The 576716-nt window shown below is 37.7% G+C and overlaps 3 protein-coding genes and 3 long non-coding RNA genes across 14 annotated transcripts; 5 read left to right on the forward strand and 1 right to left on the reverse strand.

Annotated features, from left to right (window-relative positions):
- The first annotated feature begins 3649 nt into the window (after window positions 1-3649).
- HIF1A (hypoxia inducible factor 1 subunit alpha) lies at window positions 3650-46289 on the forward strand. Its single transcript, NM_001287163.1, is given in 15 exon segments — window positions 3650-3974; window positions 23541-23731; window positions 24100-24245; window positions 24330-24414; window positions 28526-28638; window positions 29199-29401; window positions 34479-34585; window positions 36102-36249; window positions 37982-38202; window positions 38875-39161; window positions 40427-40549; window positions 40677-41101; window positions 43642-43750; window positions 44353-44479; window positions 44965-46289. Coding segments are annotated over 15 exon segments (2472 nt in total). The 5' UTR covers window positions 3650-3939; the 3' UTR covers window positions 45117-46289.
- LOC102154067 lies at window positions 22140-49175 on the reverse strand. The gene is made up of 2 exons (XR_005363366.1): window positions 48912-49175; window positions 22140-23757 (listed from the first exon to the last, which is right to left on the reverse strand). It is a non-coding gene; the product is annotated as an uncharacterized LOC102154067 (long non-coding RNA).
- A 7507-nt stretch (window positions 49176-56682) lies between these two features.
- On the forward strand, window positions 56683-82664 carry SNAPC1 (small nuclear RNA activating complex polypeptide 1). 2 transcript variants are annotated; one of them, XM_038544886.1, is made up of 10 exons: window positions 56685-56903; window positions 59654-59813; window positions 59964-60104; window positions 60855-60959; window positions 65822-65980; window positions 68546-68614; window positions 69347-69409; window positions 72521-72671; window positions 78710-78808; window positions 81322-82664. In XM_038544886.1, the coding sequence occupies exons 1-10, from the start codon at window positions 56776-56778 to the stop codon at window positions 81372-81374; spliced, it is 1128 nt and encodes a 375-aa protein (XP_038400814.1). In that variant the 5' UTR covers window positions 56685-56775; the 3' UTR covers window positions 81375-82664. The 2 variants fall into 2 exon arrangements, with proteins under 2 accessions (XP_038400815.1, XP_038400814.1); XM_038544887.1 differs by lacking the exon at window positions 65822-65980 and having other exon boundaries at window positions 56683-56903.
- A 14647-nt stretch (window positions 82665-97311) lies between these two features.
- Window positions 97312-332524, forward strand: SYT16 (synaptotagmin 16). 8 transcript variants are annotated; one of them, XM_038544889.1, is made up of 9 exons: window positions 97312-97398; window positions 98146-98233; window positions 100099-100202; window positions 209714-209890; window positions 287723-287935; window positions 293740-293996; window positions 299193-299633; window positions 304366-304555; window positions 320739-332524. In XM_038544889.1, exons 2-9 carry the CDS (start codon window positions 98226-98228, stop codon window positions 321050-321052), a joined length of 1704 nt encoding a protein of 567 aa, XP_038400817.1. In that variant the 5' UTR covers window positions 97312-97398; window positions 98146-98225; the 3' UTR covers window positions 321053-332524. The 8 variants fall into 8 exon arrangements, with proteins under 8 accessions (XP_038400817.1, XP_038400823.1, XP_038400821.1 ...); XM_038544895.1 differs by lacking the exon at window positions 287723-287935; XM_038544892.1 differs by lacking the exons at window positions 97312-97398; window positions 98146-98233; window positions 100099-100202 and adding exons at window positions 111324-111468; window positions 113863-114093.
- An 89170-nt stretch (window positions 332525-421694) lies between these two features.
- Window positions 421695-461024, forward strand: LOC111097222. The gene is made up of 4 exons (XR_005362884.1): window positions 421695-421872; window positions 430100-430169; window positions 455006-455123; window positions 460800-461024. It is a non-coding gene; the product is annotated as an uncharacterized LOC111097222 (long non-coding RNA).
- Window positions 461025-487602: 26578 nt separating this feature from the next.
- On the forward strand, window positions 487603-489314 carry LOC119872997. Its single transcript, XR_005362885.1, has 3 exons — window positions 487603-487908; window positions 488015-488111; window positions 489214-489314. It is a non-coding gene; the product is annotated as an uncharacterized LOC119872997 (long non-coding RNA).
- Window positions 489315-576716: the final 87402 nt, after the last annotated feature.

Genomic DNA, 576716 nt, shown 5'->3' on the forward strand with positions numbered 1-576716 from the left:
TTTACATGTTGGACCAGAAACTGAAAATCCTTCAGCATTTCTCTGTGAAATTATGCTTAAAATCTAGATCACAATTAAAAAGTGCTAGTGGCAAATTTTCAGGCTCTTCTTATTCTCCATAAACTCAGACAAATATGTATTTCTTTTGTTTTGATCCTTAAAAGAAAAAACAAAAGATTTTTAATGTCTGTTGTCTTCTAAGCACTTTCCTTCCAAATGCTCTGCTCTTTTTGGTCTGTTACTGTTCTTATAATACAATAGGTCAAAGGTAGGGGAGAAATTAAGGGTAATAATAAGACAAGAATACTTATTGACCACAAGTTCTTTCCGTATAGCTTGATACATTCTAAACTATCTGAATCTGATGTATCTTTGTTTTTTTTTCTGATGTATCTTTAAAAGTCTCAGTGCTCAAAAAAAAAAAAAAAAAAAAGACTCAGTGCTCTATATTATTTTTTTTTAAAAAGATTTATTTGACAGAGAGAGAGCACAAAGGGGGGGGACCAGAGGGAGAAGCAGGCTCTCTGCTGAACAGGGAGGGAGGTGGGACCCTGGGATCATGATTTGAGCTGACAGCAGACACTTAACCAACTGAGCCACCCAGGGGCCTCAATGCTCCATATTATTTACAGCATATTATTTAGTAGTAATCCAAATTTCATGTTTCACTTTGTCTCCTCCTCAATCACTGCCCAACTTCCTGCTTCCTGTTACTATGAGCTAAGAGTTAATCAAGTCATTTGCAAGTCATCTGACAGTCTACTGAGAAAGTTTTGCAATGTTTTGGATTCAAATTGGGGCACTTACAAATATTAGAAAGTGAATAAATAAAACTGTTCATTAAGGATTAAATTGTAATAATCTAAATACATTTATTAATAGGTGGTTGTGAAGAGGAAGATTTAAAACTTTATTCCACTGAAAATTTTGCTTTTTCAAATTCTGTTACTTATAGGATTGATTGGATTATGGAATACTATCTGGCTTATTTGTGAAAACAAATTGGTTGAATATTTACTGCTTTCCATGCTTATATTTGTATGTGTGTATAAACATATATACTTATATATTTCTTCACACATACATAAAATAGCACATTCTACACATTTGGGGGGAAATTTAATGAATGTTCAAAAATGTCTTTTGCTGATTGAATTATCCTTCTGCTTTATACTTTTGAAATGCTCAATTTTTTTTAATGACTTAGATTTGCTATTACAAAATGTTTTTTTTTTTTAACGTAAAAAACATCATACACTTTGACTATATTCACTGGCTAGAGAGAATTTCTTACAAGTATAATGAGAAAGGACTGATTGAAGATCTCTGCCATCATGCTGGGATGGGATGGGAACCCCGTAGGCAGTTCCAAAGTTGAAAATAGAGAATATATATGGATTCATATTAAAATAATAGGCATTCTTGGATAGTTAAAACTAGCTGAACTGTGACAGAAGCCCAAGTAATTATTTCTAGCAGAGACACAAATTTGGGGGTAATAATAATAAGAATAATGGAAAGAAAACCCCACTAATAATAGTAATGCTAACGTTTACTGACTGCTTACTATATGCCAGGAATTGTTCTAAGAGCTTTTACATGTATTATGTTGCTGAATTTTGCCTTAATTCTGTGATATAGCCATAAATGAGTAAACGGAGGCACTCAGAGATTAAATAACTTGTTGCTAAATGTTAGAGTCTGAGGGCACCTGGGTGACTTAGTGGCTGAGCATCTGCCTTTGGGTCAGGTCATCATTCCAGGGTCCTGAGATTGAGTCCCACATCAGGCAACCTGTTGTGGCGAGCCTGCTTCTCCCTCTGCCTCTCTCTGTGTGCCTCTCACGAATAAATAAAATCTTAAAAAAAAAAAAAAAAAAGTCAGAGTCTGTATTCAAACTCACTCCTGACTGGCACCACTATGTTTGAGTTTTCAGAATGTTAACTTAAAGGCTTTGTATTTTACCGAGATATCCTTTCCATAATTAAAAAAGAAAACATGAATAAATATTTTTGATCCTTTCCTCTTTTCAGGCATTTCCAATGATACTTATAAAGAAAACATATCATTCAGCAACGTAAATCTAAAAAAAAAGTAACATTAAGATCAGCCTTTAACTATATATCTTTATGGGTCTACTGACCAGTTAAAACGAAGTGCTTTGTCCATCAGTTGTTAACAGAGTTTAGTGCTATGTCATATAGACCATTGTTTTTACACATCAATATAAGTGAACCCACTACAGATATCCACAATAATGTATCCATAATGTACAACTCAAAGCTAGATTGTAACAATGTAATAAGGCAAACGTGAGAAGTAAAATAATCTCTTGTCAAGTGGAGATAGTAGTGCAATGATGCTTTGAACTCAAAATACATTCTCTCCCGGTTAAAAGGCTGACATGACAGCTTTGAAATACATACTTTCAAATCCAAAGAGTGATTACGTTTTTTATTCAGTGGATTGCAAGGTCAGGGTAGCAGACAGACAATACAGGCCGCCACCATACCCAGTTCAGCCTCCCTGCCCCAGACTGGGTGGTGGTGGGTTTGGAGAATATTTCCTCTTTTCAATCAACACAGTGAGTTACAGGCAGTGAGTCTCAAACTAAGGGTTGTCTTCCCTCTCCCCCCCCCCCCCCCCCCCCCCCCCCGTCTAAAGATTATTCTTGACCCTTTTCCAAACAATGAGGAGGTAAAATGGAAGTCCACCTAAAGCCATTTCCTCCTCTTCCCCTGAAATTCTGGTTTATGCGCTTTTATTAAATAAAGCCACTTTCACCTATTTGTAAATGCTAAAATCATTTCGGATTTTAAGATTTCCCTGCTGCCTTAACTACTTCCCTTGAGAAGTTTACAGCATGAGGAGTTTGTTTGCTTTCCATGTTTTAATTTGCATTTACTCAGTAACCAAACTTCATCACCGAGAAACTTGGTGGACAAGGCGAGTACCCTTGTGTTCCACGGCAAAGAGGCCGGTCGGTGACACGGCCCGGGGTCGCAGAACCGGGCAAGAAAACCCCCACTGCGAACACATCTAAGCAAAGGGTCGACAGCGTTTGCTGCCACGACGCAAAAAGTCTGCTTTGTTGGACTGGACGTGTGTGTGCAGAGCTGGCGGCAACCCTGCACGACGCCGCCACGGGGAAGAGAGAGCGCGAGCGAGCGGGAGACTCGCTGCCCCGGGAAAAGGAAATGTGATGCAGTCTTGAGACCCAAAACCCGAAATCCCTTCTCAGCAGCGCCTCCCAAAGCCAGCCGCCGCTTTCCCTGGAAGTAGGCAGAGCGTCCCCAACCCAGGTTGGCCGCACCCCAGCTCCTTTCTCTTTCCACCGCAGCTGCACACAGACGAGCACGTGAGCGCGGCGGCGCGTCCCAGCTGTGCCTCAGCTGACCAGCTCCCGATTGGCTGAGACGGGCGTGGGCTGGGGTGGGACTGGCCGCCTGCGCCGCTCGCCATTGGCTGTCGGGGAACCCGCCTCCCCCTCAGGTGAGGCGGGCTTGCGTGAGCGCGAGCCGGGCTCCGCGGGCGGGCGCGCCCCCGACACACTCTCCTCCCCCTGCCCCCCCGCGCGCGCGCCCCCGCGCGCGCCTCCGCCCTTGCCCGCCCCCTGCCGCTGCCTCAGCTCCTCAGTGCACAGAGCCGCCTCGTCTGAGGGGACGCGAGGATCGGCCTGGTCGCCGCCGCTTGGGCCAGCGCGTCGGCTCGGGCCTTGACAAGCCGCCCGAGGGGAGGCTCTCCGGAGCCTAGAGCTGGACCCTAGCGATCGCCGCCCGCCCTTCCTGCCCGCGTTCTGCGAGGGGTTTCCCGCCTTGCACCTCCCACCTCGGGACGTGCCTCCGCTCCCCTCGTCGCGTGCGGAGGGAGCCAGCGCTTAGGCCGGAGCGAGCCTGGGGGGGCTACCGGCCGGGAAGGCTTCGCGGGGACCGATTCGCCATGGAGGGCGCCGGCGGCGCGAACGACAAGAAAAAGTAAGCCCATTTCCTCCGCCCGCCGCGTTCTCCGCAGGCGCCCGCGTCCGCCCGCCCGCCCGCCGCCGGGGGCTCGCGGGCCGGCTCGGCGTTCCGGGTGTGTGTGTGGGGGGGGGGGGGGGCGCCTTTTTGTTTCTGCCTCTTCTCCCCTCCCCTCTCTCCCCCAGCCTCGCCGGCCGGGCTCCCCCGCTGCCCACGTCGCCATCTTGTCGTGGGGGGTGGGAGACGCATCGAAAGTGCTTTCAGGGTCCGGGGGCTGAGCCCCGCTAGCCGTGGCCTCCCGGCGCCTGGGCCTCACGCCGCCGTCCTGCCGGCCCGCCTCGAACCCCCATCCGGGCGGACTTCCCCTAGCCCGGGAGCCCCGGGAGGAGAGACGAGCCGCGGCTCCGTCGCCGCCGCCGCTTGCACCCGAGCTTCCGCTCCTTCCCGCCCCCATTCTCTCCGGTTCCATTGAGAGCTCGGCCCCGGGGCGGCCCGCGCACGCCGGCCCCCGGCTTCCCAGGGGGGCCCGCGGCCCTGGGGCTCCGACCGAGGGGCTCGCCTGCTCGGACGCGGGCTCGCGTGAGGTGGACCAGCCGCGGCGGGGGGCTTGGCCTTTGTCGCCGCGGCCCGAAGATGCTAACTTTTACTTCGCACGTGCGGGTTTTGTTTTGTTTTGTTTTGTTTTGTTTTAATCGCCTTGAAAAACTCGTCCGGGCCGAGAGAGTTAACGGGAATTTGGAGAAAGGGTTTAAACATACTAAAGGAGAACCTCGGAATTGGGTACTTGGCGTTTATATCAGCTGTCAAGAGAGTTCAGACGTTATAAATTAATATGTGCCTCATTCATTCCCGAAAGCGTCTTAGTGGAAAATGTAGCGGCTGGCTGAATTTAGGCAAACAATATTAATGAGATTGGGGGGCGGTGGGGGTGGGGAAGAAATGTGTGTGACCGCAGCAAATGAAACGTAGCATCCAAATTTTTAGAACCGTCTCCCTTTCATGAAGCTGAAGTATGTTAAAGGCAGACCTAGTTATACCTGACGTAAATGATCATCCTGTTAGAACTTAATGCAAGTTTTTAATGCACCTTAAAGTTTGAGTCTGAGTGGTACATTGTAGGATAAAGGATTGTAAATGGAACCAGTGGGATCAAGAGTGATCCACCACCACCCCCTCCCCCGCCGGCACAATTTGGTACACTTTTGGTATTTTAACCTTTGTGGAAAACATTTTAAGGAATTGGAGGTTTGTAATAAAGAGTTGTGGTTAGTACCCTGGTTTGACTCCTTAAAAGTCGTTTTGCTCTTCTAGGGGAGATTAAACTTCCCCAATCAGTGTCAGCGCAAGATAGGCTTGTTTGTGTTGTTGCTATTTCGTGGGTACATTTTGGTCCTCCTTTGGTGGAATGATAAAGTCTCAGTTTGTGTACACCAGAGAAAGTTCTTATAAAATTCAAAAAGTGAGTGAACAGGACTAGACTTAATTCCAAGAGTTGACAGGAATTAATTGCAATCAATTTTGCAGAAGTGGTTACAGTGCTTTTGATGAAATGATGAGGCTGCTAGATTATAAACGTAAAGCAGATTATCTCCGTGTAGTGTCAATTTTCAGTCCTTATTATATGCTGAATCATACTTAATATTGTGCATCAAGTTATGCGCCAATCGCTTCCTTTTTTCATGTGCAATATTCTGTTCATTTCTCCTTTGCACTTCATCAGCTGGGATATCACAAGCAGCATTAATAAAAGTGAATTAATTAGTTACTGTGCATCACCCCCAATTCTAAACTCATTCTTAGATTTTGTTCAGTCCTATCTGTTACTTTCAAAATACTCTCATTTGAAAATTTAGCAAATTTGGATCAGTTTGAGTCATATTTCTTAATATAGAGGTTCTTATAAGTTAAAATTAAGTTAAACACTTAGTAAACAGCCACTCAGCTTTTAGATGGTATTTGTTAAAGGTGTCTGGTTTTTATCATTTTCTAACTAATACTTTTAAACTTTTTGAAAGAATAGCTGAGACATTAAGGAGCAAGGTATTTTCTCCTTACAGTTTTTCCATTTTAAATGTGCTCTAGAGCCCAGGTTGGGGAGACATATTTGTCTTCCTTAAAGAAGGTCTAGGAAACTCAAAAACTGAAGCATTGTAAGATATCAGAACAGAGGATGGATATGGTTATAATGAGTTTAACAGGGAATTTCACGTTGATTCCTTAGCAGTAGGTAGGGGCTGGACTTAATAGCACATTAATACCGATTTTTAGATTTCAAAGGACTGTCAAGACGTTCATTGTTCTCTTACAGGTTTCAGGCCAGACTCCTTCAGTATCCAAAACCGGTTATTGGATCATTAAAGTAAAATTTCTAAGCAAGGACATCTCTTAACATCTTTAACTTTTGGTTATTAAAAGTCAAGAAACTTTAATTTGTTAGTAAGCCTTTTTTTTTTTCTTGTTACAATTATACTTTGACTTTTCCCCCCTTTTTTTGAAGAAGAACAAGCCTGGTAGCTGAGGCATAGGATCTGGACCCAGACATCCCTTAGTAAAGAGCCCATTTCTTTCACTTGTTATCTTTGTAAGCTTGGGCAACTTACTGAATGCTTCTGAGCCTATTTCTTCCTTTTGAAATGATGATAATCATAGCAACTATCTCAGTGGTTATTGTGAAGATTAAATGAGGTAATGTTCACTGTCTGGGTTAGGGATCTTGAGAACAGCATCCTTGAAAATAGCCATTACCTGTTCAAGTTCTAGTTTTAACTTTCACAGCACTTACAAACTTTTTTTTTTGCAAGTGTTTCCAAATATTTCTTGTATTAGTTCTTCTTTCCCACCTTCATGCATCTTTTCTAAATCTCCTAAAAATAAAATACTAACATGGGATTCAGATTTAAAGGGGATTCTTTTCCAGTTAAAACAGTACATCCCTGGGTTATCCCTGAGTTATCCTGCCATCTAGCATCAAGTATTCTTCTGGAGCATATGTTCTTCTGTCTACTCTAGGTCCCCCGTCTTCACAATTTCTTCCCCACCCCAATTCCTGTTTCCTCCCCTAATAGACCACTTGAATTTACTCTGGATTTCAGAGACTAGAGTCATAAGCACATACACCACGCTTAAAGTTCATATCAGAAAGGTATGTGCAACACACTGCAGACTTAGGAGTGGCAGTAACTTAAAACGTTTTTTGTCTTGACATAACAGTTTAGACAATTTTATAGATATTTATCTTTGCTAAACATGGTGGGTTAATAAAATACTCCCAGTAAAGTATGTGAACCTACACGATAGAAAAAGTGTCCTTTGCTTTTGAATTTCTCCAGTTAAGACTGTTGGTTTCTCTCTCAAGGTTTCTCTCTCAGAGGCTTCACACTATGTTAGTCCAATTTTTGAGTCTTGATTTATATGAAATCTATGTGCATGCACTCTTTTACCTGTACTGTGATAATTCATTCCTGTGGGCCACTACAAAGCATTTTGTGCAGTGTGGGGATTGTCCAGTCTTTCCACCTGATGATTTCCATTGTCTGTGTGGGCTCAAAGTTAAGATTTTGTGGTTATATTCTATTGTTGTATGTTAAGAATGGTGTGTAGGAGGCTGAGGGAGATTAGTCTTTCTAGTCGTGTTTTCTGAACAACTCCTAACAGTTGATTATGTTTGGTGGTGAAAAAAAACCGTTACCATATGTGGATGTTAAAGATTTGGTTAGATTACTATTTGCTCTTAGATGTATCCTCTTAAAATATAATTTTTAAAATTTAGATACTTCCTAAAATACTATATTCTTACCTAAGATTAACAGAAATGTTTCTAAAGTAGGAGAAAATAATCTAAATTAAATGTGTTGTTGGATTCATTTCCTATTAAGAAATTGATTTTAATTCATAAGAACATTCTTTTTTTATCTTGTTTCTTTGTTTCTTTTCTTTAATGATGGAACTAATTATTCAGTTTGTGGATTTTAGCCAGCCTTCTGCTACTTGTGGTGTATGTGTTATGTATGGTTTTCTGCTTAACTACAGAGCTAGAAAATAATTGAAGCTAAGATAAATCAGTCATGTTGCTCGGTATTTTTGATAAAAGTTTGGCAAGTATTTTTGAAACAACTGGATCTTGGAATTTTAAGAATAATTTTATCTCTATTTCTTGGAGTATCAAGAATAAACTTTGTTGGGGCGCCTGGGTGGCTCAGTCATTTGAGCATCAGGCTATTGATTTCAGTTTAGGTCATGATATCAGGGCCCTCCCTGAGATTGAGCCCATCAGCTCTCCACTGGAGGCAAGTCCACTTGAGATTCTCTGTCCCTCCCCCTGCGCATGCACGTACTCTCTCACAGATAAATGAAATCTTTTAAAAAATTAAATATTCTGTATATGTATTGAGTTTTATATTAAAATTCATGTTTTTGCAATAAAAACTATCAAACCCATATCATTTGACAGAAATTACCCTTTCAGAAAAATGGAAAACATAAAATCTAAATTTATTAAAAGTAAATTTAATTTTCTTCTTGACTTGTTTTTCCATAGCTTTTGAAGTGATTGGTTTTTTTTTAATTGTGGTTTTAAAAAAACCCCATATAATGTAAAAATTCCCATCTTAAGCATTTATAGGTGTATAGTTCAAGAAAGTTAAGTGTATTCACATTGCTGTGTAACTAGAATTTTTTTACATTGTAAAACTGAAATCATAACCATTAAGTCTCCCTGTTTCCCCTTCCTTGTTCCTGTCAACCATCATTCTGTTTCTGTGAATTTGACTATTAAATACCTTATAAACTTGGAATCATACAGTTTTGTCTTTTGTGACTGATTTATTTCACTTAGCATAATGTCCTTAAGATTTATCCACGTTGTAGGCATGTGTGAAAATTTCTTTTTTTAATGCTGACTAATGTATACCATATTTTGCTCGTCCATTCATCTTTCAGTGGACACTTTGGTTGCTTCCACCTGTTGGCTATTGTGAATACTGCTGCTATGGATATGAGTGTACAAATATCCCTTTAAGATCTTATTTTCAATTCTTTTGGATATATCCCCAGAAGTATGTTGCTGGATCATATGGTAACTCTATTTTTGATTTTTTTTGAGGGACTGCCATACTGTTTTCCATAGCATCTATACCATTTTACATTTCCACCAATAGTGCACAGAGGTTCATATTACTCCATATCCTCCCCAACATTTGTTATTTTCTGTTTTTTTTTCTTTATGATAATAGCCATTTTCAAGGACATGTGGAAGAGGTTGTGCTTTTAAGAGTTTGCTTGTGTATAATAACCAACTTAAAGCTAACAACCAAGAACAGTTGCCAGGGAAGCTTTATCAGAAGTGAAGTTAAGCTGCTCTAAAATGAGAATTAAGTTGTTCTAGGGACTTAGAAAGATTTGATCTGCCAGTACATTTTCAGAAAAATACTTGATTAAAATGGTATATAACTGTTTTGTTGTTGATAAAGTCCTACTTAATTGGTAACTTATTTTAAAAGATTTTTAAAAATAATTGAAATGACTTATTTGCATAAGAAAACTGTCTCTAAGATGTTACCTTTTACTTCTGGTGACCTCAGCTGTCATTTATGAGTGTTCCTTCATTTTAAAATTTCATTTGGTTATAGTATTAAAGATGATTTCAAAGTATGATTTTCAAAATTTCTTGCTTTGCAAATGGGACAAAAATCTAGTAATGGAACATAACTTACAGTGGTTCTTCACCTACTCGTGTTGAAAGTCACAATATATTTAGGCAAATTAAGTGTCTGCTACTTAATATTGCAATTTTCACTCATTAATGACCATTGCCTGTGCTGCTTCTCTTTTCCTAATAGTTTGTGAGAATATGTTTTCCACTTGAAAAATACTATGGTAAAAATAAACATAAGGTTGAAAGGCAGAAAGTTTTAAGTCTTTAAGAGTTGGGATGTATTGCTGTTATTATAGATCTTACAAATTAAGATGCTAACCACATTTCTCTAAAGTGGTCCGTTCCCCTTTGTCAGTTATAAAATAGAAATGTATTTCAGGGCAGCCCGGGTGGCTCAGCGGTTTAGCGCCGCCTTCAGCCCAGAGTGCGATCTTGGAGACCCGGGATCGAGTCCCACATCAGGCTCCCTGCCTGGAGCCTGCTTCTCCGTCTGCCTGTCTCTCTCTCTCTCTATGAATAAATAAATAAAATCTTTAAAAAAAAGAAAAAGAAGGAAACATATTTCAATGGGCAAGATCACAAATAGGCCAAATTTGAAACTTGTGATGTAAAAGAGAATGCTTACACACATTGAGTTCTTAGTAAGTATCTAAATGAGCAAATGAAACAAAGAATGATCGAAAGAACAAAGAGAAAGAAGCGGGGAAAGATTTTAAGATTTTTAGGTATTTTTTAGGTATTGTCCTATCTTCTATGCCCTGTTTTTATTTATTTTTTATTTTTTTGAGATTTTATTCATCAGAGACACACAGAGAGGCAGAGACATAAGCAGAGAGAGAAACAGGCTCTCTGCAGGGAGCCAGATGTGGGACTCAATCCCTGGACCCAGGATCAGGACCTGAGCCTAAGGCAGGTGCCCAACCACTGAGCCACCCAGGCATCCCTATATCCTGTTATTAATAGGAATTTTTCTTATGCTTGGAAGTGTCTTATGCTACTTTAGAACTTTCTTGAATCTTGAATTTTATTTTTTTTTGTCATTTCAAAAATATAGTATCTATTAGAACCAGGCTAGAAAAATATTTTGTTAATAATAAATACAGCTATGTCACATGTACTTGGCCTTGTAAGTAACTAGTACCTTATTTTAAGGTATATTAAAAGTTAGTGCCCAACAATTCTATATATTTAGAGCACTGAGAAAAAAAAGTTCTAAAAGAGGAATATGTGTATGGCTGCCGAAAATTAGCTAGGTGAGAGTATGGGAAGTATCTTTACCTGGTTTCATCTTTAGCAAACATTTAAGTCTGTTGTAAACTTCCAGAAAGTTTGGACCAGTTTCCAGAAAGTTTGGACCAGTTTATACTCTCCAGCAGTGTTGGAGAGTGCCACTTTATTGTACTTCATCATCCTTAAAGTTTGTTTTTAATACGAAATATTTGGAGTTTGTAGGTGTATTGGGATTCTTTTTATTGCAGCGATGAAACACAACTCAAGTTAGTTAAGGGGGAAAGGCAGTTACTGGCTTCCACAATATAGTTTTGGTTGAAAGAACAGTTAAATCCAGAGTCTCAAGTGGTGTCCTCATGGTGTAATTCCTGACTTTCTCTTGAATATTACTTGGTTTATATGCCTTTGTTCTCTTTCATGTTAGCCTCATTCCGCCACTGACAGGCTATCTGTATGAAATGAAAGATGGCACCTAGCATTCCCATGCCTGCGTTCATACAGTTTGTATTAAAAAATGAAAAGAAACCCCCTCTCCTTTCTAGTATCCATATAACAGTCTCCTGGATGAATGCCAATTTGCCCTGCTTGGACTATTCATTTTTAACTGTGTCAGTGGGGTTCCCTGATTACATGAGTAAATGTCTTACTGTAAAGTATTTGTATTGACGTAGATTATTAATTATCTCCTTATCTAAGGTTCTTGATCATTGCTCATATTGTAATGAATGAGTTATAGGTTTTTGTTGAAAATTCTCTAAATTCATATTCTACAGTGGGCTTTTTAAATTTTTTTTATACCAATCATAACTGTTATGCAGCTATCCAAACTTTGCCTTTTGGAAAGCTTAGAGTCTCTTCTACTGTGGTTTAGGGTTTTCATTGCATTTTCTTAAGAAAGGAAGAGATAATAATGACTAATGGCTGAGAATTTAGGCTCTAGAGGTTGGCTGCTTGCTTTGCCACTTACTAGCTATGTGATCTCGTACAAGTCGCTTTATCTCTCTTGGTCTCACTTGCTCTGTAAGTTAGGATGATAGGAATATTTACCTTATTCTTAATTTTTTTTTTTTAAATTTATTCATGAGAGACACAGAGAGGGGGAGGGGGAGCACAGACACAGGCAGAGGAGCCTGACGTGGGTCCCGATCCCGGGTCTCCAGGACCACACCCTCGGCTGAAGATGGCGCTAAACCGCTGAGCCACCTGGGCTGCCCAATTTACTTTATTCTTAATACTGTTGTTAGGATAAAGAGAGATTAATCCTTGTGAAGCCCTCAGAAGAGGTCTTGGCACAAAATAAGGACTTAATAAACTAGAAACTATCATTAGATTCATGTTATAATAATTATTAAGTTTTTTTTAAAGATTTTATTTATTTATTCATGAGAATATACAGAGAGAAGAGAGAGAGGCAGAGACACAAGCAGAGGGAGAAGCAGGCTCCACTCAGGGAACCTGACGTGGGACTTGATCCTGGGTCTCCCGGATCATGTTCTGGGCTGAAGGCAGCACTAAACCACTGAGCCACCCAGGCTGCCCAATTATTAAGTTTTTTAAAGAGTTCTCTTGCAGTCTCATTATTGAGAACCACTGTAGCCTTCTTTGGGACAGTCTTAACAAAGGATGATGTTAACTTGGGCCACACCATCAGTGAACCTATATAATAGTGGTAAAATATTAGAGCTGCTTTTCCTCTACATTGTTTTTTTCCCATGAATGTCTGGCTTTTGCAGATTAAATGAAGATACTTAGTTTAGGGTTTTGTTTTTTTTTTTTTTTTAATAGACATGGTGTTTTAAAATATCATTTTCCATAGTGATAATGATAAAGGAGAAAAATTCTGAAGTCTGTTTATTTGGCTGTTAGAGGATGGCAAATTAAGAAAGCCTACTTATTCATGCTCTTTTGGTGTTAGGAATTCATTAAATGTCTTGTAACCTGTTTGTAGAGGAGAGTTAGAATTTGCTTGCCTTTGCTATAACATAGCTAAAATATTTAAATGGGTTGTATGTGAAACCAGTAATCAAAGCTTTTGCTGTGAATGGTGTAAGGAGTGTTTTTCTTTGGTTACATGAACATGATTTATTTCAGTGATTCAAAAACTTGTTTCAACCCAAGACCATTCCTATAGCACCTAACCACTATGGCCTATAACAGATTATTGTCTATCCATTTATTCAGCAGATGTTTGTGCATCTAATTGGTGAAGCATATCACTGAATTGTGATGGCTCAGGCCACATTTGAGTATTTCATTTTTGGTTTTAATTGATACATTAATTATGTATTCCATCTTCTATTTTTCAGTATAATTTCAAGTTTGAGATTCTTGAAAAATACAGACTTTAAGATTTAAGTTTTGTTATTAATATCTGTCATCACAGTAGCATCCTCTGTATTGTGTTTGCTAATTTAGCCAGTCTGCTTTGAGAATTTTCTTAGACACACAAAAGTACTCTCACAAAATAGTCTATTCATTTTTGGCAACTTTAAATGTTAGAAAGTTCTTTGTTCCTGTATTTCTTAACACTCACTAATGTTTAGATATCTTTTAGAGCACAGTTATCCCTGTGAACCTCTGAGATATGCCCACTAACATTCTGACTGTGCACATTAAAAAATGTAACTTCCTTTATTGATCATTTGGTACCAATTTGATCATAAATAAATGCAACCTCAAACACAGAAGGCTTGTAGCAAGACCTATATAGAGATCATTTAGATGATCCGGAATATGCTTTTTTTTCTTTTTCTTATATTGCCACAAGAATGAGGTTTAAAAATTAATTTTTAAAGTTCACCTTCAACACTGCTTTAACTCTACTGAGCAAAACCTTTGCCATCTTTTAACTCCCATGTATTACTCTCTGCAGTTGAATAAATCATCTAATTTGCCTTCCATATGACATCCTTTTCAAATATGTGAAGGTAGTTATTTCAACATCCACAAATTTCTGTAATCTTTTGATTTAAAAATTATTGAGCACCTGATTTGTGAAAAGGCATGGGCTATATTAAATATGGGGGCTTCAGTCTCAGATGGAATCTGAGACCTATCAATCCTGTTACTTCCTTTTTATAGATAGGGAAACAGGATCAGAGGGTTAGTTGGGAAAATTTATTGGATTAACATTGAATAGGCTGGATTAGTGTAGGTGAAGGATCAAGACATTTGCTTAGGAGAGCTTCTCCTTTGTCATTGTTTCCAGAATCTTCATTATGGTCAGAGTTTAGATTTAGAGCTAAATGGGAAAACTCAGCATGTGATTTCTGTGTATATACCTTTATTCTCATACATGTCAATTTTTTTCTATTCTATAAATACTTATATATCTTCTGTTATATATATAAGCGAATAATTAAGGACACGTTCTTCGGAATACACACATCCACACGTGTAGTGTCGCTGACCTTCTTTAAGTTCCTGTTTCAGTTCTACTATCAAAAAGCATATAAGGAAAAGCATTTACAGGCTGAGAGGGCAAAGGGAGAAGACTAAGACAGGTGATATGGGGAAAGCCATTAACACAGCTGTTATTTGTAGACAGTGATTCTCAACCCCTTTTATGTTTGTGGCATTCATAAAGAGATTTAAGGTTGATTTTTTTAAAATCGTTGCAAAGATTTGAAAAAAAATACAGTTACTACATTATTCATTTGGTCATCTTTGAAGCCCAATTATCCTCTTCTATTTTACTAAGCACAAACTTTATTACTTGCTAATCATTGAGTTGTACCTCTTCTTATTCCCAGCATTCGTTCTATATAGTATCACCCATCCCATTCAGTGAAGTATTCTGACAAACATACTTGTCATAGTATGTGTATGTAGTTGCTAAAATAAATTTTTCTTTTTCAGAATTTGCTGGCTAACATGTTAAATCTCTGCTGTAAGATCTGCTAATGGTTCTCAAACTTCTGTGGCTTAAGAATCACCTGGGTATTTAGTTAATATAACGATTTCCATGTATCCACCCTCAAGAGATTCTGACTTGGTAATTTTGGAATGAGACTCAGGAATTTGTAAACTTTACTAGTAATCATAGGTGAAACACAAACCTTGAATTGCTACGAATGCTAATCAGAATCATCTGGGAAATTGTTTTTTAAAGAGACATGTCAAATCTACAGTTTGAATTTCCAGGGTTGGGATTTAGGCACAAATATCTGGGAAAAAAGTTTCATTGGTGATTGTGATGTATACCGTAGGTCAACCAGTGACTAATCCAGTCAAACTACTTAGTGTATTTTGTAGTTTTTGAGTTCCTAAGTATGTGGCAATGTTAATGTCTAAGAGGTTGGATAAGTTTCCCATATATATAAGGCACTTGGGCAGATTTTTTAAAAGAAAGTTTTTTAACTCTTTTTGGGTGTTGAACAATCCTTTACTTTTCTGGGTTTTCTTTTTCTTTTTTTTTTTTTTTTTTCTGGGTTTTTTTGAAAGACACATGAAGTATTTTTTTACAGTAGAGGGGCTCAGAGTGTTCTCCAGCCCAGGATCATTGGTACTTACCTAACTTGGTAGACATAGAGATTCTCAGGCCCCATCCAGTCCTTCTGAGTCAGAAACTCTGGGTAAGACCCAGTAATCTGTTTTTGCAGAGAACCTCCCTCCACCTTAGGCTAATAGCCTCACATACGCATTTTTGGTTTTATTTATCTAGTACTTTATATGCATTAGAGGATCAAAGATTTTTTTGAGAGGATCAATACCAATTCTGAACCAGGAGAGAGTTGATTTAAATCACTAGGAGTAATCTAAAAACAAAAGCATATTCTTTTTACAGATAAAACTTTAATACACAATATTGTCAACAAATGTAAATCTGTTAGCTAATAAGTTTACTTAGAGTATAAATAGAACATTTTCACATTAATACTACCTCAGATGTGATACAGATTTTATTTTCAGAATGTACCCTGAATTTAAAACAGTGATTCTTTTCTTCCCTGTTTATTTTACCGCAGCCTTAGAAAATTGAGTATTGAAGCATTTCAGGAGGTTATTGGGAGGAGAATAATACATCTTTTCTCCGATTGTGGATATTTACAGGATATTGCCAAGCTAGTAAGACAGTAAACACCTAAACCAAGAAATTGAAGTTGCTTTCAAAAATAAAAAAGTGTATAATAGTGTCAGTTCACTGAATTTTTCTTACAGTATAAAATATTCTGTGGTCCTGCTATCTTGAAACTGCTGTTAATATTTGTAAACTTTGCTAACTGTATACTTTTGTATATTTCTGATTTTATATATGCGTTTATAAGTTATATGTCCATATGTATGTATATGTGTACATACACACATTTATTTACATATGTACACGTGTATTACAGAAATCAATTCATACTGAAATTTAGTTGTATAACCTCTTTTCACATAATACTATATTGTAACATCTTCTGTAAGCATAGATTAATTTTCTTAGACTTTGCCTTGTCTCTTAGGTTTGTTATTTGATTTTATGGAAAGATTATTCCTAGGGCATATGTTGTCAGGGATTGATTCTAGTAATTACTATTGAATAAAGACAAGAAACATAAAGATATATTTGTCCTAGAATGTAAGCTCCATGGGAATAATAACATGGTCTGTTTTGTTTATTACCCTATGCTAAGAACAGTGTCTGGCTCATTGGAGATCACTAAGAAATGCTTGTTGAATAAATAAATGACATCCTCTAATATGAATATCCTAAAGGTTCACTTTTTTATTGATTAGAACTCAGAAGACATTTTCCTGAATAAAATAATTATAAAGAATAACTAGCTATCCTCTCCTCAAAATGTAATTTACATTTAATTTGAAATGTCAAATTTTTGCTGTTTTTTCCATCAAGTTGGGATATAATTTTTATTAAACATTATCTGTTTGATCTATTCTGGTTTTGCAGCAATTACCAGGTAGAAAATAAATCCTATTAATCATAAGAATACTCTAAATAATAAATATACTTGTGTAAGGGTAACCTCCCCTTGAAATAAGTCAATAGGATTAGATCAACCTAATAAAAGCTTTCATGTCTTAGGATGAAAATTACAACACTTTTTTGAAAAAGACTGTAGAAAACAGAGTCAAGTCTTCTCTTTCCAGCTGGGCTAGGAAGACATAATTGTAAAGGTGTTGACTTAATTGGTTAACAGCATTACCTACAACTCATGCATTTTCCTGACCACATTAGCTTAGGACAAAATAGTAGAAGACATTAGAGTATAGATCAGTGTGATAAGGGAAAATAATTTTAAACCTTTCACTTCTTTTCAATACATTGGTGTTCTAGTTTCTTTGCTTTTTTCCCTATGCCTCCAGATCTCTCTTCTGGCAAAATGACCTGCTCTCCATGGTTATTGTATTGATGCTATTCACTGTTGTACTACTTGGTGGTTTTTTTTTTTGTTTTTGTTTTTGTTTTTTAATCAATAGCTTTTTTCTAACTTAGGTCTAGTATGCTTACTAGATGCTTATGAAATACTTACTTGCATTTGAAAATGCATATCCGAAAAAAACAAAAACAAAAACAAAAAAAATGCATATCCGGATAATCACAGTAAATCCAAATAGTATGCCTTGTTCATAGTACATATTATTATGCTGTTCAGTTATGATCGCAATATGTAGTATCACAGGAGCATTGAAGCACAAATTCAGGGATCCTAAAAATATCGAAGGGGGCAGTCAACCTTCAATGGGCTTAAGTCAAAGTCAAATAGAAGATTAGGGCCAAATACTAAAGCCAAGTAGAACTTACGCACATTTCTATTAAGAATACAAAGATGAGGGACACCTGGGTGGCTCAACGGTTGAGCATCTGCCTTCAGCTCAGGTCGTGATCCCGTGGTCCTGGGATTGAGTCCCACATTGGGCTCCCTGCATGTAGCCTGCTTGTCCCTCGGTCTCTGCCTTTCTCTGTGTCATGAATGAATGAATGAATGAAATCTTTAAAAAACAAAAAGAATATAAAGATGAAGGGTGCCTGGATCGCTCAGTTGATTAAGCGTCTGCCTTGGGCTCAGGTCGTAATCTCCCTCTGCCTTTCTCCTCCACTCGTGGTGGCTTGCTCTCTTTCTCTCAAATGAATAAATAAAATCTTTTTTTTTAATTAAAAAAAATATGAAGATGAATGAGGAGGTTTCCTGCCTCCAAGAAGCTGTAAGGATTATAGAGAAAGAGAAATATGGTCGACCCTTGAACAATGCAGGTAGTTAGGGATGCTGACTCCCTGCACAGCTGAAAATCCACATATAACTTTTGACTCCCACAAAATGTAACTATAAAGTGTCCTCCTCAAAAAACTTGATAGCCTGCTGTTGACTGGAAGCCTTACCAATTACTATTAACACATATATTATGTATGTTTTACTGTATTCTTAAAACTTAGAGAAAAGAAAATTTAAGAAAATCTAAATAACATTTACAGTACTGTATTGTATTTATTAAAAAATTCTATGTAAAAGTGGACCTACACATTTCAAATCTGTTGTTCCAAGGTCGTCTGTATGTAGCAGAATAATAAGAATGGTGAAATCTAGGGGAGAGTAGCAGTTGTGGAAGACAGAAGAGAAACAAAGTAATGCTGGAGTTGAATCTTGAAAGTTTTTTTTTTTTTAATTTTTTATTTATTTATGATAGGCACACAGTGAGAGAGAGAGAGAGAGGCAGAGACACAGGCAGAGGGAGAAGCAGGCTCCATGCACCGGAAGCCCGACGTGGGATTCGATTCCGGGTCTCCAGGATCGCGCCCTGGGCCAAAGGCAGGCGCCAAACCGCTGTGCCACCCAGGGATCCCTTGAAAGTTTTTTATGTACATTTAGCAAGCCACTTTTTGAGAAGAATACCTGGGGCAGAGAGAGACTGAGCCAGAAAGAATGAAATATTATGCTTGTGAGTAACCGCAACGTGGCCAAAGAATGTAGAAAATAATGAAGATGAAGAGATGGAGAGGGAACTAGCTCTAAGAGAGGGTTTCCTTAGAAAATAGATTTAGTCCTGTGTACATTTGATGGGATTTTAAGCAGGGCATAATATCCAATTTCTTATTTTGGAATAATGATTGTGGTAGTAATTTGAGGGCAAAATTAAAGCAGAGTAATAGTGAAGTAGTTGAATCAGTGGTTCCCAAATCTCACTGTATATATCGTGTGCATCTTGGGAGTTTTTAAAAACCCAGAATTTTGGGCTGGGCTGAATCTACTGAATCAGAATTTACAAAGACAGCCCAGAAGTTTGAAATGTTGAATGTCCTTAAGTAATTATGATGCGCTTAGAACAGCATTTCAAAACAGGGCATTAGGAAACTATTTCTACAATAGACTAGGTGGGAGGCTGTCTAAGTTCCATGAGGACTGTTCTGTGTATCACTATGTTCTTGTAACTGGCAGTTTTTAAAATTAAATATTTATTTAATGGATATTTCTTGAATTAAGGAAGTTGGTTATTCTGAGGTTTAGGAAGGCGACTTCCCATCTTATGTTTTCGTTCTCTATATAGAGTTATAATTAAGTGAGCTAATATGTGAAAGTATTTAACACAGAGCCTGACACATACTAAGTGCTCAATAAATGTTAGAAGGGGAAAGTTCTCTTCATCTTTTCTCTTATGCTTTGTGTGATTGGGTATCTTGGCAATTGGCTTATGCCTAGCCAGGTCTGAAGTGAGTATGCAGATTGGTTTTACTTTGGGGATTCAGATGTTGAGCAAATAAAACACCAACAATAGTGAGCTAGGGGATGTTTGAATAGCTCCTCTGTAGAAATTAAAGACTGGTGGGAATATATGAGGTAGATTGAATTACTATCCAATGATTCTCTTTCCTTAATGGTTGGCAGTATCCATTAAAAGTTGTATTGCTTTGTAAAGCTGTTGGACAGTGGAGTCCAGAGCATCACCGCTGTAGGTGCTTTTGAATTAGACTCCAGGAGAGAGCCTGGCCATGAATTCCTCTGAATGGCTTAGAGTCAAGTCTGTAGCCAAAGTCTGTACCCCTCCTTTATGTCTTTAGAGATATGAAATAGACAAATTATGAACTTTATAATGCCTGGATATATGTATACTTAGTAATTACAATGAGTTTCTGAGAGGCAGCAGAGTCTACTGTTAACAGCATGGTTTCTAGAGTTAAATTGCTTGAGTTTGAATACAGGCTCTACCATTTATTTAACTCTGTAAACTTGGGTAAGTTATTTAACCAGATTCCTTATCTGTAACACAGTGATGATAATAAAAAGTAAGTTAATTAATGAGAAATGTTTAAAATACCACTGTGTGTATAGCAAGCACCTTGGAGTTTGGATTTAAAGCTGCAGGCCAAAATGCCAACTGAAGAACATGGAAATTTCCTTTGGCCTGAAATTTTAAGGAGTGCAGGGCAGTTAAAAGTGTGAGATGTACAATTTTCATCTATCAGCTTGTCAAAAATTGAAAAGATAAAGAAGATCTGTGATATATACTACTGCAGAGTGCATGGGCAAATAGACACATTCATCAATTAGCAGAGATAAAAATGGGTACAGACCTTTTTGGAAAGGTAAATTTAAATGCCACATCCTTTAGATCATGGAATTTAACTTCAGAATGCCTGTCCTGTAGAAATACCGGCATAAGAAATGGAAAACAGCTTGTAACTTTAAGGCCAGAAAGAGTTTTTAAAGCAGTAAATAATAGAGTTGAGAAATTTCTTTAAAATGTATACATTAACTTTATTAGAAATAGGATGGATCAATTGTTAATACTTTGAATGATTGACTCTAACTTCAGTTCTTTGGGGGGGGTAAGTATTTATTTTATTTATTTATTTATTTATTTATTTATTTATTTATTTATTTATTTATTTGAGAGAGTGTGTGTGTGTGCTAGCAGGGGAGTTGCAGAGGGAGAGGGACAAGTGGACTCTGCACTGAGCACGGTACTCAATCCCACGACCCCAAGATCATGACCTGAGCTGAAATCAAGTGTTAGACATCTAACTGACTGAGCCACCCAGATGCTCCTAACTTCAGTTCTTAAAGTCACATGTATTTACAATCAGGAATGCTAACAGGCTTTTCTTGTGTAATTAGAAAACGCAGATGAATTAAAATATCTGCAATTTTGTGTTCTTGTTAATCGGAAGAATACTAAACATTCTCTGTAAAATGGCTACTGCTATTCAACTTTGTATACAAGGAAGCTTTGTGACAGTGGCTATAAATTTTTTTCCTAAATATATTTCCTATACAAAATGATTTCAAGATATAATTGTTAGCTTCTTGTCTAGTACTGTATGTTAAATAATAATAAAATAAGTGTGACACTAGAGTATCACAAAGCTATTTTGCTACTTATTAGTCCTAGAACATAGAAATGGGTAAGCAAACTGTTCAAAAGACAGAATTTTTACTGTACTCTTACCTGATTTCTACTATGATTAGCAGATGTGAAATAACACTTTCTGCGTATATGTCAGTGCAGAACTTTACTTGATCTGTACTTAATAAAAACAAAGATGGAATTGATACTTTAGAGAAATACAATGACCTTATTTACATGTGTAAAATCTGCCTGCTTTCTTCTGGTCTACAAAACTTTTGTGCAATCTAAGTAGTAAGTAAATAGTACAGGCTTCATCTCTGTGGGACTTAGATGCCGTGGTCTACCAGAAATTTCTTGTTCAATACTGTAATTCTGTGGGGAATGACCTATTAAAAAGAGCTTTCCTCTGAGTAGACAAGAAGCTGGGCAGTTCAGATGCTGAAATTCATTTGCACTTTGGAAGTTATAGCTTTAAGCTAAGCAATTTTTTTTGTATTTTTTTTTTTATTGGAGTTCAGTTTGCCAACATATAGCATAACACTCAGTGCTAAGCAATGTTTTAAAAGCTCCCATAGTAAAAAAAAAAAAAAAAAAAGCTCCCATAGTTACATGCAAAGAACATCAGATACATTTCTATATTAAATCTTTATTATAGGTCTCATGATTGCTTTATGTCTAGATAGATTATGTATTAGAGGATATTCTGATTTTCATCATCTTTTTCATCTAACTCAGGTTTGTCAACTCTTGAAATATCATATTCAGTGTGTATAATACAGTTGTTATTCACTTGTTATAAGCATAGTAGGAGCATGTGCTGTGAACCCTGCCTGTTTTTTTGTTTATTTGTTTGAGACTATTGCTTCTATGATTAAACTTTGCAGTTTTGCAGATAATTTGGAGGGAGGAGAGATTTGAGGTAGATACGCTTATTCTTAGGATACAAGGATTAAGTGAAATAATTCTGGCAAAGTCCTTGCAATACTGCTTGCTAAGTGCTCAATAAATGGTAGTGACTATTTTCAACATTTAATAAATAATTGACTTAACAGAATTAGGTTGAGGGTCATAGGAAAGCAGCTGAGTATTTGAGCTAGAAATAACATTCTTCCTTAAGATAAAACACTGGAAGAGCAAACAAAGACATGGGAGTAAAAAAACAACTGTGTTCAAATTCCATCTGCTATATAATGGCTGTTTTTAACCTACTGTATAACCTCATGTGTAAAAAGGAATAATATTTAACCTATTTACAGTTTAGGAGAGAACTAGGCATCTGGTATTTGGTAGCTTGACACATAGTAGGTTTTAATAAGCAATAGCTATTAAAGAAGAAACTAAGGACAGAACCAGGTTTAAGCCTTGCTTACCTCCAGCTGGGTCAGGAGGCATAGATGTTGCCACACAATTAAGCAGAGGAATATGTCTCTGCTTGCTGTGACTTAGGAAAATCTTTCTGACTTTATTCTTGGAAGAGTTCCCTAAAGATATGTCATTGTTTTGACACCTTTATTAATCTTTGTTAACCTATTTCTTTGAATTCTTACGTTGTGCCACATCTTTTTTTTTTTCCCCCTATACTCCTGCCTTTATTTGGTACCTGTTGTGCCAGTAATAGAATAGGGGCTGATAAGGGAAGAAGCAACCTGAAAATGGTAACTTATTATAGCAGTCAATATTGCTCATGTAGTAGGGTAGAGGATGGGAAAATACTGGAGTCAAAAGAAACAAGTCAAAAATCAGTCTGTACCTGCAGTCTGTAGTCGGCTTAACTCTTGTTTTCAAGTTAATATGTACAACTTTAGTTTCACTAGACTTTGTGGTGATTTCTCTACGTTGAGACTACTTCTGAATGGCTGTGAGAGTGCAGCCTTACATACATAGGCTACTTTTTAGATTTTGGCTAAAACAAAAACATCCTAATTGCATATTCCAGGGAGGAAATACCCTGTTCTAGACAGATCTAAAACTTCATCTTGGGGCAGCCCAGGTGGCTCAGTGGTTTAGCGCCACCTTCAGCCCAGGGCGTGATCCTGGAGACCTGGGATCGAGTCCCACCTCGGGCTCCCTGCATGGAGCCTGCTTCTCCCTTTGCCTGTGTCTCCGCCTCTGTCTCTGTGTCTCTCATGAGTAAATAAATAAAATCTTTTTAAAAAGTAAAGCATCATCTTGGACCTCTTGTGAGAATTCCTTATGTCTTCAGTAATCCAGAAATTTGTATACCTGTATTTTACATTCTTACTTGTACATTCATGTACTAAACAAATCTCTATATAAAATAATCCACATGGCATCTTTTAATTGTTCCGTGGAAAGCAGGAAAGTGTAAAATTAATTATATCCAAGCAACAGCAAACTAACTTATATAAGTGTTCTGTTTTTCTCTCCTCTCCTCTTCCTCTTTTGTTAAATAGAATAAGTTCTGAACGTCGAAAAGAAAAGTCTAGAGATGCAGCCAGATCTCGGAGAAGTAAAGAGTCTGAAGTTTTTTACGAGCTTGCTCATCAGTTGCCACTTCCTCATAATGTGAGCTCGCATCTTGATAAGGCTTCTGTTATGAGGCTTACCATCAGCTATTTGCGTGTAAGGAAGCTTCTGGATGCTGGTGAGTTTTACAAAGATGCAATAGGCCTGAAAATTAGAAATTAGAAGTAATTAGAAGGTGGTCATACTCTCACTCCTTTTTTAATGTGATTTTAATTGCCTGCTTTTAAAGCTTCAGTAAGGAATTTTTAAGATATTGGCCTTTCCCCCACCTTCCTATACCTATCTTCCTTTTAATAACGTGACCCTTCTTTCTCTTTTCAGTGGTTTGCTTGCTATGTTAACCTTAAATAATCATTAAAAACAGCTGGCAAATCTAATTGTAGTTTTTAAATAAAGTGTTGGGAAAACTTTATAAAAATATCTAAATATTATCATTTAAGTATAACTTTTACGTTAATTATTTTTCTTTTCATGTGCCCTTTTTAGGTGATTTAGATATTGAAGATGAAATGAAGGCACAGATGAATTGCTTTTATTTGAAAGCCCTGGATGGTTTTGTTATGGTTCTCACAGATGATGGTGACATGATTTACATTTCTGATAATGTGAACAAATACATGGGATTGACTCAGGTAAAATACCTACATATTAAGAACCCTTTCTGTATGTTTTTATGATTTTATGATATAAATCTAATTTTTTAAATGTGTTTACAGTTTGAACTAACTGGACACAGTGTGTTTGATTTTACTCATCCATGTGACCATGAGGAAATGAGAGAAATGCTTACACACAGAAATGGTAAGAAGAAAAGTCTATTGTTTGATTTAATGTAACAAGTGGTTTTATAGAATAAGACACTTACTAATTTTAAAATTTGCTGTTGTATTAACCTGAGGCTCAAAACATCGTTTCATGTTTAATGTTCTGTTCTTTGTGAAATCTGCATTATTCTATTTTTTTAGAGATTTCATAAAAAGACTTAAAAAAATTTTAAAGCCCACCTAATTCCACGAATAATTATATAGATATAAACCACATTAAATGGAAAAGTAAATAAAATCGGGACCTTCAAAGAAGTCAATTTATAGCGTACAACTGTAAGGCCAAGAGAAATCATACTCAAATAAGAATTTAGATAGTTACTACACTTGAGGTACCAGTTTGCATTCAAGCTTTCTAAAGGACCAAGAAAAAGAAAAGAGAAAGTTCACCAGATTTTTAAGAGCTTAATAACTGCTTATTTGACCTCAGGATATTCACGGTTATTTGAGACTATGTAGTAAAATTACAAAGTATTATATTATGGATTCTCCCACATTAGCAACAACAAAAAAGACCACTAAGACCTCTTAACTCTTAGGAATGAATTATTAAAAATAAGTTTCTAAGATTTTTGGAAAGTACCTTTTGAATTACGAAAACTTAATAACTAACGAAGTCTCTTTACACCTATGCCTTCTTAAACAAAATATAAAGATAATTTGTAAAGTTATCACAATGAAAACCTGTCATTCTGCTCTGTAGTTCTTTGCTGCTCTCCAATGTATGTTTGTTTGCTTCTGTATTAAACAACCTCAAGTTCATAACATTTTTTGGATATTTTTATGGTTTTCTTTTTCATCTCATTTACAATAATAGTTAACCTCTATTTAGATAGTATTCTGTGCCAGAACATTGTTCCCTGCTGCTATGTGCTTTAACTTCTTTTTCCTCATAACACCCTGTGAGGTTACTATTTCTATTTTACTGAGGAAACTGAGGCACTGAGTTATTAAGTAACTTACCAAGATTATGTAAGTTATTAAGTAACTTACCAAGATAAATGGCAGAGTGTAGGTTAAACTCAGGTAAATGGAGATGAGTCCACACTCATTAGTACTTTGGAGATATTTCATGTTCACCAACTCTCATTACATTCTGTGGTCACTTTTGACCTTTCCAATAGGAGCCCTCTTCTGTTTTTTAATCTCATACTTTGTGTTTACTGTACACTTGGAAAGCAAATATATAATTTTTAGAATTTTATATAAAGGAAGAGTAAATATACTTCACACAGGGACCTAAGTGGGCTGTCAGTTAGTTTAAAATAGGGCTTCTAGTGTTTAGACTTTGAAGTTTGTACTGGCTGCTTAGCGCTTCCCTTGGGCTAGACTATGAATAGATGGATATTAGGAAGTTTTGTTTTGATTTGGTAATGATGTTAATGCATTATTCTAAATCAAATATATTCTACATAATACAGTTCATTTATTTATTTTTAAAAAAGATTTTATTTATTTATTCACGAGAGACACAGAAAGAGAGAGGCAAAGACCCAGGCAGAGGGAGAAGCAGGCTTCATGCAGGGAGCCCAACGTGGGACTCGATCTTGGGTCTCCAGGATCAGGCCCTGGGCCAAAGGCAGGCACCAAACCGCTGAGCCACCCAGGGATCCCCCATAATATAGTTTAGAAGTTTGTTTGTTTGTTTGTTTGTTTATTTATTTATTTATTTATTTATTCATGAGAGTCACACAGAGAGAGAGAGGCAGAGACACAGGCAGAGGGAGAAGTAGGCTCCCTGCGGGGAGCCTGACATGGGACTCGATCCTGGGTCTCCAGGATCACACCTGGTCTGCAGGCGGCACTAAACCGCTGCGCCACCATGGCTGCCCTAGATGTATATTTTTAAACAAACTTTTTCTATTTTTATTTTTGTAAACAGATGGGTTTTTATGGTACATGAACTTTTTGGAAATCATTCCTGAAGTAATGAATGTTTGATGTTGCGTTGAGAAGGAAAAACTACACTTTTCATTTTTAGAAAAGAGGGACTGCTGCAATATATCACATTCCAATGATATGCTAAGAACCTGTGATGTGTTTATATGACATAGTCCTATTACTTTTTCGTTTAAATTCTAAAATGATGACTTAGAGTCCATTAAATTATTATAAGATATGATTTATTTTTAAAGGTCTGAAAATTTAGTTCTTTTGAAATTTTTTTTCCATTAGGAAAATGCTAGTACCTTGGTTTTTTTAAATCTTTTTCTTTTTTTTTTAATTTATTTATTTATGATAGTCACAGAGAGAGAGAGAGGCAGAGACACAGGCAGAGGGAGAAGTAGGCTCCATGCACCGGGAGCCCGACGGATTCGATCCCAGGTCTCCAGGATCGCGCCCTGGGCCAAAGGCAGGCGCCAAACCGCTGCGCCACCCAGGGATCCTGTACCTTGGTTTTTAAATTAATCTTCATGTCTCAATTCAGAAGCTTTGGGTTTCCAGAAGTCAGTACAATTCAAGCTTAGATTATTAAGGACTGAAAATCCACAGAGAATTTACAAGTAAATCTCTGCCAGCACCACAACTACAACTCACCTCTGTCTGTACCACCACTGAGACCAGTATGGTTCTCATGGCATCTTCTTAAAATTGATTCTCAAATGCTTCTAGGGAGGGCAAAGTTAATTTTTGAGTAAACCCAAATAATTTGTATCAGCATCAAGACCACCCCCTTGCCTAGTTCCATTGGTATGGAACTAGCACTCTTCTTCCAGAATTCTTCTTCCTCAAGAGTCCAGCATTTCCAGCTAATAAGCCTAAATTTAAACTTAATATCTTGTTTCCTTTCTACTTGACACTTTTCTTTCAGTATATTAGCCTTAAAATCTTCAGATCTTTTTTCTTTTTAAATTTCTCTCCTCCCCAACTACTTCCATCAGTTTTCAAGTTTTTATAGATTATAGTTCTTCATATGTCTTTTGTCACCCTTTTCACTTCTGCTACTGCTCAGCCCCTGATTACCATCATTATCCTGTGATTCTAATGCATTATATATATTACTTCTGGATTAATATACCTTAAATTCCTGATTGTGCTTCCCATCTCAGAATTTTTTAGAAGTTTCATGTTGCATATTTAAGACAACTCCTTAGGCCATCAGAAGTCCTCCATTATTAACAACCCTAATCTTCCCTTTCTGTCTCATTACTCTTCTGCATGTACTTCATATTATAGCATCCTGAACTATCTACTGTTTCCTTTTTTTCTTTTTTCTTTTTTTTTTTTTTTTTTTTTTTATGATAGTCACACAGAGAGAGAGAGAGAGAGAGGCAGAGACATAGGCAGAAGGAGAAGCAGGCTCCATGCACCGGGAGCCTGATGTGGGATTCGATTCCGGGTCTCCAGGATCGCGCCCTGGGCCAAAGGCAGGCGCCAAACCGCTGCGCCACCCAGGGATCCCTATCTACTGTTTCCTAAACATGTGTTCTCTTTTCCTCACCTCTATGCTTTTCATTTTTTTTCCTTCTCACCATTTCTTAGTTCTGTAAGGTTTGGAATGGGAGTAAATAGATCTGATTTTATTTCACTCTAGTTTTGCTTGGAAAAGTCATTCAGTATGTTCATTTTATTTGCTTTGTTTTTTTCCTCTAGTAACAAAGTAGAAATAATGTCATGCCTGCTTTACAGGAAGATTTAAAGAAAAATCAGATAAATAAAAATGGTATTTGCTTTGAAAAGAAAGTTGCTGATTTAAAAGTTCTATAAATATAGGGAATGCTTATTATAAATTGAGCTAACACATTTAGCAAAGGTTTAGAGGAGTTTGCTGCAGTCTTTTTTGGGATGTGCTTGTAAACTGGTAGCACAATTACAAGGCAAATTTATACCACATTTATGTTTCTTTGTAATTTTGCCAACTTCACAAGCTTGAATGTGAAATGATTAACTGCTGTCTGAAACCAGGGAATCATTGGGAGTTGTGAACCCCAGTTAGTGATTGAATCATGTTAGATCTCTTGAATGTGTTGGAGTGTGAATCATTATTCATGCTGAGACTTATTAATTGAATATAGCACCTTTGTGCTACTCTGTGACAAACTTAAAAATTTAGTTTTTAAATTTTATTTCATGCTTTCATTCATTAGGCCTTGTGAAAAAGGGTAAAGAGCAGAATACACAGCGAAGTTTTTTTCTCAGAATGAAGTGTACCCTAACTAGCCGGGGGAGAACTATGAACATCAAGTCAGCAACATGGAAAGTAAGTAAAAATGACTTGTGAGTAGTGATGTATATCCCAACACTACTAATACATAAAATAGCATTAGAATTGTGAGGGAAAACTTACAGTTATTTATTAGCATTTGCTGAGTTACCATCCCAAACTAGAAATCTCTCTTTGAGGCATGAACTTAAATTGTACTGAACTAACTTAATCAGTTGGCTTTGCCACCCACTCAGTGTTTGAGTCTTGATATAACTTAATTTTCTGTTTATTATTTCATTTCTTTGCTCAGTGTTGCAACATTCATTGAAGTAAGAAGTAACAAAATAATAAACAGCCACTATGATGAAATGAATGAAAAATCAGCCCAGATTTGTCTGAAAGAAAATTTTTAAAGAGTATTTTATGGTGCCTGAGTTACATGAGTGGTGTTACCCAGGAAACATTTATTGATTTCAAAGATATGGTTAATCCACTAATGACAATAAATTTTATCAAAGCTTATCTGCTGTGTCACACTTCAGATGTTTATCTCTGCATTTTTTAACTAGCATATTATGCTTTTTAAAAAACTGCTTTGTTTTCTTTGTACATAGGTACTTCACTGCACAGGCCACATTCATGTCTACGATACTAATAGTAACCAATCTCAGTGTGGGTATAAGAAACCACCCATGACGTGCTTGGTGCTGATTTGTGAACCCATTCCTCATCCATCAAATATTGAAATTCCTTTAGATAGCAAGACTTTTCTCAGTCGTCACAGTCTGGATATGAAATTTTCTTATTGTGATGAAAGGTAAATAATATATGTAAAATATAACTTGAAAATTTTAATTAGTCCCTAGCGTATTTTTTTTTTACCATTCACTATAATAAAGACTGCGAATGCTTCCTTCCACAAAGTTGAATAGTGATACATTGTAAAAGTCAGTAATACTAGATTAACTTTGTAGATTAATTCAGCTGCATTTATCAAACACTTACTGTGCACTATGAATACTCTATCAAGGTGCTATCAAAAATCATAATGATGGGGTCATTTTCCTTTAGGGCTTCTAACTTATTTAAAAAGAAACATATTTCAAAGATACAATGCATTATTTGGGAAAGAATAAAATACTTTTGGTTATGGACTAGAGAGGAAAATGTTTGATCATCTCCTTACCCTACATATTACCCATGATTTATTTCTATTGCCTTTTCCCAAATTTATGTCCATATTTATTTTTAACTGCAAAGTTGACATTTTATCTGGATAATCTTCTATATTAATAAACTGAGTATTTCTATAATTGAACTATACCACTATTGCCCCAAAACAACAACTTTAAAAATTGCGCTGTTTTAATAATGCTGACATGGGTAGTATACCACTGTAGATACATAACTCCTGCAAAAATTTGGAATTTATCCTTAACTTTTGAAGATTTTATCTATTTATTAATAAGAGACAGATCGAGAGAGACAGATGGAGAAGCAGGCTCCCTGTGGGGAGCCCAATGTGGGACTCCATCCTAGGGCCTGGGATCATGCCCTGAGCTGAAGGCAGACGCTCAACCACTGAGCCACCCAGGGATCCCTCTTTTACTTTCATCATCTGTACTCAATTGGTCTCTAAATCCTATAGATTTACTATCTACATATATCTCTTGGTCCATTCCCTCCTTTCTACCCTTGCCTTCCTGCCGCTGAATTCTTCAGCTCATTATTACAACCTTTGGCTCAAATTTTTGCCATAATCTCCTAGGCTGCCTCTCTGCCAAAAGATTTATGCCCTTTTAATCTCTCATTTACATCACCCAAAAGTGGACTTCATTATGTGAAAATCAGATAATATCATATTACTGTTGAAAATGTGTCAATTGTTTCCCTTTATCTTTACACAGAAAAAACTTGGGTTTATAAAAATATTAGAGGAGGGCAAGGGATTTTCTTTATCAAAAGATGTACCTTTTGAAAAGCTGAAAGAAAAATGGACCTCTACAATAAAACCCAAACTTCTTAGCATGGCCAACAAAAATATTTATGATCTGGCCCCTGACCACTTCTCTAAATTAATCAGGAAGAGGGGATTACTCTGATGTCCCCAACATCCTACAGCTGGAGAACACCACATGCTAACTTGCTGTCTTAGTTCCTTTACACACATTTTCCCATTCAGCGATGAAGTTTTCTTCAATTCCTAACACACATTTATCTTTCAAGAGCCATCTACTTCTTTATGGAACTTCCCTTTATCCTTCAAGAAACTATACTATTCATTGTGCGTACATCTGTCAACATTTTTTCTACTATTGTAATTATTTGCTTGTCCCATTTTTTTTTTTTAATGTATGCCTGTGTAATATAGTAACTGAAGGCATAGATTCCACAGCCAGACTACTAAATCCTGACTTTGATGCCTATATCCAAATGATCTTGGCACATCAGTTTCTTCATCTTTTGTTTTCTTTTTATTTATTTATTTATTTTTTATTCATGAGAGGCAGAGACATAGGCAGAGGGAGCAGCAGGCTCCCTATGGGGAGCTTGATGTGGGACTCGATTCCAGGACCCCGGGATCATGACCTGAGCTGAAGGCAGTTGCTCAACTACTGAGCCACCCAGGTCTCCCAGTTTCATCTTTGGTAACACTTTATGTAGGGTCAACTTAAAGATTGTATGAGAAAACCAATTTTAAGCACTTAGTCATGATACAAAGTAGATAGGAATCCCCCACCCCACTGGACAAGGAAATGTGACAGAACTCTGGCTTTAAAATCCCATAGTCCTGGATTCAGTCCTGGCTTGCAGTTTTTTTTTTTTTTTAATTTTAATTTTTATTTATTTATGATAGTCACACATTGAGAGAGAGAGAGAGGCGGAGACACAGGCAGAGGGAGAAGCAGGCTCCATGCACCGGGAGCCCGATGGTGGGATTCGATCCCGGGTCTCCAGGATCGTGCCCTGGGCCAAAGGCAGGCGTTAAACCGCTGCACCACCCAGGGATCCCTGGCTTGCAGTTCTGATACTTACCGTGTGGCCTTGGTATTTGACCTTAACTATTTCAAATTTTATGATCCTTACCTATTAAGGAAGGGTAATATTTCAAAAGGCTGTTGCCAGGATTAAAGGAATTTGTTGAGTGCCTCATACACATAGTAAATGCTTTACCACTGGTGTCAGCTATCAGAAAAATGAAGATAGAAAAACTAACAAGTGCTTTATGGTGTTTATTTCCATTATTCATGTGAATATATGAAAGAACAGAAATTCTTTTTTTTGAGGATTTTTTTTTTTTAGTTTTTGAACTCTAGCAAAGTATAGAGGTAAGCTGGGGAGAAAATTCTAGCAGAGCTAGAATGAGAATTGAGAGAGGGAGTGACATTTCTCTCTGGTTATATCAAAAAACTGGCAGAATGATCATGACAGAGGAGTAAAGACTGCCAGCTTAGAGAGCAACCAAGTAAGGTTTTGAGTTTGTCCAGGAGATTGCTGTTTTCTGGTTGGAGCTCTTTCTAAAAACTTATCACATCTAAAACCCCTAAGAACTGAGATCTAGAAAAATTTTTGCCCAATTTTGAGAAAAGCTAACCTATCAAGCTTCTGGCATTCAAACTGTCTCACAAACAATATTTACTGTACCAATTTCCATGTATGGTCATTTAACACATTTATTTGAGCATCTACAAGATCATGGCAAAGTAGAAATGAAGAGCAACAGTTCTTGCACTTGGGACACTTAAAATGAATGAATTATATGCTGTGTAGTTGCTTTAGATCCTAGTCCTAGTCCCTTAAAAACACTTTTTGATAAGATTTTCTGGATCACTTCCCTTTTTGGTACAGAATATAAGTTATGTAATTCTCTAAAGTTAAATTGATTTTCTAGGAAAATATGCCGTTTATATTTTAACATCTTGTCTCCCTTAGTGATAGGCATACCTCAACTCAGAAGTACTGATTGACATCTAATTAAACTAGAGCTTCTTAACATGATAATACAAGGCCCTCATTAATCTGGTTACTTCTCTAAACTCATCTCTCCTCATCTGCCTCCACTAACCACATGAATCCTTCTTATTTATACAGTGTTAAGCTCATCTCTGCTTTGCTTCTGGTATACCTTCTTGAAATGGTTTTGCTTTCTCTGTTTCTCATGTCTGTTCAACTCCCTAAGTCTCCTTTCACTCTCCTAAACTCCTAAAACGTTGTCCCTCAGCCAACCATTTCTTCTCCTGGATAAGGGTGGTTCCTCTGATTCCTGCAACAGATTCTTGTCACTACACTTACCACATTATTTCATGAGTAGTATGGTAACTGTTCCAGAAGATTAGCTACATGTTGAGTTTTGACCTGGCATTTTCATACCTAGAACAGTACCAGACACACTCAGGCATATAACGATTTAAACAATGGAAGTTTTTATTAATTCCATGGGAATTTCATTTAAGTAACCAATATAAGACCAATTAAAATTATTTTTAAAGTATAATTTAAAGAAACAGGACTATTTTTAAAAACCGTAGTTTCCTTTTGTAATGCTGCCACCTAGTGCAGATGTGTTTAGGGATATCCCTTTGTAAAGAAGCTTGGATTTTAGCTTGGTTTCGTTTGATTTTTTACAAACCACTTTCTATTTACCTGTTTTTATTTTGGAATAAACTGTATGGCAGATCTTGCCTTAAAGTGTGACAACACAAACAGTATTCCTTTTATACATTTTTTAGAAAGGTATCTTCCCTCTGTGTTTTTTGTAGTTGTGTTTTTGGACACAGTACGTGAAGTAACTTTTGCTTACACCTCAGGAAGTCTTTTGAAGTCTAAAAATGAGAAATTGAAAAGTTGAACTCATGTTTTGCTCTTAGAAGAGAATATTTCTGTTTAGTGTGTTACTAAGAAGATAGCATTCTCTTTCACATGAAATGGGTCCCATTTCAGAGTGTGATTATAGAAAGTAGTAAGATCTAATAATATCTGTCCTAAAAGAGTTGCCTGGAAATCAGAAGGGGTAACTGAATTATTTTCTAGTCCATTTTCAGTTTGATATCATTTTTTCATCTGAAATGAATTCCTATATTTTTATGTAATTAAAAAAACTTAAATACAAGAGCATCTTCTAAAACCTACATAATATGTATTTCTTAAGTTCCCATTTAATGTAGATAGTCTTTGGTTGGTGATATTAAAATTCTGTAATAGATATTGATTCCCCTAAAGTGAAGCCTTGCCTAGGGCACTGTTAAATAAAGAATCTGGTTTTATGGTAAATTAATACTATGGATATAATCTTATATTTCAAATTAAATGTCAGTGACTACCTTTATAACTTTTATCATTTAATTTAGCAGTACTTCCTATCTAGTTATGAATCCCTTGTCTTGTTACTGAAAGTAAGTACAATAAATGTGATTAAAAATAGGGAGCACCTGGGTGACACAGTCACTTTGAGTATCTAACTCTTGGCTTTAGCTCAGGTCATGACCTCGGAGTTGTGGGATCCAGCCCCACGTTGGGCTCTGCGCTTAGCATGGAGTCTGCTTGAGACTGTCTCTCCCTCTCCCTCTCCCTCTCCCTTTGCCCCTCCCTCCTGGCACCCTCTCTCTCAAGTAAATAAATAAATCTTTTTAAAAAGTAGGTAACAAGTTTGGGTGAAGGGGATAAAAGGGTCAAGTAGCAGGATGACTCCAGAAGACTTACAGAAATGCATGGTGCTGTATTTAGTTAACTGTAGAGTTACCAAAGGTGAGATTTAACTTATTCTAAGCAAAGAAGGATGCTCTTTATTTTTGAAAATCCACTTGTCTGTAGGATTAATCCATATCAGTTACTTTGGAGAAGCAAAGTCTTTATCATTTAGTTTATTTTTTTCTCTTCTATTTTTTACTTAACAGAATTACTGAATTGATGGGATATGAGCCAGAAGAACTTTTGGGCCGCTCAATATATGAATATTATCATGCTTTGGACTCTGACCATCTGACCAAAACTCATCATGATAGTAAGTACAGTGGAAGAACTACAGATATTCTAATTATTTAACTCTTACAATCTCTTTACTGTTTAGACAGATATCTAACTTTTTGGTTAAAATTAACCAATCTTCCTAGACTAAATTTTTTTTTTTTTTTTTTTTTTTTAAAGTTTGGGGCTTGAACTCACAAACCTGAGATCAAGACCTGAGCTGAGATCAGGAGTCAAATGCTTAACCAACTGAGCCACCCAGGCGCCTATCCTAGGCTAAATGTCTTAATAGTATTCTTCATTAGGAATCTTGACCATTAAATCTTGTTTTGTGTTTGTTGTAACCAAAACTAATTAAAGTAGAATCATTTAATAATATGTAAAACTAACTTGGTAGTTGGTCTTTGTATTTAAAAAAGACTAATAAAAGGTCATAGAATATTATAGCATCATTTTTAGGATTTGTAATAAAGTATTCAAACCAGTTGTTGGCACATGGAAGGCACTCAAAGTAACTGTTCAGTGACTCGGTGAATGTGAAGGTGATCAATGCAAGTGGTAACAGGTACCTGTGACATAAGATAAAATTCTCCATTTTACTTGTTAATGTTATTTAAAGATCCATATAGTAAGACTTTGAAATCTCACTTGCCCATTTAATCTGTACCTAACATGACTTCCCAATGTGATTGGGTATATTTGAGTGTCAACTGAGTTATAGTACGATTAGCCTTGAATGTAGAATGAGCCCAAATCAGCAGTCAGGGCCCCTAGTACTCATGGTAATGTCCTCATTACTATTTATCTAGTATTTTCTTCCAAATCAGTAATAGATTAAAATTGCCTAAATTGCCAAAAGATTTTTAGTATGAAAAAAAAAGATTTTTAGTATGATACCAGTTGAGATTCAAATATGCTTGCACCACTATTTGAAACATTGTTAATTCTCTGGAAACCTCGGTAGAAATTTAAGAAAATATAGCAGTGCCACTTGCTCAGATGTTCTCTATAGAATCAAGATTACTCATTCTCGGGATCCCTGGGTGGCGCAGCGGTTTGGCGCCTGCCTTTGGCCCAGGGCACGATCCTGGAGACCCGGGATCGAATCCGACATCAGGCTCCCGGTGCATGGAGCCTGCTTCTCCCTCTGCCTATGTCTCTGCCTCTCTCTCTTTCTCTCTCTGTGACTATTATAAATAAATAAAAATTAAAAAAAAAAAAGATTATTCATTCTTTAGTCTTTCTGATACTTTCAACATACAAGTTGTTAAAGGAATTTTAGTCAGTGCTGTCCCTCATTTCTAGCTTTCATTTTATTTAAAATGAAGATTGGCAGGAAAGGAGTTTATTTTGGAGGTTAGAAGAATGAAATGCATATATTTTTGGCTATACTGGGGCTTTTTCTCTATCACTTTAAACAGTTACAACTGGTTCCCTTAAAATAAACATATCTCTTCTTTTCTAAAATAATGGCCAGCATTCAGCATGCATTCATTTGATTGAAAATTCAAAGTTATTTTCTCTGCGTGACTCTTTCTCCTTTCCACTCCTAGTGTTTACTAAAGGACAAGTCACCACAGGACAGTACAGGATGCTTGCCAAAAGAGGTGGTTATGTCTGGGTTGAAACTCAAGCAACTGTCATATATAACACTAAGAACTCTCAACCACAGTGCATTGTATGTGTAAATTATGTTGTGAGGTAAGCTTGGAATGTAAATATTTTGGGGGAGCAAGTAGTAACTTTTTTGGATAATCATTTTATATAGGAGAAGAAGATTATAAATGTTAACTGTATTTTGTTTTCATATTTCTGCCTAATTATGGTTTTTAGTACTCTGACTTGAGTGTCTGGGCCAGCTATTCTACAGTAGCCATCTATTCGCATCCTTTTCACTCCCATTTTTAAAAAGACCTTGAAAAAACTCCAGATCTCCTATTGGATTAGTTTTAATCGTGTATCTATCAGCATATACTATCTCAGGTAGCTATGTTATTTTTGTAGGAAGAATACTGGCCTTGGAATAGTTAGGTTTATGTCATAGCTCTTTCACTCATTAGCTCCAGGACCTTGGGAAATTCTCATTTCTTTGCATTTCACCCATATAGAAGAGATGATAATAGTTAGCTCAGAAGGTTGTAATGAGCATTAGATGAAATCCTATATGAAATGACTGTAAAATGCTGTATAATGTCCATGGCTCTTGTATATTCATGAACTTTTCTTTTAGTTTACTGGCTTGTGAATATTATGGATCTCATAAACTAATCTTTCATTTGATCTACTTTAGCAGGTGACTACGCCCTTCTAGTCCATCTTCTAAATTACCACCATGCTGAGTTTTCTTGCATGGATATCTGATCATCTCATTTTCCTTAGAATTATTTTAAATATCTTTTCATCACTCCCAAGATAAACCATGGCTTACTTGCATAGCATCATTTCTTGTCATTTTCTATACTCACATGCTTTCACAGATTCCATCCTCTTTCTAAAATCTGTGGCCACCTCTCTTTGGAAGACTTTGGTAATTTGTTTTTATTTTTTGCCACTTCTGACACTGTCCTTAAATGTTGCTGTTGTAGTTTTGCCATACTTTAATGTTTTAATATTAGTGCCAAAGAGTTCTTTCATGACTTTCCTATTATATAAGAATCATCCACTTGGAATGTCCTGCTTTTCCCCATTACCCATATGCCAAAAACTAGTTGAGCCAGAGTTTCAGCTTTTGGCTTCTCTGTGAAGCAGATTTTCTGTATTTCAGCAGTTCCCGTTTTGTTTTTTAATTGTTTGCACATCTACTTTCACACTGGGTTATAAACTTCTGAGGGCAAAGGTTATGTGTTTTAAGCTTTGTATCCTTGGTTCATTTCACTTAGTAAACACTTAAATATTTATTGATTAAAGGGACAATAAAACTTATATTTAAGCCAAACACAAAGATGGGTCTGTTTTTCATCATTCCTCTTCAACGCTATCCTGCAGGTATCATTTTCTTGGCACCAAGGAAAATATGGCACCCTTCTTAGAAAGACCTTGGTCGTTTATCTATCTTTTTATTTTAGGACCATCTTTAGGTCATACCTCGTGCATCAGTCTCAAAGAATTCTTCTGTGTTGGTTTTATTACATGTGAATCAGCATAAAAATTGTGAGGATCTGTTTGTATCCTTCATGTACTTGACTATTACATTTCTTTGTCACCATCACTCTTCCCAAAGGGATATCTGAAGTTCTTGAATTTTTAGAGGTCTTTATTTCATATTGCTATTTTATACCCTGAATGTAACCAGGTATGCATGAGAGATTAGTATAAAGCATCTTAAAATGTTCCTTTTCATAAAGCAGAATTTTAAGAGACAGGTTATTTCAGTCACCCCCACCCTATTGTGTCAATGCTCATTTAAGAACTACTAATCTCTCTTTTTTGACAGTGGTATTATTCAGCACGACTTGATTTTCTCCCTTCAACAAACAGAATGTGTCCTCAAACCAGTTGAATCTTCAGATATGAAAATGACTCAGCTATTCACCAAAGTTGAATCAGAAGATACAAGTAGTCTCTTTGATAAGCTTAAAAAGGAACCTGATGCTTTAACTTTGCTGGCCCCAGCTGCTGGAGACACAATCATATCTTTAGATTTCGGCAGCAATGGTGGGTCTTTAGTTATTGTTTCGATTGCCTAAAAACTCTATCTGTTGCTGCAAGCCCATTTTAACTAAACTTGGACATGTTATTGTTGGTAATCATGTGAATATTGCAGTCTTACATATTTTGTTTTTCAATGTCTTTTTCAAAGTATTTGCTTAAATATGTTTGCCCCTGCAATTTTTAAGCATTCCTGCTTCTGTGTCATTGTTGTAAGTTGTGCTTCAAAGGGTTCTTAGGTCTTTCTTTTTCCTACTTGAATGTTTCTCAGCTACTCTTATTTCTATATCCTGTTGCCATATTTTCTCCACAGTGTAAAAATTATATTGCAGTAGGTGTAGTTCATTAAAGGATAATCAGTCATAACATAATATCAGACACTGAAAATGAAAATTGTAATTTCAAAGTTGGTTAAATTTTAATGAGTAGAAGGTATGAAAAGGTTGGAATTGCAGGGGATTTTTATGCCATAAATATAATAGGACCTGTCAACAGTAGATTGGAAAGACAATTCAGACTTAATGATTATACCATAATATCTGAAAACTTTCTGATTAAGGAAAATTTGGTAACACTCTTGTTTGAGTGAATTAGACCTTTTGTAAAAGGGGGCATATAATTCCCTATATGTTAAAATCTAGCCATTCTTTAAATTGATTAATAATTTTTCCCCTATAGACACAGAAACTGATGACCAACAACTTGAGGAAGTTCCGTTGTATAATGATGTAATGCTCCCCTCATCCAACGAAAAATTACAGAATATAAATTTGGCAATGTCTCCATTACCTGCTTCTGAAACTCCAAAGCCACTTCGAAGTAGTGCTGACCCGGCACTCAATCAAGAAGTTGCGTTAAAATTAGAGCCAAATCCAGAGTCACTGGAACTTTCTTTTACTATGCCCCAGATTCAAGATCAGCCAGCTAGTCCTTCTGATGGAAGCACTAGACAAAGTTCACCTGAGGTAGGTGTCATGATCTAAGAAGAGGATAACTTTCATATTTTAATTTTAGGAATGTATTTATAAAATGAATACAAAAAAAGTCTTGAATTTAGACATCCACAGAGAACAATGTGTGTGCCTGTAATTGCTACCCTCAAAGGTATATTACCCTATGAGTTGGAGAACTGTCAAGTAGCAAAAGGCTTATTTTAACTAAGCTTTTTAAAAGCGAAGGGACCCTAAGCTATTTGCCTAATTTAGCCCAATTTTCATCACTGTTTTGAAATCCTAGATAAGTATAATATGAAAATACCAAGTCTTAAACAGAGTAAATACCTAATAACTATTTTTTACTCAAGTTCTGTCTTGATAATAGTTTTTCTATAAACACAATGAAAATAGTTTTTAAGGGTTAGGCTGAGGCCAAGACTAAAGATGTCACATAGGGCTTTATTTCTAAATCTAGAACGATTCCATTTCAGAGCTTACTATGTCAAAAAATATGCTCAGGAGTAGTAAGGCAACTCAGACTTGAATATTATGACCATGAGGCACAAGTAAGTCTTAATAAGTGGTGAATAATTTTACATGTAATATTTATCAGTTCAAACTGGTGAGCTAAGAGTAGGAGATTTGACATCTATCTCACAGCCTTCCGGAAAATACAGTCTGTGCTGTAGTTGCTCAGCTTACCCAGCATAAAAATCTATTGATTTATTTTGTTTTTTTATCTAACAAAAGTAAATCTAACAAATGTTAAAATGAAGAAAGCAAAAGCTTATTCTTAGACTATGTAGTTACAAGTGACTGGTTAGAATCCTTGCTTGGAACCCCTAAAATAGTACTATATTCATTAAGGTGAATGTAAGTAAAAGAACTTACGTCCTCACCCCTACCCCACCCCCGAAACATGTGAGATTTTTAGGTACATCATCATGGAAGTTTGGCCTCTCAGGATAAAGGTAGATTCCAGTGAGTATATCATATCTAGTTATTGGCCAATTAGGTACCATGTGGGAGTTGAATTAGTAGATGAGTTTTATTCTTCAGAAGAAGCAGATGAATGTATCTTTTAGTCCTAATTTCATAAATGATGTTGTTACATAGAAATGTATAGTTATAAATGCAAGCTCTGAAGTTTAACTTGTCACTAGTTAGATAAAATGTGATAGAAGAAATGGACTTTGTTGTGTATTCTCTGAGGTCTGGCTTGAGAATTCTAACAACTAACAAAATATATGTAGGTTTCCTCAGGGAAAAGTAAACACATTGAATTCCTTTTACAGCCCAACAGTCCCAGTGAATATTGTTTTGATGTGGATAGTGATATGGTCAATGAATTTAAGCTTGAATTGGTAGAGAAACTTTTTGCTGAAGACACAGAAGCAAAGAATCCATTTTCCACCCAGGTATATGAACTTGTTTATTATATTTTCTATTAAACTTTATTAATTTTTAGCTTGAAGTGATTTTGGGGTTAACTTTTCTTTTATACGATGTGGCCATTGTAAAACTCATGTACTTGTTGCTTTAAAGGACACTGATTTAGACTTGGAGATGTTAGCTCCTTATATCCCAATGGATGATGACTTCCAGTTACGTTCCTTCGATCAGTTGTCACCACTGGAAAGCAATTCTACAAGTCCTCAAAGTGCGAGCACAATTACAGTATTCCAGCCGACTCCAATGCAAGAACCTCCTCTTACTACTACCAGTACCACTGCTACCACTGATGAATTAAAAACAGTGACAAAAGATGGCATAGAAGACATTAAAATATTGATTGCAGCTCCATCTCCTACCCATGTACCTAAAGTAACTACTAGTGCCACAACATCACCATACAGTGATACTGGAAGTCGGACAGCCTCACCAAACAGAGCAGGAAAAGGAGTAATAGAACAGACGGAAAAATCTCATCCAAGAAGCCCTAACGTGTTATCTGTCACTTTGAGTCAAAGGTATTTATATATAACACTAACGTTACAGCTCTTTTATTAAAATGTATGTAGGGTTAATTATGTCTAAACATAACTAACTTTCTGGTAAATATGCTTTAAGAATATTAAATTGACATACAAATTCTGATAAAACAAGCACTCAAAAAAATGTTTCTAAATTAACTTGTGTATTTATTTTCTTGAAAATAACCACATCACCTATCTAAATGTAGGAGGTAGGAGGGTCTTCCAGTACCTTTAAAAAAATAATGCGGCCAATAAGTTCTTAAATGTACAAAAATTGGCCCAATTACTTGTAGCTAAGTAAATCAGACTAGTTAACCATCTTCACTGTTTCTGTCTCTTTGAGTTATTTTAAAGCTTACTTGAATAAAAGACCTTCCAACTTAAGGGTATTTCCAATTCCCCATTTCAAATTGAGCCTGATAGTCTTCAATCCTCAGTATTTAATACAGGTATTTATTTACAAGCCTTCTTTTAAAATTTATGTATAATTGCTTTTATTTTTCATTACATATTTATAGAACATTAGCTATATTATAGGTTAAATAAATGTTTAAAAGCTACAACAAGAATCTAAGCATGATTTATGATGTTGCTTTTATGGAGTTAGTTTGAGCAAATACCTTTATACCACCCAAATTTTAAGTTACAATTTCTATATATAATTTTTTAAGTTGTATTTTTTTATAAGTTTATTTTTTATTGATGTTCAATTTGCCAACATATAGAATAACACCCAGTGCTCATCCCATCAAGTGCCCCCCTCAGTGCCCTTCACTCAATCACCCCCACCCCCTGCCCACCTCCCCTTCAACCACCCCCAGTTCGTTTCCCAGAGTTAGGAGTCTCTCATGTTCTGTCTCCCTCCCTGATATTTCCCACTCATTTTTTTCTCCTTTCCCCTTTATTCCCTTTCACTATTTTTTATATTCCCCAAATGAATGAGACCATATAATGTTTGTCCTTCTCCAATTAACTTATTTCACTCAGCTCTATATGTAATTTTTATAGTGAGATTTGACATTTTAAATTTGAGGCTGTAATCAGAGGAAACAAGTTTTAGCTAGTTGGTGGGGCAGTTTAAGGAGGAAAGCACTGCCATAACAAGAATTTATGGCCTTTTTCTTCTGCCCTTCATCACTATTTTGACCTAGAATGCTAGGAGGAACCGTTTTCCAGAACTAAGAAAAGATCTTGGGGCTTTAGATTAACAAAGAAGTGTTTGCATTTACTTTACAAATTAGTATGTCACCAACTGACTGTAGACTCAGCTCTTTTAAGGCAGTGACAATGTCTTAGATGGTACTAATATTTAGTACAGTATGTAATTTGTATTACTTGCTCAGTAAATGGTTATTAGATGGATAGATGAATGACTATAGTTATAGAATTGGTAATGACTTTGAATTTACAGTTTACTGTTAGTACAGAGGACTATGAGATGTTCAGTTCTCTGAACAGCTAACTACCTGTCAAAGCCAGTCTACCATATAGTTCACTTTAGCAGTTTTTTTCCACATTAGTTCCAAAATAGTATATGCTACCAATTTTAAGAGATGAACTTACCTTGAAGAGCTCTATGAAGGCCTTTTTTTTTTTTTTTTTTTTTTTTTTTTTTTACTAATACTAAAGTGATATTTACATGACAGTTACGTTTCATAAAGATAATATATTTATATAGGAATTTTTAAACTTGCCTATCTATATAGTGAAGGTTTTATAGAATTTTTTAAAATACAAAACAAAACTGCATGTAGGAGAGCAATTTGAATAATGTATCATATGGGTAAGTGATATCCATATGGCATTCCAACTGCATGGAACAGAGCAAAGAGACATTGTGATTGTGTATGAGCTGGGGGGAGGAATTCTTGAAGAGACAAAATAGATGATAATTCATTTGCCTGATGCATAAAACAGTTCTTCACTATTTAATATTAATTTAAATGCAGATAGTTCAGATTTGATAACCAGATCAATACTGAGGACAAAGTGGTTTAGTGGGAAAGATTACTGGGAAAGGAGTGGGTATTAGGAGATTTAGAATGTACTTCCATATCTGCAGCTAAGTAATTTGCTTAAAGCCCCATTGAAAACAAGCTTCAGGTTTCTCATTTATAAAATGAGTGTTATATACCTCCTTATCTTGGAGACTGGTGTGAGGCTAAAGTGAACTAATGAACATGCAGTGTTTTATAAATGAAAAAACACTATACAAATGTGAAATTACCTTGTATTACTATAGTCCCAAGAATATCTGTATATTATACTGAGTGGAATGAAGAGCCAATATTTCACTTTAACCTATAAAAATGTCAATTTAGTTGTGTTCAGATCTGTTTTATGAACAGGTAAATGCATATTTTAAGAAATTTTGTTTTAAAAATTGAGCTTTGACTTTTAAGATGACAAACAAGTAATCAGGAAAGTTCTTTTACATATAACATATTCCTTAATGTTGGCAAACAAGCATTATATATTTTCAAAAAAAGTTAGATATTTTAAAAATAGTAATAAAGCAATCATATTTTTTTCAGAACTACCATTCCTGAGGAAGAATTAAATCCAAAGATACTAGCTTTGCAGAATGCGCAGAGAAAGCGAAAAATAGAACATGACGGTTCACTTTTTCAAGCAGTAGGAATTGTAAGTGTGAGAGTACATATTTGTTTTTCTGTTCTAGCTAATGTACTATATATAATGTAAATTAATATATAGCTAATTCTTCATTTTTCTCAGATTAAAAAAATTATATTTTCAGAAGTTAAACATTATTTCTTTCACTTTGTATGTACTATTTCATAAAAATACATATAATGAGGGGCTCAGTCAGTTACGTGTCTGCCTTCAGCTCAGGTCATAATCCCAGAGTCCTGGGATTGAGCCCCTCCCTCTCCTGTTGCTCCCCTTGCTTGTGCTCTCTGTCATATAAATAAATGAAATATTTTTTAAAATACATTTAATGAATACATTCTTGTTGTAGACAGTAGTTAATGTTAAATCAGGGATGGTGTGATTCATACTGATATTTTCAGGTAATACTAACTGGAAGACATTCACAGAAACAATTGCCATAATGAGTGGCAAATGACTTTATCATAGTATATTAAGAGAAAGAAAGAAAAATAATTTAGGGCCGTATTTAAGAAATCTGCCTTTGTACTGTTATTAAATTTAACCTGACTTCAAAGTTGTTGATTTAAAAGAAATTCAACACAGTAAAACTGAAATAACTTTACTGTTTTTAGGGAACATTATTACAGCAGCCAGATGATCGTGCAACTACTACATCACTTTCTTGGAAACGCGTAAAAGGATGCAAGTCTAGTGAACAGAATGGAATGGAGCAAAAGACAATTATTTTAATACCTTCTGGTTAGTTTATTCTTTCTACCCTTCAACATTCCACAGAGAATTAAAATATATGAAACTTTATTTAGAAGCTTTACTCTCAGAGTCATTTTCATTCTTTAGCATCATTAAAAGTAAGGTAGCGTTTTATCTGCTGGTCGTAACGCAGGAATAGCTATTTCAAGATGGAACTTTTAATTTTTAGAAATTGCCTTTTACATATATCTGTCTCTGTGCTATCAATACTGAATAGAAGCTGAAAATTGTACATTTTTATGCCCTTTTCAAAATTGATTTATCACTCAGTTTGCCATCATTGTGTCCTTTAAATGCTGTGACAGCACCAGTAACACTTTATTGCACTTACCTATGTACATAGCTGTGGTTTTGCTCTATAGACTGAAAACCTAGAGCTTATTTGATTTTCCTGCAATACCTATAGCATAGTGAGTGTTCAAAATATTTGTTGATGAGGTGAACAAATATTTAGGCATGTCTTTGTTTTTCAGATTTAGCGTGTAGACTGCTGGGGCAATCAATGGATGAGAGTGGATTACCACAACTGACCAGTTATGATTGTGAAGTTAATGCTCCTATACAAGGCAGCAGAAACCTACTGCAGGGTGAAGAATTACTCAGAGCTTTGGATCAAGTTAACTGAGCTTTTTCATAATCTCATTCCTTTTTTTGGACACTGGTGGCTCATTACCTAAAGCAGTCTATTTATATTTTCTATATCTAATTTTAGAAGCCTGGCTACAATACTGCACAAACTTGGTTAAGTTCAGTCTTGATCCCCTTTCTACTTCATTTACATTAATGCTCTTTTTTAGTACATTCTTTAACGCCAGATCACAGACAGCACATTTTCACAGTTCCTTGCTATTTAAACCATTACATTGCAGTAGCGTCATTTTTAAAATGCACCTTTTTATTTATTTATTTTGGGCTAGGGAGTTTGTCCCTTATCGAATTATTTTTAATAAGATGCCAATATAATTTTTTTTAAGAAGGCAGTAACCTTTCATCATGATCAGTTTGAAAAATTTTTACTCAGTTTTTTCACATTTTACATAAACAATAATGATTTGCCAGCAGTACATGGTAGCCACAATTGCACAATATATTTTCTTAAGAAAATACCAGCAGTTACTCATGCAATATATTCTGCATTTATAAAACTAGTTTTTAAGAAGAAATTTTTTTTGGCCTATGAAATTGTTAAACCTGGAACATGACATTGTTGATCATATAATAATGATTCTTAAATGCTTGTATGGTTTATTATTTAAATGGGTAAAGCCATTTACATGATATAGAAAGATATGCATATATCTGGAAGGTATGTGACATTTATTTGGATAAAATTCTCAATTCAGAGAAATGATCTGATGTTTCTGTAGTCACTTTGCCAGCTCAAAAGAAAACAATACCCTATCTGTAGTTGTGGAAGTTTATGCTAATATTGTGTAATTGATATTAAACCTAAATGTTCTGCCCACCCTGTTGGTATAAAGATATTTTGAGCAGATTGTGAACAAGAAAAAAAAAATCATGCTTTGTTAGCAAAATTGCCTAGTATGTTAATTTGCTCAAAATTTGATGTTTGGTTTTTATGCACTTTGTCGCTATTAACATCCTTCTGTTTTCATGTAGATTTCAATAATTGAGTAATTTTAGAAGCATTATTTTAGAAATATATAGTTGTCACAGTAAACATCTTGTTTTTCTATGTGCATTGTACAAATTTTTCATTCCTTTTGCTTTTTGTGGTTGGATCTAACACTAACTGTATTGTTTTGTTACATCAAATAAACATCTTCTGTGGACCAGGCCCCCTTTGATCAGCTTTTATATTAAAATATTTGCTTCAATGCCTCCAACTCATGAAACTGATTACCAATAATTTAATTATTTTATGAAAGTTTTACATCAGTGATTATTTCTACATTTTATTGCCATCACTTTAATGTATACTGTTCCTAAATGTCATGTTAAGTAAAGTATAATGTTCCACTGTAAAAAATACGCCTTTAGAAAAGAAACTTATCATTTATAAATTTGTGAACCTACTAAGGTAAAGCAGATTTTAATGCTTTAATCCCAGGTGAATGAGATGAGTGAAGCAAATCCTGAACATTATAGTTACATAATGTTGTAAGGGCCACAAGATTTCCAATTTATTCCCATTTCATAGATAAAAATATGTAGACTTCAAATGATAATCGACTTGTCCAAGTCTTCAAGGTAGTAAATGGTACCCCAAAGATTTAAACTTAGAGGTCTTCTGACTCTAATATGAAATTAGAACAAAACTTGCATTTTTTTAAATGATACTGTATATATTTTTAAAATCGCTTTATTCAATTTTTTTCTGTATTTTGTTTATGGAATAGTTCTATTTCTTTTATGATTATAAAAGTAATACATTCTCACTTAAAAAAAATTTTAGCACAAAAAGATTAAAAACCCCCGTGAACCTCTGCATCTAGAAGTAACAGCAAATGATTTTTATGGACAAATTACATAGGCAGTGCCAGAGCCTTAGGTCCTGTAACCTGATGTTATAAGAACAAAATATCCTGGACAAAATGATCTAAGCCCCAGATCTTAGGTGGCTGTTTTTCTCTAAGACTGAAGAAAATGTTATTACAATTACATGAAAATTTGGGAACAAAAATTATAATACGAAGACTTACTCCAAGATTTGGGGGGCACATGTATAGTTCACTGTAAATACTATAATCCAAAGTATGTCTGTATTTCGTTACAGATAGTATAGAGATGGCATTTCAGAATAACATAGTTGCATAATATTTTCAGCTCAAAATACCAAAAATTCTGCTTATTTTGGTAGCAAATTAGCTTTAGTTGAAAATTAGTATATGTTTAGTTTTCAAATATTAATAAGTGATCAGATTATATAATGATCAGGAGTCAGAAAATGGCTTGTAAGAGCAGTGATTTAAAAGAGGAAGTCACTTTAAAGAACAGAACTGGAAGAAAACAAGTACCCACGTCTTGGTCATTCAGAAAACAACCCTCCCTGGAGTCCTTGAACCTGTTGGAAATAGCACAACCAGCCCTTCATTCCCAGCATTGTGACCTCTGAGACTGTCACTTATTTCTTTATAATGCGTTTCTCTGAAGTATACTCTAGCAGCTAGAATTCTATAATAGCTCTTCTTCCTATGTGTGCCTATACTTCACCGGTTCTCTGGTGCTGTTGTGAGCGAATGACCACAGTATTATTTTCACAGCTGAAGAAAGTATAGCAGAGCAGTTAGTATAGTTTGTTCTTTTGTTCTAGGCCTCACTTTTAACTTTGGGACTAAAAAGTGTCACAGAGAGCTTACCACAACTTAGTACAATGGCATTTAGATTAGGAGTTAAAATGAGTCTGGTATCTCTTCGGTATTATATACTAGACTTTGTGCTAAGCATTTTACATGTTATCTCACAATCCTCAAAAAACCCTAGGAGTTAATATTTATATCACGTTTCTACATAAGAAAACAGTCTTGGAGAGGTAGCTCAAGGTTCAAAGCGTTTGAGCTGGCCATAAGTGACTCCATAGCCCATGGTGCTGAACGCCGCAGCCTGCTAGCCAGTTAAGCAACACGTAGTACTTTTTTCCCTTTTAACTGCTTAAATAGCAAACAAGAGAAAGCAATAGGGTGAAGGTAATGAAGTCATAGAGAACACTGAGGGGGTGTCCTAAGTGAGAAATGGCAAGACACAAATGAAAATGAGTAAAAATGGTGTCCTAAAGTGCTATCAAATTTTGCATTTGAACGAGAGATTTGGGTGTCTGGTGATGGAAGCATTAACAGATAAGTGAGGTGATATATGGAAAGCTCTTTACTGAACTAGAAAAAGTATACCATTGATACAGTTCTCCCTGAGCTGTTTGGCTTAATGGCAGAATAGACACGTTTATTTTTTATTTTTTTTAAGTTTGTATAACTTTGCAATTAGCGCTCCAAATAGCTCTTATTGCCTACAACCTCTAAAATACAGAAAATATGAGCTTAAAGTTACTGGCTTTGCATAAATGTAAACATTTAGATTCTACAAGTTCTTATTTCCAATGTAGCAACGTCAAAAACAAGGTGCAAAGAATGTGAAATCTTTTTTTTTTTTCTTTTTGGTTAAGTAAGACCTTCGCCAACATGTTGCCAACTGGAACCAACAAAAGTGTAAAGAAAAATCTTTTACTCAGGTGTTTGTTTTGTTTTTAGGTCTGCCACTAACCACTTCACTCCTATTTCATCCCTTAAAATAGCGCAGAACCTGTTGTCCCAGATCGTTTTACAGATCGTGGTTTGATCTGTAGAATTTGATACGAAATAGTCTCCCTGTAATATAAAAGCTATACCTTATCACAAACCTCCTATCAAACGCCTTCTGGAGCTTTGTGGTGTTCATACCTTTCATTTGGACATAATTTTCTTACCTGTAGTGGACGGTTTTATCCAAGACGCTGCCCAGACACCCGATCTCCTTGTACTATTTAATTTCTTTTATTCCCATGTTTCGGCTCCATTGCGGGACGGAGAGGAAAGACAGGTGCCTGAGAGCAGCACTGACCAGATAGATCCTCGGCGGGGAAAAGAACAGGGATGCGGAGAGGACCGGCCACCCCTTGGATCCCCGGTGCCGCTGGTTATACATGATGAGGATGCGAAACACCAGCCTCTGGGAGAAACTTCCCCAAACCCCGCCCGCCGCGCTGCAGGCCACGCCCCGGTACGTGCTCGGGCGCAGCACCGCAGCCCCGGCCCGGCTCCGGGCTCCCAGGCCGGGTCCGCTCCGCCTACGTGTTAGAGCTCATGCGGGAGGCGCGGCCCCTCCCGGCCTCTAGCGGGGCCGGGCGGGTGCGCTCGTGGTCAGCAGTGCCCTTTGTCTTCCGTGATTTGTCTAATTCTGACGCCTGGCCCTTGCCCAAACTTTTTTGGGGGATGAAACGGTTGGGAGGTTCAGGAACTGACACTCGTGTTGCTGCGAACCTGTCTGCAGAATTCCCAAATACTTTGGGATGTGAAGCTGTGCTTTGTGGAACAGAAAAATATCTGAGGTCTCCTACCAGATGGGACCTTGGTGAACTATATAACAGATTTTAAAAATTAGTCGTCTACTAATCTGGTCAAAAATTAGAAGACTGTTTCGGTTATTTAAATATATTTCCCATAAGGCACTCAAAGATTTAGTTTATTTTAAATAAAGCACTTTGAGATATCCCTGATTAAGTAAATTGGAACATTAGCTGCCCCAGGTGTTTTTTTGCTTTGTTTTGTTTTGTTTGTCGTGTTTTCTGAATGTTGTGTGCCAGCATCCTATTGAGGCCAGCTATTGAGAATCCTTTGGGAGAAGATAATCTTGTTGGACAGAAGGGAGGTGAGTTTATGGAATACGGAAAAGCTTGGGGCATTTAAGTTTAATCTCCTGTAATTGGTATCTTACGATTTTGCAGTTTGTAGTAAAAGTACAAAGAAAGGTATTGTTTAAAATAAATAACTTCATCTGTGCATATCTACAGTTGTCAACATTTTACATTTTATTTTAAATTGTTTGCTTCAGGAAAATTCACTGTTTATGGTTTTTCAAACAGACTGTGAAAGTAAGAGTCCATTTTTAAAAAGTGGAGTGTTTTAAATATTTTTTACTAATAAAAACTGATCTGTAGCCTCAATCATCTTGGGTGTTTGTATTTATTTAAGGAGATGCCATTTAAGGAGAGTGCTACAACTCTTTTGGTCTTATGGATGCTTAATAATCATAAACTGGAAAAAAATAATCATAAACTGTGATTCTCCATAGAGCAGAACAGGCTAGGGGTTGTAGTGGGTGGCTGTAATGTTTATCACCAAGGGCAATGCATTTTAAAAAGTTGAGAAATGGGGCACCTGGGTGGCTCAGTGGTTGAGCGTCTGCCTTGGGCTCAGGGTGTGATCCTGCGGTCTCCGGATCGAGTCTCACGTCGGGCTCCCTGCAGGGAGCCTGCTTCTCCCTCTGCCTGTGTCTCTGCCTCTCTCTCTGTCTCTCATGAATAAATAAATAAAACCTTAAACAAACAAATATTTCTAGATAATATTCTTCCAAACATTTTTTTCTTAATGGTTCTACACACAACTGCTATGACAAACATAGGAGCTCTGAACAGCTGAGGGGTAAACCATCATAGACTGTTTCCTGATTTCCCAGTCTGCTGGCAGAATATTGAAAGCAAAAACATAAACAAAAGTGAGTTATTAACACTACAAATTAGAAAGGAGCCAGCATAGCCTGGGTAGGTGCTATGGCTATTCCCAGGAAATTTGATGGCAAATATTTGCCATCCTGTGAACTGCCATGTCAGTACACCTTTAGCTTCCTTACTTTACTTTTTTTTTTTTAATCTTCCTTGGTCATTTATGCATGTCTCCTCTCCTCTACTAAAGTTCTTAGTTCCTGCAAGCATGACTCTATATGATTCATCTTTGATTGTTCCTTAAAACCTTCAACTCTGTTTGCACAAGGACAACTCACACATAATTAAAGGTAGTAGAAGATCTTAAGTGACAAAGGGACTAGAGAAGAATTATGATCAGAGAAAAAGAATGGGGGAAAGAGGACTATCTTCTAGTTCTTTCAGTGCAATCCATTCATTCTAGTGAACAATTACTGAGAGTTGAGTGAGTCTAAGATGTTTGTTATATTCAGAATGTTTGTTTCCTCTCAACATTAGTATGTTGAAACCTAACCTCCCAGATGACAGTATTAGGAAGTGGGGCAGCTCTTCTAGCAACTCTAGTTGCTACAGTAGCATTATATGTTATAATGCCTTTCTCTGAAGTAGAACCCTAATACTATGAGAGTCAGCCATTTGCAACTGTAACAGGGTTCTCACTGGCCTCCAGAACTGTGAGGAATAAATGTTTGTTGTTTATAAGCTCCCCAGCTTATGGTATTTTTCTTCTAGCAGCTTGAACAAATGAGGACAATGTTATTCTAAGACCTGTGGGTGATAAATATTCCAGAATGTGGTGCCTACCATTAGCATTGTGGTTAATTCCCATTCTAAGAGCTACTCACACATTCAACTGTTAGTGGGCAAAACATGATTAAAGACTAAAGAGAATGTTTATTGGCCATTTAAGATGTTCTGAGTCACCATTACTTTTATTTTGATGAATTGTTTCTAGCTTGATAATTGTACCCAGACTATACTGCTTCCCACAGGAACCTCAAATTTGGCTTCTGTAAAACTGAGTGTGCTCCAAACGGTTCATCATATGCTCTCCAAATGTCTCCTCCTCCTGCATTCCCTGTTCAGTGAATGGCACCACACAGTCTCCCAAACCAGTCCTTAGAGATGGCTTGTCACTTATAACCTTATCCACTACATCCAGTCTGACTCAGTTCTTTTCTTCCCTTAAATTTTCACTATGGAAACTTTGAACATGTACAAAAATAAAGAGAATGGTGTAATGATGCCCAAGACTCTGCTATTGGGTTCCCTGGGAAGTAGACTCTGAGACAGAGACAGCAAGTCATGTATTAGGGAGTGGTTTAAGGGACAGCATGAGAAAGCAAACAGCAAAAAACAGAAGTAGGCAGAGGGAGAAACTGAGCTGAGATGCAGTCCCAGCAAAGATCTTCAGCAGCCTTATGTGGAGCTCTAGACCTGGGATAGTCCTTGAGAGTTGTTCCAAGTTAGAGAGAGGGCTGGGGCCTTTACTCCCCTACTCTGCTCAGTCATTGGATGGGAGCGTTATGCCTTTAAATTCATCTTGAGGAAAATGACAGTATGAGGAGCTTCATGGACTTGCCCCCAAGTGAAACAACTACAACTGGCAAGAATTTATTTTTTATTTTTTAAAGATTTCATGCATTCATTCATGAGAGAGAGAGAGAGAGAGAGAGAGAGAGAAAGGCAGAGGGAGAAGCAGGCCCCATACAAGGGCCTTGATGTGGGACTGGATCCTGGGACTCCAGGATCACACCCTGGGCCGAAGGCAGGCGCCAAACCGCTGAGCTACCCAGGGATCCCAAAGAATTTTTTTTAAAATACCATTTAAAGTTTCTTGAAATTGTCTGAAGAGAATACAGCAGATGAAGAAAATTTTAGTAAGAAAATATACAAAATCTTGGTAAGAACATCAAGAGTCAGTGACACTTGAACCATGACCAGCTGCCTCCCCTTTGCTGCTCAGTATGACAAAAGCTCAACTCCAAGTGGGTGTGGCTACAAAGGGCCCCATATTCTAGATCCCAGTGAAGAGCTATGGTATCTCTGTGGAAGGACCAGGTTGCCAGGATTTCTCATTTTCTTTAAGTTCATGTTGCAAAGGCTAAATTCCAGGCAAATGGACAAGCACAGTCAGGAGATTGGAGAGATTGGGAACTCATTTCTTCCTTTCAGACACTATTCATAGGACAGGCCATGAGTACTGGGACCCCAATTACTTTCACCCCAGCTCACACGTAAGCTGGGAGTTCCATGCCAGCAGAGACATCCTGAAAAGAACAGACCATTACTTCCTCCCAGAACTCTGCTCCCAGAGCAGAGGTAACATTCTGAGAGAAGTGGGCCACTGTCCCTATCGCCAGCTCCATAGCAGTGGCTCAGAGATTTTATGCAGGAGGAGAGAAAGTCCATTAGAACAGAGAACTCAGAAGCTCTACCAGTGGAATGGACTTTATTTGGAAGAGTCTGAGAAGATTAAAACCCAAAGGTGCTCTTGGAAACCATGGATATTATGGTAGTAAATAATTAAGAGGAAGCTGGTAGCTCCATGCAGCAACAAGTTAAACTGCAGACCAACTAATTTACTAGGGAAAGCCTGGGGAAGAGACACTTAAGAGAAGCCCTCTTGAGATCAGAACAAATCTTGAAGACTACCTTTGCAAAGGAGACTAAATGTAATTGGATTAGACTGTGGAGCAATTTATGCCCCCAGGACACTGTCAAAAGCAATGGAGCAATCAATTACTGGAGCCTAATGGCTGGATGTGATACCAAAAGAGCCAGGCTCTTAGAGATCTGGAAAGGAGAGCCAAGGAAAGCCTTGCTAAAACAACTATCGTCCCAGGCAACTGTGTGCATAGCTGGAGCTGTACCCTCTGAGTACCTACTTAAGAGGCTGCACTTCCTGGGAGAAATTGACTCCTATATCATATACACTAACAGTAATGTAAATATCTTAACAACAGGTACAGAGCCATACAATTGTGTTCTGGCTTCAATTAGTCTTGCACATTTGATGTACGACAGAAGTAACTTTATTTTTATTTATTTTTTTAGAAGTAACTTTAGATCATTAGGGAAAGGATGGACTATTCAATCAGAGGTGCTAGGAAATTACACATATGGAAAATACACATACATAAATATATACAGTTAGATGTAAGCAAAAAAGTGAAACTGGATCCTTAACTCATACCATATACAGAAGTCATTTTTATTTTTTAGTTTTTTAAAAGATTTTATTCATTTATTCATGAGAGGCACACAGAGAGGCAGATATATAGGCAGAGGGAAAAGCAGCTCCAATCGGGAGCCCGATGCGGTACTTGATCCCAGGACCCCAGGATCACAACCTGAGCCTAAGGCAGACACTCAACCAGTGAGCCACCCAGGCGCCCCTAGAAATCATTTTTAGATGGATTTTTAGATGGATTTACATAAAATATTACATATCCATCCATTAGATGGATATAGCGAATTAAAGGTGAAAGGCAATACTTTAAGACTTTTGGAATAAAATTGTAGTAGCAATGTTGGCAGTTCAACAAAGATTATACACCTCTTCCATAGACTAGATTTTTTGTGGGGAAGAGGTTGCCCAGTTAGGGACAATGTTTCCCAGGTCTCTTGGCCTTGGGGTAGGATTATGTGAGTGACTTTTGGCCAACAGTATGTGGACTGAAATGATGTACACCAGTGCTTCTCAAACTGTCTGTGGTAATGGACAATTTCTCTCCAATTTACTATAGACCAATACTTTTGTAAATGAAAATAGAAATAAATTACCAGAAAACTGATATTTAAAAAGTTAGACCAAATGCAGGCCAGTTTTTTTATTAGATATGATACACATAAAATTACTTTGTCAGATTGCTATTAAAAATTATAAATACTTATTCTTAATTTCTGTACTACTGAGTGATAGAGAGGTAATAGTTTGTGGACCAGCAGAAGTTAGCATCACTTGAGTTCACATCACTTCTAGGCATGGCTCATAAAAATCTCTCATGCAATCTTTCACATTCTTTCTTGCCCTGTCTACAGACTAGATGTCTGTAGTCAGGGTAGCTTTGAAAACCAATGGTTGAAGACAGTAGAGGCTTCATCAGTCTGGGTCCCTGGATGACTTCTTGGAGCAGAACCCTTCCCACCTCATCCGGCCATGAATTGAACTTAATGTGAATAAAAATAATTTTCATTTGTGTTAAGCTACTAAGCATTTAAGTTGATTAAGTCACATTACCAGTATTACTTAACTAATAATGAAATATAGGGGACATTTTTATAGACAAAAGTCCTTATTGGAAAAGATTTAAAAATTGATTACACTAAAAAGAATCTTTGCACATCAAAAATCACCATAAAGTTAGTAAACAAAAACAAGTTGGAGTGGGGAATGATATTTATAACACATATACACCAGTTTTGTTTCAGAATATATAAGGTGATCCTATTAATCAATATGAAAAAGGCAAACAACCCAATTGAAACATGGACAAAATATATGAACAGCATTTCACAGTAGAGGGAGTAGGAAAAAATTAGAATTTAAGAAGATGCACAACCACATTAATAATTAGAGAACTTCCTGTTAGGACCACAATTTTATACCAAGTTTCTGAGATCATATGGCTGAATTTGGAACTGTCACACACTGATAGTGAAGTGAAAATCAGTTCAACCAAGCCTGAAAAACAATTTCAAGTTATCTTTTAAAGTTTGTGTTTAAGATAAACAATGAGTAATTTTTAAATTTTATCTAAAATTCAATTTTAATTTGGCTTCATCTACTTTCTCTGGCTATCCTACAAATCAGAGGAGCCATGTACAAAAGTGTTTGTAGTAGCACTGTTCATAATAAAATCTAGGGCTCACCTAAATCTGCACGGAGGAAATAATCGATAAACTACGTATTCACACAACAGAACATTAGGCAGCAGTGAAAATGAATGAACTACAGCTATGAGTAGTAATGTGAATAAATCTTAGAAACATTATTTAATGTAAAAAATAATTTAAAAAAAGAGTAATTCAGAGACCATATATTAGAAATTGAAAAAAAAAAAAAAAGTAAAGTTAAAAAAGGGAGTGGTGGTGCCTGGCTGGCTCGGTTGGAAAGCATGCTAGTCTAGATCTCTGGGCCATGGGTTCAAACCCTAAGTTGGGCATAGAACTTAAAAAAAATTGCAATACTATTTTCATAAGACTCCAACCACAACTAAACAATCTATTGTTTAGAGATCCATGCACATGTCATAAAAATACATACAAGAGAATGAGAAACAAAACAAGGTAGTTGTTACTAAGGTAGCGGTAGAGGCAGGAGACTAGTTTAGAGGAGTTCACAGATTAGTGTGAGAGTTGGTAATGCTCCTGTCCCACACAGGTAGAAGGGACACAAATATTCACTTCATGGCTATGCTTCTTATCTCAGATAGGTTACATAAAGTTTTCTGTTTACATAAAAATATTACATAAAATTTTAAAAATAGATCAACAATCAGGAAAGTTGAGTTGAGCAGATCTGCAGCCAGATCATCTAATGCTTTCTGTTATATTGGGATACCACTCCTACAGAATAAAAATAGCACACCCTGCAATCTGAAAATGGTGCAAAGTACAAACTACCACTCCCTATCTAGCTCCAGGGAGAAGCTAAGAGGTAAAAGCTGACTTCTGTCATAGTGGGGTCACCTTAAAGGAAAGGGATAGTGAGAGTAAAGCCAATTTGCACAAGCTAGCCTAATGCAGACCTAAAATCCTTCTTGGGCTCACAAGACACTTGAGATCAAAACCTCTTCAATGAAGTTTAAAGGAGTGACCTTAGGTCTCTCTGTTAAGGAGAGCAGAGTAAGCAAAAAAAAAAAAAAAAAAGGGGGGGGGGGGCGGGGGGGGCGGAAACAGGCCCCCACGCATGCGCAGTAAGCAAAACCACGTTTCGCACGCGACCGGGTGGAGGCGGAGCTAACGAGGCCGGATAATACGTCACGGAGCGTAAGTGCGTCCTGTTGTAGGGGGCGGGAGGTCCGGTTGCGGTTTCCTCGGCGACATCCGCGGGTTAGTTCGCTTCGGGCCTGCGGGCTTCGCAGGCATGGGGGCGTCTCCCGGCCTGCAAACGGACTGCGAGGCGCTGCTCAGCCGCTTCCAGGAGACGGATAGCGTGCGATTCGAGGACTTCACGGAGCTCTGGAGGAGTATGAAGTTCGGGACCATCTTCTGGTGCGTGTTTCTAGTCCGCCGCCCGCCTCTCTCCCAGGTGGGAGGCGGCGTAGGACGCCACTTTGTTCTCCGAGGCATCGCTGGATCCGGGAAGGGCTGAGAAAGGCGGCAGTGTCCGAATGCTGCCGCCAGCCCCGCCGGGCCTCATTCCTGGGCACTTGGATTGGTTTCGACTGCATCGTTTTGCGGCTTCTTGACGCGTTTGTACTTCTGCGTGGCCGCCTTTCGAAACCCTTCCCTCCATCTCCTGCCTCACCGTGGCCTAAGCCCCTCCTCATTTGCCCTCTTCCACTGTTGTTCCCTAGAACCCCATGTTTAAAAACAAACACCTAAGTAAGAACAAATCCCAGCACGACTGAATTCATGTCTCACAGAATAACGAAAGTTGTCTTTCTAAAGTGCAAATGGGATCCAGTCACTCCCCCCGCGTACCACTCCAGTGATTTCCAGTGCCCTTAGGGTAAAGAAAGCTCAGATTCCCTAATACGCCTGACGGGCCTCGGTTCGTCTCTGCAGCTTTATCTGCCATTCGCCTCCATGCACTCACTTGCTCCATTCTGCCTGTGGCCCTTTTTGGCGTTTCCAAAGCCTGGAACTTTCCCCCAGCTCCTGCCTGTCCACCTTTTTCTTCACTCAGATTTAAGCTCAAGTGACAGTTCTTTAGGGAAGCCTTCCTTTGCCCTTCTAGGGTAAGGTAAGTAAGGCGTTCATACTCTGTTTTTCCTAGGGCGCTCTGTTTATCTCTTGACTTACTACAGGTTATTGTGTGTTAAGTTCAGATTACTGAGCCCCACTGAATTTTTTTTATTTTTATTTTTTAGATTGTATTTATTCATGAGAGACACAGAGAGGCGGGCTCCATGCAGGGAGCCTGACATGGGACTCCCATCTCGGGTCTCCAGGGTCACACCCTGGGCTGAAGGCGGCGCTAAACCGCTGAGCCACCCGGGCTGCCCCTGATTGTCAGTCACAGTCCACAGAGTAACTTCTTTGGTCAAGTTACTTGCCTGAGCTTCTATATCTGTAGAATGGAGATAGTGATAATACTTCATATCATAGTTCTGAGGATTAAATGAGATAAAATATGTTGAGGGCACTCTAAATGCTCCATAAATACTCATCATTATTATTACTGCTTTAAAATTTTCCCTTCACTAGATAGAGCTCTGTGAGGACAGTGACTGGATGAATTTAGTATCCTTTAGCATAATATATATGATATTGGAAAAGCTAAATAATTGGCTGAATGAGTCCTTGTGATTAAAACTCTGTTTTCCTGGATAAAAAATGAAAGTTTTCTTTTTTTTTCCTCAATGTAATAATTACTTATGTAGTTTGTCCATTGCATGATTTGGAGGATAGAGAGCTATTTGTTGTATAGTCAATGAAAGGAAAGGAAGTACTTTTTTTTAAGAGTTTATTTTTTTATGAGAGAAGGAGAGCATGAGCTGGGGACAGGGAGAACTGCTGATGAACGGGGAGCCCGATGTGGGGCCCTGTCTCAGGACCCCAGGATCATGACCTGAGCGGAAGGCAGACCCTTCACCGACTGACTGAGCCACCCAAGTGCCCTGGAAAGGAACTAACTTTTTAATGGCTACTAAATGTAATGTGTTTATAGCTTAATGTATTTAATTCATAGAACAACTCTGAAAAGCAAGTATATAATTATCCTTGTTTTATAGATGGGGAAATTGAGGCTTAAGGAGGTTAAGTCCATGATCATAAACCTAGTAGGTGGTAGAGCAGATAATGAAACCTGTTATGTCTGCTGGTACCCAAAACCCATGGTCTTTAAGTGCATCTCCCTTGAAAAGTGGCAGTTAAGGAAAATTTTGCTGGAGTTACCTCAATATTTAGCTAATGGGAAAAACTAGAAATGAGAAAAAGGTAGGGACTACTTGGGAATAGTGATGTTATTTAGAAATTGCTTTGGTTGCTAAAACTACAGTAAGTATTGTGTATTTTTTTTTTAGTATATTTATTATTTGAATAGCCCAGGCTTTGGGAGTATAGGGGTGTCTGCTTTCCTACCCTGTTTTTTCTTTACTTTGGTGAGCTTTACCCTGCAGAATTGGGAGGAGGGCATGGGTTACGTTGTATTGTGGTTTTCTGAATTTTTCATCTAGGTGTCTCAAGGACAAATGAGGTGTAGTGTGAATCCCTGAGAGCATTGGGGAAAATCTCCGTTATATATTAAAATGCATGTAATTTTTGTATTTTATTCTGTATTATAACCATGATTATTTTAATATTTTAAATGCTTAAAATTCTTAACCAGGAATAATTTGTGACCCCTCCCCTTTTGCTCCCCAATTCAGCAAGTAAAATTGATGCTTTAGGAATATGCATCTTGGGATCCCTGGGTGGTGCAGCGGTTTAGCGCCTGCCTTTGGCCCAGGGCGCGGTCCTGGAGACCCGGGATCGAATCCCACGTCGGGCTCCCGGTGCATGGAGCCTGCTTCTCCCTCTGCCTGTGTCTCTGCCTCTCTCTCTCTCTGTGACTATCATAAATAAATAAAAATTAAAAAAAAAAAAAAGGAATATGCATCTTGTTTACCTAGTGTATGCCTGTGCCTCAGGATAATAAGCACAGCAGAAAATTAGGTCTTTGTGCTTGATCATGAAAGGATCAGATGTAGGATACCCACCCCTTCAGTTTCTAGCAGCTGCTAGAATATACCTCTTTTAAATTTTGTTCATTACGTATTTACTTAAGAGTCATAATATATTTTCTCTTTGTTTTCTAGTGGTAGAATGAGAAATTTAGAAAAGAACATGTTTACAAAAGAAGCATTAGCTTTGGCTTGGCAATATTTTTTACCTCCATACACCTTCCAGATCAGAGTTGGTGCTTTGTATCTGCTATATGGATTATATAACACCCAACTGTGTCAACCAAAACAAAAGGTAATACTTGTTTTCCCTCAGCAAAATAGGAAATTGGTAAAGTGTTTTTATAACAAACTGATATTAATAGGAATGCCAGTGTTTCAAAATTATAATATATTTGTGAAAAAAGATTTACCTTTAATAACAACGTTTTTACTCTTGTTGCAGATTAGAGTTGCCCTAAAGGATTGGGATGAAGTTTTAAAATTTCAGCAAGATTTGATAAATGCACAACATTTTGATGCAGCTTATATTTTTAGGAAACTACGACTAGACAAAGCATTTCATTTTACGGCAATGCCCAAATTGGTATGTTATCTAAAATAGATTGTTTTTCAAAATGAGAGATTATGCTTCATTGTTCATAAAGTACCTCAGTCTCCATATATTGGAAAAGATATTATGTAATTTCCAATACTTGTAGAAAGTTTCTTAAAAATAGGAGAAAATGATTTCTGATTACTTTTTTTTTTTTTTGAAAACAAAAATTCAGTCTCCTTTTCAATGCAGTGTTTTTTTAAATGCTGTCTATTAAATTGTTAGAAAAGGAAATTAGTTTTGGCATCTGCCATTTGCTTATTTCTTTATTCAGAGAACAGGTTACTGAAAGAGGACCAAGGAATTTTAATATTAGTTGGTGAAAAGTTGAAACTTCCACTAATAAAATATATTTCTTCAATCATGACAGTTGAGACACTAGATTGAAAGAGCACTAGGTCCTAAGTCTGGTTCTGACATCAGCTGGCAAATCATGTAACTTGTCTGAAGATCATATGAATTTATAAGTACATGGCATGGCATCTTAAAAGTTGTTTTATTTATTTATTTTTTTAAGATTTTATTTATTTACTCATGAGAGACAGAGACATAGGCAAAGGAAGAAGCAGGCTCCATGCAGGAAGCCTAATGTGGGACTTGATCCCGGGACCCCAGGATCATGCCCTGGGCTGAGAGCAGGCACCAAACCACTGAGCCATCCAGGGATCCCCTTAAAAGTTGTTTTAAAAGTCTAATAGTTTTTGGAAAATAGTTATCTGAGAAATATTCATTATCATATAGCTATCATATAGGATGAAGAAGAAAATTCAACGAGCTGAAGTTACAGAAGAATTTAAGGACCCAAATGATCGTGTAATGAAACTTATCACTTCTGATGTATTAGAGGTAAATTTGGTTTTTTTTGCCCATCAAATATTAGAAAAAAAATGTTTTATTTTTAACTATATATTGAAGTTGTACCTTCATCTGTGGGATACTGGAATTTTTTCCAATGAATTTAACCAATCAGAGAATGCTTATTGTTATTCCAAAGTATCAGAAATAATACACCCTAAATATATGAAAATTTATGGAATAAATCTTGAACCTCAGAAGCAAAAAGATGTAGAAGACTGTAATTGGACTCAGGATATTTAGATTCAAATACTGAAACCACCATTTTTATTTGACTTTAGATAGGCCATAAAACAAGAATTAAAGGGACTTTATTTTTATTTTTATTTTTTAACATTATGTATTCATTTCCTATTCCTTTTTATAATGTCTATTTAAAAACCCATTGAGAGCAATAAGTCTATTCCTTTTTTTTTTTTTTTTTTTTTAGATTTTATTTATTTATTCATGAGAGACACAGAGAGAGAGAGAGAGAAAGGCAGAGACATAGGCAGAGGGAGAAGCAGGCTCCATGCAGGCAGCCTGACGTGGGACTCCATCCTGAGGCTCCAGGATCAGGCCCTGGGCTAAAGGCAGCACTAAACCACCCGGGCTGCCCCAATGTTGCTATTCCTTTTTTTTTTTTTTTTTTAAGATTTTTAAAAATTTATTTATTCATGATAGAGAGAGAGGCAGAGACACAGGCAGAGGGAAAAGCAGGCTCCATGCCAGGAGCCCAACATGGGACTCGATTCCGGGACCCCAGAATCGCGCCCTGGGCCAAAGGCAGGCGCTAAACCGCTGAGCCACCCAGGGATCCTCTAATGATGCTATTCTAATAAAAATTTAAAGTCAAGAATTATGGATAAGAGGCACAGTCATAAAGTAGCTTTACCAACTAATGTATTTTGGTATTTTATTTCAGTTGTTTAGTATTGAGAAAAAAATCTTTCACATGGATCAGTAGTAAGACTCACAGAATTTTACATGCATAGAAAAGCACTGCCCTGAAAAACAAAACCCACTACAGGACTACAGCCTTAGTAATCCATGATATATTAACATTTCAAAAGAATGGATTCATTCATATATATTAAGAGTGGAAAAAAAAAAAAAAAAGTGAGAGTTCTCATGAGAGAGTGAGTCTAACCAGATGGGAGCCTTCGTCAGATTTTTTAATCTCTTTGAGCCTTAGTTTCCCTGTCTTTAATATTAGGATTACCATCCTCATTTCATCCAATTATGAAAATTGAAACTGAATTATGCCTGAGTAATGCTGAGGATGGCATGTGGCACATAGTAGACTCCTGATAAGTGTTACTCCTTTTTTTTCCTCAACTATTCAATCTTCCTATATCAGGAGTAAAAGAGGGATCAGATCTTTGATTTGCTCAAATGTTTCTCTGTGTTGTAGATGCTACCATATTCTGATAGCTTCAGCCTGTCAGATAACACATCTGATTTGTAATTAAGGTAGTAAATCAATTTTTTAAAAAAACTTATTTGAGAGAGAGAGGGAATGAGTGTATGTGTGAGAGCTGGGGAAGAGGCAGAGGGAGAAAGAATCTCAAGCAGACTCCCTGCTGAATGTGGAGCAGGATAAGGGGCTCAGTCTCAGGACCCATGAGATCATGACTTGAACTGAAATCAATAGACGTTTAACCAACTGAGCCACTGAGGTGCCCCAGCAAATTGATTTTTGAAAGTACTCTGGGTGTGTTTTGTAAAATAACTATTTTAAAGCAAGAATTGTTAATTTAAAATCCATGGATGACCTTCAGATGGTCCATGTATCCTTTTTTCCCCTACGTTGTATAATAAACTGTCATACATATGGACACTTGGTTAGGTTGAGATATCATAACTGTCTTCAGATTCTCAAAGGTGTTCATGCCCCCTGCCACAAAATATAGGAATTACTGCATTAGAAGGAAGCTATTTTGCAGGAGCTTAATAAGATGTTTTGTGTAGATTATTTTATTCCTTATAATATCCCTGCCAAATAGGTGTTTTAAACAATTTTTAATTATTTGTTAAACTTCAAATTTTTATTTAGGTTTAGGGTAAGGAGTCAGTTAGGAGAGGTTGTTTGGAAGGAGGAGGAGGAGAAGGGTTCTTGCTGTAGAGGAGGTGGGCAGGTCTGGGATGGAAGCCCAGGGGAAAGACTAGCATTGAGCAGGAGAAGCCTGATTCCTTTCAAACTTGAGGAAAGAAGGTGAAAATGGATTCATATGATTAGTTGTGAAGAAGAGAAGTAGAAGGCAAACAGATCTAATAGTCTGAAATTTAAGAGAGGGCCATTGGGAGTTCAAGGAATTGAGAATAGAGAGTTTGGAATAGTTATTGGGAAGAACAGAAGGTTTGGGGATACCAGAAAGAATTTGCCAGGAAGTACTGAGGTTAACCATAAAAAGAGAGAGGCAGAGGGTGTTTTAGAACAGCAAGATGTTGCATTATTCTTATTCCTATTCTTCTAATGAAAAGGAGGATTTGAATCCAATTGGTTGTAATTTTTGGTCATGGACTAATAGGGTGGTAGAATGTTAACTTTTTCCAACACACCTTCTTTTTTTTTTTTTTTTTTTTTTTATAAAGATTTTATTTATTTATTCATGATAGTCACAGAGAGAGAGAGAGAGAGAGAGAGAGAGGCAGAGACACAGGCAGAGGGAGAAGCAGGCTCCATGCACCGGGAGCCCGACGTGGGATCCGATCCCGGGTCTCCAGGATCGCGCCCTGGGCCAAAGGCAGGCGCCAAACCGCTGCGCCACCCAGGGATCCCCCAACACACCTTCTTAAACGTGCTTTTTAAGTTCTTTTACTCTTAAGAATTAAAGGTTCTGAAGGTGTTGAATTAAAGGTTCCTCTGTTTAAAAAAAAAAAAATTGTTTATGTCAGCAAATAGGTATGGAAGATTTTAGAGAACAGAGCTGAGGTGATGCACAATGGCATATCCTATAGGGTGATTGAGGAAGAGGGTCAGAAGGGCCAAGCTAGGAGCTTCTGTATAAAGTCATCTTGACTTTATCTAGGGTTTTTGGCTTGCCACTGATCTGCTTTGAGAGCCTTATCCCTCAATACCTCAGTTGACTGTCCTGTCCTAGCATAGTCTTTGACCCATTCTTACTATTAATCCTTACATTTAATACTTCTCTACTTTCCTTCTATTGCCTGCAAATGCTATTAAGTTTGCCTGTCAGTGACCTGTATTTTTGTCCTCATTCTGCCACTTCTAGTTTTGTGGTTAAAAGGAATAATAAAATGAAAAGAATAGGACCAGAACTTGATTTTTGTTGAATCACTATATTGTACAGCTGAAACTAATATGTTAACTATAATGGAATTTTTTTAAATGAAATTAATATAACTGTATGTTAATTATAATGGAATTCTTAAAAAAGTATATGGGGAAAAAGAAACTTTTGACTATTAATTTTAACTCTGCTACTTAAATATGACCTTGAACTAGTCATTTCATTTCTGAGTCTTTCTTTATACAATTATAATGATGGCTGTTATATGTTGAGTTTTCAGCATGTTCAGGAACTATGTTAGATGCTTTATGTTGTTATCTTAACTAATAGTAACCCTGTAAAGGAGGTAGTATTTTCCTAATTTTAAAAACAAGGAAACTGAGGTTCAGAGAAGTTAAGTAATTTGCACGCTGCAAGGTGTAGACTAGATTTGACTGTCTAAGGCTGTAAAGCTCTGAAGTTCATTGTTTTATTTCTTAATCCTTTACCTTTGTATAGTGCTTTACATTTTATAGAACACTCCCACTTGTAAAAGCTCACTTGATACTTTTATACTGGATTAGATGGCATCGCTTAATTTTGTACAGATGTGGAATATGATTCTCAGATTGAGGTATTTGCTCAAAGCTACAGTCTGGCAAGTGACAGAACTCAGGCTCAAAACCAGGTCCAGCGTAGTGATCTTTTCCCTATATTCTTCTGCATGTACTATATGGGATATAGTACACTATAAGCTGTAGAAAGTTAGAGGCTCCCCATGTCTAGACACTGTTCTCCTTTGAATATCATGCATATGTGAGTATTCACCACTATCCAGCAGTTTCTGATTGCTTGAACAGATAGATATCTGTCAATTCCATCAAAACCTACTGGAAATGAATGGAGTAGCCTAACTAGGGATGATTCAGATGTTGGAGAGATCATCTATGATGGAAGTGTCAGTAGTTCTCTGCTGGTCTTTGCGCTAAGGCTCAATACTGGTTTTATCTGTTTTCCAAAGTCTGCCTATAATGTGTTATCTTTCTCCTTACCTCATAGACCTACCCATTTGGCTGGAGGTTTCTGGGGAATAAATGTCTAAGTGATAAGTGATTCCTCAAATATTGTTACACATTGCCTTCTATTTCTTTTAATCCCGGATCTTACTAGTGAAAAAATGATGAAGCTTATAAGCACATAGGCTTTGAGATTTGTGAAAGTCAGCACATCTCGGTGGAAGATTGGGTGAGAGTCATTACATAGGAATTTATGGCTGAAAATAAAGAATTGTTAAATATCCTTGAAATGATAATATAAAATTTAAAAAAATACAGTCTTGGTTGTCATTAGTGATATTTAATGATGTTATACTGTAAGTAAGTTTTGTTATGTCCTATCTTTTCCCCATCTCTCTCCATACAGTGTATATTAATGTTTGTTGAGTTAAATTCAGTGACTCATTATCTCTGGAAAGCAGCTTCTTCATTAATAAAGTTGTACTATTTTGGCTGCGTGATTATATTATTTTCAATATATTGTAGCATGTTATTCCTATCAACTTAGTCATTTTATTTTGAGTTGGTTTCGCCTTTAAGTTTCTCCTCAAAAATTGAAATAAAAGACTCATCTTTTTACTTTTAGGAAATGCTGAATGTTCATGATCATTATCAGAACATGAAACATATAATTTCAGGTGATAAATCCAATCCTGACAAAGCCCTCAGCTTGATAAAGGATGATTTTTTTGACAATATTAAGAACATAGTTTTGGAGCATCAGCAGTGGCACAAAGATAGAAAGGTATGTGACCGCTTGTTTGATGCCTCACCATGTATTCACCTGGTACATTCATGGCTGGACATAAGTGAAGAAGTTGAGATGCAGCTTAGTTCAGTGCCTACTTTCTTCTGGAGTTAAGATTTCAAGGGCTTTATTTTCCTAGCTATGGTGTTGCCAGATGTTATTTAACCATACAAACAGATTTCGTATGTAATTATATAGTGAAACAATTATTAATAACAATTCTATAATACATGTTAAATAATACACTGTATATACAAATACACTGTATATATGTGTATATATATACACACACATACACTATATATTTATATATAATATTGGTGTAACTATAGACGAATAAGTAATTGTGGTTTTCCAGAGCTTGCACACTGGCAGTCTTTGGGCCAGATCCTACACACAGGTGTGGTTTATTTGACACAATGTTGATCCTAACATTGTTTTATTTTTTAATTTTTAATTTTTTAAGATTTTATTTATTTGAGAGAGAGAGCATCCGCACACAAAAGTGGGGGGAGTGGCAGAGGGAGAGGGAGAAGCAGGCTGCCCGCTGACCTGGGAGCCCGAAGAGATTGATCCCAGGACCGTGAGATCATGTCCTGAGCTGAAGACAGACACTTAACTGACTGAACCACCACCTAGGGCACCCCTAACATTGTTTTAAAAAGTTGAATTAATCACTAGCATTTAAATTTTTATGGACTTCACTTAAAATTTCAGACATCCAACTTCTCTTCTCTAAAACTTCTCTTCAGTGGTTTGGGGGCACCTGGGTAGCTCAGTCAGTTAAATGTCCAACTCTTGATTTTGGCTCAGGTCATGCATGATCTCAGGGTTGTGAGATTGAGCCTTCTGTTGGGCTCTAGGCTCAGCACAGAGTTTGCTTGAGATTCTTTCCCTCTCCTTCTGCCACTGTCCCCATTTCCCCAGTTCACATGCTCTTTCTCTTTCTAAAATAAATACATAAATCTAAAAAAAATTTTTTTAGGGATCCCTGGGTGGCGCAGCGGTTTGGCGCCTGCCTTTGGCCCAGGGCGCGATCCTGGAGACCCGGGATCGAATCCCACGTCGGGCTCCCGGTGCATGGAGCCTGCTTCTCCCTCTGCCTGTGTCTCTGCCTCTCTCTCTCTCTCTCTCTGTGTGACTATCATAAATAAATAAAAATTAAAAAAATAAAATAAAAAAAAAAAAATAAAAAAAATTTTTTTAAAGTCAGTGGTTTGGTAACACAGGTCCCATTTTTCTGCATGGCAGCATATGCTAGCCCTGAGTGGTGGCTTCTTCCATTGTGGTAGGACATGCTCTACCTGCCTCAGTTTATCCATTTATAAACCTCATCAACATAAATCTTCAATTTAGTTTTCTGATCCAAAAACTGATGCTGGAGCTGCCCATATTCCACAGTAACCTTTTCATGTAGGGAAACTTTCTTACTCTGGAAACCTTAGGGCCAGCCTTGCTAACTTTAACTTTGAAACCACTACTCCATCTTATTTTAGGAAATCCTTTTAGGAAAAAATTAATGTAGTATATAAGCAAGTTCTGATGACTTACTGTGTGTCTGGTATTGTGTTAGTATTTTCACAAATGTTAGATCCATATTATTATTTTATATATTGTCTTTCAGAAAGATTGGCTGCCAGCTTTTGGCTTTTCATTGTATAAAGGGAGCTGGCTTAAAAAAATAAAGGGAGCTGGCTCAAAACTTAATTTTACAAAAGATGAAGAAAGTGATGAGATTACAGTCTTGGGAAGAAGAAAATAATTTGCTTGCTCTACCCATATTTATTTTAATGAGAGAGCACATTTTAGAATGTCTGAATATTTTGTTATAAATGGGTTACACAAATGACCTAGGCTATTCATGTAAAACTCTATTATATTATCTTTTAGTACTTTTATAGTACTTCTTTTTATATTACTCTCTTTTAATAAACTCTAGTTAGCATTACTAAGACTTCTGAAAACCTGAAGGAAAGGAGAATAAAAGTTTTTTTTTTTTTTTTTTTTTAAAGATTTTATTTATTGCGGCAGCCCCTGTGGCTCAGCGGTTTAGCACTGCCTTAACCCCGGGGCATGATCCTGGAAACCCCAGGATCGAGTCCTGCATCAGGCTTCCTACAGGGAGCTTGCTTCTTCCTCTGCCTGTGTCTCTGCCTCTCTCTCTCTCTGTGTCTCTCATGAATAAATAAATAAAATCCTTTAAAGGAGCCTGATGTGGAACTCGATCCCAGGACCCCAGGATCACAACCTGAACCAAAGGCAGATACTCAATCACTGAGCCACCCAGGTACCTCTTAAACCAGTTTTCTTACTGCTATATGAAATGCATGTTTTCCTTCATTAGGAGGATTTAGGCATTTTATTGATAAATTTTAGAACTATTTTGAAACCTAACCGTGATATTAATGTCAGGTGGTGAACCATGCTGTAATAATGTGAAATGATCTTTTAGTTTTGCAATAATTGAAAGTAAATGATTCTCATTGCTATGAAATGATTTGCAATTGATTTTTAGTTAATTCGAATTATAAATGTGCATATATAACTTTTTTGTTCTTTTAGAATCCACCCTTAAAATCAAAAGTTAAAGATGGAGAAGAAAAGAGAGAAGGAAATTCGCAAGAATCAGAGGTCAGAAAAATTCACTATATGATTGTTTACAGGGGAGTATTTGGGTTAGCTTCTTTCATTTTACATGTGGCTGTGATTCTATATACAAGTATCATGACCCTTGGTCACTTTTGTAACAATTATCTGAGACAGTTCTGAAACATCAGTTCTCTGAAGAATTAGTCTGGTTTTTTTTTTTTTTTTTTTTTTTTTTTTTACTAGAAACCCTGTGAAAGACACATCAAGTGTAGATTGGGAGTGAGGATGCTAAGTGTTTCTACAGGGAAAGGGAAGCATAATGGTGGAAGGTGCTCTCAGTCCATACACAGACAGAGCAGGGTGTTTGCTAAATGTCTTTCCTTCCTGTCTGACTTTGAACCAGTATGGAGCTCTAGCTACAGTTAGTGCTTCCTGCCTCCAGAGTTTTCATCCATCTTGGTGGATGAGACAAGGAGCCATCTTAGGACATAGGCAGATGAGGGGGGAATGGCCTGATCACCAAGGGTTTCATTCATAGTCTCCTTAAATCCTGAATAACAGCAGTCAGTAGCCACGGGGATGGTATTGTGAACCCGCTATGAGAATGTAGTGTGCATGTATGTCTTTGGCCAATGTGTCCAATAAATGCTAATTTCTTTGACCCTACCTTTTGTCTCAGATCTCATTTCTGGTAACAAATACTGGGGAATCTGTAATTTCTTTTAAGGTTTATGTGTGTTGACTTTTTCCCCTTCCCGTTTCTTTTTTATCCAGAGATGTGAAAGGGCAGAATCCTTAGCAAGAATAAAATCAAAGGCCTTTTCAGTTGTGGTTCAGGTAAGTTATTTTGTTAGTAAGGTCATTTAGGAATTGACTTGATGCTTTTTTGACATTATTTTTAATCACAGTAATACATGTACATGGTTTAAAAAGTCTAATACTATTATAGAGCTTATATTACCCGGCAGTCTCCTGTTCCACCACTTCCACCCCTGTATTCCTAATCCATCTTCAACTTTTTCTCTTTTAGTTGTCTTTTCTGGTCTTTACCTGGAATTTTGATACTGTTGCTTTTTATTGTCTTCCAGCTTTTAGTATTATTTATTTATTTATTTAAGATTTTATTTTATTTATTTATTCATGAGAGAGAGAGAGAGAGAGAGAGAGAGAGGCAAAGGCACAGGCAGAGGGAGAAGCAGGCTCCACGCAGGGAGCCCGATGCGGGACTCCATCCCGGGCCTCCAGGATCACGCCCTGGGTGGAAGGTGGTGCTAAACTGCTGAGCCACCCAGGGATCCCCACTTTTAGTATTCTTGATTGTGAAAGGTTTTAGGATTTTCTCTCTATCCCTTGAGTTTTGAAATTTCATGATAATGTAATTTGGTATGGGTCTTTTTCTCCATCATTCTTGGCTCTCATGGCAGGCATCCATTTGATCTGATAGCCTTCAGTTCTGAGGAGTTTTTTTTTTTAATAAATAATTGCTTTGATAGTATTTGCTGCATTTTTTTGCTCCTTCTCTTGAATTTTTATTTTCTTATTTTTCTTTTCTGTTTTCAATCTCTGTTCTTAGGGAGATTGCTTAAACTTTATCTTCTGAATCATATTGGATTTTTAATTTTTTTTATTGCTAAGGGTTTTTTTTTTTTTTTTTTCTTTCCTTCTCTGAATCTTTTCTTTAAAAAAATGTATTTTGGTGGGCACTTGGGTGGTTCAGTGGTTGAGTGTCTGTCTTCGGCTCTCATCATGATCTCAGCATCCTGAGATTGAGTCCCACATCGGGCTCCCTGCATGGAGCCTGCTTCTCCCTCTGCCTGTGTCTCTGCCTCTCATGAATAAATAAATAAAAGCTTTTAAAAAAATGTATTTTTTGATGTAATATCTTTATCTTTTATCTCCTTGAGGATGTTCATTACAGTGTTTTGTAGATTACCCCTTTTCCTCCAGAGTTCCTGTTTTTATTTTTGATCTCTTTCATTTTGGTGGCATTTTTAAAATGTTTGAAGAGCCTCAGATCATATTTAAGAGTGGTCATGTGGAGATAAGACTTTTTAACATCAGTATTTCTTTTTGTTGGATCTTGTCATTTTTACCAGACAGCAACCTTCCATTCCCTTGTCGGGAGGAGGGAAGGGTAAGTAAGCCCAGCTACCAATATTTTGGGAGCCTACAGAGAAAATCAAGAGGTATACCATTCCTTATGCAGGTTTCACTTAACTTCCCTATTATCAGGAAAGGCTGGCTGGCACCTTCTCTGGGTTAGCCTCTCCAGAGAGCAAGCCCCCCAGTTTTTTTTTTTTTTTAATTTATTTATTCATAGAGACACAGAGAGAGGCAGAGACATAGGCAAAGGGAGAAGCAGGCCCCATGCAGAGAGCCTGACATGGGACTCGATCCCAGGTTTCCAGGATCACGCCCTGGGCTGCAGGTGGCGCTAAACCGCTGCGCCACCAGGGCTACCCCAAGCCTCCAGTTTTCTATAGGAGGTCAGTTGACTTTGGGAAATGGGACACTATTGATTTTGTAGATTTTCAGCATATCTCTGATTTTTAGACCCATTTCTGATGACTCTCATTTCTGATCCACTTGGATTAACTTGCTTTATAGTAACTTTCTTGGTACAGGCAATTAGATTTTAGAGTTCTTGATTCTGTTAGGTCAGCTATCGTTCACTGTTCCTACTACTAAATTTTTTTTAGCAGCTGTGTTGTTTTCTATTATCTTGTTTTGTGAGTTTATTCATTTTTATTTTCTTACACTCATTTTAGTGGGATTTCAGGAGGAAGCACTGATAAATTTATGTATTTAATCCCATATTTTTTCTTGGATTATTTTCATGAGTATAAGAGTGTCTTTATCCTGTGGAAATTACTATCATTTTCTAGTTGTAGAAATGAGAAGGAATAAATAAAAAAATTAAAAATGATTATAGGTTAGTTAAGTACTACATATTTGCTATCCCACAGTAAATTGAGTACAAAATATTGAATGAAAGCCCTAAGGATAATAAATTAATTAATCCAAATTGTTTTAAACCAGAACTGTTCCATGGTATATAGTACTAATTAATGTTTAATGTGTATCTTAAGATATAAAATACTTTTTAAAAGTTATTAAAGAATTAAATTGTAATTCCCACAAAGTATTATAAGAGTGTGTCATAGCATAGCTGCAGGTTTTTTCTTTATTGAGGTACAATTAACATAATGAGTAATAATTTTAAATATCTGTTAATACCTGGACTGTGTATGTCACATTAGCTGAAAACTCCTATAAGGACTCTGCTTAGGCAAATAATGGAATTCATTGATAAAACTGAAATGTCCTTGCGCTGTCCCTCAATTTCTAACTCTTATGTTGCTTTCACTCTCTTCATGTGTTGTGTCTGACAGCCAGCTTTGCACATTCCCAGCTCTAGGTTTTTAGAAAGGAAGAATTTTCCTTCCTAATAGCTAGACAGAATTTTAAAATTGAGCTGTGATAGAGCTCACATGCCCACTCCTGAACAAATCAGTGGCTGTGGTGATGTGAAACTTCTGACTAGATCAGTGGCATATACCTGGAGCCAGGCATAAAGTAGTTCCACTCACAACACATGGTGGTAACTAGGAACATAAATGTTATTAGAATAAAGGGAGGATAGGATATTAGGCAGTAAGAAACCATACTCATCCTTTACACCTGTTTCCCAACCATGCAACTACAACTACGTTTTAACCCAACAACCATATTTTTTACCCAATTTGAGTAGATGATGACAGCTGCAGGGAGCCTTTCCTGTTGTAACAATAAAAGAGTATATTTATGCACCAAGTATTAAGCCAGTATAATGGTGAAATACTTTATGACTTATTTTTCCTCCTCTTTGTATATTTTGCCTTTTCCTAAATTGGTCAGTTGGATTCATTTTGTGATTCATTGTGGTTAATTGGATTTCTAACTCTTAAGGCATCCAAGTCAAGAAGGCATCGTCAAGTCAAACTTGACTCTTCTGACTCTGATTCTGCATCTGGTCAAGGACAAATCAAAGCAACTAGGAAAAAAAGAAACAAAGAAACATTGAAATCAGAAGGAAGGAAGATGCCTTCCAGAAACAGAGGTAACTTTTTAGTCTTTTGAGACTGCATGAGGGATAATGGATCTTGTTTACAACCTCTTCTCACCGAGTTTTCTTTATTAAAAGGGGTTAGGTACTTGTTTGAGAACTTTGTGAAATTTAACATAAAAAATAAATTTTCTTAGATTCTTAGAAACTGACTGCTTTAAGGGACCCCAGGAGTTGACATATTCATCATTTCAAAGATGATGAAATTTAGGTCCACACAAATTAACTAACTTGTCCAAAAATGAAATAGCTAGTTGTAGAATCATTCTAGAATTATCCAGGGCATACTTTATTAGTACTTTTTATGTGTGAATTAAACTTATGTGTAGAATTAGGTATAAGTAATACATTCTATTAACTATATACTCTATATAAACTATATTACCCTTTAGCTGTACTAATTTTCCTTTAAAATAGTGTGTTTATAAAATTAACCTTGGTATTTGATTCTTAAAGAAATGACTATATATTTCAATAGTTTAATTTTTAACAAATTACACAAGTAATATATATTCACCAGACATAAAGTTGGAATCTAATTAGCAGGCTCAGGAGTAAAAAACATTGGAAACATTAGGAAAAATTTAATGCTTGATACAAAACACACTCCCAGCTACTACAGTAGTATATAAAGATATATTATGGCTTTTCAACAATGTTTTCTTTCCTATATTGAGGCAGTGGAAGGAGAATTGAAGTTAAATACCTTTAACATAGTCCAGATATGATGAAGTTCGGTAAGAGTTGCTTGAAGTATACTGAAAATTCAAAGGAGATACCATATTTGTTAAGGACAATCAGGAAATACTTCAAAAGCAGAATTTCTTAGTTCTTTTTTTTTTTAAAGATTTTATTTATTTATTCATGATAGATACACAGAGAGAGGCAGAGACACAGGCAGAGGGAGAGGGAGAGAAGCAGGCTCCATGCAGGGAGTCGGATGCGGGACTCAATCCCAGGTCTCCAGGATCACACCCTGGCCAAAGGTGGCAGCAAACCGCTGGGCCACTGGGGCTGCCCTCTTAGTTCTTTTTACAAGATTAGCAGATATTGGGAAGAAAACTGTTAGACCAATCTCACATAAGTATTACTGAAAAAAACTTGTGTTATATATTTTGAAAGAATCCCAGATATAAAACAATTTGATGAATGCATTTTGTTCCAGGATGCAGGGATGGTACAATTAGGAATTTATCAATATAATTTGTCATACAAATAAGCTAAAGGGGAAAATGTGAATTCATTTTAATAGTTACCCAAGAAGACATTTGATAAAATCTAGCATCCGTTCTTAATTAAAAAAAGAATCCTTTAGATTAGGGGGTCAGCAGACCTATTGTAGATAGCCAGAGAGTAAATATTTTAGGCTTCATGGGCCATATGATTTCTGTCAAAATTACTCAACTCTGCTATTGTAAAGCAGAGGTACTTTATGCTCTAAAACAGTGCAAAATAGCTTCAAAACTGTTTGCAGCACATATAATAATGTTAACATTTCTAATTTTAGGGAAGCTCTTATAAATTAGTAAGAAAAAAAGGCCACCACCCAGTGTAAAAACTCCTTGGCAGGCAATTCACAAAGTGCAGTCAACATGCATATGAAGAGATTTTTAATCTCAAAAGTTAAAGGAATGTAAATTAAAACATGATTTTTATATAATTTATTAGCTTGGCAAAGAATTAGGATAAGTGAATACCCACTGATAGAGTGTAAAGAGGTAAAATCTGAATTTAAGTGGGAGTATAAATTGGCACATCCTTTTTAGACAGCAATTTGGAATCATCTGTCAAAATTTTAAAGGTATGTGCCTTTTAATATAGCAATTCAATTTTGAGGAATTTATTCTTTACAAGTAACAAAAACACACGATATTGCAGGATTGTTTGAAATGGCAAAGACTAAACAAGTCAAATATATAACATCGAAAAATTGGGTACATAAAATTGTCAGCCCATACAAATGGGTATTTTGCAGTTATTAAAAAGCTAGAGAAAGTTTTATATATAGTGACATGAAAATAGATCCAAAATATACCAATGTATTACTTAGTGTATTACTTAGATTGCATTTCTGTTTATAAAAATATCTTAAGGGGTGTCTGGGTGGCTCAGTTGGTTGAGTGTCCAGCTCTTGGTTTTGTCTTGGGTCATGATTTCAGGGTCATGGGGTCCAGTCCCCTGTTGGGCTCTCTGAGCTCAACAAGGAGTCTACTTGTCCCGCTCCCTCCCACTCTGTCCTGTCCCTCCCCCCTGCTTGCACACACATACTCTCAAATACATACATACATAAAATCTTTTAAGAAATACATATGTAGACATAAACATAATGTTTATCATTAAATCTAGAAGCATATTAATAGTGGTTAATTCTGAGGATGGGATCATGAGAAATTTCCAAGCCCATGAATTTCTATAATGTTGTGAATTTTTTGTGATAACTGTATGTTACTTTAGAAATGAGGAAAAAAATCCAAAGTTTTTTTATTTTAATATAATTAAAAATACTTTCACAGACTTTAGACAAATAGAGGGATTGGCGTGAAAAAAGCAGGGTAGTTGGAAGTATAGTGACTCCCTTCTGCTTGAGAGTATAAAGGATGTGTTGAGGAGCTACTGTTAATGTAGAAAAATATGTCGAGGATTGTATTTCGACCAGCCCTGAGATGTGGAACCATTAAATTTTGGTAGGCAGAGGGGAGTCATTGAGAATTCTGAGCAAGAAAGTGGTATGATCAGTTTTCTTAGAAAAAAATCAGTCGGGAGTAGTGTGGTTAGGTAGGTGGGGATAAACTGAAAACAGGAACACTAAGTAAAAGGCTGTTTAGGAGTAATGAGTATCTGGCTAGGTGGTTGTAGGAATTGACAAAGAAGAGTGACAGATATGAGAGCCAATGTATATTACCAAATGTAGATGCCAACGTAGCTATATGTAACCAAATATAGAGGCTGGTGGAGAGGGACAGGATAAGGATGCTTAATGCCTAAGCAACTGAGGGAATGTTGGTGCCTTTGACAGAAATAAGGATCACAGGATGAAGACTTCATTTGGGGTAGAATTTGCCCAAGTTTGCCTTTCCAGGTCCAATTCCTGTAATAGTTGTCTGGCACATAAATAAGTGCTTAGTGTAGTGATTGGATTTACTTAAGTTTGTTTTGTTTTTAACCTAGGTCTGTATTATTTAAGCTTCAGCTGTATGTGTTCCTCATTCCTAGACTATACACATTTCTGGAAGTACATCAGTAATAGTAATGTTGATATGATGGTGAAGAGAGTAGCAGCTGTTATTTCTGTCACACTTAATATCTGCCATGCTTTTTTTTTTTTTACATGTTCAAGGTTACCTAGCTAATAAATGGAGCTGAGACTCCAATAGCAGTGTGTCTGAATCCAAGCCTGAATCTTTAACTGCTATACTTGCTGTCCCTCAGGTAACTGGAAATGTGAGTCTGGAGCTCAAATTAGACATGCAATTAGTATATTGTATTCCGGCTGCATGTCTAGTAATCATTTGTTACTAGAGATTGAGCAATAGTCTATTAGTTATAATTGTATCCTACTCTGTTAGCTTTGAGCATAGTAAAACTAAGTGCCTGATACCCTCTAGGGAGTTAGTTTTGTAATGATTTAGGTTAATGATTTAAATGTCAAAATTTACTTTTTAGAAGTTTAATTATTCTGGTTAATATCTCTCTAAAACATTCTTCTCTATATATTACTTATTTTCTACCATGTGCGTTTATCATTTTTATTTTTATTTTTTAATTTTTTTTTTCGTTTATCATTTTTATAATTAGAAAAATGTTTAAATGTATTTTATTTTCTCCTATTTTCTAGAACAGTATATCCTAAACATAATTTAATTTTCTCTTTATGAATCAGGGTTATCATCATAAGCATATTATGTTACTAGGTTTTATAATGCAGTGATCGTATCAAGAAATATCTTGTGTGGAGAAGTGTATACTTATGGCTTCATGCTGCAGTACTTTGTCAGTTTTTAGGTTTTACTTTTTAAAAAGTTTTTTCTGTTACATTTATCATGGTAGGTGTCTTCTTTCGGTTCTCGTTGTAGCTTATAGCAATTTTTTTTGTCCTTTTGCACCTTAACTGTAATGGTTTCAGAAACTGGTTGGCCCTTCATTTCACTTTTATGTAAAATGAATGTAATCAGGTTCTAGATAAAGGCTTGAACATACTGGTAACTAAAGTTCATGAACCTTATTTAATATGTGGACTTTGAGATAAACATCTGAAGTTTTGTGTGTTTGCTTGGGTTTCTGGCTGCAAAATAGATGGGTGAAGCACTATATTTGTTTTTAAGAGCTCTTAGAAAACACTGATTTTTATTTTATTTTTATTTATTTATTATTTTTAAAGATTTTATTTATTCATGAGAGACAGAGAGAGAGAGAGAGGCGGAGACACAGGCAGAGGGAGAAGCAGGTTCCGTGCAGGGAGCCCGATGTGGGACTCGATCCTGCGTCCCCAGGATCAGGCCCTGGGCTGAAGGCGGCGCTAAACCACTGAGCCACCCAGGCTGCCCTGATTTTTATTTTTTTAAACAATATAGAAATCCATCTCTTAAAACGTGATTATTCATCATGTGACTAAATAAGGCTTGTTTCTCAACTCTCCCTGTTAACTCAAAAATCCTTACCTTGATGTGGTTGGATAGATTCTATGAGGTTGTAAATGTGGAGTTAGGGAAAAATCATTAATAATGGGTATGGATGGACATGGCTAAAAGTTAACTTGGGTAGATTGTACTAATTTTGTGAACTGAAAAACTTTACAGGTTCAAGTATTAAAAAATAGGTTCAAGTATTAAAAAAATGTAATTAGATGTAGAAAGAGATTTCCTAAAACATTATCGATCATCTTAAAAATCGTGTAAGTTATTGTAGTTAGTATTTATGATTTGCAAGTAAAGGTAAAATTCTACTTTAATGATTTAATGGGAAACTAGTATTATTTTAAGTTTGAATTATGTTTACGTGGAAGCTTATTGCTACAATTTATTCAACTCCACCTTAGAGCAATCTGTATTTATTCCATAAACTCCATATTCCGTTAAGAATCTCATTGTGTATGTGTTCAGAGCAGAAAATTTTAAACTTATTTTCATTTAATTTCTTGCCTACTGTGCTGACAGGAATGTATTAATGTGTGCTAAATGAAATACTGTGGTATAAAATCGTTGAACCCATATTTAATCATTTAATAAACATTTATTCAGGCCCTACTGTATGCCAGGCACTTTTCTAAGTGTTAGGGATACATTGACTGAAACCAAAGTCTGTCTTTGTGAAATTTATATTCTAGTGGGAAGAGGGAGACCATAGAGAAAAAAAATTAACATGTAATAATAGATCAGGTGGTAAAAATATTGTGGAGAAGCATAAGGCAGCATGAGGAATGAAAATATATGTGGGCGTTACTGTTGAGACCTGAAAGTTATGTGCTAAATGAGACCTGATAAGACAATTGTATTTGATCAATTTGGTTAGGATATTTCATCGGGCACTAGAAGGTTGATGTAGAAAAATACTTTGGAAAATGGTAAGTCAGTGGCAAATTATGACTAGAGAAATCTATCTTGTGGAGCACATGTAGTGAGAAGAGAAAGTATACATTCAAAAACAAGGCTATTACCTTTAAAATTACATTTGTGATTAGTTAATTAAGGTGAATTAAGACACATGATTATTCTCTGTTGTCTGCAGATAAAACCCGTGATGTGTGTGATAAAGCTTGAGTAAAATATTCATGTTTGGATAATTTCATTTTTTCTCTTTTCCTCCATTTTCTTTTCTTTAATGGAAGAATTAGATTTTTTTTCAAAGCATAGGTACAAATATAATAATACTTAAAAATAGATATTTATTTTAAAATGCATATTTCTCTTTACCATTATAATTTTAGCTTTTAGTTTAATTTTTATGTTCTTGCAATAATGCCATTATTTGTGTAAAAATTTTTCAAGATTAATCTTTTTGTTTTTATATGAACTCATTTTCCCAACTATTTCCAGATGACATGCAGAATGTACATAAAGAAGATAAATCATTGAGGCTGAGTATGCCTGTAATTACAGAAGAGGAAGAGGACAATGAAAGTTTTAGTGAACCAGGTACAGATGAAATTTTGTCAAACTACTAATGGAAAGTTATGCTTGTAGAGTGAGGTTTAGAACTTTTGAAGAGCATGATGGTTGGCTGTGTGTTCTCGTGATGCTTTTTTCTTTGACACATTGGAGAATTTTAGTATTCAACATGACACTTAAAAGTAAATGTTAATACAATAAGTAAATGGAAAGGAGAAGTAATGGTCAGTTGAGGTGAGAAGGGAAGGCTAGATAAAATACCATTATTAGTATGTGAACACACCTCATCCTGAGGATGTCTGGAATGTGTTCGTAACAAAGGGTTCACAAAATACAAATTTCTGGATATAACTTTAAGAAGATTTTATTGTTAAAAAAACAGTTATTTAAAAAATAGTTATTTCAAATTTGGATATAAAATTTTCACCTATAGAATGATGATCGTAACTAAATAGTTGTAAATTGCATGATGTAAATTAAAATGACTTTATCTGTTAGTGTTATAGTTTTCATAATTTGTAGTGTTTATTAAACAAGCTTAATTAATATTGTCTCTAGTAATAATTAGAGTATTACAGAGAATAAGTTATATTTAGCAGGCTAGGCTTGATAATTGGTAATCCATCAATGATAATGAATATGTGTTAAGAATAATGCCTAATGACTTTTTTTCATTTTGGCTTTATATTTATTTAGGCATTTACTGAGTGCCTATTGTGTTTCAAACACTTAGCTATGTACAGGGCTGTAAAGATACATACTACTGGAAAAAAAAAGATACATACTACTGGAATTTTAGAACCATTTTATTTTGATCACAGTTATGGATCTGAGCACAGTGACTGGCCCACAGGGACTTATATACATATTTGTTGAATGAATCAGATCAGTCTGTCCCTTCAAGGACCTTAGAGTTTAGTTAGGGAGAAAAACCAACCCAGTTCATTATGGTAGGGAGAAGCAGGGTGTTACAGAACTATATAGACAAAGAATAGAAGTATATAAAAAAAGAATAGACACTTACAAGGGAATATTTGTTCCTTTAGAAATGTGAGTGCCTCTGTGATTTGTTTATTAGTATAAGATACTCCTTAGTCTTATGATGAGTTTCAGATTGTAGTTTCTTTCCAGTCTTGATTGGTGGATTTTCTTGTGAGCAGTTAAACTATATATACATACCTTTAAGGCTCTTTGCAAGTCCCATTTAGTCTGTCAGTTTGTGATTTTTAAAAATTTGGTTAAATTATAATTTAATTAATGTACATAATTGAATTCAAATAATTTAATAATATTATAGGAAATCACAGTCTTCCGACTCTGGCTTCCATTTCTTTCTTAATCACTTTGACTCTTTATTATTTTGGTATTTACCTCTGTGTCTCAAAAAAACCATGTATTTTGTCACTTATTTATGTTTTAGTTCTGTGGATTATCTCTTGACTTTACAGTGAGGAAGGCAAGGGTGTAGTTCTCTTTAATACATTCTTCATCTCCCACTTGAGACACATGTATACTTCTCAGGCCCCGGCCTTCCAGTATAATTATTTTAGTTATATTAGTATTCTGCATTTACAAAACATTATTGACAACAGAGCCCTGTAATCTACTATTATTCTTCCTTAATGTGTACATTTGTTTTCCCTAGAGACTGATAACTTTTTGCCTTACTAATTTATTTTTTCTGTAGACTTAACACTAATTTATCCTCAAACTCTTCCTCGATTGAGTAAATCTCCTATTGGGATATTCAAATACAAGGTGAATTTTGTCATTTTCATCTTTTAAAAGAGTCTCTGGCTGACCTCCGACCTGCTTTACTGGATGGTTTGCTCTCTTGGCCTGCTCCACTCCATCCTGGTCACTGCTGTCTTCTAGGAATCTAGAAGATTCCTGGAATCTCTTTTTCTTCTTACTTGTTTTTCCTTTTTCTTCTTTGTCTTTTCTTGTTCCTTTTCCTATCACTCCTCTTTTGTTTTTCTTTGATGGGGAATATTTTATTTCTTTACATCTTTCATAATTTTCATGTTGTATTATCTTACTATTTTTTTTTGTTTTGAATGATTTGTAATTTTTAAGTTCACAACTGTTTTTAGATAAACACGTATTTGGATGTTGGTTGTTGGTTATGACATCCATTGTCATAGCCAAAAAGATGTATGGTACTAGTGGTTTGGGTTACGTTTTCAGGTTTAACTGAAATGAAATTCAAATCTTAATTACTCTCATTGCATTAGTCTGTATACCTTCCGATCTGGCACACTGGGTCTATGCTAGCTGTAGGAAGAGAATATCCATATGAAACCACTTCAGAGTAGCTTATTATTAAATAGGATTTAGGAAGAAAGAATAGGATCTACAGTAGTAAGTAGTAAGTTTTCAACTGCAGTTATCATTTTGAAGAAAAGAATGTATATGTTAGGTTTAGGATTTCTTGTTGGAATTTTGTTGTGAGAACATTCCAATTAAACAGCTCTGTAGTTTAAATGTATGTTACCAGTTATTTTTTAGAACTGACAGACTTCTTAATTTTATGTCTTTAGAGTTCACTGCACCCAAGAGGAAAAGAAAATACAGAACAAAGAACCTGGTATAGAATTCTTAATGTTGACCTTTCTGACAGAAGAAGAGATTTATATTTTGTATATTGAACAGGAAGACTGCTGGTATTAAAAATAATTCTTCTTGGAAACTGTAGGTTATTTCTTTGAAATGGCAATACTGTAACATAGGTCTAGATTTATAAAGAAACAAAAAATCAGAAACAAGTATTTACTTCAGGATTTAGTTTTAACATTTCCTTTTATGATGCATAAATGGAAATAAAATTTGGATTTAGAATGTAATAGAAATAATCCTGTTATTTGCAGGTTATTGCCATTTCCTGTAACTTTTTGTGATGTTATACTTAGAACAGTTTTGATAATACTATTTAAAGTATATATTCTTAAGGTAGTAATGTTTATGACATGCAAGTGTCTAATTACGTTTACAGTCTGATCATGGACTTGTTTGTTGTATATTAACCATTTTATATATTGTATGGTTAAGTGCAATATAATTTTTGCTTTATTTGCTCTATTTTTGAACATATGGTTAATAACATGATTAATATTTAGGAAGCCCAGTTTCTACTTCTGCAATCAATAAGTATTCTTTGGTGCTTGTTTTAAAGCTCCCTTTGGCCTACATTTACGTATGTATATATAGATATATGTATGCATGTGTCCATATGTATACATATATGATTAGTTCAGTACATTTTTAAAGTACAACATTTAAATACTAATTATTTCTTTAAGATAAAGTACATTTAAATATTATTTCTTTAAAAAAATTTTTAAAGATCTATTTATTTTTAGAGAGAGCACATGTGTACATGTGCACGCATGTGCAGTGGCTGAGGGAGGAAGAATCCTAAAGCAGACTCGCTGCCAATCAGGAAAGCCCCATGCAGGGCTCAGTCCCATGACCCTGAGATCATGACCTGAGCTGAAATCAAGAGTTGGCTAGGTAACCAACCGAGCTAGCCAGGTACCCCTAAATACTAATAATTTCTAATAAAACCTTAAAGATTAGTAGTGTAAATTCCAGAATGTGTCTATGGTACAGAATAGATGGTACAGAAAAAAATTTCTGTAGCTTTGTGGATGTGCCTCTGTTAATTTCTCATTTAAGACATATGGAAATCACTTAAGTGATGTTTGAATTGTTCCTAATAGCAGCCAACCTCCATACCATGTGGTTGGCTCAGCCTGTCCTACAGTTGATTATACTCCATGTTGTTTTCCAGCATTGTATATTCAGGAATTTGGCAAATGTCCTGTGAGTGAAAATGTGTGTTATCTATAATCCTTTAAAATAAAAATACTAATGCTACCCCAAATGAACTTTCATTTATTAGAATCTGTGCTATCACATTAACTACCAAACAGAATTATTTCCCCTGATTTCAGATGTCTCTGGTAGTGGATGGTGTAGTTTTTATAACGTGGACATTGAACAGAGCTTCAGGGTTGTAAACATTCTAGTGTTGGGGCACTTGGAGGTATGATTGGCCTCTTGTGTACGAGTTTATTGGCTAGAACTTGTCTGATCATTAACATTTACAAACATTTTACAGCTAACACAGTGAGTTGCCGTCTGTTTTTTCATAATAGTACTTAAACAAAAGACAAAGTACCATTTCACTTGTACGATGAAGAAATTCTATCTTAAGATGGTAAGTGCCTTGCCCACATTCACAGAGTTAGTAAGTGATGCATCTGGGATACAAATATAGGGCTCTTGCCTATAATTTCAGTGTCATTTTATATAAGCCAACAGAAATGGAAATCCAAAGGAATACTTCTGACTGCAAGCAGTAAAACCCTATTTTGAAGTGGCCTAAGCAATAAGAAAAGGTGAAAACCAGTGGAGTCTCAACGCAGAGTGGTTCTCTGGGTTGTAAAGTACGTCAGTTCCATGATGGCTTCATATACAGGTTTGGGTCTTCAGGGAGAGCTTTATTTCAGTGTAGGCAGCCGTTTACCAGCCAAATTCACAAATGTCAGCCAATGGCCAACCTTGCAGGAAGGCCCTTCTAAGGACTACAATCTCAGGCCTACTTTGGTGCCTCTTCTCTGCACAGGTTCATTTCATTTTTCACTATTTCGAACACTGCTGTGTTGATCATTGGGTGTATATTTTGGTTCACTTAGGTTGATATTTCTGTTGGGAAAATCTATACATGAATTTGCATGTCGGACTATGTGTGTGTATGTATATATACATATAAATGTATATAGAATTTTGTTAATTATTGCCAAAGCAAGCTCCAAAAAGACTGCCAATTTACATTCCCACTAACAGTATTTACGAGGTCTCTCCACATCTCCATTACACTTGTTATCAATCTTTGTAATTTTTGCCAGTTGAACATAGCCTGAATCTTAACAGCAGAAAATGTAGACAGTTAAGAGTAACAAAATTGTACTAAGCAGTTGTGAATTATTACATGGCTACTTCTGACACAGTATATGCTTTAGCTGATAGCAAGTTTTTCATGAATATATTATGAAGATAGGGTGTGAATCACTTGATAGATTTGCTTTAAATATGAAATCAAATTTTAAAATAGAATTTTTTAAAAAGATTTTATTTATTCATGAGAGATACAGAGAGAAAGGCAGAGAGAGGCACAGGCAGAGGGAGAAGCAGGCTCCATGCAGGGAGCCCCCCCATGTGGGACTTGATTCTGGGACCATGACCTGAGCCAAAGGCAGATGCTCAACCGCTGAGCTGTCCAGGCGTCCCTTAAAATAGAATTTAAATAGAAAATATTCATGTTTAACAGTATACTTTCAGAATTAAAATATGGTGTCATAATACTAGCTACCTATTAAATTATTTGTATTGTCATCCTGATTATAATAAAACAATTGCTGTGAATTATAAATACATGATTTTAATGTTTATTACTAAATTAATGTTTTCTGAGGAAGACAAGTTGTGTGGTAGTATTTATAGCCACAAGCTGTATTTTAAAACCATTCCACTTTCAGAAATCTTAATATAGTACTGTTCAAAGTAGAAATTTGGAATCTAGTAGTTTTACTGTTATGTACCAGGTTTACTTGGAGTATCTAAAACCATGAATGAAAGCAGCAGAACCATAAAGGAAATGGAGGCTGTACAGATACTGATTAGGGAAATATTTTTCACTTTGGAAATGAAGTATTGTAATTTATGTCTTCAGAAGAAAACTACCCTGGAAATGTGCAGTTTGCTATGAAAAACTACAGTGTGTTTGTTTTCTCTTCTGGTACTCTTTTGAGTTTATGTTGTAAGTACACCTACAATCCCATTTGGGTTTATAACCTCTTCGTAATGCCTCAAAGGTCTCCTGTGAGTGGATATATTTATTGTGGGGAAACATCCCCAATCTCTTTAATACCCAATTAAAGTGCTTGTTCCCTGAAACAGACACAGTTATACCATCTGCAGGCTATTTTCTACTGCCAAAGGAGAGATAATGAACCAACTTTCAGGCAAAGACTTCTTACAGAGATTTCCAGAACAGTGGTATAATAGGGAAATGCATTAAAAATACATTTATGTAAATGATCTGAATACCTGTAATTTTCCTGACCTAGAAGACTAGAAAGTCAAATATTTGTATCCTAGTTCTGCCACTGATTCATTGTGTATCCTTTAAAAATTCCTTTTTGTCTAAATCCTTTTCTCAGCTGTAAATTCAAGATAATACACAACTGTCTCACAGACTTGTCACAAATACTTAGAATTGCATAGTGCTTTGAAAATGCAAAGATAATGAAATTCTAAGCTTCAGAATAATAACCTCTGGAAAGTGTAAGCTTTTAAAAAATACTTGGATGCCAAGGAAACCAGAGTGATTATTAGTGCTTAGTGTGCTTTTTTTTAAAAAAAGATTTTTATTTATTTGAGAGACAGCATGAGCCAGGGGGAGAGGGAGAAGCCGATTCCTGATGAGCAGAGAGCCTGCCCTGCTGCTGGGCTCCATCCCAGGTCCCCAGGATCATGACTGAGCCAAAGGCAGAGGCTTAACCAACTGAGCCACCTAGGTGCTTTAGCTTAGTGTGACTTTTGATGTGATTTTCTTAAGACAATAATCAGAGGCTTATGTGTTTACACAGATTTTCAGATTGACATGAGACAGCTCTCCTACCTCAATTGACAGCTTAAGGAGCTCCTGGTTTCCTTTTTTCAAGTTGAATTAGGCACAATATATATCCTCCTCTTAATAACCTATTTTGGTTATGGCAAAAAGATTCACAAATATATAGAGAGATAAAATAACCCTTAATTGAGATATCTTTATGAACTGAAATTTACTTTTGCTTTCATGTAAAGAGCCTGGAAAAATAAGCAGAAGTTGCTAATGCCTTCCTAACTTCCTCTTGATTCTTGAGTTCAATTACCGTTCAAAGAATGCTTGCTTTTTAAATGGCATTGAGAAGACTCTGTGGTGCTTAACTATTCACATTTTCATTTATCTTCTGAACAACTATGTAAGAATTTCCATTGCACATTAAAAAAATTCCCTATAGTAAAAAGTAGATGCCAAAACCTCAGACGGTGTACCCCTTCTCATGTAGTAATGTAGTATGCCTGAATTATTTGATTTAATGTGTTGTATATTGCAGGTCTGGTTTTTTTTTTTTTTTTTTTTTAGGATAAATTTGGACAGGCTCCTTGTGGTTGCAAGGAACAAAGGCACATTCATGTTATCTTAGAACCTGGAGGCTTATTTTCAGAATACGGAGGACAGTAAGGCAGCCATCTCCTCAGAGGCACAGCTTCCCGGAGAGCTGAAAAAATGGCTCTTTGTCACTAAGTGAACACAGCCTCTCAGATGGCTAGGTTGTGTCCTCATCTTTGAAATGGATGTCCATTGCTATGTAGTCACAAAATGCATACTCTTATTCATGTGTTTTCCAGCTTCTCTCTGTGCATTTCTCTGTCTGCTACTTTTATTGCTCCTGAAAGAGGATCTTTTGTTTTTTTCAAGATTTATTTATTTATTTATTCATGAGAGACACGGAGAGAGAGGCAGAGACGGAGGGAGAAGCAGGCTCCCTGAGGGGAGCCCAGTGTGGGACTCAGTCCCTTGACTCTGGGATCACGCCCTGAGCCAAAGGCAGACATTCAACTGCTGAGCCACGCAGGCATCCTCTGAAAGAGGATCTGAATAAACCAAAAGAGATCTTCCTGATTGGACAGATTATTCCAGTGGATTATTTTGGCCTCCCTTACATCTACCCAAAGGATGGCTGCCCTTAACTACGGCATAGGTCCCTGGTAACCATCCGCTGTGGCCAGTGTAGCAGGGTCACAAGCCACAGGGCACAGTAAAGCCTGGAGTGTTAGCCACATCATTCTCCTGGCAGGGCTTGACCTTGGAGCTCTTGAGCAGTTCGCTTGTTTTGGAATCACTGGAGTTCTTGCCTGCTTGCAGCCTAAGATGTGAGGGCGTTTTACACTCACATTTGGGGGTTGCCCATCTCGATGTCTAACCACTCTGACAACCCAGGCTTCCTTCTCTGACTCCTTAGGTCAGTAGGACTCAGGCTTTCCGCCTGAGTTCTACCTGCCTTTTTCAGGCAGGAGTGAAGCTGTATCAACCTGGATCTCTCAAGGGTTGCACCTGCCTCTGCTTTTTTTTTTTTTTTTTTTAAGATTTTATTTATTTATTCATGAGAGACAGAGAGAGAGAGAGAGAGGCAGAGACACAGGCAGAGGGAGAAGCAGGCTCCATGCAGGGAGCCTGATGTGGGACTTGATCCCGGGACTTTAGGATCACGCCCTTGGCCGAAGGCAGGCGCCAAACCACTGAGCCACCCAGGGATCCCCCTGCCTCTGCTTTTATCACAGAAACGAATGAGGTAATAGCTTCCTATTCACCCAGAAGTTACTGAATTTGTGCCCTGAGTGTCTCCCAAGTTACCAAGGTTCCACTTAGTATTTTTGGAGACTTTAGTAGCTCATTTAGGTCACCCAAATATATTTAATATAATTCAGTGTGATACTAACCTAATGGCTTGAAAGAAATTGGTGCACTTCTGAAAATGTTAAAAATCCCTGATTTTTCAGGGAAGTTAATCTTTCTAAAATGCTAAGCACTACAGAATTATCAAATTATGTTATTAATTTGCTTTTGGTTGTAAGCTGCAAAGACCAATCATCAGGCTAATTACAGATTATGTTATGAGGGAAACCTTTTTATATACACTGGCCTTCTTTTCTTACCAGTGCTTTAATATAAGGCTTTTAAAAAAATCTTATTTAAGATAACAAAAAAGAGAAAGCCTTCATATAGTTACATTACCTACAGGATGATTTCCAATACCTTGTCAGCATAGTACCTAATTAATTGGGCTGTGTTAGCTTAACTGTTTTTAGAGAAGTCAACACCCAAGATTTGTTGAGCTTTTTACAGTGTATGTGATTTAAATAAAATGAGTTTTGCTAAAGTCTCACAAATTGTTAACTCTTGTGCCTTTGTTAAATGTTTTAAATGGTTGATTTATCTCTTAGTTTCTTGCAGCATAACTGGTATACTGACTTTCCTGCTAACTTTACACACTATTTTATTACACGTGGTTAACTGAAAGTATTCTTTTTTGTAAACTTAGTTGCCTGTAAGATTTTCACACCAGGCAATTTCCCCAATTTTAGCATTGCATTTGAAAACAAAATACCCTGGGGTGCCTGGGTGGCTCAGTAGGTTGAGCAACTGACTCTTGATTTTTGGCTTGAGTCATGGTCTCAGGATTGAGGGATCCACCAGACCTTGGGCTCCACGCTGTGCTGAGCAGGAGACTACTTGAGATTCCCTCTCCCTTCCCCTTTGTCCCTCCCACTCTGTGCATGCACTCTAATAAATACATCTTTAAAACAAAAACAATGAAATATCCTGTCCTCTATTTAGAGATCATATGTCTGGAAAATCATTCTATTTTTAATTTAAGATGAATCAACCAATCAAAAAATATAGCTTATCTTCCTTAGTATTCCCACTGACACCTAACAAATACCAAATTATTAACAAAATTACCCACATACTGTGTATGTTTTACTGGTAAATAACTCTATTAGCCTTCTTTCTGAAAATCCTTTATGTTTACAACTATAATTCACAAAACTACAGAATCCAGAGCCTATCTCTTTATAATGTTTCTGTATCTCCGTAACTGGGATTTATTGCTTCAGAGAAGAAAATGAAAAATGTAGAATGTCTCCTTAGGGCTGTATCATCAGAAATTTCTTTGTCCTCTGGTGGATTTACACACTTCTCCTGATAACCAATTTTTTGATGGAATGAGGGAAGGATCTCTAGTAATGTATAAAGCCTGGGTGACTAGCCTGGGTGAAATCAAACCAGGCAGGCATGGGCTTCCAGTAAGCCTCTTTAGGCTGGAATTTGTGGTACCAGGGGCAGTCAAGTCCAAGTCAGGCCATGACTGATTCCAGTGAGTTTTTAATTTCCATTTTGTTTTTTCACTTCTGAGATTTCTATATGTGCCTAGATATTTTTGATATTCTCTTGTTCCTTGTTTTTTTAAGTTCAACTTTTATTTCATTAACTATTTCAAACAATTGTTTTATATTCTGTATCTGATAATTTCAATATCTGAAATTCTACAAGTCTATAATTTGTAGTTTCTGCTCTCATTCATGATGAATTTTATCCTAGTTGTATTTGGAGTTTGTATTTTCTCAAACCTAACAAGTGGGAATTCTGTGTACCTAATCTGAGATGCTTTCCTTTAGAGAAGACTTATATTAATGCCTGCTGTGAGCCAGGAATACTACTATTCTGGTACGTCTAGGGTCCTTGGAATCTCAGGTTAAGCTCCAAGTTTGGTCTCTTGATTGCAGGAGTTATCAGGTCAACTCCACTTTGCTGGTCTCTATTCTACTTGCTTACAACATATTGGCTACTTCTCTGGTTTCAGCTCATTGTTTTCTTTTTCCCCTTGGAGATTTTCCTTACTTTCTAGTGAGTGCAGGAATGCATTAAAATTTATTTTTATAGTAATTTATCCAGGAAGAGTGGGTATGCCCTTTGTAAGTATCTGATTTGTCATACTGCCAGAAGTAGAAGTCCTAGGAGGTATTCTGTATCATCATTTTACTGAAGAAACAAAGACACGATGATAATAAGTAACTTGCCCAATATCACAAGGCTGGTGAGTGATGAAGACATTATTGGACCTGTGTGTTCTGGCTCCAGAGCCTATACTTTCACCCCACACAGGTGAGTGTGAATCTCAAGGGAGACTGCACAACATATTGCAAAGAATTGGTTAGTGAAACCAGGAGAGATTATAGGATACTAAGGGATGGGACACCTAGGTGGCTCAGCGGTTGAGCGTCTGCCTTCAGCTCAGGGCGTGATCCTGGAGTCCCAGGATCGAGTCCCACATCGGGCTCCCTGTATGGAGCTTGCTTCTCTCTCTTTGTCTCTGCCTCTCTATGTCTCTCATGAATAAATAAATAAATAAAATCTTTCTTTTTTTTAAAGTATAGTAAGGGAGTGTGTAGGATGGAGCAGTGACCCGAGAATGGAACACCAAATATAAGGACACTCTGGAGGGGTGAGGAACCTTGGAGAACCATTGATAATAACATGACAGGAGGAAATTGAGGAAAACGAAGTGTTACAGAAGCCAAGGGAGTAGAATCCTAAGGATGGAGTAGTAAGTACTATCCTCATATACAGCACTATGATACAATATTGAAAATTATCCTTTGCATTTGGCAATTAGGTCACTGCTTTTACTGAGGGTGCTAAAGACTGAATGTTGTGTCCCCCCCATTCTTATGTTGAAGCATGATCCCCAGTGCTGTGGTTTTTGGAAGGTGGGGCCTTGGAAGGCAATTAGGTCATGATGGTGGAGCCCACATGAATGGGATTAGTGCACTTACAAGAGAGACCCCAGAGAGCTCCCTTAGCCCTTCCACCATGTGAGGATACAGAAGATGGCCCTTTATGAACCAGGAAGAGGCCTGTCTCTAGATACCAATCTGCTGTGACTTATCTTCAACTACCCAGCCTCCAGAACCATGAGAAATAAATGCTGTTTAAACAACCTAGTTTATGGTATGTTATAGTAGCCCAAAGAGATCAAGGCAAAGGGCTAATTTTAGTGCTGAGTTGATGATTAAATTGGAAGTGATGCACTGTGGATGGGAAGTATGGATTGTTCTTTTCAGAAGTTTGCATGAGAACAAAGACAAACTGGTTCAGCCAGAGGGAAGCCCAGGATCAAAAGGTCAAGATGTTTATAGGTTTAGAAGATAGAGCTAAGGAGAATGATACAGAGAATGATTTACTAAAACTAGAAGTTGTATTCTAGCTTGCAATACATTAATATTGCAAATCACTGTTTTAAACCTTATTTACATTGCCCATTATAGTTATCTAGCTCTATTCCCTTGTGTCCAATTGAAAAAATATTAGCTACTCACAGGTAGAGTGAAGTGGGTGTTTTATTTCCTGACAACCATAAAGCTCTTGTCTAAGAGTTACTCAAATAAAACACAGTTTTGAAAAAATCATATCCTATTCTTCTAGCTAAAACAAGTAAGTACTTCGCCAAAGAATGAAAGTTACTTAAGCTTGGAAAGAGAAAAGCAACAATGTGGCCCTATGACTCTTGGAACTTTTTCTTACTATATGAAGAATTACTGAGAATTATATAACCAGTTCTCTATCTTTATGAAGCATTAAAAGAATGGACTTTAATTTTTAAACGAATGGTCTTTAATTAGGTTGGAGTAAAAACCACATATTGAAAAGGTTTGTCAAAACTGAATTTGTTTCCTAGTGGCTGAATTCTCAGCATTTAGAACTTATCAGTACTTCCATTCTCTGTTGTTAGATGAAGAGACCAGAGCGAGCGGAAACTCCCAGGTCTGACATTCCAGGTGTTTCGGTAGTTTTATTGTCCTGTCACCAGCTGTTACTTGGGTCAGAGGTTTGCTAATTTTAGGCTGTACTGGAAACACCTGGGGAGCTAATTTAATATGCACATCCTAGGGTCCCACTGCTACAGCTTCTGCTCCTGGGAGTGCTGGTTGGGGTCTGAGAATTAGCATTTGTAACAAGTTCTCCAGGTGATTGTGTACCAGGTGGTCTGAGGCCCAGAGCTGGTGAAAGCTGACCTACTTGACTTTGGCAAAAACAGTGAACAGCTTATTAGGATGCATTTCTAGGCCTTTGGCTTCACCCTGCTCCAAGCACTTGATATCAGGATGAGTATGTATTGCTTGAGATTTTTAATATTCTATAACTGTGTATTGCTTTCTGAAATGAGGTGATAAAACATTCTTGAACTTTTTTTTAATGACTGCTAAAATGTACTTAAAAAAAAAAAGAGAGAGGATCCCTGGGTGGCTCAGCGGTTTAGCACCTGCCTTTGGCCCAGGGCGTGATCCTGGAGCCCCGAGATTGAGTCCCACGTTGGGCTCCCTGCATGGAGCCTGCCTCGCCCTCTGCCTGTGTCTCTGCCTCTCTCTCTCTATGTCTATCATAAATAAATAAAATCTTTTAAAAAATAAAAAATAAATTAATGCTGAACAGCAAAGCCTTCCTTTTGACCTATTTGCTTTCCTGGTCTCCGAACTGTCTCCTTTTCCAGACTGGTTATTTTCCCTTGCCTCTTCTGAATTCCTACCTTACGCATATTAACCTGGCACCATGTATGGACTAGCAAGGAGACAACTTGCCATGAGACAGGGGCAAGCCTAACACTGTGATTTTCCAGTTGTAAGCCGGTGAGTCTGTCTAGTGTCTGCTGGAAGTTCAGTCACTGCACTGCAGGCTGGCACCCAGGCCTTGCCTTCCACTTCTCAGGCCAGACTTCTGCCTGACAAGTCCCGTCATACTTCCGCCCATTCCCTGTGTGACTTGCAAGGGTTCAACCAGAATATGATGCCATTTATTACCTAATGGCTACTTTTTAAAAGCTTTATTTGCGTATTAGCATAATCCACATCAAATCGAATGTTCTGAAGTATTTGAGTTCAGAGGCTTAGGACAGACATAGAGACTGAATGAAAATCAAAGGCAAGTTTTACACAAAACAATAAAAATTTCCTCTCCTGTCAGATAAAATGCTCATTAGCTCGCAGCCTACATGCACAAATTATAGTCAAAATAATTTTTCTGTTTTCACCTACTCTAACACAGAAACAAAGCAATAGCTATCTCAACCAAAAATAGTCTCCGCGGTGACGCAGACCCACTCAGCGTGGCGGTGGCAGCCCCAGCCCCTCATCCCACCCTGTTCTCCTTTCTTGTTTATAGCCAGAGTTAATAAAGTCAACAGGATGTGGTCATAGGCCAGGGGTCAGAGAGCCTATATGGTAATTTCCATGCAATGTGTGTAAGAGGTATTTGTCCTTTCTTATTTTGGAAATGAACTCAAGCCATGTGGGTGGTCATTTGCCTCACAGTTATGGCAAATAAGTCAGAAGAGCCAGGCAATAATCACAAATGACCTTAGCTAAAATACTCTGAAAGCAATTGCTAGGTCCTGTCCTTTCTCTGTCCCGACCCCCTCTATGGACGTGCAGTCCAAAGCACTGATACTCTCACAGACCACAGGGCCTCCTACCAGCCCTCCTCCTGGTCTTCAGGCCCTGAGCCTGTCCACACTCTCCCAGTCCCACCTGACTCCCTCTGTGGCTCCTCTTATCCCTCCACCCCTGTGGCTATTTCAGGGACACAGTGACCTAGAATTCCTCCCTCTTTGTGGCCCCCCAAGTCCTATCCTCTTCCATGGCCTCTCCCCAGCCATGTTGGAGGAAGATGGCATGTGGCCACCTTCCCTCTCATGCTCGAGAGGTCCAATTCCAGGTGAGCCCTCCCTGTAGCCTCTTCTGTTCGTGGCCTGGATTCCCTCTCAGCTCTCCCCCACCTCTCCTCTCTGCTTCCTTCCTTGTTGGTAACTAAGCTCATGTCCTTCTTACATGATTGAGAACTTGGGGACCGGGCAGCACGCCTGAACTCCCTCAACCTCTCTCTCCCAACCCCAGAATCCCTTTGCATTGTCTCTCTTATTCCTCAACCTGCATTTCTGAGACTGAAAATGCATCTTTCTAGGATGGAACTCTCTGCTATGCTGGTGATGCCAGCCACTCTTTCAACTAACACCCAGTCTTGCCTCAATATTTTATATCCTTTCTCTCTCCACACACTCCTCCCCCCCTTGAAATTGTACTAATATTATAGCTTGATACTGACTTGTGTGTTTTTTTTTCAGTCCTGTCATGTAATTTCACTTACCATGTGGGTCTCCCTGTCTCTAACTAGACTTTGCCATCTATAGCCTCAGGTTATATAGGAAACAACAACAACAACAAAACCCCCCAGAATCTTGGCTTTGGAATCTCAGAAGCAAAAGTTCATGAAAAAGATGCATAGATTTGCAAGAACATAGGATGTTGGGACCCCTGGGTGGCTCAGCGGATCACCGCTTCCTTTGTCTTTCTTTGTTTGGCCCAGGGCATGATCCTAGAGTCCTGGGATCGAGTCCCACATCGGGCTCCCTGCATGGAGCCTGCTTCACCCTGTGCTTGTGTCTCTGCCTCTCTCTGTGTGTCTCTAATTAATAAATAAATAAAATCTTAAAAAAAAAGAATATAGGGTGTTTTAAGAGTCAGTTTTCCAGCCCCTTAGGCAATGGGTCTCTTCAGCCTTGGAGAGAGCAAGGGTTATAAAGGAGCTGAGATCCTCCTGAGGTGTGAGAAGACAATGGCAGATACTGATGGGGTGCCCAACCACCTTTCCCTACCCTACCCATTCTCCTTTGCCGACAGAACCTACCTTGCGTCACGGAAGCTGAAGTTAATGGACATTTGCAATCCCTGGGTGGCTCAGTGGTTTAGCGCCTGCCTTCAGCCCAGGGTGTGATCCTGGAGACCCAGGATCGAGTCCCACGTCGGGCTCCCTGCATGGAGCCCGCTTCTCCCTCTGCCTGTGTCTCTGCCTCTCTCTCTCTGGGTCGCTCATGAATAAATAAATAAATAAATAAAATAAAATAAAAATTCTTAAAAAAAAAGTGAACACTTGCTTTCCCAGCCTCCCATTGCAGCTGGAATAGAAGGAGAAGGCTTTTGAGGTTTTTTTTTTTTTTTCTTTTGAGGGTTTTTGTTTTTGTTTTTTTAACAGAGATTATCTCCCCTGATTAAAAAGAGAGAGATGAGAAGGAATCCTGCAACTTCTGGAATACCATGTAAGGATATGAGCTGTTGGTGCTGTGGCAGTCTTCTTATCCACAAAGTGAGGATGGCAGAGTAGGAAGATGGAAAGAGTCTGAATTTTCATGACTTTGTTGAGATGCTAAACACACCACAGAACCCCTCAACCTTGGGTTCATTCTTATGTGAGAGAAGATATTTCTACTGCTTAAGCTACGACTGTAGTTAGATGTAGTTGCAAATATCCTGCACCCATTCCCCCTACTCCCCTTCTTAGAGAAAAGTCCCATTGCCAGGGAATTTCCAGAGAGGTTGGAGAAGCTGAGACCTCTGGGGATATTCATCTCATTAAATGTCTTATTTGTTGGCAAACCATGCTGATGCTGTCCAGCTCTTTCCTCCAGCCTGGATGCATCCCCCAGAAAAGCGGGGGGGGGGGGGGGAGGGCAAGAAAATGGAATTACCCAAGAAAAACCTGAATCAATGGAGTTTACCCTGAGCTAATTAAAAATCAAGCTCCCTAGCCTCAGGTGGAATGGGGCCCCCGGCCAGAAGGTCAACTTAGTTATAGAAAAGCAAACATTTTTTCTCTTTTACATACTAGAACATGTGGACAGAAATAATTCTTCCTGTTGAAAAGTCCTCTACCTTAAAAAAGAAAAACAAAAACCAGTCTTACCTCAACCCTCCCCTCCCCTAAAGCTCTCCATCCCCTTTCATTCCCTGCACTGCTAACGTTTGGGAGAGAATTGTCTATACCTGGGGCCTCCACTTCTTTGGCATCCATGTACTTCTCAACCCCTTCTCATCCCTCATCTGGCTCCAGGCTAATATACTTGCTATCAAACAGATCAGTTATTCAGAAAGCATTTACTGAATTTATACTTGGAGTTATCACTTTTCAAATGCTTTCTGACTTAGAAAAGTAAGTACAATTAATGAATAAAGAGCCTCATGAATGTTCTACTGACCCTTCAAATGAGTTCAAACCCAACTCATTATCTTCCCATCACAGCAGCTTAACCTACTGGTTTGTGGGTTTCGAACAGGTTCCAAACTCCGGGGGCAATCTTTACATTTTTTCCTTTTTTCTTTGTAAATTTTTAAATTTATTTATGATAGTCACACACACACACACACACACAGAGGCAGAGACATAGGCAGAGGGAGAAGCAGGCTCCATGCACCGGGAGCCCAACTTGGGATTTGATCCCTGGTCTCCAGGATCGCGCCCTGGGCCAAAGGCAGGCGCCAAACCGCTGTGCCACCCAGGGATCCCTTTTTTCTTTTTTCTTTTTCCGCATCTGATCCATTTCAAGTCTTTTTGCTTTGGGGACCCACCACAGAGGGTTGCTCTGAAGACCAATGAGCCAGATCTTGGTGCTTGTTAAATACAAGTATGCCTCAGAATCACCTGTGTTAAACACACAGGGATTAAAAGCAAACAAAAAAACTGATGCCCGTGGGTCCCACTCAGGTTGTCCTGGCTTTGGATGTAGAACCTGATCAGATTATCAACCTGTGTTATTCCCTGCTCTTCCCAGTCAGATGGGAGCTACCTCTTAACCCCGCTGTCTTCTTGGTGTCTAGCCTGGGGCTGGGAAGATCCCTGTCGGGATCCCTATGAGGTGGGTTGAATGTGGATCCTCAAATGCATCAAATAGATAATATTTGGAAGGAGTAACTAGGCTGCCTTGTGCTTTAGAACGTATGTTTGAGCTATTTGGTTCTTTATGTAAAGGATCTGGGGTTCTCACGTACCACCGCCGATATACCAAGTCCATCAGAAATCAGTCTGTGGGGCAGCCCCGGTGGCTCAGCGGTTTAGCGCCGCCTTCGGCCCAGGGTGTGATCCGGGACACCTGGGATCCAGTCCCACGCTGGGCTCCCCGCATGGAGCCTGCTTCTCCCTGTGTCTCTGTCTCTCTGTCTCTGTATCTCTCATTAATAAATAAATAAAATCTTAAAAAAAAAAAAAAGAAATCAGTGTGTGAACTTCGAGCTAGACACGTGTCAGACACGTGTCGCAGAAGGCTGTGACTCCGAGCCCTCCGGCCATGGTCTATGAAGCCACAAAGCCGCCTGCCTCACTCATTCGGGCTGATGCAGTTCCCCGGGCGTCCGGCGTCCATCCTTCGCTGGCGGGGCTGTGGTTTGGGCCGTGGTCACCTGTCAGTCGGTCGCTCGTCCAGTCGGCCCGCAGTCAGCTGGCCGTGTAGTCGGTCCCTCATGTGCTCACGCCCATGCAGGCCTCGGGTCATACAGCCGTCCGTCCGCCCAGGCGACGGGTAGCTGTCGAGAGCCCGCCATGTGCCGGGTGGGGACACAGGCCCCTGGGACCTGCGGGCCGGCGGGCGCTGAGCGGGTGTCCCGGCAGGTCGCTGCCTCCCGCTCTCAGCCCCCTTTCCACGCTCGGCTCTTTCCAGCCGGGGCTGAGCGTGGGTCCCAGGCCGCAGGGTTGGGCAGGAAGCCTGGGCACAGAGGAGGTGGAACCGGTGAAGGTGACGCGACGCCGAGAACGGGAACGTCCCGGGGGAACGCGGCGGGAGCGGAAGGCAGCGCGGCGGGCAGACCCCGGCGCGGCCGGGGCGCCCGCATCGTCCGGGGGGCGGGAGCGAGGCCGGGGCCGCGAGGGGCCGCGGGGGGCTGCGGCCGGGCGGGGGGCGGCCGCGGGGCGGGCTCTCGGGGCCGGGCTCTCGGGGCAGGGCCGACCCGGCGGCGGGGCGGGGGCGCGGGGCGGCGCGGCGGGAGCGCGCGGCGGGAGGGGCGGTGCGCGGCGCGGCTCCGGAGCGCGCGGGGCCTGGCGAGGAGCGCGCCCGGCCGGCTCGGTGCCGCCACCCCAGCCGCGGGCGGCCGCCCGGCAGCCCCTCGCCGGACCATGGCGACTGGCAGTAAGTGCGCTCGGGCCGCCGAGGCCCCGGGGGGAGGCCGCGGGGCCCAAGGGGGGTCTCCTCCTGCTGACGCCTGCCTTTGTGCCAGGCTCGCGGGAGCAGCGGTGGGATCCCCGTCGCCCCCGGGGGAGCGCCCGCGCCCCGGTGCCCGTCGCACCCCGTGCCGCCCGGCGGGACCGAGGGGCGCAGGTGCCCCTGGCGGCTGGCCCGGGAGGGCTGTGGCCGGGGGCGGGCGCCGCCGCGGAGGGGACACAGCGATGCCGCGGGGCCTGCCAGCGAGCCCCGGGGGCAGTGCCCCAGGCGCCAGACCCAGGCTTTGGGGAGCCCTGGCACCGAGGCGCCGGCGGCTCAAGGCTCGCCTCGAGTTCGGGTGACCCGCCGCGTGCCTCCTGAGGATGCGGGGGCCTGCCCGGTCGGCCGCCCGGTGGCCCCCGCTGGGCCGTGTCCCCAGCGGGCAGCCGAGGGCCGGCCAGAGCCGGCGTCTGGTCACCGCGCACGGGGCGAGGGGGCGAGGCTGGCGCGCGCACATAGGTCACAACTACTGAATGGAAGTGGGGAAGGCGCTGAGCTGGCCTCCCTTGAGCATCCTGGCACCACCGCTCTCTTGGCTCGGTGCTTTGGAAATGCAAGCACGTCTATGAAAGCTGGTTAAGTAAGAAGTACTGGAAGCTGGATACTTATTAATAGGGTCTCAGAGGGAGCTCAGAGCAGAGCCACAGCCACTCCTGCCCTATCCTTACCTTGCAGAGGTGCCGCGTCCAGAGCCCTCGCCACACACACACCTGGCGCATGTGAAGGAATCCGGGAATGAATGAACAAACGAATGCATGTCTTGGTGAGAGAGGAGCTTTGGTTGGCATTTTTGAGGGGTGAGATGGGACAAATATGGGAAGATGGGGGTTCACATGTCTGCCATAATGATTATTTTTCTTTTAAACAAGCTATTATCCCAGCCAAGAACACACAGTTTGGTATAGTGTGGAGAGCATGGGTTTGGGTAGCCAAACAGATCTGTATTTTAAACTTCTGAAGTTCACTAGTAGCGGGGCCACCTCCGATGTCCTTGGTTTATCTTTAAAGTCAGGACAAAGCTGACGTATCTTTTGCACAGTGATGGGCACAGAGCTGGCCCTCAGTAAAGGGTGGTTGCTCACCCTCTTTACCATCATTTTATATGTGTGGAGACACCAACGTGCTCTCCCCTTTTTTAAATGGAAAAAATGTAGATCATGTTTTGATAATCAGCTAATCTGGCCAAGCCTCCTTTTTTCTTTCCTCATTTATAAAAGGGTGATCTGGCTAACTTTTCTTAAGGGGGGGAGGCTAGGAAAAGAAATTATGGATTTAGGCTTTTGTTACCAAAGTAAGACCCAACAAAGAGGAGGATCGTTACATATGGCCTTATTCTTGTGTTTCTTAAAGAAAACAAAACCGGAGGAGCGTGAAGTATCTATAGGCATTTGCATCACACAAATGCAGTAGGACAGTGTTATTCATTTTCTATATTTTGGGCAAAGATGATACATTTGGTATTCTAGAAAAAAATTGGTCATATTCTGTCCCAATGTATTTAGATAAATGTTTCTTCTACTTCCTTACATGGTATACTTAACTCTACTGAAGAACCAAACTTTATTCCATTTATTTTGTTTGTGGAAAAAATTATAAGATTCAATCAGATTATCTCATGAGCTGGTTTTTTGGCATGGTCTAAAATCTGTTTGTTCTCAGCTGGGATGAAGCTGGAAATCTGAAAAGTTTCCAGAGTGTAGAGGATAATTAGTTTGTCTTTGTTCTTCTTCAGAAGTAATGTGAGAGACTTCCTACGTGTTTCTACTATGGAAATGAAGAGAAGGGTGGTATTTTCAGCCACTGTCTTGAAAAATGCTCCCTAAATCTTGACCATGTTTACAGCTTCAAGTCCCAGAGTCCTCTTATAGTTATCATAAAGTTGGTTCTGAAACTAGAGCCCAGGGCTTTTCCCGGACACAGAGTTCTCAGCTTAGCTGCATATTATAATTACCTCAAGAGCTTTTTTTTTTTTTTTAAAAAAAATACTCTGGTATCTCTCTAATAGTTTTTTAAAGATTTTATTTATTTATTTGACAGAGAGAGAGTGACAGCACACAAGCAGGGGGAGTGGCAGGCAGAAGGAGAAGGAGAAGCAGGCTCCCAATTGAGCAAGAAGCCTGGCTCTATCCTAGGACCCAGGGATTGTGACCTGAGCAGAAAGCAGATGCTTAACTAACTGAGCCACCCAGGCATCCATCTATCTGTCTATCTATCTATCTATCTATCTATCTATCTATCTATCTATCTATCTATCTATCTATCTATCTATCTATCATCATCTATCTTTTAATGTAGTAAGTTTCAGACTTAAATGTGTATCTAATGACCTGAGAGCTTGTTAAAAGATTGCTGGGCCCCACCCCAGAGTTTCTGATACAGGAACTTTGGCTGCTGCCTGAGAATTTACATTTTTAACAAGTTCCAGATGGTGTTGAAGCTACTGTGCTTCCCATCCTTCTCACCACCTCTGCAGGTGAGAGGCAGGTGGGCGCACAGAATGACAGTCACTTCTTCAGTAATCCTGTCCTTTTGCTGTGCGCTTAGTACATGGCCTCATGAAGATATCACACCTGGGCACAGTGCTGCCGTGGGGCTCTAGCTGACTGCTCTCCCCGTTTTCTCCCCCAGGAAATTTCCGCTTGAGAGAAATATTGGTTCTAAAGCCAGGCAAAATCTGAATGCTCTACTCCAGTCATTTCTGGAAGGAATCCAGAAGTACCTTTATGAATGTGGTATGTAAATGGATATAAAATACAGAGATACTTTAAAAATATTTGCCTGGCAGCTTACAACCTTGACAAAAAATAATGTAACAAATAGAAGAAAAATATCTTATGCCTAAGAGCCCATTCCCAAGGAGGAATGGAGAAGCTGAGGACCTCAGCTTGTTTTTCAGTGAGTTATCATGACATGATAAGGAACTTTCGATCCTCCAACTAAATTCCTCTTGGGCTATTCATATTTTTATTTGGATAATTGAGGTTATAAGACCTCTAAAAGATTGAAAAATTTGGAAGAATTGTAATAGGAAAAAAAGACTAGTAGGGAAAAACTGCTGTTAGCCCAGTATATTATATAAAGTGGTGGTACTCAGGTATTTGAACTATGTGTCGTGATTGCCCCAGTAACAAGTGTTCCAGATAATCTTGGGTTTCCAAATCACAGTGAAGTATTTTTTCTTTTTCTTCCATTTATGTCATTTGTTTTATTACTAATATTTCTCCTTATGAAGTCCTTATTATTGAAGTCACTGTAGTCTGTTTATGAGAATAGTTTCTCAGAAGGGAGACAGAACATGAAAGACTCCTAACTCTGGGAAACAAACTAGGGGTGGTGGAAGGGGAGGTGGGTGGGGGGTGGGGGGTGACTGGGTGGCGGGCACTGAGGTGGGCACTTGACGGGATGAGCACTGGGTGTTATTCTGTATGTTGACAAATTGAACACCAATAAAAAATAAATTTATTAAAAAAAAAAAAGAATAGTTTCCCAGGAATAGGTAGGCCTGTTTGGGCAATGTTGGAAATATGTAATTGTATTATACCCCAGAAATCTCAGGCAAGTCTCAAGTGGATGGGTCTTTGTGGCTGTGTTGACAAACATTTGGCTTCATAAGGGGAACATCTGGTCCCCATCTGGTTGCTCCTGGTTTACTGGTTGATCTTGTGTCATTTTGGCTTGGTCCATTCACAAGCTACCCCACAGGCCACCTCTGCTAGTGGCCATTCCCTCCTTTCTGCTTTTGGTCAGTAACCTGGAATTTCTTTTCCTCATCCTATCTGCCCCCATCAGCAATTTCTACCCTGTGCTTAGTGCTCAGGATAGAAGGAAGAGAGAGCAGCGAAAGGAAAAATCAAATGCAGGTCCTTAGCAGGTGAAGATGGGAACTTCTGCCAGAAAGGTGCTGTTCAGGATTTAAAAGAAAATTGCTTGACTTTGAGTGAAAATGGACCCGTTCTTGAGTAAATTTCTTTCCAATTCTAATAATTATTAAAAAGCTTACAAATAGTGCCAATTAAAAAATATAGACCAACTAAGACTTGGAAAATTGCTACTTTGTAACTATCATAGTAACAATTGATTCATGCAAAAATCATCCGTGGATGCTAAACTATTGTGTGAAAACTTGAAGACCAGAATATTTACATTCCTGGAGAATTTTCCCACAGATGACTTATAGTAATTGCAAAGGGGAATATGTTAATTTTACAGTAGAGAAACATGGGTGTATACTCCATTGTACAAATAATCAAAGTTAATATCACCTGTAATGGGGCAAATGGATATCCTGTGCTTCCTGGTATGAGACAGTGGAAGGACACAATGCCAGTTGTGCCAAAAATGTATAATCTGTTTCTAATCAAGAGGAAATCTCAGACAAATGCAAATCAAGAGACATTCCACAGAAGTCTATGGCATGAGAAAGGGCTGAGGCACTATTCGAGATTGAGGGAGACCAGAGACAAGGAAACACAGTGGATGATTTTGGGTCAGACCCTAAATTGGGGAAAAAAATGCTCTAAAGGACAATGGTGTTTGGTGGTAATTGGTGAAATTTGAATATAGATTATATGTTGGATAATAACCTTGTGTCAAAGTTAAATTCTTTAAATATAATATTTTTATTGTAGTTTGGGAGAGAATATATTCTTAAGGGAAGCAAGTATTTACAGCTAAGGGGACATGATGTCTGGAACCAAATATCATGGTTTAGGAGGAAATAAGTACATAAGTGTGCATTTATATGTATATGTGTGTTATACAAGGAAGAAAGAAAGAAAATGTGGCGACATTTTAACATTTGGGGAATCTAGGAATTATTTGAACTATTCTTGCAACTCTTCTGTTAAGAAAGAAAGAAAGAAAGAAAGAAAGAAACAAACAAACAAACAAACCCAACAATTTAGAAATGACAATGGTGGGATGACAGTCTGTAGTTCTAAGTAATGTGGTCTAATATATTAAGTTTATGTTCTGAGAAAAAATCTTGTTGAAAGACCCTTAATTCTGGACTCCTAATTTTGGTCTGAGATCATAACACTAATAAAGCTGTTAATCACAGAAAACCTCATACATAAAAAGGAAGAGAGAAGAGTACAATAAACCTCCACGTACTCAGTATTTTGCCAACCTTATTGCATCTATCTCTCCACTATGTTTTTGAGAGAAGGTATTCTGCAAGCAAATTCCAGATATCATGTCGCTTTAACCACTGATGCCTCAGTGGGCCTCTGTGCACACTTTTTCCCTCCCAGAACGCCCATGCTGCTAGTGTACTTAGGAAAAGGAACACTTCCAAAATAAGAGATGATAGCATTTAGATATTGTTAGATTGGTTAGAATAGTAACCCTAGTGCTGAGGACATATCGATTTGACATACAAGGGTTGTACGCTTGTTTTAAGTTTGAAAAGCTGACTAAGCCTAGTAATTATAAATAGTTTAGAAAAAAGAATCTGAGAAGCTGCTTGTTCTTGTTCTGTTTTCCAAACTCCTCCTCCTGTTTTCAACCAAGAATTAAATACTTGAAGAAAACATAAAGATGTGTATGGAGACAGTATTCTGGATTGATTTACCTATTTGCTGTTACCCTATTGAAAGATTCTGAAAGTCAGAATGACTAACTTCATGCTGAATGAGTAGAATTCCATTGCTTTAATTTCAGCATGGCATCTTTGATTTGGTAAGCCCAGAGAAGCCTTTTCTTGCTGAGCTGACTTTCCAGTGTTTTGTATAGAAATGGGCCAGATCTCTTGGGAAGAATAAGCCTTTTCCTGCATATGGTAAATTTGGATGACATTTGTTCTTTTAGGTCACTAGAATATCATTTAGTTATTAGCTATTATTTAACATAATAGATTGATAAAAAGATGCCCACTATGCCTTTTAACAATGATTATGTATGTAAAATGATGGTAAAATCTTTGACAGCTCTTTTTACTAAATTAAGGAGGTATCTGAAGCACAAATAAAATTCTTATACACAACTATTATACTTCCCTTAACAGATTATACACATATGATTTTAGGTTGTTTAAATGTATGCATAGATACCATCCCTTTATGATAGATTTTCTTATTGAAAATAAGAGTATGAGATCCTTGAGAGTTCTAATTTTAGGAATGCAGTGTCACATTTTATAGTTTGATTTGCAATGAAACAAAGATTAAGAAACATAAAATGATTTTATCCACCCTCTGTGAAAATTCCCCTGGCTTACATACTTGCATATTTATAGACTCCTTTAATCTATTACCAATGAAACTTAGATTTTCCACTGACTTAGCTCAATAGACAATTGAAAAGGCTGATGAACTCTGTGATAGTGGAAGAAAGTATAAGCTTAGCTTCAGAAGTGCCTGAGCTCTGAACATTGGACCTAACACTCACTGCCTGGGTAACCACGGGTAAATTGTTTAACTTCCCAGAGCTATCTTATTCCACTCTGAGAAGTTGTAAAAATTAAATAAGATGGTGCACATAGTAGGCATTAAAAATGTCTCCTCACCCTCTACAAGATCCAGCCTGTAGTGTATGTATAGTTCATGTTGCAGAGATAATCTGTCCTTTAGAAATGGAGTCCTAGTCATTGATTCCACTTTTCTTTGTGAAGAATATAAAATGAATACCAAATTATCTGTTTAGAAATATAGGACTCTACAGAAGTGAATCTAGGAGAAATCACCCTAAGGTAGACAACTCAGATTTAAAATAGATGTATTAAATCATGACGTTTTCCTTCCCAACTCTTATCAGTTTTGCACAAGTATACTTGCAGCATGTACCATGAACATGTGGGTTTGCGGTGCATGTGAACACATGTAATTTTTAATAATCTAGGACAATTTTAGTGATGGGCTCTTAGAGGCACTGCAACAGCTATTTATGTCTTTTACGGAAGATCCAAAAGGGCTATGGGATCCTCTATGCTAACTTGCTCCTAGTGATATCTTTGGACTTTGTAGTTTTGCCCCTCACTTGGGCATGACTGATGGGTGGTTGTAGTACTGGATGGATGTTATTTTAGGGGGTCTCCCTGGAGTTTGATACCCTCCTGGTTCTGAAGTCTTATAAAAGCCTGACCAGTGATGTTGATAAACCTGAAGAAATTTCTGGTCGGCCCATTATCAAGCTTTACAAAGGCGTTGTCTTCTAATAATGTCCATGATGACCTCATCTGCCTGATGTCCCTGCTGATCCTGTTCTTGGCAATCCAGGTTCTGACTGAGAGTAACCTTTCTCCATCTCATACTCCCACTGCCCATCTTGATATTTCCTGTTTCTCTTGCATTTCAGCCCATGCTCTAACTCTCCTTATCTGCCAATCTGTTTTTTCTTCACTTTCATTATTCCTTTGAACTGTGGTTGAACCACACTGATTCTGTCAACTTCAGGTTTGTAGAGTCCCCAGCAGCTAGGCTGCTTTCAACCAGCCCTCCCCTGCTTCTCCATAATTAGAAAGTAGACGATAGATAGCTCTTCATCCCTCAGACTCTTACCATCCTGTCCTTAGGCTTTTTAGAGGCACATTATAATGTTCCTCTTGACTGGTCCATCAGCATAAAATCAATTGTTAGATGTTAGTGGTGGTAATTATAATTTTTCTTTGTGCTCCCCCTGTATTTGTCCCCCCCACCCCGTATTTGTTATCTTTTGCTGTGCAACAAATTACCACAAACTTAGTGCCTTAAAACAACACATCTGTCTCCTAGCTCTGTTAAGTCATGAGTCTGGATGGAACTTCTGGGTATTGGGAGTTTGCAAAGCTGCAATTAAGGTGTCAGTCAGGTCTGGGTTCTCATCTGAAGGCCTGAGACTTGACTGGGGAAGGATCTACTTCCAGGCTTATGCTGGCATATTATCAGCGTATCACTTGTTGGCTGGGTTCAGACCCTGGCAGTCTCGTGGACTGAAGATCTCCATTTCTTGTTGGCTGGAGTTCCCTCTCAGGTCCTTAATACATGAATCTCTTCAGTATATCCACTTACTTCATCACAGCTAGCAAGAAACGAAGTCTCCTAGCAAGATAGGTATTAAAATCCTAAGTGATAGAATCACAGAAGTGACATCTCATCACCGTTGATGTATTTTATTGTTTAGAAGCAAATTAGAGATTCTGCTGAACTCAAAGAGAAGAGATTACACAAGGGTGTGAGTATCAGAAGATGAGGGCAGTTGGAGACCATCTTTGAGTCTGTCAGCCATACTCCCTGTAAAACTTTTAGCATCTACTTCAACTAGCTTTTTGTTTGGAGTATCACATTCCTCTTTAAAACTCTAGATAACACTGAGGCGGTAAAGCCTGAAATGATAACTGCCTTGCTCAGAAAAGAAATCATTCTCTTTCCTCCTACCAGAGAGCTGTTGTGCTGTAGGAATGATGGTGGGGCAGGGAAGGAGAGGTTTTGGTCTTGGAGCTGTTATTGGGAAAGACATGTCTGAATGAGGTGCTGCTGAGGGGGATTTCAAGTAAACAAGCCTATATGCTTTGTGAATTACTTTTATGAAAACCATTAAAATTTTTTGAAAATTTAAAAATTTTTAATTTTTTAAGAATTTAAATTAAAAATTTAAAACTTTTTAAAAATTAAAAACCAGTAGGTGGCCCAGTGGTTGAGTGTCTGGTTTTAGCTCAGGTTGTGATCCTGGGGTCCTGGGATTGAGTCCTGCATCAGGCTCCCTGCCCGAGCCTACTTCTCCTTCTGCCTGTGTCTCTGCCTCTCTCTCTCTCTGTCTCTCATGGATAAATAAATAAAATCTTAAAAAAAAAAGAATTTTTAAAAATTGAAACACTCAAAGTTCTCATTTTTGGAAAAGTTAAAAGATGGACTCAGGACAAAGCTATGAAATTAGGGCTAAAAGTCAGTGAAGGTCCCAGAATAAGAAAAATAAGGGGAATGAGAACTCCATCAAAGAGAAGCTGTTTTCTTATGGGGGCAAATGGATTTTATTAAGGTGCCTTGTCAGTGTGTGAAGCATTGTAAGGGGGTAAGAGACTACTTAAGCTTTTAAGTTTCTATTTGTGATTTTATTCATCTCAAACTATTGTTTTTGACTTATTGAGAGGATGACGGATGCCTGGAAACTGGAGAATTCTTGACTACTGATAATATTTTTCTGTGTAACAAATTGCATGCTGAATTCTTGCTTTAAAATTGACTCAGAGTTTAGAATATGAAACTACTCAAAGAGGTTTTCTTCAATGGTAAATGTTGATTTTTACTGCATGTCCTTTTCTTGAGATTTTGAACATCTTGATTTTTTTTTGGTTGCTACTTAACACCCAAAAGCTATTCTACAGTAAAAGAGATGTAATCACAGCCGTTAGCTACTCATAATTAAGGTAAGACTATCTTAGTTTTAATAAATTGATTTGGATCCTAGAGACAAACATGTACATTTTTATCTGACATAAATCAGCCCATATAAAATTATTAGAAGGTAGGAACCTGAAATTATTTTTGTAAAAGGGATTCTCTCTCCCATTGTGGCCAAATCACATGCTGTTTTCTCTTTGAAGTCTTTCTAAACTCTCCAATAGGTACAAATGTCCAACAGATTCTCAACAGAATCCATTGCTCATTTTATCTATACTTCCTAAGTTTTTTTCTTTCTTTTTTCGTTTTTTCCCTTTCTCTAGTCTGTATGTTCTTTAAGGAAAGATCTACTTTTAGGTTTATTTCCTCAATTTTTGTCAATCTATTGAATAAGCTTGGTGCTTTGCAAGGAGTAACCACACACATGGTTGCCACATTTGGTCTGTTTCTCCACTATGAGACTCTTCTTTGGATGCCCCTCTTTATTCCAACGTTCTCAAAGTGTGGACCTAGCAACCCTGCATGGTGGAGGTCTCTAAGACTTTAGAGGGCCAGTAAGGTCAAAACTGCTTTCATAATATTTCCAATATTGTCTTTGTCTATTCATTTTCCTTTATCTTGACTGTTATCATAATTGGCAGATGGGGGTGGGGGGGGCACCTGGATGGCTCGGTTGGTTATGCGTCTGCCTTCGGCTCAGGTCATGATCCTGGGGACCTGGGATGGAGCCCCGCAACAGTCTCCTTGCTTAGCAGGGAGCCTGCTTCTCCCTCTCCCTCTGCCCCTTCCTCTGCTTGTGTTCTCTTTCTTTCTCAAATAAATAAATTAAAAAAAAAAAAGATTCGGTAGATGGTACATAAGGAACGATGACATCCTCACCCCTACTAGAATGTTGTGCCTGTGTATTCTTTCAATGTAGTTCAGTTTTCAAAACTTTCCTGTGTTAAGATTGATTTTATGCATGGACCATTTTATAAGTTTATCCAGTTCCCTCTTCTCTGTAGTCTTTACCACCACCCCCTACCTCCAGCTAAGATGAGGCAGCTGCTCTGTTGTCCTCCACGTGGTCCAGTGTGGTGGTTGATAGTACTTTCCTTCATAGTCTGTAGCCTTGGTGGTCACTGTGGCAGTGCAGAGAGGAATGAGCACTGTCTCTTTCCTGATTTCATCTTAGTGCAGGGCAGGGATGGTCAACGAGACTCCACCTTGCCCCATGGGTGGCACACCCTGGGCAGAGGAGGCTTGCTTCCTCTGCTTTGTTAGTGTAGGGCGGGGATGGTCAGCAGGGCTCCTTCCCTCAGGCACAGTGCCTGGTGGAGAGGCACAGGGATGTGGCTTTTTCATGGTGTTTGCTTAGAGTGGGCTAGGTATATTAAAAGATATTCTATCCTTTAGAGCTGTCCTCTTCCAAGACCTTTGGCTAGAGAGGAGAGACCTCAGTTGGGGATGAATTGCCCTTTGGGTGACATTTGACAGTGTCTGAAGACATTTTTTGCTATTAGAAGTGGGAAGTTGTTACTGGCATCTAGTGGGTAGGGATTAGAGATGTTGCTAAATATGCTACAGTACACAAAATAGTCCTGCCCCTACCCTGAACAACAACAATAAAATTATCTCGTCTGAAATATCAATAATGTCAAGGTTGAGAACCCCTGAGCTACAGAGAGTGGACTCTTCTTGGAGCTATTTATTTTTTAACATTTATTTCATCTTGTCCAAAAGTGGAGATCCCCTCAACATTTTTTAAAAAGATTTTATTTATTTATTCATGAGAAACACAGAGAGAGGCAGAGACACAGGCAGAGGGAGAAGCAGGCTCCCTGTGGGGACCCTGATGCGGGACTCAATCCCAGGGCCCTGGGATCACGACCTGAGCCAAAAGCAGATGCTCAACCACTGAGCCACCCACATGCCCAACTCCACTCAACATTTTAATATATTATTTTTCAGTCCTTTGGCATCTATCATTGATGAGAAATGTGATTTATAATTTAGTTTTAGATACATTATCTTTCCCTTTTGGTTGATTTTAATTTTTTTCTTTTATTTTCAATTTCAATTTCAGTCCATGAATGGGAGTATATTTTTTTCAAAGAATTTTTTTAGGTTCACAACAAAATTGAGAGGTAGAGGACTTCCCATATACTTCCTGTCCCAACTTATACATAATCTCCCCTAGTATCAACATTACTTAATAGAATGGTGCTTTCTTTTTCTTTTCTTCCTCTCTCTCTCTCTCTCTTTTCTTTCTTTCTAAGGATGAACCTTCATAGATACATCATAATCACTCAAAGTCCATAGTTTACATTAGAGTTCACTATTGGTGTTGTGTGTTCTGTGTGTTTGGACCAATGTAGAATGACAGGCACCCAGAGCATTTTTACTCCCCAGATTCACTGTGCTCTCCCTGGATATCCTCACCATCCCCACCACATCAACCACTGATTTTTTTATAGTTTGGTCTCTTCCAGAATGTCATATAGTTGGAATTGTACAGTTGGTAGCCTTTTCAAATTGGCTTCTTTCACTTAGAAATACATATTTAAGTTTCCTGCATGTCTTTTCATGGCCTGATGCTCATTTCTTGTTAGTGCTGAACATTATCCCATTGTCTGGATGCAACACATTTGATTTACCCATTCACATACTGGACAATTTGGTTGCTTCCAAGTTCTGGCGGTTATGATTAAAGCTGCTATAAACATTTTTGTGTGGACATAAGTTTTCAACTTATCTGAATAAATATCAAGAAGTGCGATTGCTGGATTGTGTTGTAAGAGTGTATTTAGTTTTGGGCGCCTGCGTGGCTCAGTTGGTTAAGCATCTGCCATTTGGCTCAGGTCATGATCCCAGGATCCTGGGATCAAGCCACTTAGTGGGGAGTCTGGTTGTCTCCCTCTCTCCCTGCCCCTGCTCAGGCTCTCTCTCTCTCCCCTCTGTCTCAAATAAATAAAATCTTGAAAAAAAAAATAAAGCCCAGTAGAATTGCTGAGGCTCTGGATTTGATTCTTTTTCTTTCTTTCTTTCTTTCTTTCTTTCTTTCTTTCTTTCTTTCTTTCTTTCTTTCTTTCTTTCTTTCTTTCTTTCTCTCTTTCAGGTATTTTTTTAAATTTTTATTTACTTATGATAGTCACACACAGAGAGAGAGAGAGAGAGAGAGGCAGAGACATAGGCAGAGGGAGAAGCAGGCTCCATGCACCGGGAGCCCGATGTGGGATTCGATCCCGGGTCTCCAGGATCGCGCCCTGGGCCAAAGGCAGGCGCCAAAAACGCTAGGACACACAAGAGATCCCTATTACTGGGCAGGGATTTCGTGCGTTAGGGGGGGAGGGAGGAGTGTGATGGAGGGAGGGCGGGTAGGGAGGGAGGGAGGGAGTGGAGGGAGGGAGGGCGGGAGGGAGGGAGGCGGGGGGGGAGGGAGGGAGGAGGGAGGGCGGGAGGAGGAGGGAGGGAGGGAGGGAGTTTCGGTATTATTAAGCGTTCTAGGTGTATATTGATTCTTTCCTTCCTTCCTCCTTAATTCATTCCTTCCTTCCTTCCTTCCTTCCTTCCCTTCCTTCCTTTCCTTTCCTTCCTTTCCTTCCTTTCCTTTTGCTTTTCTTTTTTTTTTTGAATCTGAGGGATATTTGTCTTTTGGAGCTCACCTATGTAATTACATTGATTTTTCTGGTTATGTGTTTTCTGGAATTTTACGCACCTGTCATGGGAAGGGTACAGCCAAATCAACTCTGCATCCTATGGCCAGAGTCCTGAATTCACATTTGAGGTAGATCCCTCATCCATCTAGTTGTATTGGCATATAAATACTCCTTGGTGCTCTGCTTTTTTCTTTTGAAATTATTTATTAAACACATTGCTATATTGTAATTAACTATTACTTGAAAAGGTATTATGGTATTTGCTGTATTAATATGATGGCACATATCCTAGCATCTTCATAAAACTGAACAGGTGTTTGATGATGTCTTTCTGTTTTCAAAGCACTTGTTTTAATTTCTTTAAGGCCTTAAAGAAACCTACCTTTCATAAATCCTGATTTTTATCTCCATTTAGCATATGAAGACATTGAGATTAAGAGAAGTTGTTACATTATTTGCTATCACAAAAGATTTTCAATGAAGGAGGCAGTGCAATTAATATCTTCACTGAAGTTAAAAAATCAGTTAATAGACTGGCATTTTGATTAGGACTGAGTAGTACAATAATATATACTACATGGACTCACTTTTTCACTTAATAGTACATTGTGAATATTGTCTCATGGAAGATGATTATTCTATGATTTAACAATTATCTTTTTAAAAATTTTATTTATTTACTTATTTATTTTAACAATTGTCTTTTATTTTTTTATTTTATTTTTTTTTTAACAATTGTCTTTTAATGAACATTTATTTATTATTTACTTCTAGGTATGGAGCTGCTAAATCAAAGGATGTGCTCATTTGATAATCTGATGTTGCCAAGTTTTCCTTCAGAAAGATTGCAGCAAAAAAAAAAAAAAAAAGTGCAGCAACTTATAATTTCACCAGCAGTGTACTGATTAAGAAAAAAAAAAAAAAAAAAAAAACTAGCCAAACTTTTTCTACAAAAATAAATTTCAAGCTGTAGATAATATAACAAAAGGTTTTTCAGCCTGGCTCACAGACTTGCATGCTATCTCTCCCAACGTATCCATGCCCAGGTTAGTGAGACCTCCTTTTTTGGGTCTAGAACAGTGGTTTGCAAAGGTGGTAATGGGACAAGAGCATTAGCATCCTCCAGGACTTGTTTGGAATGTTTGGTCAGGTCTCCCTCCAGCCCTCCTGATGGGGAGTGTGTGGGGCTCAGCAATCTGCCTTAATCACTTCCAGGGTTCTGAGGCAAGCCAACTTGGAGAACCACTGGGCTAGAAGCCAATTCTTGTGTAACTCTGAGGTCAGCTCCAGTTCTCGACTCTCACATCCTTTTTCATTCAGGTCAAAGAAATCTAATTCCTGGCACTTGATTTATCACAGTCTCTTCCAGCTTTTTGTTCCTGCTTCTCAGAGTCTCTTGGTAGCTCAGTGTGCTGATAGCAGCTCTTGTGTCGACATGGCACTCACCCAGATGAGGAGCTGAATTCGTTTTTCTCAATGCAGATACGTACCATCTATTCTCTTTCTTTTTTGGAGGCTCTGCCAGAGCCTTGGGATTGAGGGGGTTTCATATGAGACCCCTGTTCAAGGGGTAACTTTTTGCTAGCAATCAGGGCCAGATGTCATTACAGGCGTGATCCTCCACTGAACATGGCAGGCTGATCCTTGAGCCAGGGGCTCAGCATCCATAAGGTTCGTGGAAGGCCTGCTTCTAAAACGGGAATATTTTTAAAAAAGATTTGCAAGAGAAAGAGCACGAGTGGGGTGAGGGGCAAAGGGTGAAAAGACTGTTTTCGCTGAGCAGGGAACTGGATGCGGGGGCTGGATCCCTGGACTCTGGGATTGTGACCTGAGCCAAAGGCAGATGTTTAACTGACTGAGCTGCCCAGGCATTCAAACCTGGAGTATTAATAATATGAGTATAAATCCCTCAGCAGGAGAGTCCTCTAGGAGCATGCTTATCATATTCACCTTTATTAAAGGTCGCTTGGATTCTTCAACATCCTAGGTTCCAAACTTACCCGTTGACAGTATGCTTCTGGTGACAGGGTCACTCTGCCACCTTGTGGCCATGCTTGAGAATTGTACTTCCCCAGATGGCCGCGTTTTCTCTACATCCTTGTACCTTGCAAAGCTGAAATTGGTCACCCTGGGTTGTTTCTGCCTTTGCCTTTGAGAGCGAGTATGATTTGAAGAGTCACAGCACACACAAAAAGAAGACTTTCTAACAGTTTCATTTTTTTTAAAGATTTTATTTATTCATTCATGAAAGACACACACACAGAGACGGGGGGGGGGGGGGGGCGGGTGGCAGAGACACAGGCAGAGGGAGAAACAGGCTCCACACAGGGAGCCCAATGTGGGACTCGATCCCAGGTCTCCAGGATCAGGCCCTGGGTTGAAGGCGGCACTAAACTGCTGAGCCACCCGGGCTGCCCTTTCTAACAGTTTCAAACAGATGTATATGTGCAAGAAACTTTTATTTCTTATGTAAGAGCATCGTGGTGTATTAGGTAATATGTATTCAAAGCCAGAATGGGCCAATGTTCTGTCCCAAAGCTGTCTGAAGGATGTTCTGGGAGATCTTGTAATTTTCCTAGGGATTTGAGTGAACATTGTATAGTAGGTATTAATTTTAGATTACAATATTTTCATTGTTTTAGGTCACATTCCTTTATTTCTCTAAATTACATGGAATTAGTTGTCCGGTTGGAGGGGAAATTCAATCTCAGTCATTACTAAGGTAACTTTGCCCACTCCCTGAGCTCATATAAGAATCCCAGGCTGATGCAGTGCACAGATTTGGCATAGGGCCCAGTCTACTGTCCACCATCGGCTCCATCATGACGCTTGCACAGTCTTATATGCTGCAGTTGAAGATTGGAATAACATCAAAGCCAAGCCAGTTGACTCTCGGCTGCTCACATCAGTGGCCCCTCTGATACATAGTACATTCACTGTAGGTTTCCTGGAGTGGTCCCTCCTATCACCTGTGCAGGCACAGTGGGAATGGGGTCTGGGTTTCTGACAGAGTACAGTCTGTTAAACTCAATCCTTTCTTGGTCTTCAAGGATATCCATTTCTATTCCCCTTTGATATTACCTTTCCTCCACAAACTACTGTCTGAACAGAAATTTGCTTGGATACCTTGCAGTTTCCACTCATGACCCTACGATACAAAAAACCATTACACATTTCATGTGACTCTGGCCAAGGAGTCCAGAACTCCACACATACAGTTTTTTATCTTCTTGGGAGGGAGAAGGAAAAATGCTGATAGCAATAGAAGCAGGAAGAAAGCACAGACTGACATCTCAATAAATTATGCAACTCCTCCATCATGTTTGGTGTAGACAGTAGGAGAAGTAGACAGTAGGAGGCCTCTGCAGGGCAAAAACATCTCTTTACTTGGGTCAGCCCTAACCACTGAAAGGTGTTTGTTTATTGGATTTTGACTACAGGCTGAGTACTGTACTGGGTTCTTGCAATATGAAGACCCTGCAGTCCCAAGTACCTGATGCAAATGGACACTATGTGCCAGGAGAGCGTGCAGCCAGAGTTGTGAAGAAATGCTGAAGGAAGTGACAATTCCACTGATGCAACAGGAAAAGTTACCTGCAGGAGAGGACATTTGAATGGGGCCTGGAGATAGCAGAGAAAGCTTCACAGTGGGAAAGAAATGAGGCATGCAGGTACATGGAAGCAGTGGGGTCCACCCAAGCACAGGTCTGAGTACTGGAAGTACACAGCTGATCATGGGAAATGGACATGTAGGAACAATCTGGGGAGGGGCATGGGGGCGAGTACAGGTGAGCTGGGTTGGAGCCTCGTCCCAGAGGACTTCATTTGTGGCATTAAGAAAATCTTCATTTATCTTTTAGGCCAGCAAGTCACAGTCCATTTGCTATTGCATTTGATTCCTATGGGTTTACTTAGGGAAATGTGTCAGTCCCTCAGGGCTAGCTATGCTTTTGTCTTTTTCTCTCCCGTTCAAGAAACTGTAATTAAGCTGGGAGGGAGCCTTGTGGAACACAGTGGAGAGGGAGAGACGATGAAGAAACCTGGGTGGGGGACACAGGAGGTGCAGGATGGGGCAGGGGCAGAAGTGAGCTAGCAGTTATTGGAGCAAGCCATACAAGAGGTGCTCAGGGACTGAGCTCAGGTAATGTGTGGGGAAAATAGGGATGAAAGAGACAAGGTGGAGGTAGAATCCAGGGTTTATATGTTTGAGATTAGATACACAGAGTGAAGGAGAAATGAAAGATTATAGAGCTTTTAAGATTAGACAACTGGTTGGATGAAAATCTCATTGTTTGATACAGAAGGTAAGAGAAGAAGCAGATTTGGAGATCAAGATAATGAACAAAGGTCTTCAAAGTGGCGGTGACGAGAGGTGGCTGAAGACTGGTGGGTTATTCCCTTTAGTTGCTTAAGGGAATTGAAGCAGCCAGATTAGAGAAATGAAGGATAAAGGGAGCCAAACAGGTAGAGCCAGTGACTATAGGCTGTTTTGTCAAGAAATCCGTACAAGGTAAGGAGATGAGAGGGTGGCTTAGCATCCCCTTAACCAAGGAAAGATTTGAGTATATTTATAGGCTTGATGGGCAAAAGCCAATGGAGGGGGAGAGCCTGAAGATTTGACAAACAGAATAATTAATGGTACAGTCACCCAAATGAGAGGAAGTCATTGGATTAGGTTAGCCCTGTGGTTCCCTGTCATTTGGAACTAGTTTTGGGGATGAGGGACCAATCTGGCTCCAGAATCTACTGAAATGGGGTAGAAATCCCTTGGGATCTCCCCAGGGCTGAATGCTTACATGTGTAGGAAGTAACAGAAGGTTTCCTAGGCTCATCTACAGACAGCAGTTTGGTCTCCCAGACTATCAGGATCCTTTTGGAGGGAACAATGTGTGATTAAAATTAAAGAAACAACAACAAAAAACAATAGCAAGGCACCACTCAGTAGTCCCTGTGTGGGTACACATTTACAGCTGGATCCCTGGCTTTTTTCAGTTACAGAGAATGCTGGGGAGTACCCTAGCTCACTCAGTTTGGTTTTAGAAAAAGGAATGGCTCAATCCTGTGTCACTGCTTTTGTATTCAAAAAATACACATGATTAGAAGCCACAGAGAATTTCTAGATTAACAATTTTTATGAAGTCTTTTGGAAATCTGAGTCTCTTTAATTTGAAATTCTTTAATTTTAACTGGTTATCTTTAAACTGAAAAACATTTTGGTCTGCTTTTGTTAAATCTACCCAGTAGCTAGATTGTGAACACTTTGAAGAAAGTGAAGAAATAGAAAGGGATTCTCTTATGTCTATCCCTTTGATGTCCTCTGTATCAGATGCATTTGACAAAATCTGTTGTTTTGGAGAAATGTGTCTATTGCTTCTGTTTGCTCTTGTACATGTCAGTGATCATTAGTGAACTTGAACATTCTTCTGACTACTCTTGAGGCTAACATCACATCTTTTTGACTGTGACAGAGCGAAGGGATTGAACTGGAAGTTATGAAAATGACAGTTGCTCTAAAGGATCATTTAAAAATTCAAGACCTTTTTTTATTTGAAAGAAAGTTAATTGGGAGTAGGTGTGAGGGAGGGAGGGGGGGGAGGGAGGGAGGGAGGGAGGGAGGGAGGGAGGGGAGAATGAAGGAAGGAAGGAAGGAAGGAAGGAAGGAAGGAAGGAAGGAAGGAAGGGAAGGAAGGAGAGGACGGAAGGAAGGAGTAAGGAAGGCCTTCCGGCCGGACTGTCCGGCCTCCCCGTACAGGACTCGCCCCCCCTCCTCTTTCTTTTGTTCTTTCTCTTTTCTTTTCTTTTCTTTTCTTTCTTTTCTTTTCTTTTCTTTCTTTTCTTTTCTTTCCTTCTCTTCTTCTTCTCTCCTTCTCTTCGCTTCTCTCTCGTCTGCTCGTCTTCTCTCTCTTCTCTTCTCTTTTCTTTTCCTTTCTTTTCTTTCGATTCAAGTTGTTACTATAAACAGAGTTTCCTTGCCTGTTGAATTACTGTTGTTTTTTTTAAAGCACAGAGTTTAACTTTTTATTGTTCTTTACGTGTCCCGAACAAACACAGCTTTAAAGCCAGAAGAACTGAAATCATTTCCGACCTTTGGGCTACTGGGCCCTTTACAGGCTGGATATCTTTGTCCCCATTGCTATGTTCATTCAAGTTTTAATTGGCAGGAGGAAGCCTGCATTTTGCAATTGGGCAACTCAAACTTAGAGAGCAAATGTACCCCATAAGGGTTTACCTAAATTTTACAAATACTTTTGCTTACTTTTTCCTACTTGCATAGCTGTGACATATGCAGCAAATACCTCCCCACTCTCACTTCACTTGTCTGTAGAAAGAACTTTGGGATCTTAATTTCTAGTACTTTGGTTCTTAAGACGTTTTCTTGGATTTTTCTCTCATGACACTTGTTTTGATAGGAAACAGGAGGCAAGATGATATGAACTATGTGTACTTTACTGAATAAGTATTATTCTTTTTCTGAAAGGACCCAGATAAATTTATTGATATTAGCTTCGTGTTTCCACAAAGCTTTTTTCTTTTTAAAATTCATTAACTATAAATCACAAAGTCCTTCAAGTTAATAGGAGACCAAGGTAGAGGGCATGTTTGCACTGCCATACTCTTTTCAATGCTATCTGAATCCAAGTTAATTTGCTAAGGAGAGTTAAAGGAACAAGCTTATCTTATGCCTCTTGGTGGATTAATTAAACCTTAATTTTGCATGGAACTACAGATGTACATGTATATATAATAGGATGATTGTTAAGCTATTCAAAACTATTATGCCAAATAATTTACCATAAGAATAGATTGGTAATTATGTTATTCATTTACTTATCAATCCTTATATCCAGGCAAAGTTTTTCTTTTTTTTTTTTTAATAAATTTTTATTTATTATGATAGTCTCACAGAGAGAGAGAGAGAGAGAGAGAGAGGCAGAGACACAGGCAGAGGGAGAAGCAGGCTCCATGCACCGGGAGCCCGACGTGGGACTCGATCCGGGGTCTCCAGGATCGCGCCCTGGGCCAAAGGCAGGCGCCAAACCGCTGCGCCACCCAGGGATCCCCAGGCAAAGTTTTTCTACATGAAAGGGGATCTAGATTTTTTATAATAAACTTGAGTGGTTTGTATAAATTTAAAACTGACATTGATGAAAAAAAGACTGAGAGAGTCTTTTTTTCATCAATGTCAAATTAACACATGAACTTCGTATCTTTCTACTCAAATGTTATCCCTATAGCCCTCAAAGGAATCTGAAAAGGAAGTGCCAGGAATGTGCCTGGTGTGGTTGAAGAACAGTGAAGCGGCCAGCCTAGCTAGACTCAAGAGAGAGTGGAGGAGGGGAGTTTATATGGTTGAGGGCCAGTTGGGGTAGACTTGAGACCTAGTAAGTAGGAAGACATTGAGTTTTATTTTGAGAACCAAAGCTAAAAAGGAGTTTGATAACAGAAGTAACATGATCTAATATACATCCTAACAGTACTGCTCTGGCTGCTTTTTTGAGAATTGACTAAAAGTAAATAAAGGGTGACACCAGGTATATAAAATGTAGCTTGATTCAGTGGGTAGCAGTGTTAAGGGGTGAGACCTAGTCAGATTTTGGAGATAGACACACATGTACACATTTGCGCCTTGCTGTCTCCCACCAATCTCTAATCTGATATATCCTATTTTGAGGATAGAACAGATAGCATTGGCTAATAGGCTGAATTTGGGGTAGGAGAGAAAGAGAGATACAAAAGATCACTCTAAGGATTTTGACTGGAGCAAGTGAAAGGGGCTGCCATGAACTTGGAGGAAAGATTGGAAAAGTAGGCTTAGGCAGATGAGGGTTGTAGGAAAGGATCAGGAGTCTAGCTTTGGAAATATTGAAACTGAGATGTCTATGAAACATCCTAGTAGAGACACTGATTTGGCATTTGGATGTCTGAGTTTGGAGTTCAGGGGAAAGAGCTGGTCTCAGTATAGAAATTTGAGAGTCATCCGCATTTGGGTGATATTTAAAGCTATGATCTCCAAAGGAGTAAGCATAAGCATGGAAAAGAAGTGGCCAAGGATTCAGGGGTCAGGGAGGAGGACTAGTAGAGGTTGTGAAGGAACAATCAGGGAGTTAGGAGGAAAAACAGGAGAGTTAACTATTGTAGCAGCCAAGTAAAAATTTGTTTCGAGGAAGAGAGAATGATCAACCATGCCAGATATGATCAGTTAGGTAAGGATTACCTTTGTGTGGGTTCTTTTAAAAGCAGGCCTTGCAGACAGGTTCCTGGGTACAGATATTAATGTGGGAGGTGAGGGACACCTGGGTGGCTCAACAGTTGAGCATCTGCCTTTGACTCAGGTTGTGATCCTTGGGTCCAGGGCTCCCCATTAGGCTCCCTCCGGGGAGCCTGCTTCTCACTCTGCCTATGTCTCTGCCTCTCTCTCTGTATCTCTCATGAATAAATAAATAAAATCTTAAAAAAATTTTTTGGGAGGTGATCCTAGGAGTAGGAGTGAGAAACTGGGGGAGGTGAGGTCTTGAGGAGGAATGCCAGCAAAGGGTGTGTTATCAAGGTGACTGCTTTTGATTATGGGGATTAACTTCCCTGACACTTCTGAGAAGGATACAGAGTGCCACCAGAATGTCTATTCAAATAGTGGGGAGCTGGGATTTTTATTGGTTAAGGGTTTTCTCTCCTCTACTGTACTTAGCAAGTTCCCATGGGAGAAAGACTGAGGCAGAAAAGCAGAGAGAAGTGATGTGGGTGCTTGATAAGCAATGTTGTCAGTGGGCATAGAATCACAGCTATAGCTGAGACCAGAGGTGGGCCCAGGGGATGTGAAGCAGACCATCACAAGTGTCTGCTTCAAAGACTGCCCGCTGACTGTCACATTTTACAAAGTAGATGACTTTGGCCTTGAGAAACCCTTTGATGGAGGGGCCAGGCAAACCTGTTTGGAGTAGGTTAAGGAAAGGAGAAGAATGACTGGAGAAAGTGCAATAGGATAAAAGGAGAGTGCTTTAAGAGGGTGCATGGGACTTGAGATCAGAGAGATTTATTTAAGATGGGAGAAACAATAGCATTTAGTCTGATGGGAGTGATGTGGTAGAGACGAAACTGTATGTGAGGAGAGAAAGAGGACTGGATGGAATCCAGCCTTTGAATCAGTGTGACTAGTGTCTAAATGGAACCTTAGCCTTAGATGGGAATGTGGACACTTCATCGGTAGTACAGGGAGAGGAAGAGTGCCTTGAGATAGATAGGTCCTTCGTTCCTTGTCTGTGAAAGAGGAAACAAGGTCAGCCAAGAGCAGTAGGATGTGCTGGCAGTTTGGGGAGAAAGGAGAGGGAGTGCGGGTCCTCTGAGACTGCAGTGTAAGGGGTGGCGGGGGTTAGTGGGGAGGAACCCTTGGTGAGCTCTTGATTATTGCCCTTCCAGGAGGTAAGTACAGAAAGTGAGACTAAGCATTTAGAAACTTTTGTAGCAGTTGGCATTGCTGAGATAGTTTAATAGTCTTTTACAAAAGTATTGGTCTGTAATGGATTGGAAATAAGAACATCAGCCCCTCCCAATAGATAGTGAGGCACAGGACTAGGAGAGTGGGGTTGGGTGGAGGGTGGACTGGGACATAGGGAAAGATTGCCACAAGCATTGAGAATCCCTCTGAGGTTTGTGGCCAGGAATATGACACAAGGCTACTCAGCTCACCCAGCGTTTTCTCCAGCCTTGCTCAGCTGTCTTGAGACGGAAAGTCAGCAGGGTGGGCAGAGAGTTGGCTTTTAGCAGGGTGTGGTTTTGCTAAATGGGTCCCAGGCAGTGGAAAGATGCAAGTGAGTAGAGGGAGTGTGCAGTGAACTGCAAAGCTGTACGCTAGGAGAGGGAGGAAGAAAATCTTGAGGAGGGTGAGGGGCATTGGAAAGGAAGTGGGGTCCAAGGAATGTAGGTCCTGGAAGAATGGGGAGGGGTAGTTTAGAGTGGGAACTCTAAGAAGAGTGAACTAGAAATATAGGAAGTGGTGATCAGAGAGCTGGATTCTCAGTAATGAGATTCATCACCACATTGCTCACAGAGCAAACCCTGGGAATGAACCTGAACATGTTATTTTGCATGTGCACAGTGGACAATTTTGAAGCACTAGAAGTCATGTTGTACTATTTCTTTATGGACACAGAAATGCTCATGTTAAGTGAAGAAAAAGTAGATTACAAAATAATTCACAAAATTAAGTTTGAAAATTTACAAAGATCATTTTTTCTTTTTATTAATTTAAATTTTGTCAGTTAACATACAGTACAGTATTGGTTTCCAGAGCAGAATTCAGTGATTCACCACTTACGTACAACACCCAGTGCTCATCACAAGTGTCCTCTTCAATACCCATCACTCATCTAGCCCCTCCCCCACCTCCTCCCTCCATCAATCCTCAGTTACAAAGATCATTTTTAATGGTAAGAATATAAACATTTTAATGCACAGAAGTCTTGACCATGGTAGAGTCTGGATGGTTGAATTACAGGTGCTTTTTACTTTCTTTAGTAACATTTTCATACTTTATTGCTATATGCTTATATTCTTATAGCTTTATCGAAGTATTTACATGCAACAAAATTCGCCAATCTTAAGTGCACTATTCTGTAAGTTTTGAAAAATGTACGGTTTTGTAACTGCATTTATAATTAGAACATTTTGCTCATGCCCCTGTGCAGACAGTCCCCTACCCCCTGTTCCCACCCCCTGGCAGCTAGTCACGTTTTCTATCATTACAGTTTTGCCTTTTCTAAAATTTCATATAGCTAGTGTTAAAAAGCAAAATTCAAATGAGAAAATCCGAAGATCTAATTGACTTTATTAGATAATACATGAATCGGGCAGCATCCCATTTAGCAAGTAGAGGGGAGCTCTACTAAACTAAACAAAAATAAAAAAGCCTTTTCAAGATGGTGGGCATGAAAAAATAAAGGAATTTGTTACCAAGAAATGCATATTGGTTAGGCAAGTTTGGCCTTTTAAGACGAGCAGAAAAGACAGATCAGTCAGTTTCCTAGTATTGACCATTCGATGTTGACTGACTGAAGGTTACATTACGGGGGGTTGAAACTGTGGGTTAGGTATTATGTTTTGATTTACTGATTTGGGGACTTAATCTAGGTGATGCCATTTCAGGCCTGGAGTTTTCATTTTAAAGATGGAATCATATACTATGTTGTCTTATGACCAGCTTCTTTCTAACATAGTACTTTAGAGATTCATCATTGTTTTTTTTTTTTTTTTTTTAATGTGGGACTCGATCCTGGGTCCCCAGGATCTCACCCTGAGCCGAAGGCAGTGCTAAACGGCTGAGCCACCCGGGCTGCCCAGATTCGTCATTGTTCTTGTATATATCAGTTGTTTGTTCTTTTTTACATGGAGGAGTATTCTATCTTATGGATGTACATTCAGCAGTTGGTGGACTTGGTGTTTTAGGTTTTTGACTGTTATGAATGAAGCTGTTATGAATGCTCACAGGCAAATGTTTGTTTGATGTGTGTTTTCATCTCTCTTCAGTAAACATCTAGGAGGTGAGTTGCTTGATCATATGGTAGGCATGTGTACATTTAACTATTAAAAATTGCCAAAATGTTTTCCAAAGTGGCTGTACCATTTTATATTCTCACCAGCAATGTATGAGATTTCCAGTTACTTTACTTCCATAGTAACAATTACTATTGTCAGTTTATTTTTATTTTAGCCATTCTAGTAGGTATGAGGAGATATCTCATGGTAGCTTTTACATTTTCCCAATGACTGATGATGTCAAACATTTTCTCATGTGTTTATTTGCCATCTATATATCTCCTTTAGAGAAGTGTGTGTTCTAGTTTTTTGTCTAATTAAAAAGTGTTTTGTCTTTTTATTATGTTACTAAAGTTCCTTATGTATTCTGTATACAAGTCCCTTGTCAGATGTACGTTTTGCACATATTTTCTTGTAGTTTGTCACTTGCCTTTTCATTTTTCTATGTGTTTTGAAGAGCAGAAGTTTTTAATTTGGATAAAACCTAATTTTTCATTTTTTAACTTATATTTTCTGCTTACTGTTCTACTTTAAGACATAGTTGCCTAACTGAAAGTTACAAGTATTTCTTCCCATGGTTTTTTTCTAGAAGTTTTAAAATGTTAGATATTACATTTATTATCCATTTAATATTTATGTTGTGAGCTAAAGGTCAAGGTTCGTTGTTTTTGCATATGGACTTCTAATTGTTTTAACACCACTTGTTGAAAAAGATTATCCTTTCTCCATCAAATTGCCTTGGCACTTTTATTGGAAATTGATTGACCATATATGTATGGGATTATTTCTGGAATCTATTCTTTTTCAGTGATCTTTTTGTCTGTCTTTACATAGATACCATGCTGCCTTGATTATGTATGTATATATGTATGTATGTATGTATGTAGGTGTGTATTGCAGTCAGGTAGTATAAGTTCTTTTCAACACTGTTTTAGGTAATTGACGTTATTTGTATTTGCATATAAATTTTAGAATTAGCATGTCAATTTCTATGACTGTGTTCTTGCTGGATTTTCTTGTTGTACAGTGCAATATGGTGGGGGGAAAAGAAATAAAAGACGTACAAATGGAAAAGGAAGAAATAAAACTATTTGCACTTTCATCCTCATGGTGTTTCATTTCCTTATGTGGTTTATAAGAATCTTGCTAGTTCATCTTCAGTGAGAGTTGCCCCAATACTCCAAACCTTGAAGACTGATATGCCCTGAGTTATGAACTGGAATCTACAGAAATATAGAAGTAGTAAATGAGTCTAGCAATTTCATAGGATGTAAGATAAAATATACAAAAAAACAAATTTTCTGTATTACTAGCAATTAAAACACTAATATTTATAATTAAAAAGCAATACTACGTACATTAGCATTCAAAATATGAAATGCTTATAGAACAATGTAACAAAACATTATAGTTTTGACTGTTATCTCCCCAGTCTTAGGGAGAAAGCATTTTAGTCTTTTATCATTAAGTCTGATGCTACCTGTAGGTTTGTTGTAGTTGCCTGTCGTCAGAATGAGGCTGTTGCCTTCTATTCCTAGCTTGCTGAGCATTTTGATCAAGAATGTATGCTGAAGTTTGTCTGATTTTTCTGCATCTATTGAGAAGATTAGTTTTTCTTCTTGAGTGTTAATATGTTGAGTTACTTTGATTTTTGAATGTTGACCTATTTTTGCATTACACAGATAAAGCCTACTTGATCTTATGTATTATCCTTTTTTAATGTGTTGTTGGATAAGATTCTAAGCATTTTTGTGTTTAGGTTCTTGTTCATGAAAAATATTGGTCTAAGTTTTCTTAATGTTATTGCCCAATTTTGGTATCAAAATAATTCTTTCCTCATAGAATGAGTGGGGAGATGTTTCTTTATCTTCTATTTTCTTAAATTGTGCAAAACTGGTATTATCTTTTTTAAATGTTTGGTAGGATTTTCTAGTGAAGCCTTCTGGTTGTGGAGGTTGTTATTTATTTATTTATTTAAAGATTTATTTACTGATTTATTCATGATAGAGAGAGAGAGGCAGAGACACAGGCAGAGGGAGAAGCAGGCTCCATGCCGGGAGCCCGACGCGGGACTCCATCCTGGGACTCCATCCTGGGACTCGATCCTGGGACTCGATCCTGGGACTCGATCCTGGGACTCGATCCTGGGACTCCAGGATCGCGCCCTGGACCAAAGGCAGGTGCTAAACCGCTGAGCCACCCAGGGATCCCCTGTGGAGGTTGTTATTTAAAACTACAAATTCAATTTCTTTAGCAGATATGAACCATTTGGATTGTTTGTTTTTCCATACGAAAAGTTAAAGTTTTTTTTTTTTTTGTGGTAAGAACATTTAACATAAGATCTACCTCTTAGCAAATTTTTAAGCATACAATATATTGTTATCATAGGCCCTATGTTGCACATAAATCTCCAGAACTTATTTTTCATAACTGAAACTTTGTACCCTTTGACCAACACCCCTCCATGTCTCCCTTCCCCAGCCCTTGGTAACCACCATTCTACTGTCTGCTTCTATGTGTTTGACTATTTTAGATGCCACATACAAGTGAGATCATGTAGTATTTGTCTTTCTGTATTTGCATATGTGTTAGCATAATGTTCTCTAGGACCACCTATGTTGTTGCAAATGGAAAGATTTATTTTTAAAGTCTGAATAATATTCCATTGTATATTTATACCACGTTTTCTTTGTTTCTTCATCCATTGATAGACATTTATTTCCATATATTGCCAATTGTAAATAATGCTGCAGTGAACATGGGAGTACAGATACCTCTTTGAGACCGCCATTTCAATTCCTTTGGATGTATAACTGTAAGTGGGATTGCTAGATCAATTTCTGAGGAAACACCCAATTTGTAATTTGTAATTTTCTGAAGAAACACCCAATTGTTTTCCATAGTTCCACTGATTTACACTCCCACCAACCACTCCCTCTTGTCCACATTCTCACCAACTCTGAAGCAACGCACTCAGTCCGAGCTCGCTCTAGTTAGTGGGCGTTTGGGGACGTGTGAGGGTTGTAGGGGGGTCTTGGGGTGGGTTTTTGTGGTCTTTGGGGTGTCTGTTACGTTATTGTATTTTTTCTTTCTTTCTTGCTTCTTTCTTCTTTCTTTCTTTTTCTTTCTTTCTTTCTTTCTTTTTCTCTTTTCTTTTCTTTTCTTTTCTTTTCTTTTCTTTTTTTTCTTCTTTTCTTTCTTTTCTTTCTCTTTGATAATCGTCATCCTGGCATGTGTGAGGTGGTTTGCTTTTCCCCAATGATTAGTGGTTTTGAGCACCTTTTCATACTCATTTTGGCCATTTTTATGTTTTTTTCAGAGAAATATATGTTGAGGTCCTTTGCCTATTTTTAATCAGAGTTTGTTGCTTTTGAGCTTGTGAGTTCTTTATATAGTATAGTTTTAGGTATTAATCTCTTATCTTAAATAAGGTTGAAAAATATTTTCTCCTTTTTCTTAGATTGCCTTTCTATTTTGTTAATTATTTCCTTTGCTGTGCAGAAGTGTTATAGTTTGGTGTAATCCTACTTATCTATTTTTGCTTTTGTTGTCTCTGCTTTTGGTGCTGTATCCAAGAAATCATTGCCTAGTCTAATGTTTAGAAAGTTCTTCCCCTATGGCTTCTTCTAAGAGTTTTGTTTCCGGTTTTATGTTTAGATTTTAAATCATTTTGAGTTGATTTTTATATGGTGTGAAATAAGGGTTCAATTCATTGTTTTGCATGGGAACATACAGTTTTCCTTGCACCATTTATTGAAGAGACTCTCTTTTTCACGCTGTGTGTTCTTGCCACCCTTGTTGAAGATCAGTTAATAGCGTATGCAGTTTATTCCTGGATTCTCTGTTCTATTTCTCTCTCTCTGTGTATGTGTGTGTGTGTGTGTGTTTTAATTTATTTGAGAGATAGAGAGAGTGAGTGGGAGGGGTAGAGGGAGAGGGAAAGAGAATCTCAAGCAGATTCTGCTCTGATCCCCATGTGGGGCTTGATCTTAGGGCCCTGGAATTACGACCTGAGATGAAACCAAGAGTCGGACACTTAACCAACTGCATCCCCCAGGCACCCCTGGTCTATGTGTTTTTTTTCTTTTTATTTTAAAATTTTATTTATTTATTCATGAGAGACACACATACACACACAGAGGGGCAGAGACACAGGCAGAGGGAGAAGCAGGCTCCACACAGGGAGCCCGATGTGGGACTCGATCCCGGGTCCCCAGGATCAGGCCCTGGGTGGAATTTGGCGCCAAACTGCTGAGCCACCCCAGCTGCCCCTATGTGTGTTTTTATGCAAGTACCCTGGTGGTTTGATTACTGTAGCTTTATAGTATTTTGAAATTAGGGTGTGATATTGCCAGTTTTGTTCTTTGTGCTCAAAATTGTTTTGTCTATTTCAGGTCTTTTTTCTGTTTCTGTAAAAAAACGTTGAGATTTTGGTGGGGATTGCATTTGAATCTATAGATCACTTTAGGAAATATGGACATTTTAACAATATTAATTCTTCAAATATGTGACACTGTGATGTCCTTCAGTTTGTCTTTTTAAATTTTACAGTTTCTTTTATTTTGTTGAACTTTTCATTTAATCATGTATTGTTTTCCTGATTTCATTTTGTTGTCTGTATTCTCTTGTAGTTCATTGACCTGCCTTAAGTTGATAATTTTGAATTGTTTATCAAGCAGTTGATGGAGTCCATTTCTTTAGGGTCATTACTAGAGCTTTGTTAGTTTCCTTTGTTGACGCCATATCTGCCTGATTCGTCATGATCCTTGTAGCTTTGCATTGGCATCTGCATTTGAAGGAGCAATTACTTCTAGTATTTACAGACTGGTTTCAGCAGATAAAGATCTGCTGGGTTCACAGGCATATGGAACTGCCCTTCAGAGCCACAATCTAGTGGGGCTGAAGCTGGCTGAGGAGGCTGCTTTCAGGTCCACAGTTGGGCCTGTTGTTGGTAGACCTGCTACCAGGGCACAGGTTAATATGGCTCCTGCTGGATGTCCTGGTATCCAGGGCTGCCTCTGGGACTGTAGTTGAATGGGATAAGAGTAGAGTCACAGGGCTAATTCTAAGTCCACAGTTGGGTCCATGGTGGGCAGGCTTGTTTTCTAGGATTGTGGGCAGGTGGGGTTGATGGTAGGATCTTGGATAAGCTGGGCTGGACTGAGTCCACAGGGAGATGGGGCTGCTCCTGGGTCTGCAGCCATGTCTGAAAATGGCAAGCCTGCCTTTTCAAAGTGGCTTTCCTAGTTGTTGGACTCTACCATGAGTCTTAATCTCCTACCTAGATCCCAAAGCTCTCACAAAGGTATTTTGTCTATGGATTGTTGTCAAATCCATGTTTCTATGGGGAGGATGAAGGCTGAGGACCTCTGAATGGCTATTTTGTTAATATCAGTGATTTGTTTCTTTTTTTTTTTTTTAAGATTTTTATTTATTCATGAAAGACACAGAAAGAGAGAGAGGCACAGACACAGGCAGAGGGAGAAGCAGGCTCCATGCAGGGAGTCTGACGTGCGAGACTCGATCCCGGGTCTCCAGGATCGTGCCCTGGGCTGAAGGTGGCACTAAACCACTGAGCCATCTGGGCTGCCCTGATTTGTTTCTTTTTGAATGGACTTTGGTCAGATGTGTCTTTGAAGGAATTTTTCCATTTCATTAAAGTTTGTTAGGACTATTGGCATAATTTTGTTAATAATATTCCCATTATCTTTTCATATGTGTAGGATTCCTAGAGATTTTCCTTCTCTCATTTCTGAAAATAGTAATTTGTGTTTTCTCTTTTTTATTTTGATAGGCCTGGCTAGGAGTTTATCAATTTTATTATTTTTTTCAAAGAAATAACTTTTGGTTTAGAACTAACATACAGTGTAATGTTAGTTTTAGGTGTACAATATAGTCATTCAACACTTCCATACAACACCTGGTGCTCATCCAAGAGTATTCCTTAATGCCTATCACCTGTTTCACTCATCCCTTCCACCCGCCTGCTCCCCTGCAAACTGTTAGTTTGTTCTCTATATTTAAGAGTCTCTTTCTTGGTTTCCCTCTTTCTTTATTTCCCGCCTCCCCCCTTTGCTCGTTTATTTTGTTTTTTAGATTCCACATATGAGTGAAATCAGATAATATTTGTCTATTTCTTACTTATTTCATTTAGCATAATACTCTCTAGCTCCATCCACATTGTTGCAAATGGTAAGATTGCATTCTTTTTATGGCTGAGTAATATTCCATCTTATACATGTACATATGCACAGGCATAACACATCTTCTTTATCCATTCATCAGTTGATGGACACTTGGGCTGTTTTCCATAAATTGGCTATTGTAGATAATGCTGCTATAAACATTGGGGTGCATGCATCCCTCTGAATTGGTATTTTTGTATTCTTTGGGTAAATGCCTAGTAGTGCAATTGCTGAATCCTAGGGTAGTTCTATTTTTAACTTTTTGAGGAACGTCCATACTGTTTTCCAGAGTGGCTGCACCAGTTGGCATTCCCACCAACAGAGCTAGAGGATTCCCTTTTCTCCAGTCCTCATTAACATGTGTTGTTTCTTATGTTCTTGATTTTAACCATTCTGACAGGTGTAAGGTGGTATCTCATTGTAGTTTTGATTTGTATTTCCCTAATGATAAGTGATATTGAGCATCTTTTCACATATTTATTGGCTATTTATACATCTCCTTTGGAAAAATGTCCATTCATATCATCTACCCATTAAAAAAAAACTTATTTTTTTATTTGACAGAGAGTGAGGGAGAGAGACATGATATAGCAAAAGCAGGGGGAGTGGCGGAGGGAGAGGGAGAAGCAGGCTTCCTGTTGAGTAGGGAGCCTGATGCGGGGCTTGATCCCAGGACCCTGGGATCATTACCTGAGCCAAAGGCAGATGCCCAACTGACAGAGCCACCCAGGCACCCCTCTTCTGCCCATTTTTAACTGGATATTCATTTTTTGGGTGTTGAGGTTTATAAGATCTTTACATATTTTGGATATTAACCTTTTATCAGATATATCATTTGCAAATATCTTGTCCCATTCTGTAGGTTGCCTTTTAGTTTTGTTGATTGTTTCCTTCACTGGGCAGAAGCTTCATTTTGATGAAGTCCCAATAGTTTAAGATGGAAGCATTGATTTTAAATCTTTGTTTTTTTATAATATAGGTACTGTGCTAGCTGCATCCCACAAATTTTTATATATTTTGCCTTCATTTTCATCCAGGTCAAAATATTTAAAAATTTTTTATGACTTATTTTACTCATGAGATATTTAGAAGTGTGTTTTCCAGTTTCCAAATATTTGGGAGATGGTCTAGAATAGTTTTTTATTGATTTCATATTTACCTTTATGTAATTATGTGACATATTTTGTATGAGGTGAATCCTTTTAAATTTATTGAGACTTGTTTTATTGCCCAGATTGTGGTCTTGGTAAATGTTCCATGGGTACTCGATCAGGATGTGTATTTTTTTTGTTGTTGTTGGGTGGAGTGTTCTATAAATGCCAGTTAGATCCCTTTGGTTGCTAGTGTTTTTTAGTGTTTTAGATCCTTACTGAATTCTGGTCTACTTTTTCTATCAATTATTGAAATGGAGTATTGAATTCTTGAACACTAATTATGAATTTGTCAATTTCACTTTCTAATATCTTCAGTTTTTGCTTCATGCATTTTGAAGCTTTTTTATTCGAATAAACATTCAGGGTAATTATGTACTCCTGATAAATTGATCCCTTTATCATGAAATGATCCTTTTTTTTTTTCTGGTACTATTTTTTATTCTGAAATCTACTTTGATCTTAGTATAGCCATTCAGCTTTATTTGGTTAGTGTTAATGTGGTTCCTCTTTTTCTATCTATTTATTTATTTTACATACCTTTCTATATCTTTTTACTTAATGTAAGTTTCTTATAGTAGCTTGCATTAGTTAAGTCTTACTTTTTATCCAGTATTACAATCTGTTTTTTAGTTGGTGAGTTTAGACCATTTTTGTTTAAGGTAATTATTATTAATGTTGGATTTAAATCCATCATACTGTTTATTTTATATTTGTTTTATCTGTTCCTTGTTTATTTTTTTCTGTTTCCTACCTTTTTTTGGATTAAGGGAGTAATATGTTTCTATTTAACTTGGAAAAGTTACTTGGCCTCTTTAAGCTTCATTTTTTTTAATCTGTAAATGTATGGATGATTTTAGCTCCCTTACAATATTATGTCATGGATTGGAAGTAAAATATGAGAAGCAATCAATAAATAGTTGTTATTAATAGTTGTAATCACACTATGAATATGGCTTCATATCCTGATTTTAAATCCAATTATAAACATTTGATGCATTGTTTTATAGCATTTGTTGATGCATAGTGAATTACCAAATGCATAATCATAAACTATTCCCTGGGTTAGAGACATAACGTATGCCTGGATTATTTATTTACAATTTTTCCTATGAACACAATTCACTATCATACTTGTAGCTGTCTTAAGTAAATTAGAAAATACTTAATATAGCCAATTTGAAGCTCCATCTTGGTTTGAAACCTGTGTAAGAGATCTCCCTGCACCAGTTCACCTGAAATTAACTGGATTTTAGTAGCCCCGACTCCTCACTCTGCCTTCTTTGGCCCTTTTCTATCTCTTTCCAAGGGAAGAAAATTTCTTCTCCACTACTGTCCATGGTAGCCAAGAAGACAGCTGAGTAGTAAGGAGTTACTTGCTGAGACCAAGGGCACATCTCACCCTGAATTCTAATCTTTGTCTCAAGGTTCAGGAAAGGACTGACTTTGGTTTAAAGGCCCTCATCCCAGCTCAGATTTCCTCTTGTTTTCTTCTTCAAGGAGAGGAGTTCACACTTGTCTGTTTGCATGTGTAACCATCTCTAAAAACTGAGTTTAGCTTTGCACAATTGGCTTATATTTTGGTAAAAATACTTCATTACTCTTTTCTGTCAAGCAATTCACTTTACAGAACCTGTTTTGAGTCCACTATAGAAGAGAATCATACTAAAACATATCCATAGATATGGAGTGATATTAGCAAATTATCCCTACTTGTTTGGTTTCTTGTGAAAAGCAATTATTTGTTAAGGATAGCTCAATGAGAATGAGTTAAAATATTGACTGTAGATAAATGCTGGGAAAAGAGCATGTGAATTGTAAAAACCTGCGAAATTTGGGTATGAGATCTCAGCTGTGCTATAATGTGTTCTATCCTCCTTCTACCAGGACTCTGCATGTCACTTGCCTCTCCTCCTTTGTACTTTTTGTTCAGATGTTGGTTGTGGATAGTGATATTTTTAGAATGTCTACCAGAAAACAAATCTCTTTTGTGAATAACATTTACTCATAGCATAATTTTAATATATATTTTTTATTCTAATAATTTTTCTACACCTGAAGAAGAATGATACAAAGAGGGCCAAGGAGGCAGAGAATCTTCTTGTAACACATGAGGGATTAATATTCATAATAGAAGTAATAAAATATTTTGATAATTTGTGAATTATTTCCTGCTTTTGACCATTAATCCCAGCTATCCATCATAATAAAGATGGAATTTCATGTAAGGAGAGTTAAAAGTAAGGTGATGTTCTTAGTTACCCTGTGGCCTTCTAGGAAACTGTAGACTGACAATATTGTTTTCAGAGGTATGAAAAAAAGAGCTTGTGGCTCCTTCTGTCTTTTCTTACATGTTGTGGGATTTGGGGCATGTTTAATGAGAAGTTATCAGTGTTACAAAAAAGTAGTTCTGCCTTCAGAAGTTACATTGATTAATGCTCAGAAAAATATACTGGCCAATTTTGAGGATAAAAGGTTACTTCTGAAATTGTATATGAGTTCTATAGAAGATGGTGGATATGGACTCTAGTTATGCAACCCTTTGCAAGACAGTGTTGTTGATGTTGCAGAGAAATAGTTATTCTCTTTCTAAAGACATTGCTGTGGGGAAACTCCATCAAGTGCATGAGAGGAAACTGAGATAAGAAAATACATACAAAATTTAATTTTATGCCAGGGTGAGGTACAAAGGATATTTCTTGTGTTCAGGGGTTACTGTGCTTCAGAGATAAGCCTTTGTACTTTTCATTTACATTTGAAAAAAGATTAAAGGCCATCTAACTGAAAATCTTGGGAATCATAAAAGAGTGGAGGTCCCTAACTGTTTAATCTGTAGGATCCAAAAGTGGCCTTTGTATTAAATAGGCTAGCCTTATAGGATTTAAGATTTTTCAGAACCAGCGAAGCAAGATCTAATTTGTTTTATATGTTCTAACACTTTGCACATAGAAATTTTCCATTTGGTGTGCCGTGTGTGCCAAATGATGAAATGTATTGCCACTTTAGAGTCTAGTTATTCTAAATATAAAATTAAGAAGTAGAGGAGATGAGCTCCAGAAATGGAGACAGAACACACTGAGTGTTTTTTTGTTTAGTTTTGTTTTGCTGGCCTGAGACAGTTGCATTTTGGTGACTTAGGAGTAGTGCCCAAGCACTTGAGCACCTTGCCATGCAATATGCAGGTGTGGACTAGCAAGCACGGACACCACCTGGGAGCTTGGGGAGCTGTAGTCTCCCAGACCTGCTGAGGCAGAGTCTGCATTTTTATCACAATCCCTATGAGATTCATAAGCAAATGAGAGTTTGAGGGGCACTACTTGAAAATGATGAGACCAGCCTATGCATCACCTGAGGTCAGTGCTGTGGCTTTAGCGTGTGGATACATAATCCTTCTTGATTCCCCAGGGGCTAGTCTTATAAGAAAATGGCCCTGTCAATCTGCATTTTCCTCCTACAACTTCCTACTTTTGGATACATTTGGTAGTTGAAAGTAAGAAGTCGCAGAACAGGGGGGAATTAGAGAAATTCCTGTGGATTGTATGTACATAAAAGAAAGACTGAGTAATTAGGAAAGAGCTGGAAAATTTTGAAGGAGAACTGAAACTCCAAGCTTATTTTTGATGTTCACATGGTTAAAACATTTAAAAAGGTACACATTGACTCTGGATTCTTGGTTGTAGCTATCAACTAGTTCTGGTTGATTTAAATAGCAACTAAACTGTGCGAAATGATGTTGCCTGGCTCACAGGGTCCCTGGGAAGGCTGGAGAGTCAGGCTGTGGCTGTGCAGCCAGAGTTGGAGCCTGAGTCAGCTTGCAGAGTGAGTCTGGTGGACACTCCGGTTATTGAGAGTGGTAGAGACTGCAGCTTGCTGCCTGGGCGCAGTTGGTACTGAACCCTGCATGCCCAGGCCATTCCTGCTGTGGCTGGAATTCTGCATTCTTTGTAGCATCTCTGTTCCCAGAGGGCGCTCTGAGTGATCTCTGTATTTTTGGGTGGGTTCATCAGATTGGTTATGCCCAGATCATGTACCTTTGTTCCAACTGCAAGTGAAGCTGGGAAAGCCAAGTTTTTGGCATTTGCCCCGTCACTATGGGATGTGAGTGCTACCTCATTAGGTTGGGGAATTCCATATACACAGAAGCAGGGTTCAGATGCAGGTGGACAAAAAGAATGATAAGTGTTTGCTAGGGTTGCCTGTGTGTGTGTATGTTTGTGTACACATACACACACATGCATGTGTAAATGAGTGTGTTCAGTTTACTAGGCACATTTATTTCAATTGGACACCTTTCTGATTTTATGATGAAGGTTGTTAATAGAAAAATAGGGGATGCCTGGGTGGCTCAATGGTTGAGCATCTGCCTTTGGCTCAGGGCGTGATCCCAGGTTCTGGGATTGAGTCCTGCAATGGGCTCCCTACAGGGAGCCTGCTTTTCTCTCTTCCTGTGTTTCTGCCTCTCTCTCTGTGTCTCTTATGAGTAAGTAAATACAATCTTTTTTTTAAAAAAAGAAAAATAGGATCCATTTTGCAGAATCTTGCTTCTTTGTTAAAAGTGCTCATGTATATGAACATGAATATATATATCATGAATACCAAACATTTTTCTAGGTTGCATTTAACCAGGACAGAACTTGATGTTTTCTGTGGGATTGAAAAGCTTCCTAGCACTCACTCTGAAATAGTTCATTACATTCACTTTCTAAATGAGAATCACATTTAGTGAAACCCCGACCATGTAATCAAGATAACGAGAGATTTTTAATTTGCCCGAGAGTGACTCAGTTGTGGAGTACACACTTTGACTTGTGTTCTGATGGGAGGTTGAGAAATTATCGCTGCCTCTGTGTACATGAGACACAAAGCAGAAAACAAACTCAGCACGCACCGTGTCATATTTGTACTGAGATAACACTGAGGAACAGCTGTGACTCTTTCAAATGACTCTATTTGTTTGATAATTACTGGGTAAAAATAGTGCCACTATGGGCTATTTCAGGATGGCAGATGGCGTTCTAGATTATGTTCCTTTCCTTGTGCTCAAAAAGAACAGGATCGAGTCTTTCAGAAAATCACGGTCTGTGTGTGAGAGAGCATCGGGGAAGGGGCAGGGCACCATTTCAGACTCTGTTCCACAGAGAAGTAGGAAGCAGAGGTTGGGCTCTAAGGGCAACAGGGAATTGAATTATTCCAGTCCGAGCAATGATGAGAAATAAAGGCATCTGTCTGTTGCCTAGGAACAGAAATATCTTGTGGCTCTGGTACCACTGGAGGAACCAGGTCATTTACTTTGAGAGTTCACCCATCAGTTATTCAAACAGAGCTGAAATGAGCCTTGTTTTCTTCTTGGCTTTGTGAGCGGGTGTTCTCATTAGACACATGCCCCCCCCCCCCCCCCCCCCCAGCTGTCTTCCACTCAGCAAATTGATGCTGATGCTCTAATGCTCCTAATGCATTGTCTCAAAACTGTGCAGGTCAGAAATCTGTATTAACTGAGAGTAAAACCAATAGATTTTCTTCAGGAGCTGGCCCTTGGTTCTTTTACTCTACTGTGAAGCCAATGGAGCTCCATGTGAGTGGAGCATAGCGTTCAGCCTTTCATCTCAATGGCATATGATGTTTGACATCCTGTTGGCATTCTCACCTCAAGGAGGGCAGGTTGTCACACATGCACTCTCACCATTAGGTCTAGAGTCAAGGAAGGAGGCAGAAACACTGATGTTCTGTGAAGTCTGAGGGCCTACTTCTTGGTACTAAGAAGGTAGGGCAAAGTTTTGCAACCTTATCTGTATATACGAATCTGTTCTGGAGCTTTACAAAATATATTTTGTAAGGTACTGCTCACCAAAATTCTGACTCATTGGATCCTTGGTGCAGCCTGGGACCCTATGGGTTTCAAACTTTTCCAGGTAATTAGACCTTAAAAGTCATTCCCATTTTCTCCTTACTCAGCCCCTGCTTAAGTGTCAGGCCTCTAGAACCAGGTGGGGGACAGATAGCCCAGCACAAAGTTCTTGGGCTTCCTCATTCCTGTCCAGAGCTAAGTGCTTGCCTTATGTCCTTCTCCCTAGGAAGCTCTCTGCATTGATGGTCACGTGGTTCCCACAAAGATGGATTCCTTGGTCTTCATAGTTGTAATGGGAATACTTACTCTCTCAGGAGCACTGAGAAGGGGAATTGAAGCTTGTAGTCAGGTAGAAACATAGTGAAAATATTTAGGAGGTGACTAGGCTACAGGAAGCTGATTAGCAGAGACCTAATCCCTGGGCGTTTCTGACCAGGAAGAGTGATAAGAGCAGAACATTCTAGGCACGTAAGCACATATCATAAATATCTCTGGCCCTGCAGGTGTGTGAATGCCTCTTAATTCCCCTCACCATTCTCTAGGGGTCTGAGGAAACTCAGAGTATTGTAGTATGCAGCAGCAAATAATTTAAAAAGTGAATGACATGTAGTTCCTACTTACCTTGTTTATTTATTTATTTGTTTTACAAAGAAAGTCAGCGATTTTTATTACATTGAAAGTGAGGGTGATTATAAAACCTTTAAAACATTTTCAGTATAATAATGAAAAAAAAAGTTGAACAATCCTCCTAGAAAGCCAAAGGCAGTTATATCTTGGCTCTTTTTTTTTTTTTTCTCAGTTATGTAAACGTCTATTTGTGGGAACAACAGAGTTGATCCAGAAATCTCATTGTAAAGAGAGGTGAGATGGAGCCCTGCTATCATGTGCATGAAAGGAAACTCCTCCGGCAGCTCTGACATGTGTGATTCCCCGCTGCTGGCATTGTTATGACTAAGGCACCATTGGTCTGACTTTCAGGTATACCTGGCCAGGAAATCAATCTCATTGGCTACTTGGTCACACTTGAAACAAACTCACATTTCTCACACTGACTTGCCAAATCCTTAGGACTTTGGAAAGGAGAAAGAGAAGAAAGTTCAACCAGATTCACATCAAAACTTGCGTTTTGGAGCAATCTGAATTACTGATTCCTTTTCAGCCCCCATTTGCTTGCTTGCTCGCCCCTCCCTTCCTTCCTTCCTTCCTTCCTTCCTTCCTTCCTTCCTTCCTTCCTTCCTTCCTTCCTTCCTTCCTTCCTTCCCTTGTCACTTGCTTCTTTCATTATCAGCACAGAATCCAAAATGAACTTGAAGCTCTCCTCCTTCTGGTGATGTGGGCTAGGATGGATCAGAGAACATTAGAAGATTTTAGCTAACCTGTAGTGGGAGGTGTAATGCCAAGTGGGAGTGGCTTGGAGTGGCAGTTTAGGAGCTGTGAGGATTTGTCTCACAGCTATGTCTGTGAGGAACACACATTTACTTAATATTGTTTACTTAGGATGATGACGGTGTTGGCTCAAAACCCTTAGACCACCTGCTGGTGCTATCACTCTAAGCTACTAACAGTCTCTTATATGCAGAGTTGAGTACCTCTTCCCCATAATTTTCTGCTATTAATTTAGTTTCTTTTTGTGAGTCCACTTCTCATGATAGACTTAATGTATTTCTAAGGAAGAGGTCAGCGATATTCCACCCAGAATACGACCAAAGCAGCTACCACTGTGTTTACACATGGCAAACATTTAGTGGCTTTATTATTAATTACTAATATTTTATTGTTAATTTCCTTAGATGGCTCACATAATGATTTAAAAACAAAAAGGAGAAGGGTGTCTTTTCTTGCCTCCTATTGGGCCTCCAAGTTAACAAAATGAGTGATGGAGGGATTGCAACTGCCAAGAAGTAAGGATGCCTTTCAGCAGTACACCAGCAATACTTACTGCTTCTTTACTTCTGTGCGCTTGGCAAATAGAAAGAGCTCAGTAATTGTTCTCCCTTAACACTTTGGGCACATCACTTTACCTCTCTGGTCCTTGGCTGTAACATTTTATGATCCATGACTTTGTGACCCAAATATTATTCCTAGATCCCCCATTCCCATGGTCCCATGACCTTTTATTGCCAAAAAATGGCACCATCACTGACATCTTCATTTTAGGGAGCCTGCTCTTTGATATCTATCCCATCCTCCCTGCTCACTCTTTCTGGTCCCATCAGCCTTGCAGACCTAACCATTTCCCCACCACATTTTCATTATTCACAATATCCCTTTTCTCATTACTTTCCTTTTTTTTTTAAAAAAAAAAAACTAGTTTAGATTTCATAATGTGTCAGTGTAGTTATTTAAGCAGCTAAATATTGCAAGAGAAAAATACATAAAAGTCCTCATTGAACTATAAATTCATGACATAAATCTAAAATTAATCCTTGATGCTACCTGGCAATTCTTATACTTGCTTAGTATATTTATTCTACTTTCTAGACTACTATTGCTCCCAGCTTCCTAGGCTTCTTTTCCATTTACCCTCAGCTGATGCCCTCGCCTCGCAATTTATTAGGAAAATAAAAGTAGTAAGGCAAATACCTATCATCAAACCTAACAGCCCTCTTGCATCTTTATCTATACTCCATTTCCAACATGCGTCTGTAGATGAAGTGTCTTTGTTCCCATCAAAGGCTATTCCTACTTGTTCTCTTCAAACTTTGCCACAGATATACTGAGGATATATTCTCATTTGTCCAGTTTAATAGTGGTTTGCATTTGTTGGCCTGACATAATTATGAAAAAAATAGTTCCCCATATAAGTGTCCCAGTTCGGACAATAAATTATACAGGCCCCTTTGTCATATGACTAAGTTCCAAATATGGGATGATCTGTTTCTAGACTCACTGTTCAGATAATCTTTATGCCAACATTACCTTGGCCTAGTTACTTCACAGGTTAGTTACCTAGCTTTATAATTAGTCCTGACACATGGGTGGAGCAAATGCTCCTTTCTTTTTTTACAAGTGTACTGGCTCTTCTAAAATATTATGTATTTTAGAATCAGTTGGCAAATTTCACAAAATCCTGTTGGGGTTTTGGTTGGAGTTTCATTGGGTTTCTAGATCAATTGGGGGAGAATTGACATCATTATAAAAATCAGATCTTCCTATTCATTAATGCATGCATTGGTCTATTTAGTTTTTTCTTAATATCTTTTTGTAAAATGTCACAATTTCCTGTATCCAACTTGAGCAGATATTCTTTTGACTTCTTACTAGGTATTTTTACAGGTTTTATTTCTGTTGTAAATGGTGAAGTTAAAAATTATGTCTTGACTTGTTGTTGTTCTACTGCACTTGTCTTATATGCAACCAGTTTGCTAAGTTTTCCTTTTACTCATAATAGTTTATAAGTTTGTCAGGATTTTCTAGGTAGATAATCATATCATTTGCAAAAATGATTATTTGTTTCCTCTTTTTCAATCCTCTGCTTAAAGAAAAATCCCTCTTTTTATTGACACACCGTATATATACAGCAAAGAGCCCAACCCAAATAAGTTTACCTCTTGATACATTTTCACAAAATGAACATATTTATTTAGCTAGTACCTAGATGAGGAAACAGAGCATTACGTTTACCTCAGAAGCCCCCTAATGCTCCTTTCCATCACTATCTCTCTGAAGAATAACCCAGATTATTTCTCTGGTCTTATTGACGGGCTTATTCACAGCTTCCTCTCTCTAGTGTATCACACTCTCCCTTTCTGCTGGAATAGTCCCAGAAACATACAGACATGCTTTCAAATCATCCTTCTCAAAGAACTCTTCCTTGACCTATGTCTCTTTCTAGCCATGGCTCCATTTTGTTGCTCCCCTTCTCAGTAACACTTTTTGAACAAATGTCTCATAGTCAGTCCCTCTACTTTCTCACTTTATGGTTTTCTCTTTGACTCACTTGAATCTGGCTTTTGTCTTTGGTATTCTACTGAAGTAGCTCCTATCAAGATTCCAGTGACCTCCAAGAGACCAAATCCAATAGAAGGCCCTGTCTGTATCCTTCTCCATCTCTTAGCATCACTTGATGTAATTGGCCCTTGCCAATACCTTGTTTTCACGGCTCTATTTATTCATTTTTTTTGGGGGGGGGGTTCCTTGTCTAATGTCTCTTTCTCTACCTAGACTCTAAGTTCCATAGGATGAGGGTGAGAGCTAACTTTTTCCCTACTCTATCCCCAGTATCTTGTCCAGTGTCTGGTATGTAGTAGGTTGACAAATTTGTTCCCTGGGCCTCTGGGGTGACAGTACATAGGTAGTCACTTTAGTGTCATGTCTATTTGGATGCCTTACAGGTACCTCACACTCAACAGGTCCCAAATGTGTCTTTCATCTTATTCTGCAAACTCTCTCCTCCACTAGTATGTCCTCTCTCAGGGCACACATCTACCATCCATTAAACCAGAAATCTTAACTCCTTCCTCTTTGTCATCCTATACCCAATCCAACATGAGTACCTGATCACACCACTCCTACATATCTTTATCAAACCATCTACTTCCCTTCACCCCAATTCTCATCCTTCTGGCATGCCACCATGTTGAATGTTACTGAAACAGCATCTGGACTCTTGTTCTGAGCTGTTCTTTTTTTTTTTTTTTTTTCTGAGCTGTTCTAAACTCTGACATTGCTCCCTTCTGATTGGTTCTGTATGACAGCCAATGGTGGCACTTTTGAAAACATAAGTCTTATTAAATCATCCTCCCATAGCAGAAACTGTACTATATATCGGCCCTCAAAATATAAAAATAGAATGAACATGTAGGGTAAGCAAGATAGTGCAGTGCTGTACTATCATATATAAAGTATCAAATGCTTATCAAGTTATTTGTATCTCATTTTCATGTCACTATTTTCCCAAATCTTCAGAACATTCTTTGGATTTCTCTACAACTGTTTTATCTTCTATAGACATCGACCCATTAGGCATTTTCTCTTTTTATACTTACCTCTCCTTTATTTTTTAAAAGAGATTTTATTTATTTATTTGACAGAGAGAGGGAGAGCACAAGCAAGGGGAACTGCAGGCAAAGGAAGAGGGAGAAGCAGGCCCCCCACTGAGCAGGGAGCCAGATACAGGGCTCTATCCCAGGATCCTGGGATCATGACCTGAGCCAAAGGTAGACGCTTAACTGAGCCACCCAGGTGTTCCTTACCTCTCTTTTAAATTGAAATCTGTAGACACTTTGAATAGCAGAGGGCAGATTTGCACTAATCACTGGAAAAAAATGTATGAGCAGAACTAGTTATCTGGGATTGATGCACAGCCTGGCAATTCATTCATCAACAATAACAGTCTTGTAAAAACATTAAAAATAGAACTCCTTCCTCAGGCTCCCCACATTAATATTAAGGATTGTTATGAGTGACCCAAGGAAGTGAATATTATAATTACTAAAGGCTCTGTGCCTTAGTCAATGATATTTAGATATTTAGATAGCCAACAACAAAACCCAAAACCCTGATTTAAAGTGGTAATTAAATAGCTTCTCTTCTCCACCGGTCTATGCCTAAGTAGTTGCTCACAGAAAAGCATGGCCTTTGGCAGCTCGGGTGGCTCAGTGGTTTAGTGCCACCTTTCGCCCAGGGCGTGATTCTGGAGTCCCGGGATCAAGTCCCACATCGGGCTCCCTGCATGAAGCCTGCTTCTCCCCCTGCCTGTGTCTCTGTCTGTCTCTCCCTCTCTGTGTCTTTCATGAATAAATAAATAAAATCTTAGAAAAAAAAAAAAAAAGCATGGCCAATTGAAGGACAAAGTTGAAAAGTCTCTTGTTTTTGATGACGTGCATGGTTTTTAAATCTGAGACCAACTAGGCGTGACTACTTTCCTATTTTCAGAATTAGCAAGAGTAGCTGGACAAGATTAATAGGTGGGTTCATTATGCCTAAGAAATTGACTGTTTTTTTTTTCTTCAGAAAATAATTGCTTTTCTGGAGTGCAAAAAGCTTTTGCTCATTCAGTGTCAAGATCTGTTATGCTGATTGGGGGATGAAGTCACTCTTCCCACTGTTTGTAGGGCAGAAAGTCAATAAGTGTGATTGGCAGCTTTGTGCAACATTGAAAAGTCTCCAGCAGATTTCTCACTTGGGACCCACTAAAAACCAGAGGACTCCAGGAAATAGTCAAACTGTCCTCTTTTGACATAGGGCCATAAACATAATGGAATGATTTATCCCATGAAAGATTTGAGCAAAATAATCTTTACTGATTTCTTTGGCTGAGCATAACCAACCTGCTTTTTTTTCTTCTTAGGTGCTGCTTTTTCAGAAAGTTTCATTAGAAATACATTATCTATCTAACGTTGTATAACAAAATACATTATTTAAATGGGCACAGGGAAATAGTGGAATGGAATGCTTAATCATGGGCTCTTGAATTAGAGATCTGGATTCAGATTTTGGCTCAGCTGGTTGTGTGACCTTGGATGAATTACTTATCTACTCTGCCTCAGTTTCTTTATCTATAAAATGGAGGAAATGATAGTATCTCCCACAGTGTTTTTGTGATAATTACATTTATTTATGTAAAATGCATGGCAGGTTGTGATGGCTATTATTATTATTACTGTTATTATTGTGGTTGTAGGTTATGGGCAAAAGTTCTCCTTTGGTCTTTCAGGGGACACTGAAGGTAAATTCAGCCTGGGGTTAACATCTGTGAATGGATGAATCCTTGCACATGTAGCCAGGTTAATGTTTAATAAATGGTCACCTGAGCCTTGACAAAGCAAGCAGATATTTGGAAATAAAATGAAAATTATATTTTAGGGTGTCTTAATAGAAAGATTTTTTCTATTTTTTAAATATTATACATTTTAAAAATATTTTATTTATTTATTTGAGAGAGAGATAACACAAGCACAGATGGAGGAGGAGAAGCAGATTCCTTACTGAGCAGAGAGCATGATGTGGGGCTCGATCCCAGGACCCTGAGATCATGACCTGAGCTAAAGGCAGACACTTAACTACTGAGCCAGCCAGGTGCCCCTTATATCTATTTTTTAAAGCTATAATGACGAGAACAAAGCTAATAGTTTTCTATATAATGTTACATCTTATAATTCTCTCTCACAGTTGGATTTTTGCTAGCATTGGTACAAGACATTAGGATCACATTCCTCATAGGAGGCCCAGGGAAAGGTTCTGTAGCTACTGCAGAAAAAAAGAGGTTTGCAGCCACCAAGAACATGCAACTTAGACCAGCTACCGGTGAATGAGTATAACCCTTTTCAGTGGTTAAAGATCAAGAAGAGGCAGGACATTGTTCTGCTTTGAGTTTGGAGGAACACGGGCACACTTTTCCTCTCCTTTCACCTTTAGTTTCAGATGTTGGAAGACTGGGTGGATATCTTTGGTGGAAGTGAAGAGGGTTGGAGGGGTCAAGGACCTTGTGACCATGGGTAGTTTGGGTGGGTGGGTTAGAGGGAGGATTATTGCCTTAAATAAAAGGAGGAGCCAGGGCAGTTACTGGAGCTGTGGGTGTGGAGCAGAGCATGAGAATAAGAGAAAAGGGATATTGGGTTTTTGCTCAAGTGCCATTACATTTTATAGGTTAGTAAGAGGAGCAAGGATTCAGATTCCCTACCCTTTTCAAAGTGGAGGGGCTACATTAGTCCCTTGGGTCCCCTGAGTGTGGAGTTCCCGATGAAGGAAGGAGTTAGATCATCTTAAATCTCATCAAGAGTGCTTTCTTAAGGACACTACCCCCACTCCCCACAAAAAAAGAAAAAAAAAAAAAAAGAAAACCCAAACCACTCAACTTTCTATAGAAAATACATTTTTTGCTTCTTTTTAGAAAAAAAGAAACCTGAGCTCTTTGTCTACAGTCTTTTCATCTGAATCCAGATTTTTATAAAGCCTTAAAATTCACTGATACATGAAAAAGTAAGGCCACTGTTGACAGGAATTGTGTATGTTACTAAATTATGCATAAGAGTAGCAGATGAAAACCAAGCCTCTGGGGTTGTATGGAACAGTTTCCTGGCTGTGGTTCTGTGAGTGAATGGTAGAGGGCTGGCAGTGGGTGGGTGGTGGCTGGTGAATGAGGAAAACTAGCTTGGCTGGGTTGATTTTTCTCTTTGAAAAAGACCTTGTGCCCAAATGTCATACATATCATTTTGCTTGAATGGCTATGAAAAATGCTGACAAAATAAATATAAGTCCCTGGAGTGCAGGGACTCCCTGTTGGCTACTCCACTTCAGGTGCTTTCACTGAGAGAAGAGATGACATTTGGTCCCCAGCTGTGAAACTGTTTCATTGGCTCTTGCTAAGGTATCTTCTTTCTTTTGCCTCTTAAAATTCTGATGCTTCATTTTTCTTCTGGCTCTAGATAGAGAAAGCCAGTGTTTTATTTCCTTATGTGCATTTGAGACCTGGATCCTTTGATTTGCCTTCTAACCCCTCCTTCTAGAATATATACCCCCATGTTCATACACGTTATGACTCTGTGTCTCTGTCTCTCTTGTGTCTGTTCTTCATGGTAAGCACATTTTCATCTTTTTATTGCCCTTGGAAATTTGACATTGACTTGCATTTTGAGCCAACAAAATAGCCAACAAAATATAGTCCAGCTCGCTCCTGCTCCCCTTGCTTCCACTCTTGAGGATATGATGTTAGGGGGATTCAGGACAATGAATCTCAGCTCCCTGATGACTCACATTGGGTGATTTGAGTGGCAGCTGCTAGAGCTGGCAGCCCATGGGATCAGGTTCATGTACCTCATAGTGCTGAGAGCCACAGTGGGGCTAGAGGAACTGACCCTGGGACCTTGCAGAATACTAAATGATTATGTGAAAGGCAGAAACAAGGCATTTTGCATCAGGAAAAGGTGATAAAGCCCAGACAACTTATTAGAATAGGAAACAAGATGAAAAGAGAGGAAAGAATCAGCCAGAAAACATGATAGAATGGAATCCCAGGCTAGGAGAGGATTGAAGAAGTCAATGGGGAAAGACCAAAAGGATAAGTTGATAGAGGTGCTCTGAATATTGGAAAATTCTCATTTTGGTAAAAAGTAGCCAATTCATTTTTGTTGACTGTCTTACATAATTATGTGCCCATGTTTTGATGCTCACACATTGCTTTTATATATTTTTAAGGTTGTCTTAGAAAATGGGAAAAAATCAGTGTAGCAAGTGGCAAGATCTCAATGAAAATGGATAAATGCAAAAGAGAATTTGGCTCCTATTTTTTTTTTTTTTTAAGATTTTAGTTATTTATTCATGAGAGACAGAGAGAGGCAGAGACACAGGCAGAGGGAGAAGCAGGCTTCCTGTGGGGAGCCTGGTGCAGAACTCAATCCCAGGACCCTGGAATCACAGTCTGAGTCAAAGGCAGATGCTCAACCACTGAGCCAGGCAGGAGCCCCTTTGGTTTCAGTATTTTTAATATTGATATGTTTAAGTGTATTTCTCTCTCTCTCTCTGTCATTCTCTCTGTCGCTACCCATTTCTCTCTCTCATCCTATTCTCTCTGTCTCCTGCCCTCAAGCCTATTGCTCGGCCCCTCGCTCCAGCTCTCCATCCTATTGTCCTTCATACTTCATACACCTTTCTCTTCCTGCCTCGCCTCAGCTCGCTCCTGCTCCCCTGGCCACCCTTTGTCTCCCTGCCTCCATTTTCTTTCTGGCTCAGCTATGCACCTCCCAGTCTCCCTCTTCTGTCCTCTTGCTCCCTGGTCCCTGCCCCTCGTAGAGTTCTGGGGTCCCACATGCTAACCTTACTCTAGGGCAGGCTCTTCTCTATGGTGAACTTATGGCTGCTCCAGACTTAGTGCTATCCAGCTTAGCCTTCCCAGTGGAAAAAGGATTTCTCGTTCACAATATTTTTAGGAAAAAAGTCCCAGGATTGCCTCTTATTTGGCTCTGTGAGGCTGGAATATGTAGACAGGCTTCAGGGCTGACAAGGGACGGTGGTACCCCTTTTTAAAACCTTGTGGACTAAAGTTCAGGAAAATCAAAGCACTAGAGAGGGAGTGTTGGGAATCGGATTCAGAAGAAAGAAGAAAAGGTGTTGGATCCTGGACAAGCAAAAAAGTAATGTGCCACTCCTGTTACCACTGGCCAGCCTACTGACTAGGAGTATTCTACTGAAAGTATTCTAGCCTTAATATTACGATCCAAATTTAAGAAGCTAAAACAAACAACCTAAAAATCTCAGGAGGATGCAAAATAAAGGTTTCTCAGTTTACTATAGTCCAGTGCAAGTGGGGTGGCCTTCCATAAGGCTGCCCTCAATGTGACAACTCGGAGGTTGTGACTCTTATCAGGGTGCTGCTATTCCCAGAATCCTTCACTTCCAGTTGCCTGAATGGGAGGAAAGAGAGCAGAGCACACAGGATTTTATGGCCACCCTGAGATGGTATATAGAATTTCTGCCCACATCCCACTGGCCGGAACCCAACCCCTTGTTCCCACTTTAACTTTAAGGGATGCTAAAAATTTAATGTTCTTGTGTGCCCAGAAAGAAAATGAGCAGGGTTTGGGGAACATATAGCACTGTTAGGGACATAGTCAGCTTGTTTGGATATGTGGCTGCAAGGCAAGTAGCCAGAACTGAACCAAAAGAAAGTTAATGCTGGATATTTATGAGATGGGCATACACGCTTCTCTCTGAAATGCCTTCCATACTTTCTTTAGATCTAGGCTTTATCCGGAAAGTCTCCTTTTTTCATGAAGCCTTCCAATATGGCACTGTATTTAAAAGCTTGGACTTTGGAACCAGGCATGAGTTAAACCCCAGCTTCCCCATATTCTGGGGGTAACATGGAGCAAATTAGCCTCTCTGAGACCTTCTTTCCTCTCTCATATACTGTGGAAGAAAATATCATTAATAATAATCCACATTTTAAAAGCATTCAAATCACGTTGGTGGTTGTGCCTTTTTCTTTTTATAGCTGTGATTTTACTTAGCAACTCAGCGCAGCTCAGCAAGTCAGTGGTACATCTGGGCGTGGGCTGCGCTGTAGGCTCCCATTCTCATCCACTAGAATCTTCCAATTTCAGAGCTAAAGAGAAGTTCTTCAGTCATCCATTCCATTTTCCAGAGGCATTTGGAGGCCCAGAGAGGGCATTTGCCTGTGCACGCGGTCACGCAGCAGGCTGGTTGGTGGCCGAACTGGAGAGCCATCTCCCCACCCCCCGACAGCACATGTGTCAGCATGAGGCTCCTCTCAGTGTGGCCTGTCCTGTTCCCAGTCTTGTTACCTCACTGAGCTGGAAACCGAGGCTCCACGGTTCTACAATGTGGCTGAAAGGAAAGTCTGCCCATTTCATGAGGTTGCGGGTCCCCCCCCACACTCACACGGGGATAATTTTTCGTGTTCTAACCATAGAGACCATCCTGTCTACAGAAAATGTTTAAAACTTGTCAGTTTTACAGAGACGTTGCTGCAGCTCATTGAGTGGTGATAAAGACATAGGTAATTGCTGTAGAATAATACCGCTGCCAAGAAGATGATTGAACTCCCACACAGAAGGTGAACAGATGGTATATTTATTGAAATTCATAGGCTGTGAGATGGAATAATTTAACTGATGGCTGGGCACCCTCATTTCAGATGGAGGGAGGCTCATGGAAGAACAATGTGCCGCTAGGTGGCGTGACCAGCCAGGGCCCAGTGTTTGTCTTAGAAAAGGAGGGAGGCCTGGGTTCTGTGCACACTGCAGAATCACTTTGGTTCATCTCCTCCTAACAGAGACTGCAAGTCTTCCCTGTGTGTGTGTGTGTGTGTGTGTGTGTGTGTGTGTGTTTTCAAGCTTAAAATCACTTTAATTATAAAGTAAATATATAGCACTGAGGACTTTTGCCTGGAGAAAAAGCAATCAAATGGCAGGGTATTATATCGTTAAAGAGTTGGCGCCATGGCTTGGGGAGTGGGGCCATGTCTGGACTAGGAGTAGCTTTGAGCTCAAAGATCTCACCTGTCTTTGGCCCATGTGGTCCTAATGGCCTTTTCTTCCTGGTGGATGCCTCCCACCTGCTTCCTCAGCCTTGCCTACTAGTTGTAGTGTGGAAGAGCAGGAAAAACACTGTCTCTAGAAACTTCATTTTGGAAGTTGGTAGAGGTTATATATAGCATTATGTTAGAGGAAGAGTAAAGGAAGTTATTGTGAACTGATGTGAAGGGGTGGAGGAAATTATAAGGTAGAAAAAGTAAGTCAGTAGATTAGTCTGTGATGGTTACCTATTCTTATTTCTGTTTTCTTCTTCTTATTAAAAGTTCTTCCTCTACCTTTGGTTTCTAAATATAGAGCACTAAAAAGCATTGTCAGTGACTTTGAGTTGCCTATACCTTCTGATTTTATGTGAGAACCACATCCTGTTTATGTTTGATTTCACAAATGAACCCATTCATTCACTTAACAAATATTCATTGAGTCTTTCTCTGTTCAGGCTTTTATCTTTTTCTTATGTCTGTTTTCTCATCTTTAAAATGGGGATAAAGGGATCCCTGGGTGGCGCAGTGGTTTGGCGCCTGCCTTTGGCCCAGGGCGCGATCCTGGAGACCCGGGATCGAATCCCACATCGGGCTCCCGGTGCATGGAGCCTGCTTCTCCTTCTGCCTATGTCTCTGCCTCTCTCTCTCTCTCTCTCTCTCTGTGTGACTATCATAAATAAATAAAAATTAAAAAAAAAATGGGGATAAATACCCATTTCATAGGATTGTCATAGGTATTCAATAAGCATTTTTATATAAAAGACTTACAGAAGGCCCAGCTGATAGGAAGTACTCAATAAATGTTAGTGGCTGTTTAGTGCTGCTACCACCAAACTACTACCTACTACTGTATTATTACTGCTACTATACTACTGTGTTACTATTAGTATGACTGTGATGACTACTACTGTATTGTTACTACTACTATTACTACTGTATTACTACTATTATTACTACTACTACTATGTGACTTCTCTTAATCTGGATTTTGGAGCCTCTGTTTCTCTGAATTACAGAAAATATCGGATTCAATTTAAGGAAATTTATTATCTGCTAGATTTTTAGGTAAATAGCTCCTTTGGAAAACTCCACTTTCTACCACTTTAATTCTCCTCAGAGGATGAGCTAACCATTTGAGGTTTCCATCCAACCTTGCAGGGGAGGCAGGGCCATGAGGTCCATCATCACCCTCTATCTGTGCTGGAAAACCTTGTCCTTACAGCAATTTGTTCTTTGGCTTCTGTCTGTATATATCTCTGAGGTCTGAGGTGGTCTATTCTGAGCCATTTTGGGGTCTAGTGGAGGTAGGGGATGGGATGGACAGACACCAATTGGAAGTTTTCAGATGTTCTCTGGCCTCTTGCTGGCCTCATACCAAGGTGGATCAGAGCTATTTCTGCAAGGCCTACAAGCTGTCTGCACTACACTCTGGGAGCCCCAAACTTAAGGGATGTTCTGTAATTCCCTACTTAACCTTTGTATTCCTCCCACCCATCCCTGCCAGATTTTATTATTTTCTAACTTATCAAATCAAAACTCATCATTAATGGAGGCAATTCAAGTGTGGAGCTAGGAAACTTGCATTGGGAGGAGGCTAGGTCCTTAAGCAGTTGCTATCAAATCATGGCATGGAGGTGACCAGTGAGAGTTCAAGAAGTATATTGTCAACCATGAGCAACATGTGCCTTAACAGTTTTCTGGAATAAAATTCTTTGATATGATCAAGTTACTAATTCAAACTGAAAATAGGTAGTGGTAGTAAGACTAGAATGATAGACAAATACATTATCTTTGACTGAATACAGGCTCATTCAACATAGGCCAATAAAATATTGCCAAATAGGGACCCTGTCATACTTGTGATGGATAAATGAGAGTAAGTTTCTACTTATAGACTTTGTGCTTGAAAATAGTTTATTTTATGCAGTTTATGCTCATCTTATAACTTTGGATTATTTAAAAAGAGATATATAAACTTTAGCCCCCCCTTCCATGTCATATACTTGAAAACAGATGGATTATTAAAGTTCCCTTTCACATATTACTTGGGACCAGAATTAGTCAGTTATTGGAATTGAGCTTTATCCTCTTAATTGGGATGATCTAGGTCAGAGGTCAAAGACCTATAGCCCCTCTGTGAAGGCGTGATCCTAAGGAGAGCAAGTGGGAGGAGCTGTGCTTTCCTTAAGCAACTGAGTTGTTTGAGTCATTTTCACTTTCCTCTATGGCTCTTAAAGCCTGCTGTGATTTTATGCCACCTGCATAAGTTGATTTGCATCTTAAATGAATATCCAGCCACCACTTGGACTTTTTTCAGTAGAAGGAGAATGGCTTTTATGAAGCCATCTGTAGATAAAAAATAAATAGCCACCAATAGTCCTGGAATATGTGATGGAAGGCGCTAGCACACAGTAAGAGAGTCAAACAGCTGATTTTCTCCCCAAGTCAAGAAGCTACTGAAGAGATTTCCATATTGACAAGATAAGGGAGGCAGGCAAGAACCATCTGGAAGAGAAAAGGAAAGTAAAAACCATTTGAGAGCCATTGGCACATTTGGATCAGGGACAGGCCAGGGCTTACCCTCCCATCCTGAATCCTCTTGCCTCCTGGAGCTCTCAGGTCTTCTCCTAGGGCCTGGTGGGCTTTCTTAACAGTCATGGAATTCCACCTCTTAGAGTACTGCACCTGCTGTAAGGGCTTTCCTGTAGAAACTCAAAGAACATTTCCACATCTGAACACAAGTCCCATTTTTATGATGCTTTGTTCTTAATGATGTCAGAGGTTAATCATTGGATTAACCTTGCTTATTCTTCTTTTCATCCTTTCCCTAAACATTCCTAGCCACCACTTACCCCCCAGAGGCGAATTGTGGAAAATGTGGCAAAGCTTAGCTTCAAATTGCAAAATTCAAGAGTGAGACAGGGATTGAGGAAGTAAATATGATGAGTCAGAATAGTTCTCTCTGAGTTTCTTCCTGATATTTCTCCTCTCCGATCCCCTCCCACTTACCCTCTTTGAGTAAAGACCCTCTGACCAGGAAGAGAGAGAAGGGAGAAGTAAGGCAGAAGCAAGAGAGAGACCTCTTTTCCTCTTCCTTATCCTGTTCTTCTCTCTTCTCTCTGCTCTCTCCCTTCTCTGGCTCTCCTTTCTCATTTCCTCCTTTCCTCTTTGGACTTTCTTCTCTCCTGCTCCAGTGTTTGCACCCTGTTCTTCTTGCTCCCAGCAAGGGAGACACAATTACTGTCCTCTGACCCTCTTGCTTTTTGATTAGGGGTATGAGAGTAGAGAGGATTCATGCCTGGCATCCTGGAGGATGATCAGGAAATGACCAATCTTATGGAGGTATTTCTGTTGTCATCATGGTACTGTTGTGTAGTAGAACTAGCTGCTAGGTATGTCTAGGCTGGAGAAATTCTCAGAGATCTTTGCAGATACTCACTCATACTCCAGGACATCCAAAAGTTCTTATGGCTTCCTTCACTGAGTCACAGACAGCAAATGATAGTGTATATCTGAGACCTGAAAGAGTCTTTCAGATAGCACAGGGGGATGAGTGCAGGAAAGATGTGATGTAGACTCTGGCCATGGTATTCCATGGCATTTCTGTGGATCACTATCTCCAGGGAGCAGTTCATGAAAATATGGCCCATTGCCTATGTCAAGGACTGGGTAAGGTGAGTTACATTCTTAGAAGAAGGTCACAAGCCCCTATTCCCACCATTACCAAGGTGGCCTTGTCTGGAACTTAGGGACAACTGCAAGGTGGAGAGGGACAAGAGGTACTTTTTCTATTTAACTGAGTTTTACTTTTCATATGAGGTGGAAGAGGGGCTCAAAGTCAAAATTTAAATTGAGTTATAGTTATATTGTGTTTCTTGTGTACCAGAATTTGTGATTATAATATCTATACTAGGGACACCTGGGTGGCTCAGCAGTTGGGCGTCTGCCTTTGGCTCAGGGCATGATCTTGGAGTCCGGGATCGGGTCCCACACCAGGCTCCTTGCATGGAGCCTGCTTCTCCTTCTGCCTATGTCTCTGCCTCTCTGTCTCTCATGAATAAATAAACAAAATCTTAAAAAAAAAACAAATTATAATATGTATATTAGAGTCATGCTTTTTTAAAATTTTTAGAATATTTTTATTTATTTATTTATTTGCGATAGATAGCACAGGTTGGGGTGAGGGTGGGGGGCAGAGGGAGAGGGAGAAGTAGGCTCCCTGGGAGCCTGAGGCAGGGCTTGATTCAGGGCTCAATCCCAGGATCCTGGGATCATGACCTGAGCCAACTAAGCCATCCAGGTGCCCTGATAGAATAATATTTATTAAACACTTACTATGTGCCATGTACAGTACTAAATGGGCATTTTCTTATTTAATTCTTCTAATGACTTCATGGGGCAGATATTAATAATCCTATTCTACAGAGGAAACTAAGGTTTTCAAAGGTCCATTGATTAGCCTAAGGTCACATAGTCAGATGGGGTGGAGCTAGGATTTGGGACCAAGCAGTATAATTCTGGAGTTCCATTTATTCCATATGCTGTAATACTTGAGGGTCAGATAAGACATTATGATAGGCCATTGAAACCTGCTTTGCAGAAAACTCAGTGAAGCAAACCTTCCTTTGACAAGGAAACCTGTCTGATCTTTTCGTATGCCAGGTGCTCTGGTGGACACGGGATACAAAATGAATAGCATTCACTCCCTCCAGGGATTTGACAACCTGCCTACATTTGGTTCTAATACTTGGAAAGTATTCAGTATAAATTGTTGAAGTGAAAAAATTCAAAAGGTATACAGCATCAGTTAGAGAAAGAATGTCTAATTTCAAATGAAGCATCAAGAATATTGCAACCATGTTCATAGAGAACTTGAAAGGATCAGAACACTGATTCTGGTAGATACAGATTTGACTTTAGAATGGTCTCTGCCTTAGGCAGTGCTAGAGGCCTATTGGTTAGAAACATAATCCTAGCTGAACAAAACCCTAGGGAACAATTGGGCTCAGATCTGAGAGAGGCTGATCTGATCTGACAAGGTTCTTTTATTCTTAACATCAATGAGGTACTGATGAGGGAAGTCAGAGTCAGTGGATCTCCCATGGTGGGACTGTGATCAGAAGAGAGAACTCATTTCTAGAAACAGCACCCCTTTCTTGGTGTCTACAAAACTAAAAAAGCAATTAATAAAATGATAGATGGAGGTAGGAAATCTAGGTCATATTATAACTTCTATCACAACACACTATTGAAGACAGGAAATACAACTAGGCTTCAGATTTCTCTGAGGGAAAGAGGAGAGAACATGCCTTTGTCAGACCACAGCTAGTGACTTTGCTTGCCAGGCAGTGAGCCTAGTCTTCCAGCTTTTTGCTGTTTTCTTGTTGGTATGTCTATTCTGAGAGCAGATCGTCAGGAACGCCTATCTATCTGTTGGAGCGACTTTAGGGTATTAGGGGTCTTTGGTGGTTAGTAACAGACACCAACTCTGGTTACCTTAAATAGAAAGAGAATTTACTGCAGTGGTATAGGAGAGCCCATAGGAGAGAAGCGGCTGGCCCAGAGAGGGTGGAACTGGGTAGGAAGGTCTTCGGGCAGGAAGTGCTTCATATTTTGATCTTGGCACTATGGCTGGTGTCAGTGAATCCAGCCTTACTCAGCCTTTCCCTCACTTTCCTCCCAATTCCACTCTAATGAGATAGGTTCTCTTTGGCCCAGCTTGGACTACGTACCCACCTCCTGGCTAGGGGAAGGCAAAACCTCTTTATAAAAGTCCCACAGACTAATCCAATGAAGAAGAGGTAATTCCTGAAGGAAAGAGGTGGAGAGGTACCAAAAAAAAAAAAAAAAAAAAAAGGTGAAGGGGATGCCAAGTAGCCACACGAGCCCATTTGTTGGAAGGGCTCAGCCTCCCAAGGCTCTACTGACTGCAGCATAGGTTTCTTGGGGTGAACTGGACAGGCTCTTGTGATATTGCTCTACCTTCTCTCTGGACATGCCTGTGTTAGCTCCTCCTTGTCTGTCGCCTTCACATGTCATCTGTTTTCCCCAGTCTGACTTTCCCTTTCTGATTGTGTGTCTTTGCTCCATCTGCTGTTTACCAGGAGCTAATCTCTTCCTCTTGTGTACTCTCATAAAACTTTTTGTTTTTGAAAATGTTCTCAAAATCCTCATTCCTAGCCCAAGAATTTCTTCCATACATATCACTGCCGTCATAGCAAATGCAGACAAAGGACTTCATATGACCCAGGTCTTTCCTAAGTACCATCTGTGTATTAACACATTTAATCCCACCAATTTCCTACTCTATGCTGCCCATATCTCTGTTTCACAGCTGAGGACACTGGCAAGGGAAGTTGAGTAATTTGTCCAAGGTCAAACAACTCTAAGTGGCTAGAACAGAATTTGAACTTTGCATTCTGGCAGAAATGCCCTTGACTAGTCTCAACTGTTTCAGTCTCCTGCACCTTCCACACCCATCACTCATCCGTATTACCTCTTAATTTAGTAATTCTGTTTTTCATCCCCTGTATTCCCACTGCCATGCTACCAGCCCCCATCCTCCAAGTGTCTGCCATTAGCATAAACTTAAGGTATGGTTGAAAGGGGCTTCCAATGAATAAAAAAAGATGCTTCTCTCCCCTCAGTCACTCAGGAAATTCCAAGTGTTTTAGAAGTTCTGTGCCTGGAACTGGGACCATTGAATATACCTATGTCTTATTACATCACGGTGTTACACATGCTGTATTTGAGTGCTTCCTTAACTGTTTGGAGACCAGTTAACATGCTACTCCTTCAAGTGTATTCAGCACCCTGTTGCCAAGGATATTTTTTTTTTAAATTTTTTTTTAATTTATTTATTTATGATAGTCACAGAGAGAGAGAGAGAGAGAGAGAGAGAGGCAGAGACATAGGCAGAGGGAGAAGCAGGCTCCATGCACCGGAAGCCCCACGTGGGATTCGATCCCGGGTCTCCAGGATTGCGCCCTGGGCCAAAGGCAGGCGCTAAACCGCTGCGCCACCCAGGGATCCCTTGCCAAGGATATTGTACCAAAAAATTCAACACGGTCATTTTGTTCATCTTCTTATAATTACTTAAAGATTTCCCATTATCTACTGTGCCAGCATAATTTGGGTCTAACTTTACTTTCCAGTTTCACTGTCTACTCCTTAGCCCCTTGCCCATAGTCCTCCACCTCCAAGCATCTTCTGTGTATCAGTTAGGAGAGTGCCTAAGGCGTTCTGGGTGCTTTAGAATTTTGCAGCTCCACCAAATTACTTGCCATTATTTCAACAGATGTTTCTTCATCCTTGGCACAGTCTAAAAGGACCTTTGCATTTTGACTTCTCTGTGTGTCTGACAAAGGTCTTATATTCCAAAGCCCTGTGCAAATAGCATCTCCTGTGGGAAGTTTTCCCACCTATCACAGGTATAGTTGTTTCCTCCTCTGTTTCCATAGCTATGTTAAAATACTTACCTGGTAAATAACTCTCCTTGGCCCCTCAAAACAAATTACCACAGGCTGGGTTGCTTTAAGCAACAGAACTTATTGTCTCACAGTTCTTGAGGCCAGAAGTCCAAAATAAAGTTGTCATAGAGCCGTGATTCCTCTGGAACCTAGATTCCGGTAGTTTGTTGATAATTTTTGGCATCCCTTGCCTTGCAGTTAGTTGCATGTTACCTATGTAGTCATGTGGTGCTCTCCCTGGATGTTTCTGTGTTCACATGGCTATTTTGTTGTAAGGACCAGTCATTATGGGCTAGGAGTCCAACTCTGCTCCACTATAATTTCATCTTGACTACTTATATTTACAGTGACCCTATTTCCAAATTAAGCTCACATTTTGAGATCCTGGAGGTTGGGGTATCAGGATGTCTTTTTTTGGGGGGGGGGTTGTGTGTGGCACAGTGAAATCCGTAACATCTGTTTACATTGTAAACTTTTGTAAATGTGTGGTCTCTCCTACTAGACTGTGGATCACACCTTATCTTTGTGCCACTTGCTCTATCTCATTATGGGCCTTGTTAAATGTATGGTGTTTAACTCTCTCCGTGAGATGGAAAATTGTGTGAAGGAAAGAAAGGAGTTGGGTTTTCCTAAATAGATTATGAATACAATGGAAAGCAGATTAGGATTTCTTCTCGCTATCATGTAAATTCTATCAGTGACCCTGCCGATTTGGTTGAATAGCATATCCTTAGTGCTTATAGCATGCCTGGCAAAGAGTAGGTGCTAAATAAATTTTACTAAATATTCATATTTTTTTTGAGTTGGATAGAAACTATTGAATGAGTGGGTTAAGATTATAGGAAGTAAGTTATAGATAATTTTAGAAACACTTTGTTGGTCTTTGCCCTGGCCAGGTCTTTGCTGTAGTTGTTAAGATGAATTCACAGCCTCAAGCAAGTAAAGGTGATCTTTGCTAGCTTCTAGTCAGAGGGTAGAAACCTGGCATAAAGATTACCAATGCTGGGGTGCTGATGGCACTGCAATTTGCCTATTACCTTATAGGTCAGCATCCTCCTGAAGACTTTGTGGGCTTCCTCATGTCTTTCAAGTGTGTTGCAGTGAAGGAAATTTTGCCAATATAGTTCCTGAGAGAAGTGGACCCTGCTTTTCTATTTATTCCTGAAAACTCCCAATCATAGGACCCTGAAATCCAATTTTGCTCCTTTGTACCACCCAAACTAGATATTTAGTTCAATCCCTGTCCACTAACTGGCATTAACTGACAATTGCCTGGTTTCACTGGAAGCACCCATCCTTGGCTTTTCCCAAAGTCTCCCACTTCTGTGGTTTTGTACTGTGGATGCCCTCAGTTATACCGTATTGGAACTTGATCTAGGACTAACAGCTCTGGATAGGTAAAAATTTGCCTTGTTTCATTTACTTTCTTTCTTTCCCACTGGAGTCCTTGTCCTTAAGTATATGGTCAGTTTCCCCACCATAGCATGTTACAGAAGGTGGATGCCAGCTTCCTTTTAGGGTTTCTTGAGGAACAACTCAGTAGAACATGAAATGCAAATCTGGGATTCCCAGTAGCTCAGAGGCAATGGAGGGCTGGTTTTGAGTGTCCATGATTTTATGATGTTTGTGTTTGTTGGGACACCTGGGTGGCTCAGTGGTTGAGCATCTTCTGCCTTTGGGTCTAGGCATGATCCCAGGGTCCTGGGATGGAATCCCACATCAGGCTCCCTGCAGGGAGCCTGCTTCTCCCTCTGCCAATGTCTCTGCCTCTCTGTGTCTCTCATGAATAAATAACTAAAATCTTTTTTTTTTTAAGTTTGTGTTTGTTAATAATCACTTCATGTTTGGATCAAACTGTTATGAAGAGAGCCTTGAGTGCTGGCTTTCTCTGGCTTGAATCATGAGTTTTAGAAATGTAATATGTGGAACTAATTTTCATCTCAGGATTAAGAACAAAAGCAGCCACCTCGCCTCCTTTTACATAGCATGGTTGGAATTTGTCTCTATCATTAAAACATACTCTTTCTTATTTGCTGTGTGGTCACTTGAATGACTGACTGGACACCAGGAACCCACAGTTGTAATGACTTTGGATAAAGAGGAGCTAGTGGGGAAAGAGAAAACTCTGTGTGCCCTTTGAGTGCTGGTGCGTAAATAGGTGGAATAGGTCAAGGTTTGGGAATGCTCATTGACATATTACATTCTTCTCACTGGGCCTCTGAAGAAGTTGGATTGGCTGAGGCTTTGACCCACTTTTGGCACAGGTATTATATTTATGAATTATTCCCTTTCCTAAATCTCATTACTATAATTAGCAGGTCCTCATCACAATTCATTTGAATATGCAGGACCACTGGGAAGTTAGAAACATAGCAATTATTGAAAGAGGGATATCATTAAAATTCACTTAGAGGAGATGAAGGAATAATTGTGAACATAATTTTCTTAAGTATCCTAAGACTTATGATCCCATCTAACTGCTTCTATTGCAGTTGAGGTCAAAGTGGAATATCATGTATTTGTTTATCACCCACTTTGAAAACCTTCTTTTTACATTTCTTCTTTGCTCCTTCAATGACCTAACATAGAAGACCTACCAGCACTAACTTATTCCCAAGGGCCATGAAGCCAAGTGAAACTCAATACTATTATATTTAACCTGCCTCTTTAGCTTAAAAGCTGGTTTCTGCTAACAAATCTTCTTTGGGAAGCTTCAAGTTGTTATCAAATACTGATACCTTTGTATGAAGGAGTTATGCGAGTCGGGATGTTAGCTGCCCTCCAGAGGTTCATGCTCTCACTTCTAGTGCAGAGTGGTTGCAGAAGAGTGGCTCTCTACACAGGAGCTGTATTTCCCAGCCCTTTTTGCATCTCTCTGGGCCCCTATGACTGAGTTCTGGCCAGCAGAATATGTATGGAAGTAATGTAAACTATTTCCTGGCTTCACCTATGATGACCTTCTCTTATTTACTTGCCCCTTTTCTGTACCTGCTGGTTTATTGGGTGGCTGGGTTTAGCTGCTTAGTGAGATTGTAGAGTGTTCCTTTAATTTAAAAGTTTTTAAAGGCAGCAAGAGTAAGCTGAGGAGGATCAAGCATATGGCATGGACTAAATCAGTAGTTTACAAACTCGCCTGATCATATGAATTCCTTGCCACAATGGGGTGCCTGAGTGGCTTAGTTGGTTAAGAATTACCTGCCACTTGTTAACAATAGAAATTCTCAGTTTGCTCCAGACCTGCTAAACAGGATCTTCTGAGGAAAAGTCCATGTTTTAAAATTTTATTTCATTTAAAATTTTTAATATTCATTTATTGTTTTATTTTATTGATGTATAATAACATACATTATATTAGTTTCAGATGTATAACATAATGATTTTGTTTTTGCATATATTGTGAAATGTTCACTACAGTAAACCTAACGTCCATCAACATGCATAGTTAACAATTTTTTTCTTGTGATGAGAACTTTAGTATGTAGTAGTCATGCTGTACGTTACATTCTCATGACTTATGTATTTTATAACTGGAAGTTTATACCTTTTAACTCTCTTTCACTCATGCCCCACTCCCACTGCTGGCAACCACTAATCTATTCTCTGTATCTATGTGGCTTTAAAAAAAGATTTTTTTTTAAGATTCCACATATAAGTGAGATCATTTAGTATTTGTCTTTCTCTGACTTATTTCACTTAGCAGAATGCTGTCAAAGTTTATTCATGTTGTTTTAAATTGCAAGATTTTGTTCTTTTTTATGGCTGAATAATGTTCCATTATGTTCCAATATGCATGTTCCATTGCATATTTATACAACTTCTTTATCCATCTATGTGTCAATGGACATTTAGGTCATTTCCATATCTTGGCTATTGTAAGTATTGCTACAATGAACACAGGGATGTATATATCTTTAGTATTTTCTTTTCCTGTGGACAAACACTCAGAAGTAGAATTGCTGGTTCGTGTGGTATTTCTATTTTTAATTTTTTGGGGACTCTTCATGCTATTTTCCATAGTGGCTACATCAATTTACATTTTTACCAGCCGTACATGAGGGTTCCCTTTCTTTACATCCTTGCCAACACTTGTTATTTCTTGTCTTTTTGATAATAACCATTCTTACAGGTGTGAGGTGATATCTCATTGTTTTGATTTGCATTTCCCTGATGACTAGTGACTTTGAGCACCTTTTCATGCACCTGTTGACCTTCTGTATGTCTTCTATAAAAGAGAAGATTCTCTGTCAGTTTTTGAAATTGGATTATTTGCTGTTTTTTGCTGTTGAGTTGTAGGAGTTCTTTATATATTTTTGATTTAACCCCTTATTTTGTATGATTTGCAAATAGTTTCTCCCATTTAGTAGGTTACTGATGGTTTCCTTTGCTGTGCAGAGCTTTTTAGTTTAATGGAGGTCTCACATGTTGAATTTTGGTTTTGGTGTCAAATTTGAAAAATTATCATGAAGATTAATATCAAGGAGCTTACTGCCCATGTTTTCTTCTAGGAGTTTATGGTTTCAGGTTTTACATTCATGTTTTTAATCAATTTTGAGTTAATATTTATGTATGGTAAAAAAATTATGTATGGTATAAGATAGTAGTTGAGATTTATTTTTTTGCACATGGCTATCCAGTTTTCTCAACACCATTTATTGAAGAGATTGTTCTTTCCCCATTGTTATATCCTTGGCTTCTTTGTCATAAATTAATTGACTATATATGCATGGGTTTATTTCTGGGCTACCTTGTCTCATTAATTTGTGTATCTTTTAAAAAAATATTTATTTATTTATTTTTAGAGAGAGAAAGAGAGCAAGGGAAGGGGGGAGGTGCAGAGGGACAGAATCTCAAGCAGACTCCCTACTTATGACCCTGAGCTGAAATCAGAGTCAGATGCTTACCTGACTGAGCTGCCCAGGCACCCTGATCTATGTATCTTTTTAATAGCAATAACATACTGTTCTCATTACTATAGCTTTATAATATAGTTTAAAATCAGGGAGTGTTATGAGAAGCCTGTATTTTTAAAAAAGTACTTCAGGTAATATTTAGGTCCCATAAGGTTGAAAAACACTGAGTTAGATCACAGTGGGGACAGTCAAGTGGGCATTTATTTATTTTTATTTTTTACTTTTTTAAAAGATTTTACTTCTTCATGAGAAATAGAGAGAGAGAGAGAGAGGCAGAGACACAGGCAGAGGATAAGCAGGCTCCTTGCAAGGAGCCCAATGTGGGACTCAATCCTGATCCTGGGATCACATCTTGAGCTGAAGGCAGATGCTCAACTGCTGAGCCACCCAGGCATCCCCCTCAAGCGGACATTTAACTTGGGTTCAAATATAAGTGTTTGGGCAATTTGAAGTAAAATAAAGAGCAAAAAAAAAAAATAATAAAGAGAGCAATTTAGTAAACAGGCAACTTGGCTTCCTAATTTCTCTTGATGAAGAATTGCTCCAACATGAACAAGGATGGGTATCTGTCTGGCATTTTCACTGTAAGCATCTTTCCTGCAAGCCTTTTTGCTTCAAACATTTTCACCATATAACTAATTGGCTGTAAGGCAACTTTGTTGTAAAAGATAAAATCAAAAAATATAAAATAAGGGCATTAATAAAAAGATGTATAACATAATGATTCTTCTTTAATAAAAAGAATATAGTGAAACATGAAAAATGAACAGCAAAATTAAAAAGACTTTATTGCAAAATATAAAATATTTGAGTATATCCAAAATGCTTAGTATGAATTCATGTCAATACATACAAATAAGTGATTTTATTTTGTGGATGATACTTAAGCACTTATCTTTAAAGTCCTTTTGTTCATAGTATTAGACTTTTTTTTTTTTTGCTTGACTTGTTCCTCATTGGCCTTACACTTTTTTTTCCTAAAATTTCTTCCTTCATAAAGAGAGATATCAATTGCAAATACTAGAATGCATATTTTTAAATGAGCTTTGTATTGTATTATAAAAGCCTTCTATATTGTTGTTTGTTCTTGGCATAGTGTCACATGTCCATTGATAGTCATTCCAAAGTTCTATGGAAAATGTGGAAGAAATGTTAATGCTATAATGCATTTTTAGCTGAGCTTTGTTATCATTGTCACTGTTATGCTATTATTTGGTATTTTATTTTTTTGGCAAAATTACCTTATTTCCAATTAGTTATATGGAAAAATATTTGTGGCAAAGATGTCTATTGCAAAGAAGTTTATGGCAAAACTACTTAGACCTGGTTGAGTGATGCTCTCTTTGTAGTCTGGACTCTGTAGTGCCTTCTGGCTGTGAATATCTCTCCCTGATTGAAAATCTAGTGCTTGGAGATATAGGATTAAAAAATATATATGAAACTCAAGCCAGCTTCTGCATCTGGTGCTCAACCAAGAGGCAGCAATCCATTTCAAACAGTGAAATCAAAATGAGCTACACTGGATATTTATGAACGTACTTTCAGAGTAATTCAAGGAATTTTCAAGATAATTTAGACTCTGCAATTTTTGCCTCATATGTTAACTTTAACCATCCCTGCCCAAGAGTTACTGCATTGTACACATGTTATGTACTTATTTTTTAGTTTCCTATGGCCACCATAATACTACAATCATGGCCTAGAACAACAGAAATTTATTCTCTTACAGTTATGGAAGCCAGAAATGCAAAATCAAGGTGTTGACAGGGCTGTGCTCCCACTGAAGGCCCTAGGGGAGAATCTTTTCTTGCCTCTTCCAACTTTGGATGTATCCAGGTGTTTCTTAGCTTGTGGTTACATAACTCTGATTTCTATCTTCCCCTCTTCTTGTGGGTCTCTGCTCTGTGTCTCTTAGAAGGACCCTTGTCATTAGATATAGAGCTCACCTGGAGAATCCAGATGATCCTATTTTGAGATCCTTAATTACATCTGCAAAGATTTTTTTTTTTTTTTTTTGTAAGATCATATTCACAAGTCCTAGGGGTTAAGATAAGGACATATCTTTTTGGGAGCCACCATTCAACCTACTATACTTCTTTACCATAAAACTGAAAGCAAACTACATATAATATAACTTGTAATGTGTGGAGTTAACTATCAATTTTTCTTTATCAGAATATTTATGGAGCCTTTAATCAAGAATGGCTAAGATAGCATTTAGCTATGTCCTTCAACTTGTCCATACCTGTGTGTCTTTTCCTCCTAAGATGCCTCTGCATAACTCTCTAGCATGCCTAGTCCATTTCTACATTCTATGCTGAACTGGGTATCATACTGGTTTTGTTGCTTTTTGACACAGTGACTACTATACAATTAAGTCTTCAGTTTCTGTTTGCTTTCACTTAAAGTTCAGTCTTAAAGACAGGAAGTTTCTGTCTGAAATTTGACAACCATATTTTCATTATCATAGCTATTTCTGTTCCTACTTGCTGTCATATCTCCATAAATATAGGTACTCCAGCTCTCTATTATTTTTCCAAATATGACATCAAAATTTCTTAATAATTTCTGCCAAATGTCCACTGTCTTTAAGCGTGTTCTAAAACTTGAAGGTAGTTTTGGTGAGATGAGGTAATAAGCCTCCATGTACAGTATCGAATGGCTTTCTGCCATTTTTCAGAAGCTGTTTTCCTGTGTTTGTAAGATATTCCCTCATACAGATTTCTTTAATCCTGATGGGCAAATATTTCATAGGAATTCCAGCTGTGTAACTGGATATCCCTGAAAGGGTGCAGAGGTTGAATTTTGAAAGACTGGACACAGACTAGAACCTAATTAGGTTGAAGATCTGCTATCAAAACTAGACATTTGCCAGAATGGTTCAAGGCTGTTTGCTTTAACAGAAACTCAACTATGATATAGGTACCTTTAAGTATTCTAGGTCTAGAAGTCAAAGTTTGGCCAATTTAGAAGGGCATTTACTTTGTTAGGGTTCTGGGTTGTATCACACCAGAGTTGGAAAAGCAGGTGCTCTCCCAAGCCCATTCTCATTCAGTCAAATGATTGTTGTTTTCAGTTGAAAAATCTACAAAAGAAGATGCCAGCTGATTTGCATCATTGAAATGAAAGAGCCAGGGCAGATGAATAAGAGGCTTGGAGGAGCTGTGTCCTACGTGTTTAAGAAAAAGCTGAAAGCAGAGCAGCTTAAAAAATTGAAAGCATTAAAATCAATATTTAAGAGGTTCATTTAACCATAACAAAAACACCTTAGCAACAGACTTTTTTTTTTATAGTTCTTTGCAAAGGAAGTGGGGCTCTCTGAACTAGGATTGGCCGCTCAGTGCAGTGAACCCATGAAAAAGGACTCGATGTTCCATTGAACTGGAAGCAAATTATGTTGCCAGGGAAACCAGCCCCTCTGTGCTTCTCAGGTGAAAAGATGTTTGATCTTTAAAACAACAGAAACAGAGGTTTACATGATGAATATTATCTGTATTGCCCAAAAAAGTGCAATTATGGGGAAACAAGTGTATTATTGCTGCAATTTACTAAATGATTATAGAGGTAGAAAATTGTTGCTAAGTTTTTTGGTACATACCTTACAAGGGATGCTGGCAAAGATTCATTAATGTCATGAATATTTTCAGTATGGTGAGAGTAGTGTGTCTTCAGGCTTAATGATACTTTATAATTCATCTTGCTCAACCAGATAGTATTTAGTGTTATTTCTCTGGGTGCATAATCCATTTTGGGAGACTGGTTTATCAAAACTCACCTCTAATTTGGAAAGTTTTCTCTAAGTACTAAGAAACACAGAGTTACATATATAAAAGGAGAAATATGTGGATAGGATTACTAAACTTATTTCCATTTGGATTTTGACATCTGAATACTCTTATCACACTGACAGCATCACACAAGTGTGACATAGTGTGTGTACTTATGACCAGTGAGTCACTTGTTGGGTTCAATTTCAAGAGTCAGTTTGCATTACCCTGTGCTTGGGGAACTGTTTGAATTATTAAGTCAAGACAAGGTTTATGGCCTTTATATTTGCTGTCTACCAAAGAGTGTTGAATAATGAACTACATTTTTAATCAAAGATTTCCTTTTACTCGAACGCCTTATTTCCCAGTAGGCCTAACCTGATTTATTATGCTGAGTTCTCTAGGAGGAGTGTGTGTAACTTTGGCTTCCTTCTAAGAGAAGGTGAATATTGACTGGGGAAGCAGCAAGGGAAATAACAGTTTTGACTCTTGGAAGTACTTGAGTTTTGGGCTATCTATCTATTCATCTCTCCATCAGAAGCTTTGTACTCCAAAATACAAAGCATTCAAGGAGCTACAAAGACTTTGTTCTCATCACTGTAATGTCTTGGTGGAGACATATAGAAACAGGATATGCTAAAGCTGGTATACAGCTCCAGAGTAGTGCCTGGGATGCAGTAGGCACTCAAGAAACAGTTGTCAGATGAATGGAGGTATAAAGTGCAAAAGAAACATGAAGTAGGAAGTAATGAATTCTATTGGGGAATCTGGAGTGTTGTTTCTTCCTCATTGCATTTGGGTCTTGGCTCAAATGTGACATTCTTTTAAAACCCTCTCCCTGTTACCACCTCTACCCTGCAAATAGCTCAAATCTATCCTTATTGCCTTACCTCACTATACTTTTCTTCTTAGTACTTGTCACTACTTGACAATATGATATACACTGATTTGCTTGTTAGTTTGCCTATTACTACCATGAGACTGTGAGCTGTAGTATGAGAATGTTGTCTGGCTTGCTGCTGTATCCCAGGAGCCTTAGTGCCCAGCACATAGTACATGCTCACCAAATATTTGTTGAAAGGGTAAGTGAATGAATGGATATGGATTCTGGGAGTAAAATTCACCACCGTGGAAGGATGAGGACTTATTGATTTTATACTTTAGTCTTGAAAGACATAGTGACCTTGAGGAGATTGGTGGGCTGGCAATTTTTTTTCTTCTTATACCTTATAATATTGCCACTAAGAAAAAAAAATGATATCATATAGTTAAGAGTAGAGTGGCATGGAATGCTGATATAACTATTAGCTGTTATGCAACTACTGTTATGTTTCATGTCTTGAAATGAAACAATTTCCTGTTGTTGGAAATTAAAGAAAATACACCTTCCTGTTAGGATTATGGACATCGGACTTGATTTGCACTTGATTTAGCCTCAACTAAAGATAACATAAAGAAGAAAATCAGATTATCCATTTTTTGGGGTGGCCCCTTTTTTTGGGCAAAGAAAGCTTGCAGACCATGGAGCTGAAGGGAAGATCTTACATCTCTACATGTTGAAAATACACCAGGCAGGGGCACCTGGGTGGCTCAGTCGGGTAAGCATCTGCCTTTGGCTCAGGTCATGATCCCAGGGTCCTGGGATTGAGCCCCACGGTGGACTCCCTGCTCTGGGGGGGGCGGGGTGCTGCTTCTCCCTCTGCCTGCTCTTCCCCCTGCTTGTCCTGTTTCTCTCTGTAGAATAAATAAATAAAATCTTTTTTAAAAAGTAATAAAAAATTAAAAAAAAAACATACCATGCAAAAACCAGAAACAAATCTATAAATACAGAGAACAAACTGATGGTTACTATAGGGGAGGAGGGTAGGGGGATGGGCAAATTGAGTGAACAGGAGTGGGAGGTACAGGCTTCCAGTTATGGAATGAATAAGTCACAAGGATAAAAGGCCCCGCATAGGGAATATAGTCAGTGGTATTGTAATAGTATTGTATGGAGATAGATGCTAGCTACACTTGTAGTGAGCATAGCATAACATATAAAGTTATTGAATCACTAAGTTGTACACGTGAAACTAATGTAACATTGTCAATTATACTTCAATTAAAAAAACATACAGAGGCAAAATAGATCTTCACCATGAGAAGAGGGCAAAACTTGGATTTCTCCAACATAGCAGCCTGTTTATGAACTTGCTTATTGCAGTGGCAAGGAAAGGAAGCCACAATTGGAGAAGTTCCAGGTTTATTGGCAAGTCTAATATTTTGAAGCAGCTCTTGGAAAAATCAGTTAGGTCACATTTCTTTAGCATGCAAATGGATGAAATTACTCAGATCTCTTGGGATAACTTCTCCTGGTTTTCCTATTTTAGGCACCTTTTTGGGGAAACTTTAAAAGCTATTGATATCTTTGAGATGGTTTAGGGAGTTTTGTTCAGTCTGGGAGAGCATTCATCTCTTTGTAATATTTTTTTTTATCACTTCAGCATTGGAAAAGCCTCAGGACCTCTGAAGCTCAGGCTAAGCAAAGTTTTTTCCCAGGCAAAACTCCAATTGGAAGGAAAACCTTGGCCTCTGAACCCAGATGAAGCAAGATGAACATACCTATTTTTGCTGTTTTGATGAAGCAGAAGCTTCATGTGTTGTGTTTTGCTGAGTCACACTGTCTTTATGAAGGCATCTCATTCAGTCCCATACATACTATTTTAGTACTCTCTTAAGATGCCTCGTTCTTATCTTCAGTTGCCTTGAAATCCCGACTTGTTTATCCAAGTGATATCCTCATTCGGTGTCCAGTAAGCGTCTCTGATTGAATGTGTGTAAGACAGATTCTTAATTCCTCCCTACTGCCGGTTTCTCTTAGCGTTTTCCCAAGTTGTGTAAACGGCACCATCTGGTTGCTAGGGCCAAGAACTTGGAGATATCCTTGACTCTTCCATTTTCTTCACACACATCTGATCTATCAGCTGTATATTTTGGCTTGGCTCTATTCTCAAAAGTATATCCACCTTTGCTGTTGTTGCCCAGGTACAAGCCACCACTATTCCTCTTTTGAACTATTGAGGGAGACTCCTAACTAATCTCCCTATTTCCATCCTTGCTTCTTCTAGCCTCTTCTCCACACAGCAGTAAAATGAGCCTGTTTAGCTATCAAGCTGGTCTTGTTACACGCTGGCTCAAACCCTCTGATGGCTTGCGTCCTATCTAGGATCAGATCCAAATTCTTACCATTGCCGAGAGGGTCATACATGATCTGACGTAATCTCATTTCCTCCTGTTCTTCTTACTGTGTTCCTGGTCATTTAGTCTGGAAGAAAAACCAATCATTCTTTATACCTAAGCCTTAATTTTTCTTCATAGATTTGTGCTTTGGGAGAGAGATTAAATAATACCCCTTTTTCTTGTCATGTTCTGATTTTATAAATAGGACAAAAAGGACAGCCAGATAGTAAACAAAATATCAACCTTTTTCATGAGAAAACTGATGGATGAACATGGCTTTAGACCTTTGACAAAGAGGGATAACAGTAGTTAAGAAAACAAAGGCCCTGTTTTCATGGAATTTATCTTCTAAGGTAATAAATCATTTTTTTAAGGTTTAAAAGCATTATCAAGTATATATCATATGTATGTTTGCATATTTATGTGTTTTATATATATCTTTGTTTTATAACTATGAAATAGCCCTGAAATAGGACCACAACATGAAATTCCCTACTGCTAGAAATTTAAAGAATTTCTTGACATCAAATTTCTGAAGCAAACTCCTGATTGGACTATAGGTACAAATCTAAACTAATTTATTTTGAAAGAAATAAAAAAAAAAACTGCTTGGAACAATTTGCCAAGGAAGAGTTAATTAATTATTTATTTGTAAATATGTGTGTGTGTGTATGTATACATATACATGTATACACACACACATATATAATGATTAGGTATATATTTTTATTTCCCAGCTCACCATGATGGATGATTGTTTTTGATCAGGTTGCCGCTATAAAGGAAGTAGATACCAATAAGAATTCCATTGCTGAAAAATTGCTTCTCCTGATGGGAGTCCAGTGTGACTGTGCCCTGTCAGTTGATCTTCCTATGGGCAGAAATGTACAGATCTCTGGGAACACTGCAGACTTTGTTTGAAGGTTGCTTCTGCTTTGGAAGACCTTTATATTAAAGCATGGATTATTAATCCTTTCCATGCTGACATCAGTGCATCAATGAAACAGTCTTTGCCAAAGATGATCTCATGGATTTGAGGACAAAGGAAATGGTACAATATGAATTCATCCAAAAGTTGAAGCATTCTTCCTTGATACAAGCCTGTCCATCTGTCAAGGTGAAAGATGGGTGCTTTGATTCTTGGCTGCTGTGTGTCTTTTTTTTTTTTTTTTTTTTTTTTTTTAAGGACTAGTTGCTGTCAAAATGAAGAGTTGCTTAAATATTAAAGAAGGCTTGAGTTCTATTTCAAAGCCATTTCATAATTTCAACTTTAAGTCAAACAATTTCAACCTTCATGTTGAAATTGACCTTTAAGCAGGTTTTATGGGGGGATGAAATTTAGTTTTATTTCAATTATTGCTCAGAAAATACTTCTCAATTTTTACATGAAAATAAGAAACATAACTCTTTGTAAGCCTGTTTGATATTCTACCTATGGGAAGGAAATAATTATTCTGTCCACAAATGCATCATATGCCAATGTGTATTTGTATGTGTTTTTCCTCATTTTCCTCTACAGAGAAGTTAGATTGTCAGAGAGGTTTATGACCCTAAAAAGTTAAGGTCACTGTCCTAGAGAATTCTGTTCTTGAACGGAAGCCTATTGTATTGCTTACACAGCATCCATTTCCTTCCTTCTGATAATTGTACCTAATGTCTTTGACCATACTTATTACATAGTATGGGAGGCCTGTGACCTAGCTCTAATTAAGTCAATGAGCATAACCATCCTTTGAGCCACAGGGACAAGTAAATGACCCTAGTGGTCTAACGAGGCCAATTCCAAGATTTGTTATCTTTCTTTCCTCCTCCTCCTCCTCCTCCTCCTTCTCCTCCCCCTTCTCCCTCTCCCCCACTCCCCCCCTCCTCCTCCCCCTCCTTCGATACTGAGGAAGGAAGCAATCTTCTACTAGACTTGGAGCTATAATGATTGGAACGTGGAAGTGCTGCTGTCACTGTAGGGGGAAAACCTTTCAATTTGAAAGTAAGGCCAGCACAATTGATAACAGAGACAAGAGTTCAAGTAGGACAACTTCTTGGTACTGTCTGAGCATCTGGATCTGATCACATCTGATTTTAAGTTATGTGAAACAACTTGTTTTTCACCTAAAACTACTTGAGTTGGCTTTGTCACTTGAAAATAAGAAGCGGGACTTCTACGTAGCAAGACTCTCCTAATTATAAATAAACATAAAACTATAAACTATAAGCAATAACAAAGTTGGGAATTTTTTAATTTTTTGTAATCAAAACTTTAGCACTGAGGAATTTTTCAGACTGATACATGTCACTGGTCATTATTAACAGTATAGACATAGGTTGAATTTGTTGTTCTGCTTTAAATACACTTTTGCCTCCATACTACCCAAACATCCTGGTAAGAAAAGTTCAGGAGATCTGAGTTGTAACATGGGTAATATATGGCAGCTATGCAGAACAGTTGTAGGAGTAGGAGCCATATACCGCAGCAAGACTAACTTAAGGCAACCAGTGGTGATGTCTGAGAACACCTGGGCGAAAAGAAGAAGGGGGAACACAGAAGATGGGTTGTAAAGGAAAAACAAAACCAAACGTCCAGTGAGAAGAGGGCTGAGAAAATAATGGCATATTCTTGTGTTGAACTACCTAGTATTTGTTATATTCATAGAAAGATTTGTGATATGCTATAAGAAATGGATGAAATTTTACTTAAAAAAATTTAAAAAATTTTAAAAGATTTTATTTATTTATTCATGAGAGACACAGAGTGAGAGACAAAGGCAGAGACACAAGCAGGGGAGAAGCAGGCTCCATGCAGGGAGCCTGATGTGGGACTTGATCCGGGACTCCAGGATCACGCCCTGGGCTGAAGGCAGGTACTAAACAGCTGAGCCATCTAGGGATCCCCTATTTTTTAAATTTGTTTTAAAAATTATAATTCTAGTATAGTTAACATACAGTGTTATATTAATTTCAGGTATACAATATAATGATTCAATAATTCTATACATTACTCAGTGCTCATTGTTCATGATGATGAATGTACTCTTAATCCCCTTCACCTACTTCACCCATTCACCCCATCTACCTCCAGTCTGGTAACCATCAGTTTATTCTCTATAATTAAGAATCTATTTTTTGGTTTGTCCCTTTTTTCTCTGTTTATGTTTTGTTTTTTAAATTTTGCATATGAGTAAGATAATATGATATTCGTCTTTGACTTATTTTGCTTAGCATTATACCCTCTAGTTCCCTCCATGTTGTTGAAAATGGCAAGATTTTATTTGTTTTTTTATGCTTCAGTACTGTTCCACTGTGTGTGTGTATACACACACACACACACACACACACACACACACACACATTTGTCCATTCATCTATCAATGGACATTTGGGCTCCTTCATAATTTGGCTATTGTAAATAATACTGTAGTAAACGTAGAGGTACATATGTTTTTTTTAAATTACTGTTTTCATAATCTTTGGGTAAGTACCCAGTGGTAGAATTACTGGATTGTATGGTAATTTAGTTTTTAATTTTTTGATGAACCTCCATACTGTTTTCTACAGTGGCTGCACCAGTTTGCATTCCCACCAACAGTGCATGAGGGTTCCTTTTTCTCCACCTCCTTGCCAACACTTGTACCCTGTGCTTTTGATTTTAGCTATTCTGAGAGATGTGAGGTGATATCTCATTGTGGTTTTGATTTGCATTTCCCTAATGATGAGTGATGCTGAGCATTTCGTTATGTATTTGTTGGCCATCTTTATGTCTTCTTTGGACAAATGTCTGTTCTTCTGCCCATTTGTTAATTGAATTATTATTATTATTGGTTTTGAGCTGTATAAGTTCTTTATATATTTTGAATACTAACTCCTTATCAGATATGTCATTTATAAATATCTTCTTCCATTCATTAGGCTGTCTTTTAGTTTTGTTGATTGTTTCTTTTGCTGTGCAGAATCTTTTTATTTTGATGTAGTCCCAATAGTTTATTTTTGCTTTTGTTTCCCTTGCCTTAGGAGATATATCTAGAAAAATGTTGCTATGGACTATGTCAGAAATTATTGCCTGTGTTCTCTTCAAAGATTTTTTTATGGTTGCAGGTCTCACATTTATGTCTTTAACCCATTTTGAGTTTATTTTTGTGTATGGTGTAAAAAAGTGGTCCAGTTTCCTTCTTTTGCATGTAGCTGGCCAGTTTTCCCAACACCTTTTGGTGAAGAGACTGTCTTTCTCTCATTGCATATTCTTCTCTCCTTTGTTGAAGATTAACTGACCATATAATCATGGAAGCATGACATTTTAAAAGAGTGTGTTTCCTTTAAAAAATATTTTTTTACAAAATGCATGAATGTGTATAAATATTAAAACATTCTCAAAGATACCTCTGAAAATGCAAAAAAAGATTTTCTCAAGGGGGTGGGATTAGAATGATTACCTCTTTTTCTTCTGCTTGTTTGTGTTCTAATTTTTCTAAAATGAATATGAATTCATTGCATAAAAAAGAGAAGCAGAAGGTAGCTTCTGAGAGAGAAAATTACTAGTATTGCAAGCACGTAGGCAAGGAATTTTTAGGTGTCAGAGAAATGTAGAGGAGAGAATTAAAAGTTATAAAAAACATTTTTCTAACTTTTGGAAATAATACAAAACCACAACATATGGGTAGGATTCATAGAAGAAAAGGCAGATCCTGGAGTGTGGTCTTAAAGGTTCAGTATAACTATGGGTGATCACTATTTTAAACTTCCTTTGGTAGTTTCCAACTCAATTTTTCTTCAGTGGGAATATATCTTAACTTTGATGAAGTGTGTATGTTCCATGAAGAGACCTACATGCCCATCTGATAGAGATGTGTTAATAATTGCAAGAAGTAAACAATAGATGTCCAGAGAAACACCACTTTCTTTCCTACCCCTTTTCCATTTTTCTAAGACAGATTGTTTTTTTTTTTTTTAAGATTGTATTTATTTATTCATGATAGACACACAGAGAGAGGCAGAGACACAGGCATAGGGAGAAGCAGACTCCTCACAGGGAGCTCAGTGCAGGACTCGGTCCCAGGACCCCGGGATCACGCCCTAAGCTGAAGGCAGACACTCAACTGCTGAGCCACACAGCCCTCTAAGCAGATCTTCATTGTCTCTCCTCTGCACTAATGCAACAGCCTCCCAGTTGGTTTTTCAGATTCCAATATTTTTACTTTTCAAGGACATTGTATTAGTTTCTTATTGCTGCTTTAACAATTTACCACAAACTTAGTGGCTTAAAGGTACATGAATTTCTAATTTCTTACTACTTTTTTTCCTTTTTTAAAAAAATTTAAATTCCATTATCCAACATATAGGTCATCATTAGTTTCAGATGTAGAGTTCAATAATTCATCAGTTGCTTGTAACACCCAGTGCTCATCATTCACTTCTGGGGTTTAGAAGTCTGAAATATATGTTACTGGGATAAAATCAAGGTGTCAGCCAGACAAAATTTTTTTCTGGAGATTCTAAGGGAGAATTTTTTCACCTTTTCCAGGTTCTAGAGGCTGTCCACATTCCTTGGTTTGTGGACATTTTCCTCCATCTTCAAAGCTAACAACTGTGGGTGGTTTCTTCTTCTGCTACCATTTCTCTGGTTTTCTCTTCTGATTCTCTCTTTCACTTTTAAGGACTTGTGATTATATTGGACTCCTCTGAAAATTTGAGGTAACTTCCCTATTTTCAGGTCATCTGATTATCAACCTTAATTTCATCTGCAACCTTGATGCCCCTTTGCCTGGTAAACTAACATTCACAGATTTTAGAGATTAGGACATAGATATCTTTAGGGGGCCATTATTCTGCCTCCCTAAGATGTTATCCACATAGCTACCAGAATAAGCTGTCTAGTATGCACACCTGGCCAGATCTTTTTGAGCCTCTTAATTATCCAAAGTCCTTGACTTCACATACAAGTTTTGTCACCCTCTGACTTTGCTTTTATCTCAGTCTTCCATCTTCCCATTGCCTCCTAGTTTATGCTCAGGTAGTACTGAACTCATACTAATCTTCACTCCCCTCCCAACTTTGCATAAATGCACATTGCCATTTCACACTCCTTGTCTTAGCTCGTGCTGGTCCATTTGCCTTTCATTCATCTGGTTACTATGCACCTGCTTTTCCTCCTACCTCCCTATTTCCCTTTGCTGGCTCCTCTTCTTTTCCTGATTTCTAAATGTTGATCTATTCAGGGCTTGGTTATAACTTTCCCCTTGGTCCTCTCTCTCTTCTTAAATGATCTCATCCTTTCTCATGACTTCAACAACCTAATGATTCTCAAATATTTGTCTCCAGCACCAGACCTGTCTCTAGATTTGTACATACAACTCCATGTACCACAAGCAGCCTTTACTTGTGTGTCCCATAGGCATTGTAGATATTCAAGAAAGGCTTCCTCTTGATTCCCCTCACCCCTCAATTGTAGAACCTGTTCACTTTTTAAAAATACATGTTCATTATTTCATTCAGCAATACAACTAGGTGACTTTTATTGTTTATTGTATGTGACAGACTATTTTCTAAATTTTGAGCTTTCTGACATTCTCATAAAGTAGATACTATTCTTATTTCCATTTCACAGATGAAGAAATCAATGCCCAGAAATTCACCTGCCTAATTTACAGAGCAGTGAGGTAGAACCTTTACAGTCTGATTACAGATCTTGTGCTCTCAACTACCAGGTTAAACAGCCAAATAGCTGTCAGCTTGTTTCCAGTAAACTCTCCTCAAACCTCCGTGCTGACTTGGGGGCACCTCCACTGTGTTCCCTCCATCCTCTGTGCTTACTTCTGGCCTCATAATTAACATGTGATGCTTAAATCTGTGTTTGCCTCTTGTCCCCCTCTGGCGAATCTTCACTGACTAATTCATCTTTGTTCCCTTAGCATCTAGCACAGAACCTGGCACAGTAAGTAATGAACAACTATTTTGTTGAACCAAATAGATGCTTCTGTATTGCTTCATCATTATCACATAACTTTTGTTTTTGTAGCAGTGGGTTGTCTTAAAACCTCCTTCTGCTGATTTTGGCCCTTGACTCAGGTCTAGTATCATTGCCCTTTATTGCAAAGGTCACAAGCCACTTCCTTGTGGCCTGACTGCACCTGAAGTTCTCCTCTGAGAAACCATCTGTGACTAATAACAAGCAAGGGGGCAGTTTTCCTAGCCCCATTCTCTCTTAACAGGAAACTTCTGTGTTCCTGTTGTGTTCATAACCTTTGCTCTGAGGGCAGTGTCAATATTTAGTTTTGTGTCAGCCCTATTTCTATATTCACTCTTAATTCTCTCGTCAGCTGTCTGCATTCCTTATTGAATACTATCACCTGAGGTTGTCAGCTGCTTCCCTGAGCCCTGGTGGTTTTGTTGGCTAGGATAAGGGGCTCAGAGCCCCAGAAGAACCATTTTTCTTGGCCTCTTCCCATTTCAATATTGTCTAACCCCAACAGCTACTCTGTAGGCTGCTATTAGTCACATGGGGGACCCAGCAAGAGAGATACCAGTCTGTCACCTGTGGGGCGACAGCCTCAAAGCACATGTATCGGAAATGAGATGAAACAGTACAGTGTTTAAGAGAAAGGACTTCAGAGCAAACAGACCTGGTTTCACGTCTTAGCTTTAGTGAAACACTATTTTACACAAAGCAAGTACTTCTATGAGTTTTTTTTTCCTCTTGGCTTTAAAGTGGGCCCAGGGTTCTTATGTCAAAAATGAGACTATCTGGCATGTATTTAATAGTCAGTGAACCGTTTCAAAAGAAAGAGCACACTTAGGTCTCAACCTGGTTCTGGAAGAAGAAGTACAGAAATGCTTCATAAATTCTTATTGGTGGTGATGAAACTAACCTAAAAAGAGGTAGAGTGATTATTTTCCATTCTTTCAGCTATTATGGCATACTGAGTGAAAATAGGCCCTGTGAATTTTTAATTCTATAGAAAGTTATTAGGGTAACAAAAGAATATTCCAGTGAGTTGGGCCACAAGTCATGGGAACTATGGTACCAAACTCATTCATAGGAAGCATATGAGGAAAATCCACCAGCTGTCTCTTTAATCTTTTCTTTTTAAAAAATGCCATGTGGCTGCAACTGCATTGATTTTGGTGATAAGTTATATTGATTTCCATTGCTCTGGTTTATTGCACAAAGTCAATCATTCCAGGGATCCCAAACCTCTCTTCCCCAAATTTCTTACTCTTTCCCCTCACCACTAGATGACAATCCATTCCTGTGTTTTAGCCAGTGAGCGAGGGCAAGCACTTCAACTTAATTATTGTGTAGTTGTTTACTATTGGGTGTCCTAGTAAGATCTGAAGGAAAACTTCTTTTATATCCTCTGATCATCCTAATGCAATTGTTGGGATGCAGTACAGTTAAATATCTATGCTAGACAAATGGAAATACATTTTCAGCTTAAGTGTTTGACTGTCACAACTTAATTATCTAGTATTTAGTCTGATTTCTAAAGTTCTTGAAAATCATACTGTCACTTCTTTATAAAGATTCAAAATCAACACATTATTAGTAGGAATTTGACCTTCCTTCAAAACCGTGTTGACAAAAATTATTACAATATCACATTCTTCATTAACAATTAATATATTTTGAGACTGCTGTCTTTTAAGAAAATATTTTTTTTTTGGTTTGCAGAAATGAAAAGTTCCTCTCAAAAGTTAAATCTCAATAAAAAATTAATACTTATATAATGTTGTATATGAAAAACTGTCCATGCTGAATCAGGGTAGAAGGAAAGGCATATAAGACATTGAAAGTATTTTGACATAAAAATTAAGATGGCAATTTTTGCAAATGATACAATTCCTTCAAATGACTTTTTTTTTTAAGATTTTATTTATTTATTCATGGGAGACAGAGAGGCAGAGACATAGGCAGAGGGAGAAGCAGACTCCTCATAGGGAGCCCAATGCAGGACTTGATCCCAGGACTCCGGGATCATAAACTGGGCCAAAGGCTGATGCTCAACCACCCAGGTGACCCTTCAAATGACTTTTTTGGATGCCATTAGTTATACCTAGCACTGTGCTTAAGGGCCATGGAGAGATTTAAAAAAATATATATATATAGTAAAGAAAGAAGAGGGTGACATCATTTGGGTGAAGCTTATTTATTGAGATGATTAAACCAAACCACCACAAGACCCCTGATAACTTGTGGGTCTTTGAGAATATTTGAGGGCATTTGAGGCCTTTAAGCCAAATAAAGTCTGGGTGCCACCATATATATCATGTGTAAAAAATTTATTTGACAATCTAGTTAATGCTGTTGTCTATTTTTGCACCAAGGTGCACTGGTTTCTTCTCATGTTACCACATTTTCTTTTCATGTATGGGATTCTCTTGCTTATGAGGGACCTAGCAAAAATGTTCTTCAGTTTATTATTGTGCAAAATGGTAATGACAATACCTACTTATTTTTTTTGACAATACCTACTTAATTGAAATATTGCATGGATTAAATAGGTTGCTATACACTAAATTCAGCTACAAGAGACAGGACACCCCAAATTATGGTGCTTTAAACAAGTTGGAAGTTTATTTCTCTCTCACTTAAAGTCCACAGGTAGTTTAGTTTTGTCCCATTGTATTGGCTTCCTGACCATCAGGGACCCACGCTCCTTCTGTCTTTCTGCTTCATCATCTTCAACATATCTCAAAGTTAATCTTAAAACTTGTGTTTGTATCTCCTTGGCCAGCTCTTAGTCATATAACCTTATCTACCGTTAGGGAGGGCTGAGAAATGTCATCTTTATTCTGGGACAGCCATTTGCCCAGTTGCTAATTGGTGGTTCTATTCCTGAGGAAGGAGGGACTAGGTATTGGGGGTAAGGAGCAGTCTCTGGTATGGCAACCTTACATGCCTAATGTAAGATGCTCTTCAGTTGCTCATTCTTCTCTCTTCCGTCCTCCTTTTCTTTTTTTTTCAGCTATTTCTACCTGGGATGAGTCTTCTGTGTAGGTTGGAAAGTGTTAAGCCTGAAAAGAGCTTTTGGCAGTAAAGAAGGAATTCCTGTGGCCAGTTTCAGTTAATTTGTGATTGTGGAAGAAAATCTTGGCATAGATTAGTATCAAATCATGTGTTGTGCAAAGAGTGTTCACTGTGGACACAAACCGATGTATTAGCATTTGCAATTAAGTAGCTAATTATATTCTCAGCATTTAAAATTGTGGAAAACAAACACTTTCCAGAATTACTTCAGAAACTATTTAGCACTGCATAGACCCATTGTAATTAATAGATGAAAAAGAAAGAATTCTTCTCTAGGATTCTTAGGAGTTTATAATTATAGTTTTCCTGTGCACAGTTTCCCTATGTATTCTCTTCTTAGGATAATTTCAAGGTTAGGCTTTATTGTGGCTGTCTTTCATGTTTTTGCTTTATTTTCCTCTAATGGTCTATGATGCAATGATTATGTTTCTCTCACTCTTCACTTGAAGTGAATGAGTCAGAATTTCTCACTTTGAAGGTGAAGTCTTAAAAGAATTATTTGAAAGCTCTATGAGGGCTTGCATATGATTGGTGCTTTATCCTCAAGGAAAAGGAGTTGTTTTATTCTCCATTCTTGTGGATTTTTCACAAGAATGGAAAACCAAAGGAAAACTTGAACTAACCAGGCATCTCTCCTATTGAGGATCATCATCCTAGATCCTAAAACTAGGATCTAGGACTAGAGTCATGGTTCAAATTATATACATGGGGGCAGCCCGGGTGACTCAGCAGTTTAGCTCTGCCTTCAGCCCAAGGTGTGATCCTGGAAACTCCAGATCGAGTCCCAGGTCGTGCTCCCTGCATGGAGCCTGCTTCTCCCTCTGCCTGTGTCTCTGCCATTTTCTCTCTCTCTCTCTGTCTCTGTCTCTCATGAATAAATAAATAAAATCTTAAAAAAAAACAAAGTATATACATGGTTCAAAGACCATTGTATATACTTTATGAGGACAGAGACTTTTTTTACTACACAAATTTTTTTCCTTTTTTTACATTTAAATTTATTTGTCAACATATTGTATAACACCCAGTGCTCATCCCATCAAGTGAGGGCAGAGACTTTTTCTGCCTTAATACTGACTGTATCTGTAGATTATGTTTGATATACTGTAGGCTATCAATACAAATATATTGTCTAAATGAACAAATTGAATAAATGAATCATCAACAATGGTGGGTGATGGTGACTTAGCAGCACATGTTTAAAAGATATAGGGGTTTAATTGACTTAGAACTCAATAGGAGGGATGCCTGGTTAGTTCAGTGGTTGAGCATCTGCCTTCGCTCAGGTTGTGATCCTGGAATCCTGGGATTAAGTCCCACATCAGGCTCCCTGCAGGGAGTCTGCTTCTTCCTCTGCCTATGTCTCTGCCTCTCTCTCTGTGCCTCTCATGAATAAATAAATAAAATCTTAGAAAAAACCCCAACTCAATAGGAGTTGTGACTTCCAAAAAATTGAGTCATTAGATGCTAGAAGGAATTTGCTTACTTAGAGGGTAATATAAAATTTGATCTTGCCCAAATTAATGCACACAAAGTAGAATATGTGCTGTGCCTGGTTGAACTTCATGGGAAGCAAAGTATTTAGTCTTTAGTGCCATCCAGTGAAAGACATGGACATATAGGCATTGAAGTACAACTTAATCATGAAATCTCCGATTGGAATGGACTTCAGAGGCTATTCCCATTCCCTTTCTGATCCTTGGATCTTCTCTGTTACATCCCTAAAAACGAGAGTCTGTTCTCTGTACCTTCCCAATGGTGGGCAACTCAATTAAGTTTGGGGCATACCATTTCATTTTTAAGAAGCATTCTGCATCTATGCTTTGGGAAAAGATGAGTGTGACCAGGAAAATAAAGGAGTGTAAAAATGTCTGGTGAAGGTCAGTTGGAAGGAGAGCACCTTCCACTCTATTGAAGAGCTGTAATATGAAAGAGGGATTGCTTTTTTGTGTGGCTTAATAGAAGTAAACTGAGGCATGGGCTATTGTTCCTGAGACAGAACTCTTAACCCGGACTTTGAGAACCTCCGAGGGCTTTATAGGGATGCATCTTAAAGGAGTGTCATACATTATATGAAGGGATTTACAGAATTTTGTTTGTGTATGTTTATGTTCTGGGAGAGGGTTCAGAGCCTTCATTAATTTCAAAGGGGGTCCTTAGCCCCGGGGATGTGAACCACTGTGGTGTGGCTTATAACTGAGTTTTTATGCTTTTTAAAAAAGTATGTATGAAAATAGAATGCCAGGTCTTTCATACATAGGGAAAATAAATGAATTAGTTATTCTGGAACAATTTCTCAGCTATATTTATATCACTTCTTTTGTATGAAGCAGGAGTATTTAAAATTTGCTACAAGTCAACAATAATGGCGCTTCATGCCATATAACTTCATATTTTTAGTTTTCACAAAGTTACTCTCAGTAACTCTCAGTTGCTGCTCCTGGCTTCAGTTTTACCTGTGACTTTCTATGACCCCCCAGATTTTAAATTCCAGAAAGTGTGGCTTCATCTAAGCCTGAAGCTCTATAGAGCTATTCAGTGAAGAAATGAGTGATTAATATTTGGGAAATAATATATTTTTATTCCATCTTATGATATTCATGGGAGACTAGGTATTTTTTTCTCCATCAAAAATCCCAGCTTTGGTCTTGAATTTGCTTTTCACGTAGGGGCTCTAGGCACAATTAGGAGAAACAAAGCACTCTTATGATTAACCAAAATATTTATAGCCAGACTCTGAATTTAGCCAGGACAACAAATTACATCTGTCCCCTAAAGGGAATAATTACTTAGCGTTTGATAGCAAATGAATAACAATTTGGAGCAAATTTATCAGGAAGGTAATTTTGCCCGTAAAGAGAGAACGAATAATGCCACTGAACAGGTGGTTATGGAGTCTAAGAAAGAATTATTAAATGATTCAGGCAGAAGGTTCCAATAGCTATCATGATGAGTCAGACCAGTTTCTCTACCTCCTCTTTAGCAAACATTCCTTTGGTGATTCTCACACTCAAGCAACTAGCTTTCCTTTACCCCTTCTAGGTGGGAGCTGCAGTTTTGTGCAGTTGGGATGTACATTATTGATCCCAAGGAGGGTAAAAAGGCATTAGGACCTCAAATTAGGAAAAATTAATAACCAAGAGTTAGAGGAAGGGGAGGTGTGGGTGCATTTTCAAGAAATATTTAGGTCTGCCTCCAAGCAGTTACTGAATCAACTCTTTCTCAAGGAAATGCCATGCCTGGTTTATTAACCTGCTTTGCAGTTGTGAATGATCATAGAACCAGGTGAGTTGTTGTGAACAATTCTTGGGCTAACATTGGCATTCTAAGTAAGGGAGGGGGACAGTTTTCTTTGAAAATAATATAAGAACAATAACAGGTATAAAATTGATATTTAATCTATTGAAATTTGGTTTTATTTTAAATTGATTTGGGAGTCTTTCAAGGCTAGGTGTCCCTGGTGGATCTGTGTAGTGTTAGTTCATCTGACTGTGGCAAGAAACCGAGGTTAGGATTTGGAGCTGGACAGAGGCTGGAGGAGGATGTATGCCTGAAAAGGAGAGAAGGGATGTTGACCAGAGCTGTAATGGGACTGCTTTGCTTTTCTCTCTCATCACTAGATATAGGAATGGATGTTCAGGGACATTGAGGGTAGGAGGTGTTAGAAGGTTTTTTGCTGTGCAACAATTGGCAGGAAGACCATATATAATCAAAGTTTCACATCTATGCTCTTGTGAAGTTTCAAACTAGTTTTGCCCTTGGTGCAGCCTACATACAACCTCCTTCCTGTGTGTCTGAATACCTAGCCAGGTGGGATTGTATACAAGGATTAATGATCTATAGTCCTCAGAAATCCCATGACAACACAATTTGGCATCTGTGGACACCTGATTCTTTTACATCTAGGTGAGAAGGCCAGGATTCTGGGCTTCAGCAGGAGCAGGTGGTGGCAATACATTTTGTTCGCATTTGCAAAGTTTGTTTCTTTGGTATAAGGTTGGCTCATGTTTGTAGATATTGGCTACTCCTCCATTCAGAGGTACACTGGAGGCGGCTGTTTAATCTTTTTTAATAACCTGGGTTAAGAACTGAGCATTGCTTGCTTTGGGGGCTAGAGTGTAGATAGCATACAGCTTGTTATCAGGAACATGATAATGAGGGTAAGTACATAAATAAGGATAAAAGCCCATCTCAAAGCACTGTCTCTTGCAGGAAGAAAGGCAATTTAATAGGCATAAGCCCAACACTTCCTGTGTTCATAGTCATTACCAACAACCTGTGAGAGTAGGGAAGTACTTTTGTACTGTGGAGCAGAACATTGTTAAATGTTTATGAAAAATCCTCATGCCAACCACATTTTTGCTGCTTTGCCTCTTCAGTAGTGGCTGATTTTTGCTTTTCTATCCATTTTGAGGCCCAAAGGAACAGTGATCCAGAGAGACTAGTGAAGAAACTTCCAGTTATGTTTTATGTAGCCATTTCTCCAGCCATGCTTAGTAACTCTCTGTAAGCACTGGTAGAACAGAATCAATGAAGTTTTCAAGTCCAGCCTGCTCACTAACCTCTCAGGGTTGGCAGACCAGAGAAACATTGTTGGAGTCACTGGAGGTTTGAGTCATGGGTATGAAATGAGGAGAGAAAATTCTAGGTATCTATAATTTCATACAGTGAGATGGACCAGAGTAGATAAAATGTGTGTGTTGTATGTGGAAGAGAATGTGTACTGGACAGTGGAGGGGATGGATTCAGAACAGGCTGTGTGCAGAAGACTAGCTGGGGAGTTGGGCTGCTGGGTAAGGTGGTGGAGCAGCCTTTGGCACGTCCTTAATTCTCCTTGTTCCTCAGTGGCATCCTCTTGAAGAGGCAGCTGAATTCACTTTGGGGATGCCTACGTACTACCCACATCGCTCTTCCTGGACTTTAAATATTTCAGAGAAGAGTATTTGCTTCAGTAGTAATTGGACAAAAACTGACACAACCAATGCTTTTTCCTTTTTTTAAACTTTTTTTTTTCTTTTTCCTTTGGTCTCTGAATTTACAGTGAAGGCACATCTGAAATATATTAGATTTCTGTTACTCCTGTGTTGCTAGAGCATTTTTGTCCCTGGACGATATGTGTTATGAGAAGCTCAAATGTGACTTTGGGTGATCAAATGGGTTTTCTTAGTTTTCTCCATGAGTGCTTCTAAAAAGCATTCCCCAAATTAGCAGTAAGAGTGATTTAAAACTTCTGGTAGCTTAAATGTTTTCAAATGTTGTTTAATTGACTTTTTTTTCCCCCACTGAGAGAATAGTTAAGACTGCTGGAAAGATACCATAGTCTTTGTAAGAACTCAGCTTACCAGATTGAATTATATATAAAGCAGTTATGTGGAGCCATTAACTTAAGGGAGTACTTTAGAATTTCTGGAAACATAAGGCACTGTTTCCTATGGATTTAAATGAGTGAGAAAGTGGCCAGCTTGGTTAATCCACTTTGGGAATAATCCTCCTTGCCTCATGTAGTGCTCACCTCTCTCATACTTTCAACCTCTGGACGCTGAGTACAAAATAAGGAGATCCATAAAGAAAGGTTTTTCTCTTCTTTCCATGCGATTTATGCTAGAGCAGACAGCTTGGCCTGCTTGTCTCCTTTGCCTCATCCAGGAGCTTCTGTGCTGCTGCTGCTGTATCTCACTTCTTTTTATCCAGTCCAGACCTCCTTCTAGACCATCTGCTAGAGAACCAAATGCTACTGGGAATGTCGATTCACAGTCCCATGAGCCCCTCGAGTACCACATGTATCCACATGGCTAACTCTCTGTCAGCTGGTCCCTTGCATGTGTTTCCTGTCTCTGCAAGTGGTAACAGCTCCCATCTGCCACTTAGGCTTCAACTCACTCCCCATTTCTGATTGGCCAACAAACCCTAGAGGTTTCAACCTCCTCATAACTAATGGAACTGCTCTCTCCTACCTACATGGCTATTGCCTTCCTTGAGGCTCTCATTTGGATCCATGTAATGATTTTTTAAATTGGTTTAGTAGGTGAAATAATGCCCATCCACTCCCCAAGAGGTTCACATCCCCAGAACCTGTGAATATGTTAGGTTCCATGACAAAGGGTAAGGCTGCTAATCAACTGACCTTAAAATAAGGAGAGTAGCCTGGATTATGCAAGTGGGGCCAATATAATCTCGAGAGTCCAGGCAAGAAGAAGAGGGAAACAGAAGTGGAGCTCAGAGTGGATGTGACTGGAGGACTTGACCTGCTCTTGCTGGCTCTGCTAGTCCAGGTCATCTGCCAAGGAATCTGAGCTGCTTCTAGAAGCAGAAGGCAAGGCAATGAATTCTGTCCTAGAACCTCCAGTAAGGAAGGCAGCCCTGTTAACACCTGGGTCTTAGCCCAGAGAAACCCTTTTTGGATTTCTGATCCACAGAAATGGAAGATAATAAACTTGTGTTGTTTTAAATCACTAAGTTTGTGATAACTTATTAAAGCAGCAACAGGAAATGAATACCCCACCCTTCCTACTTCTCTTTTGCCCTCATCTCAATCCATTTGCACACCTCATGTTACTCCTTTATCTTTAAAATCATTTGATGGTTGCCCCACCCCTGCATTGTTTTTGTTTACACAGCATCTCCACACTTTGCACATAGGAGGCAATGAATCAGTGTTTAATGAATACATGGAAACAGCCCATTTTCAGCTTCCTGGTCCAATTCGTGAATTCTAATTTGAGGAGATAAAAATAAGTTAACCAACTGATTTTTAGTTTTATATATTCCTTTCTGAGGACAGGATGAAGTAAAAATATATATTATCTTTTCTTCTTTTTAAAGTGTCTATTGGTTTTAAATTACATTGTAGCATTCTGTTATAGCCAATTTGATAAATTAAAAAAAAATCCACAATGAGGCCACTCAGAGAGGACCACTGTTATTATTTTGATATATGTACCTTCCTAGTTTTTATACATCTGCATCTATATTTTAAAAAAGGACATTTTATGTATTTTAAAACTTTTGACTTAGTGTGATGTGAACATTTTTCTATCACCCTTTTAGTGGATTTCCAGAATTCCTTTGTGGGGCTGTACTAAAATTCATTTAACACCTTTCTTGTGTTATTGAACTTTTGTTTCCAGCTCTTCTCTTCTATGAACAGCACTGCAGCTAATACCTTTGCATTATCTTCATACATGTCTATTATTATTTCCTTGGAATAAATTCTTTAAGAATAATTGCTGGGTCAGAGACTCAGGAGTTTTCATGGTGTTTGATATGTATCACAAAACTGCCCTCCAGGAAAATTGCACCAATTTGCACTCCCACCAGTGGTGTTCTTCCATCCAGTTAACCTTCATGCTCTTGCCATCTTTGGATATATGGCAAGATTAGAGCGAATGATATCAAAGGTGAAAAGAGGATAATTTTACATTGAAAGTGGGCACCGCTGAAACCAGTTGAACATAGACTGGGTGCAGTGGTCAGCAACCAGCACATCCGGCTCCTTCCTAACTGAGATAGCCTCCTGACCTCTCCAGAGGATTGGTACCATTGCTACTCAGAAAAGTGTAGGTTTGCCTCCCTTTTCCCAGCACACCAGCTTCCAGAAACCAAGGATGGAATCATGACCCCCCACCGATTTGTGTAGGCTTCTGTTTCTGGCAGGAGTCTGTCAAGGAAACTTGGTATGGGCGCACATAGACCCTCTTATCTCCCTGAGCTCCCCTGTCCCATCTTTACTCCAGGCCTTATTTGCTCATGAATTTGAGATACTCTGACTCATGTATACAGTTGCTGCATGTTATATAGTATGGAAGTCTCCTCTTGTGGTGAAATATGAGTCCTATAAATGTCTGCTGAGTGGACTAGCCTGACATCTCTGCTCACTCAAACATTAACAACGAAAACCTACTGCTAGTCTTCCAAGCCCAGGCACTTTTGACATGATTAGCAGTTGGCCTTGGCTATGGCTGTTTCTGGAAACGCTGACCTGGCAGGTACTGAAGCATTAATAAAATATCAAGTTTATTAGTTGCACGTTCTTTTTTAGCAGAGTAGTTCTAACCCTGTGAGTTTAGGAAAGCGAGTCTAGTTGCTATGGCAACTCAAAAGCTTTCAGACCCTTGTTTGTTTGTTATAGTCCCTTTTTGGCTTATGGAGTGGTCTGTGGAGCCTCTTGAAAACTGTGCTGCCTAGTGTTTGACAGTTAAAATCACATGCCATCTGACAGAGCTGAGAGCTGGGTAAAGGTGAAGGGACAAGCCACAAAGCTCCTTTCTCACTGTCTGCTTTCACAAAGATTGTGGCTGTGGACAGAGGGCACCTGAATCTGGAGCAAGGACAATCACTCAGTGTCTCTGAAATTACAAAGGAAAATCGTTGAATGCTGAAAGCCCCAAACCTCTTTTTCGCCGTTTTCCCACCCTGCCAGCCCCACCCCTAGATGTGGGGGACAGATAGTACAATTATTATCTCTTGAAAGTCTAAGGGATGAAAACTCTTCCAGCCTGCCCCTGGGTCCTGAAACAAAGAAGGTCCATCACTGCCCTCCTGTCTGCGCTCTGTGGAGAGTGTGTGCTCGTGGTGTGGTCCTTCCCCAGTGAGCACAGCCACTGCTGTGCAGGGCTCCACAGTTCTTGGACTCTGGGGATCTGGGCTTCTTTCACATGGGTGGGCTCAGAGTGGATCATGAGATGTAGGTGACCAGACACAACTAGGATTGCCTGCACGGCCAATCATTTGAGCATTAGAGAAAACATTTTTCAATTTGAAGTAAAAATACCCTTATATAGTTGAAAAATTACAAAAATACAAAACAAGGGGAAAGTTAAAAAGATCACCTATATTTCACACCCCCAACCCCAAAATTAAGATTTTGGTACAAATTTTACATGTGGTATATATGTGTGCACACACATGTATATGTGTATTTCCATATATATGTGTATGTATATATGCATATACATTCACATATGTGCATTGCTATTGTTTTTGTAGAAACATGGGATTTGCTGCATATGCTTGTCTAAGTTTTTCATTCAACCATGTGTCATGAGGTATTTCCATGCCTGTAACTTTAATGATTGTGTAATCTTTGTAAAAATTATATAGATATTACGGTTTGATTCAACCCTTCTTTCAGTGTTTGACATTTAGGTAATTCTTGATTTTGATTTTGTATTTTTAAAAAGACTTGTGGGCTTACCTTCTCATGTAATTGTGTGTCAAAAACTTTAAAAAGTACTCAGAAAAAAAAAGGTATCCAGAAAATCAGCAAGTGCCCATTCAGTGTTAGTTACATAATTTTTTTTTAAGCTAAGTGAATTAGCCTGAGAAAAGCTCTCTAATGACTGAAAACATGGAGTGCTTTATGAACATTTAAATCCTAAAGCTGCCGTGTTAGCTCCAGAATTGGAGCATGACAATGCAAAGGAAACTTCAGGAAGAGATATGGTTTAGGACTACACTGGTGGGTAAAATGCACTGTAGAATACACTGAGTTGCACTGTACCCAATGCCAAGGAGATATCCCTGAAGCATGTGATACAGCATAGTGGACAGAGATTGGCCGGGGACTGGACTGGGACAAGCTCAGTTTTCTTGGTTCTGCCACTTATTTGCTTGTGGAATCTTGTACAATATTCTCAGTTTCCTTATCTGTAAAGTGATAGAATTGTTCTAATTCACCTCTGAGGTTCCTTTTAGATCTAAAACTCAGTGGCTTGAAGCTGACTCTGCTCAATTTAATTCATTTGTGACAAACAGAATGGACTTTCAGTAAACCTACTGGAGTTTAAAATTGGGTGGCCTGGGCAAATTATCACAATTTCACTGTAGTGAACTCTAACACAGTTTATTTTATTTATTTATTTTTTAAAAAGATTTTATTTATTCATAGAGAGAGAAGCAGAGACATAGGCAGAGGGAGAAGCAGATTCCCTGTGGGGAGCCTGATGCAGGACTCGGTCCCAGAACTCCGGGATCATGCCCTGAGCCAAAGGAAGATGCTTAACCACTGAGCAACCCAGCCACCTCTAAACACAAAATCTTTTGAATGGCTTTTTAAAAACTATTAAACAAGGACATAGGAAAGAATTTGTTATGCACATTCTTACACTTTTCATAATCAGCAATGTTTGAATAAATTGAGCAAAGGGCACAAATATTCTGGCTCTTTGACCAGAGCTTGCAAATATTTTTGCTGGGAGAGACTTTACTTAACTATATTGCTTTAATGGAATTTGAGATGTACAGGAACGTTTTAATTATCAGAATGTTTTTTAGAAAAGGCCTCTGAGGTTTGAGATAAGTTTACATATTATTATATGAATCACAATTTGCTTTAAGAGCTTATCTAAATCCCATCTGTTTGATTGGAAAAGGAAACTCGGAATTCATCCATCTAATTTTCAGTTTTCCTCCTTGGAGAGAATCGTGATGGAAAGTCAGACTGGGGTTAAATGCTGCCTTTTTTGATGGTTTCTAGTGGAAGTTTTAGGGTTTCCATAGTAATGCATGAGGAGTCATCATTTTCTGTCATGATTTCCTAGCAAACAGAAAAGCATTGGTAAGTATGGTTTAGTATAAGTGAAAAAGTTGACAGCAGATCATTCTAAATTTGTTCCGGCTGTTTGGGGACGGGTAGAGCAGAGCATTGTACTCTCAGCTGAAGGTGACTGACTCCCAGCTCCACTAGGCAGACAATATCTTTCCTGGTCGTCCAGTGGCAATGTCAGCGAATACTAGGCATTTTGACTAGGCTTGAGACAGCTGGGGTCCTGCCTTACTGCCCCTGAGATTCACTAGAGTCTGCATTTGAGGAAATACTGATGTTGCTCTATCTTCTCCCTTTCCTTTTCTTCCTCCCTTTCACCTCCCCCCATCTTCTCCTGAGGCCCCTCCTCTGCTCCCTGTCCCACCCCTTCCCCTTCACTGTTCTGTGGCTGCTCCTACAGCTGTGGTTCCAGTTGTTCGGAAGGCAGAGGTCAGCGGCACAGGATGGTGACCGAGGCCCTTAGAGAGTGGGGTCACATGTCTGGCCGCTGTCCCTGGCATCTTTCCATCCCTCTCAGGCTGCTGGGCCTGGCAGTTCCCTTCCTAAAACAATTCAGCCTGTGTTCTCCTAAAAATAGCATTTTTTACCTCACGTCACAAGGTGTGTCTGCATGTCTTTGTTTTGTTCAGTCTGAATGAAGCATTCCCATTGGTGAATTTGGAGGTACTGAAACAGCCTCCTCAGCAGCTGTCCCGCCAAAGTGTGGATTTGTCTTACAGACAACAAAGCCAGCAGAAGTGAGTGTGCCTGGAACAATGTTATTACCCATCTTGGTGGTGGTTAGGTGGGCCATGATGTCTCTGTGTTTCCATTTGCTTTAAACTAATTTTGCTTTGAAATAGTCTTCCATTATGATTTTCAAAGTTGGTTATCATTCAGAATTGCTGGGGCAAGTACAGTTTTAGTGGCAACCATATCTGGCAGTTTGCACCTTTTTTTTTTTTTTCTTCTTTGCTTAGTTAACAGAGTTGAGTGATTTAATAAATTCTAGACAAGTCAAGATGAACCTTTACGTAAGGAGAAGACTAACTTCCCTATCCCATCATTCATGAAGGGATGTCCCCTGAAAGTAAAGAGATTTGGGAACTGTAAGACCTACTTAGCTTTTGGGTTTTATTTAAAAGTTGTCAACACCTACCTGTGCTCTACCTCTTTTGCTCTTTTGGTTAAAATCACCGAAGCATGTGTTGGCAAAGTTGCTTTTGACCTCAGGACCAGTTAAGGTAATTGTCTCGGCACACAGCTTCTTTTGATGGTCAGGAAACCAAGCCTTCTTTCTCTTGCATGCAGACCAGGGCACTATTGGAGAGTTTCCAGTAGAAGTATTGTTCTTTTAGATAACAGAATTGGTGGTTCATATTAAGTACCAGACTTCCAGGTATGATGTGGCTTTTGGTTTGTTGGGTCAGAGAACTGGAGGATAAAGCAAAAAGGGGGAGCGGGGAAGCAAGAATGGAAACTTCTCCTTGTTGTGACAGTGGGAAACTCCAGAATCATGTTTATGAGCCAATTTAGAATCCATCCATTCGTGTGACTCCATACATTACCAGCTTGCACAGGTAGTGGGGTGTGTAAATGTGCACATGAGTGTTTGGGCACATTGTGGTACAGTGAGGAATACCCAGTCATATTTTCATCTGATGCCTCTTCTGAGCCTCCTTGCATCCCAGCTCTACATGCACACACACATTTATAAGGAGGTGGCTTGAAGGGAAGAGATTACACATGGTTAGCCTGTAAATTTTGTTTAAATTCTCAATTATCTAAATAAAAAGAAATTTGTAAGAAATAAGATGCTTCAACGGGTAGGAACTACTACAGACTATCTCTTTACACATTTTCCTCTTATTCCCTTCCCTGGTGTTTAGTGAATAGTACTGTACCCAAACACCATGACAGATGCTTTATGAGATTGGGGGTAGGGCAGGGTGCAAGGACTATTAGACATTTACCTTCAAGGTCTTCACAGCACAGTTTAGCTATAAAAAGCCGCCCCGCTTGCCTGGTATGAAATGTCCACTCAGGTAGGTGGTGTGGAAATGCTATTTGGTTCACCTTCACAGTTGGTTGGGAGGAAACTGGTAAGAGAAGGCTTAGAGTAGGAAGGCATTCCTGGGGAGAGATTGGATTATAGGACCAGGAACCTAGAAGTGGATAAGTACCACTCTACCCAGAGACAGTGAGTTAAGGATGCTAATTTTGCTGAACTGTAAGTTTCCCTTGGGGGTACAGATGGATAAGCTTGGGGTGATTGCTTGGAGTCAGACCACATATAGCCTTAATGGGAATTTAGGCTTTATCTTGTAGCACTTGAGTGACCATTTACACCAGTTGTATAAGAGTGACATGGTACAAATGGTATTTGATGAATTTGGTGTAGTGCTAAGGATATATTTAGGGGACCATGAGAGTATAGAAACAGAATCTAAGTGGACTTTGTGGTAGTTCATATGGGATATATATAAAGGACATGAACTGAGGGGTCCTGGTGTTTGGAAACTTGGCTGCAGAAGTCTGCACGACTAGGGCTCAGTGGTTGAGTATCTGCCTTTGGCTCAGGTTGTGATCCCGGGGTCCTGGGATCAAGTCCTGCATCGGGCTCCCTGCATGGAGCCTGCTTCTTCCTCTGCCTGTGTCTCTGCCTCTCTCTCTCTGTGTCTCTCATGAACAAATAAATAAAATCTTTAAAAAATTTAGAAGTCTGCAGGAATTCAATCATTTTCCTATCTGTCCCCACTAGATGCATCATCTCCTCCAGGCACTGACGGTCAGTCTGTTTTAGGGTCAGGAACAGGAACATGTTTATTCAGTGAGCCAGCTAATAATTCTCTTATGTACACATGTGGTTCAAGAGGAAACACCTATATTAGTCTCCTAGGGCTGCCACACCACACACGGGTGGCTTCAACAATCCCTGTGTATTTGCACACAGTCCCGGAGGCTGGAAGTCTTGAGCATGGTGTGTGCAGGGTTGGTTTCATTCTGACACTTCTGTCCTTAGATTCTACGTGATCATCTTTTCCCTTTGTCTCCACCTGGTCTTGTCATAGTCCTGGGTTTGAATTTCCTGCTCTTATAAGGACATCAGCATAGGGGGTTAGGGCCAGCCGAAAGACATCATATTAACTTAATTGCCTCTTTAAAGATGCTCTCTCCAAATACGGTCACACTCTGAGGTACTGGAGGTTAAGACTTCAGCATAGGCACTTTGTGGGGGACACAATTTAATCAGTAACAGCACCTAAGGAGAAAGAAGATGAGGCACAGCAGGAGGACCAGGGCCAAGCATCTTCCCTGACCCCTTATGCAGGCTCTTGGCTCCCAGCTCCTTGTGGTAAAATGGCCATCTCCAAACAGAAGTTCCCGAGCCAGCTTTCTGTCATCCTTTTCTAGGACAATGTAGGCTGATGTCATCTGGGGGATTTTCAACTCCCAATTTTAGGATTAGCAGCCTTTCTCCTTTTTTTTCCCTTCTAACTTCTCTGGCAATGCTAGTTTCTTACCATATTTATTGCAGTTGCCTGTTTATGTGGATGATCATTTTTATAACACTGGGAGGGAATCTCAGAAGATAAATGGAATGTATAGAATAAACGGATGCATTAGATTACAGCTGGGTGGTTTTCATGAGTGTCCTCCTTTCAGGGCTAGCACTTGTTTCTGACTTCTCTCATCTCTGACTTCTCTCATCTGTTCTTCTGAGATGACCGCTTTATTTCTAGTGTCCTCTGTTCCCATCAGATGGCTGAGACTGAGGCCCCACGTCCCTCTGTCCTCACTTCTAAATTCTTGTTCTACTTGGGACTTTGGGCTGAGCCTCTGCTGAGCATGTTTACTGAATTCTAGTCTCAGAAAAACCACAATGAAGCAGGATAGTGGAGTGATTAAAACTGGGGACTCCTGCCACATTGCCAGGGTCAAATCCTGGCTCTGACACTCCTCTGCAACTTAGGGATAAGTTACTCTCCAAACCTCAGGTTTTTTTTTTGTTTTTTTTTTGTTTTTTTTTTTTTGTTTTTTTGTTTTTGGTCATCTGATAAGTGAGGATAATAATAGTCCCAGCCTCAGAGGATTGTAAGTTTTAAATGAGTATAAAGTCCCTGGCACATGGTCAATGCCATGTGAGTGTAAACTATAATAATTATTATTTTGCTTGCCTTTGTTCTGAGTAGCTTCCCTGGAGATTCAGATCTTGCTTGGCTCCTTCTGCATTACATCCCTGCCAGGCTTCCCTTTTGTAACCCATGTAGGGCTGGGCAGCCTTCCCTGGAATCCTCCTCAGACCAGCTGTCTTTTAGACTGATAACCAGAAGTAGTTGACAAGATCTGCAAGTTGTGCTTGTCTTGGGAGCAATTCTGCTAGAACAGTCCCAAACAGACTCTGCTTGAGCCTTTGCCTTCCACTTAGGCGTGCCTGGAGGGCAGTTCCCCCATGTAGCCACTGTGGGCCCTCCAAGTTTCCACAGAAGGGAGGGGCTGCTCAGGCCTCGGCAGAGACATTTGCCCCTTTCTCTTGCCCAAGTACCACCTGTTTAGAGTCAGGAGACTTTTATGATCCAGGAGAAGTTTGGATGATCTGTCAGAATGGGCGGGGGTAGGACTCTTCTTATTGTCTTAATTGGGATCCACAGGAAAAATACATCTCTGGTGGTGTTGAAGATAAGCTTCTCTACTTTTCTCAGTTTATTTGTATTTTTAAGATTTTATTTATTCATTCATGAGAGACACAGAGAGAGAGAGGCAGAGACATAGGCAGAGGGAGAAGCAGGCTCCCTGCAGTGAGCCTGATGTGGGACTTGATCCCAGGACCTCAGGATCACGACTGAGCCAAAGGCAGATGCTCAACCACTGAGCCACCCAGGCATCCCCCTTTCTCAGTTTATTATTATTATTATTATTTTTTCCCCATTTCTCAGTTTAAATGGACTTCTGCATGATCATGGTCATGCTAGATGTATATCAACTCTTCTCCCTGTACCTGTGACCTGCCTTCTGGTGGCTGCTGCTGGGGGCCTTTTAAGTCCCTAGTGGGCCCCTTGTGAAATGTTCCATCACCACAGGATTCCCTAGAGCCCCGAGATTCACAGCTTCCTCATCAAGGCACCAACTCATGTACAAATCAGTGCTAATTCAGGTCTATTCCAGTGTCTTTTCCTTTCAGATTATTCTTTGTCTTGGGCAAAGGGTGGCAGTTTTTGTTTAGTTTAGTTTTGTTTTGTAATCTTTGAAATCTGCATTCATAACCCTGTACTTCCCTGCAATCTGGGGTTCTTTTTGTAATCCTTAGTGACTTTTTGAGAAGTTCTTGATCCTTCTCCCTTCCTGCTCCTGCTTCTGTGAGATAGCACCTCCTGCTCAGCACCTCTCATTATGTCCTCTCTTGCTGCAGCCTGTAGCTTCCCCTTACCTACTTAAACAGAATCCCTTTTTTCTTCTTAGTTCAATGGCTCATTTAGTGCCTTCTCCCCAGTCTCCATCTCTTCTCCCCCCACCCCCCCCCCCAGGTGGAGGACCTCATTACCAAGGCTATACATGTGTCCCTTTCCCCACACAAGTGCTGATGCAGCTATCTCAATGAAGTGTGGGGCAGGCCCTTAATTTCTAGTTTGGACAATTGGAATGATTTATCTTAAAGATGGTAATCTAAAAACAAGTCAACAAAGATTTCAGAAAATATCTGGAGCCAGATGAAATTCATCCAAGGGCAAAGGAGGGTCCTTGCCTTTGCCAGGCAAGGCTTCTTTGGCCATATATACAAAAATATTACTTACCAAGTAATTTGTTTACCAATATTAAGGACATTCAAAAAATTGGCAGGGCATACTATCTCACTATAATTTGACAAGATATATTAGGTAAATTATACAATAATTTCAGATTTTGGTTTATTTTTATTTTGGAACTATTAACAAGATAAGGTACTGCTTATAGATGGGGATATGGAATGTTTTAAAGTCAGGTTGTTGGAACATTTCTTGCTAAGTCACTCAACCTCCTTTAAATTTTTTCCCATTTTACAAGAATTGATCTTTATATCCTCTTATTCAAGTCTTGTTTTGTGTGAAAAAATTTCCATGTATAAAGCCTTCCTTGAAAATCTTTATTAAACTTTTTGAAGTTCAGACTCCAGTGCAGTCATGAGTGGGTGCTCAGTAAATAGGTTGGTTTTCCAGGCGGGAGAACAGGCTCTATTCAATCTTTACTCTCTTCAGTGGAGATATCAGTGGTGTAATCAAAATGGGACTCCACTAGGTTGAAATAATGAAAGTTTAGCTGGGAGAGATGTCAGATAAGCTGAGAGATAAATTTCTTCTTCTCTTTTTCTACTCACAGTAGGATTCTGAAACAGAATCTCTGCAGGAGTTTAGGTAGTTGCAATCTTATGAAAGATATGTACAGAATATTTTTGATTTAGAATTGATATTTCACTGACTACTTTCTTAAACTTGGGATGAGGATTGAAAGGAGAAAAAATAGAGAATGTCTTGAGATGTTTCAATGCATTCTGAGAAGTTTTTTGATTTGCTTATGTTCTAGGATATTATAGACCTAAAGTTTTTTTTCCTGGAGACTTGCAATAATGATTATAGTTTATCATCCTTACAACCCTACCAAAGATAAACTGGTTCAGAACCAAAACATTCTCAGTTAATGTTTTCTGTGGATGGCTCCTGCATATTACTGTCCAGACATTGTGCAGAGCTGAAGAAAGTGACAATTTTGCATTGAAAAAAATAGAGATACAGGCATCAAAGGACATTTCTTTTCAAAGGCTTTATTTCTGTTCTCTTTCCAAAATCCAAAGCTGTTTAAAGCTAGGTCATATTCTGTGGGGGAAGAGGGCAACAAGTAAAATCCAGAGTCACAACCATATGCTTTGAGGAATAGCTGAAGAAGCTTACAGTCCTTTCGGTAGAGGAAAAGTTGGGGAGGCCTAAGTGCCATCTTCAGCTATTGGCAGGGTCGATACTGGCTTTCTCTGTGAAGAAGACTGTCTACCCAGAAGATGTGGACAAAGAAGGAATGGGTTGGTTGGCAGATTAGTGAGCTTCCCAGTCACCAGAAGTGTTCGAACAGATGCAGATGCCTGTCAGGTTTGTTATATACTAGATTCCTTCACTGAGTGAGATGTAGGAGGTCTTTGGTGGGGAGAAGGCTACTACTACAAAGATGCTGTGATTTTAGGAGAGGATTTCAGGGAGAAGCAGCAGAGAGAGGGGAGATCAGAACTGTCCAAATGCATGGGAAAACCCAGGCTCTCGTCTTGGCTCTCCCACCCTATTTTTGGGTGTTTGGGCTTTAGCCTTTATTTTTGCAAAATAAAGGTTTGAATCAGTGTCCTCCAGGGTTCCTTCTAAATCATCAGCTTTAAGATAATAGTTTTCCCAGCCTGCACATCTGCTAGTGTACTGCAGGCCTGGAACACTGATGGGCCTAAACCATACATAATAAAAGAGTGGCAGAACAATGTTTGTTGGAGCTGATAGAACATACCATACACAGGATTTATTTTTGTAGGACTCTTCCAGAGAATTCCTCATTCCCTACTCTAATTCAGTGATAGTTTATATGCAATAAACTCATCAGTAATTTAAATAAAACATAATCTTGGAGGTTATACTTGTTAATTTAATTAAGCTAGCATGCATAATGGATCTATTATGAGCAAGGCATCAAGAATATAAAGATGAATAAGAAGACACCATTTTTGGTTTCAGTGAATTTACAGTCTAGTGGGAAATCATAGCTAGAATAAACAAACAGTGATGCAACGTCATGAGTTAGATGTAAAGATATAAGCACTGTGCAAAAAGCACAGTCATAAGGTCTGCCTGGCGGAACAGGGATGGGCTTTGCTGGAGGAGTGTTCTTTCCAGTGGGTCCTTACAAGAGGGGCAGGACTTCACCTTGGAAAAGGTCATTCCAGGGAGAGGGATTATTCTGAGAAAACACATAGGGGTTTGAAAGTACACGAAGGCTTAGAGAACAGTGAATATCTATCTGACAAAGGCAAGAGTGGTATACTTGGGAGATGTACTTGGTAACCAGACTGAAAAGGTGGTTTTGGGATGATTTGGAGGGAGTCTCAGATGTTACGGTAATTGTTTGAGCTTTGATCTTGAGGTTGTGGAGAGTCCTAGAATCGTTTATGCATGACTGTAGGTCTGTGGTTCATATGGCTAACTCTGTTAGGGGTTAGTAGAATGGGTTGGTGTTGTGGGGAATCTGACAGTATCCAGCATACATGTATGTATGTGTAATAATCAATGTTCGGCCATATTCATGAAATGACCTCAATCTGAACCTCACTATCCTGTAAGTTTATTATTAAAGTAGCTGAGCCCAGCTAAGTCTTGTTTTGCCAGAGACCCAAATTATATTTTTAAGAAATCAAATAGTTGAAAACTTGAACTAGGCTTTAATAAAAAATATCAGGGAGGGAGGAAGGAAAGAAGGAAAGAAAAGGGGGAAGGGGAAAGGGGGAAGGGGAGGGGGAAGGGGAGGGAAGGGAAGGGAGACAGGGAAGGCAGATGACATCAATTTGTAATTTTTTTAACGATTTTATTTATTTATTTATTCATGATAGAAAGAGAGAGAGAGAGAGAGAGAGAGGCAGAGACACAGGCAGAGGGAGAAGCAGGCTCTATGCTGGGAGCCCAAAGTGGGACTCAATCCCGGAACCCTAGGATCACGCCCCGGACCAAAGGCAGGTGCCAAACCGCTGGGGCACCCAGGGATCCCCTCAATTTGTAATCTTTGTAGAGGTTCAGCCTGATAAGAATCTGACTTAAGCACTGAACTAAGAATGGAATGGTGAAGATTTTTGAGATTTCAGAAGGCTTTTGAAAAGGATAATGAGTTAAGTACTAGGCTTGGTAGTTTTGGGAATGCCTGCAGGATATCCTGGAAGAGATATTTGTGTCAAATTAGAGTTTTGGCTTATAGACACATACTTAGTAACCCTCAATGACAGCTGAAGTCATGAGAATACACAAAATATATGAAGGACTGGAACCCAAACACAGAATCTTAAAGAATAAAAAACTCTGAGACGTGAGCAGAGAAGTGGAGCTCTGAGAGAGTGGGTGAAGTGATAAGAAGAAAAGCCTAAATTGGAAAATTCTGGTGATGACTTAGGCATGTAGAAAGAAAAGTTGAAGAGCAAAGATGTGTGATGTGGGTTCTAGCTCTGCCCAGAGGTTTGGGCATTCTGATTTTAAAGGACTATTCTGGGATCTGAGCAAGAGTGTCTTTGTGAGAAGGTACCTAAGTAATTTAAATCATTCAGGGGTGGAAATAGGCCTCAGAAAGACCCTACTTTTCATGCTCTTTTTTTCTTGCTCACCAGGCAACCTTTGACCCATAGTTTCATCTTAAGTGGCCAACTACCAGATGTAAGATTGGCTGTAGTTCTATAGATACAAAGTTGGTTGTAGTTCCTGGGCCAGGAATAACCATGATAATAAAAAGGTTGGGGTTCTGATTTGTCACATACCTTATTGGCGGAAAAGCACATAGATGTCACACAGTCCTCCCTTCAGGACCTCACATCACCTTGGGATATAGAATTAGGTAGTATAGTGCTGGACCTGAATCTCCTTAACTAAGGTCCAAAAGCTTTTTTGTATCTACTTTGCCTTTGTGCTTTTAGCCTCTGGTTGATTTAACTACAATGAACTAGTCCTCAAGAGTCTGAGCGTCTCATGGTAAACTTTAAATATCATATTCTTAAACCCTGGAATAGTATCAGACTGTGGTGGCCTCACAAGGATGTACCAATAATTGAGGTTCAGCTTGAACCCATCATCCTATCTCTTTCATGTTTTACAATGTCAGAAGGATCCTGGTTAGCCCACAAAAGAAATTTAGCTCCCTGTGATTCTGATCTGGTGAGGGTAGCACTTACCCTAAGAAAGTGCGCCTGGAGGAGACACAGGTGTTTCAAGGGCCACACTTTTCTGGTAAAAGTGATCAGTGCATAGCGCACTATGAAATCAGAGCTTTGTTCCACAAGACTTTGCAACATGGTGCCTGCAAAGCACTAGAATAAAACACTATCTTCTGTGCCTCAAAGCCCTACTTTTATAGTCCTTGTTTGCTTTGCTAATTAAGAGACTTTCACAACTCCCTCTTGACCTAAATGTGTAAAATGTTGCATGTTGTTTGGCTCTTCTAATAGCTTTTGTTTGGCACATTCTGAATTTATAAGGTCAAATGTAATTAGCTCCAGATACTCAAGCCTCTGTTGGGAATAATGTCAAGGAGCAGTGCATCTCAAAATTTACTTAAAAGTCTCTGACATTTTTGCATCTTTCAAAAAATGTTTAAATCTCTAAATTGGCCTTGATTTTGGAAGGGTAAATGAGGAGACGTTTGAAGGAGTAATTGGCCCGTGTTAGGTACTTATGCTCAAGGCTGGGAATAAAGGAAGCCTTTTAGAAAGACCTATTATAGTTGTGTTTTAAGATCAATACTCATGGCTACCACATGGAGCCAGACCTCTGGCTTCTGTACCTACAACGGTTTGACCCCGTGTACTCTTCCCTTGAGGTGCAGTAATTACCAAGTGGAATGCCTGGTGCAGATGGCCTCCCGTGTTTTAGTACATGGCCCTTCTGGGTAGGGACGCTATGCAGCAAAGTGATGTGGGCACGTAAGTGGGTGGAAACTTTCTAATGTGTCACAATAATAACAATGCAGAATCCTTTTGCTGTTCAGCTTCCCCTAGAACTTCAGCCCACGCAGCAGCCTACGTGGTTCACAGTCCTATGTGAATGCTAGACAATTAGCAGCTGATAATGAAGAATGCCATGGGAACCAGTGGGAAAATAATAGCTTACTCCAAGGATATAATGAAATGAAATTAGCACAGACAGTAAAACAGACAATTTATGCTGTTTTTTTCTTTTTTCCTTATTTTTTATAATTAAAAAAGAGCCAGTAAATGCTTCTATTAGAGAAATATGAGAATCGATTAGATTCCCATCTGTTTTGGAAAGGGGTTTTTATTCAGAAATTAATTCCAGAGAAACTTCTAAGTTTCTACTACAGAAGAAGAATAGGTAAAAGATACCTATTTTATTTGAATACAATTATAATTTTATTCAATGTTGTTACCTAAATGGTTGCATGTGGTCTGAACTTTAGACAGGGATGCTGATGCTAGATAATTGATTTTATTGTTAGAACTATACTTTATGCTCTTAGCTGAAATGTCAGTGGATTTTCAGTGTTCCCAGCAAATTCTCACTAACAGGGTAAACTTGTATCTCTGTGGATGGATAACTTTCTGAATACACAAAAATGTATTGTCTGAGAAACTGGGCATTTAAATCTTCATCCTATTTCTGATGTCCTATATGCTGCTTAGTTTTTGAGCATAAAGCTCTACATTCTACTTCTTGAGATCAAAAGTTAAAACTTGGGGGCACCTGGGTGGCTCAATTGGTTAAGCATTTACCTTTGGCTCAGGTCATGATCCCAGGGTCCTGGGATCAAGCCCCATGTCAGGCTTGATCCAGGACCCTGCTGTTCCTCCTGCTTGTACATGTGCTCTCTCAAATAAATAAATAACATCTCTTTTAAAAAGTTAAAAATTGAAGTCTTTATAATAATCTTTGAAAAAATTTAACTGTGCTAGACTGCAAGCAAATCTTTTTTTTTTTTTTTTTTTTTTTTTGAGGGTATTGGTTGGTAAAAAACAATTTTGTTAAAACTTCAGTCTCACTGTGTGGGCAGTATTCTGTGAGTTGAAAAATAAAGAAGTTATAAACAAATCAGAATTACATTTCACTCCAAATGCTTTCCAAATGCATTTGTTTTGGAGAGTTGAAGAAAGTTGGATATCTTTCTTCCGATATTTTGTCTGCCTGAAGTAGACTTGTCTCTCAATTTCTCTCATTTATAAAAATATTCTCTTTGTGCTTGAAAGCTAAATTGCCACATTGATTCAACAACCATTCAAACAAAATGATATACATGTATATTCTCTGATGTTTCAACATGACATACTTTCATTGGGCATATGTTCCTAATTTTGTCATATAATTATATTAAATTCAGGAATGTTAAAGTTATAATGAATTATATCCATGCTAGCTGATTGCTTTTACTTGGCAAATGACATCTAAATTGTACAATGACCATACATTACTCAGTTAAATTCAGCAACATAATTATGCCATTAAAAATCCAACAATCCAAAAATGTTGATGGTAGCCTTATAAATCATCAACATTATCTAGTTCCTTTTGATTTTCTGTCCTCTTCCTCATCTGGGAAGATGTGGGGAAATAGAGAGATCGAAGACAGTGAAGAGTAGCTAAGTGTTCCGGGAAACTCAGAAAAAAAAGTGAAAAAAGTCTCAAAGATTCCTTCCATGGACCTATTGGTGCACTTCACCCACTTTCATCATTAAATGCTGCTTCTGAGCTAACCATCTGAGCATGAAGGGAAAGGAGAGCAAGATTGCTGATGATTCTTGGCTTCTAGAAGTGTGTGCATGTGTGTTTGTGTGTGTGTGTATGTGTGTGTCTGTGAATGCTAAAGGAGAATTAACATTTTAAACATGTAAAGCAGGCAGGTTAGGTTACTTAATTCTCAGAAGAAGATGAACACATTTCAACACACATATATTATTATATTAAAGATAGCACACCATGTATACCCCCAAATGCTGTATTCTTAACTGTTTTGAGAAATGATTGGTTGCTAGTGACTCCATATGTTGCTATGTTTTATTTTGGAACATGTTAAAATCTCACTTAGATTTCATTAAGCCATTTTTTGAAAGGTCTATTTTTTCCTTCCAAAGGATTTGTTTGAATATGTGGTTAACATATCCTGGTTAGCTATTACTGGGAAGAAAATTTAAGTGGAACTACCCATTTTTCTTTAAATATATAAATTTTATGTAAAATATTTTATATTTCATAGGCCTAGGAAGTTTTAGAAAAATTATTGACTATCCACGAAGATTGTTGAGGTTATAATAACTAGCCTTAAATTTAGACATGGAAACATAATATGCTAAGTATCAAAGCCTTTGTTCTTATATCATTATTAATATTTTTAGTTCTGGAAGCATTATCAAAGGAAAAAAAGGAAAATTAAACCCTCAGTTTAAGTTGTTCTATGCTAATTTTTAAAAGTGACTAATTTCATAGTTGATTTTTTAAAATGTTTTTATTTATTTATTTGTGAGAGACACACAGAGAGAGGCAGAGACATAGGCAGAGGAAGAAGCAGACTCCTTGTGGGGAGCCTGATGTGGGACTTGATCCTGGTACCCCGGGACCAAGATCAAAGGCAGATGCTCAACTACTGAGCCATGCAGGCATCCCTAATTTCATAGTTTATTGTAAAAACACATCTAATGATATAAATGAGTCTAATTGTATGTATATTTTAAATTTGTGCACTGAAGTATCTATCTATGGAGTTGGCAAATTGGTGTTCAACTCTTAAAAAGTTTCTCTTTTTCTATGTTCTGTTCTTTTTGGTAGTTGCAAAGAAAGTCTGAGCATAAACTATAGGTCAAAGGTCTCAATTCTTTTGTACAGCCCAATGTGGGGTTTCAACTCACAACCCTGAGACATGAGCTGAGATCAAGAGTTGGACATTTAACCAACTGAGCCACCCAGGTGTCCCAGGCTTCAACTTTTATTATCCCAAAATTGGCCTTGAAGACATCTCCTTGTTTGCCAAAGCCTCCGATATCTAACACAATAGCTTTTATTGTCACTTCTTCACCCTAGAATCCTGGCTTGGGTCAACCTGACTGGTAGACCTGTGCTAAACCTGTGCAATACTCAGTTTACCTTTACTCTGACCTTGTTCACTGTCCTTCCTGGGAAGCTTCTCAAGCCCTAGGTGGATGGATCCCTGGAAGAGGATGTAGCCATACCCAGACAATCCTGAATTCTTTTTTCAATGTACTCTTCTTGAGATATAATTGACATACAACATTGTATAAGTTTAAGGTGTACAATGGGTTGATTTGATACATTTATATTTTGCAATATGATTACCACTGTACCATTGGCTAACTCATCTCTTATGTCACATAATTATCTTTTTTTTTTTTTTTGCAGTGGGAACAATTAAGATCTAGATTCTTAGCAACTTTGAGGTTTATTAATAGCACTGTTTGTAATCACTGTGCTGTGCATTAGATTTATCCCAGAATTCTAAGGTAAACAAGCTTAGGCTCAAGTCAGGGACTTTTTTGCATAACCATGCTTAAGAATATAATAAAAACAAGTTTAAAGTCATGCTACTTTTTACAGGGATGAGTGAAATTGAAATTATATCTCTGAAAACAGGGCTTCCAGGTTGAAGGACACTCAAAGAGAGTAGGGTTGTATAAGTGAGTAGAGTTTTAGATTTTTTTCGGGCTTTCCTTGTGTGTATGTGTGTGTGTGTGTTTTAAGATTTTGTTTATTCATGGAGACACAGATTGAGAGGCAGAGACACAGGCAGAGGGAGAAGCAGGTTCCATGTAGGGAGCCTGAAATGGGACTCGATCCTGGGTCTCCAGGATCAGGCCCTGGGCTAAAGGTGGCTCTAAACCACTGAGCAACCTGAGCTGCCCTTTCCTCATGTTTTTGAGATTCCTCATGTTCCTCAAAGTGATGTCAAGAGAGTTTATTCCTGAGAAATTATAACTTTACTTTTAAATTATTTCTATTGTCATTGCTCAGTTAATCTGGATTCCCCTTACCATTCTGTTGAATAAATTTTCAGCTTCCTCCCATCTTATTTCTAGCTCTTGTGAGTCAAATGGCTGTAGTTGGTTAGCCTTAATTTTTAACCTTTTCAACAACCACGGAAAGAAATTTACAAACATCTAGTGACTGTGTGACATGCAGAGACTTCCCTATTTATGTCACTGTTTGCTCTATCTTCTTGAGCCATTGCTTGAAAATCAACAGATGGGGCTATCCAGTGGAACATGAGAGATATATTTAACTTTAAGGAAGTTTTCAATATAAACTATGTGACCAAACTTCATAGCCATCTGATTTCCAATTTAGTAATTACTGGAATAATTAGATGAGTTACTTTGCAGATGGCACTTAAGTTTCTTGACATATGTGCCCTTGTCATCTATAGCAGATGATACATGTAATGCTTGTTCTTCACTATAGCATTTGTATATATGGGATGTAAAATGAATTTAAGCTTCCCTGCCAAAGTCTCTAATTTTGTTTAGACCCAAATGCAGCATCAAACCCTCCTTGGCTTATACTGATAGAACTGTTGGCTTGCTGTGTTCAGTGTTACACATTGAGGGTAGAGCTGTGCTGACTCCAGTTCTCATAACCTATAATATTTAAACTTTATTTTTAATTCTACATATTGAATAATAAAATTACAGAATGTTTAAACATGAAGAAAGTCACTTTCAAACCAAATTGAAGAAAATTATTATAATTCTTTTCATATTTCCTTCCAGTCATTATTAAAATGACATATTTGCATTTTTAACTTTTTGAGATAAAATCTATGTTCTATAAAATTAACACCCTTTTAAAGTGTAGAAGCCAGTAGTTTTTAGTATATTCACAAAGTTGCACAACCATCACCACTAACTAATTCCAGAGTACTTTCACTACCTCAGAAAGAAAACCCATACCCATTTGTAGACACCACTAACTTCTTCCCTTCTCCAACCTTCTGGGAACAGATAATATCCTTACTGTCTCTATGGATTTGCCTATTCTGGACATTTCATTTAATGGGATTGTACTTTATGTGGCCTTTTGTATCTGACTTCTTTCAGTTAGCATGCTTTCCAGATTCATCCATGTTGCAGCATGTATCACCACTTCATTTTTTCACTGCAGAATGTTTAACTGTATCACATTTTGTTTATCAGTTGATGGACATTTGGGCTATGTCTACCTTTTGGGTGTTATGAATAATACTGTTACAAACATTCATGAACACATTTTTGTGTGAATGTATATTTTCAGTTCTCTTGATTATATACCAGAGGTGGAATTGCTAGATTATGGTTGGAATTTTAAGTCACCTTTAAAAAGGAAAGTTTGTGTGGAACCTTGGTAAAGCAATTGTTACAAGTCTGCGATCACTGTCAACTTCTTAGCCATGTAAGAAGAAAGCTCGTGTAGAAAGCACATAAGCTGACCTACAGTTTAACATAGCATTTCTCTAGCAACCCCTCATGAACCTGTTCAGACTTTCCACGTAGTACTGATAAACACATAGCAAAAAGATGAAATTAGAATCGATAGATTCTAGGATGCACATGAACTCTTGAAATAGCCAAACTTGCCAAAATCAGCTTTCTCTCTGCTTTAGCCAGATGTGTACTTATTCCTAGAGTTTTCCACCATCCAACTTGAAAGGAGGGAAAAAGATAATATCTTCCCCCCATGTGGCACTAACTGAGATATTCAGGGTTTACAGTAATGAGTATGGCATAGTGGTTAAGAGCATACTTTCACCTATTTACTTGAGTGAAAATGTATAGTCTGTATTTAAGAAGATCTATCAGAAAGCATAAGAAAAAAAAACAAAGAGGGAAAAACTTGAAGTTGGTAGCCAAAGAAATACTTACCCAGTTTAATATAGAAACAAGAACAGTTCAATAGAAGAAACTGCCAAAGACGTAACTGAAGAAAACTCTCCCAAGCTTTACAAAAGCCATGGACATTTGGGTAGAAAATCTGGGTTCTAGGAAAAAAATCAACAGAAGATGCCCACAAAGAGACACCTTCTGGTAAAATTTTTGCATTAAAATATTCTAGCAACATTTTGACCAAAACATTCTGTTGCCCATTCAAAAAGTAGAAAAAAAAAAAAGTAAGCTATAGAATCACACTTATTTTAAACATTAAAGATAAACGTAATGGAGCAATATCTACCCAGCTTTTGGGAGAAAAAGATATTGAGACTTTAGAATTTTATACCTATCTATAGTTAACTCACTGCTACCAGAATTATTTTTTTTAAAGATTTTATTTATTTTTTCATGAGAGACACAGAGAGAGAGAGGCAGAGACACAGGCAGAGGGAGAAGCAGGCTCCATGCAGGATCAGGCCCTGAGCTGAAGGTGGTGCTAAACCGCTGAGCCACCTGGGCTGCCCTGCTACCAGAATTATTGCTAACAGAAATATTTTCATCTCCAAAAAACAAAGTTATATTGAGGAACAAAAGGGTTTGTTCCCTCATTTTTTTGCATCTTTGGATATTATATTGAATAACTTCTTCATGTTGTTTCCATTCTGAAATCTGTATTTTTATATTAAGTGCATTAATATCAGCATATCAAATAGTATTTCAGTGATGATAAAGATAGTTAAAAATTTGTAAGAAAAAAGGTTAACAGTGATGGGTGGTAAGATTCCATATGATCTTTTCTTTTACATTTTCGTTGTTATCAAAATATTCTACTACATGAATGAATCATTTTTTATCTAACATCTCTAAAAATAATAGAACTTTTAATCTAGTAAAAATGTTTTATGAACCAAAAAGGTAAAATCAATATAGACAATTTAGTATTTTCCCAGTAGTCAAAATGACTGGAAGGAAGTACAAAAATCTTAATGATGGTTGTCTTAATTTTTTCTATATTTTGCAGATTTTATGTAATGAGCCTCATGTTGCTTTCTAATGGAAAAATATACTTGTACAAAAATAAAAAATTCGTTTCATTAATGAATGACATTAGGTCCAAATGTTTCTGCTTATGAATGATAGATAAACTCTCTTTTCTAAGACTGAATATTATGTAAATCATATCCTGTGTTGCTTAGTGTTACTGACCCACTTGAAGTTTATCTTTTCTTTCCAGAAGTTTTCATTGATAGTTACATTAATAGTTACATTAATCAATGTGTTAAACAAAGAGGAGTTCAACATTTATTTAGGTATCAAATATTTATGAGTACCCACCCTATGTTGGCTGCTGAGAGTGCAATGAGTCACCGAAGCACAGTCCCTGTTCTTATAAAATTATGTCTTATTTGAAAATTGTTTTTTTTAATTTATTTTTTATTGGTGTTCAATTTACTAACATACAGAATAACCCCCAGTGCCCGTCACCCATTCACTCCCACCCCCCGCCCTCCTCCCCTTCTACCACCCCTAATTCGTTTCCCAGAGTTAGCAGTCTTTACGTTCTGTCTCCCTTTCTGATATTTCCTACACATTTCTTCTCCCTTCCCTTATATTCCCTTTCACTATTATTTGTATTCCCTAAATGAATGAGAACATATAATGTTTGTCCTTCTCCAATTGACTTACTTCACTCAGCATAATACCCTCCAGTTCCATCCACGTTGAAGCAAATGGTGGGTATTTGTCATTTCTAATAGCTGAGTAATATTCCATTGTATACATAAACCACATCTTCTTTATCCATTCATCTTTCGTTGGACACCGAGGCTCCTTCCACAGTTTGGCTATCGTGTCCATTGCTGCTATAAACATCGGGGTGCAGGTGTCCCGGCATTTCATTGCATCTGTATCTTTGGGGTAAATCCCCAACAGTGCAATTGCTGGGTCGTAGGGCAGGTCTATTTTTAACTCTTTGAGGAACCTCCACACAGTTTTCCAGAGTGGCTGCACCAGTTCACATTCCCACCAACAGTGTAAGAGGGTTCCCTTTTCTCCGCATCCTCTCCAACATTTGTTGTTTCCTGCCTTGTTAATTTGCCCCATTCTCATTGGTGTGAGGTGGTATCTCATTGTGGTTTTGATTTGTATTTCCCTGATGGCAAGTGATGTAGAGCATTTTCTCATATGCATGTTGGCCATGTCTATGTCTTCCTCTGTGAGATTTCTCTTCATGTCTTTTGCCCATTTCATGATTGGATTGTTTGTTTCTTTGGTGTTGAGTTTAAGAAGTTCTTTATAGATCTTGGAAACTAGCCCTTTATCTGATATGTCATTTGCAAATATCTTCTCCCATTCTGTCGGTTGTCTTTTAGTTTTGTTGACTGTATCCTTTGCTGTGGAAAAGCTTCTTATCTTGATGAAGTCCCAATAGTTCATTTTTGCTTTTGTTTCTTTTGCCTTCGTGGATGTATCTTGCAAGAAGTTACTGTGGCCGAGTTCAAAAAGGGTGTTGCCTGTGTTCTTCTCTAGGATTTTGATGGACTCTTGTCTCACATTTAGATCTTTCATCCATTTTGAGTTTATCTTTGTGTATGGTGAAAGAGAGTGGTCTAGTTTCATTCTTCTGCATGTGGATGTCCAATTTTCCCAGCACCATTTATTGAAGAGACTGTCTTTCTTCCAATGGATAGTCTTTCCTCCTGTATCGAATATTAGTTGACCATAAAGTTGAGGGTCCACTTCTGGGTTCTCTATTCTGTTCCATTGATCTATGTGTCTGTTTTTGTGCCAGTACCACACTGTCTTGATGACCACAGCTTTGTAGTACACCCTGAAATCTGGCATTGTGATGCCCCCAGATATGGTTTTCTTTTTTAAAATTCCCCTGGCTATTCGGGGTCTTTTCTGATTCCACACACATCTCAAAATAATTTGTTCTAACTCTCTGAAGAAAGTCCATGGTATTTTGATAGGGATTGCATTAAACGTGTAAATTGCCCTGGGTACCATTGACATTTTCACAATATTAATTCTGCTAATCCATGAGCATGGAATATTTTTCCATCTCTTTGTGTCTTCCTCAATTTCTTTCAGAAGTTCTATAGTTTTGAGGGTATAGATCCTTTACTTCTTTGGTTAGGTTTATTCCTAGGTATCTTATGCTTTTGGGTGCAGTTGTAAATGGGATTGACTCCTTAATTTCTCTTTCTTCAGTCTCATTGTTAGTGTATAGAAATGCCACTGATTTCTGGGCATTGATTTTGTATCCTGCCACGCTACCAAATTGCTGTATGAGTTCTAGCAATCTTGCGGTGGAGGCTTTTGGGTTTTCTATGTAGAGTATCATGTCATCAGCGAAGAGGGAGAGTTTGACTTCTTCTTTGCCAATTTGAATGCCTTTAATGTCTTTTTGTTGTCTGATTGCTGAGGCTAGGACTTCCAGTACTATGTTGAATAGCAGTGGTGAGAGTGGACATCCCTGTCTTGTTCCTGATCTTGGGGGAAAGGCTCCCAGTGCTTCCCCATTGAGAATGATATTTGCTGTGGGCTTTTTGTAGATTAATGCAGGTGAGAAAGATGTATTTATAAGGGGAAGTAGTTGAAAATACATGAATGAGGGGCAAACACAGAGAGAGGTAATTGTTTTGATGAAAGGGATGGAGATAGGGTCCAGAGCACAGACTGCACAAAGCAGTGCATGCATACCATGTTTGACTGCTGCTAGACATTTAAAAAAATATTTTATTTATTTGCTTGAGAGAGAGAGAGACAGAGACAGAGAGAGACAGAGAGAGACAAAGAGAGAATGAGTGAGTGGGAGAGGAGACAGAGGGATAAGAGAATATCTGCTGAGCATGAGCCAGACCATCTCAGGACCCTGAGATCATGACTTGAGCTAAAGTCAGAGACTTAACTGACTGAGTCACCCAGGCTCCACTGCTAGATATTTTTTTTAAATTAAAGTTTAGTTCATATAAATGTTATGTTAGTTTCAGGTGTACAACATAGTGATTTGACAAGTTTATACATTATGTCATGCTCACCACAAGTGTAGCTACCATCTGTCACCATACAATGCTATTATAATACCACTGAATATATTCCTTAGGCTGTACCTTTCATCCCCCTGACTTATATATTCCATAAGTGGAAGCCTGAACCTCCCACTCACCTCCACCCACTTGGCCCACCCCCAACCCCTCCCATCTGGCAACCATCAGTTGTCTTTGCATTTATGGGTCTATTTCTGCTTTTTTGTTTGTTTTGTTTTTTAGATACCACATATAAGTGAAGTCATATGGTATTTGTCTTTCTTAGTCTGACTTATTTCACTTAGCATAATACCGTCTAGGTCCATCCATGTTGTTGTAAATGCAAGGCCTCATTCTTTTTTATGGCTGAGTAACGTTCCATTTGGTATATATACCATATCCTCTTTATCCATTTATCAATCGATGAATACTTGGGTAGCTTCCTTATCTTAGGTATTTTAAATAATGCTGCAATAAACATAGAGGTGCATGTATCTTTTCAAATTACTGCTCCTAGATATTTTAACAGCTCTTCAAAGATGATGATGATGATGATGATGATGATGATGATGATGTTGGGGAAGATGGTTATTTCTGTTGGAGAAATCACTATATGTCAGGTGCCACACTGATTATTTTCCATGTGTTAACACATTTAATCTTTTATATAGCTATATTTATTATGTCCTCTTGTTGCTTAGGAAACTGAAGCACAGAGAGGTTAAATAATTTGCTCAAGGCCACACAGATAATAAGTGGCAGAGTGTGATTTTCTCTCAGGCAGTATAATTGCTGAATCCATGCCAGTAAGCACTACTACCTATGCTGCCTCTAAAGACAGAGAGAATAATCAATATGTGCATACTTTTTTTTCATGGTAAATGTTGGCTTTGATAGCAGACACTATTATCATTTTGCAGACTACCAAGCTATTATCTTTGTTTATTCTTTCATTGGCTTGCCACTGGATTGGTTCTGTGAGGCAGTACCATTTATTTTCTTTATCTTTTCATGGCATTGGAACCGGTTTGATTCATCCTTTCTCTGGTATCTGGATGGTAGGGTGAGGTAAATATTATCCCTTCATATTTATTAGTCTACATATTAAACCTGCCAAAGGATTAAAGCTGCATTTTAGGAGATTCATTTTAATAAGTTTTCACATATACTCAACTCCCTTAAATAACTCTATTGACACCTGCTCTGTAATTAATTCCTTAATAATTTGCTTTCTGGATTTCTTTACTGAGTAATGTCTTGGCCCAAATGTCATTTCCTTAGACGAATCTTCCCTCAATCCTGAATTAGTTAAAAAAAATTCCTAAATTAGTTCTAGTCTCCCTGCTATTTACACTTCATAGCTGAATTCAGTGGCTGGAACTCTTTAAGGTATATTGGGTAGCACTTAACCAAGGTCAAATAAAACTCAGGATATTTTGATGAAGAGGAGGAAGAAGATAAAATTTCATTTATCAGGTTTCTAAAATATTACCAGCCAAAATATATTTCCAATTTCTTACACTGATGGCATGGATTAGGAATTTTCTTGTCTCCATTGATAATGATAATCATCATATTGCATAGTTGGGTTTGCAAAACTATATCCAGGAAATGATTTTTTTCTCCAACTGCAAATATTGAAAGGAAGATGTCTGAAAGTTTGTCTCAAGAGATTATCTTTTAAGCTTTGGGCAGCTGTGTTTTCCAGGGATTTGCTTTTAAAACACTGATCAACCATTTCCAGCTCAACCCATTTAACAGATATATCTCCTGTAGTTTGTGTGTTTGAAGCTGAATATTAGGCTGAGGATAGGAAGAAAGCACAAGTGCAAAAGAATAGTGAGGTCTGTCATCTGAAGAACCAGCCTAGCGGGATGTACTGAGCAACAATTGTTTTTTTTTCCTTTTTCCTGTACACAGTCCTGGAACTGCCAGCAAGTGTTAAGACTTGTAGAGTATTTGCCACTTTAATTAATAAATATAAACTTTGATCAGTTAGAAGTAAAAGTTGGTTTACTTTAATTGTGATGATGTTTTTTTTTCTTTTGTGCTCTCTTGCCAGTTCCTCCTGAAGCCATTGGCTTCCTATCAGCAGTTGGGGTCTTTATTGTTCTTCTGGTTGTTCTCTTCCTCTTCATCAACAAGAAGATATATTTAGAAAAAATAGGCCTTCCATGCCTGGAGCAACGAGGGAAAAGGAAGCACTCTAAAGACAAGACTGGGATCCATGAGGGGCTGGGTAAGCATGACGCCTTACATTTTCCTGAGCTTGGCAACTTGCTGTGGTTTTGGTCAGGGGAGGAGTATCACTGTTTCCACGATAGGCCCCATTAAGAAATCACATGTGAGCTGTTTGGATGCTGCTGTGGTAGACATGATGAACAGACATTACCGAAGAATACATTAGCTTTGTGAAAGTAATGCCCTTCTTTGAGTTTGAAGAGCAGATGGGAAAAGGCTGACCACCACTTCCTGTCGTTTGAGCTCTTTAGATGTGTGTGTTGAGTTTCCCTCTGACTAATGCTTGACAAAAAAAGTGGTTTTTCATTGACAAGAACCTTGATATGTTTTAGTCTCATTATATTGCAGCAGTGTTGCCATTTCACTTCAGTTAGCTGTTTCTGAGATTTTCATTGCTCTGATCCACTTCCCACCTCACAGGGCAATAATTACTTTTCCAAAGGGAATTTTTTACTCCTTAAGGTCACCGAATCTACTACATAATTTACTAACTGCCAATTTGTTGAAGAAAAATAATATACTCAAATAAATAATTGGCTTCCTGTTCTTAAAGGACATATTTTATTTTTAATTGCTGGAGTGTAGAACTTTGTAGTACAGGAAGTTACCACAGAGTGATGGTTGTCATCACACAGAAGCTGGGCATTTAAAGATAGTGCTCTTATCTTACGGGTGACAACTAAGCTCTCTCTCTTTTGTAAAAAAAATCATTCCAATCCTCATTTCTTCTTCTCTGTCAGGTAAAATGAGTTTGTCAGGTAAAATCTGGGACTTACAAGTGGTTTAGCCACTCTGTCCCAGCTGGGACATAAGTTTGTGAGACGAATAGATTTCTGCTTGGTCATGGGGTCGTATGGAGGTAAGATTCATAGCAATTCTACTTTCCCCCCATAATCAGCTGGTTGGCACAAATTGTGTGACTTAGCAAATTATGGAACCATTCTAAACTTCAATTTCCTCATCTGTATTTTGGGATAATCAATACATCTTCTACAGGGTTAAACTAGATTAATGAATTACTTTTGTAAAGATATCAGCATGGTACCTATGGTAAAAGTCCTAATAGAATCATAGCCATGCAGCGTTAATAAAATATCAGTCACAGTAATGGCTTTTAAGACTGTCATCACCTATAAACACATTGTATTCATTACTTAAATTGGGAAATTAAAATTGGCGATGTTTTCTCCTTTGCAAACTATAACAGGTACAGAGAACTAAGGTTAGAGCTATTTAAGATTTTTTTTGTCTTGTTTGACATGTTATCTGAGTATTTTAGAGACAATTATGAATTATACTTGCAAATAAGGTTTAAAGATAATGTTGAAACAATAACAATAAAGCATGAATCAGAAGCTGTCAGCTGAAGAAACACTGAAAAAATCTATGTCTCAAACTTAGAGTGGGGTCATAGAAAGAGAGCTTTAAAAATAGTTTAATCAGGAGAATCCCAAATTATAATGTCTAAGAACTATACACCTTCATTGGGACATTGCTCCTTTTAAAAGTTTAATTTTTGGTAAAAAAAAAAAAGTCTAATTATCACTGATCAAAAGTCTTTTTGAGAAATGTGCTTGTATCCCAGATTTTGTCTAAGTCTTGATATTTGCCTTAATTACCATCTTCAGAACACTGATTTCTCAGTGAAATTTGGCAAATGTAGAGAAGTAAGGAAGGCAGCCTGATGTGGTGGAAAGAAGCATAGTGAAGACAGCCAGGGCTGTTTTGCCACTAATTAGCTGTGATATTTTGGGAAGCTCATGTCACCTTTCTGGGGCTTAAGTCCTCATTTTCAAAGTGATGAGTTTGGACTCGTTCTCTCCTAATTTCCCTCATGCAGTCCTCTTGGGTTCTTAGGGTTACCATAGCAATTTCTTCTTTAGATCTCAGTCTATGAATGGAAGAGACCTAATAGAAATGATTAACAGTCAACTAGAGCATCCCACTCTTAGATTGAACCATATGAAACTGCCGTTTTTATAGACCCAAGAAATGGCTATCTGCAAGCTAGTCATTATAATTGAATATATGTGATATTCTGAAGAATAAAGTAATTCTTTTCATTTGTGTAGTAATATCAGAGGCAGTCTTTTTTTCTGAAGCCATCATGCAAAATCACCTACCTGACAAAATACTTTGCTTTCTTTTAGGCTATAAAATTTTCAAAGTTCAAAGAACTTACACATATGGTTCTATGTGGATTTAGGTAAAGGGAGAAAGAAACTGCAACTGTTTCTTCCTAATGACACAAGTAGTAATAATAATTTGGCAGTGACACTTGATAGCTATCACTTATTTAGCATTTAATATTACCATGCACCTGCTAAGTATGTTACAAGTTTTACTTGGTTTCTTTATGCAAGGTATTAGTGTTGTTTGGGGAAAGGGCCGGTACTACTTGTAACAAAGGAGGCATTTTTCAGATTCAAGAGAGAAAAATCTGATTAAAAATACCCGCAAAAAAATACCCACAAAAAGACAAAAAACAAAAAAACAAAAAAAGAAAGAAATTCCCATCATGAAATAGTTTTTGAAGAAACCTAGCTTTGCGAGAGAGAGAGAGAGAGGAAGAATAATTTTGTTTTTCTGTTTATTTCTCCCTCAAAAGCTTTCTTTCAAAGCTTTCTGGTTAAAATACAGCAATTTCTCCCCACCAGTTGGGAAGAGGGCCCAGCTGACTGGGTCTTCCCCCAAGACCACCCTTACCTGCAGCTAAATGGGTTAGCTTCTGGTCCAGGAGGCGTCTCCATGCTGTGCCATTTCCTTCTGTTTGGGCTATGATGGCTGCTGTTGTCAAATATATATATTTTTTCATTTCTGTATTTAGGTCAGAATATGTTCAAGTACAACATTCCCACTAAACAATTAAATAAAGAGGTCCTAATATCTCCATCTTGTAGATGGGGAAACTAGGGTTCAGAGACATTTCCCCCCCCCCATTAAGTGGCAGAGCTGGGACTTGCATCTGGGAGTGCCTTAGGCCAGAGGCCCAGATCTTAGTCAGACTTTTTTTCTGCTCAGCTAATCTTCCCAACTCAGTCCACTACTTCATGCTGTTGAATTTCTGGGATGAGAAAAAATAAGGGAAAGTTAGTTTTGGTTCTTGTGGCTGCCATACAAAATGTCACAAACTTGGTGTCTTATAATAGCATAAATTTATTTTTGGCACAATTCTAGAGACTGGAAATTTAAAATCAGGATGTCAGCAGGTCCACACGCTTCTGGCTTCAAGCTCTGCCTCCATCCTCATGATGCCTTCTCCTCCTGTGTGTGTCTGCGCTCTCTGTGTCATTTATCATTGGATTTAGATTTTATCCTGAAAATCCAGGAAGATCTCTTCTCAAGATCCTTAACTACATCTGCAAAGACCTTTCCAACATTCATGGGTTCCAGGGATAAGGACGGGCGTATCTTTATTGGGGGCCACCATTTAGCCACTAACAAGGGGGAGAGGAAGTGAAAGCATAACCTGGAAGTGGTTTTTAATCATTCCAAATTAGGAGAGTTGATGAAGAATTGGATGCAGGATTCTCTTTTCTCTATTTTCCTTAGTGGCATTCCACATGCCCCTCCTGGTGTTAGAATGATTTTTACAAAGAGATGCAACAAAAATTTAAGTCAAATGCTTATAATATGGATTGTAATCATCAGTCAGTTTGCTTTCTAACTGCAATCCCTGTTGAACTGCCCTGGGTCTCAATCCTGAGACACTTAAAAAACAAAACAAAAACAGTGCCCAAAGCTCACTGCAAATGAATCAAATCAGAATAGAGAGTGGTAGTGTCAGGGAAATCATATAGCTTTACAAAGAGTACTAGGTGACTTAAAGGTGTGGCCACGGTGGAGTACCATGGATGGACATGGAGATAGGTTCACTGCTAATTTTCCCTTTCAGGTCAGGAAGGATAGTGTGCGAGCAGAGTGTTAACACTCACCAAATCCACCCTTGCTTCTGCCCACAAGGTATCCATCTGGTGGTTCCCTACGTGTTTCCTTACCTGACTACTTCAATTCAGTTCTGCCTTGGTCATCAAGCAAGCTTTTCTCTTTATGATATTTTCCCTTTCCAAAGCCCTGTATATACCATAACATAACCAGTAGCTTCTGTACAGGGATTTAAAAAAATAAGATATTTAGGAAAAGTACCTACTTTATAAAATTATTCAGAGTTGCCAAATTACAAGCAATTCCAATTGAATTACAATTGAAAACTCTCAGAATCTTTCAAGATTTTCAAGATCTTTCCCTCCCTCCCTTCTTTCTTCCCTCTCTCCCTCCCTCCCTGTCTCCCACCCTCCCTTCTTTCCTTCCTTCCTTCCTTCCTTCCTCCCTTCTTTCCTTCCTTCCTTCCTTCCTTCCTTCCTACTTTCCTTCCTTCCTTCCATACCCATCATGAAGCCCAATGTGGGCCTTGAACTCACAACCCTCAGATCAAGACCTGAACTGAAAATTTTTACAAATTTTTAGTGAATTTGGCCCAAACAGAAGAGTGTGGCCATTCCATTGATAAAACTTCCAATGTTTTATGAGTGATTTTGACAACATTTTATTTTCCTTTTATGCCCAAATAAGAAAGAGCAATGATAAACATTACAAAATGGTATGAATCAGGATCTGAAACATATATAAAAATAAAAATATAAAGGGTACTTAACAGTAGATAGGAATGGTTTCACTTTTGTATTTATTTTCGGCTCCTTGAGGTAAGAGGGACATATAGCCATGTGCTCATATTACAGTTGTAAGTAACCAACATCCTCTTCTTTGTATCTTATGTTTAGTATGATTGATTAATTAATTATAGGCAGAAAAGGGTGGTTTTTTTTTTTTAAAGGATACTGTACACACCATACAATCCATACTTTACTGGGGGTTTTTTAGATGTCATTTTTAACAGTCTATTTTATTTTACCTGTACCCAGAGTCTAGGTATCTTCACCTATAGATCTGTGCATTGATTTTGGGCATAAACTACTCAGATGAATTATAAGTGTATCAGATAGGGGGATCCCTGGGTGGCACAGCGGTTTGGCGCCTGCCTTTGGCCCAGGGCGCGGTCCTGGGGACCCGGGATCGAGTCCCACATTGGGCTCCCGGTGCATGGAGCCTGCTTCTTCCTCTGCCTGTGTCTCTGCCTCTCTCTCTCTGTGACTATCATAAATAAAAAAAAAATAAGTGTATCAGATATTTTGGAATTTTAAAAAAAGCTCAATATTTTCTTCCCTCTTCCATCTGTCCTTCCTCCCTTCCTCCTTCCCTCCCACACTCCCTTCTTTCCTTCCTTCCTTCCTTCCTTCCTTCCTTCCTTCCTTCCTTCCTTCCTTCCTTCCTTCCTTCCTTCCTTCCTTCCTTCCTTCCTTCCTTCCTTCCTTCCTTCCTTCCTTCCTTCCTTCCTTCCTTCCTTCCTTCCTTCCCCATCATGAAGCCCAATGTGGGGCTTGAACTCACAACCTTTAGATCAAGACCTGAACTGAGATCAAGAGTAGGACATTTAACCAACTGAGCCACCCAAGCGCCCCAGTCTTGGGATAATTGAAAACTATAAATGCCACTGAAATGCTTTTTATACAATTAAAAACTTCTGGATTGCACAATAACTTATTTTAGAGTTATGGATTTTATAATCCTTAAAACTACCCCTTCTTTCCCCATTTTTTCCTGAAATAGTGGGATAAATGGAATAGCCCCTCTATAATTCTTATGTCATATTTCCCCCATGAGGAATATGCAAAACAAGACCCAATTTGAAGGTAGTAGCTAGAGTGGAAGATTTACTTTTCAACAATCTAGATTTAAAAGTAATTTCTCTTTTGATTTTAAGGCTTTCATTGCATAGAATATGCATTTCTCTAACTATGTGTCATATTAGGTTGAATTCTAATAAATTACTCTTTTTGTAGATTAGAAGTTTCATGTGATTCAACATAATACATGAGATGAAAAATTGAGAATTGAAGTGCTGTAAAAGTTTGAACATTAAGACAAACCACAGTATGTCTCATTGTGTTGTCCAGGTACTTGTTTTATTGACTTGATTAAGACACAGATAATTGAGAATACTTCTCAATGGACTTATCAAAGTATCACTAATTGCACCTTGTTTGGTGGGTATGAATTCCAAAGAACCTAGTTGAGAAGTTACTGGTTTGAGAATGTTCATCCATCCATTCAATATTATTTGTTGGGAATCTGTGTTATACTATAGTGTGCTAAGTGCTAGAAATGAAATGATGAAAAAGAAATATGTAGTCCTTACTCCTTTGGAAATTAATTAAATTTTTTGACAAAGAGAGACAAAAACAAAATCGAAAGTAAAGAGACAAAATATAGGTTATTACAAATACTATTAGAGATTAAAATGATAATTGACAAAGTGGGGAGATTTACTCTAGATAAGAGTTGAACACATCTTACATCTTGCTCATTGTTGGGTAGAGAGAGAAACACATACATGCATGCACACCACATTATACTGATCTGTTTCTCTGAAGAACCCTTATATAGCTCCTAATAGCCACTACAGATATTTTGGTTATCCTACCCTATATCTAAATTTATCTCTATCACTGAATATTTAAACCTATACCTATGTCTATATCTAAATAGTTTATATACATATAAGCATATTTATATAATAGAGAGATATAGCTCTCTCTCCATTTCTGTGTATATATGTATGTGTATCTCCTCCCCTCCATCTCTAGGTACATTCATGTACATGATCTAATGTCTATGTACATGAATGTACCTAGAGATGGAGAGGAGGAGATACATTGAAAGAGAGGGAGAGGTTATCTTAAGGAATTTGTTTATACAATTATGGAGGCTTAGCAAGTCCAAAATCTACAGGATGGGCCGATAGACTAGAAACCCAGGGAGAAACCGATGTTGCAGTTGAAATCCAAATGCTATCTGCTGGCCAAATTCCTTCTTGCTCTTGGGAGGTCAGTCTTTTTTTCTGTTAAAGTTTTCAACTGATTGGATGAAGCTCACCCATATTATGGAGGGCATTCTGCTTTACACAAAGTCTACCAATTTAGGTGTTACTCTCATTCATAAAAATCACATCACAGAAATATCCAGAGTAATATTTGATCAAATATCTGGGCACTATGTCTCAGTCAAGTTGATCCATAAAATTAACCATCACAGGTGCTTTCTTAACATCTGTGTTCATATTCTTGTTTCCTTCCTTAACAGTTGGGAGGTTGGGAAGAGATCTTCACTTTTTAAAAACTTTATTATGGACATTATTATACAGACAGGAAAGTAGAGAAAGGATTGTATAATGAATCCCATGTACCTATAGCTCAACTTCAACAATTATTAGCAAAGAGAATTCATTTCTAATTTAAACCCTATTGTCTCCATTTCCTTGTTTTCCTTGAGAAATAGAGGGACTAGATGTCTGTCCCTGTAAAATGTCTCATCCCTTACTATTTGTTTTCTTGCAACTTAAATGATGGGTTATTATCCCCAGTTCAAGGAGTTGACCCAGCAAATGAACATGTTACACACTAGCTGATTGCCAGAGATGGGAGACATTAGATTAAGGGTTCAGAGGACCTTTGACAAATCTGAGCACATTTATAGTTGGAATATAAGGATCTCTGCTTTCTGAGCTATTTATATAAGGGTATATGATGAGTTACCTTAGAAACAGATTCTTGTGGCATTTGAGCTTCCTCTATGATGCTAGGATATTAATAAAAACAAATCTGAAGCTCTCTGTAAGTATGCTGTGGAAATGTTTAACACCTAAGTTTGAGAACTCCCTAAACACACATCACCATTTCAGAAGCTGTAGAAAATTTCTTTGATGAGTTTTCACTTTTCCAATGACTCTAAACATATGGAGGTGTGTGTGTGTGTGTGTGTGTATGCCTATATATCTAACATATATAGTCCTAAGTCTGAATTTTGGCAGAAACTCTGGAGCTTTTTTTGCATTTGAAATAGCCATAGCATAGAATTTTATCCCAGAGTTCTAGGTAGACCTCTGTCAACCATGGCAGTTCACATAGAGGCACTCACTAAATGTTTATTGCTTGGTGGATTGAAGTTCTTTCTCCTCTTTTTTCAGAACTGATCATCAGAATTATATGAGGAGGCCTTAAACATACACCCTTTTGAATGGAGATGCTGAAACTAACTCACCAACTTTATGGGTAGCTTTGAGGGATTTTGATGTAGTGGAGATGAACCTATTATTTTCATTTATAGATCAGGAAATTGCTTTTAAGTTTAGAGCTTATGTGTTTACACATGCTAAAGAATGGCACAGTTAACAACAGTTGTTCTCTCTCTCTCTTTTTTTTTAAATAAAGATTCTATTTATGTGTTCATGAGAGACACAGAGAGAGAGAGGCAGAGACAAAGGCAGAGAGAGAAGCAGGCTCCATGCAGGGAGCCCGATGTGGGACTCGATCCTGGGACTCCAGGATCACACCCTGGGCTGAAAGAAGGCGCTCAACCACTGAGCCACCCAGGCGTCCCCAGTTGTTCTCTTTGTAATGTCTTCCAAAGATACACAGTATCTGGAGGATAGCATAGGTGACAAAAGTTACATTTATTGGAGGACATTAGATTTTTGTGCTTCTCCTGTCAGCAAGACAGCAATGCTTATTATACTTTAAAGATATACATGCCTTACATAAAAAGAAAACCTTCAGTTGGTAGGTGGGTGGCAAGGAGAAAGGATTATTGTTTGTGTAGAATAGTAGCACAGATAATTTTCTGCATTAAAGTGGGTGTCTATGAGTTTATATGCTGAACTAGCTATTTGAGTACTCAGTTTTAAACTAGTTATTGGAGTAACAGCTTTAAAATATCATCATTTTCTTAGCCTGACAGATTAAAGTAAAAGAAAAAACATGTCTATGGTTATATCTGCATTCTTCTAAAACCCACTTAAAGGAGCAAATGCTTTATTCACAGAAGCTCTCATAATAATTGCAAGTTTCTTTTATCCTAGGCTTACTGAATGAGGTTTAACAACAAGGCGACAGGTATTATTTGAAGCGTGTGAATTTAGGAATTCCAAAACCATTTTGAATCTTATTTTCTAAGTTTCCATACTCCAAGTCTTCAAAAACAGTTCTTAAAACTTAGGAACAATTAATATCAATGTTATAGAATGAATTGCTACGTGCTTAAAAACTTTTCTTTTTTGTTTTTCTCTGGTGAGCATTGACTGTAGAGTGATAATTTACATTTGTCATTTCATAAAAGTGTGGGCCACTTAATGAGAGAGGAGAGTGATGGAGAAAACCTTACCTTTAGGGCATTTGAATATTTCTTTTAAAATTATTTTGAAATGAAATACAAAAAATGGCATTATAAGGCACATTATGCAAAGTATGGTGATTCACTTCAAAGTTGGTGAAGCTTACCTGGACTCAGTAGCAGAAAGTTCTCTCCTTTTTTTAAATTTTAATTTAATTTTTAATTTTTTTATTTTTTAAAGATTTTATTTATTTATCCATGACAAAGAGAGAGAGACAGACAGAGAGAGAGAGAGAGAGAGAGAGAGGCAGAGACAAAGGCAGAGGGAGAAGCAGGCTCCATGCAAATAGCCCAACGCAGGACTCCATCCTGGGACTCCAGGACCACGCCCTGGGACCACGCCCTGGGCTGAAGGCAGGCGCAAAACTACTGAGCCACCCAGGGATCCCCCCTCTCCCTTTTTTTTAAAGTTTTTTTTTTTTTTTTTTTATCTTCCCAAATTCCTTTATCGCTCTTCTACCCTTAAACAAGTAATGCTTACTAAAGCTATACTCAGTAGCTCACCATTCTATGTTGGAAAGATGTCAGAGTTCTAAAAATTTTTATTTTTCTCATGGGTTGGCTTTATAATCAAAGACTTAAACTGGTATTAGTTTTAAGAATATTTTAGGACAACAATTCCATTTAGAATTTCCCCAAAGAGTCTAAAACTAACCAAAATGTGTATTTTGTGTGGGACTATGTTTAGAAATGGTATACCAGTGTGAAATGTCACTTTCCATATCACTTGGAGGATTTTTCTTTTCATTAGCTGTTCTATAAGACTCACATTTATACCAGTATGCTTTTTGGGATGAAATGTTAGTATTTTATTACTAGAAAGTAGAATTATTTATTTATTTATTTATTTATTTATTTATTTATTTATTTAGTAGAATCATTTATTATGGGTGATGGTAATAAATCCTTGTTGGACTGAACTGTACTAACAGAAGAATTCAGGGGCATTTGCTAATCCTCTGCAAGCAAATTTCTTATCTTTTAGTGAGAAATTGGAAGGATTGAAAATGAAAGAGAAGAGAAAAGTAAAAGACAGGCATTGTTGGCTTAAAATAGAAATATAACTAGCATTTTGGTTTAACTGAATAAATACAATCTGTGTAACTATATATAATGCTATAAAATAGGTCACACGTGTATGTAGAATTAGTTAAGAACATTTGGATCCACTATTATACTGAGAAAACAGAGCTTCCCAGTTCTTATGTGAAATTCTCCACCAGTGGGAAAGAAAATGTGAAAGGAGTGTTTTCAAATGTTCTTTGATTGGGGCCACTTTGGCCGGTCAGGATTGAGAGACGTCATGTACCACCCACCTAACCTACTTGTGTTTATAACCACAAAGATCCCATTAAGTCTGCTGCTTTTGATGGGCTCCCAGGGGGAACTGATTATTAATGTTTGCCAGACACAGAAGTATTGATATTGTCATGTTATTAGCATTACTATTCTAAGAGCCCAGTCATCAAGGACCCCAGGAGACCTTATTTTGATAACCACTAATGAAGGAGATAAAATGTGTAGCAATAGTCATTTTTGTAATGAACAATTTTACTACCTGCTTAGTTTGAAGCTTATGTAAACAAATGAAAAGGGAAAACATAAGGAAAAATACTGAACACTTGTTAGCATTGATTTAGGTTGAGAGTTCCAATCTAAGAGTATTGATATGTTCATTCATAGACAGAAGGGGGCCAGCATAAATAAAAATATGAGGCCATGTCCTAAGAACTAGCAGAAACATGTATAATAGATTAATAATTTGTGATGGAGTGGTTTTATGGCTATATATGAAAGTTTCATTAGGTATAAGATTCATATTTTCTTCATCACAAACATAGTTGGATCCAAATTAAAATGGTATAATTGTTGGTTGCAAGGTATCTTTTACAGATAGAACTAATCTCACCAATCAGTGCTTTTCATAGCAGTGACAATTGGCAGTAGTTGGTGAAAGATGCTTTTGAGACTTTGCAAAAGGTATATTCAGATATTCACAACCATTGATGGCCTATTCTACAGTAGTCACTCAACTAGATGCTGACAATAGGCAGAGGTAAAACTAACATGTTACCTGATCTTATGGAGCTTCTAGTTTAGAGAGGAAGATAGATGTTAAAAGAAATAGGGGATCCCTGGGTGGCGCAGCGGTTTGGCGCCTGCCTTTGGCCCAGGGTGCGATCCTGGAGACCCGGGATCGGGTCCCACATTGGGCTCCCGGTGCGTGGAGCCTGCTTCTCCCTCTGCCTATGTCTCTGCCTGTCTCTCTCTGTGTGACTATCATAAATAAATAAAAATTAAAAAAAAGAAATAATTATGTAAGTTATCAATGAGCTAAAATTATAAACCTTAAAGACTCCATCAAAACCTACTAGAACACTGATAAATGAATTCAGTAAGGTTGCAGGATACAAAATCAACATACAGAAATCTGTTGCATTCCTCTTCTCAAGTGATGAAGTAGCAGAAAGTGAAATTAAGAAAATAATCCCATTTACAATTGCACCCAAAATAATAAAACATCTAGGGATAAACTTAACCAAAGAGATGAAAGAAATGTACTCTGAAAACTATAAAACACTGATGAAAGAAATTTAAGATGATGCAAAGAATTGGAAAAACATTCATCCTCCTAGGTTGGAAGAAAAAATAGTGCTAAAATGTCTATACTACCCAAAGCAATCTATAGATTTAATGCAATTTAATGCAATCCCTATCCAAATGCCAACAACTTTTTTCATAGAACTAGAATAAGAAATCCTAAAACTTGTATGGAACTACAAAAGACTCAAATAGCCAAAGCAACCTTGAAAAAGAAAAACAAACCTGAAGGTGTCACAATTCCAAATTTCAAGTTATATTACAAAACAGTAGTAATTAAAACAGTATGGCACTGGCCTAAAAATAGACACATAGATCAACAGAACAGAAGAGAAAACCCAGAAGTAAGCCCACAATGATATGGTCAATTTATCTTCAACAAAAGAAGAATGAATATACAATGGGAAAAAGTCTCTTCAACAATGGTGTTGGGAATATTGGACAGCTACATGCAAAAAGAGGAAACTGGACCACTTTCTTTCACTATACACAAAAATAAACTCAAAATGGATTAAAGACCTAATTTTGAGGCCTGAAACCATAAAAATCCTTGAAGACAGCATAGGTAGTGATATCTCTGACATCAGCTGTAACATTTTTCTAGGTATGTGTCCTAAAGCAAGGGAAATAAAAGCAAAAATAAACTTTTGGGACCACATCAAAATAAAAGTTTATGAACAACGAAGGAAACAATCAACAAAATTGAAAGGCAACATGTGAAATGGGAGAAGATATTTACAAATGACATATCTGATAAATGGTTAGTATACCAAATATATAAAGAACTTATACAACTCCATATCAAAAAAACAAATAATCCAATTAAGAAACAGGCAGAAGACATGAAAAGGCATTTCTCTAAAGAAGACACACAAATGGCCAACAGACACATGAAAAGATGCTCAACATCACTCATCATCAGGGAAATGCAATTCAAAACCACAGTGAAATATCACTCTCAAACCTTTCAGAATGACTAAAATCAAAAAACATAAGAAACAAGTGTTAGCAAGGATGTGGGAAAAAGGAACTGTTGGTGGGAATGCAAATTGGTGCAACTACTGTGGAAAATGGTATGAAGGCTCCTCAAAAAATTAAAAATGGAACTACCCTATAATCTAGGAATTTCAATACTGGATATTTACTCAAAAAATATTAAAAGGTGAATTCAAAGGGATACATGCACTCCTGTGTTTATTGTGGCATTATTTACAATATGGAAACAGCCCAAGTGTCCGTTGACTGAGGAATAGATAAAGAAGATGTGGTGTATATACACAATGGAATATTATTCCACCATAAAAAAGAATCTTGCCATTTGCAACAACATGGATAGAGCTAGAAAGTAAGTGAAGTAAAGTCAGTCAGAAGAAGTCTTCTTCAGAAGAAGACAAGTACCATATGATCTCATTCATATGTGGAATTTAAGAAACAAAACAAAACAAGCAAAGGGAAAAAAGAGAGACAAATCAAGTAGCAAACTCTTAGCTATAAAGAACAAACTGATGTTTGTCAGAGGGGAGGTAGCTGAGGGGGGTAAAAAACCCTGCAATTATAATATAGGAAGTGTTAATAAGAAGGAATAAGAGGTGCTAAGAGAGACTATTTCAGGGGTGACTGAGAGGCTCAGTAGGTTAACCAGCCTATTCTTGGTTTGGCTTAGGTCATATTATCAGGGTTCTGGGATTGAGCCCTGCATCATAATCCATGTTCATTGTGGAGTCTGCTTGTCCTTCTCCCTCCCACTCTGTTCTCCTTGTGTGCCCTCTCGTAAACAAACAAACAAACAAACAAATAAATAAATAATTTTTAAATGAGACTATTTCAAGAAGACATACTTGAGTCTGAGACGGCTGTTGTCAGGCTGAGACAGGAAAGGAGGTGGATGGGCTTTGGGGGACAGGGGAAGAAAGCCTGAGGGAGGAGCATGGTCTCAGTCAGTTGGAGGAGTTTGTTGAAGTAAGATGAAGGGGTGATATGAGATACTGAAGAACAAAGAGCAGATAGAGAGTAGTTACAGATAAGAAGGGGTCAAACCATGCGTGGCCTTCCAAGTCCTATGAAGGATTTTGGATTTCATCTTAGGAGCAGTAAAAGTAATTTTAAGTCATTTCAAAAATGGAATGACACAATCAACTATGTGTCATAGTAGATAGTCTAAAATACTGAATGGGCTTAAGAAATTTGGAGAATAAAAGGTGCTATTGTTACAATAGCAAAAGCATTGAGCAATTGAAAGCTCTGGTTGAACCCACCCTAGTCTTTTTGTTAAGGTCATCATGCTCAAACACAAAGCTGTCTGTTGGATAGGTTGAAAAATATTTTTACAATAAATCTTCCTCAACTTAAGCAGTAGTTTAGAATATTTAAAAAACTTTACTATACTTACTTTGGAAAAATAATTCCAATAGTTTCATTTTTTTAAATTAATTTTTATTTATTTATGATAGGCACACAGTGAGAGAGAGGGAGGCAGAGACACAGGCAGAGGGAGAAGCAGGCTCCATGCACCGGGAGCCCAATGTGGGATTCGATCCAGGGTCTCCAGGATCGCGCCCTGGGCCAAAGGCAGGCGCCAAACCACTGCGCCACCCAGGGATCCCAATAGTTTCATTTTTTAAAGAGTTTCATTATAATGAAATAGGCAGCAAAGGTGGAATGGAAACAAAATGACAATAGACTTTGAGGTCAGACAAACCTGGATTTGAACCTCACCTTGGCCACTAATGAGGAAAATACCTTTACATTTTTTATTTCTAAGGTCTTTTGGAATAGTGGTTAAAGCAAGAATTTGGAATTCAAGGAAGAATTGGAATCCTAGCTACATTATTTATTATAGGTGTGAACCTTGGGGCAAATCACCCCTTCTGAGCCTCAGTTTTTTCAACTGCAAAATGCAAAGGCTACTATCTTTCACAAAGAGTTTTTGTTTATATAGGTTGTCAAAAAGCATTGCATGTTGTAAAGTGCTTGGCAAATGTTGCCTATAATGGTAGTATTGTGTTTCTGGGTCTTTGCACATTAGAGAAAGGATTAAAAGAGTTTGATACGTTTTTGCCCTTTAAAATGTCACAAATTTGGGTTTAGTAATGAATAACTGATAATCAGTGCCTGTTATGTACTGGATTCTATTCTAGGTGCCTTAGAAATATCGAGGAATCTAATTTCCACTGTGAATTGTAAGACAGAGGGTAGTACTCCCTATATTGTAGATGAAGACACTTTAAGTGCACTCAGGTAATGTGATTTGCCTCATGCTGTGGCATAACTGAAAGATTATCCAACATTGAGCAGTGTTTTGTGTGATTCCAAGTCCATTGCTACTGCTTTTCTTCATGCTGTCTCATTTTTCTCAATGTCTACTGATGAAAGTATGTTTTGGTAATAGGGCAGTTTCACATTTAGCTTTACGCTAATTGCCTCCCCTCTTCTGGCCACCCACCTGAAGTCTAGTGGTAAAGGGTCTGTTGTATTGCACATACCCTAGCAATGAAAATATGGCTGTATTGTATTGTATCCATATCATTGATGTAAATGGTCCTCAGTAGTCTGTTTTTATATTTAGGATTTCAGCCTTTAGATCACATTTTGGACAAATGCTACAAAAGATATTTCATCTCAGTGACAGATATTCCTACCCATATTCCATACCATTTTTTCTTAACAGAAAACACCTGTAGTCTCTTTTGAATCATGTTGAAGATGGATTACAGCCCATTTTATAGTTATTTTGACTCTATGTGTTATTCATGCTTCTAAGCTTTCTTGTTCACACTAGGTAATGCAAGATGCCATTCTCTGAAAGGTATGATAATTGTCATAAAATTTTAGACTTAATTAGCCTTATGACCACTCTAAGAAGTCAGTGATAACTAACTTACATTTAAGAGAAGACACAAGGGAGTTAACCAATGACTATAAAAAGACACTTCAGATAAACCCAATATTCTTTTATTTTTACATATTTTTTTTATTATTGAAGTATAGTTGATAAACACTGTTATATTGATTTCAGATATAACATAGTAATTAGACAAGTCTATACATTATGCACTGCTCACCATGGTAGTTGTCATTACCATCTGTCACCATACGTTATTACAATATTATTGACTCTATTCCCTATGTTGTACTTCTCATCCTTGTGACTTATTCATTTTAGAATTGGAAGTTTGTACCTCATACATCTAATTCACCCATCTCCAAACCCAATATTCTTGACTTTTACTTATGACTGCCCTACAGATCTTGGTAGAGAATAAGGAGGATAGATTTTCCAGGGTGATTTCTCCTTTAAAAAAATTGCTAAACATTAACACACTTCAGTAGATAAACTGGTATAAGATTTTGATTTGGTGCTAGGTTACCTGCGGACCATATTATTAGAAACATTTTCTTTTCTCTCAATGTTTTTGACTCTCTCCAGGAGCTCATAATCCTTTAAAAATCACACAGGCATACAGGCTTCCACTTTATCTTTCACCAAAATACCATTCATTTTTAAGGCATACCTCCCAGAAGCTAGTATTTCTTCTTAGGTGGTAACTTTCCTCTCTCCTTCCAAGCATCTGTTATCAGATAGAAAATAGGGTCAGAAAGATTTAACTAACAGCCTTTAAAGGACCATGAGCGTTATTATTCTGGGCATGGAACCACTTCTTTTCTGTTCACAATTACCCTTGGTGAGGATGATCAAAATATGTGATAAAGCAATGGCTCAGGAATTTGATAATTATCCCCCCTATAGAAACAACTCTTTAGTGTTTACTGTTTAGTCATTTTCTATGTTTAAAATGACCTTACGTAAACATTTTTATAATTAAAATGGAATTCTACTTAAAATGATAAAGAAATGTGGTATAGCCCCTGGGAATATATCAATGACATTCCTTTCATCTTTATTGGTTGTTACTAATATTAAAAAAATTTATTGAGAATTGAGTACATGCTTAGAACACTTCTTTGCACTGTGGATAAGCTAGAGAATAAAACATACGGTCCCTGCCCTCTAGATATGTCTATTCTAGAGGAGGAGACAGGCAATAAAAGTAATAGAAGTTCAGGTAATGGTGAGCAAATCTAGAGGAAGGACTGAAGCTTGGAAGACTTGAGATGGAAACCAACTAGTTATGTAACATCTGGGGAAATTAGAGTGTAGGAAAGGTTATCACCATACAAAGCACAATGGAAGTCTTCATAGACTGAAAGCTATCAGAACTTGGAATGGAAGGAATCAAAGGGGGCAGTGTTGAAGAGAGAAATTCACAATCGTGAGTCTAGAGTATTGAACACTTGTAGCAGTAGAAGTGATGTGCTAGGTTTTGATGGCTGAATTTGAGATTTTGGTGAGATGCCCAAGTGTCGCTATATCCTTAGATCAGCATTTCTCAAACTCTGGTGTGTGTCAGAATCACCCGAGGAACTTGACAAAAATAAAAAGATTCAGGGCCTATTCCTTTAACCCATCTGAGCCTCTTTTTTTCTTTCTTTCTTTTCTTTTCTTTCTTTCTTTCTTTCTTTCTTTCTTTCTTTCTTTCTTTCTTTCTTTCTTCCCTTTCTTTCCTTTTCTTTCTTTCTTTCTTTCTTTCTTTCTTTCTTTCTTTCTTTCTTTCTTTCTTTCTTTCTTTCTTTTCTCTCTTTCTCTCTTTTCTTTCTTCTTTCGCTTACCAGGTGATTCTCATACAAAGTTTGTAATCATTAGCTTAGATGACAAGAGATACAAGCCTGTATAAAGGGATTGAACTATAGGCTGGTGATGTATATTTTAGAGTTAAAAAAACACAGTGTTGAGTCTTATGGATGGGTCAGCTCTTGCAGCTGATTGAATATGAAGGGGCAGGAGGAGTAACCATAGGAAAATGAATGGTTGCATATATGTACTTGGTGGGAAGTCAAGGAAGAGCCTGAAAGACAGACTCATGAATTATTTAACATAAAGGAAAAGTGCAGAGAGCTCAGTTTCCCCTTAATTGGAATGTGGGCTCCATAGGGACAGAGATCTCAAGGTTACCTTATACTTGGCATTGTGCCCAGAACTTAATAGGCACTTAATCAATATTTGTTTATTGATGAATCAATGCATGCATGAATGGCTATTACAAAAGATAAAAACTAAAAAGAAATTCTTAGGAAAATGTAAGCAATCCTATTAATTGCAGTACTGGAGGTCAAGAAGGCTGAAACATATAGGAATGCTGGTAGACTGAATCAGAAGAAAGCTTTTTTTTTATAAAAGAGATGGGGTAATTAAGTGCAAGCAGTGAGTTTACGCTCTGTTGACATTATAAAATTCATCTTGAGCTGTTGATGAGCATTGTAAGGGCACTAAGATATATATATATATATATATATATATATATATATATATATGTATATATTTCCACACTCACACACAATACTCATACCTATGCAAATACATGTATGTATATGTTTGTATGTGTTTGTATGAGTGTATATGTACAAAAGTATAGATGTTTAGGTCCAGAATCTTCATTGTGCCTTGTTACTCTGATGATGTCCTATAGCTGCCTCCTTTAGGTTGTGAATTTGGGGGAAGGAGGGTGTCTCAGGAGTCTTCCAGGTTGTGGAGGGTTGTCTTTGGGAGGTTAGAACATAGACAAAGGCAACAAGATGCTAGGATCACGTCCCCAGTAAGCTGCATATTCCACTTGTCGCACTGTTTTTTAGTGGTTCTTTGCTCCTCAAGAATAGATATGATTTGTAGAAATTGCATAAAAATATACAGTCTTACTTTAAGATCTGTTAAAAGCTTTTTAATTCCAGGCACACATTTCCTTTTGAAAGGATAAATCTTTGTGTCATGAAGCAGAGATGCTTATTAGCCTGCTCGCTGAGATCTGCAGGTTCGTAGATGAAGCATCCAACCTTTCTTGTATTTTGAAATGTCATATCCAACCTCTTAATGAAGATTCATTTATCCTTTTCACACTGTTAAGTATGGTCTATGTGGGGATCGACTTCTCAGTCCACATGAATAGAGCCCATTACTGCTGATGAAAGTTTTGCACATGCCTGAGCAGGTGAATACGCATTGAAGTAATCTACATTTAGACTTGCACAGTAATTTTTATTTAGCTACTTTCAGATTTCAATGATGATCTCTTTTAGTCCCTGAATGTTGTTTGACATTGATTACAGGTATCAGTAGTGGGTCTGAGGTTGTTACTGTAATAGGTGTAAGTATTTCTTTCCTCTGTTTCAGCTGAGAAGTTTTGAGAGTGAACTATTCACAGCCATTAAGAGACCTCCAATTTAATTTGTCATCACGCTTATTCTATAGTTCACATTAAGTCCAGAGTACTGAAGGAGCTGAACAAGTCGACTTGTAGACATCAGATAGCTGGCCATGGTTTTGGCCATGGCGTCTCAGGATGCTCAGAACTTCTTCCAGCCTCTCTCTTCCTGGATATCTCGGGTTTATGAAGCTCTCCAGCAAGCAGGAGATATGTTATCTGCTTCGCTGGTTAACTTAAGCAAACAAGACTCTAAATTGAGTGACAAGCTAGACCAGGACTTAGATGATATTCAGATTCAGAAAGCTTACTTTGAAGATGAAGAACAAGGCAATGATTGGCGTCAAGAGGATGCAAATCCCTTGTTTCTTGAAGTGGATCATTTCTCCCGTTGTAATAGTGATTTGCAGGACTCTGCCCAAAGTTTGAGCCCCAGACTTAGCCAACATGCAAAGGACTCATGTTCTATAATGTCCCAGTGGCCCAGTCAGACCCTTGATGACCAAAAGCTACCACATGTGCCTTCTTCTATTGCTGAGGAAGAACATCACCTTGAAAAGCAAAGGAGTGACCTTCAACACAGCTTTAACAGCCAGCTCTCTGGTATTTTAGAAAATGTTAATGGAAAAAAGCAAGGTAAGGTAGCCAGTGATCATTTTCTCTGGGTTCTTCCAAAGGGCATTTCTACTAATCTTATTTTTTGACTTGTTTTAGTTATCATATGAATTTTATTTTCTCTCTCTTTATACCTTTCAATATGCTGGCTTCTTATTGAGAGATGTTCTTCTTAGGAATATTTTCAACATATAAAACTATGGGAGACCCATATTTGTGGGCTCCATATTTCAGAACAATAGTTCAGATCAAATAAAATTGTTAAAACAAGTCGATGGGTTCTGTTTGAGAAGCCCTTGTGCATATGTCATGCTTTTTAAAATATCTTTTAAAATGTTCTCTTTTTTTCACTAGGTTAGGAATCTCTAGATGTTACTATATTATTCAGTGTGAAATCCTGTGCAAAAAGCCATACTTGTTGCAAAATTTTTAGTTGATAACACTCCAAGAACACTTTTCACAGTGTTTCACTGAGACGTGATGTGAGATGACAGTAGATAGGAAATCTTTGAAATAAGAATAGCTTGATTTTCTTTAAGCCTTGAGTGGAAAGGACACATTTAAAACAAACTGTCTTTAGAGCTTTATCCTGTCAGATATCCTGAATATAGTGAAAATGTAATTGACGCTATAAAAGTAGCTGTAGTATGTCCTGGCATGAATTTTTCAGGCTTCTAATGCCTGAAGTAAGGACATCCCATTTGGTTGAGAGGACAGAGATGGCTGATATGCCAAGAAAGGTGTTGGGTGTGTATTTGTGATGTGTAGTTGTAATGCATACATCTCTCACAAAGATTACTGGATCTTTTATGTGACAGAAAGGTGAAGTCATTAATTCTTTTCTTTTTAAAGGGAGCAGATTTTCTGGGATATTTCAAAGCTTCTTCATCCATTTTCAGGGATTCCTCTTAGCTTTTTCTTTTTAGGGAAACATTTTATCAAGATACATGAAGCCTTAGAAAATGAGGAAACATAATTTCATATTATTTTTATAGTATTTTCTTGATACTCTTACTTAATGTTGAAATGCTAGAATAAAATGGCAAAAACAGGGTAGAGTAGGCTGATATTCTTTCTGAACCTGATAAACTTATAAATAAATGCAATTTCAAGTCTTTAAAATTATCTGTAGAGATAATTCTAGAAATAAGGGCATCCAGTAGGATTTCTTAGATTTGATTGGAAATTTCTATTCCTATTTTAGAAAATTCCTGCTAAAGTTGAACTATATTAGAAACTATTAATGTGAATTTGGCTTAATAATTACTTAATATTGGGTTTTAAAAATTTTTGTAATAAAACAATTATATTCAGTTGTTTATTCAGGGGATGTTTATTCACTAGGTTGTAGCCTCTTGGGAGGCAAGGGCCACACCATAAGTTAATTTTTGTATCCCTAACATCAAGCACAATGTTAGGTATGTAACAGGACACCAAATAATAATGATGGAAGAACAACAAGGAAAGCTAACTAATCTCACTTTACAGTTGAGAAGATTGATGCTTAGAGTGTTAGAGAATATGTCCAGGATCCATATTTAAAAAGAGGCACAGCTCAGGGAGTCTGATTCTAGAGTTTATACATATTCTGTCTCTTTTTTTCTCCTCCTTTTCAAGGTATAATTTACATATGGTGAAATTCACTCTCATTAGTATATGGTTCTGTGAGTTTTTAACACACTGTTTTGTAATCACTGCTACAATCGAGGTATAAACAGTTCTATCACCTCAACAAATTCAAGTCCCTTTGTACTCATTTCCCTATCTCCAGCTCCTAGCAATTGCTAGTATATTTTCTATCATTTTGTCTTTTCCAGAATGCTATATAAATGGAAATATGCAGATGGTAGCCTTTTGAGTCTTGCTTCTTTTATAATGCAGTTACAGTAATGCATTTGAAATCTATCCATGTTTGGATAGATGTGTGTTTCAGTAGTTCACTTTTTTTAAATTGCTGAGTAGTATTCCATTGCATGAATGCACCATAGTTTGTTGATCTACTCATCAGTTGAGGAATATTTGGGTGGTTTCCAGTTTTTAACAATGTAAATAAAATTGCTATAAACAGTCACAAAACAGTTTTGGTGCAAGTGTAAGTTTTCATTTCAATTAGGTAAATGCCTAGGAGTGGGATTGTTGGGTACTATGGGAGGTATATGTTTAACTTTATAAAAAAAATTCTACTATTTTCTGAAGTACCATTTACATTCCCAAAGTAATGTGTGAGATTTCTAGTCACTTACATCCACACCAGCACTTTGTAGCATGTTATTATAAAATTTTTCTTTAGCCATTCTCATAGGTATGTAGTGATTTTGTCTGTTTTATTTTGTAGTTTCCAGCATAAAGGCCTCATTCTATTTTGTTAGATTTATACCTAAGTAATTCCTTCTTTTTGGATTCTATTGTAAATAGTACATTTTTTTAAAAAAACAGATTTTATTTATTCATCAGAGGCACAGAGAGAGAGACAGATAGACAGACAGGCAGAGACACAGGCAGAGGGAGAAGCAGGCTATGGAGCAGGGACTGTCCCATGCAGTCCCATGCAGGGACTCCAGGATCACGCCCTGGGCCAAAGGCAGGTGCTAAACCACTGAGCCACCCAGGGATCCCCTGTAAATAGTGCTTTTATAACTTTCAATTTGAAACCGCTGCTTACTAATATATAAAAATTCCATTGACCTTCTATCATGTAATCTTCCCAAACCCACTGATTATCATTCTGATACCTTTCCCAAAATATTGGGAATTTTCTCCATAGAAAATTATATAGTTAGTGTGCAAAATGACAGTTTTATTTCTTCCTCCCCAATATTCATTTCTATTATTGATTTATCTTGACTGAGTACACTATATTATGTTGAATAAGAGTGGTAAAAGTAGTTATCTTTGCTTTGATTCTGAGCTTAGTGGAAAAACTTTGTCTTTCATTATTACCTAGTATTTAGGTGTAGGTTTCTGTAGATACTCTTTATTATATTGAAGAAGTTCCTTTTTATTTCAATTTGTTGAGAGTTTTCATCAAAAAGGAATTCTGTCAAATGCTATTTTGCATATATTAGGATAACTATGTAATCTTTCTTGGTCAGTGTTGAAATGAATTGCACTGATTACTTTTTGAGTGTTGAATATGTCTTGCATACCTGGGATAAAATCCACTTGGTCATGGTATACTGTTCTTTTCATGTATTTCATTGTTGAATTTGATTTGCTAGTATTTTGTTGAGGTGTTTTTCTTTTTTTTCCCATCTATTTTCATTAAGATATTAGTCTGTATTTTTCTTGTATAGTTTTTGTGTAGTTTTGGTATCTGTGTAATGTTGACCTCATAAAATGAATTGTGAAATGTTTCTCTTTCACGGTGGTCTGGAAAATTTCTTATTAAATAAGCATTATTTATTTCTTAAAAGTTTGCTACAATTTTCCAGTGAAACCTTCTGAACCAGAAATTTTGTGTGTGTGTAGTGGGGTGTTTGGGTGGGTGGGGGGGATATTTTGAAATACAAATTTAGTTTCTTTAGTATGTATAGGATTATTCAAGTTAAATGTTTTTTTCTTGAGTGATTTTATGCAGTTTGTGTTTCTCAAGAATTTTTAAAATTTCATCTATGTTATTAAACTTATAGACAGTATTTCCTTGCTATCTTTTTAATGTTTGTAGAGATTACAGTGATCTCCCTCTTTATTTCCTGATATTGGTCATTTTTGTCTTCTTATTTTGCAGAGGGTGTGGTCTAAGTAAATGATTATCTAATTTCTCTATTTTTTTTCAAGGAACTAGTTTTTGGTTTTATTAATTTTTCCCTATTGTTTTTCTGTCCCTAATTTTATTGATTGTTGCTGTTATCTTTATTTTTTTCTTCCTTCTGCCTCTGTTGGTTATAATTTGTCCTTTTTTCTAATATAATTATTTAATGTATAATTTTTTCCTAAGAATTGCTTTATCTGCATCCAAAAATTATTAATATGTTGTCATTCTATTAAAAATATTTTCTAGTTTCCCTTTGACTTCCTCTTTGATGCCTAGTTTATTTTAAAATATGTTGGAAATATTCCAAGTACTAGGAATATTTTAGATAATTTTCTGTAACCAATTTCTAGTTTAACTTAGTTATAATCTGAGTACATATATTGCATGATTTTGGTTTTTTAAATTAATTAAGCTTTGTTTTATCACTCTGAATATGTTCTGACTTTTTGGATATTTCCTGTGTACTTGAAAAAGACTGTAAAAAGACTTGTGCGTTTTTTGCTGTTGTTGGGCATGGTGCTCTATAAATTACTTCAAGTTTTTTGAGGCCGTTTTTTCAGGTTTTTTTTTTACTTATTTTATCTACTAATTTTGCCAATTGATTTTGTTCTGTTGATTACTGAGAGAAAAGTATTGCAGTCTCTAATTCTTGTGGATTTGTCTATTTCTCTTTAGAGTTCTATCAGTTTTTGCTTCATGTAAAGCTCTGTTGTCAATTGTATACACATTTTAGAAATATGTGTCTCCTTGATTAATTGGTCATTATATTATATACCTTTTTTATCCCTAAAGTCAATTTTGATATTAATATGGTTACTCCAGCTTTCTTTTGATTAGTGTTGGTATGATATATTCTTTTTTATTCATTAACTTTATTTTTTTTTTAAAGTTTAAAGATGTTATTTGTTTATTTGAGAGAGAGAGGGATAGCACAGCAGAGGGGGAGGGACAGAGGGAAAGAGAGGAGCAGACTCCCCACTGAGCAGGGAGCCTGACACTGGGCTCTATCCCAGGATCCTGAGATCCTGAGACCATGACTTGAGTGGAAGGCAGATGCTTAATGACTGATGTCACCCAGGTGACAAAATTAGATAATCATTTACTTAGACCACACCTTATTCATTAACTTAAAATTTGTCTTTATCCTTATAGTGGGATTCTTGTACATAGCATAAAGTTGGGTCTTATTTTTTTAATACAATCTTTCAAATTTTCAGGGTTAATTGGTCTCTCTCACTGTTACTTGGTCTTAACTTTATATTTAAGTAATTATTGATATTGTATTAAAATCTGTCATCTTGTTAGATTATTTCCTATTTGTTTCATCAGTTCTTTGTCTGTTTTTTCTTATTTTTTGTTTCACATCTTCTTTTGAATTGAGTATTTTTAAGATTCTATTTCATCTCCATTCTGGGCAGAGGGAGAAGCAGGCTCCCTGCAGGGAGCCCAATGTGGAACTCGATCCCGGACTCTGGTATCATTCCATGAGCCGAAAGCATATGCTCAACCCCTGAGCCACCCAGGCACCCTGATATACTAACTTTTATACATGCAGTGCTTAATACAATGAGCTGGTTTGCTTTAGATAGTTGGTTGTCTCTCTGAATTACTAAAATAAGAAAAAAAAGAATTTTATATTTACTTCATTTATGCTGTTTGAAGCTCTTTAGCTTGTGCATATATGCTGCTAATAAATTATCTTAGTTGATTGTCTGAAAAATATTTATTTTTCAATGTATTTCAGCAAGGTATGGAATTCTGAGTTAACACTTATTTTCCCAGCACCTTAAGGTTTTCATTTCACTGTCTTATAGCTTGCACAGTTTCCATTTGAGAAGTATGCCATAATTCTTACTTTTGTTCCTTTGCATGTAATGTATCTTTTTTCTATTAAATACCTTCAAGATTTTGTGTTTATCTGTGGTTCTCAGCAGCTGTATCTGGGGTGTGTGTATGTATGTGTGTGTGTTCTGGTATTCATTTGTGTGTGTGTGTGTGTGTGTTCTCTGACCTTTTTTGTGTCTATGGTTTAGTGAGTTTCATTACTTCTGGAAAATTCTTGGCCATCATCTCTTCAAATATTGATTCTAATACATTCTCTTTTGCTCCTCTCTCTAGTATTCCAGTTACACAAATATTAAACCATTTGTTTTTTTTTTAAGATTTTATTTATTTATTCATGAGAGACAGAGAGAGAGAGAGAGGCAGAGACACAGGGAGAGGGAGAAGCAGGCTCCATGCAGGGAGCCTGATGCAGGACTTGATCCCGGGACTCCAGGATCAGGCCCTGGGCTGAAGGCAGGTGCCAAACCACTGAGCCACCCAGGGATCCCCAATATTAGACCATTTGATATCATCCCACAGCTCCTGAGTATTCTTTTTCCTTCATTCTTTTTTCCTTTTTGAATTTTAGTTTAGGTAGTACAATCTAATATCATACATTCTTCAAGTTTACTAATATTTTCTTTGTTTCAGTTCTGATAATGAGTCCACTGAGAGCATTCTTCATCTCTGTTATCATATTTTTAAATTTCTATCATTTTGATTTGATTTTTAAAAAAATAATTTCAGTCTTCTTTGCTGAAGTTCTCCATGAGTTTTTGTATGTTCCCCCTTTTCCCACTATGGCTTTTAACATATTAATTATAGTTATTTTAAATTTTCTGTCTGATAATCCCAACATCTGAGTCATCTCTGAGTTTGGCTTTTTTGATTGCTTTGTCTATTGATAGTGTATATTTCCTTTCTGTTTATTTTGCTTGTCTTGTAATTTTTGACTCAAAATCAAACAACATAGGTAGGGAATGTAAATAGTATTTCTGTCTGGAAATAGGTTAGTCTTTCTAATGCTCAGAGAGGGTTGAGTCAATTTAATCAGAATTTGATTTGGGTTTGGGCTTTGTTGTTATTACTAATTTCAGTGCTATATAGGCTTCAAATTTTTCTATTATTACATTATGTTTAGGGTAGGGGCTTGTTTTCTACAGAGTTTTGTAAAATCTGCCCAATCCTCAACTTGAGTTTCCTCTTTTTGTCTGTGCCTCAGGAAGTGTCTCTTTTTTTAGGCTTTTGTCCCTTTTCCAGAAGGAGTCTGCTCTGTTATCTATTACTTGGTATTTGCTAATGTGGTGTGGTTGTGTTGGAAATTTCTGTTTTCTGCTGTTTGGGAGCAGCCTGTTTTAGGCAGGTCTTATGTCCCGATGTCTTAGGGTTAGGGCCTTCTCAATAATTAGTGTCTGACCTCCCCACAGTGGTCTGACCCTGACTTCTTCTCCCAGAGGTGGAAGTTTTTATTTTGTTTTATTTACTCACCTTTAATGGTGAATGAAAGGAGAAAGGCATTCCTTTTGGAGGAAATGGCATGAACACTAGACATGTGGACAAGTCTGACATTTTTAGGGTTGGAAAATGAGGCTAGATCTTAGCATGCAATTAGGAAGGTCTTTGTTTTTCTATGTTAAGGATTTAGCTTTTATTTTGTAAACATTTAGGAATCTCAAAAATACTCTAATCACAAGTGATACCAACAGAGCCTTGTTTTAGAAGGTTAACTCTAGCACCAGTTTAGAGGCTAATTTGGGAGAAATAATGTATGTTAGGGAGGTATTGTAGTAATTTGTAAGAAGAAATAGTGTCTGAAACAATATGAATATATATATATATATATATAGAGAGAGAGAGAGAGAGAGAGAGAAATAGTTGACATTATTTTCATGACAAAATGATGTCATCAAAAAGGCATCTAAAAGAGTCTTTGACAGGGCTCTGACAGAGCAATGGGGCATTGGCTTATTACAGTGGAGGCAGAAGTCCAAGTTTCCCTTTTGGCCTCCTTTACTCTTGAAGGGGTGCTCCTCATTAATGTTGGGTTGGAATGGAAGCTCTTTCTTTTCCTTCCCAGTGATTTCCACTGAGTTGAAGGTAGTTTTATTACTATTAGGTGATGTTGAAAATCGTGTCTCCACTAGAGCTCCTCTGATACCACCCAAGTTGGAAGTGGCAGGAGTGCCTCAATACTTTCAGGTGGGGGTCCAGGCTCCTCATGTGGACTATTCTGATATTATAGAAGTGGAGGATACTCATTACTGGCTATCAAAAAGGAAAGTCCTGGATCCCTACTTTGCCTTCTCTAGCACCCTCTGGTGGGGGTATTTGGTTGCCTCATTACATCCTGGTGAGGATGGAAGTCTAGGCTTCCCATTTGGACTTTGATGGCATGGATCATGGTAGGTAACAGTTATTTTCTGTGCTGTTTGTCTAGAGTAGAACATTTATTGTCTAAGAGTTTTCTGTTTTGCTAGAGTGCCTCTTCCCGGGTCCTTTGCATAGAGAGAATAGGCTATTTTTGGGGCCTTTGTTACCTGTGTCTGTTAGAATTTCTGGGTTGCCAGTTTCTTCAGCTTTATTCAGGGATATGTGTGGCAAATGAACCCAGGAAACTCACCACCATATTGTTCCTTGAATTTCATGGTCAACTGACCAGTCTGCCATCTTCTCTGTACCTTTTAGTCTTCTTACCTTTGTTTTATATATAGTGTCTAGGGCTTTTGGTTGTACTTAGGGGGAAGAATAGGGGAAAAGACATCTATTCTATCTTCCTGGAAGTGCAAGTCTTCAAATTAGTCCTTAACAGCATTGTGACTAAATCTCACCCACTTCTCTCCATTTCTCAGTGAAAACAAGAACAATAGGAAATTATAAAGGGAGACATGTATCTATCGGTCAATATGGGGAGAAACACTTCTCTAAAAGGAGAGGTTTTGTCTGATGGCTGTTCTCAGTTAATCAAATGCTTATTGAAGTCTACCATGTACAAAGCACTATGGGGAATGGACTACTATACACAAGTATAAGCCATGGGGCCTCTCCAGATTATTGAAAAGCTTATACCATTTGTTTAATACATTCTAGAAGATGAACAGATGTTTTTAATGGCTATTGGTGGCAGTGAGAGTGGGGGTGCAGCAGAGATTTGGAACGAGACAGTCCCATTGGCCCAGTTCACTCATGACTTTATAGGTGGGGGAGCTTTACTAAGTTGCCTCTGGGGAACTTCCATCTTTGTCTTTCTTCCTGATGTGATATATCCCACTAATTTACTTCAAATGCTTTATAACCGGTGAACAAAAGCCCTTATTCCTCTTTTCTCAAAATATTTACATGCCCTGAGCACCTATGAAACCAGGATAAGGGACTGGATTCTTAGCTGTATGATTATTAAATACTTCTTTTGGGGTGTGCAGATTCTACCTGTTTGGTAGCAGTCTTAAATTATCATCACATTTTTTTTCTTTTATACGAGCGGATCACGGCAGCTGCAGTACATGGCTGCTCTGCAGTCTATTAAAGAGATGTATTTGGAGATACTCTAAGAAAAGGCGGCATTTTAATCAGTAATTTATATGCATTTTTTTAAAAAGCCTTGTCAAGCCTGCTTTTCCCATTTAACCTTGAATTCTTTTCATAACATTGTATCTTGATTTTATGTTCCTTAATGTGCCATATTTTTTCTCCACAATAGATTTTAAGCTAAATTGGCCCAAAACAAGAGGGATGCTGAATGCTTTTTGTAACCATGGAAACATTTCTGGGCACTTGCTGAGGATCTGGTTGCCAATAGTAATGTAACAGAGAAAAGAGATACACTTCATTTAGCAGTTGCCTATGATTAAGAGGCAGATAGATTCCTTATAGTGCCATCTCAAGATAGGTTTTTTGGTTTAAAGACCCAAATCCAAAACACCAGCTTCTCAGTCAAGAAGCAGTTATGACACCTTTGATATGTGATGGGAAAGAGTTCTAATTGCATTTAAAAATCATCTTTGTTTTCAGTTTTTCACCTCATACTTTTTTTTGAGGCTGTTTTTTAACCACATGTATTTGTTTCCAAGAAATATGCTCACTATTTCCTGAAATAGCTTGCTAATGGAATTAATGTGTTCCAAGTACACTGGCATATAGAACTTCAGAAACACTCTTGGCTAGATGGAATGAATTTAAAAAAAAAAAAAAAACAGAACAGCAGACTTTGGAATCATGGTGATACAATTTGACTTTCCAGTCAGATTATGAGGCTAATATAACATGAAAAGGAAAATCCTACAGTGTTCTTAGTCACTGGTTGGTCTCAAGCTTTTATGAATTGGAGGTATTTTGTGTTGTCAGTGTTCTTAGGATTGCTTGTGGCAATTGAGACTAAATGTATCAGGCAATATAATGCGATTGATTTATAAATCATACAGGCTTCATTTCTTTTCGATAGGACGTGTTACTGCACATGAAATGTTGCATCCTGCCTTTCCTTTATTTGCAATACAGGAACTTTGCTTTTGCACTGCACAAGTGCTTTCTTGAAAGTAAAACTATCCCTAATTAAATTTGTCTTCATTCATTAGTCCTTCATTTGCTAGCACATACCATCATGTTCCTTGGTTATCCAGACTGTCCATGAGTATTCTGCAAAATCTTCAGAATTTGTTCTCTAAAAACCTTTTGAAGTTAATTTTGATACATTGACTTGGATGTTTTAGAAAAGATAGGTATTAATGAACATGCTAGGATCTGACATACAATTGTCAGAGCCTTGACAGTGAAGGCAAGGAGATTGTTATTGCCACTGTTATTTATTTTGCAATTTTGTGTCATTTTTAAAGGAAATTTTAGGCTTGTAACAAAATCTTATATGGACAGAAGTTAGAACATATGACTTATCCAAATGGTCACAATGTGGATTCAATTTTTACCACAATTTCTGGATGCTACTACAATAGAATGCTTGAACACTTTGAAGACAGGTTTAAAATGAGGAAGTAAAGTACACTTTCTGTTTTTCCATTCTTACCATCGTTAGGGATAGATTAGAAGGATTAGAGGTAAGTTATACTACAAATAAGCTTACGTTCCATTTTTCCAATTCCCAATAAACCACAGATTTTTCTTTTTTAGAAAAGACTTATTTGATATATATATAGAGAGTGTGTGCATGTGGACAGGTGAGATTGGGAAGATCAGAGGGAGAGAATCTTCAAGCAGACTCCCTGCTGATTAGGGAGCCCAGCACAGGGCTCATTCTCATGACCCTGAGATCAGGGCCTGAGCTGAAGCCAAGAGTCTGATGCCCACCCAACTGAGCCACCCAGGCACCTCCAGACATTTCTCTGCAATAATGAAATTACTTGATAATAAAATAGTTCAGTAGTAAAAAAAAAACTCGAGTCTTCCTTGCCTTGAGACTCAGACAGTAATAGAGCCAGGTGACACTTTTTTGCAATTATCTAGCCTACTGGGGAGGAAGCCAGAGCCAGTTATAAATTTAATAAGATCTTTTGTTCATTTACTATCTTGTTTCTTCTTGCTGAGGGAGATTCTAACCTGTGTGTTTCTTTGTTGTTTACTCATCCTTTGAGATGCCATTACTATCTTCCCCTCTTCTATTCATCTTTCTTTGGCAAATCCCCTTTTTCTCTTGCCTGGTACTCTTGTCAGAAATCCATCTCTGAGGGTCTTGTTTCTGAAGAAGAGCCTTATAATGGGGTTTCTGATTTGTGATGATGAGTTTTTCTTCCCTTGAGCTCCTGTTAATTATGCTCAGGGGGTGGTCCTGACCACTGCTAATGGAGTTTTTAGTGCCCTTACATTTCCTAGTTTTTAAATTTATGAAACATTTCAAAACTATATTCAAAACAACTATAGCATGGTATAACAAATACCCACAAATCTACTACTTAACTTTGCCACATCTTAAGGTTTTGCCATATTGAAGTGAGATTTATTTTACAGAAGTCATCTAGGACCAATGTAAATAGAACTCCCTGTGAACTCGTCTCTTTACTTTCTCTTCTCTCTTCACTAGGAGTAAAACAAATCTAGATTTGGAGGCATGATTCCCAGTGTGTTTTTATTCTTTTGCTGCAAGTATTTGTATCTGTAGATTTTTCACAACATAATTTTGCATGTTTTAAAATACTACAAATGGTATGAAATTAAGCATGTTATTCTACAACTTGTTTTTGCTTCCCACCCAATGCAATGCTTTTGAGTTATTCAGACACATGTAGATTTGATTTATTTTAACTGTTTTATAGTAGTCCACTATATTAGGTAACATGCCATTTATACATTCATATGGATCTAATTGATCCATTTAAAAAAATTTAGTCTATTAACATAGAGTACAATATTGGCTTCTGGAGTAGAAATCAGCAATTCATCATAATTTATCCATTAATTTTTAAATTTTTAAAAATATTTTGTTTATTCATGAGAGACAAGAGAGAGGCAGAGACACAGGCAGAGGGAGAAGCAGGCTCCCCTAGGGGAGTCTTCCTTGGGGGACTTGATCCCAGGACCCTGGGATCACGCCCTGAGCCAAAGGCAGATGCTCAACCACTGAGCTACCCAGGCATCCCAATTTATTCATTCCTATGAACATTGAATTTATCTCCAAATTTTCACTATTATGAATAATTCTGCAACATGAATGTATCTTTGAGCACATTTACTGGAGATTCTTTAGATGGCATGTATAAAGGAGATGAACTATTTTGAGCCCCTTACTTTAGCTAGGTAATTTCTTCCTGGATTGAGGTCCTTTGAATAGATTCATTGGTCCTCCTCCACTTTTCCTTAAGGTGGTTCATACTGGTTCTGTAACCAAGAGATTCATAACCAATACTATGCTGAAGGCATTAAAAGAATATAAAAGTTGTGTGTGTTTTCCGTAGCAAGTTTAAATATTGAATGAGAACATGGGTAGTGATATCAAATTTTAGGGGAGTTACAAGCTCCTTTGAAACTTTAACAAAAGTTATGAAACTACTTATTCAAAAACATACACATGATCTTTCAAAACATTTTTTATAATGAAATTTCATGGGTTTATGGACCATGTGAAGTTCATCTGTGATACTCTAAAGTCTATAAGGCTTTACAAAAAAGAGCTAGTGATAATACAGTCAGGAGTCAACCACTATACCATTGCATTTGAAGTTTTACTTTTCTCCTAAGAAAATAAAATTGAAGAAATACATTAGGGTCTGTGTTGTTCTTAAGCTGTTCTCTTTATGCTCCAATCTATTCTGCTATGTCCTGCTTTGGATGTTGGGGCTGGAATTCTGCAAACTATACTTCCTTTTAGTATAGGAATGCCCCATAGGGGCATTCTCCTATGTTGTGCTGAAAGAAGTGGTGGAGGGATATTGGAAGATGGGAGGAAGGGAGAAAGGACTTGCTTTTTCCTGCTTCTCCTCACTGTTGCTGTTACTGGAATCCCAGAAGAGCCCTTCACACTGCTGTCAGCAGTTTGGGTTCCAGTTTCCACTTTCTTTCAGCATTCCAGAACCAGCCTCATGATACTTTACTCAGAGGTGACAACTCTATCCAGGCATTTTCCCCTCCCCAGAGCCCAGACTTGGTGGGGCTCCTCTTCTGAGATCCTGAACCACCAAAAACAGCCCAGTGATACCCCATCTCCTACATCCAATATCCAAGTCTCATATCCATTGGGCCTCATCTCTGAGCTTCTAGTTCCAATAACCTTGACTGCTTCCCTTTACTTCTCTAGCTGCAGGGGTGGTAGCTGCTTCCTGCAGTTATAATCTCTGAGCTATTTCCATGTTCTTCTTTCTATTCATTCAATACCCAATAGCTATAGAACCAATTCTCTATATTAAGTTCCCTCTATTGAAATGGCTGTTGTGATTTTTGTTTTCCAAGCTGAACCTTGACCAATATAGTAATTAAAGTATTGTCCGAACAGTTGTATAGATTTTGAAGTAGTCCATATTAATTATGGAAGAGCTAGAATGTGCGTGTGAACTGGGACTTTGTGGAAGTGATAGGTAACTGGTAAAATGAGCATCTAAGTCTTACCCATATTTGATATTCACCAGGCAAACAAATGTAGCATGTCAGATAATAAGTGCCATGCAGGAAAATAAAGAAGGTTAAGGGAGTAAAAATTAATCAGGAGAGTGAATCTTATATAGGATGTGATCTTATATTTTATATAGAATAACCTGTATTTTTTAAAAGATAATTGATTTTTAAAAGATTTTATTTATTTATTTAAGAGACAGCATGCTAAAGAGACAGAGAGAGAGAGAGAGAGTGCGAGCACACAAGCAGGGGGGAGGAGCAGAGGGAGAGGGAGAAGCAGACTTCCTGCTGAGCAGGGAGCCAGAAGACTGGGGCTCCATCCCAGGACCCCAAGATCATGACCTGAAGGCAGATGCTTAACAGACTGAGCCACCCAGGTCCCCAGAATGACCTACATTTTATATGGGTGGTTCTATATTTTATATAGGTGGTGCTATATTTTATATAGTATGACCTCTCCAGGAAGGCAGCAGTTAAGCAGAGCTGTGAAGGAAGTGAGAGAGTGAGCTATGCAAATATCTAAGGGAAGAGCATTGCTGACAGAGGGAAGGTAGTTGGGCAAACCATTGAGTAGGGTGAGAAGTGTGTTTGGTTGATTGACTGTAAAATGCAGCTTTGCCCAAGCTTATCAACATCTGGCCATCAGTAATACTGTCCAGTTGTTATTCTGGAATTTTTGCTGTTTGAGAAATTTTCTGATGTCTCCTAAATCTTTTGCTTAAGGAGGTAGGTATGAGATTATCATAGGAGACATTCTTGTTCATGGAAAGACTTGAAAAACTTTTATATCATCTCAAAAATCAGTTTCTTTGTGGAGAAGGGATAAGAAGAAACATGAAGTTGAAATTTCAAGCATTACCTTCTTAAGCTGTAATGTCAGAGCCCATTTCAAAACCAAATTAGAACTCAGGTTCTTCTGGTTTTTATTCTTTTTTGATCCTGCAAAAAGTAGCCACTGCTAAACTTATGTATGAAAAATTGGAAAACTGTTTTCCTGCATTTAGACCCATAATGACACAGTTATTTTTATGTTAACCTGTGCTAGATCAGTTTGTATATAAACCATTATTTCTGACTCTTGATACTTCCCTTTGCAAGGCTGAACTTAACCATAAAATGGCATTGAGGCAATATTGCTTGTGTCCCAGTAACCATGCTATTATCATAATTGAAACAAATTCAAGTTATACTGGGAGTTTCTCAATTTCTTATCAGTAAATAAAAAGAGAGACTGAACTCAAGTAATTGATAAATCTGGAGTGAATCTGGTTTCCTGAATTCTATCTAGGAGTTCAAATGTTATCTTTTGGGTTTTCTTCCCCTACCTCTAATCTTTTGTCTCTGCTTTCATCTGGACTGGCTCCATTCTTTGGCTCTGTGTGTAGTGACATGGTTGCCAGAAGCTTCAGGTTTATATCTTCTTGGATTATAATCCAATGGAAAAAGAGATGCCAATTTCTGACAATTTGAAAAAATAATTCTAGGATTAGCACTAATTGGTTTCTATTTACCTGGCTTGGCATGGCTTGAATTATGTGGCAAACCTTAGAAATCAGGGAAATGTGATGCTCTTATTAGACCCATGTCAGATGTCATTCCTGAACATGGTATAGATAGAGCTTTACCGGAAAAATGGTCTAATCATGGAGGAAAAGTGATTTACCAGAAGAAAATCAGAATTTCAAAAGTTGGAAGAATAGATGTTGGGTGGCCAAACGTTCTTTTGTTTTGTTTTGTTTTAAAGATTTTATTTTTTTATTCATGAAAGACACAGATAGAGAAAGGCAGAGACGTAGGCAGAGGGAGAAGCAGGCTCCAGGCAGGGAGCCTGATGTGGGACTTGATCCTGAGACCATGGATCATGCCCTGAGCCAGGGGCAGGTGCTCAACTGCTAACCCAGGCATCCCCAAACTGTTCTGAACAGAAGATTCACAACAGCTGTGTTTCAGTTTCAAAAAGGAAAGAAAATTTTATCATTATTATAGAAGCCTAATAGAAACAGAAGAGGAAAGGAATTTACAAATAGATTAAGGTAGTAATAGGTAATGAATGAGAATAAGGCAAAGTTACATCAAATTGGGCACTTACAACATCCAACCTCCTCAGCTGGGGAAGCTCTGTGGAAACAGCCAGGCTGGAGTCCTGATTGAGAGGCCTGGGCAGAGAGTCTTCCCCTCACGTGAGACTTCCAAATGGCCATCCCCATAAGGGCCATATTTATAAGGCAAATAACAAGGTTTGAAATTAAACATTTGTTGCTATGTGTAGTTTGGAGCAAGTTGTATTTCCATATTATTATGTTTCTATATTTTCAAGGAGCCTGGGCTATGTGTGTCTGCCTCTTCTCTTGGATTACATTCTAGGTGGCCAGCCCAGCCTTGAGCAGGATGGGGGACAAGATTTGAGCCCTTAGTGTCCAGAACAAAAGGGCCAGTTATGACGTTGAGGCCAAATAATATATTTTAAGCAACCAGGGTTCCAAGGTTATTCATACAACACGACTCTCACAAATAACATTCCTTAGCCTGAAGGTGTGCATGTGGGTCCAGGTGGTTGGTTGTGTGGGACAAATCACAAAAACAATGCAGAACACAAACAAAAAACCAAGAGCTCTTTCAGAGGAGTCAATGTCTTTCTACTGTCTGTACATTGTACACTGATTGCAAGCCTGTTCCAAGGATGAATCTAGATTCCTTGCATCACCACATATATCTTACATCACCATAGGTGCTATGAATACCTGCTTCTTCTCAGTACTTAGGGATTAATATCTACTTCAAGTCAGGAAAAACAATTTTTCATTTGATACTTCTGATTTAGATCATGGCTCCTCTTGTGAATGTTAGAAAATCTCCCTAACTCACCCTTTTACTTATCTATTTATTTTTTTAGAGTGGGGAGAGGTGCAGGTGGAGAGGGAGATAGAGAATCCTAAGCAGGGTCCATGCCCAGTGCAGAGCCCAACACAGGATTAGATCTCATGACCTTGATGCCGTGCCATGAGCTAAAATCAAGGGTCAACATTTAACCAAATGAGTCACCCAGGCGCACTCTAACTCACCCTTTTTAGATTGACTTAACTGCACAATTAACTATATAGGACCTGCATTATCCATAATAATAATAAATTATGTATTACATAATAAATTATCACAAACTTAATGGTTTAAAATGGCATACGTTCATTATGTCAGGTTCTATAGATTAGGGATCCAGGCATAGATTAGCTGGGTCCTCTGGTCAGGGTTTCACAAGCCTCAAAATATCAGCTCAGCTGCATTCTCATTTGGAGGTTAGACTGGAGAAAAAATCTACTTCCAGGTTTCTTAGGTCATTGGCAGAATTAGTTTCCTTGCAGTTATAGACTGAGGGTCCCAGCTTTATGTTGGTTATTGCTTGGAGGCTACATGTGGTTCATAGGTATCATTCCTGTTTTTTTGCCATATGGGCTTCCTCAGTGTGGTTGTTACTACATCAAGCTAGCAAAGAGATCCTGCTGACAAGGAATCTTGTATTATGTAATGTTATGATGGATATGACATGCCATCACCTTTGTCATAGTATACTGGTTAGAAGCATATCACAAGTCCCAGCCATACTGAGGGGGAAGGGGTTACACAAAGGTATGAATATTAGGAGGCAGGGGTGGGGTATGGATGACTACCTTGGGATCCACCTACCACAGCATCCTAGATTGGTTATTTAAATAGAATAGAGAAGCTACACAAAAGGTAGGAGCTACTTATATACCTTCATTTGAGTTATTTGAATGTAAAGATTTTTTCAAGTGAAGAAATTGTATTTTTATCTTAAAGACAACTGTTCCTTTCTCTTGGCTGCTCTGCAAATTGTTCATCCAGGAATTGTTCATAAAAAGATTTTGGTTAGAAACTAAATCTGTAGACTTGAATTGATTTTGAAATGGTAAAGAGAGTAAAGGGAATGAAGACTGCAGGAAAACTCACTACTGGCATATGCTTTCTCATGGGAAGTGCCCAAGGGACCTTGCCAAGAGTTCTTATTGATTTTGTAGATCACAGCAGGTGATGAATTTCTTGGTTTGCTAATATCAATAATAATAAATATAATGGTGATAGGTATTCAATAAAGTATAACCTTGATTATGGGCTAGATATTTTCTAAACATTATATCACTTAATCATAATTTTGTGAAATATGGTCTGTTGTGAGTGAATGGATTATTTTTATTTTTAAAGAAAAGTCAGGAGTTCTAGGGAGGTTCAGTTACTTCTTCAATGTCCCTAGCCTGTAAAGAAGCTGGGATACCAAACCACATGTGTCTGACTCAAAACATCAAGGTGCTTTCCTCATGTAGCTGCTGTCCTAAAGTGGGCTGAATTGCTCCCACTTCCAACCCACACCTTCAGCTCCACAACAGTTACTGGCAACAAATTACTGTGCCTTATAGCTTCTGACAGTGAACTCCTGAGTTTAAGGAATTAATGGGAGAACTGGCTATATTTGCAGTCTCCATTTCCCTAGCTCCTGCTTGCTTCTTTACTCACCACAGCCTTGCTTCTACTATTCCACTGCAGTGACCATGCACGTCATTACATAAGCAGCATCACCATCCCCGTTCTACTTATTTGGCTATGAACATTGCTAAATATTCTTTTCTTGAAACTCATTCATTACCTGAGTTTTGGACTCCTCATGTTCTTAGTTTTCTTCTTGCTTCATCTATTCACTCCTTCCCTTTCATCTTCCTCTTCCTATCCCTTGAATATTGGTTTCCCTCTTAACACACACTTCCATAACTTCCACTTCAAATCTGTATCTCTAGTCTGGACCTTCTCTTGAGTTCTGGGCTCATATATTCAACTGCCTTCACTTGAATGGTTTCATACATGCCAAATTCTACATGTTGAAAAACATAGCTAATCATCTTTCTTTGTTATTTCATTTATGGTAAGCTAGTCATTAAAGTAAGAGAAATTTCTCTCAGCTTCTTATCTCTTCCAGCTTCCCTACTCTACTTGTATTTTTTTCAGTATGTACTGAATCCTATCGATTCTGTTTCCAAATTCTCTTGTATCTGTCCATCCAACTCCTTTTTATCCCTCTACCTTAATTCAGATATATATCTTCTTCTGCTTGGTCTATGGCTATAATATGGAAACTGGCCTTTCTATTTCTGTGTTCTTCCCATCTATCTCCATTCCTGGGGTTCCCCTCAAGATGTTCTTTCTAAACTCTGCATCAGATTTTATACTTTCTCATACAAAAAGCCTTCCAGGATGATTTCTTTACTTTGAAAGATGCATAGGCTTCAATGATTTGGGCCCAGCATCTTCCAGCATCTGGAAACAATGAGCCCATTTCACACCTAAACATTTGGTTTCTTTCTCCCTGTGCTTATGCCTGCTTAGTGAAAACTGCTCACTTTCAAGAGTATATTGATACTTTCAAGTATCATTTTCTCTGGGAAGCTCTCTTAGTCCATTCAGGCTGCTGTACCAAAAATACTATAGACTGAGCAGCTTAAACGATGTTTATTTCTCACGATTTCAGATGCTGGGGAGTCCCAGATTAAGGCACCAGCAGATCCTATCTGGTAAGAGGCTGCTTTCTGGTTCATATATAGCCATCTTCTTGCTGTGTCCTCACATGGTAGACGCTCTGGGGTCTTTTTGCTAAGGGCATAAATCCCATTTAGCTCTACCATCATGAGCTAATCACCTCCCAGTGTCCCCACCTCCTAATACCAACATATTGAAGGCTTAGGATTTCAAGAGAAGAACTGGAGGCAGGGCAAAGCCATTTAGTTCATAAAAGAATCCTTCCCTATCTTCTCCAACTTCTGTCATATTCCTCACACTATTCCCCTGTGTGCCCCAGTCCCCCATCTTTTCCCGGCATCTAGCTGCTTCCTCTTCTGTGTTCCAATAGCTAAGCACTTCTGAACAATATAGGCTTTATATTGTATGTAACTTAAAAAAAATAAGTGTACCCACCCAAGTCTGTACACTCTTTAATACAAGGCTTTTAAAAATCTTTGCATTTCTACAAACTGTGGAAGGAGCCTCGGTGTCCATCAAAAGATGAATGGATAAGGACGATGTGGTCTATGTATCCAATGGAATATTACTCAGCCATTAGAAATGATGAATACCCACCATTTGCTTCAACATGGATGGAACTGGAGGGTATTATGCTGAGTGAAATAAGTCAATCAGAGGACAAACATTATATGGTCTCATTCATTTGGGGAATATAAAAAATAGTGAAAGGAAATAAAGGGGAAAGGAGAGAAAATGAGTGGGAAATATCAGTGAGGGTGACCGAACATGAGAGACTCCTAACTCTGGTAAACGAACAAGGGGTAGTGGAAAGGGAGGTGGGCGGGGGGTTGGCGTGACTGGGTGATGGGCACTGAGGGGGGCACTTGACGGGATGAGCACTGGGTGTTGTGCTATATGTTGGCAAACTGAACTCCAATAAAAAAAATCTTTGCATTTCTAGCATTTAGCAAACATTAATTTCATGAAATGAAAAAAAAAAAGGAATGACTTAATGATTGAACACAACCTTAATCTTAGTGGTCATTACCACATATCCTTACCCGCAGGAAAATGATCAGCCTGTAAATATTCTACCATTAACTATAGATTATTGATTGTTGGAAGAATCTAGTCAATGACACCCTCCAGGTTTCTTTACACTTTTGACACTGTTGGAAGATACAAACAAAAAGTATCTCAAGACTTGCTTTGGTCGTCTCCATCCAGTGTTAATGAAGACTTACCAATCAAGTAAAATGAATCGCGAATGTTACTGTGTTAGCCTTCACTTGTAGTTGTTAGTTGTACTTTGAGGTACAAAGTAAGACCCATGAGCTTTGCCTTTGTAATTGAAGTAGAGAGCTCTGGGGAGGCTACTATGGCATCACCATGCAGAGCAGCTGTGAATGGACTGGCTTAGACAACTTGGCAGTAGTAAAGCTATTACAGTGGCGAGCCAATTGATATGTCCTGGCAACATCTCCTGAGCATGCACCAGGGACAGAAGATCAAGGGAGTAGCTCTTCTTTGGCACTCCAGCTGTGGAAATGAAGTCATGCTCTTTCAATACTCAGTGGCATGGTCCCAAGTCACTTTCACAAGAGGTGTCTTCTTGTCTAAAGATTTTTAGCTAAAATGGGAGAGATGTCATATATATAATATTCATTCAGTATTAGTGCAGAAGAATATTTATTTTGCTGGTTATCAGCTGAGTCTTTGAAATATTTCAATTATATTTTTGGTTTATAGTTTTGGCATTGATGACAATGGAACTCTTGTTGAACTATAAGAATTTGACCGCCCTAAATGTGTGTCTGAAACTGCTGTGTTTTAACTACATTAACTTTTTTTTTTTGTTATTCTGATGTCCATGTTTAAGTTCCCCCACTAGAATATAAACTCCCTAGAACTTGGACCATATATTAATGATTCTTATATCCCATTGACACTATATTTAGTGCTGTGACTTGCATATGCTAGAGTCACAATAAATATATCACAGTTAAGTTAGTGGAAATGTTAAACTTTGCCAAGATTCTGGAATAGCTTTACAGGCATGCATGCATGTATGCGTAAATAAATAAATAAATAAATAAATAAATAAATAAATAAATAGTAAGTGAATAAGTAAATGACTGACTGACTCTGGGGGCATGGTGAAAAAATTCTTGGTGGACTACTTTTTTGGTCTGTTATGTATTCAGAAATTTTTTAACTGTTGGGATTTTAAAAAATGTGTGAAAAAAGTGATATTCATCAAACACGTATTTTATTAATGGTTCTTTAAGGATCCAAAGGTTACATTGTTGGTGTAGGAATGCAAATACTCCTTTCTACTTAACTGGTCAGTTTCTCTTAGCCTATTTTGCTTGATCTTCAACATCTCCCTGACATCTGAATGTCATGATCCAGATTTTAGCCTTTGGATTTCTCTCTTTCCTAATCTCAAGGTTTTAAATAACATTAATATGCTAATGAGTCTGCACTCTACTCTTGAACTATCCAAGTGCTTGCTTGCAACTCTGGGAGTCTAATGGAGATCTCAAATCTAATACATCCAAATCTGAATTTCCAATCTCCTCTCAAAATCTTGTACTTCCCACAATATTGCCTGTCTCTAAATAGCAATTTTATCCTTCCAGTTTTGTACACCAAAAATCTTAAGAGTCATCATTCACACCTTTCCATTCTGTCCTACATATAATCCATCAGCAAATCCTGTTGGCTCTGCAATAAAAATATATCTAGAATCAGGTTGTGTCTTCCTACCATCATTGCTATCATAGTGATTTAAAAAACCATTGTCTTTCCTGTGGATTACTGAATTTATATCCTGATTTTTTTTTTTTTTATCCTGATTTTTCTATATTCAACTTAGATCTCCTGTGGCCTGTTTTCAACATAGTACTCAGTGTCTTAAAACTTAAGTTGCTGTCAATACTTTCCATCTGATTTAGAATAAAAGTCAGAGTGTTTTTCAGTGGCTGTGTGGTCCTTCATAATCTAGTCCCACATCACCCCTCCAACTTCATTCCACTATTTTCCCACTTGTTTACTATGTCCTGGCAACTCTGGGCCCCTCAGATCTTCTAAAACACCAGCTGTGCTGTTGCTTCACAGCTTTTGCATGAGCTTTTTGCTCTGCCTGGAAGGCCCATCCTCCAGGTGTCTTCGGTGTTTGCAACCTCATTTCACACAAATCTTTACTCAAATGGCCCTTCTCAGGGGCCTCCCTGATCACATGAATGTACACTGTACCCATCCCCTTTCTATATTATTTTTTTTTCCTACAGCATGTCCTACTATTTGATCTGTTGTACTTATTGTATCCATAAGGGCAGGCATTTTTATCCATTTCATTCACCGATGTATCCCCTGCATCTAGAAGTGCTTGCCGTATGGTGGTAAGAAATAAATATTTGTTGAATAAAAGAATGAATACTTTTTTTTTGTATTTGGCATGTCCCATTTTCAAATAGTTTATTCTGACAGTATTCAAAAATTGAGTGAGAGAATTTGCTTTTAGATGCTTTTAGACTTACAATAAGAGGAACAATAAGCTATTGAAATGTAAGGATTGTAGTTTTTCTTCACTCTTCACAAGTGTTAGAAGTGAGCTAAAACTTTAACAGGAGAAATAACACTGTAGTAATTTAAAGACTTTATTTTGAGGCTTAGGTTTTAATAGATGATCAAGCAGAATTATAATATTTTTATTTCTTAAAAGAATCTGGGAACATGGGAAAAACACAGAAATTAAGCTGTTTTTTCCCCCTAGGGAGAGAGAGAAAAAGCAAGCAAGCAGAGTGAGAGGTAAAGGGAGAGGGAGAGTGAGAATCTTAAGCAGCCTCCATGCCCAGTGTGGAGCCCAACACAGGGCTCAATCTCACAATCCTGAGATCATGACCTGAGCCAAAATAAGGAGTGGGACACCCAACCGACTGAGCCACCCAGGAACCTCACAAATGAAGATATTTTATGCCTTTTTCCTCATGGAAAAAATTTTCTGAATTATCACAGTGAGCTGTGTGTGAAGACTTTGATCTTGGAACCATGGGGTTCAAATGTCAAATTGCTACTTTCTTGCTTACCCAAGCAAAGACAAGTTACTTAACCTAAGGAGGCTCTCTTTTCTCATCTGTAGCAGGGGATAGCAGTATCTAGTTAAATGTGAGAACTTACCCCAAACTAGACAGAGTTAGCCAGGTAACTTTTTCTTAAGTATTCTTCTTCTTCTCTTCCTTCTCCTCCTCCTCCCCCTCCCCCTCCTCCTCTTCCTCCTACTCCTCCTTTCTAATTTGTTGGTTAGAGATACACTTGGATTAGCAATGCAGTTGATTTTGTCTGGGTCGGTTCATAAATCAGACTTAATGGTTCCTAAAGAAATTAGCTTGACAGTCTTGGAGTTCTTGTGTTGAATTCCGGACATTTCTTTATCTTGTGATTATTTTAGCAGGCTGGAAAGAACTTTAGAGATTCTAAAACCTTTAAAACCCTCACTGTTTTCATTTTCTTTTTTTTTTTTTCATTTTCTTAAAGTTTTTCCTTCTTGCTAGTAGATAGGTAAAAGTAAATTAACATATGATCTCACTCAAGTTTACATGATTTTTTTCCTCCTCTATTCCTATTACCTTATTTCTTTTTTAGGAGGGCAGCTACAATCCTACATCTCTCTTTTTAAAACAAAAACAAAATCACTTCTCTAGAGATCTTTGGAGTGTTCTGAAATTTACCTATAAATTCGCCAAGAAAATATTGAATTGAATTTGGAGAGTTCACTTTCAAAGTTTTCTACCTTTTGCAAGGGGAAAGAGTAGCACGAGGTAATGGAGATACCACTTGATCTCCCAGAAAGCTTCTACATTTTTACTTCTGCCTCCACAAATTCCTTTTTAACCAACCAGGGCTACATCTCTGGCTCTCAGCAGGAACCTCAGATTGGCCTCCCCACATGAGGGCTCATCTACCCCTAATGAGTCTTTATTCAAGTCTCTGCAAAGCTTAGCTAAAATTCCCAGTGAACACCAGGAATCTCTGAGGATTAAGGTGGACATCACTAAGTGAGCTGGGAATTTGGTCCTGACAGGTTCAGGAGAGACCAGACCCATAGCACTGATTAGGGAACCCCATATCCCCAGGGCCTGTGCGCATCATTTGTGCCCCTTGGTGGTTGCTGCAGGCAAGGAAATTCACATGGACATGGCCAACTCTAGTCCTGAGCTCTCAGGATGTGGATGGCTTGAGAAAAAGATAAGTTGAGAAGGTTCACACTCATGAGAGGCAGAATTTTATCCTTTCTTGGAATGTGAACTGCTTAATTTTTAAAACATGTCTCCTGACAGTCCAAGTAGGTGCCCTTCTCCTGGTTTTATTCATTGTTGGGGGTTTTCTTCTTAAGCCATCCCCTCCTAAGAACTCATCCTGTGTCATAACTGTTACACTTTTGCATGTTTTGCAAATATTTTTTTTCCAAATACGCTTTTAATATAGTTGTCAGTTGATCATGTGGGAGGAAATGATTGTTCATTGTCTTTATGTTCAGAATCACCCAGAGGCAAGAATAAAACCTCAAAGCAATTTTATGTAAAGTCCCATTTTCTAAGGTATCACTCTGAAGCAGCAGTTTCCATGGCATTTCACCATCTGGATTTGAATTCTGGTCCAAACATTTATTTCTTGTGTGACCTTTAGGCAAATTTCTTGGTGAATCTGAACCTCAGTTTTCCAATCTATGTTATCTGCTAATTGTATTTCATGTGTGCTGCATGCAAAGCATTTAGGTAGTGCCTGACCTGCAGTAGGTTCTTAATATATATTAACCATTTGAACTTCTGTCAGTTGAATATTCAGCTACATTTTCTTTTAGCCTTTTTTGTCCATGGTTGTTGGGAAGAGGGTTGTTTTACATTTAACTTTGTGTTCCCTTAGGAGTTCATTTTGGTATATGGTAACAGGTAAAGTTCTAGGTTTTTCTGATGGGGCATATTTTTCAAAGTATAATTTGCTGAGCAGTTTTTTCCCTGTTGATTTTTGTAGAGCTATAGAGCTTCCCTTATCATTTATCATCTTCTTCTGTCTGTTAATATGTGGTGGGGATGCCTTACCTAGTCCATTAGCTATTGGTCAACTCCTGTCCTAGTACTTAGGTTTTAAAATTTTGTTTATTTTTTGGTCTTTTTATTTATTCTTTTGTTTAAGTATAACTTATATCCAATGAAGCACATGAGTCTTGAAGACTGTTTATTTATGTTTATTTATGTTTCCACATAATGTAATATGTAATTACCATACACATCAAATTAGAGACCCCAGACAGCTCCCTCATGCTTGCCCCTAAGGTAACCACTGTTGTGAGGAAATTTATTTCTCTTCCTACTTTGTTTAGGAATAGAACAGGAGATAAATTTTATTGTGTGCTTATTCTGCATGTATTGATATAATTATATGATTTTTTCCCTTCCTTTATTTATTACTGGGTAGATTATATTGGTTGATTTTCTTTTTTTCTTTTTTCTTTCTTTTTTTTTTTTTTGGTGTTCAATTTGCCAACATATAGAATAACACCCAGTGCTCATCCCATCAAGTGCCCCTCTCAGTGCCCATCACCCAGTTACCCCCCCCCCCCCCGCCCACCTCCCTTTCTACCATATTGGTTGATTTTCAAATGTTAAACTAACTTTGCATTTTTGGAATGAATCCCACCTGGTTTAGATATATAATTCTTTTATACCAAGGAATTTGAATTTCAAATATCTTGGTTACAGTTCTACATCTTTATGAAAAATATAGGCCTATCATTTTCCTTTCTTGCAATATCCTTTTTAGATTTTAGTATCAAGTTTATGTCTGCATTATCACATGATTTGGGCAATGTTTACTTCTTTTTCTATTCTTTTATTCAAGTTTGGTATTTTTTCCTCTTTACAGTTAGGCAGATTTCACCAGTGAAGCCATCTGGGACTGGAGTTTCTTTGTAAAAAGAAATGAAATAATTGATTAAATTTCTTTTTTTTAATTAAATTTCTTTAATAAATAATGAACCTTTCGGATTTTCCTCTTTTGTCACCTCTTTTCAAATATATAACTTTTTTCTCATGTACACATTTTAAGTTATAAGTTTCCTTAAAAACACTGCTTTAGCTGCCTCCCACAGGCTTAATATGATGTATTTTCCTTATAATTAAGCTCAACATATTTTCTAATTTGATCCAGGAGGTCTTCTTGTTTATCTTTCTTTTATTGATTTCTAGTTTAACTGCCCTGTGGTCAGAGAATAAACTCTTGCAATTTTGATCCTTTGAAATTGGAAATTTGTAATACTTTATGGTACAGCAATGTAGTCCTTTTTTTCCTTATAGTCCATTTTTGGTATAAATATTCCATGTAAACTTGAAAAAAATACATATCATGAAGGTGTGTATTATATATATATATTTGAGTGATTTAGGTATTCACACTGTTTTTATATACTTTGATTTATTTTTAATTCTATCAGTTTTAGAGAGAAGTTTGTTTAAAATCTTGAAATAAGATTACAGACCTTTTCTCTTTATATGGTTTGAAGTTATATTTAGGTTATGTTTCCTATTAAATTGACCATCTTATTATGAAATATTGTTTCATATATTAAATACTTCTTGCCTTAAAGTTTACTCTGTTTAATATTAATATAGCTATAGCATATTATTTTTGGTTACATGCTACATCTTTTTTCTTTCTAGTTTTATCAAACATAAAGTAGGCCTATTTACCTAGTAAATAGCTATAATTGGATTTCTTTTACTTTTATCTTGTGTGATGATACTTATAAGTATTCAGTCCATTTATATTCAATGTAGTTATTGATACAGTTGGATTTAAGATCTCTTTGTTTACTAGTCTCATCCTGACTATTCTTTGTTCCATTATTTTTTCCTTGCCTTTGGATTAATCAAACACTTGGATTAGTCTAATTTTCTTTAACTTTTTTAGTTATATATTATTTTATTCCATAGGTGGTTACCCTAGAGATTATAATATTCATCATTGACATTTTAAAGTCTACTCTAAATTAATACTTTATTACTTCTGAACAATGCAAAAACTTTATAACATTTTAATTTCACATATACACACCTTTGTACTTTTGATTTGTTGTCCTATCTTTTACTTCTAGAAATATTTTAAATCCCCAAGGAATTGTAATTAATTTCTTGGAGTTTTAATTTTTTTTGAATATTTTATTTCTTGAGAGAAGGAGAGAGAGACAGAGAGAATGGGGTGAGGTGCAGAGGGAGAGAGAATTCCAAGCCGACTCTGTGCTGAGCATGCAGCCCAACATGGGGCTTGATCTCATGACCTTGAGATCATGGCCTGAGCCGAAGTCAGGAGTTGGACACTCAGTCAACTGAGCCACCCAGGTGGCCCTAATTTTGTTTTGTAAAGTATAATTTAAATGTTCATGTGTTGTGTAAGGACCTTAGAACACTATATTTCTATTTATTTTCTCCTATCATTTGTCATCATATATTTTACTTTAACATATGCACTGAATACCTAAGATATTGTTATTATTTTTGCTTTAGACAGTTAGCTTTTAGAAAAATTGAAGTAAGAAAATAAATTTTTAAATTTCCCTTCACTTTTGTCATCTGTAGTACTCTTCATTTCATTATATAGGTTCAAGTGTCTATCTATGTGAACAGTTCTTCACTCTGAAAAGCTTGGTCTTTAGTACAGGTGTATGGCAAATGAGTTCTCTGTTTTTGTTTGAAAATGTCTATATTTTGATATCATTTTTGGTAGATATTTTCATTGCTTCCCTCTCAACACCTGGATGCCATTCCAATTGTCTATGGCTACATAGTTTTTAACAAAGGATTTTTATCTCTGTTCCCCCATATGTGTAATGTATACTTTTTTTCCTGAAAGCTGGCAAGAAATTGATTTAACCTTGTTTTTCAACAGTTTGAATATGAGATGTGTGTATATGTTTGTGTGTGTTTAATTTAGCTGGATCTGTGTTAAGATTCTTTAAGCTTCTTGGACCAGTGGTTGGCTGTTTATTAATTTGAAAGAATTATTGACAGTTATCTCTTTAAACATTTTTTTGCTCTGTTCCCTCTCTCTTACTAATTGAAATTCCAATATCTCATGTTGACCACAGTTCTTGGATATTCTATTCTAAAACATATAACTCTTTTTTTTTTACCTTTGTGTTGCAATTGGGATAATTCCTATTGACCTGTTTTAAATTTAATAATGTTTTTTCTGGACTGTGTTAAGTCTAATGCTGATACCATTAAATGGATTCTTCATCTCTTGCAGTGTCTTTTTTCCTAGCATTTCCACCAGGTTCTTTTTTTAAAATATCGATCTCTGAAATACCTCATCTGATGATACATGTTATCTTCCTTTTCTGTTATCTTTAACATATCCATTATTGTTGTTTTAATTTCCTCATCTCATAGTTCTAGCATCTCTGGCACTACTGAGCCTGGTTCTCATAATTGTTTTGTCTCTTGATAGTGTCTTCTTTTTTCTTCTTCTCCTCCTCCTCCTCCTCCTCCTCCTCTTCCTCCTCCTCCTCCTCCTCCTCTTCTTCTTCTTCTTCTTCTTCTTCTTCTTCTTCTTCTTCTTCTTCTCCTTCTCCTTCTCCTCCTCCTCCTCCTCCTCCTCCTCCTCCTCCTCCTCCTCCTCCTCCTCCTCCTCCTTCTTCTTTTTCTTTTTCTTTCTTCTTTTTTTTGGTGTCCCATAATTTGTTTCTGAAATCTAGACATCCTATGTAAGATATATAGATTAAGAACTAAGGTAAATGCATTTATGATTAGAAATACTTGTACCTTATCTTTTACTATGCCTTTAGTATGAGGAGTTAAAATAGCCAAAATTTGAGCTAGCTTTAGATTTTATTATGGCTAAGATTACCTTCTAGGCACTACAGTCTTCAAATTCTTCTAGTGTTACTTTGGAATTTAGGATAGGGGCAGGTTTGCCAGAGGGTTTTTTCTTAATGTTTGTTCCACCCTTAGGTTTAAGTGTACTTTTTGGTTTCCACATCATAGAAGGTCTTGACACACCTCTGCAGCAGACTGCTGTCTCTAGTTATTGATAATTGCTATCCTAGTGGGCAGAAGGGCTTGGTATTCTCTGTTGTTCTGTTACAGATTTGGTTTTAGGGGGTGTTATCTCCCAGACTCTCATGGGTGTGGACTTCTTGGTAATCCTGCCTCTTGCCGAGAGCTAGGGGATGGCTAATGGTGGGGATATAGGATGTGTTCCTGCCACCCTCTAATAGTAGAGTTAGAGAGTGTTCTCTCTTCCTTTTTGCTACCTGCAGAGGTCTTCACCTGTACCCTAAAGCCAACAGGATTTTCTGTCTTCCCCCTAGTGGTTTATGTTTCTTGTGCCCTAGAGAGATAGGGAAGAATCGGTGTGGATCTTTTCCACAGTGGCTGCTGTTTTCTTCTAACAAGATTGCATTAAGAAAGAGACTGCCTCCAATCTTTCTAACAGTACTTGATGAGGATAGTTGAGAAGGGTCTCTGAAGGGGAGTAAATATCTTTTGTGTCTGCAGCTCCTAGCAGTGGTTGGCTCTCATGCTAACTCATACTTGGTTTTTAGCAATTTGTTAAAAGTTTTAGATGAATTATTCATAATGGTTTGATTGGTGTTCAGTGTCTACCTTAGGTAAGCAAGTTTTGGTGTCTTGAGCCTCTTTGGAGGCTCCTGTCTTTCCTTAGTTAGTTGGGTTGGTTGGTTGCCCTGAAAGATAAGCTCTCTATAATGGGTTCAAGAAAAGTTGTAATTTTGCATTTTGTTTTGTTTTATTTTGTTTTGGCAGGAGTAGGAGAGAATCAAAATATTCTAGTGGGAGGAATATTATAGTTATTGTCAAAAAAGGCAAGATTTATTCATCCATTGCTTTGTATTTAATTCCTTCACATATCCATAATTCCACACAGGATAATTTCCCTTTAGCTTTAAGAATTCCATTTAGTACTTCTTACAGTGCCAGTCCACTAGTAATTCTTAGAATTTATGTGTTTGAAATGTATTCTTGAAGTTTATTTTTGGTGGATATAAAACTCTAAACTGGTAGTGCTTTTTATCTATTTATTTATTTTTACATTAAATATGTCATTCCACTGTCAGCTTTCATAATTTAAAAAATATATATTTAGACTTTAGGGGCACCTGGCTGGCTCAGTTGGGAGGACATACCTCTTGATCATGGGGGGTGTATAATTTGAGCCCTCAACTTCAGTCACTCTTTCTCCTTTGAAGCTAATGCATTTTTCTCTGGCTTCATTTATGAGTTTATTTGCAGTTTTGCCATGATATGTTTAGTTGTGGTTTGCTTTTTATTTATTCTGCTTAACGTTCAGAAGGCTTTTTGAATATGTGGTTTGATGTCTTTCATCCATTTGGAGGATTTTGACCATTATTTCTTCATATAGTATCTCTGCCATATTCTTCTCCTGGTTTTTCAGTTACATATAATGCATACATATACACATGTACTGCATACACATTATACACACACACACATATATACATATATATATATATTTGTGTTTCATAAGCTATTTAGGTTCTTATTCCATGTGTGCAGTCTATTTCTCTACATGCTTAAGTATAGGTATTTTCAGTTCACTTCTGTTTTGCTTTGTCCAGTCTGCTATTGAGCCCATCAGTTGAATTCTTAATATTAGTTTACATTTAAGTTCTAGACTTTCCATTTGACTCACTTTTTAAAGAAACAGACTTCAAGCCTCTGTCTAAATATTCAACTTTCATATTTTCAAACTTATTGATTTTAAAAATTTTGGGACACGTGGGTGGCTTAGTGTTTGAGCATCTGCCTTCAGTTCAGGGCATGATCCTGGAGTTCCGGGATTGAGTCCCACATCAGGCTCTCTGCATGGAGCCTACTTCTCCCTCTACCTATGTCTCTGCCTTCTCTCTGTGTCTCTCATGAATAAATAAATAAAATCTTTAATAGTAACTGAATACCAACATTATAAACCCCAAATCACAGAGGCTCTGGATGATTTTGTGTTCTTCCAAAAAAAGGAAATTTTTATGCTGGCAGGCAGTAAGAGTACCAATGGATCACATTGATACTTGTGAGAATGTATTTTTAGGCATTTGGAAGCAGGTTTTTTTTTTTCAGTCTTTACTTTTTGAAATGTTTCTTATTCCTCATCTGTACTGCTTCTAAGGGCTCACTAAAAGAGTGTTTATCAAACTTGCTCTGCCTTCATGGAGATTGACTTCCACCTTCTGTCTCTCCTAAAACATGAAACCAATAAAATCTATGTTTGCAGCTTTTTAGCCTTCCAGCTGTAAGCTTTCTAAAGTGCATATACAGCCTAGAAATAAGCCAACAACTTGAGGGACATTTTTATTCAGATTCTTCTGAGGCTAGTTTCTCCCTGGGATTTTGCCCCAAAGCCTCAGCTTTTCTAAACCCTGGCCTTTTTATCTTCCTCTTTAGTCTCCCATCCTGGGATTTTGAAATATGCTCTCAAGGAGGTGGTATAGATGAATGTGTAGTTCACCTTCAATGCTTCTTTCCTTTTGATGATCATAGACCCTAATCCTACCTGTGTTGGTTCTTGAATAACTTCAAACATTTGTTCAAACAGTTGTTTTATATGTACTTTTGTTCAACTCTATAGATGGCTTTTCATGACCAAACTTTTCTTTTTCCTTAAGCCTCACATAGTGTGTAGGGGGAGGAGACTCTACTGACTCATGTTTTCCCCATAATGAAGTGTATTTCAAACTGCATTATAATTACCCATTATTTTCTCTTTCTTTCACTAGCTCTGTGCAAACTCTGTGGAGGCAGGCATCCTATCTGCCTTGTTTACTACTATAACACCAGAACCAGCACACAGCCTGGAAATGTAGTAGGTACTCTGATAAAACTTGATAAACAAATAACATTTTTTCCTCCTGGGAATGTATTAGGTTTTTCCTTCAGGACCAAGTATATGATCTGTTATAAGCACTTTATTGACACTTGAATATAAGATGTCTTTTCTGCTTTTAAGTGATAGTGTTTGATGTATGTGTAGTTATTAATTATATTCATATTTTGACTGCTTTTTGCTTACTTGCTCTGTTAGAGACTGGGAAGTATTTTTTTCATGTGTGTATTAAAATGTTTTTTATACATTTAAATGCTTTGTGTTCTCCACAGCATTGTTTGTAATGATGATGTCTTCATTGTGGATTTTCTTTTTTGTCATTTGTAACACTAACTTCTCCATCCACTTAATGCTCTTTGCCTTCAATTCATCTTTTCCTGAAATTAACCTGTAACTTACTTCATTAAAAAATCTGTGGGAAAAGTGGGGAAAGTTCCCTAAGAGTATGTTGAACCTCTTTGTTTTCCTGTTTTGTCTTCTAGTATCTGGGATTTTATCCATAAGATGCAGTATATGGTTTTACATCCCAACTCAGCCTGGCCATGTTTCAACTCTGATAGCAGTACTTTCCAGAATGAATGTAGACCTAATGATATCAATGTAGGACTTGGAAAGAGATATGATTCTAGTCACCTCAAAAGTCAAGCTCAAAAGTCGAGGGGGATTGTGGTCTGAACTGGAGAGAGATCTTATTTTCTGGTTGGTGATTCTAGACCTGGGTTTCCTAAGGGTACATGGCAGGGATGGATAGAAGAGCTTTTACAACCAGAGACTATTTTGATTGGTTGATGCTAATGTTTTCTTGTTGGCTGCTAAAAATGTTTAAAATCCTTCTCTTACTGTAATATTATGTTCTTGTTTTGTTTTGTTTTTGTTTTTAGATTGAAGCATGAGTTTGCCATCCATTGTATTTCAATCCAGCCTTACATATACAGTATTAATACTCTTCCGGGTGACATTTCACCAATCATCATCCTTTGGTTCCTGCAGTTTCATAACCTTGCATGTTTGATGTAATGTTGGGAGTTTGACTCTCCATGACCTTCCCATTGAATCAGGCTTGGGTACCTGATTGGAAGCACAACTCAGAAGTCTCAAGCCAGTCATGTTTGAGTCTTCTGTTCCTTCTGTTCCCTCCTTCATACTGCATGAAAAGAGCCTTTGTATATCAAAGGGTATTTTGTACGTAGAGCAGTCAGTGCATCCCTGAAAAGTTGCTCATTTTTATTGCAGACTTCTTCACTGCTGGGGGTGTCAAATGTGGGATGTGATTCCTTAGGTAGGAGAAATCTCTGGTTTTTTGTTTTTTGGGTTTTTTCCACCAGAATGGTTGTAAATGATTGTTTTTGTATCCTCCTTGTCACTAAAAGCTTTCATGTTCCATCTGAGTATCTCTTTGTTCAGGGAAACAGCCAAGCCTGTGCTGTTTCTCTGCTCTCTGGGCTTTAGAAGGCAGTATTTGCTCAGTTGGATTGTGCCACCACACCATGCCCTGAACAGTCATTTATGTTTGGCCTCTGCCTTCAATTTATTGTCCTGAAACTGATCAGATTCTCAAATAAGTGGATTATGCACTTATTGAACAGGTGATGATGGTGATTATAAAAGATATCGTTTCCTGAAAGCTGTGTGTCAAGCAGTTCTAAGGGCTTTATATATACAATTCTGTAAGTACTATTATTGACTCCATTTGACAAAATGGAAAACTGAGGCACAGATGATTTAAACCCAGGGTCACATAACTAGTATATTGCAGATCAGGATTTGAACACAGGCAATCTGACTCTGGATCACATTGCTATGCTGCCTCTGTAAATAATCCATAGCATCCCTTTGTTTAAACTTTTAAACTTTTAGGTAAGTTGGGGGATATTTTATAGGAATTTTTCATGTTAATTATTGTTTGCAAAATAGAATTAAGAATTATTTGAAGAGACTGATTAATACCAGGGTTTATTATTGAAAGGGAAAAGTCACCAAAACATAAACATCTGAAAGGCTAAAGTCTTATGATATTATCACAACCAGTGTTGGGTGTGTGTGTGTGTTGCAGTGAATTACGCTAATATTTTCAACTGAGCCTAAAAGATAATTTAAAGGAAACTTGAAAATTAATTTATAAATGCAAACTTGAAAGTACTAAGTATATAGACAGTACGGTGAAGTGTAATCCAGGGAAAGAAGCAGGTGAAACTCAGCAGAATTTACTTGGTATAATGAAAAACAAACACAGAACATTTCAATATCAAATTCTGGGAATTATTTCTTTAAAGCAAAAGTAGCTGTCTGTTGTTCCTCAGTGAAAAATTCAGGGGCCAGTTTTAAACGGTGTGTGATGCTTTGCACAATTACTTTTCATCTGAGAGGCCCCCATAGGGCCAGCCTGAATATCATAATTAGGAATGAAGTGGCCCTTTTGGATCAGTCTTGGGCGAATGTGAGGTGAAGTTGAGACACAAAGAGCATCGATCACAGCTTCCCAATACTTGCAGCAGCCATGCTTCATGGCTTTTCTGCTGCACCTGTGTGAACAAACTGCGATGCCCACCGGTGGTTTTATCGTGATTGTGAAGATTCTTGATGAGTGTATGGAGATCATGTGGAACTCTAAAAATGATATGTTACACTCCCTTTCGGGAATGCTATTCCCAGAATAGCACAGTTCTTTGAAATCCTCATTTAAATGAGCTTCATGATTTGTGGAAGGTGAGAATGCTCACACCTGCTTTGCAAATTGATAAGCTACGCCATGAGTTCATAACAGGTGGTTTGCTTGAAGTCGGGTGGTGAGTCATCAGTGGGACTACCAGCAGAATCGAATTGTTCTATTACCCGCCGACTCTCTCATCTCCCTTTTAATTAATTTTAGGGTAATTAGGGGGGGAGCTTAGTAATAGGGAGGGTTGTTGGTTTATCAACTTGGGGGCATTGCATTTCTGTGTGTGTACACACTGGTGTGTTTGTGTGTGTTTCTGTGTTTGCCCATGTTTTCTGAAACACTTTTGCCAAGTGGTATCTTCTTCCCACTTCCCAGATGGTAGTTGTGATTTTTTTTTTCTTTTGGAAATTGCTCACAAATCAGGAGGCTTCATTTGCCAGTTGACAGATTTTAACAGCAGCTGGTAGGTGACCACCCTCAACCACCCATTCCTCCTACCCTCCTCCATGGCTAGGCATCAGCAGATAGCACAGGAAAGCTATGGGATATTTAGCTCTTTTAGGGAAGATCGGATGGTGGGAAAGTTTGATAATTATTGAAAATATTCAGTATAGAGCCAAACTGAAGTGTATCTTTGTGCTCAAATTAAAGCCATTTTTTTTTTTGCCAATCTTTCTCTTTTAAAAAACAAGCTTTCTTAACAATAGAATGGTAGCTTTGTCCACTTTATATTGTGATGCTAGGGGAAAAATAATGTTTAAAGTGTTATAAACAGAATTTTCTCATAGAAGATTCACCCATTGCATAAAGTGATGAATCCCTTGTGTAGAAATAATTTTGAAATGTTTTTGAATGTTGAGTTGTACTGAGACCAATCTGGCCTTATTTACCTTAATTTTTAGAAAAGTAAAAGATCCATAGAGGCTGTCTCCATATCAATTCAAGTCCTGTATAGCTTAGTGCTGTAAATTGTTTTTAACTGTCACTTTCTGTCTTCAGTATAGCTGAACTACTGTCTCACTTCCTTGCCAGGAGCAGAATATTGCTTTGATCATTCTGCAACAAGGGTACAGAGGTTTTTATTTTGCTATTTGTTAGACTCAAAGGTGACTTTACTCTTTCTCTCAGTTGCCGATAGACTGTTTTATCAATGAGTGAAGCCAAGCATAGAAAGATGAAAGAACGTGGATTTTTAGACATTGGACTTTTGTATTAAAAAAATGAAAAGCTGCTAAGAAAGAGAATTAAGGTTATGATTTATCTGTTGCATTTGGCTATTAATAAGCATCAGGGATGCTCTATCATTTCAAGTTGAATATGTGCCATGGAACAAATTGTCTAGGATCGAAGCCTAGGTGAGCTTAAACAGGTTAACTTACCTCCTCTGTGCCTCAGTTTTCTTATCTATAAAATAGAGGAAATAATAGTACATGCCTCATAACATTGTTGTGAGAACTATGTGAGAACTGAAAAGCACACAATCTATCCAGAATAGATTTTCTTGAACTATTAAAACCTATTTAGTTTAATATTTAAACTTATTGCCTTAAAGCCCCTTTGAAACTTATATTGCCTTAAAGCCACTTTGAAAACCTATGCAATGTGTTAGAAGATAAAAAGTCACAATATGCAAATAAATACGTACCTCCCTGTATTAAACACAGCCATGTCCTCAAAACTGACTCCTGTTCAGTTGAGTTCAGAGAAAGAGACTTGCCAATTTGGGTTTCGAGTGAGCTAAACTGCATTAATTTGCAGGTCTATTCACATTTAGCACAAACACTATAGTTAGAAAAACACTGTGGAGCTGTTCAGAAATGGAGATGATGTTCACAGTATATTTTAAAGGTGGAAAAAATAGTTCAACCTCATTTGAAAGGCAGATAGTTGCTAATCTACATGAACAGGTAGTTGAATTTTTGGGCATCTTTTCACTTCTACTAATCATGAAAACAAGAAAGGCAAATGTTAGCCTGGAAGTGAGAAGAATGGATAGTGTCTTAAGGCTAAAAGTAACAGAAAAAAACAGAAGAGTCCCCTTGTGTTACAGTTCAGGAAACAGATCTGGAGGAGATTGTGAACCTGCTCTAAATCACATGAATAGGTGGTGACAGGGGACACATGTCATGACCCATACAGTGACTCAATGTCAAACTTATCTCCCTGGGTAAATTGGAAAATCTTGATCAAGTGTTGACTTTCAATTCAGTGATCCTAGACACCAGGCAGTCAAACCTCTTACTGAAGATAAGAGTGTGTCAGATAGTTTTGTGTGGCCCAAAGAGGAAGACTTTAGATTTATCTGGTACTAAAAGACTGATGGGAAATGGGGAAAGACCTATATAGGAAAGATGAACTTCATCTGAACCCTAAAAGCAGGAGGCTGCAGACAATGAAATCTGAAAAAGGCAGCAGCATGATTTTCAAACTGTAAAAATGGAAGGGAATTTAATGTAGTGCAGAATAGCAGGTGAATTACCTTGACAATGACTAGAGAGGGTAGAAGGGAATTTGGTGGTTTGGATCAATGAAAGGGGAATGATGAGATAGATGACCCTGTAGATTGAAAGAAAGGTAAGCATGGGAAGAAAAGTGGATTTACAAAAGAAAAATGGTAGAAACCTAAAAATAAAGAGGGTGAATGTTGGTATTATTGCGAGCAATTGAACATCTTAAAATTGAAAATTTCATAGAAATATAGGATGCTATTAAGATAACTTTTGTCATTTTATTCATTATGGAAAAACATTTAATCTTTCTAGGTTTTAATTACTTTCTCTGTAATATAAGAATTTCAATAGCATGCTATCCTGTAGATCTGTTATTCTAGGATATTTAGAAGAATCAAGGATCATTTATTTAAAAATTCCTTCAAATAGTGACAGTTTCAAATCAATTTTTTTGTAATATCCATTAAAGATGCTTTTGTTTACCTAGTACACAGCATATTCTTGCTTGAGTTCATAAATATTTATGTATTTGAGTTTATAAACATGAATCCACATACGGTAATGATACTGAACAATGATAATGATCTTTTAGCTCTAAATTCCTGATTGGTTTCGCAAGAAATGCTCTTATCCAGAAGTTTTGATAGATTGGAGAGCTCCTAAACTTAGTGAAAAAATATATGTAATAACAATTTTAAAAAACATTGAATTGAAGAGGGTTGCAAATGGGGTGGTTGATGATTTTTTCAGGAAAAGAATATTTTGGTAAACAAAGTTTTTAAGTCTACTTACCTAATGAAAGTGTCATTACAATGGATGAAAGAAATATTTATTCCTAATTACTTCAGGCATACTCATCCAAATTGGTTTATTTTGAATTCTGTAGTTTTAGAAATATACGAACAATTAAATATGAATCTAACACTAGATCACAAATTACAGTATAACCTTTGAAAGACATTATACTTAATGAAATTAAAAGTGTGTCTGATATAAATTCAGCATAATAAACTTAAGAAAAATACTTTTTTGTTAATATTTCAGAAAATATAATCTCAGAAAAATGTATATAGAAGACTAAATATTTTATTTGAAAATATTGAGGCAAAAGTACATCTCAAAAACCATAGGACAATTGGAAAGTAGGTGCTGTGAGACATTTTATAAAATCAGAGATAAAAATATATCTTCAGATTTTGTTACTAATGAAATAACCTGAACTTTTTTCTACTGCAGGTAAAAAGCAGAAATAAAATGTTTGACAATATGACAAATAAATCCACTAGGTATAAATTTTTGTTATCAAACTGGGAATATCCCTCCTCCCCTACCCTAGTGCACAAAGAATGGAAACTAGCATTGACTACCTCACCTTTTAATTTTCAAAATACAGACAGACATTCTAGAAGACATTTAAAATCCTGTGTCAACAAGTTCATTAGCCATTATGCAGAAAGAGTGTATGAGCAAAGTAGAGAGAGGAGGGAATGGGTTAGTGCCATGTAGGAAAATAAAAAATGTAGAGATACATTATAATTGTGAATATATAACTAATATCCAATTAAAAAAACAAAACTTCCTTATAGCACAAACAAGAATTAATTCAAAATGGGCCACAGACATAACTGTAAGACCCGAACTATAAAACTCTTAGAAAAAAAACCTAGGATTAAATCTTATCACCTGGGTTTAGCCAAAGCCTTATTAGATGTGATACTAAAACACAAGTGGCATACACAATACTAGATGCATTAGACTTCATAAAAATGGAAAACTTATGTGCTGCAAATGATACACCATCAATAAAATTAAAAGACACCCTAAGGGATGGGAGAGAGTCCTTGCAAATTATATATCCAACAAGGGACTTCTATCTAGAACATATAAATAACTCCTACAACTCAGTAACAAAATGAAAATAAACCACTTAAAAATGGAAAAGGACTTGAATAAATATTTCTTCAGAGAGGGTTTACAATCACCATCAGCACATGAAAAGATGTTCAATGTCATTAACCATCAGAAAAAGTCTAAAACAACCTAAATGTCCATTAACTGAATAGATAAGCAAATATGGCACATCCATACAATGGAATATTATTTGACCATAATGAAGTATTGATTCATGCTACAAAATAGTTAAATCTTGAAAACATTATGCTGAAGGAAAGTAGGCTAATTCATAGAGATAGAAAGTAGATACATGGCTGGCTAGGGCTGGGGGGGAATGAGGTGATTATGGGGACCAGCTGATGAGAAAGAGATGGGAGATTTTCTCTTGGAATGTTGAAAATGTTCTAAAATTGTACTGGTGGTTGCACAGCTCTGTGAACCACTGAATTGCATGCTTAAAGTTGGTGAATTGTATATCATGTGAATTATATCTTTATAAGCCTGTTTTAAAAGAATCCTCTGGGATGCCTGGGTGGCTCAGTGGTCAAACGTCTGCCTTTGGCTCAGGTCATGATCCCAGGGTCCTGGATCTAGTCCTGCATCAGGCTCTCTGTGGGGATCCTGCTTCTCCTTCTGCCTGTCTCTGCCTCTCTTTCTGTGTCTCTCATGAATAAATAAAATCTTAAAAAAAAAAAAAACCCTCATCACAAGCAAAATGAAAACTGTTCCACATAAACATCTTCCGGCAAATAACAAAAGTTTTACTTTCATCAGTGGAATTGACTAAACATCATACCTGCAGGTTTCTTTCAGTTTGCCTTGAAGTTTTTTTAGCAATGATAGATGCAATGTTTTTCTGAAGTGTCCTTAAGTGTGTGTGCACTCATGTGCACACATGCGCTTTCCTGGGGCAGTCAGTGGGTAAGTTTTGAGTATAGAGGATCAGATCGTCCAAGGCACTTGCCCCTAGGGCACTTTTGGCATCCAATCCCCATGCAGGTTATTCGACATATTGCTAGAGGTGGTAGCTTCCTTAAATCCAATTTGCATCATGATCAGTTTTACCATTTGTTCTAGAACGTAGCATGAAGTAGCTCTAAGGGGCCATAGCCAAAATTCATTAGCATCTTATTTTTGAAAATATGAGTTCTTTCTGTTTGTGCTGTACACTGCTTTAATTTTTACCTTGTCCTAATTATTTAGTCAGATGATTCTGTTCACTTTTTAAAAATCATATAATAGCTCCTAACAAGGTTGAATTCATTTAATTAAGAAAAAACCCATGAAGATAAAGAGAGGAAGGATAGAACAGAGGGGGAAATAATTAGAGATAACATTTGTAATTCCATTAAAGAGACAAGTAGCTATCCATTGACAGGTTTAGTGGAAAGAATTTAAAATAGATTAATAGAAGCTAAATTGGATAAATGGTATGTCACTCTTATACACTCAGCCCCTGCTTACCAAGGAGTTGTGTTCTAAGTGTGGCTTTGTAAGCTATTTGGAACTTGAGAGGCATTTTCCTTTAAAAATTGGACCTCCAGTCCAGACCAGAGAAATTCATTTAATCTGTGTGTATCTAAAATACAAGACAAAGAGTCCTATAAGTGCTAATAAAGTATATAACTGATTTATTTAATACATCTGTGTTAAGCACCCATTCTGTGCCTGATTATGGTGATAGGTGCTTTTCTGTGTTAGATGCTTTTGGGGTTTCTAACTTCTCCCACAACAATGGGATAGGGTTAATTAATTATTGTTCTTAATATTTATTGAGCAGTTGTTGTCAGCCTGACACTGCACTGTCTTAGTTCTGAGGATGCAGAGATAGGGACTCTGCTCCCACTTTTAAGGAGCCATCAGTCTGGAGGGAGCATGTACAAGTAAATGGAGAGTTTGAAATTATTTTGATTAGTGCTTTCAAGGGGGTAGGCACAGAAAGCTAGAAAGAGCAAGAATAAGGGAAAGGCTTGGTTTGTCTTTGGGGGATGGGGGGTGAATCCTGCAGGAAATGAAGCCAGAAGCACTTTGATGAAGAATGAGGTCAGATTGAGCATGGAAGTTGAGGGCAGGCAGATGTCGTTCTGGGCAAAGAGACAAGAAGTTGAGAATAAAGGAAGAAGGTAACACATTGGGGAAGATGGGAACCGGATGGGCAAGGTGGCAGCTGTGGAGAAAGCCAGACTGGAGGCAGGTGTTGGGTACATACATTAGTGTAAGGTCAGTAAAGAGGCCTGGCAGAGATTCTCTACTGGTCATCACTGTGGAGGTGGTAGTTGGAGCTGTGGGTGGCTTGCCGGAAGACCATGTGTACTGAACAAAGTGCTCAGGGTGGAACCCTAAGGACTGGTGCCAAGAGATGAACAGGGAGGTTCAGGATGGGGGCAGAAGGCCATAAGGCTCCATTGCTGCCGAAGATCAGGGAAGGAATGTCCTCAGTGTTGTCACATTCTGTGAGAAGGGTAGTCATGTAGAAGTGAAAGTCATCTTTCAACAAGGGACAAGTCAGTGTACTTAGACACCTTTGCCTCTGAGTTACAAAGGCAGGTGTCAGATGCTTTGAGAACATTAGCCCCTATGTTAAGTGATTTTTAGGAGCATGGGCTTTTTGCCCCTCCACCCTAGTTATGACAAGGAACCCTGTACACAAGTCCTGTACACAAATAGAAGGAAAATCCTGGTATTTTTGTACTAGGATTTTCCTTGTATTTGTGAAATTTCCTCATCTTCTCTTTGCTATCTCCAGACCCTAGAACTGGATGTTATTCTGCAAATGGGCTTCTTTAATATATTAAAATAAGAATTTTAGAATATTTGAGATTACTGAATCTTTAAAAAATACTAATTTATCAATAAATCTTGTGGAAAGGACTTCCATAGCTTATTAAAATACTAACATATGGCTTGGGATGTCTCTTCTAGAAATCAGATACATGAAATTAGCTTTTATCTTCAGCTGATATTTTCAAAATTAGCCTTAATACAAGTATACAAACTCTTGTCCTAAATTCTAAAATCCCAAAACATTGGAAACTGGAATTATTTAGTAAGGTTGAAGATGACTTGAGTTGAAATGAGGTTATTTAGAGCCTTTACTCATCTCTCTTAGAGTGAATATTCACGTTTTAATTATTAATGTATTTTATTACAAGGTGTTGCCCCAGACTCCACTGATTTGTTAAATAATATATGGTATGTGCACCATATTGGCTTTTTAAAATCCAAGAGAACCCAAATTCTGAAATGTATCTAGCCCCAAGGGTTCCAGCAATGGACCTGGCAGTCTTAATACTGACCCATTTAGGCTATTTCTACTTTCTTCAAAGAGCCTACTTTTCCTGCCTGCTTCATGGACTTCCATGCCAGGTGAGGACCAGGGTCTATTTTTGTATGTATGTGAGGCTTTTTAAGTTTTTATTTTAATTCCAGTTAACATAAGTATTTTATTAGTTTCAGATATACAATATAGTGATTCGATAATTCTGTGCATTACCCAATGCTCATCGAGACAAGTGCCCTTCTTAATACCCATCACCTATTTCACCCTCTCCCCACACTCCTCCCTTCTGGTAACCATCAGTTCTCTATAACTTTGATTTTTCTCTTTCTCTTTCTCTCATTTTCCCCTTTGCTCATTTGTTTTGTTTCTTAAATTTCACCTATGAGTGAAATCATATGGTATTTGTCTTTTTCTCATTGATCTATTTTTGCTTAGTCATACTCTCTAGCTCCACCCATGTTGTTGCAAATGGCAAAATTTCATTTTTTTGATGAATAATATTCCATTGTAATATTGGAATGATATTCCAATATTCCACATCACACCTTCTTTATCCACTCATCTATTGATTGTTTGCCATTGTATGCTGACATCAGGTCCTGAGCCGGGCATGTCATAGGGCCTAAACTGTTTATTAAGCAGATGGACTTTTAAATAAGTAATTTTTTTTGGCATTCTCTCTTTTTTTCTCCCATCCTGCTTCTAGGTGTGGCTGTAGCTCCACTCTGCAGTCTCTGAACAGGATGTAGGCAGGGTCTTTACAGGGCCCAAGTATGACCAGTAGCTCCCTATTGCAGGCAGCTCTGATGGGTGGATTTTGCTGTTTGGAGTGAAGTTTGCAGATTCTGAGATCACACCCAAGCTGATCAGGCAACTCAGTGCCACAGTCAGTGACTATCCTCTGCTTTGGGTAAGGAGAGAAGAGTTGTAATGGCATGTGTTCCATGATTTTGTCAATCCTACCTACTATGGATAAGCAGGAACTTTGGGTCCTGCTTCATTTGTTCTTTGTCATTTTGGTTTTAAGGCCCAGACTCATACTATTTCATAGTTTCCTGGCACCTGGGAAATGGAACACCTGTTATTTGTACATAACTTTGTATTTACCAAGTAAAATAATGTGACAGAGGGAATATGGACTTGTGAGTCAGAGTTTACACATTATTTAGCTGTTGGGGGACCTCATTAACTTCATGCGTCAGGTCAGGATACAATAGCCACCTCCAATGACATTGTTAAGTTTTAAATGGGATATTATATGTAATGTAATGAGTACATAATAATGTTTCATAATGTTGCTTGGAGTCCTTCTTTGCCTATACATAATTGCTTTTGTTCCTCACCTTAAAAAGTAAGGGATCATTGTTTCCATTTGTATAGAAAAAATGGAAGCCCAGAAAAGTTAAGTAACAAATGGCAAGTCACATAGCTGACAAGTGGCAGAACCTAAAACTTAGGTCTTTTGATTCTAAATGATTTGCTCTTCACTTCTGTTCTTCTTCAATGAAGGAGAATATTTCTGGATGTAAAGGAAAATTTGGATAGAATTCAGTTCAATTCAGCCAATTCTTTCATTATGCTGACAGTGTCAAGAGCCTTCTTCTCCATTTCAGGGCTGTAAAGGCTTAATTAAGGTAGACTCTGCTTCCAGTAACTCATGGTATTTCAGGGAGAAAGAACAGGGCAGCTTGGCCAATATGAGTGATATGCTGTGGAATCAGGAAACAGTCATGATATTTGGGGCCATGGAATTCTTATAGAATTATAAATTTGTTTTTAACTGAAAGGGCCTTAAAATAGGAGCTGACCCATATTAGGTGTGCTATGTGTGTGTTTTGGTTCAGGGGAGCAGCATCAGCTATGTGTGAGGAGTCAAGGACATATAATCTGATTGGGGAAATAAGACTAAGTGAATCAAATATTAATAAGGATTTAAACAGCTAGCCAAGAGAGAAGACCTGTCGTACAGCAGTACATGCTTATTTGCTTAATGAATTATGCAGATAACATTTATTGTAGGAATTCAGAGGAGAAAGATATAAAGTTTCTTGGCCAAGATTTCATAATTATGTGTTGAAAGAGGCATATCTAGAATGAAGATCCCTTCACTATGACCTTTAATACTCTTTACACTTCATTATTATATTAGGCGCAATCCTTCTGAGTGCCAGTGACAGAAGATTCAAAAGGGGCTTAAACACACACACACACACACACACACACACACACACACACACACACACAATGGTTTATTGGCTCACATAAGTGAAAAACCCAGTGGATTATTCTGTGTATAGGAATGATTGGCTTCAGTTTACAGCAGGTATCAGGAATCTACAATTCTTGGTTCTCCTTTATTCGGTGTTGGCTTCTTTTTGAGGCAGGCTATCCTCCAGATGATGGCAGATAGATACAGGCTTACAACCTACTAGCTTATCAACCCCAGCTGCAGGAGTGGGAGTGCTCCTTTTCAGTACTTCCAGCAAAGGCCCAAGGCTGACTGTCATTGACCAGATTTGAGTTGTTTGCCTACCCTAAAATGAAAGTCAGCCTCACTGCAACCTCATGGTTTGAAATTTGGAGAGGTGTGGCTTCCTAAAAAGAAAATCAGGATGTCATTACCGAAAGAGAGGGAAAGATTCTAGAAGGTCAAATAAACATCTGTATAGTATAACACATATATAAAAGTTGGGACATTAAAAAAAGACATTTTAATACGAAGAACCCAAGTTTTTATGTATTTACCCACATAGCAGGTGCTCTGCTCTTCATTTCTTTGTAAAGGTACAGATTTATATCCTATGGTTTTTTTGCTTGTTTGTTTGTTTGTTTGAAGGACTTCTTTTAACATTTCTTGTTTTGTTGGTGATGAATTCTTCCTGACAAGTCTTTATTTTCCCTTTGTTTTTGAAAGATATCTTCTCTGGGTATAGAATTCTGTCAGTGTTTTTCTTTTAGCACTTTAAAAATATTTCTTCACTGTGGGATTTCACAGTGAGAAACCTGCTGTTCTTATCTATACTCCTCTGTTCATAAACTGTCTTTTTTTCCCTTAGGCTACTTTTGAAAAAATTAAGACTATTTTTAGAGTAGTTTTAGGTTTATAGAGAAATTGGACAAAAAAATATGGAGAGTTACCACATATTCTCACTCCTACTGCCCTGTTTTTCCTATTAGTATCATCTTGGATTAGTGTGGTACATTTCTACAATTGATGAAGCAAAATGATATATTACTACTAAATACAGCCCATAGTTTACATTAGAGTTCACTCTGTTTTGTTCCCAATTATCTCTTACTGGTTTTCAGCTATTTGATTATGGTGTGTGTTGGTGTAATTTCCACCATACTTCTTGGACTTAGGATGTATTGAGCTTCTTGAATTGGTGGATTTATAATTTTCATCAAACATGGAAAAGATTGTCCATGCTTTTTTTCAGGTTTTTTTTTCTGCCCCTCCCTTCCTTCATGGGCTCCAATTACATGTTATTTTATGCTGCCTGAAGATGTCCCACTGCTCGCTGGTTCTCTGTTCATGTTTTTTTTCTTTTTTAAGATTTTATTTATTTATGAGAGAGGGAGAGAGAGAGAGAGAGAGAGGCAGAGACACAGACAGAAGGAGAAGCAGGCTCCATGCAGGGATCCCGATGTGGGACTCAATCCTAGGACCCTGGGATCACACCCTGAGCCAAAGGCAGACACTCATCTGCTAAGCCACCCAGGTGTCCCTCTGTTCATGTTTTTACAGTGATTATATTTCTGTTTCCTTTTGGATGGGTTTCTATTGCTATGTTTTCAGGCTCATGAGTCTTCTTTTTTTTTTTAAAGATTTTATTTATTGATTCATGATAGAGAGAGAGAGAGAGAGAGAGAGGCAGAGACACAGGCAGAAGGGAAAAGCAGGCTCTATGCCGGGAGCCTGACGCGAGACTTGATCCTGGGACTCCAGGATCGCAACCTGGGCCAAAGGCAGGCACCAAACCGCTGAGCTACCCAGGGATACCTCACTAGTCTTCTTTTAAAGATTTTATTTATCTATTCATGAGACACAGAGAGACAGACAGAGACATATGCAGAGGGAGAAGCAGGCTCCCTGTGGGGAGCCTGATGGGAATCTCAATGCCAGGACCCTGGGATCATGACCTGAGCCAAAGGCAGACGTTCAACCACTCAGCCACCCAGGTGTCCCTCACTAGTCTTTCTGTAGTGCACAATCTGCCATTAATTCCAATCTGTGTATTTTTTCATCTTAGTGTAGTTCATTCCTAAGTTTCATTCAAATTTTTCATATCTCTATTATGTTCAATCTTTTTAGTTTCTTGAATGTTCAATCTTTCTTTTTAGTTTCTTGAATGTATGGAATACATACAGTGATACTGTTTTAGCATCCTTGCCTACTGATTCTATTATCTATGTGATTTCTTAGACCCTTTCAATTGATTGACTTTTTTTCTGCATTATGGGTGATATTTTTCTGCTTCTCTGCATGCCTAGAAATGTTTGATTGGATGGTATACATTGTAAATTTTCCCTTTTGCATGCTAGATGTATAACAGTTCTTGAGCTTGGATCTGGAATGTGGATAAGCTACTTGGAAACTGCTTGATCCTTTCAGGTCTTGATTTTAAACTTTGTTAGGTAGGGCTGAAGTACTGTTTTATCTCAGGCTAATTGTTCCTTCCTACTGAGGCAAAAACCTTCCGAGTAGTTTAACCAATGCCCCACTTAATGAGGAGGTTTGTTTTCTATGCTTGCTATTGAACCAGGCGATGTTCCTGGTTCTGTGTGAGCTCCAGATACTATTATCTCCAATCATTTCCATCAATTCTTTTCATTTCCATTAACTCTTCAATATTTTTCCTCACATGCACTTAATAATATTCATCTGAAGACTTCAAATACCCAGCAGGTCTCTGAGTTCTCTTTGTGGCTTTCTCTTCCGTGCTATTTTGGTGAGTTCTCACAGCCTTGGCCCTCTAGCTCCATCTCCTCAAATCAGGGAGACCACCAGCTTTGCCTCAAAACTTTGTCCAGGCAGTCAGTGTAGGTAAGCATAGAACTTATTCGCTCATTTCTCATCTCTCAGGAATCCCTGTTTTTAGTTGTTTAATGTTCAATATTTTCAGAACCATTTTTTTCTGTCCAGGTTTTTAGTTATTCCACGTGTGAGGCTAAATTTAGTACTTGTTGTTTCATCTTGATTAGAGGAAGAAGTCCCCTTGATGAATCCTTAATAATTGAAAGGCTGGCCTTGGCTTCTCTTGGAATTTTTTTTGACATGGAAAGTTCAGTCTTTTGGCCTTTCATTTCTTGCTTTCCAACACATGCCCTTCATTTATTTTTCTTGTCTTATACTGCTTTTGAGATCTCCAGTATAGAATCACAAGGAAGTGGGCAGCCCGGGTGGCTCAGCGGTTTAGTGCTGCCTTCAGCCCAGGGCATGATCCTGGAGTCCTGGGATCCAGTTCCACATCAGGCTCCCTGCGTAGAGCCTGCTTCTCCCTCTGCCTGTGTCTCTGCCTCTCTCTCTCTCTCTGTGTCTCTCATGAATAAATAAATAAAAAGTCTTAAAAAAAAAAAGAATTGCAAGGAAGTGATAAGGTTAAGTGTTCTTGTCTTTTGTTTGTAAGGAATGTTAAAGTTTACTTTTGAGTGTAATGCATGGTACATTTTCTTTTCTGGGTGGAGAAAATTTCCTTTTATTCATGTTACTGAAAATTATTGTCATAAATAGGTTTTGAAACTTATTTAATGATTTTCCACATCTGTTGAGATGTTTTTCATCTTCATTAATGTGGTTAAGTACATTTAAGATATTTTCCTGGAGCTTAAACTTATTCTCAATGCATTTGTTTTTGACATATCATGAATTTTGTTTCCTGCTTAGTTTATAATATTTGCAACTAGCATTGTAAGAGATTGGTCTACTATATAAATTCCCTTACTTGAGTTTATGCTATCCTTTTTTTTTTTAATTTTTATTTATTTATGATAGTCACACAGAGAGAGAGAGAGAGAGGCAGAGACACAGACAGAGGGAGAAGCAGGCTCCATGCACCGGGAGCCCGACGTGGGATTCGATCCTGGGTCTCCAGGATCACGCCCTGGGCCAAAGGCAGGCGCCAAACCGCTGCGCCACCCAGGGATCCAAGTTTATGCTATCCTTAAAAAGTATTACAAGAAGCGTTCCTTCTAGATTGGCTTATATAAAAGAGCAGTTATCTTTTCACCTGGAAGTTGGAAGGAATTATACAAAACCACTGGATGTGTTGTGTCACCTTTTGAATTTTTTTCTACCTGTTATTTCTCTAGTGGCATTTGGTCTGTATGTTATTTATTTGTTCTTTTTAAAAATTGTTTAAACTTGTTTTTGTTCTCTTATGATTTTTAAATGTCCATTTTATCTATAAACTTATTCTTTGTCTTAATCTTGGCAATGGATTATCTTTAGGAGACTGTCTTCATCTTCTCTAGGTTTCAATATTTTCTTTGTAGTAACATTTTTATTAGTATCTGCTCTTTGTCTTTTTTATTTCTTCCATGTACTTTACTTCGGTTGAAACTGTTGATCAATAGCATCTTAAATTGACCATTTATCATCATATTAATCTTTCAGTCTTTTTCTTGATTTCTAACATATACCTTAAATGAATCCATAAATTTGTCTTAAGTACCACTTTAAATATATAGCCCACAAGTGTATGATATGTGGGGTGTTCATTATTTTTCAGTTATAAATATTTTATCATTCCAATTAGGATTTCTTCTTTGACCCATCAATTATTTAAAAATGTGGATTCTGGTTTCCAAAAGACATTTTTATAATTTTTTAAAAGTCTTTTATTTCTAACTGTTTTGAGATTAGAATGTGGTATAATTATATTTTTGAGGCTTCCTCTGTGGCCTAATACATGGCTAATTTTTGTAAATCTTCCACATATTTAAATCACTGTGTGTTCTTAGATTGTTTTCCATCTCATCTCAAGATAGTTTAATTCCTCTTTGTTTTATAGTTTGTGAGTTTTCAGGATTAGCTCATCTTTAGAAGGGGTATATTTGTGCTTGATGAGGGGTGTAATCCTGTGTATACTAATTTATGGAGGTATTCCTATAGAGTAATTTTGCACTTACTTCTCTTGGGTCTCCTGGATTTCATAGGTGCTTACCCACTTCCCATATTAATTTCTTAGCTTCAGATATCTGTGCTCTGCTGGTACTAAATCTCTGTGAGAGGTAGACTCATTTTTATTTCTCATAGAATAATTTTTTTTTGTCATCCACAACCCTAATGGGTAGTAACCTTCCTTGCTACTTCTCTAGGCTCAAACTGTTAGCTTAAATTTACTAGTCCTCTTTTCATAGAAAGGGCAGCTTTTATTAAAGAGTAGTAGCTTTATGCTAGGGTCCTGAATCCAGCCTTGCATGAACCAAGGCCATTAATATCCTAGATATCAGCCAAATAAATTGATTATCCCTCTGGGATAATACCAGATATCTTTCTAATTTTGTCAGCATTTCTATGAGTTTGTAGCAGGAGGGGTTTTATATGGCCTCAGACTTCCAAAACCTGGTCTAGTTTTTAAAGTTGAATAAACTGAAGTTCACCCAAGATCACTCATTTGGGAAGTGTCAGAGCTGGGATAAAAACCTATATGTGACTTGCATCTTTTTGGTGTTCTTCTCACTTTGCCCTTGGCTTTTGTATGATATTTGTGATAGTTAATATTATGTACCATTTTATTGTGCCACAGGTGCCAAAATAATGGGTCAAATATTATCCTGGGTGCATGTGGGAGGATATTGCTGGATGAGATTAAATTTGAATTGGTAGACTGAGTAAAGCAAACTGCCATCCCTAATGTGGGGTGGCCTTCACCCAATAAATTGAAGACCTGAATAGAATAAAAAAGCTGAGTAAGAGAGAACTTCGTCTGCCTGATTCCTTGAACAAAAACATTGCCCTTCACCTGGTCTTGGACTAGAATGTACACCATTGGCTCTCCTTGTTCTCAGACCTTCAGTCACCCTGGAACTATACCACTGGGTCTCCTGGGTCTCTTGGGTCTCCTGGGTCTCCAGCTTACCAATTATAAGTCTTGAAACTTCTCAGCCTCCATAATTATATGAGCCAATACCTTAAAATAAATAAATATAAATAAATTAAAAAAATATATAAAACCACTATTGGTTCTGTTTATCTAGATAACCTGGCTAATACACTACTGTACTAATTCTAAGTTCATTTGTTTATTAATTATCAAAGGATTTGCTTTATTCCTCATAGTATGTTAGACACTAAGGTGATAGAATAGAGAAGAATGAATTAGGACCACAAATTCCTTGAACATGCTAGAGGAGCCACAGCTACAGAAACCCATTTAGAAAATGCAAGTAAGATAAATAACAGAAATCAAGTTCTATGTGACAGTTAAGAATATAGATGGAACAAAGGACATGATTATACCCAGTGCAACATTTTCTAATTCAGTGGTGCCAGACTTGTTGAGGTGGCTCAATGCCGAAAACTGATGTGATTTTTGTGGCACCCATGCAATTTTAATGTATTTATTTTCATTATGAAGCAGGACTCATTTTGCCAGTGGAAAATATGACTAGATGATGTAAGCCATATAACAGTCACAGCCATGAGTATGCATATCTATGACAAAACAAGCTGAGGAAAGAAGCATGATTAGCTACTTCATTTCTTTGTTAATTTTTTTTTTTTACTTGGGTGTGCACATCAGCATATGTGATAACAGGCATCCAAGGGATAGAAACTTTATGGGAAAAGTCAAACATTTAGAAAAATTTCCATTAACTTTTTCTCCAAGTGGAGAGAAGTTATTCATTACCTGATATTATCAGTGGCATCATTGAGGGCTACTATTCTAATATATGCATACCAACGCTGAATATATGATGTATGAATTATGTGCCTTTTCTTGGAATACAGCTTTTATTTTTCTTCTAAAGAAGCTCTTACTTAGCCAAGTGAGCATTTTCAGCCTATTTCTTTCAGTTATCATAATATATTTGGATATATTTACTGTAGATTTGGTACCGAGGAGAGTTTCAGACTGCCTCACCTAAATTATCTCTGTAGCTTGACTGGGCTCTCTTCAAGATAAAACAATAACTTTGGAAACTGCCTTGAGAATGATTTGCAGCATGGGATTTTGGAAAGATGAGTGAATGAACTGAATAAATAGAATTTCAAAAACTCACAACACCTGCACATCTCAAGATCTGTTTATTATCTCTCTCAGTCTTGGTTATCCATCCCAGGCCCTTCATTTTAGTATCCATGGCAATAGAATTTGTTTTTTGTCTTCCTAATCAGAACACTTGTAGATTAAAATGTTGATTCACATTTGCTTGTAAGGATTCATTGGAGTGATAGAGAAGTATTGGGGGTTGGGAAAAAGAAAGCAAGAACAACCATTCTGATTTTATGTGTTTTTTTTTTTTTTTTTTTTTTTTTTTTTTTTGCATTTGCAGAGAAATTTAATTATCAGGTCACCACAGTTCTCAGCAGAATAAATTACAACATGGCCATTAATTTGTATGTAAATGCCACTATAGCAGAAAACAACACAACACTTGGGTCCTATCAAGAAATTCCCTTGTTGGAGGCACACATATTAGAGACCAGAGCTGGAGAGAGTCAGGGAGGTTAATATTTTAGTACTTGCTCTTGTCCAGGTGAACCCTGTTGCAGTGATGAACCAGAAAGTGATTGTGAAAGTCAAGTGTTCAGGAAACATTTGTAGTTGAGAGAATCAGATAGTGAGAAATGAGGGCCTATTGAGTACAGACACAGGTCTGTTCCAAAAACTACCTTTTATGGTGCAGCCTTTTTGTGATCCCCATAGTCTGAGCCAATCACCTCACCCCAGATGTCTTCATGATGTCTTCTCTCTTACCTTGGATGGGTTTGGCCTGGTGGGAAAGAGAAAGGAGTTCTTTTGTTTTAGTAAACAATTAAATTATGAGTTGATTCCTTTGATCTCATGAGGTATTGGCTTCATGCTTTGTTCTGTTGGGCTTGTTTCAGTTTTATTTTTAGTCTTAGCTCTAAGGCTAATCTGTCTAGAGTTTTAATGGAATACCTGGGGTCTCTAACTTGGCCAGATTCAAAGTCCTGGCTCAGTCTTCCCTGATATAGGCTGCAGCCTAGACGTTTGGCTCAAATTTTTAGCCCCCTAGCTCTTATTTTTTGGGGGTTCCTTGGATTTTTCCCCCATGTATTCATATTTCAGGTTTTAGTCCAGCATTTGCCGAGTTCATATGCAGATTCTGAAGTTCTTTTTCTGTGGTTCCCTCCTTTCTGGAGTTTCCCTCTATATCTCCAGCTGCCTTGAATTCTGTCCTCTGACACCTTAATTCAATAAGACTCCTGTGTCTGCTAGAGTCTGAGATACCCTATACTTCATAAACTTGCTGGTATTTTTAGCAGAAAAGACTTGTAACCATGTATCTCTCCCAGTGAGGTTTCCTTCTTTCAAAAGTTGGGTCCTCAAAAATTATATGGTCTCATTCATTTGGGGAATATAAAAAATAGTGAAAGGGAATAAAAGGGAAAGGAGAAAAAGTAAGTGGGAAATATCAGAAAGGGAGACAGAACATGAAAGACTCCTAACTCTAGGAAACGAACTAGGGGTGGTGGAAGGGGAGGTGGGCGGGGGGTGGGGGTGACTGGGTGGCGGGCACTGAGGTGGGCACTTGACGGGATGAGCACTGGGTGTTATTCTGTATGTTGACAAATTGAACACCAATAAAAAATAAATTTATTAAAAAAAAAGTTGGGTCCTCTCCAGATTGTCCCTGCTCTTGCTTACTTTCTATGCTTTCAAATAGTTGACTTAAATTTTTTTTTCTTGAATTTGTAATTCGTAGGTGAGTTCAAATCACTTATTCTGCTGTTGTCAGAACTGGGACCTTCAATATTGTAATTTTTCCCTAGTATAATGATCTGTAACTAGTTTTAATAGAATATTTTCTTTTTGGCTCACTCATGTCTAACTGTTACAAGTGCCATCTCTGTGCAAATAGAAAATGGAGTTGTCAAAATCTCTCACACAAGGTGGAGGGTGACAAAACAGGTGTGCACAGGAGAACTGGGTGCTAGTCCTTCTTCTGCCAATTAGCTATTTGACTATGGGTGAGTCCCTTAAGTGACCTGAGACCCAGTTTCTATTCTGTAGAATGAGGAAGTTGGGTTATATTAATGTTTTTCAAACTTTTAAAAAGTGTCAGGGTTCCAATTTTTTTCCCAACAGAATCTCATACAAATGTAAATAATATTAGAGCAAAATAGCCTTGAGGGTATATGACCCAACTTGCTCAGTGCAACCACCCATACCTCCACTTGTATAGTGGCATTGAAGCTCCTTTGTAGAGCCCTAGACTTCCACAGAACATAGTCTGAAAAAAAAAAGCCCTTAAGGCTTAATAATAAATAAAAATATTTTTCTCTCCTGTGTGAATCCAATATTAGCTGGATCGTACCTCTAGAAATGTGGGCTATGTTCTTAGGATCTGAAGTGGGCAGTTGTCTCACATGACCTCCCTTCTGCTTTATCACATTAACTTCTTGTTCTTATTTCCATTCTTATCCAGCCACTTTGGGCAGACATTTGCTGTGGGTATTTGAGAAATCTAGTATATATAAGGGATTTCCTGCAATTGTAGCTAAAAGTAGCACCCAGGTACTGCACCACTGAGCACCACCCACCCCCACCTGTCTCCACTTCCCATCTATACCATGTGAGCAGGACTTCCTTCCATCTAATTACTCCTGTGTGGGTGGGAATGAATTAATAAGCTTGGAGCTGCACTGATCATTTGTAAATTCAAACTCCATCTGTAAAATTCCAGCAGACAGGCTTAAGAAATCCTCCCCTTGCATCACCAGTTGGTGGTTTTGTTGCCTTAAAAGAAACAAGAAAATGAGCAGGTGTTAGGCACTGCCCACATCCTGACAGCATTGCCAGCTCTTACAGAGCACTCCACCTCCAGGCTTGGGGAAAAGGATAGTGAGGTAAAGAAGGTAACATTATTCACATTATTGCCTTATCCTTCTCCTCTCCCAGCCCTTGTTTCCTCTACTTTTCCCCTACAACAACCCTGATGATGAGTTTTCAAATTAGACCCTGCAAGAACAGGCACATTCTTTCCTTTGCAAGTGAATGCAAAGCTTTATAGAAGAGTTTCCACCCAGGGCACTGCCATGATGGGTGATGATAATAATAATAATAATAATAATAATAATAATATATTTTAGCATATCATGTACCAGGCATGTGCTAAGTAGTTTATTTCATTTATATTTTTAAAAGACTTTATTTATTTATTTGAGAGAGAGAAAGTATAAGCAGGGGGAGGGGTAGAGGGAGAAGCAGGATCCCCACTAAGTAAGGATTTGTGACTCTATCCCAGGACCCTAGGATCATGACTCAAGCTGAAGGCAGATGCGTAACCCACTAAGCCACCCTGGTGCCCTGATTTATTTCACTTCTTTCAACATTAGGAAGTTAGAAATCACAAAATAAGGACACTGAAGTTCAGAAAGAATAGGAACTTACTTAGGTCTCAAATTAGCAAATGGAAGACACCAATTTCAAACTCAGGCATCTTGACTCCAGATTCCACACTCTTTTAACCACTCTAACCTTGACTGATGTTATACTTGACAGGCAGTTTCTGTGGCACAGGGGCCTCAGCTTCTTTACTTAAATGTGAAAGATAAAGATGGCATTGTTCTGCCCCTTGCTACTTAAACTAGAAAAAAAAATAATTAAAAGTTAGAGGGAGGGACATTCTGACTCCATTGTAGTAGGGATTCAATATTGATGGGTTGTCAGTTAGCTCTCTGTACCTTTCTGAGATATGAACTTCCTACCAGTGGAAGAAGCCCTCAGTAGCACCTTGGCTGTGTGTGAACAAAGGGATGAGGCTGGGTGGCCAAGCATCAGAAACGTTGCAAAAGAATATGCCTTCTCTTTGGTGGTGGATATTTGAGTGCTATCTATGATCCCTTTGTATTCTGTGTTTGAGTGAAATGAATAATCTCAACTTTAAGATGTATCCACATCCATGGTAATTGTGCAATTTTTCCTTATTATTTTAGCAAACTAATTGGATGAAGATTTTAATACAAATTCCCACTGTGCTATTTCCTAGGTTACTTAGCTTGAAAGGAGTTTAAACTAGATATTTCTATGGTGTTTTAGGAAGTATTATCTTATCTCTGAAATAAATGTCACAACTGAGATTGAAACTTTGTGATTTTCAAAAAATTAAGTTGAATGCAAACCAGATCAGCTATTTAGTTGTTGACATTGACTCATTACAAGGCAAATAGCAAGAATCTTTTAAAAAATATGCTTATAAAAATGCGTTCCAGCTCAACCTATGTGATTTTGTGTTCTTAGTGATAAAACAGAGTTGTGTAGATTTTTACTAGGATTTAAGAATTTTTTTTTCTTGAGGCAGCAGATGGTAGAGAGAGCATTATGTTCATTTACACTGACTTTGGAGCAACACAGCCTGGGTTTGAATCTTGGTTCCACTATCTACTAACTGTTACGACAATAGCCAATCATGAACCTGACTTTGTCTCCGTTTTCCCATTCAATGAATGGGAATGATAAGGAGCTATTCTTTAGGTTATTTAGTATAACCTAAAGAGTTAAGGAGTAAATAAATTAAAATATGTAAAGTTCTAGAATAGCCCCTGCAGTATTCATGATATGTGCTGTGTATGGAATTGCTTTTGTAATAGTGCCACTAGTTACTTTCATTGCTGCTTAGTGGTTTTTAGGAAGGATGGCGATTTTCATTTTTGAATGGAGAATTCCCTGAGATCCTTGGAGAGTGAGACTTAGAATAGTATAAGCAGTTTTATTTATAATCCCATGGAGAGCAATAGGCCAGTTATACTGCAGCCTGCCTGTATGTATTCATTTCCACATGGACAGACTTCTCTTCTCACAAAGGAAGGAACCTCCAGGCAGATTTCAGGCTAGAAGTGTCAGAGTGCCCTCACCTCACTCTGAAAAGTAAACTAGGTATGGCTTTAGTGTCCTCATGCAATAACTTCTGATGATATGCACATTGGCTAAAAACGTAGGGTCTGTGTTCAAGTCCCATTTTGTTACCTTGCTAACTTTGTTGCCTAGGGTAAGATACTTTTCTGTGCCTCTGATTTCCATCTCTAGGATGAGAATAATAATAATCCTTACTTCATGGTGTTGATGTGATGATTACATGGGATAATATATGTAAAGTCCAAGAAGGTGCCTGGAATATAGTCTATGTTTAGTGAAATGGAAATCTTTCCTCTGTGGAAGATCAGTGACTCACTGGGGAAACAAAACCTCAAGGAACATATAATGTTAAGTAATGAATTCTAAAAAAAAAAAAATTAATGAATTCCAATTATCGATTTTATAGATGAGGAAATATCCAGTCAATTTGAAATTGATGACTGTGGCTACTTACATTTTATTTATTTTTTTATTTTTTTATTGGCTACTTACATTTTAAAAACTGACCTAATAATACAAATGGAATGGATCTCAGACTTAGAAAGAACTCCAACAAATGCTTCCTCCAATGCATATTTCCCAGGCGCTTAGCTGGTCCTATGCACTAATGGTGAAGGGAGTTAAATTTTGCTTCGTTGGTCTCTGGGCCTCTCCCATATGTGATGGTCTATCCCACAACAGGTGCTTTGCACAGCATGTTAAGACATGGGAAGGCTGCCTCTTATGATGGTTTTCCATGGGGATTGTTTTTTAGTATTAGCAGGATATCTAGTGTCTTCTCACATTTAGTTTTTTAGATCTTACTGATACTGGTCACAGCCAACAGCATTGAGTGAGTTGACAGTGCTGTGCTCTTGGATCAGCAGCTTCATAAAAGAGCAAAACAAATCCAGGAGGAAGGGATTAGGAATTAGGATGAAGTGACAGTGGAGCTGACACCTCAGGGGGTGAGAGGAGCCAGCCAGGAAAACACCAGGGGCAGGAGGGTTCCAGATGGATGGAACAAGGGCAAAGAACTGAAAGGGAAGAACTATCTTGGCTTGTTGGAGAAAATGAAAGGGCCAGTGAGCTGATATGGGGAGAGTAGTACAAATAATTCAAAGGGTGTTTGGGTTGGGTTGTTGGTGCTGAGAATCATCAGCATTTTATAAGCTAGTTTTGTTTTGTTTTGTTTAACATACACTACTATGGGTGTGTCTTCAAAACTAGTACACTTTTGGAAGATCTCAGTTGCAAGTATGTCCTCTCTGGAGTGGGGCTTGGCTCTTTGTGTTTTGATAACAGAGATGAGGCTAAGAGCATATTTTCAGTCATCATTGACTAGGATGAACGTAAGTCAAATGTCCTGTTCGCAGTTATAAACACATGTCAGCAACACAGCAAATCAGTAGGGCCGCCCTGCTCAAGAGGGCCCTGCCTTGTTATGTCATTTAGGGGCTTCCTGATGGTTCCTCCTGGGTTCTAGCCATATATTTCTACTTGCCCACCTAAACTTTCTTTTCCTGTTTTATTCCTTAAGACTCAAATTTGTTTCAAAAAAATGCTTTAAGATGTTTCTGTCTGGCTTAGGCCTGCTTTATCCAGACTAATCACTCATGTTCTTTCTCTGGATTACATATCTCTGTATTCTTGTGAACCCCACATGAGACTCATGGCTCTTGTTTGCTCCCAGTTAACAGCTTTGGAGATGATGAGGAGCCATGCACGTCTTCTGACAGTGACGAAGAGGTGATCAAACAATTTGAGATTTCTGTGTCCCGGTCCCAGAGTTTCCATTCAGAAGCATCTGAGAAAGGAAAGCAGGTGGGATTGGAGCAGAAATCAAAATTCAGCCGCCTGCTCTCTACCTGTGAGGAGGATAACAGAGAAGTGTCTGCCTGTGAAGGTATTCTTTGCATGAAACCCTTCCTTTAACTAAAGCAGGGGTGGACAATGGTAAGAGCACCTTTGAGTCACTTAGTCACTACACTTGTATCTGAGAGTCCAGAGAGGAAAAGAAAATGGGGCAAGACCTAGAGGCTGGAACAGAGTAAAGGGGTTCTTTCAAAACTCGGCAGAGGGGATGTCATGCAGGGAACTGAGAGGAGGAATGCCAAAATCTTGACCCTGATTTGCAGGACCCCTTCCTTCCTTGTAGGTTATCATTTTGTATTTGAATACTAATGGCTAGAATCAGGATGGTATTTATTAAGCTTTATAAAATCTTATTCTCTTCTGATAAATACAAACATTTCACATACCTGTTTGCTGACGGTGAGATTCTCTGCCTTTTCTCTCATTTGGAATCATAGAATCTATTTTCTATCCATCTATGTAGGCTCTGACCATTTTTGAAACCTTCAATAGTTCGCATTATTAAAGCAATACGTGTGTTTTATCTTTCAAATAAAAATATGTATGACAGTAATATTGAATAACCTTTTTTTTTTTTTAAACACATTTTTTTTTTTATTTATTTATGATAGTCACAGAGAGAGGCAGAGACACAGGCAGAGGGAGAAGCAGGCTCCATGCACCGGGAGCCTGATGTGGGATTCGATCCCGGGTCTCCAGGATCGCGCCCTGGGCCAAAGGCAGGCGCCAAATCACTGCGCCACCCAGGGATCCCCTTGAATAACCTTTTGCAAACAACACACCCTCCCACATTCCCTGTAGTCTCTGTTCCCTCCCCCTGCCCCCCGCCCCACCTCCATCCCCTGCCCCACAGGAGAATTGCTTGCAGAGCAAGAGCAAGGTCTTCTGCCATTCTCAGACTAAGTACCTTCGACAGTGGGGAGGAGAAATGCTCTGACGTAGAGTAAGCACAGCTTGTGGCTCATTATGGTAGGTAGGCCTTGTTAGGAGTCCTCCCTCCACACCACACAAAATAAGCTGGAGAAAGAACAGCTAAATATTTCGTAGTGATTTCCCTAGTGAAGGTCAGGCATCTCTCTTACTCTTTTATGCCCAGAATCCTGAAGGGGTACAGGATATTGAAACAGGGATGGGTCTATGAATTATATTAGGCAGAAAGCTAGAAGAAGTGTAACACCACCTGCTTTAGTGACCCGGACTAAGTAACCTGGGCTCTTGAATATTTTCCTTCCTCCCTTTGGACATGTGGTCAGTTAAACTAATGGGGACATAGTTGTAGGTCTTCCATATTTTTCAACACTTCCCAATAGAAAGAGAAGAATCCAAAGATTGAAAGAAGATAACAGAAAAGAAATGTCTGGCTTGCCCAAAAAAGAACAAAGTAAAAATTATTTAAAAAGAGAACATACAGGAAGAACTTTGTCAGCAGAAATGTAATAATTAGCTGTCATGTAATTGTACTTACTGAAATGGGCCAACATATTTTTAAAAATATTTTATTTATTTATTCATGAGAGACAGAGAGAGAGGCAGAGACAAAGGTAGAGGGAGAAGCAGGTTCCATGCAGGGAGCCTGATGTGGGACTCGATCCCAGGTCTCCAGGATCTCCCCAGGCTGAAGGAGGCACTAAACCGCTGAGCCACCGGGGCTGCCCAACATAACATATTTTATTGCCATTCCCTTAAGCCCAAGGTAAGTAATGACCTAATTGTATCAATAGCTATAGCCCTCTGTCATTCACTCACCCCTCTCCTGTTGTCTCTTTCCGTGGTGTTACATCACAGCCTTCCTCCCTCTCCGCTGTGAGGACAAGTGTTAGCTAATGAAAGTTAATAGCTGATTCCCTGGGAGCAGCTCGGTGCATTCTAAAGTTAATGGTTCCATTTCCCAGAAGCCCAAACGTCTAGTTTCTGATTTATACAAATGGCCCATGTTCTGAGAGTTCTGACAACCATTGTAACCCTCACCCTTTCTGGAATTAGCAATAACTTTAGTCATAACTGGTGATTCTGAAATTCTTGACAGAGAGGGATAGGAAAGATCACATTTCTTTCTCTATCAGAGGGAGGAAAAAGCACCCTGCACTGGGTAAATTACCTGTAGATTTTGAAGAAAATCAGCAGGATCTTCATAGAAGGGAATAACTGCATGCTAAATTTTAGGTTATCAAATGCCATGTAAATGTTAATGTAATTTTTATTGCGTGATTTTTTTTCTTTGTCATTTCTTTTTGCTCATCTTTAGATCTGTGAATTTGTTTTCAGCAATAAAGAATAAGGAAGAGATTAAGCATGCACCCCAGAGAGGAGTTGTGGGTTTTTTTTTTGCCTGTCCTCTATCTACTTAGCTTTTTTCACTCTAATTTAAATATGATTTTCTAAGATAAATTTAATTGTAGACAATTCTCCCACTTTACAAGTGCTTTCAAAATGTTGGACTAGTGAAAGTAAAGGTCCAAATCCAAGTAAAATCTGAACGGTGAATGAGGTATCGGTAGCTTGTCTAATGTTTCATCAAGTGGGATCCTTCATTCTAGATGGACTGGTGAGGTAATTAGAACCAAGCAAATGCTATCTTCGTAATCCTGGCAAGTTATCTCTTGTCTCATTTATCTGACTTAGTATAGTTGTGTATTCACTGTCACTGCATCCCCAGTAATGTCAAAGAGGGTTTATGTTAAGTGATCCAGAGCAGAGGCTGCCTATCAGGTCTTTAGGTCTGAAAAGTGGGCTGCAGAATAGTAATCCACTTATTGGAGCATTTATTTGTTTGTTCGTTTATTTTTGAACAAAGCCTTATTTTTGCTTGTGAAATATGTAGTTCTTAGGAACTACATGAAAGCTATGTTTCATAAAAGCTATTCGTTACACTCCTGGTGTCATTTAAAACACCTCAATTATTCCTGGAATGTGTGCTCAATTTTGTTTGGGATGGTGTATTTATTAGGATTTTATATATACCAAGGTGACACTAGGGCACCTGGCTGGCTCACTTGATAGAGCTTGCAACTCTTGATATTGGGGTCATGAGTTCAAGCACCATGTTGGGATAGAGTTTACTTAGAACAAATTTTTAAAAGGTGGTATCAGAGTGATATATATATATATATATATATATATATATATATATATATCTCAAGAGATTTATTGCAAAGAATTGGACTATGCTATTGCTAGACCTGGCTAGGAAACAGAAATACAGAGCTCTGAAATCCATAGGTGAAATATCTTTGTGTCCAGGGACACCTCATTTCTCCTAAGACTCTCAGTGGACTAATTATGTAGGATAATCTCCTTTACTTAAAGTCAACTGCTTAAGGGCTTTAGTCACATCTACAAAATACCTCTACAGTATCTCCTAAATTAGTGTTTGATTGATTAGTTGAATCTTATAGTTTGGCCATGTTGACACATAAAACTGACCATTGCAGGTGGTGGGCAAAAAAGCATGTGTCTGTGGGTGGCGGTAGGAGGGAAGGGTTTGGTGTAAAATAAAGTAACTGGATAATAGTGTTATACCATATCAAAGTGGGATATGGATTAAAAAGTACAAAAATTTTCTGCTAAAATAAATATGGTTTATGTGACATAATTATGGCCTATAATTTCTAAGAAGCTAGGATGCCTTTCTCTGGAAACAGGCAGTTACTTTTCTGTATGCGTTTAAGGTGACACAATCTTCTTTAACTTAGAGGATGAGAAAACTGCTTTATGTAATGGTGAATCCCCTTTCTTTTTCCTCCTCCTCATGACTTTTACCCCAGATTTGCTTTTCTAATTCATTCTTCGCTTGTCTGTCAAGGAAAATGGTTTGTTACATTAATATAGTTCTTATGTTTTTCGGTTATGAATAGCTTTTCAAGGCTTAATGTAGCTTTTGAAAATTCCCTTATTACTGATCTAGGTATTATCACCATAGGAGTTAAAGTCATGAGACAATTTTATGGGGGTAATTTCTTGGCAAAGTTAGATTTTGTGCTGAAATCCTGCTGGGTGCTGCCCACGTTGATGAATAGCCTACTGTTTAATAGGACATTTTAGTGTTCATGTATATGAGGAATGGATGTGCTAATTAGAGCCTTAGAAGAAAATTCTGCTTTATGTTGTAGGGTTTTGCATATGGAATATCCCTTGTTCTGTCATTTTCTGTGGCCTTTTAAAAGTGTGTTTGCCCAATAACTGAGAGTGTGTGAATGTAAAAATGTTATGGTGTCCTATGAAAGTGTTTCCAAAGGGACCTGAAGTGAATTATTAAGAATAACAAGGCAGTTAGGGGAAATTCCCAGTGGATTGCCACGGTTTTGCAAAATCCCAAGTCAGGAGTCTGAAGTTGCACTCTGGTACAAAGTCTGCCTAAAGATGTTTTTGTATAGTCTGCATAGAGTGATAATATATATTTTAAGTTTGCATGTTTACTACAGGACAGTCATAAACTCTCTGGTAAACCAGTGTCACCACTACTCCATACTGCCACATACCTGGCTACTTCAAATATTTGTTACCCTCCTAGCCTTGAAAGTTATTTGAGAGTATAGTGAAACCTACTGGTGGATAAAGACTGGAAAGCATAGGTATGTGGCTTAGTACCTTCAAGGAGCTATTGTTCTTGCTGAGGCTTTAAGACCAACGGTGGAAACTATTGCTACCATACAGTATAAATAAGAGCTGAATTCATCATCCATACTTTGTTATCCCACTCATTCATCCCATCTATATCTCAAATTTTCTCTTATTCTGGAATGGTGGCTTCTGGAGGAGACTGGGGACTAAAAAGAGAATACATCCTTGGCTACTTTTTGGATGTGGGAGAAAATTTAGGGTGAAAGCTATTGCTTAGGAAGATCCTGGCAGTTTTTCTTTACTGTCTGAGGGTAATCTAGGTTTTAAAGGAGAGGAAGGGGATGCTTAGTAAGGGAGTGCTAACAGAGAAAATAGAATAACACTAAGGTCAGAGAAGAACACTGAGTCCAAGAAGTCAGGTAAGATTTGGGAGTTGTCGGGCTTTAGATAGACAAGAAGGAAAGGGCAGGAGAGGGGGTTTGAGGACCACAGTGAATAGAAATACACAACTAGTGTTTCCATGAGCCCATGAGACCACAGGTGACAGCAATGTGGGAGGCAGTAGAAAATGGGGTTTACTGGGTTGTATGAGGCCAGTTTGGGCCAGACAAGCAAGCAAGGCTAATATTTATGGAAAGCCTAGTGGATGCCAGGTGGCTATTCTTTCATGTGTCCACAATGATTCTCTGATGGCTTTTATCATCATTTTATAGATAAGGAAACAAAAGTTTGGACAGTGCAAAGACTGCATAAATTCATAATGCAAATCTAGGGTTTAAATCTAGATCATCTGAATCCAAGTCTAGTGTTCTTCCATGAATCAAGTAAAGAACTTTTTACTTGTGAGAACTACTGAAGCCTTTCAAGGAGAGGTAAGGTGGTGAACATGGAAGAGAAAAAGAAGAACGGTAGAGTCAAGAGACAAAATGATCTCTGTGGTAGATTGCTGTTCTTGCTTTCTAGATCTATCCCCAAAGTCTTGTGATCATTAGGTCCAACAAAATGCTAATGTGTTTATTTTAGCCTTTTAACATGAGCACACATCCTTCATATTCATATTATTAGAAAGCATTAAACCTTATATCCCATGTGATGAACTAATGGTCTTTTTGGTTATATAGACCATGTTTATCCACCAGATGGCCTGGAATTATATTTCTGCAGGTTTTGCTTTTGAGGTCTTTGTATTTGTATTGTCGCTACTGCTCAATTTCTCTAGGTAAAAAGGTGTAAAATAATAGTACATTTAAAATAGTTTCCTCATTGCAAATTTAGATTTGGATGGAGCCAGCCAGCTGAATTACTCTGAGAATCTGTCCTATGGTGAAGATGATCCCATTTCTGCCCACTCACAAGCCCCATGTGAGGTGGGGAACAGCAGACACCATGGCACATCTCCCCAAGAGACCAATGTGCCTCGAGGCCTCCGTCGCCAGTCCACAGAAGGCAGCGTGGAATTGGAGACAGCTTTTAATAACCGGGGATTTGAAGATTCCTATGCTACTGACAGCTCCTCCATGTGGAGTCCAGAGGCAAGTTATTTGTTTTCCATTCTTTTTATACATAAATGTTGTGTGCTCTCTGGTGAGTTCATGCTTTCCTCTTGCTCCCCAAGCCTCAAGAAAAAGATTTCTCCAAAAAAGGAAGCATTGCCTTGAAAAACAAAGATGTAAAGAAACTTTATTTGAAATAAATTTTTTTCAGGTGACCAAGTCACAGCCCCTGTGTGTACCAATAAAAGAATCATAGATAAATTTCTATCAAACTGGGAAAAAAGGAGTGGTGGCAGAATGGAGCCAGCAACAATCACACTTCTTGTTTATATAAAAGAATTTTTAGTTCTTCCGAGAAGACTGGTTTATTTCCTTCATGGTTTTCAATTAAGTGGAGTCTATTTTTATTTGCCCCATATCTTGAGTTATAATTACTTGAATAAAAGAATTATTTGAAAATTAAACTAAAATGGCTCTCCAAATGAAATGATGCAAGATATTATAATGAAGATCTTGCAGTATATTTGTTAGATTTGAATTAAATTCAAGATCTAGGAGATGGTGTTAGTTTGTGATGACCCTCTAGCTATTGACATTGTTTTTTAGAATAAATCTCTGATAAAAGATGCTCCTTCTAAATTTATTAATTAATTAAAACTTGCTCCAGAGTATGCCTAACCACCAAGAGGTATGATTGGAGGTCATTATTATAGACACTAACATTTGTTGAGCAGTTACTATGTGCCAGGCACTGTGATGAAGATTTGCAAACATTATCTAACAGGCATTTATGATTATTCTTTATTAGCTAGATCTCTTTTATTATGATTCGGTGACATTAAGAGATGTTAAATAATATCTAATGCCTCCTTTGAAATTAACTTTGATGAAATACATAATATATGTATATAAAATATTAATATAATTTGTGGGGCAAGAGGAAGGAGAAAAGTGCATGGTTTGTTAGCATCAGTCTGCCTGAGAAAATAAACAGGTGGACTCTCTTATTAGGATCTAGACTGTCATACATACCAAATGCTCATCAAGAGAGAAAAAATCACAGAAAATCATGTTCCAAAACCTAGCTGCTAATGCAGTGGGATGTGTAGAGAGAGCATAAGGAGGTGTGCACGTGTGTGTGTGTGTGTGCACATGCCCATGTGTTGGTGTTATGGCTGAGGACAAGAAATAGTAACTCAGATACATGATTTGTGTTTTGTCAAGAGCAACCCTGCATCTAGAGACACCCAAAGCTATTAACCTTATAAGTTTTTTTTTTTTTAATTCTGCTTCCCAGTTGGTCTACTGCTCCAAAGTCCTATAAAATCCCACACAATAACATTTAACATTTAAAAATATTCTTTTTGGCTTTCTCACCACAAAAACAAAACAAAACTGTTCACCTGCCTATTGATACTGTCCCCTTGATAACTGTTCCCTTAGGTTTGAGATTGCTTTTCTTCAGGTAACCTCCCATCTGCCTGACTCATGGAGCTTTAATAGAAGACTTGGTGTTGAGAGCACTAAATGTTCTCAGACTCCAAAAATACCCAGACATCGCTGTGTGCTCCATTCAACCTCCTATCTATTTTGAGACAAAAACTATAATTTGGTGCTCCTACAGTAGAATCTCAGATGCAGCTCGGAGGCAGTTCCTGTAACTGCCTGCTTTGCAGGCTTAGCTTGCCTTTTAAGAATTGATTTATTTGCCTCTTAGCTGTATTAAGAACCCCGTCTTCCCCTGTGTAGCTGGCATCAGGAACAGATTGCAGGTCTGTTTACTTGGGGCCGCACAGATGACATCAATGCTATCTTACTAAAACACAGAGGCTTTCAATCTGATAGAAAGTCTTTAAACCTACAAGGGTTTTGTCAGAGTGTTACAGGTATTCCCATCTTAAAGAAAAATCAGGATATTAGAATTAAAAGAATCCTTTGTTTTGCCTTAGAAGGAAACCAGTCATGTGGTATGACTACCTGTTAGGCTGATGGATTTTTTTAGCACCACTCTCTGCTGGAAAAGGCCATCGACTTTTTCCTGCAGACCCAAGGCTTTGCAGGGAAGACACTGGGAGGGTGGCTGGCGATTCTGAGCATGCAGGGAAGCAGGTGTCCCACTTTTCATCTCTGTTTTCTACTGATTAACTGGTTGGCCTTGAGAAGTTAATTAAAATCTGCCAAATGGGGATAAAAATGAAGAGATTTCTACCTTGCAGGAAGGTCAGATGGATTAGTGGTATTAACAGTACCCACATGAGGAGAACCTGGTGATAAGTAACGGGTGTTGAAATAATTAATTGCTATGAAAGTACCAGCCTTCACAAATCTTTGTTTCAGATCAACCCAGGAAAGAGCCACAAAGCCCAGCTTCCCTGTGCCACAGCTTGGATTGGCCCGGTGCAGGGCCTGGCTGTGGTCTACAGCTCTGTCTTATGCAGGGTTCTGAGGAGGGTTGTTTTAGAGTCCTTCGAAGGACTTCACAGACCTATAGGTAGAGTGAGCATTAGTCTGAATAGATAGCCTGATAGATAAGTGGACACAAACTCACTGACCAGAATATTTTTACCTTGACATTGAAGTTGCTGACAAAACTGGGGACTGTTAACAATCATTAAGAGCAGGAACTTAAAAGGATGTGAAATTCAAAGTAGTGTGTCTTCCCATCTTTCATCTTACTCCTGCCTCACCCCACACACTTACTACAAATATAAATAGCTATGGCGAGAGGCTTGGGGAGAAGAAGGGAGACATCATGGCTTGACATAAGGTTTCAGATTTTGAGTATTACTACTGGTAAATCCTGTACAGCCCTGGTGGGACATTATGATGTTGGGGGCAGGGAGTGAGTTTCTGAATCTTAAGTTTCCTCCCTCATAAAATGAAGGTATTGAAATTTCTACCTCATTAGGTTAATATGAATATTTTAAAAGACCACATTTTCTAGCTGCATTTCCCAAAAAGCAAAGTCTATTTTGTTAGGATATACATTCCCTGGAACAAGAGTGAAGGACAAGGGGGAGTGAGGCAGGGAAGAAGAAAGAGCCAGTATGAGAATGGGCAATCAAGTTGGCTACTACTAAGTGTGACTCTTGGCTTAATCTTGAGAGACCATGCTAGAAGAAGCTATATTAACTGATCTCAGGACACTCGTCCAAGGGGAGACATGTTTACTGCATGGGGCAGTAACCTCACACACAAGCTGGACTTTATATACATGGATGCCAAGCAGGACTCTATAAATTTTCCAAGCCTTAACATCAACAGAGAGGCCTGTGGTGGGAGTTGAGAGTCAAATCATGTGGGCAGGAGGTGAGACCTTGTTGGGCTGTGTCATGCTGAAGCTACTAGAGTCCAACAGGCTGTGCCTGTAGGGGAGATGTAACAAAAGGCGAAGCCAAGAAGGTTTGTAGTGCATAGGAGTGGGCTTTTGCACTCTGTAAAGGATTTAATATGGCACCTGGCGTAAGATAGGACTTAGTGGATATTGACCATCATGACTTCTGATCCAACGTGTTTGGATCAGAAGATCCAATAGATTGATGATCAAGAGTAGGCTAAAATAGATGGGAGTTTTGACAGAAGACTGCAACTTGATTTCTGAGTTAGCCTAACTCCTTGGAGACTTGCTTCTAATATTATATCTACACTAGTCAGTTGTATTCAGAAGTTTCTATAGCAACCACTTTTATCACTTGAAACTAAGTACCTCTGAATAGAAACACTCTCACATGAATGCATGCTGAGGAAAGAATATAAGGAGCTTCCTTATTTTGCAAAAAGCCTAAATTTTCTTGGTAGACTAATGTGAATTTTAAAAGAGAAGGCATTTATCCCATGTCTCCTGTGTGTCAAGTCCATTCATTTTCACAACAACTCTATAAGTAGATTTCATCCCCATTTTACTGTGGAAGAAAGCCGAGAGTGGAAAGGATTAAATAATTTATCCAGTGCCATAGAGGGAGTAAGTGATAGACCTGGGATTCCCAAGGATGCCTCACTCCAGAGAACCATGCACTTTCACCTCAACTCTGCAGGAAAGTTTTGTTGATAAATGCACATTTTCACTATATACTTTAAAAAATAGTCTTTAAGTTAGTGAAGACTGGTGTTCAATTACATAAATGAGAATGGATTCCAATTTACAATAAGAATCAGGTCAAAGTTTAGTTATGAGTAAGTATCATGCCTTCATAGAAAAAAAATCATTATGTTGACATTCTTTATAGTTTTTTGGAGAGTACTTCATTGTGATAATGCAGTGCAGCTCAGTTTTCTCAGTGAGGTCATCAGAGCTGACTGGCTATGGGTGAATTGTTGTCTAAGGGTGCTATTTTATAATGAGGGGCCCATGTTTGAAAATAGGTAGCCTCAGTTCATTGATGAGAATAGATATTCTGATTCCATACAACTGGGATTCCACACCACTCCATCAAGTAGGCATGATAATTTTGCAGCTAGAGCACAGAGAGGGTAGCCTATTTGATCAGAATCAAAAAGCTAGTGCATGGTAGAGTTATGATTTCAATCCAGGTGTTCTATCTCCACAACCAGTGTCACTGTTTGCTAAGCGGCTGGTGCAGATGCCCTCCTAAACTCTTGATACTCAAAGTGCAGTTTGAGGCCCGCTGAAATACTCATGACCTAAGAAATGCTGTCTCGGGCCCCATCCCAGTTCTATGGAATCAGAAACTCTGAGTGACTCAAGTCCACATGAATGTTTGGAAGTTCTACTCTAAACCTTTTCTCCAATGCAGCTTGAAAATCTACTGAAGGATCACCTGTCCATGAGCCCCATTAGGATTCACATCTGTAGAACTCCTGGCCCTTGGAGCACAGGCCCAAAATCAGCCATTTCTCCTGGGGACTCCAGAAAAAGTAATTTCTTGGCAGTTGCATAGTTGACTAATTTTAGACTTAGTATCTCAGTTTCATGATAGTGGTCAGTTGTGCTTTCTGAGAGTCCATGTATATGAAAACACTTCGTAAATATAAAAGCTTTCTTCATTCATGCCAAAAGCATTCATGAAGCTCACCATATGCCAGGCATTGTACCCCTAAAGAATTCACAGTCTAGGGGAGACACAGACCAGTAAACAGACCCTTCATATGTATAGGGATATATGCCAGTGGTCAAAAAGTGCAAGGTTCTAAAGGAGGACAGAGAGGCACCATCTCACCAAAATGTATTTGGGCCTTATCATTTCAATTCCTAATCTCTTCCTCTATCTGCAACAGGAACAGGGTGGGGCCAATTTGCAGGTGCCAACTGGGGTCTTGGAGCCCATCTCAAAATGTGGTGACCTGGATGTCATCTTTGAATATAGAGCTTCCAGCCAGAAGCTCACGGTGACCATTGTGAGAGCACAGGGCCTCCCAGATAAGGACCGAAGTGGTGTTAACTCCTGGCAAGTTCATGTGGTGCTGCTGCCCAGTAAGAAACAGAGGGGCAGGACAAGCATACAAAGAGGCCCCAACCCTGTCTTCAAGGAGAAGGTCACCTTTGCTAAGCTGGAGCCCAGAGATGTGGCTGCCTATGCTATCCGCTTCCGCCTGTATGCTGCCCGTATGATGACCCGTGAGAGAATGATGGGAGAGAAGCTCTTCCATCTCAGCCACCTGCACCCAGAAGGGGAAATGAAAGTGACTCTGGTTCTGGAGCCAAGAAGTAATATCAGTGTGAGTATGTTAAATGGTGCTGCTAATGATGCGATATGTTCAAGGATCTGGAATTGTCAGCCCTTGATTTAGTACATTCAGCCTGTGAATTCAAACACCTTAATTTAATTTTCCATTTGGCTCTCCTCATCCTTGTAAGCCATGGTTTGCATTTCATGGTACAATGGTTTCTTTTCTCTTCTTTTCTTTTTTTTTTTTCTTTTCTTTTCTTTTCTTTTCTTTTCTTTTCTTTTCTTTTCTTTTCTTTTCTTTTCTTTTCTTTTCCTTTTCTTTTCCTTTCCTTTCCTTTTCTTTTCCTTTTCTTCTTTCTTTCTTCTTTCTTTCTTTCTTTCTTTCTTTCTTTCTTTCTTTCTTTTTCTTTCTTTTAAGTTTTTTCTTTCTTTCTTTCTTTCTTTCTTTCTTTCTTTCTTCCTTTCTTTTCTTTCTTTCTTTCTTTCTTTCTTCTTTCTTTCTTTCTTTTTTTTTTTTTTTTTTTTTTTTTACATTTATCATTTTTTTTTATTTTTATTGGTGTTCAATTTACTAACATACAGAATAACACCCAGTGCCCGTCACCCATTCACTCCCACCCCCCGCCCTCCTCCCCTTCTACCACCCCTAGTTCGTTTCCCAGAGTTAGCAGTCTTTACGTTCTGTCTCCCTTTCTGATATTTCCCACACATTTCTTCTCCCTTCCCTTATTTTCCCTTTCACTATTATTTATATTCCCCAAATGAATGAGAACATATAATGTTTGTCCTTCTCCGACTGACTTACTTCACTCAGCATAATACCCTCCAGTTCCATCCACGTTGAAGCAAATGGTGGGTATTTGTCATTTCTAATAGCTGAGTAATATTCCATTGTATACATAAACCACATCTTCTTTATCCATTCATCTTTCGTTGGACACCGAGGCTCCTTCCACAGTTTGGCTATAGTGGCCATTGCTGCTAGAAACATCGGGGTGCAGGTGTCCCGGCGTTTCATTGCATTTGTATCTTTGGGGTAAATCCCCAACAGTGCAATTGCTGGGTCGTAGGGCAGGTATATTTTTAACTGTTTGAGGAACCTCCACACAGTTTTCCAGAGTGGCTGCACCAGTTCACATTCCCACCAACAGTGTAAGAGGGTTCCCTTTTCTCCGCATCCTCTCCAACATTTGTTGTTTCCTGCCTTGTTAATTTTCCCCATTCTCACTGGTGTGAGGTGGTATCTCATTGTAGTTTTGATTTGTATTTCCCTGATGGCAAGTGATGCAGAGCATTTTCTCATATGCATGTTGGCCATGTCTATGTCTTCCTCTGTGAGATTTCTCTTCATGTCTTTTGCCCATTTCATGATTGGATTGTTTGTTTCTTTGGTGTTGAGTTTAATAAGTTCTTTATAGATCTTGGAAACTAGCCCTTTATCTGATATGTCATTTGCAAATATCTTCTCCCATTCTGTAGGTTGTCTTTGAGTTTTGTTGACTGTATCCTTTGCTGTGCAAAAGCTTCTTATCTTGATGAAGTCCCAATAGTTCATTTTTGCTTTTGTTTCTTTTGCCTTCGTGGATGTATCTTGCAAGAAGTTACTATGGCCGAGTTCAAAAAGGGTGTTGCCTGTGTTCTTCTCTAGGATTTTGATGGAATCTTGTCTCACATTTAGATCTTTCATCCATTTTGAGTTTAGCTTTGTGTATGGTGAAAGAGAGTGGTCTAGTTTCATTCTTCTGCATGTGGATGTCCAATTTTCCCAGCACCATTTATTGAAGAGACTGTCTTTCTTCCAATGGATAGTCTTTCCTCCTTTATCGAATATTAGTTGCCCATAAAGTTCAGGGTCCACTTCTGGATTCTCTATTCTGTTCCACTGATCTATGTGTCTGTTTTTGTGCCAGTACCACACTGTCTTGATGACCACAGCTTTGTAGTACAACCTGAAATCTGGCATTGTGATGCCCCCAGATATGGTTTTCTTTCTTTTTTCTTTCTTTCTCTTCCTTATAAGCTGATGGATATATTCCCTGTCCATTTCTGGAAATGACAGCAAGTGTAGGGGAAGGTCTTAGCTTGCTGATTAACTGACCTGTGGTCTGACTCTCTCCCTCTTGCCCCACTCTTAATATGCATTATGATGAATCTCAGAGATGGGACATTCAAGGGGAGCTCCTTAACATGTATTTCTGAGTGGGCTACAACAGCAGCCCTGATCTCCAGCACCTCTAGGACCTTCCATTTATATGACTGGCCAACTCCCATGTGCCTTATCCTCTGCATTCCTGCTGGGGTTTTGAGGAAGGACAGCATAGCTTATATGTCTAAAAAATGGACAACCCACTATTTCTGGGGGTTAAGTGTCATCTAATATGAGGGCCTCCTTTATAAAAACCATGAGAAAGATCAGGGAGCTATCTTGTCTGATTGGCTATTAGGCCAATCAGTCATCCATTCAAAAATGTTTACTGAGTGGCTGCTATGTCAGATACTGTATAGGCAGAGGGGATGTAGGAAAGAACAGAAAGGGTGATGCCTCTGCCCTCAAGAGCTTACAACCTGGTGGAAGAGGGGCAACAATTGCAAACCAGGGTACATGAAGGGAAAGAGAGGGAGAGAGACTGCTCTGGGTTTAGAAGAGTCAGAGAATGTGTCTTTGAAGTGGTAATAAAACATAGAACTCCTCAAATCAAGGGGTCAAGACTGATGACATGTGGATGACCAAGGATTCCAGGCAGAGGGAATGGCACATGCAGGCATCAAGGAGTAGGAAGGAACTTGTCCTGTCTAGGGGGAGAAAAGGAGCCAGAAAGTCTGGAGTGTAGTAGTGGGAGATCCAGCCACTGAAATTTTTAATAGATGTCTCAAAATTAATATCTCCAGACTTGTCTCCCTAAATCTATTCTACCTGCTGCCTTCCCATCTTGGCTAAAGGAAATTTCATCCTTTTAATTGTTCAGGTCAACCTGAAATCCTATTGGCTCTATCTTCAAACTATAACCAGAACCTAACTCTGCTGGATTACTCAAATGGCCTCCTAGTGGTCTTCCTGCTTTTGCATTTGCCCCTTACAGACTATTCCCAATCCAGGGACCCAAATGAGACTTTTAGGAGCACCTGGGTGGCTTAGTACATGAAGCATGCAACCCTTGATTTTGGCACCAGTCATGGTCTCAGGGTCCTGGGATGGAGCCCCAGGTCAGGCTCTGCTCTCAGCTGTGGTGTCTGCTTAGGATTCTCTTGCTCCCTCTGCCCCTCCACTACTAGTGCTCCCTCTCTAAAATAAATAAAAATCTTAAAAAAAAAAATACAAGCCAGATCATGTCTCATATCTGGTTAAATTCCTTTTTTTTTCTTAAGCTCTGTGTAAAGTATATCTGAAACCCTGCAAAATGGAAGCCAGAGGAGGTCAGAAAGAATCCTGCACTATAAGGCATAGGAGTAGGTATGATCACAACCCTATTTCTCTGTGCCAGGTTTTGTCCTAAGGGCACAGAGTTGAGTAGGAAGCTGAGCCAGTGTGAAAGAACTTTGAAGGTAAAAATTCTTCATCATTTATCTGTTGATCATGATTATATGCCAGGCATTGGACTATGCACTGGATAGAGTGATTTATAAGGATTCAAAATGTGATGGGAAAGGCAAGCTTTGTAGTGATAGGTATCTTGGTAGATGCTTCTGTAGAAGCACAGGGGATCCTTACCCTAAACTAAACAAATATGTCACTACTAGACTGTCATCATCTATCTAGATAGCAGGGATCATGGCTTGGTAAACAGGGTCTTTTCCTACAGATGTGAAGAATATCTAATCCTTTTTAGTGTATTCATTTCGTTGGAGTTTTTGATAAAAAGTTTTAGGAAATTATTTCAGATGTTGAGAAGAAAGTTTGAGCTAAGTCTGATGCACTTGATTCTGGTGGAGGAAGTGGTGGTAGCCTCTGAGAGGCTAGTCATCTTGTCCCCATGGAGCCACTGCCCACTATACTTCTCGAATGAGAGTCAACATGCTTTGCTCTCCTCCTTCCAACATGTCTGGGTACTTTGGAGAAGCAAGCGTGTAAATAAACAGGACAGAAGACAGTCTGTCTCCTAGGCTCACCTGGTGCATGCAAGGTCTCTGAGATCTATAGTCCACACATGGGCGCTTTTTTTTTTTTTTTTTTTTTGCCAAACAGTCATAAAAGTGCCCATTTTCAATGTAGTTCATTTCACCAGGGGGGTAAAAATGTAGCGTCTGGCATATTCCTGACGACCCTATGAAGCAGAACTAGAGGCCAAATGTTCTATGTGACGGTAGATGGTAGTGGCTATTTCTTTTCTAGTGAAGACAAAGTGCCTCCTGTATTGCTACATTTATCAAGAAGCTACAGAGAACAGAAACAAAACTCCTGCCTAGAGTGGATGGGTTCCATAGAAGCATTTCAGCACAAATTACACAGGAGGGAATTTTTGGTCTATATTAAATGTATTATTAGCTCTTCGTGTATCTGAGAGTTTGATTTACACTAGTAATAATATCTCTGTCCGCTTCATCTTTAGAGAGGAAATGTTGAATGGAGACAGCTCTTGAAGCAAATATGTCAGCTAATAATGCAGGGCATCTCATCCAGGCCTGCACTCCCCAGGCCCATTATCATTCACACCAAGTGCACCATTAGTAATCTTTGGCAGCAGTTGAGATGGGGCCACAATTTCACCACACATAATATTGGCTTTCTGTAAGAGAGTCATACAGCATGGACCAATGGATTCTTTGTTGTTCTTCCCCTCCAGAGTGGAGAGTCTCCGCTGAGCCCATCTGCAGTTTCTCACAGTGATAGTGCTTCATCCACGCAGTCGCTGTCTCATGGAGGGGCGCCAGAGCTATTGGTGGGGCTGGCATACAATGCCACAACGGGGCGATTATCTGTGGAAATGATCAAAGGCAGCCATTTCCGAAACCTCGCTGTGAATAGAGCGCCTGGTAAGTGCATGGCTATACCCCCAGTTCTGGGCCTACCAGGGGCAAGTAGAAGGCTGTGTTTGCTTTGGTCTTAATTCTTTAACTTTTATAAAGAAATGATCTTGGTATGACTTAGACACGTTTTTACAAAGTGATACCTCTGAATGAATATTAAAATGCCTTTCTAATTAGATTGAAGGCTTCTTCAATACCTGGATGTATCTCCATGCAAAATAGGCTGGCCTCTGCATGTATATGGTGAAAGGGAAGTGATGTATTTTCAGCAATATAATGTGTATGGGCAATTAAAATCTGCTTATAGGTTCTAGCCCTGCAAATAATTTTAAAGAGGCACAGTTAGGTTTTGGAGTGAGGCAGAGCTGGGGTCAAATTCCAGCTCTACCCACTTAACCCATTAGCTTTGCTCTGACCCAGTACAATTTAACTCTCAATTCTGAATCTCAGTAGAATCATCTGGAACAAAGGGATGGTAATAATACTTTCCTTATGGGTTTTTTGGCAGAAGGTTTAAATAAAACGATTTGCATAAAGCATTTAGCATAATGCCTAACACATAGTGAGCATATAAGAAATATTAGTGGTTATGGTGCTGACAGAGGAGGAGGTGGAAGAGGAGGATCTGGGGTAATATGAACCTGACTTACCAGGAGAGCTACCACTTTGGAGATCATCACTGGAAAGAGAGGCTCAAGGTACTCCCATAGCTGCAGTCCTGTGTTCAGAAACCTGGAATAAAAATGCTGCTGCTGAAAACAGCCACAACTGCCTATCAGGACCCAAGAAGTTAGAGACTGAGCATCAAAATAATACTGCTCAAAGTTAGCTCGTCCTTAATAATTGTCAGCAAAAGTAGTTTAAAAGGGGGATAGGAAGATGGTTTCTGCATCACTTCTGCATTCTGGATCTCATGCAAATACATATAATGAGAGGAACCTAATTTGTACCTGGAGTTCTAGCTGCAAGGGAGTCTGAAAAATGTTGTTGAATTTCCAACCTTTTAAGCCCAGAAGGCAAACTAGAAGGGGTAGAGTAGAGGGCAAGTGAGCCTATCCACCCCAGGGACCAGAGTGTTACTGAAATAAGGATGAAGTTGCTAACAACGTGGTAGGCTAAAGGAGTTAATGGTCTCTGGCCTCACATGTCAGCATCAGGTGAAGAGCCAGCCATGCTAGTAGAAAAGTGTCAGCTTCTATAGCAAATCCAGGCTCTCTCTTTTCTTAGGCTTTAACTGTGTCGCAGCCCACAAAGTCTCTGTTCAGTGGTATCTTGTTAGTCAATCTGTATTTATTTGAATACCCTTAGAGCAAGGTAGTTGGAAAACCCAGCTCTCCAGATAACAAGAGAGCAGATACATAAGTAATGTTCTGGGTTGATGCTCATAGCCACGTGAGAGCTATTTAAATGCATCATAGGTGCTGATTATTAATCACACAGCTAGTCTCTTTGTTAGATACAGCCTTGTTTTTAAAAATAGCTCTGGACTTATTAAAGACCTCTATTCGCTGCTTTTCCATTAGAGCTTTTGCCACATTCCTCCTGAAATGTGTTGAGATCTGTGTAATTCTTTGGGTAGAACATGGTGGTGTGGCAAAGAATGATATGGACGTGAATCACACAGTCATGACCTATTCCATTTCATGCTGGGAAGTTTTAATCTGTGTGCTGGGTGGTAATATGGTGGCTAAGAAAGCATGAGCTGAAGGCTAATAAGCTAAGGTGTGAATTCAGGCTCTGCCACTTACTAGATGGGAATTACTAAACTTTACTAAATCTCAGCTTCCTCATCTGTAAAATGGAATTATAATCATATATACTTTCTAGGTAGAAATACTACATAGAAAGCTGTGATGTTGAGGATGGTACTATTGTATCATTATACATTTCTATATAAGAGAAAACATGCCAAAGAGGAAATTCTTGTAACAAATATTTAAAACTGAATAAGAAAAAAAAAGGCAAGTCCTAATTTAGAAATTGATTCTATTCCAGAAGTTTAAGTCAGTTTGGCATTTGCTACATGATTTTTTTTGTAGACATAATGTTGCAATTTAATTTAAGCCCTAACTGACATGCTGTATCTTTGCAACCAGAGTAATAGAAAACAATGTTGCTGTGATGCTGTTCATTAAAACAGAAGCCTAGTAGTGAAGACAACAGTTTTTTGTTTATGTAGAGTCTGGTACTTGAGGAAAAACCCGTTTATTCAGGAGGGGCTGAGAAAGTAGAAGGTTCCTTTGTGGAGATTGTAAAAGGGATCTCGTGGTATTTTCAAGGGCTTTAGATGTTGATGGCATTTGTTCTTCATTATGTCTCACTTTATTATGCCACTAGCACTACTTTGGCAGTCATCAGGCAAGCTTAGGATACATTTTTAGTCCCCATATGGAAGAAAATAAGAGACAGAACAAGAGTTTTATGAGATAACTGAGCAGAGTTGGAAGAAAGGGGGAGAAGAGAGGATGCAAGCTGGGGGATGAATGAGCCTGGGAGTGATGGGTGGCTGAGGGAAACTGCCAAGTGCACTGTCCCCATGAAGTGGACAGAGGGCAAGAGGTGCCACCAGAGCCTGCATCAGAGGCTGCCACAGGAACTGCCTGCCAGGGTAGAGACATGTGTGGTAACACTTGTGTGAGGGTCGTAAAACCCTTTGGGGCTCTGGGACAGTTTCCTCTTCTGTAAAGAGAGGACACCAATCCTGCTTTACAGACTAGCTATGAAAATTGAAGAAGAATGGTCCTTAGAGAAGCCTAAAGGAGAATAGGTTGAGCCTAAATATTGGGAACTTTTCTTCTTTAGAATATCAAAGTTTCTAAATATTTCTAGAAACTGTGAGAAAGGCTGAGATTTACAAGTGAGAATCTTTTGCTTCAAAATATATCATGAAACAAAAGATAATTTTGAACTTGCCAACCTGATCCAGTTGGATGACTGTTAGGATATTTTAAACTTTTCTTCCTAAGCAAGATAGAGGAAAGGTGGGCAGATAGTGGATGAAATTCCTCTTCACTACTAGGGCCCTAGAAGAAATAAACCACTGAAATGTAAGCCCTCCTTCTCAAACCTCTGAGATAAATCCTTGAAGGAGAGGGTTCAGCGAGAGTCAGGTTTTGCTGATAAGCAGAAGCTGCTGAGAGCATTCTTAGGTATGAGTCTCTATGACATGTGCCAGAATGGTTAGAAGTAAGGCTGATTCCACCAAGTGTTGGTGAGGATGTGGAGAATACATTCTTGGTGGGAATGGAACAACTACTTTGGGAAAAGGCCTGGCAGTTTCTTACACAACTAAACTTGCACTAAATCCAGCAGTTCTATTTTTAGACATTTACCCATATGTTAAGAAGAAAAGACCTGCACAAGAATGTTCAGAGCAGATTTATTCGCAATGGCAAAAACTGCAAGAGTCCTCATGTTCATATGAATGAATAAACAAATTAAGATATGTTTATATAATGGAATACTATTCAACAACTAAAAAAGAATGAAATTAACATGGGATCTCAAAAATATACTGAGTACCTACTACATGACTCCATTTATAGGAAGTTCTAAGATAGGCAAAAACTCGTCTATACTGAAAATGAGCAGAAGAATAGTTGCCTTAGGATTGGTATTGGTGTTAAGATGAACTGGGCACAGACATGAAAGAATATTTTGAGTGATGGACATGTTCTATATTTTGATGGGAGTATGAGTTAAATGGATGTTTGCATTTGTCAAAACTTACTGAATGGAACTAGGCTTTGTGCATTTCACTGTGTGTTAATTTTTCCTTAAAATAACAAAGAACCATAAAATATTGAACTCTGGTTAATTAAATACGTGCTGAAATGTTTATGGGTGAAGAGTAATGATGAACAGCTAGAATGGATTGACGGGTAGATAGATAAGCAGGTATGTGAGAAAGAAAATGGTATGAGCTTGGGCTACTACAACAAAAATGTCATAGACTAAGTGGCTTCACTGAAACTTACTTCTCACAGTTCTGGAGGCTGGGAAGTTCAAGATCAAAGTCCAGCTGATTTGGTTCCTACTGAGAACCCTCTTCCTGCTTTGCATACAGACACCTGGCAGATAGAGAAATCATCTCTCATATCTTCTTATGAGAGCATTAATCTCATTCAAGAGAGATCCACCCTCATGACCTAATTACCTCCCAAAGGTCACGTATCTAAAAACCATCACGTTGGGGATTAGGGCTTCAACATATAATTTTGGGAGAATACACACATTCAGTCCATAGTACAAACAAAGCAAAATATAACATATGTAGAATCTAGGCAGTAAGTATATATGGATGTCCACTGTATAATTATTTCAAATTTTCAGTGTACTTGAAAATTCTACTTATACAGTATTGGTCAGAAAAAGCTGGTCTAGTCTAGAATAGTTCAGCTGGGTCAAGTGGGTAAAAATAAAATATAAGCCTCAGCTTCTGTGGTTAGAATCACATTGTTTTTGATTATTTATGTTGACATCTCAAGGTCCAACTTTATCCCCCTGATTCAAATGGATAGGATAGAGTAACAAGCAACTGAACCTAAGGACATCTTCTGTAGCACTCTCCATAAACCACACCCATCCCAAGAAAAAGTGTGTGACCAAGTACCTCTTGATTTCTAACTTTAACCTTTTCTCTGTTCATCCAATGCATGGATGGATGGATAGATGGATAGATAGATATAGATAGATATAGATATAGATATAGATATAGATATAGATATAGATATAGATATAGATAGGTTTGTATCTAGATTTGCATCTATCTACATACTTTTTTCTTTCTTTCTTTTTGGAAAATGCCCATGTTATAAATTTTTTTTCATATAATAGGTGGGCTAGGGATGATAAAATAGGCTATTTGAAAATTACTGAAAGAAGCCCATTGAACCAATTCAGAAACAACATATAAATGAAGCAACAGCATGAACTAATCTTAGCCTCAGTCATGTAACAGTGTGCCAAGAACCATGCCAGCCGTTCTCAAGGTAATACTTCATTTAGTATGTGTGGTCAGTGTTCAAAAATATTGTCGTTATTGCTGTTAGGGTGGCATAGGCTAGTCTACAAACTGATGGCAAGGAATAGTCTCCATATCTATACATGGTGGATGCTTCAGGTGAAAAAGCAGTTTTATAGTACCTAGTAGATATATGAAATCTCGATATGCATTACCAAATGCTTTTGAAAAAGTTTCCATGGAGAATTAGAAACATTTGATTATCCTTCAAATTTGGCTTCATGGGAAAGCAATTCACTAACAATTTAACAGCTCTGTTCTGCCTGCCACCCAATTACTGCATGGCCTCGACATTTGATTTAACCTCTCTGAATTTCATTTCCTTCCCTATTAAATGAGGTTAACAAGCTAATGTTACTGATACAAGTGCTAAGTTAAAAAAATATATTAGCTATTCTGTTGGCAGGTTCTCTTTCTCCATCTTTATTTTCACTATGTCTCCTATAGCGCATTACTGCATTGTGTATATGTTTGTGTATATATACACACATATAATGGTTCTTGTCAAAAACTATCATTAAGATGTCCCCTCCAGTTAAAAACAACAAGTTCCCAGTGTCTCAGCATGTGCATGATTAGCCACATGTGATAATTACATCCCAAATGATAATACTTAGAGCACCAGCATATTAACCTTGTTTGGCACTCACAATAGCAGAGACTAGAGCAAAGGAAAAAAAAAAAAAGCATATCAAGCTGCCTCATGTCGAGTGCGAAGAACAGGTGGGATGTAGGGGGTGAGCTGTACAAATGGAGTGCAGGTTAAGGGGGAAAAGGGCTAAATGAAAATGAACAGATATCGGGCATATCACCTTCCTTCAAAATCCTGGTCCAGTTTTCAGCCAAATATGTATTTATCAGTGTATATTAGTAACCACTGTGTGCTCAGAATTAAATGGAGATTTTATATGTGGCACTAATTTACTGAGTGCGTAGGTGATAATCCTTTACTTCCATTAACCCACTGAACTCCCACAACAATATTGAAGTTAGTCAGAAAAATCTAGACAGAAAAGCAACAGGAGGGAGATACGGTTATCATGTTATGTGAATTATATCCCAATCAAGCTGTTTGGTGGTGGTGGTATTTTTTGTTGTTTTTGTTTGTTTGTTTTTGTTTTTGTTGTTTTTAAACCAGGTTACCTATAGAAGAATGGCAGTAAGACCAAGGATAGACTTTTCTACAGCAATGACAGAAGCCAGAGGACAAGGGGACAATATCACCAAAGTCATGAGAGGAAAACACTCTCAACTTTTAGTATTCTGTTTGAGTGAAGGAAAAATAAAGATATTTTCCATAAAGTTTGGAAGGGTTTATCACTGAAAGAACTACTAACTGAGGTAGTTCAGAAGGAAAGAAATTGAACTTGGAAGGAAATGGTAAAGTTCAGGAAGGAATAATGAACAAAAATCTTGGTAAACATGTAGGTAAATACTGCAAGAAACAAAAAAGCAGCAGTAGGAAAAATGACTAATATATTGGGAGTACAACAACAAGTCGAAATGAAGTTATAGGCAGAAGTCACATGGAGAATGAGAAGGGGAAATAGAAATCAAAGAATTGTGAGATCCTTATGTTGCTTAAGAGGAGTAGAAATATTAATCTTAGACATTAAATCAAAGTACGTGTTAAAATTTTCATCTAACTTTCAAACCAATAGAGGGAATAAATTAGAATAAAGAAAAGTCAGTGGATCAGTAGAAACCAGAAAAGGATATGTAAAAGCATAGAAAATGCAGGTTAGAAAGCACAAACCAAAATGATAAAAATAAAAAAAATAAAAAAAAAACAAAATGATAAAAATAAATAAAAATTTATCAGTGATCATAATAAATGTAAAGAGATTAAAATTGCTGTGTAAAAAATAGATACAACACTATATTATCTCTCTTGCTCCCAGTCTCTCCCTGTTTCCCCTCCCTTCATCCTCCCACTCACACTGTAGTTTATGTTGGCCCACCTGGCCTCATAATGTATAAGAAAAAAAATTCTAATTACCAACGAACTGAGCTTAGCTCAGGCATATAAGAAGGGTTTGATATGTCATTTGCAAATATCTTCTCCCATTCTGTAGGTTGTCTTTGAGTTTTGTTGACTGTATCCTTTGCTGTGCAAAAGCTTCTTATCTTGATGAAGTCCCAATAGTTCATTTTTGCTTTTGTTTCTTTTGCCTTCGTGGATGTATCTTGCAAGAAGTTACTGTGGCCGAGTTCAAAAAGGGTGTTGCCTGTGTTCTTCTCTAGGATTTTGATGGAATCTTGTCTCACATTTAGATCTTTCATCCATTTTGAGTTTATCTTTGTGTATGGTGAAAGAGAGTGGTCTAGTTTCATTCTTCTGCATGTGGATGTCCAATTTTCCCAGCACCATTTATTGAAGAGACTGTCTTTCTTCCAATGGATAGTCTTTCCTCCTTTATCGAATATTAGTTGCCCATAAAGTTCAGGGTCCACTTCTGGATTCTCTATTCTGTTCCACTGATCTATGTGTCTGTTTTTGTGCCAGTACCACACTGTCTTGATGACCACAGCTTTGTAGTACAACCTGAAATCTGGCATTGTGATGCCCCCAGATATGGTTTTCTTTTTTAAAATTCCCCTGGCTATTTGGGGCCTTTTGTGATTCCACACAAATCTTAAAATAATCTGTTCTAACTCTCTGAAGAAAGTCCATAGTATTTTGATAGGGATTGCATTAAACGTGTATATTGCCCTGGGTAACATTGACATTTTCACAATATTAATTCTGCCAATCCATGAGCATGGAATATTTTTCCATCTCTTTGTGTCTTCCTCAATTTCTTTCAGAAGTGTTCTATAGTTTTGAGGGTATAGATCCTTTACATCTTTGGTTAGGTTTATTCCTAGGTATCTTATGCTTTTGGGTGCAATTGTAAATGGGATTGACTCCTTAATTTCTCTTTCTTCAGTCTCATTGTTAGTTCTCATTCATTTGGGGAATATAAATAATAGTGAAAGGGAATATAAGGGAAGGGGGAAGAAATGTGTGGGAAATATCAGAAAGGGAGACAGAACGTAAAGACTGCTAACTCTGGGAAACGAACTAGGGGTGGTGGAAGGGGAGGAGGGTGGGGGGTGGGAGTGAATGGGTGACGGGCACTGGGGGTTATTCTGTATGTTAGTAAATTGAACACCAATAAAAAATAAATTAAAAAAAAAGAACTTTTTAACAAGGAACTTTTCAGCAAGGAGACTAAGAAGCAAAAAAAATAAATAAATAAAAGAAAAATAAAGAAGGGTTTGACATTAGGAAAATCCGCTACTGTAATTCACCCTATTAACTGATTTCTGGGAAACCATTATGATTATCTCAACAGGTGCAAAAGGAGCCTTTGAATAATGCACTATGCATTATTGATAAAGAGAACTCAGCAGATGGATAATAGAAGGTATGTTAGTATAGGGTAGGCTAAGATGCAGTAACAAATAAGCCCTGCAGTCTGGGTGGCTCAACACAGCAAAGTTCAGTGCTCCCTTACATCATTGTCTATAGTGATCCAGGTGAGTCCTCTCAGCTGGGACGAAGGCATACAGGCTCTTTCCATCTAATGAGACAATGTTACCATATTCAAAATGTGACCTTCATTGTTGTCATGGAAGGGGAAGAGACAGCATGGGAAATTTCTTGCTTGGGTGGAATTATTCAGAACTCAGTCAGTCACAAGGCCTGGTCAACTCAAATCTGGTATGAAGACTACATCCTTAGTTTGATATTTGACCTGATTCATTCTAATCTTACTCTGCTGAGAAGGTTTGTTGGGCCTTTGTTGTTTGAATTCTTTTAAAATCCATTTCTCACTGTTTGGAAGTCTGGAAACAGCTTTTCCAACTACAAAAAGGTCTGAATTTCAGTATTTCTTCTTTTTCCTTCTGTTTTCCTTGCACACTGGCCAGTTCTTTCCCAAGCTTACCTTTTGTCTATCTCTGCCTCCCAAATGAAGCTAGTAGTACTAAATACACTTCTAACATTCTGTTTTCCAATCTGTTTCTCTAGAGCAACAAACTCACTGGGTTTATGCCCTCCTTCCCAACTTATATCAGATGGTGATTTTACCATCGCATAAAATGGATTATGGGTCTCCACTGTCCTAGCCTCTGATCTCTTCATCATCTGGCACCCACCTTTGATGCCAGTGCCCATTCTCATGTTTTTATTACGGCAACAATCCAGTCCAGATGATCACTTACAATATCAGTCATATTTTGTCAGGGAAATAGAAATAGTCTGGATACTTTGAGTCAGATGTTGTTTATTATAGGGTTGAAGCATGGGAGGGCTCCCTTAGGAAATATAGAAGTACAGACATCACAGGAAAAATGCCAAAATGGTCTGAGCTGTTTGTGTAGGAAAGGAGTTATTCTCATAAGGTTGTTTAAACACCATGGGCAAAACCCCTACTTTGCCATCTGTAGTGCCTAGATGCATGCCAGCTACTGGATCTAGAGAGACGTGGCTCCCCTTTTCTTCTACTTTCCAGTCTCAGACAAACAGCATTCATTAGTGGAATCTTACTGGCAGGAGATTTAGGGAAATGTAGTTTTAAGTTGTATGCCCCTTTGGTACAGGAAATTGCACAGAAAGGTGAAAATGGTGTTCAATATCAACAACTAATATGAGATATGGAAGGGAGCTTGCTTAATCTCAGTAGTGGGCATTTACAGAAAATCTGTACTATCATTCTTAATCCTGAAATTTCTTTAATAAGTCAGGAATAAAATAAGGATTCCCACTGGCACCACTCTTACTCAGTGTTAGACTGGATGCTCAAGGTAATTCAGTAGGGTAAGAAAGAGAAATAAAAATTTGAGATATGAAAGGAAGAAACAAAATTATCATTATTCATAAAAAATTGTTTACATTAGAAAATCTACAAACTTGAACTAAGAAGTTTCTCATACAAAACCAGTTATTTTCTAATTCATCAATAACAATTATGAAGTAGCATTATAAGGCATGCCTGGGTGGCTTGGTTAAACAGCTGACTCTTGATTTCGACTCAGGTCATGATCTCAGGATCCTGAGATCCAGCCCCTGGTCAGCCTCTCTGCTGGGCTCAGAGCCTATGTAAGATTCTCCCTCTCCTTCTGCCCCTCCTCATCCCCCCACCCCCACAAAAAAAAAAAAAAAAAGGAAAGAAAGTAGAATTTTGAAACATTACTATGTAAAACAGTGAGGAAGTACCTAAGTATCAAAGGGTAACATTAATAAGAGATGACTAAGAAAATGATGGAGAAAAATGTAAAACTTTTTGAAAGACACAAAAGAAAACAAAATAGATAAGTAAACTATGTTCATTGGTGGGAATGTTCTATATTGTGAAGACAAAAACTTTCCTCACATTAATCTATATATCCACTAGAATCCCAACCCAAATCCCCACAGGGTTTAGGGTTTGTTTTTTTTTCGTATATTTTGCTTTTTTTAAAAAATAGGACCTGACAAGCTGGTTCTAAATTCATATGCAACAGCCAGTAAAACCAAGCAAGAACTTAAAATAATGAAAAGTTTTTAAAAAGACAATAGTAGTATTCTTCATAGCAGATACAAAGGCATATTATAAAATGATGATAATAACTATTATCAGATGGAAGAAAGACACTCAAGCCTGGAAACTTGGTATCTGACATTGTATTACAAATCAGTTGGGAGATAATAGGATTTTTTTTTGATAATAGGATTTTTAATGAATAATGCTTACCATATGGAAAACATATATAGATCCCTATGTCACATCACATATAAAGATCAATTTTAGGTAGATTAAAGATCAAATATGAAAAATAAATTCTTATGACTCAAAAAAGAAAATATATGAGACTATTGAGTTTGGGTAAGATTTCTTAAAGAATTAATGCATAAGGGACACCTGGGTGGCTCAGAGGTTGTGTCTGCCTTCCGCTTAGGGCGTGATCCCGGGATTGAATTTCGCATTGAGCTCCCTGTGAGGAGCCTGCTTCTCCCTCTCTGCCTGTGTCTCTGCCTCTCTCTCCACAAAAAATTTAAAGCAGTTATACTACAAAGGTCACTATAAAATAAAAGGATACAAAGAGAAGATACTAGCAATAACTATAACAAAGATTTTGTATCTAGAATTTATAAAGAGCTAGCAATCTACTCCTAGACATATAGTGAAAAAATTCTCAAATTTTTGTACAGTATAAAATGAAAAATATTCAGTGATACCTGATTATTTTCAGTTCTCGGTAATTATAAATAAATATCCATTAATTAAGAGAATGGACAAGTGAATTATGGTTTAGAATACTATACAGCACTTAAAAGAAATGAATCACAGATATATATATCAGTATAGGTAATATAAAATATATAATGCTGAATGAAAAAAGGCAAGTTTTAGGAATACCTACAGTAAAATGCTAAATACTTTTTTTAAAATGTGCAAAATTCTGTTAAGTACATTTTGGATATATTTATGTTTACTTATATAGTGAAAAGTTTTTTTAAAAAAATTTTTATTGAAGTTCGATTTGCCAACATATAGTATAACACCCAGTGCTCTTCCTATCAAGTGCCCCCCTCAGTGCCCATCTAGTGAAAATCTAAAAACATATATGAAAATGATGAACTTCAAATCCAGGGTAGTAATTCCCTTTAGTGAGAGAAGAAATAAAATAGGATCAAGGAGGGGTCCTCAAGGATCTTTAATTATATTTTATTTCCTAAAAATCCAACAAAAGCAAAAGATCAGTAGCAAATATGACAAATGCTCAATATCACAAGTCCATGTGTTTGATATTTGTGTATGTGTAACATTGTTCTCTACTCTCTTATATATGCTTAAAATATCTTGTAATTATGGATAAATTAACAGGAAAAGGGAAGTTATTTTTTTTAAGATTTTATTTATTTATTCATGAGACACAGAGAGACAGAGGCAAAGACATAGGCAGAGGGAGAAGCAAGCTCCACGCAGGGAGCCTGATGTGAGACTTGATCCCAGGACTCCAGGATCATGCCCTGAGCCAAAGACAGACACCAAACCACTGAGCCACCTAGGCATCCTGGAAAAGGGAAGTTAAATGAGCAAATTCTTTTCTCTTGCCCAGACAGTCATGGTGCCCTGTCCCAAGGCAGAGTCTGTAGTACTATCAGTAGATAATCATGTTGCAAATGGGCAGACAGTGTTATTTCTTTGGAAAAATGACTTCTGAGTTTCAAATGACATATTTTTGTGCCATGATAAATTGAAGATTGTGTACTCTTATAATTTTTTTTTTTTTTGGTACACATGGCATCTTCCTTTTTGGAGGAGACAATGATGGTAAAGCAGCTGACACAGCGGAGTCAGAAGAACAGCATCGAAGACTATCAAAGAATTATGACTCATCCAAACTTTTAATGATGGTTTTGAGTTACTAGAACCACTGAGGGGCATTCTCAATCATTATCAGAAGATAAAGTATCACTTGGTATTGTTTTGTAGCAATACTATCAATTCCAAAGAATTAAAACAGAATTCAATTACGTTTTATATTCACTTGACTCTTTCTTTATCCATTCTGACTGGTGCTCATTGGAATAAGTCATTGAATCCCAAAAGACCCCAGGTGTACGCTGCATTGTTCCTCATAGGTAGACTTTCTTGGGCACAGCCTTTGCTCTGGACACTGAAAAGTAAACACAGTATTACTATAGAGGAAAGATTCCCTCTGAGCTGGAACAATCAGCAACATTTCCCTTCTTCTGGTTAGGTGCCCTCAGCCTGGATTGTTGATAAAATGATTATTTTCCCCTTTTGTCATACACATATAATTCAGCTTCGGTGATGGTGGTTTGGTAGTAAATGGCCTTTTTTGTAATTAGAATGTGATCTGTGACAGGATAAAGATTGAAATTGCACTTTGTGAAATGAGCAGGTCTTTGTTTGCAACATTAACTCAATTCCCACTGCCATAACTGAGGGGAAAGAATTGCCAGAGCAGTACAGTGACTGGATTGAACTTTTCCTATAGGAATCATGTAGCTGTACAGCTGCGGAAACACAGATTCACTCCCCTATTGCTGGTTTTCTGACAGCTTTCTCTGTAGAGCAGTTTGAAGAGTGGAGAGCCCTGTTTCCGAGACAGAGAAGTGTTTTCACACCTGAAGTGTAATTTCACACCTTGTGTTTCTCAGCAGATAAGTGAATAAAATAACACATCAAACCGGAATAGAAAAAGATCAACATAGAAAGAAAACTGCAGGTTGTAATTTGTTTCCTATCTTACAATGCTCTTGTAGAGAACAGTAAATTACAGAGATCTGGATTTACACTTTTAAAAGTTTGACTGGTTGTTAGGTGGGAAAGTGAGCAGTAAACACTAATCAGCTTTCAGCCTACATTGAACAGAATGTACAGAATGACAGAATCTGGGAAACGCCCTAACATTTAGTTTTTTTTTTTTTTTTTTTTTTTTTTAAGACTAGGACACACACAAGTAGTGGTAAAAATTATAGTTGAGAGAGGGTCAAGAAATTGTCAATTTAAGTGATTGTAATATAAATATAATTGTCTTCAAGGATAATTATCTTTATAATTATCTATTCAGGAATTTTAGCAGAAGTAATAGAGTACATTAGTAAAATTTGGATATTTTCTTTCCTTTCTATAAATCATTAAATTTATGAAGCTAGTCACCATTTTATAGCATTCTAGTGCAAAGGTGATAAAACCAAGGGGTTTATCTTCATTTTGCAAGTTTAAAAACCCAAGACCAAAAGAAAAAAGAAAGTTGAGCCTGCTGAATAGTCACGTATATATGTTACAGAATCTTTAATATATATCGAATGTCTACCATGTTTTAGATACTAGGCCAGGAACCAGAGGTACAGTCATAAACAAGGCCTTTCCTCTTTCAAACTGAAACCCTTGCAGATGAGTAAGCAATCAGTGATAATGCTAGGTACTAAGTCCTGGGATAATCTGAAGCTAGGTTTTGATGAAGCCCACAGAGGGGTTATCTTAACCAGATCAGGTCAGGATGTGGACAAGTGGTTAGCAAAAATTCCTGGCTAAAGCCACATCCAGACCCAACTAATGAACAGAAATAATGGGAAAGTGGATATCACTTGTGGTATCAGAGTATATACAGTTGGTACAGAAGTGAAAGGGAAAGAGAAAGGTGGGTTGGAGGGATGAAGGTAGTTCAGTGGAGTGAGAATGCTATATATAAAGGCAGCAGTGGTACCCAGTGAAACTGGAAGGTAAAGGGTCAGAGTAAGTAATCTTTACCAAGAAATTTTGTTTTTACCCTGGGATTAGTGGGCATTATTGGTTTTGTCTATTAGTGAGAGTGACATAAACTGATTTGCATTTTACAGAGCTCCCTATGACTGTGGGATTGGGCAGCCTGGTGATGGGAGATGGGTGAGGAGACCTGCAGTGATGTAGGCAATGGAAGCTTGTGACTGGAGCTTGCCGTGCACACTGAGTTCAGGGGCCTTGGGGATGGAAAGACATGGGCTGCCCTAGATGTTATTTAGGATACAGAATCAACAGAGTTTGGTAATTGATTGGCTGGACTAGGGGTGAGGAGGCAGGCTTGTCAAAAATGTCATCCTGACTCCTGATTTGGATAATTGAGTGGATGATGCTACTGTTTGCAGAGATGGGGAATACTGGAGCTGAAAGTTTTTAAGAGTTGGGGACATGATGAACGAGACACGTGTGGAATCTATGTCCACAGGAAGAAATAAGTATGGCTTGAGTTTGGAAGAGAAGCCTAGGCCAGAGATACAGATTTGGTACTTGTCCCTGAGTGGGTAAGGTGATTGAAAGAATATTGTATGTAGGGAGTGAGAAGAGAAGATACTCTTTAATCTAGGCATAAAATAGTATTTTGATTATGAAAAGAAAAATACACATAGAGCAAATGTACATATTTATCTTCATCCACATTTTATTTTATTTATTTATTTTTTTTAATTTATTTTTTATTGGTGTTCAATTTACTAACATACAGAATAACCCCCAGTGACCGTCACCCATTCACTCCCACCCCCCGCCCTCCTCCCCTTCTACCACCCCTAGTTCGTTTCCCAGAGTTAGCAGTCTTTACGTTCTGTCTCCCTTTCTGATATTTCCCACACATTTCTTCTCCCTTCCCTTATATTCCCTTTCACTATTATTTATATTCCCCAAATGAATGAGAACATATAATGTTTGTCCTTCTCCGACTGACTTACTTCACTCAGCATAATACCCTCCAGTTCCATCCACGTTGAAGCAAATGGTGGGTATTTGTCATTTCCAATAGCTGAGTAATATTCCATTGTATACATAAACCACATCTTCTTTATCCACTCATCTTTTGATGGACACCGAGGCTCCTTCCACAGTTTGGCTATTGTGGCCATTGCTGCTATAAACATCGGGGTGCAGGTGTCCCGGCGTTTCATTGCATCTGTATCTTTGGGGTAAATCCCCAACAGTGCAATTGCTGGGTCGTAGGGCAGGTCTATTTTTAATTCTTTGAGGAACCTCCACACAGTTTTCCAGAGTGGCTGCACCACTTCACATTCCCACCAACAGTGTAAGAGGGTTCCCTTTTCTCCGCATCCCCTCCAACATCTGTTGTTTCCTGCCTTGTTAATTTTCCCCATTCTCACTGGTGTGAGGTGGTATCTCATTGTGGTTTTGATTTGTATTTCCCTGATGGCAAGTGATGCAGAGCATTTTCTCATATGCATGTTGGCCATGTCTATGTCTTCCTCTGTGAGATTTCTCTTCATGTCTTTTGCCCATTTCATGATTGGATTGTTTGTTTCTTTGGTGTTGAGTTTAATAAGTTCTTTATAGATCTTGGAAACTAGCCCTTTATCTGACATTTTATTTATTTATTTAAGAACCATGCATGCCCACAAATAGCATTGTGGTTATGCATGTATACACCTTTGTACATGTAGAGCTTCTAATGAATGTCAGCAAGGTACCCATAGCAGGCTGCAGGAAACATTAAACATTGAAGGTAATGATCCCTTTCCTTCATGGGAAGTACGTTAGTCCTACAGCAAACACCAGGCCTAAGGATGCTGAACAGTATGTTAAAAAGGAAAAATTTGGAGCCTGTGTAAATATTACAGCAAAACTAGTGGAACAGAGCTCTGGTGTTTTCTTATTTCTGTTGTTGTTTTTTTTTCCTTAGATACTTATGGAAAGCTCTTTCTTCTCAATTCTGTGGGTCAAGAGATGTCCCGTTGTAAGACGTCCATTCGACGTGGTCAACCCAATCCTGTCTATAAGGAAACCTTTGTTTTCCAGGTGGCCCTCTTTCAGCTCTCTGATGTCACATTGATGATTTCCGTTTATAACAGGCGTACTATGAAGCGTAAAGAGATGATTGGTTGGATTGCTCTGGGCCAAAACAGTAGTGGAGAGGAGGAACAAGACCATTGGGAGGAAATGAAGGAAACCAAAGGTCAGCAAATCTGCAGGTGGCACACCTTGCTCGAATCCTAGTTTTGCCAACAGGCATTTGCATGCTACATCTGCCCCAGTGACCAGTGTTATGGCCATTGATACCAACCCAGCACATGCTGGTAGGCATTTGAAAGACAGGCTTACAAATAGGTATTAGAATCTACTAACCTCTGGGACATTCTAAGCAGGATCTTTGGGTCTCTCCAAGGTTTGATTTGGTTCAGTTATTGTAATTTTAAAAAACCACATACACGGTCAAGTGTACTTTATGGAAAATTAACCACAGTTAGGAACAGTGATGATGAGTTAATTTGTGTTAATATATTATTGAGTCTGGGTTCAGTCAGTGGAATGAAGCTTCTCTTGCTGTCTCTATTTGCTTGAAGAGTCACCTGAGATTGCAAGGGAGCTGTTAAATCTCACTATTATAACCAGGTATGTGTATCAATCAGAATTTTGTTAATATGGTGCCAAAAATTCCCCACTGCAGAAATGAATAAGATGCCTAGGCTCATAAGAGAATGTAACTGTCATCCTTAATCCCCTATTTTACATTTTTCTCTTTATGAAGAAAACTCCTTATTTACCTAACAAATAAATGTTATAAATTCGTACTTACAAAACAAATTTTTGTTCATTAAATACCTTTCTTTATCTCATTTATGTATTGCGGTTTCCTATGAGATTTGGTTAGATGAATCATTTTGAAGGTAAAACAATTGAAAAATACTATTGAAAGACATTGTCTCCTTTTAATATGTAGGATTTCCAACTTATAATTTTCAGAGATTTTATGCTATTTTTCTCACCTCATAAATTCTTACAGAATAAGAAGAAAACTAAAAACAAACAAAAAACCTATTTAAGTCATGGATTTGTTGATTTTCTGAATCGAATGTTCTCCTTTAGATTATACTTTTTCTATATTCAGTGATATATACTCATACAAATATTTTGAATGTCCACCTGCATGTAAACCATATTCTTTTTTATGTAATTATCTTCCATCATTAGAGCATAGTAAATTGTAAACAATGGGTCCTTAATAAATGTTGATTTAATTGACTCTGAAAAATAAACATGTTATGATACCTGTGAATGAAGAAATATTTTCAGCTTGTATGAAATGACACTGAGTTGGGTTTGTTTTGTTTTGTTTTGTTTTGTTGAGCATTGAAAGTGCCTATAATTGTCATTTTCCATGGCATTTGCGGCAGTATATATTAGTCACTATGTGCATTCTGGGCATGTGCCATTCAGAACACTGATCTTGTACAGTGATGAGCATGAAATTGTATCTCCAACCGACTTTTACATATCTGTGCAGTGCTTGTTTATTTTTCTTTTGCTTATATGTGAGTCCTTAATTTTAATTACTTTAAATTGTTAGTAATAAAAGGGAAAAATGTGTGTACATGTAATATGGCACCTAATGTGCAGCTCTTCTGAGCAATTGCTCAGTCACTTATTTTTAGCTTTTATGTTTCATTGTTGACTTTTTGCTGTCTGTGGGAAGAGTGATAGCTAGTGATGGATGTATACAGTTAAAAACACATAACTCCTCCTCAGCTCTACATTTTGACAGATTGTAAATGTAGGCTGTAACACTTGAAGAACATATTTATTCCTTACAGTGCAGTATGTAATGGTTATCCTGACAAGAAGAGACGGGGGCACAGGATAATTCTTCTGTGATTTCAAGTACCAATTTTTGGAAGAAGTGATTTCAGGTGGAAGAATCAGAATTAGCAAAATAAATTAATATCTTAATTTCTTTTTAGGTCATGGGAGTTTCATCTCTAATACTGCTCGGTTATTGGGAATAAGTAATAAAACCATGCTCCTTTGGGTTTTTACCCTACCTTTCTTTAGAAGACCTCAAAGTGCTTTTCCAACATTATATCCATTAACTGCGGAGTGGTCTTTGCAGTGTGGCTCTCATCGAGTAGAACTGAGTGCAATTGATTAAGTAGCGGCACAAAGAATTGGCTTTTCACATCTCTTACTCTCTTTATGCGCTTGTGTTTAAAGGGAAGTAGAGCAGCCTTGTTATGCTTTCCTTTATGCAGTAACATAAAAGCAGCATTCACTTTAAAATTTACATTTGAAAAAAACCTGCATATATTGTACTGACCATCCTGGATTTCTCCCCCTCATATTTTCCTGCTCTGTTTTGCTGCATCCCTTGTCTTGCGGTGCCCAATAATCACCTATGCTTCATTTTCTGCTGCCTTGACCCATCAATTTTTAGGGTTTTCTGGTATAGTGAAGCTATCCTTTTGGGTTTGATCTCTTCTCTGATAGTCTGTTTATGGGACTGTTGCAGGAATGTGCAGCATTTTAAGGAACAAAACGCCTGAAAAGCATTTTTTAATTTTTGTAATTGTACTATGTTGGTGCTATTCACCACGTAGGATGCATGTACATCTTGAATATACAGCAATCTAAAACTGACTGTGTAAATATAAAATGCTAATGACAAGATACATTAAAATATGAGGCTGAATTTTTTTTTTTACATTGACTTGAAATTCTGGTTTAGTAAGATCTTTTGATTTTGTACATTTCAACTCCCTTATTTGCTTGGCAAAGTCTAGACACAATGCACTCAGCATGTTTTTCTTTTCACTAGAGCTCTCACATCTACATTTGCTTTTTAACAGAGTTATGAAAGATAATTAGTTGGTTCAGTGGTAGAAAAGCTCCTTTTGCCTATTTTATCTAGCTAAGAATTAACATCTTATAGAGACATTTGAAATTGAAGAAAAGAAGCACCAGTATTTGTTACATGAGTAGTTCTTTCCATGATTTTTCTTGAAGACAGTGCTTTTTAAATACTACGATAGAGGGTAACTGCTGCACTAGGTTTATACAAATCTGCTTTATAGTGTGTCTTCTTTCAGGACAGTAATTTACACTGAATTGAGAAGTGCTGGTCTCACCAATCATGGTGGTGGCTCTGGTGCTCCCTGCTCCCCTCTGACTATTGTTGAATTTGTAAATGGACCATTCACCAGGCAGCCAGGCATCTGCTCTGGCTTCTCTCTCCTTCATTGGCTCCCTGTGTGATGCGCAGTTGTTTGTGCCCCTGTTTATGCTGATGTAGCATAGCTGTTGGAAGGAGGTCTTGCCTTCCTTAACAGTAGAAGAACTTGTACCGCTGTTGGATGTATTACTCTTGGCATCCACCTGCACAGAGTTCGAGAAAGAATCCTCACTGTGACTGCTAGGGGGCAAAGAGAGCATGCTACTGCATTGTCCTTCACTTAAGGCACCCAGTACTCTGCTCTTTCTTTGATGACAGTTACTGATAGAGCTTGGACACTGATGTTCTCCGCAGTGTGAGGTGCTGTGGTGAGAACATAGCCTCTGTCTTTGCAGCAGAGGGGCTTTGGGGGCATTTTACAAATTGTTGACACCCCTTGGTCAGACACTATGCTTCACATCTATGTACACTATGGCTGTACTAGATGCTCATATCGGAGAACCAAAAATTCTTTTCAAGTAACTCATCATTTAAGTTGAAACTACCATTGAGTTTAGTAAACGTGATTCTCTGATAGCCATTGAATTTATGAATTTGATGGTTCAGTGTGGACATTGAACTGTGGGGTTCCCCAAAGGCCAGGCTATCCTTTTGCAGCAGAGAAGTTAGTATGTTAAGATCAGAAAAGTGAGAGAAGAGGATTATTTGTAGATGACATAAAACCAAATAGAGGCACATGTTTTAACAACAAACAGGACCAGAAAGCACCTGCAGTGTCTCCTCTTAGTTTAAGGGAACTGTAGCAAAAGCGCATTCTATTCCATTTGATCCACAACAAACACAAACAATAGATAATCCTGAAGTGGCAAAAGTATTTTGTCTTAAAAAATAATTTTTTTTCCAAAAAAGAAAGGCTAGGCAAAACTATAAAAGACAAATCATCTAGCATAAGTATGGAAGAATGAAATAATAAATAATTATGCTAGATACCTTCAGCCTCCACTGGCATATATTCAAGAAGAGTACACAAATAAACCAAAAGACATTTCAGGTTAACTAGCTATCATTTTTTCACAACTTGTGGAATTTGGGAAAATACTTAAAAGTGAGGGAAGTGAGACCAGTTTAGCTCAATGAAGTTGACCAAGGCTGCAGTCTTGCCTGGGTTAGAATGGAACTCTGCCAGCTGTGTGGCCTTAAGAAAATGCTTAGCCAGTCTGTATCCCTGATGCCTCAACTGGAAAATGGAAAGTGATACCTACCTCATCAGGTTTTTTTTAAAAGATGGTAATGAAATAACAGCATTGAGCCTGGCATATAATAAGCATTCAATTTCCCCCATCCCCAACCATACTTAAACAAGAATAAAGCCTTTAAGATTTGTTTCTGTCTAGCAAAAGTAATAGTAACAGAGAAAGGCTATATAAACAATTCTTAGATATTTTAAAAAGGGTAGGCTTATAAAGTCTGGTCTGAATTTGTAAAGAAAAGAAGTCTTATGGGGTAACCTAGAAAGAGATAAGCCTGATATATTGAGTCTTAATAAACCCCAAATGATGTATAATAACCAATCTTCATCTTTCACCCCCTTACTTTGGAGTGGATGCAAAACCTTGGTGCTTGCGCACGTCTTCGTAAATTGCTTTACCCCCTGTTCTCTTCAATTCAGACATGGACAGAGCACTGTATACCAATGAAAAGAGTTGGTCAGGTGACAATTTGAGTACATATTTCAACTTTGGCATGAGCATTTTTTTTAAAAATGGTATGTCCATTCACTGACACTCGTTTAAAAATGGACAATTTTTTAGCCTATACTAAAGATATCTTCATAGGCAAATTTTTAAAACTGTTCTCATGCAGCTATCAAAACTCATCTGTTTAACTGGATAATTCTTTTCAGGACGAGTCATTTATCACTGTTTCCCTGAGGAAATCACAATGAAAGGAATTCTATTAGAGTTCATATTAAGTCCTTCTTGAAAAGGGTTTTAAAGAGTGATTTGCTGATGTAATAGAAAACATGTTGAGTTGTGTTCAAGTGTTCAGACTGTGAGTAAAAAGGAGAATTTCCTGAGAATTTTGTGGACATTTGATCTGCAGAAGTGGTCAGGAACAAACCATCTCAAGTTTAGGGTAACAAAGTGCCATGAACCAGTCATGCACTACTTGATGTCTTAAACCAAATGTGATTCTGGAATGGGGAAATATGAGCATACATCCCCAAGATTGCCAGGCTGCCAAAGTGCTGAATCAGGTTCTGGGATTTCCACTTAAGGAGAAATGGGGACACTAGAAGAGAATCATTTAGCTGAGGGGTTTTGTCGGGAACAGTTCACGTAGGGAACAGTTCACGTAGGCAGTTAAAGGGAATGGATGGGAGTTGAAAGACTGTGGAGTGATTTCTAGAAACAGTTATCCAGAATATGTGTTCCTTCCCTTCCTGGTCATGTGGACAGAGTGAGAGCTTCCATCTAAATCAAGTCACAAGAGTTTACCTTAGATATAAGGAGAAGGATTTGAAGGTTGTTTTGCATTAATTCAAAATGTGTCCATCAGATTTTCCTGGGTCTAGCACCAGGCTATTTGGCATAATACAGGACTTAAAATCTTTTTTCTCCCCCCTCCAACTTTTTGGAATGGTGTGATTACACATTGAAGCAATTAGTCATCATGATAAAAACAATGTTTATCAACAATTGTTCAGTTGATCCAATCATGTGCTATAAAAAGCAGAATTCCTTGTTATGGGTTATTGTTGAAAGGAGGTGAAATGTATTGACTGAATGTATTGGAGAGAGTGTCTAAGAAGCCGGGACCTGCAGTGGACCTTGGTCACATTGGAGAAGGAATTGTCCAAGGAGAGCACAGAATCATCTTAGAAGGCTTTTAAAGTTCCTTCTAAGTCTAATATTTTATATGTAACCTCTAGACAGAATCAACAATAACAACACTCTAGGCCTGTCCTCTTCCCCTTTGGACATTGTTTCCACATTGATTTTTCTCTGCTTCATAGGAGGTATTCTCTGGGGAGTTCCTGTTTGGGCTTTGTTTAAGTGACTTTGGGGATGCCTGCAGGCTCTGGATGAGTTTCCTCTCCTATGGCGTTTTTCTTTCCCCTGGGGCTCCAAGCAGTATCCTAGACACACAGACAATAATCAGCTGTATTTATAGCTACTGTGGAACCTGTAAAACAGCTTGAGGCTTTATAGAAAAAACTCAGAGGCAGTCATCGAGACCTGTGGACGTTCCTAGAATAAACCACCCCTGAATGTTACTACCTGTGCTCCCTTGCTCACTAATGCTGCCTTAAGCTGTCTCCATGGGAATTTTTACTTCATGCCTTTGAGCAGCAATGCTATCTACCAACTCTACTCTGAGGATGCTAAGAAGGCTGCTTGCCCATTGATACCACCATATTTATGCATTATTTTTGTCTACTTCATTTTCCCCTTAAAGGATCTGATTACTGTTTTAAAATTTATTCATTCAAAAGATATTGAGTATATTTATCCCAGGTTCTGGAATAGGGGCTGGAGAATGGTAGATGAGTAGAACAGTTTGAGCTCAATGATTGCTTTTATTTCTAAATATTCAATTTTTTAAACTAGGTAAACAATAAGATCTTTTATTACCCTTTAATTTTTGCCAAATGTATTTCTGTAATTTTTTTTTTACTCCCTGTTGAAAGGGAGAAGATTTAAGGAAAGTGGAAGTTATTATTCTGCCTCTGGTTAAGAAATAAATGCACTGTTTATCAGTCTATGCTTCCCTTCAAAATAAATGGATGCTTTATATCTGAGGGAAGAAATGCAGCATTCCATTCCAGTAATGACATGAGTTATAGCTTGAAATAGATGGATATTTAATATTTTTCACTTACATAATTGAATACTGAATATCTTTTATAAAACAGGAAGCAGGTCAGAGCCTGGAATGTACAAACAAATGTAATACGGTTCTTATAAGCTCAATGTTTTAACAGCTAAAAGGCATTGCTACCTTTTACTTTTTGAAAGAGTGAAGTGGAAACCATAGCTGCCAAATAAAGGGGTAACGGTGTGAAACAAAGATTCCTGCTTACCAATCTATTTCTTTTGATTAACGTTTGTCCTAGATATTATACACTAAACACATTTGGGACATCCCTGTAAAATGGGTAAAGGTCAACATTGGGAGTATCCCTTCCTTGGCAGATAGTCTTAAACTCTTATATTCAATTTAATAACAGGAGACAAAGGAGTTTATTGTATGGACTTAATACTTATAATTTTTAACACCATAGAAACTTATCTTAAATATCAACTAAATATGTCTCAATCCATGATTCCAGGTCAGAATCTTTGGTGGCCTAAATTCGTACTGAAGATAGTCTTTTAGTGTTGCCCCAGTGGATGGTCCATAATAAAATAGTTTAACATCTCTTATTTGATAAGGACCTTGATTGGGGGGAAAAGATATTAAAAGGCTGCCACTAAAAACTGGTGAGTAGTATGTACATCAAAAGAATGCTATTTCCATGTAAGCTCTTCTGTATACTATGTTCACATTCTAGGGCCACATGTCTCTCTTAAGAGTTTGTCAAGTTTCTTACAGGTAGCACCTTGAGCAAAGCTTCCTAATATTGCTATTTCCCTGTGGGCCATGATAAGCTTTATTAATTCACAACTACACCAAATTATATTGCAGTCTTTTACTATGCCACCATACTAATGCAGATGTAAATTAAATTTCATTATTATGAAACACAAAATGTTTTCCAGAATTTTAAATTTTAATATTGCAGATTTTGTTATTTTAAGTTTGTGAATAAGAAGTTAGTATTTGTATACTTCAGTGTGACCGAGACATTTCTCTGATAATATTTTGAAATAAGATTTGGCCTCTATTTCTAGGAAAAAAAGCATAATGGTCTTTGTGATTTTACTTGCTTTTAAAAAAAAATCAGTAAACTTTTTTGGGAGCAATTTTAGGTTTATAGCAAATTTGAGTAGAAACTAGAGTTCCTGTGTATGCCCTGCCCCCATACTTGCACAACCTTCCCCACTGTCGGAATACGTCACCAGAGTGGGTATGTTACAGTGACGGGCCTACTCGGGCACAGCATTATCATCCAAATTACATATTTTACATGAGGGTTCACTCTTGGTGTTTCACTACCTTAAACATTTTCTGTGCTCTGGCTATGCATCCCTCCTCCCTAACCCTTGGCAACCAGTGATCTCTTTACTGTCTCCATAGCTTGCTTTTTTCCAGAATGTCATATAGTTGGAATCATACAGTCTTTTCAGATTGGCTGCTTTCACATAGTAATGTGCATTTAAGGTTCCTTCCTGTCTCTTCACAGCTTCATAGTTCATTTCTTTTTAGCGCTGAATAATAATAATATCTCATTGTCTGGATGTGCTGGTCTGTTCATTATTTACGTTTATTTTTGGTTCTGATTGCCAGTGTACAGTTTGCCAATGTTCATGTTCTCAAGAAAACTGGAGCATTAATTCATATGATGCATCAAGTAACATGTAGCAATTTCCAGTCCGGTGTAAATTTCACCTGTGTGATATTAGGCTTGCTTCACCTTTGAGTAGAAGATTCATGGAAAACATTACGTAATTTCACAGTTGGAATCTAAGCAGAGAAAGTTCTGAAGGCAATGAGGATATGATCCCCAAATTTAGCGACTCTGTGGTGTTTTCTCTTGTTGAGCACTGATTTAAATGTACATTGATAAAAAGTGCTAATTACATTATTACTGATTCATGACAGAAAACCACCTTCTGTTACTAGTTTGTATGACTTTACATTTACCACTGCTGCCAAGAGAAAGGAAGCTTCGTGATTGCACCCTGTCATAGTCAATTGTGCAAATTAGCTGAAAGTGGTATGTAAGCATCTGGATCACACAGGAACTCTGAATTTTGAATAGAAGGATGACCTGGGATAATGCATAGGCTGAATGAACAAGTAGTGGATACTGGAGTGATAACACTGATAATCACACTGGGTGAATTGGAGGACCTGACTGATGATCAATATCTGGGAAACATTTTGACATTTTCATGTGCACTGATTGCCCTTTGCTTTGTAGCTGCAGCACCTGTGGAGCGAGGCATTGTTGCAGAGATGAGTGTGGTTGTGGAAAGAATATTGGATTAGATTAAAATTAATGAGGCCTATGTTCTATACCAAGTCTTCCTCTAATGAGCTCTAAAATGAATGTCAAGTCACAGGTTCTCTAAGCCTTCAATTTTGCATCTGTCAGCTGGGAATAGTAATACTCATTTTACTTGTTTTCACCGTGTTGTTATAAGATTCATTCATTCCTTCATTAATATCACAAACACTCAGACCAGAGTCCTCACTATGTATGGGGGTCACAGGCATAACAAGGTAATAGATAGAAATACACTTTGCAGAACTGAGAGTTTTTGAGGGCGGTGAGATATTTTCTTGTTTTTATTTGAAAGTGAAATCAGTTCTATATGTCAATATATCAAAGTAATTGACGCTTCTAGATCTCTGCCAGTCATCGAGCTATATTCATAGAGTGCCAGTTATTTGACTAAAAGTTACAGGCAAAATGGTCTTTAACCATTGTGCCTCTGAGAAGCTAGAAATAAAGTATTAGGTTCAAATTCTTTTGTTCAGATACCCTGACCACGGAACAAATTGTAAATCCATTGTTTTGGCAGGCTTGCCAATCTTCGAGTTGAACATAGATCTTTCTTCTTTGGAACAATTTAACTTTGAGTACAGGGAAAGTATTAAGTTGAATAGCACTTTTTCTTTTTTCACAAAATGGAATTTGAATACAGTATTTGGAAAGATACTTCCCCCACCAGAAAATGTCCTTCAATCTACATTATTATATTTCTCTTGGAGAATTAACTTTCTTCAGCTTTCCCCTCCTAAGTGACTTTCCTCACCCACATATAATCATTTTCTTCCTAAATACCATTTATCATCTCCTAGAAAAAAAGTAAAGATTTAAAAAAAAACATTTTCAAGGTACATCCAAGATTTCATAGCAATATTTGGTGTTCACAGTGCAAGATAAATCTGACTCTCGATTTTTTTTTTTTTTGGTCTTCATATGGCATCCGAAACAGTTGTTCACATTCACACTTTTATGTTTCACCATATGCATACTGTGTGCAACTCTGTTGTTTTAAAATATTTTATTGGTTTTCCTTTAAATCTCAACTTTTGATGGGTGTCCTTGAAGAACTTGCATGCAAAAAAAAGTAAATGTGAATGATTCATTCATTTTGAACATATGTAACTATTTTGGGGAGATATTACCCTACATGGAGCACACTGTTCTCAGCAGGGAGTGTACTTTGTATTTCAGTTCAACTCACAGCTGGATGCTGGAGATGTATTAATATTGTTATCCTGTATCTTTTCTATCTCATGTTTACTTTAATGAATTACATGCAATCAACTGTCCTGAATTTTTGGTGGCTGTGAACGGCGGTCAATAATTTAATGGATTTCACTTGTGGGGACAATTTAGCATAATGTGGCTTAAAATCTGGTCTTCCTTCAAATTTCTAAGTCAAAAGAAGGCTTCCATAGGCAAATCCATTGTCTCAGGCCAGACTTGTTAATTGTAAGGTAGGAGCTGCCCCAAACCTGTCCCATTACTTCATGGGCATTTCTAGATAGGGCTGCTGTCATATTTTCTTCTCGAAAGTTTTCCAAGAGAGAAGCAATCTCTGAGTGGTCCAGGAGTTCAAGGGAGAAACAAAAAGGATTTTCTCCTCCAAAGGGTTGAGAACTCTCATGTTAGAAACTTCGGAAATCTTCAGAACATTCCATGTAGGTGTCCCTGTGTTCCTCACAGAATGACTTACTGACTTAACGGTGTCTTCTATTTAAGAAGCATGAATGTATCTCCAGCTGTTACCAAAACAAACAGCTATAGAATGTAATGACCCACCCATTTCTAAAATTACTTCTATTGATGAATAATTAGTGTATAGGAAAAGGTTTGGAAATTTTTTTTAATTGCTAAACTTAAAAACTGTTATACCTTTCTACCTTTTGTAATGTTCAAGATTTCATAACAGTGGTTTTAATGTATTTTGGCTGTACTGTTATGTCTTGTGTTATTACTGGGCAAGCCAGGGAAATATTTAATATCCATACTCGGGATAGAAACACCCTTGAAAGTATGTTAGAAAATTTAAAATTGTTTACCTGTGATAGAGAATAAGTTTGTGATTAGAAGAATTATTGTTTTTCTGGTACAAATAATGCTTAAAGCAGATGTTCTGTCTTACAGTGATGTTGGAAGCATATTTTATGCAGCCTAAAAACTATTTCTGTATTAGATATTTAAATGCATGAGGATAAATTCGAATTGCTTTTTGTTTAAAGCAGAAACATAGAAGTATTAGCCCCAGTTTGTACAAAATGTCTGCTGCAACTGAACTCATGATAGTTCAAAACCGAAAATCATTCTAATTTTGTAAAACTGCTGCTACTGGTTTTATCAATAAAGTTTAAGCAGATGGCTTATATGTATACGTGTGAAATTTTTATGCTAAAAAAAGATACAATTTTGCAGCATCAACATGCAAATTTTATGGGTCTGAATGATATTGCTTATTTTAGTATATACAGAAACCATTAACTCCAAAACCATGCCAACTACAGACATATATATTAGAATGATATTACATTTATGACCCCTATAATTTATTTTCATTTTAGGATGCTCTAGGCTTTTATGTTGAACACATATATGAATCAACATTTTAACTCAAATGTTAAAGTATTGAATATTGGGTAAGTAAGGAGCTATAATACATAAAGATCACCTGAAATAACTAAATTGCACCTGAAGAGGATTCTGAGAAGGCAAAATATAGGTATCCTGTACAAAAGGGTACGTAATTGTGCAGCAGGGAGGCTTTTGTCAGGAGTCCTGGCCCCTCTGTGTATACCCAGTTCAAACATGTTTACAAAGCTGTGGTGCAGTGAGCTAGAAATACAAGGGCAGAGCTATTATGGTCAGACCTCCATAGCAGTAAAAACATCATTGACATCCCCAAAACAAATAGACAAACAAAACATTCTCTAGATGTTTCAGGGGAAATCTATTTTTACCATTTTTGCATATTGAATTAGTTGAAATAATTAATGCTACTCGTTATTATAATAAACAACCCTAAATGTCAGTGAGTCTGCATAAGATAGGTTCATTTCTCCCTAGGATGTTCTTTGCCCATGCAGCTTTCTTTCTTAGCAGCATCTCAGGGACTGACAGCCATCCCAGAGTCCTTAGGGCCTCTGAAGGGATATATGGCGATGCAAATTGGAGGAGGAAGAAAAAGCATGAGAATCAAATGTACAGTTAAGGAACCAGGCTTAGAGGCAATGATTGCCACTTCCATCTAAACTCTTTTGGTCAGAATGAGTCACATGGCTCCACCTACATTTAAGAAGGGTAGGAACTATAGTTTGTGTGTACAGGCAAATGAATCCATTTGGTGAGAATCTTCTACACAGTAGCACACACAGTTTTTTCCTTTTTTAAAAAACTATCTTACTTTCAATATTGTAGGAGTGGCGATTATTTAAAGAAAACCTGCTAACTGTAAGCTCATTTGTTGCTTCAGTTCTTCCTAACCCATGGTGACACTAGAACATTACAGGCTGACTAAGGATTTTAGTTGCTCACACCAGTTATCTTAGAGCATTTCTACACTGTTCAGGGGTGCTTTCACAAATAAAGATCACTTGAGTTGATGTTTCCAGAGCCACAGGGCAGAGTCTGACAGCCCTGAGTAGGATGGAGCATTTCTACATGCGTATGTGCACTAGATACATACGTAACCTGTTAAAAACACCAAAGTAAATCATATAAAATTGTAAGCAGAAACAGAATATTGGAGAGGGAATAGAGTTTTAAAGTAAATCATCTACAGAACCAAAAACTCGACAAATAATTGCTATTTCTGACATTCCTTCAACAGGGATGTTACTCATCTTTAAACGTTAAAATACTTGAGATGGTTATCCATGACTATGGTTCTTAAAGTCCTTTGTAGTGATTAAAAAAATATCTTGAGTAACATTTTATTGATGAATCAAATCACATCATATGTCTTGTGAACTCTATAGTCTCTTTACAGTTTCCTTAGAGTCTCTCCAGGGAAATGCAGAGACATGGCTCAAGAGGAATCTTGGGTGATAATCTGAAGTCCAGATGAATTTTAATATGCATTCTACTACATAATGAAGCATCTCATTCTTTTTAGCAAAAAGATAAGGGGTAGGAGACAGGATTAGCATTACATCTGTGATCATCTCAAGGAGGGACAAGATTCAAGGGTTGTCTTGAGTGAGATGATTACAGTTTAAATGGATTCTAAGGTGGACTGTATGGTATTTAAATATTTAATTTTAAAATCCAAAATATTTAGTGGAAGATGTGCTCTGATCACTTCCCAGGAGAATTGAAGTACTCATAAAATTGTATCTGCAGACATAAATAGTCCGGTAAAGATTAAACTCATATATGTGCTTTATTTCTGTCTTTGCCACCAAGTAGTTCCATGATCTTGAGATTACCCTGACTTTTCCATCATGTCTTCTCACATCTGTTATTTTTCTTGAGGTGGTCCCAGATGAAGAGGGGATTTGGCAATTATTTGGTGAGTTATATTGACAACAGAGAAGGAGGTTTCCTAGTCTCTTCTGTTCAATTATACTAGAAATGCTGTCCATATGGGTTAAGTTAGCTAGCTGCTCTCCGAAGAGGGTTTTTTTTTTTTCTAACTTTTAATTTTTTGCTCCATAGAGATACAGCATGTGATGACAGAGGCTACTTTTTACCTGAGGTAGAGGAGTATTTTAAGGAAAGATGAAACAACTTAGTTCAGAGGATCATACTTACTTTGGAGGACACAGAGAGAACACAATTAGGAAAATATATAAAGAACTTTGAGGTAATTTCTCAATGCCAGTAAAATCCAGGTACAGACCTTTATAAAAACGCTTTTAAGAAGGAAAAGAAGTTGCTCTATTAACATAATGTCTTATTAAGGGTAGAAAACAATCTTCTATGAAACGGGTTCTTCCCCTTTCCTCTACTTAAATAAAAGGACAGAAACTCATGGCTGCCCCCATGGCTTGTGTGAGTTCACTAGCTGACAGCTACACAGCTAAGGTAAAAACAAGGGACTTTGAGCCAGGCGGGGAGGCTCCGTGCACTCACATGTGCTCATGACTACTTTTGATATACCAGGCCCTGTGTACTGGAAGCACAGCATTACCAAGGTAGAACTAGCTGAACACCTAGTGTGATGAGTATTGTGGAATGGGACCAGTAGAATGACTTGGAAATGTAATTTCGGAGGCTAACCCAGCCAGTGGGAAGCTGTGAGGGGAAAGCCACGATGAGGGAGTGGTATTTAAGCCGTGCTATGAAAGCTGAGTTGGAGTAAGCCAGGTAAAAGGGAAGCACCTTAAGGATGAAGAAACAGCATATACAAAATGCCGGAGAGAAGTGAGAACCCTCCTCATTCAAGGAACAACAACAACAACAAAGCATGACTGGACCTTGAGGTATATTTGATAAATACAATCATGAGATATTTAAAGTGTACCTGTGACAATTTGATATACATTGCTAAGGGATTCCTATAACTAAGTTCACTATTAGCATAAGGCTATCTGCTTCTTAAGTCTAAGGGCTAACAAATTGTTAACTCCAAGTTTGGTCATAGCTGTTAAGTTGGTACTGGGAACCTGAAGAGGCAGTGGCCAGTGAGATTTGTTGGGCTACTTTGTGTAGCCCTCCAGCCTTGCAAAATGTCTGCCATTGCAGGACTCAACACAGCACTACATGGCAGCCCTGCCCTGGCTCTGAAGATGGCAACTCCTCTTTTTAATTGGTTCCCAGTGGTGCTCTCTTCCTCTCAGGCCCTGGCCTGACCCTATAGGGAACAACGGAAGTGGTGTATATCCCTCTTCAATAAGATTCCTTCTCTGAGGGATTCCCTCTTTCCTTTGGACGAACGTCTTCTGCTAGGTTGGTCATTTTTCTTTCTTTAATTTGGCTCCCTTGGCTACCTGGATTTGTCCACATTGACCTTCTCATCGTCCCTTCCCTCCAAGAATAACAACCCCATTGAACAATGACAGCAAAAAGCATTGGTTAAAAAAAGGGGGTGGGGTGGGGGCAGGCCTTGAGTGAAGCATCAGAGACAATATAATCCTTTGGGTGAATTTATACTACAGTGTAATAGACTGAAACAGGCATACTTTCTCCAGTTTCCTTTGTGAAAAGAGCCTTCTGTTTTGTGTATTTTTTAAAGAAACTTACATATTAGCCTGAACTTTTAATTAGCCACTGGATCAAAACGAAGGCTTCCTCACTCCATAAAGGGAATGTCTGACCCTCCACAGGGGCATTTTTCTGAAATCTTTGGCACCATACTGGCAGCCATACCCAGTAGAGGAATGAGACTCTGGTCTGAATTTCATGGGTTAGTTTTTCCCTCTTCAAAATCTATCAACTGTGCAGACACAAACAGAAACACGCTGGGGAGGAGAGTCCCAGAAGGCAGAAGTTCCTGTAGTCCTTATCCCGCACGCCTCAAGCCAGGCCACACACACCCTCCACCATCTCTCTTCCTGCCAGGGTCCTTCCTGCCCCAAGGCGCAGAGCATCCCGGCGGGTCTCAGTGTTGGAAAGGCACTGACCAAGTTCTGCTGAAAGTGCCGTCCCACTCCCAATCCCAAACCCTCTCACCCCAGGGGACGCCCAGCTACTGCCCCGCGGCGAGTGGCACTGGCTGGGGAGGGGCGGCCCCATCACCCGCCCGGCCCCACGGGAGCTGCGACCCTCCCCCACCCGCAGCTCCCCAGCTCTCCGGCCCCCCGGTTTGGGGCTCTTTGTTCGCTGCCCCTCCTCGCTGCAGTTCTCAAACCCGGCTCCCAGCAGCCCCCGCCAGCGCACCCGACCTACAGGAAAGTTGCTCCGAGCTGTGGAGGGGCGTCATCGCCTCCTAGCAACGCTCCTAGCAACCGGGTAACATCTGCTCCCTCTGGTCCAATGCGAGCGGAGAACAGCTGCGCGCCCGCCTCGCGTTCCGAACCCGGAGCGAGAGGCGCTTCAGAGCCTGGAGGGACGGACCTGCAGGAGCCAGGGCTGCCCGCCGAGCTGCAGTTGCCGCCGCCGCCGCCGCCGCTGTCAGCGCCCCTCCGAAGAGTGACAGCTCCGCACACGCGGGACGGAGCCCCGAGCCCCGCGCCTCTACGAAGCAGGTGCATGCGCCCATCTCCTGGTCAGCGGACCCAGCTCGCAAGGTATGTCTGGACTTACGCACAATAAGGCTCAGAAAGGACCCATTTCATTGAGGGTGAGGGCAAGGGACTGTTCTGGGATCCTACTCTGCCCTCGGTCATTGAACAGCGGCCAGGTGGTGGTCCCGCATAACCTGGTTTCTTTCTTTCTTTCTTTTTTTTTTTTTTTTTAAATCGTGAAATTGGTTCCGGAGGATTCCCCATGCCCGTCGTTTCTAGGTTTGTGCTCGGAAGTTTTCAGCCCTCCTTGTTTTTCCTTTGACTTCGCTGCCCATGTGTGGCTAGGAGAGCTGGGAGCAGTAGGCACCCATGCAAAGCCTGTGGTTAGGGCTAAAATGACATCGTGTAGTCTGGACTAATGGAATCAACACGTATGGAGAGCAACAATCTTTTTGGGTCCTGCTCTGGAAAGGGTCCATTTGGCCGGGAGCAGCCCTTCACTGTTACTCAATCTCCTGAAAAGTAACCATAGTAACTCACCTCTCTTTTGATGGGATCCTCCTCATTGGCTGCCTATCTTCCTTTGGAAAGCTCATCTCTCTAAATATAGAAGATGATGAGATCTGTAAGCATACATCCATGTAGAAAAGGTGCAGTACAGCATGGCCCTTTAAGGAAAAACTCTCTTCAAAGAAAAAGTGCCATTTGGCTATTTCAAATCCTGTGAGAAGTAGTGTGTCTTACAGAGAATGATTGAGTTACTGTTCTAACGGCTGGATTGTTACTTTAGAGAGAATTTTTCTTGAAATTATGCAAAATCTGGTGTTTGAAAACAAATTAAGTATATATGACTGTGATTTTTCCAAAAAATCAACCTGCTGATAATCTCCCCAAAATGATCTCCCGTAAATGATTGGTGAAATCAGTTATTCACTTATTTGCAAATTTCTTAGGATAGTTATAGATCCCTTATGTTTAAAATTCAATCTGGAGAACACCAGAATGATTGTGTGTGCTTGAAGGTTTATCTATTTATCTATCTGGTCCAGAACAGCCCCACCTAGAACATCTTAGATAGGGTCCTCCTATTGCATGGGTTCTTCTGACGTGATAACCAGTTCAAGTGAGGGCCGTCCTGACTCTTCCAATGTTATTTGCATCTGTCTCCGTGTTTCAAAATCTCAGGTAGCCATTCATGAGCCTGAGGCTGTGAGAAATGCTTGCTGTGCAAAGGGGAACTCTCACCAGATTTTCTCAAGCTGTCCTAGAAATACACTTTTCAGATTGATTCAGCTTTACCAGGTAATCACTACCTTAAAAGAAATTACTGTTTAAATATGTATCCAGAGAAATAAATGCTAATGTAGCATTACCATGACTTACAAGATCAATATAAGGGGTTGTGTATATAGATGGTTGCTGGGTAGAAGTCAATAGAGATTTTCTGTAGAAAGGACATTTGTGGGCTGGCAGATTTTCCTCTCTAAGACCCATGTGAATAGACTGGGCCAAATTAGGCAGCTTGCCTTGGGGAACATGTCAAGCGGAAGCCCTATGAGCAAACTGGTGCATGTCTGAATGAAGGAAGTGAAGAGAACTCTTCAAGTTGCAAGAGGAGATCATGGTGATTTTTAAAGATTTAATCTGCATTACGGCCATGATGATAGAAACCCATGGAGTGTCAAGTATTTCAAACGAAATTTTCAAGACTGAATACAGTCGTTTAATGAGTGCTCAGCCCTCCACTGCTGTGTTTAACTTTCACATGTACTGAGCTATCCATGTGCAGTTCCTGTAGGTAACCAGCCTAGCAAATTGCAGTCATGTTCATGAAAATATACCATGCTGTGTTTCTTCCTTGATTTTACCTCTCTTTGTAAAAACAAATAATTGAACAATTTTATTTAGAAAGCTATTTGAACATTTATTCTGGTCTAGCTGTATAGTTTTTTTTGATAATCGTGAGACTTTAAAAGTACTGGTCTTCATAGTCACTTAGTGAAATATCTTTAATAATTTTAAGCATTGAAGATGACCATTAAGCCATCATTAGCCTTTAGTACCACCACCCTTTTTCCTTCCTCCATTATAACTACTATATTTTATGATAAGAAACAAATCCAAGGAGACCAATAAGATTTATTGTCATCTGCCATGAGTGGTGTGTAGAGTTTTAGTCCTGCTATCAATCTGAGGAAAGTTTGAATAAAGCAGCCACAAGTATTGGTTCATGTTTATGCATTAGTCTTGTGCATTAGTAATTTATATGCATCTTATCTCTTATGTAATATGCATAGGAGTTTAAAATCATTCAGTGCCCTTTAATTTACATGAACAGGTTTGCCCTTTCATTGAGACCACTATTTCAATCAAGAAGGTCAAGTGAAGAGGGTTCTTAAATTTTAATTTTGATTCTATCATGAATGTATAATGTGCAGAATGTATACTGTGCAATCTTGATGAACATATCTGCTTCAAGTCATTCATCAGAAAATGTCATCATGGCAGTTAGCTTTAAATAAATAAAAATAAATCAGATAATATCATTATAATATAAGCATTATTTCTACAGACATCGGTAGATCCTAAGGAAGAGTGAAAAAAAATTCCACCCATTTGTAAGTTAAGGATCTAGCCGCTCTTGTCGATGGGAATGCCAGCTGTACTTGTTCATACCACGAGTTATAAAGAGAGGTGTACTTGGGGCTATGAGGCTTACATAAGGCTGAGATCAAGCAGGTTAAAACGGAAACCAAGTTCTAATTTCAGTTTTTCCTTCCATATTCTATTTGGAAGTGTTTATGTGTCTATGAACATTCCATGTTTAATTTTATGTCGTGTTGCTTTCCTGGGATTTAGAAGATGCTTTGAAACATGGAGAAATGATGAAAGGTTTGATTAAGATGCCAGAGCCCTGGGCTCTGCACTGAGGACTTATGCCAGCTGGCTTTAGCTGTCAAAACACCGACACTCTTACAATAGCTCTAAAGCTGAGGCATAACCAATTCAGATTGCTCTATTTGTCAAAGCAATATGCTTCAGAAACCTAGAGGAAGGTAAAATAAAATAATGATTTCAGAAGCAGAGGGGTAAATTGACCATGTATATTCACCACTGAAACTGAGGAAGAAGTACACCTGTCATTTTGAGGAGGAGCTGATGCTCGTCATCAGCCCCACCTCATCCCCCACTTCCCACCTTTCTAATAGGTTGTTTAACTAGGGTCAATATATTACTTTAATGTTTCCCCTTTTTAGTCTACATAATTATTTTCAGAATTTTTCCCAATTACATTTATGTTAATAGGCTAATGACAGAGCCATCTAGTTTACTGCAGTATTTCTCAGTGGGGGGTAGAAAGGGGACAGTAATAAAAAGCACTAAGGCCTTGCTAGTGTTATGTTCAGTATTATAATATAGCTTTATGGTTAGAAACATTGAAGCTTTTTTCATCTTATAAAGTGCAACAAAAAGTTTTCTTGGCAGGTAGAGAAGTCTTCTGCACATCAGTGATGCTTAGAAGGAGAGGAGGGACAGGTTTGAGGCTGTGAAGTCCCCTCCATGGTGGTGGTGTATCAGAGTATGCATTATTTTTATAATGATTGTTAAAAAGAAGCATGGGTCACAAAAGTCAAGAAAAGTTGGGGGTTTTGCAAAGAGAATCACAACTTAAGAGCCTAGAGACTCTAGGCTTAATTTTGTCTGCATGTGCTGCTTAGTTTACTGCCTTATGGCTCAGCTCACCACGACTGATGTGAGGGATAAAACCAGCTATTAGTTGAAGTGTAGTGCTTCATTTGAACACAATGAAATTTAACGAGGCACCTATAGTCTTTAGAAGGAAGGTATCCTGTGAATGAAGGACATTTCATCACCAGAGCAACTCTAGGTGGCAACACAAATCAGTCAAATGAGTGAAGGTGGAGAGTTCACCCAACTCCAGGGCAAAGTCTCCTATATTCTTAGTGAGTAAAGTTAATGATTAGTCCATCTCATGTTTTTCTACCTCCCTTCTGGGATACCTGGCTAAATGGTTTCGGCAATATACCCAAAGCTGATTGTAGTCAAAGTGGAAGACGATGAGGGTGATATAGATGAGCTGTTTTTCAGAAGATCTCTGGAGTCCACTTGTGAGGGATTGAAAAACCCTCCTGTCTGAGCAACAGACCTGGGTATCTAAGGAAATTATTACATCTCCCTAGGCATTATCGGTAAGATATTTCTTGGAACCTATGTCTAGCAATAAGATTTCTTTGTCAATTTTCTTTCTAATCCATCCCCACTTTCCAAGGTGAAAGGTGTAGTGAAAGGGAGCATCATCCTTCAAAACAAGGAATGCACTTCTAAGGGGAGCTAAAGCACAAATTTTACCCATGAAACTTACTGCACTTGGTCTCTATTATTAATAGGGCCAGATCATGGCAGAAGTTAGGCTTTGGTGCAGCAAATGCACCAAATGGCTGGTCATATCCCATTTAATAATGTTCTCTGGTTCAGAGACCCTCAGCAGTGGAACAAGATAGGCAGGCTGTGGAAGAGTGTTATTTTATTTCATATTCCATGCCTATGCTTGGGGATATCCTGAGGGACATGGAATCCAGTTCCAGACAGTGCTGCTGGTCTTGGAAAACTTTTTAACTCCTTTCCTGTCAGTATCCCTGGAAGTTCCCAAGAAACTTTTCCAGGAGCCACAACTTATTGGGAATTCTCAACTGCTAGCACAGTCAATCTTTTGCTTGGAGTGGATGATAAATCTGAAGAAACAGATTGTTCCATTGATTTGGAGCTAAAAACTGGCACTGAGTTCTGCTCCATAGAATATGTTATTTAGAAGAGTGCCAGGCAACGGGGTTTGTGGAATAAAATCGATGGAATCTTGCTATCACAAAGCTAAAGGTCTACAGAAAGAGCAGCATTACAGCCTTGAACATTGCCTCCATCTACCTTCTTGAGAGGACTTGTGAATGTTTCATGCTCTTGTGCTTAACACAGAAGAGAGGACAGATGTCCTGCTATAAGAAACACAGTGCTGCCTCATAGGACACATATTTGTGATTTCTAAAATGAGATCACTACACTCACAATACCTAACCTTTATTGTAGAGCAGAAAATACGAGGAAATGTGACAGGCACTGAGGAAGTGCTTTTAAAACATCACCTAACTCAATTTACATATAACTCAATGACTTTGATATTGTTCTGCCATTTAATTGAGGAGGAAACTCTGGCTCTTTGAGGTTAAATACTTTGCCTAAAGTCACTAAGCAAATGAATTGTAGAGCTGGGATTTGAACTACTGCTGTGGAACCACGCCAGAAAATCCTATTGAAATATTTTAAGCCATGTAGCAAGATTGAAGAATGCAGCTAACGGTGACAGATAGCTCTTTCTAAACAAAAGTGGTCGTGGCCTTTAAGGAAGGATGTCTGCAAGCTTTGCAACTAGCAAAGCATTATTTACTCGGGTAGAGACGTGTACTTTTGAAGGCTCATGCCAGGCTAACACCATGCCAAGGGAAATCAATGAGAGACTGGAAGTCGAGGCCAGTGATTTGTCCATCACACAAGTCAGTTGAGGATCTGAGGCTAGACCCTGCCTTATTCTCCCCATTGATCAGACTCTTCTGTTGTGTATGGCTACCGATGCACATATCTAATAGCAGGATCAGTTTTTGCAGGTTATTGATTAAAGTGTTGTGGGGAAGAGAATAGAAAGGTTACTAAAATGAAGATCTGTCAAACCCATCATTTCTTCACCATCTCTCAGGCTTTTCAATCTCAGACAAAGAACGGATTGCCATGACAGGTCTTGTTCTTTTATTATTGTCTGTTCTCTCAAAGTGTTTGTAAATTAATTTGCTGATGATCTTTCCTTAATGTACTGCCCCTGGGCCGTGTACCTAATGAAATCACTTGTGCAATAATAGGATTTTGGTTGTCTGGAGGCAGGAGCAGAACAATAGGAAGACTGCTTGAGCAATCGTTTGTAATTACATTTGAAACATTTATTTTAAAATTGTGTATAAATTGTTCTGCTGGAGCTCTAGTGACAGAGGTGGTCATTTCTGTTCTGTAACTTCTCATTTGTTGCTTCTTGAAGTTTGAAACTATGAAATACATTGAGCTGGGCACAGATATTTTATGTGCCCCGGGGGGTTACAGAGTTAAAAATGATTTGAATATCCAAGTCAGAATTAACTATTTTACCTTTCTACTCAAAATACAGGCTCAGCCTAACTCAGCTTTATAATTTATATCCTGTTCTCAAAACTCAGGACACAAAAATGAACACACAAAGTCATTTTACTTCTTCTCTATGTCAAAGCTGGGTTGAATTTGGCCCTTTAAGTATGGGAGAATGATATAAACAGATTTCCACATGTTGACTGGATCATAACAGGCACATTTCTTTGAATATCTAAAGTAACTTTAATCCCTCAAATGACTATCAGGATGTTTCAAAAACCATTTGCATTTCCTTCACCCCAAACACATGACCAGTAGCAGTAAATCCAGAAACATTTTGTTGGAGTTGTTATAGCACCTGTACTATATTTTTTTCCTTGACCATTTGAAATATTTCTTTGTAGTCTTTTAACTCTCCAATTACAATCTAGTATCTCTGGGAGGAGGGGCAGTGGAAAAGAATCTTAGGGTCAGACCCAGGAGGCCAGGCTAGGATTTATGTCTGTGGGATAGGTCTCTGCCTATTGGCACTAATAAAGCTCGGATTTGATCGAGTGCTTACTATATGCTAAGCACAGTGCCAGCCATTTCCCATGAATTATTTCAATGGTCCTAAAGCCAGTGTTATTTCTATCCTCACTTTACAAACAAGACTTGTAAAGAGTTTATATAACTTTCTCACAGCCATACAACTAAAAACAGCAGAGCTGGAATTCAAACCCACTTTAACCTGACTTCAAAACCTAAACTCAGCCATACAACTATTGTAAATCATGGAACCCTTCTGAGCCACAGTTTCCTCATCTGTAAACTTTGGAGGCTGACTCAGGTAGCCAATAAATTAGTTTCCAGCTCTGAATTTTTTGAGTTTCAATCCAGCCAAGAAAACAGATGTAGGAACTTATGTTTGCTATATATTTTAGCCTCAAAGTGGCTAAAAACATCCTCCAAAAACATTTATGCCAAAAACATTGCAAATAGCTAAACAGCCTGCAAGGAGGTAATTGTCAAACCAATACCAGCTGTGAAAGCTTTTCAGCATTTCAACAACCCTTGGGGGTGTTTTTTAAGAGCAATAAACTAAGTGGCTAAGTGTGTTGCCCATGGAGCCAAGACACAAATCTGGACCCCTGAGAATTTACTGTGTTTTCTGGGTCTGATACTTCTGTATCTGAGGCTAAAAGCTCCAATACAGCCATACAGGATCTTAATTAATGAAACTTGGAGACATTTAGTACAATTTTTTGGTCTTGATCTATGAACTAAAAATACCTTCCCCAGAACATCACCTGGTTTGTTTGACATTCAGCTCTCTAAGCTGCCACTTGTCCTGCTTTGTGTCATTCATTCAAAGGTTTTTATTTGATTTTAAATGGTGTAGACATTGGGACGCCTGGGTGGCTGAGGGATTGAGCATCTGCCTTTGGCTCAGGTCGTGATCTTGGGGTTCTGGGATCGAGTTCCACATCAGACTCCCTTCAAGGAGCCTGTTTCTCTCTGCCTGTGTCTCTGGCTTTCTTTGTGTCTTTCATGAATAAATAAATAAAATCTTAAAAAAAAATGCTGTAGACATTGCATTCCTTTGGAAAATAAAATGAGCAGATGTTAAAAAAACCAACATAGATAGAGATGAAAATGTTTGCTATGGTAAAGTCATTCTTCTTTCCAAGGCTTTCATCAATCCTTTCCTACTGTAATAATCCACTGGACCTTATTTTAAAAAAAAGCAGTGACCTGTCTAGCTCTAATGCTAATAACAGTCATTGATACTTCTTAATGTGAAGCCAGAATTTATGTTGAAAAGTGACCTCATTCTTCCTTCACTACTTAGTTAAAAGGCAGTCTGGCTTAGCTCATGATGCTACAGCACTGAAGCCAATGTAGCCAGTGTTGTGATAGGGGCACTACCACCAACAAAAATCAATCATGCTGATTGCTTGGCATTCTGAAGATAAAGCAATCAGCTGATGGGCTGAATGTTCTGCTTTTCCACTTGCTGTTGTACTGACTGCAACTACTATCCCTGTCTAGGGCTGTAGTACAGAGGCTCTCAAAATTCAGTCTCCACAACCACAGCCTCAGCATCACCTGGAAATTTGTTAGAGATGTAGATTCTCTGCTCCCAGTCCAGAGCTATAGAATTAGAAATTCTGGGGGTGGGACCCAGCAATTTGTATTTTAAAGAGCCTTGCAGATGATTGTGATGTTCTCCAACATTTGAGAACCACTGTGGCATCAACTACTTAAACAGTTAAGAATTCAGTCACAATTATTAATTGTTATCACAAAATAACCCGAAGCTTTTTTTAAAAAAATTTTATTTGATTTTTTAAATTTATTATTTATTTATTTGATTAAATTCTTTAAAAATACATACAAGAAAATGTGGTTTACAAAAAAACCCCAAAAAAACAGAAAACAAAAACAAAACAAAACAAAAAACCCTAAAACAGCCCTTGAGAAAATTGGATTCAGTAATGCTTTGTTTTCAATATACTCCATTTTGTTCTCTCCCCCCACCTTTTGAAATCTCTAAAAACTCTATATAAATTGAATTCAGATATTGTATACATATAGTAGCAATTATTGTCTTTGATTCAGTTGTGAATAGTCCTTATACATTTATCTCTTTTTAGATCAGACCGACCAGTGCTTTAAAGTTCTTACTGCCCTTAACAAATCATGGCAATTCTTTTTTTTTAATTAATTTATTTATTATAGTCAGAGAGAGAGGCAGAGACACAGGCAGAGGGAGAAGCAGGCTCCATGCACCACCGGGAGCCTGATGTGGGATTCGATCCCGGGTCTCCAGGATCGCGCCCTGGGCCAAAGGCAGGCGCTAAACCGCTGCGCCACCCAGGGATCCCATGGCAGCTCTAATTGAAAACTCCTTTGGGTTCTGGGATCCTTTGGGTTTCATTGGTATCAAGGAAAGTTTGGGATGCTTTAGGTGTGATTTATGTAGCTTTTCCAACTGGTTTAGGAAAACCATCCAGCCACCAAAAGCTGCAGGAAGTGTTACACAGGTGCCACTGATTTGGAAGGAAATCTAGAACAAGCAAGTTCTTGAAGTGCACATATTTAATACTTAAGATTTTTAAAGTTTAAGATAGAGAAAAAACCATCAAACGTGTTAATGATAAATTTATTTAACCAACACGTTAATAAACTACTCAGTTTGTGAATCAATTGGTTTTAACACCTAGAAATATTTGAGGATGTGGATTAAAAATAAGATAGATGATATATAAATATGTGCATTTATTTTGGTTCAGCCCCCTGAGATTGAATGAGAACGTACTAACTGGGACTCAGTTTGTATTCTAAATTCATTCAGTGCTTTAAAGAGGAAGTTGCTTGTCCTTTGCTTTTAAGGGTCAACTTGCCTGTTGTCTGTGAGATGAGCGCCACCTACAGTCCACATTAGGAACCCCCTTTAAACCAAATGATTTCTGCAAACCTGCTTTCGGAACAGTGCTGTCCTTCCTTAAGCAAGACGGAATCCGCAATAACCATAGTAGTTTAAAGGCAAGAACAAAGATGTTCACATTCAGATATTATACCAAGGTCAAGTTTGCTAGGTTTCTTTAAAACCTTCATTTCTATATGATTGACCTCTGTGTTATGAGGATGGTCAGACCATGACCATTTCATAGGATTTGTCTAGAGACATACATAATTACTTCTTTAAGGTGTAATTGGGTTGCCAACCATTTTACATCAATTTTATTAACCTAGCAACATGAAATTTTCTTTGTAAGTTAGGTAGTTTAAAAAAATGATGAAAGGTAATTTACCTCTTTCCATCAACTTTGTGAATCAGCTTCAAATTTGGGCATATTTTAACGTTAAATGGCATGAAATTAAATAGGGGATGGGTAAGTATTTTATTCCTAAGGAACAGTATAAGGAAATAAATATAATTCTCCAACCTGGAACATCAGTTTTGGATCTGAATAGTGGCAATTGCCTGCAAACAGGCTTTTTGGTCACAAAGAGAATTGCTCCTGACTACTTTATCACATTGCTTAGTAAATGAAGATAGAATTTTATTTTCAGGGGTCAACGGTTTCTTTTTGTAAGTAGAACTTAAATGATAAAATATTCATCACCACAGTAAAATCTGACTTTTCTCCCATTATTTTATTTTGTTTAGCTTATCCAACAAAAGTATTAACATATACATTAACAACGTCGAAAGTAGCCTACTTTAAGAGAAAATATGCAGAAGAAGAAGATTTACATCAAGATTACCATGGGTATTTTCCAAAAGTAAGGGCTGACTTATCATTACTTTTTCCTTTTTTTATGAGTCTTGTCAATAGCGAAAGCTCCAGTTTTCATTTTTCTAACACGTAGATAATGATGTATTTGCTTTCCAGCACCTGATATTGCCTGAGGACAGGACTTGCATTCTCAAACTTTCTCTGGAGAAGCTCAGGTTTCTTGAAGACCCAGAAACCTACTTAAGAAGGTCTGTGTTAATTAACAATTTGCTGAGGAAGATACATCTAGAGACGGAGAAAGAGAGCTATGAATACTTTAAAGAAGCTCCCTGTTATAAGACTGCTTATTCTGATACAAGAAAACGGCTGAAGTTCATGGTACAGGAATGCTGTTCTCAATCTCTTTATTATGAAGAGCTGCATTCATATCATATTGTGCCTTATGCTTCGGAGAATGCCATTTATGGAATGGGCTACAGTAGCAGCCACTTGGAGCAAAATTCTCAGTTGCTTATTTATAAAATGAATTAAAGTAACCGTTAAGTTCATTGATACTTTGTTTCTAAATGCCTGAACTGTTTATAGTGAAGATGTTAAAACAAGGCACTAATTACCAGTGCACTTGAGATCAAAGATGACATGCATGCTGAACTGAGTGGAGAGAACCCTGGTTATTACTCAGCAGTCCTTAGTATCATCCAAATTGAAAATATGTCTACATATTAGAAGTGGCAAATAAATGCTTTACAGGCAAAGGTTTTTAAGATAAGATGATGTGTTCAAGGAGACCTTATACAGATTTAAACTTTTAAGTCCCCTGTTTTCCAAATCTGCCACTCTTAGTGATAAGTAACAAAAAAAATGACATTGAGCTGATAATGTGGTGTCCTTGAATATTATGGTGGAACAAATTTAGTTTTCTGTAAACAATGAGGGGAAGATAGGTTCTTTCTGAAAGGCTTTGGCTTGTCAAGCATTGTGCCAAATAATTGTTTGACACCATTCTCCTCTTCCCATGAGTGACAATTCGAGATGGGGCAAACGTATTGCAACTTAACTGCTGAATGTAACAACCAGATTACTCCAAACTGATCCATTTTATTTTATTTTACTTTATTTTATTTTTGGCTTGATAGACATTTCTCTTCAAAGTAAAATTTAATAAAAGGAGCCTTGCAGATGGGCTTACCTGTGAGTTCTAGAGGTCAGTTAAAAATTTGTGGTGGGCCTTCAGCTAAGAGTTTACATTTTATTTATGATGTCATTTTTATAGGCTGTGAAGCTCAGGAAAAGGGTAGGCAGGTCAATTTTGTTTTTAATTTTAAAATATCTTATCTGCAAAAATTGGTGAAAACAGCGGAAATTCTACGTGATAATTATTTCTTCATCGAAGAGTACACTTAAGGCTGCCTGAATGAAACTTTGCACTGATTTTTGTATAATAGTTGACCATTCACTATTTGACAAAATGTTTCAGAATGCTATTGGGGGTAAAATTTAGATAAGTCCCTATATTTTGCAATTTGAAAGATAATTATTTAACAGGTTGGATAGATTCCTGAAATTATTTGAAGTGGTTCATAATGTTCTTTGAGGTTTGAGTGAGATGTCTGATTTCAGTGTCTGGAGTTATGTTCAATGGAGCATATGATTTAAAGAACTATCATTAACTGATAAAACAGATTGGGAAAACTAGGTGCCAAAGGTATATTCAAGAAAATACCAAAGACCCAAAGATGAGTGTTAGAGAGACCTTGATAATGAAGATAGGAATCTAAAATAAGGACTGCACAAGACATAGAAGAACATTGTTAAAGAGTTTTGAAATGATTTGCTCACTAGTGTGCTTTCAGAGCACTTTATATGTAGTTATGAAAATCAAGGACACTGCTTTAAATGACGATATTATAGGCCTTCGGTGATCATATGTTTTCACAAATCTAAATATGGTGACTTGTCAACATTGTACCTTCCCTAATTGAATGCCATCTTGTGACCAAGAAGTCTTTTTTTTTTTTTTATTCAAGAGAATTTTGTTTTTAGTTCCAATTCACTATTTGTTCCCTTTAATGAATCGTCAGGTGAGTCATATGGATGTTTTGGTTTAAATATTGGTGCCCTAATAAGCATGTGTTATTGAAGATGATATATATCTATAATTGATAAAAGTATCAGGTTTGTATTTAATTGCTTAATCAGAATTATTAAAAATACTTTAGAAAAAACTGAAAAATTATAATTTGGGCTGATTTTTAAAGACAATTTTGTTTGAATGGTGAGATAGCTTTGAAAAAAAAATATTTAAAAATTAATTTAAGGGCAAAATTTGGCACCAAAGTTCAAAAACTTTATTTCACTGTTTATACAATATCTGATTTCTAAGAACATTTAAAAAAATATATATAGGTTTCTTAAATAATGAGGATATTAATTGAATACATTCCAAATTAGATAGAATGATTACACCACATATGATTTAAAAATAGAATTAGCTCTCTAATAGTTTTAACTTCATTTTTACTGAAAGAAACATTTGGTTTGATTTGGTTTAGGAAACATTTGGTTAGTCTAAAAGAAAAACACACCAGTGCAAATTGATGCAACTTACAAAACTGCCCTATATTGAAATTGTCTGAGGCTAGAAATGCAACTTTGGAATAGAATAGAGAGGGAGAGAAAAAATTACCAAGAAAGTGTGAAATTATAATAGGGTATGTCAGAAATCTTAAACAAAGTAACAACTCTTGGGCAATGATCCAGCGACAGATGTAAAGTCTGTTTTATTTCATGACATCATTAACTGAGCTCTCTGATTTATATATTCATGTGTAGAGAAAGACCTGTCTTAGAAACCAGTGGTATTTGTGAATATGCTTTTTAAAAAAATGATTTCAAAACAAGTTATTTAAAAAAGATCCTTAAGAGCATTTAATTTCTTGTCCAATAAACAATTCATAGATAAGGAGCAGACTAATGTTTTCTTGACTTAAAAAAAATAATTTGTATTTAAATGATGTGAACTTGTCTGAATCAACCAATATGATTGTTGTCATTTTACCTTGAGAAACTGATATATAGAAAGACTCTATATAGACCTGCTATGCTGACCCCATCCCACATGCTCTGTTATGGAAGAAGCAAAAGGTGGGAGACCAGTTATGATTTTTTTTTAGTTATGATTTTTTTGAACTTGGACATCCTTTCTTTGGTAACAAAAGCCATCCTTAGAGTAAGAAAGGATGAGAAATCTGAATGCTCTTGGTAATATTGATCACTCTTGTGGGTTCTCAGCCTAGAGGCCTAGTAAAGAAGAAGAAAATTTTAAAAAGAGAGAAGAGGAAAATGAAGAGTCGAGGAAGGAAAATGTGTGTATGGGGGGGATTAAAAAACAGTATTAGTAAGTGAAAGAGAAAGTTGTTTCATTGTGAGGGCAAATTGCTTACTCGCTATACTCATTTTTGCTTCCCTGTATCTGCTGTACACCCTCAAACCTGATATCCATATGTATCGATATTTTCTTTTATTCATCAATGATGCATAAGACTAGATTTTATTTAGCATATGTATTATTTGAAATGTGACGTTACTGTGAAATATCCCTGAAACTGAGCTCTCTGGGTAGATGAATAAAGGAAAAGAGAGAAATTAATTAAGTTAGGAGAAAGACTAATGGTGAGCCTGTATATAAATGGACAAGCTCAAACATATGATCAGATTTCAATGTATAATTCAAGATTTAATAATTCAGTGCTAGAGGACTTGGAAATAAGTCTAATTCCCCATCATTTATGAAGCGTCTACTTAAGCCAGACACTGTGTCAGGGTTGGGGATACAGAGGTGAATGATTCACAGTCTTTTTCTCAAACAGTTGACTGATGAAGGAGGAACTCAGAGATGTTTGGTTTTGTTTTTAAAGTATCGAGAGTAGCACCTGTATTTCTCTTTTCCAAACCATGGGATAGTTATCACATGTGCCTCTAAAAGTGTTTACAGCTACGAAGATGAGCAAGGAGAAGAGAATGTCCACTGAACTAGATCTAGAGGGGAAGCAAGGTACATTCTTCTTTGCAACATATTTCATACTTGGAAGCATAATAGAAGCATAATAGAAAGCCACTATTGTAGACGGCAAGTGTGGCTGGCACTAACTCACTCCTGGGGCACAGAGGTTCTAGGGGAGGTAGGGATTCCAGTGCAAGCACAGAAGAATTCCTTCTCCCCCCACTTCTCTAGCTTTCATGTTCTTTTATAGGGGAATCAGGCTAATATTAAAGTCAAGGAGATCCTTGAAGGAAAAGCAGAATCAGGAAATCACAGCCTGAGAGTTGCATATAGTGCGGTCAAGGTTAGGAGAGCAACTTTCTTTAGTTTGCCTTTTGCTGGTGAACTGCTTGAATAAACCTCAGGATTTCTTAACACCATCTATGGAGCTAGCTCTTCCTTCCCTCCACAGCCCAACTCCAGACTTTGCAGTCCACTGTAAGTGGAGGTTCTGGTTCTAATTCTTCACCTTCCCATTTCCCCCAGCATTGATATTGAATTGCTCAAAGATACTTAGAAGAAAGCAACAATTTGCAGTACTGGTTGAACTCTCCCTTGGGAAAGGGTATCAAACTAGAATTCATCAGCTTCTTGAGAAAATTCTTTTAAAAACTATTGTATTTAGTCATAAAAAATTGACTACTAAGGTAATCTTCATGTATCTAGGGTTCAGTGTCATAATTATCACTTGTTTATGTTTTACTAAAGAAAATCCCTTTGGTTGGAAACAATGAAAGATTGTGTGCAATTAATACAAGCAGTTCGTGATTATTATGTAATATAGAATTTTAATTTACCTTTTTCCATTCTCAAACTTCATTCTATACATCAGCAATGTGACATGTTTTGGGTATTTTTGTTTTTATAAGTGAATCATGTCTAAAAGTTGTTATACTCATGGTTGAACATTTTGAACAAAATTTTCCTATTAGAGTAGTTCTGTCTTTCCCCAGGAATTATTCTATAATTAGGTAGATAAAGAACATTCCTCTACATTAGTGGAATCTCAAATCTTCTTGTGCATATAAATCACTGGAGATTTTGTTAAAATACAAATTCTTTTTAGTAGGTCTGGGATGGAGTCTGAGAATCTGCATTTCTCAAGTCTCGTAGGTGATAAGGGTGCTGCTAGTCTACCGACCACACTTTGACTAGTAAGGCTCTACTACACTTTGAAAATCAAAATATACACTCAAGCCTATATTCTGATTACTTTCAGAGCATATGTGTTTATGTCTGTTTTCTATAGAATTTTTTAATCTAAAGAAGTGAAAGATAAAATAGTAAACATAAAAAAGTTCCCAAGTTGGCCATTAATATTATAATATTTTACATAGCAAAATACATACAAAATGATTTCTCATATAAATTTTATGTATGCCAAGTGCAAAAAAGCAACATGAATGAAGTCATGTACCATTCTTTCAGTCAGGAAATGACACATGGTAAATTTCTCTTCTTGTTTTTTTCTCTTGATTATACGCGGATAAGGGAGCTTTATTTGGTAACACTAGAGCAAAGATGAAATTTTGTTCACAGTTAAGAATCTGGCAAGTTCTTGGTTGGCCGAATCTGAGAAAACCTTATAAAAACGTTTTATATTAAAGTCGGACTTGTGGATGAACGCATAGGCTGAACAATTTGGTAAACATAAGCTGAAAATTGGCACCTGGATCTTCAACTTATTGTTTTGAACTCTTTCTTGAGCTTTATTCCACGAGAGATCCTCCCCTTGCTGTGGACTCATTGTTTCTCTTTAGTTGTCAGTGTCTAAGTGAGGGTGGAGGATTGGTGTAAATGAGGGAGTTGCACAAATTGTCTAATTTGAGCATGCCAAGTGATTTTTGTCAGGCTCTCCTTTGGTCATAAATTGTTGATATAGCTATTGTGAAATATAGTGTCATAAATTTGTCATAAACCATTAATGAAGGAAAAAAAAGCAGAAATTTAGTTCTGTGGGAATGCACTCAAATATCAAGCAGATGGTGTTCTACAACATTTATTTGGGAAACTGTGTATCTGTTACATAATCTAAAATATGTCATTTTCACATTTAAAAATATTTGGGTCATGATTTAGAGTTTTTATTGGATTGTTTTTTAAACTGAGAGGAAGAAGAAAGGTAACTGTATTTTAAAACATATTTGACATGTTACTAATAAAATTTTATTTCTGGTGAAATAAAGGTGCCTTTATTAAGTAGAGGAGAGGGGGGCATGAACAATCGGCTGTTGCTTTATGTCCCTCGATTCCAGAGGTCTCATTTTAAAATGCTATAGTTGTATTTCTTCCAGCAATTTCCTTTCAACACAAATTTTGCTTAAGTATTTGGAAGACATTCTAATCTCCTGGCAAATTTTCTTCACTAAAATTGACCTCAAAATGTTTTTTAGGCAGCATGAGTCATAAGAACGCATGATAAAACTCATTCTAGTTTAGGACTTATTCAAATATTGTCAGTATAAATCTCAGAGTCAAAGATAATTTCCCATTAGGATAGAGTAGCAGCAGACGTCACTATTGGTTCTCCATAGATCTGTTAGGACAAAGACAAGTGGAACACAGCAGGAAGTTAGATTTCTTCTCTTTCTACTGGAAGCTGATGTTTATTATCAATTTTGCAAATATTCAGCTCTACCAGGACAAATCTTTATAAAGCCTTGATTAAATCATTTCAGCATTTCTTCATATTGTGGCAGTTTTCTTAAAATTCTTTGAAGTGGGTCCTCTCAGTTAATTATATTCCATAGTGTGAGACGCGCTCTCAAACATTCACTTATCTGGAAGATATTCTCCCTGTTGCCCCATGGATTTTATAGGTAGGAATACTTGGAAACAGTGCTGTATAAACACAAATTATATTCGACTGCCATGACTCCTCTCAAGGGAAAAGAAGATATATCAATCTATTATAAGTTTATATGACAAGAAAATACAGCACCACTTTGACCAATTGTGGTTGTAGTTATCTCTATAGTTTATGAGGAAGCCAAATGCAGAAGTTTTATATATGTGTGTGTGTGTGTGTGTGTGTGTGTATGTCTCATTTTCCCTTCTTATCAGTTTGTGATACAAAATAGTTTACAATTTTTTAATTATCAACTTAAGACTACCTCATCCTCACTTGACTTCACTGGAAGGAGGTCCAGTCTTTCTCCTGGGAAAACCCATTCTGAGGTGCTCCGGGCCATTTCCACGGGTCACTAGCCAGATGTGGCCTGTCAAGAGAGAGGGGGAACCTCTTAGAGTGACTCATTTTTCCATCAGAGGCTGTTGTGGCTCAAGTGTCAATGTGGTGTCACTGTAGAAACCAAGACCACCTGGGTTTGTGATTATTGTGAATAGGGAAATTGTCTCCTTACCACGGAATCTTATCCTGACTGCCCTATTTTTATAATAAAGACACATAGGCTAAACTCCTCATGTCAAACTCTCCAAAGAAATTTTCACCATCGATATTAAATAATGAAGAGACTAAATAAACCAGCAATTGTTGTCTCTGTTTAGCTTTCAAATAAGCCGACTCTAAAAACTCTCCTTTTTGCTGTAGTTATAGGCTATTAGGAACTGGGGGAAAAATCTGAAACACCTAGTAGTTCACTGTCTCTGGTTTGAATTATGTCCACTTTCCTGGATCCTTGCATAATTGAATGGAATTGAATTGATGCGATTGGTACAGATGGAGAGATAAGAAAGAGTCATGTTGTAGGGAGGGAGAATCACAGAGGCAACCTGGAAAGTGGGTACAAAGGCACCAGGGACTTAAATATCTATTTCTATATTTAGAAGAAAAGGATCCTGGGCATGGGTCCAAAAGCTTAGACAGTGCTGTTTTTCCCTCTTTGAATTTGCTCTAAGGGTGTGAGTACGTTTCAGACAAATGGGCTGAAATGATTGCTGCTCTCACTTATGTACTTAACAATTTATTTCCATTGGTTTGATTTCTTTTGAAGAAGCTTTTATATTTTGGTACATACTACTGGCCTACTGCTTTATAAACTTGTGTCCTATAAAAAAGAACAAAGACCTAGGCTTAATGGTTCTGGATATACAGTTTGATGTTACCTAGGAGAAGCCAAAATGAAGATTATAGTATTGGGAAAATGCTCCCAGACAAGGTGAGGAAATGTATGATTTACATATAAATTACAAGGATTGTGCTGTGAAAGAATGAGAAGATACCATCCAGCTGGGAAGAACAGGCAAGTATTAATGAAAGAGTAGAGCTCAACAACAACTCTGAAAAACAAAACAAAACAAAAGGTAAAATGTTAATAGGCAGAAGATGCGGGTCAATGACCAAAGGGACAGAATTAGTAATGTAGGGGTATGATCCATAGACTGGATTAGCTGAAGCAAGGGAAGCAATGAAACATGAAATTGTAAAATGATTAGAGGGCATTTTATGGAGGGTTTTGAGCATTAGGGTAAGTCATTTGAGTACTTTTTGGTAAGTAACGGGGAGCCATTGATGTTTTTTTTCATAGCACTTTGGGACAGTCCTGCAGTAGTTTATCTGATGGATTGGAAGAAGGAAACAGAATAGATGGGGCCTTGTGAAGTAATTAAGGTGCTTAGCAGATAAAGAAATAATGTGGTGAGTGGAAATGGAAAGACAGTTATGAGAGATATTGCAGAGACATGGTAAGTGTTTGGCTACGGAGAGTGAGAGAATGAGTGAAAGGAACTATAAGGTCTAGACCTGCATTGTCCAATATGATAGCCACAACCACATGTAGCTTATTCATCACTTAATCTGTGGCTAGTCTAAATTGAGATACAAAAATAAATAAATAAAATAAATAAATTGAGATACAGTGAAACATGTTAATTTTAAATATTGTATTTAAGCCAAAATATACAAAATATCAGCATTTCAACATGTAATCAATATAAAAACGAGATATTTACATTCTGATAAAAAATTATTAGAAAAACATGTTTCTTTTAAAACTTTTAATGTGGCTCCTAGAAATCGTAAAACTACATATGCAATAAACATATTTCTGTTGGGTAGTGCTTGTTTAGACTCTAGAGGACTAGGAAAATGGTGCACCATCAATGGATGTAGAGGAAAGAGGAGCAGGAGCTAGTTGAGAAAAAGATATCCAACTCAGACTTTAACATTTTAGCTTGGAGTGAAACATTCAAGTGGAATGTCAAGCAGCTGACTATCCAAGTGTGGAATTAGGAGAGGGTGATAGAGTCAGACAGACCCAAAGTATGGAATTAGTAACAAAGTCAGTTGTTAAATCTTCCAGAACTCCTGATAATAATTCAAAAGTATGATATCATCTTGAGTATATGATAACTCTCCTGGAATACCTCTTAAGATTTTATATGACATATATGGGCCTCTTTGACTTTCCATATGGGCCTTTATCCTCACAAAATACTCTTTAATTTAAAATTCTTACAAATACAAATGATATGCAAAATGCTGGGGACTTAGGATGCCGTGAGAGGTGAGGGTTCAGTGTGCTGTCATAGCTGTGTCCAAACTGATCACTGGGGTGTGGTGATCTGAGCATTAACACTAAGAAAAACCACCAGATATGTCTGGGTGTATTCAGAAGGAAACAAAGATGTTTTTGTGATATTATAATCTGATTCGTGGCCATAAAACACCACTAGACTGTGAGATTCTTCTTCAGTCCTGGTATATCTAGAATATACCCAGCAATTGTAGATGCTCTATAAACTCTGATACAATATTGTCTCTTTCATTAGAGGGTCTCATATTTCTCCTCTGTATACTGGCCTTTTCTATTGGCCTCTCTCTGTCTTTGTCATCATTGTCTGCCTTGTATTAAGCTGCATAATTATGTATCTCTCTTATCTTGTAGACTCTATGGACCTTGAATACAGAAACCACATATTTATCTTTATCTGCTCCAAACTGTTCAGTTTTTCTTCTTTCGGCAAGTGCTATGCTGAATAAATAAAGATTTGAATAGTTGCCATTAATCGAGTATTTACTATATTCTGAGCACTGAACTAAACGTTTTGTAAGTATTTAATTTACTTCTCACCAACCATATGGGTTACATTTTATTATTTCTATATTTATATATGAGGGAACTGAGGCACAGAGAACTTAAGAAACCTCTCTAGTGCCATCCAACTGGTCCATGGTGAAGCCAAAGTTGGAACTCCTGTGGTCTGACTCCAGAGACTTCAACATGAGGGACAGGGTATGATAGTTTTTAGGAAAATATTTTTCAGAGTCAGACCCAATGCCAAGTCTTAGTTGGACTTACAGATGCAGAACTTTGAGTAAGAACATCTCCAAGCTTCTTTCAATTTTTTAAAAAGATTTATTTATTTATTTGAAAGAGAGAATGAGAGAGAGCACGAGTCAGGGGAGAGGCAGAGAAAAAGATTCTTAAGCAGACTTCCCCCTGAGCCCAGAGCCCATGGGGCTTGATCTCATGACCCTGAGATCATGACCTGAGCTGAAACTAAGAGTTGGACCCTTAACCAGCTGAGCCACCTGGGCATTCCTCAACTTTGGTTTTCTTGTATCTAGAGTAGAAGAAATGAGTTCACCTAACTCTGACATTTATTACATGAATCACATGAATTAGTGTATGCCTCGACTTAATGTCTATGAAATTTTAGCTATGTTAAATAAATAACCATGTAAGATAAAAATGCCAATTCATTAACACAATTAAGTAAATTTGTTACTAAGTCAGAAATAATGAGAAATCTTTAGTTTTCTAGTTATCCTGGGTTCCCCACTTTTTCCAAAATGGCCTAATATAAAATGGTTCCAAATGAATCATTCTGATGCTTCTAATGGGAGTTCTTAAAGCATGAGGTATTTCTTTTTTATAAATGATGATTTGTGTATATATTAATTATCTGTGGGGGAAGAGGGTGTTCAGATAAGAATCAGCCTTCTGCCTTCCAAAGACATGCTGAAGAAATCTAAGAAATGTACACATCCACATCACTAATGAATTGAGAGCAACTGCCATTGGTGAACAAAAAGTAAAGTGTGGCTACAACACTCCCTCTGTGTATTTCATAGGCCATATTCCTATGAGCAAAGTGATAGCCACAACCACATAACCACAACCACAGGCTCTCCAAACACAAAGCCTCCTCCCTACAAAGGATTCCAATCAGAGAGAGAATCTGACTCAGTACTTAAAGCCAGAAGTTTGAGTAAGGGCCCTTCCCCAAGTTTGGCAGTGTATTTAAACATACTCAAGGCCAGATGGCTATTGATCTGATTCACAGGAATTGGGTATGATTACCAGTCATGTGTCCAATTTTTAATTCCCACTCTGATAGTTCAAGTTGAGAGGAAATAAACACAGCTAGGCAAGCTGGCAATGAGTCAGAACTTCAAAGCCATGTGTTTAAAAGTACATTATTGACAGGTTGAGTTTAAACTAGTAGAATAATTTTTTCTACAGCGTTGAGAATCATGGATTTGTAGCATGTGGTAGCCAGATAGAATGTTGGAGGCCATTTTGCTTGGTTTTCTCATTTTATAGAGAGAACAGAACCCGAGAAGTTAAGTGATGCAGGACTGAAATGGGATTTGAAACCAGAAATTTCAACTCCTTTACCAGATCTGAACATTTTTCAAATCATACTAACTTTTTTTTTTTAATTTATTTATGATAGTCACACAGAGAGAGAGAGAGAGAGAGAGAGGTAGAGACATAGGCAGAGGGAGAAGCAGGCTCCATGCACCGGGAGCCGGACGAGGGATTCGATTCCGGGTCTCCAGGATCGCGCCCTGGGCCAAAGGCAGGCGCTCAACCGCTGCGCCACCCAGGGATCCCCATACTAACTTTTTTATTGTTAACATTATCATTAATGAATGCTAAAGAATTTAAGGATTAAGCTTCAGTATTAAGTTTATTTTACAGCCATGTTACTCTTTGTTGCCATCAATGATTTTTGTCTTTCTTTTTCTCTATACTGTAAAGTACTCAAGAGAAAGATCATCTATTTTTCTTCATCCTCAGGAACTAAATAAATATTTCTTGAATTATAAATGAATAGATATGAACCTGTCCGAGAAATTTCCTTGCAGAGCACTTCACATAAAATGACACTCAGGTAGGTCTATACTTAACCATGAGGATGATAGGGAAAACGGGTCCTTGGAATAAAAGACACAATTCCTATTCACTAAACTTGCAATCAGAGCAAATCAATATTGCAAATGAAAAGCTAACATGCAAGTGACACTACCAAGTAAAAGACTCCCTTAAACAAATGTGGGTGCTAAAATGGAGCACAATGTTAATGCATGCTCTGCCAGAGTAGGGGCTTTCAGGGCAAGATAAACAGATCGGATTCCTAAAAAAAAAAAAAAAAAAAAAAAAAAAAAACAGATCGGATTCCTTATCCATGTGGGCACCACTATGGAAAACAGCTGGTGCCAATGTGGTCAGGGCAAATCTTCAAGGAGAATAAGAAACATATGCCAAGATTAAATGAATAAAGGAGGTGAGAGTATTTATTATATGCTAATTTTTTACTATGTTGCAAAAAATTATATTAATAGATGGAAGTATTAAGATTAAGACGGTACTTTTATCCAGCGCTAGGAAAGACTTCAAAGAAAAGGGTTTTAGGTACAATCCATTAAAGTAGAAGTAGAAAAATGATGGATTGTTCAATCTTACATTGAAAGTCAATTGTAAGAAAATATATAATTGGGAGTTCTGAATTTCAAACTCAGGACTCAGCTCACTGACCTTACAATTAAACTCTAATATTGCACATTTCATTTTTTGAGGTTAGTGTTTAGCACATTAAAAAAAAAAAGGCAATATATGGATAATGATTCTTTTTCCCTCACATGACAGAAACTCAACTACTTTAGGCAACAGGGAAAAACATCAGCTGGGTCTAATTCAGCATATTTAAAGGGACACTGTTGGATTTAGCTCTTCTTTCTCCAGTGCCTGATTCTGGCAACAGAGGAGTACTGTTTCAGCTTGTGCTTTTTTAGAAAGTTTGCTTTGAAAATCAATGTTGGACAATTCCTTCCTTGTTCTTGGCTGTATCTATCTTTTTTTCTGAAGCACTGGATGCCTCAACTTTAGTGTTTGGAGCAAGAATCTCTGAAAATAAAAAAATACATCTGGTAATATTTCAGAAATATTATGTTATTGCACTAATTTTTAACAGACTTGGATTTCTGCTGATTTGCAAGTCCAAGTGAAACAAAAATGTTCTGCTAGCAGCAATTAGTATTATTCATAACATATGAGCAATTTCAGTGACTTCAACGTACATTCGTAGTATTTATGTGCATTCAAAATACTAAATCTTAGGGTGCCTTGCTGCCTCAGTTGCTGGAGCAAGCGACTCTTGATCTTGAGGTTGTGAGTTTGAGCCTCGTGTTGGGTATAGAGATTACATAAAAAGTAAAATCTTTAAGAAAAACATTTTTAAATGGAACACCTAGATGACTTTGTCAATTAAGCATCTGCCTTCAGCTCAGGTAATGATCTCAGGGTCCTGGGATAGCCCCAGAGGGGGCTCTATGCTCAGTGCAGAGTCTGCTTAAGATTTTCACTCTCTCTCCTTCTGCCACTCCCCCCTGCACATGAGTATCTGGTCCCTACCTCTCTCTAAAACAAAAAAAATCTTTAAAAAAAGTATTAAAAATGTAAAATTAAAAATTAAATCTCTCTTCATCCTAGTTGAGGTTGAATTTATCTGTATTTTTCTTTGGGGCATATCAAGTTACTGTCAACTTCAAGAGTTTTTAGATAATGGATAATCTCAATCATTCCTTGACAGATTTATACAAGCTTATATAAATAATGAAATTGAATTTTGAGGAAACATGTAGGGTAAAAACTCCTGGGTTGAAATGTATATGTCAAGAATTCCTTGACTTAGTTCTTACTTCCTTCTACAATGTCCACTCTAAAGTTCCAGTTACTCTCCATCTCCCTACAAGGCCTCTCTCTGCCCCACCTCACTGCTACACATGCAAATGCTAAGAATTGAAAGTATCCTTAAGACTAAGTTGTGGCCTGTTTCTAGTTTCTGGGAAAATTTTCTATTATGTAAGACAAATGGAGCTGAAGTGACTGTTGACATCTATTTTGCCACCTGGAACTTAACTAAACTCATCATTATCCCTGTCTCACAGCCTGCCTTTTTAATCGGGGTCCTCATAATCCTGAGTATGTTCTCTCCCCTTCTATGTCCACCTGCCTCATTAGTACTTGTTTTTACACATAATTGGATGCTGAAACTTCTAGAGAACACAAAGTTGAGAAATGAGCATTTAGGTATAAGAAGGTGACAGAACTTTGCTTTATATTATTGAAGATGTAGTCTCAATATATAAAAAGACTTTTATGGGGGGGGGCAAAAACAAGAATAATCCTAATACTCTGATGGTTCACAATATCAAATAATCAAGCATAAGTTGGAAGTGATTAATGATTTCACTAAAATCCAGAAGAGCCACAATAGAAGAATATCTCCAAGCCCTGGAAGTTGAGTTAAATGCTGTGTATATCAATACTCCTTCCAATTATAATAAGCTGTACTAAAGCTAAACCACAATCTTAGTGTATCGGCAAACATTGAATCTAGATGTATCTTTCTTCATTCCATGAGGAGTAAACTGAAAAACAAGAACAGACCTCAATGACAGCTGGGGTGTTGCTCAATATGCAAAACTATTTCAGAATAAAAGTAGTGTTATGTGACTATTATAACTCAGAGGAATAGAAATATCTCTAAATGATTAACCCTTGAGTTAGAAAAAAGTTTAGAAGAATAATAGTGTCTACAATAACATATATAAAGATGTGGCATCTGGGGTGCCTGGGTGGCGCAGTTGGTTAAGCATCTGACTCTTGGTTTCAGCTCAGGTCATGATCGCAGGGTCATAGGATTGAGCCCTGTGTCAGGCTCCATGTTCAGTATGTAGTTTGCTTGAAGGTCTCTTTTCCTTTCCCTCTGCCCTCCCCTACTCTTGTATCTTTCAAATAAATAAATAAATCTTAAAAAAAAAAGATGTGGCATCTGTAAAATAGAAAAGAATATACAAAGATAGCAAATTATGAAGAAAAGATGATCAGATGAACTTAAAAGTCAATAGTTAGAGGTGAAGATGGAATTGAATGGGAAGAGAAAAGTTTACCCAGACATTAAAAATGGAGAGTAGACAGAAAGTAGTATTGGAAAAAGAGCAGACTGTTGATACAAAATCAATAATGGGAATAGTAATATGAAAGCAAATTTAAAACTCCTTAAAATTAGAGTTTTTCTTTCTTTTTTTAAAGATTTTATTTATTTACAATTTACTTTTTAAAATTTTATTTTTATTTATTCATAGAGACAGAAAGAGAGGCAGAGACACAGGCAGAGGGAGAAGCAGGCATCACACAGAGAGCCTGATGTGGGTGGGACTCGATCCAGGGTCCCCAGGATCATGCCTTGGGCTGAAGGCGGCGCTGAACCGCTGAGCCACCTGGGCTACCCCTTAAAATTAAGGAGTTTTAAATATTGTGAAAAAGAGTGTTTATAGATGGCATACAATGAAGGGAAAGATTTTAAACTGTAGATATTTAACTGAGGAGTAAACGAAACAGAAGTGATACTAAAAGATGTTACTGAAAAAAATATGTCTCAGCATACAGATTAAAAGGGCTCATTATGTTTGAGGAAAAGTTGACAAAATTCCAAATCATAGAAATATGTTTCATTATAAAGATGAATAAAAATATACTCATTCAGACATGAAATATAAAGGCATATAAAGGACTACAAATTAGCAAATGCTGGTAGATAGTAAAGCTTTGAATACAGAGTATTGAGAAAAGAACTTCATACATCAAGAATTTTAAATGTGAGTTAAATTAAAGGTAGGTAATAAAGGGGTGTAAACATATTCCATTATATGTAAGGTCTTAGAAAATGTCACCCTAATATATTTCGTATGTTAGTGATTGATGCTTAATAAATCATCCCAAAATTTGGTGCCTTAAAGCCTCAAAAATTTATTATTGCTTATAAGTTTGCAACTCAGTTGGATAGTTTTGTAGAGCTGGGTTTCTCTGTGTTGGTCTTGGTTAGCCTCCTAATGCATCTGCAGTCAGCTAATGAGTTGGCAGAGAGCTAGGATGGCCTCACACACAGGTCTGATGGTTACCTGGCTATGAGGTGAGACAACTGTGGTGAGGGAGTCACATACATTTCATCAGTTAACAGTCTATTCCTGGCTTATTCAAGTGGTAGTTTCAGAGTTCCAAGAGTGGAAGCACACAAGACTTTCTGAGACCTCAGCTCAGACTGATACAGTATCACTCCCACCATATTGATTTGGTCAGAGCAAGTCACAAGGCCATGAGAGTTGGAAAACAGACTACCTCTTAATAGGAGAACCTGTAAAAGTATATTGTAGAAGACAAGGATACCGGGGAAGGGGTGTGAAAAATTGAGGGCATTTTTGCAGTCAGTCCAACATATTCTTTAAACAGTTACTAAAATAAGTGCTGACTCACACTTAAGAAATCAAGAATGAGGAAACTGGTCTAAAAACCTGCCAGTGAGCATTGAAATCAGTTAAGACAACATTAGGTATAAATGCATCCCAGAAATATAGAACAAAACTGGATAAAATATTAAAAAAATCATTTTTAAAAGAGAAAGTATATACTGTTAAAGACTTAAGCTCTGTACTATCCTTTAAAAATTGTTCTTGAAAACATAACTTTCATGGATCACTGTGGATAGTAAAGAGGAGAGAAGACTCAAGACAATGGGAGTGTGAAAGCTAGCAGAGGACAAATTAATATGATAGACTCTCACCTAATTCCTTAGTTCTACGGCCTTCAACCATCTCAGAAACCTTTCCAGAGCATTTATATCTTTATGTGCCTGACACACTCCTTTCTCTAACCTTTCACCTTTGTACCAGTGGAAAATGGTGTGTCTGGTATAAATCAGGTCTAGTGTGGTGCAGGCAAGTCCTCAACCACAGGACTCACAACCATTGTTCAGTATGATGCACATAGCTCCCAGTAGTTTTGACTAGATCTCCACAGAGAATGATAATGGCAGGCTGGTAATTATGGATGACTTTTTAAAAAAGATTTTATTTATTTATTCATGAGAGACTCAGAGAGAGAGGCAGACACAGGCAGAGGGTGAAGCAGGCTCCCTGCAGGGGGCCCGATGTAGGACTCGATCCCAGGACCCCGGGAACACCACCTAAGCAAAGGAAGACACTCAACCACTGAGCCACCCAGGTGCCCCTAGGGATGACTTCAAAGTTCGTGCAGCACCAACCTATATATACATGCATGCTTCAGTTGGGCTGGTGTGGCAAAGGCAGCATGGACATTATTGAGATTCAGATAATCCAGTACAGCAGACAGCTGAAAGTAAGTTTACCATGAGGAGGGTGACATTTAACCAATGGAGTGAATATTTTATCTGATAGTGTACTCCGCTGTAGTCTATCATTTATGATGTAATTGCCCCATAGTTGTGGTGGTGGCATGTATGGCCAGAGGGAAATGCGTATGGGGACTGATTTGGAATTCATCAGTCCACTATTCAGGGCATTATCAAATTTGAGGAATTAATTGAAAGAATACAAAATCTTGCTAATTAGTCTAAGCCTTATAAAAAAGGAGATGCTGAGTTAGGATTAAAAATACCCTTTCTTTGGGAAACACAAACCAAAAGTGGCGAGATTGAGGAAAAAGTGAAATGAGGCAAGAAAGAGGCAAAGCAAAATAGTGGTTATAGCTTCACAACAAGTAAGATGAGACTTGGTAGGTCATGGAGTAGGAGTGTTTACTCAGCACACAGGTATTGTGTGAAAGGCAACAAAAGAGAAGCTGAGTCTTAGTTCCATGAAGGAAAAAAAGGGAGGATTTGTAAGCACAACTTCCTCCCATCCCGTTTCCCATTGGTCAAGGTTCGCCCATGAATCCAGTATTCATCATGCTGTAGGCGCTCAGGAAACTTAGATACCATGCCCTTGGCATGTCATTTCATCTGAATCCAGAAATAGATCACATGGCATGAATAAGCTGAGGAAGGCAAACAGCACCTTTGGAAGAAAGGAAACAAAGGAGTCTGAGGAGTACTTGCAAGGTTTTCATCCATTCATGTGGTTGGGATGAGTGTCATGTAACCTCAGTGCTGAGATTTCAGTTGATCTCATCGATAACCTTCTGGTCTACCACAGCAGCATGATTAGAGTGCTCTAGGGTGGTCATGATGATGGAGCAATAGGGCTTGACTACATCTATGGGAAACTGAAGGACTAAGAAATATAAAATTCCTGCTTTGACTTTTCATCATTATCAATGTACCATTATTAGAACTAGATCTATCACTCAAACTGGAAAACCAAGAAGCCTTGTAGACCTGTACCATGGTTAGAGAGTTTTTGAATCTACTGTTAGTTAAATGTCTGCCTTTGACTTAAGTCATGATCTCAGGGTCCTGGGATCTAGCCCTGCATCAGGCTCCCCACTCAGAGGGGAGTCTACATCTCCCTCTGCCCCCCCTCTGCTTATGCTCTCTTTCTCTCTCTCTCTAAAATAAAAACAAAAATCTAAAAAGTAAAAAAGAATAGTATCAATGATTTCATCACCAATAGTGTAGTGTCCAAGGCCTAGTTTCTGCCCCATCCTCCTTGCCAGTGGTGAGATGTTGTAAATGGAAGGGCTCCTAGGTCTACCAGGTTTTTACCAATAACTATGGGCTTTTGAGTTGCAATGTTCTGTTGGTAGGCAGTATTTTCCTGACAGAACCACCCTTTCCTGGTTCTTAACATAAAGCAGGTATAGATATTAAAGTAAAAATCCCTAAGTATATGTCAAATCCAATGATTTCTCTGAGTCACATAGCTTCAACTCCTACTCAATAAAGTTCTTTATTTCTGGCACCAGAAGATGTTCTTTTTCTGCTTTTAAGTGGGGCTATGCAGAATGAACTACAAAAAAATCTGGCTATTCTAATTGTTGGGAGTAAGGTGTGTAGTGGTGGTGAGTTTTCCTTCCTTTGCTTAGTCTGCATTTTCACCAGGAGTCACCCAAGACCTTCTAATTCTATTGTTTGAAATATGACCTTTACCTTGAATTGAATTCCTGTGTATACAGGGTGTGTTCCTGAAATCTCTCTTTTGTCTCACTGATGGGGTCCCCTACTCTTGTGCCATTGCTCCAACCTTTTATCATAGATTTAAAGGAAATTTTGATATTCTGTAAGGTAATTCACTTGTTTTTCACATTTTAAAAAACATTCTATATGTTTTTGCTCAAATATTTGGGAATCAGCTGTTAGGATCAGTGATCAGTGTTGATGGATTGGGGAGGAGTTATCCTTTTACAATAGCAAATCTTTCTATACAGGGACATGTTGGAGGAGGTCTTCAGGAGGATGTGACCACCAGTTGACCCTCAAGCTGGACCTGGACAATTCGAGACTCCTCACTCCCACTCTTCTCCTCGGAAAGTGCATTCCACCCACCACTCCAAGCTAGAAGTTGTTTCAAGGACAGAGTGAGGTGCTGTTGAGACCATCTGGACTGACCACATGGTTGAGCCTAGTTAGGTCTCTATACATAACCTTTTAGGATTCTGGTGGGTGGGTATGGAGATTTACCGGTCTCGTGGCTGCCCAAGACAAGCTTCATATGTAAGTTCCCTTACTTTTGGAATCTGCCACCTACTAACGTGAAGTGGTCTGCCTCTTTGTTTAGTTTCTCCTTGTCCTCTATGTATAGGAGACAATTTGCAAATCAAGAAATCATGTCTGCAAATCATGTTGCAAATCATGTCTTTCTGTTTATTCAAGTTTTCTTTTATATTCTCCAGTGGGGTTTTACAGTTTATTTCTCTAAGGTTTGTACATTTGTATTAACATTATTCCTAATTAGTTCATGGGCTTTGTTGCTATAGTGAATTGGATCTTTTTTAAAAAACAAAATTCACTCATCTATCACAGTTGGGTTATAGGAAACCTGTTCATTTTTGTTGTTGCTGATCTTATCTGGTTATTTCACTGACTCTAAAAGTTTTCCATTTGATTTACCTGGCTTACCTAAGTATAGGATTAACTTCAAAGATGGCATTGTCATTGCTTTTAATCTGATCATTTTAACTTTTATTTATTGATTCTTCCTTGGACCTGCATTGTAATGCTAACTAATAATAGCACGAATGGGCATCCTTATCTTGTTTCTGATTTAGTGGATATAATTTTAATATCCCACAACTAAGCATAAGGTTTATGTACATTTCTTGTTAATGGCCTTTATTAAATTTAGTTTTATTCTATTGTTAGCTTATTGAAGGTTTTCATTAGGAAGTATGTGGAATCTTATTTAATTCTTTTTTGGGGCATCTGTTCTCAAGATGCTTTGATAGTTTATAACTTTTTATTTAATAGATTTCTTAATGATAAACAATTCACAACATTCCTAAGATAAATGCTATCTGGTGGTAATATACTATTCTTTTAATTCTCTTCTGAATTTGATTTGTCGAAGCCTTCTTTGAAATTTTGTTTCTTTGTTTCTTTATTTATTTTTAAAGATTCTATTTATTTATTCATTCAGAGAGAGAGAGAGAGGCAGAGACACAGGCAGAGAGAGAAGCAGGCCCCATGCAGGGAACCCGACGTGGGACTCAATCTCGAGACTCCAGGGCCATGCCCAGGGCTGAAGGCGGGCACCAAACCGCTGAGTCATCCAGGGATCCCCTGTTTCTTTATTTGTAATGAGATTTTTTCTTCCATTTTATATCAGGATTATAGTAGCATGGAATCTTACACTGAAAAATATAAAAGCAAAGAAAATACATTCCATTTAGGCAACACACATTATAAAATAAGTAAGAAAACAAAATCTGAAAGCATAACATATCATAGCTGAAATAACCTATATGCTCTTGACATAATAAAAGCAAATGATTCTATTAACAGAGAAAAAGTATGGATTATTTGAAAATTAAGAACACATACTCTATATGTATATATATTTGTTTTATATGTATATATATTTATGAATATATACACGCATATACTTATTAATATAGAATACACATAATATATACTATATATTTCATAAATATACGTAATATATACCATATATTTCATTATATATATAAAGTTATGTGTTATGATGGAGCATGTGCTCAGAGAAAAATAATCACATTTATTCTTTTTATAGCGAAACACACAGAAAGCAGAATGGTAATAAATATGAATTCAGAAGTTAATGAATTATAAAACAGAACGATTTGCAGCATTGGTAAGTAAATTCAGGAGTTAGTTCTCAGAAAAAAATCATAAAATAGAAACATCACTGCCAGACTGGATTCAGAAAAATAGGCAAAAATAATTAAAAAGAGTGCTCTGACGCCATAAATGATTTTTAAAGTTATAAAAAAGAGCTATGTATGGCCATAAATATGAAAATCTAATTAGATTTTAATTTTAATTAAAATGGCTAATTTTATGAGAAATTATAAATAACCAAAATCAAGATGAAATTGATAAGCTGAAAAAATAAATATTTGAAAAAAAGTTTGAAGATTATAGGTAATTGACAACAACAAAAAGCTATGGGTGTAGATGTTCTTTTCAGTTTGAATTATTTCAAGCCTTAAAGACATTATATCAACTGTCATACAACATAAAAAGAAATGAAAAACTCTTTAGTTCACTTCTGAATCTAGGAAAAACCTGGTAACAAATCCAGTCAAATATAACAGAAAGGAAAAACACAACAATTTGTACAGGTAGGTGTCAAAATGCCAAATACGGAAGTAAATTAAGAGAATAATGTATGAGGACAAACTCAGTTTTAGTTTGGAGATATAAGGATGTTTTGATTATGCTATATTATATTAGTGAATCAAGAGAAGAAAATGCAATATTTTAAGCTTCCGATAGAAGAAAGTTTTAGAAGATGATAATGAATATTATTCTATCAAAAGTCTACATTAGGTACTTAAAGATCAGAAACATTTTCAAAATAATCAGTAATGAGTTATGAATATCTACTATTGACTATTTTATTTAATGTTGCTCTAGACTTTCTAGGTATAGGTACAGGAAAAAATAGACATTATTATTTTTAGATGGTATTTTTTTCTTAGACATAATGCAAATCATTAGTCATAATAAAGAATTAATTAAGTGCCTTTTAAAAATAAAAGGAAGAAAATAGCTTTCATATTAACTATTAACTATCTACTAGGAAAAAAATAACAACAATGGAATAAGGATACAGTTCAGAAGAGCCATAAAAACACAAATATCTAGGATAATAGGAGTTATTAAGTGTATCTTATGTAATGGAGTTATCATAATATAACCAGGACATGTGAGAGAGCTAAGCCATATTTTTGAACATGGTTCATGAGTACTGTAAACATCAATTTTCCCAAATTAATTTATATATTTAGAATAGTTTTATTTCTTTTTAAATATAATTTTAATAAAAATATACTTTTTGATTTTTAAATAAGCTTTTATTTATACTCATAGGGAAAATTTTAATTCATGTTCGAAACATTGGAGACTGTAGGTACACTGCACCAAGTACCAATTATTAATACATATTCTGTAAGCTCTCGATCTGCTGTGACACAGTACCATGGCTTCTTTTTGCTATTTATTTCCACAGAGCATTGTCTTATACTCTTAAGAGCAGAGCACATTAAGCATGAATAGAGACAAATATTCCTCATGTTCAATCAGCAGCCTGAACTTCAGAAAACCAATTTAATTTAATTAAAGTTAATTCTTTTTTTTTTTTTTAAATTGAGGCACATGTGACAAATAGCATTATATTTCTTTCAGGTGTACAACATAACAGTTTGGTATTTGCATAATGAAAATTATGCACACATGTTGCAAAATGATCACCACTAAAACATCTGATCAGTTAACATCTGTCACCATACATAGTTACAAAATGTTTTTCTTATGTTGAGAACTTTTAAGACCTAACTCTCTAAGTAACCTTCAAATATATAATACAGTATTATTAACTATAGTCTCCAGGCTGTATATTACACCCCAATGATTTATTTATTTTATAACTGGAAAAAAAGTACCTTTTGACCCTATTCATCCATTCCTCCCATCTCTAGCAACTACCAATCTGTTCTCTGGTATTTATGAGTCTATTATTTTTTCTTTTTCAGATTCCATGTGTGAGATCATATGGTATCTGTCTTTCTTTGTCTACTTACTTTACTTAGCATAATGGCCTCAGGGTCCAATGTTGTGGCAAATGGCAAAGTTTCATTCTTTTCAAGGCTGAAGGATAATCCATTGTGTTTATATGCCACATTTTCTTTATATATTCATCCATCAATAAATAGGCTTCCTTCCATTTCTTGCCTATTGTAAATAATGCCACAATGATCATGGGGGTGTGTATATCTTTTCAGATTAGTGTTTTCATTTTCTTCTGTGACTTCTGTTTGGTTCTTTCTTATATTTTCTCTTTGTAGAAGTTCTCACTATGTTCATACTCTGCTCTCCAAAGTGTTGTGAGCATATTTATGACCATTATTTTGAACTCTTTAGCAGGTAAATTATTTATCTGTCTATTAAGGTATTTCTCTAAGGTTTCATCTTATTCTTTCATTTAGAACATATTCCTCTATTTCTTTATTTTGCTTGATTCTCTGTGTTGGTTTCTATGCATTAGATAAAACAGCCACCTCTCCCAGTACTGAAGGAATGGCCTTGTGTGAAAGATGAAACATATTGTTCAAACCTGCCCTAGCTCTTGGTTGACTCTCAAACTTTTGTGATTGTCCAAATAGCCTATTTTATTTTTAATGGCTCCCGGTAGTGTAGAGAGTGCCAAGACCCGTCACCATTCCCAAAAGGAGGACCTCAGGACCTAGATTCAGGCTGATTAGAATCTAGACTTTCAGACAGCAGCTCTTAAAACATGCAAATATGTACAGTGAAATATATGTAGTCCTGTGGGATAGCAAGAGTAAGCCCCTCTGGCCACCAGTGCCAGGTGATCTAGAGGTGTTCCCTGGGTGGCTGTTGAAAAACCAAGACTCCAGATGACAGTACAAGCTTTCTCTGGGAGATACTGGCACTCTGGAGTGAGGAAGAGGGAGCATGTGAAGACAGCACCTACTTGCTGCGGTTCAGGAAAGGATGAAAATCAGCCCTTAAATGTGTGTATAATTAGATAGCTGCCCCTCAGGCTGCAGCTGGGATGAAAAGCAAATAGGCCTCTTCCACAGAATGAGCTCCTGGGTCTGCTGCCTCTTGCTGGGCGCTGGAGGTGGCTGCTGTTTAAGGACTCTTTATTGGTCACAGTCCTGTGGGACCCACACGAGGAAGCCCCACTGGCCACCACAGCCAGGTGATGGAGAGGCGTCCTCTGATGGCAGCCACAACCACTGGGCACCAGACGCAAAAGCGCAGTACCACACAGGCGCAGAAGCTCCCCTCCAGGTGGTACTGATGCTCGGTGGCTGGGGAGCCTGAGCACCAGGACAGCGCCCACCCGCAGAGCGGCAGAGGGGGGGTGTGGAGGGGCCACTTGCCAGGAGATGGGGGAAAAGCCCAGAGTTACAAAGAAAAAAAGTGGTGCCCACTAGCTGAAGAAAGGCAGAGGGAGAGCAAATGAGGGCTCCTGCCAGTGGTTTGTTTTTGTTTTTTTTTTTAAGATGTATTTATTTTATTTACTTTTGGTTTAAAGATTTTATTTACTTATTCCTGAGAGACACGCAGAGACACAGGCAGAGGGAGCAGCGGGCTCCCTACTCGATCCTGGACGCCGGGACCGCGCCCTGGGCCCGAGGCAGGCGCTCGTGGGCGTCCCCGGGCGGGGCGAGGCGTGGGAGGGCGCAGCGGGGGAGCAGAGAGCCTGACCCCGGGCTCCATCTCGGAACCCCAAGATCACGACCCGAGCGGAAACCAAGGGCCCGTCGCTCAACCGAGTCACCTAGGCGCCCCTGGGCTCGGTTCTTATGGAGCCACCGGGCCCCACATGTGCATCGCACCGGGGTGGGCCTCTGTGATGAATCCCAGAGGAGCAAGTGGGCCTGTCCACGCAAGGTCGGCCCGGGGCCTTGACCCGCGCGCTGGGGCGGGCGAGTCCCCTTGGAAGCCCCCAAGAGCTCTGTCGCACGGCCTTATACCCTGTGGGTCTCCTGGCTGGAGCCTGTTGGTTTCCAAAGCGAGATATTTTGGGGGCTCATCTCCCAGGTCCAGGTCTTAAAAGCTGGGGGTGCCCTATGTGGGGTTCAAACTATTAGGTCCTCAGGGAGAAGCCCTGGGTTTTGAGTTTCTTTCTGACTGGGGGTTGTTGCCCTGGGCGTGAGATTTAGGGTGAGACTGGGTCCCAGCTGCTCCTACCTGTTTCTATGTGGATCATCTGTCCTTCATCTGATACGATGCCTGGGAATCACTTAGCCAGTTTCTAGGTTGTTGTCCCCCCCCCGCCCCCCACACACACGGGGGAAGGCATTCCACACATAGCTGTTGATATCCTGTGTTCACCCGAGGAGGTGAATTTCGGATCTTAAGTCGCTACCTTGAACCGGAACACAAAACCTATTTTTAAAAACTTAGCAATATGATTCTAATATCTTTCTGAATGAATAAAAATGTGGGGATGGATAATAAAATTTTGAAAAGAGGGAGCATGAGAAAATACTTACTGAACCAGACATTGAATATTATTATAAAGCCATAATAATAAAAAATAGGATGCTATAGGTGCTGAGAGTGATAGCATATAATATATAACTGTAAATAAGCAAATACATTTGTGTGTGTGTGTGTGTGTGTGTATACACACACAAGGAGATTTATTTATTTATTCATGAGAGACACACACACACACACACACAGAGGCAGAGAAATAGGCAGAGGGAGAAGCAGGCTCCATGCAGGGAGCCGGATGCGGGGCTCGATCCCGGGTCTCCAGGAGCACTCCCTGGGCCGAAGGCAGGTGCTCTCATGAATAAATAAATAAATTTCAGGCAGTGCTTTACCAAGGAAGGGCCACTCAATAAATCATATAAAGGAAATAGCACAGTATACAATAAATGGTAGCTAAAGAGAAAAGAAAATGAAACAAAAGAGGGGTGGAGGCAATGAATGACCAATATGTGTCATCACAGAGGATGGCATGCACTTTTAGGAAGCCCCAGACTGATAAGGTGAGTACAGGGTCTAGGATATTAGCACAGATGGGAGAGTTGACAGGTACACGTTTCTAAGGCAAGTTGCTCCACAGTCAAGACAGGAGGACACTACACTAGGGTTTGAAATAATAAGAGACCAATCAGAGCAGAAACTGAGCCATGGAAGGTTTAGTATTAGGAACTAGAACTTGTTTTTTTGTTGCTTCTTGATAAATTCATCAGTATAGGCTCAAGATCCCCTAGTCTAAATCTCTATTCTGCTATTTACTAGTGATAAAATAGGTTAACTTAATCATTCTGAACTTTAGTTTTCTTATGTTTAAGGTGAGAATGATAGTACTTGCTCCATAGAATTGTGAAGGTTAAACGCACATATAAATTCCTTAGAAAATGCCTGGAAAATAGTTCTATATAAATATTAGTTAATAATGTGTCTTATTGTTGTTATTATTATTACTATTAAGCTTCTCCTATGGGGCAGGTATGGGAACTATGGAGATGCAGTCCTTGAGGGTCTCACGATCCAGTGTGGGAAGATGGATACTTTCAATTCTACGTAAAGAATATTAAAATGTTAGCACTTTGCGGAATCCCAATGACTAGCTGTTTTGGATGTGACTTTTGACTTGGGTCTTGTGAGATGAAGGAAAAAGTGGTGCTGGAAGATAGGGGATGGGGATGGTTTCAACAAGAGGGGGCATTGTGTTCACACACTGGTTGCCAAAGAGCACAGTGGGTTCAAGAGCAGCAAAAAGTTCATTGCTGCAAGGAGCCATAGAAAATAAACATTGACAGATTTTTTTTGAGGTGCTGAAAGGCCAGGGAGAGGAGTTTATGCTTGCGTGGCAGATGGCAGAGAGTCACCGCAGCTTCTTGATGTGAACAGGATGAAAATGATTTTTAAAAGATGCTTAATCTGATAATAGTTTGCAATATGTATTGGGATGAAGAAAAATGATGATGAGAACAAACAGGGCATTGCTTTAGCAATCCCAGAGTCGGGTGCTAAGGGGAAGGGAGAGAAAGGTATGAGGCCAGGAGGGGTGCTTTACAGAGGAAGCAACCACTGGATAAGTCAGTGGTTGGATTTCAAGAAACGAGAAGAACCTAGAATGGCTCCAGAATTGCTATAAGACCAGAACAAGGGTAGCTTTTAAGTGAGTTGGGGATAGTTGGGAAGGGCATTTGAGCAAAGAGTAATTCTCCAAATGATAACAGAGTGAAAGTGAAGGAGATGCAGTTTTTCAAAATGAAGAGAAGGTTCTATTACCCAGAGGAGGGGAGGCTGGGGAGGCAAAAGTCATAGGCTGTGTTCTGAAGGAGCCCTTAAAGTGGTTGGATCATATATTTTACTGAAAGAGAAATTCCCTGAAAATATAAAATTAGTTATAAAAAAGAAAGAAAATGCATTATCTATATTAGGTGATGACCATCTGGGACTGTGTGGTCAGCTATCCTGCTTAGCAGCTCACATGTCCCAGGTAAAACCCAGATGAGGGATCTTGACTTTTGAGGAAGCCAAGTGCCCCGGAAGCACCCCTACTGCATTTGTAAGTATCACTGCCTTGCCACCATCTCTGTGCCCATCCTCCACCTTGTGAATAGGGTGGAATGTTCTCGGGGTTTTTTTTTTCTTTCTTTTTAAGAAGATTTTATTTATTTATTTGAGTGAGAGATAGAGGGAGCACAACCAAGGCAAGCGGCAGAGGGAGAAGCAGACTCCCTGCTCAGCAGGGAGCCAGATACAATGCAAGGCTCCATCCCAGGGGCCTGGGATCATGACCTGAATGGAAGGCAGATACCTAACCGACTGAGCCACCCAGGTGCCCCTCATGGTTTTTTCCTGTCCTAAGACACCTAAAATCTGTGAGTTGGACATGAAAGGAGAGATCTTGAAATAGAAACATTTTGTAGATAAGTGCAAAGATTCTAAACGTTCCCCAAAGGTGTGGTATTTTGTGCCAGATCTGAGGTGTTGTGAATCTCCATACTGCTGAGACCCCAGCAGCGATTGGGGCACTGTTCAGGCTGGTTGGGACCAACTTAATGACTAGACTCTGTACCCTCTGGATTTTGTAGTAATTAGCTTTGTCTGGTGTGTGAGAAACACGAGAACCAACAGCCAAGGGAAGGATATGGTGGGCTTTTATGATTGTTCCTCTCAACATCATAGTGACTTGATGTGTCTTTAGATTTAGGCTTTTGGTGATTGTACCCAGGCATTTATGAGAGATTTTTTTTAAAACAGATTGCTTCTTTTTTAAAAAAAAAAAAAAAAAAAAAAAAAAAGGGATGCTTGGGTGGCTCAGCGGTTTAGCCTTTGGCCCAGGGAGTGATCCTGGAGTCCTGGGATCGAGTCCCACATCGGGCTCCCTGCATGAAGCCTACGTCTCCCTCTGCCTATGTCTCTGCCTCTCTCTCTCTGTGTCTCTCATGAATAAATAAATAAAATATTTAAAAAATATACTTAATTTATTTAAGAGAGAGTGAAAGCAAGAGAGCGAGAGAACAAGTGAGTAGGGGAAGGAGCAGAGGAAGGATAGACCAACTCCAGGCTAAGCAGAGAGCCTGACCTGGATCTCACAACCCTGAGATCATGACCTGGGCTGAAATCAAGAGTAAGACACTGTATTGACTGAGCCACCCAGGTGCCCCATGAGAGATTTTTAAGCTTTTAAGGCATTTCTTCTGTTAATATTATTATTATTATTATTAATTTTTTCTCTACTGAGTAGAAAACTATCTTTGTGAAATATACCTTTAACTTGATTATTCCCTCTTATTTTTCCAGGATATAACAGAACACCCTCTGAAGTGCCATCCAGGAATAAATCTTACACAAATGACTTCTTGTATACCAGGGAACTGAATTGACTACCTGTTTGTTTTCTTCTAAATTTTGGAACAGGCTTCTTCTCTCTCTTTTTTAAAGAATTTTATTTATTTTTTTAAAAAGATTTTATTTATTTATTCATGAGAGACACAGAGAGAGAGAGGCAGAGACACAGGCAGGGGGAGAAGCAGGCTCCATGCAGGGAGTCCGACGTGGGACTCGATCCCGGGACCCCAGGATCACGTCCTGGGCTGAAGGCAGGTGCTAAACTGCTAAGCCACCCGGGCATCTCAGCTTTCCTCTCTTAACAGTACATTGCCTAGTTGTTTTGTATAGACCAGATATCTGAGCTGTATGCCAAGTGAATCATATTATTTCACATACTGGTAGAAAGAAAATGTATTTTTAAATAAGGCATTTGTAACTTTTGCTTGAATGGATAAGTGATGGAGTTTCTTGGCAAGATATGTCTATAAGGCACACTTAAGGGAAGAAATGGGAGTGTGAGCTACGAACTATACTTTAAGCAATAAGCAGTGCATGTGATCACATTGATAATAGAAATCGTGTCGATTATCAACAACTGCTCAGATCACAGTGGGCAGCCCAGCTCAGATCTGGAAGAGCTGTCTGGTTAGCTGATCAGTCTTAAGCTATTAGGGCTCCTGACGTAAACGAAACCACCCAGCGCAGCTGACCACCTCCAACGCCTAGCTAACTGAGGAGAAACTCGAGCTGACTACTTTGATCATACTGGAAAGTTAAGATTAGTTTCACTGGGAAATACGTTTAATCAATTTCTCATTTATTCCTACAAATTAAGAGGTGAATCAACAAAAAGGTTGAAATGAACATAGTTGGTTTTCCAGTCAAGATTATGGTGTACATGCAAATTTGTTTCCTGTTTTTTTCACTTGTCATTGTAGCAAAATGCACTCTTCTGTTATTACTGACTTTTATAAGTATCCTTTGGTATAAAGTATTTATTCAGTTAGAAGTATAATAATGTTACCTTTGTGTTGGAAATTTAAATTATTTTCTTTGATTTTATAAATAGTGATGCCATCGATATACATAAAGCCTTCTTCAATTTTCTTATAGATTTCTAGGAGTGGAATCGCAACATCTAATTAAGTTAATATTTATAAGACTGCTCATATGTATTCTCAAATTATTTTTTAGAATGGTTATATTGTAGCACCTGAAAGTGCTCACATCACCATACCTCAGTAACACTGGTTCTAGATCTTTCTATGAAAGACACATAATAAGTTACCACTATTTTTAAAAAATTTTTTTTTTTATTTACTCATGAGAGACACAGAGAGAAGGCAGGGACACAGGCAGAGTTGGAAGCAGGCTCCTCACAGGGAGCCGGATGCAGGACTCGAGCCTGGAACTCCGGGATCACACCCTGAATCAGAGGCCGACGCCCAACCACTGAGCCCCCCAGGCGTCCCTGTTACCACTATTAAGAGCATCATTGGAATGTGTATACATGTGCACAGTGTAGTGTAGTACGTGTGTATTTGTCTACCTGTTACTGAATATGGAAAAGGAGCTCTGCAGAGGGAGTCTGGTAGATGTAAGTTTTCTGTGGGACTTGCTTTTGATTTCTCTTTTTTATCTTTTTTAGTTTTCCTTCTTTACCTCGCAGACTTCTTATACTTTCTCCTTCATTAAGAATGATGGGGGTGTTCAGGGACTTTGAAACATATTTTTTTCATCTAAAAGTGAGGTATACACGCAATGATCACTTCCTAGTAGAAATATGAATGAAATAGCTGCAGGTAGTGTGTAACATGATAGCCCAGGTGCCCTGCTCAGTTGGCCTTTAGGCCTGTGTATGCTGTTCCCTCTTCTGGGATTATTATCCCCTCCCCCACATAGTCTGTGGACTCCTAGAAACTTCAGGGAAACCTTTTCTGATGACCGTAAGTCTTCATGGCCTGCTGAACTTCACCTACCCATTTGGACATTTTCATATGATCCAAACAGGGAAAATACTGAGTCCTGTGATACACAAATGTTGAAATTGTGGGGCTTGTTTCAGGAGAAATTTATGTGGGTTAAGACAACATCTCAGGGGTCAGTTTCTCTCTCTGTATCCACAGGCTTCCTCTGTGCTGTCCCCACTGTCCAACATTGTCTTTTGTGGTGGCAAGGTAGAGCTGCCGCATTCGACCTTCTGTTCTCTCTCACTCAGGAACGTGGGAAATGAGAGCTTCCTTCTCTCTGATGGATGGCTCAAACTAAAGTTTGGGAACTGTGTCTTATTAGTTTTGATTTGTTTTCCTTAGATCATGAGCTCTATCTTGAACCTATCCCTAAACAGAGAAGAACAAAGTGAGCTGACTGGCTTGGCTTTAGGTCACATGGCCCACCTTTGCACCAACTTTGAGGTGGAATCGATGCCTGCCAGAACAAAGTCAAAGGCTGTTCTAAAAGTAGCATGCCTGGCAACCACATATGATAACTCACATAGCTCTGCATTCTAAACATCAGTCTTCTCCAATAAACTATAAGCCCCATAATCCCAAGGCCAATGTCTGTCCTTTTCTTCAATGTCAAACCGCAAGCCTTGTACATAGTAAGCCCTTAGTGAATACCTATTGAATGAATGCCTCTCATTAATGTCTCTGCTATTTTTGGTAAATATAAAATTGTGCTATGGTAGAGTCTATGACACTTTCAAATAATCCTTATAGATTGTTAAAATTTATGAAGGTCTTACAAAGGGCTCCCCCTTAATATAAAAATTGGCAATTCAACTGGTAACTTTATCTATTTTGTAACCTGTAAATGCAGGCTTCCCTTCTTTGGCAATGTTTGTACTAAGGAAGTCCATCCCCATCCCCAGGGTCTTTTATTTTCTTCTAGCTCTGGACATGAAAACATTGACTCACCATCCATCAGCACATGATAGCTTCCTTCAACATTCTAGATACTGGGGACACTGCTTAGAGCTTTGATTGAGCCTCTGAACATGAAACATCCATACATAAAACAAATGTTAGAATTCTGTAGCGCCTATATTGTAAGTATGAAAAGTTTAGCAATTTTTCTAATATAAAAGGGAATATGCAAGGTCACTGAGCATGATATTAAAAATTATAATGACCGCATTAAAAAGGGCCAAAAAGCATCAATGATAGGAACAAAGGGGAATAAGAGTTTAGGCAAAATTTGTATATTCTTCTCCAGGATTTGGAGCCTGATATAATCCAACCAATTCCTTTATCTTTGTAGACCACGCTATTGACCTCTTTGATATTTTCCCTGCTGGCTCTGAGAATGTTATCATAGTGCTGGGAAGTACCTGTGCTCCTTTTCATGAGCCAGTTCCTTCCCAATTAGAATGGCTTTCCCTGCTACATGGATAGATCGATGGATTGATCATGACTTAGGAGCTGCCAAGCACTAAAGCCATATCTGCTTGCTGACTGGCCAATATGTCTGGCATAGAAAGATAGGGGACAATAAATATCTCCATTTCAGGTATTCAATTAGGATACAGTGGTGGACAAATTTCCAGAAAGCTATGGTGAGGAAAGGTTTCCCTTGGAATTGGAAAGGGAATAGAGGCCTATGCAACTCAGACAAGGGTAGTCAGGGGCACACTGCTTGGGTGTAGTGTATGGGAGTCAGGACAGCAGCCGTGCGGAGGGAGCCTTTGGCTGCCAAATATTGCCACAGCCTAAAACAGCTGGATCTGATGGGGTCACGCAGGCTAGGACCATGCTCATCTCTGCTGTAACCAGGTCTTATCATTACTAGACTCTGAACTATTATGGTACAACCGTGTGTGTGTGTGTGGTATTCCCATTGATGCCAGAGATTGAATTATTTTCCCTATAGTATCATTTTGGGTATAGATGAATGCTAAAAGTTGCCGTGAACTTGTGTTCATAAACTCTTTGTCAGACTAGCACTTTTGTTTTTGTTAGAAAACCCCAAACACCTCAATGATAACCTTGATGTTTATAAAGGTAAAAGAATAAAATAAAAATCACTTTTAATCCACCAATTTGAGATAATCACTTTCTGTATATTGATACAGATTCATTCTCTCTCACTTCTCCCTCTCTGTCTCTGTTTTTCCTTCTCTCTGTCCCTCACTCCCAAGAGTAGGATGATATGGACATTCATCTGGACATCCAGATTTTTTTAACCTGGCTTTTTCACATACACACATACTTGCATATACACCCACTGTATTCTGTGAAAATGTTTTTAAGTCATTAAATATTTTTTGTAATATTATTATCAGTGAATGAAATATGTTCTACAATTTATTTAACAATGCCTGGATTGCTGGACATTGTTATTACTTAAGTTCTGTTGTTGTTACAAACATCCTTCTGATAAGAAATGTGTAAATCTTCGGGTGCATCCATTACTTTATATTTAAGATCATTTCATAAACTTTAGAAAATTTGGCCTGTAATTTCCCTCTTGATTTCTGATGGTTTGTTGACCCCAGCTTGAGAATAAATTCCTTTGAGTAAAGTCCTGAAAGGGAGAATTGCCAGCTCAAAGGGTATCCAAAATGGTAAGGCTTTTCATGTTACTCCACAGGCCCCTGCCACTTTGCTCCCTGCAAGGTTATGAACTGTGATTCTAGGATTCAGTGGGCAGGTTCTTTTTTGGGTGACAAGCTGCAGAAATGCTCTTCTCCTCTAGATGGCGATGTTGCATCATGTTAAAAGAGCCATGCCCCAGGCATGGAACGGATAAGGACAGTTTTCACCATTGTATATGGATCTGCTAAAATAAGAGAGACAACAATGGGGAAGTGGTTAGTTACATAACGTTTATCTATAAAGTATTATTTATCCAAAGCCAAGAAGCCACAAGTTCTTTCTTGGCATTAGCTCTTTGTGACATGCCTCTGAAGAAAGGGGTAAGTAAGTATTTACAAGGCTGAGGTTGTGGATCATGCAACTTAAAAAGATGAAAATATACTCCCATCCACTAAGTTTTTGTTTTAATGCTTACACTACACATTTTCAGGCTATTTCTCGAAGCGACTTTGCAGTGGACCACCTCACTTTTCCTCCTTAGGCCCAACTATGACCCTCCAGTAAATCTTCTGTCTCTGGGTTTTTCCTGATTGGCAGGCATGAAAATCTTCACTTTTCTGAGGACAAGAATGGTTGTGTGTCCTGCAAGTCACTTACTCATATCTCTCTCTCTCTTAATCTTTCTGGCCAGCCTATCTCCTGCATAAACAGAACTTGAATTTTAATACAAGAGTTTCTGGATGGATGGCCATTTTTTAGGACAGCCTGAGGCCTCTTTACAGTCATTGAAGAAATGCTTTGGATGGGTGAGATGTGTAAGAATCTTGTCGCTCTTTGGGACAATCATGCTGTCCTTGGTCTTGTTCTTGTGTTAGTCCTTGTTTACTTGCAAACTCCGGTGCATCTTCCAAGACATGACTCTACTCAAATAGCTCATTCTCTGCACAGCTTCTCTTGGCCCTTTCTAGGTCCAGACATAGTAACTACCCTCTTTGTGCTCCCAAACACAACCATTCACTCTTCTTTCAAAAATGTTTATTGAGTGCCAACTACATTTGAGGTTCATAGCAAATAAGGCACATGTGGTTTCTGCTTCTCGGAGCTCAGTAGTAAATGAAGTATCATGTAATTATAACAATATTTTCAAAAGTATCATAAAAGACAAGTACATTTATTGTAAGAATTATAAGTAAATTCTTACAGAATTTAAAACAATCTATTTTGGGAAGCCAAGGAAGACTAGGAGTTAGTTTAGTGAAGGGAGAAGGCTGGGGGAAACGAGGCAGGGAGGAAGCAGTGCACAGAGCCCCAGAGGAGGGGACATAATACACATGAGATTCTGAGACTGCATCCAAATGCCTGGTGGAGAGGAGCATGAGATGGGGATGGAGAGGATCTTTCACAGCCTATAGGCCATGCTATGGACTTTAAATGTATCTAAAAGCATTTGGAAATCTATGTGAAAGTTCAAGATAAGAAAATAATAAGTAATGCTGGGGTGCCTGGGTGGCTCAGCAGTTGAGCGTCTGCCTTTGGCTCAGGGTGTGATCCCAGTATCCGGGATCGAGTCCTGTATTGGGCTCCCTGCACAGAGCCTGCTTCTGCTCCCTCTGCCTATGTCTCTGCCTCTCTCTCTGTATCTCTCCTGAATAAATAAATAAATCTTAAAAAATTTTAAAAATAATAAGTAATGGTATCAAACTTGATTTAGAGACGCTCACTAGCAGATATATGGAGAAGGACTCAGTGTATGGTTGCTGGGAGATTAGTGGGGAAGCTATACAGTCTTCCAGGCAAAAGTTCTGGTGGTGGAGATGAAGAGGATGGGTTTGAGAGAGATGTAGGGGGTGACAGAGCTAGGAATTAGTAACTAATTATATGGGAAGTGAGGGAGAGGAAGTAATCAAAGATGGTGTCCCATTGTCTGGCTTCAGCAAGTAGTTGAGTTTATTAAAATGTGAATAACGGAAAGACAAACAGACGTGGGTTATGTGACCTCAAAAGGTCAGCTTTAAATAAGTAGCATCTATAATACCTGACAAATATCCAGGTATTATCATTACAGGCACAGATCTGGGGTCCAGAAGACAGTTAGGTAGTTCAGTGATCTTAAAGTATGATCTCTAGACAGCAACATCATGGAAACTTGTTAGAAATGCAAATTCTTGCACTCCATTTTGGATCTAGTGAATCAGAAAATCTGGGAGTGGGGTCCAGAAATTTGTTTTAACAAGCTCTCCAGGTGATTCTGATTCATGCTAAAGTTTGAGAACTACTAGTATATATCTCCAACATTTAGAAGTTTTGTAGAGGGGGATGAGTAAGCAAAGGATCCCAAGGAATGATGAGAGTTGTAGCAAGAAAACTGGGGAAGTGTGGAGTCAGAAGTGAAATGAAGGAGAGGTCAGCTGTGTGGAATGCTTCTCAGAAGCCAAAGTTAGGACTGTAATGCATCCGTTGATTTAACAACATGCATCTTATTGGCGATTGTAGCCAGAACAATTATGAGGGAATGGGGGGGCAAATAGCCTGATGAATGTGGGCTAAGGAATGAGTGGAAGATAGAAAAGCGAGATGGCACATTACACTTTGATAAGCTTGCCTTAGAACAGGAAATGAAAGATGAGTAATAGTTGATGGGGAATGTGGGGTTGAGGTTTTTTTAAATTGTGTTTTTAGCATACATCTAGAAAAGTGCATACACCACAAGTATATATATATATAGCTCGACTCAGAGAAGTTGGTGAACAAACTCAATTGTTTTTTTTTTTTAATTTTTATTTATTTATGATAGTCACAGAGAGAGAGAGAGAGAGAGGCGCAGAGACATAGGCAGAGGGAGAAGCAGGCTCCATGCACCGGGAGCCTGATGTGGGATTCGATCCCGGGTCTCCAGGATCGCGCCCTGGGCCAAAGGCAGGCGCCAAACCGCTGCGCCACCCAGGGATCCCAAACTCAATTGTTTTTAAATCATTTTTAATTATTAGAAAAAACTTTTGAGATATAATGGATATATAGCATTATATTAATTTCAGGTGTTCAATATTTGTATGTATTGCAAAATGATCAACACAGTAAGTCTAGTTAACATCATCACCATACCAAACTGAATTGTTTTTGATCATGAAAGTGGAGAACAATAAGAATGATAGCCTTTCCTGGGAGCACAGCTGCATTCTACGTCAGCCCAAGCCTGCTCTCCATAGGATGGTTCACCTGAGCCCTTAGCCTGAGCAGTAGCTATCCTTTCTCCAGGCAGCCTGTAAAACTCAGCCAGCTTGTGAGAGTTCAGCTCCAGGGATGGATCCTAACTGGTTTGAATTCATCATAGTGATATCATTCTTCTTGGCAATGATTGGTTCAGTACCTGGTCTTGGCCAATCAGAGCAATTTTTACTGGTAAAGGGTTGGCCAACCAAACCAAGTTGATCCAGTCTGAAGAAAAAGCTTTAACTTAAGGTTCAGACGGTTGAGGTTCACTGTCTTTCACTGGCTGGAGCAGCAGGTGTGTTTCTCTTGTAGCTGCTTATGGGCTTCCTTTCAACAGTGGAGTAAACCAGCTAGAAGACAAAACCTACACACAAAGGAGGGCAGAACAAGAAAATTGTAGAGAAATGGTGCCAAAGCCCTGACTGTATTATGCTCCCAGTTCTTGAAACCTGTGACTTTCCTGCTATAGGAGATAAGTGTGATTATTAATTTGACCTATTTGGTTCAGGTTTTCTGTTGCTTAGAGCTGAAGGTGTCCTAAAACAGCTAGGTATCATTGTTCTTTTGTGTGCTAGATAAGGAAACTAAGACTCAGAGTTGGAATCACTTGTTTTAGATCATGCAACTGGATATTTGAACACATATGGGCTAGATTTTTTTAAAAAAAGGTTTTATTTATTTATTCATGAGAGACCCATACAGAGACATAGGCAGAAGGAGAATCAGGCTCTCTGCCGGAGTGCCCCATGCAGAACTCAATCCCAGGACTCTGGGATCACGACCTGAGCCAAAGGCAGACCCTCAACTGCAGAGCCACCCAGGCGTCCCAAGATCTCTTAAATATATAAACTCCTGTGCAGTATGGTTCCAGCTAGTCTCTATTTACCAGAAGCACAACAGAAAACAGATTACATCAACAAATAGAGTAAGCAGAGTTTAATAACTAGGCCCTTTACAAACGTGTGAACAGGATTAAATGAAACAAAAAATAGGTAAATGAGGCTCCCCCAGGCTAGCAAGAGACAAGAATCATTTATCCTACTATATTTAAAGAGGCAAGGATGAAGTGAGGAGATGGGAGACTATTAGGGGAAACTGGAGAGGAGTCACCCCCTGGGGCTAAGTTCTTCAGTAGAGGGTTGCAGCCATGACCCAAACTGGCAAGTCAGTGAAGGAACCTGGGTGATAAATATTGTGATTGCTTTCTTTTCTACCCTTCCAGTCTCCTGTAGGCTCCCTTGAGAAGTTAGTGAGCACAGAACTTGGGTGACACAGTCCATAGAACAGGAAATAGAGCCAGAAGAGGGTGCAGAACAGACTTGGATGAGCAAGTGGGAAATATTCTGCAGAAGGAATCTTTTGCTTCCCACCAGCTTCTCAAATTTGCCTAATGTTGCAGATTGGTTAACCTTAGAAGACTGGCTTGCAGGATATTCAGTAAGAAGTGTTGTTTTGTTTTGTTTTGTTTTTGTAATCAACATCCATGGAAGAAGAGCAAAGATGGGAGAAGATGAAGTGCAATGCAGTGCCGAAAAAAAGACTCAGCTAAACATGGTGGCTGGGTGGCACTTGGGAACTCTTCCAGGTTTGGGGTAAGGGACTTGGGCCTTCTATAGCCCTATGATGTTCAGCCATTGGATGCAGACTCTGAGTATCCAAATGTGACTGTCAACTCAGACCTTTTGTCAACAACCCTTACAGTGTTTGTATTTCCCTTTCTCAAGTGTACAGTCTCTCAAACCAAGAGCCTACATCCTACATCTCTGGGGAAGGATTGGGGGGATCACTCCTTGTATACTTGCCATGGGTTCTTCCTTCTGGAGATCTGACTTCTTCATTCAGTGGGTTCTGAGTCTGAAACCTGGCTCAGGTGTGAAGACTGATAAACGAATCATGACTTCCTATTGGGGTAACTGCCTTCAGACTCCTGACTAATCATCTTGGATTTCTTTTATATAGATTGAAAGCACCTTTACTGACTGCCCATCTAGTTCAGCCCTGTAGAAGCTTTTGTCTATTAACCATCTCTATAACCCCCAGCTGGTCAGGTCCCCTTTTTCTGACGCTTCAACCTTGCCACTCAAATTTGTATCCACTTGGCTTCTGGTTAAATGCTAACATATGGCCTTGGTGGTTTTGGAGATTTAACCTGCCCATTGTTGTCAGGCCTGACCCCATTTCTGCATCTCTTATCTGTACTGGCTTATGTAGGAGAGCCACCACCAGACTGCTTAGTGATGTTTTTACCCCTCTCACCAGATATTCCTCATTGCTTTGATATATGGTCTATGCTTCTAGCTCTCCTGTGAAGTAAAATTAGCTGATGGCTTTTTCTGGCTTTACATAAACATCCTTTGGACATAACCATTTCTCTACATCTTTTAGCCTCTTTTTTCCATTGTCTGGCATAGTAAGTCTGCTATTTCTATTTCATTTAGTATGGGCCAACATCTTTTTTGTGCTTCTAGAAGCCATCCTAGCTGTGTATATCACTTTCAAAGGTCTTTGTTAGAGTGTTAAATCTGAAAGTTCATTCTCCCATGATACGGCATTATGTTTTATCCACCTGGGTCCAGCACACCCAGAATCCAGTATTTTTCTTTAAGATTTTATTTATTCATGAGAGAGAGAGAGAGCAGAGACCTAGGCAGATGGAGAAGCAGGCTCCCCTTGAGGAGCCCGATGTGGGACTTGATCCCAGGATCTCAGGATCATGCCCTAAGTTGAAGGCAGACACTCAACTGCTGAGCCACCTAGGTGTCCCAGAATCTGGTCTTTCTTATACTCTTCTGGAGGTTCCATGTAGCTACTTTGGGGTATTGTTCCTCTTAGCATGTCTCCAAATGAGTTGTGCTGTGATTTAACCATAATTATTGGTCAAGTGGCCATATGGGAAAGTGGCCACTTAGCAGACGACATATTCCTTTGTATGGGTGAGATTGCTGCATGATCTTCAGGCAAAAGAAGGTTAGCCCTTCATTGGGAGGATTGGGCCATTTCCATAGACTTAGAGAGTTTAGGCAGGCTAGTGATTCAAAATTTTTGAGTCTATCAACCTAGATGTCTGCACCTCATATGTGGGCATCCTATTCCCTTTCGAAAAAGGGCCTGACTGGCACAGGTGATCTTCCATGGTTGGGAGAAACTTTGTTCCTAGGGAGTGTTCACAGCTCCCTCCTACTGAGGAGATAAGAACCACTTTATTCCATACTAAGGGAGTACTCTGCTTTTTAATTGCCAGTTTATTCATCTCAGCTTTTTATTTTCTTTATCCAGAGCATCAACAGATGGCGACAGCAACCCTGTTCCACTGTCCTAACAGTTACTGCTTTCTCCAAATTGAGCTAATGCATTCTCTTCTACCAGTTCTTGTTTACCACCTGTAAAAATTTCAACAATTGCACTGTTTCATGTGCCCGGGACTATATGTGCTGCTCCTGTCATTAGTGATGGGTCCTCTTTGCCATCAGGTTGACAAAGCTTGATAGAAAATGGGATATTCTTGATAATCCTCCTGCCATCAGGTTTTTAGGAAGCAGAAGGGGAAGTTAAGCCTCAATATAGAGACAATAAAGCCTCTGCTGACCCCACAGGGACCTCTGAGGCTGATATGTCCCTTGTCCTAAATTGTAGTTAATCGGTCTTTGGCTTTGGGCTGCCCCAGAAGGAGGTCTGATTTGTAGATGAAGCGGCTTTGTTCACTCAGTTCAGATCTTCAGAGTATTGGCTGCTGCACTCATAGAAGCTGAGGAAATAAGTCCATTATTTGTTTTCAGCTTTGAGTTATAATCAACATATAACATTGTGAAAGTTTAAAGTGTGTGGTGTGTTAATCTGATATGTATATATTGCAAAATGATTACTACCATAGCATTAGCTAATACCTCCATCACATCACATAATTACCATTTTTTTGTGGTTAGAACATTTAAGATCCCTTAGCAACTTTCAAGTATATAATACAATATTAACTATAATCATCGTGCTGAACATTAGGTCCTCAGAACTTATTCATCTTATTAGGTGGAAATTTGGACCCTTTGACCATCCTTTCATTCTTTTCCTTTAATTGATATATAGTTGACATACAATATTCTATTTCTTTCAGGTGTACATCATAGTTTGATATTTTTAATATATTATGAAATAATCCCCATGATCAATGTAGTTACCATCTGTCACCATACAAAGTTATCCCAATATTATTCACTATATTCTCTATGCTATGCATTACATCCCATGACTGACTGACTTTAGAGCTGGAAGTTTGTGCTTTTTAATCCTTTCACCTATTTTGCCCCCCATATCTCTTGCCCCTGTGATAAACAAGTTTGTTACCTGATATGAGTGTGTTTGTTTTGATCGTTTTGTATTTAGATTCTACATGTCATTTTCTTTAGATAAACACTCAGAAGTGGAATTGATTGATCATATATTTTTATTTTAATTTTTTGAGGAACCCATAGTGGTTGCACCAATTTACATTACTACCAGTGGCGTATGAGTGTTCTTGGTGTTTCATTCTCTCTCTCTCTCTCTCTTTTAAAAGATTTTATTCATTCATTCATGAGATGCAGAGAGAGAGAGACAGAGACATAGGCAGAGGGAGAAGCAGGCTCCCTGCAGGGAACCTGATGCCAGACTTGATCCCAGGACCCGAGATCACGACCTGAGCCAAAGGCAGACACTCAACCACCGAGCCACCCAGGTGTCCAGGAGTGTTTCATTCTTGAAGGAGGATGTGGGTTGTCTGTCAGAACATGCTTCATATTCAAGTATGACTAGCTCTCAAGGTAAAGAAGCTTAGGCTAGGATGAAAAATACCTTGGAATGTAAGCAACATGAGGGCAATAATTTTTGTACATTTTGTGCATTTCTGTCTTCCTGGCACCTAGAACACTGCCTGGCCTGGAGCTTTGGCTCCAGGAGTAATTGTTTCTTTTTTATATATAAATTTATTTTTTATTGATGTTCAATTTGTCAACATATAGAATAATACCCAGTGCTCATCCCGTCAAGTGCCCACCTCAGTGCCCATCACCCAGTCACCCCCACCCCCCGCCCACCTCCCCTTCCATCACCCCTAGTTCGTTTCCCAGAGTTAGGAGTCTTTCATGTTCTGTCTCCCTTTCTGATATTTCCCACTCCAGGAGTAATTGTTGAATGACGCTGGTCACTCTTAGATTCCAACAGAGTATGCAGTGTGCCTTCCCACTGCTCTAGGCATAACTGTTTCTTCTAAATAAGATATCATGTTTTCTTTTTTTTGATATTTTTTCATTGCCATAAGCTAGTCATCAGTTTCAATCCATTATGTATTGATGTTAGTGAGTTAGTATTTATCAACTGATGTTAAAATGGAAAAAATCTAGTATTTTCCCCCCTGTTTTCTGAGACTTGGTTGACTGATTCCTCATGTTATTTTTGACTCAGATTTTTTAAAGTCACTGGACAACTTAAAATTCATTTGTATTTATGTGGTTAAATTTTCTTTTATTTCTTAAAGGTAGTGATGTGACCAAAATTAAAAATCTAACTTTTGTTTTAGGTTTAAAATATTTGACTTCTTCAGATTTTTTTTATGGGTGGAATAGCCAAATAGTAACACTCATTTACCATAAGGAGAGGACAAATACACAAACTGACCTAGAATATCTTTCCATTAGACATTGTGAACAAATAATGAAATGTAAGGAGCTAACATTCCTTAGGAAGCAATATTTAAAAAGAAATATTTTCACAAATATCTATCATTAACAAGAATCACATCCGTTTACCTCCCATTTTTTCCTTTACATCGAGAATAGATGTAGATAGAAACATATGAATATGAATTACACAAATATATAACTTAGAGTCAGTTTATGTTCAGACAACTTGCACAGATTTATAGACTTAAGTTCTTTTGAAATATCAGTAATTCATATTACTCATCTTGTCAGCTCTTGACCTGTAGATTTAAATGTCTTTAATGGATACCAAAATTCATAAATATCACAGTCTCACTATAGAGTAAACTTCCAAATGATGATTTTAATAATACAGTAATAGCATCTGATAGTTAAGTGTTTTTTATGTGCCACACATTATGCTAAATACAGTGTCATCATCCTCCATAGTGCTTACAGGCATCATCACTCCAGAGCACTCATTCCTAGCCCCATATCCCCTACCAGTGGTACAGGTACTTGGTCTTTAGGGCTACTGTTCTTCACTGTTATTAACTTGCTGAATTCACTGACAATGACAACTAATAACAGTCATGAAAAGTGCCTTCTAATTCTAAAGGTTTTACTCTTTCACATCAGGTGAATTCATTTGGCCAGTTCTATGAAACTGATGTCCATCAAGATTCATCCAAAAAAAGAAATAGGAAAACATTGAAGATGGTCACACAATTCGTAGTTGCCTGGAGATTCTGCTCTCTTGTTCTTTTGGATCGCTAAACATGGCTTGCCTTGAACATTCTATTATTGAAGGGTAAGAAGGTTTTGTCAAGCAGTTTTGGTCCAGACATTCCTTCTTCTGTGTGATATCTTTTTCATTTCCCGGGTTGACAGAAGCACTTGCCTAAGCTCTTGGTAATACCTCCCTCCCTCTCCTCTCTTCATACAAACACACACACACACACACACACACATGATCTCCATGACAGGAATGATTTTCTTTGTAAAATGGAATTAACTGTAAAGTGTGCATTAGGTTTTGAACTACATAAGAGTGTGTTCTGGATCGTTTAATGCTCCCCAGCACTTTTCCCAGTAACTTGTACAGTCATTGGTTGAATGAGTAAATGCAAGAACAGATAAAAGCTCAGAATATGAGGACTGAATGGATATTTAGGCAAAAATAGCCATCTCGGGATTAAAATGTTGGGCATGTGGCTTAGTTATGAGTGCACACAAGCTGGATACACCATCAATAAACTTCTTTCCCCATTCCAGGAAGGACTGCTTACAGCCTTTTGTCACTTGGCTCTCTGGATTGGAATAGGAATCTTTTTTCCAGTAGTTCACATAAATAGGATACCAAATAGTTGGTCCCTCTGTAATCAGTGACCTCCCCAGTTGGCTGACTGAATGAATGTCATTGTAAACTTTGAAATGCCCCCATATTGTAGAATTCATTTGCCACCAGCTGTTGAAGAGAGCAGAAAACTTCTTACTTTCTAGTGCCCCTTTACATAGAATATATTCTTCTATTTTTAGGTTCCTGTAATAGCCATATGCCTATTCTTTCCCTTCTATTAAACACATGCTCACTAGAAGAAACAACTTATGCTGACCGTTCAGGCCTTTGAATTGGATGGCTTTCAAAGGAAAATCAGTATAGATCATTTCTCTAATCCCTCATATGATTAGGTTATCCCTACTCTATAAATTTCCTTTAAATAAGAGGCAATAACTAGAAGATGAGAAAGAACAGGACATTGGAAAGAAAGTTTTAAAAATGGATTCAAGTAGAATAAACCTTGGGAGACCTAACAGGGTCACATCTTTCTCAATATGGTGTCACAGTAGGAAGCCTGGCAGGAGATAATAATTTAGTGGATGTACCAATTAATAAGATGGAGAGGAAAAGTTAATAAAGTTCTTCCATTGAAATATTTTCTCCTCTCATCTTTTTTCTGTGTTCTCTGAAAGAAACAATGTTGCATCTGATATTCTGAATTTCCCTTTGTCTTAATTTGTAACAACCACATTGTGACATGTAGCATCTCAGTGCTGATGTGTAGGTGCTAAAGGGCAGTTTTTGAATAGTTCATCTGTGATGTGCAGGACAGTTATTCAGGTGATTAACTAGACTCTATTCAGGTCAGAAAAGAAATACTAGCCTGAGATTTCCTTGGTCCTTGTCACAGGTCAAGAGTATTCACCAACCAAGTTTGATTGAGCAATTCATTAGTGGATACTGTCTACCTTGTACTATAAAATTGGAAATTCTTGCCCAGTCAAAACTGATATACTGAGTTTTTCCTTTTTCTGCATTAATTTAAATGAACATAAAGTAGGATGACCTGTCCTCTCAATGCCACATCAGCTCCTCTGTATGATAACTCAGAGTCTGGCATTTCCCCCACTTTACTAGTAATTGCCTTCGTTAGAAACATTGCTAGGGCCATGAAAAATATATTCTAATATAAAATTTAATAAAAATAAATCAAAATTCAGGGCGAAGGGAATAAAGTGGTAGGTGACTCTTTGACAACTATTATAGGGATAACATCAAGATAATTGGTAATGAAAAATTTGTCATCCTGTTTCCAGTGAGCTGCGAAGGGGCTAATGACTTTATTTTGTGTAAAAACTAGCGTCTGCACAAAGTGTCAAGCCATTAATATTGAGTCTGAAACTATGGAGTTGATGTTTTTAGGCACCACTTTTAATCTTGTGTCATTCTGATGACCAATTTCTAGGACGATCATTGGATCATTAAGGTTTGTTTATCAGTCTCATAGCCTAAACATTGCATTTGGGGCATAAAAATAGCCAACAAAAAGCAAGTGTAACAAATCATGTACCAAAACAAGAATGCACTTGTTTTAGGTATCTTTTTAAAGATTATTTTAAATTTGGGATTTTATGAAGACCAAATAAGTGATGGATTGAGATTGAAAGAGACCTTGGAAAGATTAGTACCCATTTTGCTAACAGATTTAAATACACCCTGAAGAGACCTTATAAATCACACAGCTACAACTACAATATGATCCTTCCTTATTAAGCTCTGGGGAAAACCCGTGCCCAGAGGAAATGTCTCATTCCTGGTTCTGTGTGCATCTCCTTCCTTTCATGTCATGGCTATTCTGTTCCTGCCCTGATTCTCTCCTGCTTTGCCTTCTGATCACTCAAATCCAACAGGTCACCTGCTGTGATCAGTGCAGCTTACCAATTCCAGAGTGTTCTTAGTTTCTCTTTCTGCAAATGTTCAAGGCTTAAACTTTAAATTCAGTTTTTACTAACTGCATTTTTGTCTGTATTGGGACATAAAACTGGGGGTTTCAAGGTACCATTTCTTTGATTAGATAAAATGCTTATTTTAGCTGCTACTGCTTGTAAAATATATATGTTGCAGAAGTGGACAGGCTTTATAGTCTCTGTTTTTTGGAAAAGGAGGAAATGACTTTCAGCCAGAGTACCTCTCAAATGTTGCAAGCCTGACAATGGAGTTTGTTTCACTCTATCAGTTTCCCCATACTGACATAGTTAAAGTGAATCATTTGCTACTTTATGGGGTTTTGTTTTTTAACCAGTTTATGTATCTTACGTTTGTGATTCACCAACTCTCAAGAAAAAGACCTGTTAAGAGGAAAGTGGTAGACAGTAGTGTGGAAGTTGTTCTAGTCCACAGACTGCACTACACTGACAACTACTGTGGGCTCCAGCCTCCACTTGGACACTGGTTAAGATAAAGTCCTTGAACCCTCAATAGAAGTTGTAATTTCTTCTCTGGTTATGTGAATATAGATACATGACAGAATGGGTGTAATGGAAGCACAAGCGTATAGTCATTTACATGCACAATTGAGGGCTTACTGTGCACCAGACACTGTTCTAACTGCTTGATCTGTTTTAATTCCTCTAATTCTCTGAATACGTCCATTGGAATCATAATATTAATTCATCCCCCTAACACTTTTTTCTCTTAATGGAGGAGAGGAAGAGGAGAAGGAGAGAGAAAATCTGAAGCCGACTCCATGCCCAGTGCCAGAACCAGATGCAGGGCTCCATCCCATGACCATGAGATCTTGACCAGAGCTGAAACCAAGAGTCCTGGTCTGTATTCAGCTGAGCCACCCGGGTGCCCCATGCCCCCTTACACTTTCAAAGTGTCCTTCACTCTGAGCTAGGTCATATTATAATTTTATAAGAGAGGGAGCAGGCACAGAGAAGTTAAATCATATGCCTAAAGCTACATAATTACTAAAAGTTAAAGCCTTGATTGGAACCCAAACAGTCAAATTCAAGTTCATGCCTTAAAGACTACCCTGTTTGTCTTTGCAGTACAATTTGGGAAGCCTAATTTTGCCCCAGCATCAACAGTTGAGGTAAAAAACAAAATGAAATAAAAAACCAGCAAAACCCCCAAAACCAAAACTTTATGTGATACCTTATTTTGCTGTTTAATTAATTCATAAATGTTATGTTCACTTTGTATTTCTGGTTGTTCTTCCTCCTCCTCTGAGTCCTTTAATATATAAACACACTTGGAAAGCATTTAATACTGTACTTTAGAAATAACTTCAGAAATTCAGTTTTCCCCTCTTATTCTGAGAGTATGGAATATATGGATATGATAGAAATAGTGGAAAAGGTAGAAGTCATAAGGAAAGTAGAAGCAATAAGTAAGTAGGAATAAGGATAAGCCCTACTTTCTATATTTTTCTAGGATTATTTCTGCATGCCACTTTCCTTGTTTTGTATTAGAATGGACAGAGAAATGACTAAGAATATGCATCTTTCTTGGGAAATACGAATTTCAACATCTTTTTAAAAAATCTTTTTGAAGCTACAAAGATGTTTGAGATAATCTTTGCCTCTGTCCCTTAGTGATATAAACTCATCAAGGGCAGGAGTCTTATCTTAATCTTTCTGAATCCCCTATGGCTTGGGGTGCAGCAGGTTCACAGTAAATAGTTGTTGAATAAATGCTTAAGATGATAGGATCACCTCCTCTCTGAGTAAGTTAAGTCTTGAGTTCCTGGAAACCTACTGAAGCAATCCAATGTCTTGAGCCTGGCTCCTGTCCTCTTCTTAGCAGGGACTCCTATTTACCAGCAGGTGGCAGCAAACCTTCCTTTTCTCTCCTGGTTGGGGTGGAAGTGTCTCAGCCAAATTCTGTAGTTTGGATGTGTCCTGCCTTTCCCATGATGCCTTTTGGATCTAGTTTACTAAGAAATTCATCTCTATAAAAATTATCTTCAACTAGTTCCCCTTGAAAAAGAAATTAGGTTTTGATAGAAGGAATCAAATCTGATTGAAAATGAGCCACCCAACCTTGCCAATTGTCCTAAGTTCTGTGTGCTGGCGATAGCAGACACTTTGGGAGATGCCATAGAAGAGGAAACTGTGGACAGAGTCCTCACTGGGAAAGCACTGGTTCTGCAGATAGACCACTGCCTCCACTGCCTATTAAAAATCTATCCTGCAGGGAGGGCAACTGGGAGATAGGATAGGGTGACCATTCATTGGGTGATCTAGCACAGCTTTATATCTGACGTTTCAACATATTTATGCTCCTCTACATTGTTTAAGTGTCCTTATTTGAATGATAAATGTTACGGTTACAAGTGGCATAATGTCCTGAGATAGGTCATCAGCTAAGAGTGAGATGGGAGTCAGACTCCAGGACTTGAGAGGTAGATAAAGAGAGGTTGGGAAGGAAGCAGAGATTCCTGAATAGAGGAGAACTTTGGGGCTGGGGAAAACTGTGTTTGTTTCCTTGCCTTCCATAGTTGGAGTGTTTGTAGCAAAATTGTGAAGGAGGTTGTACTTTTGCCCTGTCCTACAACATGCTTTACAGCTCCTATTTCTTTCTCCTGAGGATATCCTGGGTAGCTACATTTCAAGTTTAAGGAATGTGCTTTGAAGTGGGAGAGATCCAGCCATCAAGTGGCCTTAAGGGAAGGACTCTCCTGACACTGCTTTCCCATAGTAAGCTGACCATGCATCCTACAGATGGGCAGCTGTGTGTGTGTGTGTGTGTGTGTGTGTGTGTGGTGGGTCACATGGACAGGGGTTTATTTTTGCAGGACCGTGAGCTAGCTTTAACACTCCAGTCATCCATGGAAGGTGATGTGGTTCTGTGAGGTGCTGTAGAATTGGATTTAAGAGGGTCCACTTTGCATATGGAGTAGAGTGACTTGAATTTAGACTCTGCCACTTGTTAGTTGTATGAATATAGATAAGTAACTCCTTAGTGTTACTAAGAATGGGGTTAGTAATGTTCACATTAGCCCAGTGCTTTACACTTGATAATATTGAATAAATTAGTTATTGTTAAAGCTGATTACATAGGAAAACTAAAATAAATGATGAAATGATGTGATTATTTTTGTGTGTGATATCAAGGGTTTTATACATATTTATAACTTTACTTTTTAAAGGCATCTAGTCCTTAATTAGTTCCATAAATTTTTTTTAAGATTTTATTTATTTATTCAGGAGACAGGCAGAGACATACAGGCAGAGGGAGAAGCAGACTTCCCACAGGGATCCCCATGTGGGACTGGATCTTGGAACTCTGGGATTATACCCTGAGCAGAAGGCAGATACTCAACCGCTGAGCCACCCAGGTGTCCCAGTTGCATAATTGAAGACTCTTTTTTCCAGTTTTGAGATATCATTGCCATACAGTATAAGTTTAAGGAGCATAACATAATCATGTGACTTAAATTTTAAAATAATTAGCACAATAAGTTTAGTTAACACCCAAAATCTTATATAGATACAAAAAACCCTTTTCCCCCCTTGTGATGAGAACTCTTAGAATTTACTCTCAACACTGTTATAAGGTGTATATAAAAGTTAAGTGTCGTCTTCATGTAGTACATTACACCTCTGTACTAATAACCATACAACTTGGGGAATATAAAAAAGTAGTGAAAGGGATTATAGGGGAAAGGAGAGAAAATGAGTAGGAAAAATCAGAGAGGGTGACAAAACATGAGAGAGTCCTAACTCTGGGAAACAAACAAGGGGTAGTAGAAGAGGATGTCGGCAGGGTGATGGAGTGATTGGGTGATGGGCACTGAGGAGGCACTTGACGAGAGGAGCACTGGGTGTTTTACTGTATGTTGGAAAATTGAACTTCAATAAAAAAATATACATATAAAAAACCCTTACAACTGTAAGCTGAGTGGTTCAGTCAGTTAAGGATCTGCCTTCTGCTCAGGTCATGATCCCAGGGTCCTGAGAGAGAGCCCCTCCTTAGGCTCTCTGCTCAGTGGGGAGCCTGCTTCTCCCTCTGCCCCTCTCCCTGCTCATGCTTTCTTTCTCTCTAAAATAAATAAAATCTTTTTTTAAAAAAAGAAGAAATTCCAGTTAACATACAGTGTAATATTAGTTGCAGGCGTAACTTAGTGATTTATGTGATTTAGTGATTCAACACTTAAATACAGTACCTAGTGCTCACCATAACAAGTGTACTCCTTAATCCCCATTTTAAAATTAAGAAAAAAAAGGGGAGAATGGTGCGGTGGGGGTGGGGTGTGGAGGGGGAAGCTGCAGCTCTTAGTGTGATTTGATATTAGTAGAATGCAGAGATGCTGAATCAGGGCCTGGACCTGGACTCCCTGCAGTCCAAGGCAGGCAGGCTTTTAACTAGCACTAGAGTCTAGTCCTTGAATAGTTACTTTCTGTAGATCGGAAGTTGTTTGCCCAAGGTATTGATTCTTACGCTGTGATGTTGACCAGCCAGCCCTCTAAAGGCTTTGCAAGAGAGATTTAAACTTGGGTGTTTAATGAGCTGAAGAATTTCTGCCAGAAATGCTTTTCTACTAGAAGATCCATCTTCCTTTGAAGATAGTAGTTTTTTTTCCCCCATTTTACCAGAAAGATCTGATTTGCCAAAACCCAGTAAATTGAGGCAAAAAGGTGAGACTTTCTGCCTTCAAGATTAATGAAACCAGAGCTTGGTGTGTGCACAAATCCTTCTGATCCCAGAGGCCTACAGAATAAAATGGAACAGCCTCCCTATTTGGGGCAATATTTTAATTCTCACCAAAGGCCAGAATGAGACCTTTAGAGACACAGAGGTCTGAAAAGAATTATGGTACCCACCCCTGACTGTCATGTAGTTCAATAACAATAAAAAAATTCTAAATCAAAATGTAAGTGTAAGAAAGTTAAGATAAACAGTTATAATTTCCTATGACTCTTGATAATTTTTTTGAAATATAAATTCTTTAATTCTTCATCTTCCTCTTTCTCCCTTTGCCCTCACTTTGCTGTTGCACTGCCTGGTGTGTGTTCCTAGTCTACCTATTTGGTAACTTCCTTACCTCCTGCCCAGAGAGTGGCATTTGTCCTGTATGGTACTTGGGTCACCTGCATCAGATCACATGGGGAGCTCAATAAATAAAGATTCCAGAGGAGTTCACACCCTTCCCAGACCTAACTCATCAAAATATCTGGGAGTGGAAACTGTTTCTTAATGAGGTCCCCAGGTGATGATTGAAACTGAAATAAAACTTAAGAAGCACACTTAGAATACTTAGAGTGTCATAGTCCTACAGCTTATAATTACTGGGGAAGTTCTTTTAAAAAAATAGGTAAATGATTATTCAGGGGAAAGGTCATGACTGGGAAGGATGTGAAAGGGCATGTTATAGTGCTGTTAGTGTTTTGCCAATCTAGCTACTGATTTTAGGACCAATTACAGATGAAATTTTCATCTGTAGAATTTACCACCCTGTACTTACGATGCATGTACCTTTCTGTGTGAATGTTAAACTTCAGTAAAAAGCAACACGAAACAAAAATACAGATGGTCTCTCACAGCTTCTGCTTATTTAAGTAGCCTGGATGAGGCCTCTAGAATGTCTTGATGGAACGCTCCATTATGATTCTGTTGAGAATTACATACTAGACCAGTGCAGTTCAATAGTAATATAAGCCACAACTGTATCTTAATTTTTTCTAGTAGCCACATTAAAAAAGTGAAACAGGTGAAATTAGTTAAAAATTTTTAACTCAAAATCTAAATGTCACTTAAAAATGTAAGCACTACAAAAATTGAGATATTTTGTATTTTGTTTTCCACATTGGATCTTTGAAATTTAGTGTATAGTTTATACTTGCTGCACATCTCAGTTTGAGCTAGCTACATTTCAGGTGCTCAATAGCCACATGTGGCCAGTGATGACTGTATTGTGTAACAAAGTTTAGATAGTCTCTCTCTCCCTTAATCTGGAAATGCTGGAACGAAGATGTTTCAAGCAACCCATTTTGCTTATAATTCCAGACACCACTGATGCCTAGAGCCTTCTCATAAAATCTTCCTTCATGAATTCTTTTGTCACTCCCTTACTCCTTCCCTTCTCCATTGCTCCCACTTAGTTCAGCCTTTCCCAACCCATGACTCTATCATAGGCTCTTAAGAAATTTCTTCCTACCTCTACTTCTCTCCTTTGTAAACAAATTTGCTATAAATGTTCCATTGCTGTTACAACATAATTTTCACCATTACACATTCCTCTGGACCATAACACTTCCAAGGATATAACCAACAAATTGCAAATTAGAAGAGTTTAACATTCATAAATATTAATGATAACATGTATTATACTTTTACAGAGTAGATTGCCACAATGCATGTATTTTGCATATCTACTCACCCTGTGAGATAGGTACTATTATGCTTATTTTATAGGTGATAAAATGAAATGCATGAAAGCTACATGATAAGAAAAGCAGTAAGAGGCAGTGCTGGTCTCAAATCCAACTGGCTCTACATTCCAAGCTCCCCTACATCATACTTTCTTGGACCATCTGATCCTGTATTCTACAACGCATAACAGAAAACCTATAATTGTTCACCCCTAACAGATCTAGTGTTAGTTGATCAACCACTAATAATGGACATTGCATTAGGAGAAGTCCATTCTGTTATAGCTGATTTTTCGAGAGCTATGTCATTTCCGTTCAAATCCTGCAGCCTAGTTCTCAAAGTTCTTCATAATCTGGCTTTAAGCTTCATTTTCAGTCATATCTCCTACTTCTCCAACCACATGGCATGTTTTACACTCTCATCTACGTTCTGTCATTCCCTCACCAAAACCATTCACTTTGACTGGCTTCTTGTTGCTTCCCCTTAGCACAGAATTCTACTCATCTTCCAAAGACAAGGTGTGAGCCCTGTCTACAGAAGGGTACTTTTTCCTCTGAATCTGGTACCATGTTGGCTCTTCCCTATTACTGGTTACATGAATTGCTCTTGTATTTATTTTTTTCATGCTCACAGTAGAGGATTTAATTCCTCCAAGATTTAATGGTAATCCCTTTCATGTTCACCTACAGGCTGGGACCTTAGATAAAATTTTGATAGGCTAGTCATATTTACCATTAAGTAGTCTCATTAATGTGTCTACATTTGTTCCCTAAAGGAGGCCACCCAAAACTATGCTTGAATCATTGCTCTGCAGCTGAGTAATGGAGTTGAGGTTGAAAGCATCTGAAGAGATTGAGACCTGACACAGATTTTTCTTAAAATTTTTTTTATTGGAATTCAATTTGCCAACATTTAGCATAACACCCAGTGCTCATCCCAAGTGCCCCCCTCAGTGCCTATCACCCAGTCACCCCAACCCTGCCCACCTCCCTTTCCACTACCCCTTGTTCATTTCCCAGAGTTAGGCTGACACAGATTTTGGTGTTGGATGCCTGCACAGATTACTGACAAGTCGTTGTGTACCATGGGTAGTGTGTTACACAAGGGAGCTTGTTGAATGGTTGTCATGAGTGACCAAATCACGTTTGATGAGATCAATAAGTAATAAGTGTGCTCCAGGAATAGCTCCTTTGTCTGAGAGAATCTTCATCACAGCAATTAGAAACCGGATTTACCCTAGCTCTTTAGGGAAAATACAGCAATCATGAAGTTTGTTATACCTGAGCAGATAACTGGTTCACTTGACACAGACTGCCTCTGAAAATAGTGCTTTTACTTTTATTTTTTTACTTTTACTTCAGAGGGAAGTGGGAATCACTTTTTTCTTTTTCGAAGAAAAAATTGAGAACCTTTTTTGATTAGCTATTTATGCTCTTTCTCTCCATGTAACTAAGACATATTAAATTAAATCTTTACTCTGCACTGGCATGAGGAACCTTCATAGGGCATACTGAAAATACATGCTGATGTGGAAACTGAGTCTTAGAGGGACTCATGGAGGACTCATTTATCTTGCAAGTGACTCATTTGCGTTTCAGAGGAGGACCTTGAGATTGAGAGAATGTGGCAGGAGGGGTGAGTGTGCTTACCCTGTCTGGAGCCAACAGAAGAAAAAGTAGGAATACCTAGAGCTTGAACACTCTGCCTGGCTTCCCTACCTGATAGGGCAAGAACAAAGAGGGACTTTTTGTAGCATTTACCTTGCTGTTGAAAGAATAAAGACACACAAACCAACTGGAAAACATTAATGAACATACAATGTACTTACCACCAAGACAGGCAACTCGCAGGCACGCCTAGGAAAATAAAAGTCATGCTACATTTTGAAAGTGTGATTACTCGCAAATTTTGCATTGCACAGACTAAGAACTCAGACTCTGGAAGAAATCATCATAACCACAATTGTAATAGCTGACATTCATCGGACATATCATGTGCCAAACACCACTCAAAACACTACTGAAATTAATTAAATCTTGCAACAACTCTGACACAAGCAGTATCATTTTCTGGATGATGAAAATTGAATGATATAAATAGAGAAGTTATACACCAAGTCAGTAACAATATCAGAATCTGAATCCAGGAGGTCTGACTCCAGAGCCAGCACTCCTAAACCCTGCATTTAACTATCTCTCGTGATCCTAATTTTAATCCAGTTTTGCTATTTATTATTTACATGTTACCAGCATCTGAAATCATATTGGAACAGGTGTCAATGTACTTACACAACATCACAGAATTTCACAGCAGACAATTGTGGTTATGATGATTTCTTCCAGAGTCTGGGTTTAGTCTGTGCAATGCAAAATTTGCGAGGAATCACACTTTCAAGATGCCGCATGACTTTTATTTTCCTAGGCGTGCCTGCGAGTTGCCTGTCTTGGTGGTAAGTACATTGTATGCTCATTAATGTTTTCCAGTTGGTTTGTGTGTCTTTCTTCTTTCAACAGCAAGGTAAATGCTACAAACTCCCAAGGTTTGTATTAGCACACGTGAAGAGCCTCCCATCTCTTGGTGGGCCCTGGCTCATTTACAAGTCTACCAACAAGAAGACTTACTTATATGCTGCATATTGTTTGCTTATACAGATTTCCCTTCACCCTTCTCCATACTGTTTTTTGCCTGAGGAGGCTGACTCCCACATCTTCTCTCTTCTAGTTAGGTTCAGCCAAAGGGTGAAGTACAGGGAGGCAACAGAGGCAGAGAGCAAGGGAGAAGTTACAGTATTTATCCTTCCCACTCCTTTTGGCTGGACTGCAGTCTGATAGGAGCTGCACGACTGTATGAAATGCCACAATTCCTTTCACGTGGCTCTTCTATGACTTCTTCCTGCAGTCCAATGGCACCTTCAGATCTAGAAGACTCCTCAGTGTTGCTTGTTCTATGTACTGTCCCCTGCTTGTTCCCTGAAATCTTGTCACATCATAGTATTGTTCCTTGATTGAGCGTCAACTCCTGTTGAGTACACTTTTTCCTAGTTGGTGCACATTAAGAGGGTTGATGTCTCCCTACCGACTTACTGGTAGGAAGTCTCTGGAACATTTTTACCTGATCCTACAACCCTGAGCTTCAGGTTTAGCCCTTTCCAAGTCTAGCTCCACAGGATATGGAGAGTACTGCTTGAAGAGCAGGACAGAAATTTACTAGATGGTTAAACACTATTATCTTCTGTGTAAAGCTGAATAGGGAAATAGAGAAGGGAAGCAGTAAGTTTGAGGTAGCTGAGTGGATTTGGTTGAACAAAAGGGAAAAAGAGAACTGAATGGATTTGGTTGAATAAATGACTTTTAGAACACTCTGGGTTATAAAGGAACTTCTCAACATGAATTCTGGTGTATTGAGGAAATATTCAGTGACCTTGGATGAGAGATCCAGAGTAAAATGTCTGGGCTGGGCTAGTGGTGGTGTGCTGGTGGTCATGGTGAAGTCATTGAGCTCATGGCCAAGGGGAAGATTGGAGGGAGAGGCATGGCAATGGTTACCACTGGGAGGGATGGGGACGTAAGTGCTCTAGACCTGGCTGCTTTTGATAGATCCTTTGCAGAAACTTCTTGTTGGATGAGAAAGTTTGAAAGGCTTGGGGGCTTTAATTAGATAACATTTACCAGAAGGCAATGTATAACATTGGTATCCATGGACAAAAGGGTAAGGATTTGTAAGAACTTGACTTTGGCTGGCACCTGAGAGATAAGGAAACATAAATCCTTCAGTCAGATGCTTTTATGGAAACCACTTTCCTTGATGGATTAGTTTATGTAAAGAGCTCCAGTGAAGAACAGCGTTAGAAATCTCTGCCTGAGTTTGATTTTACAGTTAGAATTTTATTAAGTGATTCAAGGGTAAACTGGCCCAAGCACGATGTACTTGTGAGGTTGAAGTTACATACGGTTTATTCAACTTCTGCAATTTTCCAATGTGGGGTCTGTATTTCAAACCGTGAAATTAAATCTCTCTTCCTCTGTTTATAGTGGTCTCTGGACTCCACCACTAGAATTAGCACCATGGTTCCCATGGCAACTAATGTATTTGTAACATGGGGAGAAAGGAAAGAGACTAAATAGAAAATGACAGGGCTACACCTGAAAAATAGGAATTAATTATGGATGTGAACATAGGGTCATAACATGAGTGGTTGAGAAAAGGGTATTACGCATATAAGGTCTTTGGTTTAAGACTTTTGTGACTCACCCACTACCATATTACTTTTGGTTGACTCAGCTACCTCAAACTTGCTGCTAGTCTTCTCTTTCCTCCTCTGCCCCTCTCTTGTCAACTTCAGTAGAGAAAATTATAAGAGCCAGATTGCTCCAGGAAAGTGCTTATCTCTTCAGAGTGCATTGTATAAGATCTCCCCAAAGTCATATGGACCCAATGTTACTTTACAAACAGGAGCTCCAGACTTAGGCTGTTCATAGTCTGTATCTGGTTTCTTATAACTTTATTTTGTCTCTTTCAGGAATAGAAAGAGGAGGTTTCTGTTCAGAGGAGGGTTTTTGTATTTATTAAATTTGCCAGCTGCTTTCTCCCTTAGTCTTATCCCAAACATATGTGAAGACCAGACAATAAGAGCTTACCACTACTGATAAGGGCATTCTGAAAAAAACACATATCCTTTATTCCAAAGATCTATGATATAATCAGTTCTTAACCCAAGCTTCAGAATCAACCAAAAAAGTAGGGAAAGCTGACTCAATGATTTTATGCTTATTCTGTGTCAACCTGTTTTTCCTACTATGTCAACATCTATTAATCTGAGATTTAACAGCTTCCCTTTTCTTCCAAGGTGTATTAACATCTGCTGACTCAGCCTGTACATTTTCTTCAGTCCTTCTAGCATAAAATTCCCTAATCTTTAGTAATCAAGAGCAAGTAAAATTTCCAAACCAATCTGGGGACTGACGTAGGGTTGCTAGCTTTTCAGTTGGCAAAATTAGGACATCAAAAGGAAAATCAACCACTTTCTAATTCCACACATTATAAAAACCTTTTTTATACTAAAGTTGGAAGGACTAAGCTTGGAATAAAGAATAATTATTCTGAGGAGGCAGCTTGACTCAACACATGCCCATGTACACTCACACCTGCTCTCACATACACATGCACTCACATGTACACATGCACGTCTGTTTTTTTTTTTTTTCATTTTGTTATGTGCCTGAGAAGCCTTGTTATGAAGCATCAATAGACCAAATTTCTCTGTTTGGAATATTTCATCATGCCTTCTTAACCATGGTCCTGATAAAATAGTTCACTTTGCTTCAATCAGTTTTGAAAATGCCTTATTTGTGAGAAAATCCAAAATAAAATTCAAAATAACTGCTTTATTTATTACCATAACCCTTAATTCTTTTTAAAAATTTGTTCAATTCCAGTATAATTAGTGTATAGTAATAAATTAGTTTCCAGTTGTACAGTATAGTGATTCAAGAATTTTATACATTACTCAGTTCTCATCATGGTAAGTATACTCTTAATCCCCTTCATCTATTTCACCCATTCCCTCATCAACCTCCTGATAACCATCTGTTTTCTATAGTTCAGAATCTGTTTGTTTCTTTTGTTTGATCATGTTTTCTTAAATTCCACAGAGAGTTATACATGATATGTCTTTCTCTGAATTATTTCACTTAGCATTATACGTCCTAGATCTATTCATGTTGTTGCAAAAGGCAAGATTTCATTTTTTTTACGGCTTAGTAATATTCCATAGGGTACACACATGGCACTTCTTCTTATCCATCTGTTAATGGACATGTGGGTTGCTTCTATATTTTCGCTGTTGTAAATAATGTCATAAACATAGGGGTACATATATCTTTTTTTAAATTTTTATTTATTTATGATAGTCACATAGAGAGAGAGAGAGAGAGGCAGAGACACAGGCAGAGGGAGAAGCAGGCTCCATGCACCGGGAGCCCGACGTGGGATTCGATCCCGGGTCTCCAGGATCGTGCCCTGGGCCAAAGGCAGGCGCCAAACCGCTGCGCCACCCAGGGATCCCCATATATCTTTTTAAAATAGTGTTTTCATTTCTTTAGGTAAATACCCTGTAGTGGAATTACTGGGTCATGTGGTTATTTTTAATTTTTGAAGGAATCTCCATGCTGTTTTTGCACAGTGACTGCAACAGTTTGCAGTCCCACCAAATAGTACAGAAGGGGTCCTTTTCCCTCACATCCTCTCCAACACTTGTTTCTTGTGTTGTGATTTTAGCCATTCTAACAGGTATGAGGTGATATGTCATTGTGGTTTTGATTTGCATTTCCCTGATGATGAGGAGTATTGAATGTCTTTTCATGTGTGTGGTAGCCATCTGTATGTCTCCTTGGAGAAATGTCTATTCATGTCTTCTGCCTATTTATTAATTGGATTATTATTATTATTGTTATTTTTGGTGTTGAGTTATATAAGCTCTTGATATACTTTGGATACTAACTCTTTATCGGATATATCATTTGCAAATATCTTCTCCCATTCAATAAGTTGTTTTTTAGTTTTGTTGTTACCTTTGTGCAGGAGCTTTTTTATTTTGATGTAATCCCAATAATTTAATTTTGCTTTTGTTATCCTTGCCTCAGGAGACATACTTAGAAAAATGTTGCTACAGCTGATGTCAGATAAATTACTGCCTGTGCTCTCTTCTAGGATTTTTTTATGGTTTCAGGTCTCACATTTAGATCCTTAACTCATTTAAAAAAATATTTCATTTATTTATTCATGAGAAACATACAGAGAGAGGCAGAGACACAGGCAGAGAGAGAAGCAGGCTCCCTGTGGGGAGCCTAATGCGATACTTGATCCCAGGACCCTGGGATCATGCCCTGAACCAAAGGCAGAAGCACAACCACTGAGCCACCCAGGTGCTCTGATCCTTAACCCATTTTGAATTTATGTTTGTGTATGGTTTAAGAAAGTGGTCTAGTTTTATTCTTTTGCATGTAACTCTCCACATCATTTGTTGAAGAGACTATTCTTTGCCCATTGGATATTCTTGTCATCTTTGTTCTAAATTAATTGACCATATAATCATGAGTTTATTTATGGACACTCTATGCTGTTGTGTGGATCGATGTATCATTTTTTGTGCCAATACTGTACTGTTTTGAGTATTATAGGTTTGTAGGCTATCTTGATATCTGGGATTGTGATACCTTAAATTTGGTACACTTTTTTTTTTTTTTTTTTACAGATAACTATTTGAGGTCTGTTGTGGCTACAAATGCTAGGGTGGTTTGTTCTAGTTTTGTGAAAAATGTGGTTGGCATTTTGATAGGGATTGAGTTAAATCAGTAGATTGCTTTGGGTAGTATGGACATTTTATTCTTTCAATCCATGAGCATGGAATATCTTTCCATTTGTTTGTCTCATCTTGAATTTCTTTCATCATTGTTTTATAGTTTTCAGAGTACAGGTCTTTCACCTCATTGATTAAGTTTATTCCTAGGTATTTTATTATTCTTGGTGAAATTATAAATGGAATTGTTATTTCTTAATTTATCTTTCTGCTACTTCATTATTAGTATATAGAAGTGCAACAGATTTCTGCACATTGATTTGTTTCCTGTGACATTACTGAATTCATTTATCAGTTCTAGTTTTTTGGTGTAGTCTTCAGGGTTTTCTATATATAGTATCATGTCATTTGAAAATAGTGAAAGTTTTACTTCTTCCTTACCAATATGGATGCCTGTCATTTCCTGTCTGATTACTGTGGCTAGGAGTTCAGTACTGTGTTGCATAAAAATAGTGGGATTGGACATCCTTCTCTTGTTCTTGATCTTGGGGAAAAGCTCTCAGTTTTTCATCATTGAGTATGATGTTAGTTGTGGGTTTCTCACTAAGTTTTTTATTATGTTGAAGTATGTTCCCTCTAAACCTACTTGTTGAGGGTGTTTTTTAAAAATCATGAATGGATGGCATACTTTGTCAAATGCTTTTTTTCTGTCTATATTGAGATGATCATATATAACTTTTAATTCCTAACATGGTAAATGCCTGGCATATGTTAGGGAATCAAAAAATTCTTATTGAATATGTGAATGATTAATGACTAAGCTTTGTCCAGTTTCTTCTCCCTAGCTTTGTTTGTCCAGTTTGCGACTTAGTGGTTTGGTTTATCTGTGACTTCCTCTAGGACCTATTGATATGGGCAAAAAAGCAGATTAAGAAGAAATTAATTTCTCCTTCAATTGAGGACTGTGCTGCATCTTGTGTTAAAGGGTGTTTTAGTCTATTTGGGATGCTATAACAATGTACCACAGACTGGGTGGCTTATAAACAAGATAATTTTGTTTCTTAGAGTTCTGGAGGCTTGGAAGTTTGAGATCAGGTGCCAGCATGTTGGATGAGGGCCCTCTTGTAGATCACAGATGTCTGGTAGCTTTACCTGGTAGAGAGGGTTAGGGACCTCTCTATAGCCATTTTTATAAGGTACTACTGGTACCATATGTGAGGGCTCCCTTCTCATAACCTAATCATCCCCCATCTACTAACACCATTACATTGGCATTAGGATTCCAGCATGTGAATTTGGGGGTGGGGGAACATCTATTCAGACCACAGCAATTGGGAATACATTCATTCGGCAGATTCAAGCCACCGTAGGTAATATATCCACACTTCACTACCACCTCTGATTGGCACATATCAGACTCAGTTTCCAAATGTGGCAGCTAATCTGAGTTTGATTTATTTATATTCTGTCACACATGACTCAAGTTTTAAAGTGAATAATCTATTAGAATAACAGATATGAACAAATTGCATGATATGGATCAAATTGCTGAGCCATTTTCTAGTCCACTGTATTTTCAGTGAAGAAAATTATAAATCCAGCCTAATTTTGCTCTTACTTGACTGTTTAATTAACTAACTTTTACAAATGATTTAGCATTTAGTTTTTCAGAGTTGTTTTTTGTTTCCCCTTAGGTTAACGATTCTAAATTGCTCTAAAATGTTTTAGTCCATTTTAAAATCCTATTCATAGTTTTTTTGGTTTTAACTTCATGTTAGCTTAACATATGTAGTGGAGGGCAGCCCGGGTGGCTCAGTGGTTTAGCGCCACCTTCGGCTCAGGGTGTGATCCTGGAGATCCGGGATCGAGTCCCACGTCAGGCTCCCTGCATGGATCCTGCTTTTCCCTCTGCCTGTGTCTCTGCCTCTCTCTCTCTCTCTCTCTCTGTGTGTCTCTCATGAATAAATAAATAAAATCTTTTTTTAAAAAAAAACATATGCAGTGAATTGTGATACCTTTGAAAGAAACTAGAGACTTGGATGAAACCAGAGGTATTAAGTTAACTATTTCTCAAGCTCCATGAATGTGGGAAAAGGCCTTCCCTAAGGATTAAAACAGATCAGCATTACTAAGTTATCACTAATTTGGACCAGGAAGCCCTTATAAGTATAAGGTCATGGAAGTCTAATTTCTTCATTAGGCAGCCCCGTTTCCCAGTTTTAGAGGTAGATACGGTACTGAGCAGTAGAATGTAAGTAAGACCAAACTACAGATGAGCAGTGTATTCTCCTGTACTCTCTCTTCTATCAAGGGATTTATTTTCTCTCCACAGCTGGCCCTACCAGCCCTCCTCACATACTACTTCTATTAGCAGTTTGGCAAGTTGAGAAAAGGAGGTAGGTATGTTCACGTGGCCATTCCTCCCTCTTTTGTTCTGTACCAGGGATCAGCCTGCTTCTAGAAGCAAGCAGTCTGATGTCCTCTTCCATGATATAGATGTATAGGGGTGCCTCCAGCATACACAGCCCTCCAATTCCAGTATTGCCCATGTCTGCATGTGTGGAGCTGTTGAAATTAGGGGTTCAGTTTCAGGAAGCTCAATATGGCCATACCTAAGCCATGTTCTCTAATAGTTCTATCAAAAACAAAGGTGACATCTTGATTTTCAACTTTTCAACTTCTCAGTCATTCTAGATTTTAAACTGAGGCAAGAGACCACAATATGATTCCTTGGATCTCCACAAACCCTAACATAACCTGATATCTTACAGAGATGCAATAATCCTCAGAATGTTGGCTGTAGAAGGATCCCAGGTTTACTTTCCCAAATGCCAGCATCTGGGTATTGAGTAGAGACCTCTCTGATCATTTTTCTCATTCCTCTGCTTCTGGGCAGCTTCATGGCCAGCAGTGTGCTGAGAAGAGATGCTTGCTTTGAAAGCCCTAGGTTTATCTGATGCTCTACTACTAGGGAATGCCTGTAGCATGCAGTAAAAAAGGCAGTTTAGAGTAGGTACTAGAGAAAACACTCCTTATCCTGGGTTTGTTACCGTCTCCAGCTGAGGGCTCCTGGGATAGTTGATTTGCTTTGACTGTAACCCTTGCCCACTAGACCTTTTAGAGAAGGTTTTATACACATCTTCCCACATGCACACTTAGTTTGTCTACAGAATAATGAACTCTTGCCTAGTTTCCATGCTATTCAATTATTGATGCCACACAGTCTTCCATTCTTTTCTTCTTAGAAACTCAATCAGAAAAACAGAAAGTAGACCAATTTCAAATAAACAATTCCAGCAATCCCATGAGTCAGAATTAGAAAAAGGTATAATATCATACCTGCCAATCCCCAAATAAGGGTGTTATAGAGCTATTTCTCAAGTTAGGAAGCACCCCCAACCATCTTTAAAAATTCCTTAACTTTGAAATAATACTGAAATATCTAAAATAGCTTTTTAAATTTTGTGAATAAAGAAGCAATATATGTATCCTGAAATCAGAAAATGTAATAGCATGAAGCAAATAGGGAATCAGCAATCCCACCACACAGACAGTCACTGTGATAGTATTCATGCATTTTTCTGTACTACTTTGATACATACACACACACTCATTTTGAAGGGCTCATTCCATACAGGCAGTTTTGTGACCTGTTTTTTTCTGTAACCTAATTTTAATGCTTATCCTGATAGACAACCTCAAGCACATTTCTGTGTATCAAGATAAAGCTGGAAATAGGCAGCTACAGAATTAACGTTTCCTGAAAAGAGGCTCAGCCTCTGGTGTTTGATGAAGCCCACTCACAGTGTACGGGTGACAGGGGAGCTAAGTCTCGGGATGAGAATCACCGAAGCAAATACCAATTTGGACAAGATAGATAAAGGAATGTTGTCAGAGGGACTGCCCTCTCAAAGATAATTAAATCTTTCCAGAGGTTAATCTGGCCAACCAGCATAATACCTAGAGATGGAAAACCTTTCTTTCATTGTCACCGAACAGCTGTCAAACACAAGTGATAAGAAGGTGGAGAAAATGAGTGATAATTGGAGCTTGAGGATCTGTGTTGCAGGTTTCAGTGACAGTGTTGGCATTACCCTAAAACTCCCTTGTCAGCAAATGAGATCTTCCTGTGCACAGACCAATCAATTTGCTTCCTGCAGCCTTCATCCCAAGCAGGGCCATAGCATAAGGCACACAGTCCTGGCTGCTTCAGAATCCTACCTAAATTGTACAGTAGTGATAGAAGTACCAGTTAGGCACAATCCAAGGCAGAGAGGGATTTTCATGAATAGACCATGGTTTCTTTTCTCCTTAATATGGATTGATATAGTAAAAGGAGGAATATACAATTGCTTTGTGAAAACAATATCAGTTATGTTTATTCTGATTCTTTAGAAGTACATAAAATAACTGGAGGCTTGGCTGAAATTTTTATTTTCTAAAAGGCTCCTTTATATCTAGAAGTAAATGAAATCATTGCTTTTAATTGACATTTTAACTATAAATATAACATATGCACATGGTAAAAATTCAATGAGTGTGGAGGGTATAAAATGAAAAGTAATTCTCCTTCACTTTCCTCCATGATTACAAGGCATCCTCCATAGGTAAGCACTATTTTTTCTCACACAACTTTAAAACAACAACTCTATCACACTATTTTGTATCTTTAATGCCTTAATACCACTTTAGATGGTTTCCTTTGGCTCTAACCAGTATCGCTTTGTCAAATATTGCTTCATAATTTTAAAATGTACCTGTTTGGGGGAATCAAACTGGACACATTCTCCCTCCCCACTGTATTTTAACTGTTCTGTTGTCTCTCCTTTGTGATGGTAGTTCAAGCAAATGCTATAGTTTTGGTCCTTTTAATTTAAGAATGGTCTCTTGGCAACTATCACGTGATTTGAAGCATTAAAATTCCTCCTAAGCCTAATAAAAACTTGTCTCACATCTAATGCCTAGCTTATTTCCTCTGTGCCAGATCCTGGGATTTGGGATAGAGTCCCGCATTGGGCTCCCTATAGGGAGCCTGCTTCTCCCTCTACATGTGTCTCTGCCTCTCTCTCTCTGTGTCTCAGGAATGAATAAATAAATCTTAAAAAAAAAAAAAAAGCCTTTGAGACAGATAAACGTGAGTTCCTGTCAGATCTCAACTATATGCCAGCATGGGCAAGTAACTTCATCTTTCTCAGTCTGTTTTCTCATTTATAAAATGGGAACAACGAAATGCCTGATACTTAGTGGGAATGCAACAAAGTGTGGCTCTGATTTTAATTAGTATATAAAAGATACAAGTGATAACAACTAAGTAATTAACTTTGAGATGGAACTAGTCATGAAAAAATGTTATTACATTGATAAATACCATAGATTTGGAGAAAAACAGAAAAAGCAATGGTTCAGATCCCCCAAATAACTCAACTCTGGAAGATTCTCTAAAGTTTCCTTTCCAGAAGTTGATATTAAAATGAAATTACAGAATTTTTTTTCCTTGGGATTAGGAGGTAGCATAGAACATTGCATGTGGTTTTCTTTTTAATTAATTTTACATAATGAAAACTTTAAAAGTTGGAATGACATTTCTTTCCTAGGCTGTGATATAAATAGCTTCTCAATACATTATTATAAGGGAAATAATGTGACTGAATTTGAGGAGAGAGAGAAGAAACCAGAGTTAGCAATAATTCAGACAGCGGGTGGTAGTCTTTTTTTCTGATTCACACAGTGTCTTAGAACAGTGTCGGAAGTGCTTGGCCTGAGATAAGTTATCTCTTAACCTTCATCCCAAACATCCATCTTTGTTTTAAGAGGTCTCGCTGGAAAGGAAAGGAGTTATGTACCCACTCTGGAAAAAGAGTGATTGAACAAACCATAGGTAGTGTTACTTAACTCTTCAGTTTATCTTCTGGAAACCAAAAATACAGTTTGAGTGGATACCTACAGTCCTCATCTGCTCTGTGCCTGAAAGATTTGAGAATACTCTGTAAATGGCAATTGTTAGAATAAAAGAAAGGCTAAAAGATTATCTTTGATAAAGCTTTCCTTGATGTCACCTTACCACACCTGTCTTCTCCAGATGTTACCTCTCCTGCAGTAATTCTCTCTCCAGTCACTTAAATACTTAAGACAGACTATAATTCTTTGTCCTTTGCTAAGCCCTTGAAGTCAGGCTATTTGTCTTACTCATTTTCTTTTTTGTAACCTGTATGTTCCAGGTCTCATTGCCCATGTCTATAAAATAAGATCAGAGTTTTGTTTTCTCACAGAGCAAAACTTTTTTTGTTGTTGTTGTTGTTGTTGTTGTTACACTGTGTTTACGACCAAAACTGAAGAATTTAGCAACATAAATTATTCTAGCAGATTCTTATTAGAAAGGAAAGGAGTATCTTTAGTGATAAAACAGAGAACATGGTAGTCAAAGTATATTCTTGAGACCTGGGAGACACTCTTGCTTTTGAAATAATGGATTGTGCACAGAGGTAAGATTATACAACAAGGGCCAGTGGGCCACTTTTCCCCCTCACTGGAATTGGTGGGAGAGCCTGGCCAATGTGTCTATAAAAATGGGCTCAAGTCAGATGCCTCAGCATCCCTAATCATTCCTCATTGACTTCACCCAGTATACAGTTTTTGTGGATTCACATGTGCACTCTCTTATTCTGCTCCTGTACCACCCCTAAGTGGGCATAGTATATACTCTTACTCTCATTCACAGTGATCTTTGATTGCAGGAATGGAGGTATAGATCCTCCTTTTCTTCCCCTTAACATTAAATGTCAGTACTGATAAGGCATCATGGGTTAAAGGTGGTAGATTCTATATCAGTGAGCCATTCTCTGGCTGCTACATGCAGCATTTCTTAGCTATTTAGTTTCTTATTCTCTGGCTGCTACATGTCGCATTTCTTAGCTATTTATTAATATTTACTGATAACTATGCCCAAGCCTGAGAATGGTAATTGAAAGCTTGAATTGAGTTGAGTCTCTGGACCAGACTGTGTATGTGGGTGAAATCTATTGTCTTCCTCACTCCATTAGACTTTCAGCCCTTGGAGACCTGTCTGTATATTTGTAAGTTTTATTTTTTAAGTGAAAATTTAGTAAAACTTACTTTTTTTGGGAAATACAGTTGTATGAATTCTAGTACACGTGTCGATGTATGTAAATACCAGGGTAACTGAGATACAGAAAAGATATGTTATCTCCAAGACACTCTTGTGCTGTCTCATTGTAGTCAAACCCATTTCTCACCCCTTGTTCCTGACAACCACTGATCTGTTCTCTACATGAAGTTCTTTTTCCAGAATTTTCTATATACAGACTCATATAGTATGCAGATTTTGAAATCTTTAAGGCTCATCCATACTGTTGCATGTATCCATCGTTCATTTCTTTTCCTTGCTGAATAGTATTGTGTTGTATTGTCATAATATACTCTGTTTATCCATTTGGCCATTGAAAGGCATTTGTTTATTTTATTTTTTTTGGTTATTGTGACCAAAGTTGGTATAAACATTCAAGCACAGGTTTTAGTGTGAACATAAGTTTTGATTTTTCTATGGTAAATAAGTAGGAGTGAATTACTGGATGATATATAGATGTATGTTCACCTTTATAAGAAATTACCAAATTTTCCAGAGCATCAGTAAGATTTTGTATTTCCTCAGGTAGTGTACAAGGATTCCAGTTGCTTTCTATTCTTGTCAGCACCTGGTGTTGTCAGTATTGTTCATTTTAGTCATTTTTTTGAAATTTAAATTCAATTCGCCAACATATAGTACATCAGTAGTTTCAAATGTAGTGTTCAGTAATTTGTCAGTTGCATATCACACTCAGTACTCATCACATCACATGCCTTCCTAATGCCTGTCACCTAATTCTAATTAGTATATAGTGGTATATTGTCAAGCATCCTGGTTTTAATTTGATTTCCCAGAATGGTTAATGATGTTAAGTATCTTTTCCTGGGCTTTTTGGCCTTTGAATATTATCTTTCATGAAGTCTTTTGTCCATGTTTATTTTTTTATTTTTATTTTTTAAAGATTTTATTTTTAAGTATTCTCTGTACCCAATGTAAGGCTTTAACTTATAACCCCAAGATCAAGAGTTACATGCTCCATTGACTGAGCCAGCCAGGCAACCCTTGTCAATTTTTAAATTGGGTTGTTTTCTAACCATTGATCTCTGAATTTTTTTATGTACTAAGGTATAGAGCTTTCATTGAATATGTGATTTGCAAAAATTTTCCATTGGTCTGTATCTTTTTATTAGCAGTCATTTTAATAACAAGAGTTTGAAATTTGGATAAAATTTAATTTGTTTCTTTTTTGGGTTGTGCTTTTAGTGTCATGTCTATAATTTCTTCTCCTAACTTAGGTCAAGATTTTCCCCATATTTCCTAAAAGTTTTATGTTTTGTATTTATATATGTGCTCCATTTTGATTTTAATTTTTATACAAGGGATAATATTTAGGTCAAAGTTGTTTTTCTGCATATGGATTATCAACCAATTGTGTTGGAATAGTTTTTTTTTTTATTTAAATTCAATTAACCAACGTATAGTACATCTTTAGTTTCAGATGTAGAGTTCAGTAGTTCATCAGCTGCATGTAACACCCAGTGCTCATCACATCGTGTGCCCTCCTTAATGCCCATCACCCAGTTACTCCATCCCCCCCACCTCCTCTCCAGCAACCCTCAGTATTTTTCCCATAGTTAAGAGTCTTTCATGGTTTGTCTCCCTTTGATTGCCTCCTGTCTTCCTTCCCTTCCCCTATGATCCTCTGTGCTGTTTCTTATATTCCTCATGTGTGTGAAACCATGTGATAATTGTCTTTCTCTGATTTATTTTGCTCAGCATAATACTCTCCAGTTCCATCCAAGTCAATGTAAATGTTAAGACTTCATCCTTTATGGTGACTACTATTCCATCTTTATCCTTTCATCTGTTGTTGGATATATGAGCTCTTTCCATATTTTAGCTATTGTAGACATTGTCGCTATAAACATTGAGGTGCAGATACCCCTTCAGATCACTACATTTGTATCTTTGGGGTAAATACCTAGTAATACAATTGCTGGGTTGTAGGGTAGCTCTATTTTCAACTTTTTGAAAAACCTCCATTCTGTTTTCAGAGCGTCTGCACCAGTTTGCATTTCCTCCAACAGCGTAAGAGGGTTCCCCTTTCTCTACATCCTCACCAACATCTGTTGTTTCCTGACTTGTTAATTTTAGCCATTCTGACCAGTATGAGGTGGTATCTCATTGTGGTTTTGACTTGTATTTCCCTGATGCCCAGTGATGTTGAAAATTTTTTTTTCATGTGTCTGTTGGCCATTTGTATGTTGTCTTTGAAGAAATATCTGTTCATGTCTTCTGCCCATTTCATGATTGGATTATTTATTCTTTGGCTGTTGAGTTTGATAAGTTCTTTATAGGTTTTGGACACTAGCTCTTTATCTGATAAGACATTTACGGATATCTTCTCCCATTCTGTTGGTTGTCTTTTGGTTTTGTTGACTGATTCCTTTGCTGTGCAAAAGCTTTTAATCTTTATGAAGTCCCAGAAGTTCATTTTTGCTTTTGTTTCCTTTTTGTGTGAAAATGCCCTTGGAGCAATTTGAAAAGACTATCTTTTCTCCATTGCATTTTCTTTATACCTATTAAAAATGAGCCATATTTCTGAGTGTTTTCTATTTCATTGATCTGTGTGTCTATAATTTGACTGGTATCACACTGTCTTGATTATCGTTGCTTTATTGTACAATCTTAATAGGTAGTATACTGGATATTGAATTCTGGGTTGATAGTTATTTTTGTTAACTTTAGTAATGTTTCTAGTTCTTTCTGGACTCCATTATTTCTACTGAGAAGTCTGTAGCCTTTCAATTTGTTGTTCCCTATAAATAATACATATTTTTTCTTGGCATTCACTACGTTTTTTCTTTGTGTTTGGTTTTTAGCAGTTTACAATTTTTCTGAATGGAAATTTCTTTGGGTTTCTGTTTTTGGGGTTTGCTGAATGTTAATCCTCTTGATATTATCCCCCAATTCCTGAAGCTTTGCTAATATTCAATCTTCTGTCCATTATTTGGATTGGATAATTTCTATTGTCCAGGTATCAAGCTCTTCTTTACTTGATTATTATTCTGTTATTGAACCCATCTAGTGGCTTAAAAAATTAACCTGTTTTTTTCAATTTCCATTTGTTTCTCATGTATACATCTTATTTGTTATGAGACTGTATATCTTTTCATCCATTTTGAGTTTTTGGAACATTTCTATAATTGCTGTATTAACAGTTTTTGCCAAATATTTACAACACATTTATCATCACAGTGATAGCATCTGGTGATTGTCTTTCTTCATGCTAGTTGAGTTTTTCCTGGTTCTTCTTATGCCAAGGAAATTTGGATTGTATCCAGGATATTTTGATGCTATGTGATGAAACTCTAAGTCTGCTTTAAGTCCCATGAAAAATGCTTGTTTTTGTGTCAGCATCCAGCTAACCCAGTTGATTTCAGACAAATATTTTGTGTCTTGTTGTTTTAATGATAGTTCCTTTTTTTAAAAAAAGATTTTATTTATTTATTCATGAGAGATACAGAGAGAGAGGCAGAGAAATACGCAGAGGGAGAAGCAGGCTCCATGCAGGGATCCCGATGTGGGATACTGTGATCAGACCCTGAACCAAAGGCAGATGCTCAACCGCTGAGCCTCCTAGGCATCCTTGGTAGTTCTTTTTAAAAATCCTTTGCTGTGCTTTTCTAATCTGTCCCGTGTGGATACCACTCAGTGACTAGTATAGGACCCATGTGGTGATATATTATTTAGTTCATTTCTTAAAGCTTTGGAATGCTTTTAAGGATCAGATCCACACATATACTGATCAGGATTGAGTCTAGGAATCAAAAGATAATTTTATGGCATTATTAGCCTAATCTCTTCCCTTCCACAACTTCTGAGGTACTTTCCAATCTGGCCTAGTCCTTTGCATCCTCTGTACAGAAAACTGGACAGACAGAGGTTTACTCTACTCTCTTGGAGTCAGAGCTCTTTTGATCAGAGTGGAACATTTCCCTGCTTCAGAATTTTAGGCACCTGCATATGCCTCTAACTTCTGCCACAGTCAGTGCTGCTACTCCCAAGGGGTTGCCTTGGGACCAGAGGTAAGAGGATGGAGGGGAAAAAAGAAAAAACAGAGCTCCTTCATGCTCTTTCCCCTTCCTCTAGGCAGAACTAGAAGGCTTCAGGAGCTCTTTGTCTGTGTGCCAAGTGCTCACTGTTGGAGTTTGGGTTACTTTTAAATCTAGGCTAGGGGATCTGGAGGGAAAGTTGGTAAACTCAGCTTCAGTGTTTTGGTACTTCAAATTTTGTTGTTCTGTTTCAGCCTATTATTGACTTTTTTTTTTTTAAAAAAAGATTTTATTTATTTAATCATGAGAGAGAGAGAGAGAGGCAGAGACACAGGCAGAGGGAGAAGCAGGCTCCATGCAGGGGGCCTGACTTCAATCCCAGGTCTCCAGGATCACACCTGGGCTGAAGGCGACACTAAACTGCTGAATCACTTGAGCTGCCCTATTATTGACCATTTTAAAAAAGACTTTATTATTTAGAACAGTTTGAGATTCACCACAAAATTGAGAGAAAGATACAGATTTCCCATATGCTCCCTGCCACACATGCATGCATGGCTTTCCCCATTATCAACATCACTCACTAGAATGGTACATTTGTTAAAATTGATGAACGTGCATAGACACATCATAATCTGTCAAAGCCCATAGTTTATCTTAGGGTTTATTCCTGGCATTGTACATTCTATGGATTTGGAAAATTTATATGACATGTATCTATCATTATGTTATCATACAGAGTATTTTCAGCGTATTAAAAAAAAATCCCCTGTGCCTCATTTATTCATTCTTCCCCCATCCCCTGACAAACACTGATCTTTCTATTGTTTCCATAGTTTTGCCTTTGTCATGTAGTTGGAATCATACAATGTGTAACCTTTTAAGACTGGCTGCTTTCCCTTAGTAATTTGCATTCAGGATTCCTCTGTGTCTTTTCATGGTCTGATAGCTCATTTCTTTTAAGTGCTAAATAATAATCCATTGTTTGGATGTACCACAGATTATTTACCCAGTCACCTACTGAAGGATATTTTGGTTGCTTCCAAGTTTTGGTAATTCTGAATAAAGCTGCTATAAATATCTCTGAATAGGTTTTTATGTGGACACAAATTTCAGCTCCTTTGGGTAAATGCCAAGGAACATGATTGCTGGATCATATAGTATGTTTAATTTTGTAAGAAAGCACCAACTTTCTTCCAAAGTAGCTGCATCATTTTGCATTCCCACCTGCAATATATGAGTTCCTACTGCACCACATTAGTGTTGTCAGTATCTGGATTTTGGCCATTCTAATAGATGTGTAGTGGTATCTTGTTTTAGTTGCATTCCCCTGATCACATATGATATGGAACACCTTTTCATATACTTATTTTCCATCTGAATATCTTCTTTGATAAGATACAGGTTAAGGTCTTTGGCCCATTTTTAAATTGGATTGCTTATTTTCTTATTGAGTTTTGAATACATGTATTTTGAATAGCAAAACTTTATCAGATTAGCATTTTGTAAATATTCTTCCCAGTCTGTGGCATGCCTTCTCATTCTCTTTTCTCAGTGACTTTCACAGAATAAAAGTTTTTAATAAAATCTAGCTTATCAATGATTTTTTTCATGAATCATGTTTTTGGTGTTATATCTAAAAGTTGTTGCCAAATCCACTGTCATCTGGGTTTTCCCTTATGTTATTTCCCAGGAGTTTTAAGGTTTTGTGCCTTATATTAAAGTCTATGATCCATTTTGAGTTAGTTTGTGTGAAGGGTGTAAGATCCATGTGTAAATACTTAAAAGAAAAAATGGTGCTGAGTATTGTGTCATGTGACTAATGGGTTCAACACGAGTTGCGTTTTAGGAGTGAGGCAAAATGTAACCTGCTATTTATCAACTCTTGTGCACAGCACCTTGTATATCACATTTAATAATATTTGGTATCACATTTAATAATATTTGGTTGATTCAGGGTTGGGTCTCTAGGGAGCAAGCCTAGACTTTGGGTCCCAATTAATTGAATCACAAGCAACTCTCAGTCTTTCTCTAAGAATATACTGGTGGGAAATCTCTATATTGAGCAGTATTTCTCCCATAACACTTGGATGATTTTGAATGACTGTGATCCTTGGTGGGATAAATTTGTGTACAGAGGGTGAAGAGATCTGTTACCACTGATAGGTTTACAGGTTTTTTTTACCCAGTCTAGGGACTAGAGTTGTATAAACACTAATTCTGTGGGCTTACCATTTTAGTTTCCAGATAAGTTGCGTGATTGACAAAGGTTGTCTGTGGGAAAATATGTGCTATTACTCATTTTAGCACCTCAGAGAAAAAAAAAAGTTTACGTAGGCTCTTAGGAGTAAGCCCAGAGTTTACACTGGGCTTTGTATCCTTTTGCATAATGTGGTGTTTATAGTTCTCATTCAAGTCCCTCTTCATTCTTGAAGACCTCACTGCCCCTGGGAAGCTCCGTGCCTTGCCATTGCCTCCCTTTCTGCACTCAGCTCCTAAGTTCAGGGTCTCAACATGGACAGACCACTCTCTGTTTCTTCTTCCTCCATCTTTAAATCCTTAAATCCTGGATTTCTTCCAAATCTTTGTTCAAATCCCTAAAGCTTGGTTTTTCCATCAAGAATGCCCTGATTTGGTCTAGGGCACTGTGTAGAATGCAAAGGAGAAAGTTCACTATCAGAACTATTCTTAACCCTCTGCTTTGTTTGATCTGTACCTCAAAATCACTTGGCATTATTTCCCTTAAATCCAAGGAGAAACTAGAAGTAGCCTGAACTATAGTACCTAATCTGTTTTTCTATTATGATTAGTTTTTCTCAACTAGACAATAAGCTCCTCAAAGGTGTTCATCTTCAATTCCTCAAAACAATTTGTTCAAGCAGCTTCAGTGCCCAAATACTTAATGTTAATTTTCCTATATGAGTATCAGGAATAAAGATGGATTTTGGGTAAAATATCTCCGATGATTCTGGGTATTTCATGAAGAACTAGATGTACTTAGTAAAATAAGTTTAAACTCAGTGAATATATGTTGAATGAATGAAAACAATAAGCAGAAATTATTATAAATGACATGGATAAATCCAGAACATGTCACATTTTCATACTTACATTTGATGATCATGTTTTATTGTCTTTCATCTTGTGACTCATCCTCAGATTATTAGCTTTTGGAGTCATCTGTAGTTGGATAAACCAGGGAATGATATACTGCAATTTTTGGATTTTATTAGAAGATTTTCCTTTTGTTAACTATTAAGAACTTTCTTGAGGTAAGAGTCCATTTCTCAATAAATTATTTTATAATTCTCCTGGGGGCATTTTCTTTGTAGTGCTTTCTTTCTTTCTTTCTTTCTTTCTTTCTTTTCTTTCTTTCTTTCTTTCTAGATTTATTTATTTATTTATTTATTTATTTATTCATTCATTCATTCATTTATTTATTTTCAGAGAGAGCACTAGCAGGAAGGGCAAAGGAAGAAGGAGAGAAAATCTCAAGCAGACTCTGCACCAAGCTTGGAGCCCCATGCAGGGCCTGATCTCACAACGCTGAGATCACAAGTCCAGTTGAAACCAAGAATCTGATGCTCAAGTGACTGTGCCACTCAGGCACCTTCATAGTGCATTTTCAACGAACAATTTGTATTCATCAGTATTAACAAATCAGGTGAATAAAAATATTAATCTTTGCACTGTATTCACATAAATGAACTTTGGTAAAATTTACAGGGATAAATGGAAGTACTTATTTCTGTATAATTGGGTAGTTATTATTAAGAGGTTACCATAATGACTTCAAAGGATTCTTAAAAACTTTCAGAGAGTAAAATTTTGAAGTTTTGTGCAGCTCTTTTGGACATCCTCTAATTTAACAAGAGAGTTCTACTTATATAATTTACACAAATAGATTTTGGGTAAAAAGGGGAAACTTTTCAATTCTGAACAATTTTATCCTTTAGTATCACATTTAGATTTGAGATTCAATATAGAAGTTGTGGGACGGTTCAAGATTTGTGACTTACCATCTTCCAGCAAAGTATAAAGGGTTGTAGCAATTTTTTAAAATGGGGTAAAAGAGGTATACCTCTTTTTTTCATGTGGTCGGTAATTCCAACCTTCTGAAAAGCTCAATTAATTTGAAATCTAAATTTAGTAATCCACTCAATGTGTAAAATTTATAAGGGAGTTCTGTCAGCAGATGTATGCTCTCTTTAGTGCTGACTTTACAACCTGCATCTCCCTCTGAATTCCATGAAAACAACAACACAAGTGCACAACTTTATTAAGACTCTAAAATTGGGCAATATAGACAAGTGTAAATATGTAGTTTGTAGATAATTATAATTATCCTGAGCTGTGTGAGAAGCATCTAATGCCTTTCCTTCTCAGGGCTCAGTGTTCTGTAGGGAATCTAATAGAAAAAATAGCACAAAGGGATTAAGGAGTGGTGGGAAGAGAAAAAGAGTTTCAGATTTGGTATCTTTTCTGGTGAGCACAGGGACAGAAAGGAAACTAAGTTTGCTTTTCATAAATACCCCTTACTGTCTCTCCAACAAAATTTAAATGTTACACCTTGAGTTTTTCTATAAAAGGACTAACAAAACAGGTAGATCAATGAAAAGAACATAAATTTGGTGGCAGCCAAAATATACTTGAATTCCAGCTTGGCCATTAATCACTGGTGTGATTTTTAATTAGATCTTTAGCCATTTGACAGCAACCTTTTTGAACTTGGCCACAGCAACTTCTTGCAAGACACATCTATCAAGGCAAGGGAAACAAAAGCAAAAATTAACTATTGGGACTTCATCAAGATAAAAAGCTTCTGCTCAGCAAAGGAAACAATCAACAAAACTAAAAGACAACCTACAGAATGAGAGAAGATATTCACAAATGACATATCAGATAAAGGGCTAGTATCCAAGATCTATAAAGAACTTATCAAACTCAACACCCAAGAAATAAACAATCCAATCATAAAATGGGCAGAAGATATGAACAGACATTTCTCCAAAAAGACCTATACATGGCCAACAAGCACATGAGAAAATGCTCCACAACACTTGACTTCAGGGAAATACAAATCAAAACTACAATGAGATGTCACCTTATACCAGTGAGAATGGTTAAAATCAACAAGTCGGGAAACAACAAATGTTGGAGAGAATGTGGAGAAAGGGGAATCCTCTTGTACTGTTGGTGGGAATGCAAACTGGTGCAGCCATTCTGGAAAACAGTGTAGAGGTCCCTCAAGAAGTTAAAAATGGAGTTACCCTATGACCCAACAATTGCACTACTGAGTATTTACCCCAAAGATACTGATGTAGTGAAATGCTGGGACACTTGCTCCCCAACGTTCATAGCAGCAATGTCCACAATAGCCAAACTGTGGAAGGAGCCACAATGTCTTTCGACGGATGAATGGATAAAGAAGATGTGGTCTATATATATACAATATATTCTATTCTCTCTCTCTCTCTCTCTCTCTCTCTATATATATATATATATATATATATACAATAGAATGTTACTCAGCCATCAAAAAGGATGAATACCTACCATTTGCTTCGACATGGATGGAACTGGAGAGTATTATGCTGAGTGAAATAAGTCAATTGGAGAAGGACAATCATCATACGGTTTCACTCATATGTGAAATATCAGAAATCGTGAAAGGGATTACAAGAGAAAGGAGGGAAACTGAGTGGGGAAAAATTAGAGAGGAAGACAAATTGTGAGAGCCTCCTAACACTGGGAAACAAAGGGTTGTGGAAGGAGAGGAGAGTGAGGTGACTGGGTGACAGGCACTAAGGAGGACACTTGATGAGATGAGCACTGAATGTTCACTATATGTTGGCAAATTGAATTTGAATTAAAAAAAAAAGATCTTTAGCCATTTGAGACTCAGTTTCCTTAAATGTAGGATAAGGATGGACTCATTATTTTACCTACTCCCAAATTTGCTCAAATAGGCCCTAGTTGGGATATTGGCACTGTCATTCATCTGGTAGGTCAAGATTTTCTACCTTCCTTCCTTATATCCAGTTGGCCACCACAAGCTCTTTATTCACACTGCCAATGTCTTTGTTCTACTTGTAGTCACTCAGTGCTTGGACTTGTGCAATAGTTTCTTGTCATGCTCCCTCCTCAAAGAAGCCCTTTCTGATCTCCCCTGGTAGTTTATCACCTTCCTTTGCAACTCACATGAGCATCTTTTATGGTGCAGTATGTTCTCCTCATCAAGGTCTGTGTCATAGTCACCTTTGCAACCTGAGTCTTAGTTCAGTGCCTGAAACACAGTAGGAGCCCAGTAAATATTTGTTGAATGGGTAAATGACTCATTTTGCAGGTTTTTATATAACTAATCCATGGAAGAAGATAGGAATTAAATAAATGATACTTATTAATATGATTACTATTTTCTCTGGAAAGGTTTGTAAATCTTTAGTATGTTTTCAGGTGGCATCATGGTAATTATAGAAGTGATGTATTAATACAAGTATCAGTACCACTAATTAGTAAGTCAAACTTCTAAGCTGGGATACTCAAATTAGTTCATTTTTTTCTGCATCATATCAGATGCTAAATAATTTGCAAGGGGTCATCCATCCTTTGTGAATAAACACAGGGAAAACTCTGTGCCAGGAGGGCCCTAAGTTTGGTTGGAGTTGTCCAGCTTTTACTTTTTTTCCTTATGCTCCCCATGACAGAGAAAAATTCTTTTGGACCCATTGTACTTGTGGGGCTACTTAGAAAGTGGTCTTAAGTTATGTTTTCCTGGGATAATCAGGATGCATGAAATTTTACTCAAAATAAATCCAACACTTCACCAAAATTAAGGACAATTCTGTTAAGGAATGAGCTGGAAGTGGTTATATGGCAAAGTCCTGCCATGGTCATAGTGGTGGGAATAATCTTAACTAATTGGCAGGGCATACACCAGGATAGAAGGAGCATTGAGTTGGAGGGACTAGAGTAGGAGATGTGTGTCAGTGGAAGTTCTGAAATCACATTAAGGCCTTTGAGCAACTTTAGAGATAGGGAAGGGGAATTTGGCAAATTGAACACTAATAAAAAATAAATTTATAAAAAAAAGAATAATGAGATCAGTAGTATATATTACTTGAAAAAATTTGTGTAAAAATCTTTATCTAAGGAATAATCCTTTCCAATTCAGATCAGCATGAGGTAGAAGAAGTAAAAGGGAAGTAGAACAGTAAATCAAGATGGGGGGTTGGAGAAAAGGGGATTCAGATGGGGTCTGTGTGAAGATAATTCTGACCCATGGCTCATGAAGGGTTTTACCAGTTACTTACCAAGAAGGACTCAAGGTAATTTCACAATGACCCTATAGCGTGTGTTTGCGTGTGTATGAATAAATGAATTCATAGCTTAGAAAAATGCATGTGGTACATTTCAGAGGGTAGAATCAGTCATTTGCAGGAATTTTTTCTGTTATTAAGCTCAGAATATGAGTACTCATTGCAGGATCATTAACTTTAGTTTAATGGATCAACTGATGTGTACAGCCAACATTCAGAGCCTTAGAGAAGGGCTGAGAGAGCATAGTCTATTACAGTCTGTTGCCTGCATAAGATATAACTCTTTCTTGAAGGGCTGGTCATATGATTACCTGTCTAAAGATTAGATCGCTCCTACCCCTTTGTATTATAATTTGTACATGTAAACTGACAAGAGAAGGATATGATGCTGATGTGAATTTATAGATTAAATCTAAAATGTGGAATTCTAATCTCAGCTGTTTCTCTTCTCTGAATATTGTAAGCATTTAACATTCTCCTATGTACATTCCCTTTATCCAAATGAGAAGAAATCTGAACAGCTTAGAAAGAGTGTCTTGATACTCTGAACAACAACAAAAAAAAAACCCACAAAAAACAAAAAACTTTTAAAAAGTTGTTAGTGGATATTCGAAATCTTTTTAAACTGTTTGCTACCTGGATGTAGAATGCCATGTTTCTTAGATGAAGGTGGATCTTGCAGATTTGCTCTGTGTCATCACTCTGACCCTGAAGACTCTTTGATACCAAGACAAAGATGAAGGCAGAGTAGGAGAAAGGAATGAAATGAGTGACTCCAGGATGTTCTGTGCAAGGGGTTTCTTTGAAACAAATTTCCTTGCTTGATCTTGTTTTCCTGTAATTTTTTTTTTGAAAGAAGAGAACAACAAAGTAATTTTTCAACCTGAAGTTCTGACTGCCAGTTCATCACTACCTTACTGGAATGATCTCTGGCCTTCAGTGATATTGAGAAAGTCAAGGAATGATTTTAAACAAAAGGTCAATTTTTAAAGTATCATGAGAACTCATTATTTTTAATAGAGAGTATTATTATACACAGTTTGCGTATTCAATGTGCATAGTAGTGCTTTGATGAACATCTTTATAAAGTTCTTTAAGAGTTTCTTAGGACGGTCTGATAATTATTGGATCAAAGGGTATGAAATGTTTTTGAATCATTCTGACCAAGTGCTTTGCAAGAAGGGAGAATCCATTTTGCTAGCACTTTGATCAGCAGTGGATAAAGTTGTCTAGTTAATCATACTTTTTCAATATTAAACATAATTACTTTTAAAGCAATCATTTGTATTGAAGAGCCAGAATGTATTAATTGTGCTTATGGGTGCTTCATTCCACTTTTGACTTTGGCTTTTATTTTTAAAAATATTTATACTGAAGAACTAAGGAATTTTTCCACGTGTTAAGTCAGCAAGAGTGCTTAAACTGAGATCTTCTCACATAAACTAGAGTTCTTTCTGTTTACTTCTGTTAGATGAGTCTTGTCACTCATGTTTGGTTATAGGTGTGCCTGGTATCTTAGAAATTCATTTGAAATAGTGGAAGGGACAGGGTGCAGACTGGTGAGGAACTTAGATTCTGGACCCAGACTACCATTCATAACTGTGACCCTGGGCAAATTATTTAATCTACCTGTGTCTCAGTATTCTCTCATTAATAAAATAAGGATGACATTAGTACTTTCTTTATTGGGTTCTGTTGAGATTCAATATATGTAAAATGCTTAGAAGACCTCCTGACACACAAAGAACTAAACATGTGATATTACTGTTAGGAAGAATCTTCTCCTGAAAACTGCATTCAGGAACAATCAGGAGAAGAAGCAATCATGTTTTCCCATCCCAACTTGTTCAGTTTCTACCTTGAGGACCACTGAGCAAAGGTGGTTCATACCTGAAATAGCTATAAAGCCATTCCAAGATAAGTGGTCTTCCTTCTACTCTCCTCAAGTGGCAGAGAAGTTTAAGTGAAGGATTCTCCTGCTTTTAGTGGGAGGTTGGAAGGGCAGTGAAGCAAACAATTAAGTGCAGTAGATGCCATTGATACACTTCAAATTCCCTTTGCTTTGGAAAAGGCACATATAAATAAGGTAACATTATACATAATATATGTATGTGTTTGTATATATGTATATATATGTGTGTTATATATATGAATATAAATACATTATACACAATATAAATATATACACACACATGATATAAGTACATTATACACAATAGAAATATAAGTATATATACATTGTATATATGTGTATGTATACATTTATAAATTAAATAAATAAATATATACACACACATATATAATTGTGTGTGTGGGACAACTTGACCCATACTTAAATTCCGGGTAGCAAATTAAATGAGAATAAATTCAATGTGGTCTATAAACTTGGAGCATAAAAGTTGTTGGCTTCCCATTGAGGAAAACTTTTCTGTTAATAAGTGACAAAACTCACCATGGTGCTGCCATGCACAGAGATGTACTCCAATTTGCACACATGCAGAGTGTGTGTGTGTTGTGTGTCTCTAAGTATAAGAAGCCTAGAGAATGATGAAGAGTACCTTTCTTCCTCCAGAGATAAGTGTTGCTAAAATGAAGTTCTCTTGGCAGGCATGACCCTTAGCTAAAGAAAGAGGCAAGGTGTTCATTTTCAGTGCCTCTAGCTCTTCAGGATTAATTCCCTTCCCTGTATACCTCACCATCTCTGAACCTTTAGAGTTGCTTCCTTGTCTGTTCAGTTTCCTACCATAGCTCCCTAATAAGGTCTGCTTTCCCAGACACAGCCTTATGTAGTGCATTTCTTCTATTTTCTTCATTTTCAGCTTTTTCTCATTCTGTCTCCTGTTCTCTCATAACCATTCATGAAGACTACCAGATTTAGCAAATAAAAATTCAAGATGTCTAGTTAAACTTGAATTTCAGATAAATAGTATTAACTTTTTAGTTTCAGTGTGTCCCAGGTAATATTTGGGACTTCCTTGTACTAAATGTTATTCATTTTTTTAACCTGAAATTTGAACTTAACTAGGTATTACTGGAAACTAAAGTAAAGGGAATCTTTGTTATATAGTGAAAGAAAATTGAGCTAAGTTGTGTCCTATTGTTATATAGAAAGCAGAACTTATAAGTGATGGGCTTAGGTATTTAACTGAGGAGATCTCTAAAGTGTTGAAGGCACAGCCTGGTTTCTTCTTGCTGCTTATTGTAAAATGTGAGAGTAAAGAGAGAGATTGAGGGAAGAACTCTAAGCAAAAAAGAAAAAAGAACTGATTATTGAGAAAATTCTTAGCCTATTCATATTGCAAAGATGCAGTTAGGAGATTGTCAGGAAAGCATGCTCTGGAGAGAAAGCCTGGGGTGTGGCTCAGCAACCTTTCACTAATTCCTTGGAAGGATCAGAAGGTCCAAGTATTCAATCGTGTAGAGGTCCCTTTGAGGAGATTATGCATTCGACTCATGGATCCTTTCAGCCATCTCAGGAGAAATAAAAAATAGAGCCAAAATGATCTGAAAGGATCTGTGGAGCAGCCTTTCGTCTAATGGAGGGAATCCATAATACATATATGGTATACGCACAATGTTCTCGAGGACGTTCTGTCTTCAGAAGTACTGCCAACTTGGACTAAAAAGGATAGAGAAAAGAAGAAATGAAAGCTGCTATAGTCCAAAATTCTGCCTGCAGGAAATAGACTAGAAAAGTTACTCAGCTGCAAATATGATCTCCACTTCATGAAAAAAGGAAGAATAATCTAGGCAGCAGAGCTGTTTGTCCAGAGAGCAGAACCTCATGCCCAAGGATGGAAGTGGGGGCCCAGAGGATAAAGCTGAGAACCACAGAGGATTATTACCAGGCCTTGAAACCTAATTAATTTTTTCCAGTTCTATCTCAGTATTGCCTGGAACCAGTGATGATTCTTCTTCTTCTTCTTCTTCTTCTTCTTCTTCTTCTTCTTCTTTTTTTTCATTTTACCCCTCACCCTTACTTTTGAATGGGAATGACTATAATTGTTATCTTTTTTTTTTTTAAGACTTTGTTTATTCATTCATGAGACACACACAGAGAAAGCAGAGACACAGGCAGAGGGAGAAGCAATCTCCCTACGAGGAGACCAATGCAGGACTCGGTCCCCAAACCCTGGGATCACCACTTGAGCCAAAGGTAGACACTCAACCACTGAGCCACCCAGGTACTCCCATTGCCAAGATGTTTCTGATAACAACTCTGCATCAAGCACATTGCCTGGCCCATGTGAAGAATGAATGAGTCCATTCATTCATTAAAATGAATGGACTAAGCTCTCGTATTTGTTATATGTCTCACATCAATCCTGACTTCAGAAAGCAAAGTAGGCAGTTAATAAATACTGGTCAAATTAAATTGAATTAATCTGCCTTGTTGGTTCTTTTGCATATGATTACATATTAGAGAATAGAGAAATTCATGGCCTTTTAAAAACCATTAACTTATTTATAAATTCATTTATGCATTCATCTGTCAAATATATAATTGTTATCTTATGTCTGTCTCATCATTGTATTTTGGGGTCACATAACTTTTTTTTTTTTTTTTTACAGATCCACAGATAGAGAGGAATTTTGCTTCAAATGGATCATACTGAGACTTATGACCCATATAAAATTTAAAGTGAGATTTAGGACTTTTGAGTTGATGATACTTAGACTTTGAAATGCATTGCTGCTATAATAGATTGAGACACTCGGAAGTATTGTGATTGAGTGAATGTGTTTTCTATAAGATGTGAAAAAAAGCCTTTGGAGGCCAGAGAGCGAGCTGTGGTAGGCTGAACAGTGGCTTCCACAATTGTTCCAGTCTCAATTCCCAGAATATGTCAGTTTGTTACCTTATATGGCAGAAGGGACTTTGTAGATATGAATAAATTAAGAATCTACAAATGAAATTACCTTGAATTATCTTGAGGGGTCAGATAATCACAAGGGTCCTTATAAAGAAGAAGATACACAGATGGAAGCAGAGGTCAAAGAGTAGAGCGGATGCTATGCTGCTGGCTTTAAAGATAAAGAAGCCATGAGCCAAGGAATATAGGTGCCTTCTAGTAGTTTAAAAAAGTGGGGGAGGGGGCAAGGAAATAGATTCTTCCCTGGAGTCTCCAGATGAAATACAGCCATGCAGTAACAAATGACTTCTAACCTCCAGAATTGTATGATAACGTTATTAGTTTTGGTTTAAGTTGATAAGCTTGTGGTAATTTGTTATAGGAGCAATAGGAAACTGAGATATCTGGTGTCCTGTATCTTACCTGGCAACCTTAGTTCTGACTTGAACGAATTTCATTGGAGCTCTATTATGGGTCAGAAGCCTTATATACTTTAGCACATTTAATTCTTTCAACAACCTTGTGAGGCAGTAACTACTTTAAAGAGAAGAAAAATGAAGTTCAGAGCTGGTAGTAGCAGAATATAATTTCACCCCAGATCTGAAGGATTGGGAAGTCTATTTGTTTGATTCTTTCTCAGTTTCTTCTTTCTTTTCCTTCTTCTCCTCCCTATTATTATTAACGCCAGCACAGTATTGTCTATGAACTGTATATTACTAGGGCAAAGAAGGTTTCTGATCCATCCTGATCCAGTGAGTTGGGTGTCTCCTTTCCTTATGCACAGAGACACCTTTACCTATAGAATATTTTATTGATTTCCATCTAAGGAACATTCCAATATAAACTAATGAGCTTTTGAATAAATAAATTTTCCACCACAGTCAAAATGCATATTCAAAAGTCTATACTCATAGATCAACTACACATTCTTCAATGCCAAAATGTTCTGGATTGCTCTGCAAGCAAAGAAAATGATCCAAGATTATAAACTTCAACAAATGAGCCAAAACAATTAGTTTCCTTAGACAATTAAATAAGATAATAAGCCAAAAATGCTCCATAATCAGGCTGGTATAGAAGCAAATTTACTACCTTTATTAGCAGCTTGCTTGCTGATTTCTTTTTGAACTAATGAACATCTTAAATAGCTCAGCGGAAAAACAACCCAAATGCTGCAGGTTCAGACTACTGCTAACCAAGGAGCTGTTGCTTAATTGGGAATGGCCAGCTGCATATATTACTTCTTTTCATTTTCAACCTGAAGTAATTCTATCGCCTTCTTCCTGCTCGCCCCTCTGCTCCCCTACTTCCACCCAGTCCTCTACTAAAATCCCATAAGTGCTGTCTTGGAAGAAAATCCCACAGAGCTTCCAGCAGACTGAAATATTATTTATGTAACTGCCACTGTATCAGCAAAGGGTGGGCAGCTGGAGGGGTGTCACATGCAAGCTGGTTGGGGGCCAGGAACCCCAAGGGGAAGGGCCATGGCACTGGTAAATTGCATACTATAGATTTCACCACAGCAAACTTGCTGTGAACTCACTGTCATTTTTCAAAGGCGAGCAGCTTTCTCCCTTCTTCCCGGTACTTTTCACTGTATCAGTTAATTATGAAAAACACTGAACGCAGAGCTTAGGAATTATTTTTTGCTGTGTTATTAGAATAAGACTATACTCTCAGTATGTGGTCTCTGAATGTCCCAGAGTCCAGTTGGATGATTGAATTGTGAACTTTTGTGGAGGTCGTGAGACTGGGTAGTTCACGGGTCAATTAGTCTTTTTGCATTTTGACTGATTCAAACAATTGTTTTGTTTAGAATAACAAATGTTATTCTAGAAATGCACACATTTTTGTTTAGTAATTTAGTAATAAATGTACTAGAAATACAAAGTCCTCTGTAGTGACATTACAGTGAGGGAGGAAGGAGGAATTTGTATCTGGCAGATGTGTTCACTCTGAACAGTTGATCTCCAGATCACAGGTCACCAGGGCAGCCCTTGATGTAACAAGGATAAGTCCATTTTGCTTCTGTGTATCTGGGAAGTATGCATTGGGTAGGAAAGAGTTAACTTTTTCGTCCTAACAAGTGATTAAAAGAACTACCACAGACCTGGGGATGTGGGGATAATTATGAAGTTAATGTTTCCCTTCCTAATGGAAACAGTCTGGATAAATGGTAGCAATGGGACTTCTGCAACCTGTACCTTCCACAGACTCGGCACTTTTACGTGAGACTGTGTTGTTTGTAAAAGCCAAGACAAGTAATGCCTTTTTTTAGGTTTTGAACTTGATGTTTTGAAACTTACTGAGAACATTTCAGGTACTTATTAAGGATATATAAAGAACAAAACAAAATTGGATAGATAGAATCTATAGCCATGGCTCCCAACTTTGGGGTGCATGAGAATTATAGGCGGGAGGGTGGTGATAGGGATGGTTGTGTATGTGTGTGGGAGCTTGTTAAAAATGTAAACTCTTAAGTTTATTAAAAATGTAGACTTCAGAAAATCTGATTTAATAGGTTTGGGGTGGGGAGCTAGGAATTGCATTTTAATATGCAGACTCAGAAGGAGATAATGGGCTTAGGGGCCAGCAGGTCAGCACTTATGAAAATGGCTTGGTTTACCTGGGTATAGTATCATACTAAGATATAAAAGAATGTGTGAAATTATGGTCCCTGATGAGAAATCATTAATTTTTAATTTTGTGATGTTAAATAAGAATCCCTTTGCCCGGCTTGCAAAGTGTACAGCTTAAGAGACAGTACAGCTTAGTGGACATCACAGGCCCTGGCTTCAATTCCTAAGTGATTCACTATGTGTGTAACTTTGGGTTGAGTGCCTCAATTTTCTCATCATAGCATTTATTTCACAGTGTTTTTATGTACTAATGGCTAATGATTATAGAGATGACAGTATAGAGAACCTGTGTGAACTGTGGTTTTTAAGCACTGAACATATATTAGCTCATTTAAAACCCTATTACACATGTGCTGTTGTGTTTGAAGCCACATGGTCAGAGTGACAAGACTGGTTCACATCCAAGTGGGATGACTCCAGTGCTCTCTTTCATCATCATCTCCTTTACTATTCTGCTTTGTAATAAAGCATTAGCCCTTCTTCCTCTTCTTCCTCTTGCCTGTCTTTTAGCTCCAAGTGAGCTCAACTTAATCCCTGTTAAGTAAAATGTCATTTAGTTCATTGAGAAACATGTATTCTGGATGTATATGTATTTCTACAGGTCCAGGTGATGATGCAGGAAAGAAAAACCAGCATTGTGACTCTCAAACGGGTGGCTTTTCAGCTGAGTCCTTTGCATTTCTAAGTGCTCTAAAGTGTCTGCTGTCAGAAGTCAGCTGTCAGAGAAGGGACAAATTGATTGTGGCTCAGCTCAACCATTTCTATGAATTCTCCTGGGCTTTGCTTGTCTAGGAGGGAAAGGACTGGGTCCACCTCTTTCCAGAAGATAAGAAGGCAAAGTTCTTGCTAGCTATAGCACAGTTCTTCCTGGAGGTGTCCTTTGGGAGCCTTGGAGGTAAGTGAGGTCAAGGGCCACATAACTGTAGCAGCTACAGTTTGAATGTGCCAGGTCCACCACTCAAGCATTTCCCAGACATTCACATTTAATGGTTTCTGTAACCCACACTTATTTTTAGGACCAACCCCTTTTCCTTGGCCCCTCCACCTATGCCCTCTGCACTTGTGAAGAGACTATTGCACACTTGGTGATGGGTTGTTATAAAGCTGCCCTCTGGCCACTCATCTTTTTGTCTGGTCCCTGGCCAGGCTATACTCGCAGGACTACCAGCCCTCTTCTTTGCCCTGCCCTGCTTTCCTAGCACCACCTGTGTCCTGCTAGGCAGGAGCAGCTTCTCCTTAAATGCTTGCTTGAAGGAATAGATCTTATTTTGCTGAGGTGATTGTGTTTCCTTCTTTTTTGCTTGCCTGCTTTTCTGTCACCAGATTGCTCTGGGAGCAGTGATGCTCTTAATTAAGCTGAGATCTGAAGTGCTTAAAATGCAAAATTCATGGGCAAGCTGGCTGATGCCTGAGGCTAGAAAAGGATGCTCTTCACTTCCAGAACCTTAGCTGTGTCACCCTTACCATAAGAGCTCCTTCATACTAATGGAGCCAGGTACTTGACCAAAGAATGAGATTCATCCTAGGTGAGGGAAGCTTCTATGTGATAAGACTGTATCTCCTCCACACCAGCTGGGAGCTTTGGGGCTGTATTCAACAATGAGGAGAAACCCTGTGGGGTATCTAGTACATGAGGGTACCCCAAGTTCATGAGAAGATGAATCTATGAGGTCACAGAGAAATCTCCAAGCAGGGTAATTCTGTTTTTTAGTAAAGATGTGAAACTGAGAATTCCAGTGTGGACCTGGAGATGACAAGCAAATGGGAAAGTTACATCTAGCTCTGGGAAAACCTACAAATTAGGCAGAAATTATCTTTAATACTTTAGCCCATTCCCATTGCTCAACACATAGGTTTTTCCAAGTTCCCTTCAACCTCTCATTTTCCAACATATGACAAAGAAACATGACCATCTCAGAGGTGGTCCCATCACAGGGCTTTTTTCAACTAACCACCTGCTGCTGCTCATCTCTCAACTGGGCAGGTGTTCATAAGCATGCACGATACCTCTGGTCCCTCCCTTTGTTGTAAGAGCAGAGATTTGTCTGTAGGAGGGAAGGATGAGAACTGTGGCTGTGGTGTGGGAGCCCAGATCACCCCCTTAGTTTTCTATTTTGCTCCTGCTTAGACCCAATTGAGCTGGACTTGGTATGACCTCGGCATATATATGAATTGTTTTTGTGTCTACTAAAAAAAAAGTACACCTGCTGAGTGAACCACTTATTAAAAAAAGGTGCCCACTTTAGGCAGACCAGTTAGAAAAAGGTACCCCTTCGGATACTGGCACAGTCTTGCCTTGGCCATTGCTTGGCTTGCAGAAAGGAATTGAGTTTCCCACTCATGTGTGTCTGGACTGTGTGCCCTTGTGCAGGGAACAACCTGTATAACAGTTCAGGGCATCTCTGGCTCTTGGCCTGAGTGCAATGGGAAGGACTTTAAGTCTGTTTTTTTTTGTTGTTGTTGTTGTCATTCCTGTACCATCTGTGTCCTGGATCTTTCAGCTTCTCTTCATTTTTAGCTCAACTGAAAATGCACCTTTTGTGCACTGGAGTCTAAACCCACCCTTGGTCATTTTAGAAGTTCCAGTTAGTAGGTAGCTTTGGTCCACTAGTCAGATGATTAGAATGTGACAGAGATGGCAGATCTTCTGCATTTCTTGTCTCCAGAACACAACTGAATAAGTAGGAGTAAGCCATCAACAGCATCTCAATGACTTCTTCATACTATTTATGAAACAAACATTTTTCAGTCAGGGCATGCAGGGAGCAGCAATGCACCTTGTCCTTCAGAACACTGAGTTGCTGACTAGTTCTGAGTAATTTCAGCCCTGAATTCTGTGTAGCCCTGTCACTGCTGAACTGGTGTCAGAGCATGGTGCCTTCTCCTGGCTGTTGGATTATTCTCTAGGCATTATGGGTACTGGCCCAGTAGACCTTGATTCTATTCATCCAAACCATTTTTTATTTTGAAAAGAAACACTGGTAAAGAAACACTTCTCTCTCACTGAAAATGCGTCCTGAGTAGTAGCTGCTTATTATTGCAATATCCTGGATCCACCTGCAGCTCTGCTCTGTCCTAGTGACACAGCCAGCCTGTGAAAACTGTGAAGCACAGTATATAGGCTTTTTGGGCCTTCCTCACTTAAAGTGGTTGTTTTTCTCCTAGGACTCCTCTCCTTGCTCTTGGCCCCAGTCCAGGTCCTTTTCTTATCCTTACCTGCAGGCGTACTGATCTCTGGGAGGGAATTACTGGATAAACTAGGGGTTAACTGATAATGACAAGAGGTTTACCTCCTCATGGGGTGCTGGCATTTTAAATTGGAGACTTGCTCCAAATGAATGAGATTGTAATCATTGAAAGAAAAGCAGTGTTCTTTTGGCACTTTACAAAATTAGTGCCTTTATTACTCCAAACTAGGCTTAATTTTTTGGTACTTAAAAATAACCAAAGTTTTAGGAGACACAGAGGCCAGTCAGATTGTTTCTAATGATATTTGATTCTCTGTTTGGTATGGAACTGCATGAATGCAGTGCACTGTCACCTTTTAGGTGTCTGACACCATCTATGCAATCAGCATCTTCCTTATTGACACTGCACAGATCCTGACCCTCCAGACACTTGGAGTCATGGTGGTTAAGGAGGGTTTGCTCACAAGTCACTCCTGGTCACTGTGCTCTAGGTCTTTCTACACACTTGCCTGAGGTGCATAGGATTGGTAGTGAGGACAGTGTGTTGATCTGCTCATCAGCAGCAACTTCAACTGTAGACATCCTCTGTTCTTTAGTAGCACATTAAACAGCATGCTGGCACAGTTCTGATCTGAGATTTCTCACAGAAAACTTGCAAGCACTGCATCTTTTTAAGGCAGTGATTTGAGAATTGTCTTTCTGAAGTAAATGAGTTAACCAGACCTTGATGAGCTTTACTTGGGCTCATAGTTATGTCAATAGTTATGTCAATAACTATTATTTTCATCATCTTTAAGCCAAGAGAAATAATTCACAAAATACTTTAGTTGTTAAGGAAAGGTTATATAAAAGAGAATTGAAGTGTCTCTGAAAATGAATAGAGTTGCTTCAATTTGGATAGGCATCTCTGCAAAATATTCTTTATTTAACAGTATATATGTATGTTTTAAAGTCAACGATTTGTTAAGTCATGTGTTACAAGCTGAGGTTATAAAGATGGAGACCATGCATTATTATTTTCTCTGTAGAAGCTTGTTCTGTAGTACAAAAGGCAGAATTCTAGAAGTCTGGGATGCAGTTTTCCTCAGTAAAATAGGGATAATAGGTGAGTGAAGATTAAGTGAGGTATTATTGCAAAGCTATGAGGACACTACCTATTACATAGTAAGTGCTACATAAGCGTTCCAACAAAATCGATAAACTAGAGGACCTTAGCATGTGTTAAGAACATACTATGAAAGTTGTTATAAATGAAGCGCTCCACTTTTGGAGAACAGATTTTGATGGGAGTGTAATTGTGGGGAGCGGCTCCACTGAGGAGACTTCATGTGGGTCTTGAATAATGAGTACAGCATGTAGAGAAATAGGTAAGGGAATTTCCAGAAATGGGACCTGCACAAGCTGTCTAGTAACTCAAAGAGCCCTGTCTCGAACATTCTGCCTAGAAGCCTTCCCTGGTACCAGTTCATCTCACTAAACCAGTAGGTACAAGGCCTCCTCCTCTATACCCCACTAAACTAGGTACATGCCTCTTTTTCTTTTTCTTCTTTTTTATGATAGTCACACAGAGAGAGAGAGAGAGGCAGAGAGACAGGCAGAGGGAGAAGCAGGCTCCATGCACCGGGAGCCTGACGTGGGATTCGATCCTGGGTCTCCAGGATCGCGCCCTGGGCCAAAGGCAGGCGCTAAACCGCTGCGCCTCCCAGGGATCCCCATGCCTCTTTTTCAAGTGTCTCATCATTTTTGCAACGCTTTTCCTCTAATATTCATTCCACAGTTATTGCACACCGTCTTGGTACTGATCCTTGGTACTGATCCTCATGCTGGGTGCTATTGCTACCCTCAAACTCCTGGAAAAATAAGGGGCTTTCTCTGGTACCAGTGGGTTCCCATAGCACACTGGCCCACTATAGTTAAAAAATACCACTGAAAGAACTTACGCATCAATAAGAAGGAATCCTTCTCTTTTCCCTGTTTTTTGATACCCAAGGAATTATTTTTAATGGTGAGAAAGGGATGAAGATTTTTCTTGTGGTCACTGTTTCTGTGAGCTGTTTATTCAAAGAGTTGCTTTTTATAGGGCTCAGAGTACCTCAAAGGAAATAGAATTATTGAATATTATTGATAACAGTTTAGGAGGACTTGAAGGATCTGTCAGTTTCCTTAACTAAACAGCTATATGTTGTAGCTTTTGAAGTCTGCATATATTTTATCTTCTGTCTGTCCCATTACTGAGTTCACAATCTGTATTTAATTAATTTTTCATAATCTGTATTTTAAATGGAAGAGACTTTCTGAAGTGGGATTACAGGATGGAGCACAGAGTGGGGCATGGGACAAGCAGGATTTCAAGGCTGCTTGGCAGTTTTCAAACCCAGAAGTCCTGTGTTAGGGGGAAAAAAAATCAGCCTGGCAACTGTTCTTTAAAACCATCCAAGATTTCTTCCTTTGCCCTATTGTGGTAGTGAACATGACTTTCGTTCGTGACTATTTCAGTTACAGCAGCAAACTCAAATGTTTAAAATAAGATCATAAAGAGTTGTGCTTACATGGATGAGATGTGTATTTTATAAATATCTCTGACCAAGATAAGGAGCATCCAGAGGGGTGTTGTGTGGGGTACAGGTAGATGGTGATAACACTGGTGGCAAAAGGATGTGCCTTCAGTAATTTGCTCAGGAAGTTGTAAGAATGTGCACTAAGTCAGCAGTGGTGAGAATGAAGAGAAGGAAAAGTACAAGAGAGATTTTCTCTTCAGGTAGGATTGACAGGCTCTGGTGACAGTGTGGGAAAAAGAGAAAAGAGCCCATGGGCACTCTGAATTTTCTGGCTTGGGTAATGAATATGGTATTGTTCATGGAGAGAGGATGAGAGATAGAGAAACTGGTTTGGAAGGAAATATGATTTCATTTTTGGATGCGTGGAGTTTAGAAACCTGTGAGATGTGCATTTACATGAGAGACATGTTTATAGGCACATGGATAAACAGACTCAATCAAAGAGCTGAATGAGGAGGGACAGCACATAAATCCTGTTGATGCTTTTGACAGTAGATAAGATTGCCTAGGGACCAAGAGATGAGCAAAACTGAGGAGATTGATTTTTGTGTATATATCACGTGACCTTTGAACACTTACAAGGTCATTATAAATACATTAGCAAATAAGATGAAAAAAGTATTTTGTTAGGTAGGCTATTTCTTTTGAGTTTTGGTTCAGAGTATATAGTCCATGATGGTAAATGACATCTCGAGGTCCCTTGCCACATCATGATTTTGTGAGGTCTAGATGAACAAAGGGAGATATTTTTAAGTGAAGCTCTATTTTGCAATTACAACTGTAGGACAGCAGAGAAATCAGACTTTGAGCTGAGATAGCATTTTTCTCCTCCCCTCCAATTGAAGCTTTCTTTGAATTTGGAAATCATATCTTTCTTTATCTGGGTCAAGGACTTGAGAAGAAAAGGCTAAGTGAGCTTGGTGCAAAACAGCATGTTCAGATGTTCACATTAATCCCCTTAAACTACTCACCCAGAGAAAGTGGAAGGAAAGAAAAGGCAAGAATAAAAGACATTTTCAACAGATGGTATCTCTTTTGTTTTTTGTTTTTGTTTTTTCCTATTTACTTTAAACTGGATTACTACAATCACTTTGAAAGCAAATCATGCCTCTTTGATAAGTGGATAACTAGTATTATGGCTTTTGTTGTCATAGACATTAAACTCTGCTCCCCCTCCACCCATCTTTGTGGAAAGTATTGAATGTTCTCAGGATTCCAGTTTCTTTTGGTTGTTCAAAACCTGCTTAAATGTACCATGAATACAAGGATCCTTTAAGAATTTGTAAGCCGAAAACAGAGAGGGAGGCAAATTTTAAGAGACTCTTAACTATAGGAAGTAAACTGAGTGTTCTGGAGGGGAGGTGAGTGAGGGAATAGGGTAATTGGGTGATGGGCATTAAGGAGGGCACTTGAAGTAATGAGCACTGAGTGTTGTATGTAACTGATGAATCTAAATTCTAAACTAAACTAAAACCTAAACTAAATTCTACCTCTGAAACTAATACAAAAAAAGAAATCTCTAAACCAAATGATAGTGGGACTGTTTGATTAATAAATAATCTATTTAAATTTCTGAAAAAGTCTTGGGACTCTTAGCAGACAAATCAACATATGACATAAATATTTAACTTCAGAAAATAGGGCAAATTAGAATATAGGAACGTTTCTTCCATACTACTAGTCAGAGATCTAAAATTTAAACAAAATTGAAGGTACATTTAAAATCTTATTCAATTACAAAATTTAAAAATAAAACTACCCTATGACCCAACAATTGCAATACTAGGTATTTGGTTACAAAGGTTACAAAAATAATGATTTGAAGGGGCACATGCACCCCAATGTTAGTAGCAAGAATGTCCACAAGGGCCAAGCTGTAGAAAGAGCCCAGATATCCATCAAAAGATGGATGAATAAAGAAGATGTGGTGTATATATGCAATGGAATACTACTCAACCATCAAAAAGGCATGAAATCTTGCCATTTGCAATGACATGGATAGAACTCTAGAGGGAATTATGCTAAGTGAAATAAGTCAGATAAAGACAAATATCATGTGATTTCACTCATATGTGGACTTTAATAAACAGATGAACATAAAGGAAGGGAAAGAAAAATAAAATAAAAATAGAGGAAAATGATAAGAGACTTTTAACTATAGAAAACAAATTGAGAGTTGCTAGAGGGGAAGTGGGTGGGAGATGGGGTAATGGGTGATGGCATTGGGGGCACTTGATATAATGAGCACTGGGTGTTATATACAACTGATGAATCACTAAATTCTACCCCTGAAACTAAAAATACACTGTATGTTAATTTAATTTAAATAAAAAATTTTAAATATAAAATATCATTCAATTACAAAACCCTTTTATGGATGAAACTCCAAGCTAAAAAATATGCAGTGACTTTTTTTTTTTTACTTAAATTGCAATGGAAGTTGGTACAGTGCTTTTATAAGTAACAAAATAATATACTTAGAGTAAAAAAAATGTTAACAGTATTTGACTCAACAATCCAACTTTTCTAAAGCTTATTTTAAGGAAATAATCTAAAAGAAAAATAAAATGCAAATATTTGAAATTTCCATTGTACTGTTATCTATAAAGAGCAACTGGAAAGAAAGTGTCCCAAATGATTCAAAATTTGCTTTAGAAATTGTGGATATTTGGGACACCTGGATGGCTCAATGGTTGAGCATCTGCCTTCAGCTCAGGGTGTGATTCCAGGACCCCAGGATCAAGCCCTGCATCGGGCTCCCAATAGGAAGCCTGCTTCTCCTTCTGCCTGTGTCTCTGCCTCTCTGTCTCTGTCTCTGTCTCTCATGAATAAATTGTTTTTAAAAAGAAATCATGGGTCTTGACTCAGTATAACATTAAAATTCCTAAAATTGGTAGTCATTAAAACTGTAAGGAAACAGGAAAACTGATTGGTAGACACTTAGGGGGAGAAAATAAATACAAAGATGGAAACTTCATTTTATATCTTGTTGTAATTCCAACTGCAGTGAAAAATATCTTGCTATTTGTGTTTCTCTTTGGCCAGAAGTGAGCTTTTCACAGCTAGCGGCTTTCTTTATCATCATTATTGCCCTAGTGCTCAGTAAATGTTTGCTGAATTGAGCCTAATCTGTGCAAATCTAATATGTAGAAGTGAAATGGATGGGGAATTTAAATGAACTTTTAACTTAAAAATTCCCTAATGTCACTTCATACTATATATAGGACACAAAGATCTATAAGATATATGTTAATTTTTCAGAGATAATATTGGGCAAAAAGTACATTCCATGATATCATAAAAATACATTTAAAAGAAATACATTGTTTGTTTATATATTATATACTGGATTCCAGGTGCAAAATAGTATATTCTGGATATGATACTATGATATTCTGGATATTAGTATTCTAATTCTGGAAAGTAGATAATCACACTTTAAAATGTATTAACTGTTTATCAGGTAATAATAGACCACAAAACACAACATGTTAAATGGTAAATGAAGTTTCATACCATACATGCAGTTCTATTTGGGGAGTGGGGGAAGGACAAAGGCAGAGGGGGAGAGAATCTTAAGCAGGCTCCACACCAAGCACAGAGCCCAAGGTAGGGTTTGATCTCACAACTCTGAGACCATGACCTAAGCCAAAATCAAGAGTTGGCACTTAACTGACTGAGCCACCCAGGTGCCCCACCATACACTCAGTTCTATAAAAAACAGATATTAGTAATGTTGGTTAATTTTAAAACAAGTCAACTTATATACATTTAAAGAATTCCTCTATATTACATGTATTACTTACAGTCAGAACTAATATATCATTACAGCTGGTACAAAGTAAGCTGGCAAAGAAAAGGAGTGATTTCTTTTGTAGGAACCCTCATTGCTATTGACATACTGAGCTGGATAATTCTTTGTTGCAAGGTGGAGATGTGGGGCTGTTAAGTGGGTTGTAGGATGTTTAGTCACATTCCTGGCCTCTGTCAACTAGATGCCAGTACCACTTGCCCTCGATTATGTCAACGGAAGTGTCTCTAGACATTGCCAAATGTCCCCTGGGAATCCAAATCACTTTCGGACAAATATTAAATCATGTAGGAAAGATGTCGGGGTTCAAAGCTGACGGCCAAGAAAGAATTCTTAAGATGTCTTTGGTGCAAAAAAGTGGTTTTATTAAAGCACAGGGGCAGGACCTGTGAGCAGAAAGGGCTGTACTGGGGTAATGAAGAGTGACCCATTATATACTTTCAAGTTGAGAGGGGATTAGGACATTAACTCTGTAAGGAATTTTGGAAGCAAGGTTTCCAGGAGCTTGAGGGGGCTAGCTATTGTTAGGAAAAGGTAATTTATTACTGTCTAAAAAAACCTTAGTCATGAGACCCTTCAGATGTGTATCGATGAATCATATGCTTGAGGGATGATATCCAACATATATCTTGGGACAGGGTAGAGATACCCCCAAGATACCCCAAGATACCCTCTTGGGGGAGGGTAGAGATAAAGGAAGTTTCCAAAAGAATTTTTACATGTTAAAGTAGATTCAAAGGATCCTGAGAGTCAGGCTAAGATGGTCATTTGCTCTCAGCAAGGATTAATATCCATGCAACTGAGCTCCTAGAGGAATGTCACTCTGCCTGTTTCAAGGACTTGTGAATGGGCTGTAAGTAGTAAGAAAATTTTCTTTTGCCTTTGTTTCCCCCATCATTAAATATCTCAGTAAAAATGAATGTATGTATATAATCAGTATATAACAAACAGAAAACTTTAATTTGAATAGAAATATAGCAGTGCCTCCTTTGCTTTGACTCCTGGATTATTATGGTAGGAACAGATTTAGATTTAATATGTTCTAGGTATAACCTAATTTCCATCTCAAGGTGATAGGACTCTGTTTCAGAAATTACTGCTAACTTGAACTTTACAGTGGTGATATTTTGTGTTTTGCTTTCAGTTCATTCTAGTTCTGGCCTTAAGTGTTTGCTCTCCATGCAAAATAACAACTCAGTTGATGCAAAGTCACTTGCAGATTCTTCCCTTTCTCCCTCATCCACCTTTGCTTTCTATTTTTCTTTGTTTTCTATTTTTTGTGTATCTGAAAAATTGCATCTTGTATTCTGGCACATACTATAATTTTAGAGATGTGATTTTAAAAAATGTCAATTGTGTGCTGTCTACCTCCAGATTGTGTATGGAGATGCTCTTCTGCCTGTGGAGATAGCAGCATCTTTCTCACAGACCCCCAGACATCAGAGCCCTTCTGTCCTATAGAAGTCATAAAGAACATAGACTTTGTTCAAAAAAGAATAAAAACTTTGAAGTCACCTAGGCATTATTGAAACTGTTACTGAAATTGGCCAACGATCATAAGAAAGCCTCTTAATCTCTAAAACTCACTTATTTTAAAAACTGGGTTAATAATGTGACATTATACAGTTTGGGGAAGAGCTAAAAGGATGATTCCCATGAACGACCTAGCACTGCACCCAGGCCTATCATAGGCAATCATGAAATTTCTTTCATTTCTTCTTTGCTCTATGAAAGATGCTTCATTGTATGAAGCACCATTGCCTTCTACAGCAGCTCATGCTCTGCTGTATTAGTTTGTCACAAACTGAGTGACTTAAACAACAGAAATTTATTTATTCAGTTTTGAAACCTAGAAGTCTAAGACCAGTGTCAGAAAGTTATATTCCTTCTGAGGCTTTTCTCCTTGCCTTATATATGGCTATCTTCTCACTGTGTCTTCACATAGTCTTAATTCTGCCTAATGTCTGTATCCAACTTTCCCCTTAGAAAGATACCAGTCATATGGGATTAGGGCCCACTCTAATCACCTCATTTTGACTTAATTGTCTGTTTAAAGACCCTATCTCCAGATACAATTACATTCTGAGGTCCTGGGGGTTTGGACTTGAACATATTAATGTTTGGTGAGACACAATTAAGCCCTGCCCTGCCCTCTTCACTTCGGAAATTTAGACTTTAGAGAAGTATTCCAATGAGAAGCTTCTGCTACGATCCCTGCCAAATCTACAATGACAATACTTCACCATTCACTATTATCTACATTGTTTCTCTCTATGTAGAGTTGATATGTTTAGTGAATATACTATTCATTCTTTTAATCTTTTACTCACAAATTGAATGGGTCTGTCCACACACATCCATGGAGCATTCACCATGGTCCAGGCATTGCCCTAGGCCTTGGGACATGAGAATAGCACATCATGTTTGTCTTTGTGAGCTTAAGTCAAGAAAGGAAGGAGGGAGTCAGAGAAAGAGGGACTCAGATGGATAATTCTGAAACAATATAGTTGTACAAGATATCACATTAAATTAAACAACAGTGTTAATCTAATATTAGAAATGCAATTGGAAAATTTCCTATGCAGTGAGGCTCTTACCCACATCCTGAAATAGATCTAACCTAGAGCACTAGCTTGATTGTTGTGAGAATAAAAGTCTCAACTTCAGCCATTCTGGAAATTGAACTAATCTCTCTGCCTAGGAATATAATTGACTCTCTCTGTTTATAATAGTGTGGTTTATACTTATAAATTTACATTTTAGATTTAAAGATACCAGAACTTTAGATTCAGGATCTTAAAATTACGAGTTCATGTATTAAATAATAAAGTGCTGAAATAAGAAAAATACTAAATACAAATACTAAAGAAGTGCTAAGGATATCAGGAGATACAGAATATCAAGAGTGCTGGAAGGTGAGAATCATAAAGTCAGTACTGAATGTTGGATTCCAAATCACAGTTTTGATTACATGAGCATTAGATGGTAGGGTTAGTGAAGGAATCTGGTCGAGAGGGATCAGATGGTAAACTATCATGGGTCTTCTTTGGGGGAAATTAGGAAAGAGCAGCCCATAAGAAAGACCCAAAAGAGTGAGTTGACAGTGGGCTTTTACATTATCATAAGGGAGAATATTGCAGTAACCAGGAGCAAAGTTCTCTGTGGGTATTTGTGGGGGAAGGAGTAGGTACTTTCTATAGTCACTATCCTTAGTGGCTTCTATGAAGACAGTAGGCACGGGTAAGGACTAATTTTTTTTTTTTAAGAGAGGGAAGTGGGGTTGGGGGTGCCTGGGTAGCTCAATTGCTTAAGTCTACCTTTGGCTCAGGTCATGATCCCAGAGTCCTGGAATCGAGTCCCGGATTGGGCTTCCTGCTCAGCAGGAAATTTGTTTCTCCCTCTGCCCCTCTCCCTCCTTGTGTTCTCTATTTCTCAAATAAATCTTAAAAAAAAAAGAAAGGAAGAAAGAAAAAAAATGAAAGAAGAGAGGCAGAGGGAGAGAGGGAATGGCAAGTAGGTTCCATGCCTAGTATGTGGAGCCTGACATGGAGCTCAGTCTCATAATCCTGAGATCATGACCTGAGCCAAAATCAAGAATTGGACACTCAACTGACTGAGCCACCCAGGCACCCTGAGGATTAAAATTTTAATTTTTTTTAGATCAGTCTTAAGTTTATAGGAAAATAGAGAAGATAACAGATATTTCCTGTATACTCCTTGGCCCCCAATAGAGATAGCTTCCCCCATTATTAGTATCACTCACCAGAGTGGTATATTTGTTGACAATTGACAAAATGGACGTTGACACAACATTATCACCCAGAGTCCATAGTTTATATTGGGGTTCATCCCTAGTGTTGTATATTCTTTGGGTTTGGACAAATGTATAATGACATATATCCCCCATGATAGCACCATACAGTGTAGTTGTGGTGCCCTAAAAATTCTCTGTGTTCCACCTATTCATCTCATTCTCCTCACTAACCTTTGGCAAACACTGACTCTTTCTTTCTTTCTTTTTTTTTTTAAGATTTTATTTATTTGAGACAGAATATGAGCATGCACAGAGGGAGGGGCAGAGGGAGAAGCATGACCCTGGGATCATGACCTGAACTGGAGGCAGATACTTAATTGACTAAGCCACCCATGTGCCCCAACCATTGATCTTCTTACTGTCTTTATAGTTTTACTTTTTCCTGAGTGCCATATAGTTGGAACCATACAGTGTGTAACTTTTAAAGATTGTCTTCTTTCAGTCTGTAATATGCTTTGATTCTTCTTTGTCTTTTCATAACTTGATGGCTCATTTCTTTTTAGTGCTGAATAATATTCTGTTGTCTGTATGCACCCATTCACCTACTGAAGGATGGCTTGGTTGCTTCCAAGTTTTGGCAATTATGAATAAAACTACTATAAATATCCATGAGCAGGTTTTTGTGTGAACATATGTCTTTAATTCCTTTGGGTAAATACCAAGGAGTATGATTATTTAATTATATGATAAGAGTATATTTAAGTTGTTTTTTTTAAAAGTTTTTATTTATTTATTAATGAGAGACACACAGAGAGAGAGGCAGAGACACAGGCAGAGGGAGAAGCAGGCTCCATGCAGGGAGCCTGATGTGGGACTCGATCCCAGGTCTCCAGGATCATGCCCTGGACTGAAGGCGCACTAAACCGCTGAGCCACCCAGGCTGCCCATATATTTAGGTTTTTAAGAAGCGACCAAACTTTCTTCCAAAGTACTAGACCATTCTACATTCCCATCAACATTATAAATAGTTTCTGCTGCTCACCTGCATTTGGTGGTCATTGTTCTAGATTTTGAACATATAGTAGGTATGTAATATCTCATTTTAATTTTCATTTCTCTGACAACATATGATGTGAAGCATCTTTTTATATGCTTATTTGCTATCAGAAATCAATTTTGAGTGCATTTATAAAAACTCTATTTTACCATGTCATGGAAAAGAGGCTGCCAGTTATTTCTTCTGAGACCTGGAAAGCTATGAGGGATTGTGGATGTCCCTGGAAGCAGTACACCACAATTATCAGTGAGTAATTGTTATCTATAAAGCCAGCTGTAGTTTGTTTCAGCTGAAAATGTCCTTAATCTTACCTTTCAAATCGATCTATTCCTGAGTGGCAGCCAGACATGCCTGTTTGCTCTTTTATCTTTTACAGGAAATCCCAGGTAGGAAAATCAGTTTCTGTTTTAGGGCAGGATCTGGAAAAGACCTATAGAATAGATGGGAGTGGTCAGGGGTGAAAAGGGCTCTGTCTACATAATTTGATTACTACGGACATTGAGTTTTATTCCTATGGAAAGGTATAAATACTGCTATTGGTTTAATCAGGATACTCTGAAGCTGCCTGGCTGTTTGCAAAATATTTTGAGCACCTTGGAAAAGTGACATCATTTGTGTACAAAATATTACTAAATGTGCTATTTGCCAAATAATTCAGAGAAAGGTTCAGCTGACTTTCTTTGCTTTGCTGATTTAGAAGCTTTTTCTTCAAAGTAAAAGTAATGAATCTTTTGCTTAAATGTAGCTCTGGGCATAGTTACAAATTTTCAGCATGTTTTTGGCTTCTAATAATTTACATCAGCTATTCAGCAATTTGGCATTTTTTGTTGATTTTTTTTCCTAATGCAAAGTGTTATTTGTTAAATGTTGTTATTGTTGGTAGTAAAATATGGTTACTTTGAATGTTTCTGGTACTATAGGTAAAAGGAAAATAGTTTTGCTGATATCTAAGTAGATGGGGGACAGGAGAAGAAAGTGACATTATGTATTTTAATAAATATTAGCTGAATACAAACAGAAAACAAAGAGTAGGGGGATCTATATCTCTAGACTCTGGAAATGTTATGTATTCTGTTTGTACCTGCACCTGATAACAGTGCTTAATAGCATTAATGTACAATTTATATTCTGCACCATAAACTAGAAGTCCTAGCATCTTTCTCCCTCCTTCCTTCCCACCACTTTGCCTCCCTTTTTTCCTTCCACAATACTTTGTGAATGCCATTTATGTGCCAGATGCATATTGGTATCATTCAGGCAGAGCTTGCTGTTTTTAATAGCTATATAGGATCATATGTTTTTAAAATAGGGAAACTCAAATTTCATGGTTAAATCACTTGACCAGGATCAGTAGTTATTGAATGGTTGCTGTGTGTCACTTTGCATATTCTAAAGAAATAGGAGATTTCAGATACTGATCTTAAGGAGATTTATAACCTTAATGGGGAACCATAAAAATGTCATAAGTATATCTATAAAGAAATCCAGTGTTGGGCAGATAAGTACAGCAAAAGCAACAGAAGACAGAAGATTTGACTCCTCCATTCCAATAGTTCTTCAAGGGATAAAAATATTTGATTTCTTTTTTTAGGATTCAAGAGATAGTTTTTGCTTATTTCAAGATAAAATATTTTTAAAACATTGATACTTCTGCACTCACAAATTTTCTGTGGACTGATTTAGGAAAACTAGGATCTGTGCATTTTAGAAGGTAAGTCATTCAGAATAAAAATACCTGGCACTTTTGAGACAAGAAATGCCACAGGCAGGATGATTTGTTTGTCAAAGTTGTCGTCCAGAGAGTAGAGAGACTAAGAACTCAGAGTTGAGCTGGACACAATACTATGAACTGTCAATGGGAGATAAGAATTCTTGTGATCCTCAGAGAACAGCTATTGTAGGAATAGGTGCAAAGGAGTTGGAAAACCTTTATGTACAGTTAATGTTATCAGCAGAGTTGACCAACCCTGGTACCTCAGCCATGTGGGGAGTAATGGTTCCTGTCAGAGGTTAAGGAGGGAAGATGAAATGGCAGATGAGGACCAGATTGAGAAGGACCTTCGACTTAAGCAGGAAGTGTTGTCTTTATTCTATCAGCACCAGGCAATCTGAATAATTATGCTGAGAGGTGAGTGACCAGACACAAAGTGCAAGGGCTTAATAACAAGGACTTTGTTGTTATTAACACCAAGCTTAAAGTAACAGTTCCCTTTTCAACCTTGCATTTTTGTTGTTCAAAAGATGCCAATACAGTGTGTTTCCCAGTGTGGCTATTCATAGGCACCACACAGTTTTCTTTGTGTTTTGGGATAGTTCATATTTTATATTGTCCTTTGACTGAATAACACAATGAGGCTAGGGAAAAAGAGCCAAAGATTTTTTTTTTCTAAATCTTCTAAGTTATTCTGTATCTGTGTAAGAGGTTCATTGGTTTCAAGATGATGGAGTTCTCCATCAACCACTCCCATATGGACAAGCCCATAAGTCACCATTCTCTGACACTGAAGCCAGGGGAAACCAATACAGATAGGAGGAGCCATGTGTTCAGGAATTGATCTACCTAAAGATGATTCACGAGTCTGTCAATTCATTTATTTATTCACTTCACTCATTCATGCATGAGTCATCTGTTTATGGCTAGGTTTCAAGTGTCATGGATAGACTATTTCCTAAATATTAATAAGAGACTTGTGATTCAGTATTTCAAAATAGTTATTTAAAATACAACTACTAAGTATAGACTCTCTCCCTGGAAATTTTAATATGCACAACCTAATGAAGTGGAGGAGAGACAGAAGATGAGAATGGCTTATGAGAAATCTTGAGAAAGGACTATATATAGAGAGACTTTTCCAGTATATTTCTACAGATGCATATGCTGGCTGGCTTTCAGCATGCCACATCTTGTGGTATTTATCTTTGAATCCCTAGAATGTGGCCCAGGTATGTAGTAGAGGCACACTGGATGTTTGTTGAACTATACTAATAGTAATAGCCTATGTGAATTCAGCTAGCAAGACTGAAAGTTCTTGCTCAGGAGGCCCCCTGCACATGGTAATGCACAAAATGTCCTAAATCAGGGTTCTTCTAACTGAGAGGTAGAAATATTGCCATAGTAATTGAATATTTGTGAATATTTCCTTCTCTTTAGCCTAAAAGCTAAAACGTGTAGTGCACATGATTTCTCAAATTCATGCTTAACTAAGTATGCGACTAAATAAAAGCCTATTTAATTCCAATGCATCTTTCATGCTTCCTGAATTATTCTTTTTTTTTTTTTTTCAAAATGGGGACATGACCCTTTTTTTTTTAAAAATTTTTATTTATTTATGATAGTCACAGAGAGAGAGAGGCAGAGACACAGGCAGAGGGAGAAGCAGGCTCCATGCACCAGGAGCCCGATGTGGGATTCGATCCCGGGTCTCCAGGATCACGCCCTGAACCAAAGGCAGGCGCCAAACCGCTGCGCCACCCAGGGATCCCTTCCTGAATTATTCTTTCACCCTACTTTCCACATCCTCTCCTGTCCCTCAGAAGTAACAGCTATGAATTGGTACAGTTGGCTAATATATCATTGGGCTGGTGGGAGGTGGAAACCATGGCCATGTTTTTGGGGGAGAGAATGCACCTGGAAATGGTCACTGCTTATGGCCATCAGTGTCTGTTTAAAGGGCGGTTTGAGTCTAAAATCCATCATTTCCTAAATATCTTTCTGACTTGACTTTTGGGTAAAACTTTTGGGTAAAACATGAGAGTGGAAATTTAGAAAATTTCTGAATTAATACTTGTGGGGATTGAGCTGGTTGAAATTAAGCAGAGACAATCTTTTGTGTTCCAGCAAAAAGTGATTTATTGACAATATCTATGTATAACCCTAAGACTAAATCACCCCAAGTGGGAGGAGTGGTCCCTCTACACAAACTGGCAGAAATTAGAGATGATTGAGGTAGTTTCTAAGGTTTTTATATCTATAAGCTTTCTTTATCTAGGTTTTCAGTACAGAAACAATATGCCTGTATTCCCAGGGCAGGAATGGACTCTACTTCTATTACTGTTTCCTTTGTATTCCTGTCCTTTTTTTTTTTTTAACATTCCATAATCTTTTCAATTAAGATCTTCATATAAGTATGATGGGAATCCTATGTATTCACTTCCCCTAAAATAGCTGAAAAATGGTTAATGACACAGCAACTTATGGGCTATGGTAGATTTTGCTAGTACCTTAAATAGTATCTAAACAGAGCAACTTCTCTTGCCCCACCTCCCCTTTTCTGCAAATTGTAGAGACTTAACCAACTTCCGAATAATATCACACATTTAACTGTTTATAAAGTAATTTTCAAGGTCCAAGTTGTTTAGGCTACTCTTTTACTATAGCAATTGTATAGACTCCATCCAAGAGATTCCAGGAAGAAGGAATCCAAACAGAGGCTCTTGATCTTGGTTCTTACCTTTGAAGATAGATAAATTCATTTATCTCTAACTTGGCAGAGATTGATAAAATGTATAGGCTTTTCTCTGCACTATTCCCTGAGTTGAGATGCTTGGACATAAAATCCCCCCAAATAAAGTGATTTGAATTGATTATAATTTCTCAGAATTCGTGTATTGGCTTGCTAGGGCTGACATAATGGAATGCCAGACATTGGATGGTTTAAATGGTGGAAATTTGTTTTCCCATAGTTCTGGAGGCTAGAAGTCTAAGATCAAGGTGTCAGAAGGTTTGTTTCTATTGAGGCCTCTGTCCTTGGCTTGTAGACAGCTACCTTCTTGCTGTGTCCTCACTTGACCTTTATCTCTGCCAACATCTCTGATGTCTCTTCTTAAAAGAATACCAGTCAGATTAAGGCTCAATCCTTGTGACTTCATTTAAACTTAATTACTTCTCTAAAGGCTCTATCTCAAATACAGTCACACTCTAAGGTACTGTGGAATTAGGGCTTCAACCTATGAATTTTGGGGAGACATGTTCCTTAATATTTGACTATACCAATTTTTGCTGTGCTCCCAAATTAGGGGATACAGTGTGGGAAACCATCAAATCACATTGTTTCCAGATATTGAGACTTATTTACTATTGTTCTATTTCTCAAAATAAGAATACTTAGTCATTTTAGATTCACCCTGAACTATAAATACATAGGCCATAAATAAAATCTCATTATTATTTTATAAAGAACCAGGGAAGGTTTTTCTCTTACATGCCATCCCACTTAAATTCTCCTAAGTGCATCTTACAAACTGACCTCCTTTCACACTCACATAAAAATTCTCACCTATGAAGTGAGGCAGCTAAAAGCCTTTAACTGTCGTAAGTCCCACAATGCCTAGCCTATGAAGTAGATTGTCAAACAAATGAGCCTAGACTTACAGAAAGTTGACCCAATCCTAAAAAGCAAAGAACACAAAAGAAACAAACATTAGATTTTTCATTGAAATGGACATATACATTGTTTTTATAAGGTATTAAAAATTGACACTAGACATACCAAATATTGATAAATTGATGCAAAAATATGGCAGATACTATTCTAGGGATTGATGGAGAACATGAAATGTATTTTTAAGTCCAAAGTAAATTTTTCAGTAAAATTGCTTTTTGTAGATTTCTCCTAAGCCTAACAAGGGCAGCGTTAACTATCAGGCAATAATATTACACGTTTATGCTTTGATGTATTTATTTGTTATCTATTAATTGATATTTCCCAAGGCTATTTACTTGCAATTTGTTCCTACTTGTATTGTGTATTTTTTTTTGCCAAATATCTGAATACTGTTTATCATTTAAATAATGTATCAAAATACTGAGCTGTGATACCTGGTTATTGAACAGCTGTTTTCTAGACTGCAGCTGGTAATAGAAAGTGACAGCTCATTGTCTTTGCAGACAGTAGAGTCCCTTCATCTTTTCCATTCAGATGATTCAATGTTCATTGTGAAAACATAATGAAGAGGATACTAGACTTATTTTAGCAACTCTAGGGATACAGTTCTTTTGAATTCTAGATTGTGAAGTCTCTTACTTGAATATGTATAATGAGATAATTCAAGCAATATATTCTAATTTAATTTTAACTCAGTACTCAGGATTTGCTATTCATGAAATACATAACCTGATTTAAAAAAAAAATCAATGTATTTGATGATATCTTGAAACCTTATTTCATTCTCTCTAGAGTTGTCATGGTAACAGAGAAAGCAGGGTGCTACGGGGGAGATGTGATTTTAGACTTCTGCTGCAGTTATTCCTGTGTATAGTCCAGAGAGAATAATGTGATGGCTGCTTTATTCAAAAAAATGCATGTATTATGTATTATGCTAGTATAGCAGTCATGGGGAACTCAGATTCTGTAAATGCCTGGCCTTGCCACTTTACCTAATAAGTTGAGTTCGGGTTTTCTTTTTCCCATTGAGTTTCTGTTCAGTGACTGGTAGGATTATTTTTGATTTGTATAGTATGTGGTTAAGGTTATTAGATCTTAAAACAAACAGGATGGATAATACAGAATCGAAACAATTGAATATACTAATAGTATGTTAAACACTTGAATTACATTTTCTACACAAATATGAAGTTAGCTTTGATTACAGATCCTGCCTCATATATGATCTGGGCAGCTCACTATCTTACTCCACATTGTTGGGACTCCTGAGCTTGCCTGTCAGTGGTTTGCTGTCCACTTATACAATATGACAGCTTTCCCACTTGGCATGTAGATCCTCATAATACCCTTTTTCTTGCTCCTTTATTTGATTTTTTCCCCTCCTTTCCTTCTTTCTACCTTCCTTCCTCCATTTCTTTTCCTCTCCTTCTCTGGCCCCCTAGCCTCCTTCCTTCTTCCCTCCTAACCTCCCTTCTTTCTTCCCGTGCTTTATCTTGTGCATTCACTGCATTTAATTTACCTACCACTCTATACTGCCCCCAACTCCAGGTTAATTAGGCTCAGTTTTTCTCGATTCCAACCCCAACCCCTCCTCCCTCACTGAACTGAAACCCACAGGTTTATGTGTCCAGGGCTACTTATTTGTATTGCCAGGTCTGTGCTCAGAGTAGATACAGTGCTTGTGGAACTTGGTGGGAAGCCTAAATATATACTGCAGAATTGTATGCAAAATCTGGAGTCAGAGACCCAACAGGAAAAATTACACCCCACAGAAGTTAGCAGAAATCGCTAAGAAGGTTTTCATCCTTACAAAGTAGAGAATTAGCAGCACTTTGAGCCAGTCATACCTAGATTTCTAAGGGGTAAGTGAACTCTGAAAAACATGTGTGTCACACACTTGTAAGACAGAAAAAGGGAAGGATTTAAACACATATGATTCATTTTATTATATTTTTTAGAGAGGAGGGGGAGGAGTAGAAGAAAAAGAGAAGAGAGAATCTTAAGCAGACAACCCCTATGGAGGCCAATTTGGGGCTCTATCTCACAACCCTGATATCATGACCTAAGCTGAAATCAAAAGTTGAACAATTAACTGACTGAGCCACAAAGGTGCCCAATATTTAAACACATTTTAAACAAATGTGTACTGGGGTAGCAAAAGATGGGCTTATGAGTGCATATTTGCAATATGTATCTTTTAGAAATATGCCATATTAAAATTTTTCTTTATTCAGGTTAAAACTGAAATAGTTATCTACATTGATCTCTGGAGGGCATCTCCCCCCTATTTAAGGTTAATTTGGAGTCCAGAACTATTGTAAATTGGGACAGGAAAAAAGAAGCATTTTCTTGGTAAGTGATAATGCTTAGCGTTCATAGATCGTTGTCTCGATATAAGGTCTTAAAAGAAGTCATACTTGAAGAGTACAAGAGTGTCAGGCATGACTCTGTCACCACACTAGGCATTGATTGGAAAGATTTATTTTCTTGTTTCTCCATTTAAATATACCATAGTCCATTGGTGTTTCTGTTAATTACTGAAGAAGTCTTCTGCATTTAATGGCTGCCTGATAGATGCCTATGGTGGAGCACTTGGACATAATGCCAGAGTAGACTTAGATACTATTTAAGTAATTCATACGGCAAAATGCACTGAATGGTAAAGACGTTTTCACTGAAAATATTTTCACTGAAAAAAGACATTTTCACTGAGAAATTAAAGATTATTAAAAGCTTGAATTAATAAGTTCAACCCTATGCTGGCATAATCTAGGTCTAAGCTTTCATCACACTGAAAATGTCAGGTTTCCCAATTGGCGCTAGTGTGGTCTTAATAGCTATTCACTATTGAAAGAATTAAAGCAACTTCCAAAATATAAGCACTTCATTCTTAGTCAACCCTGATTTACTAGAATAGAAAAATGGACAGTGGCCTTAGTTCTATACTCTCAGTTTATATGAAATGTGTGGGGAATCACTAGGTTTAAGAGTATGTGGCCAAAGAAGTCTGTTAATCAATATAAAGCAAGGAAAAGCAGGAGGATAAATGTTTGATGAAGGTATTATTGAAATAAATATCTTCTTAATATTTGTGGGCCTCACTGGGAAGGCAAAGTCTTCCTCTTTCCTTGTCTTCTCTGTTCTTCTGTACATCAAAGTCTCAGAATATGTGGAGTACTGGGCAGATGCAAGCTATAGCAAGCATTAAGTGTGGTACTCACATTGCCATCTAAATATCTAATAAACATTTCATGATTAATATGTCCCAAACTGAACTTATCTTCCAAATTTGTACCACCAATTTCTTTCTTATTTTAGTTTATGGTAACTCCATCTGCCCAGGCAAAAAATACTAGAATTACCCTTGACTCATCTCAATCTCTCCCACCCTACATCTAACCTTTGAGGAAATGGTGACAATTCTATCCTCAAGATATACAGCTTCAAATAATCTTATTCCCGTCATCTCTGCTGTGACTATCCTGGTTGAAATACAGCAAATACTCTCTTCTCATATCTTTCCTCCTTATAGTCAGTTTTCAAGAGCATCCAGAGCAATGTTTTCCTCTAATTTTTAATTTTGATGTAATTTCAGATTTACAGAAAAGCTATAAGAATAGTACAAAGGGTTCCTTCAAATCCTTCACCTAGATTCCCCAAATATAAATTTTTTTCATGTAAAGTTTTTGGTTACATGTTGCCACATTATCTTCTGTAAGGACACACCATTTTACATTTTTTACCAGTAATATTTGGCAAGTCCCCTGTGAAACCATCAGGGCTTGGTGCTTATTTTGTGTGTAGCAGTTTGTGTTTGCTTTTTTTTCTTCTGTGGAAATTTGTCTGTTTAAACTTTCTATCACTAATGGGATCATTTTCCTAAACTAATGGGATATGTTCCTAAAAAAAATCTGTTTCATACAGATTTTTCAAATTTGTTTTTCCATAACATTGCAAACAATTTGTTGTTTTTTAAAACCTTTACCAATCTGTTTGGTGAGAACTCGTATTTCAGAACTGTATTAATTGAATTTTTATTAGTATAAGAAAGATGACTCAGGAACTAAGAATGTCCATTTATTCAAGTATAATATATCTCAAAAGTGTTAAGTTTTCTTTATATAAATTTTGTATGTTTCTTGTTTATTTCTAGGTGTCTTATTTCCTTTTTTGCTATGATAAATGAGGCTTTCTTTGGCATTATATGTTCTGATTACTTTTTGTGTTTATAAAAGCTCTTGATGTCTACATGTTAATTTTATTTTCTCAGTTTTTTTGAATTAGCTTTGTCTTTGACTGTCTGGGTATATAATCATATTGTCTGCAAATAGCAATAGTTTCTTTCTTTTTTTTTTTTTTCCAACTCTTATGCCTCTTTGTGTTTTCTCTCATCTGATTGCATTGGCCTTTAGAAAATGTTAAAGAGTGCTATAGTTTGTGGGCATCCATGAATATTCTCAATACTCATTTTAAGAAAACATGTGTTGAGTTCTATTTAGTTGAGTGATTTTTACCAAGAATGTGTATTAGCATCTGTTAAAGAGTTTCTTTAGGGCAGCCCTGGTGGCGCAGCAGTTTAGTGCTGCCTGTAGCCTGGGGTGTGATCCTGGAGACCTGGGATCGAGTCCCATGTCAGGCTCCTGCATGGAGTCTGCTTCTCCCTCTGCCTGTGTGTGCCTGTCTCTCTCTCTCTCTGTGTCTCTCATGAATAAATAAATAAAATCTTAAAAAAGAAAGTTTCTCCATTAATGAGAATAAAGTTTTTTTGGATGTATTAATATGGTATCATAAAAATTTTTTTTTCCTGAAATTGAGCCAACTTTATATTCCTGGAAAAAAAACAAACTTGGCCATGGAATATTGTTTTCATATTACTATGCTGTATTCTTTTGGCTAATATTGTAACTAGGAGCTTTTGTTTGTACAATCTTAATTATCTTGATCATCAGTGTTCTTATTATATAAAAAGAATTGGAACTTTTTTTTTATTATCAATGTTCTGGAACATGTTGTGGAGCATTACTCCCTGGTCATTAAATATTTTGCAGAACTCCCTTGTGAAGCCATCAGGGCCTGGTGCTTAATTTGTGTATAGCCATTTCTTTGCTTTTTTTTCTTCTATGGAAATCCATCTCTTTAAACTTTCTATCACTAACTGGACTATTTTCATAAACTGTCCTTAAAAAACAATCCATTTCGTATATTTGCAAATTTATTTCCATAGAGCTTCTTAAAACACACATGATTTTAAAACATTTCTTCTATTTCAGTGGTTATATTTCCTTGCAATTTCATATTTTGTATGTTTGTACTTTCTCATTTTTTTCTGGATTAAGTTAACTAGTGGCTTGTGTGTTGGTTATTTTTTTTAAGATTTTGATTTATTAGTTAAATCTTCTATTTTCTATTCTGTACCTTGTTTTTACTTTTACCTTTAGTATTTCCTTCTTTGCAGATTCCTTTGGTTTGCTTCATTGTCATTTTTCTAGGTTTTTGAGATGAGAATTTAATTAGCTTATTTTAATTCTTTTCTTTTTATTGATAAGTGTTTCAGACTCTGAATTTTTCTCTTTTCACTTTTTAAAATATATTCCACAGATTTTGCTAAGTAGTATTTTTATTATTCTAAAAGAAATTCTGTAATTCTGTTTTAGGTTTTCCTTTTATTTAAGAGTTACTTAATAGAAGATTTAAAGTTTTTTAATTTCCAAAATAAAGGACAATTTTTTCCTCTTTATTTATAATTTCTAACTTTATGGTAGTGTGATCAGAGAGGATTGTTTCTAATATATCTTCTTTATAGAACTTAATGATGTTTTCTTTGTGGTTGAATATATGATCAACTTTTGAGAATGTGCTATGTGCACCTGAGAAGGTGTAATGTCTACTATCAAAGCATAAAATTTGATATGAAAAAGATTCATCTTGTTGATTATGTGGTTTAAATCTTAATATCCTGACCTTTTTGCCCATTTGATTTGTTTTATACTGAGAATGGTATGTTATTGCACCCTTTAGAAGGAAGTCCCTATGTGCAGATGTGCAATGTGCACACAGAGTTATGCATGTCTTCCTTTAGGGTAAAATATCTACACAAATTATTTGGAATTCTGCACAGGAAATCTCTTGTACCCCATTTATTTATTTATGCAATCATTTATTTGCATAGTTGTGGACTCAGGGATACTTTGTTTTATAATCTAATACTAAATTTATTTTGTTGTTCACATTGTTCCAAGTTATATTCTTATTTTATGTATTTTATTTTTTAGCACTTGCTTTTTTTGGCACTACAATCTGCTCCAAGTTAACTTTGTATATTTATTGGAGAATGAAGAATGATACTGGAAATCAAGATGTAGGCATTAGGTATACTCATTGCTACTGAGAATCATTACTTCTAGACCCTCTCAGCTGACAGATCAAAGAGATACATGTGCATACCAACCTTTGAATATATACATAAGAATTTAATTATCTGTATCTATATTAAGTGGAACATGAGTTCATACTGGTATCTCCAATTCTAATTACCCCATAGATAAATCTAACATTCTTCCTTTGTTTATCTTGTTACTGTCCACTGTAACAGTGAGAAATCTGGCTTCTATATTCATTTGTTTAATTGTTCAGGTCTATAATATACATGAATAGTGGCTTCAGAATTATTAACTTGTTGCTCCATGAAAAATAATTTTATTAACTAATTTTATTAACTATAGAACTTATATACGGTTTTTTTTTTCTTTCTTTTAGTATATGTGCTGCCAAAGTGAGCACTGGTTCTTTTTTTCATTCTGACAGAGCCTATTTCTTTTCCAGTGTTACTTAGGTCATAACCTTTTACCTTTCACTGAAGTTGTTTCATATATTTCTAATATACCTGGATTCTTTTTGTCACATGAACATTCCATCCTAGGATTCCTGACTTCCTAAATTATTTTAATATTTGTATGTATTAAGATTTGCTCTTTTATTCTGTGATGTCTTTGTACTTTAACTAAACAAAGTGTGTCATGTAGCTACCATTACAGTGTCCTGCAGAATAGTTTTACCACCCTGAAAGATTTCCTACGTTTCATCTAGTCAATCTGCTCCCTCCCCCTTAGCCACTGGAAACCACCTATCTGTTTATCAAGTTTTTAAATCTTCCCACTACATCATATAATTGTAATCATAATACACATATCCTTTTCAAACTGGCTTCTTTCACTTGGGTATATGCATTTAAGCCTCATCCATGTATTTGTATGGCTTGGTAGCTCAATATTTTTAATTGCTATACAATATTCCATTGTATGGGTATACCAAAATTCATCTACCCATTGAACAACATCCATGTTCTTTCAGTTTTTGACAGTTATGAGAAAACCTCTATAAACATTTGTGTGTAGATTTTTTGTGTGGGCTTAAATTTTCAGATCAGTTGGGTAAATATATAGGAGTATGTGCTGGATCATATGATAAGACTATGTTTAGCTTTGTAAGAAACTGCCAAACTTTCTTCTAAATTGGCTGTACCACTTTGCATAATCTTATTGGTTAGATTCTATAGTAAAATGCTAAATAAAAGTGATGATCAATATATACCTTTGGGTTTTTTCCCTTCATTTTAAAGGGAATGTTCTTGAATCTAATGTAGGCTTCTTTTGGTTGCACTTTGTAAGATTAAGGATATTCCTTAATATCCCTAGTTTCCTGATAGATTGTTTTCCAAAGCAAGGGCCATATGGATTTTTCTTTTAACATGTTAATCTGGTGAATTACATTTATACATTTTTTTCTAATGTTAAAATATCCTGTTTACTAGATGTTTCTTATGGATTGAATGTGTTCTACTCCCCACTGCCCAAATTCTTGTTGAAATCTTACTCCCTAGTGTGATGGTATTAGAAAGTAGGAGTCTTTGGGAAATAATTAGGATTAGATGAAGTCATGAGGGAGAATATCTACATTGAATAGGATTAGTGTCCATGGATAAGAATCATGAGAGAGATTTTTTCTACTTTTTTTTTTTTCTCTGTATAGATACAATGAGAAGTTTGCAGTCAGCAACCTGGAACAGGGCTCTGCGAGAAAAAGCCAACATTGCCATGAATGGACTTAATAGTGGGAGCTTAGAAAGAAGAGAGGAGAGCTACAAAGAAAACTTTAGTCTTCTTAGAAAGCACCAAGTGGTCTGTAACAGAATGTTGGTAGAAAAATGGATGGTAAAGTCCACTCTGACAAGAATGAGAAGCATGTTATTGGAAACTAGAGGAAAGGAAATATTTGTTATAAAAATAGCAAAGAACTTGATTGGATTGTGTTTGTGTCCTAGTGTTTTGTGGAAGGTAGAACTTGAAAACAATGAAATAGTGTATTTATCTGAGGACATTTTTAAAAATTTCTTTTTATTGGAGTTCAATTTGCCAACATATAGCATAACACCCAGCGCTCATCCCATCAAGTGCCTCACTCAGTGCTCGTCACCCAGTCACCCCCACCCCCCGCCCACCTCCCTTTCCACCACTCTTGTTCGTTTCCCAGAGTTAGGAGTCTCTCATGTTCTGTCTCCCTCTCTGATATTTCCCACTCATTTTCTCTCCTTTTCCCTTTATTCCCTTTCACTATTTTTTATATTCTCCAAATGAATAAGACCATATAATGTTTGTCCTTCACTGATTGACTTATTTCATTCAGGATAATACCCTCCAGTTCCATCCATGTCGAAGCAAATGGTGGGTATTTGTTGTTTCTAATGGCTGAGTAATATTCCATTGTATACATAGACTACATCTTCTTTATCCATTCATCTTTCGATGGACACTGAGGCTCCTTCCATAGTTTGGCTGTTGTGGACGTTGCTGCTATAAACATTGGGGTGCAGGTGTCCCGGTGTTTCACTGCATCTGTATCTTTGGGGTAAATTCCCAGCAGTGCAATTGCTGGGTCAGGGCAGATCTATTTTTAACTGTTTAAGGAACCTCCACACAGTTTTCCAGAGTGGCTATACCAGTTCACATTCCTACCAACAGTGTCAAACTCTTCCTCTTTGCAGATGACATGATACTGTACATAGAAAACCCAAAGACTCCATTCCAAGATTGCTAGAACTCATACAGCAATTCAGCAGTGTGGCAGGATACAAAATCAATGTCCAGAAGTCAGTGGCATTTCTATACACTAACAATGAGACTGAAGAAAGAGAAATTAAGGAGTCAATCCCATTTACAATTGCACCCAAAAGTATAAGATACCTAGGAATAAACCTAACCAAAGAGGTAAAGGATCTATACCCTAAAAACTACAGAACACTTCTTAAAGAAATTGAAGAAGACGCAAAAAGTTGGAAAAATATTTCATGCTCATGGACTGGAAGAATTAATTAGAAAGCACCAAGAATTAATTCACCAAGAATTAATATTGTGAAAATGTCAATGTTACCCAGGGCAATTTACATATTTAATGAAATCCCTATCAAAATACCATGGACTTTCTTCAGAGAGTTGGGACAAATCATCTTAATATTTGTGTGGAATCAGAAAAGACCTCAAATAGCCAGGGGAATATTAAAAAAGAAAACCATAGCTGGGGGCATCACAATGCCAGATTTCAGGTTGTACTACAAAGCTGTGGTCATCAAGACAGTGTGGTACTGGCACAAAAACAGACACATAGATGAATGGAACAGAATAGAGAATTCAGAAGTGGACCCTCAACTTTATGGTCAACTAATATTTGACAAATCAGGAAAGACTATTCACTGGAAAAAAGATAGTCTCTCCAATAAATGGTGCTTGGAAAATTGGACATCCACATGCACAAGAATGAAACTAGACCATTCTCTTACACCATACACAATGATTTTGGTTTAAAGATTATTTTAGAGAGCATGTGAGTTTGTGGGGAAGGACAGAGGGAGAGAATCTTCAAGCAAACTCCCCAGTGAGGGGGGAGCCCAATGTGGGGCTCTATCCCACTACCCATGAAAGATCATGACCTGAGCTGAAATCAAGAGTTGGACATTTAACCCACTGAGCCACCCAGGCACTCCTACATGAAGAGATTTTCTAAGCAAAACGTTGAAGGAGTGATGTGTCTCCTGATTATTTATAGTAAAATAAAAGAGGAAATGAATGAGTTGAAACAATTTTCAGCAAAAAGGAATTAGATCTTAAAGATTTGGACAATTCTCTCTGAATTGCAAAATGAGAAAGCGTGTTTGAGAGAACACTAAGGGTATGGTCAACCAACCATGAGATTAGTATGAATGTGTGAACCATGGACTTAATTGGTCACTCCAGCAAGAAAATTGTCTGTTTGAACTGAAAAGGAAGGAAATGGGAAGGGATGTGAAAGGCTGTGGGGTTGCTTGTATTTTACAGTACAGGATCATAGCACGATTTAGCCTCAACTGTTTGTTATTCTTCAAGACAAAGGAAGAATGACCTGAATGTGAATCAAAATGGCAGACTGTTACCTTATTTTCAACAGGCCAGATGACCTCTGCCCAAAGCTATGGGGGCAGAGCTAACCAAAACAATGGAGGTAGGTCCTCCAGGCAGAGCCCTGAGGGCACAATATCTCTTCAGCATATCTGCAAGAGCAGGAAGCCCCAGAGGGTAACATCAAAGAGAATTATTCTGGAGTCTTTAGGTCGAATGTAGTTTGCCCTGCTAAGTTTTAGACTTGCTTGACACTTGTCACCCCTTCTTTCTTTCCTATTTCTCCCTTTTGGAATTTTCTATCCTGTGAAAGTCTTGCCATTGTTGTTTAGAAACATATAACTTGTTTGATTTCATAGATTTCCTCATGTTACCTATTCAGTCGTTAGCTACCATGTTCTTCATAATAAGGTCTGCCCTCATGGGAAGCTAATTAACCAAAGCTAAAAATTAGTAACAAGGATAACTGGAAAAAGATGAAAACACATGGAAATTAAATAACACTTATAAATAACACATGGGTCTAAAAAACTCTAGAATTAAATGAAAATACAATTTATCAAAACTTGTGGGAAGTTTCACTGATGTAGTGAAACGCTGAGACACCTGCATCCCAATGTTCATAGCAGCAATGTCTACTACAGCCAAACTGTGGAAGAAGCCATGATGTTCTTCGAACGATGAATGGATAAAGAAGATGTGAGATCTATCTATCTATCTATCTATCTATCTATCTATCTATCTATCTATCTCACTTATATATATACACACACACACATACAACAGAATGTTACCCAGCCACCAGAAAAGACAAATACTCACCATTTGCTTCGATGTGGATGGAACTGGAGAGTATTATGCTGAGTGAAATAAGTCAATTGGAGAAGGACAATCATCATATAGTTTCACTCATATGTGGAATATAAGAAATAGTGAAAGGGATTATAAGAGAAAGGAGGGGAACTGAGTGGGAAAAATTAGAGAGGGAGACAAATCATAAGAGACTCCTAACTCTGGGACACAAAGGGTTGTGGAAGGGGAGAGGGGTGGGGGATGGGCTAACTGGGTGATGGGCACTAAGGAGGGCACTTGATGGGATGAACACTGGGTGTTATATGTTGGCAAATTGAATTTAAATAAAAAATATATTAAAAACTTGTAGGATGGAAAGAAAGAAGTTCTTCAAGGAAAAATTATGACACTAAATGGATTATTAGAAAAGAAGATCTAGGAGTGCCTGGATGGCTTAGTTGGTTGAGTGTCTGCCTTCAGCTCAGGTCACTGTCCTGGGGTCCTAGGATTGAGCCCTACATTGGGTTCCCTGCTTAGCTGGGAGCCTGATTCTTCCTCTGTTCCTCCTCCTGCATGTGCTCTTTCTCTCTCTCTCTCTCTCATTCTGTCTCTGTCAAATAAATATATCTTAAAAATAAAAGACTTAAAATTAATGATCTAAGTTTCTACTTTAGGAATTTAGGGAAAGAACGGAGAATTAAATCCAAAGTAAGAAGAAAATAAATAAAGAGCAGAAATCACTGGAATTGAGAACAGGAAATTGATGGAGAATATCAGTGAAACTAAAAGCTATTTCTTTGAAAATATCAATAAAATCAGTAAGTCTCCAGGCAGGCTAAAAAAACGAGAGAAGGACATAATACTAGAAATGAAAGACAATATCTCTTCAGATCCTACAGACTTTAAAAGAAAAATAAAGGGGTACTCTTAAAAATTCTGTGCCTACAAATTTGATAACCTAGATGAAACAGACCAATTCTTTGAAGGTTACAATCTGCCACAGCTCACACAAGAATAAGCAGAAAATCTTGATACACCTATATTAAAGAAATCAGAAAAAAAATTAACAGCCTTCCAAAATAGAAAGCACCAAGACTAAATGGGTTCACTGTAAATTCTCTTAAACATCTAAGAAAGGTATACCAATTCAACACAACGTCTTTCAGAAAATAGAAGTAGGTACAGTATTTCCTAACCCATTCCATGAATCCAACATCACCTTAGTACCAAAACCAAACAAAGATAAGAAAAACCACATATCAATACCTCTTCTGAACTAGATACAAAAATCTTCAACAAAATAGTAGCATATCAAATTCAATTATGTTTAAAAAGAATTGTACGCCACAACCAAATGGGATTTATACCACCTATGCAAGGTTCAACATTCAAAAATCAAGCTACAGAAGAAATCACATGATTATAATAAATACAGAAAATCTTTTGGCAAAACCCATCTTCTCATGATAAGAAAACTAGGAATAGAGGAGAATTTCTTCAACTTGATAAGGAAGATTTACAAATCAGACAGCATACTTAATGGTGAGAAACCGAAAGCTTTCCCTCTAAGATCAGGAACAGAACAAGAATGTCTCCTTTTACTACTCCATTTTATCATACTGACAGTCCTAGCTAACGCAATAAAACAAAGGGAAATGAGGTATACTGATTGAAAATGAAGAAATAAAACTGTCTTTGTCAAAAGATGGTGTGATCTTTGATATAAAAAATCTGAAAGAATTAACAAAAATCCCCTTGGAACTAGTAGGCATTTATAGCAAGTTTGTGGGATATAAGTTCAATATACAAATGTCAATTGCCTTTCTATATATCAGCAATGAATAAGTGAAATTTGAAGTTAAAACCAATATTATTTACATTAGCTTCCTCAAAAATGAAATAAGTACAAATTGAACAAATATGTAGAAGATTTATATGATGAAACTAGGAAACTCTGATGAAAGAAATCAACTAAGTAAATGGAGAGATAGTCCATGTCACGAATAGGAATTCTAATATTGTGAAGATGTAAATTCTCACCATGATCTATAGATTCAATTCAATCCTAGTTGAAATCTCAGCAGCTTTTTTTTTTTTTTGCGAATTACAACAAACTGATTCTAACATTTATATGAATAGACAAAAGACTCAGAAGCTAACATGATATTGAAGAGGAACAAAGTTGGAGGACCAATACTAGTCAATCTTAAGAATTACTATAAGGCCAGAAATAGAATCCTATAAACAAAGTCAACTGATATTTGCAAAAGAGCAAAGGCAATACAATAGAACAAAGACAATCTTTTAAACAATTGGTGTTAAAACAATTAGATATCCACATGTTAGAAAAAAAAATCTACAAACAGATCTTACATCCTTCACAAAAACTAACTCAAAATAGATTAATTAAACACAAAAGAATAAAATTCCTGGAAGATAACCTAAGAGAAAACCTAGATGACCTTTGGTATGATATTTTTTAGATACAGCACCAAAGTCTTGATCCATGAGAAAAAGAATTGATAAGTTGAATTTCACTAAAATTAAAAACCTTTGCTCTGCAAAAGACACATCAAGAGAATTAATAGGCCAGAGATTTTTTTTGAGGGGGGGGGGGGGTATTTCCAAAAGACTAATCTGACAAAAGATTCTCATGCAAAATATGCAAAGGATTCTTAAAATTCAAGTAAAAAACAAACAGTCCACTGAAAAATGGGCCAAGACAGGTACCTTAACAGATACCTAACTAAAGAAAACATACAAATGGTAAAGAGGCTTATGAAGAGTGGCTCCACATCATGTGTCATCAGGAAAATGCAAATTAAAACAATAAGATACTGCTACATATCTTTTATAATGGGCAAAATCTGAAATATGACATCAAATGCCAACAAGGATGGGTAACAACAGGAGCTCTCATTTATTACTAGTGTTAATATAAAGCAAAGCAGACACTTTAGAATTTAGTTTAGTGGTTGCTTACAAAAGTAATCATACATTTACCATATGATTCACAATCAAGTTTCTTAGTATATAGGCAAAGGAATTGAAAACTTATGACCATACATAAATATGCACAAGGATATTTATAGTGGCTTCCTAATTGCCAAAACTTGGAAGCAACCACAATGTTCTTTAATAGGTAAATGAATGTGGTACATCCAGACAATGGAATGTAATTCAGTATTAAAAAGGAAATGAGCTATCAAACTCTGAAAAGATAAGGAGGAGCCTTAAATGAATAGTACTAAGTGAAGGAAGCCAATCTGAAAAGGCTACGTACTGTATTATTCCATCTATGTGACATTAAGAGAAGTGAGAAGAAGGCAGAGAGAGACATCTTTTCCTCTTCTTAAAGGCCACCTTATGGAATTAGGACTATACCCTTATGACCTAATTTAACCTTAGCTACCTTTTAAAAGTTCTCTCTAAATATAAATCATGTTGGGATTTATGCTACAATATATGAATTTTGGGAAGGACACATTTCATTCCATAGCAGCTTACAAAGCTCAACTTAATCAAGCCCCTACTTCTCTGACCTCATTACTTTTGACAGCCAGGATTCAGGTGGCAGATCCAAGTGTATTGAACTTTGAGTTAGAAATTGGGGGCACAAGGAAACTAGTGCTATGGGGCATTCATTCTGGAGAAGGTGGTAGCAGCTACCTGCAGTCTTTGGAGGTATAGCAATAATATACATTCTAGCAGTGTTATACAGGATAAGATGAAGGTTATGAAACCTGTACGTGGTGGAAGCAGTAGCCATGGAGTCTCTAGCAGACTGATTCTAGAGTGTGAATCACTAACTGGGGACATTATTCACTTGATGGTTCATAAGCCTGATCCGGACTATGCTGAGATTCTGAGAGCTACTTAATATCTATTAATAAGTTCTCCTTCAGCATAACAGTCATTTTCTAAGGTTTAGAGTTAAGAAGTCTGATTGATAGACCACCTTTCCAAAATACTTTTCTTCTATTTATTCTTTTATATGGCTAATAGTTTTAAAAACTTGCCACATATTGGTCACAGTGCAAAGCATTTGGCATGCATTATTTCAATTCCTCTAAGATAACTATGGAATTACTCTTAATCACTCACTGTATAGCCTCTTCAAGACCCTATATGATCAACATTTATGTGCTCATGCTGTTTAATATAATTTGCACAGAGTAGGTACTCAACAGGTATCAATGATGTACTAAAAAAATGGATAGAAACTTTCTTAGTCTGCTCAGGCTGTCATAACAATACCGTAGACTAGCTAATTGAACAACAGAAATGTATTTTCTCACATTTGTAGATGCTGAAAGTCTGAGGTCAGGGTGCCAGCATGGTTGGGTTCTGATGAGATCTCTTTTCCTGGCTTGTAGACAACAGCTGCCTTTTGGCTGTATCCTTACATGGTAGAGAGCAAGCAAGTATTCTTTGATGTCTGTTCTTACAAGGGCATATTAATTCCATCAAACTTGGGCCCTACACTCAGGACTTAGTTATGTTCAAAAGACCTCATCTCCAAATACCATCACATTTCAGGGCAGGGCTTCCGTGTATGAATTTTGAGGTGACATAAACATTCAGTCCATAACATATAAATACGCAGACATCTTTTAGCTGTTACTTTTGGGTGAAGACAATAGGAAGGTAACCTAGGAGCTGAGACACTAAATGGAGTACAATGAAGAGAGTCTACTCTTAGGAGAGGTAGTTTGGGAAAATGTGAAGGCAATAATGTGACTACCTTGGTTAAACAGCTATAGAAGTTGACAGATTAATAAAAGTACACAACAAAAAATGACCTCAGTCATATTTCTATTACTCAAATTAATGAAATAAATTTGGTTGCAAAAGGATTACTCACAGCTTTTATCTTTTATACCTCTCATCATGAGTTTCCGTTTATTTTTGGTTTGTTCACCAGATACTCCTTTAGAAGTATCTGCAGTTGTATTAGTCAAGTATGTTGAAACTCCCTTAGGGAGAATAAGAGGAAATGGAGGAAGAATTAAACATCTATCCCTGTGTAATTTTTGCTGTTCATCCTTCTAGCCTCTCCTGTGGCTTTTGGCCCTCTCTTCTACTTGAAGACTTGCATTAGATAATATCCTCTGACCTATTATTGGAATTCATTGTTTAGTCTTATTTCCACCCCTGGCTTCAATCTAGAGAGCAAGAGAGGGACAATGAATAGAAATTGGGATTTGTTAACACCCGTGGTTCTGCATTAATGAGGCAAGATTCTGGAGCTCTGAACCATCACTGGCTCAGGAGGGGAGAACAGCAGTATCTCCCCACTGAGTGCATTCTGGCAGCAGTTCAGCCAAGTCACAGTGTAGTTCTTCCAGCTACCCCATGATGGTGGATCACAGTGCAAGCTGGCAGAAGAATTGGCACTTCATAGACAAATTAGAAAAAGTTTAAGCATTTGCTATTATGTAGTGGCAAAGAGAATGGGGTTTACAGTACAAATCCCAAAATGTCAGTGGTGACCTCGTGCATTCTGCATTTGCAATATATGACAACAGGGAAGACCAGGGATCTATCAGTGGAAGCTCTCAGCAACATGGGGGGGAGTCATAGCACTTGTCTCATTGAGCACATGATAAAAAATGTGTCTCTAAAGTCAGCTTTTAGAGACACATATAATACTGACACTTGTGACTCATGAAAGACTGCCTGCATGCATCTGGAGTGTGTGTGTATGCGTATGTATGTGGAGGGAGCTATAACACTTCAGTTGGCACTTTTAAGGTACACTATGTTGTAGTCTGGGAGGCTGTTCTGGACTTTAAAACTATTCTTATACCTACTCTATCCACTGGATTTACTTGGAATACCCATGACTTTTCCAGCACCTAAGTGATAGAATCCTTGCCAGTAGGTGACTGTGGTTCTGGCTCTGGGCCTCCTATTAGCTATTAAAGCTTTCTGAGTACCTGGCCACCTGTGTTCGGCTTTCTTTCTACTGGCCTGGTCTGTGTACCAGCTCTGTATGTTTGCATGCTGTTCTCCAGGCAAACCCCTGGATTCCACTTTGCTTTGCCTCATTGTAGTTGTTGTCCAGGTGTGGTCTAGATGATGGCTGTAGGGAATGCTTGGGGTCCAATGAATTGTTAGAAAATCAGAGGTCCCAAGAGCGTAAAAGGATTCCAAGGTAAGCCATTTTCAAGAAGGCTATCATTCATTTCCTTTGTGGCTTGTGGTAAGGAAGAGGTTGTCCATTAACTTATGCTAAATTAATTAAAGTGACACAAAGAAAAAAGTAGGAGTTCTCAGGATGTCTGCTTTCAAGAGAAATATGCCTACCATCTTTAATTTTGGAGGGATGAATGAACTGATGCTGGCATCTCTGCTTTTCTAATTATTCCATGTTTCACTCTATTCTTCCCATTCCCTAAGACAGAAGGCAGTTATTTACGACCCTCATAGAATTCTTAGCCTAGGTGGCCCTGTCTGCATCAGTGGGAATACTGCTGAGCTTTGGATGCTCCTGAGATAAGGCCACTAGATAAGGTAGAGGTTCCTCTGTCTCTTGGGGAAGGTGAGGGACAGTGCAGATCTCTTCCTGGGCCCACCCATAACAAATCAGTTTCACTGTCACACTTAATGCTAGAATTTAAGTTTAGAGGATTTTTGTGTTCTCTGTTGGAGTATTCCAGGCTAGGCTGCAATGAATTAACTTCCTTGCTTAGAAAAACTTGCTTCGGTTTTGGAAGGAGTTACTAGAAGTCTTTCCAATTGGACTTAGCCCTTTTAAGGTGCTTCATATAAATTAAGCCTTGGAATTCTTTAGAGAAATTTTTGATTTTATAGCTTCTCTCATCTAAAGTGCTATCATTAAATTATCATTCTAAATTGCTTCACTGACAGCTCTACTTCTTAAAATAGAGATCAGTTATATTCCTGGACACTAACATCAAAAAGCTGAATCTGAAATTCTAGTTTCCAAATGGTGGCTTGTTTTTAAATACTATTTTTCTACTTTCTAAGATCTCTTGATTTGTTTTAGAAGATAAGACATATGTTTCTCTTCTAAGTATATTCTATAATCAGTATCTATACATAATGAGCATGATTCGCTGTTGCTTCTCTGTTTCATTTGCTTAAATTTGCTTCTCTGTTGCAGTTGGTGCAAGGGTCCCCTTTTCTTACCTGGGTATTTTGCAGCTCTTAATTTCACTTTCAACCATACTGATGATGTCAGGGAAGGCTGGAATGGGCTTGTACTGACACTGGCAATGTCCTCAGAAGACCTTAGGTATAACCTGGCTAGGTGCCACCTTGGGGAATACTAAAAAGGTAGCTTTCTTCCTTTCCTCCCTCCCTTCCTCAAATATTTATTTATTTATTTATCACTTACTCTATGCCAAGCTCTGCTGACTCATCAGTGGACAAATTATGGAATTATATTCTAGTGGAGGACAGAAACAATGAAAAATTGAGCAGAGATACAGAATACAAATAGAATTAAACATTCTGAAGAAGATAAAGCAGGGTACTTGGATGGGGTGAGACACGTACTAGAATGGAGTAGTCTGGTTGCCTAGAATCCTTAGGGAAGTCTTACCTGAAGAGGTGATATAAGAACTGACCCTTAAATAATTGAGCCACATGAAGATCTCAGGGAAGGGTGTTCCAGACAGAAGGAAGGGCAAGTGTGAATGCTGTGAGGTGGGAGCCATTTCAGTGTACTTGGGGAAAACAAGAAGGTGATTGTGGCTGAAGTCTAGTCAATAAGCAGGGGAAAGAATGTTTCATGAAGTTAGATCTGTCAGAGGCCCATTCATATGGAACTTATAAATCAGTAAATGCCTTTACATCATAGTTTTAGTCAAAATCTTGGTGGCAGAAAGGAATGGATTCTTATTTATTATTTTTATTTGTGCAACCTTCTTAATTAGCTGTTTCATTTCCTAAATGGTGCTCTGTCTTTATTAGTGGGTGCTTTGAGAGAACAAGCCTGCTTTAAATTCCGATACCTGTATTCTGAGTGCTTCTGCTTCCCTCCCCTTCCTGTTTTGGGGACTAAAGGAGTGTTAATCCAATGGCAGCATGTTGAATGGTGCTGCATTGGAAAGCTACTCAAAGTTATCTTTGTTGATATGATAGAGATTTCGATTGAGGGAAGCTGACAGGGACATTCCAGGTATAGCAAAACAAATAAGGATTTCCTTTTTTTTTTTTTTTTTTTAAGATTTTATTTATTTATTCATGAGACACACACACACACACACACAGAGAGAGAGAGAGAGAGAGAGAGAGGCAGAGAGAGAAGCAGGCTCCATGCAGGGAGTCTCCCAAGTCTCCAGGATCATGCCCTGGGCGGAAGGCAGATGCTAAACTGCTGAGCCACCCAGGCTGCCGAATATGGATTTCCTGAGGAGAAATTTTTAGTTCTCAAGTGCAAAACATTTTTAATTTTTGTGGTTTTAACAAATACCTCCATTGAAAATTAAATATTTCATTTCATAGTTTTCTAATAGAATATATTGAAAAGAGCATGGGATTCAGGGTCAGAAGACTGCTGTGTCAGTTCAGGGCAAGATCTTCAGCCCTGTAATAATGGGCCCATTCTATAGGTTGAACGTGTGTGGTTCTTCCCCTTCCTAGCTGTGTATTTGAGTAAAGTAAAACCTCTCAGTGGCCATTTTCTTATCTATAAAATATAATAGGTTTGTTGAAAAGATTAAATTCTGTAATTTAGGTAATGCATATAGCACAGTGTCTAGCTCATGAAGTTAGTTTCTATTGCCATTATTGATACGTCCTTTGTGCTTTGTACTACGCCAAGCATTTTATTTTTATTTTTAATTTTCTAATTAAAAATGTATTGGAGTAATTCACTTACATAGTTGAAAAAAGTCAAAATACAACAAGGTATAAAACAATGACAATGAAAGTCTCTTGCCCCATCCTACCACACTCTATTCTATTCCTTAATGGAATCACTTTAAACTTTTTGACTTGTTTCTTCTGACTCTTATTTCTATATATCTAAATATGGTACTATTTTTTGGTTTATATACTTTATACATTATCCATAGACTTTATCTTGGTAGGTCTGCTTTACCTCCTCTCTTCCCCCAGCATTTTCTCTATCCAATATGGACATATTCCAACACAGTTACATCATGACTACATACAGATCATCACCTGCTCTGTCAAATATTACTCTGATTACTCTTGCTTTTTTTTTTTTTTAATTTCCCTCCCCACCCCACCCCCCAGAGCTGTAAAGTATCTCTTTCTCTTTTTTGTGCATCTCTCTCTCTTATTTCAGTGTGCTTAATTTTCTATGTAACCATCAATTTTTCAAATTCCCTTACAAAATTTCAAAACCCCATGGAATCATGTTTCCTATAAGATCAAACAAGCCAGCTAATCTATTATGTTTTATTTTTTCTTAGGAATAAACTTCTGGAATACTGTGTTTTCTTAACCCTGAACTAGTTGTCTTGGCCTGCTGCACATGTGTTCTCTCAGGGCCTCCATTTATCTCTGTTTCCTGGATCCAGTGTCATCTTCTTTGGTTTAATTAAGCATTTCTTATTGTAACTTCCTGAGAAAGTGTACATGGGGTACAGTTTTGAAATGTTGACCATCTGATATATCTTTATTTTACCTTCACACAGGGTTGATTTTGGCCAGGTAGGGAATTCTCAGTTGGAAATAATGATTCTTGGAATATTTTTAAAATTGATTTTATTTTTTTGTAATGCACACACACCATTCTTACACTCACATATTGTGCACATGCTTTTACTTCAGTGTATCATTGTGATAAGCCATGTGTGCTTTTGATTGTGTGATAGGTTTATTCTCTTCCTTTTTGCTTGGATAGCTGACTCATTTCCTGATTTTGAAGTCTTTTTCCCCATTGCATTCTAACTCTAAGGTCGCTCTTGTGGAGTTCTATTGACATTTTTTAATCCCACTTCCTTTGTTATATCGCCTATGATTTATGCTTTGAGTCCTTTAGAATCTTCTTTTTTGCCTGGTGTTCTGAAGTTCAGTGACAATGTGGCTTGATGTGGTTTTGTTTTGTGTCAATCTGTGTGCCAAGCACTTGGCAAGCTCATTCAATGCATGCATGTTCTCCAGTTCTAGGAATTTCCCCTGTACCTACTCTTTAATAATATCCTCCTGTTTGCTAACTTTTTGTTTTGCTTTCTTCCTGGAATTCCTGTAAATTAGTAGTTGGATATATTGGGATTTTTTTTTCAACTTTCCCTGGCTTTCTATTTAGCCCTCCCCACTTTGGAAGAAATCCTTAAATTTCTTTCAATTCTTTATTGAATTTTAGTACTTTCTCATTCTCTATTCCATAACATTCTTTTCTATATGGAATTAATAGTGTTTCACCTCTCTGAACCTACTAAAATATTTTTATCTCTTTTTCCTATATATTTTACAATCTCCATTTTTGTTTTAGTTTTTGTTTTAGTTTTTCTTCTTCTTTTTTTTTTTTTTTTTTTTTTTTTTACATTAGAGGTTTTCCTCAAATAGCTGTTGACCTTGGTTCCACTTTAAAGCTTCTAAGTTTAAAAAGATTGTAACTGCCTAATGAATATGGAGGAACAAGAATTCTATTAGATTATTTTCAGGAAGGTAAATTGATACAAAATAACTAGGGAAAAGTAGTTGGTGTATAAATTTGAAATATGCATATCTTATGACCCAGTTCTTCCATCTTTAGCTAAAAACACAACAGGGAGGCCTGTATATGTATATGAAGAGATACATGCAAGAATGTCCAAAGTATCATTATTCACAATAAGCAGAAAATGGGAACAAATGAGACATCCATTAATAGTAGAATTGATGCAAAATTGTTTTTATAATGGAACAGTATACAGCATTGAAAAATCTGGACTATGAATGATAGACTATTAAGTGCAAGAATACAGATAAATCTCACAAATAAAATGTTGAAGAAAAAACCAGGTAATAGATTTCCATTGACAGTAGAGTGGATATATTAACTTGTGGTATTGCCATCCAAGAATATTATGTGGCAATTAAGAAAAAAAACCCAAAACTCTAGATGCTTCCAAGTTCACAGGTCAGTCTCTCAAGCATAATGTGGAGAAGAAGCCAAACAAAAAAGGCATATGCTATAAACATCTGTTTAGGTAAGATTCCAAAACAGGCAACACTAAACTATGGTGTTAAGAATATAGAATAGTAGTTATCTTTGAGAAGAGGAGGGAGGGGTTGCCTTTGGGAAGGCCATGAGGGGAATGGTATTTGGACTACTGGAAGTGTTCTATTTTGATTTGTTTCATGGCTATGTAGGTGTTTACTATGTGATATTTCATTGAATATATTTCACTCATGTGTTAGGCTCTGTTTTGCATATGTGTTACATCTTAAAATAATTTATAAAATAGAATGAAGAATTAAAAAACATGGTTGGAAATTCTTTGTGTCTGGTCAAAGTTGGATAACTCATAGCCTTCACTAAAGATCTAATGGCCAGGGATCTAGAAAGTTTCCTGAGGGGAACTTAACTGTCAGTATTTTTAAATTTTCCCCCTAAGGAAACTATTCAGTTATTCAGGAGAATAGTATACCAATTACTTGCCTGAAGCAGTATTTACCTGGCTGCCAGCATTCCTAAAGCAGGATGTAGAAAAGAGTTGGGGGTCTTGTTATCAGTAAGCCACTTTAACTTAATTTGCCTATTTTCAGTAGGGTACTACCTCGACCCTTAATCCTCCTGGGTTTATAATGTCCATGGTTCAATTTCTCTAACAAATAAATCCTGCTTATGGACTGCATAATGCCTTGGAATGTAACTATTCCTAATATATACTCTCAATCAAACATCTTCTTTTCAGCCTTTTGCTTCTCTTGTTCTTGGAAGAATAAGTTACTACCATTTCAGGACCTTTTCTGGTGTCTTATTTTATGAAATCCCTCATTTGTTATTTGCATCCCACCTGTCAGCATGTGTATTTAACATTTACATTTCTTAGATCTCTTCTTCTGTCCATATTTCATCTTCCAAAACTCTATTTTTGTTTCCAAAATGGCTTCTGTTTCCCATTTTTTTCTTTGTGAGTTGAATTTATGAGTTGAACTGCATCACCCCAAAATTCACATGTAAAAGTCCTACTTCAGAATGTCACCTTGTTTAGAGATAGAGTCTTTATAGAGGTAATCAATTTAAAATGAGGTCTTTAAAGTAGGTCCTTATTCAATATAACTAGTCTCTTCATAAAAAGGAGAAATTTAGTCTTAGACACAGGCTTAGAGGGAATATAATATGAAGAGATATAAGAAGACAACCATCTACAAGCCAAGGAGAGAAGCCTGGATCATATCCTTTGCTCAAGGTCCTTAAAAGGAACTATCTGTTGACACCTTAATTTTGGACTTAGAGTCTCCAGAACTGTGAGACAATAAATTTTTTTTCTGTTTAAGCCTCCAATCTGTGGTATTTGTTATGGTAGTTTTAGCAAACTAACCACAATGACTTAAATTGTTTACTATCATTATGTTTAATGAGAAGTTGTGTGTGTGTTTTTTTTTTAAAGATTTTATTTATTTACTTGAGAGAGACAGACAGCACAAGCAGGAGGAGCAGCAGACAGAGAGGGAGAAGCAGGCTCTCCACTGAACAGGGAGCCCAACACGGGACTCCATCCCAGGACCCTGGGATCATGACCTGAGCCGAAGGCAGATGCTTAACTGATCAAGCCACACAGGCACCCCTAATGGGAAGTTTTGAGAGACATTTTGCATGTATTTTACTTAATGTAAGTGCTACTCTACAAATGGAAAGGTCTCTGTAAGGATAGAGAATAGAGAATCTGAATTGAAGTGTGCTGGATGGCACCTTAGTCTCTTGATGACTACAATAAACCTCTCTGAATTTTGCTTTCTTCATCTTTAGAGAGTGATGACATGGATCTTGCTTAGGGATTTTAATGGACAAAAAAGTGTCATTGAAAGTACATTGTCCACTGTGAACTATTTCAGTGATAACTGTACTTATTAATTTAGGAGAGAAGGAAGAAGATCTGATATTTGTTGACTTCTTACTATATGCTTTACTTACACTATCTAATTTTGATCATATTAATAGCTTTATTGAGGATTGTGTAATTATTACCATGCCAGAGAAATCTGGCTCATAAAACCAATAATTGGTCTTTGATTTTAAAGTCAGAAAATGGGAGACAGGGAGTTCAATCCCATTTACAATTGCACCCAAAAGCATAAGATACCTAGGAATAAACCTACCCAAAGATGTAAAGGATCTATACCCTCAAAACTATAGAACACTTCTGAAAGAAATTGAGGAAGACACAAAGAGATGGAAAAATATTCCATGCTCATGGATTGGCAGAATTAATATTGTGAAAATGTCAATGGTACCCAGGGCAATTTACACGTTTAATGCAATCCCTATCAAAATACCATGGACTTTCTTCAGAGAGTTAGAACAAATTATTTTAAGATGTGTGTAGAATCAGAAAAGACCCCGAATAGCCAGGGGAATTTTAAAAAAGAAAACCATATCTGGGGGCATCACAATGCCAGATTTCAGGGTGTACTACAAAGCTGTGGTCATCAAGACAGTGTGGTACTGGCACAAAAACAGACACATAGATCAGTGGAACACAATAGAGAATCCAGAAGTGGACCCTGAACTTTATGGTCAACTAATATTCGATAAAGGAGGAAAGACTATCCATTGGAAGAAAGAGTCTCTTCAATAAATGGTGCTGGGAAAATTGGACATCCACATGCAGAAGAATGAAACTAGACCACTCTCTTTCACCATACACAAAGATAAACTCAAAATGGATGAAAGATCTAAATGTGAGACAGGATTCCATCAAAATCCTAGAGAAGAACACAGGCAACACCCTTTTTGAACTCGGCCACAGTAACTTCTTGCAAGATACATCCATGAAGGCAAAAGAAACAAAAGCAAAAATGAACTATTGGGACTTCATCAAGATAAGAAGCTTTTGCACAGCAAAGGATACAGTCAACAGAACTAAAAGACAACCTACAGGATGGGAGAAGATATTTGCAAATGACATATCAGATAAAGGGCTAGTTTCCAAGATCTATAAAGAACTTATTAAACTCAACACCAAAGAAACCAACAATCCAATCATGAAATGGGCAAAAGACATGAAGAGAAATCTCACAGAGGAAGACATAGAAATGGCCAACATGCACATGAGAAAATGCTCTGCATCACTTGCCATCAGGGAAATACAAATCCAAACCACAATGAGATTCCACCTCACACCAGCGAGAATGGGGCAAATTAACAAGGCAGGAAACAACAAATGTTGGAGAGGTTGTGGAGAAAAGGGAACCCTCTTACACTGTTGGTGGGAATGTGAACTGGTGCAGCCACTCTGGAAAACTGTGTGGAGGTTCCTCAAAGAGTTAAAAATAGACCTGCCCTACAACTCAGCAATTGCACTGTTGGGGATTTGCCCCAAAGATACAGATGCAATGAAACGCCGGGACACCTGCACCCCGATGTTTATAGCAGCAATGGCCACAAAAGCCAAACTGTGGAAGGAGCCTCGGTGTCCATCGAAAGACGAGTGGATAAAGAAGATGTGGTTTATGTATACAATGGAATATTACTCAGCTATTAGAAATGACAAATACCCACCATTTGCTTCAACGTGGATGGAACTGGAGGGTATTATGCTGAGTGAAGTAAGTCAGTCGGAGAAGGACAAACATTATATGTTCTCATTCATTTGGGGAATATAAATAATAGTGAAAGGGAATATAAGGGAAGGGAGAAGAAATGTGTGGGAAATATCAGAAAGGGAGACAGAACGTAAAGACTGCTAACTCTGGGAAACGAACTAGGGGTGGTAGAAGGGGAGGAGGGCGGGGGGTGGGAGTGAATGGGTGAGGGGCACTGGGGGTTATTCTGTATGTAGGTAAATTGAACACCAATAAAAAATAAATAAAAAAAAGGAATATAAATAATAGTGAAAGGGAATAGAAGGGAAGGGAGAAGAAATGGGTAGGAAATATCAGAAAGGAAGACAGAACATGAAGACTCCTAACTCTGGGAAATGAACTAGGGGTGGTGGAACAGGAGGAGAGCAGGGGGTGGGGGTGAATGGGTGACGGGCACTGAGGGGGGCACTTGACAGGATGAGCACTGGGTATTATTCTGTATGTTGGCAAATTGAACACCAATAAAAAATAAATTTATTATTAAAAAAATAATAAAATAAAAAAAAATTTGGATACCATCTCCATCACACAAGATTTTATTTATTCGAGAGAGAGAGAGAGGCAGGCTCCATGGCTCCATGCAGGGAGCCTGATGTGGGACTCGATCCCGGGTCTCCAGGACCATGCCCTGGACTGAAGGTGGCACTAAACCACTGAGCCACCCGGGCTGCCCCTATTGCATGATTCCAAAAGCATGGCCTGTCTCTATACACACCTATCTTCTTTGAGCATCCTGAAACATCATATACATCAGAACTATCAAGGACCATATGAAATTTCTTTGTCTTAGATTAGGATGGATAGTTTGTGCAGAGTGCTGGAGGCAAATTTGAATGTGTTTTATGAGCCCAGTCTTCTTTATATTAAAGATAGTTTAATTCTGACAGGAGAAGCAGTATTTAGATCTGTTTCCTGGAAAGGTTATATGTACTCAAAATCTTTGAATTTTCTGATGTTAAAACCCTTCATATTTTTTCTCTGCCTGAAATATAAGAGACAATACTGGCTGGGATTAGGAATAAAATGAGTGGATGCACAAAAGGTCTGCAGGGTACTGTAAGGCCCATCTTATTTAATAAAGAAATTGTTCTTAGTGCCTTATTCGTGGTCTCCATTCCACCTCTGATAATAGTATGCAATTAATGGGATTAAAACCATATATTCAAATTTATCCTTTCCAATCAGTTTATGTGCCTTATACATGATGTAGATTGAAAAATTCTGCAGGCAAGGAGCTGGAACTCACAGAACAAAGCCAAAGATTTATGTGGCTTTGCAATCCTTTGGGGAAAAAAGGGTCAGATGTTTGTGAAACATCTTAAAGTTGTACTTTTATGCTCTTCTCCAAAGCTTGTTTTAGGAAATTACATCTTGAAAATTCAGTCTAAATACACAAACAAAATCCTTTCTCTTTGAAATTGTATAATAAAGCCTGGCACCGTTTTCATCAAAGGAAAATACCAGAGGCAGGAACAGAGAGAAAAGGTTGGATTTGGCAGAAATAGAGTCCATGAATAGAAGCCGTGGTCTCAGGGTCTTGGTTGCGGATTTACTAGTAAACCTGGTACTTTAAACAATCCTGTAAACTCCTAAATTCTATAAGGTCACAGCATATCTATCATATCCTTTCCTTTTCATCTTTCCCAGGACTTTTTCTGCCAAGCGCTTTTGTTGACTTACCCCCTCTCTCTCTTCTGATCCTAGACCTTATCTTCTCCTCTCTATTCATTACTTACCACACCTTGGGATGGTTTGGCCTTACCAAGAATTAAAAATAAGAGAATCAATTTTAACTTTTTTGCAAAACATACCTAGATTTCTTTCTGGCTAAAATCTCACATTTCCAACTGGGAATGTAGCTCCTTTGGGGGAACTCTGACACTTTGCCTCTGGTAGAATTATGAAATTTTGTGAATTTGCCATAGGCAAAACTTGCTGTTTCTGCAGAACCTAAACATCTCTATTTCTTTTCTGTAGTCGAAACTAATGTTCATGATACTTTCCTAGTAAAAAAAAACAAAAACAAAAACAAAAACAAAAAACAAACTGAAAAACTACAATTTTTTTTTTTTTTAACTAAGGTGATGTAAAATTTTTAAGCAGCAAAACTTTGGAAAACCCTTTTCAAATGGCCTTATTCTTTCTTTCTGACATATAAGGAATTGGGCAGAATGGACTTCTTTCTGTATTCAGTGAGCGTCTCATCTTGCAAAGCAATGGTTCTTAGGTCAGTTACCAGTTATGTTTGAAGGAATGGTCCATGTATTTTTCTGAATTCTCTTAGCTAGGTGATGGTCTTTTTAAATGTTTAAATTATTTTAAAGGAATTGTGGAAAATGTATTATATTGATCTAGCAATTTTAGGCCCAGCTAAAGTATGGTCTGGATTCTGTGGTGTTAGCTTTTTAATCCTGGTTTTGTGGGAGTCTAGGGCAAGAGGTCAACCCATGGACTATTTCTGGGTCCTACAAGGTATATCATGCCTTTAGAAAAATCTCCCTTCCCAGTCATGTTCATTACAAACTCCAAAATATTTATTTAGCATAGATTTTATTTGAAGTTTTGGTTTAACTTTATGTTTAAGCAACATAGCCTACTTTTCTATTCCCACCAAATATTTCTCTGCCTAATCTTTCCGTTGTTCCAGGTTGAAATTAGGTTCGCAGTGCAAATGCCAGGGGAGGAGGCATTGTAATGTGATTAGCTATTATTTGTTGGGATTATTCTGTGCAAGGCTATGTTAGTCATTTCTTCAGTCACTCTCTGCAGTGGGCATGATTATTCACCATCCCCATTTCAGATAAGCAAACTGAGGCCTAGAGAGACTAACTAACTTGCTTCAAACCACATGTGGAGGCATGGCAAATCTGGGATTCAAATATAGGCCTTCTGGTGCTAGCAATGCAATGCCAGTGCATCTAAATGATGACTAGAATCTTCTCTGTGGGATAAAGGACTTATACTATAGATGCTTCGGAAACTGAGTTTTTGAAGAAATTCTGGGTAGTGAGGAAGGCAAGATAATGAAGCAACTACATTACCAAAATGAGGGGATAGACATAATGAAGAAAACGTCTAGGGAAGAAAAGTGTTCTTTTCTACTGTTCTTTTCTAACAATGTAAACATTGTTCAGTAGAACTGATCCTGACCATAAGACCAAATGTTGTTTCTCACTTGTTAAGAATAGCTGCCAACCATCCATGTGAATGGGCAAATAGCATTGCGAATTCAACAGAAATGATGAGGTATCTCCATTATAGTCCTCTTTTTAGCATCCTTCATTCATACATCCTATATTCTAGAAGAATCAGACTTACCAAAAATGCATTTCTGTTGTTGTCTATCATGACTCTTCAGTCAAATGGCATAATGAAGGAACAAATGCAGAACATATAGAACTGCAACTGATTTGCAAATTCATTTTTCATGCCGATTAATAGAAACTCATGATTCCAATGTTAAGAAAATGATTTATAGTTGAATTATAATTCATTGGTAGAAAAATTTTCCAAAAGTCTCTACATGTTTTGTATTTACACCTAGGGTGAGATCCCGAGGTGGTTCTATTTGTTTTCCATTCCTGGGGCAAATGGGTCCATCTCTACCATTGTCTTGATTACATAGACACATTTACTTCTATGTAATTCTTTCTGCATTCTCCACCTCACATCCAGCATTTGTAAATTTTCTGTCTCTGAGCAGCAATGCTCTCATTAACACTACCATTTGATGTCACCATTCTCTTCTGATATTCTTGGAGCAATGTTTGTACAGCTGTACTCTTTGTTTTCCAATCAAGAGAGGCTAGGGAATATACTGATGAGCTTTCCATACAAATTCAGAGAACATGCCCAGGTAAGGATCGTGTGGCTTGAATTTCTATTTTCGCTTCTTTCTGACATAATTCTTTAACCCAGCAAATGTGTCAATTTGGGTGCCGTCAATGTCAGCAATATACTTTGCATGTTTTTGGATTTTATATTCAAATATTTTGCCAGAGGCAATTAAGGCAGAGCTTTATTTTGGAAACAGTGGAGAGTTCTGGCCAATATTCTACGGGATGAAAGTGCCAGGCACAGAGTTCCCAACCAAATGTATTTGTAATGAAAGATAAGAGTAGGCATACATACTGCTCCTGAGAGAAGTTCCTGCCACAAAACCATTGGGCAGAGCATAGCAGAGCTCATCCACCAGCCTGGAAGGGTTTCAGATCCCATTGCACCTGTGTGCTTACTGAGGATGGGAAGAACAAAGAAACCATGCAGCCAAGGATGAGAACAAGGGTGAGGGGATGAAATGACAGATACTGGGACAGGGGATAAGAAGTCGTCAACTATTGAGATTGGGCAATTTCAGAACCTACTGTGGGAAGAATCAGGTGAAAAAAAAATCCAAAATATCAGCATTACTAATTGGTAAAGCTGGACTGGAGAAGTTGGCTTGGATGTGAGGCTACAATGAGCTTCTTAACCATTTTTTTTCAGAAGTAGATTTACTGATCATGGGCAGTCCTGACAACTGCAGATCTCTTTCGCAAAGGCAGACCTTGCCCTGTGAGATTGTCATGAGGAGGAGCTAGCAGGCTAGCTCAGAAAAGAGAGAGAATGAAAGTTATCTTACCAGAGGCTCCTCCACAGGATGACATGAGGTGAGTTTGTAACACCAAAAAGGCTTATCACAATACAATATCATCTTTTTAGCTCCACCTCAAAGCCAAAACTACTTAGTGTGGCATAGCCAATGAGGCTCTTTAAACATTTCACATGCCTATGTGTCTTTAGGCTTTTCATGTACCTTCAGTCTCATCCTGTCCACTCCCCAAAAAGAAGCCTGTGTTCCAGTCATACTGAGCTGCTTGCAATGCTAGGAACACCTCTGTGATCTTTGTTTGAAATGTCCTTTCTATCTGTGCTCCAATACTTCCTTACCAGGTGCACACCTTATTCTTGGTAACAATTTCATATTAAACTTAATCGTCTTTTTCTTTGGAAAAACTTCCCTGATCTATGTTAGCTAGTCTTACAAAGTTTTCAGTTTCTGTGGCAGATACTGCTAGTTGTCTACCAAGTTGTACTTCTCTGCTGCTTCATCATGGCACATTTAAAATCTCTTCCCATACTACCTTGTTGATAATTGACTGACCTATTTCTGGCCACTGAAATGTAGGTGTTTCTAGATAGAGCTTCTGGGGAAATTCATTTTTTTAAAATTTTAATTCCATTACAGTTAACATTGGGAAAGCTTTTTTAAAGGGACAGATTAACTGGTATGCTTCTCTGGCTTTTATCCCTTCTTCCTCCTGCTTTTTTTCCTGGAATGTGAATAGAATGTAGGTGCTAGTTATGCCATTTTGTCACCATGAGGATGAAACTCAGTATATAGGGCATGATGGAGTAAAATGCTTAAAACAAAATGAAAAAAACAATCCGGGTCCCTGATGCCATGATTAAGCTGTAGTATGAGTCCTGGGCTGTCTTATCTGCAGGTTTCTTATTAAATGAAGCAGATTCCTTCCTCTTAAAGCAATTGTGAATTGAGTTTTGTGTTACTTGTTGCCAAATATATTTCTGACCAATAATGCTTCTGTCATTGTGTTTTTTTTTTAATCTCTATGTATTCTTTGATTTCATAACTAGTCTGTGAGCAGCATGAGATAAGGGATTGTGCTTATTCATTTGTTTACCCAGCACTGAGCATGTTCTCTACCACAGGGCAGGAGCTCAGAACATCTTTTTTGAATCTGAGATTTGTGGTATTACTACAAAAGCCAATTTTCTCTCTGCTGGTCATAACTACACTGTTATTAATATTATACTTACATCCAAAAACACATATCTTTCAAGTAGCTGAGAATAATTCACCATAATAAGATTGACTTTAAAATCATGAGGTTGATTTTTACGTGTGGTGTGTGTTATCACTCTTAAGTTGTATAAAAAACCTGTCACTTTTGAATCTAAGAGGGTGAATATTGCCAGAAATCACACTAAGTGAAATACTAGATTAGGCTTTTGTGTTAGAAAATTACATTTTTTTAATTCAATGAACTCAGATTTGAGAGGGAATTTTCAATGTTTTTTTAAATTTGCATTTTAAATAGGCTTCACAGCAAATGTGGGGCTTGAACTCACAACCCTGAGGTCGAGTCATATGCTCTTCACAGTGATCCAGCCAGGCATCCCTGGGAGGTAATATCAATAATGTTTAAATAAACTTTAAATAAACTTAATTTTTAACTTTATATAGAGCGATCATAGCCTCCTTTCTCCCCTCACCCTCCAATAAAAACCCCCTAAGTAAACGGATGCCTTTTCTGTTTGTTGGTGATACACACATGGTACACAATCTTGAACCATATTTTGGGCTTGGTTTCTTTGGTCAGAACCAGCAAACTTGAAGCATAATTTTGCTAAGACCCAAATTTCTCTGTTACACTGGTAGTAAAAATAGCCTCATGGTTCTTGCTTGTGAGTCTTTATCCCCTGGGCACTATTTATTCCCATAACATGGTCATAAAGGACATGCTTGCAGTGTTAGTAAGAGGATTTATTTTCAGTGAAGCCTCTAAAGCAGATCATTTCTTCCTTCCAAGTTTATGCTCAGGCAGGACATGTGGAGCAGTCTCAGCCACCAGAGCCACAGGTTGCTGACCTCCATGTCCAGCACCAAGCAGAGGCACTTCAGGTGAAAAGGCATAGCCCAATGCTAGTCAGGCATTTCAGTATTAACTACTCAATAATGAGGAACTGTACACTGAGTAAGTGCATAAACAAAGACTGGGGTATAGTAACAGAGGCCCCAACATAATAAATTGGCATCTCAACCAAGATCAGAGCTCATTTGGGACAAGAATAATAAGAAACACAGAGATTGGATCAATATAGAGACAGTTACTCTGGCCATGGTCCCTGAGTGACAATGAACTGCAATCTAATGTTTGAATCCATTCTGAAGCATTTCAGGTCACTGTATGTGTGTGTGTGTGTGTGTGTGTGTGTGTGTGTGTGTGTGTGTATTGCATATAATTAGCCTTATATTTCTTGATACAGAATGAGAGATTGCCATTCTTCACAAAGCCTTTCATTATATATATTTTTAAAGATCCTTGTTAAAAATCATTCTGGGTTCTTTGCATAGGTACCTGGACCCAGGTAGTTCCTAAATGACAATAATTAGCACCAATGTAGAATTGCCTAGAGTCAGTCAAATCAGGTGAAGAGGCCATCTTGCATAAATGTCTTAATGAAGCCCATTTCTTCTATATATGTTACACATTAATGAAAACATTATTGATATTTTCATTTATTTTTCTTCTAATCATTAATCTTGGTAAACTACCTCAATACATATTGTTATGCACAATGGTTCTAAAAATTTGTTTGATCTTAAATGAAATTGTTAGATGATTTTCTGTCTGCAGAAGTACTTGAAGCATGTTCATTGCTTTATTTAGGAGAACTAGATTTTTTTCCCTTAATAGTGTGAAAAGGGTAAGGGACAATGATGGATGACAATGATGGATGGCAGTCTTCTCTGGGTATTTTGCCGAGGACTTTCCCTTGACTACATGTGATAGATCACATTTTAAAGTTTCTGATAATGAGTCAGAGCAATAAAACTGAGTCACCTGTTTGTGTGTACAAATGCACAACTTTTGTTACACACAGTGTTACTAGATACCTTTTATTATAGATCTGATTACAGATTGATTTTATCTTTCTGCTGGGAAATAACTAATGTCCTTGAAGGTGAAAAGGATATAGGATGATTATAAGTTTAAAATTGAAAAACCACATGCTTGTTATTTTGGAGTGAATTAGACAATTATTTTCGCACAAAGAGTTATGCAAATAATGAAATGGGTTTTCCTGGTTAATCCCAAATAATTGTACACCTAGACCTATCCATACCAGTGTGACATTGGTTCATTCTTTCAAGAGACATGGCAGGTCTAGCAGGCCCATCATCTGTGCCACAGAATACCTGGTTTTCAGCTCCCATCTTTCTAGGGAAGGTCCTGGGAGCTGCAGTACCTTGGAGCTCTCTCTACACTTTGGCACTCTGCTTTCAAAAATCTTTTTCTCTTTATTTCTTCTTAGGCAACCTTTGAAACCCCCACGTTTGCAAATTCCTCCTTTATTTTTATTCTTGTGCCTTTGGGGTGGCTTATGATGTCTTAATTAACGTTTTTATCTAGTCAGTATTGTAATTGCTTTCCAAGGCAATGGTAGGAGGGGAATTTTATAAATAAAGTGATTATTCTTTCAAAATCAAACGAGGCAGGATTTAGTTTACCTTATGTGGGTCTGCTGCTCCCTTAGAGGCATCCATCGGCTGAAATCTGCATAGATGAGCATTTCCTTGCACGTGTGTAGGAGGGGTCGAAGCACACAACCTGTTTACTTGAGTTACTTGACATTGTTGGGATGCTGGTGGGTGGCCTCACAGCTGCTGTTTGGAAGCTGCCACAGCAGGGAAGAAACCACATTAAACAGTAAGGAACAAACTGTACCAAAGTGGGAAAAAAATGGTACAATTGACAAAACTATTCAGCATAAATAGCCTGGACAAGCTGCCTCATTTGGAAAGTGTCTGTAGATAGTATGGCCTCATGATTTTCCTTAATTTCTACTACAGCAAGTTTTCAAAAGGTACCAGGTAAAGGGGGCATCAATATAGCAGATTGGTGGTTTCTCTCTTCCTCCCCTCAAAAGTCATGTAGTGTCCTGTACCTGCCATGCACAGCAATAAAGATTTGCAGACTAACAAGATTCTGGGGCTGCAGAAACTACATGTGGAAACTACATTTTGATAGATCACCATATTTCCTTTGGCTTTATTTTAGAACTGTGAAAATAATTGCAGCATCAGCAATCATCACTTAAAGGAGGGAGGAGAAGACTTATGTCATTGAATGTTTGCTACATAATTGAGTTTGGTTTTTAATTACAAAGAAGGGTCATGTGTCAGGGAAGTAACTGTCACTGCAGTGCCCCTTCTCCACTGAGTTCTGCCATTTTTGGCAAACACTACATCCAGTACAAAAGCTCTGACTGAGTTATTAATCATGTTTGTTGGGCAAGCCACAATAATCTGCTGCCTGGATACAAAGCCAAGTACAGAGTCACCGGCAGGATGTGATAAAACACTTGATACCTCTCACTTTCAGACTCTGCTTATGGTAAGGATTAATTTTTTTCATCTCCATTTAATTAAAGGGGGTAAATGAAAGGAAGTGATTTCAGTTTTGTCTCATGCTCTCAGCTGTCATGATCTTGATTACATAGAAATGGACAACATGGAAGCTGGCAATGCTGTTTGGATATAGGGCACAGGGGCCTTGGGCTGCTAGAGAAAGAAGGACCCAGGATTCCTACATATAAGGTAATGGAGCATAGGACTTCCATATCCTGCCAAAGCCCCAACATTTTTCCTATAATTTCTATCTCCTTTTCAAGGATGCTTTTGATGTTCTATGGAACTGTGCTAATTGAGTTAGAAGAGAAAAGTCACCACTTAACCATTGACCATTAGGCATGGCCCTTGAGATGGAATCAAAGTTCTTATCTGCCCTTATTCTTGGAAAATCTCTGTAATCTGATTTGGAGCAAGCAGCTATAATTTTCATGTTATCAAAGATTAAAAAATGATCATCGATAACGTTACTTCAAGGATTGGGTACTTGAGAAAGTCTTCTCTTCCCAGCCAGAAAAATCTTAAGTCTTGTTAAATGGCCTCAAATCGTTCATGACATTAAAAATGTTGCTTCTTTCATCAGAAGCAGCATTTTTCAAAGTGTACTTTTTGAAAAGCTGATTCTTTGGGTGTTGAGAGCTCAGTGGTAAGGAAGTTTGGAAAATGCTGAATGAGATAATCTTTTAGTTTATTGACTAACTAGCATTTTGAGTCCCAAAATGGGCATACATGTTGAGTAGCTCTTGAGAGAGAATGTATTTTATAGAACATACCTTGAATAAAAAATTCAAAAGAATGAATGTACTGAAGCCCTAAAGCATCTTTCCTCTTATCCTCTGTGGTCCAAGAATTTCCATTCTTTTCCCAATTGAACTTTTACTCTTCTTTCTTACCATCTATCTTCATCTAGTTTAAATGGCTAATACTATAATCTTTGACTCCTAACATTTGGGTAATGTGACATCCATCATTTTTCTGTCCCTCTAGCATCTGAATGTTCTTTTTTTTTTTTTTTGAATGTTCTTATTGATGGTGGGGAATCTCTCATTGTATGGCTATGAGTGAGAGGCCAGAAAACCTCTTATTGGTCCAAGATAGCCAAGTTTGGGCATTAGCCAATTCGATGTGTAACACAAGGAGAAAAGATGGATGAGACTGGAATTAGGGCAGCATCCAGCAGTAGTGAACTGTAATCTCAAGTAATGACCAATCTTTGGTTCTTTTTTGTTTTTAAGTTGTATAATCCTGAATCTTATACCCATATCCTCAATAAATACCTTTTTGAATTCAGATGATAGAGTTTTTTCTTCTGTGTACAAGTGAAAACTGACTAATCAAGAACACACCTAGCTGTGGATATCTGAAACTTCTGCTCCAGGGAAATATGGTAGGAAAAGGTAACATGTGATTTAATGCCCTGTCTTGTTTAAGGAGAATGAGTCGATGTGAACTCTCTTAGCAGGCGTGTATGCGAGGAGTGTGTCGTTGGGTGTTTACCGCTTATTCATTTTTTTCCCCTCTGAGTCTTGAACCTCAACTAGAAAGACTGATAACTCTATCATGAAATACTCTAATTCTTTTTTCCTAAAGACTTTATTTATGTATTTATTTTAGACAAAGAGAGTGAACACGAGAATGGGCCCATGCAAGAGTTGGGAGGGGCAGAGGGGGAAAGAGAATCTCAAGTAGACTCTATGCTCAGCATGTGGGGCATGATCTCATTACCTTGAGATCACAACCTGAGCTGAAATCAAGAGTTGGACACTTAACTGACTGAGCCACGCAGGTGCCCCTAATTCTCTAATTCTTGATTTAGTAAAGGATTTACATATTAGAAAAAAATACACAATGTACAATTCATAGATGAATGTGCATGACTGTGTTTGGTTTATGTACTGAGCAGTAGCAAAAGAGCAGAGTGGCCTGAGCCAGAATATCTGGATTCCATGCTTGTCCCTCTCATTATTTTAGTCAAGTTACTTCTCCAGGTAAGGAAAGATTTCACAATTAGCTCAATATTTCAAGAATGCTGGAATTTTTTGCAACCAAACAAAAGCTGACCGGTAGAGTTGATTTTTAGCCAAACTAAAGCCTAATTTCTTGAAAATGACATTAAATGTGCAAATTAAATAAGGGGATACACAGCTTAATTCTTAAAAGGAGAGGTAAGCCATGTAATTGTCTTTCAAATAGAAATCTACTAAGCCTCTTGGTTCTGATAATGTCACAGGGGTAGTTTGAACATGAAAAAGAGAAGTTGGGTTTGGGGGAAAGAAAGTTTCAGGTTTATCCCACAACTTCATCCAGGGCAGCTTTTCTTATTCATTTGGATATTGAGGTTCTTCTTAAAGCTTTATTTAAAAAGAGGTTAGGAAACCAGTGAATGGAGTAATCCCTAAAGGCTATTCTGTGTTGTAACATTAGAAGTCTGTTTTAGCAAAGCATCTTCAATAACACCCTTAAACTACTAATTTCTTCCATCTTCTCATTGTACTGTCTGTTCTCTTTGCTCACAGATGGAAAAACAATACTCTCTGAAGCTCCAAGACACATCTCCACTGTTTTCACATCTTTCCTGAGGAAAATGGGGTTTTAGTTTCTGCCCTTTCCAAATGTACTTCATACAATGAAAAGTTACATTCAAAAGTCCCATTAATTGTTAAGTAATGTTTATTAAATACCCTCAAGTGTTGGTGATACATTGATGCTTCCGCAAACCTAGAACAGAAGAAGCTACACCTTTAAGGAACCAACTGGATTGCTGCCCAATCTTTCCCACCTGCCATGATTGTCAAATCCCACTTTCTTACCTATTCTCCACCCTCCCCTCCCTTCTGTTCCACCAGTTGTAGAGTGAAGGGGGAGAGAAGTCAAAATAGCACTAAGCTGCCTAGAATTTAAAAAAAAGACTTTGTTTTTCACCTAAACATACACATTGTCTTACTCTGTATGGTTTATTGGCTGTGCTTATTACGAATTCTCTATGGTACAGCCTCACAAGTAAATTTTCAGAGATCATTTGTTCCATAAAAACTTTATTTTATTAAAAGTCAGTGTACCTTCGACCAGGCATAATCCAGACTTAGCTTCATTGTCACCTTTTCCTGATAGCCCACTTTGATTTTCCAGGATATGTACTTAACCTCTGTGTTCCATAGCATTGATGCAAACCCCTCTGCTGATAGATATCCTGCAGGCTGGTGTGTCTAGGTCTTCTTGTCTAGACTAAGTTCTCTGAGAGCAGAGACTACATCTATCAGATTCATTATCTGTAGGCTTCAACCAGGAAGTTGGGGGAAGAAAGTATACTTTCATAGCAATTAGCACAGGGGACCTAGTGCTTGCACTATCACAGTGTGATTCTTAGATATATGCTGAGTATTTGCTTTCTACTCCCTAAGTCTCAGAAACTCACACTGGAAATGACAGTCAAGATTTGGACTAGTCCTGCTTAATATTATATAACCTCTGAAGCTTGCTGGCTTTTGAAAATTTTGTTGTATCCAGGACTGCAGGGGCATTGGCAAGAGGCTTTATTGGAGACATTAGAAAAAGTTGTATAATCAGCCCTGGGCAGATTTCTGTTAGTGACCACATCATAGTGGTACATGCTCTTTTTTTCAAATATTCTAGTCACTAGGATTCTTTGCCTTGTACTCCCAAAAACCATAGACAAAAACACAACTCTGCACTGGACCTCTTGTCCAGTTCTCCCACATTGTGGAGGAACCACCCAAGTTCTGGAGAAGTTAAATGACTTTCCCAAGATCACACAGGATAGCAGCACAGAGACTTCAGTCCAGATTTAATGATTCCAGTGTACTTTTCTTCCCTCTGCTGAAGCCTACAGATTAATTTATGGCATATGGTTTCTTCAGAAGTGTTTCACAAGGAATAGTCAACCTGGGGGTAGGCTGGGTGGTTAAGTATCATTAGCTAAATCTTGGTGTAGAAGGCTGACTTTGCCAGTGTCTTAACAACACATTATGCTAATTCTAGTTTAAACATTATTTTTTACACATTTCTTTTAAGCAAGAAAATTGTTACAGAACATTTAATATTATCCTACAATATAATGTAAACTTTCATGAAAAAAAATTGCACTAGATTTCTTCAGGAAATTATCACATAGATATTCAGGTGCACTACAAGTTGGGGCAGTACATCCTTTGTGAATGGATTTGTTGCGGTTCCTTTATAACTGGGTTCTAAAAATACCCAGTTATAAAATGCAGCTATTTGTTAAAGCACCACATAATACACCCCAGATTTTGTATTCTGAGGATTATCACATTTTCCCATAGTCATTTTCTGATATTTTTTCTTTGGCCTTGGGTACCATTAACAATTTTCATGACTGCTCAGTTGAAAATCATATTCTTTTTAGTTTTAATTTTTTTAACAATAAATATTTCCTGCTGGCTGTCTCTTATCTAAATATCCTAGTGGAGGCAAGCAAAGAGAAAGAAATATTTGCTGTAGGAAATTCTAAAGTGGAGGAAAAGATAGGGGCCATTGAGGCTTCAGAAATTCAATGGACTCCAATTGGGTAGCTTTTTCTGGTCATGTCTTATGATTATTCAGCTGAATCTAAAATTACAGTCTTGGGAACTCAAGTCTTTGGTGACAAAAGGGGAAAACCTTCTCCCTCCCTGCATTGGGATATCATAATGAACAGTAATCAGAGTTTCAGTTGAAGGAAATAAATGAAATATGTCTCTGAAGACATTTTACAGAACCTGACCCATGACCTACACATGGTTTTAAGCCTGGGTCAAGGCTACTAGACATTGTCTTAATTTTTAAAAATCTTAAACATTTTTATATTTTTACTGAATTTTAAAAATGTCATTGTTAATGCTTTGCTACTCCTATGATTGTGGAGTATATATATATTTAAAAATGACATTTTTAAAAGTAGTTATTGCCTGAGAAATATAATGTAGAATAGAAAATATAAGAATAATGATAGATTTCAGTATTGTATCTCTCCAAATGTGTCACAGTCATTAATCCTTTTTGATTTCTAAGAAAAAAACCCGACAAGATTCCAAACTCATCAGTTCCTTACTGTATCCTGAAGGTTTGTACTGAGTCCAGGATCAATAGGGCAGCTACTTTGAGATTTGTGGCCTCTATATGAGTTGCACCTGGAGCCAAAAAAAGCTATTAGATTTTATGGAACTACTAGCTTTTCCTCCATTCCCCGCCCCCCCCTCCCCCCCCAGTTACCAACTAACGTACTGATGGTGTGATTATCATCAATTCAGGGTAAGGGGTTATTTTCTACATCAGTTCCCAGTTCCCAGTGATACATACTGTGGTAGTGTAGCGGGGATTTTGAGTAAAGAGCATACTTTCCAGGAATCCATACACAAATCCTAAGCCTCAAGGTGTCCCAGGGCAATCCTTAGCCTTGGTGGAGAGAAGTAACTTGCTTTCCCCTTTTTTTCTCTCTCATCTAATTTCAGAACAAATCTATATTGTTTCTTGCATTTATTAAAAATGAAACGAAAAAAGAAAAACACAAAAAAAACTCCTCATCTCTTGTAACCCCTGAAATTCCTTAAACATAAATTTTCTTTATGATTTACAATGGAGTTCAAAATGCAGATACTCTGGGAGTGGTAAAGCACTGACAAAGTTAAGGCATACATAGAGATCCATTTCCAAACAAGCAGTATGGTATACAGGGGACCGAGCACAGAAGCCTTAAAACCAGCTGATTGTGGTTCTGAGTTCTGACTCCATTTCTATACTATAACATTGAGCATGTTATTTTACTACCTATTCCTCAAACACATGTTCAACAGATGGGCTCAGGAAGTTCAGAACTGTCCTCACCATCTCTCCCTTGTGCTTTCCACCCTCCCATAGAGCTGCTACATGAGGATATGAAATACTCAAATAGGAATGAGGAAAAACAAGTCAGTCCTGGGCTCACAAATTTGTGATTACTCTTTATTGTTCATATAAGATACAGCAGTTGGTTATCAAAGCTGGAATATTTGGTGCAGCAATTTGAGTATCAAAGCTGGAATATTTCCTAGTGTTTAGTGAACCTGGACAATAATTTGAGGCATCAGTAGGGTAGGAATGGATGTATTTCACAAGGCTGGCTGCTGATTAAAGGTAGAGGGAGGGGACCAAGACGAGCAAACACATATACCGAGCACCTTCCTATGCCAGGTGCTCATTACATCTGTTGTCTTATTTAATCTTCATGGCAATTGTGTCTTTATGTCCATTTTAAGGGGAGAGACTGAGGCTCAGTGAACATAATGTGTTTACACTTCAGTGTGAAGCAGGAGGGCAGATGAGGAGGGAAGCAAAGCACTATTGGTGGAGGTTAAAAGGTAGATTAAACCAGATTTGGGGACTGAGCACAAACTGTGCCTCTCTGCCCCAATTCCAGTGCTCTTTTATTATTTCTTCTTAATTTCTTACTGTTCTTGTTCATTTTCACTTGGTTTCGTCTGTGAGACATGTTTGAGGGATCAGAATGACAGCAGGAATATCACGTGTTGAGATTTGACTGATCCTAGGACCCCTTGGGAATAGATTTGTACCAGACCTTCTACCATCTCAAGCCAATATACCAAGTTATTTTAATTCCCTACCCTATCCCTACAGGATTTCTACTTTTGTTTGTTTATCCATTGATTCTCTCCATTACTTGCCTTAGCCATGTTTTAGGGGACCAGACTACTGACTCTACCAGGGCAAGGATTATACCTATTCTGTTTACTGTGGTGGGCCCATGACCTGAGTGTGGCACAGTGCATGGTATGTATTTAATTGGAATTAGACTATGGACTTCCTCATATGGAAAGTGATTTCCTTCTTCCTCTACCTGGGCAGAGTTTAGTTATCTTTCAGATCCAGGTTTTAATCTTCCTTCTATGAAGATTTTCCATATTCTATGCAGATATTTGCCCCAATAAAATATTTTCTGTACTCAACTGTGGTAATACCTCAAGTAATATTTTAGGTAGCTCTTATAATTTTGGGTAATTTACTCTTCATTTTGTATTTACATTAAACTTCTTGGGCTATGTGACTTGTCTCACCATCAGACTACAGACTACACTTTTTTCGTGGATAGATACTATTTTATCCCCAGGACATGATTTCTTGGACAATGGAAATGCAATAAATATTTCATGGTAATGTTTCCCACCCATGTGTAAAATTATTGCCCAAAATAGTATCATAATAGCTATTTAAAATGAGCATGGGATTAATTTTTTGTTTTTAGTTCAGTTTTGTGTTTTGAAAAACTTCCATGAAAATCACCAAATGGTGGTGGTTCACCATTAAGTATTTTTAAACATTTGAGTTAAAATACTGTGGTCTCAGGATTGTCTTCACTAGCATCTCTCTTACCAAATGACGATTCAGCCTGGAGCGAAACCATAGTTTGTGCACAAGGCTGCAATGAAGTAAGTCTCCAATTAGCAACAACAGTAAAAACACAACAAAGTGAATCATCTTTGCCATATATGAGGAGGTTGAAGATTCCCACATATACAAAGTAAATACTAAATATGGATGTACCCCCTTTGAGCTACTGCATCAGAAATAAGAAAGAAAATGCATGAGAGAGAGAAGGAAACAGGGATGAGTACAAGATTAGACACATCAAGCAACTTCTAGAGAACATCTTGTTCCTCACAGTCACAATTCTTCCCTGACTGATGCCTTTCGTCTTTCTCAAACATTTCCAAAGCAGCATACTGTAGCTATTTTGGGGAAATATTTTCACAAAATATCTAAACCTTATGTTTGCTGACAGGCTATGAAGTCTAGGTTTTTAGTAAGAAAATTTCATTTTACACTAGAACCTTCCAGTCCAATTGGCACCCCTGCTTTCCATGAATCCTGAAAAACATATGGAATTGGAAACCTGATTTTGACTGAGGTTTAACTCAGCATTAGGAATAATTTTAAAATCTATCACTATTCCTCTAGCTTCTAGTGTTTTTCAGAGGACTGGTTTCTCTTAGCAAAAACTAATAGAGAAATCACAAAAGTGAGAGTCTACTTTTAATGGCTAGCAATGACATATTAAGTAAAAAATATCCATTTCACCAAGTAAATTTTCTCTCATTAAAAATGAAAATGAAAATATGTCAAGATATTGTAAAATACTATACAGAAGATAGTAATATTGCTACTGTTAGTATGTTTCCTGAGAATGTGAATCCAAATGCATGTTAATCATCTTGCTCTGGAAGTGGGCTGCCTTTTGCTCTATGTTCAAGCCCAGGGCCAGTGGCTTCCTCTTACCTGATGAAGAAATCTTTACTACCCAAAGAAGAGGTAGTGGGCTATCTGCTGGGTGTGGATGACGTGGGTCAGACCCAGGAGTGTTTGGGTTAGCCAGATCCCAGCAGTCATGTCCAACAGTTTCTCCCTTGCATTCAAGCACATTTTGGTTGGATGAGACGAAATGGGCTTTGTGGCCCTTTCCATACTCAGGGCACCATTTATATTGACAAGTTAGAACAAAAAAAATTTATGGACATATCTTCCTCTAAATGTTGAAACTCAAGTGGGATTTTTCCAGGTCTCATGAGGAACCTGACATGCATTTGCAGTTCCTTTTGTCCCCTACAAAAATTATCAATTGCTTGACCATTTTATCTAGATCTCAGGCTAGCCTGCTTAGGGTCAACAGGTGAATCTTAGGAGGCTGATATCTATATATTATTCTTTCATAAATATACATGCTATCCTGAACATGTGAGCAAGATTTATGGAAAAATCATGGGTTTTTCAGAGCTGGAATCAACCTGAGAGGCCATCCAGTACAAGTATCCAATTTTATAGATCATTAACAACTTATATTTACACAGCCAATTTCAGTTCATGTTTTCATTTGCAGAACTGAATTTGAGGTAGACTGAGAAGATGATATTCTTACTTTATACAGGGAAAGCACTTTTAGGTTTTAAATAACTCAAGAGATTGCAGGTTACTATTGGAATCAACCAAAGTTTCCTGCTTCCCAGGCCAATTCTCTTGTTACAGTTGTGTTATGCATGTTGGGCCCAGAAGAGTGCATCTCTGGCCTTCCACTGAAAGACCAGATTTCAACCAATCCACCTGGTTATCCTCAGGCTTTGTGTCAGAACTCTCCAACTTGTGCTAGTTTAATATCCCAAGCTCCAAAGAAAAGTATCCTAAATTCTAAGCTAAAGTATAGGCTTTTCTGTAAGTTCTTTCTTGATCCCTGGAAAAGGACCAGCATTTCTCTGTCATATATTTTAGCCTAGAAGAAAATTTATCTCTTCTGAAGTATCTTTGAAGCCTTCCATGTAGCAATTTGTATGGATTTCTTTATTCATTCATCAAGTATTTGTTAAGGGAATAATATGTGTCCATTGTATGCTTTTGATTTATTTCAGACCATTCTATTTAGAATACTTGCTAACAAAATATTGCAATGGATATTCAGTTAAATGTCCAGTAAATATATTACTAAATGTCCCAAAGGGTATTAAGTAAACACATTTAGAATAGAAACAAAGTCAGTTACTTCAGAGGTATCTTATTTATTGAAGTTTTTGATGGAAGGAGCCATATTTCAGGCTTGTTTTTTTAATCTGTGGAAATATTAGAAAAGTATGTTTCACATAGTAGGTGCTCTACAGACATCTGTTGATATGAAATATGTTAACCCTCACCTAAGGAGATAATATGAATTTGACACAGTTCTGTAGTTGTTTGAAAGACACATCAGGGCTCCATTCTGCCTTGCAACTACTTACTACAGTGGTTCTCAGCCAGGAACAATTTTGCCTCCCAGAGGACATTTGGCAATAGCTGGAGATACATTTGGTGGTTGCCACAACTCAGGGGTGTGGTAGGAAACACAGAGCTGCTACTGAAGTCTAGAGGTTAGAGGTCAGGTATGCTGCAAATATCATACAATGCATAGGGCAGTCCCCAACAACAGTGTAATCTACTAACTACAAAACAGTGTAATTATCTGGCCCCATATTTTGTTCCCAGATCAAGAAACCATGGCTTAGGTGAATCACTAAAACCCTTATAGGCTTATATTTAACCTAATGTGTTACTTCAAGGGTATTTTCAATGTCTGTTTAGCATTGGTAGTTTATTTCATGGGAAATCCTGAAGTCAACACAACCACCAAATCCATACATATTTGCATAGTCTTGGATCGTCACTACCTTTTAATTACGATTTCATGACTGTTACTAGGATACATGAAATGGTGAAGTACAAATTTGAGAAAATCTCATGGAATACCAATTATTTAAGGATCATTGCTTGAATCTGTACTATTTACTTACGTGATCATACTGTGAAAACTTGAATGTTAGGTCAATTATACTGCATAGTTGAGTATTATTTCATATTGCTATTTTGGGTAACACAAATTAATTGAAAATGTATAAGCCAGAATAAACAGAAAGAACTAATATTGAGATTTAAATTCATGCTAATGTTTATGTTATGTTGGTAACTGGTACGCAGTTTTATATACCAAGGTGTGTTTACAGAACTTGAATATATAATACAGAAATACATTACCATGAGCCCATTTGAAGAGAGTTAAGAGGGTAAGAGAATGAAGTACACAGGATTGAGTGGATAGGGTGATTATATAATTATTACTCAAACCAGTCTGCCTTTGAGAATGGGACACTATTAATATTTAAGCCAAAATAGGACTGTCTGCAGGCAAACCAAGATGCATCATCACTTTAACCATAAGCAATGCCTCAGATTTGGAGAAAATAAAATATAGTACCTTCAGGGCTATAATACATAGAAAAAATATTTTTTATATTCTGAGACATGGAAAGACTCTTTAAACCTGCGAAGATGCCACAGCTTTGGAGCTAGAGGCATTGGCACTGACGAGAGTGCTTTGTCCGCAATAGGAAATAGCTTTGAAGTGGTCTTACCAGTACCTAGGCATGAATAGTGGCTCTTGGGCGGTAGTCTTTACCACAGGGAGATAGAGCAAGATAAGGGAAATAGCATGTTCCATAAACCATTTGAGGGGACTGCTTCAGAGCAATGTGAGGGGCTCCCTGAAAAGCTGAGAAGCCACGGGATGAGGAATAAGGAAAAGTGAATGGAGGTATGGAATGGGGCTCAAAGTCCAATTATAGTTCCCTGAGCAAAACTAACAAATGTTTACTACAAATACTCTTAATTTTTGGATCTGTTATGCTCTTTTATTCATTACAGATACTTAAGAAAATTTTTTGAGTATAATTGATACACAATGTTATGTTAGTTTCGGGCATACAACTTAGTGATTCAATTTGTCTGTACATTATGCTCTGCTCATCATAAGTGTAGCTACCACTTAATTTTTATCCTGCTTTGTGACCTGTGGGGAAACTCTGGTTATACTGGACAGATAAGACCTAGACAGTGAGAATTCCTGTTCCATGTGAGATGATCGACCTGGAGCTTTGGGGAAATTTCTGTACAGACAGCCAGAGGACATTTTAGGATAGTAGCAGTCTAATGCAGGTGGTCATGAGGATCTGTGCCCAGAGAGATGGAGGCCATTTCAAGATAATTACAGAGTAAATCCTTAAAAGCAGCAATTTAGGTTTTAGATGCCTGGGAAAGGGGCAGTTTGAGCATGAAAAATGAACATGAAGTTACCTGAAATGGAGAATGCATGCCTATAATGTAGGTTACTAAACCCTGTAAGGGGGGGCGTCCCACACACACACAAGACAAGCATTTCTCAGGCACCATCTGGGTATTCTATAATTCAACTCAATTCTGACACTTTCTACCTGGAGATAGCATTAGATCCCATAGGTAAAGGGCTTAGTCCTACTAGATTCCCCCCTGCCCCTTACCCTGTACTTCAGATGCTGATTACAAGCCCATGTTGTCACCTGTGCTTTTGACCAACTGCTGTAGATTGGAGGTTCCAATGATCCCCTCCAACTCAGGATGTCAAGTGCAAATCCAGGTTGTTACCTATATTTCTATTTCAGAAGTTCCCAAGTCTCTTCCTTGAGTTTGATTAATTTGCCGGAGTAGAGCTCACAGAACTCAGGAAAACACTCTATCTACTAAATCACCCAGTGTTTTATAGAAGGATGTGACTCAGGAACAGCTAGACAGAAGAGATACCGGGTCATGGAAAATGGTACAGAGCTTTCATGTGTGCTCTGAGAATACCATTCTCTGAGCACCTCCAGGTGTTCACCATTCCAGCAGCTCTTTGAATCCTATTTTTTTGGTTTTTATGAAGGGTTCATTACATAGCTACGATTAATTAAATCATTGACCAGTGAGGAATGATTTAATCTCTAGCCCTTCTCTCCTCCCTGGAGATCTGGGGTTGGGGCTGAAGGTTGTAATCCTCTAATCTCAAGGTTGGTTTCCTTGGCAACCAACCTCTATTAGGTGCTTTCTGAAAGTCATCTTAGCAACATAACAAGACACTTACGTGGTTTTCATCATTTAGGAAATTCCAAGGGTTTTAAGATCTCTGTGCCAGAAAAGGGACCAAGACCAAATATGTATTTCTTATGATAAATCACAGTATTATGATACCTAAAATAATGTTTTAATTATTTTTTGAGTGCAGTTGACACACCATATTGCCTTAGTTTCAGGTGTACTACATAGTGATTAGACAAGTTTATATATTCTGCTGTGTTCATCACAAGTATAGCTACACCTGTCCCTGTATCACTATTACAATATCATTGACTATATTTCTTATGCTGTGCTTTTTATTCCTGTGACTTACTCATTCCATAAATGGAAGGTAGGTTTTAATTGTAGATAAGGGGCATCAAACATTCCAACATCAAATGTTAATGTAATAATCTCAATATGAAACAGTTGATATGAGCTGTATACCTGATTCAGCAGTTACTCGAAAGCATCCAAATATTTTGTGACCCTTTTATCATTTTGCCTTAAATCTTCCTGCCTATTTCCCTGTTCCTCTGTGGATTGGTAGTTTATCTTTGAATACTAACCAAGCTAGACTTTTTTTTTTACTAGAGACTTTCCTAATATTTGAGAAACATTACCATATCTTTGAACTCCTTCCCTACCTTATATAGAGGTTCTCAGTGTTGGCATGTTTGACTTTTGAGAAATTCACACTTTCACACATTAGTTACAGATAAATATGGCAACATGTACTGCCAGTGGTTCAATTTCTGAAATGGTGCTATTTTAGCCTGGACAGAGTTTGAGCGAGGTTTGACTATTTTGTTTCACTTGCTCTTATAGCTTAGGAAAAATGAGAGGAAAATGTAAAGATAAAAATGACAAAAAGCATAGTTTTTATAAACTTTATTTAGTCAGCAAGTTGACATCCACTGACACCAAGTTGAGATTAAGTGTTGTTTCCTGCTAGTGGTGGAACTCAAACCTCCATTGAATGCTCATTGTATTCAAGCCTGAACAATTGTGGACAAGAACACAATTTTTAATAATTTGGAATTCTGGATATATTTTAAGGTTATCCTATTGATATATTTTACTTAAAAGCACTTGACCTTTGCTTTAGACATTAGTAGGTTTAAAAGGTCATGATGGTGAAACAGGTTTGAGAAAATGCTAAGTCAAATCAAGTATGTAAGTTTGTTTTTTTTCCCCTCCAGGCCTTTCAGAGCATTGGATATGCTACTATTCATGGTGATTCTCCAAGAGAGGATGGATATTAAGCATTTCCCAAATGTATTCGACAGTAAGATCCTTCTTTGGGGGAATCATATCCTAAGATTACAATTTAATGAAACAATTTTGGGAAATATTTCACTAGAACCTTTTCTCTAGGTATTCATTAGTATTTCCTTCCTTCTTCCCCTTCCTCCACCTCCTTCCTTCCTTCCTCTCAAATATGCAAATACTCTTATAGCATATGTTTTTTTCTTATAAAATAGAGTAACTTCCCCTACATGTAGTATACAGTTTTCCCCATTAAAAAAGTGTAACAAGCCTCTATATTAGGAAGTTCCACTTTTCAGGTAACAAAAGCTTTCTTAGTTTGGATAAGAAATACCACATCCCTTGATTTTCCTTTATTTTTACTTTTGTCACAGCATGATCATTTGGTGTTTTGTTCATTTTTATGTTTATTTTTGGGGTGCAGGGTATATTTCTTTACTTAGAAATAAAGCCTCTATCACATTCTGCTATAGGATTTAACAATTGATGGTGATAAGTAGAAGATTAAGTCTCATTAAGATGTGCATAAGTGCTTAACAGGTTTGCTCACTAGCTAACTAGTTTCTCTGTACATTCAGGATGCAAACTCATTCCTTAACAAGAACAATGATCTCTTACTCTCTCATGTTACTATCTTTCAAGTAAAATTACTTCCAGTTGGTTGAAAGAACTTTTCTTTCCAAGAATGCCAAAGGTTTTCTGTCACAAGTTTATGCTGTGTTATTCATTAGTCTCTCGTGAGCTTAGGTTTTTTTTGTTTTGTTTTGTTTTGTTTTTGTTTTTGTTTTTTATTGGCCCTGAGACAAGATCCTATTCCCAGGGCACAGGCCAAATTGCTTCTTGACCTGAAAAGCTCAAAACCTCACTTCATATCTATAATGACTTCCTGGAAGACCTACCAGCTTGTTGTTCATTGAACTTCTGCTTAGCGCTTCCCCTGCCACATGCTCCCTCCATCCATGATTCATTATTGCCATTTACTAAGCTTTCTACTCCCTGCAGATCCTAAGTTAGGCTCTTTTTAAAAAAAATTTAAATTCAATTTGCTAACATATAACATCCAGTGCTCATCCCATCAAGTGCCTCCTTAGTGCCTGTCACCTAGCTACCCCATACCACCCCCCCATCTCTCCTTCTGCAACCCTTTGTTTGTTTCCCAGAGTTAGGAGTCTCTCATGGTTTGTCTTCCTCTCTAATTTTCCTCACTCAGTTTCCCTCCTTTCCTTATAATCCCTTTCACTATTTCTATATTCCACATATGAGTGAAACCATATGATAATTGTCTTTTTCCGATTGACTTACTTCACTCAACATAATACCCTCCAGTTCCATCCATGTTGAAGTAAGTGGTGGGTATTCATCCTTTCTAAAGGCTGAGTAATATTCCATTGTATGTATAGACCACATCTTGTTTATCCATCATCTGTCAAAGGACATCATGACTCCTTCCACAGTTTAGCTATTGTGGATATTGCTGCTATGACTGGTGCCTCTTCTTTCACTACATCTGTATCTTTGGAGTAGATAACTAGTAGTGCAATTGCTGGGTCCTGACAGGCATTTCCTCTTTTTGTAATGAACACTAAAGAGTATAAATGTTGGCCTGGCAGGGCACAGGGTCTCTGCCACAACTATTCAACTCTGCTCTTGTAGTATGAAGGTGGTCATAGATAATACAATGTTGAGGTGATAGATTTGTTCATTATCTTGATTATGGTGATGGTTTCAAGGGTGTATACATATTTCAAACATATAAAATTTATACTTCTGGTAGTTGCAGTATATTATATTATACAATATGACTGTTTACAAAAATACCGCCTTTGGTTGGAAGAGTCACAGTAAGATCCACAGAGAAAGAGAGAGGCAGAGACACAGGAAGAGAGAGAAGCAGGCTCCAGGCAGGGAGCCCAATGTGGGACTCGATCCCGGGACTCCAGGATCACTCCCTGGGCTGAAGGCAGATGCTTAACCACTGAGCCACCCAGACGTCCCAAATCCCTGAAAACCTTTGCTTGTAGAGTTATCCCCTAAGTAAGGTATTAGGTAATGATAGCTTTCTGGTCAGATCCCAGTACATTATCTGAGATGGAAAAGAGCCACTTACCAATTTCCATGCATCTCTTCCCTTATTTAATCCATTCCAAATATTGCAATAACTAATCAGTAAAGAAAGGTCAGAGCTTCAGGAAGCCCTCGGTTTCTATGAATCTACATTATGATGTCATTCATGGGAAGAGGAAAAAAATCCATAACTTCGGGAATACTTTGTATGTTTAATGTGCCAGGTACTGTACTAGACATGGAAGATTGTAGAGGGCAAGATGGAGTCACTCATGTCAAGCAGGGGCCTTGGTCAGGCAAAGATGCAAGCAGTCATGGGCCTTGCAACTAAGACCAGATATGGCTGAGACCAGCGCCAGCTGATGATGCATTCTGAATGGATAACCAGCAGAAACAGAAGGTCCACAAGGGCCCAAGCCTGATTAAATCCCTTTAAAATGAGGACTTTTGCAGCAAACTGTCAGATTCCTCAGACACTGACACCGTCTATATCTGACCACTTCAAAAAGGCATCTGTGGCTCAAGACTCTGCTAGATCTCTGGAAAGAACAGAGATCCTTGACCGCTTGAGCATAATAAGCAGTAAGTGCAGATCTGACCCAGGCTTTATCTAAATGGCGCACTCACAGCCTGCTTTGCATTTGGTTCATTAACTACCTACCCATTCTATCTTGTTTGTTGTGTGACTTGTCTAGTGCTTTGCTTTGTGTAATGTGTAAGAAGCCAAGTGAAACATGTAAACCTGCTTTATAATAAAGTTAACCTTGCTTTGTGGCTGAATAAAGCTGACCTATGGAAAGACACAACTCCTGTGTGCACCTTCCTAGCACGCTCATGACAGAGTCCCAACAGGGACACAAAGAAGGTGTGGTTATAGTTCATACATCCAGAGAACAGAAGGCTTGGTTTAAAAACTGGGGTAATCTTACCACCAAGGACGCTTTTACTTTTCATTTTATTTAGTCCTTGCAGTGACCACCAGAAGTCTTGTATGCTCCTGGTAAGGTTACAAGGTGATCTATTCTCCTTTACACAGGCCTTTCCTTTAAGGTCAGGTTTTGTAATAATTTAACATTTGTTTAGACCACCGGCCGTGAGGTGGTACAGAAAATGGAAAATAACATAGTTTTTTGCCTAGTAGGCTTACCATCTATTAACTAGTACTGTCTTTGTTTCTCCCTAAAAGTTGAATGTCCTGAGGCCAAATATAACAAGATCATTTAAAAATAAAAGTATTAATCAAAATATGTAGCTTTAAAATTACTTACTCTGTCTCAGGACATTAATCTTTTATATGTCTTTATTGCTGTGGGCTAGCAAAACACTTGTAGAGGGTTTCTTTAAAGTATAAATTTGAGAGAAAATTTGTACACAAATGGCATAATCTCCATACAAGTCACTTCTCCATTGTTTTCTGGAATCTGATTACAAAAGTGAAATTCTCCTTACCAACAAAATTCAGATAGGCTGATGAGTGGCATTTGGCGGTCTTCCTTTGACCTTTTAAAACCAAAACTTTTTAAGTAAGTGTGGGGACAAACTCTTGCAAAGGTAGTTCTGTGACAGCTTGCAAGAACAATATGCTTACCCAAGAGTAAAAGTAAAAAAAAGGATTGACTGGTTGACTTCTGCAGGAGTTAAGTTATGCCGTCTACTTATTTGCTCCTCAAGACTACACCCTGACCCTCTCCTACATCAACCTGTTTCTAGGGGTTGACAGCTTCTTCAGGTTCTTTGTGGACATTTCTTTTTGACACATCTAACCGTCAGAAGAATCTATGTCTCCATCTGCAAGCAGTAAGTTGAAATAAGTCAGGCAATATTATTTTCTACCTCTTTGGATGGCATTTCATGACTCGTTTACTTCAGTTCCCTGTATCCCTGGCGTTTGTACAGTGTTTTGCAGATTTTGAAAACATGTTAACATTCATTTTTCCATTTATCCTTCCCGATGGTCCTGCTGGGTAGATAGGACAGCTTGTCTTATCCCTGTTTAACAAATAAGAAACTTGACACTCAGGGTTTATGACTTGCTAAAAGTTAATGTGAAAATATAGAGCTGGGACAGGAGCCTACGCCTTTTGTCATGTCAAGGAAATTCTAATGATGCTGATTTTTTTTTTTTATTATGAAAGTTAAACATGGTTTCTGGCTAAAAAATAAATTCATTTACTTCATTAGTCAGAACATCCCCTAATCCCCTGTTTCACAGGGTAAGAAGTATTTATGGTTTAGTGTATCCTCTAGTAGATTTTTACATATAGCTACTTTTAAATACTTAACACCAACATAGAACTTAAAATATTTTAAATGGCACTATGTTAAAGATAATGTTTTATTCCATGCTTTTTTACTTTTAATAACAAATGCGGGTTAATTATTACAGAGCAGAGAGCAATCATTCTTTTGGCCACTCAGAAAATTTTGTACATGAAAATAACATTTCTTTAATTAGACTCCTATTAATGGGCATTAATGCCTTTCCAAAATGTTGCTATTAAAAAAGTATTAGTATGAGTAGCCTTCTATTATGTATGTGGGGACAGGAGTGACTATTAGATATCTTCCAAAAAGCATGAGTTTGTACATATTCAAAATTTTGTTTTATTTTTTTCATATTCGAAATTTTAATAGATTTTTCTCAATTGGCCTCTCAAAAGGCTTCAACAATCTGATGCCTGAAAGTATATAGTCTTAATTTTTTCATACCCTAGTCAACATTGAATATAATCAGGTTTTGCTTATATCTTTGCTATGTCTTTTTCCTTAGAGATTATTTAAGTGTTCATATTATAGGTTCTGAAGGTAAATATTTTCAATCTTTATTTTCTGATAAGTACAGCTTACATAATCTCCTCAGAATGTCAATTAAGTTATACCTTAGACTTTAGCCTATAAGATGACATGTCAAAAATTTTTCTATAGTTTGTAATTTCTGCTTTGATGTTTACCATTTAAATACCTATATAAGTTTTAGTTTCTGATTGGGTAGATTTTTTTGTGTTCAGTTTTTTAATTTAAAATATTCTTGCTTTCCAGTGAGAAAACAGAGTTTTGAGTTTTGGGAATTTATTCTTCCTGGACAAATGCATGGCCATTTTCAGTAAATGTTAAAAACATCTTAGAAAATAATGTGTAATCTCTATTTTTTGGACAAGAAAATCAAAATTTTTAGTAGTATTAAGGTCCATTTAAGCCTTGCACTATGCTGGTGGAGTTATAATTTCTCTGTGTAACTAACAGATTTTGCTTTGAATATATGTCAATGTTAGATGCATAAAATTTAATGGTATATCTTCATTATCAATGTAAAATAATCTCTTTTCTCTGCTTAAATTTCTTTTTACCTTAGATTGTTTTTGATTGCCACTCAATTTTTTTTATCCTTTGTCAGTTTTATCTACACCCATCACCCTTTCTCAACCACAAAAGGGGTTTTGTTTCATGTTATTTTGGTATATTTTTTTGTAACTAACGTTTAGCTCATTTTAAAAGCTGAATCCAAGAATCACTGTCTTTGAATGTTACAGTCATTTAACACATAGTCATTACTTGCGGGTACTGGTATTAATTGATCTTATTCTTGATTTTATCTATTTCTTTTTTTAAAACTTTCTTTTTCTAGGGTCCTCCTTTCTCTTTAGCTTTAGTGATAAGTTTTCTCCTTCCTTTCCCTGTATAATGGTTATATGCCACATTTGCATTTTTTTCTAGTAGTTAGCATTTCATTTTTAACAAGCATTATGAAAGATTGTTTTATGAATTTAAATAATTGATAAAAGTTTTTGATCTCTCCTGAAGACAAAATTCTTAGCACTCCTCTACTACTCTAATTTACTCTTCCTTGTCCCTACCCTATAAATTGTCTCCTTGAAAACCCTGAAATTTAAGCTCTAGAAATTTCTTACTGTTATGATTCTAATTTTTTATAAATTATTTCTTAACAATCAGGTTTCACAACTATATTTTCTGCGGTTCAACTTAATATCTTTTAGTGTTTAAAAATTTATCGTTTCTCATGTCTCTTTTTTGTGTTAATTTTTCATTTGGCTGGAACAGATCCTCAATAATTCTTACAGAAAGACCTGTGAGTAGTTAGTTTTGAATCCTTGTTATTAAATATTTTTGTTTTCCTAATATACTTGAATACTTGTTAGTAACCTACTGCTCCATAGGAAATTACTGCTAAACTGAATGGCTTAAAATGGTAAACATTTAATTTTCGTAATTCCAGTGGGTCAGGTATCTGAGTACATTTCTGCTGGTTGCCTCTGGCTCAAAGTCACTTGAGGTTCTAATGAAGCTACTGTTGTTACATCTAAAAAGATCACTAAGGAAAGGATCTAGTTCCAAGCTCTATGACATGGTTCTTGGCCAGGTTCAGTTCACCTCAGGCTCTTGGCTGGAGGCTTCTTTTTTTCCTTGCTAAGTAAGCCTTTCCATAGTGCCCCTCACAACATGAAAGCTATCTTCCCTCAAAAGCTAGGGAACACGAGAGGGGGAAAAGAGTGTCCCCAGGACAGAAAACAGTCTTTAACCTAACCTCAGAACTGACATCCCATCACTTCTGTATTGTATTTGTTTGAAGTCATGCACTAAATCCAGCTCATACTCAAGGAGAGGAGAATTACAGATGGAAATAGACACTGGAAGGCAGCAGTCACTGGGGGCCATCTTAGAGGCTGTAAGGTTCTACATTGTTTTTTTCTTATTACTTTAAAGACATTGGCTCTACTTTTTAAAAGTACCGTTTTGAAATAAGATGACTGCAGTCATTCTGAGTTGTCTTCCTTTATAGGTAACTGGTTTTTCTCCAGATGCATTTAATGTCTTCTTTTTGTATTTAGAATTCTGAAATTTTGCTGGGATGTTTCTAATTTCCATATTTTATCATTATTCATGATCATCTGTTAACGTTCCTTTAAACCTGAAGATGCTGTTTATTTTTAGCTTAGAGATATTTTATTATTTCTTTATTCTGTTTTCTCTGTGGTTTATTTGTGGAAAACATAAGATATATATTGGAACTTCTGTATTTACTTTTATATGTTTCATATTTTTCTTCTTCATGTCCATGGGGTCATATTTTGGTTAAATATTTTAACTCAGTTATCCAACTAATTAATTTAATTCTCCATTTTGTCCATTCTGCTATTTTGTACATCTATTTTGTTTTCTTAATTTGTAAGTGTTTGAAGTGAAAACATGACTAGTGGCTTGCAGGAACCTAACACCAAGTTTCCCCTAGAAACAATGGTTCGGTAATTGCTAAATTAGTATTTGCTGTAACTTTATAGAGCATAAGTAATCACCAAGAACAAGAATTGACTATATTTCAGAGGATCTTGGTTTTAAACAAGTAGAAGGAGAAATATGGCTTTAAAGGGACAAGGAGAACACCTATTCACATCATATTCTTGAAGCCTCTCTTGGAAGAGTGTCAGCAGACACCAAATGCTCAAGAGACTTCTGGATTTTCTTTTGGGTGAGGAAGGGAAAGGTATATTCAGAGAGGAGCTTGAGGTTGTAGGAAAGTTTGCTTATTTTAGATCAGGAACAGCAATGGGCACAGTGAAAGATTTTGAGGGAAGAGGAGATAGAGATTGGTACTATATCAGACCTTTAGGGCATATACACTGGTACTACAGTATAGGGATAAGAGTTCATGGGTGACCTGGTTAATTTAGGCTTTTGGAAATGATGACACAAATAGGAACATGAGGCATAATGGAAGATTACCTTGGTGGTTTACTAGAGAAGATGGATAGTTAGTGCTTCTTTTGTGGCTTGTTGAAGTGTAGCTATGGGTTAGGAGTGGCTGAAGCTGATGTTCCTGTTATTGTAGTTTATGATTATGCCTGCAATTTTCATTTTTTGAGGTTCTTTTTTGATAGGTTGGGGTTATGGGTCCTTCCCCCAGCCCTGTGGGGTTACATTATCAATTTTTCTCCATCTGCTTTATACCCTTCCTATAACTCATAACATTATGGTTGGTCTAGTAGTAGTACCAATATATTAACTTTCCCAAACTATAATATTTTACTTTTATTTTTAGATATTTCTTTTGTCATTTTAATGGTCCTTTGAGAAGAAGGAGACTGTGCTAAGCAAGCCATCTTGACCTTCAAGCCTCTGGTGATCTTTTTACCATTTCTGTTTTTGATTTTTGTTTCTATTACCACATTTAAAAAGCTGAATTTCAACAGAGGAAATATCAAATAATTTTAAACAATGAGAGAAGGAAAGTGGGTTTAATTTTCTGCCTTTCATATAGGAAAGTTTCAATAGTACTTACTATGTTGATGTGGGGCATATCTCTTAAATATTAATATGACTACCTATAAAATGGTAATATTTAAATCTGACTACAAAATGCCATTCTTCTAGCTATAGGGATAAATGCATATCTGCTTTACCTTTTAACATTTATCCTGTTCCCTTATGACTATCAAGGTATCCAGAATGCTCCAAAACATTCTAATCAATTCCTGCAATAAGAGTAACTCTAGTAATGGACTTAGTGCAACACTAAAGAGAAATTAACTGCCTACACTGTTTTTTTTTTTAAATGAAATAAAGTCACTACTTAATTTCAGAAAGACTTCTACCACTTTTCTTTGCTGCATGAAGTTACTCTACATTTTTAAACAGAACTCTCCCTGTGATGAGAAGCTGTGGAGGCAAAGTACTTTTAGAGAAAAGTATTTGACCTCCAACAGGGAAGAGGATATGAGGGAGGTATGAGAATTAGAAATACATACAGTACAGGGAAAAGTACAGGGAAAATTATTTAGGAAAGCTAGGTTCAAGGACTCCTTCAGAACAATAGAGACAGATTTTTCTAAATTGCTTCCTTTGACATTTAACACTAGAAAAAATGATTTGATAATGCTTTAACTTTCAAATTACAAAGATTTTTCCTTATTTGTATGCTAAAGGAAAATTCAGTTTCCTTCTTATAGAATTGTTTATATATCAAGCATGAAAGTGGATCTCTGTATTTGCTACAGTGTTTCTCTATACCAACAGTGGGGCATTCAATGTCAACATAATTCTTATTTATAAAGATAATTAGTACAGAAAAGTATGAAGAATATAATCGTTTATAATCCTATTCTCCAGTTAGCCAGATTATATTTTGTGAGAGATCTTTTAAAAGATAGGGAATACTACAATAAAATGTACACCTACTGCATATATATATACCTTGCCTTTATAATATGTGTAATTCAAATATTCTTTGAAATAATTAATTTTAAATGTCTAAGTCAAGACCAAAACATTTTCATTCATATACGAGTGATAGTTTGTATAGCTGATAGTTTTACTTCTGTGCTTCTATAATCATGTTTTCTCTCTTGAAATCTTAATGGTTATTTTGTTTTCCACTTTTGCTATGTGGATTATGATTTATTTGCTCTTATCTTCAGGGATAAGGTAGGCAGACAGTTTAAAACTCTACTAGTTCTTACCTGTAGGAATCTTTTAAGACCTATGTCTTGAAATGAACAAAGTAAAAAAAAATAATACACCCTGTGTACAATGTTTTCATTTATAGGAGCCTGGCTAAGTTACTTGACCTTCTTTATATAATCTTGGGACTTAAATGTCGGTTATTTGATATATATTCTTGCAATGTAATTTTCAATATGAATTATATAAAAATTTTTGAAAACTAAATTTAATACTTTGGTCTTTTCAAATGAAATTTGTGGTTCTGTAGTGGTTCTATAATTTACATACAGAAGCATGCACCAATCTGAAAAATATGACTTGAAGAATAGTGACGCATTTTCTATACTCTCTTAATTATATAGCATAATAGAAAGTCTTGAAATCAGGTAGTATAGATCCTTCAGTTTTGTTATTGTTCAGAGTCATTTTGGCTATCCTTAATTGCATTTCTACAAAAAAAATACAGATTGAGGTTATCAATTTCTGCAGATAAAGTCTTCTGGGATTTTGATTGGGGTTGACATAGAATTTTACATCAATTTGTGAAGAATTGTCATTTTTATAATATGGGCTCTTTGGTAAACATGATTATTTATATAGGTTTTCCTTAATTGTGGCAATAATTTAAATTTTGACATAGAGGCTTTTCCAACCACTTGGTAAATTTATTCCTCATTATTTCATATTTCTGATACAAATATAAATAGTATTGCTATATTTTGTATTTTATTCTTCAATCGTTCATTTCTAGTATATAGAAGTATTAATTTTTATGTAGTGTCTTTGTATCTTATGATCTTGCCAAATTAGTAGTTCTAGTGAGTTTTTGTCTTGTTCCATTCTTTTATAGATTCTTCAGGATTGTTTTATGTACACAATCATGTTAATTAAAAATGAAAATAGTTTTACTTATTCCCTTGTCAAGTTTTATTTCTTTATTTCTTTTTCTTGCTTGATGGCATTGGGTAGAACCTCGAGTAGAATATTGATTGGGAAGGATGAGAGCTTGCATTCTTGCCTTGTTTTGATTTTGGTGGGATAGTGTTTATTCTTTAACCATTTAGTTACATATTAACTGTAGATTCTTACAGTTGCCTAGAGTTGCCTTTAATCAGGTTGAGAAAACCTTTTTTTTAAAAAAAATTTGTACCTTTTTATTGTGAGTTATTGTTGAACTATGTCAAATGCTTTATATCTGAGAAAATTTTATTTTCCTTTATTCTGTTTCATAAATTACATTGGTTTTTTTAATATTAAGGTAATCTTATATTAATGGAATAAGTATCACTTATTAATGATATACTTTGTATATTTTTACATTAAATTTTCTAGTATTTTAATTAGAATGTTGTATCCATGTTTTTAAGGAATATTTGTTTGCCATTTTATTTCCTTATCATTGTCTGTCTTTGATATCAGGATAAAGCACTAGAATATTACCTCTCCTCTCCTACTTGCTAAAACATTTTGTGTAATATTAGCTTTATTTATTCCATAAATATTTAATAGAATTCTCCACTGAGTCCAACTAAGCCTGATGTTTTTATGTGTGTGTGTGTGTGTGGAGGGGGGCGAGGGGTGAGGCAGAGGGTGTCATAGAGACTTGAAATTATAAATTGAATTTTTCTGATTGTTACAGTGCTATTCAAACTTCTACTCTTCTAAACTATTTTGATAATTTTGTTGTTAAAGAATTTGTCCGTTTCATCTAAGTTGTTGATTTTTTGACAAAGTTTATATTTATTATTATGATGATAGTAGTTTGTAGGTCATGTTTTTTTTTTTTTCTCTATTTCATTGCTGATTTTAGAAACTTATGTTGTCTTCCTCTGGCTTTTGTTTATCAATAAATCAAGTTAATGACTTACAGTTTTATTTCTTTTCAGAGAAGATTCATTTGCTATTATTGATTTTCTCTTTTCTGTTTTTTCACTGATTTATGTTCTAGTAATTCCCTACTGTTTGTTTTGGTTTTTATTTTGTCTTTTTTTTTTTCTAGATTCGTATAGCAGAAGTCTAAGTGATTGACTTGAAACTCCTATTTTTCTTTTTTTTAGTTTTGTGATGTATGCATCTAAAATAATAAACTTTCCTCTCTATTTTCTAACTTGCCTCTCCTTTTTTCTGGGACTCCAGTTATTCATGTATTATACCTATTGATATTGCCTCACATACAATTGAGACAATAACAATTTTGTCTGATAGTTCTTTCACTGTACTTCAGTAGTGATAGGTCCTTTTCTCCTGTTTTCAAATTAACTTTACTTCTGCGATGCAGATTTGCTCTGAAGCCTATCAGTGAAAACTTCATTTCAGATATTAGAATTGTTTTTAGCTCCATATTTCCATTTTTTAAGTTTTGATTTCTTCCTCATGTTCATGTTTTTTCTTCATATTATTGAACATATTTATAATATGTAAAGTCTTTGGTTGCTAATTTGGTTGCTAATTTTATCTTACTTTAATTTTGTTTTAATTGACTGATATTTCTGCTGGTTATAGGATATACTTTATGGTTCTTTTCATGTCTGTCTGTTTTGTTAGATGCTGGGCAGTATAAATGTTACCTCGTTACATGTCTGTTTTTAACCCATTGGGTCCCAAATACCTTTGGGCAGAAATTGAAATTGATTATATAGTTCACCTTCTTCCTTTCCTTTGGTTCTGCACTGTCTGTTGTTCAATGTCTGCAAATTGTTCTTTCATATATTTGGTCCAGTATTTTGGTTGCCTACAGAAAGACAGTTAATCCAGTATATATTATGGTCTATAGTAGAAATGTACATTTACTTTTATAATTAATTTTATATGAAATAGTTGGACTTAATTTTATGTTTAATGGATTTCACTTTTCACATCCACTGCTGGAATCTGCATGCAACAAACTTTTATAGTATAGCAACTAGCCTAGCAAATATCTGTAGCCTTTTCCCTCTTTGCACAGCCAGGGTTCCAAAGAGATCAAGGCCTGCCATCTACTTTCTTGTTACAAAGGAGACACTCTGGGTTGACCTCTGGCCTTAAATGCTGAACATGTTCTTGTACATATACTGCCTGGTGAGAATCATAGGGGGAAGAAAGGGATTCTGTATTTTTTTGAGACTGATTAACATGGGCATTCAGGACGTGCTTGTATAAACTAGTCATCCAGTATGTACCATACAAAGGATGAAATTCAAGCACTAGGAAGTGATGGAGCTCATTTCCCAGGTTTGGATGGCTTTTGTAGATTGGATTAGTAGACATTGAGGCAAAGATACAGATACTGCCTGCCACTAGTTGTCACCAAAGAGAGCTGAGCCCACCTAAAAGGAATGGAATAAGTAGATGTGGGAACAATAAAGATAACTGTTTTCTTTCCCAGTAGGAAAGATCAGCAGGAGCTTGTCACATGATTACATGAATAGCTGGTGATTTAATTTTTCTCTCAACATCTTTTGAATTTAGATGGTATATGTTACTTCTCCTGGAGAGTGCCTATACACAAAGCTTATTTAAGATGAAGCTTCCTGGGATCCCTGGGTGGCGCAGCGGTTTGGCGCCTGCCTTTGGCCCAGGGCGCGATCCTGGAGACCCGGGATCGAATCCCACATCGGGCTTCCGGTGCATGGAGCCTGCTTCTCCCTCTGCCTATGTCTCTGCCTCTCTCTTTCTCTCTCTGTGACTATCATAAATAAATAAAAATAAAAAAAAAAAAGATGAAGCTTCCTAGTCTTAAATACTAACTTCTATCAGAAAAATCTTTGAAGAGTGTTGCAATGAAGTTGCATCCTTGTCTAAGAGGTTACAGAGGGCAGACAGGGGGAGAGGAATACGAGTCATTGAAAAAGCTATAGCTTTAATTATTTTCATGATTTTTTTTTCTGAAGGATAAATTGCAACAGAAAAATAACAGAGCAAGAGAATCATTGCAGTACATTTAAAATAAAGATTTTTCTCCAAACTACTAGTCTGTGATAGAAATAAAATGAGCATCATAATTTCTTCAACAGAAACATATGTTAAGTACTTACTTGACTGTGGGAATATAGAGAAAATGATTATATTTCATATCTAATGCAAACTGGGTAAAGTAAATATAGGTCTGTTGTTGGAATCTATTGGAGAGATTAACAAGATAGGAAATTACATTTTTCTCTACTTGCACAGAATTTATATTGAGAAGATATAAATGAAATTCTACTTAGCTGTATAAATCCTTAACTGTGTACCTAAGAGTGCTCTGACCTCATGTATGCACATGCTTGCCTGCACACATATACTTACAGCTAGTCAAGCAATATGGACAGGGTGATGAGCATGGGATTAATTTTTATCATTTATATCAAAAAGTGTTTGACTTTTAAATTTAATGTCTAGGTGGAATAGTCAGATCTATGGTTAGGTTTGGGATCCATTTGAAAAGACAGCCTCACCCAAAATGATGAATATCCTAGGTTGTTTTTCATTTGTTACTAAGGACAGGAAAATTATTGCAGGGGAAATAAGGTTCAAAGTTTGCTAAGTGGTCTAATCAAAATTTTTCTCTCACCCTCAGTGCATTTCCTCACCAGTAAAAAGAAAATATCCCACAAATGTGGAGAAGTTATAAACAACACCAGAAACCCAGGTTCTCTTATTGCTCTAGAATTCAACTGCTGGGATAACACTGAGTGATTTATCTCTTGGCATTTGTTCCTCATCAGCCTAAGATCTCTGTATTGAAATGTGGAATTTTCCAGTGTTCTTTTTTTTTTTTCCTCTCGTAAAATGGCTATTCAGAGTCAAACTGTACCATACCCAACGATGGTTACTTTTATTTACTGTTCTCTGCAGGATCCATTGTCTTAGGTACAGAAGTGAACCCACAGTCTTCCTTGAGTTCCCATGATCCTATCATGAGCAAGAAAACTTAGGCCAGTTTCTTCCCCCTACAAAGACTCGGAATTTTATCTTATCTTTTTTTTTTTTAAAGATTTTATTTATTTATTCATGAGAGATACAGAGAGAGAGGCAGAGACACAGGCAGAGAGAGAGAAGCAGGCTCCATGCAGGGAGCCTGACATAGGTCTCGATCCAAGGTCTCCAGGATCACACCCTGGGCCGAAGGCAGGCACCAAACCACTGAGCCACCCAGGCGTCCCAAGACTCAGAATTTTAAACAGAGCAACACCTTCTATTTCTATTAAGTCTTTTATAACTGCACTATGCTAAATGTCACTTGATCCTCACAATAACTTTATGAGATATGTATGATTTGTATCAACCCCATTTTACTTCAGAGAAATGACATGACTTGCCCAAGGTCACTATGCTGGTAAGGGAGAGACCTGGAATTAGAACATAGCCAGGACAATCACAATACTTCTTTTAGCTTTTTGTTTTATTATGTTAACTGAGCATAATTCCTTTCTACATGTTAGATGAGAATAACTCCTTTGTACGTGTCTCATCACTGCCATGGGAGTCAAGTAAAGTTTTTATGAGCCTTTTGAAAAGTGACATTTTCCACTAATCTTCTATCCAAATGAACAGCTTGTATTTTGACATAAATAATTGGAATCGTTCTTGCTTATATCTTTTCTTCTCTCCATTCTGTCCTTCAAACCTAAAAACAAGCTTAAATCTCTCTAGTCCTGAAAGATGTCATCCAGCCATCTTCCTGTCCCCTGATGCTAGTTCCCATGGTTCTTTGACCTTTTCTTTCCCACTATTGGTTCTCATGAAATAAATCTCAGTGTTCTGCAACCCATTTTGCACCATTCAATTTTTCCTTACTCTTTGGCAGTCATCCTTTGTTTCTCTCCCCTTATAGGAGGCACTTTGCAAAACATAACTGATCTTCAGATTTAAAAGCTTCTCTGTCTTCCTGATCTTTTCTACAGCATAATTAAAATCCCCTAATTCTTTCTGAAATTCTCTTCTGAGATATGCTGTATTTTCATGGTTCTCCCGCCTAAATCAGGGATTGGCAAACTGTGACCTATAGGCCAAATTTAGCCTGCTCTATTTTTAGGTAAACATTTTTCAGGACATAGCCATGTTTATGTTTTTTCTGTGGCTGATTTCACACTATAATGGCAGACAGTAGTTGCAGTGAGTCTCATTTTGGGTTTCTGTACCCTTGTATGTCCTAAATGCATATAGGCCACGAAGGACCATTTCTGGATCTTTCCTCTTCATGCTGTTCCACCAAGACTTTTTCCATTTTTTAAAATTCTACCGCCCACTTCCCTACAGTTAATATTTAAATTTCCTTCTAGTCCTAAGTACTCCCTGAAGCACTGGACCTGTATCCTATTTTCATTTGTTTTAAGGGCATTAGCACATGGGTGTTATTCTACTACCTGATACTGACATGTACATAACTGTCACCATGAAGAAGACACACCTCCTGATTTCCTATCAGTTTACTATGCCATCCACAATTCTTTTGTATCACACTTTATAGTTGACAAAACATGTTCACATTTGTTATCTTAATCCTTCCATTAGTCCATCTTATTCCCTGTACCCTAAATTCATTCCCACATGCATGAAATTCCTAAGTTCTTTGGATTTGACCTCTGCATTATTATCAGGCTCACCCTTTTCTGTAATTCTTCCTGCCTTACTCAAAAATCCTTATAACCTCAACCTGAAATAGTAGCCTCTGTCTCCCTCCACAGTGCTTTACTCAACACCTCAGAATTAATTATTCTATTAAGGGTGGTTGTGAGCAGATCTTTGCTCTAATCAACAAGCTTCTGCTTTCTTTTGCTTATCAAATTGCACTCTACACTTATCAGCCTGCTCTCCATTTGTATTTACTTCACCCTTCTGGCTTCATTTTACTTATTTAAGTGTACTTTGTTTCCGCCAAGCCAGAATATCCTATCTCCCCAAAATAGTTATGTGTGTCCACTTCTGCACCCTTGTCCAGGCTGTTTCATCTTTAATGACATTCTCTATTCAGATCCAATTCATTAAGTGTTGTACAGTGTCACTAGAGAAAATTTGATCTAGTACAACCCACTCTGCAGCCATCCCTTACTGCTTCAGGCCCATGTACATTTATTTCATGCATATGCTACTTTAGGGCTTCAAGGTTATAGATGCTTTGGTGGCACTCCTATGCTGAGCCACCATTTCCCAAAGTACAGTGCCATTCCCTGGTGTCTCTATTATAAAAGCCTTTGAATCTGAACCATATTGTATGAACATAATGTATTTGAATCAGTCTTCCCTTTCCCTAATGCTCTTTGAGTTTATTATACCATCCTTTTGCAAGGGATATAGATTCAGAGTATCTAGAAACTACCAACAAATGTAGGCCACATCTGGGGAAGGTATGGAAAGTTATGTGAAGTTGGGGCAGAGATCTGCTATTAGGATGCCATTAGAGTCCTTTTTCTTGGATATTGTACTAAACTAGGATTTAGGTCTATGGAAGCCCATCCCTACTTGGAAGAGCCACCCATACATGGTTGCTTCTCCTTTAGTTCTTTCTCATTAATCTCACTCTCCCCACTCTCATTACTCACATTTAGATATAAAAAATGAAGTGTTGCTTTTTAAATAAACTGAATCTAATGATGGGAGTCCATAATAAAGATTTGTGAAGTTCCAGGTGTTGTGCTGGATTCTTTATACGTGTGATCTGATTTAATACTTAGAGTATCCTCTGAACTAGATCTTTTTTTTTTTTTTTTTGAACTAGATCTTACCTCCATTTAACAGATGGGGGGATGGAGACGAGAAGTTTTCTGACCCACCCAAGTTTATAAAACTCTTAATAGCCTACAGACCCAAGTGAACCAAGCCATCTTCTAGTTTTTTGTTTTGTTTTAAATCTTCAACTTTGTCTTGTAGTTTGAACAGAAAGCTTAAATTCAAAAGCAAGACGGACTTTTGATGGCACTCTCAGTCATCATACTGGGATGGTACCCTCATTAATATAAGCGTTCAGACACTGCCTTTAAGCAGTTCTCATTAGGAACCTAATTAAGCATTTGAGCAGACCCCGCAGTTGATTGTTCTGCCCCTTGTTCAATAGTGTAATTGATGGTGGTTGGGCTCAGACAAATCAGCCTTCCTCGTTGAATCTACAAATTTACTACAGGCTTGTTAGTGTTGTGTTTGATGTAGGCTAAACAATGGTCCCATCCTCCACCTCAATGCCATAGAAAGGAAATGAGCATCAAAAGAGTGGATCCTTTAGAAGAGCTTTGTTGGGTAGGATGGCAAACAGGGCCACTTTCATGACAGGGTATAGGAGCATAGTCCATGGTAGCTGCAGAGAAAGCAAATTGAGTACTCAGATGAGGTAAAAAGAATGGCTTTCAATGAATTTTAGGATGGATTTATAGGGTGGTAATTAGAGGAGGCTGTACTGTGGTCATCAGGATAGAAAGTACGGAGATGATGCAAGAATGTAAAGGTAGGAAAGAGATTATCAAAAGAAGTAAAGTCTTGGGTTTGCATTAAGGCTTAGCCTTTTTTTTTCAAATCCAAATTACATGATTATTCTTGAATGCTTAAGTGCTCAAAAGAATGGCAAGAATAAGAGTAGAATGACAGTGGTTAGTAAAAAGTTTGAGGGGAAAAAAAAAACACTTGAAGCAGAACCTTACAAGTGAATGGATTTTGTTAGTATTGGTTATAGTGGCTGGGCTGTTGTTAATATGAAAGATTCTTTCACACATGTTTGATTCTCACAGCCTGTCAAATAAAGAGAGAAGAAAATCTTAGCCTCATTTTAGAAATAAAATAGAAAGAGAGACTGAGTCAAAGGATGGTAGGTAAAATGACTTACCCTAAATAATATAACTATTCTTATAATATTTATGACACTGGTTCACTTCGTCAGTTTTTTCCCCAAGTATCTCAGGAATTTCATTTTCTGTCATTGTTAATAGAATCTATCCTCCTTTACCAATGCAAATACACAGAGATAATCATGAGCCTAAACAGAATCAGGAGGAATGCTCAAATCTATGATCAAATGTCAAAGGAAAGATTAGCTGGACTGAAGTTTAAATACTCAAGATCCATAACCTCAAATAAGGTGCTCTCAATAGTTTGTTCCACACCATAATGAAATAGTATATGGAAGTGTTAGCTTGACTAAATTTCTTTAATACAAAAGGTCATTAGTTTATAAAACATGTCTTTAACATCGTTGTTAAAGTCTTATAGTAGGTTGTAATGAGATTACAATTGTTTAGATTTCTCTATGTGTAAGTACAATCTAAAGCTTATTAAATAACCTTTTTTTCTGACCAGGCTGTTTGTCCTTTGAATCTTTAGTCATATCCATTAAAGGAGAACAGCAAGCTTCCTTTACAAACTGGCTAGATATCAGAACAGAGTCACGGCTGAGCAGGGCTCCTCAGGACTCCACACAGGGAGCCAAGTTTACAAGCAACCTGTGCAAATTCAGATGCTCAGTCACATTTACCTGCTGTGCATTGCCCCTCCTCCTTCCTCCCTCCCTCCCCCCCCAACCAAAGTTAAGTAATCTCATATCCCAGAGACTGCTATAGGGAGCAATTCACAGGTGACATTAATTATCCTTTTTTGTTTAAATTCAATTAGCCAACATATAGTGCATCATTAGTTTTAGATGTAGCATTCAATAATTTATCAGTTGCGTAAAACACCCAGTACTCATCACATCAGGAGCCCTCCTTTATGCCCATCACCCAATTACCTATTATCTTAAAGCAAAGTGCTAGAATTTGACAGGGGTCTTCTCTCAAAATTATCTCAGACTTTCCAAAAGCAAGGAGAAGTGAGAGCTGAAGCATGAGCACAGGGAGAGCTAGAAGGAGTGATGGCAGGATTTAGAGCCAGGTCATGGCTATGTAATTGCATGGCCATCTGCATAAGAAACTCTTAATATGACAACATCTGCTATGCTTTTGGGTAAGTTATATTCCCCTCCTCCTGCCTCATTATTGTTGAACTCAAGGCAGGGAAATAACAGCTGAAAGTTTGACTGGTATTACATATCTGGTAGTGCTTATCTGTTTCATACTGTCCCCACATATTTAAAGGGAATTCATACAAACGATTTCTAATACAGGAGTGACTCACTTTGACAGAACCCCCAGAAATCTCTGCCCCATCAAGGAATTTCTTTTTTCTCTGCAGAAGTCATTACCATTTTGGCCTCACATTTCTGTCTTAGCATTTTAATTCTGATGCTGATTCCACAGGGCAGATCTTGAGTCCAATTCTGGGTTCTGTTTTGTGTCCTGAATATGTTTGGCACTTACTGGTGGTGCTATTGCTAATGATAAACATGATGAGGATCTGTTTGGACAGGGTTTCTCAGCTATCATCTACTCAGTCATCCAATTAATGAGCTTAGAAACTAGAATGCAGGAGATGGTAGGGCTGACAGATGAAATGGTTGAAGAGAGGAATATGTGAATGTCACTGAGGGGAGGCTAAAGAGTCTTAGATGGTCCTTACATAAGACAGGCTACCAGCACGGTCTAAAAGTGGTTGGATATATTATGTGCTTTTATTTCAAATGAGAAAATTTTCTATCTACAAGTTCAAAAGTAGCCTTATTCATTTTTTCCTTATCAATATAGAGGACAGTATTTTAAAGTTACAAAATGGAATAGGAGTTCCATCATGAAGAACAAGGTCTCAGACACTTTTTAGTTTAGCGTTCATGGCAATCGCATGATTTTTGTCATGTTGGTGCAAAGCAACAGGGTGTGAAAAAGTCAGCTGCTCTAGTTGGGCATCTCGCTATCTTGGTTGGAAGTTGCAGGCTTCCAAGAATTCTGTGATGATTAGAGCAGCTCTATTCTTGTTCCTTTAAAGTTCATAATTTCTATAACAAGAATCCTCAGAACTGTCCATGGTCCTGGTAGACAGTTACTTATGCAGGAAGTGTTTAACCTAAACACACACACAAGCAATGATGTTATGTAAAGGGACAGAGGGACCAAATGAAATAGCCCCCATAATGATCACAGTTGGAAAAATTTTAGCAACAAAATAAAATAGCATTAGATTATATCCCAAAGTATAAAATATCTATGCGTTCATATTGACATTACCAAATGATTGAATAAATAAATGTAGGAAAATAGGCAAAGCTTCCTGTGGAAGAATTGTAAATAATTACACATTCTGCCTCAAGGATGTGGATCATAACTGCCTGCTTCTTAAATGTAAAGTGCACATAGTGACTGCCTTCTAAGGAATACAATATAGAAAAAGGGGGGAAAGAAAAAAAAGATAAGGGGGAAAAGGATAACTTTAGAGTGGAGAAACCTGACAAATATTATCTTAGCAACATGATCAAGGTCAAGAATTATATATCATGCTGATAGTATGTGCTCTTGATATGATGTAATGAGAATAGCACTATACTGGGATCTTCCAAAAACTCACAACCCCAGTCAAATCATGAGGAAAACATCACACAAATCCCAAATGTGGGAGATTTTGCAAAATACTAACCAGTACTTCTCAAAACTGTTAGTCATAAAAAATAAGAAATGCCTGATGGCCAAGAGGAGCCTAAAGAGATAGGGCAACTAAATATAATGTGATATTCTTGATGGTATCATGGCGTAGAAAAAGGAAAATGGCAAAATATAAAGATACCTGAATAAAGTATTGGCTTAAGTTACTGTATCAATCAATATTCACTCACTAATTATGACAAATATAACCATATTAATGTAAAGATGTTAATAATAGGAAAAATTGGATATGAGAACTCTCTGTACTATCCATCTTCACAAGTTATTATGCATTTAAAAATTCTAAAATGAAAAGTTTATTAAGAGATCACAACTGAGAAGTAAAACAAAAAATATGTTATTGTTCAAATAAGAATTAAATCATCTCCTTTTCCATATCACTACACTCAAATGAAACACAAGATAATTCAGTTTTTTATAGAAAATGCAGAGTTGAATGTTTTATAATCTTTTTATATTTAAAATAATAGTGACAGTGTACACAGATAAATTAAAGTAATAGAAGGACCTATAATTAAAAACAACAGTCCCTGCCCCTATACAGTCCTGCTTTCTAGGATGACCTGCATTAACTCTTGTTGCTTATCTCCCTGTCTGGATTTTTAGATTGGCTCTTGCTTTGACAGATCAGGATAAGGTCACTTACATCTTTCAACTCTTCATATGTACTCTTTTGCATGGCTTCTTCTCAGACTAACTATTTTGAGATTCTTTCATAGTCATAATTATCAAGACTTTGTTTCCTTTTATTGTTGTGTAGTATCCCATCCTGTACCTATAAAACAATTTGTCTATTCACCTGTTGATGACTATATGGATTAGTGCTGGTGGGGCTGTTACAAATAGAGGTGCTGTGAATAAAAAGAAAAAGAAAAACTCTTCTTATTCCTTCCTTCCTATATATTTTTATCACTGTTATTAGTTCCTTGGTTGTTTACCATTGTAACTTGAGATAGTGCAATATGTTTGTTTCTATATTTTTTCATTCCCTACTTGGTCATTGAGGATGTTAGCACCATTTCTTTTTTTCAGCCCTCGTCCCTCTTTCCACCTCTCATCTTTTTGTGAGCACCATATTATTTTTACTGATTTTTAAATTATATAAGAAATACATGATCTGTATTATTTTTAATTCTAGAATGTTTAAATTTAGAATTTTATATATAATGCTGAAGTTCCCTTTGACACACTTTATTCCAACTGTCCCCAACCTTGATTTCTTTTCCATTTTCACATAAATAACCCTTCTTAGCCATTCAATATGTAACTTTCCAGCTATATTTCTATGCATTACTATACCTATATATTTAAATTCTCTTAGAAAATAGAAAATATTTATTTTTTTTCATAATTCTCTAACTTGTTTTTGTATTCTACAACTTGTGTTTTATATTTAATGGCATGTTTTAGATACCTATCTAATTTATTAAATATGGAACTACTACAAGAGTTTCCTTGCTGTAGTAAATATTCCATAAAGTACTTATGTGTGGCTATTTCACTCCTGACACTAGTTAGATCACTTACCATTTTTTAAACTTAAAAACTTGCAGTAAACATTCCAGTATATAATGTCATGTATATGTACACATGTTTTTCTAGGTTAGATATGAAATATAGAATATGTGAGGCATAGCGTAAAGGATAATCACATGTTAGTTTTTGACAGATGTTACCAAATTTGATTTACTTACATTTCGTTAAGCAATTTTTGTCAATGCCTGCGTACTTTTCTTGTAATATCTTTGTGAGGTTATAGGGTCTGGGTTATGCTTACTTCACAGAGTAAGTTAGGAAGCATTCCCTCCTTCTGTATTTTCTAAAAGAGTTTTTCTAAAATAGACATTGTTTCTTTTTTAAATATTTGATGGAATTCATTAGTAAAACTGCCATAGACTGGAGTTTCTCTTATTGGGAGGTTTTTGATAATGAATTATGTTTCTTACCAAAAAGTTTTTCACATTTTTTATTGATTTTAGGAAATGTTTTGGTAAATTGTGCTTTTTTTTAAGAAATGTTCATTTTACTTAGGTCACTAGACCTATCAGAAACTTATCCAGCATACTTTTAGTTATTCCTTTAATTACTTAAGGTCTCTAGTGATGTTCCTTCCTAATTTTTGATATTGGTAATTTTTATTTATTTTTTTCAATCTCCTGATTAGTCTTGTCAAGGGCTTATAAACTTTTATTAATGTTCTAAAGAACCACTTTTGGTTTTGTCAACTTTCACTATCATTGGCATTTTATTTCATTGATTTCTGCTCTTATAATGTTTTCCTTCTGTGTATTTATGTTTAACTGATCAATCATTTTAGCTTCTTAGGAGAGAAATTATGGGCAATGATTTTTATTCTAATATTCTAAAAATATTATTTAACTTTATAAAATATCTTCTAAGCACTGCTTAAATGTATCTTCTCAATTTTGACTTCTTCTTTGCCAATTTGAATGCCTTTAATGTCTTTTTGTTGTCTGATTGCTGAGGCTAGGACTTCCAGTACTATGTTGAATAGCAATGCTGAGAGTGGACATCCCTGTCTTGTTCCTGATCTTAGGGGAAAGGCTCCCAGTGCTTCCCCATTGAGAATGATATTTGCTGTGGGCTTTTCGTAGATGGCTTTTAAGATGTTGAGGAATGTTCCCTCTATCCCTACACTCTGAAGAGTTTTGATCAGGAATGGATGCTGTATTTTGTCAAATGCTTTCTCTGCATCTAATGAGAGGATCATATGGTTCTTGGTTTTTCTCTTGCTGATATGATGAATCACATTGATTGTTTTACGAGTGTTGAACCAGTCTTGTGTCCCGGGGATAAATCCCACTTGGTCATGGTGAATAATTTTCTTAATGTACTCTTGGATCCTATTGGCTAGTACCTTGTTGAGAATTTTTGCATCCATGTTCATCAAGGATATTGGTCTGTAATTCTCCCTTTTGGTGGGGTCTTTGTCTGGTTTTGGAATTAAGGTGATGCTGGCCTCATAGAACGAATTTGGAAGTACTCCATCTCTTTCTATCTTTCCAAACAGCTTTAGTAGAATAGGTATGGTTTCTTCTTTAAACGTTTGATAGAATTCTCCAGGGAAGCCATCTGGCCCTGGACTCTGTGTCTTGGGAGGTTTTTGATGACTGCTTCAATTTCCTCCCTGGTTATTGGCCTGTTCAGGTTTTCTATTGCTTCCTGTTCCAGTTTTGGTAGTTTGTGGCTTTCCAGGAATGCGTCCATTTCTTCCAGATTGCCTAATTTATTGGCGTATAGCTGTTCATAATATGTTTTTAAAATCGTTTGTATTTCCTTGGTGTTGGTAGTGATCTCTCCTTTCTCATTCATGATTTTATTAATTTGAGTCCTCTCTCTCTTCTTTTTAATAAGCCTGGCTCATGGTTTATCTATCTTATTAATTCTTTCAAAGAACCAACTCCTGGTTCTGTTGATCTGTTCCACAGTTCTTCTGGTCTCGATTTCGTTGAGTTCTGCTCAAATCTTTATTAACTCTCTTCTTCTGCTGGGTATAGGATCCTTTTTTAAAATTTATTTTTATTTTTTTTAAAGATTTTATTTATTTACTCATAGAGACAGAGAGAGAGAGGCAGAGACACAGTCAGAGGGAGAAGCAGGCTCCATGCAGAGAGCCTGATGTGGGACTCGATCCAAGGTCTCCAGGATCACGCCCTGGGCTGCAGGCGGCGCTAAACCGCTGCGCCACCAGGGCTACCCTGCTGGGTGTAGGATCTATTTGCTGTTTTTTCTCTAGCTCCTTTATGTGTAAGGTTAGATTTTGTATTTGAGTTCTTTCCAGTTTTTGAATGGATGTTTGTATTGCGATGTATTTCCCCCTTAGGACTGCTTTTGCTGCATCCCAAGGATTTTGAACGGTTGTATCTTCATTCTCACTAGTTTCCATGAATATTTTGATATACTGTGTTTTCTATACCATTCTATTTATCATATAAAAAGAGTTTACTTGTGACTTTTTTTTCCTGTGACCCCGAACCAGCACTAACTTGTTAGGTATGTCAGTGAGTTAGCCTAGAAGTGAACCTTCTAGTCCAGGCAAGATATCAGAAGATATCTGATATCTTGCCTGGACTGCAGATATCTTCAGATATCATGCTGTCCTAAAAGCTATTTAGAATTGTGTTTTATACATTGTTTATATTTAAATATTTGTAACTTTTCTAGAGATTATCCAAAAGTATGTCATTTAATATTTAAGTATTTGAGACTTTTCAGATATGTTGATCTTTTGCTGTATAAAAATCATCCCAAGATTTACCAAAATACAAACATTCTCAGTTTCTGTGAGTAAAGAATCTGAGATGGACTTAGCTGGGTAGTTACGGCTTAGGATCTCTCATGAAGTTCTAGTCAAGATGTTAACCAGGACTGCAGGTCCCTGAAGGCTTGACTGGCTGCAGGATTGACTTCGATGCTGACTCATTCACACACCTCGAAAGTTAGTGCTAGTGTTTGGCTGGAGGTTTCAATTCCTCACTACAAGATCCTTTTGTTGGGTTGAGTGTCCTTATGACAGGACAGTTAGCTTTCCAGAATGAGTGATCAAAAAGAGCCAAGACAAAAATTACAGTTTATTATGTCTTTTATCACCTTCTTTGGAAATTTATGCACATTATTTCTACCATATATTAACCCCTTAAAGGGAATCACTAGTACAGCTCACACTCAAGGACAAAGGGAACTAAGGTCTTCACTTGAAGCAAGGAGTGTTAAAGAATTAGAGAACATTTTCAGAAAATTATACTAGAGTTATGATTATTTCTAATTCTGTTGTGGTCAGAGAATATATTCTGTAAGACTTAAATTTTTCAAATTTGAGACTTATTTTATGACCCAGCATGTGGTTATATCCTGATGAACATTCTTTATACATTTGGAAAGATTGTGTTGGCAGTTGGTGAGTGTAAATTGTGAAATGGTCAAATGTGTGCATAGTGCTTTTTTAGATCTATGTCCTTACTAATTTTTCCTCTAGTCATTTTATCAACTATTTAGGAGTATTAAAATCTCCATTTATGAGTATGGATTTATCTATTTTCCCTTTAGAAATTCCAACGTTTTTGCTTTATATATTTTGAAACTTTTTTTTGATAACTACTAAATGTAGATGATAACTACTAAATGTAATCATCTACTACTACTAATGTAGATGATAACTACTAAATGTAGAAGAAATGATAGATTTAGAAAGTCATCAGTAGATGTTAAAACTAGTAGGAGAAAGTTTTATGAGAAAGGTATGTATAGACTCAAAATGTCTCCCCATAAATTACCTCTTAATTGCAAAAGGGAAAAGTAAAAACTTTGCAGGGAAGAAATCTGGCAGACACTATATTAACCAAATGATAAAGGCTAACATTACCAATACTAGAATAAACTTAAATCATTTGTCTGCTGTTATAACACACTGTGGAGGTCACAACATCACTTCTGTGATCTGATAAAATGCATGAATCTAATAATGAAGTAATATCACAAACACATAGTGAGGGACTTTCTGACAAATAACTGACCTGTACTCTTAAAAGATATTAAAGTTAAAAACAGGAAAAGGCTAAGAAACAATTTTAAATTTAAAGAAAACTAAGATAAAAATAAATGTAATGCTTGATTTTGAACTGAGTTTTCAAACCAAAAAAAGTTACAAAGGACATTATTGGAATAACTAATTCAATTTAAATATAGCTATGGATTAGATAACAGTACTACAAGAGTGTAAATTTCCAGTTATTTTCTTGAGACTGTAGTTATTTAAGAGAAGGTCTTTGTTCTTGGGAAATATACACTGACATAGTTAGGGATGATGGCATATGATATCTCCTAGTTACTCTCAAACTCACACACACATATACAAACAAAGAGACTGATAAAATAAATGTAATAATATAAACATTAGTGAATCTAATTAATATATGGAGTTACTTATACTATTTTTAACTTTTTAATAAATTTTATATTAAAATAAAGATGTACAGAACATCCTTAGTTGCCATTATCCTAAGTCCTATAAGTAGCTTACCATTGCTCTTAGAATAAAAACTAATTTGTTGAAATGGCCTAAGAAAAGACCCTACCCGATGTAACCCATAGCTTGCCTTCCCCTACTTCTTTCTGTTCCATCATAGTGATCATATTTTAGACATTTACATCTTCAGAATCTTATGTCATAGTGTCTTTGCAAATGCTCTTCCCCTAACCCAGGTCTCTTATCTTTCCTAATTACCTCTCATGTGTGAGAAGATCACAGAATAAGAACACATAGAGGCTATTTAGAATTTGCTATAGCAATAGAGTCAGGTCACTTTCACTTATGCTTGGCAGAGACTCAAAAGCAGGCAAAGTATTAGCACAGCTTTATAGTGGAAAAAAAGAAAGGCTTCAAGCATGATCTAATTGGAGGTTGTTGGCATAGGGAAGCTGAAAGTAGGTTAATTAGTGAGGCTTCATAAATGATTGTTTGGGGAACATATTTGACTTTTTCTGGTTGATCCTGAGATGGCAGCAGGAGTGACAATTATGGAAGTCATAGATTGAGTCCTGACTGGTCTGGATCTATTGCAGCAGAGGTGATGGTTTAGCACCTTGATTGCTGAAGAGGTTTTGGGAAGAGTTCTGTTGTCATACATTGTTTAGCCATTGACTGCATATTCAGTTTCAGTTTCCCCTTTGGGTTATTCTTTCACTCGTGAGAAGTTGACTAATTTAGGAGATGCTAGAGATCCAGATCTTTACCACTTAAGAATTGTTCAGTTGTTTCCAGAGTCAACTGTATTGTAAGATCTTCTGAATTTTGTTATTGTTGTGTCACCATGGTAATCATCTCATTAGAAATGGCTGCACAGAAGCATTTAGCACGCTGGGTAGAATGCACCAGAGAAGCATCATGAGCACTATGACAAAAACAAGCCTACTCTACCTTGTCTATTCCATTGATTCAAATATAGAGAGAAATATTTGCAATGGGTAGATGCCATTATTAGTAGCCAAGAAAAAAGTCTAAAGCAATGTCCATCATTACTTATACCAACAAATTGAGACTGATCTGTAGTCCATTTAGGAAGTGGCATCATTAATAACTTCTGCTAGAGTTAGTAATAAGGTTTTTTTTTTTTTTGCATTTATTCTTCTCTCTTTTTGTAATGATCTCTACTGTTGGCAACACTGCTATGATTGTTTACATAAATAATGAGTCAATAATTCCCCAGGTTGAATGCTTAAATAATCAAGTACAACCCTGTTTTGGAACTTGTGTTTGGGTTGGAATTTTCAGCCTTGGTGATTTAAGGAATGAAGGCTTCTGTGTACAGATAAGTCTTAGAATGTTCTTCTAAAAGTTCATAAGTATTAGTCTGGGGAAAACAGGACCAGGCATCCTGGCTATAAAGGAAGTAGTATCTGACTGTTCCATGAAGAACAAGGAAAAATAGTAGTTGTTAATCACATTAGGTAAGACCCATGGTCTTATATTAGCTGTGTTTCATATTTTAATCTTTATTAGATTTTTCCTGGTGGCAAGAAATTGGCTTATTGCTCTGTGAGGGTTATTGAATTCAACTTATCCATGGTATGATCAAAAGACTGTAAAAATTCATTCTTTTTCTAAAAGAGAAGGACTATAGCAAAGACACGGATTGATTTTTTAAGGTCACTTGTCCATATCCGTACAAGTAGAAATGCAATCTGCTATAATTCTCTATAGTTTCATTTGATGAGGCTACAATTGCCCAGAAGTTTTTATAATTGGAGTCTGGTGATGAATGACCTATCCAGCAGTTGATAAATTGGCAATGGCTACTGTCTGGAATAATCTGAGAAAAGCATTAGAAATCAGTATGTTCTGACCAAACCATTATAAAAAAGAAGAGAGAGAAAATGGGTCATTCTTGGTGGACAACAGTAAGAGATATTATAAAATGAGAAGAAGAATGATTATAAGCAAGCAGAGGAAAACCAAAGCAGGAATTAGAGGTCTTAGTCTGATGTCTTGAGTAGAAGCTGTCCACTATCTGAGATCGTTTGCTTGTTTCAAAGATCTTAGGTCATCTGTTTGTTTTCAAAGATCAGATGCTTCTAGAGGATCTCTGAGAATACTGAATTTGAATCCTCTATTGTAGTAATATTCCAATTGTATGGAGTTCTGAATTATTTTAGTTGTGAACCATGTGAATCAAGGATTGACTCTCTCGAGTTAACTGCTGTATTGTTGTTAACAGTACTTTCAACAGGGTTCAAGAGCATTTTTTTCTCTGATATCTTTTCAAGGAGATAAAATCTCATGGTTGAAGATCCTATAGAGGCCTTTTAGGAAGATGTGGGAGGGCAGCCTAAATCTGTTGGTAATAGGAATAAGTAAGTACATGAGTCCCTTGCAATTTTTTGCCATGTTTATGTGCAGCAGAGAAGACTTTAGTACCAGAGGTGAATTCCCTAAACACATGGTGTATTTATTATAAGACTTACAATTTCATGTGCTGTCTTGATATCTTTGAGCCTCTAGGGCCCTAAAGACCTAGCTATGCCTTCTGACAGATATGCCCTTCTGTGTAGTGGGAAAAGCCTTCCACTCAGCTAGTTCTTTATCAGCTGGACCAGCTGCAGACCATCCAGTCCTCAACGTAATGAGTTTCACCTCCCTGACAGCCTGTGAAATTATCTAAACAAGCCAATCATATCCTCCTGCAGGAAGCAAAAGTCATCTATCCTGCAAAACCTGCCTTCTGCAGCCTGTGGTGGTTCACTATGTTCACATGCACAGCCTTGATATGGTCCTACATGGAATTTGGTATTTTCCTTCTCCAGGTTTTAAGGATAGATGATTAATAAACTGCTGCAAATCTCATCTGTTCAGTGCCAAGTGTTATCTGTTAATCATCTCATACTATTTAGAGCAGAGGTTCTTTATTTTTTAACAATGGAGTGAATAGAAAGTGATCAGAATATGTGGGCCTTCTAGTTACCAGTTCATAAGGGGATAACTGCATGCCTGTGAGGGCCATTTTGGATATTGCAAGTAACTTTGCTAAGACAGTTCAAGGATTTTTGACTGTTTGCCTAATTTTAGTTTAAGGATGCTGTTGGTTTTTTTGATCTTTCCAGATTGTGGTTGATAAAGGTAGTATAGTTTTGGGTAAAGGTAAAATGTTGGAGTTCATTTATAATGGTTCCCATAAAGCATGAGCTTTAGTCATTTAGTATAAAATTTGGTATGCCTTAGATTGGAAACACAAAACCAATCAGAATTATAGTGATTTAAGGGTTATAGCCTTTGGACAAGAAATAGACAACAAGTGACTGAAACCTGTTTTGGAGGGTAGAAGCTGGATAAAATCCATCTGAAGGTATTTAAAGGGCTTTTGCAGAATCAAAGATATAAATTTTAAATTACAAATGTCATGGGATATAATGTGAAGCATGGCAACTATAGTTAATAATAGTGTATTTCATATCTGAAAGTTGCTAAGTTATCGCAAGAAAAAATTCTGTAACTAAGATGACACATGATAACTAGACTTACTCTGATGATCATTTTGCAATATATGTAAATATCAAATAATGTTGTATACCTGAAACTAAAAGAATGTTGTATGTCAGCTATGACTCGAAACAAAGAAACAAACAAGTTACCGGAAGTACAAATACAGTTAACAGTTCCTTAACTTGTTTAGTTTTGCCTGGCAAAAGCTTTGTTTCCAAAGCTTCCCAAAGTCATGTACTACTCCAAAAGCATACTTATTGTCTGTACACATGTTTACTCTGGTCCTCAGCTAGTTGGCAAGCTCTAGTAAGTGGACTACATTTTGCCATCTGGGCTGATTTTACCTCGGAGGTCTATGTTCTAAAGGAGACTTAAATTACTGATAGCAGAGCCTGCCTACTAAGCCCCTTCCCCACCCCCAATTTCAATTTTGAGGCATGATCCAATAACGAAAGAATACTAGGTCTGGATTTAGAATATAAGTCTCTAATCATCTGAATAAGTAGCAGAAGTTTCCTGATTGAGGTGAGATGATCATGAGGTTCCCTGACAATGGTAGGGGAGTGGTGGGGTTCACATAGTGCAGCAGTGGATAGTATGTGAAAGAAAGTAGCACAATTTCATAAGAAGGTAGTTGCCTAGACGAAAGTGTTGTGTATTCATCAGTAGTGATGTCTAAATTGCGTGAAGGACCACCTAGTGGGAAAAGAACTAGTTCAAAAGAAGCATCAACAAATATTATAGCAGAAGTTATTGCTCTAAGACAAGTTGCCTTTGCAATTGGGTAAAGAATGAGGCCACAGTGATGGGTTTTTGATGGTTTTCATGAGTAAAACCCTTAAGAGTTTGTCCAGTTGGTTCATGCACAAGTAGACAAAAAAGGGCTTTTAGTACTTAGGGATGTCTAGAGAAGGAGGCTGTTAAGATTTTTTAGGTTCTGGAAGATCTACTTACACTTGGGCTCCCAGAGTAGAGGGTCTCTTACTGAGGACTAGGCAACTAATAAAGAGGTATTTCAATCCCAGGAATATTTGGCCCCCACTGGTTGCAATATCCAGTTAAACCTAGAAATCCTCTCAATTGTTGTTTTGCAAAATTTGGATATTCTCTGATCTTATTAGGAGAGGGTGATTTTCCACCTGAGATGGGTCATACCTGAAATAACAGATGGAATTTTGATATAATTTATCTTTTGAAACTTTGTCTTTTTTCTACTACAGCTAAGAACAAGCAAATGAAATCCTTTCTAGATTTTTTTTTTTAATACAAAGCAGGAGATCCATTTACATATCAGCATTGAGTTACAAGGGAAATTTAGATAGCTTCTAAGTCTCAATTGAGGAACTGGGGGAAAATAGGAGGGGCTTCAGTGAATCCCATGACTAAGTATATGTTTGTCCTTTCTAGGTGAGGAGACAAAAGATGTTGATTCTTCTGTTCTAGGAGCACACAAAGTGAAGATCAGTTAACTGCAGTGATGTAAGTAGCTTCAGGTGGAATTGATGATCGATGTTTATTTGGGTTAGGTATTAGAAATTGAGGGATAATAATTTGGTTGATGGCCCTGAGATCTCAAAAAAAAAAAAATCAGTTTCCTCATCCCTTTGGTTTCTGACAGAATGGGAATGTTATATGAGCTAGTGGGAAGTCTGAGAATACCTTAAAAATGTTTTGAGTATAGCTGACACACAGTGTTGCAGGTGTACAACACAGTGAATCAGCTTCTCTATACTTTTTGTTCACAAGTGTAGCTCCCATCTGTCACCACACAACATTATTACAGTACCACTGACTTTATCCTTAACCTGTGCCTTTTATTCCTGTGACCTGTTCATCTCATAACTGGAGATCTATATCTTCCACTATCCTTCACCCATTTTGCCCATCCCCCCACCTCCTCCCCTCTGGCAGCCATTGGTTTGTTTATAAGTCTGAATCTGCTTTTTGTTTGTTTGTTTATTCATTTTTTTAGACTCCACGTGAGTGAAATCCTATGGTATTTCTTTCTCGGTCTTATTTCATTCCACATAATACCCTCTAGGTACACACATGTTGTTGAAAATGGCAAAAATTCATAGTTAAAGCAATATAATATCCATTTTATATGTATACTGTGTCTTCCTTATCTATTCATCTTAAAATGGATGGATTTAGTTTGCTTCCATAACTTGGCTATTATAAACAATGCTGCAATAAACAAAGGGGTGCCTATATCTTTCCGAATTAGTGTTTTCATTTTCTTTGGGTAAATACTCAGGTATAAGGCCTTCAACTGAATGTGTGATCCTTCTTTTCTTCTGGCTTTAAGGAATATTGAAAATTTTAGGTGACAACTCGGTGGGATCTATATGAACTTCAATGGTTTCTTCTGTAATTAGTTATTCTATGTCAATGTAATTTTTAGCTGATAAAGTGGATTTTATTTTGGATATGCATCAAATGTAACAGAACAGGCAAAATATATCCAGAACAGACACAACTTGATTTATAAGCGGGAGAGTTCTCTCGAACTCTAGAAGTTGGCCCTTTGGTATGCATTTAATAATACAACTCCATTTGCCAAACAAGTCTCACACTACTAAATTTGGTAGATGTGGTATCACTAAGCAGGGAGAAGTGTTTTTCTTTTTCTTTTTCTTTTTTTCTGAGAAGTGTTTTTCAATCAAGGTCTGCGGTGTTAGAGTTAAGAGCCGGGCAACAGAGAAAATCTGTGCATTATTTGAAATAGTTGCTAACTATTTAGTATCTTTACTCCTAGGAAGAGACTGAATAAAGGTGTTAGGGTTTAATACAGAAAGAGGAGCACTTGTCTCTACTGGGAATTAATAAGGTTGACTATAATCACAGTTAATTCACTTTGAGTGTATTAGGATATTTTTTTTTTCTTCCTCAGAACACCCTCATTGATCTAAATGGAGGGGTTTTGTTTCATTTTGTTTTTTTCTTTTGTCAGAGAGAACAATATCTTTTTTAGTGTCCCTTTTGTTTATAGTATCTACAAGTGTTCTTGTCAATAGATGGTTGGTTGGAAATTGAGCCATGTGTTAGATCTGCAGGACCAAAAGGTTATTTTGGGTGCTGTCTTATTTTTATTCTAAAGCCCTTTCAAAAGGTTCTCCCAGGTGTTGTATGTAAAGCACCATGCTGACCATAATATAAATAAGCAAATATAAAATGAACAAGACATCATCTCTGTTTTGTAGGACTTTAATATCTAAATAGATGCATTCTAAAGCTTAATTTGGGTTCAAATTTCTTTATTGAGCTTTTATAAATTCAAGGAAATACAGAGTAGATAGATTTGAACCTTGCTGGATTTTAAGCCATTCCAGTAAGCTTAAAAGGTGGGCAGGCCCAGTGATCAGAAATCAAACCACACATTTAATATAAACAAACATGTAATTCATATAAAACTACCTTAGTGGGACCATAATGTGCGCATGCTCAAATGCATCAGTGTTCTTTATTTTTTTTAACAAGGTACCTCATGCCTTGGCCTTCCTTTATTTCAGTGGTTCACATCCAGAGGTGATTTGCTTCCCAGAGGATATTTGGCAGTTTCTGGAAACAGTTTTGGTTATGCCGAATGTGAGTGGGGGTAGGGGTTGCTAGTGACACCTGGAAGGTAGAGGCCAGGGATTCTGTAATGCATAGGACACCCTCTTCCCAACAAATGAATTTTCCAGCCCAAAACATCGATAGTGCCGAGGTTAAAAAGCCTTCTTTATATAGAAAAGGTGATGGAATTCTGGAAACAAATCCCTCAATACCTATTTGCTGTCTATTTTTCAATGCCCAGAGGATAGTTTGTGTGTTATTCTCATCTCATGCAATTTAGAATGGCGGCTGGGCCGGGTGGGCTAGAAGGATCAGGGCGGTATGGGGTGGGAAGATGGAGATGACTTTAGCACTAATTTATTAACAGAGTGATTTAATTCTTTGAAATGGAGAAGAGCTACTCAGTAAGACCCAGGTTACCATGGTAGCACATGGCTTCAATCACTCATGATTAATTTCTAGCAATTAGAATGAAGGGTGAGCCTTCTCTTAAATCTCTTGTCAAGACGAAGAGGAACAGCATCAAGTGAATCATTTTAAGAAACAGAGTCTGACACAGTCAATTTTAAAACCTTTGGAATTTGTTTTAATCTCATGCCTGGATCAGAAATGGCAGCACTGTGACTGTACAGTATGAGAGCCCCCTTTCCATATGCTGATGATAAAATGGTCACTGCTGGCATCGCCGGACCATCTGCTCCTGGAATTTCAGACTGTTAAGGTGAAATTGGCTTAGAGTCGCATCAAGGATACTAGAGACTATTTTTTCCTTTTTCATTCTATGAATGTGTTCTTCATGTTTATTGTTAGCTGCTGAAAGAGTAGAAAATATTTATGCTAAATATTCAATGCCTATTTGCTGTCTATATTTGTAACAGATTGTTGAACGCTAGTGTGTGTTTACATCTTTGGTGCAATGGGTAAGGTTATTTCCATTTTAAGATATTTTATTTGTTGTTCCAATTTTGCAACAACTCCAGAAATAAAACACCCACAGTCCACAACACCAATATCTCTTTAATCAAATGTATCCATTTTTAATATTCCAGTCCAGTGTTTTTTATACAAATACATTGTGGTGTACAATTTGGTGTTATTCTTTGGCACCTACTTCTTATAAGAAATTATTCTGTTTTTCCTTAGTTTTTATAATTATTACTTTACCCCTGAGGTTGTTCTGAAGCAGATTTTCTAAATTCTTTTTTTAAAAAAGATTTTATTTATTTATTCACAAGAGACACACACAGAGAGAGAGAGAGAGAGAGAGAGAGAGAGAGAGAAAGAGAGGCAGAGACACAGGCAGAGGGAGAAGCAGGCTCCATGCAGGGAGCCTGACATGAGACTTGATCCCAGGACCCCGGGATCATGCCCTGGGCCAAAGGTAGGCTCTAAACTGCTGAGCCACCCAGGGATCCCCTGATTTTCTAAATGCTTCAGGAGAAATGAAATCTTGGTCTGAGAACATACTCTTTGCTACAAGTTTTGCTAACTGGTTCCTCTCTCCTGAGTGAGGGCAGACCCATTCTGGTGCTGTATCCTGTAGTACCTCTTACCCCTGCACATTCTACCAATATCATCTATGGGGACCAGAGAAAATGGTTTTTGTTAAACATACTTTATATAAGCTCTATAGTTTCTTAGAAACAAATATGTACTGAATATTCTGTAGCAGGCCCTCTGCTCTTCTTTTTTAAAATATTTTATTTATTTATTCATGAGAGACTCAGAGAGAGACAGAGAGGCAGAGACACAGGCAGAGGGAGAAGCAGGCTCCAGGCAGGGAACCTGACATGGGACTCGATCCTGGGTCTCCAGAATCACGCCCTGGACTAAAGGTGGCGCTAAACCACTGAGCCACCTGGACAAGAAGTAAACAACAGAGGAGTGCATGATTCCAACTGTTTTCCTCACACATCAGTGTGATAATGTTAGGAGTCGGGGAGATAAGCAGTGTGCTTTGGGACAATGCAAGAGGAGCACCTAACAGGAGATGGTTAGAAGATTGAAGGAGCAATCCTTCACCTTGTTCTCAGAAGCTGGAAAAGGTCATAGTAACTATGGGTCTGAACCTTCAGGACCTGCCCTCACTTTTCACTCTATTCTAATTATACCATTGGCAAATAGAATGTATTTGGGGTTTTCCTTTTGTTACATTCCTGCCACTTGCAAAATTGCTCCTTCAGTTTCTCATCATCCCAAGTCCTTAGAAAAGGCCAGAGATTTAGTGTTCTCATTATAGAAAGGTTTCTGATAAAGAACATGGCCTAACATTTTGATGATTAAATGTAATGAACTTATTGGAGATTCACAAGTAACAAAATATTGTTAATTCAAACTTTATTAGTTTATTTTTTTAAAGATTTTATTTATTTGAGAGAGAGCATAGAGGGAGAGTAAGAAGGAGAAGCAGACTCCCCACTGAGCAGAGAGCCTGATGCGGAGCTCAGTGTGGGGCCAGTCCTAGGACCCTGGGATCATGACCTGAGCAGAAGGCAGACACTTAACTGACTGAACCACTCAGGCGCCCTGCATACTCAACTCTAAGTGTGCAGCTGAAAGGGCCATAAACAGAACAGGTCTTATGGAAATCCTCCAAAGACTGGAGTATTATAAATATTTAGAATTCTTGGTTTTTCTGTCATTAAAGTGTATCCATAAGACTCTAGAGCAGATGTGTCTGGTGCCCCAGGTATAGTCCTTCAATCGCTTGTGATTTCAGCCACAGCATCTGTTTATATTAACTTCATGCTAACAGCATCCCATCTTGGGCACTTGGTGCACTTTCATGCTTGCTGCTGCATAGCCTTCTTGAAGTCTACTTCTCCTCCCCTGTCTTATTCTCCCTGCATCCTCACTTTTCTTTTCTGAGATCAACTCTCTCTATAACCACTCCCCTTGCCAAAAACCTATGGCACCAAGTTTTAGTCCCAGGCTCTGCTTTCAGAAGGAACACAAACCAAGATGGCTTTCAACCTGGAATTTCATTGTTTGCCTACATTTTCCCCCAGATTTTATTTATTCATTTGAGAGAGAGAGATGAGAGAGAGGTGCAGAGGGAGAGGGAGAAGTAGATTCCCCACTAAGTAGAAAGCCCGATAGGGGACTCAATCCCAGGACCCAGAGATCATGACCTGAGCCGGACACAGACACTTAACCATCTGAGCCACCCAGGTGCCCCTGTTTGCCTGCTTGTATGAAAGCAGTGAAATTATAAAATTATTTAATGTGTTTAGGTTCAGAATTTTTCTTAGCTTCAGACTGGCCTTATCAAATTTATCTAATTGTATAAGTTGTTGATATGCTAGACTTGGTACTTAATATAATTCTTAGGAAGAAAAACTGTTATGTTATTTCTTACCATGCCTCACCACAGACTTTTGCTCTCTTAGTTGGAGACAGGGGGCTGATTTTAGCTAGGACTTTCATGAACTAAAATCATCTGGGTTTTTTTTAAGTGGAAATAGTGAAGTGATGCTCATTAAATTTGACACTTTATAGTAAGTGATTCTCTGCCTGACCAGATGCCCTTCATAAGGCAACTGCACTGTTAGGATTTATGGTAATAGATTCAAGTGAATGTTCACACACCATTCTCTAGGGATAATATGAACTCTGTCTGAAGTTCAAAGGCTATATAATCCTCAATACAAAGTTGGAATTTCTAAGCCTTCTTCCTAATAGGTCTATCTGCCCTTGCTGGTCTTTAAGTAAAAAGGAAACATAAAAAGTTTCTTATGTGGTCATAGTATGTTATTTTTAATCGGGGACATGTTTGAGCCTGAACTCTGTGATGTATAAATGAAATCGCACTTCTTTGCCCTTCACTTCTCTAGAGGGCCCTTTCTTTTTGCATGTTTCCCATATAATTTAATTGCTAGGGGTTCCCAGTTCCACCAGAAGCTCAGGGAAGTTCCACATTAGACTAGTTAGTGTATCTAATCAGTTCTGACATGTTTATATGATACTTTTAAAGTGCTTGGAGACTGTAAAATATTATTGCCTAAGGTCCCATTTAGATGGTTACACTCTAGGCCCTGGAATGACTAAAATTCAGTAGAATTTAACCTGAAGTTTCCATGCCATGCTATTCTATCTATTATGCACCATGAGTTGGAAAGTACTGCACAGCATAACTGAGTATGAGTTAAGGATAGATTTTATTGGGGAGGCGGAATGGAAATTCTTATAAATTAAGAATAAGTAGGAGAAAAAGAAAAGGGAAGTCCCCCTCTACAACCCCCATCCCCGCATCATTTCACAGTGAGACATTTGAGTCTAGGACTCAATGGGTGTTGATTTGTACGTCTGTCCCATGAGATGAAGCTTTCTTACTCCAACAATCAATCCTGTGCAAGCAGAATAGCAACCTTGTTGGAGAGTGGATAGACAGCTTGATGTAAGAAGTTTGGGTTTTGAAGTACAGACTTTTACAGTCGACCATAGCTATACAACACCTGGAGACCTTGAGGCCTATGGGAAATTATAATCACCTGTGTGAGAGGAGAAGACCCAGGCCTGCGGAAAGCTGAGTGGCTAGATCCCCTCAGTTTGGAATCAGGGACAATCCAGGTTCTGTTAGCCCTTTGTCCAGGCCATTTAGGGTCTCTTAAAGGGTGACACTTAGACAATTTTGTTTTATCAGGCTTTTCAGGAAAGCTAGATCAAAGAAGAGAAAACGGGTCTGCCTCTAACTGGAAAGGTGTTTTTCCTTACCAAGCAGTGGTTAGGGCACCCATATAGCTAACTAGTTCAGCTTAATCAATCTTGGCAACCACCATGGTGAAAACTGTCATAATTATATTGTCATAACTAGTTTTGTATGGTCCTACTTCAACTAATGTCTGTCTGAAGTCTGTTTTGTCTGTAACTACTAACAGATATTTCAGCTTTTTCTTTTTTTCCTGGTAGTATTTGCATAACCTATCTCTACACCCTTTGCCTTTTAATCTATCTATGCCTTTGTGGGTTTCTTATAAAGAGCATATGGCTTGGTCTTGCTTTTTAAATTCAATATAGCAAGATTTTTTTTTATAATTGGTGTGTTTAGACCATTCACATTTGGAGTAATTATTGACATGTTTGAATTAAAATATACTATATTGCCAGCTGTTTTGCTATTTTCTATTCCATCTGTTTTTTTCTCTCTCTCTTTTTTTGTCCTGTCTTGGGAACTGAGCATTTTTTACAATTCAGCTTTATTAGCTCATATTTTGGCTCTTTTTGAAATTAATTTTAGTGGTTGCCATAGGTTTTATAATACACATTTTAATTAATCTGAGTCTACCTTCTTTTTTTTTAAGATTTTATTTATTTATTCATGACAGACACAGAGAGAGAGAGAGAGAGAGAGAGAGGCAGAAACACAGGTAGAGGGAGAAGCAGGCTCCATGCAGGGAGCTTGATGTGGGACTCGATCCCAGGTCTCCAGGATCATACCCCGGGCTGAAGGCTGCACCAAACCACTGGGTCACTGGGGCTGCCCTGAGTCTACCTTCAAATAATATAATTCCCCTTCAGTTATAAGGAATTTATAACAGTATATTCCCAATTCTTCCCTCTCATTCTTTATGCTATTGTTGTACAGGTATTACTTTTACGTATTTATAACCACACAATACATTGTTACTCTCTCAGGCAGTTATTTTTTAGAGCAATTATATGTTTTAAAAGATTTTTATTTTATGCCATCTCATTCCCCTTATAATGTTCTTCATTTCTTTGTGAAGATCCACTCTTCTGACTGATCCAAGTTCTTTTGCTTGAAGAAATTCTTTTAAAATTTTTCTTAGAGTAAGTCTGTTATCAATAAATTCCTTTAGTCTTTATTTCACTAAGCTTTTATTTATCATTTTTGAAATATATATTTTTGCTGGTCTAGAATCATGAGTTCACAGATTTTTTTTTTCTTTAAAAGCACCTGAAAGAGCCTCCATTGTCTTTTTGATTACATGGTTGCTGACAATAAATGCACTGTAATCCTTATTCCCCTGTAGGAAATATGTTTTTGTTTTATGTTTGCTTTCAAGGTTATCTCTTTGTCTTTGGTTTTTACAAGTTTTTATAGGCGATCTGAGCTTCTTAGATTCCTAGTTTGATGTAATGGCCAAAAATCTTCCAAAATTATGACATATTTCTTCAAATATTTCTCCTGATCTGTTCTCTCTCTGTTCTTTATGGAATTTCAAGTGCATATATGTTTAGATCTTTTGATATTGTTCCACAGCTCTTGACTGTTCTGTTCAGTTTTATTTAAATTTCTTATTTTCCTTTCCCTTTTTTTATTTTAGTATGAGTAGTTTCTAATAACTTCAGTCTCACAGATTCTTTGCTGATTCTTGTCATGAGCCTTCAAAAGGCATTATCTCTGTCAATTTCTTTTTCATTTTTAGTAATTCCATTTGATTCTATCTTAGATCTCATCACCCTGCTTAATATGATATTACATATTATCTTCCTTTTTAGGTAGACCTTTCAACATATTAATTATAGTTACTTTACATTCCTTGTTTGATAGTTTCAAAATTTGTGTCCTATCTGAAGCATGTTTTGATTATTACTTTGTTTCTCTTGCCTTTATATTATGTATCATAATTTTTTGAAAGCTGGACATCTTAAATAAGGAAGTAGATCCTGAGAAAAATGTATTTTATGCCTGAAGATGAGTATACCTTACCTTTTGCTAGACCTTGTGGCTTGTATTAATCTAGACAGTAGTTATTTGGGGTTTGAAGTTTAAATTATTATGGTGATCACAGACTTCACATTTTCTAGTGATACTACTTTGGGTTGAGGGTGTGGGGTGCTTGATACAAGATTGTTTTCTCAGTATCTTCTTACCGTATATGTCTTTCCTTTGTGCTGTGCTCTCTTGATAGCTTTCCATCTGTATTCTGTTGTTATTTTTACTTTTATTTTATTTTTACTAGCCTGCTGGTAGAGAATACAATAGGCAGGTACTTCTCTGGTGCTCTGATTAAGCCTTGTCTCCTGCAATCCTTGTGTCCTTGTATTTCAGGAGCCTTGCCTTCATAAATATTCCTAACTCCCTTTGAGCTCCAGTCCTGGGTCTAGCATGTATTTCTGTCCCTTCTCCAATGGTTGAGATTTTCCTTTTTTCTTCTCTTCTGCTAACTTCAGTGGGCTTCTACCAGTTGCCTATTATAGTTTTTGTTGCCCTTTGCCTTATAGATTAAGTCTTTTGTACCACAGAAGAAATGGGAGAATTGGTCTGGGAGATGTTTAATCAATGGTTAATCAACTAGCACCAGGATAGAAACTGTCTCAGAATTCTTTCACATTTTCTCTTTGTATATTTTATGGTATTCATGGAAAGTAAGCCTACAAGTGAGTGAATGTTAATCCTCTCATGTCTGCTTCATACACTTACTGTTACCTATAACTAGCCTTTAGTGATCCATTTAAAATTTTACCTGAATTTTTCTTCCTGGACTATATGGTGTTTGTACATATCTGCCTCCCAGTGAATAAATACTAAGGTCCTGTTTCTCCTGTACATGTTTTTCTTTCTCCAGTTTTTGCTTAGTTTTATCTGTGACATTAGTTATTTAATGTGATCAACAAGTTGTTTATTAGCAGTTTGTCCAGTTTTTTTTTTTTGAGAGTTTTTTGGTACCCTGTTTATTTCTTTTTTAATAATAAATTTATTTTTTATTGGTGTTCAATTTACCAACATACAGAATAACACCCAGTGCTCATCCCGTCAAGTGCCCCACTCAGTGCCCGTCACCCATTCACCCCCACCCCCCCGCCCTCTTCTCCTTCCATCACCCCTAGTTCGTTTCTCAGAGTTCGGAGTCTTTATGTTCTGTCTCCCTTTCTGATATTTCCCACTTCTTCTTCCTTCCCTTATATTCCCTTTCACTATTATTTATATTCCCCAAATGAATGAGAACATACAATGTTTGTCCTTCTCCGACTGACTTACTTCACTCAGCATAATACCTTCCAGTTCCATCCACGTTGAAGCAAATGGTGGGTATTTGTCATTTCTAATAGCTGAGTAATATTCCATTGTATACATAAACCACATCTTCTTTATCCATTCATCTTTCGATGGTTATAAGTGTAGGAGCAATGCTCTCTCCAGCTGTCCATATCTCTGAGTTGAAACTGGAAACACCAATGTCTGTTGGAAAGTTGCACTTAAAGGTTGCCCAAATTCATGTTTTGGAAGACTCAACACAGAAAAGATATTATGCAGTTACTATTATCTAGCATCTGATAAGGGAGGCGCTCAAGTGGCTCAGTCAGTTAAGCATTCAACTCTTGGTTTTGGCTCAGTCATTACCTCAGGATGGTGAGATCAAACCCTGCATCCATCTCTACACTCAGCATGGAGTCTGCTTGGGATTCTCTCTCTTCCTCTCTGTCTGCCCTTTCCTTTTCACTAAATAACTAAATAAAATTCTTTAAAAAATACCAGTAAGGATATTTTAGACATAGATAAGCTTGTTCTAAAATTTGTATGGACTAACAAGAGACTTAGATAAGCTAAAACAATTTTGAAAAAGAATAAAGAAGCAATTACCCTATGCAATGTTAATGCTTACTATATAGTTACATTATTATAGGAAATGTGGTATTGGCAGACAGACACACAGATAAATGAACAGAATAGAGAACTCAGAAATACACCCACACAAATATTCCCAACTTATTACTTATTTTTTACCAACACAAAAAAGCAATTCAATAGAGTATTAGTAGACTTTTTCAACAAATGGTACTGGAGCAATTGAATATCCATTGATGGGGAAAAGAACCTTTTCCTATATGACATACTTCACATAAAAATTAACTCAAAATGCATCATGGACTAAAATATAAAACTGAAAATTTATTTTAAAAAATAATCTTTAGGTCCTAGGACTAGTGAAATAATTTTATATATGACAACAAAGAACAATCCACTAAGGAAAAATTGACAAATTGGACCTCATCAAAGTACGACTTTTTGTTCTATGAAAGAAATGGTGAAGAGGATGAGGAAATAAGGTATAGACTAAAGGAAATGTTTTCAAATCACATATCCAACAAAGATCTTTATATAGGTTATTAAAAGAATTCTCAAAAGTCAACAGTAAGAAAGCAATTCTATTAAGTTGGGTAGAATGCATAAGCAGACATTTCATTTGGGGGCATACAAACAAGTAAGTACATAAAAAGGTGTTGAACATTATCAGCCATTAGGGATATGTAAATTAAAATCACAAGTGTCACTACACACTAAATGCCTAAAATGAAACAGCTCTTAGAATGCCTAAAATAATGAATAATGATACCAAATGATGTCAAATACAAGAATTTGTAGAAACTGGATCAATTATATGTTACCGATGGAAATGTAAAATTGTACAGTTATTGTATAAAATATTTTGGCAGTTTCTTATAAAACTAAATATGCACTTACCATATGACACAAAAATTGTACTTCTGAGCATTTGTCTCAAGTGAAAACTTATGTTCACACTAAACCCTGTATTTGAATGTTCATAGCATCTTTATTCATAATAACCAAATACCAATGGCAAGGAATGGATTATTGATATATGCAACAACTTGGATCAATCTCCAGGAGATTATGCTGAATGAAAAAGCCAGTCTCAAAAGGTAACATATTGTGTGATTCTATTCATATGCCATAGAAATTATAAAATTATGGGAGGTGGAGAACATGTTAGTGATTCCCAGGTTGATAGGAATGGGGGAATGGGAGGTTGGCATGACCTAAAGAATAGCATGACAGAGCATTATGTGGTGGAACAATTTTGTATCTTAATTTTGGTGGGTGCATACAACCATACATGTGATAAAATTGCACTGATCTATACACAGTGCCTATAGAACTGGCACAATGAGTGCCTGTAGAACTGTTGAAATGTGAATAAAATTGGTGGATTGTGCTATTGTCAGTATCCTGGTTTTGATATTGCACAAAAGGCATGCAAGGTGTTGATAATGTGAGAAGTTAGATTAAGGATACCGAGGATGTCTTTGTACTTTTTTTTTGAAATTTCCTATGAATCTATAATTATTTCAAAGTTAAAACTTTAAAAAAAGACCCATAAAGACTCTTTGGATTATTATTTTGCTTTCCATCTGGTGTCATATATAATCATGAACTAGGTAACCTAAAATTTCATTTGCATTGTAAAGCTACAAAGACTCAAAGATGGGGTAGGTTAAGTTATAGTCTTATGACACATCTTACATCAAGGAAAATTCTATGAATAATCAAGAAATATAGGAAATTCAAAAGAAATATTCCTGAAGGGCTAATTGTTAGATTTGACTACTTTAGCCAAAAGCAGTCTTTAATGATAGCTAAATACATCTATTTTGAAATCTAGCTCTGGGATTATAAATGTGTTAGATACTTTGTAAACTAAGAAGCTGCCTAGAATTCATAGGGGGGAAAGGGACTGGTTGAAAAAACAAAGAAGTCAAACATTTAAAAATATGTTGATAATTCATAAAAAGTAGATAAGATATAATTCCACTTAACTAATATATTCCACTTAGTTTTGTGTTCCTGATAATCTCTAAAATTGTCTCTCCAGATAGACTGAAAATTTATTGAGGGCCTTTCCATAGCTTTTATATATACTCCACATGGACTAAAATACTGACACCCACATTCATTAGGATCTTGCTAAAAAACTGATATATTCATTCATTGCTGAATGTAATTTTCTTAACTATGAAACTATTACTGGTATTCTAGTTGCACAGATAAGAAAACCGAGGCTCAGAGAGTTTAGATACTTTACCCAGTGTCACACAGCTACTAAGCTGATTCAGGATTCAAGCACAAGTCTGATTCAAAAGAGAATGTTCTTTTTACTGTCACATTACCTTTCTTCTTTCACTTCAGAACCCTTTACAGTACTGTTTAGATAGAACATCTAATTGAAAATGATTGAACACTCACAGTGTAGTGTGAGTGTTAGTGCAGGCTAAGGTTCCTTTCCTATTTGTGAAAGGACTAGTGCTGAGCAGTGACTCAGAATCAGCAGGGAAAGGAATACTAAAGGTAAGTGATGATCTTTGTAGGCAAGAGTTTCCACTGTGTTACTGCATGGGTATGACATCAACTTTCTAACTGAACTGTGTGATCAAATTAATCTTTGTGACAGGTTCTCACTAACTGAGGTAACTAAATTGTCATTTCAGCAGAATCACTTACCTGGCAATGTGATGGGCACACTCTTGGTGCCCTAGTACCACCCTTCCCAAGTGTAGACCCATTCATAGGTATCTACACCCCTGACGGTTGGCTATTCCACTGGAATATCTGTTGTATGTATATTTCAGAATAACACTTTTAGTATATGCCTGTTTCTCCCATAAAAAGTGTTGCATATTCATGGCCTTGAATGAAGAATGATTAGTTGAAAAGAACCAAGAAAATAAAGCACTGAACTTACACTATTCAATTCAGTAAATATTAAGGGCCTGAATATGTGCCAGGTGCAGTACTATAATTTAAAGTTTGCCAAAGACATTTGTGGATCCTTTACTCAAAGAATTTATTTTCTTCTCACCAAGGTGTTATTTTCTCTCTTCTCCTTCTCATTTTCCTTCAATTCTCCCCCAGGTCCTTCTTTGTGTCTTGTTACAGTCTTGTTTTAAAGTGTATTTTGTTTGATGTAAGTATTGCTACCCCAGCTTTCCTTTCACTTCCATTCGTATAATAAATGTTTTTCCATCCTTTCACTTTCAATCCACACGTGTCTTAGGTCTGAAATGAGTATCTTTTAGGCAGCATATAGATGAGTCTTACTTTTTTTTTTATCCATTCTGTCACTATATATTTTGATTACAGCAATATAATTGATCAGTGTAATAGAGTAATTATTGATAAGTATGTATTTATTGTCATATTGCTACTTGTTTCATGGTTGTTTTTGTAGTTCTCTATTGCTTTTTTCTCTTGTTCTCCACTTATTGCATGCTGGCTTTCTTTAGCGATATGCTTGGGTTCCTTTCTCTTTATTTTTTGCATATCTATTACCAATTTTTGATTTGTGGTTACCTTTTGGTTTATATATAACATGTTATGTATATATAGCAGTCTATATTAAGTTTAAACCTATTTCAGAAGCACTAAATTTTTACTCCCCCATCATGTTTTAAGTTTTGTGGTGTCATACTTTACATCCTTTTATTTTGTGAATCTCTTGACTGATTTTCATAGATATACTTAATTTTACCGCTTTTGTGCTTCCTGTTTTTTCTTATTTCTGCTTATGGTCTTTTCTTTCCATTCAAAAAATGCCATTTAACATTTTTTTGTAAGGCTGGTTCAGCAGTCATGAATTCCTTTAACTTATTTATCTGTGAAATTCTTTATCTCTCCTTCTGTTTTAAATGATAGCCTTGCTGGATAGAGACTCTTGGTTGCAGATTTTTTTTTTCTTTCAGCACTTTGAATATATCATGCCACTCTCAACTGGTCTGCAGTTTTTGCTGAAAAATCAGCTGATAACTTTCTAGGTGTTTCCTTTGTATGTAACTTTTCTTTTGCTGACTTCAAAATTCTCTTTATCACTACTTTTTGTTGTTTTAATTATTATGTGTCTTGGTATGGATCTCCTTGGGTTGTTTTGTTGGGGATTCTTTGTGCTTCTTGGATCTGAATTTGTGTTTCCTTCCCCAGACTTGGGAAGTTTTCAGGTATTATTTCTTCAAATAAATTTTCTTCCCCCTTTTCTCTCTTTTCTCTTTTTTGAATCCCTATAATGCAAATGTTATTACTTGATGGGGTTCCTGTAGTCTCTGAATCTATGTTCCTTTTTTTATTATTTTTGTCTCTGTTGTTCAGATTGATTGCTTTTCATTACTCCACCTTTTAGGTTGCTGATCCAGTTTTCCATTTCCTCCATTCTGCTATTTATTCCATCTGGTATCTTTTTAATTTTAGTTATTGAGTTCTTCATCTCTGGGTTTTGGTTTTTTTTTTTTTTTTTTTTTTATGTTTTCTCCTTGTTGAGGGTTTCACTGAGGTCCTTCACTATTTTTTCAAGTCTGCTAAGTACCTTTATGGCCATTACTTTAAATTTATTGTCAAACATGTTACCTATCCTTGTTTGTTTATGCTCTTGCTGTGATTTCCTTTTATTCTTTCATTTGGGACATGTTATTTGCCTCTTCATTTTGTCTAACTCTCTTTGTCTGTTTCTATGTGTTAGAAAACTCAGCCAAATCACTTACTCTTTAAAGTAGTAGCATTAAGAAGAAGAGGTTTTCTAGTGCCCTTTAGTGCAATGTCCCTTTTTCACCAGAACCTGGCACTTCAGGGATGTCTCCTATATGTTGCATGTGCCTTACTTACTGTTGTAGTTGAGTCGTATTTGCTTCCAGTCCAGTTGTATGCAGTAGTTCCCTTTGCCTTTGTGGATAGGGTTTAGTTCCTGTGTTGTTAGTGAGCAGTCTGGGCCCACCTTGGTTTGAGTTGAGTCAGATCAGGCATCTGCCAGAACAGCAAGGTGGTCTCCCTGGGCCATCCCTTAGAAGCTTTCATTGCTGTGCAGGGTCTGCAGTAAGACCAGAGGTTTTCACTGCCCCCCACCTCACACACACACACACACACACACACCAGCTCCCTGCTGGGGCTTTAGTGGGATTGGTGTGTAGATTGTCTCCCCCTTTCTGGGGCAGGAGTCACTTTGGAGTGGCACTTATACCTCTCAGGGCCACATGCACACTGCCAGACTTGTGGCACTGCTTTGGATGGGCTCTGGCCAAGGCCATATTGGAGGGGTAGGTCCATAGGAAATTGCAGAGGCAGGGAGCAGGGCACCAGCTAGGTCTGTGTAGGTTTGCTACAAGAGGGGGCCTGCAGCTACCTGAGAAAACTCCTGCCCAGGCTAGGATGGACAGGGTATGTTCTCTAGAATGTAGGAGCAGTGTTCATTGTGAGGAAGCTAGGTGGAAGGTGTTCGCACTGTGCTGGTTTCTGCAGGTATCCATTTATCTAGGCTGGCAAGTAGGGGAGGGCAGCCATGTTCACCAACTCTTTATTCTGGAGAAGTGTCCCAAAGATTCTTGCCCCTCCAGCTCATGCCTTGAGATTAATAAATAAATCTTCTTCCCATATATCCCAGAAATTTTTTAAACTGCTGCTTCTATGCTATTTCTCAGTAGGGCTGTTTGTTGTGCTTTTTAAGGGTAAGGACTCAGTTTTCTGTTGCCTCTACCTCTCCTAGAGCCAAGATTGCTGATTTTTAAAGTTCCAGGTGTTAAGCCTCACTGTTTGAAGTTAGGCTTCTCTGGTTTTCAAAGACAAATGTTTTGGCAATTTGTCTTCAAATGTGGGGTCGGTCCTTCATGCCTACGGTATCTGGTATGGGGTCTTCTTCTCTCCCCTCTCTGGGCCTATAATATCCCTCCCTTCTGCAGACAGCCTTAAGGGTCTATTTGGCTCCCTATTATGTCTCTGCTTTTCTTACACTCTTAGTTGTGGCCTCTTCTCTATGTTTAGCTCTGGAGTCTTTTCTGCCAGTCTTTGTGTCATTTTCTGGGTCATTTACATGGATGTGGATGTACTTCGGTGTATCTGTGAGACAAGGTGAGCCTAGAATCTTCCTACTCAGCCATTTTTCCTAGAAGTCTCATATAATCTTCTTTGGTGAAGAGTCTGATCATAATATCTGCCCATAATATGATTGAATTGTTTGTTTTCTTTTGGATTTTTGACAGTTCTTTATATATTTTTGAATATAGCTTCTTATTCAGATATGTGATTTCCAAAAATTACCTTTTAATTCTTTTCAATTTCTTTCTTTTTAAGATTTTATTCATTTATTCATGAGAGACACAGAGACAGAGAAGAGACAGGCAGAGGGAGAAGCAGGCTCACTGCAGGGAACCCAATACAGGACTCCATCTCAGGATCCCCAGATCATGACCTGAGCCAAAGGCAGATGATCAACTACTGAGCCACCCAGGCACTGTCTTTTCAATTTCTTAATGGTGTTTTTCAACTGTTTCATTTTCAAAATGTTGTTGTTGTTGTTTTTACTCTAGTAAGATCCAAACTAAGTGCTTTTATTTTACTGTATCTAAAATGTTATCCTCAAACCCAAGGTCACAAGTGTTTCCCTATGTTCTCATCTAGAATTTATACTTTAAAATTTTATATTTATGCATGTAATCCATTTTAAGGTAATTGTTTAAGGTATGAGTATACATTAAAGGTTTTCCAGATTTTTGTATATTATGTCCAATTGGTCTGGTAAAATTGTTGAAAGCATGATTTTTAATCTTTTCCATTAAGACAAGTATCAATTAAATTACTTTTGTACTTTTGTCAAAAACAAATTGACAATATTTGTGTCTCTATTTTTAGACTGTGTTCTTCTCCATTGATACATGTATTTCTAAACTTTCATCAACACCACACCCACTTGATTGCTGTAAGTTCTTTGTTAACCTTGACATTCATTATAATGAATCATCCCATAATGTTCTTGTTTTCATATTTGTATTAACTATTCTAGTTTCTTTGCTTTTCTGAACAGATTTTAAGTCAGCTTGTTGATGTCTACAAAAGATAAAAACTTTGCGGGGATTTTGATCAGAATTCCATTTGATATATTCTCAAATTGGGGAGAATCATGTATTAATATTGAGACTTCTAATTCATGAATATGATATATTTTTCCATTTCGTTGGAAAATCTTCTATTTCTTTAATGTATAGTATTCAGCATATAAATTGTGTACACATATTATTAGATTTATACCTAAGTAGTTAATTTTATTTGGTGTTTTATTGCCAAATATTAACTTCTATCCACTTGGTAGTATTTAAAATTCATTCCAATTTTCTATTGCAGCTGCATAGGAGTATGACTTTGTATCCTGTATTCTTACTAAATTTACTTATAGATTCTAGGGAGTTTATTGTAGATTCTTTGGAATTTTCCAAGTAGAAAATCATTTATCTAAAAATAAAGAGACTTCTTTTTTCTGTTTTCAATCCATATGCCTTTTGTTTAATTTTCTTGTCTTGTGGCTCTACCAGGACTATCCTTATGGCGTTGAAGATTGCTGAGAACATTCATGCCCTTTCCTGAACTTACTTTTAATTTATACCATATTTTCGGCATTATTGTTATGTAATCTTACTTTTATATATGCTCTAAAAATGCAATATATTGTTGCCTTAGATGTCTTTTAAAGCAGTTTAAAATTAGAAAATATTGTTTTTATTTTGATGTCCATGTCAACTGTTGTTGAGTGAGTGTTTTTGTAGATCTAAATTCCTACCTGGTATAATTTTCCTGCTAGCTGACAATTTTTCACTGAACTTTTTTTTTTTTTTAATAAATTTATTTTTTATTGGTGTTCAATTTACCAACATACAGAAAAACACCCAGTGCTCATCCTGTCAAGTGCCCCCCCGGGGCCCGTCACCCATTCACCCCCACCCCCCGCCCTCCTCCCCTTCCACCACCCCTAGTTCGTTTCCCAGAGTTAAGAGTCTCACTGAACTTTCTTAAAGCACAAATTCTCCACCCCCCTTCTCTTTTTAAAATAGCTTTTACCTGTAGTCATTTTAGAAAGATATTTTTGCTGAATATAGAATTCTCAGTTGATAGTTTTCTTTCAGTACTTTAAAATTGTCACTCCAAATTGTCATTCTTTTTCTGGCATGCCTAGTTTCTGACAATAAGTGCTGTAATTCTAATTTTGTTTCTTTGTGTCTTTTTTTCTCTTCTAGCTGTTGTCAAGATTTTTTCTTAGGCTTTGGTTTCAGTATTTTTTTTTAAATATTACTTATTTATTCATAAGAGACACACAGAGAGAGGCAGAGACAAAGGCAGAGGGAGAGGCAGGCTCCCCGCCAAGAGCCCTATGTGGGATTGATCCTAGGACCCCGATATCAAGACCTGAGCCAAAGGCAGACACTCAACCACTGAACCACCTAGGTGCCCCTTTGGTTTCAGTATTTTTAATATTGATATGTTTAAGTGTGTTTCTCTAGGTGTTTATTGCTTTTGGCCTTCTATGAGCTTCTCCAATTTATGTTCTTTACTACTTTTCAAAACAGTTCTGTGATTATTACTTCAGATTTTTTTTTTTTTTTTGCTCACCTCCCCTTCAGGATTTCAGTTACATGTGTTAGATTTTATTAAATCATTATACAACTCTTGGGTGGCCTCAGCTTTTCTTTTTAACTTTTCTTCATCTTTGTATTTTACTTCAGGTAATTTCTCTTGATCTTTCTTCTAAGTTTACAGATTTTCTCCTTGGCTATGTCAATTCTATTGATGAGTCAATGGAGGTTCTTCATCTCAGTTACGTTATTAGTACTATCATCCCCCTTCTTTTCTCCTCAGGATTTCGGTTTTTAACTTGATCTCATCGTGTCACTGCTTTGATGAAATGCCTCAGATGTTCATGCATTTTTTCACACTATTTCCATTAGAGCCTTTAACATATTAATTATAGTTATTTGAAATTCATTGCCCTATAGTTCCACCATCTGGGTCATCTGGAAGTCTCTTTCTGTAAGTTACTTTGTTTGTTGACAGTATGTTTCTTTTTCTCCTTTTGTTTATCTCATTTGTAACTGAATGTTGCATATCTGTGTAGAAAGCAGAGACAGAGATGAATAGCCTCATTTCTTCAGCTAGACCATTAGTGTTGGGGGTAGAATCAATTTAATCAGGAGTGTGTGTTTGGGATTTGTTATTGATATTGTTTCCTTCACTGCCTAACTGGATTTTAATGCTTTAGTGTTACCTTGTGCTTAGAGTGGGAGCTTGGATGTCTTTCTCCCTGTTGCTGTTTCACTCTCAGTTTTCAGCCTTTTCTGTGAATATACACCACAGAGTTTCTATGCTTCTGCCACTCCCCCCTTTGTAGACTACTACTGCCTATTTTTTGATGGTAGGGTACTAGAATTCCCTGTTTTCCACATCATGCTTCAGTCATGGATCTTATTTCTTGTGTTTCAGGATTAGGGTTTTCTTGCAATCTTCCCCTGTCTCCTGTGGCATTCAAGCTCTGCCTCATACCTTCAGTGAGAATTCTCTGTCCTTTTTTCGGTGTTAGGTCTTTAATGTTGTTATGAGACCATAGGCCTTGGACTGCCTCTGGCTCTTCTCTTAGTGGTAGTTTTTTTTTTTTTTTTAATTCATTTAACTTTTCCCTTCTTGAATTTTATCACAGGGAAGGTTGAGTTTGCTATGCCTCCACAGTGGCTTAGGTTTTTACTTTTATTTTTTCAGGAATTTCTGAAATTTCTGGGGGGCAGAACTTTGTGCCTTTTCCATAGCAGCTTCTACTGTCCTTATGGAGGTCTTTACGACAAAGGGAGGCTCTCTGCCTCCAGTCTTTCCCATGTGTGCTTAGTGGATTTCCATAGAACAAATTCTGAGTGTCTGCCGCTGTCCTCTATCTTTGACTACCAGAGGTCTTCTGCTCACAATACCTATCATTCAGCCTTTTAACAATTCATTAACATTTTGAGCTGGTGGTTCTTACCTGCTTGTATGGTACCCACAGCTTCTAGTGTTCTGCCACAAGGGAGGCAGCTTTCATACTACGTCTCTTCTTGGAGGAACCTAATTTCCTTGGATTTCAGTCTACTTTTTATTCTTTAACTTTAGTTCTCTTGGCTTCAAGAAAAGTTAAGATTTTGTAATTTAGCCATTTTTAGTGTGTGTGGGGTATTGGATGAGTGACAAGATTTCAGCTTTCCCCATCTTAGGTGGAAATGTTTTCTCTGAAGTTTTTAAAAATTAGCTTGGCTAAATAATAGATGTTTTTATGGACCACAAGTTCCATCAGCAATAATAATAAATGTTATTTAGTGAGTTTATGAGAGATGCAAGGAATTTAAGTGTTTTTGCATGCATAATATTATTTTAATATTCCCTCCAAAAAATGTACAATGCAGTTTAATATAATTGTCACTTGAGTATCTTATGGCTCAGAAATATGGAATAGCTTTCCCTTGGTTACATAGCAAATAGATGAATCTAGGTCAGTCCTACTACTCTGCTATGAAATTCAATAATTGCCTAAACTACCCCAAACTAATAAATGATATTTAGAAGATACTGATTTAGGGTGAACAAATAGGACACAGTATTTTTTTCTCTATTGGACCAAGAATCTAATTTATATGTAAGCTCCCCATTATTTTTTTTAGGGTAACTCCCCATTATTTTGAAAAGGGGTTAGGTCATAGGAGAGGTGAGTGCCAATCAATATTAGAAATACATCTCAACAACATATTTATTAAATGGAGCAGGATGTAATGAAAAGTCTTTTGACTAAGGAGATAAAGTATTGTATTATTAACTATTTTGAATACAGTAAACATCATTGGTACAGCAGAATATTATCAGGTCATTATCATTCCTTCTGATTATCAAAATACAGGGTTCAGCATTATTTTAACACTTTGAATGATGGGAGGATCTTTATTACTGTCATAATGTTCTATTATGTTAATTTTTTCTTAAATGGGTTAATGCACTAGTTATAAGAGCACCAGATCTAAAAGTTACTGCTGATGTCTCTATCTTTGTCCTCATGTGAACATACTATATTTTAGCTTTGATGTTCTGTATCAGTAGATCCATGGTTGGGATCATGTTCAATTGCCTAAGAGATTAGATTTCTTCTTTAAATGATAATGTGGTTGTGTTACACCATCTGTACTTGGACATAAATTTTCCTCTTAAAATGAAAATACCACCTCCAAAGCAAGACTTCTCTTATTGCTTGCTGCACATTCTCTTCTTTCCCTTCCTTGTCACTATGATCATGATTCTTTTAAGTATTGTGGTTGAAATCTTGGTACCCTCTTCTTCCTCCCTTTTCACTTTACCTGCATATATGTGCTTACAGAGATGGTGTGATGTAATGGGAAAAGAATTGAGTTTGAAATTGTGACTACTTGGTTTCCTATAAGCTGCTGGTGTATTGCAATGGAAGTCACAGAGTGCTTACCTTAATATTTCCTATTCAACCACATGGGTTGAAGAGACTGAAAAATAATCATTCTGTTAAATAATAAAAGAATTTTCTGGGGATTCAATGATTAAAGAAGTAATAGACCAAACACCTGCCCCACTTCCTACCTTTAGTTTCAATAGCAGACCACTCCCACAGTCTGGAAGAGCCCCTTGGGGTGAAGGCCAATGGCTTAGGTGTGATATTAGTGACTCTAAATGCAAACGAAGTTAAGACAGAGAGTTGAGTCAAATATCACATAGTTATCCAGACAAATCAGGTATATTCTTCAACATTCCAACTTCACTACCATAGCTAATAAATCTCAGAGTCCCTTCTGACCATTTTTTCATCATAATCTTCAAAGATGATGATTTTCCCCATCACCCATTATTTTTGTGTGCGTGCTACCTTGCTACGTCTGCACCAAGAGGTAGAATTCCTGGGGATCCCTGGGTGGCGCAGCGGTTTGGCGCCTGCCTTTGGCCCAGGGCACGATTCTGGAGACCCGGGATCAAATCCCACGTCGGGCTCCCGGTGCATGGAGCCTGCTTCTCCCTCTGCCTATGTCTCTGCCTCTCTCTCTGTGTGTGTGTGACTATCCTAAATTTAAAAAAAGCGGGGGGGGGGGGGGGTAGAATTCCCTCTGCTTGAATCTTGGCTGACTTCAGTGGCAGACTCGTTAGTAATAAAATACAGTGAAAATGATACTTGAATGAGTTTTAGGGTTGGACTAAAGGAGGCTTTGCAATTTCTGCTTTATTATCTTGTATTGCTTGCTTTCATGATTCTCTCTCTGGACGGTTTTTCTTACAACCTATCTGCCACTGGGAGAAGCCCACACCACATGGAGAGAATGCTGGTAGGTGCTCTTGTTAAAGGCCCAGCTTTTGAGGTGCCAGATGTGAGTGACAAAACCTCCAGATGATTCTGATTCCCAGCTATTTGCTTCATTCCCAGGCACTTGGGTCTTCCCACCTGAGACTCCAGACATTATGAATCACAAATGAGTCCTCCATGTAATGTCTTGTCCAAATTATTTTTTTTAAAGATTTTATTTATTTATTCATGAGAGACACACAGAGATAGAAGTCAGAGACACAAGCAGAGGGAGAAGCAAGCTCCATACAGGGAGCCCAATGTGGGACTTGATCCCTGGACTCCAGGATCACACCCTGAGCCAAAGGCAGAGGCTCAACCACTGAGCCACCCAGGCATCCCTAAATTCTTTTTATTCCCCATTTTATTTGTTTATTCATGAGAGACACACACAGAGAGAGAGAAGCAGAGGCACAGGCAGAGGGAGAAGCAGGCTCCATGCAGGGAGCCTGGCGTGGGACTCGATCTCGGGTCTCCAGGATCAGGCCCTAGGCCGAAGGTTGTGCTAAACTGCTGAGCCACCCGGGCTGCCCTGTCCAAATTCTTAACTTACAGAATCTGTGGGAAAGATAAAATGGTAGTTGTTCTTATTCCACTAAATTTATTCAATAATAAGTATCTGTAACAAAATAAAAGCACAGATCCTTACTAGCACATCTTTCCAATTTTGTTTTATACAAGGTGTGGACTTTTCTCTAATTGGCTACTTTGGCCCTAAGATCTGTGTATTTGAATAGATACAACTTGCAATTGGCTTTAAATTATGTCTCTTTCTTAGCAAAACAAAATTTCATAACAGTGGGAATAAATACATGTTTGTGGCCAGGATATGTTGTCCTGATAGCTCCTCTTACTGGCCTATCACTTGTGATACATGAAAAACAACGCTTTTTTCTTCATCTCTAGTGAATGTGAGCAGGCTTCATGGAGTACAAAGACAGAAGAAGCCACTATTACTTCAGGATGAAATGAAGGGACAGCTATCCAATGAGGGCTGATAGGAAGTTCATCTGTATAAAGCCCTCAGGAAAATCACTATGTTGTGCTATGTTTCACTTGTGCTATGTTTCAATATTTCCAGAGTCAGCTTTCTAAAAATGTATCACAGTATGAAGAACTAGGCCATTAAGGTACAAAGCTCTATATAGTCTATATGGAAGATATTAAAAGAAGTATTTAAAAGTGTTTTCTAAAAATCAAGTAAGCACTTATCCAAAATAATTTCACCATTATGTGATTTCTAACTTCTAATGCCCAGGTGATTTCCATGTTTGTGAACCATTCTGATGTAATGCTCCTCAACATTTCTAACACTGTGACACAAAGAAAATAGTACTTATATGTCCCACTATAATAAATCTACAAAGATAGGAAAGGAAGGTATCTTAAGACGCATATTATGAGATAGGACCTATGTTCATAAGTAATTTTTCCAAAAGTCAGAGTGTCTGGGTAACAATTCTAGTCTGTATTTATTTAAAAGCATGACTTTGGGCAGTTGAAGCTACCAGAATATTGGAGGGGAGAGGCTATATGATTCTTCCTTCCAACTCAAAATTTGAATGACCTAAGATTTTCATTGATATAAGGCCAATGTTTCTGTTGATTATAACAATGATGATATGTACTCTACCTTGCACATTTCCTGTGGTTAATTTTGTGTGTCAAGACAATAGATTTTTGCATATGGAAGAGACATCACAGATCATCAAATAGAAAAGTTAAATAATGCTTTCTTGCCTAACTATTTAGTGGGAGAGGAAAAGAGCAACAGAAGCCAAAAATTAAGACCCATGTCAGAATCCATATCCCCTGATCTTTTCACTATATTATACAGTTCATAGAGTATTGATTTTCCTAGTTAAAAGAAAAAGATACTATCAAAGAGTCCTCAAGATGCATCATTTGGGATAGTAGCTAATGTCAACATTTATGCTGCGCTGATAGGATAGTGGTTAAAAGTTTCAAGTGAAATGGTGAACATCGAAGTAATAGATCTATTCCTGCTTTGGGAGCAGGCTTGATTAGAAGGAAACTGCAGGCCTTTGATTAGGGAAAACATATGTAACTATTTGACAGTTTTTAAATACCACATGTTCCTTTTCTAAAGCAATCTGCTTGTACAAGTGTAGCTGTGGTTGCTACAATTGTTTTAGGCTAGAATTTATTAGAGCTGGGAAATCATATTATCTCTCAAAAGCACACTGAGGTTGCTAGTCAGTCATTGTAGAGAGCAGATTTACCTTGAAATTTGGATGTACTTAAATTTCATCGTAAAATGAATCTGCGTCTTAGGAGTAGAGAAATTTGAACTGCTAAACTTGGTTAATTGTAAAGCTCAGGCTCTCAGGTTATCCTACAACTAACATCTCTTTCTTGGCCTTGCAAATGCCAGCTTGTTAATTGTTTATTTTGTGTTTACTTCACAGAAACAGGATGGACTTCCACCTTACCCCTAAAGTTTAGTTTGATTGTTGAGGCTAAAAACTGTACATTATACCAAAAAGATATGAAAATTATTACTTACCAATCCCATTTACAATTGCACGCAAAACCATAAAATACCTAGGAATAAACCTAACCAAAGAGGTAAAGGATCTATACCCTAAAAACTACAGAACACTTCTGAAAGAAATTGAGGAAGACACAAAGAGATGGAAAAATATTCCATGCTCATGGATTGGCAGAATTAATATTGTGAAAATGTCAATGTTACCCAGGGCAATTTACACGTTTAATGCAATCCCTATCAAAATACCATGGACTTTCTTCAGAGAGTTGGAACAAATTATTTTAAGATTTGTGTGGAATCAGAAAAGACCCCGAATAGCCAGGGGAATTTTAAAAAAGAAAACCATAGCTGGGGGCATCACAATGCCAGATTTCAGGTTGTACTACAAAGCTGTGGTCATCAAGACAGTGTGGTACTGGCACAAAAACAGACACATAGATTAATGGAACAGAATAGAGAATCCAGAAGTGGACCCTCAACTTTATGGTCAACTAATATTCTATAAAGGAGGAAAGACTATCCACTGGAAGAAAGACAGTCTCTTCAATAAATGGTGCTGGGAAAATTGGACATCCACATGCAGAAGAATGAAACTAGACCACTCTCTTGCACCATACACAAAGATAAACTCAAAATGGATGAAAGATCTAAGTGTGAGACAAGAATCCATCAAAATCCTAGAGGAGAACACAGGCAACCCCCTTTTTGAACTCGGCCACAGTAACTTCTTGCAAGATAAATCCACGAAGGCAAGAGAAACAAAAGCAAAAATGAACTATTGGGACTTCATCAAGATAAGAAGCTTTTGCACAGCAAAGGATACAGTCAACAAAACTAGAAGACAACCTACAGAATGGGAGAAGATATTTGCAAATGACCTATCAGATATAGGGCTAGTTTCCAAGATCTATAAAGAACTTATTAAACTCAACAGCAAAGAAACAAACAATCCAATCATGAAATGGGCAAAAGACATGAACAGAAATCTCACAGAGGAAGACATAGACATGGCCAACACGCACATGAGAAAATGCTCTGCATCACTTGCCATCAAGGAAATACAAATCAAAACTACAATGAGATACCACCTCACACCAGTGAGAATGGGGAAGATTAACAAGGCAGGAAACCACAAATGTTGGAGAGGATGCGGAGAAAAGGGAACCCTCTTACACTGTTGGTGGGAATGTGAACTGGTGCAGCCACTCTGGAAAAATGTGTGGAGGTTCCTCAAAGAGTTAAAAATAGACCTGCCCTACGACTCAGCAATTGCACTGCTGGGGATTTACCCCAAAGATACAGATGCAATGAAACGCCGGGACACCTGCACCCCGATGTTTATAGCAGCAATGTCCACAATAGCCAAACTGTGGAAGGAGCCTCGGTGTCCATCGAAAGATGAATGGATAAAGAAGATGTGGTCTATGTATACAATGGAATATTACTCAGCCATTAGAAACGACAAATACCCACCATTTGCTTCAACGTGGATGGAACTGGAGGGTATTATGCTGAGTGAACTAAGTCAATCGGAGAAGGACAAACATTATATGGTCTTATTCATTTGGGGAATATAAAAAATAGTGAAAAGGAACAAAGGGGAAAGGAGAAAGAATGAGTGGGAAATATCAGGGAGAGAGACAGAACATGAGAGACTCCTAACTCTGGGAAATGAACTAGGGGTGGTGGAAGGGGAGGTGGGTGGGGGATGGGGGTGACTGGGTGACAGGCACTGAGGGGGAACTTGATGGGATGAACACTGGGTGTTATTCTATATGTTGGCAAATTGAACACCAATAAAAAATAAATTTATAAAAAAAAGAAAATTATTACTTACAGAATGAGAATTTCTGGGGAGTGCAAGACAGGCTCACATTCAGGTTCAAAAATGGCCTCAGAGAGCAGGGGAAGAAGACTGGCTTGTTATTTATTGTGGTTAGGAGTAGAGTTGGCCTGGGGGATTCCTACATGTAGGACAGGGCTTGGTTGGCTTGAACTTCCTACCAGGGCCAAGGAGGGAGCATCTGGACTTTCTTATCAGTTTGCCTAGATGTGGAACAGAAGGGGAACCAGTGGGACCTAAAAGTTGTGGGCAGTCAAGCATCAAAAATGGAGCCAGATTATTACAGTTGAATATAGCCACCACTATATTTAGTACTAGTTATACTAACATGGCCAAAATATATTCCAGTTTCTTTTTAACAGATGTCTAAAGTACAAAGGAGTATGACCCTTAGACATGGGCAAGCCGACCTTTGCCCCAGCTCCATGCCTCAGGGGCCTCTATGCTTTGGAGTACCTTCTTCTTCCTGAGTCCTCTCTGGTACCTTGAACTGGCCTTAACCAGCAGTGCTGTCCACGCAAGGCAGCTCAGCCCAAGACCAACATGAGCTCCATTTCTGTGTTGTACCTTAGGATGCTCTTCAACCTTATACTCCAATTCCTAAGATGATCAGAAGTCCTAGGAGCTCTTGGACTTTGTCCAGCCTACAATATTTTTTTCCTGAGATCATAGAAGATTAAGCCACTAGAATGGGGCAGACACATTGGTTGGCAATGATGTGACTCTTGCTCATTTTGGACCCAGGGAAGACTCAGGACTCTGGGCTAGTGGCTATCTACTCCTCAATCTGGGCCTTTAGCTCTGCCCACAGGCTAGACTACTCACTGATCTGTGTTCTCAATAGTGCTACCTTAGGTCTATAGCACCAGGGAGTGACAGCAGGGGCCCTTTACTCTCTGCTGCCGGCATCTAGGGAAGTCACCCCACCTCACTGCAGGCTCCATACCACATGTAAAGTCATCCTATTCAGGTGACTTTATTGATGTCCTTTGAGGACTTCTGAAACCATAGTTCTTTGGTGACAATTGGCCTTTCTTATCTTCAGTCCATATGGTGACACTGTGTTCTCCCAGGTGGATTATAAACCTTGCCAGATGCAGATGAGGGATAGACTTTCCTATGTGAATGGGGTCACTTGTCTCTCCCCTTGTCTCTCTTTCTTTCTGGTGGCAGTGCATAAAATGTGGGGTGTGGTAAACACTGAGAAAGATCATATTCGAGGAATGTACTGATTATGGCTAAATGGTTCAAGAGAAAACAGGGTTAGAATATATGTTCTTTTACTTTTATGCCACAAAATTCTAAGTGGAAAATTAAACATAATCAGAAAATATTTACATTCTCCTACATACTCTGGAGATTTACATTTGTGATTATTATTAACAGTAACAACATTTGAAAGAGTCATTAGAAGCCAATATCCATGGGCGGTATGATGAAATGAAGCAACCTCATAAATAATGACATTACCAGTATTAGCTAAATGGTATTAGAGATGCTTGGAAAGGCAAGAGAATCTATTGTTTCAGTACAGTTTGCCAAAGCCATAACTTCTGGAGTTAATAACATTGCTTTCTATTTCTTGTGCTGGAAGAGATGAAATTAGTTGGAAACAACACATTTGACAATAAAGAAAATGAAGAAACAGTTTCTGCACCTGAGCAGAAAGAGATGGTATTTACACACTAGGAAAATCTCCATGTACACCGACTAGACAATAAAAAAAAAAATGTAAGTACTCTATGTATTCTTCTAGAATAAATTACTATGTCTCACAAAGACCTACTAAGATTTTGTAGATATGTTTACCTGGGACCCATATACCTTAGGATTAACTCTAGCAACTTTTACCAAAAAAAAAAAAATGTGCCTTTTATGTACTAGGTATATATTGTTAACATATAAAAAGGTACAGGAGAGAAAATAGATGTTATCTATTGGAACTCAGTAAATATGTAAACTGAGAAATTAATGGAATATAAATAAGGCAAAAACCTGTGTCTCCCTTCATTGGCAGTACAGTGAAGCCCATTATGAAATGGATATTAGATAAAAGTAAGAATGCTCATACTCACATGTATAGCTGGAAGAGAATAAAAAATAATAGATGACAAATGAATGTAGACCTTGCAAGTTACCCATTTCTCAAGGGTCATGCTGAGAGAAAATGAGAATATGCAAGATTTTATCTTCTAACTATCTTTTATTTAACTCTTCACATGGTAATAGTTACATAATATCCCTGAAAAATAATGCATTTTTAAGCTACAGTATTTCCATCTTTTAAAACATCAATTTATTTTGTTGTTTCTGAAGTTTAGTCTTTGAAACAGATTATACAAATGACTTGGTTTATAGGCTGAAAACTATTTTAAAAATTAATAAAAGATTTATTGTTTATAGGTAGATAAAAAATGGTCTAAGACAAATTGATATCTTTCTGGAATTTTTTCTTCCTAGTATTTCTATTCATTTGTATGCAAAATTTACATTTATGGAGTCCATATCTAATACCAGGAGGAAACTGCCTTGTTATAATATTACTGAAATAATTGCAGACTAAAGGGCTAGTAGAAACATTTTCTTAATTATGCTTAATATCAGAAAATTCATCAGTCTAGTGTGTTACTTAGAAAAATAAAACCGTAAAATTTAAATTCTGTAGCTGGTCACATATAGAAATGAGGTATGGAAAACTCCACAATGATAGATTATGATGTTAACATAAAAAGTTGAAAACCAGAAAATCATAATTTGATTCCCTGGCCCTCTCTTAAGAGAAAAAACTAAAACACATTACCTATAGCACATGTCACAGTGATGTTACTTAAACTATTTCCGGAACAAAAATCTCACTACCTTTCTTTTAAATAAGAATAAAAATACTTTTATTACACTTGTTATATGTATAATATAAAAATTAGAATCCTTTATTTTTTTTTTAAAGATTTATTTGAAAGAGAGAATGTGCGTGGAGGGAGAAAATCTCAAGCAGGTTCCATGCTCATTGCAGAGCTTGATGTGGGGACCAATCTCATGACCCTGAAATCATGACCTGAGCCAAAAGGTGCCCACATGCCCCCTAAATCCTTTCTTAAAGCAACTAAACTTTTCTTTTTTGTAATGAAAATAATCCACTTTGATTTGATTTGTAAATGCCTGTATTGGCGATAAAGATGTCTTTGTAGATAATTTTTATTGATATTCTACATTTTTCCAGTTGGGTTGATAACAGCCAGTGTTTGTATTTTTCATTTATAAAAAGTCTTGATAATCAATATTCAACTTTTATCAATGCTTACGTGTAGGTATCAAAATTCTATTAAGTTTTGTAGTATTAACAGCAAGCTACCCTAGGCTTGGCCATTTCAGCCTTCTGAATCATTTGCTCTAAGAAGCATGCCTCAGGGGCACCTGGATGGCTCAGTCAGTTAAACATTTGACTCTTGGTTTTGACTCAGGTCATGATTTCATGTGTTTTGGGATGGAGCCTTGTGTGGGACTTCACATTCAGTGGGGAATATGCTTCAGGATTCTCTCCCTCTCCCTCACCTCTCTCACACACATAGGAGTGCACACATACTCTCTGTCTCTCTCAGATAAATCTTTAAAAAAATAAAAGTAGCATGCATTAAAGGCTTAATATTGCTGGAAAGATTCTTTTTTTAAAAGATGTATTTATTTTAGAGCAAGTGTGTTTTTGGGGGGGGGGGGCAGAGGGAGAAAGATGGGAGAAAATCTCAAGCAGATTCCCCACTGAGCACAACCCCTGATGTGGAGCACAATCTCATGACCCTGAGACTATGACCTGAGCCAAAATCAAGTGTCAGAAACTTAACTAAATGAGCCACCCAGGTGCCCCCTGGAAAGATTCTTTTGTTGCTCTGTTGGAGCTTATAATTGATTAACCAATAAAAAACAAACAAACCCGAGATGCAGATTTCTTACCTGTTAATACATTTCTTTCTATTTTAGAGAATTTATGAAAACAAATTAGCAGTAATTCTGAAGATTTCATAACAGTTCGGAGATCTGAGGAACACACTTCAAAAATAACTTTTTAAGCAGTGATTCAAGGATATCCAGATTCTGGGATTTCTGTTCTCAGAAAATTTTCAAAGAAATTACTCAGGTTACCAGGAATCACTGGGAATGCCTCAGATTCACTATTGGTATTTTGCTCTGAAACTTTTCCTTCATTAGGACAAATTAGAGTTATGCCCAATATCTGTCTTATGACAGAATGCAGATAAGATTTTTAAAATATTCTTATGGCAATCAGAGAACTGGATCAAGCAATATTTAAATAAGCCAGACAAATTTGAGACCATAATTTTGGTCTCATAATTTTGTTTGTCTGATTTCAGCTTCACATGTTCAATGTTTCACATCAGAGATAGAATATTAGCAACAGAGCAGAGTTCAAGATTCTTTAGACAAGATCTCAGACTCCACTAATCACCTCTATCCTATTGATGAGTGCTGAATGAGAAACAAGTTCTTCAATTTTTAGGTTGTTTGCTGTCCTTTTCCATGAACTCACACAAGTGAGCAGGTGCACACAGATGTGCGCAGATGCACATTGGTTTTACCTCACAGATCCCTGTACAGCTGTTCAGGTGCCCCTGAAGAGGTCCAATAATGCTTTTGTTGCCTCTGTCCACAGAGAGTGTTCTCTTCGAAGTGCATATACAAGACTCACATATAAATTGGCCCACATGGTTTTAATTTTTTAAAAAAATGACAAATAAGTGAAGTAATAGGCTTACACAAACGTAATGTTTACATTATTTTACCTTTAAAATTGAATTATATTGAAAGCGCAAAGGATAAGGGGTCAAGAGATTATTAAATGTGTGCTTGGCTAAAAGGAAGAAGTGCTAGCTAATGAAATGTAAATGGGAAGTGTTACACAAATTATTCTGTGACAACTATGCATACACATGCACGAAACATGTAAACATTTAAGTTTTTAACCTTCATTCCAGTTTATTTAACAAGTAAAAGTATATTAAATTATTTTGACTGCATAAGATGATGCAAAATAAGAAAAGCATTATAGATTAAATAATGGCATATGATTTATTTCCATGAATTTTGAATAATGCACTCTAAGTCTGCATGCACAAGTTACTAAATATGTGTTAAATTTCCATTTGCACTGGTGATATTAAAGGTGGTTGCCAGTTCATGAGCATATTTTAGGTAATTTCCCAAATGATACATTTTTAATTACAACACATTGTTAAATCATGTAGTGCTTGGTCCCATGGTGCTCCTGCTCTGCTGGTGGCTTCAGCTTGAATTACTTCATTTTGCAAATGTAAGGCAACTGTTTTATTAATTGAAACTGCTTCTGTGATAAGCTAAGAGAAAAGCTATACTGATTCATAAAAGAAATGCTGTTGCATGACAAAATATTTTGACAGAGTAAAGAATAGCAGAGTAAAGGTATGATGTGAAAAATCTTCACTCTGGTAGCCTCTCTTGTAGTTGCTTTATCAAAGTAATACTGAGAACTAATATGAATACTTTTTAGGGGCTTTATTCATTTTTAATACTTAAAGAATAAGTCAACAGAAGGTATTTTTCACTATTATATTCTCAATACTATAGATTTTAGAGGTTAGAGAAATTGTTACTTTTTCTACTTTCTAGCATCTTAGAGTTAAAACAATTCTCTTCCTTTGTTTTGTTCTGTCCTTTGTACATCAGCCCATATAGTCAGCCCTTACGAGAGTGGCATGTTTAGGGCTAAGAGAGACATCACTCAGTGACAGACAGTAAGCAACTCAAATTTGATTTGGGCTGATTGTTCTTTTGATAGACTATTTTTGTGTTGTTAACAAACCTGTATAAAAGATACCAACGTAAAATGAGAAATCCCAATATATTTCATGATTCAACATTGTGTCCATTGCCTCAGGAGATATACCTGGTAAGAAGTTGCTATCGCCAATGTCAAAGGGGTTACTACCTGTGTTCTTTTCTAGGATTTTGATGGTTTCCCATCTCACATTTAGATATCTCATCCATTTTGAATTTATTTCTGTGTATAATGCAAGAAAGTGGTCTAGTTTCATTCTCTTGCATGTTGCTGTCCAATTTTCCCAACACCATTTATTGAATAGAGTTTGTTTCCACTGGATATTCTTTCCTGCTTTGTCACAGAGTAGTTGATCATATAATTGTAGGTTCATTTCTGGGTTTTCTCTTCTGTTCCATTGATTTATGTGTCTGTTTTAGCACCAGGTGAATACTACAGCTTTGTAAGATAACTTGAAGTCAGGAATTGTGAAGTCTCCTGCTTTGCTTTTCTGTTTCAAGATTCCTTGGCTATTCCGGGTTTTTTCTGGTTTCATACAAATTTTAGGATTGTTCTAGCTCTGTGAACAATGCTAGTGGTATTTTGATAGGGATTGCATGAAGTGTTTAGATTGCTTTGGGTAGTATAGACATTTTAACAACTTCTGCTCTTCCAATCCATAAGCGTGGAATGTTGTTCCATTTCTTTGTGTCATCTTCAATTTCTTTCATAAGTGTTTTATAGTTTTCAGATTACAGATATTTTACCTCTTTGGTTAGGTTTATTCCTAGGTTTCTTAAGGTTTTTCGTCCAATTATAAATGGGATCAAGTCCGTGATTTCTCTTTCTGCTGCTTCACTATAGGTGTATAGAAATGCAACATATTTCTGTACATTGATTCTGTATGCTGCAACTGTACTGAATTCATGTATTAGTTTTAGCAATTTTTTTGGTGGAGTCTTTTGGGTTTTCTATATAGTGTATCATGTCATCTGTAAATGGTGGAAGTTTGACTTCTTCCATGCCCCATTTGGGAGCCTTTTATTTCTTTTTGTTGTCTGATTGCTAACACCAGGATTTCTACTACTGTGTTAAATAACCCTGGTGAGAGTGGACAACCTTGTCTTGTTCCTGACCATAGAGGGAAAGCTCTCAGTTTTTGCCCATTGAGGATGATACTAGGTGCGGGTTTTTTGTTTATGGCCTTTAATGTGTTGAGGTATGTTCTCTCTAAACCTGCTTTTTAGAGGTTTTTTTTTTTTTTTTTTTTTTTTTTTTTTTATCATGAATGGTGTTGTACCTTGCCAAATGTTTTTTTTCCCCCTGCCTCTATTGAGAGTATCATATGGTTCTTATCCTTTCTTTCATTAATGTGGTATATCACATTGATTGATTTGCAAATATTGAACCACCCTTGCAGCCCAAGAATAAGTCCCACTTGATAATGGTGAATACTTTTTTTTAATGTACTATTGGATTCAATTTGCTAGTATCTTGTTGAGAATTTTTGCACTTATGTTCATCAGGGATATTGGTCTGTAATTCTCCTTTTTAGTGGGCTCTTTGTCTGGTTTTGGAATCAAGGTAATTCTGGCATCAGAGAAGGAGTTTGGAAGTTTCATTTATATTTTTGGAACAATTTGAGAAAAATTGGTATTAACTCTTCTTTAAATGTTTCATATAATTCTTCTGGGAAGCCATCTGGCCTTGGACTTTTGTTTGTTGGGTGATTTTTGATTACAGATTTGGTTTCTTTGCTGGTTTTGATCTGTTCAAGCTTTCTATTTATTCCTGTTGCCATTTTGGTAGTTTATATGCTTCTAGGAATTTATCCATTTCTTCCAAGAAAACAAAAGCAAAAATAAACTATTAGGTCTTCATCAAAATAAAAAGGTTCTGCACAGCAGCAAAGGAAATGATAACAAAACTAAAAGACAGAATGGGAGAAGATATTTGCAAGTTACATATTTGATAAAGGGTTAGCATCCAAAGTATATACAGAACTTATAAAATTCAATACCCAAAAAACAAACAATGCAGTTAAACAAGACATGAATAGACATTTTTTTCCAAAGAAGATATTTAGATGTCTAATAGACACATGAAAAGATATTCAACATCACTCATTGTGAGGGAAATACAAATCTAATAAAGGGTTAGTATCTAAAATATATAAAGAACTGATATAATTCAGCACTCAAAACCAAATAATCCACTTAAAAAATAGACCGCATGAACAGACATTTCTCCAAAGAAGACATATAGATGGCCAACAGACATATGAAATGGTGCTCTGTATCACCTATCATTGGGGAAAGGCAAATCAAAACTACAGTGAGATTGTACCTCACATCTGTCAGAATGGCTAAGGTTAACAACATAGGAAACAATAGGTGTTGACAAAGATTCAGAGAAAGGGGAATCCACTTGCACTGTTGATAGGAATGCAAACTGGTGCAGCTACTCTGGAAAACACTATGGGGGTCCTTCAAAAGCTAAAAATAAAGCTATTCTATGCCTCAGAAACTGCCACTATTAAGGATTTACCCAAAGGATACAAAATACTGTTTCAAAGGGATACATGCACCCTGATATTTATAGCAGAATTATCAACAATAGCCAATTTATGGGAAGACCACAAATGTCCATGATTGATGTATGAATAAAGAAGTTGTGGTATGTATACATAATGGAATATTACTCAGCCATAAAAAAGAATGAGATCTTACCATTTGCAATGACATGGGTAGAGCTAGAGAATATTATGCTAAGTGAAATAAGTCAGTTGGAGAAAAACAAATATCATATAATCTTACTCATACTGATTACTTTCTACATAGAATTTTTATCACCTATGCTAGGCATAGCACTTATTAGCAGTATGGCCTCAGGAAAGGTCCTAAGCCTCTCTATGCTGCAATTTCTCATCTATAAAATGGAGACAATAATATTTATTACATCTTAAGAGTTGTTATAAGGCTTAAGTGACATACTACAAGTAATCAATAAAGCACCTACTCAGTAAATCTTAGCTTTTGTTTCATGCATTTAATAAGAGTGAAATTAAATTATTGCTTTAAAAGTATATTGGTATGGGAAACTGGCAGAAAAATGTTTCATAAATTATATTTATACTTGTATAATTGTTGATTATATTTTAGAGCTCCAACATAAACATATTGAGGTAGTTTTTAAATATTTATTTAAAGTTTTTATTTACTTTGAAGGTACAGGATTTCATTGGCATAAGAGTTTCAACTTATTTGGTATAAGCAGACTTTTTTAGGGAGAACTTTTAAATATCATCTGCTGAGCTAGTTTTAAGTAATAGAAGGTGATGTCCACAGGAAAGGAAAGTAGAGATGAGAGATTGGGAAAGAAAAGATGTAAGTTCCTGGTTTTAGTGTTTCCCTACTATACCAATCCCTTTTGGGTTATGTGAACTAGTAATTCCCCTTCTTCTCTGAGGAAGTTTGAGTTGCTTCCTATAACTTGTAACCAAAGGGGTGATGACTAATAGAATGAATGCTATAACAAACACCACAGGGTGGTTTTTATCCTCAGGCTTTTAGGAAACCTAGCTCATCCATCATATGGTCTTTGGCTACCTTCTTGGAGGCAAGGGTGATCATTTTATTGCATTCCTATATGCTCCTGACTTTAAGAAAGCAATAAATCAGGTCTACTCTTCACTAACTATGTTTTCCTACATTTGCTCTTAAAATTCTGTATCTGATGTGTCAATCAAAAATAATTTAAATGACTTGGTAATAAGGACACTTTAGAACACCACTTGCTGTTCCATCATCATCTTTTTTCTCCTCCTCCTTTTCTCCTGCCAGTCATAAATCTACCTCTATCTATATATAGAAAAAGAGTCTAAAATAAAGTAACCTGAATTTGAATTTCATGGAGAAGATTGAGCACCTACAAGTAGTGCATTTTTAGCGACAGCATATGTAGTGGAGTGCACGACAATTTTTTGCTCTGAAAGATACTGATAAGTAGATATTCTGACTGACTGCTTTGGTGGTCAAACCAAGTAAAAGTGTTAAAACCAACATGTAACCGGGTAGTAGATTTTTTAAAAAGATAGACACAGGAATTATATCTTATAATTCTTAAGATATATCACAAGAAAGAATGATTATTTTTTAAAGCCCTTGCATAAGAGAAAGTAAATTTATCTACCACAAGGAGAACATCATGTGATTTAGAATACTGAACTTGCTGAAGAACTCATTTTATATTTCTTTCCATATGATATTTGGACGGGCTAGACTCAAGGTGAACCTGAACATCAGAGAGATGAACTTACCCTCTAAATATCAGAGGCAGGGATCCCTAGGTGGCTCAGTTGCTTAGCACTGCCTTCCACCCAGGGTGTGATCCTGGGGTCCTGGGATTGAGTCCCTCATCGGGCTCCTTGGATGGAGCCTACTTTTCCCTCTGCCTGTGTCTCTGCCTGTGTATCTGCCTCTCTCTCTGTGTCTTCATGAATAAATAAAATAAATAAATAAATAAATAAATAAACAAACAAACAAACATTAGAGGCAAGTTGCTTTCCTTCATAGTATAAATTCTATCAGTGATTAAACCCAGTTAAAAGTCTGAAGGGGAGAGGCACCTAGATGGCTCAGTTGGTTAAGTCTCCAACTCTTGATTTGGGCTTTTAAGATCAGGCCCTACATCAAGCTCCATGTTGAGTGAGAAGCCTGCTTAAAAGTCTCGTTCTCACTCTGCTCCTCTGCACTTGTCTCTCTCTCTCTCTCTCTCTCTCTTCTCAACCAATCAATCAGTGTTTTAAGGAAAAAGAAGTTTGGGAGAGAGGAGAGATAGACCTATAGTGTTCCTGGTTTTAGAGAAAAGATTGAAAAGAGGAAACACAATAATTTAGAACTATTTTGAATGAGATATGGAGTAAGGTAGGAATACATAACCCTTAAACCCTTAACAGAAGTGGAGACATGGGGAAAGGAAGGCAGGAGGCATCTATCTCCATACTGTGCCAATTTCTTTTCTTTTTTTTTTCATACTGTGCCAATTTCTATACAGTTTACAAAAACCAAACAAAAAAGAAGGCTTTAGCATTTAAAATTATGGTGCTTGGGAGAAGACAAAAGCAAATAGGAAGTGACGAAAAATATTCAATTTTCTTGTAAGAGTTCTGACATTGTTATGTGGAGACCCAGTTTGGTTGCCTCTGGAACAACAGGAAGCCCATGGGTTATATGAGGCTGCAGATGTGCTCTCTGAAAGGTCACTTGAATACAACCCAAGTGACCACGTGACATGGGGACAGGTCAGGCTTTATGGCATGTGGTTGGGTATGTTGTTGACTCTTCTACAGTTCCCTGTACCCTTCTATACAGAGCACATGTTTCTAGATTTAGGGAGCAATAGATGATAAGGACTACACTCCCTAAACTAGTGATGAGTAATGTGTTTTCTGAACTCTCACACAACTCAGATCAACAATAGATATATGTGTCATGAGCTTGTGAACCAGAATCTCTTCTTCCTAATAAAGAAGAAAGCACAGTATAGAAAATTATGTATTAGTCCACATAAGGCCATAAGTCATAGCCTTGTGGGAGCAGTACTTCTCTGAAATTTCTCCAATTTTATTTTTGTGTATGAAATCTAAAATAGCAAAAGAACAGAAGCAAGAGATCAAATTAAGCTGTCTGGATGGAGTCTATTAGAGCATAAGGTGTGGGGTCAACATAAAAACCTCAGAAAATAGAAACAAGCATTTCAAACCAGACTTCAGTCAAGATAATGACATGAATGAAGCTTCCCTTTGAAACCTTTCATATTGCAGTGTCTCTTTTTGTTATTTCTCTTTCAGTATCTAGAACCCTTAAAAATCATTTATCTAAAAGATAAAATAAGGGACTCCTGGGTTGAGTGGTTGAGCGTCTGCCTTCGGCCCAGGGCATGATCCTGGAGTCCTGGGATCAAGTCCCACATCAGGCTCCCTGCATGGAGCCTGCTTCTCCTTCTGCCTATGCCTTTGCTTGTCTCTCTCTGTGTCTCTCATGAATAAATAAAAACTTTAAAAAAATAAATAAAAGTGAAAATTGAATTAATGATAAAGTCGGGACAATGTAAGTTTACTTATACAAAGTTAAATTATTTTTCTACTGACAATGAAGGAAACAAAGGAAAAAATAGAATAGAATAGAATAGAATAGAATAGAATAGAATAGAATAAAAATGTCCAAGTGGTCAGAATTGTTTTTATGAAGATTGTAGGAAGTTCACATGATGTCAGGCATAAAAACCTGAAACATGAATACTTTTCAATTCAGCTAAAGAAGGTGCAAGATGATGTTACAAAGGAAGGGTTATGACATTTGTGATCCTTCTCAAGGGAGAAATCTGTCTTCTGGTGGAATCTCAATTAAGAGATTACTCCTGAATACAACTCCTCTTCAGCACGACAAAATACTCTGATCAAGGATGGCATGTAGACACATAACTAGATGGAATTATTTCCAGGTTAGGAAGTATGACAGCTAATTTTTGCTATTGGTTTTTTGTTTGTTTGTTTGTTTTAGGAATGAGAAAAGGTGATAAGAGCTCTTACTTAAAAGGGGAAAGCAAATAAAAATACAAATTTTTGACAAATAGCTATATGTTTGGTTCTTAATGGACAAATAGAATATCATCAAAACCTGGGGAGAACTATTCAGAAGATAGACATTTCCGTTAGCTCACTTTTTTCTTCAAGTAACTGGAGAACTTGTAAGTAAGAATGCCAACATAACTAATTTCTGGCTCATGATATCTATAAATTTTTTCAAGTTAACTATATATTTAACTATCATCTTAGAATGTTTTAATAATTTAAAAAATAATTTTAATGACATGCCTTATGTTGTTGATGAAATTACCATTTAGAGATTTAATCTGGGCATAGTAATAGGAAAATACATGATTAAAGGAATCAAAATTTCTGTATCTAAGGTAGTTAAAAACATGCAAATAATATCTTTTACATAATATTTCTTAACAAACCCTATTTCCATCTGTGGATGTTAGCATCTTGCCATTTTCAGAAAGGACTCATATCATTAAAATCTTACTGTCTCTTAGGCCTGAATTTCAAAATACTCTATATGTGGTTCTAAATATTTAATGGATTTGAATTCTGAAATTGCTACTGAAAAATAGAGGGAGGAGCTTCTTAGTGGTAAGCACAATGTCATCTGTAGAAGCACTGAAGAGGAAATGAGAGGCAAGACAAATTAAACTCAAAACATGACAAGATGGGAACATTAAGTTTTTTTTAATAATAAATTTATTTTTTATTGGTATTCAATTTGCCAACATACAGAATAACACCAAGTGCTCATCCCATCAAGTGCCCCCCTCAGTGTTCGCCACCCAGTCACACCCACCCCCTGCCCTCCTCCCCTTCCACCACCCCTAGTTCGTTTCCCAGAGTTAGGAGTATTCATGTTCTGTCTCCCTTTCTGATATTTCCTACCCATTTCTTCTCCCTTCCCTTCTATTCCCCTTCACTATTATTTATATTCCCCAAATGAATGAGACCATATAATGTTTGTCCTTCTCCGACTGACTTATTTCACTCAGCATAATACCCTCCAGATCCATCCACATTGAAGCAAATGGTGGGCATTTGTCATTTCTAATGGCTGAGTAATATTCCATTGTATACATAAACCACATCAGTGTCCATCGAAAGATGAATGGATAAGGAACATTAAGTTTTGAGGCTCTTGTACACAGCTGTTCCTAAAAACATCAGAAAATTAAAAATGATACCAAATCACTAGGAAACATTTTAAATAGATCAAGAATACTCTATTCATCATGAAGTAAATACAGAGGAGATTTACATTAAAATTGTAAAATCATATGTGAGCTGGTACATAATTATTTATAGGTCAGCTAGAAAAAATAGACTACTTGGAAACCACATATTACCAAAACTCAGCTAAGATGAACAATATAATCTGAATTGTTGTATATCCATTAAAGAAACTGAGTTTTGTTTAAGGAATCCCCAGAAAAATATCTCCAGGTAAAGCTGCTTCCATTGGAGAATTTTACCAATGGTTTGAAAAAGAATTAATGCTAATTTTATACCTTTTCCCCTGAAAAAATAGAAGCAGAGGGAACACTTCACATTTTATGAGGCCAGTATTACCCTAAAACCAAAATAAGACAAACTATGAAAAAAAAAAAAGGTACACAACAACTACAGAGCAATATTTCTCATGAACTTAAATCAGAATTCCTCAACAAAATATTAGGAAATAAAATCCAATAATTTATGAAAGGATTAATACACTACAACAAAGGAATTTACTCCAGTATGCAATACTGACTCGATTTTAGAAAATCACTTAATGTAATCTATCATGTTAAAAGGTTAACAAAGAATAGTCATATATGATCATATATGTTGATAACAAATCATTTGACAAAAATCACCCATTCATGATAAACATTTTCTTTTTGTAAAAAAAAAAAATATGTATTTATTTATTTGAAAGAGAGAGAGAGAGAATGAGTAAGGGGAGGGGCAGAGAGAGAGGGAAAAGCAGACTCCCCTGCTGGGAAGGGAGCCCAACATGAGGCTGGATCCCAGGACCCTGGGATCATGACCTGAGCCAAAGGCAGGCACTTTACCCAACTGAGCCACCCAGGAACCTCCATAATAAACATATCAACAAAGTAAGAGCACAGGGAATCTCCTCAACCTTGTAAAGAGCATATATGTAAAAACTGCAGCTAGTACCATGCTTAATGGTAAGACTGAATTATTTCCCTTTAAGATTGAGAACAAGTAAAAACTATCCACTTTAGAATTTCAAGCCAGTGCAGAATGCAAGAAATACAAAAGATTAAAGATGGAAAAAAAGATTTAAAAAAAATTTCTATTTGCAGACATATTATTGTCTTCAGAGAATATCCTGAGGAATCTACCAAAAGTTTCTAGAATTAATAAGTTCATTAAAGTAATAGAAGAAAGAGAAACACATAAAAGTCAACTGCATTTCTATATACTAAAAACGAGCAATTGGAAATAAACTCTTCAATACTATTTATAATTGCTCCAAATAAAATTAAGTACTGAGGTATAAATCTAACAAAATATATACAAAATCTGTCTTCTAAAAATGGCAAAATGTTAATAAAGGAAATCTAAGATGACTAATTGGAAAAATTTACCCTCTTCATAGATTGAAAGACACATCGTAATAGAGATATTTGTTCCCCTCAAATTGTTCTGTAAGCTTACACCAATTGCTTTCACAGCGCCAAAGAATTTTATTAGACAGAGATGAGAATATTCCAAAGATTATATGTAAAGGCAAAGGACTTGGAATAGCTAAAACTGTATTTAGTATTGAATAAGATATATAGATGACAAATAAGCACCTGAAAAAAATGCTCAACATCATTAACCATTAAGGCAATCCAAACTAAAATTGAGTTGATGTTATACACACCTATTATAAGAAAAAGAAATAGTGGTAAAACCAAATGCCAGTGAGATTGTGAAGAAACTGGATCACTCATACATTGATGATGGGAATTTAAAATAGTATATTAACTATGTAAAACAGTTTCTAAAATTAATCATACACTTACCATAGGATTCAGCAATTATACTCTTGGGTATTTATCCCCAAGATATAAAAATTTATGTTCATACACAAACCTTTCCATGAATATTTAGAGCAGCTTTATTTGTAATGGCCAATAGCTGGAAACAACCCAAATGTCCTTAAATGATACATGAAAACACAAATAACAAAAAGCATCCGTACCATGGAACATAATGCATCAATATAAAGGGATGAAATCCCTGTAAGTAACAACCTTGGTGATTATCCAGAAAATATTTTAACTAAAGCCAACCTCAAAGATTACATGTGATTACTGTGTGATTCCATTTATATAGCATTATTGAAATAATACAATTGTAAACAAGAAATAATAAAAGATTAGAAGTTGCCATGGTTTCTATATATGG

This window comes from Canis lupus, chromosome 8 (genome assembly GCF_011100685.1).
Source record: "Canis lupus familiaris isolate Mischka breed German Shepherd chromosome 8, alternate assembly UU_Cfam_GSD_1.0, whole genome shotgun sequence".
Lineage (NCBI taxonomy): Eukaryota > Metazoa > Chordata > Mammalia > Carnivora > Canidae > Canis > Canis lupus.

What these genes read in the sequence shown, in the direction of transcription:
- SNAPC1 (XM_038544886.1), top strand. Translation starts at nt 56,776, where the DNA reads ATGGGGGCGTCTCCCGGCCTGCAAACGGACTGCGAGGCGCTGCTCAGC. An exon ending in TTACGGCAATGCCCAAATTG is followed by an intron (nt 60,105 to 60,854) that starts GTATGTTATCTA and finishes ATTATCATATAG; the next exon opens with CTATCATATAGGATGAAGAA. An exon ending in CCTTTTCAGTTGTGGTTCAG is followed by an intron (nt 69,410 to 72,520) that starts GTAAGTTATTTT and finishes CTAACTCTTAAG; the next exon opens with GCATCCAAGTCAAGAAGGCA.
- SYT16 (XM_038544888.1), top strand. Translation starts at nt 229,145, where the DNA reads ATGGTTTTGGCCATGGCGTCTCAGGATGCTCAGAACTTCTTCCAGCCT. An exon ending in AGCCAAGAAGTAATATCAGT is followed by an intron (nt 299,634 to 304,365) that starts GTGAGTATGTTA and finishes CTTCCCCTCCAG; the next exon opens with AGTGGAGAGTCTCCGCTGAG. An exon ending in CGCTGTGAATAGAGCGCCTG is followed by an intron (nt 304,556 to 320,738) that starts GTAAGTGCATGG and finishes TTTTTTCCTTAG; the next exon opens with ATACTTATGGAAAGCTCTTT.